Source organism: Saccoglossus kowalevskii, chromosome 8 (genome assembly GCF_978046115.1).
Source record: "Saccoglossus kowalevskii chromosome 8, keSacKowa6.1, whole genome shotgun sequence".
NCBI lineage: Eukaryota > Metazoa > Hemichordata > Enteropneusta > Harrimaniidae > Saccoglossus > Saccoglossus kowalevskii.
The window spans coordinates 36,864,310-37,441,025 of NC_140648.1; the positions used below are offsets into that span (position 1 = coordinate 36,864,310).

The 576,716-nt window shown below is 36.1% G+C and overlaps 9 protein-coding genes across 9 annotated transcripts; 4 read left to right on the forward strand and 5 right to left on the reverse strand.

The window, feature by feature from the left end:
* Positions 1-7,341: 7,341 nt before the first annotated feature.
* LOC146740162 (uncharacterized) lies at positions 7,342-14,982 on the reverse strand. Its single transcript, XM_085502578.1, has 4 exons — positions 14,922-14,982; positions 13,167-13,248; positions 10,962-12,081; positions 7,342-9,878 (listed from the first exon to the last, which is right to left on the reverse strand). Exons 3-4 carry the CDS (start codon positions 11,974-11,976, stop codon positions 8,353-8,355), a joined length of 2,541 nt encoding a protein of 846 aa, XP_085358704.1. The 5' UTR covers positions 11,977-12,081; positions 13,167-13,248; positions 14,922-14,982; the 3' UTR covers positions 7,342-8,352.
* LOC146740163 (uncharacterized) lies at positions 12,074-16,346 on the reverse strand. The gene is made up of 5 exons (XM_085502856.1): positions 16,070-16,346; positions 14,922-15,063; positions 13,167-13,248; positions 12,244-12,301; positions 12,074-12,081 (listed from the first exon to the last, which is right to left on the reverse strand). The coding sequence occupies exons 1-5, from the start codon at positions 16,224-16,226 to the stop codon at positions 12,074-12,076; spliced, it is 447 nt and encodes a 148-aa protein (XP_085358982.1). The 5' UTR covers positions 16,227-16,346.
* A 219-nt stretch (positions 16,347-16,565) lies between these two features.
* On the forward strand, positions 16,566-23,524 carry LOC146740164 (uncharacterized). Its single transcript, XM_085503013.1, has 6 exons — positions 16,566-16,948; positions 19,074-19,285; positions 20,317-20,375; positions 21,159-21,253; positions 22,057-22,169; positions 23,043-23,524. Exons 1-6 carry the CDS (start codon positions 16,681-16,683, stop codon positions 23,328-23,330), a joined length of 1,035 nt encoding a protein of 344 aa, XP_085359139.1. The 5' UTR covers positions 16,566-16,680; the 3' UTR covers positions 23,331-23,524.
* A 177,690-nt stretch (positions 23,525-201,214) lies between these two features.
* On the reverse strand, positions 201,215-265,773 carry LOC102805117 (ileal sodium/bile acid cotransporter-like). Its single transcript, XM_085503014.1, has 6 exons — positions 265,202-265,773; positions 257,089-257,248; positions 206,062-206,233; positions 203,981-204,471; positions 202,774-202,846; positions 201,215-202,558 (listed from the first exon to the last, which is right to left on the reverse strand). The coding sequence occupies exons 1-6, from the start codon at positions 265,666-265,668 to the stop codon at positions 202,440-202,442; spliced, it is 1,482 nt and encodes a 493-aa protein (XP_085359140.1). The 5' UTR covers positions 265,669-265,773; the 3' UTR covers positions 201,215-202,439.
* A 4,981-nt stretch (positions 265,774-270,754) lies between these two features.
* On the forward strand, positions 270,755-277,831 carry LOC102804178 (beta-galactoside alpha-2,6-sialyltransferase 2-like). Its single transcript, XM_078010910.2, has 5 exons — positions 270,755-270,857; positions 271,702-272,216; positions 273,693-273,895; positions 275,700-275,871; positions 277,028-277,831. The coding sequence occupies exons 2-5, from the start codon at positions 271,712-271,714 to the stop codon at positions 277,258-277,260; spliced, it is 1,113 nt and encodes a 370-aa protein (XP_077867036.1). The 5' UTR covers positions 270,755-270,857; positions 271,702-271,711; the 3' UTR covers positions 277,261-277,831.
* Positions 277,832-284,051: 6,220 nt separating this feature from the next.
* On the forward strand, positions 284,052-296,158 carry LOC100369087 (cilia- and flagella-associated protein 52-like). Its single transcript, XM_002736687.4, has 12 exons — positions 284,052-284,226; positions 285,543-285,742; positions 286,759-287,024; positions 289,738-289,837; positions 290,019-290,233; positions 290,712-290,769; positions 291,308-291,420; positions 291,681-291,829; positions 293,066-293,363; positions 293,623-293,725; positions 294,950-295,084; positions 295,228-296,158. The coding sequence occupies exons 1-12, from the start codon at positions 284,163-284,165 to the stop codon at positions 295,372-295,374; spliced, it is 1,848 nt and encodes a 615-aa protein (XP_002736733.1). The 5' UTR covers positions 284,052-284,162; the 3' UTR covers positions 295,375-296,158.
* Positions 296,159-299,891: 3,733 nt separating this feature from the next.
* LOC100369330 (ubiquitin-like protein ATG12) lies at positions 299,892-306,904 on the reverse strand. The gene is made up of 4 exons (XM_002736689.4): positions 306,720-306,904; positions 305,516-305,652; positions 301,324-301,386; positions 299,892-300,262 (listed from the first exon to the last, which is right to left on the reverse strand). Exons 1-4 carry the CDS (start codon positions 306,814-306,816, stop codon positions 300,203-300,205), a joined length of 357 nt encoding a protein of 118 aa, XP_002736735.1. The 5' UTR covers positions 306,817-306,904; the 3' UTR covers positions 299,892-300,202.
* Positions 306,905-309,858: 2,954 nt separating this feature from the next.
* On the forward strand, positions 309,859-440,758 carry LOC102804523 (cytoplasmic phosphatidylinositol transfer protein 1-like). Its single transcript, XM_085502857.1, has 10 exons — positions 309,859-310,072; positions 376,960-377,108; positions 378,227-378,315; positions 378,350-378,399; positions 414,769-414,840; positions 416,947-417,045; positions 418,860-418,919; positions 421,113-421,208; positions 422,315-422,378; positions 436,235-440,758. Exons 1-10 carry the CDS (start codon positions 310,025-310,027, stop codon positions 436,387-436,389), a joined length of 882 nt encoding a protein of 293 aa, XP_085358983.1. The 5' UTR covers positions 309,859-310,024; the 3' UTR covers positions 436,390-440,758.
* Positions 440,759-442,079: 1,321 nt separating this feature from the next.
* LOC100377861 (UNC5C-like protein) lies at positions 442,080-460,127 on the reverse strand. The gene is made up of 2 exons (XM_085502579.1): positions 459,826-460,127; positions 442,080-446,418 (listed from the first exon to the last, which is right to left on the reverse strand). Exon 2 carries the CDS (start codon positions 446,268-446,270, stop codon positions 444,387-444,389), a length of 1,884 nt encoding a protein of 627 aa, XP_085358705.1. The 5' UTR covers positions 446,271-446,418; positions 459,826-460,127; the 3' UTR covers positions 442,080-444,386.
* Between the last annotated feature and the right edge of the window lie 116,589 nt (positions 460,128-576,716).

Below are 576,716 nucleotides of genomic sequence, written 5' to 3' on the forward strand. Positions count from 1 at the left end.
CTAGAGAATTATGGTCGTTTGTTCTGCTTTGTTCATACACAGATTGCTCTACTACACCAAATGAGTGATGGTCGTTTGTTCTGCTGTGATCATACACAGATTGCTCTTCCATATTAGAGAATTATGGTCATTTGTTCTGCTTTGATCATACACAGATTGCTCTACTACACCAAAGGAGTGATGGTCGTTTGTTCTGCTTTGATCATACACAGATTGCTCTTCCATACTAGATAATTATGGTCGTTTGTTCTGCTTTGATCATACACAGAGATTGCTCTTCTATACTAGAGAATTATGGGCGTTTGTTCTGCTTTGATAATACACAGATTGCTCTTCCATATTAGACAATTATGGTCATTTGTTCTGCTTTGATCATACACAGATTGCTCTTCCATACTAGAGAATTATAGTCGTTTGATCTGCTTTGATCACACACAGATTGCTCTTCCATACTAGAGAATTATGGTCGTTTGTTCTGCTTTGATTATACACAGATTGCTCTTCCATATTAGAGAATTATGGTCGTTTGTTCTGCTTTGATCATACACAGATTGCTCTTCCAGATTAGAGAATTATGGACGTTTGTTCTGCTTTGATCATACACAGATTGCTCTTCCATACTAGAGAATTAAGGTCGTTTGTTCTGCTTTGATCATACACAGATTGCTCTTCCATACTAGAGAATTATGGTCGTTTGTTCTGCTTTGATCATACACAGATTGCTCTACTACACCAAAGGAGTGATGGTCGTTTGCTCTGCTTTGATCATACACAGATTGCTCTTCCATACTAGAGAATTATGGTAGTTTGCTCTGCTTTGATCATACACAGATTGCTCTTCCACATTAGAGAATTATGGTCGTTTGTTCTGCTTTGATCATACACAGATTTCTCTACTACACCAAAGGAGTGATGGTCGTTTGCTCTGCTTTGATCATACACAGATTGCTCTTCCACATTAGAGAATTATGGTCGTTTGTTCTGCTTTGATCATACACAGATTGCTCTACTACACCAAAGGAGTGATGGTCGTTTGCTCTGCTTTGATCATACACAGATTACTCTTCCATACTAGAGAATTATGGTCGTTTGCTCTGCTTTGATCATTCACAGATTGCTCTTCCATATTAGAGAATTATGGTCGTTTGTTCTGCTTTGATCATACACAGATTGCTCTTCCATATTAGTGAATTATGGTCGTTTGTTCTGCTTTGTTCATACACAGATTGCTCTACTACACCAAAGGAGTGATGGTCGTTTGTTCTGCTTTGATCATACACAGATTTCTCTTCCATACTAGAGAATTATGGTCGTTTGTTCTGCTTTGATCATACACAGATTGCTCTTCCATACTAGAGAATTATGGTCGTTTGTTCTGCTTTGTTCATACACAGATTGCTCTACTACACCAAATGAGTGATGGTCGTTTGTTCTGCTTTGATCATACACAGATTGCTCTTCCATACTAAAGAATTATGGTCGTTTGTTCTGCTTTGATCATACAAAGATTGCTCTTCCATACTAGAGAATTATGGTCGTTTGTTCTGCTTTGATCATACACTGATTGCTCTACTACACCAAAGGAGTGATGGTCGTTTGCTCTGCTTTGATCATACACAGATTGCTCTTCCATACTAGAGAATTATGGTCGTTTGTTCTGCTTTGATCATACACAGGTTGCTCTTCCATACTAGAGAATTATGGTCGTTTGTTCTGCTTTGTTCATACACAGATTGCTCTACTACACCAAATGAGTGATGGTCGTTTGTTCTGCTTTGATCATACACAGATTGCTCTTACATACTAGATAATTATGGTCGTTTGTTCTGCTTTGATCATACACAGAGATTGCTCTCCTATACTAAAGAATTATGGTCGTTTGTTCTGCTTTCTTCATACACAGATTGCTCTACTACACCAAAGGAGTGATGGACGTTTGTTCTGCTGTGATCATACACAGATTGCTCTTCCATATTATAGAATTATGGTCATTTGTTCTGCTTTGATCATACACAGATTGCTCTACTACACCAAAGGAGTGATGGTCGTTTGTTCTGCTTTGATCATACACAGATTGCTCTTCCATACTAGAGAATTATGGTCGTTTGTTATGCTTTGATCATACACAGATTGCTCTTCCATACTAGAGAATTATGGTCGTTTGTTCTGCTTTGTTCAAACACAGATTGCTCTACTACACCAAATGAGTGATGGTCGTTTGTTCTGCTGTGATCATACACAGATTGCTCTTCCATATTAGAGAATTATGGTCATTTGTTCTGCTTTGATCATACACAGATTGCTCTACTACACCAAAGGAGTGATGGTCGTTTGTTCTGCTTTGATCATACACAGATTGCTCTTCCATACTAGATAATTATGGTCGTTTGTTCTGCTTTGATCATACACAGAGATTGCTCTTCTATACTAGAGAATTATGGGCGTTTGTTCTGCTTTGATAATACACAGATTGCTCTTCCATATTAGACAATTATGGTCATTTGTTCTGCTTTGATCATACACAGATTGCTCTTCCATACTAGAGAATTATAGTCGTTTGATCTGCTTTGATCACACACAGATTGCTCTTCCATACTAGAGAATTATGGTCGTTTGTTCTGCTTTGATTATACACAGATTGCTCTTCCATATTAGAGAATTATGGTCGTTTGTTCTGCTTTGATCATACACAGATTGCTCTTCCAGATTAGAGAATTATGGACGTTTGTTCTGCTTTGATCATACACAGATTGCTCTTCCATACTAGAGAATTAAGGTCGTTTGTTCTGCTTTGATCATACACAGATTGCTCTTCCATACTAGAGAATTATGGTCGTTTGTTCTGCTTTGATCATACACAGATTGCTCTACTACACCAAAGGAGTGATGGTCGTTTGCTCTGCTTTGATCATACACAGATTGCTCTTCCATACTAGAGAATTATGGTAGTTTGCTCTGCTTTGATCATACACAGATTGCTCTTCCACATTAGAGAATTATGGTCGTTTGTTCTGCTTTGATCATACACAGATTTCTCTACTACACCAAAGGAGTGATGGTCGTTTGCTCTGCTTTGATCATACACAGATTGCTCTTCCATACTAGAGAATTATGGTCGTTTGTTCTGCTTTGTTCATACACAGATTGCTCTACTACACCAATGGAGTGATGGTCGTTTGTTCTGCTTTGATCATACACAGATTGCTCTTCCATACTAGAGAATTATGGTCGTTTGTTCTGCTTTGATCATACACAGATTGCTCTTCCATACTAGAGAATTATGGTCGTTTGTTCTGCTTTGTTCATACACAGATTGCTCTACTACACCAAAGGAGTGATGGTCGTTTGTTCTGCTGTGATCATACACAGATTGCTCTTCCATATTAGAGAATTATGGTCATTTGTTCTGCTTTGATCATACACAGATTGCTCTACTACAACAAAGGAGTGATGGTCGTTTGTTCTGCTGTGATCATACACAGATTGCTTTTCCATATTAGAGAATTATGGTCATTTGTTCTGCTTTGATCATACACAGATTGCTCTACTACACCAAAGGAGTGATGGTCGTTTGTTCTGCTTTGATCATACACAGATTGCTCTTCCATATTAGAGAATTATGGTAATTTGTTCTGCTTTGATCATACACAGATTGCTCTACTACACCAAAGGAGTGATGGTCGTTTGTTCTCCTGTGATCATACACAGATTGCTTTTCCATATTAGAGAATTATGGTCATTTGTTCTGCTTTGATCATACACAGATTGCTCTACTACACCAATGGAGTGATGGTCGTTTGATCTGCTTTGATCATACACAGATTGCTCTTCCATACTAAATAATTATGGTCGTTTGTTCTGCTTTGATCATACACAGAGATTGCTCTTCTATACTAGAGAATTATGGTCGTTTGTTCTGCTTTGATAATACACAGATTGCTCTTCCATATTAGACAATTATGGTCGTTTGTTCTGCTTTGATCATACACAGATTGCTCTTCCATACTAGAGAATTATGGTCGTTTGTTCTGCTTTGATCACACACAGATTGCTCTTCCATACTAGAGAATTATGGTCGTTTGTTCTGCTTTGATCATACACAGATTGCTATTCCATATTAGAGAATTATGGTCGTTTGTTCTGCTTTGATCATACACAGATTGCTCTTCCAGATTAGAGAATTATGGTCGTTTGTTCTGCTTTGATCATACACAGATTGCTCTTCCATACTAGAGAATTATGGTCGTTTGTTCTGCTTTGATCATACACAGATTGCTCTTCCATACTAGAGAATTATGGTCGTTTGTTCTGCTTTGATCATACACAGATTGCTCTAGTACACCAAAGGAGTGATGGTCGTTGGCTCTGCTTTGGTCATACACAGATTGCTCTTCCATACTAGAGAATTATGGTCGTTTGTTCTGCTTTGATCATACACAGATTGCTCTACTACACCAAAGGAGTGATGGTCGTTTGCTCTGCTTTGATCATACACAGATTGCTCTTCCACATTAGAGAATTATGGTCGTTTGTTCTGCTTTGATCATACACAGATTGCTCTACTACACCAAACGAGTGATGGTCGTTTGCTCTGCTTTGATCATAGACAGATTACTCTTCCATACTAGAGAATTATGGTCGTTTGCTCTGCTTTGATCATACACAGATTGCTCTTCCATATTAGAGAATTATGGTCGTTTGTTCTGCTTTGATCATACACAGATTGCTCTTCCATATTAGAGAATTATGGTCGTTTGTTCTGCTTTGATCATACACAGATTGCTCTTCCAGATTAGAGAATTATGGTCGTTTGTTCTGCTTTGATCATACACAGATTGCTCTTCCATACTAGAGAATTATGGTCGTTTGTTCTGCTTTGATCATACACAGATTGCTCTTCCATGCTAGAGAATTATGGTCGTTTGTTCTGCTTTGATCATACACAGATTGCTCTACTACACCAAAGGAGTGATGGTCGTTTGTTCTCCTGTGATCATACACAGATTGCTTTTCCATATTAGGGAATTATGGTCATTTGTTCTGCTTTGATCATACACAGATTGCTCTACTACACCAAAGGAGTGATGGTCGTTTGATCTGCTTTGATCATACACAGATTGCTCTTCCATACTAGATAATTATGGTCGTTTGTTCTGCTTTGATCATACACAGAGATTGCTCTTCCATACTAGAGAATTATGGTCGTTTGTTCTGTTTTGTTCATACACAGATTGCTCTACTACACCAAATGAGTGATGGTCGTTTGATCTGCTTTGATCATACACAGATTGCTCTTCCATACTAGATAATTATGGTCGTTTGTTCTGCTTTGATCATACACAGAGATTGCTCTTCTATACTAGAGAATTATGGTCGTTTGTTCTGCTTTGATAATACACAGATTGCTCTTCCATATTAGACAATTATGGTCGTTTGTTCTGCTTTGATCATACACACATTGCTCTTCCATACTAGAGAATTATGGTCGTTTGTTCTGCTTTGATCACACACAGATTGCTCTTCTATACTAGAGAATTATGGTCGTTTGTTCTGCTTTGATAATACACAGATTGCTCTTCCATATTAGACAATTATGGTCGTTTGTTCTGCTTTGATCATACACAGATTGCTCTTCCATACTAGAGAATTATGGTCGTTTGTTCTGCTTTGATCACACACAGATTGCACTACGTGAAATGGTGTTAATACATGCCAATGCAGGTATTTATTTTCCCCTGTATTCATGGCGAATACATACAAATGCAGGACAATACATATGAAAACAGGAAATAATAATAAATTTCTGTATTCATGCCTTTATTCACATGTAATTGCACTCTTGAAAATACATGGTGAATAAACTGTAAATATCAGTGAATAGTGTTTGTAAATACATGGCTTATTGACGATTTATTTAGCAATATTTCTACAAACTATATTAATTTGTATTAACCAAATGCAGATAAATATATGGCTTGCATATAAATTAAACACACTTTATACATCCTGTCACATTCTATTATACATAAACTGGCAAATAATGCTCAGTAGTTTAAATGGCTATCATCCTATGTTCCCATTCATATCTTCATTACATTGTCAAATTTTGGGCGTTAGATGTACTGTATGTAGATATATTTTCAGAGAAATAAACATTTGCAAATCATGGAAAAAACACACGGATCTTTAACTGAAATCCAATCTGCTGTATCACGGAAGCGTTGTATTTGTCGCCCAACAGGGTTGCCGCATTGCATTAATTTAGTTTAGAAGTGGGTAGTAATTTTCAAATGTTTTTTGGTTTGGAAGTGCGTGACATTTCATTTACAGTTTCTCATTTCATTAGTCAATTCCAGATACTGAAATGCTCAAAGATAAGATCATTGTGCTGCCAAAATGCGCTGATTTTAAATGTATAAAAATCCCAATCTAATTTTGAATTGTAAGCCAGGTTTATGTGTACGGATGTGTCATGTCTTTGTGAACGAAAACTCTCATTTCGATTAAGAAGTGGATATCTGGATGGTTTAGAAGTGAGCATGGTTTAACGGATGTGGGCATTACTTAAGATGAAAGTAACCCCCCCCCCCCCCCGAGACACTATATTGTTGTGTATCACTAGTGGCAGGATTTCCCGGCACATTCACTGCCACTTGCTACACATGTTGGTATGATTAAACACATTTTGACTGTTTTTTTAAATGTTATTCAATAAGGTAGGACTTTGTCTTAGATTTAATTTGATATGTCATCATTGGTTTGTTTAAAATGTCTCTAGAGGGCGTGAATAGGCCTGCCAGAATAAGTTGTATGTTTTACCACAAATTCTGCGAACAGGACATTGCATGGTCATTCAAAAGGCTAAAAACGTCAGCTTACTACAATGATTGAAGGCATAGAACACTGCTGCCGTGACATCTACGCAAGTTTTTTCTGTGGTTTCTGAATAAAAAATGATATAGCTGGCTGTGATATTTCATCACGTGACATGGCTGACTTCATTACTATGACAACAAAATAAAAGAATCTTGTAAACTGAATAAGTTTTCATATGCAATATTGAGCTTAGTGCAAATATGATCAAATCATATCACATAAGAATGGGGGAGATAATCATGTACCTATGATGTGTGTAGCATTTGTAGCTTCATGAGTTTTGGTGGAAAATGCAGAAGTTTGATGAAGTACCTATTTTGTGGGATAATCTGGGATATAAAGTCCTCCCAAAGATAAAATTCTCAACCTGCAGCCTCAACATTTTATGTTGGGTCTGATTTCAAATTCATATTCCAGTTGATTACACTGCATTCACAACTTGTAAATCAATCAAAGTGAAATACATTTTTAGTATTTTTTCTCACTCTTTTATTTAAAAAAACACAACACTAATTATATAATAACTACTTAAAACAAAGTATCAAACATGTATAACCACATGCATGAGAACTTGCACATACAAATACATGCATTTCAATGGATTTTTTTTACACAACAAAGTTAAGGATGACACTTTATATTGGAATTTTCAGATACAATGTAATGCAAGAAAATGTGTTCCTTATAAACTCTTGTGGTACATGTGGTCTTACTTATAAACTACATTATTTTATTCATAAATGTAATGCCCATCTGAGGTTGTTACAGGCCAAGCAATTCATATTAGAGTGGCAGTCATTGTGGATGTAATGATTTGATTTACAATTTCTATCAGATTTCATTAAAACCTTTATTGCTATGATTTTCACATGAACATAATTATGTTGCAAAATTATTATTTTTTTACTTGATTTCATCATTTCATCAAGTTGGACTAACAATTCACAAGATAAAAACACCGAGTATGTCTTTACCACATATTTGGTCACATATGGACTATTTTGCCGAAACAAAATAAAATTATGTACAATGTATATACAAATTTTGGTCACACTGGCCCAATAGTAAAGTATTACAAATCCATTAAATAGGTGAATTTCTCTAAGTTGAAAATCAAAAGTAAATCTTTCACAGCTAAACATCTAGGCCCTATTAAATCGAATAGTTATTGAAAAAATAAATATGTAAATCAACACAATATTGCACAGTGCACGCCTCGTAAGGAAAAAATAACATGCATATCTATACCAAGTTGTTCTATCCTTTTTATGTATTTTTTTGAGAAAAAAAAATATGAGACAGAATTGCAAGATATGACTTGAATACTTTGCCAGGACCATCACTATGGCTAACCCTAAATGGCAGTGTCTGACACAGAGAGATGGAACGCCACAAACATGTGCGATTTGACTCCTCCCCTTCTGCACTTAACAAAAATTCCCAGTGTCAGCCCTGTACATGATATATGAAATTTAATTATTTAAATACTGGAGTCGATGGTACAACCACAGTAACATTTTCACCATTTGACCTACAATATGGAAATTGTATTTGGTGTTCAGCAGAAATGCAGTGCCCCATTATTCGCTGTATTGGAACAAAGGCAACACATTCAAAGTCTGTCCCCCAAACTTCAACATGTGATCCATAGTAAGAGTGCATGGGATGTTTCTTGTACCATGAAACCTCAGCAAGGATGTGAGACACTTTCTTCCTGTTGCCATCCGAGTCAGTCAATATAACCTCACTCCTAATAAAGTTGGTGATAAGCCCTGGTCTTGGCTGAGCACTTGCATTTATCTCAGACACATTACCAATCCACTTGGCATAAATGCAAGAGGAAGTCTCTCCTCTAGAAAACCTTGTGCAATAGATATTGTCACAGTACTTAACCCTCTTGTACTGCTCAGATAGCTGCAATACTGTGCATGATTTGGATGGATACATCTTTGCGTACAACTCAGAGAGTTCAGATACATCATCCTCATCAATGCTATATGCACGCTCTGGTGGCAACACAACTATACTGCAGTCTTCAGTGAAATTACAAAGACTAATATCAGGATTTACACAATTCAAGTACACTGAATGGCCTTGTTCAGCTGTTTTCATCTGATGTAGGGTTCCTCGTGATCTATCATCAGTAAGGATATTCTGCATTTCACTGTATTGTACAGGAAATTGTATATCAAACACCTGCTGACCTTGCAGAAATCGTTGCATAAGTTGAACTGTTATAGAATGGTTGTTTTTGGGATAAGACCCCAGAATACCATTGAATCTTTCGTATGAAAAGCACCAAAAACTATATACTGGGCCAAAATCTAAAATACAGTCTTTTAGGTGCATATGCAAATGCATATTCATTGTGCATTTATTATTTCCATAGAGTCTTGCAAAAGTTTTACAAAAGTCATTTAATAACTTGTGTCCCTTGTATATTTCTTCCATGGAGATTCTTCTTGTGCAAAGCAACTTGCAAGCATCAACAAACAGTTGCCAACACTTGTAATGTTCCTTGGGAATCACATCTTTCAGAGAAAATAACGAATATACACACACCCAATTTTTCCACTGATCAGCAGTGAAGCCTGAGAAGCCAGAAGCAATTTTGTTTGGAATTCTTCCAATATTTGAAGGGACTTTAAGTTTGTCCATACGTACTTGAATCTCATCCATTTTTGCTGCATCTATAATTCCTGCTTCTTTCCACACTTTTGTTACATGTTTAGCGGTACCCAGAAGCAAATTATGCATTGGGTCCACAACATGAAAACGAACAGGCTTGAAGTAATGCAAAGAATTCAAACTTGTCCACCGTGCACCGAATTCTCGTTCAAGGTTTGACTGCTCTGTTGGATTCTTTGCATGTAATGTTTTCAAACCATAACACTTATGTTCACTTTCACTTCTTTCTGGGTATGTCTCAACATTGAAGTTGCTGTAATCAGCCTTTTCTCCAAAAGCTGCACGTGGGAATTCTTTTAGGCATTTACTGCAACCTGAAATTAAAAAAAAAATAAGTACATATGCCTGGAAGGTTCACGACATATCATTCTTGGGAAAAATCACTTTTGACCAAAAATGATAAAAATATTCACTAAAAATCAAAATTTGCATATTTTGACACAAATTTAACAACTTTAATTGGAAAAATCAGTCCAAGTACATTTGGTCAAGTGGTTCTGGAGAAGAAGATAAAAGTGGACATGGACAACGACGAATGATCAGTCATACCATGAGCTCCGCTCAGTCATCTTTAATGACAGCGAAGCTTAAAAAAATGTTATAATAAGTCCTTTAAAACTAGGTGGGGTAGGTAACCTATTTTTGTTTTGACTTGTTATGAGACCCTACCCCTCATAACTGAACCTAAACGCTGACATAACTTGTTCTAAGAAAAACCTAGATTTGTTTGTACTTTTCTTATATGACAGCAAACTTATTTCTGGTCTACTAGTATTTTGTATCAAACACATACAGCGCATGAACAAGGGGACATTTTGAAATTTCTTATTGTCAATAGAGTATAAATCGCATTTTATTTTTCATGCTTTTTTTTGAGCATTTGCTCTTTTCAAAAATATGTTTTACTATATACACATATAGTATAATGCCTGAAAATAGTCTGTTTTAAAAGACTTTGTTCTCGGCTACTTTGGGAGTACCCAAACAACATGGTAAATGCAGACAACTATGAAATGTTGTATTGCTGTCAACTATCCACTGTTATCACAATGAGTTTTACTAAGTTTCTCTGTGTTATCGCAACATTTTTTTTCATTAGTTTATGCTTTTAATGTGCTATCAGGCTACCCAGGCCAATGCTGGTAAGCTAACCTACTGTTGCATCATGGGATTTAATTTGTCACCACTTAAATAACTTGGCCATTTTTCAGGCAAAACCCATCGATGTTGTCCTGGATTTAGTTAAGGGGTCAAATTAACCTATTTACAAAAGGCTTTCATAAATATAAAACATAATACAACTTTAACTGTATTAGAAGCCAGCGATGCTTTTGACAGCGCTGGAAACGCATGTACATAGAAGGTTACATAAATGGACAAGTGTTACGATTACTAACCTCGGAGTGCACCATGCCCAACAAATCCTCCACATTTTCGAGTAGCTGGAATATCACTTGATATACACATCAGAACAGCTTTGTATATATTTCCCATACTGGAACCATCGTCTATTTTCACACCAATGAGCAGTTGTTGTAGTTCATTTGCTAGTGGGTCTAAATAAGAGTTCATCTCTTTTTTCGGCTCTTTCGGTCCAGGTAATAAACCAATTAACAGGACATTCTCTTCTTTGAATCTTTCTTCGCGTGGCAAATTGTTTATGACCATATACAGTGCACCAACGGAATATGGGGTGTGGTCATATGGCTGGAACCAGTCCACATTCAAGGTGAGACTCAAATTAAATTTACTCTTGAAAAATCCTTCATTTTGAAAGTCTTTCCAAACTTTCCCATCGAAAATGTCATTTAAAATGTTTTCTTCAGGTTGTCTTTCTCTCCACATATTGCAGGCAGTCACAAATCCAGGTCTTCTAACAAATGTTTTCAGTGATGTTATTAAACTTCTGTAACAATACACTTTCTTTGGATACAAATATTCTTGGCCATTTTGTCCCTTCACTTTTTTAAGTAACACTTCTCCACATGCCTTTTGACGGGATTGGTGCTGATGCTGAGGAAATGCAATATGCGAACATTTCAGTGACACTTTCTGACCATTAGATTTCATTTTAAAGCAGTTTTCAAATGGATAAATACTGTGGCACTTGGGGCAGACAACGTATTGTGTGAATGCATCTCTGTCAAGTCCTAGAAATTTCCTTATGGTGAATAATGTACCTGGTAAAACCTTGATGAATTTTGTAAGTCCATTAACGTTGAAAATCACAGCCACTGTCAGCAGAAGATGTTTGATGAATGTTACAAGGCATTGAATACCTCTATCAGACACTACATATATTTTCTGCCAAGAAAGCAGAAACATCAATATTGCAGTCATCAGATGAGAATGATTTGCTGGTGTACCCCCGGTAGTATCAGGCTGATTTGGTAAATGCTCATTGAACTGCATGGCCTCATAAATGTCAGCATCATCCACCCAGACTTCTTCTGTATGCTTTTCATTTAGCAAAGGCTTATTTCCTGATGAGTCACAACCATTATTATCTCTACAGCTCTATAAAAAAAAATTAACATTATTAATTTAGAAATATACAGTTAGTTGGCCAGGCCTCGTTTATTTTTTAATCTCACTGCGCAAATACCCACTTAACCAAATTCAGCATGAAAACAGCAATGTTTTGCATGTTTAGTTGGGCAGGTGAAACCTGAAAAATACCTGCCCATAGTTCCCTTTTTGGGCAGGTAAAAAGCCCCAATTTTGAGTTCTGTTGGCACTGAAAAAAAAAAAAACTTAAGAACACATTGTGCAGCACAGAGTGAACTCTTAAACTATTTTAAAAAAGCCAATAATATATAATGTACAGAATCATGTAGTCCATGTACTATACATAGCCCATATATAATGTATAGTCGACTCTATGCCAGGGAGGGTCATACCAAATTTCAAAGCAATATGACACATCTTTGTTGGCAAAAAATCATTGTGCAATCAAGTTCAAAAGCATTAAGCAGACACTGCCAATATATGGAATGCTTACACTGTAATCTTGGTCAAGTTGTTACTGTAAAACGTGTCTTTTTAGCTAGCATTGTTATTTTAGCTAATTTACTCAAAGATGCTCATTTTCCAACACTGTACCATGTCACAATATACTTATTAACGAATTATGTATGATTGATTTATCTAATTATTTTTTGGACAAAATAAAATGATCTAAAAAAAAAATTAATAGAAAACTTGCACAAGTAAAAAAACAAAGGCATGTTCATGTAATGCAATCACTTGTGATAAAACAATTTAACAGTAGGTTGCTGACTAAATCTAAAATAATTGCACCTTGGTAAAGTTTTGCCAACCATCTGGACATAATTTATGTGAATACAGTTTAAAAATAAAATAAATGCTATGTCATAATCTGACACCTAACTGAAGACGTAAATTATCTTAGAGGTGCCTTATTAAAGGTAGCACCTAACTGAAGACAAGTACTGTACCAAAAAAAAATGAAAATAATATCACCATTTTATCACTATTTTGAAAGTGGTACAGCCGTTTTTTACACTAACAACTAACAATTCACCATCCCAATAGTTTATCTGACATAATGTTTGCCAAGCTAATGAAAATAACAGACTTACTTCACTATTGATTTTGTCACCAACATCTTCATCACTGGAACAAGCATCCAATTTATTGAGCTTCTCATGATCAGTCGGCAAACTGAAAATCACAACAAGAAAATTAGTAGAGGTTACTAGTACGCAGCTCAAGGTGTAAAGTCCTGAGAATTTGTACAAATCCTAGCAATGGCACCCCTGCCCAGTGTTTTATTAATTGTTTAGAGCATGGAGGTAAAAGAGAAGGAGTCACAGCCAAAATAATCCCCCTAAACGCTAACGCGTCATTTACTCTCAAGCATTGCTGCGTACAGTACACACTCCAAGGTATTGTTTTATGGTGTCACAGTAAATCAGAGAATTTCTTGTTAAGTTTTATGTAATTTTTCAGCACATTTTCAGTTGTATTTTTGAATCGACAATATGGTGAATGTTTCGAAACCTTGCTATAAGAATTTGACTAGAATTGTTACGAAAATCACAGAGTACTGTCGAAGGCGTCCGTAGTATGCTAATGCATTGTAATCCTCACTGCGCTAAGAGGAAACTGTCCTCCTTGGTCCGTTCGGCAAATAAACTACCAGATCTATGTACAAACAGCATGACTCCTTCTCTTTTACCTCCATGCTTACAGCAACCATACACCCCCCCCTTATGCTTACTCTGTTGCCAAGTTTTTGTCTTTCTTAGAGAATTATGGCAGTTTCACATATACAGTACTGGACCGCGCCCATGTCCGGTCAAGTGCCCATCCCCCACTTTTGCGCATTTTTTATATTCAGGGTTACATTCGGCTAAGCGCCCCCCTTCAAAATGCAACTAATTTAAACCTTGATCTTCGATAATTGCGTAACAAATCTTGGTAATTGTTTTTATACGATATATGATACAGCATGGATATTGACCGCTGTGAATATCATGTTGTCAATGCATAGACCACAGTAACGATGCGTAAACTACGCTTTGACAATGACCTGTTAATACATGTAAAATGTGGTAAATACTTCATGCCATATTCAGTTTACCTCTCACAAATGGCTAGTTAAAGAGTTTTTTTGGGAAAAAAACATGTCCTTTATTCGCTAAAATCAATTCCAACAGATCATTCTTCAACATCGAAAATTCACTTCCGCATTACGTTACCAGAAAGTTTTTGGTTATTTCCGAAGAATTGAGTCGGTAAGCACAGCATTTCTGATTGACCCATTAGGTCAAAGGATTCTGCTGCAGGTCAAATTATGCAAATGCATGATGGTGGAAGGAGATTTTCATGATGGGAATTTTGACTTTGACTGTGTTCCAACAGGCTCTTACATTTTTAATTTCGTAAATTCTGGTGGTACGTAATTAATGTGTAATAAAATGTGCATATTTTTTGTGATCATTTCTGACGCAACTAACTTTATAATTTGATTTTCCCTCAAAGAAGTAATATCCCCCTCAATTTTCATCATTTTTGAGGGGGTGCTCAGGTAAGTGCCCACCCCTTAAAAAATCATGATTTTCTGAGTTGTAGCCCTTGGGTACTAACACGGTCGAGTATGGTAATTATAAAATATAGCTTCAAGTGGATCACTATTTTATATGTGCACCTACAAATGTAACTCTTCAAGTGATCCTTCAAGAAAATAGTTCACTACATACCAATATATATTGCTTAATTAATAGGCTACCCTGTCTATTAATAATATCAAGTCAGTGATGTAGAGTCCTGTAAATGAACTGATTTATGAAATCTTTACAGCTCACTGATAAAATTAAAAGAAAGCATCTCACCATTTGCTCTGACATTGTTGATCCGAATGATGTAATGACTGGTTAGGGTCATCAGCTAGCAAAAGTGGAATATCATGGGTAGCTTCACTTATTTCATTATCAACTTGAACAGAATGTTCTTTAAGTTTCTTTGAACATGCATCTACAAAAAAAAGACTTCATTGTAAATATGGCCCTGATAACCTTGTTTATAATTATTGTTAACACAATCGGTTAAACTGTATGAATCGTGCCTTTAGAGACCATTGTTGCAGAAGGTAATAGACAAATCTGCAGAGTATTTTGTTGTACAAAATTTGTCCAACACAATTACTTGAACAAGGACATCTTCAAGTTTTCATGTGTCAGGGAGGTGTAATTACAGCTACATGTTTTTGTATCTGCATGTATTAAGCATTTTGGGTTATATAAGACAAGATACTTCAAGTTCAGTATACTGATTTCTCTGCATGGGTCTAATGTATAGTACATGTACATCAACTTGAAAAGAAGTCGACAGAAAACAGACACAAAACACGAGTTACATGTCAAAAACGGTTTTAAAACATTAGTTACTATATAGTCTCTCTATATAAAAGCCAATACTTTAAAATTCTAAACTATTTGGGGCCACATTGGGGTATCATATCTATCAGAACTTTATCTTTTTGTTACATCCATCCCTGATTTGTTCTGAGACTGTTTATGTTTTGCCACTTTCCAGCAATTTCATTGTTTGTTTTATGCTAATGAGTTAGGTGCAGTCTCCATTGTTCCAATGTTTGGCGAGACAGGGACGCCATGCAATTTACGGTTCACTTCTTAATCGTTCCGACTGTAACAGGAAAGTGAACTGACAAGGATAATGTTATGCCTTTTTCACCACAACATTAAAAACACGCATTCAAATAAAAATTCTAATAATTTAGAAAACTAATACAGCATATTCTACAGTATTCAGTGGCGAAATCAACTGACAAAATAATGGTTGTGAATTGACACATTTAAATTTCGCGGTAAAATTGTGGTTGTAAAAATAGTAATAGCCAAATGGCTTGTTGCCAGTTCCATTTTAGGAGGTAAAAAATAGAATGTCAGACAACTCTCGAAAATGGTGGGTTATAATCCAAATATGGATTTAATTCAAACTGAAATATGTGCAGGCTCACCTCTTTCGTCTCCAATCTTCTTTCCGTCGTCGTCAACCCAGTAACCGTGCCTTTCAAAATACATTTGTTTGTGGTTATAAAATGACGACTTTCCCATCAATCTAAAACAGTGGCCACACTTCCACATGCGTTGCTTTTTCGGCGGTGGTTCTGACATACTTTAGAATTATTAATTGCATAAAACAGAATTGTATTTGGCGCTTCACGGACAAGATAAAAATAGCGATAGCTCATAAGCAACACATAAAGTCACCGGAAGTGATCCGCTCGAGACACTTCAGCGTAAAGAACCCCCTAGATCAGTGTATATTAATATTAGTGTACATTTTTTTCACCTAACAGTTAATATTTATAGTAAAACAAATAATTTTCACGGCAACTAGATTCATTACATTTGATGCAACTGAATTCAGTAGTGACAACATGAAGAACATTGATAAGATAAAAATGTACATATGTTTGTATAGTAATGAACAAGCTAGGTGGTCCAAGCACAGCGCCACCAGATGTAGGTCATTCAGCGTACACAACGCTTCACTCATTCAGCTTTTGCTTATGAACCGTTCGCACTCGATTGCATTTATTGCTACAATTTAAAGTTATAATCTACAATGAATTCTCGACGACGCCTTGGTGCAACTGAAGCATTCAGTTCTATAATGGAAGACAGTCCGCCACGTTTATTTACTAATAGCACCAATAGTAGTCTCAATAGTGGCTCATTCTACAATACGAGTAATCCATCAACATCATCCATGCAATATACCGATTTAGACGCACAGCCAGCCCAGTTACCAAGGTGGTCAACTCCAAGACAACCACTGCAACAGCATAATCATAACGCAGCTAGTGGATTTCCATCATCTGACCAGAATCCAGGTAATGAAGAACTATTTTCTGTTTCTATTCTTGTGTCATTCTATAAGTATACGTTTATCGTTTCATTCATTGTTAAAGGTGTGAACAGACAATCTCAACAGCAAGTGTTTCTTTGTCTGAGTTAATGTTTGTCTAAGTTTGTTTTTGGTTTATACATAATTCCCTTGAAGTAATGGAAATAGTTGCAAAAGAATCATTTGGAAAGAAAAAAATGAACCAAAATATACACCCATTCTTTTAAATGTAACATTTTTATAGAACTATAAGTAATTTTTCATGTAAATACCATTCGGTGGTTCACAGTGCAAGTTTATTGAAGTATGCCTGGCTTCCTGTTTTATCAGTTGATGAAAGGATCTGTAAAAATGGTCTGTACCATATGTAAAACTACTCCCCTGTAGTTCATATAGATGAATAGAGTAGATTGATGTAGTAATTAAACCCCAGTAAAGTTTTTTATTTTTATTTTTAAAGCTTCATTGATAAGTCAGTTTGACTGATCTATTCATTATTAATCTTTTTTATAATACTCTAGTGAGTAAATAAAAATAGTCATATCATTAAGCAAAGCTATACAGTATGCTTTTTTAGGAATCTAAAGTTTTTCACAACATTCCTTGTATATTTGTGAAATTGTCTTTCAATTGTTTTTTCTTTGTTGACTGTAGGATCAACATTTTTTTACTTAGCTTTCAGCTTGCAATTTATGCAAATGAGTTAAATACAGTTGTAACCCCTTTGTTTCGGTGTTTGTTGAGACAGTCAGTGTTCTCCCCAGTCTTCTGAAGCTTGGTCACTCGCCGTGATGCTTATGTTTTTGTTTACAAGTGTCAGTCTCGTCTTGCACGTATTTAAAACAATAACATGTATTGATCGAAAGGTAATCCTGCTTTTGTTAGCCATACAAAGACAGTGATAAAAACGGAAGTCTGCAATATGTTGCGAAGTCTTTCAAAGGTGCAGAGCCTCCAAATAAAAAAAAAATTAACTAGAGTAGCAATAATTTGCCCATTGCACGCAAAGGCAACAATGTGACAAAACAAGTCACGGCGTACGTCGGGAAGATCAACCCCGATTTTCTGCACTCTGATTTGTTATCACTCAATCGCCGGTGACATTAATTACCCCAAAATTAAAAAAAACAAACAAGTGAAATTAAGTTGCATTGGAAAGAAAAGTATGAATAATTCAACAGCAGACGAGACGGGTTGAGAAAAAACGAACTCTGACTTCTGGAAATACCCCATTCATAGGGTGCCTTTGTACAGAAGAACGCCGTCCTAAGGCGACATAATGCTCGTTGCAACATTGTGACCAATGTTCTGATCGAGGTATACAAAGATGGCGGCGCAGAATGCATGATTTTCCGCGATGTTTAAAAACATCTCGTTGGCGATTTTGATGTAATGCCTATGATAATCGTCAATGAATCGTTTTAATAAAGAATTTGTGTATTTCACACCAAAAAATGGATACCGATGATCGCAATAGCAGCGGTGAATACCCGCCCAACGCAATGCCGTCAGCTGACAATGTTACAGTGATCGTAGCGTTGTACTCGATACATTGCGCTCAAAGCAACTGCGCGATGAATCGAAAGGAGGTCAACAAGCAACTTCTCGGAGATTAAGATTAAAAGACCGTTGACCCAGTTGGCCGTAGATGGCGCAGCTCATTAACATTAACCAATCACGATCGATTCCCGAGCCGCTGCAGATCAACAGACATGGGCTCTAATACTTATACACAATGATGAACCAGTTACATCCATGGATAACAATATATTCACTGACTGGCTATAACACAAGTCTTTCATTTTTTTTTCATTTTATGCTGTTCCATTTCAAACTTTATTTGACTTGATACAAAAACATAAAATACAATGCAGTAAAATGATATAAAATTTATCAGATATAAAAATATCTTGTCTTTAATTAATTGTAGATTGACAATATTTGTTGGGAAAAACTGATTATTATGCAAATTAGATGCATTGTTATGCAAATTTGTCGTGATGCTTGACATGAAGTCTGGGGAGAACACTGGTCACAGGCAGTGTATTTTCAAACCATATTTCAGACATCCTCACTGCTGGCTATGCTAATTTTCATGCATTTAATTTCAGATTTACAAGGAATCTATGAAAATTTCAACGCTATTCAAGATTCTTGTGAGAATATAACATCAAGTCAGCAAGAACTGAAGGAGAGTATTTTGATGAAATTAGCCAATCTTGAAAACAAGGTTGATGAATCAGTAAGATTATACCAGCAGCATCAACAACTTCCATCCCAGTCAAATGCCAGCAGCAAGATGAGAACACCATTGGAGCTTTCTGTAAGTATTAACATATTCTCGGCTAAAAAACATTGCCATACATCATTGTTGTTTTTTTGTAGTTTTATGTGTGATTGTGTTAGGTTGTAACATGGAGCTTCATGACTTCTGCTGACTATTTAGTCAACAGATGAACGAAAAAATGTTTTTAAAACGACTCAAGTAGGAAACAAAAGGGCAAATTGGTGATGTGTATTACACAAGTATTTGTGAAGAAATCACTGTATCAGGGAACAAAATATCATTAACTTTCAACCTGCCACAATTTAACTATCCCCTAACAACACAAATGAAAGCGACGCAGCACATGTCAAATTCAATCGGCGATGGCCATTTTGGCCACGATATGCTGTTATTGGCACCTACCCTAACATGACGTAGAAGAGGTCAGCTTACTATTTAACTAAATTTCGACGTCCACAGGCAAAGATTTGACCAAAAAAAATAGAATTTACCGGAGCTCAAATCTAATGTGTTGTTTATACAAAACGTGTGTTTTCTAGGAGGGCCCACACAGGAAGTAGGACAGAGGAACGGAACTGAAAAACGTGATTGTAAATTTGGCCATGGGAGCACAAACTTCAATTCAAGCGTGTTTGAAAGTACATCAAAAACACTATATATCAGTGGTAATTTTTCCGTGCGCGGCCGAATATTTTATTTTAAAATCAATTTCTTGTGAGAAATGTCTCGTCAATTGTATCTTCCAAAATACTATTTCAATCCTCCAACTTTTTATAAATTTGTAGGATTATAAGCTTCACAAGAAACCAATGTGATTAAAAGATTGACTGCCTATGCTTATCACACTTCGAAAATTAGGAGCGATATTGCATCATTTTTCGTAATTTTAATTTTCTTAAGCTAAACTTGTAAATAAAGAAATTAATCAATTTATCACAGGCAACATACAAATAATTGATATCATGAATGATTTGTATGCCAGATTTCACAATTCTACATCCTGGAAATTATATTTTGACCTACTTATCAGGGCTAACACTATTGTCATGTATTTTCTGTTTTTGTAGATGAGAATCAAACAGCTATGTGCAGATGATCAGACTCTGGCATTTGATGCTCTCTCTGGGTAAGCATGAAACTCCTTAAATATGTGTTATATTTCGAAAGCCCTTTGTGAATAGGTTAATTTGACCCCTTAACTAAGTTCAACAAATGCGCCATTCTCGAAAAATCCATGACAACATGTATGGGTTTTACTTGAAAATTGCTAAGTTATTATGGGACAAATTAAATCCCATGATGCAACAGTGGGTTACCTTATCAGCATTGGCCTAGGGAGTCTGATTGCATATTAAAAGCATAAACAGATGAAGAAACTTAGCAAAACATAGCAAAAAACACATTGTGATATAAGTGAATAGTTGCCAGCAATACAACAGTCTGCATTTAACCATGTTGTTTGGGACTCCCCAAGTTGCTGAGAACTCAGTCTTTTAAAACAGACCGTTTTCAGGCATTATACTGTACGCAGTATAGTAAAACATATTTTCGAAAAGAGGAAATATTACAACTTTAAGGCCAACAGTGATGGTTCTATGTTCAGCATGTATTTGTTATACTAGTTTATAGAATAAAATCATCACGGCGGGTGTGGCTTGCCAGCAGCAGATGCTTCATGTGCACCTGGTCTGACTCCCTTGTGGGGGTTTGTGATGTCCCGCTTCCATCAATTTTGTCAGTTTATTTTTTTCTGGACTACTGATATTTGGAGAATAGCTTATTGGTACTACTATAATTATCATATTAAGATTTTTCCATTAATTTATCAGTCACCAACAACAGAATTTTATTTTTTTGTCAATCATTATTTTATTATTATAATTGCATATTGTCTTTTTGTTTGTTACAGCTGGAATGTTGCACATAACATAAATAAAAGAGAAAAAATAATAGATCAGCTACGATTGAAGTTTGAGAATAAGTATTCTGAGAAAGAGTACCAGTGTAAGTAAATGTTGATACTGGTTTCTGCATGTATACATTTTGGTTAATTATTTACTGGGTACCTGATAATTAAAATATATTTAGTTCATTGCATTTCAACTTACAGTGCTTTTTTTTAATGCAGTGCACTACTTTATGAATATTTTATCTGCATAAATGTCAGCTGTCTTGTTATTCAAACCAATGCTACATCAGATGGTCCTCTGTCAGATTAGTTTATTTCATGACAATAATTGCAAATCTCTCTTTTTAGCAAATGTTATCATTTTTGATCAAAGATTATTTTTTCATCAACCGCATGTAAGATTGCTTTTAAAATATGGCATGAATGTTTTTGACATAGACTAGACCCTGACTTGTTAGTTTCAACGTATTCAGGTTTTGGCATATTGTTGCACATTTTCGATAGATTGTGTTGAGATTCATAATGTAGATACAAAGGCTGGTTCTCTTCCAGGTTTGTTCAATTGAATGTTAGGCCTTCTATATTTCAACATATTGCACATGGGCCAATATACTTTCCAAAAATATTCCAAGTTCAGATCAAGATAATTTCAAAGTTTATATGTTTGCTGCTATTATCCCATTCCGGGGATGCGTTACAAATGGGATGGGAGGGGTGCATGTATATGGATGCAGTGTAACAAGATTTAAATGGCACCCTAATCACCACAGCTATGGTTTTGAATTCACAGATGATCACTTGAACAAGAGTATTCATAGAAAGAACACACAAGAAATATGTGAAAGATTAAACTCTATCTTTAATAGCAGCATATAATTTTGTTTCAATTCCTTTCCAGTTGCTGTGAGAAGAGCCTATGAAAATCAAAGGATTAGGGCGAGAGAAGCTGCAAACATGACATTAAAGGCAAAAAACACAAAGAATAAGCGATCACACACACTCCGTTGGCAGGTGAGTTTTTTGTTAACTAATTTTTATTGTTTTGTGGTGGTGAATGCTGAGACATCTGTCCATGAATCACTTCTCAAAAACTGCTATACATGTACAGCTTTGAGTTGTAGATGGGAATTTGCTCACTTGAAGAGGATACACTTGTAATGCTGCACATTAGGTCAAGAAATGTAGTTTTTCAAAACTGTTAGCGGGATTGCATTCACACTTAGTGTGTGTAGATACATAGTGGTAATTTCTCAAATTTGTTCTGTACGGTTGAATTTTTAATTCTTCCCCAAAAACCATAACTGGATTGCTTTCATGTTATAAACAGCATTAGCTAAAGTCGATTTAAAATCACCCATGCTGTTGAAAATATCAATCATGTGATAAAATTTAGTAATATCATTATAAGAGTTCATACATCGTACTGTACTAACGGTAAAAATTTCTAAACATTGATATGAGATGGAGATTTAAAAAGTGAGCAATTGCGTAAAGTCTGAATAGGAGCATGAAAGCACAAACTGGATAAGATAGCTGGAACACTGTAAACACCAGATGCACATTTAAATAAAAACATCATATGTGCTTCTATTGGAGGTGTGCTTCTAATAGAGAAAATACGGTATTATTCTAATTTGATTTTTTTTCTCTCAACAGTCAACATGTTGGAGTTTATGTATCCTAATGATAGAATAGAGCCAATTTACAATATTTTGGTATCTTTAGCAAACAGTGCCCTGTTAAAATTATATTATGATCTAAAACCCAAAAATCAGTCAATGGTACAGACAACATTGTCTTCAAACATTTATATTGATAATATACATTGTAATTAACAAATTGAAACATGTATGTATAGTTAACTTATGAAACAATTTTTTCCAGACAATGAAAAGACGTGGAAGAGTGGTGGATGGAGAGGAGGAGAGAGCCATATGGAAAGAAGTACAACCTGAATTGATGTCTGACGAGGAGGAGCAGGAGGATGGTTCTCTCCTCCTCAGATCTCCAAGGTGGAGGGCTGTCCCGCTAAATGAACTCGTTATAAAATTGGACCAGCGACTCAATGATAGAGGGATTACGGACAGGCTTGTTAAACAAAGGCACAGAGCAACAGTTTTTTCCCTCAGAAATAAACCAAATAAACATTTTTCTGCCAGCTGTGTAATTTAAACTTTGTGTTGTGTTGTGTTTAATTTGACCCTGTAACTATTTACAAATTGATCTCAAGGCACAGTGATAAGTACTTTGTGTGGGGATGGAGTGAGAGGCTGCTTTTCATGTATTTTAAAAACAATTATTACCTGTATTTATTTTCATCATTCTTTTTTTTTAAATAATAAACAATACAAGTTATTCTCATTTTATTTAATTGTTGTTTGTGTATTGTGATTGTCTTTAATAGAATACCCCCGATCCATAGGATAGAGAAACACCACTTTAATGGGATTAGTTAAGTGACATTGCAAAATGTCAAACAAAGGCCGATGTTAGCACATAAATTAGAATTTACCACTTACTTACATGCAGGACTGCACAATGATAATGATATTTGTAACAACAATTCTGTGATATTTTATTTAAACCTTCAAATTGAGTGTGCCAGTCCCTGTATTGAAGTATTTGTATTAATGCTGACCTTATGATAAGAAAAAAAGTTTCAATATTAAACCATTGCATAAATTAATGAAATTACACTCCCCTGCATTAGGCTTTTTCCCATTAATTCATAAAAATACAGTCCTCTGCATTAAGCTGTTTTCCATAAATTTATGAAAATACAGTTCCCTGCATTAAGCTGTTTTTCCATTAATTCATAAAAATACAGTCTCCTGCATTAAGCTGCTTTTCCATTGATTCTTAAAAATACAGTCCTCTGCATTAAGCTGTTTTTCCATTAATTCATAAAAATACAGTTCCCTGCATTAAGCTGTTTTTCCATTAATTCATAAAAATGCAGTTCCCTGCATTAAGCTGTTTTTCCATTAATTCATAAAAATACAGTCCCTTGCATTAGACTATATTTACAATATCATAAATACAGAAAAGTACACTGCTTGTATCAGCTTGTATTCATATGAAATATAGCAATAATACAGAAAAATGCAGGATTGCATTCAGCATGAATACAACTGAATGTAGGATGTGTATTGTACCTGTATTAAAAGAGTGCAATTACATGTGAATACAGCATGTATTCACATTATATTCACATGAATGCATTGTAACATTCTCGTATATTTTGGTGTATTTTCTGTTAATACAAGTTAATATGCAGCATGATACAGTCTGTATTTTCGTAATTTCACGTAGTGTTGCTCTTCCATACTAGAGAATTATGGTCGTTTGTTCTGCTTTGATCATACACAGATTGCTATTCCATATTAGAGAATTATGGTCGTTTGTTCTGCTTTGATCATACACAGATTGCTCTTCCAGATTAGAGAATTATGGTCGTTTGTTCTGCTTTGATCATACACAGATTGCTCTTCCATACTAGAGAATTATGGTCGTTTGTTCTGCTTTGATCATACACAGATTGCTCTTCCATACTAGAGAATTATGGTCGTTTGTTCTGCTTTGATCATACACAGATTGCTCTAGTACACCAAAGGAGTGATGGTCGTTGGCTCTGCTTTGGTCATACACAGATTGCTCTTCCATACTAGAGAATTATGGTCGTTTGTTCTGCTTTGATCATACACAGATTGCTCTACTACACCAAAGGAGTGATGGTCGTTTGCTCTGCTTTGATCATACACAGATTGCTCTTCCACATTAGAGAATTATGGTCGTTTGTTCTGCTTTGATCATACACAGATTGCTCTACTACACCAAACGAGTGATGGTCGTTTGCTCTGCTTTGATCATAGACAGATTCCTCTTCCATACTAGAGAATTATGGTCGTTTGCTCTGCTTTGATCATACACAGATTGCTCTTCCATATTAGAGAATTATGGTCGTTTGTTCTGCTTTGATCATACACAGATTGCTCTTCCATATTAGAGAATTATGGTCGTTTGTTCTGCTTTGATCATACACAGATTGCTCTTCCAGATTAGAGAATTATGGTCGTTTGTTCTGCTTTGATCATACACAGATTGCTCTTCCATACTAGAGAATTATGGTCGTTTGTTCTGCTTTGATCATACACAGATTGCTCTTCCATATTAGAGAATTATGGTCGTTTGTTCTGCTTTGATCATACACAGATTGCTCTTCCATATTAGAGAATTATGGTCGTTTGTTCTGCTTTGATCATACACAGATTGCTCTTCCATATTAGAGAATTATGGTCGTTTGTTCTGCTTTGATCATACACAGATTGCTCTTCCATATTAGAGAATTATGGTCGTTTGTTCTGCTTTGATCATACACAGATTGCTCTTCCATATTAGAGAATTATGGTCGTTTGTTCTGCTTTGATCATACACAGATTGCTCTTCCAGATTAGAGAATTATGGTCGTTTGTTCTGCTTTCATCATACACAGATTGCTCTTCCATACTAGAGAATTATGGTCGTTTGTTCTGCTTTGATCATACACAGATTGCTCTTCCATGCTAGAAAATTATGGTCGTTTGTTCTGCTTTGATCATACACAGATTGCTCTACTACACCAAAGGAGTGATGGTCGTTTGTTCTCCTGTGATCATACACAGATTGCTTTTCCATATTAGGGAATTATGGTCATTTGTTCTGCTTTGATCATACACAGATTGCTCTACTACACCAAAGGAGTGATGGTCGTTTGATCTGCTATGATCATACACAGATTGCTCTTCCATACTAGATAATTATGGTCGTTTGTTCTGCTTTGATCATACACAGAGATTGCTCTTCCATACTAGAGAATTATGGTCGTTTGTTCTGTTTTGTTCATACACAGATTGCTCTACTACACCAAATGAGTGATGGTCGTTTGATCTGCTTTGATCATACACAGATTGCTCTTCCATACTAGATAATTATGGTCGTTTGTTCTGCTTTGATCATACACAGAGATTGCTCTTCTATACTAGAGAATTATGGTCGTTTGTTCTGCTTTGATAATACACAGATTGCTCTTCCATATTAGACAATTATGGTCGTTTGTTCTGCTTTGATCATACACACATTGCTCTTCCATACTAGAGAATTATGGTCGTTTGTTCTGCTTTGATCACACACAGATTGCTCTTCCATGCTAGAAAATTATGGTCGTTTGTTCTGCTTTGATCATACACAGATTGCTCTTCCATATTAGAGAATTATGGTCGTTTGTTCTGCTTTGATCATACACAGATTGCTCTTCCATATTAGAGAATTATGGTCGTTTGTTCTGCTTTGATCATACACAGATTGCTCTTCCATATTAGAGAATTATGGTCGTTTGTTCTGCTTTGATCATACACAGATTGCTCTTCCATATTAGAGAATTATGGTCGTTTGTTCTGCTTTGATCATACACAGATTGCTCTTCCAGATTAGAGAATTATGGTCGTTTGTTCTGCTTTGATCATACACAGATTGCTCTTCCATACTAGAGAATTATGGTCGTTTGTTCTGCTTTGATCATACACAGATTGCTCTTCCATGCTAGAAAATTATGGTCGTTTGTTCTGCTTTGATCATACACAGATTGCTCTACTACACCAAAGGAGTGATGGTCGTTTGTTCTCCTGTGATCATACACAGATTGCTTTTCCATATTAGGGAATTATGGTCATTTGTTCTGCTTTGATCATACACAGATTGCTCTACTACACCAAAGGAGTGATGGTCGTTTGATCTGCTTTGATCATACACAGATTGCTCTTCCATACTAGATAATTATGGTCGTTTGTTCTGCTTTGATCATACACAGAGATTGCTCTTCCATACTAGAGAATTATGGTCGTTTGTTCTGTTTTGTTCATACACAGATTGCTCTACTACACCAAATGAGTGATGGTCGTTTGATCTGCTTTGATCATACACAGATTGCTCTTCCATACTAGATAATTATGGTCGTTTGTTCTGCTTTGATCATACACAGAGATTGCTCTTCTATACTAGAGAATTATGGTCGTTTGTTCTGCTTTGATAATACACAGATTGCTCTTCCATATTAGACAATTATGGTCGTTTGTTCTGCTTTGATCATACACACATTGCTCTTCCATACTAGAGAATTATGGTCGTTTGTTCTGCTTTGATCACACACAGATTGCTCTTGTTACTAGAGAATTATGGTCGTTTGTTCTGCTTTGATCATACACAGATTGCTCTTCCATATTAGAGAATTATGGTCGTTTGTTCTGCTTTGATCATACACAGATTGCTCTTCCAGATTAGAGAATTATGGTCGTTTGTTCTGCTTTGATCATACACAGATTGCTCTTCCATACTAGAGAATTATGGTCGTTTGTTCTGCTTTGATAATACACAGATTGCTCTTCCATATTAGACAATCATGGTCGTTTGTTCTGCTTTGATCATACACAGATTGCTCTTCCATTCTAGAGAATTATGGTCGTTTGTTCTGCTTTGATCACACACAGATTGCTCTTCCATACTAGAGAATTATGGTCGTTTGTTCTGCTTTGATCATACACAGATTGCTCTTCCATATTAGAGAATTATGGTCGTTTGTTCTGCTTTGATCATACACAGATTGCTCTTCCAGATTAGAGAATTATGGTCGTTTGTTCTGCTTTGATCATACACAGATTGCTCTTCCATACTAGAGAATTATGGTCGTTTGTTCTGCTTTGATCATACACAGATTGCTCTTCCATACTAGAGAATTATGGTCGTTTGTTCTGCTTTGATCATACACAGATTGCTCTACTACACCAAAGGAGTGATGGTCGTATGCTCTGCTTTGGTCATACACAGATTGCTCATCCATACTAGAGAATTATGGTAGTTTGCTCTTCTTTGATCATACACAGATTGCTCTTCCACATTAGACAATTATGGTCGTTTGTTCTGCTTTGATCATACACAGGTTGCTCTACTACACCAAAGGAGTGATGGTCGTTTGCTCTGCTTTGATCATACACAGATTGCTCTTCCACATTAGAGAATTATGGTCGTTTGTTCTGCTTTGATCATACACAGATTGCTCTACTACACCAAAGGAGTGATGGTCGTTTGCTCTGCTTTGATCATACACAGATTACTCTTCCATACTAGAGAATTATGGTCGTTTGCTCTGATTTGATCATACACAGATTGCTCTTCCATATTAGAGAATTATGGTCGTTTGTTCTGCTTTGATCATACACAGATTGCTCTTCCATATTAGAGAATTATGGTCGTTTGTTCTGCTTTGATCATACACAGATTGCTCTTCCAGATTAGAGAATTATGGTCGTTTGTTCTGCTTTGATCATACACAGTTTGCTCTACTACACCAAATGAGTGATGGTCGTTTGATCTGCTTTGATCATACACAGATTGCTCTACTACACCAAAGGAGTGATGGTCGATTGTTCTGCTTTGATCTCACACAGATTGTTCTTCCATACTAGAGAATTATGGTCGTTTGTTCTGCTTTGTTCATACACAGATTGCTCTACTACACCAAATGTGTGGTGGTCGTTTGATCTGCTTTGATCATACACAGATTGCTCTTCCATACTAGATAATTATGGTCGTTTGTTCTGCTTTGATCATACACAGAGTTTGCTCTTCTATACTAGAGAATTATGGTCGTTTGTTCTGCTTTGATAATACACAGATTGCTCTTCCATATTAGACAATTATGGTCGTTTGTTCTGGTTTGATCATACACAGATTGCTCTTCCATACTAGAGAATTATGGTCGTTTGTTCTGCTTTGATCACACACAGATTGCTCTTCCATACTAGAGAATTATGGTCGTTTGTTCTGCTTTGATCATACACAGATTGCTCTTCCATATTAGAGAATTATGGTCGTTTGTTCTGCTTTGATCATACACAGATTGCTCTTCCAGATTAGAGAATTATGGTCGTTTGTTCTGCTTTGATCATACACAGATTGCTCTTCCATACTAGAGAATTATGGTCGTTTGTTCTGCTTTGATCATACACAAATTGCTCTTCCATACTAGAGAATTATGGCCGTTTGTTCTGCTTTGATCATACACAGATTGCTCTACTACACCAAAGGAGTGATGGTCGTATGCTCTGCTTTGGTCATACACAGATTGCGCATCCATACTAGAGAATTATGGTAGTTTGCTCTTCTTTGATCATACACAGATTGCTCTTCCACATTAGAGAATTATGGTCGTTTGTTCTGCTTTGATCATACACAGATTGCTCTACTACACCAAAAGAGTGATGGTCGTTTGCTCTGCTTTGATCATACACAGATTGCTCTTCCACATTAGAGAATTATGGTCGTTTGTTCTGCTTTGATCATACACAGATTGCTCTACTACACCAAAGGAGTGATGGTCGTTTGTTCTGCTGTGATCATACATAGATTGCTCTTCCATATTAGAGAATTATGGTCATTTGTTCTGTTTTGATCATACACAGATTGCTCTACTACACCAAAGGAGTGATGGTAGTTTGTTCTGCTGTGATCATACACAGATTGCTCTTCCATATTACAGAATTATGGTCATTTGTTCTGCTTTGATCATACACAGATTGCTCTACTACACCAAAGGAGTGATGGTCGTTTGTTCTGCTTTGATCATACACAGATTGCTCTTCCAGATTAGAGAATTATGGTCGTTTGTTCTGCTTTGATCATACACAGATTGCTCTTCCATACTAGAGAATTATGGTCGTTTGTTCTGCTTTGATAATACACAGATTGCTCTTCCATATTAGACAATCATGGTCGTTTGTTCTGCTTTGATCATACACAGATTGCTCTTCCATTCTAGAGAATTATGGTCGTTTGTTCTGCTTTGATCACACACAGATTGCTCTTCCATACTAGAGAATTATGGTCGTTTGTTCTGCTTTGATCATACACAGATTGCTCTTCCATATTAGAGAATTATGGTCGTTTGTTCTGCTTTGATCATACACAGATTGCTCTTCCAGATTAGAGAATTATGGTCGTTTGTTCTGCTTTGATCATACACAGATTGCTCTTCCATACTAGAGAATTATGGTCGTTTGTTCTGCTTTGATCATACACAGATTGCTCTTCCATACTAGAGAATTATGGTCGTTTGTTCTGCTTTGATCATACACAGATTGCTCTACTACACCAAAGGAGTGATGGTCGTATGCTCTGCTTTGGTCATACACAGATTGCTCATCCATACTAGAGAATTATGGTAGTTTGCTCTTCTTTGATCATACACAGATTGCTCTTCCACATTAGACAATTATGGTCGTTTGTTCTGCTTTGATCATACACAGGTTGCTCTACTACACCAAAGGAGTGATGGTCGTTTGCTCTGCTTTGATCATACACAGATTGCTCTTCCACATTAGAGAATTATGGTCGTTTGTTCTGCTTTGATCATACACAGATTGCTCTACTACACCAAAGGAGTGATGGTCGTTTGCTCTGCTTTGATCATACACAGATTACTCTTCCATACTAGAGAATTATGGTCGTTTGCTCTGATTTGATCATACACAGATTGCTCTTCCATATTAGAGAATTATGGTCGTTTGTTCTGCTTTGATCATACACAGATTGCTCTTCCATATTAGAGAATTATGGTCGTTTGTTCTGCTTTGATCATACACAGATTGCTCTTCCAGATTAGAGAATTATGGTCGTTTGTTCTGCTTTGATCATACACAGTTTGCTCTACTACACCAAATGAGTGATGGTCGTTTGATCTGCTTTGATCATACACAGATTGCTCTACTACACCAAAGGAGTGATGGTCGATTGTTCTGCTTTGATCTCACACAGATTGTTCTTCCATACTAGAGAATTATGGTCGTTTGTTCTGCTTTGTTCATACACAGATTGCTCTACTACACCAAATGTGTGGTGGTCGTTTGATCTGCTTTGATCATACACAGATTGCTCTTCCATACTAGATAATTATGGTCGTTTGTTCTGCTTTGATCATACACAGAGTTTGCTCTTCTATACTAGAGAATTATGGTCGTTTGTTCTGCTTTGATAATACACAGATTGCTCTTCCATATTAGACAATTATGGTCGTTTGTTCTGGTTTGATCATACACAGATTGCTCTTCCATACTAGAGAATTATGGTCGTTTGTTCTGCTTTGATCACACACAGATTGCTCTTCCATACTAGAGAATTATGGTCGTTTGTTCTGCTTTGATCATACACAGATTGCTCTTCCATATTAGAGAATTATGGTCGTTTGTTCTGCTTTGATCATACACAGATTGCTCTTCCAGATTAGAGAATTATGGTCGTTTGTTCTGCTTTGATCATACACAGATTGCTCTTCCATACTAGAGAATTATGGTCGTTTGTTCTGCTTTGATCATACACAAATTGCTCTTCCATACTAGAGAATTATGGCCGTTTGTTCTGCTTTGATCATACACAGATTGCTCTACTACACCAAAGGAGTGATGGTCGTATGCTCTGCTTTGGTCATACACAGATTGCGCATCCATACTAGAGAATTATGGTAGTTTGCTCTTCTTTGATCATACACAGATTGCTCTTCCACATTAGAGAATTATGGTCGTTTGTTCTGCTTTGATCATACACAGATTGCTCTACTACACCAAAAGAGTGATGGTCGTTTGCTCTGCTTTGATCATACACAGATTGCTCTTCCACATTAGAGAATTATGGTCGTTTGTTCTGCTTTGATCATACACAGATTGCTCTACTACACCAAAGGAGTGATGGTCGTTTGCTCTGCTTTGATCATACACAGATTACTCTTCCATACTAGAGAATTATGGTCGTTTGCTCTGCTTTGATCATACACAGATTGCTCTTCCATATTAGCGAATTATGGTCGTTTGTTCTGCTTTGATCATACACAGATTGCTCTTCCATATTAGAGAATTATGGTCGTTTGTTCTGCTTTGATCATACACAGATTGCTCTTCCAGATTAGAGAATTATGGTCGTTTGTTCTGCTTTGATCATACACAGATTGCTCTACTACACCAAATGAGTGATGGTCGTTTGATCTGCTTTGATCATACACAGATTGCTCTACTACACCAAAGGAGTGATGGTCGATTGTTCTGCTTTGATCATACACAGATTGCTCTTCCATACTAGAGAACTATGATCGTTTGTTCTGCTTTGTCCATACACAGATTGCTCTACTACACCAAATGAGTGATGGTCGTTTGATCTGCTTTGATCATACACAGATTGCTCTTCCATACTAGAGAATTATGGTCGTTTGTTCTGCTTTGATCACACACAGATTGCTCGTCCATACTAGAGAATTATGGTCGTTTGTTCTGCTTTGATCATACACAGATTGCTCTTCCATATTAGAGAATTATGGTCGTTTGTTCTGCTTTGATCATACACAGATTGCTCTTCCAGATTAGAGAATTATGGTCGTTTGTTCTGCTTTGATCATACACAGATTGCTCTTCCATACTAGAGAATTATGGTCGTTTGTTCTGCTTTGATCATACACAGATTGCTCTTCCATACTAGAGAATTATGGCCGTTTGTTCTGCTTTGATCATACACAGATTGCTCTACTACACCAAAGGAGTGATGGTAGTTTGCTCTGCTTTGATCATACACAGATTACTCTTCCATACTAGAGAATTATGGTCGTTTGCTCTGCTTTGATCATACACAGATTGCTCTTCCATATTAGCGAATTATGGTCGTTTGTTCTGCTTTGATCATACACAGATTGCTCTTCCATATTAGAGAATTATGGTCGTTTGTTCTGCTTTGATCATACACAGATTGCTCTTCCAGATTAGAGAATTATGGTCGTTTGTTCTGCTTTGATCATACACAGATTGCTCTACTACACCAAATGAGTGATGGTCGTTTGATCTGCTTTGATCATACACAGATTGCTCTACTACACCAAAGGAGTGATGGTCGTTTGTTCTGCTTTGATCATACACAGATTGCTCTTCCATACTAGAGAATTATGGTCGTTTGTTCTGCTTTGTTCATACACAGATTGCTCTACTACACCAAATGAGTGATGGTCGTTTGATCTGCTTTGATCATACACAGATTGCTCTTCCATACTAGATAATTATGGTCGTTTGTTCTGCTTTGATCATACACAGAGTTTGCTCTTCTGTACTAGAGAATTATGGTTGTTTGTTCTGCTTTGATAATACACAGATTGCTCTTCCATATTAGACAATTATGGTCGTTTGTTCTGCTTTGATCATACACAGATTGCTCTTCCATACTAGAGAATTATGGTCGTTTGTTCTGCTTTGATCACACACAGATTGCTCTTCCATACTAGAGAATTATGGTCGTTTGTTCTGCTTTGATCATACACAGATTGCTCTTCCATATTAGAGAATTATGGTCGTTTGTTCTGCTTTGATCATACACAGATTGCTCTTCCATACTAGAGAATTATGGTCGTTTTTTCTGCTTTGATCATACACAGATTGCTCTTCCATACTAGAGAATTATGGCCGTTTGTTCTGCTTTGATCATACACAGATTGCTCTACTACACCAAAGGAGTGATGGTCGTATGCTCTGCTTTGGTCATACACAGATTGCTCATCCATACTAGAGAATTATGGTAGTTTGCTCTTCTTTGATCATACACAGATTGCTCTTCCACATTAGAGAATTATAGTCGTTTGTTCTGCTTTGATCATACACAGATTGCTCTTCCACATTAAAGCATTATGCTCGTTTGTTCTGCTTTGATCATACACAGATTGCTCTACTACACCAAAGGAGTGATGGTCGTTTGCTCTGCTTTGATCATACACAGATTACTCTTCCATACTAGAGAATTATGGGCGTTTGCTCTGCTTTGATCATACACAGATTGCTCTTCCATATTAGGGAATTATGGTAGTTTGTTGTGCTTTGTTCATACACAGATTGCTCTACTACACCAAAGGAGTGATGGTCGTTTGTTCTGCTTTGATCATACACAGATTGCTCTTCCATACTAGTGAATTATGGTGGTTTGTTCTGCTTTGTTCATACACAGATTGCTCTTCTACACCAAAGGAGTGATGGTCGTTTGTTCTGCTGTGATCATACACAGATTGCTCTTCCATATTAGAGAATTATGTTCATTTGTTCTGCTTTGATCATACACAGATTGCTCTACTACACCAAAGGAGTGATGGTCGTTTGTTCTCCTGTGATCATACACAGATTGCTTTTCCATATTAGGGAATTATGGTCATTTGTTCTGCTTTGATCATACACAGATTGCTCTACTACACCAAAGGAGTGATGGTCGTTTGATCTGCTTTGATCATACACAGATTGCTCTTCCATACTAGATAATTATGGTCGTTTGTTCTGCTTTGATCATACACAGAGATTGCTCTTCCATACTAGAGAATTATGGTCGTTTGTTCTGTTTTGTTCATACACAGATTGCTCTACTACACCAAATGAGTGATGGTCGTTTGATCTGCTTTGATCATACACAGATTGCTCTTCCATACTAGATAATTATGGTCGTTTGTTCTGCTTTAATCATACACAGAGATTGCTCTTCTATACTAGAGAATTATGGTCGTTTGTTCTGCTTTGATAATACACAGATTGCTCTACTACACCAAATGAGTGATGGTCGTTTGATCTGCTTTGATCATACACAGATTGCTCTTCCATACTAGAGAATTATGGTCGTTTGTTCTGCTTTGATCACACACAGATTGCTCGTCCATACTAGAGAATTATGGTCGTTTGTTCTGCTTTGATCATACACAGATTGCTCTTCCATATTAGAGAATTATGGTCGTTTGTTCTGCTTTGATCATACACAGATTGCTCTTCCAGATTAGAGAATTATGGTCGTTTGTTCTGCTTTGATCATACACAGATTGCTCTTCCATACTAGAGAATTATGGTCGTTTGTTCTGCTTTGATCATACACAGATTGCTCTTCCATACTAGAGAATTATGGCCGTTTGTTCTGCTTTGATCATACACAGATTGCTCTACTACACCAAAGGAGTGATGGTAGTTTGCTCTGCTTTGATCATACACAGATTACTCTTCCATACTAGAGAATTATGGTCGTTTGCTCTGCTTTGATCATACACAGATTGCTCTTCCATATTAGCGAATTATGGTCGTTTGTTCTGCTTTGATCATACACAGATTGCTCTTCCATATTAGAGAATTATGGTCGTTTGTTCTGCTTTGATCATACACAGATTGCTCTTCCAGATTAGAGAATTATGGTCGTTTGTTCTGCTTTGATCATACACAGATTGCTCTACTACACCAAATGAGTGATGGTCGTTTGATCTGCTTTGATCATACACAGATTGCTCTACTACACCAAAGGAGTGATGGTCGTTTGTTCTGCTTTGATCATACACAGATTGCTCTTCCATACTAGAGAATTATGGTTGTTTGTTCTGCTTTGTTCATACACAGATTGCTCTACTACACCAAATGAGTGATGGTCGTTTGATCTACTTTGATCATACACAGATTGCTCTTCCATACTAGATAATTATGGTCGTTTGTTCTGCTTTGATCATACACAGAGTTTGCTCTTCTGTACTAGAGAATTATGGTTGTTTGTTCTGCTTTGATAATACACAGATTGCTCTTCCATATTAGACAATTATGGTCGTTTGTTCTGCTTTGATCATACACAGATTGCTCTTCCATACTAGAGAATTATGGTCGTTTGTTCTGCTTTGATCACACACAGATTGCTCTTCCATACTAGAGAATTATGGTCGTTTGTTCTGCTTTGATCATACACAGATTGCTCTTCCATATTAGAGAATTATGGTCGTTTGTTCTGCTTTGATCATACACAGATTGCTCTTCCATACTAGAGAATTATGGTCGTTTTTTCTGCTTTGATCATACACAGATTGCTCTTCCATACTAGAGAATTATGGCCGTTTGTTCTGCTTTGATCATACACAGATTGCTCTACTACACCAAAGGAGTGATGGTCGTATGCTCTGCTTTGGTCATACACAGATTGCTCATCCATACTAGAGAATTATGGTAGTTTGCTCTTCTTTGATCATACACAGATTGCTCTTCCACATTAGAGAATTATAGTCGTTTGTTCTGCTTTGATCATACACAGATTGCTCTTCCACATTAAAGAATTATGCTCGTTTGTTCTGCTTTGATCATACACAGATTGCTCTACTACACCAAAGGAGTGATGGTCGTTTGCTCTGCTTTGATCATACACAGAATACTCTTCCATACTAGAGAATTATGGGCGTTTGCTCTGCTTTGATCATACACAGATTGCTCTTCCATATTAGGGAATTATGGTAGTTTGTTGTGCTTTGTTCATACACAGATTGCTCTACTACACCAAAGGAGTGATGGTCGTTTGTTCTGCTTTGATCATACACAGATTGCTCTTCCATACTAGAGAATTATGGTGGTTTGTTCTGCTTTGTTCATACACAGATTGCTCTTCTACACCAAAGGAGTGATGGTCGTTTGTTCTGCTGTGATCATACACAGATTGCTCTTCCATATTAGAGAATTATGTTCATTTGTTCTGCTTTGATCATACACAGATTGCTCTACTACACCAAAGGAGTGATGGTCGTTTGTTCTCCTGTGATCATACACAGATTGCTTTTCCATATTAGGGAATTATGGTCATTTGTTCTGCTTTGATCATACACAGATTGCTCTACTACACCAAAGGAGTGATGGTCGTTTGATCTGCTTTGATCATACACAGATTGCTCTTCCATACTAGATAATTATGGTCGTTTGTTCTGCTTTGATCATACACAGAGATTGCTCTTCCATACTAGAGAATTATGGTCGTTTCTTCTGTTTTGTTCATACACAGATTGCTCTACTACACCAAATGAGTGATGGTCGTTTGATCTGCTTTGATCATACACAGATTGCTCTTCCATACTAGATAATTATGGTCGTTTGTTCTGCTTTGATCATACACAGAGATTGCTCTTCTATACTAGAGAATTATGGTCGTTTGTTCTGCTTTGATAATACACAGATTGCTCTTCCATATTAGACAATTATGGTCGTTTGTTCTGCTTTGATCATACACACATTGCTCTTCCATACTAGAGAATTATGGTCGTTTGTTCTGCTTTGATCACACACAGATTGCTCTTCCATACTAGAGAATTATGGTCGTTTGTTCTGCTTTGATCACACACAGATTGCTCTTGTTACTAGAGAATTATGGTCGTTTGTTCTGCTTTGATCATACACAGATTGCTGTTCCATATTAGAGAATTATGGTCGTTTGTTCTGCTTTGATCATACACAGATTGCTCTTCCATATTAGAGAATTATGGTCGTTTGTTCTGCTTTGATCATACACAGATTGCTCTTCCAGATTAGAGAATTATGGTCGTTTGTTCTGCTTTGATCATACACAGTTTGCTCTACTACACCAAATGAGTGATGGTCGTTTGATCTGCTTTGATCATACACAGATTGCTCTACTACACCAAAGGAGTGATGGTCGATTGTTCTGCTTTGATCTCACACAGATTGTTCTTCCATACTAGAGAATTATGGTCGTTTGTTCTGCTTTGTTCATACACAGATTGCTCTACTACACCAAATGTGTGGTGGTCGTTTGATCTGCTTTGATCATACACAGATTGCTCTTCCATACTAGATAATTATGGTCGTTTGTTCTGCTTTGATCATACACAGAGTTTGCTCTTCTATACTAGAGAATTATGGTCGTTTGTTCTGCTTTGATAATACACAGATTGCTCTTCCATATTAGACAATTATGGTCGTTTGTTCTGGTTTGATCATACACAGATTGCTCTTCCATACTAGAGAATTATGGTCGTTTGTTCTGCTTTGATCACACACAGATTGCTCTTCCATACTAGAGAATTATGGTCGTTTGTTCTGCTTTGATCATACACAGATTGCTCTTCCATATTAGAGAATTATGGTCGTTTGTTCTGCTTTGATCATACACAGATTGCTCTTCCAGATTAGAGAATTATGGTCGTTTGTTCTGCTTTGATCATACACAGATTGCTCTTCCATACTAGAGAATTATGGTCGTTTGTTCTGCTTTGATCATACACAAATTGCTCTTCCATACTAGAGAATTATGGCCGTTTGTTCTGCTTTGATCATACACAGATTGCTCTACTACACCAAAGGAGTGATGGTCGTATGCTCTGCTTTGGTCATACACAGATTGCGCATCCATACTAGAGAATTATGGTAGTTTGCTCTTCTTTGATCATACACAGATTGCTCTTCCACATTAGAGAATTATGGTCGTTTGTTCTGCTTTGATCATACACAGATTGCTCTACTACACCAAAAGAGTGATGGTCGTTTGCTCTGCTTTGATCATACACAGATTGCTCTTCCACATTAGAGAATTATGGTCGTTTGTTCTGCTTTGATCATACACAGATTGCTCTACTACACCAAAGGAGTGATGGTCGTTTGCTCTGCTTTGATCATACACAGATTACTCTTCCATACTAGAGAATTATGGTCGTTTGCTCTGCTTTGATCATACACAGATTGCTCTTCCATATTAGCGAATTATGGTCGTTTGTTCTGCTTTGATCATACACAGATTGCTCTTCCATATTAGAGAATTATGGTCGTTTGTTCTGCTTTGATCATACACAGATTGCTCTTCCAGATTAGAGAATTATGGTCGTTTGTTCTGCTTTGATCATACACAGATTGCTCTACTACACCAAATGAGTGATGGTCGTTTGATCTGCTTTGATCATACACAGATTGCTCTACTACACCAAAGGAGTGATGGTCGATTGTTCTGCTTTGATCATACACAGATTGCTCTTCCATACTAGAGAACTATGATCGTTTGTTCTGCTTTGTCCATACACAGATTGCTCTACTACACCAAATGAGTGATGGTCGTTTGATCTGCTTTGATCATACACAGATTGCTCTTCCATACTAGAGAATTATGGTCGTTTGTTCTGCTTTGATCACACACAGATTGCTCGTCCATACTAGAGAATTATGGTCGTTTGTTCTGCTTTGATCATACACAGATTGCTCTTCCATATTAGAGAATTATGGTCGTTTGTTCTGCTTTGATCATACACAGATTGCTCTTCCAGATTAGAGAATTATGGTCGTTTGTTCTGCTTTGATCATACACAGATTGCTCTTCCATACTAGAGAATTATGGTCGTTTGTTCTGCTTTGATCATACACAGATTGCTCTTCCATACTAGAGAATTATGGCCGTTTGTTCTGCTTTGATCATACACAGATTGCTCTACTACACCAAAGGAGTGATGGTAGTTTGCTCTGCTTTGATCATACACAGATTACTCTTCCATACTAGAGAATTATGGTCGTTTGCTCTGCTTTGATCATACACAGATTGCTCTTCCATATTAGCGAATTATGGTCGTTTGTTCTGCTTTGATCATACACAGATTGCTCTTCCATATTAGAGAATTATGGTCGTTTGTTCTGCTTTGATCATACACAGATTGCTCTTCCAGATTAGAGAATTATGGTCGTTTGTTCTGCTTTGATCATACACAGATTGCTCTACTACACCAAATGAGTGATGGTCGTTTGATCTGCTTTGATCATACACAGATTGCTCTACTACACCAAAGGAGTGATGGTCGTTTGTTCTGCTTTGATCATACACAGATTGCTCTTCCATACTAGAGAATTATGGTCGTTTGTTCTGCTTTGTTCATACACAGATTGCTCTACTACACCAAATGAGTGATGGTCGTTTGATCTGCTTTGATCATACACAGATTGCTCTTCCATACTAGATAATTATGGTCGTTTGTTCTGCTTTGATCATACACAGAGTTTGCTCTTCTGTACTAGAGAATTATGGTTGTTTGTTCTGCTTTGATAATACACAGATTGCTCTTCCATATTAGACAATTATGGTCGTTTGTTCTGCTTTGATCATACACAGATTGCTCTTCCATACTAGAGAATTATGGTCGTTTGTTCTGCTTTGATCACACACAGATTGCTCTTCCATACTAGAGAATTATGGTCGTTTGTTCTGCTTTGATCATACACAGATTGCTCTTCCATATTAGAGAATTATGGTCGTTTGTTCTGCTTTGATCATACACAGATTGCTCTTCCATACTAGAGAATTATGGTCGTTTTTTCTGCTTTGATCATACACAGATTGCTCTTCCATACTAGAGAATTATGGCCGTTTGTTCTGCTTTGATCATACACAGATTGCTCTACTACACCAAAGGAGTGATGGTCGTATGCTCTGCTTTGGTCATACACAGATTGCTCATCCATACTAGAGAATTATGGTAGTTTGCTCTTCTTTGATCATACACAGATTGCTCTTCCACATTAGAGAATTATAGTCGTTTGTTCTGCTTTGATCATACACAGATTGCTCTTCCACATTAAAGCATTATGCTCGTTTGTTCTGCTTTGATCATACACAGATTGCTCTACTACACCAAAGGAGTGATGGTCGTTTGCTCTGCTTTGATCATACACAGATTACTCTTCCATACTAGAGAATTATGGGCGTTTGCTCTGCTTTGATCATACACAGATTGCTCTTCCATATTAGGGAATTATGGTAGTTTGTTGTGCTTTGTTCATACACAGATTGCTCTACTACACCAAAGGAGTGATGGTCGTTTGTTCTGCTTTGATCATACACAGATTGCTCTTCCATACTAGTGAATTATGGTGGTTTGTTCTGCTTTGTTCATACACAGATTGCTCTTCTACACCAAAGGAGTGATGGTCGTTTGTTCTGCTGTGATCATACACAGATTGCTCTTCCATATTAGAGAATTATGTTCATTTGTTCTGCTTTGATCATACACAGATTGCTCTACTACACCAAAGGAGTGATGGTCGTTTGTTCTCCTGTGATCATACACAGATTGCTTTTCCATATTAGGGAATTATGGTCATTTGTTCTGCTTTGATCATACACAGATTGCTCTACTACACCAAAGGAGTGATGGTCGTTTGATCTGCTTTGATCATACACAGATTGCTCTTCCATACTAGATAATTATGGTCGTTTGTTCTGCTTTGATCATACACAGAGATTGCTCTTCCATACTAGAGAATTATGGTCGTTTGTTCTGTTTTGTTCATACACAGATTGCTCTACTACACCAAATGAGTGATGGTCGTTTGATCTGCTTTGATCATACACAGATTGCTCTTCCATACTAGATAATTATGGTCGTTTGTTCTGCTTTAATCATACACAGAGATTGCTCTTCTATACTAGAGAATTATGGTCGTTTGTTCTGCTTTGATAATACACAGATTGCTCTACTACACCAAATGAGTGATGGTCGTTTGATCTGCTTTGATCATACACAGATTGCTCTTCCATACTAGAGAATTATGGTCGTTTGTTCTGCTTTGATCACACACAGATTGCTCGTCCATACTAGAGAATTATGGTCGTTTGTTCTGCTTTGATCATACACAGATTGCTCTTCCATATTAGAGAATTATGGTCGTTTGTTCTGCTTTGATCATACACAGATTGCTCTTCCAGATTAGAGAATTATGGTCGTTTGTTCTGCTTTGATCATACACAGATTGCTCTTCCATACTAGAGAATTATGGTCGTTTGTTCTGCTTTGATCATACACAGATTGCTCTTCCATACTAGAGAATTATGGCCGTTTGTTCTGCTTTGATCATACACAGATTGCTCTACTACACCAAAGGAGTGATGGTAGTTTGCTCTGCTTTGATCATACACAGATTACTCTTCCATACTAGAGAATTATGGTCGTTTGCTCTGCTTTGATCATACACAGATTGCTCTTCCATATTAGCGAATTATGGTCGTTTGTTCTGCTTTGATCATACACAGATTGCTCTTCCATATTAGAGAATTATGGTCGTTTGTTCTGCTTTGATCATACACAGATTGCTCTTCCAGATTAGAGAATTATGGTCGTTTGTTCTGCTTTGATCATACACAGATTGCTCTACTACACCAAATGAGTGATGGTCGTTTGATCTGCTTTGATCATACACAGATTGCTCTACTACACCAAAGGAGTGATGGTCGTTTGTTCTGCTTTGATCATACACAGATTGCTCTTCCATACTAGAGAATTATGGTTGTTTGTTCTGCTTTGTTCATACACAGATTGCTCTACTACACCAAATGAGTGATGGTCGTTTGATCTGCTTTGATCATACACAGATTGCTCTTCCATACTAGATAATTATGGTCGTTTGTTCTGCTTTGATCATACACAGAGTTTGCTCTTCTGTACTAGAGAATTATGGTTGTTTGTTCTGCTTTGATAATACACAGATTGCTCTTCCATATTAGACAATTATGGTCGTTTGTTCTGCTTTGATCATACACAGATTGCTCTTCCATACTAGAGAATTATGGTCGTTTGTTCTGCTTTGATCACACACAGATTGCTCTTCCATACTAGAGAATTATGGTCGTTTGTTCTGCTTTGATCATACACAGATTGCTCTTCCATATTAGAGAATTATGGTCGTTTGTTCTGCTTTGATCATACACAGATTGCTCTTCCATACTAGAGAATTATGGTCGTTTTTTCTGCTTTGATCATACACAGATTGCTCTTCCATACTAGAGAATTATGGCCGTTTGTTCTGCTTTGATCATACACAGATTGCTCTACTACACCAAAGGAGTGATGGTCGTATGCTCTGCTTTGGTCATACACAGATTGCTCATCCATACTAGAGAATTATGGTAGTTTGCTCTTCTTTGATCATACACAGATTGCTCTTCCACATTAGAGAATTATAGTCGTTTGTTCTGCTTTGATCATACACAGATTGCTCTTCCACATTAAAGAATTATGCTCGTTTGTTCTGCTTTGATCATACACAGATTGCTCTACTACACCAAAGGAGTGATGGTCGTTTGCTCTGCTTTGATCATACACAGAATACTCTTCCATACTAGAGAATTATGGGCGTTTGCTCTGCTTTGATCATACACAGATTGCTCTTCCATATTAGGGAATTATGGTAGTTTGTTGTGCTTTGTTCATACACAGATTGCTCTACTACACCAAAGGAGTGATGGTCGTTTGTTCTGCTTTGATCATACACAGATTGCTCTTCCATACTAGAGAATTATGGTGGTTTGTTCTGCTTTGTTCATACACAGATTGCTCTTCTACACCAAAGGAGTGATGGTCGTTTGTTCTGCTGTGATCATACACAGATTGCTCTTCCATATTAGAGAATTATGTTCATTTGTTCTGCTTTGATCATACACAGATTGCTCTACTACACCAAAGGAGTGATGGTCGTTTGTTCTCCTGTGATCATACACAGATTGCTTTTCCATATTAGGGAATTATGGTCATTTGTTCTGCTTTGATCATACACAGATTGCTCTACTACACCAAAGGAGTGATGGTCGTTTGATCTGCTTTGATCATACACAGATTGCTCTTCCATACTAGATAATTATGGTCGTTTGTTCTGCTTTGATCATACACAGAGATTGCTCTTCCATACTAGAGAATTATGGTCGTTTGTTCTGTTTTGTTCATACACAGATTGCTCTACTACACCAAATGAGTGATGGTCGTTTGATCTGCTTTGATCATACACAGATTGCTCTTCCATACTAGATAATTATGGTCGTTTGTTCTGCTTTGATCATACACAGAGATTGCTCTTCTATACTAGAGAATTATGGTCGTTTGTTCTGCTTTGATAATACACAGATTGCTCTTCCATATTAGACAATTATGGTCGTTTGTTCTGCTTTGATCATACACACATTGCTCTTCCATACTAGAGAATTATGGTCGTTTGTTCTGCTTTGATCACACACAGATTGCTCTTCCATACTAGAGAATTATGGTCGTTTGTTCTGCTTTGATCACACACAGATTGCTCTTGTTACTAGAGAATTATGGTCGTTTGTTCTGCTTTGATCATACACAGATTGCTGTTCCATATTAGAGAATTATGGTCGTTTGTTCTGCTTTGATCATACACAGATTGCTCTTCCAGATTAGAGAATTATGGTCGTTTGTTCTGCTTTGATCATACACAGATTGCTCTTCCATACTAGAGAATTATGGTCGTTTGTTCTGCTTTGATAATACACAGATTGCTCTTCCATATTAGACAATCATGGTCGTTTGTTCTGCTTTGATCATACACAGATTGCTCTTCCATACTAGAGAATTATGGTCGTTTGTTCTGCTTTGATCACACACAGATTGCTCTTCCATACTAGAGAATTATGGTCGTTTGTTCTGCTTTGATCATACACAGATTGCTCTTCCATATTAGAGAATTATGGTCGTTTGTTCTGCTTTGATCATACACAGATTGCTCTTCCAGATTAGAGAATTATGGTCGTTTGTTCTGCTTTGATCATACACAGATTGCTCTTCCATACTAGAGAATTATGGTCGTTTGTTCTGCTTTGATCATACACAGATTGCTCTTCCATACTAGAGAATTATGGTCGTTTGTTCTGCTTTGATCATACACAGATTGCTCTACTACACCAAAGGAGTGATGGTCGTATGCTCTGCTTTGGTCATACACAGATTGCTCATCCATACTAGAGAATTATGGTAGTTTGCTCTTCTTTGATCATACACAGATTGCTCTTCCACATTAGACAATTATGGTCGTTTGTTCTGCTTTGATCATACACAGGTTGCTCTACTACACCAAAGGAGTGATGGTCGTTTGCTCTGCTTTGATCATACACAGATTGCTCTTCCACATTAGAGAATTATGGTCGTTTGTTCTGCTTTGATCATACACAGATTGCTCTACTACACCAAAGGAGTGATGGTCGTTTGCTCTGCTTTGATCATACACAGATTACTCTTCCATACTAGAGAATTATGGTCGTTTGCTCTGATTTGATCATACACAGATTGCTCTTCCATATTAGAGAATTATGGTCGTTTGCTCTGCTTTGATCATACACAGATTGCTCTTCCATATTAGAGAATTATGGTCGTTTGTTCTGCTTTGATCATACACAGATTGCTCTTCCAGATTAGAGAATTATGGTCGTTTGTTCTGCTTTGATCATACACAGATTGCTCTACTACACCAAATGAGTGACGGTCGTTTGATCTGCTTTGATCATACACAGATTGCTCTACTACACCAAAGGAGTGATGGTCGTTTGTTCTGCTTTGATCTCACACAGATTGTTCTTCCATACTAGAGAATTATGGTCGTTTGTTCTGCTTTGTTCATACACAGATTGCTCTACTACACCAAATGTGTGATGGTCGTTTGATCTGCTTTGATCATACACAGATTGCTCTTCCATACTAGATAATTATGGTCGTTTGTTCTGCTTTGATCATACACAGAGTTTGCTCTTCTATACTAGAGAATTATGGTCGTTTGTTCTGCTTTGATAATACACAGATTGCTCTTCCATATTAGACAATTATGGTCGTTTGTTCTGGTTTGATCATACACAGATTGCTCTTCCATACTAGAGAATTATGGTCGTTTGTTCTGCTTTGATCACACACAGATTGCTCTTCCATACTAGAGAATTATGGTCGTTTGTTCTGCTTTGATCATACACAGATTGCTCTTCCATATTAGAGAATTATGGTCGTTTGTTCTGCTTTGATCATACACAGATTGCTCTTCCAGATTAGAGAATTATGGTCGTTTGTTCTGCTTTGATCATACACAGATTGCTCTTCCATACTAGAGAATTATGGTCGTTTGTTCTGCTTTGATCATACACAAATTGCTCTTCCATACTAGAGAATTATGGCCGTTTGTTCTGCTTTGATCATACACAGATTGCTCTACTACACCAAAGGAGTGATGGTCGTATGCTCTGCTTTGGTCATACACAGATTGCGCATCCATACTAGAGAATTATGGTAGTTTGCTCTTCTTTGATCATACATAGATTGCTCTTCCACATTAGAGAATTATGGTCGTTTGTTCTGCTTTGATCATACACAGATTGCTCTACTACACCAAAAGAGTGATGGTCGTTTGCTCTGCTTTGATCATACACAGATTGCTCTTCCACATTAGAGAATTATGGTCGTTTGTTCTGCTTTGATCATACACAGATTGCTCTACTACACCAAAGGAGTGATGGTCGTTTGCTCTGCTTTGATCATACACAGATTACTCTTCCATACTAGAGAATTATGGTCGTTTGCTCTGCTTTGATCATACACAGATTGCTCTTCCATATTAGCGAATTATGGTCGTTTGTTCTGCTTTGATCATACACAGATTGCTCTTCCATATTAGAGAATTATGGTCGTTTGTTCTGCTTTGATCATACACAGATTGCTCTTCCAGATTAGAGAATTATGGTCGTTTGTTCTGCTTTGATCATACACAGATTGCTCTACTACACCAAATGAGTGATGGTCGTTTGATCTGCTTTGATCATACACAGATTGCTCTACTACACCAAAGGAGTGATGGTCGATTGTTCTGCTTTGATCATACACAGATTGCTCTTCCATACTAGAGAACTATGATCGTTTGTTCTGCTTTGTTCATACACAGATTGCTCTACTACACCAAATGAGTGATGGTCGTTTGATCTGCTTTGATCATACACAGATTGCTCTTCCATACTAGAGAATTATGGTCGTTTGTTCTGCTTTGATCACACACAGATTGCTCTTCCATACTAGAGAATTATGGTCGTTTGTTCTGCTTTGATCATACACAGATTGCTCTTCCATATTAGAGAATTATGGTCGTTTGTTCTGCTTTGATCATACACAGATTGCTCTTCCAGATTAGAGAATTATGGTCGTTTGTTCTGCTTTGATCATACACAGATTGCTCTTCCATACTAGAGAATTATGGTCGTTTGTTCTGCTTTGATCATACACAGATTGCTCTTCCATACTAGAGAATTATGGCCGTTTGTTCTGCTTTGATCATACACAGATTGCTCTACTACACCAAAGGAGTGATGGTAGTTTGCTCTGCTTTGATCATACACAGATTACTCTTCCATACTAGAGAATTATGGTCGTTTGCTCTGCTTTGATCATACACAGATTGCTCTTCCATATTAGCGAATTATGGTCGTTTGTTCTGCTTTGATCATACACAGATTGCTCTTCCATATTAGAGAATTATGGTCGTTTGTTCTGCTTTGATCATACACAGATTGCTCTTCCAGATTAGAGAATTATGGTCGTTTGTTCTGCTTTGATCATACACAGATTGCTCTACTACACCAAATGAGTGATGGTCGTTTGATCTGCTTTGATCATACACAGATTGCTCTACTACACCAAAGGAGTGATGGTCGTTTGTTCTGCTTTGATCATACACAGATTGCTCTTCCATACTAGAGAATTATGGTCGTTTGTTCTGCTTTGTTCATACACAGATTGCTCTACTACACCAAATGAGTGATGGTCGTTTGATCTGCTTTGATCATACACAGATTGCTCTTCCATACTAGATAATTATGGTCGTTTGTTCTGCTTTGATCATACACAGAGTTTGCTCTTCTGTACTAGAGAATTATGGTTGTTTGTTCTGCTTTGATAATACACAGATTGCTCTTCCATATTAGACAATTATGGTCGTTTGTTCTGCTTTGATCATACACAGATTGCTCTTCCATACTAGAGAATTATGGTCGTTTGTTCTGCTTTGATCACACACAGATTGCTCTTCCATACTAGAGAATTATGGTCGTTTGTTCTGCTTTGATCATACACAGATTGCTCTTCCATATTAGAGAATTATGGTCGTTTGTTCTGCTTTGATCATACACAGATTGCTCTTCCATACTAGAGAATTATGGTCGTTTGTTCTGCTTTGATCATACACAGATTGCTCTTCCATACTAGAGAATTATGGCCGTTTGTTCTGCTTTGATCATACACAGATTGCTCTACTACACCAAAGGAGTGATGGTCGTATGCTCTGCTTTGGTCATACACAGATTGCTCATCCATACTAGAGAATTATGGTAGTTTGCTCTTCTTTGATCATACACAGATTGCTCTTCCACATTAGAGAATTATAGTCGTTTGTTCTGCTTTGATCATACACAGATTGCTCTTCCACATTAAAGAATTATGCTCGTTTGTTCTGCTTTGATCATACACAGATTGCTCTACTACACCAAAGGAGTGATGGTCGTTTGCTCTGCTTTGATCATACACAGATTACTCTTCCATACTAGAGAATAATGGGCGTTTGCTCTGCTTTGATCATACACAGATTGCTCTTCCATATTAGGGAATTATGGTAGTTTGTTGTGCTTTGTTCATACACAGATTGCTCTACTACACCAAAGGAGTGATGGTCGTTTGTTCTGCTTTGATCATACACAGATTGCTCTTCCATACTAGAGAATTATGGTGGTTTGTTCTGCTTTGTTCATACACAGATTGCTCTTCTACACCAAAGGAGTGATGGTCGTTTGTTCTGCTGTGATCATACACAGATTGCTCTTCCATATTAGAGAATTATGTTCATTTGTTCTGCTTTGATCATACACAGATTGCTCTACTACACCAAAGGAGTGATGGTCGTTTGTTCTGCTGTGATCATACACAGATTGCTCTTCCATATTAGAGAATTATGGTCATTTGTTCTGCTTTGATCATACACAGATTGCTCTACTACACCAAAGGATTGATGGTCGTTTGTTCTGCTTTGATCATACACAGATTGCTCTTCCATACTAGAGAATTATGGTCGTTTGGTCTGCTTTGATCATACACAGATTGCTCTTCCATACTAGAGAATTATGGTCGTTTGTTCTGCTTTGTTCATACACAGATTGCTCTACTACACCAAATGAGTGATGGTCGTTTGTTCTGCTGTGATCATACACAGATTGCTCTTCCATATTAGAGAATTATGGTCATTTGTTCTGCTTTGATCATACACAGATTGCTCTACTACACCAAAGAAGTGATGGTCGTTTGTTCTGCTTTGATCATACACAGATTGCTCTTCCATACTAGATAATTATGGTCGTTTGTTCTGCTTTGATCATACACAGAGATTGCTCTTCTATACTTGAGAATTATGGTCGTTTGTTCTGCTTTGATAATACACAGATTGCTCTTCCATATTAGACAATTATGGTCGTTTACTCTGCTTTGATCATACACAGATTGCTCTACTACACCAAAAGAGTGATGGTCGTTTGATCTGCTTTGATCATACACAGATTGCTCTTCCATACTAGAGAATTATGGTCGTTCGTTCTGCTTTGATCATACACAGATTGCTCTTCCATACTAGAGAATTATGGTCGTTTGTTCTGCTTTGATCATACACAGATTGCTCTTCCATATTAGAGAATTATGGTCGTTTGTTCTGCTTTGATCATACACAGATTGCTCTTCCACACTAGAGAATTATGGTCGTTTGTTCTGCTTTGATCACACACAGATTGCTCTTCCATACTAGAGAATTATGGTCGTTTGTTCTGCTTTGATCATACACAGATTGCTCTACTACACCAAAAGAGTGATGGTCGTTTGCTCTGCTTTGATCATACACAGATTGCTCTTCCACATTAGAGAATTATGGTCGTTTGTTCTGCTTTGATCATACACAGATTGCTCTACTACACCAAAGGAGTGATGGTCGTTTGCTCTGCTTTGATCATACACAGATTACTCTTCCATACTAGAGAATTATGGTCGTTTGCTCTGCTTTGATCATACACAGATTGCTCTTCCATATTAGCGAATTATGGTCGTTTGTTCTGCTTTGATCATACACAGATTGCTCTTCCATATTAGAGAATTATGGTCGTTTGTTCTGCTTTGATCATACACAGATTGCTCTTCCAGATTAGAGAATTATGGTCGTTTGTTCTGCTTTGATCATACACAGATTGCTCTACTACACCAAATGAGTGATGGTCGTTTGATCTGCTTTGATCATACACAGATTGCTCTACTACACCAAAGGAGTGATGGTCGATTGTTCTGCTTTGATCATACACAGATTGCTCTTCCATACTAGAGAACTATGATCGTTTGTTCTGCTTTGTTCATACACAGATTGCTCTACTACACCAAATGAGTGATGGTCGTTTGATCTGCTTTGATCATACACAGATTGCTCTTCCATACTAGAGAATTATGGTCGTTTGTTCTGCTTTGATCACACACAGATTGCTCTTCCATACTAGAGAATTATGGTCGTTTGTTCTGCTTTGATCATACACAGATTGCTCTTCCGTATTAGAGAATTATGGTCGTTTGTTCTGCTTTGATCATACACAGATTGCTCTTCCAGATTAGAGAATTATGGTCGCTTGTTCTGCTTTGATCATACACAGATTGCTCTTCCATACTAGAGAATTATGGTCGTTTGTTCTGCTTTGATCATACACAGATTGCTCTTCCATACTAGAGAATTATGGCCGTTTGTTCTGCTTTGATCATACACAGATTGCTCTACTACACCAAAGGAGTGATGGTAGTTTGCTCTGCTTTGATCATACACAGATTACTCTTCCATACTAGAGAATTATGGTCGTTTGCTCTGCTTTGATCATACACAGATTGCTCTTCCATATTAGCGGATTATGGTCGTTTGTTCTGCTTTGATCATACACAGATTGCTCTTCCATATTAGAGAATTATGGTCGTTTGTTCTGCTTTGATCATACACAGATTGCTCTTCCAGATTAGAGAATTATGGTCGTTTGTTCTGCTTTGATCATACACAGATTGCTCTACTACACCAAATGAGTGATGGTCGTTTGATCTGCTTTGATCATACACAGATTGCTCTACTACACCAAAGGAGTGATGGTCGTTTGTTCTGCTTTGATCATACACAGATTGCTCTTCCATACTAGAGAATTATGGTCGTTTGTTCTGCTTTGTTCATACACAGATTGCTCTACTACACCAAATGAGTGATGGTCGTTTGATCTGCTTTGATCATACACAGATTGCTCTTCCATACTAGATAATTATGGTCGTTTGTTCTGCTTTGATCATACACAGAGTTTGCTCTTCTGTACTAGAGAATTATGGTTGTTTGTTCTGCTTTGATAATACACAGATTGCTCTTCCATATTAGACAATTATGGTCGTTTGTTCTGCTTTGATCATACACAGATTGCTCTTCCATACTAGAGAATTATGGTCGTTTGTTCTGCTTTGATCACACACAGATTGCTCTTCCATACTAGAGAATTATGGTCGTTTGTTCTGCTTTGATCATACACAGATTGCTCTTCCATACTAGAGAATTATGGTCGTTTTTTCTGCTTTGATCATACACAGATTGCTCTTCCATACTAGAGAATTATGGCCGTTTGTTCTGCTTTGATCATACACAGATTGCTCTACTACACCAAAGGAGTGATGGTCGTATGCTCTGCTTTGGTCATACACAGATTGCTCATCCATACTAGAGAATTATGGTAGTTTGCTCTTCTTTGATGATACACAGATTGCTCTTCCACATTAGAGAATTATAGTCGTTAGTTCTGCTTTGATCATACACAGATTGCTCTTCCACATTAAAGAATTATGCTCGTTTGTTCTGCTTTGATCATACACAGATTGCTCTACTACACCAAAGGAGTGATGGTCGTTTGCTCTGCTTTGATCATACACAGATTACTCTTCCATACTAGAGAATTATGGGCGTTTGCTCTGCTTTGATCATACACAGATTGCTCTTCCATATTAGGGAATTATGGTAGTTTGTTGTGCTTTGTTCATACACAGATTGCTCTACTACACCAAAGGAGTGATGGTCGTTTGTTCTGCTTTGATCATACACAGATTGCTCTTCCATACTAGAGAATTATGGTGGTTTGTTCTGCTTTGTTCATACACAGATTGCTCTTCTACACCAAAGGAGTGATGGTCGTTTGTTCTGCTGTGATCATACACAGATTGCTCTTCCATATTAGAGAATTATGTTCATTTGTTCTGCTTTGATCATACACAGATTGCTCTACTACACCAAAGGAGTGATGGTCGTTTGTTCTGCTGTGATCATACACAGATTGCTCTTCCATATTAGAGAATTATGGTCATTTGTTCTGCTTTGATCATACACAGATTGCTCTACTACACCAAAGGATTGATGGTCGTTTGTTCTGCTTTGATCATACACAGATTGCTCTTCCATACTAGAGAATTATGGTCGTTTGGTCTGCTTTGATCATACACAGATTGCTCTTCCATACTAGAGAATTATGGTCGTTTGTTCTGCTTTGTTCATACACAGATTGCTCTACTACACCAAATGAGTGATGGTCGTTTGTTCTGCTGTGATCATACACAGATTGCTCTTCCATATTAGAGAATTATGGTCATTTGTTCTGCTTTGATCATACACAGATTGCTCTACTACACCAAAGAAGTGATGGTCGTTTGTTCTGCTTTGATCATACACAGATTGCTCTTCCATACTAGATAATTATGGTCGTTTGTTCTGCTTTGATCATACACAGAGATTGCTCTTCTATCCTTGAGAATTATGGTCGTTTGTTCTGCTTTGATAATACACAGATTGCTCTTCCATATTAGACAATTATGGTCGTTTACTCTGCTTTGATCATACACAGATTGCTCTACTACACCAAAAGAGTGATGGTCGTTTGATCTGCTTTGATCATACACAGATTGCTCTTCCATACTAGAGAATTATGGTCGTTCGTTCTGCTTTGATCATACACAGATTGCTCTTCCATACTAGAGAATTATGGTCGTTTGTTCTGCTTTGATCATACACAGATTGCTCTTCCATATTAGAGAATTATGGTCGTTTGTTCTGCTTTGATCATACACAGATTGCTCTTCCACACTAGAGAATTATGGTCGTTTGTTCTGCTTTGATCACACACAGATTGCTCTTCCATACTAGAGAATTATGGTCGTTTGTTCTGCTTTGATCATACACAGATTGCTCTTCCATATTAGAGAATTATGGTCGTTTGTTCTGTTTTGATCATACACAGATTGCTCTTCCATATTAGAGAATTATGGTCGATTGTTCTGCTTTGTTCATACACAGATTGCTCTACTACACCAAAGGAGTGATGGTCGTTTGTTCTGCTTTGATCATACACAGATTGCTCTTCCATACTAGAGAATTATGGTCGTTTGTTCTGCTTTGATCATACACAGATTGCTCTTCCACACTAGAGAATTATGGTCGTTTGTTCTGCTTTGTTCATACACAGATTGCTCTACTACACCAAAGGAGTGATGGTCGTTTGTTCTGCTGTGATCATACACAGATTGCTCTTCCATATTAGAGAATTATGGTCATTTGTTCTGCTTTGATCATACACAGATTGCTCTTCCATACTAGAGAATTATGGTCGTTTGTTCTGCTTTGTTCATACGCAGATTGCTCTACTACACCAAATGAGTGATGGTCGTTTGATCTGCTTTGATCATACACAGATTGCTCTTCCATACTAGATAATTATGGTCGTTTGTTCTGCTTTGATCATACACAGAGTTTGCTCTTCTGTACTAGAGAATTATGGTTGTTTGTTCTGCTTTGATGATACACAGATTGCTCTTCCATATTAGACAATTATGGTCGTTTGTTCTGCTTTGATCATACACAGATTGCTCTTCCATACTAGAGAATTATGGTCGTTTGTTCTGCTTTGATCACACACAGATTGCTCTTCCATACTAGAGAATTATGGTCGTTTGTTCTGCTTTGATCATACACAGATTGCTCTTCCATATTAGAGAATTATGGTCGTTTGTTCTGCTTTGATCATACACAGATTGCTCTTCCATACTAGAGAATTATGGTCGTTTGTTCTGCTTTGATCATACACAGATTGCTCTTCCATACTAGAGAATTATGGCCGTTTGTTCTGCTTTGATCATACACAGATTGCTCTACTACTCCAAAGGAGTGATGGTCGTATGCTCTGCTTTGGTCATACACAGATTGCTCATCCATACTAGAGAATTATGGTAGTTTGCTCTTCTTTGATCATACACAGATTGCTCTTCCACATTAGAGAATTATAGTCGTTTGTTCTGCTTTGATCATACACAGATTGCTCTTCCACATTAAAGAATTATGCTCGTTTGTTCTGCTTTGATCATACACAGATTGCTCTACTACACCAAAGGAGTGATGGTCGTTTGCTCTGCTTTGATCATACACAGATTACTCTTCCATACTAGAGAATTATGGGCGTTTGCTCTGCTTTGATCATACACAGATTGCTCTTCCATATTAGGGAATTATGGTAGTTTGTTGTGCTTTGTTCATACACAGATTGCTCTACTACACCAAAGGAGTGATGGTCGTTTGTTCTGCTTTGATCATACACAGATTGCTCTTCCATACTAGAGAATTATGGTGGTTTGTTCTGCTTTGTTCATACACAGATTGCTCTTCTACACCAAAGGAGTGATGGTCGTTTGTTCTGCTGTGATCATACACAGATTGCTCTTCCATATTAGAGAATTATGTTCATTTGTTCTGCTTTGATCATACACAGATTGCTCTACTACACCAAAGGAGTGATGGTCGTTTGTTCTGCTGTGATCATACACAGATTGCTCTTCCATATTAGAGAATTATGGTCATTTGTTCTGCTTTGATCATACACAGATTGCTCTACTACACCAAAGGATTGATGGTCGTTTGTTCTGCTTTGATCATACACAGATTGCTCTTCCATACTAGAGAATTATGGTCGTTTGGTCTGCTTTGATCATACACAGATTGCTCTTCCATACTAGAGAATTATGGTCGTTTGTTCTGCTTTGTTCATACACAGATTGCTCTACTACACCAAATGAGTGATGGTCGTTTGTTCTGCTGTGATCATACACAGATTGCTCTTCCATATTAGAGAATTATGGTCATTTGTTCTGCTTTGATCATACACAGATTGCTCTACTACACCAAAGATGTGATGGTCGTTTGTTCTGCTTTGATCATACGCAGATTGCTCTTCCATACTAGATAATTATGGTCGTTTGTTCTGCTTTGATCATACACAGAGATTGCTCTTCTATACTTGAGAATTATGGTCGTTTGTTCTGCTTTGATAATACACAGATTGCTCTTCCATATTAGACAATTATGGTCGTTTACTCTGCTTTGATCATACACAGATTGCTCTACTACACCAAAAGAGTGATGGTCGTTTGTTCTGCTTTGATCATACACAGATTGCTCTTCCATACTAGAGAATTATGGTCGTTCGTTCTGCTTTGATCATACACAGATTGCTCTTCCATACTAGAGAATTATGGTCGTTTGTTCTGCTTCGATCATACACAGATTGCTCTTCCATATTAGAGAATTATGGTCGTTTGTTCTGCTTTGATCATACACAGATTGCTCTTCCATACTAGAGAATTATGGTCGTTTGTTCTGCTTTGATCACACACAGATTGCTCTTCCATACTAGAGAATTATGGTCGTTTGTTCTGCTTTGATCATACACAGATTGCTCTTCCATATTAGAGAATTATGGTCGTTTGTTCTGTTTTGATCATACACAGATTGCTCTTCCATATTAGAGAATTATGGTCGATTGTTCTGCTTTGTTCATACACAGATTGCTCTACTACACCAAAGGAGTGATGGTCGTTTGTTCTGCTTTGATCATACACAGATTGCTCTTCCATACTAGAGAATTATGGTCGTTTGTTCTGCTTTGATCATACACAGATTGCTCTTCCACACTAGAGAATTATGGTCGTTTGTTCTGCTTTGTTCATACACAGATTGCTCTACTACACCAAAGGAGTGATGGTCGTTTGTTCTGCTGTGATCATACACAGATTGCTCTTCCATATTAGAGAATTATGGTCATTTGTTCTGCTTTGATCATACACAGATTGCTCTACTACACCAAAGGAGTGATGGTCGTTTGTTCTGCTTTGATCATACACAGATTGCTCTTCCATACTAGAGAATTATGGTCGTTTGTTCTGCTTTGATCATACACAGATTGCTCTTCCATACTAGAGAATTATGGTCGTTTGTTCTGCTTTGTTCATACACAGATTGCTCTACTACACCAAATGAGTGATGGTCGTTTGTTCTGCTGTGATCATACACAGATTGCTCTTCCATATTAGAGAATTATGGTCATTTGTTCTGCTTTGATCATACACAGATTACTCTACTACACCAAAGGAGTGATGGTCGTTTGTTCTGCTTTGATCATACACAGATTGCTCTTCCATACTAGATAATTATGGTCGTTTGTTCTGCTTTGATCATACACAGAGATTGCTCTTCTATACTAGAGAATTATGGGCGTTTGTTCTGCTTTGATAATACACAGATTGCTCTTCCATATTAGACAATTATGGTCATTTGTTCTGCTTTGATCATACACAGATTGCTCTTCCATACTAGAGAATTATAGTCGTTTGATCTGCTTTGATCACACACAGATTGCTCTTCCATACTAGAGAATTATGGTCGTTTGTTCTGCTTTGATTATACACAGATTGCTCTTCCAGATTAGAGAATTATGGACGTTTGTTCTGCTTTGATCATACACAGATTGCTCTTCCATACTAGAGAATTAAGGTCGTTTGTTCTGCTTTGATCATACACAGATTGCTCTTCCATACTAGAGAATTATGGTCGTTTGTTCTGCTTTGATCATACACAGATTGCTCTACTACACCAAAGGAGTGATGGTCGTTTGCTCTGCTTTGATCATACACAGATTGCTCTTCCATACTAGAGAATTATGGTAGTTTGCTCTGCTTTGATCATACACAGATTGCTCTTCCACATTAGAGAATTATGGTCGTTTGTTCTGCTTTGATCATACACAGATTTCTCTACTACACCAAAGGAGTGATGGTCGTTTGATCTGCTTTGATCACACACAGATTGCTCTTCCATACTAGAGAATTATGGTCGTTTGTTCTGCTTTGATTATACACAGATTGCTCTTCCAGATTAGAGAATTATGGACGTTTGTTCTGCTTTGATCATACACAGATTGCTCTTCCATACTAGAGAATTAAGGTCGTTTGTTCTGCTTTGATCATACACAGATTGCTCTTCCATACTAGAGAATTATGGTCGTTTGTTCTGCTTTGATCATACACTGATTGCTCTACTACACCAAAGGAGTGATGGTCGTTTGCTCTGCTTTGATCATACACAGATTGCTCTTCCATACTAGAGAATTATGGTAGTTTCCTCTGCTTTGATCATACACAGATTGCTCTTCCACATTAGAGAATTATGGTCGTTTGTTCTGCTTTGATCATACACAGATTTCTCTACTACACCAAAGGAGTGATGGTCGTTTGCTCTGCTTTGATCATACACAGATTGCTCTTCCACATTAGAGAATTATGGTCGTTTGTTCTGCTTTGATCATACACAGATTGCTCTACTACACCAAAGGAGTGATGGTCGTTTGCTCTGCTTTGATCATACACAGATTACTCTTCCATACTAGAGAATTATGGTCGTTTGCTCTGCTTTGATCATTCACAGATTGCTCTTCCATATTAGAGAATTATGGTCGTTTGTTCTGCTTTGATCATACACAGATTGCTCTTCCATATTAGTGAATTATGGTCGTTTGTTCTGCTTTGTTCATACACAGATTGCTCTACTACACCAAAGGAGTGATGGTCGTTTGTTCTGCTTTGATCATACACAGATTTCTCTTCCATACTAGAGAATTATGGTCGTTTGTTCTGCTTTGATCATACACAGATTGCTCTTCCATACTAGAGAATTATGGTCGTTTGTTCTGCTTTGTTCATACACAGATTGCTCTACTACACCAAAGGAGTGATGGTCGTTTGATCTGCTGTGATCATACACAGATTGCTCTTCCATATTAGAGAATTATGGTCATGTGTTCTGCTTTGATCATACACAGATTGCTCTACTACACCAAAGGAGTGATGGTCGTTTGTTCTGCTTTGATCATACACAGATTGCTCTTACATACTAGATAATTATGGTCGTTTGTTGTGCTTTGATCATACACAGAGATTGCTCTTCTATACTAAAGAATTATGGTCGTTTGTTCTGCTTTCTTCATACACAGATTGCTCTACTACACCAAAGGAGTGATGGACGTTTGTTCTGCTTTGATCATACACAGATTGCTCTTCCATACTAGAGAATTATGGTCGTTTGTTCTGCTTTGATCACACACAGATTGCTCTTCCATACTAGAGAATTATGGTCGTTTGTTCTGCTTTGATCATACACAGATTGCTCTTCCATATTAGAGAATTATGGTCGTTTGTTCTGTTTTGATCATACACAGATTGCTCTTCCATATTAGAGAATTATGGTCGATTGTTCTGCTTTGTTCATACACAGATTGCTCTACTACACCAAAGGAGTGATGGTCGTTTGTTCTGCTTTGATCATACACAGATTGCTCTTCCATACTAGAGAATTATGGTCGTTTGTTCTGCTTTGATCATACACAGATTGCTCTTCCACACTAGAGAATTATGGTCGTTTGTTCTGCTTTGTTCATACACAGATTGCTCTACTACACCAAAGGAGTGATGGTCGTTTGTTCTGCTGTGATCATACACAGATTGCTCTTCCATATTAGAGAATTATGGTCATTTGTTCTGCTTTGATCATACACAGATTGCTCTACTACACCAAAGGAGTGATGGTCGTTTGTTCTGCTTTGATCATACACAGATTGCTCTTCCATACTAGAGAATTATGGTCGTTTGTTCTGCTTTGATCATACACAGATTGCTCTTCCATACTAGAGAATTATGGTCGTTTGTTCTGCTTTGTTCATACACAGATTGCTCTACTACACCAAATGAGTGATGGTCGTTTGTTCTGCTGTGATCATACACAGATTGCTCTTCCATATTAGAGAATTATGGTCATTTGTTCTGCTTTGATCATACACAGATTACTCTACTACACCAAAGGAGTGATGGTCGTTTGTTCTGCTTTGATCATACACAGATTGCTCTTCCATACTAGATAATTATGGTCGTTTGTTCTGCTTTGATCATACACAGAGATTGCTCTTCTATACTAGAGAATTATGGGCGTTTGTTCTGCTTTGATAATACACAGATTGCTCTTCCATATTAGACAATTATGGTCATTTGTTCTGCTTTGATCATACACAGATTGCTCTTCCATACTAGAGAATTATAGTCGTTTGATCTGCTTTGATCACACACAGATTGCTCTTCCATACTAGAGAATTATGGTCGTTTGTTCTGCTTTGATTATACACAGATTGCTCTTCCAGATTAGAGAATTATGGACGTTTGTTCTGCTTTGATCATACACAGATTGCTCTTCCATACTAGAGAATTAAGGTCGTTTGTTCTGCTTTGATCATACACAGATTGCTCTTCCATACTAGAGAATTATGGTCGTTTGTTCTGCTTTGATCATACACAGATTGCTCTACTACACCAAAGGAGTGATGGTCGTTTGCTCTGCTTTGATCATACACAGATTGCTCTTCCATACTAGAGAATTATGGTAGTTTGCTCTGCTTTGATCATACACAGATTGCTCTTCCACATTAGAGGATTATGGTCGTTTGTTCTGCTTTGATCATACACAGATTTCTCTACTACACCAAAGGAGTGATGGTCGTTTGATCTGCTTTGATCACACACAGATTGCTCTTCCATACTAGAGAATTATGGTCGTTTGTTCTGCTTTGATTATACACAGATTGCTCTTCCAGATTAGAGAATTATGGACGTTTGTTCTGCTTTGATCATACACAGATTGCTCTTCCATACTAGAGAATTAAGGTCGTTTGTTCTGCTTTGATCATACACAGATTGCTCTTCCATACTAGAGAATTATGGTCGTTTGTTCTGCTTTGATCATACACTGATTGCTCTACTACACCAAAGGAGTGATGGTCGTTTGCTCTGCTTTGATCATACACAGATTGCTCTTCCATACTAGAGAATTATGGTAGTTTCCTCTGCTTTGATCATACACAGATTGCTCTTCCACATTAGAGAATTATGGTCGTTTGTTCTGCTTTGATCATACACAGATTTCTCTACTACACCAAAGGAGTGATGGTCGTTTGCTCTGCTTTGATCATACACAGATTGCTCTTCCACATTAGAGAATTATGGTCGTTTGTTCTGCTTTGATCATACACAGATTGCTCTACTACACCAAAGGAGTGATGGTCGTTTGCTCTGCTTTGATCATACACAGATTACTCTTCCATACTAGAGAATTATGGTCGTTTGCTCTGCTTTGATCATTCACAGATTGCTCTTCCATATTAGAGAATTATGGTCGTTTGTTCTGCTTTGATCATACACAGATTGCTCTTCCATATTAGTGAATTATGGTCGTTTGTTCTGCTTTGTTCATACACAGATTGCTCTACTACACCAAAGGAGTGATGGTCGTTTGTTCTGCTTTGATCATACACAGATTTCTCTTCCATACTAGAGAATTATGGTCGTTTGTTCTGCTTTGATCATACACAGATTGCTCTTCCATACTAGAGAATTATGGTCGTTTGTTCTGCTTTGTTCATACACAGATTGCTCTACTACACCAAAGGAGTGATGGTCGTTTGATCTGCTGTGATCATACACAGATTGCTCTTCCATATTAGAGAATTATGGTCATGTGTTCTGCTTTGATCATACACAGATTGCTCTACTACACCAAAGGAGTGATGGTCGTTTGTTCTGCTTTGATCATACACAGATTTCTCTTCCATACTAGAGAATTATGGTCGTTTGTTCTGCTTTGATCATACACAGATTGCTCTTCCATACTAGAGAATTATGGTCGTTTGTTCTGCTTTGTTCATACACAGATTGCTCTACTACACCAAAGGAGTGATGGTCGTTTGATCTGCTGTGATCATACACAGATTGCTCTTCCATATTAGAGAATTATGGTCATTTGTTCCGCTTTGATCATACACAGATTGCTCTGCTACACCAAAGGAGTGATGGTCGTTTGTTCTGCTGTGATCATACACAGATTGCTCTTCCATATTAGAGAATTATGGTCATTTTTTCTGCTTTGATCATACACAGATTGCTCTACTACACCAAAGGAGTGATGGTCGTTTGTTCTGCTTTGATCATACACAGATTGCTCTTACATACTAGATAATTATGGTCGTTTGTTCTGCTTTGATCATACACAGAGATTGCTCTTCTATACTAAAGAATTATGGTCGTTTGTTCTGCTTTGATAATACACAGATTGCTCTTTCATATTAGACAATTATGGTCGTTTACTCTGCTTTGATCATACACAGATTGCTCTGCTACACCAAAGGAGTGATGGTCGTTTGTTCTGCTTTGATCATACACAGATTGCTCTTCCATACTAGAGAATTATGGTCGTTTGTTCTGCTTTGATCATACACAGATTGCTCTTCCATACTAGAGAATTATGGTCGTTTGTTTTGCTTTGATCATACACAGATTGCTCTTTCATATTAGAGAATTATGGTCGTTTGTTCTGCTTTGATCATACACAGATTGCTGTTCCAGATTAGAGAATTATGGTCGGTTGTTCTGCTTTGATCATACACAGATTGCTCTACTACACCAAAGGAGTGATGGTCGTTTGTTCTGCTGTGATCATACACAGATTGCTCTTCCATATTAGAGAATTATGGTCATTTGTTCTGCTTTGATCATACACAGATTGCTTTACTACACCAAAGGAGTGATGGTCGTTTGTTCTGCTGTGATCATACACAGATTGCTTTTCCATATTAGAGAATTATGGTCATTTGTTCTGCTTTGATCATACACAGATTGCTCTACTACACCAAAGGAGTGATGGTCGTTTGTTCTGCTTTGATCATACACAGATTGCTCTTCCATACTAGAGAATTATGGTCGTTTGTTCTGCTTTGATCATACACAGATTGCTCTTCCATACTAGAGAATTATGGTCGTTTGTTCTGCTTTGATCATACACAGATTGCTCTTCCATACTAGAGAATTATGGTCGTTTGTTCTGCTTTGATCATACACTGATTGCTCTACTACACCAAAGGAGTGATGGTCGTTTGTTCTGCTTTGATCATACACAGATTGCTCTTCCATACTAGAGAATTATGGTCGTTTGTTCTGCTTTGTTCATACACAGATTGCTCTACTACACCAAAGGAGTGATGGTCGTTTGTTCTGCTGTGATCTCACACAGATTGCTCTTCCATATTAGAGAATTATGGTCATTTGTTCTGCTTTGATCATACACAGATTGCTCTACTTCACCAAAGGAGTGATGGTCGTTTGTTCTGCTGTGATCATACACAGATTGCTCTTCCATATTAGAGAATTATGGTCATTTGGTCTGCTTTGATCATACACAGATTGCTCTACTACACCAAAAGAGTGATGGTCGTTTGTTCTGCTTTGATCATACACAGATTGCTCTTCCATACTAGAGAATTATGGTCGTTTGTTCTGATTTGATCATACACAGATTGCTCTTCCATACTAGAGTATTATGGTCGTTTGTTCTGCTTTGTTCATACACAGATTGCTCTACTACACCAAAGGAGTGATGGTCGTTTGTTCTGCTGTGATCATACACAGATTGCTCTTCCATATTAGAGAATTATGGTCATTTGTGCTGCTTTGATCATACACAGATTGCTCTCCTACACCAAAGGAGTGATGGTCGTTTGTTCTGCTGTGATCATACACAGATTGCTCTTCCATATTAGAGAATTATGGTCATTTGTTCTGCTTTGATCATACACAGATTGCTCTACTACACCAAAGGAGTGATGGTCGTTTGTTCTGCTTTCATCATACACAGATTGCTCTTCCATGCTAGAGAATTATGGTCGTTTGTTCTGCTTTGGTCATACACAGATTGCTCTTCCATACTAGAGAATTATGGTCGTTTGTTCTGCTTTGTTCATACACAGATTGCTCTACTACACCAAATGAGAGATGGTCGTTTGTTCTGCTGTGATCATACACAGATTGCTCTTCCATATTAGAGAATTATGGTCATTTGTTCTGCTTTGATCATACACAGATTGCTCTACTACACCAAAGGAGTGATGGTCGTTTGTTCTGCTTTGATCATACACAGATTGCTCTTCCATACTAGATAATTATGGTCGTTTGTTCTGCTTTGATCATACACAGATTGGTCTACTATACCAAAGGAGTGATGGTCGTTTGTTCTGCTTTGATCATACACAGATTGCTCTTCCATACTAGAGAATTATGATCGTTTGTTCTGCTTTGATCATACACAGATTGCTCTTCCATACTAAAGAATTATGGTCGTTTGTTCTGCTTTGATCATACAAAGATTGCTCTTCCATACTAGAGAATTATGGTCGTTTGTTCTGCTTTGATCATACACTGATTGCTCTACTACACCAAAGGAGTGATGGTCGTTTGCTCTGCTTTGATCATACACAGATTGCTCTTCCATACTAGAGAATTATGGTCGTTTGTTCTGCTTTGATCATACACAGGTTGCTCTTCCATACTAGAGAATTATGGTCGTTTGTTCTGCTTTGTTCATACACAGATTGCTCTACTACACCAAATGAGTGATGGTCGTTTGTTCTGCTGTGATCATACACAGATTGCTCTTCCATATTAGAGAATTACGGTCATTTGTTCTGCTTTGATCATACACAGATTGCTCTACTACACCAAAGGAGTGATGGTAGTTTGTTCTGCTGTGATCATACACAGATTGCTCTTCCATATTACAGAATTATGGTCATTTGTTCTGCTTTGATCATACACAGATTGCTCTACTACACCAAATGAGTGATGGTCGTTTGTTCTGCTGTGATCATACACAGATTGCTCTTCCATATTAGAGAATTATGGTCATTTGTTCTGCTTTGATCATACACAGATTGCTCTACTACACCAAAGGAGTGATGGTAGTTTGTTCTGCTTTGATCATACACAGATTGCTCTTCCATACTAGAGAATTATGGTCGTTTGTTGTGCTTTGATCATACACAGATTGCTCTTCCATACTAGAGAATTATGGTCGTTTGTTCTGCTTTGTTCATACACAGATTGCTCTACTACACCAAATGAGTGATGGTCGTTTGTTCTGCTGTGATCATACACAGATTGCTCTTCCATATTAGAGAATTATGGTCATTTGTTCTGCTTTGATCATACACAGATTGCTCTACTACACCAAAGGAGTGATGGTCGTTTGTTCTGCTTTGATCATACACAGATTGCTCTTCCATACTAGATAATTATGGTCGTTTGTTCTGCTTTGATCATACACAGAGATTGCTCTTCTATACTAGAGAATTATGGTCGTTTGTTCTGCTTTGATAATACACAGATTGCTCTTCCATATTAGACAATTATGGTCGTTTGTTCTGCTTTGATCATACACAGATTGCTCTTCCATACTAGAGAATTATGGTCGTTTGTTCTGCTTTGATGACACACAGATTGCTCTTCCATACTAGAGAATTATGGTCGTTTGTTCTGCTTTGATCATACACAGATTGCTCTTCCATATTAGAGAATTATGGTCGTTTGTTCTGCTTTGTTCATACACAGATTTCTCTACTACACCAAAGGAGTGATGGTCGTTTGTTCTGCTGTGATCATACACAGATTGCTCTTCCATATTAGAGAATTATGGTCATTTGTGCTGCTTTGATCATACACAGATTGCTCTACTACACCAAAGGAGTGATGGTCGTTTGTTCTGCTGTGATCATACACAGATTGCTCTTCCATATTAGAGAATTATGGTCATTTGTTCTGCTTTGATCATACACAGATTGCTTTACTACACCAAAGGTGTGATGGTCGTTTGTTCTGCTGTGATCATACACAGATTGCTTTTCCATATTAGAGAATTATGGTCATTTGTTCTGCTTTGATCATACACAGATTGCTCTACTACACCAAAGGAGTGATGGTCGTTTGTTCTGCTTTGATCATACACAGATTTCTCTTCCATACTAGAGAATTATGGTCGTTTGTTCTGCTTAGATCATACAAAGATTGCTCTTCCATACTAGAGAATTATGGTCGTTTGTTCTGCTTTGATCATACACAGATTGCTCTTCCATACTAGAGAATTATGGTCGTTTGATCTGCTTTGATCATACACTGATTGCTCTACTACACCAAAGGAGTGATGGTCGTTTGCTCTGCTTTGATGATACACAGATTGCTCTTCCATACTAGAGAATTATGGTCGTTTGTTCTGCTTTGATCATACACAGATTGCTCTTCCATACTAGAGAATTATGGTCGTTTGTTCTGCTTTGTTCATACACAGATTGCTCTACTACACCAAAGGAGTGATGGTCGTTTGTTCTGCTGTGATCATACACAGATTGCTCTTCCATATTAGAGAATTATGGTCATTTGTTCTGCTTTGATCATACACAGATTGCTCTAGTACACCAAAGGAGTGATGGTCGTTTGTTCTGCTGTGATCATACACAGATTGCTCTTCCATATTAGAGAATTATGGTCATTTGTTCTGCTTTGATCATACACAGATTGCTCTACTACACCAAAGGTGTGATGGTCGTTTGTTCTGCTTTGATCATACACAGATTGCTCTTCCATACTAGAGAATTATGGTCGTTTGTTCTGATTTGATCATACACAGATTGCTCTTCCATACTAGAGAATTATGGTCGTTTGTTCTGCTTTGTTCATACACAGATTGCTCTACTACACCAAAGGAGTGATGGTCGTTTGTTCTGCTGTGATCATACACAGATTGCTCTTCCATATTAGAGAATTATGGTCATTTGTGCTGCTTTGATCATACACAGATTGCTCTACTACACCAAAGCAGTGATGGTCGTTTGTTCTGCTGTGATCATACACAGATTGCTCTTCCATATTAGAGAATTATGGTCATTTGTTCTGCTTTGATCATACATAGATTGCTCTACTACACCAAAGGAGTGATGGTCGTTTGTTCTGCTTTCATCATACACAGATTGCTCTTCCATACTAGAGAATTATGGTCGTTTGTTCTGCTTTGGTCATACACAGATTGCTCTTCCATACTAGAGAATTATGGTCGTTTGTTCTGCTTTGTTCATACACAGATTGCTCTACTACACCAAATGAGTGATGGTCGTTTGTTCTGCTGTGATCATACACAGATTGCTCTTCCATATTAGAGAATTATGGTCATTTGTTCTGCTTTGATCATACACAGATTGCTCTACTACACCAAAGGAGTGATGGTCGTTTGTTCTGCTTTGATCATACACAGATTGCTCTTCCATACTAGATAATTATGGTCCTTTGTTCTGCTTTGATCATACACAGATTGCTCTACTACACCAAAGGAGTGATGGTCGTTTGTTCTGCTTTGATCATACACAGATTGCTCTTCCATACTAGAGAATTATGGTCGTTTGTTCTGCTTTGATCATACACAGATTGCTCTTCCATACTAAAGAATTATGGTCGTTTGTTCTGCTTTGATTATACAAAGATTGCTCTTCCATACTAGAGAATTATGGTCGTTTGTTCTGCTTTGATCATACACTGATTGCTCTACTACACCAAAGGAGTGATGGTCGTTTGCTCTGCTTTGATCATACACAGATTGCTCTTCCATACTAGAGAATTATGGTCGTTTGTTCTGCTTTGATCATACACAGGTTGCTCTTCCATACGAGAGAATTATGGTCGCTTGTTCTGCTTTGTTCATACACAGATTGCTCTACTACACCAAATGAGTGATGGTCGTTTGTTCTGCTGTGATCATACACAGATTGCTCTTCCATATTAGAGAATTATGGTCATTTGTTCTGCTTTAATCATACACAGATTGCTCTACTACACCAAAGGAGTGATGGTAGTTTGTTCTGCTGTGATCATACACAGATTGCTCTTCCATATTACAGAATTATGGTCATTTGTTCTGCTTTGATCATACACAGATTGCTCTACTACACCAAAGGAGTGATGGTCGTTTGTTCTGCTTTGATCATACACAGATTGCTCTTCCATACTAGAGAATTATGGTCGTTTGTTGTGCTTTGATCATACACAGATTGCTCTTCCATACTAGAGAATTATGGTCGTTTGTTCTGCTTTGTTCATACACAGATTGCTCTACTACACCAAATGAGTGATGGTCGTTTGTTCTGCTTTGATCATACAAAGATTGCTCTTCCATACTAGAGAATTATGGTCGTTTGTTCTGCTTTGATCATACACTGATTGCTCTACTACACCAAAGGAGTGATGGTCGTTTGCTCTGCTTTGATCATACACAGATTGCTCTTCCATACTAGAGAATTATGGTCGTTTGTTCTGCTTTGATCATACACAGGTTGCTCTTCCATACTAGAGAATTATGGTCGTTTGTTCTGCTTTGTTCATACACAGATTGCTCTACTACACCAAATGAGTGATGGTCGTTTGTTCTGCTGTGATCATACACAGATTGCTCATCCATATTAGAGAATTATGGTCATTTGTTCTGCTTTGATCATACACAGATTGCTCTACTACACCAAAGGAGTGATGGTAGTTTGTTCTGCTGTGATCATACACAGATTGCTCTTCCATATTACAGAATTATGGTCATTTGTTCTGCTTTGATCATACACAGATTGCTCTACTACACCAAAGGAGTGATGGTCGTTTGTTCTGCTTTGATCATACACAGATTGCTCTTCCATACTAGAGAATTATGGTCGTTTGTTGTGCTTTGATCATACACAGATTGCTCTTCCATACTAGAGAATTATGGTCGTTTGTTCTGCTTTGTTCATACACAGATTGCTCTACTACACCAAATGAGTGATGGTCGTTTGTTCTGCTGTGATCATACACAGATTGCTCTTCCATATTAGAGAATTATGGTCATTTGTTCTGCTTTGATCATACACAGATTGCTCTACTACACCAAAGGAGTGATGGTCGTTTGTTCTGCTTTGATCATACACAGATTGCTCTTCCATACTAGATAATTATGGTCGTTTGTTCTGCTTTGATCATACACAGAGATTGCTCTTCTATACTAGAGAATTATGGTCGTTTGTTCTGCTTTGATAATACACAGATTGCTCTTCCATATTAGACAATTATGGTCGTTTGTTCTGCTTTGATCATACACAGATTGCTCTTCCATACTAGAGAATTATGGTCGTTTGTTCTGCTTTGATCACACACAGATTGCTCTTCCATACTAGAGAATTATGGTCGTTTGTTCTGCTTTGATCATACACAGATTGCTCTACTACACCAAAGGAGTGATGGTCGTTTGTTCTGCTGTGATCATACACAGATTGCTCTTCCATATTAGAGAATTATGGTCATTTGTTCTGCTTTGATCATTCACAGATTGCTTTACTACACCAAAGGAGTGATGGTCGTTTGTTCTGCTGTGATCATACACAGATTGCTTTTCCATATTAGAGAATTATGGTCATTTGTTCTGCTTTGATCATACACAGATTGCTCTACTACACCAAAGGAGTGATGGTCGTTTGTTCTGCTTTGATCATACACAGATTGCTCTTCCATACTAGAGAATTATGGTCGTTTGTTCTGCTTTGATCATACACAGATTGCTCTTCCATACTAGAGAATTATGGTCGTTTGTTCTGCTTTGATCATACACAGATTGCTCTTCCATACTAGAGAATTATGGTCGTTTGTTCTGCTTTGATCATACACTGATTGCTCTACTACACCAAAGGAGTGATGGTCGTTTGCTCTGCTTTGATCATACACAGATTGCTCTTCCATACTAGAGAATTATGGTCGTTTGTTCTGCTTTGATCATACACAGATTGCTCTTCCATACTAGAGAATTATGGTCGTTTGTTCTGCTTTGTTCGTACACAGATTGCTCTACTACACCAAAGGAGTGATGGTCGTTTGTTCTGCTGTGATCTCACACAGATTGCTCTTCCATATTAGAGAATTATGGTCATTTGTTCTGCTTTGATCATACACAGATTGCTCTACTACACCAAAGGAGTGATGGTCGTTTGTTCTGCTGTGATCATACACAGATTGCTCTTCCATATTAGAGAATTATGGTCATTTGTTCTGCTTTGATCATACACAGATTGCTCTACTACACCAAAAGAGTGATGGTCGTTTGTTCTGCTTTGATCATACACAGATTGCTCTTCCATACTAGAGAATTATGGTCGTTTGTTCTGATTTGATCATACACAGATTGCTCTTCCATACTAGAGTATTATGGTCGTTTGTTCTGCTTTGTTCATACACAGATTGCTCTACTACACCAAAGGAGTGATGGTCGTTTGTTCTGCTGTGATCATACCCAGATTGCTCTTCCATATTAGAGAATTATGGTCATTTGTGCTGCTTTGATCATACACAGATTGCTCTACTACACCAAAGGAGTGATGGTCGTTTGTTCTGCTGTGATCATACACAGATTGCTCTTCCATATTAGAGAATTATGGTCATTTGTTCTGCTTTGATCATACACAGATTGCTCTACTACACCAAAGGAGTGATGGTCGTTTGTTCTGCTTTCATCATACACAGATTGCTCTTCCATGCTAGAGAATTATGGTCGTTTGTTCTGCTTTGGTCATACACAGATTGCTCTTCCATACTAGAGAATTATGGTCGTTTGTTCTGCTTTGTTCATACACAGATTGCTCTACTACACCAAATGAGAGATGGTCGTTTGTTCTGCTGTGATCATACACAGATTGCTCTTCCATATTAGAGAATTATGGTCATTTGTTCTGCTTTGATCATACACAGATTGCTCTACTACACCAAAGGAGTGATGGTCGTTTGTTCTGCTTTGATCATACACAGATTGCTCTTCCATACTAGATAATTATGGTCGTTTGTTCTGCTTTGATCATACACAGATTGCTCCACTATACCAAAGGAGTGATGGTCGTTTGTTCTGCTTTGATCATACACTGATTGCTCTTCCATACTAGAGAATTATGGTCGTTTGTTCTGCTTTGATCATACACAGATTGCTCTTCCATACTAAAGAATTATGGTCGTTTGTTCTGCTTTGATCATACAAAGATTGCTCTTCCATACTAGAGAATTATGGTCGTTTGTTCTGCTTTGATCATACACTGATTGCTCTACTACACCAAAGGAGTGATGGTCGTTTGCTCTGCTTTGATCATACACAGATTGCTCTTCCATACTAGAGAATTATGGTCGTTTGTTCTGCTTTGATCATACACAGGTTGCTCTTCCATACTAGAGAATTATGGTCGTTTGTTCTGCTTTGTTCATACACAGATTGCTCTACTACACCAAATGAGTGATGGTCGTTTGTTCTGCTGTGATCATACACAGATTGCTTTTCCATATTAGAGAATTATGGTCATTTGTTCTGCTTTGATCATACACAGATTGCTCTACTACACCAAAGGAGTGATGGTCGTTTGTTCTGCTTTGATCATACACAGATTGCTCTTCCATACTAGAGAATTATGGTCGTTTGTTCTGCTTTGATCATACACAGATTGCTCTTCCATACTAGAGAATTATGGTCGTTTGTTCTGCTTTGATCATACACAGATTGCTCTTCCATACTAGAGAATTATGGTCGTTTGTTCTGCTTTGATCATACACTGATTGCTCTACTACACCAAAGGAGTGATGGTCGTTTGCTCTGCTTTGATCATACACAGATTGCTCTTCCATACTAGAGAATTATGGTCGTTTGTTCTGCTTTGATCATACACAGATTGCTCTTCCATACTAGAGAATTATGGTCGTTTGTTCTGCTTTGTTCATACACAGATTGCTCTACTACACCAAAGGAGTGATGGTCGTTTGTTCTGCTGTGATCTCACACAGATTGCTCTTCCATATTAGAGAATTATGGTCATTTGTTCTGCTTTGATCATACACAGATTGCTCTACTACACCAAAGGAGTGATGGTCGTTTGTTCTGCTGTGATCATACACAGATTGCTCTTCCATATTAGAGAATTATGGTCATTTGTTCTGCTTTGATCATACACAGATTGCTCTACTACACCAAAAGAGTGATGGTCGTTTGTTCTGCTTTGATCATACACAGATTGCTCTTCCATACTAGAGAATTATGGTCGTTTGTTCTGATTTGATCATACACAGATTGCTCTTCCATACTAGAGTATTATGGTCGTTTGTTCTGCTTTGTTCATACACAGATTGCTCTACTACACCAAAGGAGTGATGGTCGTTTGTTCTGCTGTGATCATACACAGATTGCTCTTCCATATTAGAGAATTATGGTCATTTGTGCTGCTTTGATCATACACAGATTGCTCTACTACACCAAAGGAGTGATGGTCGTTTGTTCTGCTGTGATCATACACAGATTGCTCTTCCATATTAGAGAATTATGGTCATTTGTTCTGCTTTGATCATACACAGATTGCTCTACTACACCAAAGGAGTGATGGTCGTTTGTTCTGCTTTCATCATACACAGATTGCTCTTCCATGCTAGAGAATTATGGTCGTTTGTTCTGCTTTGGTCATACACAGATTGCTCTTCCATACTAGAGAATTATGGTCGTTTGTTCTGCTTTGTTCATACACAGATTGCTCTACTACACCAAATGAGAGATGGTCGTTTGTTCTGCTGTGATCATACACAGATTGCTCTTCCATATTAGAGAATTATGGTCATTTGTTCTGCTTTGATCATACACAGATTGCTCTACTACACCAAAGGAGTGATGGTCGTTTGTTCTGCTGTGATCATACACAGATTGCTCTTCCATATTAGAGAATTATGGTCATTTGTTCTGCTTTGATCATACACAGATTGCTCTACTACACCAAAGGAGTGATGGTCGTTTGTTCTGCTTTGATCATACACAGATTGCTCTTCCATACTAGATAATTATGGTCGTTTGTTCTGCTTTGATCATACACAGATTGCTCTACTATACCAAAGGAGTGATGGTCGTTTGTTCTGCTTTGATCATACACAGATTGCTCTTCCATACTAGAGAATTATGGTCGTTTGTTCTGCTTTGATCATACACAGATTGCTCTTCCATACTAAAGAATTATGGTCGTTTGTTCTGCTTTGATAATACAAAGATTGCTCTTCCATACTAGAGAATTATGGTCGTTTGTTCTGCTTTGATCATACACTGATTGCTCTACTACACCAAAGGAGTGATGGTCGTTTGCTCTGCTTTGATCATACACAGATTGCTCTTCCATACTAGAGAATTATGGTCGTTTGTTCTGCTTTGATCATACACAGGTTGCTCTTCCATACTAGAGAATTATGGTCGTTTGTTCTGCTTTGTTCATACACAGATTGCTCTACTACACCAAATGAGTGATGGTCGTTTGTTCTGCTGTGATCATACACAGATTGCTCTTCCATATTAGAGAATTATGGTCATTTGTTCTGCTTTGATCATACACAGATTGCTCTACTACACCAAAGGAGTGATGGTAGTTTGTTCTGCTGTGATCATACACAGATTGCTCTTCCATATTACAGAATTATGGTCATTTGTTCTGCTTTGATCATACACAGATTGCTCTACTACACCAAAGGAGTGATGGTCGTTTGTTCTGCTTTGATCATACACAGATTGCTCTTCCATACTAGAGAATTATGGTCGTTTGTTGTGCTTTGATCATACACAGATTGCTCTTCCATACTAGAGAATTATGGTCGTTTGTTCTGCTTTGTTCATACACAGATTGCTCTACTACACCAAATGAGTGATGGTCGTTTGTTCTGCTGTGATCATACACAGATTGCTCTTCCATATTAGAGAATTATGGTCATTTGTTCTGCTTTGATCATACACAGATTGCTCTACTACACCAAAGGAGTGATGGTCGTTTGTTCTGCTTTGATCATACACAGATTGCTCTTCCATACTAGATAATTATGGTCGTTTGTTCTGCTTTGATCATACACAGAGATTGCTCTTCTATACTAGAGAATTATGGTCGTTTGTTCTGCTTTGATAATACACAGATTGCTCTTCCATATTAGACAATTATGGTCGTTTGTTCTGCTTTGATCATACACAGATTGCTCTTCCATACTAGAGAATTATGGTCGTTTGTTCTGCTTTGATGACACACAGATTGCTCTTCCATACTAGAGAATTATGGTCGTTTGTTCTGCTTTGATCATACACAGATTGCTCTTCCATATTAGAGAATTATGGTCGTTTGTTCTGCTTTGTTCATACACAGATTTCTCTACTACACCAAAGGAGTGATGGTCGTTTGTTCTGCTGTGATCATACACAGATTGCTCTTCCATATTAGAGAATTATGGTCATTTGTGCTGCTTTGATCATACACAGATTGCTCTACTACACCAAAGGAGTGATGGTCGTTTGTTCTGCTGTGATCATACACAGATTGCTCTTCCATATTAGAGAATTATGGTCATTTGTGCTGCTTTGATCATACACAGATTGCTCTACTACACCAAAGGAGTGATGGTCGTTTGTTCTGCTGTGATCATACACAGATTGCTCTTCCATATTAGAGAATTATGGTCATTTGTTCTGCTTTGATCATACACAGATTGCTCTACTACACCAAAGGAGTGATGGTCGTTTGTTCTGCTTTCATCATACACAGATTGCTCTTCCATGCTAGAGAATTATGGTCGTTTGTTCTGCTTTGGTCATACACAGATTGCTCTTCCATACTAGAGAATTATGGTCGTTTGTTCTGCTTTGTTCATACACAGATTGCTCTACTACACCAAATGAGAGATGGTCGTTTGTTCTGCTGTGATCATACACAGATTGCTCTTCCATATTAGAGAATTATGGTCATTTGTTCTGCTTTGATCATACACAGATTGCTCTACTACACCAAAGGAGTGATGGTCGTTTGTTCTGCTGTGATCATACACAGATTGCTCTTCCATATTAGAGAATTATGGTCATTTGTTCTGCTTTGATCATACACAGATTGCTCTACTACACCAAAGGAGTGATGGTCGTTTGTTCTGCTTTGATCATACACAGATTGCTCTTCCATACTAGATAATTATGGTCGTTTGTTCTGCTTTGATCATACACAGATTGCTCTACTATACCAAAGGAGTGATGGTCGTTTGTTCTGCTTTGATCATACACAGATTGCTCTTCCATACTAGAGAATTATGGTCGTTTGTTCTGCTTTGATCATACACAGATTGCTCTTCCATACTAAAGAATTATGGTCGTTTGTTCTGCTTTGATCATACAAAGATTGCTCTTCCATACTAGAGAATTATGGTCGTTTGTTCTGCTTTGATCATACACTGATTGCTCTACTACACCAAAGGAGTGATGGTCGTTTGCTCTGCTTTGATCATACACAGATTGCTCTTCCATACTAGAGAATTATGGTCGTTTGTTCTGCTTTGATCATACACAGGTTGCTCTTCCATACTAGAGAATTATGGTCGTTTGTTCTGCTTTGTTCATACACAGATTGCTCTACTACACCAAATGAGTGATGGTCGTTTGTTCTGCTGTGATCATACACAGATTGCTCTTCCATATTAGAGAATTATGGTCATTTGTTCTGCTTTGATCATACACAGATTGCTCTACTACACCAAAGGAGTGATGGTAGTTTGTTCTGCTGTGATCATACACAGATTGCTCTTCCATATTACAGAATTATGGTCATTTGTTCTGCTTTGATCATACACAGATTGCTCTACTACACCAAAGGAGTGATGGTCGTTTGTTCTGCTTTGATCATACACAGATTGCTCTTCCATACTAGAGAATTATGGTCGTTTGTTGTGCTTTGATCATACACAGATTGCTCTTCCATACTAGAGAATTATGGTCGTTTGTTCTGCTTTGTTCATACACAGATTGCTCTACTACACCAAATGAGTGATGGTCGTTTGTTCTGCTGTGATCATACACAGATTGCTCTTCCATATTAGAGAATTATGGTCATTTGTTCTGCTTTGATCATACACAGATTGCTCTACTACACCAAAGGAGTGATGGTCGTTTGTTCTGCTTTGATCATACACAGATTGCTCTTCCATACTAGATAATTATGGTCGTTTGTTCTGCTTTGATCATACACAGAGATTGCTCTTCTATACTAGAGAATTATGGTCGTTTGTTCTGCTTTGATAATACACAGATTGCTCTTCCATATTAGACAATTATGGTCGTTTGTTCTGCTTTGATCATACACAGATTGCTCTTCCATACTAGAGAATTATGGTCGTTTGTTCTGCTTTGATGACACACAGATTGCTCTTCCATACTAGAGAATTATGGTCGTTTGTTCTGCTTTGATCATACACAGATTGCTCTTCCATATTAGAGAATTATGGTCGTTTGTTCTGCTTTGTTCATACACAGATTTCTCTACTACACCAAAGGAGTGATGGTCGTTTGTTCTGCTGTGATCATACACAGATTGCTCTTCCATATTAGAGAATTATGGTCATTTGTGCTGCTTTGATCATACACAGATTGCGCTACTACACCAAAGGAGTGATGGTCGTTTGTTCTGCTGTGATCATACACAGATTGCTTTTCCATATTAGAGAATTATGGTCATTTGTTCTGCTTTGATCATACACAGATTGCTCTACTACACCAAAGGAGTGATGGTCGTTTGTTCTGCTTAGATCATACACAGATTGCTCTTCCATACTAGAGAATTATGGTCGTTTGTTCTGCTTTGATCATACACAGATTGCTCTTCCATACTAGAGAATTATAGTCGTTTGATCTGCTTTGATCATACACTGATTGCTCTACTACACCAAAGGAGTGATGGTCGTGTGCTCTGCTTTGATGATACACAGATTGCTCTTCCATACTAGAGAATTATGGTCGTTTGTTCTGCTTTGATCATACACAGATTGCTCTTCCATACTAGAGAATTATGGTCGTTTGTTCTGCTTTGTTCATACACAGATTGCTCTACTACACCAAAGGAGTGATGGTCGTTTGTTCTGCTGTAATCATACACAGATTGCTCTTCCATATTAGAGAATTATGGTCATTTGTTCTGCTTTGATCATACACAGATTGCTCTTCCATATTAGAGAATTATGGTCGTTTGTTCTGCTTTGTTCATACACAGATTTCTCTACTACACCAAAGGAGTGATGGTCGTTTGTTCTGCTGTGATCATACACAGATTGCTCTTCCATATTAGAGAATTATGGTCATTTGTTCTGCATTGATCATACACAGATTGCTCTACTACACCAAAGGAGTGATGGTCGTTTGTTCTGCTTTGATCATACACAGATTGCTCTTCCATACTAGATAATTATGGTCGTTTGTTTTGCTTTGATCATACACAGAGATTGCTCTTCTATACTAGAGAATTATGGTCGTTTGTTCTGCTTTGATAATACACAGATTGCTCTTCCATATTAGACAATTATGGTCGTTTGTTCTGCTTTGATCATACACAGATTGCTCTTCCATACTAGAGAATTATGGTCGTTTGTTCTGCTTTGATGACACACAGATTGCTCTTCCATACTAGAGAATTATGGTCGTTTGTTCTGCTTTGTTCATACACAGATTTCTCTACTACACCAAAGGAGTGATGGTCGTTTGTTCTGCTGTGATCATACACAGATTGCTCTTCCATATTAGAGAATTATGGTCATTTGTGCTGCTTTGATCATACACAGATTGCTCTACTACACCAAAGGAGTGATGGTCGTTTGTTCTGCTGTGATCATACACAGATTGCTCTTCCATATTAGAGAATTATGGTCATTTGTTCTGCTTTGATCATACACAGATTGCTTTACTACACCAAAGGAGTGATGGTCGTTTGTTCTGCTGTGATCATACACAGATTGCTTTTCCATATTAGAGAATTATGGTCATTTGTTCTGCTTTGATCATACACAGATTGCTCTACTACACCAAAGGAGTGATGGTCGTTTGTTCTGCTTAGATCATACACAGATTGCTCTTCCATACTAGAGAATTATGGTCGTTTGTTCTGCTTTGATCATACACAGATTGCTCTTCCATACTAGAGAATTATGGTCGTTTGATCTGCTTTGATCATACACTGATTGCTCTACTACACCAAAGGAGTGATGGTCGTTTGCTCTGCTTTGATGAAACACAGATTGCTCTTCCATACTAGAGAATTATGGTCGTTTGTTCTGCTTTGATCATACACAGATTGCTCTTCCATACTAGAGAATTATGGTCGTTTGTTCTGCTTTGTTCATACACAGATTGCTCTACTACACCAAAGGAGTGATGGTCGTTTGTTCTGCTGTAATCATACACAGATTGCTCTTCCATATTAGAGAATTATGGTCATTTGTTCTGCTTTGATCATACACAGATTGCTCTAGTACACCAAAGGAGTGATGGTCGTTTGTTCTGCTGTGATCATACACAGATTGCTCTTCCATATTAGAGAATTATGGTCATTTGTTCTGCTTTGATCATACACAGATTGCTCTACTACACCAAAGGTGTGATGGTCGTTTGTTCTGCTTTGATCATACACAGATTGCTCTTCCATACTAGAGAATTATGGTCGTTTGTTCTGATTTGATCATACACAGATTGCTCTTCCATACTAGAGAATTATGGTCGTTTGTTCTGCTTTGTTCATACACAGATTGCTCTAGTACACCAAAGGAGTGATGGTCGTTTGTTCTGCTGTGATCATACACAGATTGCTCTTCCATATTAGAGAATTATGGTCATTTGTGCTGCTTTGATCATACACAGATTGCTCTACTACACCAAAGCAGTGATGGTCGTTTGTTCTGCTGTGATCATACACAGATTGCTCTTCCATATTAGAGAATTATGGTCATTTGTTCTGCTTTGATCATACATAAATTGCTCTACTACACCAAAGGAGTGATGGTCGTTTGTTCTGCTTTCATCATACACAGATTGCTCTTCCATACTAGAGAATTATGGTCGTTTGTTCTGCTTTGGTCATACACAGATTGCTCTTCCATACTAGAGAATTATGGTCGTTTGTTCTGCTTTGTTCATACACAGATTGCTCTACTACACCAAATGAGTGATGGTCGTTTGTTCTGCTGTGATCATACACATATTGCTCTTCCATATTAGAGAATTATGGTCATTTGTTCTGCTTTGATCATACACAGATTGCTCTACTACACCAAAGAAGTGATGGTCGTTTGTTCTGCTTTGATCATACACAGATTGCTCTTCCATACTAGATAATTATGGTCGTTTGTTCTGCTTTGATCATACACAGATTGCTCTACTACACCAAAGGAGTGATGGTCGTTTGTTCTGCTTTGATCATACACAGATTGCTCTTCCATACTAGAGAATTATGGTCGTTTGTTCTGCTTTGATCATACACAGATTGCTCTTCCATACTAAAGAATTATGGTCGTTTGTTCTGCTTTGATTATACAAAGATTGCTCTTCCATACTAGAGAATTATGGTCGTTTGTTCTGCTTTGATCATACACTGATTGCTCTACTACACCAAAGGTGTGATGGTCGTTTGCTCTGCTTTGATCATACACAGATTGCTCTTCCATACTAGAGAATTATGGTCGTTTGTTCTGCTTTGATCATACACAGGTTGCTCTTCCATACGAGAGAATTATGGTCGTTTGTTCTGCTTTGTTCATACACAGATTGCTCTACTACACCAAATGAGTGATGGTCGTTTGTTCTGCTGTGATCATACATAGATTGCTCTTCCATATTAGAGAATTATGGTCATTTGTTCTGTTTTGATCATACACAGATTGCTCTACTACACCAAAGGAGTGATGGTAGTTTGTTCTGCTGTGATCATACACAGATTGCTCTTCCATATTACAGAATTATGGTCATTTGTTCTGCTTTGATCATACACAGATTGCTCTACTACACCAAAGGAGTGATGGTCGTTTGTTCTGCTTTGATCACACACAGATTGCACTTCCATACTAGAGAATTATGGTCGTTTGTTGTGCTTTGATCATACACAGATTGCTCTTCCATACTAGAGACTTATGGTCGTTTGTTCTGCTTTGTTCATACACAGATTGCTCTACTACACCAAATGAGTGATGGTCGTTTGTTCTGCTTTGATCATACAAAGATTGCTCTTCCATACTAGAGAATTATGGTCGTTTGTTCTGCTTTGATCATACACTGATTGCTCTACTACACCAAAGGAGTGATGGTCGTTTGCTCTGCTTTGATCATACACAGATTGCTCTTCCATACTAGAGAATTATGGTCGTTTGTTCTGCTTTGATCATACACAGGTTGCTCTTCCATACTAGAGAATTATGGTCGTTTGTTCTGCTTTGTTCATACACAGATTGCCCTACTACACCAAATGAGTGATGGTCGTTTGTTCTGCTGTGATCATACACAGATTGCTCTTCCATATTAGAGAATTATGGTCATTTGTTCTGCTTTGATCATACACAGATTGCTCTACTACACCAAATGAGTGATGGTAGTTTGTTCTGCTGTGATCATACACAGATTGCTCTTCCATATTAGAGAATTATGGTCATTTGTTCTGCTTTGATCATACACAGATTGCTCTACTACACCAAAGGAGTGATGGTCGTTTGTTCTGCTTTGATCATACACAGATTGCTCTTCCATACTAGATAATTATGGTCGTTTGTTCTGCTTTGATCATACACAGAGATTGCTCTTCTATACTAGAGAATTATGGTCGTTTGTTCTGCTTTGATAATACACAGATTGCTCTTCCATATTAGACAATTATGGTCGTTTGTTCTGCTTTGATCATACACAGATTGCTCTTCCATACTAGAGAATTATGGTCGTTTGTTCTGCTTTGATCACACACAGATTGCTCTACTACACCAAAAGAGTGATGGTCGTTTGTTCTGCTTTGATCATACACAGATTGCTCTTCCATACTAGAGAATTATGGTCGTTTGTTTTGATTTGATCATACACAGATTGCTCTTCCATACTAGAGTATTATGGTCGTTTGTTCTGCTTTGTTCATACACAGATTGCTCTACTACACCAAAAGAGTGATGGTCGTTTGTTCTGCTGTGATCATACACAGATTGCTCTTCCATATTAGAGAATTATGGTCATTTGTGCTGCTTTGATCATACACAGATTGCTCTACTACACCAAAGGAGTGATGGTCGTTTGTTCTGCTGTGATCATACACAGATTGCTCTTCCATATTAGAGAATTATGGTCATTTGTTCTGCTTTGATCATACACAGATTGCTCTACTACACCAAAGGAGTGATGGTCGTTTGTTCTGCTTTCATCATACACAGATTGCTCTTCCATGCTAGAGAATTATGGTCGTTTGTTCTGCTTTGGTCATACACAGATTGCTCTTCCATACTAGAGAATTATGGTCGTTTGTTCTGCTTTGTTCATACACAGATTGCTCTACTACACCAAATGAGAGATGGTCGTTTGTTCTGCTGTGATCATACACAGATTGCTCTTCCATATTAGAGAATTATGGTCATTTGTTCTGCTTTGATCATACACAGATTGCTCTACTACACCAAAGGAGTGATGGTCGTTTGTTCTGCTTTGATCATACACAGATTGCTCTTCCATACTAGAGAATTATGGTCGTTTGTTCTGCTTTGATCATACACAGATTGCTCTTCCATACTAAAGAATTATGGTCGTTTGTTCTGCTTTGATCATACAAAGATTGCTCTTCCATACTAGAGAATTATAGTCGTTTGTTCTGCTTTGATCATACACTGATTGCTCTACTACACCAAAGGAGTGATGGTCGTTTGCTCTGCTTTGATCATACACAGATTGCTCTTCCATACTAGAGAATTATGGTCGTTTGTTCTGCTTTGATCATACACAGGTTGCTCTTCCATACTAGAGAATTATGGTCGTTTGTTCTGCTTTGTTCATACACAGATTGCTCTACTACACCAAATGAGTGATGGTCGTTTGTTCTGCTGTGATCATACACAGATTGCTCTTCCATATTAGAGAATTATGGTCATTTGTTCTGCTTTGATCATACACAGATTGCTCTACTACACCAAAGGAGTGATGGTAGTTTGTTCTGCTGTGATCATACACAGATTGCTCTTCCATATTACAGAATTATGGTCATTTGTTCTGCTTTGATCATACACAGATTGCTCTACTACACCAAATGAGTGATGGTCGTTTGTTCTGCTGTGATCATACACAGATTGCTCTTCCATATTAGAGAATTATGGTCATTTGTTCTGCTTTGATCATACACAGATTGCTCTACTACACCAAAGGAGTGATGGTAGTTTGTTCTGCTTTGATCATACACAGATTGCTCTTCCATACTAGAGAATTATGGTCGTTTGTTGTGCTTTGATCATACACAGATTGCTCTTCCATACTAGAGAATTATGGTCGTTTGTTCTGCTTTGTTCATACACAGATTGCTCTACTACACCAAATGAGTGATGGTCGTTTGTTCTGCTGTGATCATACACAGATTGCTCTTCCATATTAGAGAATTATGGTCATTTGTTCTGCTTTGATCATACACAGATTGCTCTACTACACCAAAGGAGTGATGGTCGTTTGTTCTGCTTTGATCATACACAGATTGCTCTTCCATACTAGATAATTATGGTCGTTTGTTCTGCTTTGATCATACACAGAGATTGCTCTTCTATACTAGAGAATTATGGTCGTTTGTTCTGCTTTGATAATACACAGATTGCTCTTCCATATTAGACAATTATGGTCGTTTGTTCTGCTTTGTTCATACACAGATTGCTCTACTACACCAAATGAGTGATGGTCGTTTGTTCTGCTTTGATCATACACAGATTGCTCTTCCATACTAAAGAATTATGGTCGTTTGTTCTGCTTTGATCATACAAAGATTGCTCTTCCATACTAGAGAATTATGGTCGTTTGTTCTGCTTTGATCATACACTGATTGCTCTACTACACCAAAGGAGTGATGGTCGTTTGCTCTGCTTTGATCATACACAGATTGCTCTTCCATACTAGAGAATTATGGTCGTTTGTTCTGCTTTGATCATACACAGGTTGCTCTTCCATACTAGAGAATTATGGTCGTTTGTTCTGCTTTGTTCATACACAGATTGCTCTACTACACCAAATGCGTGATGGTCGTTTGTTCTGCTGTGATCATACACAGATTGCTCTTCCATATTAGAGAATTATGGTCATTTGTTCTGCTTTGATCATACACAGATTGCTCTACTACACCAAAGGAGTGATGGTAGTTTGTTCTGCTGTGATCATACACAGATTGCTCTTCCATATTACAGAATTATGGTCATTTGTTCTGCTTTGATCATACACAGATTGCTCTACTACACCAAAGGTGTGATGGTCGTTTGTTCTGCTTTGATCATACACAGATTGCTCTTCCATACTAGAGAATTATGGTCGTTTGTTGTGCTTTGATCATACACAGATTGCTCTTCCATACTATAGAATTATGGTCGTTTGTTCTGCTTTGTTCATACACAGATTGCTCTACTACACCAAATGAGTGATGGTCGTTTGTTCTGCTGTGATCATACACAGATTGCTCTTCCATATTAGAGAATTATGGCCATTTGTTCTGCTTTGATCATACACAGATTGCTCTACTACACCAAAGGAGTGATGGTCGTTTGTTCTGCTTTGATCATACACAGATTGCTCTTCCATACTAGATAATTATGGTCGTTTGTTCTGCTTTGATCATACACAGAGATTGCTCTTCTATACTAGAGAATTATGGTCGTTTGTTCTGCTTTGATAATACACAGATTGCTCTTCCATATTAGACAATTATGGTCGTTTGTTCTGCTGTGATCATACACAGATTGCTCTACTACACCAAAGGAGTGATGGTAGTTTGTTCTGCTGTGATCATACACAGGTTGCTCTTCCATATTACAGAATTATGGTCATTTGTTCTGCTTTGATCATACACAGATTGCTCTACTACACCAAAGGAGTGATGGTCGTTTGTTCTGCTTTGGTCATACACAGATTGCTCTTCCATACTAGAGAATTATGGTCGTTTGTTGTGCTTTGATCATACACAGATTGCTCTTCCATACTAGAGAATTATGGTCGTTTGTTCTGCTTTGTTCATACACAGATTGCTCTACTACACCAAATGAGTGATGGTCGTTTGTTCTGCTTTGATCATACACAGATTGCTCTTCCATACTAAAGAATTATGGTCGTTTGTTCTGCTTTGATCATACAAAGATTGCTCTTCCATACTAGAGAATTATGGTCATTTGTGCTGCTTTGATCATACACAGATTGCTCTACTACACCAAAGGAGTGATGGTCGTTTGTTCTGCTGTGATCATACACAAATTGCTCTTCCATATTAGAGAATTATGGTCATTTGTTCTGCTTTGATCATACACAGATTGCTCTACTACACCAAAGGAGTGATGGTCGTTTGTTCTGCTTTCATCATACACAGATTGCTCTTCCATGCTAGAGAATTATGGTCGTTTGTTCTGCTTTGGTCATACACAGATTGCTCTTCCATACTAGAGAATTATGGTCGTTTGTTCTGCTTTGTTCATACACAGATTGCTCTACTACACCAAATGAGAGATGGTCGTTTGTTCTGCTGTGATCATACACAGATTGCTCTTCCATATTAGAGAATTATGGTCATTTGTTCTGCTTTGATCATACACAGATTGCTCTACTACACCAAAGGAGTGATGGTCGTTTGTTCTGCTTTGATCATACACAGATTGCTCTTCCATACTAGATAATTATGGTCGTTTGTTCTGCTTTGATCATACACAGATTGCTCTACTATACCAAAGGAGTGATGGTCGTTTGTTCTGCTTTGATCATACACAGATTGCTCTTCCATACTAGAGAATTATGGTCGTTTGTTCTGCTTTGATCATACACAGATTGCTCTTCCATACTAAAGAATTATGGTCGTTTGTTCTGCTTTGATCATACAAAGATTGCTCTTCCATACTAGAGAATTATGGTCGTTTGTTCTGCTTTGATCATACACTGATTGCTCTACTACACCAAAGGAGTGATGGTCGTTTGCTCTGCTTTGATCATACACAGATTGCTCTTCCATACTAGAGAATTATGGTCGTTTGTTCTGCTTTGATCATACACAGGTTGCTCTTCCATACTAGAGAATTATGGTCGTTTGTTCTGCTTTGTTCATACACAGATTGCTCTACTACACCAAATGAGTGATGGTCGTTTGTTCTGCTGTGATCATACACAGATTGCTCTTCCATATTAGAGAATTATGGTCATTTGTTCTGCTTTGATCATACACAGATTGCTCTACTACACCAAAGGAGTGATGGTAGTTTGTTCTGCTGTGATCATACACAGATTGCTCTTCCATATTACAGAATTATGGTCATTTGTTCTGCTTTGATCATACACAGATTGCTCTACTACACCAAATGAGTGATGGTCGTTTGTTCTGCTGTGATCATACACAGATTGCTCTTCCATATTAGAGAATTATGGTCATTTGTTCTGCTTTGATCATACACAGATTGCTCTACTACACCAAAGGAGTGATGGTAGTTTGTTCTGCTTTGATCATACACAGATTGCTCTTCCATACTAGAGAATTATGGTCGTTTGTTGTGCTTTGATCATACACAGATTGCTCTTCCATACTAGAGAATTATGGTCGTTTGTTCTGCTTTGTTCATACACAGATTGCTCTACTACACCAAATGAGTGATGGTCGTTTGTTCTGCTGTGATCATACACAGATTGCTCTTCCATATTAGAGAATTATGGTCATTTGTTCTGCTTTGATCATACACAGATTGCTCTACTACACCAAAGGAGTGATGGTCGTTTGTTCTGCTTTGATCATACACAGATTGCTCTTCCATACTAGATAATTATGGTCGTTTGTTCTGCTTTGATCATACACAGAGATTGCTCTTCTATACTAGAGAATTATGGTCGTTTGTTCTGCTTTGATAATACACAGATTGCTCTTCCATATTAGACAATTATGGTCGTTTGTTCTGCTTTGATCATACACAGATTGCTCTTCCATACTAGAGAATTATGGTCGTTTGTTCTGCTTTGATCATACACAGATTGCATTTCCATACTAGAGAATTATGGTCGTTTGTTGTGCTTTGATCATACACAGATTGCTCTTCCATACTAGAGAATTATGGTCGTTTGTTCTGCTTTGTTCATACACAGATTGCTCTACTACACCAAATGAGTGATGGTCGTTTGTTCTGCTTTGATCATACACAGATTGCTCTTCCATACTAAAGAATTATGGTCGTTTGTTCTGCTTTGATCATACAAAGATTGCTCTTCCATACTAGAGAATTATGGTCGTTTGTTCTGCTTTGATCATACACTGATTGCTCTACTACACCAAAGGAGTGATGGTCGTTTGCTCTGCTTTGATCATACACAGATTGCTCTTCCATACTAGAGAATTATGGTCGTTTGTTCTGCTTTGATCATACACAGGTTGCTCTTCCATACTAGAGAATTATGGTCGTTTGTTCTGCTTTGTTCATACACAGATTGCTCTACTACACCAAATGCGTGATGGTCGTTTGTTCTGCTGTGATCATACACAGATTGCTCTTCCATATTAGAGAATTATGGTCATTTGTTCTGCTTTGATCATACACAGATTGCTCTACTACACCAAAGGAGTGATGGTAGTTTGTTCTGCTGTGATCATACACAGATTGCTCTTCCATATTACAGAATTATGGTCATTTGTTCTGCTTTGATCATACACAGATTGCTCTACTACACCAAAGGTGTGATGGTCGTTTGTTCTGCTTTGATCATACACAGATTGCTCTTCCATACTAGAGAATTATGGTCGTTTGTTGTGCTTTGATCATACACAGATTGCTCTTCCATACTAGAGAATTATGGTCGTTTGTTCTGCTTTGTTCATACACAGATTGCTCTACTACACCAAATGAGTGATGGTCGTTTGTTCTGCTGTGATCATACACAGATTGCTCTTCCATATTAGAGAATTATGGCCATTTGTTCTGCTTTGATCATACACAGATTGCTCTACTACACCAAAGGAGTGATGGTCGTTTGTTCTGCTTTGATCATACACAGATTGCTCTTCCATACTAGATAATTATGGTCGTTTGTTCTGCTTTGATCATACACAGAGATTGCTCTTCTATACTAGAGAATTATGGTCGTTTGTTCTGCTTTGATAATACACAGATTGCTCTTCCATATTAGACAATTATGGTCGTTTGTTCTGCTGTGATCATACACAGATTGCTCTACTACACCAAAGGAGTGATGGTAGTTTGTTCTGCTGTGATCATACACAGGTTGCTCTTCCATATTACAGAATTATGGTCATTTGTTCTGCTTTGATCATACACAGATTGCTCTACTACACCAAAGGAGTGATGGTCGTTTGTTCTGCTTTGGTCATACACAGATTGCTCTTCCATACTAGAGAATTATGGTCGTTTGTTGTGCTTTGATCATACACAGATTGCTCTTCCATACTAGAGAATTATGGTCGTTTGTTCTGCTTTGTTCATACACAGATTGCTCTACTACACCAAATGAGTGATGGTCGTTTGTTCTGCTTTGATCATACACAGATTGCTCTTCCATACTAAAGAATTATGGTCGTTTGTTCTGCTTTGATCATACAAAGATTGCTCTTCCATACTAGAGAATTATGGTCGTTTGTTCTGCTTTGATCATACACTGATTGCTCTACTACACCAAAGGAGTGATGGTCGTTTGCTCTGCTTTGATCATACACAGATTGCTCTTCCATACTAGAGAATTATGGTCGTTTGTTCTGCTTTGATCATACACAGGTTGCTCTTCCATACTAGAGAATTATGGTCGTTTGTTCTGCTTTGTTCATACACAGATTGCTCTACTACACCAAATGAGTGATGGTCGTTTGTTCTGCTGTGATCATACACAGATTGCTCTTCCATATTAGAGAATTATGGTCATTTGTTCTGCTTTGATCATACACAGATTGCTCTACTACACCAAAGGAGTGATGGTAGTTTGTTCTGCTGTGATCACACACAGATTGCTCTTCCATATTACAGAATTATGGTCATTTGTTCTGCTTTGATCATACACAGATTGCTCTACTACACCAAAGGAGTGATGGTCGTTTGTTCTGCTTTGATCATACACAGATTGCTCTTCCATACTAGAGAATTATGGTCGTTTGTTGTGCTTTGATCATACACAGATTGCATTTCCATACTAGAGAATTATGGTCGTTTGTTGTGCTTTGATCATACACAGATTGCTCTTCCATACTAGAGAATTATGGTCGTTTGTTCTGCTTTGTTCATACACAGATTGCTCTACTACACCAAATGAGTGATGGTCGTTTGTTCTGCTTTGATCATACACAGATTGCTCTTCCATACTAAAGAATTATGGTCGTTTGTTCTGCTTTGATCATACAAAGATTGCTCTTCCATACTAGAGAATTATGGTCGTTTGTTCTGCTTTGATCATACACTGATTGCTCTACTACACCAAAGGAGTGATGGTCGTTTGCTCTGCTTTGATCATACACAGATTGCTCTTCCATACTAGAGAATTATGGTCGTTTGTTCTGCTTTGATCATACACAGGTTGCTCTTCCATACTAGAGAATTATGGTCGTTTGTTCTGCTTTGTTCATACACAGATTGCTCTACTACACCAAATGCGTGATGGTCGTTTGTTCTGCTGTGATCATACACAGATTGCTCTTCCATATTAGAGAATTATGGTCATTTGTTCTGCTTTGATCATACACAGATTGCTCTACTACACCAAAGGAGTGATGGTAGTTTGTTCTGCTGTGATCATACACAGATTGCTCTTCCATATTACAGAATTATGGTCATTTGTTCTGCTTTGATCATACACAGATTGCTCTACTACACCAAAGGTGTGATGGTCGTTTGTTCTGCTTTGATCATACACAGATTGCTCTTCCATACTAGAGAATTATGGTCGTTTGTTGTGCTTTGATCATACACAGATTGCTCTTCCATACTAGAGAATTATGGTCGTTTGTTCTTCTTTGTTCATACACAGATTGCTCTACTACACCAAATGAGTGATGGTCGTTTGTTCTGCTGTGATCATACACAGATTGCTCTTCCATATTAGAGAATTATGGCCATTTGTTCTGCTTTGATCATACACAGATTGCTCTACTACACCAAAGGAGTGATGGTCGTTTGTTCTGCTTTGATCATACACAGATTGCTCTTCCATACTAGATAATTATGGTCGTTTGTTCTGCTTTGATCATACACAGAGATTGCTCTTCTATACTAGAGAATTATGGTCGTTTGTTCTGCTTTGATAATACACAGATTGCTCTTCCATATTAGACAATTATGGTCGTTTGTTCTGCTGTGATCATACACAGATTGCTCTACTACACCAAAGGAGTGATGGTAGTTTGTTCTGCTGTGATCATACACAGGTTGCTCTTCCATATTACAGAATTATGGTCATTTGTTCTGCTTTGATCATACACAGATTGCTCTACTACACCAAAGGAGTGATGGTCGTTTGTTCTGCTTTGGTCATACACAGATTGCTCTTCCATACTAGAGAATTATGTTCGTTTGTTGTGCTTTGATCATACACAGATTGCTCTTCCATACTAGAGAATTATGGTCGTTTGTTCTGCTTTGTTCATACACAGATTGCTCTACTACACCAAATGAGTGATGGTCGTTTGTTCTGCTTTGATCATACACAGATTGCTCTTCCATACTAAAGAATTATGGTCGTTTGTTCTGCTTTGATCATACAAAGATTGCTCTTCCATACTAGAGAATTATGGTCGTTTGTTCTGCTTTGATCATACACTGATTGCTCTACTACACCAAAGGAGTGATGGTCGTTTGCTCTGCTTTGATCATACACAGATTGCTCTTCCATACTAGAGAATTATGGTCGTTTGTTCTGCTTTGATCATACACAGGTTGCTCTTCCATACTAGAGAATTATGGTCGTTTGTTCTGCTTTGTTCATACACAGATTGCTCTACTACACCAAATGAGTGATGGTCGTTTGTTCTGCTGTGATCATACACAGATTGCTCTTCCATATTAGAGAATTATGGTCATTTGTTCTGCTTTGATCATACACAGATTGCTCTACTACACCAAAGGAGTGATGGTAGTTTGTTCTGCTGTGATCACACACAGATTGCTCTTCCATATTACAGAATTATGGTCATTTGTTCTGCTTTGATCATACACAGATTGCTCTACTACACCAAAGGAGTGATGGTCGTTTGTTCTGCTTTGATCATACACAGATTGCTCTTCCATACTAGAGAATTATGGTCGTTTGTTGTGCTTTGATCATACACAGATTGCTCTTCCATACTAGAGAATTATGGTCGTTTGTTCTGCTTTGATCATACACAGATTGCTCTACTACACCAAATGAGTGATGGTCGTTTGTTCTGCTGTGATCATACACAGATTGCTCTTCCATATTAGAGAATTATGGTCATTTGTTCTGCTTTGATCATACACAGATTGCTCTACTACACCAAAGGAGTGATGGTCGTTTGTTCTGCTTTGATCATACACAGATTGCTCTTCCATACTAGATAATTATGGTCGTTTGTTCTGCTTTGATCATACACAGAGATTGCTCTTCTATACTAGAGAATTATGGTCGTTTGTTCTGCTTTGATAATACACAGATTGCTCTTCCATATTAGACAATTATGGTCGTTTGTTCTGCTTTGATCATACACAGATTGCTCTTCCATACTAGAGAATTATGGTCGTTTGTTCTGCTTTGATCACACACAGATTGCTCTTCCATACTAGAGAATTATGGTCATTTGTTCTGCTTTGATCATACACAGATTGCTCTACTACACCAAAAGAGTGATGGTCGTTTGTTCTGCTTTGATCATACACAGATTGCTCTTCCATACTAGAGAATTATGGTCGTTTGTTTTGATTTGATCATACACAGATTGCTCTTCCATACTAGAGTATTATGGTCGTTTGTTCTGCTTTGTTCATACACAGATTGCTCTACTACACCAAAGGAGTGATGGTCGTTTGTTCTGCTGTGATCATACACAGATTGCTCTTCCATATTAGAGAATTATGGTCATTTGTGCTGCTTTGATCATACACAGATTGCTCTACTACACCAAAGGAGTGATGGTCGTTTGTTCTGCTGTGATCATACACAGATTGCTCTTCCATATTAGAGAATTATGGTCATTTGTTCTGCTTTGATCATACACAGATTGCTCTACTACACCAAAGGAGTGATGGTCGTTTGTTCTGCTTTCATCATACACAGATTGCTCTACCATGCTAGAGAATTATGGTCGTTTGTTCTGCTTTGGTCATACACAGATTGCTCTTCCATACTAGAGAATTATGGTCGTTTGTTCTGCTTTGTTCATACACAGATTGCTCTACTACACCAAATGAGAGATGGTCGTTTGTTCTGCTGTGATCATACACAGATTGCTCTTCCATATTAGAGAATTATGGTCATTTGTTCTGCTTTGATCATACACAGATTGCTCTACTACACCAAAGGAGTGATGGTCGTTTGTTCTGCTTTGATCATACACAGATTGCTCTTCCATACTAGATAATTATGGTCGTTTGTTCTGCTTTGATCATACACAGATTGCTCTACTATACCAAAGGAGTGATGGTCGTTTGTTCTGCTTTGATCATACACAGATTGCTCTTCCATACTAGAGAATTATGGTCGTTTGTTCTGATTTGATCATACACAGATTGCTCTTCCATACTAAAGAATTATGGTCGTTTGTTCTGCTTTGATCATACAAAGATTGCTCTTCCATACTAGAGAATTATGGTCGTTTGTTCTGCTTTGATCATACACTGATTGCTCTACTACACCAAAGGAGTGATGGTCGTTTGCTCTGCTTTGATCATACAGAGGTTGCTCTTCCATACTAGAGAATTATGGTCGTTTGTTCTGCTTTGTTCATACACAGATTGCTCTACTACACCAAATGAGTGATGGTCGTTTGTTCTGCTGTGATCATACACAGATTGCTCTTCGATATTAGAGAATTATGGTCGTTTGTTCTGCTTTGATCACACACAGATTGCTCTTCCATACTAGAGAATTATGGTCATTTGTTCTGCTTTGATCATACACAGATTGCTCTACTACACCAAAAGAGTGATGGTCGTTTGTTCTGCTTTGATCATACACAGATTGCTCTTCCATACTAGAGAATTATGGTCGTTTGTTCTGATTTGATCATACACAGATTGCTCTTCCATACTAGAGTATTATGGTCGTTTGTTCTGCTTTGTTCATACACAGATTGCTCTACTACACCAAAGGAGTGATGGTCGTTTGTTCTGCTGTGATCATACACAGATTGCTCTTCCATATTAGAGAATTATGGTCATTTGTGCTGCTTTGATCATACACAGATTGCTCTACTACACCAAAGGAGTGATGGTCGTTTGTTCTGCTGTGATCATACACAGATTGCTCTTCCATATTAGAGAATTATGGTCATTTGTTCTGCTTTGATCATACACAGATTGCTCTACTACACCAAAGGAGTGATGGTCGTTTGTTCTGCTTTCATCATACACAGATTGCTCTTCCATGCTAGAGAATTATGGTCGTTTGTTCTGCTTTGGTCATACACAGATTGCTCTTCCATACTAGAGAATTATGGTCGTTTGTTCTGCTTTGTTCATACACAGATTGCTCTACTACACCAAATGAGAGATGGTCGTTTGTTCTGCTGTGATCATACACAGATTGCTCTTCCATATTAGAGAATTATGGTCATTTGTTCTGCTTTGATCATACACAGATTGCTCTACTACACCAAAGGAGTGATGGTCGTTTGTTCTGCTTTGATCATACACAGATTGCTCTTCCATACTAGATAATTATGGTCGTTTGTTCTGCTTTGATCATACACAGATTGCTCTACTATACCAAAGGAGTGATGGTCGTTTGTTCTGCTTTGATCATACACAGATTGCTCTTCCATACTAGAGAATTATGGTCGTTTGTTCTGCTTTGATCATACACAGATTGCTCTTCCATACTAAAGAATTATGGTCGTTTGTTCTGCTTTGATCATACAAAGATTGCTCTTCCATACTAGAGAATTATGGTCGTTTGTTCTGCTTTGATCATACACTGATTGCTCTACTACACCAAAGGAGTGATGGTCGTTTGCTCTGCTTTGATCATACACAGATTGCTCTTCCATACTAGAGAATTATGGTCGTTTGTTCTGCTTTGATCATACACAGGTTGCTCTTCCATACTAGAGAATTATGGTCGTTTGTTCTGCTTTGTTCATACACAGATTGCTCTACTACACCAAATGAGTGATGGTCGTTTGTTCTGCTGTGATCATACACAGATTGCTCTTCCATATTAGAGAATTATGGTCATTTGTTCTGCTTTGATCATACACAGATTGCTCTACTACACCAAAGGAGTGATGGTAGTTTGTTCTGCTGTGATCATACACAGATTGCTCTTCCATATTACAGAATTATGGTCATTTGTTCTGCTTTGATCATACACAGATTGCTCTACTACACCAAATGAGTGATGGTCGTTTGTTCTTCTGTGATCATACACAGATTGCTCTTCCATATTAGAGAATTATGGTCATTTGTTCTGCTTTGATCATACACAGATTGCTCTACTACACCAAAGGAGTGATGGTAGTTTGTTCTGCTTTGATCATACACAGATTGCTCTTCCATACTAGAGAATTATGGTCGTTTGTTGTGCTTTGATCATACACAGATTGCTCTTCCATACTAGAGAATTATGGTCGTTTGTTCTGCTTTGTTCATACACAGATTGCTCTACTACACCAAATGAGTGATGGTCGTTTGTTCTGCTGTGATCATACACAGATTGCTCTTCCATATTAGAGAATTATGGTCATTTGTTCTGCTTTGATCATACACAGATTGCTCTACTACACCAAAGGAGTGATGGTCGTTTGTTCTGCTTTGATCATACACAGATTGCTCTTCCATACTAGATAATTATGGTCGTTTGTTCTGCTTTGATCATACACAGAGATTGCTCTTCTATACTAGAGAATTATGGTCGTTTGTTCTGCTTTGATAATACACAGATTGCTCTTCCATATTAGACAATTATGGTCGTTTGTTCTGCTTTGATCATACACAGATTGCTCTTCCATACTAGAGAATTATGGTCGTTTGTTCTGCTTTGATGACACACAGATTGCTCTTCCATACTAGAGAATTATGGTCGTTTGTTCTGCTTTGATCATACACAGATTGCTCTTCCATATTAGAGAATTATGGTCGTTTGTTCTGCTTTGTTCATACACAGATTTCTCTACTACACCAAAGGAGTGATGGTCGTTTGTTCTGCTGTGATCATACACAGATTGCTCTTCCATATTAGAGAATTATGGTCATTTGTGCTGCTTTGATCATACACAGATTGCTCTACTACACCAAAGGAGTGATGGTCGTTTGTTCTGCTGTGATCATACACAGATTGCTCTTCCATATTAGAGAATTATGGTCATTTGTTCTGCTTTGATCATACACAGATTGCTTTACTACACCAAAGGAGTGATGGTCGTTTGTTCTGCTGTGATCATACACAGATTGCTTTTCCATATTAGAGAATTATGGTCATTTGTTCTGCTTTGATCATACACAGATTGCTCTACTACACCAAAGGAGTGATGGTCGTTTGTTCTGCTTTGATCATACACAGATTTCTCTTCCATACTAGAGAATTATGGTCGTTTGTTCTGCTTAGATCATACACAGATTGCTCTTCCATACTAGAGAATTATGGTCGTTTGTTCTGCTTTGATCATACACAGATTGCTCTTCCATACTAGAGAATTATGGTCGTTTGATCTGCTTTGATCATACACTGATTGCTCTACTACACCAAAGGAGTGATGGTCGTTTGCTCTGCTTTGATGATACACAGATTGCTCTTCCATACTAGAGAATTATGGTCGTTTGTTCTGCTTTGATCATACACAGATTGCTCTTCCATACTAGAGAATTATGGTCGTTTGTTCTGCTTTGTTCATACACAGATTGCTCTACTACACCAAAGGAGTGATGGTCGTTTGTTCTGCTGTGATCATACACAGATTGCTCTTCCATATTAGAGAATTATGGTCATTTGTTCTGCTTTGATCATACACAGATTGCTCTAGTACACCAAAGGAGTGATGGTCGTTTGTTCTGCTGTGATCATACACAGATTGCTCTTCCATATTAGAGAATTATGGTCATTTGTTCTGCTTTGATCATACACAGATTGCTCTACTACACCAAAGGTGTGATGGTCGTTTGTTCTGCTTTGATCATACACAGATTGCTCTTCCATACTAGAGAATTATGGTCGTTTGTTCTGATTTGATCATACACAGATTGCTCTTCCATACTAGAGAATTATGGTCGTTTGTTCTGCTTTGTTCATACACAGATTGCTCTACTACACCAATGGAGTGATGGTCGTTTGTTCTGCTGTGATCATACACAGATTGCTCTTCCATATTAGAGAATTATGGTCATTTGTGCTGCTTTGATCATACACAGATTGCTCTACTACACCAAAGCAGTGATGGTCGTTTGTTCTGCTGTGATCATACACAGATTGCTCTTCCATATTAGAGAATTATGGTCATTTGTTCTGCTTTGATCATACATAGATTGCTCTACTACACCAAATGAGTGATGGTCGTTTGTTCTGCTTTCATCATACACAGATTGCTCTTCCATATTAGAGAATTATGGTCATTTGTTCTGCTTTGATCATACACAGATTGCTCTACTACACCAAAGGAGTGATGGTCGTTTGTTCTGCTTTGATCATACACAGATTTCTCTTCCATACTAGATAATTATGGTCGTTTGTTCTGCTTTGATCATACACAGATTGCTCTACTACACCAAAGGAGTGATGGTCGTTTGTTCTGCTTTGATCATACACAGATTGCTCTTCCATACTAGAGAATTATGGTCGTTTGTTCTGCTTTGATCATACACAGATTGCTCTTCCATACTAGAGAATTATGGTCGTTTGTTCTGCTTTGTTCATACACAGATTGCTCTACTACACCAAATGAGTGATGGTCGTTTGTTCTGCTGTGATCATACACAGATTGCTCTTCCATATTAGAGAATTATGGTCATTTGTTCTGCTTTGATCATACACAGATTGCTCTACTACACCAAAGGAGTGATGGTAGTTTGTTCTGCTGTGATCATACACAGATTGCTCTTCCATATTACAGAATTATGGTCATTTGTTCTGCTTTGATCATACACAGATTGCTCTACTACACCAAATGAGTGATGGTCGTTTGTTCTGCTGTGATCATACACAGATTGCTCTTCCATATTAGAGAATTATGGTCATTTGTTCTGCTTTGATCATACACAGATTGCTCTACTACACCAAAGGAGTGATGGTAGTTTGTTCTGCTTTGATCATACACAGATTGCTCTTCCATACTAGAGAATTATGGTCGTTTGTTGTGCTTTGATCATACACAGATTGCTCTTCCATACTAGAGAATTATGGTCGTTTGTTCTGCTTTGTTCATACACAGATTGCTCTACTACACCAAATGAGTGATGGTCGTTTGTTCTGCTGTGATCATACACAGATTGCTCTTCCATATTAGAGAATTATGGTCATTTGTTCTGCTTTGATCATACACAGATTGCTCTACTACACCAAAGGAGTGATGGTCGTTTGTTCTGCTTTGATCATACACAGATTGCTCTTCCATACTAGATAATTATGGTCGTTTGTTCTGCTTTGATCATACACAGAGATTGCTCTTCTATACTAGAGAATTATGGTCGTTTGTTCTGCTTTGATAATACACAGATTGCTCTTCCATATTAGACAATTATGGTCGTTTGTTCTGCTTTGATCATACACAGATTGCTCTTCCATACTAGAGATTTATGGTCGTTTGTTCTGCTTTGATGACACACAGATTGCTCTTCCATACTAGAGAATTATGGTCGTTTGTTCTGCTTTGATCATACACAGATTGCTCTTCCATATTAGAGAATTATGGTCGTTTGTTCTGCTTTGTTCATACACAGATTTCTCTACTACACCAAAGGATTGATGGTCGTTTGTTCTGCTGTGATCATACACAGATTGCTCTTCCATATTAGAGAATTATGGTCATTTGTGCTGCTTTGATCATACACAGATTGCTCTACTACACCAAAGGAGTGATGGTCGTTTGTTCTGCTGTGATCATACACAGATTGCTCTTCCATATTAGAGAATTATGGTCATTTGTTCTGCTTTGATCATACACAGATTGCTTTACTACACCAAAGGAGTGATGGTCGTTTGTTCTGCTGTGATCATACACAGATTGCTTTTCCATATTAGAGAATTATGGTCATTTGTTCTGCTTTGATCATACCCAGATTGCTCTACTACACCAAAGGAGTGATGGTCGTTTGTTCTGCTTTGATCATACACAGATTTCTCTTCCATACTAGAGAATTATGGTCGTTTGTTCTGCTTAGATCATACACAGATTGCTCTTCCATACTAGAGAATTATGGTCGTTTGTTCTGCTTTGATCATACACAGATTGCTCTTCCATACTAGAGAATTATGGTCGTTTGATCTGCTTTGATCATACACTGATTGCTCTACTACACCAAAGGAGTGATGGTCGTTTGCTCTGCTTTGATGATACACAGATTGCTCTTCCATACTAGAGAATTATGGTCGTTTGTTCTGCTTTGATCATACACAGATTGCTCTTCCATACTAGAGAATTATGGTCGTTTGTTCTGCTTTGTTCATACACAGATTGCTCTACTACACCAAAGGAGTGATGGTCGTTTGTTCTGCTGTGATCATACACAGATTGCTCTTCCATATTAGAGAATTATGGTCATTTGTTCTGCTTTGATCATACACAGATTGCTCTAGTACACCAAAGGAGTGATGGTCGTTTGTTCTGCTGTGATCATACACAGATTGCTCTTCCATATTAGAGAATTATGGTCATTTGTTCTGCTTTGATCATACACAGATTGCTCTACTACACCAAAGGTGTGATGGTCGTTTGTTCTGCTTTGATCATACACAGATTGCTCTTCCATACTAGAGAATTATGGTCGTTTGTTCTGATTTGATCATACACAGATTGCTCTTCCATACTAGAGAATTATGGTCGTTTGTTCTGCTTTGTTCATACACAGATTGCTCTACTACACCAAAGGAGTGATGGTCGTTTGTTCTGCTGTGATCATACACAGATTGCTCTTCCATATTAGAGAATTATGGTCATTTGTGCTGCTTTGATCATACACAGATTGCTCTACTACACCAAAGCAGTGATGGTCGTTTGTTCTGCTGTGATCATACACAGATTGCTCTTCCATATTAGAGAATTATGGTCATTTGTTCTGCTTTGATCATACATAGATTGCTCTACTACACCAAAGGAGTGATGGTCGTTTGTTCTGCTTTCATCATACACAGATTGCTCTTTCATACTAGAGAATTATGGTCGTTTGTTCTGCTTTGGTCATACACAGATTGCTCTTCCATACTAGAGAATTATGGTCGTTTGTTCTGCTTTGTTCATACACAGATTGCTCTACTACACCAAATGAGTGATGGTCGTTTGTTCTGCTGTGATCATACACAGATTGCTCTTCCATATTAGAGAATTATGGTAATTTGTTCTGCTTTGATCATACACAGATTGCCCTACTACACCAAAGGAGTGATGGTCGTTTGTTCTGCTTTGATCATACACAGATTGCTCTTCCATACTAGATAATTATGGTCGTTTGTTCTGCTTTGATCATACACAGATTGCTCTACTACACCAAAGGAGTGATGGTCGTTTGTTCTGCTTTGATCATACACAGATTGCTCTTCCATACTAGAGAATTATGGTCGTTTGTTCTGCTTTGATCATACACAGATTGCTCTTCCATACTAAAGAATTATGGTCGTTTGTTCTGCTTTGATTATACAAAGATTGCTCTTCCATACTAGAGAATTATGGTCGTTTGTTCTGCTTTGATCATACACTGATTGCTCTACTACACCAAAGGAGTGATGGTCGTTTGCTCTGCTTTGATCATACACAGATTGCTCTTCCATACTAGAGAATTATGGTCGTTTGTTCTGCTTTGATCATACACAGGTTGCGCTTCCATACGAGAGAATTATGGTCGTTTGTTCTGCTTTGTTCATACACAGATTGCTCTACTACACCAAATGAGTGATGGTCGTTTGTTCTGCTGTGATCATACACAGATTGCTCTTCCATACTAGATAATTATGGTCGTTTGTTCTGCTTTGATCATACACAGAGATTGCTCTTCTATACTAGAGAATTATGGTCGTTTGTTCTGCTTTGATAATACACAGATTGCTCTTCCATATTAGACAATTATGGTCGTTTGTTCTGCTTTGATCATACACAGATTGCTCTTCCATACTAGAGAATTATGGTCGTTTGTTCTGCTTTGATGACACACAGATTGCTCTTCCATACTAGAGAATTATGGTCGTTTGTTCTGCTTTGATCATACACAGATTGCTCTTCCATATTAGAGAATTATGGTCGTTTGTTCTGCTTTGTTCATACACAGATTTCTCTACTACACCAAAGGATTGATGGTCGTTTGTTCTGCTGTGATCATACACAGATTGCTCTTCCATATTAGAGAATTATGGTCATTTGTGCTGCTTTGATCATACACAGATTGCTCTACTACACCAAAGGAGTGATGGTCGTTTGTTCTGCTGTGATCATACACAGATTGCTCTTCCATATTAGAGAATTATGGTCATTTGTTCTGCTTTGATCATACACAGATTGCTTTACTACACCAAAGGAGTGATGGTCGTTTGTTCTGCTGTGATCATACACAGATTGCTTTTCCATATTAGAGAATTATGGTCATTTGTTCTGCTTTGATCATACACAGATTGCTCTACTACACCAAAGGAGTGATGGTCGTTTGTTCTGCTTTGATCATACACAGATTTCTCTTCCATACTAGAGAATTATGGTCGTTTGTTCTGCTTAGATCATACACAGATTGCTCGTCCATACTAGAGAATTATGGTCGTTTGTTCTGCTTTGATCATACACAGATTGCTCTTCCATACTAGAGAATTATGGTCGTTTGATCTGCTTTGATCATACACTGATTGCTCTACTACACCAAAGGAGTGATGGTCGTTTGCTCTGCTTTGATGATACACAGATTGCTCTTCCATACTAGAGAATTATGGTCGTTTGTTCTGCTTTGATCATACACAGATTGCTCTTCCATACTAGAGAATTATGGTCGTTTGTTCTGCTTTGTTCATACACAGATTGCTCTACTACACCAAAGGAGTGATGGTCGTTTGTTCTGCTGTGATCATACACAGATTGCTCTTCCATATTAGAGAATTATGGTCATTTGTTCTGCTTTGATCATACACAGATTGCTCTAGTACACCAAAGGAGTGATGGTCGTTTGTTCTGCTGTGATCATACACAGATTGCTCTTCCATATTAGAGAATTATGGTCATTTGTTCTGCTTTGATCATACACAGATTGCTCTACTACACCAAAGGTGTGATGGTCGTTTGTTCTGCTTTGATCATACACAGATTGCTCTTCCATACTAGAGAATTATGGTCGTTTGTTCTGATTTGATCATACACAGATTGCTCTTCCATACTAGAGAATTATGGTCGTTTGTTCTGCTTTGTTCATACACAGATTGCTCTACTACACCAAAGGAGTGATGGTCGTTTGTTCTGCTGTGATCATACACAGATTGCTCTTCCATATTAGAGAATTATGGTCATTTGTGCTGCTTTGATCATACACAGATTGCTCTACTACACCAAAGCAGTGATGGTCGTTTGTTCTGCTGTGATCATACACAGATTGCTCTTCCATATTAGAGAATTATGGTCATTTGTTCTGCTTTGATCATACATAGATTGCTCTACTACACCAAAGGAGTGATGGTCGTTTGTTCTGCTTTCATCATACACAGATTGCTCTTTCATACTAGAGAATTATGGTCGTTTGTTCTGCTTTGGTCATACACAGATTGCTCTTCCATACTAGAGAATTATGGTCGTTTGTTCTGCTTTGTTCATACACAGATTGCTCTACTACACCAAATGAGTGATGGTCGTTTGTTCTGCTGTGATCATACACAGATTGCTCTTCCATATTAGAGAATTATGGTCATTTGTTCTGCTTTGATCATACACAGATTGCCCTACTACACCAAAGGAGTGATGGTCGTTTGTTCTGCTTTGATCATACACAGATTGCTCTTCCATACTAGATAATTATGGTCGTTTGTTCTGCTTTGATCATACACAGATTGCTCTACTACACCAAAGGAGTGATGGTCGTTTGTTCTGCTTTGATCATACACAGATTGCTCTTCCATACTAGAGAATTATGGTCGTTTGTTCTGCTTTGATCATACACAGATTGCTCTTCCATACTAAAGAATTATGGTCGTTTGTTCTGCTTTGATTATACAAAGATTGCTCTTCCATACTAGAGAATTATGGTCGTTTGTTCTGCTTTGATCATACACTGATTGCTCTACTACACCAAAGGAGTGATGGTCGTTTGCTCTGCTTTGATCATACACAGATTGCTCTTCCATACTAGAGAATTATGGTCGTTTGTTCTGCTTTGATCATACACAGGTTGCGCTTCCATACGAGAGAATTATGGTCGTTTGTTCTGCTTTGTTCATACACAGATTGCTCTACTACACCAAATGAGTGATGGTCGTTTGTTCTGCTGTGATCATACACAGATTGCTCTTCCATATTAGAGAATTATGGTCATTTGTTCTGCTTTGATCATACACAGATTGCTCTACTACACCAAAGGAGTGATGGTAGTTTGTTCTGCTGTGATCATACACAGATTGCTCTTCCATATTACAGAATTATGGTCATTTGTTCTGCTTTGATCATACACAGATTGCTCTACTACACCAAAGGAGTGATGGTCGTTTATTCTGCTTTGATCATACACAGATTGCTCTTCCATACTAGAGAATTATGGTCGTTTGTTGTGCTTTGATCATACACAGATTGCTCTTCCATACTAGAGAATTATGGTCGTTTGTTCTGCTTTGTTCATACACAGATTGCTCTACTACACCAAATGAGTGATGGTCGTTTGTTCTGCTTTGATCATACACAGATTGCTCTTCCATACTAAAGAATTATGGTCGTTTGTTCTGCTTTGATCATACAAAGATTGCTCTTCCATACTAGAGAATTATGGTCGTTTGTTCTGCTTTGATCATACACTGATTGCTCTACTACACCAAAGGAGTGATGGTCGTTTGCTCTGCTTTGATCATACACAGATTGCTCTTCCATACTAGAGAATTATGGTCGTTTGTTCTGCTTTGATCATACACAGGTTGCTCTTCCATACTAGAGAATTATGGTCGTTTGTTCTGCTTTGTTCATACACAGATTGCTCTACTACACCAAATGAGTGATGGTCGTTTGTTCTGCTGTGATCATACACAGATTGCTCTTCCATATTAGAGAATTATGGTCATTTGTTCTGCTTTGATCATACACAGATTGCTCTACTACACCAAAGGAGTGATGGTAGTTTGTTCTGCTGTGATCATACACAGATTGCTCTTCCATATTACAGAATTATGGTCATTTGTTCTGCTTTGATCATACACAGATTGCTCTACTACACCAAAGGAGTGATGGTCGTTTGTTCTGCTTTGATCATACACAGATTGCTCTTCCATACTAGAGAATTATGGTCGTTTGTTGTGCTTTGATCATACACAGATTGCTCTACTACACCAAAGGAGTGATGGTCGTTTGTTCTGCTTTGATCATACACAGATTGCTCTTCCATACTAGATAATTATGGTCGTTTGTTCTGCTTTGATCATACACAGAGATTGCTCTTCTATACTAGAGAATTATGGTCGTTTGTTCTGCTTTGATAATACACAGATTGCTCTTCCATATTAGACAATTATGGTCGTTTGTTCTGCTTTGATCATACACAGATTGCTCTTCCATACTAGAGAATTATGGTCGTTTGTTCTGCTTTGATGACACACAGATTGCTCTTCCATACTAGAGAATTATGGTCGTTTGTTCTGCTTTGATCATACACAGATTGCTCTTCCATATTAGAGAATTATGGTCGTTTGTTCTGCTTTGTTCATACACAGATTTCTCTACTACACCAAAGGAGTGATGGTCGTTTGTTCTGCTGTGATCATACACAGATTGCTCTTCCATATTAGAGAATTATGGTCATTTGTGCTGCTTTGATCATACACAGATTGCTCTACTACACCAAAGGAGTGATGGTCGTTTGTTCTGCTGTGATCATACACAGATTGCTCTTCCATATTAGAAAATTATGGTCATTTGTTCTGCTTTGATCATACACAGATTGCTTTACTACACCAAAGGAGTGATGGTCGTTTGTTCTGCTGTGATCATACACAGATTGCTTTTCCATATTAGAGAATTATGGTCATTTGTTCTGCTTTGATCATACACAGATTGCTCTACTACACCAAAGGAGTGATGGTCGTTCGTTCTGCTTTGATCATACACAGATTTCTCTTCCATACTAGAGAATTATGGTCGTTTGTTCTGCTTAGATCATACACAGATTGCTCTTCCATACTAGAGAATTATGGTCGTTTGTTCTGCTTTGATCATACACAGATTGCTCTTCCATACTAGATAATTATGGTCGTTTGATCTGCTTTGATCATACACTGATTGCTCTACTACACCAAAGGAGTGATGGTCGTTTGCTCTGCTTTGATGATACACAGATTGCTCTTCCATACTAGAGAATTATGGTCGTTTGTTCTGCTTTGATCATACACAGATTGCTCTTCCATACTAGAGAATTATGGTCGTTTGTTCTGCTTTGTTCATACACAGATTGCTCTACTACACCAAAGGAGTGATGGTCGTTTGTTCTGCTGTGATCATACACAGATTGCTCTTCCATATTAGAGAATTATGGTCATTTGTTCTGCTTTGATCATACACAGATTGCTCTAGTACACCAAAGGAGTGATGGTCGTTTGTTCTGCTGTGATCATACACAGATTGCTCTTCCATATTAGAGAATTATGGTCATTTGTTCTGCTTTGATCATACACAGATTGCTCTACTACACCAAAGGTGTGATGGTCGTTTGTTCTGCTTTGATCATACACAGATTGCTCTTCCATACTAGAGAATTATGGTCGTTTGTTCTGATTTGATCATACACAGATTGCTCTTCCATACTAGAGAATTATGGTCGTTTGTTCTGCTTTGTTCATACACAGATTGCTCTACTACACCAAAGGAGTGATGGTCGTTTGTTCTGCTGTGATCATACACAGATTGCTCTTCCATATTAGAGAATTATGGTCATTTGTGCTGCTTTGATCATACACAGATTGCTCTACTACACCAAAGCAGTGATGGTCGTTTGTTCTGCTGTGATCATACACAGATTGCTCTTCCATATTAGAGAATTATGGTCATTTGTTCTGCTTTGATCATACATAGATTGCTCTACTACACCAAAGGAGTGATGGTCGTTTGTTCTGCTTTCATCATACACAGATTGCTCTTCCATACTAGAGAATTATGGTCGTTTGTTCTGCTTTGGTCATACACAGATTGCTCTTCCATACTAGAGAATTATGGTCGTTTGTTCTGCTTTGTTCATACACAGATTGCTCTACTACACCAAATGAGTGATGGTCGTTTGTTCTGCTGTGATCATACACAGATTGCTCTTCCATATTAGAGAATTATGGTCATTTGTTCTGCTTTGATCATACACAGATTGCTCTACTACACCAAAGGAGTGATGGTCGTTTGTTCTGCTGTGATCATACACAGATTGCTCTTCCATATTAGAAAATTATGGTCATTTGTTCTGCTTTGATCATACACAGATTGCTTTACTACACCAAAGGAGTGATGGTCGTTTGTTCTGCTGTGATCATACACAGATTGCTTTTCCATATTAGAGAATTATGGTCATTTGTTCTGCTTTGATCATACACAGATTGCTCTACTACACCAAAGGAGTGATGGTCGTTTGTTCTGCTTTGATCATACACAGATTTCTCTTCCATACTAGAGAATTATGGTCGTTTGTTCTGCTTAGATCATACACAGATTGCTCTTCCATACTAGAGAATTATGGTCGTTTGTTCTGCTTTGATCATACACAGATTGCTCTTCCATACTAGATAATTATGGTCGTTTGATCTGCTTTGATCATACACTGATTGCTCTACTACACCAAAGGAGTGATGGTCGTTTGCTCTGCTTTGATGATACACAGATTGCTCTTCCATACTAGAGAATTATGGTCGTTTGTTCTGCTTTGATCATACACAGATTGCTCTTCCATACTAGAGAATTATGGTCGTTTGTTCTGCTTTGTTCATACACAGATTGCTCTACTACACCAAAGGAGTGATGGTCGTTTGTTCTGCTGTGATCATACACAGATTGCTCTTCCATATTAGAGAATTATGGTCATTTGTTCTGCTTTGATCATACACAGATTGCTCTAGTACACCAAAGGAGTGATGGTCGTTTGTTCTGCTGTGATCATACACAGATTGCTCTTCCATATTAGAGAATTATGGTCATTTGTTCTGCTTTGATCATACACAGATTGCTCTACTACACCAAAGGTGTGATGGTCGTTTGTTCTGCTTTGATCATACACAGATTGCTCTTCCATACTAGAGAATTATGGTCGTTTGTTCTGATTTGATCATACACAGATTGCTCTTCCATACTAGAGAATTATGGTCGTTTGTTCTGCTTTGTTCATACACAGATTGCTCTACTACACCAAAGGAGTGATGGTCGTTTGTTCTGCTGTGATCATACACAGATTGCTCTTCCATATTAGAGAATTATGGTCATTTGTGCTGCTTTGATCATACACAGATTGCTCTACTACACCAAAGCAGTGATGGTCGTTTGTTCTGCTGTGATCATACACAGATTGCTCTTCCATATTAGAGAATTATGGTCATTTGTTCTGCTTTGATCATACATAGATTGCTCTACTACACCAAAGGAGTGATGGTCGTTTGTTCTGCTTTCATCATACACAGATTGCTCTTCCATACTAGAGAATTATGGTCGTTTGTTCTGCTTTGGTCATACACAGATTGCTCTTCCATACTAGAGAATTATGGTCGTTTGTTCTGCTTTGTTCATACACAGATTGCTCTACTACACCAAATGAGTGATGGTCGTTTGTTCTGCTGTGATCATACACAGATTGCTCTTCCATATTAGAGAATTATGGTCATTTGTTCTGCTTTGATCATACACAGATTGCTCTACTACACCAAAGGAGTGATGGTCGTTTGTTCTGCTTTGATCATACACAGATTGCTCTTCCATACTAGATAATTATGGTCGTTTGTTCTGCTTTGATCATACACAGATTGCTCTACTACACCAAAGGAGTGATGGTCGTTTGTTCTGCTTTGATCATACACAGATTGCTCTTCCATACTAGAGAATTATGGTCGTTTGTTCTGCTTTGATCATACACAGATTGCTCTTCCATACTAAAGAATTATGGTCGTTTGTTCTGCTTTGATTATACAAAGATTGCTCTTCCATACTAGAGAATTATGGTCGTTTGTTCTGCTTTGATCATACACTGATTGCTCTACTACACCAAAGGAGTGATGGTCGTTTGCTCTGCTTTGATCATACACAGATTGCTCTTCCATACTAGAGAATTATGGTCGTTTGTTCTGCTTTGATCATACACAGGTTGCGCTTCCATACGAGAGAATTATGGTCGTTTGTTCTGCTTTGTTTATACACAGATTGCTCTACTACACCAAATGAGTGATGGTCGTTTGTTCTGCTGTGATCATACACAGATTGCTCTTCCATATTAGAGAATTATGGTCATTTGTTCTGCTTTGATCATACACAGATTGCTCTACTACACCAAAGGAGTGATGGTAGTTTGTTCTGCTGTGATCATACACAGATTGCTCTTCCATATTACAGAATTATGGTCATTTGTTCTGCTTTGATCATACACAGATTGCTCTACTACACCAAAGGAGTGATGGTCGTTTGTTCTGCTTTCATCATACACAGATTGCTCTTCCATGCTAGAGAATTATGGTCGTTTGTTCTGCTTTGGTCATACACAGATTGCTCTTCCATACTAGAGAATTATGGTCGTTTGTTCTGCTTTGTTCATACACAGATTGCTCTACTACACCAAATGAGAGATGGTCGTTTGTTCTGCTGTGATCATACACAGATTGCTCTTCCATATTAGAGAATTATGGTCATTTGTTCTGCTTTGATCATACACAGATTGCTCTACTACACCAAAGGAGTGATGGTCGTTTGTTCTGCTTTGATCATACACAGATTGCTCTTCCATACTAGATAATTATGGTCGTTTGTTCTGCTTTGATCATACACAGATTGCTCTACTATACCAAAGGAGTGATGGTCGTTTGTTCTGCTTTGATCATACACAGATTGCTCTTCCATACTAGAGAATTATGGTCGTTTGTTCTGCTTTGATCATACACAGATTGCTCTTCCATACTAAAGAATTATGGTCGTTTGTTCTGCTTTGATCATACAAAGATTGCTCTTCCATACTAGAGAATTATGGTCGTTTGTTCTGCTTTGATCATACACTGATTGCTCTACTACACCAAAGGAGTGATGGTCGTTTGCTCTGCTTTGATCATACACAGATTGCTCTTCCATACTAGAGAATTATGGTCGTTTGTTCTGCTTTGATCATACACAGGTTGCTCTTCCATACTAGAGAATTATGGTCGTTTGTTCTGCTTTGTTCATACACAGATTGCTCTACTACACCAAATGAGTGATGGTCGTTTGTTCTGCTGTGATCATACACAGATTGCTCTTCCATATTAGAGAATTATGGTCATTTGTTCTGCTTTGATCATACACAGATTGCTCTACTACACCAAAGGAGTGATGGTCGTTTGTTCTGCTTTGATCATACACAGATTGCTCTTCCATACTAGAGAATTATGGTCGTTTGTTCTGCTTTGATCATACACAGATTGCTCTTCCATACTAAAGAATTATGGTCGTTTGTTCTGCTTTGATTATACAAAGATTGCTCTTCCATACTAGAGAAATATGGTCGTTTGTTCTGCTTTGATCATACACTGATTGCTCTACTACACCAAAGGAGTGATGGTCGTTTGCTCTGCTTTGATCATACACAGATTGCTCTTCCATACTAGAGAATTATGGTCGTTTGTTCTGCTTTGATCATACACAGGTTGCGCTTCCATACGAGAGAATTATGGTCGTTTGTTCTGCTTTGTTCATACACAGATTGCTCTACTACACCAAATGAGTGATGGTCGTTTGTTCTGCTGTGATCATACACAGATTGCTCTTCCATATTAGAGAATTATGGTCATTTGTTCTGCTTTGATCATACACAGATTGCTCTACTACACCAAAGGAGTGATGGTAGTTTGTTCTGCTGTGATCATACACAGATTGCTCTTCCATATTACAGAATTATGGTCATTTGTTCTGCTTTGATCATACACAGATTGCTCTACTACACCAAAGGAGTGATGGTCGTTTGTTCTGCTTTCATCATACACAGATTGCTCTTCCATGCTAGAGAATTATGGTCGTTTGTTCTGCTTTGGTCATACACAGATTGCTCTTCCATACTAGAGAATTATGGTCGTTTGTTCTGCTTTGTTCATACACAGATTGCTCTACTACACCAAATGAGAGATGGTCGTTTGTTCTGCTGTGATCATACACAGATTGCTCTTCCATATTAGAGAATTATGGTCATTTGTTCTGCTTTGATCATACACAGATTGCTCTACTACACCAAAGGAGTGATGGTCGTTTGTTCTGCTTTGATCATACACAGATTGCTCTTCCATACTAGATAATTATGGTCGTTTGTTCTGCTTTGATCATACACAGATTGCTCTACTATACCAAAGGAGTGATGGTCGTTTGTTCTGCTTTGATCATACACAGATTGCTCTTCCATACTAGAGAATTATGGTCGTTTGTTCTGCTTTGATCATACACAGATTGCTCTTCCATACTAAAGAATTATGGTCGTTTGTTCTGCTTTGATCATACAAAGATTGCTCTTCCATACTAGAGAATTATGGTCGTTTGTTCTGCTTTGATCATACACTGATTGCTCTACTACACCAAAGGAGTGATGGTCGTTTGCTCTGCTTTGATCATACACAGATTGCTCTTCCATACTAGAGAATTATGGTCGTTTGTTCTGCTTTGATCATACACAGGTTGCTCTTCCATACTAGAGAATTATGGTCGTTTGTTCTGCTTTGTTCATACACAGATTGCTCTACTACACCAAATGAGTGATGGTCGTTTGTTCTGCTGTGATCATACACAGATTGCTCTTCCATATTAGAGAATTATGGTCATTTGTTCTGCTTTGATCATACACAGATTGCTCTACTACACCAAAGGAGTGATGGTAGTTTGTTCTGCTGTGATCATACACAGATTGCTCTTCCATATTACAGAATTATGGTCATTTGTTCTGCTTTGATCATACACAGATTGCTCTACTACACCAAATGAGTGATGGTCGTTTGTTCTGCTGTGATCATACACAGATTGCTCTTCCATATTAGAGAATTATGGTCATTTGTTCTGCTTTGATCATACACAGATTGCTCTACTACACCAAAGGAGTGATGGTAGTTTGTTCTGCTTTGATCATACACAGATTGCTCTTCCATACTAGAGAATTATGGTCGTTTGTTGTGCTTTGATCATACACAGATTGCTCTTCCATACTAGAGAATTATGGTCGTTTGTTCTGCTTTGTTCATACACAGATTGCTCTACTACACCAAATGAGTGATGGTCGTTTGTTCTGCTGTGATCATACACAGATTGCTCTTCCATATTAGAGAATTATGGTCATTTGTTCTGCTTTGATCATACACAGATTGCTCTACTACACCAAAGGAGTGATGGTCGTTTGTTCTGCTTTGATCATACACAGATTGCTCTTCCATACTAGATAATTATGGTCGTTTGTTCTGCTTTGATCATACACAGAGATTGCTCTTCTATACTAGAGAATTATGGTCGTTTGTTCTGCTTTGATAACACACAGATTGCTCTTCCATATTAGACAATTATGGTCGTTTGTTCTGCTTTGATCATACACAGATTGCTCTTCCATACTAGAGAATTATGGTCGTTTGTTCTGCTTTGATCATACACAGATTGCATTTCCATACTAGAGAATTATGGTCGTTTGTTGTGCTTTGATCATACACAGATTGCTCTTCCATACTAGAGAATTATGGTCGTTTGTTCTGCTTTGTTCATACACAGATTGCTCTACTACACCAAATGAGTGATGGTCGTTTGTTCTGCTTTGATCATACACAGATTGCTCTTCCATACTAAAGAATTATGGTCGTTTGTTCTGCTTTGATCATACAAAGATTGCTCTTCCATACTAGAGAATTATGGTCGTTTGTTCTGCTTTGATCATACACTGATTGCTCTACTACACCAAAGGAGTGATGGTCGTTTGCTCTGCTTTGATCATACACAGATTGCTCTTCCATACTAGAGAATTATGGTCGTTTGTTCTGCTTTGATCATACACAGGTTGCTCTTCCATACTAGAGAATTATGGTCGTTTGTTCTGCTTTGTTCATACACAGATTGCTCTACTACACCAAATGCGTGATGGTCGTTTGTTCTGCTGTGATCATACACAGATTGCTCTTCCATATTAGAGAATTATGGTCATTTGTTCTGCTTTGATCATACACAGATTGCTCTACTACACCAAAGGAGTGATGGTAGTTTGTTCTGCTGTGATCATACACAGATTGCTCTTCCATATTACAGAATTATGGTCATTTGTTCTGCTTTGATCATACACAGATTGCTCTACTACACCAAAGGTGTGATGGTCGTTTGTTCTGCTTTGATCATACACAGATTGCTCTTCCATACTAGAGAATTATGGTCGTTTGTTGTGCTTTGATCATACACAGATTGCTCTTCCATACTAGAGAATTATGGTCGTTTGTTCTGCTTTGTTCATACACAGATTGCTCTACTACACCAAATGAGTGATGGTCGTTTGTTCTGCTGTGATCATACACAGATTGCTCTTCCATATTAGAGAATTATGGCCATTTGTTCTGCTTTGATCATACACAGATTGCTCTACTACACCAAAGGAGTGATGGTCGTTTGTTCTGCTTTGATCATACACAGATTGCTCTTCCATACTAGATAATTATGGTCGTTTGTTCTGCTTTGATCATACACAGAGATTGCTCTTCTATACTAGAGAATTATGGTCGTTTGTTCTGCTTTGATAATACACAGATTGCTCTTCCATATTAGACAATTATGGTCGTTTGTTCTGCTGTGATCATACACAGATTGCTCTACTACACCAAAGGAGTGATGGTAGTTTGTTCTGCTGTGATCATACACAGGTTGCTCTTCCATATTACAGAATTATGGTCATTTGTTCTGCTTTGATCATACACAGATTGCTCTACTACACCAAAGGAGTGATGGTCGTTTGTTCTGCTTTGGTCATACACAGATTGCTCTTCCATACTAGAGAATTATGGTCGTTTGTTGTGCTTTGATCATACACAGATTGCTCTTCCATACTAGAGAATTATGGTCGTTTGTTCTGCTTTGTTCATACACAGATTGCTCTACTACACCAAATGAGTGATGGTCGTTTGTTCTGCTTTGATCATACACAGATTGCTCTTCCATACTAAAGAATTATGGTCGTTTGTTCTGCTTTGATCATACAAAGATTGCTCTTCCATACTAGAGAATTATGGTCATTTGTGCTGCTTTGATCATACACAGATTGCTCTACTACACCAAAGGAGTGATGGTCGTTTGTTCTGCTGTGATCATACACAGATTGCTCTTCCATATTAGAGAATTATGGTCATTTGTTCTGCTTTGATCATACACAGATTGCTCTACTACACCAAAGGAGTGATGGTCGTTTGTTCTGCTTTCATCATACACAGATTGCTCTTCCATGCTAGAGAATTATGGTCGTTTGTTCTGCTTTGGTCATACACAGATTGCTCTACTACACCAAATGAGAGATGGTCGTTTGTTCTGCTGTGATCATACACAGATTGCTCTTCCATATTAGAGAATTATGGTCATTTGTTCTGCTTTGATCATACACAGATTGCTCTACTACACCAAAGGAGTGATGGTCGTTTGTTCTGCTTTGATCATACACAGATTGCTCTTCCATACTAGATAATTATGGTCGTTTGTTCTGCTTTGATCATACACAGATTGCTCTACTATACCAAAGGAGTGATGGTCGTTTGTTCTGCTTTGATCATACACAGATTGCTCTTCCATACTAGAGAATTATGGTCGTTTGTTCTGCTTTGATCATACACAGATTGCTCTTCCATACTAAAGAATTATGGTCGTTTGTTCTGCTTTGATCATACAAAGATTGCTCTTCCATACTAGAGAATTATGGTCGTTTGTTCTGCTTTGATCATACACTGATTGCTCTACTACACCAAAGGAGTGATGGTCGTTTGCTCTGCTTTGATCATACACAGATTGCTCTTCCATACTAGAGAATTATGGTCGTTTGTTCTGCTTTGATCATACACAGGTTGCTCTTCCATACTAGAGAATTATGGTCGTTTGTTCTGCTTTGTTCATACACAGATTGCTCTACTACACCAAATGAGTGATGGTCGTTTGTTCTGCTGTGATCATACACAGATTGCTCTTCCATATTAGAGAATTATGGTCATTTGTTCTGCTTTGATCATACACAGATTGCTCTACTACACCAAAGGAGTGATGGTAGTTTGTTCTGCTGTGATCATACACAGATTGCTCTTCCATATTACAGAATTATGGTCATTTGTTCTGCTTTGATCATACACAGATTGCTCTACTACACCAAATGAGTGATGGTCGTTTGTTCTGCTGTGATCATACACAGATTGCTCTTCCATATTAGAGAATTATGGTCATTTGTTCTGCTTTGATCATACACAGATTGCTCTACTACACCAAAGGAGTGATGGTAGTTTGTTCTGCTTTGATCATACACAGATTGCTCTTCCATACTAGAGAATTATGGTCGTTTGTTGTGCTTTGATCATACACAGATTGCTCTTCCATACTAGAGAATTATGGTCGTTTGTTCTGCTTTGTTCATACACAGATTGCTCTACTACACCAAATGAGTGATGGTCGTTTGTTCTGCTGTGATCATACACAGATTGCTCTTCCATATTAGAGAATTATGGTCATTTGTTCTGCTTTGATCATACACAGATTGCTCTACTACACCAAAGGAGTGATGGTCGTTTGTTCTGCTTTGATCATACACAGATTGCTCTTCCATACTAGATAATTATGGTCGTTTGTTCTGCTTTGATCATACACAGAGATTGCTCTTCTATACTAGAGAATTATGGTCGTTTGTTCTGCTTTGATAATACACAGATTGCTCTTCCATATTAGACAATTATGGTCGTTTGTTCTGCTTTGATCATACACAGATTGCTCTTCCATACTAGAGAATTATGGTCGTTTGTTCTGCTTTGATCATACACAGATTGCATTTCCATACTAGAGAATTATGGTCGTTTGTTGTGCTTTGATCATACACAGATTGCTCTTCCATACTAGAGAATTATGGTCGTTTGTTCTGCTTTGTTCATACACAGATTGCTCTACTACACCAAATGAGTGATGGTCGTTTGTTCTGCTTTGATCATACACAGATTGCTCTTCCATACTAAAGAATTATGGTCGTTTGTTCTGCTTTGATCATACAAAGATTGCTCTTCCATACTAGAGAATTATGGTCGTTTGTTCTGCTTTGATCATACACTGATTGCTCTACTACACCAAAGGAGTGATGGTCGTTTGCTCTGCTTTGATCATACACAGATTGCTCTTCCATACTAGAGAATTATGGTCGTTTGTTCTGCTTTGATCATACACAGGTTGCTCTTCCATACTAGAGAATTATGGTCGTTTGTTCTGCTTTGTTCATACACAGATTGCTCTACTACACCAAATGCGTGATGGTTGTTTGTTCTGCTGTGATCATACACAGATTGCTCTTCCATATTAGAGAATTATGGTCATTTGTTCTGCTTTGATCATACACAGATTGCTCTACTACACCAAAGGAGTGATGGTAGTTTGTTCTGCTGTGATCATACACAGATTGCTCTTCCATATTACAGAATTATGGTCATTTGTTCTGCTTTGATCATACACAGATTGCTCTACTACACCAAAGGTGTGATGGTCGTTTGTTCTGCTTTGATCATACACAGATTGCTCTTCCATACTAGAGAATTATGGTCGTTTGTTGTGCTTTGATCATACACAGATTGCTCTTCCATACTAGAGAATTATGGTCGTTTGTTCTGCTTTGTTCATACACAGATTGCTCTACTACACCAAATGAGTGATGGTCGTTTGTTCTGCTGTGATCATACACAGATTGCTCTTCCATATTAGAGAATTATGGCCATTTGTTCTGCTTTGATCATACACAGATTGCTCTACTACACCAAAGGAGTGATGGTCGTTTGTTCTGCTTTGATCATACACAGATTGCTCTTCCATACTAGATAATTATGGTCGTTTGTTCTGCTTTGATCATACACAGAGATTGCTCTTCTATACTAGAGAATTATGGACGTTTGTTCTGCTTTGATAATACACAGATTGCTCTTCCATATTAGACAATTATGGTCGTTTGTTCTGCTGTGATCATACACAGATTGCTCTACTACACCAAAGGAGTGATGGTAGTTTGTTCTGCTGTGATCATACACAGGTTGCTCTTCCATATTACAGAATTATGGTCATTTGTTCTGCTTTTATCATACACAGATTGCTCTACTACACCAAAGGAGTGATGGTCGTTTGTTCTGCTTTGGTCATACACAGATTGCTCTTCCATACTAGAGAATTATGGTCGTTTGTTGTGCTTTGATCATACACAGATTGCTCTTCCATACTAGAGAATTATGGTCGTTTGTTCTGCTTTGTTCATACACAGATTGCTCTACTACACCAAATGAGTGATGGTCGTTTGTTCTGCTTTGATCATACACAGATTGCTCTTCCATACTAAAGAATTATGGTCGTTTGTTCTGCTTTGATCATACAAAGATTGCTCTTCCATACTAGAGAATTATGGTCGTTTGTTCTGCTTTGATCATACACTGATTGCTCTACTACACCAAAGGAGTGATGGTCGTTTGCTCTGCTTTGATCATACACAGATTGCTCTTCCATACTAGAGAATTATGGTCGTTTGTTCTGCTTTGATCATACACAGGTTGCTCTTCCATACTAGAGAATTATGGTCGTTTGTTCTGCTTTGTTCATACACAGATTGCTCTACTACACCAAATGAGTGATGGTCGTTTGTTCTGCTGTGATCATACACAGATTGCTCTTCCATATTAGAGAATTATGGTCATTTGTTCTGCTTTGATCATACACAGATTGCTCTACTACACCAAAGGAGTGATGGTAGTTTGTTCTGCTGTGATCACACACAGATTGCTCTTCCATATTACAGAATTATGGTCATTTGTTCTGCTTTGATCATACACAGATTGCTCTACTACACCAAAGGAGTGATGGTCGTTTGTTCTGCTTTGATCATACACAGATTGCTCTTCCATACTAGAGAATTATGGTCGTTTGTTGTGCTTTGATCATACTCAGATTGCTCTTCCATACTAGAGAATTATGGTCGTTTGTTCTGCTTTGATCATACACAGATTGCTCTACTACACCAAATGAGTGATGGTCGTTTGTTCTGCTGTGATCATACACAGATTGCTCTTCCATATTAGAGAATTATGGTCATTTGTTCTGCTTTGATCATACACAGATTGCTCTACTACACCAAAGGAGTGATGGTCGTTTGTTCTGCTTTGATCATACACAGATTGCTCTTCCATACTAGATAATTATGGTCGTTTGTTCTGCTTTGATCATACACAGAGATTGCTCTTCTATACTAGAGAATTATGGTCGTTTGTTCTGCTTTGATAATACACAGATTGCTCTTCCATATTAGACAATTATGGTCGTTTGTTCTGCTTTGATCATACACAGATTGCTCTTCCATACTAGAGAATTATGGTCGTTTGTTCTGCTTTGATCACACACAGATTGCTCTTCCATACTAGAGAATTATGGTCATTTGTTCTGCTTTGATCATACACAGATTGCTCTACTACACCAAAAGAGTGATGGTCGTTTGTTCTGCTTTGATCATACACAGATTGCTCTTCCATACTAGAGAATTATGGTCGTTTGTTTTGATTTGATCATACACAGATTGCTCTTCCATACTAGAGTATTATGGTCGTTTGTTCTGCTTTGTTCATACACAGATTGCTCTACTACACCAAAGGAGTGATGGTCGTTTGTTCTGCTGTGATCATACACAGATTGCTCTTCCATATTAGAGAATTATGGTCATTTGTGCTGCTTTGATCATACACAGATTGCTCTACTACACCAAAGGAGTGATGGTCGTTTGTTCTGCTGTGATCATACACAGATTGCTCTTCCATATTAGAGAATTATGGTCATTTGTTCTGCTTTGATCATACACAGATTGCTCTACTACACCAAAGGAGTGATGGTCGTTTGTTCTGCTTTCATCATACACAGATTGCTCTTCCATGCTAGAGAATTATGGTCGTTTGTTCTGCTTTGGTCATACACAGATTGCTCTTCCATACTAGAGAATTATGGTCGTTTGTTCTGCTTTGTTCATACACAGATTGCTCTACTACACCAAATGAGAGATGGTCGTTTGTTCTGCTGTGATCATACACAGATTGCTCTTCCATATTAGAGAATTATGGTCATTTGTTCTGCTTTGATCATACACAGATTGCTCTACTACACCAAAGGAGTGATGGTCGTTTGTTCTGCTTTGATCATACACAGATTGCTCTTCCATACTAGATAATTATGGTCGTTTGTTCTGCTTTGATCATACACAGATTGCTCTACTATACCAAAGGAGTGATGGTCGTTTGTTCTGCTTTGATCATACACAGATTGCTCTTCCATACTAGAGAATTATGGTCGTTTGTTCTGATTTGATCATACACAGATTGCTCTTCCATACTAAAGAATTATGGTCGTTTGTTCTGCTTTGATCATACAAAGATTGCTCTTCCATACTAGAGAATTATGGTCGTTTGTTCTGTTTTGATCATACACTGATTGCTCTACTACACCAAAGGAGTGATGGTCGTTTGCTCTGCTTTGATCATACAGAGGTTGCTCTTCCATACTAGAGAATTATGGTCGTTTGTTCTGCTTTGTTCATACACAGATTGCTCTACTACACCAAATGAGTGATGGTCGTTTGTTCTGCTGTGATCATACACAGATTGCTCTTCGATATTAGAGAATTATGGTCGTTTGTTCTGCTTTGATCACACACAGATTGCTCTTCCATACTAGAGAATTATGGTCATTTGTTCTGCTTTGATCATACACAGATTGCTCTACTACACCAAAAGAGTGATGGTCGTTTGTTCTGCTTTGATCATACACAGATTGCTCTTCCATACTAGAGAATTATGGTCGTTTGTTCTGATTTGATCATACACAGATTGCTCTTCCATACTAGAGTATTATGGTCGTTTGTTCTGCTTTGTTCATACACAGATTGCTCTACTACACCAAAGGAGTGATGGTCGTTTGTTCTGCTGTGATCATACACAGATTGCTCTTCCATATTAGAGAATTATGGTCATTTGTGCTGCTTTGATCATACACAGATTGCTCTACTACACCAAAGGAGTGATGGTCGTTTGTTCTGCTGTGATCATACACAGATTGCTCTTCCATATTAGAGAATTATGGTCATTTGTTCTGCTTTGATCATACACAGATTGCTCTACTACACCAAAGGAGTGATGGTCGTTTGTTCTGCTTTCATCATACACAGATTGCTCTTCCATGCTAGAGAATTATGGTCGTTTGTTCTGCTTTGGTCATACACAGATTGCTCTTCCATACTAGAGAATTATGGTCGTTTGTTCTGCTTTGTTCATACACAGATTGCTCTACTACACCAAATGAGAGATGGTCGTTTGTTCTGCTGTGATCATACACAGATTGCTCTTCCATATTAGAGAATTATGGTCATTTGTTCTGCTTTGATCATACACAGATTGCTCTACTACACCAAAGGAGTGATGGTCGTTTGTTCTGCTTTGATCATACACAGATTGCTCTTCCATACTAGATAATTATGGTCGTTTGTTCTGCTTTGATCATACACAGATTGCTCTACTATACCAAAGGAGTGATGGTCGTTTGTTCTGCTTTGATCATACACAGATTGCTCTTCCATACTAGAGAATTATGGTCGTTTGTTCTGCTTTGATCATACACAGATTGCTCTTCCATACTAAAGAATTATGGTCGTTTGTTCTGCTTTGATCATACAAAGATTGCTCTTCCATACTAGAGAATTATGGTCGTTTGTTCTGCTTTGATCATACACTGATTGCTCTACTACACCAAAGGAGTGATGGTCGTTTGCTCTGCTTTGATCATACACAGATTGCTCTTCCATACTAGAGAATTATGGTCGTTTGTTCTGCTTTGATCATACACAGGTTGCTCTTCCATACTAGAGAATTATGGTCGTTTGTTCTGCTTTGTTCATACACAGATTGCTCTACTACACCAAATGAGTGATGGTCGTTTGTTCTGCTGTGATCATACACAGATTGCTCTTCCATATTAGAGAATTATGGTCATTTGTTCTGCTTTGATCATACACAGATTGCTCTACTACACCAAAGGAGTGATGGTAGTTTGTTCTGCTGTGATCATACACAGATTGCTCTTCCATATTACAGAATTATGGTCATTTGTTCTGCTTTGATCATACACAGATTGCTCTACTACACCAAATGAGTGATGGTCGTTTGTTCTGCTGTGATCATACACAGATTGCTCTTCCATATTAGAGAATTATGGTCATTTGTTCTGCTTTGATCATACACAGATTGCTCTACTACACCAAAGGAGTGATGGTAGTTTGTTCTGCTTTGATCATACACAGATTGCTCTTCCATACTAGAGAATTATGGTCGTTTGTTGTGCTTTGATCATACACAGATTGCTCTTCCATACTAGAGAATTATGGTCGTTTGTTCTGCTTTGTTCATACACAGATTGCTCTACTACACCAAATGAGTGATGGTCGTTTGTTCTGCTGTGATCATACACAGATTGCTCTTCCATATTAGAGAATTATGGTCATTTGTTCTGCTTTGATCATACACAGATTGCTCTACTACACCAAAGGAGTGATGGTCGTTTGTTCTGCTTTGATCATACACAGATTGCTCTTCCATACTAGATAATTATGGTCGTTTGTTCAGCTTTGATCATACACAGAGATTGCTCTTCTATACTAGAGAATTATGGTCGTTTGTTCTGCTTTGATAATACACAGATTGCTCTTCCATATTAGACAATTATGGTCGTTTGTTCTGCTTTGATCATACACAGATTGCTCTTCCATACTAGAGAATTATGGTCGTTTGTTCTGCTTTGATGACACACAGATTGCTCTTCCATACTAGAGAATTATGGTCGTTTGTTCTGCTTTGATCATACACAGATTGCTCTTCCATATTAGAGAATTATGGTCGTTTGTTCTGCTTTGTTCATACACAGATTTCTCTACTACACCAAAGGAGTGATGGTCGTTTGTTCTGCTGTGATCATACACAGATTGCTCTTCCATATTAGAGAATTATGGTCATTTGTGCTGCTTTGATCATACACAGATTGCTCTACTACACCAAAGGAGTGATGGTCGTTTGTTCTGCTGTGATCATACACAGATTGCTCTTCCATATTAGAGAATTATGGTCATTTGTTCTGCTTTGATCATACACAGATTGCTTTACTACACCAAAGGAGTGATGGTCGTTTGTTCTGCTGTGATCATACACAGATTGCTTTTCCATATTAGAGAATTATGGTCATTTGTTCTGCTTTGATCATACACAGATTGCTCTACTACACCAAAGGAGTGATGGTCGTTTGTTCTGCTTTGATCATACACAGATTTCTCTTCCATACTAGAGAATTATGGTCGTTTGTTCTGCTTAGATCATACACAGATTGCTCTTCCATACTAGAGAATTATGGTCGTTTGTTCTGCTTTGATCATACACAGATTGCTCTTCCATACTAGAGAATTATGGTCGTTTGATCTGCTTTGATCATACACTGATTGCTCTACTACACCAAAGGAGTGATGGTCGTTTGCTCTGCTTTGATGATACACAGATTGCTCTTCCATACTAGAGAATTATGGTCGTTTGTTCTGCTTTGATCATACACAGATTGCTCTTCCATACTAGAGAATTATGGTCGTTTGTTCTGCTTTGTTCATACACAGATTGCTCTACTACACCAAAGGAGTGATGGTCGTTTGTTCTGCTGTGATCATACACAGATTGCTCTTCCATATTAGAGAATTATGGTCATTTGTTCTGCTTTGATCATACACAGATTGCTCTAGTACACCAAAGGAGTGATGGTCGTTTGTTCTGCTGTGATCATACACAGATTGCTCTTCCATATTAGAGAATTATGGTCATTTGTTCTGCTTTGATCATACACAGATTGCTCTACTACACCAAAGGTGTGATGGTCGTTTGTTCTGCTTTGATCATACACAGATTGCTCTTCCATACTAGAGAATTATGGTCGTTTGTTCTGATTTGATCATACACAGATTGCTCTTCCATACTAGAGAATTATGGTCGTTTGTTCTGCTTTGTTCATACACAGATTGCTCTACTACACCAATGGAGTGATGGTCGTTTGTTCTGCTGTGATCATACACAGATTGCTCTTCCATATTAGAGAATTATGGTCATTTGTGCTGCTTTGATCATACACAGATTGCTCTACTACACCAAAGCAGTGATGGTCGTTTGTTCTGCTGTGATCATACACAGATTGCTCTTCCATATTAGAGAATTATGGTCATTTGTTCTGCTTTGATCATACATAGATTGCTCTACTACACCAAATGAGTGATGGTCGTTTGTTCTGCTTTCATCATACACAGATTGCTCTTCCATATTAGAGAATTATGGTCATTTGTTCTGCTTTGATCATACACAGATTGCTCTACTACACCAAAGGAGTGATGGTCGTTTGTTCTGCTTTGATCATACACAGATTTCTCTTCCATACTAGATAATTATGGTCGTTTGTTCTGCTTTGATCATACACAGATTGCTCTACTACACCAAAGGAGTGATGGTCGTTTGTTCTGCTTTGATCATACACAGATTGCTCTTCCATACTAGAGAATTATGGTCGTTTGTTCTGCTTTGATCATACACAGATTGCTCTTCCATACTAGAGAATTATGGTCGTTTGTTCTGCTTTGTTCATACACAGATTGCTCTACTACACCAAATGAGTGATGGTCGTTTGTTCTGCTGTGATCATACACAGATTGCTCTTCCATATTAGAGAATTATGGTCATTTGTTCTGCTTTGATCATACACAGATTGCTCTACTACACCAAAGGAGTGATGGTAGTTTGTTCTGCTGTGATCATACACAGATTGCTCTTCCATATTACAGAATTATGGTCATTTGTTCTGCTTTGATCATACACAGATTGCTCTACTACACCAAATGAGTGATGGTCGTTTGTTCTGCTGTGATCATACACAGATTGCTCTTCCATATTAGAGAATTATGGTCATTTGTTCTGCTTTGATCATACACAGATTGCTCTACTACACCAAAGGAGTGATGGTAGTTTGTTCTGCTTTGATCATACACAGATTGCTCTTCCATACTAGAGAATTATGGTCGTTTGTTGTGCTTTGATCATACACAGATTGCTCTTCCATACTAGAGAATTATGGTCGTTTGTTCTGCTTTGTTCATACACAGATTGCTCTACTACACCAAATGAGTGATGGTCGTTTGTTCTGCTGTGATCATACACAGATTGCTCTTCCATATTAGAGAATTATGGTCATTTGTTCTGCTTTGATCATACACAGATTGCTCTACTACACCAAAGGAGTGATGGTCGTTTGTTCTGCTTTGATCATACACAGATTGCTCTTCCATACTAGATAATTATGGTCGTTTGTTCTGCTTTGATCATACACAGAGATTGCTCTTCTATACTAGAGAATTATGGTCGTTTGTTCTGCTTTGATAATACACAGATTGCTCTTCCATATTAGACAATTATGGTCGTTTGTTCTGCTTTGATCATACACAGATTGCTCTTCCATACTAGAGAATTATGGTCGTTTGTTCTGCTTTGATGACACACAGATTGCTCTTCCATACTAGAGAATTATGGTCGTTTGTTCTGCTTTGATCATACACAGATTGCTCTTCCATATTAGAGAATTATGGTCGTTTGTTCTGCTTTGTTCATACACAGATTTCTCTACTGCACCAAAGGAGTGATGGTCGTTTGTTCTGCTGTGATCATACACAGATTGCTCTTCCATATTAGAGAATTATGGTCATTTGTGCTGCTTTGATCATACACAGATTGCTCTACTACACCAAAGGAGTGATGGTCGTTTGTTCTGCTGTGATCATACACAGATTGCTCTTCCATATTAGAGAATTATGGTCATTTGTTCTGCTTTGATCATACACAGATTGCTTTACTACACCAAAGGAGTGATGGTCGTTTGTTCTGCTGTGATCATACACAGATTGCTTTTCCATATTAGAGAATTATGGTCATTTGTTCTGCTTTGATCATACACAGATTGCTCTACTACACCAAAGGAGTGATGGTCGTTTGTTCTGCTTTGATCATACACAGATTTCTCTTCCATACTAGAGAATTATGGTCGTTTGTTCTGCTTAGATCATACACAGATTGCTCTTCCATACTAGAGAATTATGGTCGTTTGTTCTGCTTTGATCATACACAGATTGCTCTTCCATACTAGAGAATTATGGTCGTTTGATCTGCTTTGATCATACACTGATTGCTCTACTACACCAAAGGAGTGATGGTCGTTTGCTCTGCTTTGATGATACACAGATTGCTCTTCCATACTAGAGAATTATGGTCGTTTGTTCTGCTTTGATCATACACAGATTGCTCTTCCATACTAGAGAATTATGGTCGTTTGTTCTGCTTTGTTCATACACAGATTGCTCTACTACACCAAAGGAGTGATGGTCGTTTGTTCTGCTGTGATCATACACAGATTGCTCTTCCATATTAGAGAATTATGGTCATTTGTTCTGCTTTGATCATACACAGATTGCTCTAGTACACCAAAGGAGTGATGGTCGTTTGTTCTGCTGTGATCATACACAGATTGCTCTTCCATATTAGAGAATTATGGTCATTTGTTCTGCTTTGATCATACACAGATTGCTCAACTACACCAAAGGTGTGATGGTCGTTTGTTCTGCTTTGATCATACACAGATTGCTCTTCCATACTAGAGAATTATGGTCGTTTGTTCTGATTTGATCATACACAGATTGCTCTTCCATACTAGAGAATTATGGTCGTTTGTTCTGCTTTGTTCATACACAGATTGCTCTACTACACCAAAGGAGTGATGGTCGTTTGTTCTGCTGTGATCATACACAGATTGCTCTTCCATATTAGAGAATTATGGTCATTTGTGCTGCTTTGATCATACACAGATTGCTCTACTACACCAAAGCAGTGATGGTCGTTTGTTCTGCTGTGATCATACACAGATTGCTCTTCCATATTAGAGAATTATGGTCATTTGTTCTGCTTTGATCATACATAGATTGCTCTACTACACCAAAGGAGTGATGGTCGTTTGTTCTGCTTTCATCATACACAGATTGCTCTTTCATACTAGAGAATTATGGTCGTTTGTTCTGCTTTGGTCATACACAGATTGCTCTTCCATACTAGAGAATTATGGTCGTTTGTTCTGCTTTGTTCATACACAGATTGCTCTACTACACCAAATGAGTGATGGTCGTTTGTTCTGCTGTGATCATACACAGATTGCTCTTCCATATTAGAGAATTATGGTCATTTGTTCTGCTTTGATCATACACAGATTGCCCTACTACACCAAAGGAGTGATGGTCGTTTGTTCTGCTTTGATCATACACAGATTGCTCTTCCATACTAGATAATTATGGTCGTTTGTTCTGCTTTGATCATACACAGATTGCTCTACTACACCAAAGGAGTGATGGTCGTTTGTTCTGCTTTGATCATACACAGATTGCTCTTCCATACTAGAGAATTATGGTCGTTTGTTCTGCTTTGATCATACACAGATTGCTCTTCCATACTAAAGAATTATGGTCGTTTGTTCTGCTTTGATTATACAAAGATTGCTCTTCCATACTAGAGAATTATGGTCGTTTGTTCTGCTTTGATCATACACTGATTGCTCTACTACACCAAAGGAGTGATGGTCGTTTGCTCTGCTTTGATCATACACAGATTGCTCTTCCATACTAGAGAATTATGGTCGTTTGTTCTGCTTTGATCATACACAGGTTGCGCTTCCATACGAGAGAATTATGGTCGTTTGTTCTGCTTTGTTCATACACAGATTGCTCTACTACACCAAATGAGTGATGGTCGTTTGTTCTGCTGTGATCATACACAGATTGCTCTTCCATATTAGAGAATTATGGTCATTTGTTCTGCTTTGATCATACACAGATTGCTCTACTACACCAAAGGAGTGATGGTAGTTTGTTCTGCTGTGATCATACACAGATTGCTCTTCCATATTACAGAATTATGGTCATTTGTTCTGCTTTGATCATACACAGATTGCTCTACTACACCAAAGGAGTGATGGTCGTTTGTTCTGCTTTGATCATACACAGATTGCTCTTCCATACTAGAGAATTATGGTCGTTTGTTGTGCTTTGATCATACACAGATTGCTCTTCCATACTAGAGAATTATGGTCGTTTGTTCTGCTTTGTTCATACACAGATTGCTCTACTACACCAAATGAGTGATGGTCGTTTGTTCTGCTTTGATCATACACAGATTGCTCTTCCATACTAAAGAATTATGGTCGTTTGTTCTGCTTTGATCATACAAAGATTGCTCTTCCATACTAGAGAATTATGGTCGTTTGTTCTGCTTTGATCATACACTGATTGCTCTACTACACCAAAGGAGTGATGGTCGTTTGCTCTGCTTTGATCATACACAGATTGCTCTTCCATACTAGAGAATTATGGTCGTTTGTTCTGCTTTGATCATACACAGGTTGCTCTTCCATACTAGAGAATTATGGTCGTTTGTTCTGCTTTGTTCATACACAGATTGCTCTACTACACCAAATGAGTGATGGTCGTTTGTTCTGCTGTGATCATACACAGATTGCTCTTCCATATTAGAGAATTATGGTCATTTGTTCTGCTTTGATCATACACAGATTGCTCTACTACACCAAAGGAGTGATGGTAGTTTGTTCTGCTGTGATCATACACAGATTGCTCTTCCATATTACAGAATTATGGTCATTTGTTCTGCTTTGATCATACACAGATTGCTCTACTACACCAAAGGAGTGATGGTCGTTTGTTCTGCTTTGATCATACACAGATTGCTCTTCCATACTAGAGAATTATGGTCGTTTGTTGTGCTTTGATCATACACAGATTGCTCTACTACACCAAAGGAGTGATGGTCGTTTGTTCTGCTTTGATCATACACAGATTGCTCTTCCATACTAGATAATTATGGTCGTTTGTTCTGCTTTGATCATACACAGAGATTGCTCTTCTATACTAGAGAATTATGGTCGTTTGTTCTGCTTTGATAATACACAGATTGCTCTTCCATATTAGACAATTATGGTCGTTTGTTCTGCTTTGATCATACACAGATTGCTCTTCCATACTAGAGAATTATGGTCGTTTGTTCTGCTTTGATGACACACAGATTGCTCTTCCATACTAGAGAATTATGGTCGTTTGTTCTGCTTTGATCATACACAGATTGCTCTTCCATATTAGAGAATTATGGTCGTTTGTTCTGCTTTGTTCATACACAGATTTCTCTACTACACCAAAGGAGTGATGGTCGTTTGTTCTGCTGTGATCATACACAGATTGCTCTTCCATATTAGAGAATTATGGTCATTTGTGCTGCTTTGATCATACACAGATTGCTCTACTACACCAAAGGAGTGATGGTCGTTTGTTCTGCTGTGATCATACACAGATTGCTCTTCCATATTAGAAAATTATGGTCATTTGTTCTGCTTTGATCATACACAGATTGCTTTACTACACCAAAGGAGTGATGGTCGTTTGTTCTGCTGTGATCATACACAGATTGCTTTTCCATATTAGAGAATTATGGTCATTTGTTCTGCTTTGATCATACACAGATTGCTCTACTACACCAAAGGAGTGATGGTCGTTTGTTCTGCTTTGATCATACACAGATTTCTCTTCCATACTAGAGAATTATGGTCGTTTGTTCTGCTTAGATCATACACAGATTGCTCTTCCATACTAGAGAATTATGGTCGTTTGTTCTGCTTTGATCATACACAGATTGCTCTTCCATACTAGAGAATTATGGTCGTTTGATCTGCTTTGATCATACACTGATTGCTCTACTACACCAAAGGAGTGATGGTCGTTTGCTCTGCTTTGATGATACACAGATTGCTCTTCCATACTAGAGAATTATGGTCGTTTGTTCTGCTTTGATCATACACAGATTGCTCTTCCATACTAGAGAATTATGGTCGTTTGTTCTGCTTTGTTCATACACAGATTGCTCTACTACACCAAAGGAGTGATGGTCGTTTGTTCTGCTGTGATCATACACAGATTGCTCTTCCATATTAGAGAATTATGGTCATTTGTTCTGCTTTGATCATACACAGATTGCTCTAGTACACCAAAGGAGTGATGGTCGTTTGTTCTGCTGTGATCATACACAGATTGCTCTTCCATATTAGAGAATTATGGTCATTTGTTCTGCTTTGATCATACACAGATTGCTCTACTACACCAAAGGTGTGATGGTCGTTTGTTCTGCTTTGATCATACACAGATTGCTCTTCCATACTAGAGAATTATGGTCGTTTGTTCTGATTTGATCATACACAGATTGCTCTTCCATACTAGAGAATTATGGTCGTTTGTTCTGCTTTGTTCATACACAGATTGCTCTACTACACCAAAGGAGTGATGGTCGTTTGTTCTGCTGTGATCATACACAGATTGCTCTTCCATATTAGAGAATTATGGTCATTTGTGCTGCTTTGATCATACACAGATTGCTCTACTACACCAAAGCAGTGATGGTCGTTTGTTCTGCTGTGATCATACACAGATTGCTCTTCCATATTAGAGAATTATGGTCATTTGTTCTGCTTTGATCATACATAGATTGCTCTACTACACCAAAGGAGTGATGGTCGTTTGTTCTGCTTTCATCATACACAGATTGCTCTTCCATACTAGAGAATTATGGTCGTTTGTTCTGCTTTGGTCATACACAGATTGCTCTTCCATACTAGAGAATTATGGTCGTTTGTTCTGCTTTGTTCATACACAGATTGCTCTACTACACCAAATGAGTGATGGTCGTTTGTTCTGCTGTGATCATACACAGATTGCTCTTCCATATTAGAGAATTATGGTCATTTGTTCTGCTTTGATCATACACAGATTGCTCTACTACACCAAAGGAGTGATGGTCGTTTGTTCTGCTTTGATCATACACAGATTGCTCTTCCATACTAGAGAATTATGGTCGTTTGTTCTGCTTTGATCATACACAGATTGCTCTTCCATACTAAAGAATTATGGTCGTTTGTTCTGCTTTGATTATACAAAGATTGCTCTTCCATACTAGAGAATTATGGTCGTTTGTTCTGCTTTGATCATACACTGATTGCTCTACTACACCAAAGGAGTGATGGTCGTTTGCTCTGCTTTGATCATACACAGATTGCTCTTCCATACTAGAGAATTATGGTCGTTTGTTCTGCTTTGATCATACACAGGTTGCGCTTCCATACGAGAGAATTATGGTCGTTTGTTCTGCTTTGTTCATACACAGATTGCTCTACTACACCAAATGAGTGATGGTCGTTTGTTCTGCTGTGATCATACACAGATTGCTCTTCCATATTAGAGAATTATGGTCATTTGTTCTGCTTTGATCATACACAGATTGCTCTACTACACCAAAGGAGTGATGGTAGTTTGTTCTGCTGTGATCATACACAGATTGCTCTTCCATATTACAGAATTATGGTCATTTGTTCTGCTTTGATCATACACAGATTGCTCTACTACACCAAAGGAGTGATGGTCGTTTGTTCTGCTTTGATCATACACAGATTGCTCTTCCATACTAGAGAATTATGGTCGTTTGTTGTGCTTTGATCATACACAGATTGCTCTTCCATACTAGAGAATTATGGTCGTTTGTTCTGCTTTGTTCATACACAGATTGCTCTACTACACCAAATGAGTGATGGTGGTTTGTTCTGCTTTGATCATACACAGATTGCTCTTCCATACTAAAGAATTATGGTCGTTTGTTCTGCTTTGATCATACAAAGATTGCTCTTCCATACTAGAGAATTATGGTCGTTTGTTCTGCTTTGATCATACACTGATTGCTCTACTACACCAAAGGAGTGATGGTCGTTTGCTCTGCTTTGATCATACACAGATTGCTCTTCCATACTAGAGAATTATGGTCGTTTGTTCTGCTTTGATCATACACAGGTTGCTCTTCCATACTAGAGAATTATGGTCGTTTGTTCTGCTTTGTTCATACACAGATTGCTCTACTACACCAAATGAGTGATGGTCGTTTGTTCTGCTGTGATCATACACAGATTGCTCTTCCATATTAGAGAATTATGGTCATTTGTTCTGCTTTGATCATACACAGATTGCTCTACTACACCAAAGGAGTGATGGTAGTTTGTTCTGCTGTGATCATACACAGATTGCTCTTCCATATTACAGAATTATGGTCATTTGTTCTGCTTTGATCATACACAGATTGCTCTACTACACCAAAGGAGTGATGGTCGTTTGTTCTGCTTTGATCATACACAGATTGCTCTTCCATACTAGAGAATTATGGTCGTTTGTTGTGCTTTGATCATACACAGATTGCTCTTCCATACTAGAGAATTATGGTCGTTTGTTCTGCTTTGTTCATACACAGATTGCTCTACTACACCAAATGAGTGATGGTCGTTTGTTCTGCTGTGATCATACACAGATTGCTCTTCCATATTAGAGAATTATGGTCATTTGTTCTGCTTTGATCATACACAGATTGCTCTACTACACCAAAGGAGTGATGGTCGTTTGTTCTGCTTTGATCATACACAGATTGCTCTTCCATACTAGATAATTATGGTCGTTTGTTCTGCTTTGATCATACACAGAGATTGCTCTTCTATACTAGAGAATTATGGTCGTTTGTTCTGCTTTGATAATACACAGATTGCTCTTCCATATTAGACAATTATGGTCGTTTGTTCTGCTTTGATCATACACAGATTGCTCTTCCATACTAGAGAATTATGGTCGTTTGTTCTGCTTTGATCACACACAGATTGCTCTTCCATACTAGAGAATTATGGTCGTTTGTTCTGCTTTGATCATACACAGATTGCTCTACTACACCAAAGGAGGGATGGTCGTTTGCTCTGCTTTGATCATACACAGATTGCTCTTCCATACTAGAGAATTATGGTCGTTTGTTCTGCTTTGATCATACACAGGTTGCTCTTCCATACTAGAGAATTATGGTCGTTTGTTCTGCTTTGATCATACACAGATTGCTCTACTACACCAAAGGAGTGATGGTCGTTTGTTCTGCTGTGATCATACACAGATTGCTCTTCCTTATTAGAGAATTATGGTCATTTGTTCTGCTTTGATCATACACAGATTGCTCTACTACACCAAAGGAGTGATGGTCGTTTGTTCTGCTGTGATCATACACAGATTGCTCTTCCATATTAGAGAATTATGGTCATTTGTTCTGCTTTGATCATAAACAGATTGCTCTACTACACCAAAGGAGTGATGGTCGTTTGTTCTGCTTTGATCATACACAGATTGCTCTTCCATACTAGAGAATTATGGTCGTTTGTTCTGATTTGATCATACACAGATTGCTCTTCCATACTAGAGAATTATGGTCGTTTGTTCTGCTTTGTTCATACACAGATTGCTCTACTACACCAAAGGAGTGATGGTCGCTTGTTCTGCTGTGATCATACACAGATTGATCTTCCATATTAGAGAATTATGGTCATTTGTGCTGCTTTGATCATACACAGATTGCTCTACTACACCAAAGCAGTGATGGTCGTTTGTTCTGCTGTGATTATACACAGATTGCTCTTCCATACTAGATAATTATGGTCGTTTGTTCTGCTTTGATCATACACAGATTGCTCTACTACACCAAAGGAGTGATGGTCGTTTGTTCTGCTTTGATCATACACAGATTGCTCTTCCATACTAGAGAATTATGGTCGTTTGTTCTGCTTTGATCATACACAGATTGCTCTTCCATACTAAAGAATTATGGTAGTTTGTTCTGCTTTGATCATACACAGATTGCTCTTCCATACTAGAGAATTATTGTCGTTTGTTGTGCTTTGATCATACACAGATTGCTCTTCCATACTAGAGAATTATGGTCGTTTGTTCTGCTTTGTTCATACACAGATTGCTCTACTACACCAAATGAGTGATGGTCGTTTGTTCTGCTTTGATCATACACAGATTGCTCTTCCATACTAAAGAATTATGGTCGTTTGTTCTGCTTTGATCATACAAAGATTGCTCTTCCATACTAGAGAATTATGGTCGTTTGTTCTGCTTTGATCATACATTGATTGCTCTACTACACCAAAGGAGTGATGGTCGTTTGCTCTGATTTGATCATACACAGATTGCTCTTCCATACTAGAGAATTATGGTCGTTTGTTCTGCTTTGATCATACACAGGTTGCTCTTCCATACAAAAGAATTATGGTCGTTTGTTCTGCTTTGTTCATACACAGGTTGCTCTACTACACCAAATGAGTGATGGTCGTTTGTTCTGCTGTGATCATACACAGATTGCTCTTCCATATTAGAGAATTATGGTCATTTGTTCTGCTTTGATAATACACAGATTGCTCTACTACACCAAAGGAGTGATGGTAGTTTGTTCTGCTGTGATCATACACAGATTGCTCTTCCATATTACAGAATTATGGTCATTTGTTCTGCTTTGATCATACACAGATTGCTCTACTACACCAAAGGAGTGATGGTCGTTTGTTCTGCTTTGATCATACACAGATTGCTCTTCCATACTAGAGAATTATGGTCGTTTGTTGTGCTTTGATCATACACAGATTGCTCTTCCATACAAGAGAATTATGGTCGTTTGTTCTGCTTTGTTCATACACAGATTGCTCTACTACACCAAATGAGTGATGGTCGTTTGTTCTGCTGTGATCATACACAGATTGCTCTTCCATATTAGAGAATTATGGTCATTTGTTCTGCTTTGATCATACACAGATTGCTCTACTACACCAAAGGAGTGATGGTCGTTTGTTCTGCTTTGATCATACACAGATTGCTCTTCCATACTAGATAATTATGGTCGTTTGTTCTGCTTTGATCATCCACAGAGATTGCTCTTCTATACTAGAGAATTATGGTCGTTTGTTCTGCTTTGATAATACACAGATTGCTCTTCCATATTAGACAATTATGGTCGTTTGTTCTGCTTTGATCATACACAGATTGCTCTTCCATACTAGAGAATTATGGTCGTTTGTTCTGCTTTGATCACACACAGATTGCTCTTCCATACTAGAGAATTATGGTCGTTTGTTCTGCTTTGATCATACACAGATTGCTCTACTACACCAAAGGAGTGATGGTCGTTTGCTCTGCTTTGATCATACACAGATTGCTCTTCCATACTAGAGAATTATGGTCGTTTGTTCTGCTTTGATCATACACAGATTGCTCTACTACACCAAAGGAGTGATGGTCGTTTGTCCTGCTGTGATCATACACAGATTGCTCTTCCATATTAGAGAATTATGGTCATTTGTTCTGCTTTGATCATACACAGATTGCTCTACTACACCAAAGGAGTGATGGTCGTTTGTTCTGCTGTGATCATACACAGATTGCTCTTCCATATTAGAGAATTATGGTCATTTGTTCTGCTTTGATCATACACAGATTGCTCTACTACACCAAAGGAGTGATGGTCGTTTGTTCTGCTTTGATCATACACAGATTGCTCTTCCATACTAGAGAATTATGGTCGTTTGTTCTGATTTGATCATACACAGATTGCTCTTCCATACTAGAGAATTATGGTCGTTTGTTCTGCTTTGTTCATACACAGATTGCTCTACTACACCAAAGGAGTGATGGTCGTTTGTTCTGCTGTGATCATACACAGATTGCTCTTCCATATTAGAGAATTATGGTCATTTGTGCTGCTTTGATCATACACAGATTGCTCTACTACACCAAAGCAGTGATGGTCGTTTGTTCTGCTGTGATCATTCACAGATTGCTCTTCCATATTAGAGAATTATGGTCATTTGTTCTGCTTTGATCATACATAGATTGCTCTACTACACCAAAGGAGTGATGGTCGTTTGTTCTGCTTTCATCATACACAGATTGCTCTTCCATACCAGAGAATTATGGTCGTTTGTTCTGCTTTGGTCATACACAGATTGCTCTTCCATACTAGAGAATTATGGTCGTTTGTTCTGCTTTGTTCATACACAGATTGCTCTACTACACCAAAGGAGTGATGGTCGTTTGTTCTGCTTTGATCATACACAGATTGCTCTTCCATACTAGATAATTATGGTCGTTTGTTCTACTTTGATCATACACAGATTGCTCTACTACACCAAAGGAGTGATGGTCGTTTGTTCTGCTTTGATCATACACAGATTGCCCTTCCATACTAGAGAATTATGGTCGTTTGTTCTGCTTTGATCATACACAGATTGCTCTTCCATACTAAAAAATTATGGTCGTTTGTTCTGCTTTGATCATACAAAGATTGCTCTTCCATACTAGAGAATTATGGTCGTTTGTTCTGCTTTGATCATACACTGATTGCTCTACTACACCAAAGGAGTGATGGTCGTTTGATCTGCTTTGATCATACACAGATTGCTCTTCCATACTAGAGAATTATGGTCGTTTGTTCTGCTTTGATCATACACAGGTTGCTCTTCCATACTAGAGAATTATGGTCGTTTGTCCTGCTTTGTTCATACACAGATTGCTCTACTACACCAAATGAGTGATGGTCGTTTGTTCTGCTGTGATCATACACGGATTGCTCTTCCATATTAGAGAATTATGTTCATTTGTTCTGCTTTGATCATACACAGATTGCTCTACTACACCAAAGGAGTGATGGTCGTTTGTTCTGCTGTGATCATACACAGATTGCTCTTCCATATTACAGAATTATGGTCATTTGTTCTGCTTTGATCATACACAGATTGCTCTACTACACCAAAGGAGTGATGGTCGTATGTTCTGCTTTGATCATACACAGATTGCTCTTCCATACTAGATAATTATGGTCGTTTGTTCTGCTTTGATCATACACAGAGATTGCTCTTCTATACTAGAGAATTATGGTCGTTTGTTCTGCTTTGATAATACACAGATTGCTCTTCCATATTAGACAAATATGGTCGTTTGTTCTGCTTTGATCATACACAGATTGCTCTTCCATACTAGAGAATTATGGTCGTTTGTTCTGCTTTGATCACACACAGATTGCTCTTCCATTCTAGAGAATTATGGTCGTTTGTTCTGCTTTGTTCATACACAGATTGCTCTACTACACCAAAGGAGTGATGGTCGTTTGTTCTGCTGTGATCATACACAGATTGCTCTTCCATATTAGAGAATTATGGTCATTTGTGCTGCTTTGATCATACATAGATTGCTCTACTACACCAAAGGAGTGATGGTCGTTTGTTCTGCTTTGATCATACACAGATTGCTTTTCCATATTAGAGAATTATGGTCGTTTGTTCTGCTTTGATCATACACAGATTGCTCTTCCATATTAGAGAATTATGGTCGTTTGTTCTGCTTTGATCATACACAGATTGCTCTTCCAGATTAGAGAATTATGGTCGTTTGTTCTGCTGTGATCATACACAGATTGCTCTTCCATATTAGAGAATTATGTTCATTTGTTCTGCTTTGATCATACACAGATTGCTCTACTACACCAAAGGAGTGATGGTCGTTTGTTCTGCTGTGATCATACACAGATTGCTCTTCCATGTTAGAGAATTATGGTCATTTGTTCTGCTTTGATCATACACAGATTGCTCTACTACACTAAAGGATTGATGGTCGTTTGTTCTGCTTTGATCATACACAGATTGCTCTTCCATACTAGAGAATTATGGTCGTTTGTTCTGCTTTGATCATACACAGATTGCTCTTCCATACTAGAGAATTATGGTCGTTTGTTCTGCTTTGTTCATACACAGATTGCTCTACTACACCAAATGAGTGATGGTCGTTTGTTCTGCTGTGATCATACACAGATTGCTCTTCCATATTAGAGAATTATGGTCATTTGTTCTGCTTTGATCATACACAGATTGCTCCACTACACCAAAGAAGTGATGGTCGTTTGTTCTGCTTTGATCATACACAGATTGCTCTTCCATACTAGATAATTATGGTCGTTTGTTCTGCTTTGATCATACACAGAGATTGCTCTTCCATACTAGAGAATTATGGTCGTTTGTTCTGCTTTGATCATACACAGATTGCTCTTCCATATTAGAGAATTATGGTCGTTTGTTCTGTTTTGATCATACACAGATTGCTCTTCCATATTAGAGAATTATGGTCGTTTGTTCTGCTTTGTTCATACACAGATTGCTCTACTACACCAAAGGAGTGATGGTCGTTTGATCTGCTTTGATCATACACAGATTGCTCTTCCATACTAGATAATTATGGTCGTTTGTTCTGCTTTGATCATACACAGAGATTGCTCTTCTATACTAGAGAATTATGGTCGTTTGTTCTGCTTTGATAATACACAGATTGCTCTTCCATATTAGACAATTATGGTCGTTTGTTCTGTTTTGATCATACACAGATTGCTCTTCCATACTAGAGAATTATGGTCGTTTGTTCTGCTTTGATCACACACAGATTGCTCTTCCATACTAGGGAATTATGGTCGTTTGTTCTGCTTTGATCATACACAGATTGCTCTTCCATATTAGAGAATTATGGTCGTTTGTTCTGCTTTGATCATACACAGATTGCTCTTCCAGATTAGAGAATTATGGTCGTTTGTTCTGCTTTGATCATACACAGATTGCTCTTCCATACTAGAGAATTATGGTCGTTTGTTCTGCTTTGATCATACACAGATTGCTCTTCCATACTAGAGAATTATGGCCGTTTGTTCTGCTTTGATCATACACAGATTGCTCTACTACACCAAAGGAGTGATGGTCGTATGCTCTGCTATGGTCATACACAGATTGCTCATCCATACTAGAGAATTACGGTAGTTTGCTCTTCTTTGATCATACACAGATTGCTCTTCCACATTAGAGAATTATGGTCGTTTGTTCTGCTTTGATCATACACAGATTGCTCTACTACACCAAAGGAGTGATGGTCGTTCGCTCTGCTTTGATCATACACAGATTGCTCTTCCACATTAGAGAATTATGGTCGTTTGTTCTGCTTTGATCATACACAGATTGCTCTACTACACCAAAGGAGTGATGGTCGTTTGCTCTGCTTTGATCATACACAGATTACTCTTCCATACTAGAGAATTATGGTCGTTTGCTCTGCTTTGATCATACACAGATTGCTCTTCCATATTAGAGAATTATGGTCGTTTGTTCTGCTTTGATCATACACAGATTGCTCTTCCATATTAGAGAATTATGGTCGTTTGTTCTGCTTTGTTCATACACAGATTGCTCTACTACACCAAATGAGTGATGGTCGTTTGTTCTGCTGTGATCATACACAGATTGCTCTTCCATATTAGAGAATTATGGTCATTTGTTCTGCTTTGATCATACACAGATTGCACTACTACACCAAAGAAGTGATGGTCGTTTGTTCTGCTTTGATCATACACAGATTGCTCTTCCATACTAGATAATTATGGTCGTTTGTTCTGCTTTGATCATACACAGAGATTGCTCTTCTATACTAGAGAATTATGGTCGTTTGTTCTGCTTTGATAATACACAGATTGCTCTTCCATATTAGACAATTATGGTCGTTTACTCTGCTTTGATCATACACAGATTGCTCTACTACACCAAAAGAGTGATGGTCGTTTGTTCTGCATTGATCATACACAGATTGCTCTTCCATACTAGAGAATTATGGTCGTTCGTTCTGCTTTGATCATACACAGATTGCTCTTCCATACTAGAGAATTATGGTCGTTTGTTCTGCTTTGATCATACACAGATTGCTCTTCCATTTTAGAGAATTATGGTCGTTTGTTCTGCTTTGATCATACACAGATTGCTCTTCCATACTAGAGAATTATGGTCGTTTGTTCTGCTTTGATCATACACAGATTGCTCTTCCATACTAGAGAATTATGGTCGTTTGTTCTGCTTTGATCATACACAGATTGCTCTTCCATATTAGAGAATTATGGTCGTTTGTTCTGCTTTGTTCATACACAGATTGCTCTACTACACCAAAGGAGTGATGGTCGTTTGATCTGCTTTGATCATACACAGATTGCTCTTCCATACTAGATAATTATGGTCGTTTGTTCTGCTTTGATCATACACAGAGATTGCTCTTCTATACTAGAGAATTATGGTCGTTTGTTCTGCTTTGATAATACACAGATTGCTCTTCCATATTAGACAATTATGGTCGTTTGTTCTGCTTTGATCATACACAGATTGCTCTTCCATACTAGAGAATTATATTCGTTTGTTCTGCTTTGATCACACACAGATTGCTCTTCCATACTAGAGAATTATGGTCGTTTGTTCTGCTTTGATCATACACAGATTGCTCTTCCATATTAGAGAATTATGGTCGTTTGTTCTGCTTTGATCATACACAGATTGCACTTCCAGATTAGAGAATTATGGTCGTTTGTTCTGCTTTGATCATACACAGATTGTTCTTCCATACTAGAGAATTATGGTCGTTTGTTCTGCTTTGATCAGACACAGATTGCTCTTCCATACTAGAGAATTATGGCCGTTTGTTCTGCTTTGATCATACACAGATTGCTCTACTACACCAAAGGAGTGATGGTCGTATGCTCTGCTTTGGTCATACACAGATTGCTCATCCATACTAGAGAATTATGGTAGTTTGCTCTTCTTTGATCATACACAGATTGCTCTTCCACATTAGAGAATTATGGTCGTTTGTTCTGCTTTGATCATACACAGATTGCTCTACTACACCAAAGGAGTGATGGTCGTTTGCTCTGCTTTGATCATACACAGATTACTCTTCCATACTAGAGAATTATGGTCGTTTGCTCTGCTTTGACCATACACAGATTGCTCTTCCATATTAGAGAATTATGGTCGTTTGTTCTGCTTTGATCATACACAGATTGCTCTTCCATATTAGAGAATTATGGTCGTTTGTTCTGCTTTGATCATACACAGATTGCTCTTACATATTAGAGAATTATGGTCGTTTGTTCTGTTTTGATCATACACAGATTGCTCTTCCATATTAGAGAATTATGGTCGTTTGTTCTGCTTTGTTCATACACAGATTGCTCTACTACACCAAAGGAGTTATGGTCGTTTGATCTGCGTTGATCATACACAGATTGCTCTTCCATACTAGATAATTATGGTCGTTTGTTCTGCTTTGATCATACACAGAGATTGCTCTTCTATACTAGAGAATTATGGTCGTTTGTTCTGCTTTGATAATACACAGATTGCTCTTCCATATTAGACAATTATGGTCGTTTGTTCTGCTTTGATCATACACAGATTGCTCTTCCATACTAGAGAATTATGGTCGTTTGTTCTGCTTTGATCACACACAGATTGCTCTTCCATACTAGAGAATTATGGTCGTTTGTTCTGCTTTGATCATACACAGATTGCTCTTCCATATTAGAGAATTATGGTCGTTTGTTCTGCTTTGATCATACACAGATTGCTCTTCCAGATTAGAGAATTATGGTCATTTGTTCTGCTTTGATCATACACAGATTGCTCTTCCATACTAGAGAATTATGGTCGTTTGTTCTGCTTTGATGATACACAGATTGCTCTTCCATACTAGAGAATTATGGCCGTTTGTTCTGCTTTGATCATACACAGATTGCTCTACTACACCAAAGGAGTGATGGTCGTATGCTCTGCTTTGGTCATACACAGATTGCTCATCCATACTAGAGAATTACGGTAGTTTGCTCTTCTTTGATCATACACAGATTGCTCTTCCACATTAGAGAATTATGGTCGTTTGTTCTGCTTTGATCATACACAGATTGCTCTACTACACCAAAGGAGTGATGGTCGTTTGCTCTGCTTTGATCATACACAGATTGCTCTTCCACATTAGAGAATTATGGTCGTTTGTTCTGCTTTGATCATACACAGATTGCTCTACTACACCAAAGGAGTGATGGTCGTTTGCTCTGCTTTGATCATACACAGATTACTCTTCCATACTAGAGAATTATGGTCGTTTGCTCTGCTTTGATCATACACAGATTGCTCTTCCATATTAGAGAATTATGGTCGTTTGTTCTGCTTTGATCATACACAGATTGCTTTTCATTATTAGAGAATTATGGTCGTTTGTTCTGCTTTGTTCATACACAGATTGCTCTACTACACCAAATGAGTGATGGTCGTTTGTTCTGCTGTGATCATACACTGATTGCTCTTCCATATTAGAGAATTATGGTCATTTGTTCTGCTTTGATCATACACAGATTGCTCTACTACACCATAGAAGTGATGGTCGTTTGTTCTGCTTTGATCATACACAGATTGCTCTTCCATACTAGATAATTATGGTCGTTTGTTCTGCTTTGATCATACACAGAGATTGCTATTCCATATTAGACAATTATGGTCGTTTACTCTGCTTTGATCATACACAGATTGCTCTACTACACCAAAAGAGTGATGGTCGTTTGTTCTGCTTTGATCATACACAGATTGCTCTTCCATACTAGAGAATTATGGTCGTTCGTTCTGCTTTGATCATACACAGATTGCTCTTCCATACTAGAGAATTATGGTCGTTTGTTCTGCTTTGATCATACACAGATTGCTCTTCCATATTAGAGAATTATGGTCGTTTGTTCTGCTTTGATCATACACAGATTGCTCTTCCATACTAGAGAATTATGGTCGTTTGTTCTGCTTTGATCACACACAGATTGCTCTTCCATACTAGAGAATTATGGTCGTTTGTTCTGCTTTGATCATACACAGATTGCTCTTCCATATTAGAGAATTATGGTCGTTTGTTCTGTTTTGATCACACACAGATTGCTCTTCCATATTAGAGAATTATGGTCGTTTGTTCTGCTTTGTTCATACACAGATTGCTCTACTACACCAAAGGAGTGATGGTCGTTTGATCTGCTTTGATCATACACCGATTGCTCTTCCATACTAGATAATTATGGTCGTTTGTTCTGCTTTGATCATACACAGAGATTGCTCTTCTATACTAGAGAATTATGGTCGTTTGTTCTGCTTTGATAATACACAGATTGCTCTTCCATATTAGACAATTATGGTCGTTTACTCTGCTTTGATCATACACAGATTGCTCTACTACACCAAAAGAGTGATGGTCGTTTGTTCTGCTTTGATCATACACAGATTGCTCTTCCATACTAGAGAATTATGGTCGTTCGTTCTGCTTTGATCATACACAGATTGCTCTTCCATACTAGAGAATTATGGTCGTTTGTTCTGCTTTGATCATACACAGATTGCTCTTCCATATTAGAGAATTATGGTCGTTTGTTCTGCTTTGATCATACACAGATTTCTCTTCCATACTAGAGAATTATGGTCGTTTGTTCTGCTTTGATCACACACAGATTGCTCTTCCATACTAGAGAATTATGGTCGTTTGTTCTGCTTTGATCATACACAGATTGCTCTTCTATATTAGAGAATTATGGTCGTTTGTTCTGTTTTGATCATACACAGATTGCTCTTCCATATTAGAGAATTATGGTCGTTTGTTCTGCTTTGTTCATACACAGATTGCTCTACTACACCAAAGGAGTGATGGTCGTTTGATCTGCTTTGATCATACACAGATTGCTCTTCCATACTAGATAATTATGGTCGTTTGTTCTGCTTTGATCATACACAGAGATTGCTCTTCTATACTAGAGAATTATGGTCGTTTGTTCTGCTTTGATAATACACAGATTGCTCTTCCATATTAGATAATTATGGTCGTTTGTTCTGCTTTGATCATACACAGATTGCTCTTCCATACTAGAGAATTATGGTCGTTTGTTCTGCTTTGATCATACACAGATTGCTCTTCCATATTAGAGAATTATGGTCGTTTGTTCTGCTTTGATCATAAACAGATTGCTCTTCCATACTAGAGAATTATGGTCGTTTGTTCTGCTTTGATCACACACAGATTGCTCTTCCATACTAGAGAATTATGGTCGTTTGTTCTGCTTTGATCATACACAGATTGCTCTTCCATATTAGAGAATTATGGTCGTTTGTTCTGTTTTGATCATACACAGATTGCTCTTCCATATTAGAGAATTATGGTCGTTTGTTCTGCTTTGTTCATACACAGATTGCTCTACTACACCAAAGGAGTGATGGTCGTTTGATCTGCTTTGATCATACACAGATTGCTCTTCCATACTAGATAATTATGGTCGTTTGTTCTGCTTTGATCATACACAGAGATTGCTCTTCTATACTAGAGAATTATGGTCGTTTGTTCTGCTTTGATAATACACAGATTGCTCTTCCATATTAGACAATTATGGTCGTTTGTTCTGCTTTGATCATACACAGATTGCTCTTCCATACTAGAGAATTATGGTCGTTTGTTCTGCTTTGATCATACACAGATTGCTCTTCCATATTAGATAATTATGGTCGTTTGTTCTGCTTTGATCATACACAGATTGCTCTTCCATACTAGAGAATTATGGTCGTTTGTTCTGCTTTGATCATACACAGATTGCTCTTCCATATTAGAGAATTATGGTCGTTTGTTCTGCTTTGATCATAAACAGATTGCTCTTCCATACTAGAGAATTATGGTCGTTTGTTCTGCTTTGATCACACACAGATTGCTCTTCCATACTAGAGAATTATGGTCGTTTGTTCTGCTTTGATCATACACAGATTGCTCTTCCATATTCGAGAATTATGGTCGTTTGTTCTGTTTTGATCATACACAGATTGCTCTTCCATATTAGAGAATTATGGTCGTTTGTTCTGCTTTGTTCATACACAGATTGCTCTACTACACCAAAGGAGTGATGGTCGTTTGATCTGCTTTGATCATACACAGATTGCTCTTCCATACTAGATAATTATGGTCGTTTGTTCTGCTTTGATCATACACAGAGATTGCTCTTCTATACTAGAGAATTATGGTCGTTTGTTCTGCTTTGATAATACACAGATTGCTCTTCCATATTAGACAATTATGGTCGTTTGTTCTGCTTTGATCATACACAGATTGCTCTTCCATACTAGAGAATTATGGTCGTTTGTTCTGCTTTGATCACACACAGATTGCTCTTCCATACTAGGGAATTATGGTAGTTTGTTCTGCTTTGATCATACACAGATTGCTCTTCCATATTAGAGAATTATGGTCGTTTGTTCTGCTTTGATCATACACAGATTGCTCTTCCAGATTAGAGAATTATGGTCGTTTGTTCTGCTTTGATCATACACAGATTGCTCTTCCATACTAGAGAATTATGGTCGTTTGTTCTGCTTTGATCATACACAGATTGCTCTTCCATACTAGAGAATTATGGCCGTTTGTTCTGCTTTGATCATACACAGATTGCTCTACTACACCAAAGGAGTGATGGTCGTATGCTCTGCTATGGTCATACACAGATTGCTCATCCATACTAGAGAATTACGGTAGTTTGCTCTTCTTTGATCATACACAGATTGCTCTTCCACATTAGAGAATTATGGTCGTTTGTTCTGCTTTGATCATACACAGATTGCTCTACTACACCAAAGGAGTGATGGTCGTTCGCTCTGCTTTGATCATACACAGATTGCTCTTCCACATTAGAGAATTATGGTCGTTTGTTCTGCTTTGATCATACACAGATTGCTCTACTACACCAAAGGAGTGATGGTCGTTTGCTCTGCTTTGATCATACACAGATTACTCTTCCATACTAGAGAATTATGGTCGTTTGCTCTGCTTTGATCATACACAGATTGCTCTTCCATATTAGAGAATTATGGTCGTTTGTTCTGCTTTGATCATACACAGATTGCTCTTCCATATTAGAGAATTATGGTCGTTTGTTCTGCTTTGTTCATACACAGATTGCTCTACTACACCAAATGAGTGATGGTCGTTTGTTCTGCTGTGATCATACACAGATTGCTCTTCCATATTAGAGAATTATGGTCATTTGTTCTGCTTTGATCATACACAGATTGCACTACTACACCAAAGAAGTGATGGTCGTTTGTTCTGCTTTGATCATACACAGATTGCTCTTCCATACTAGATAATTATGGTCGTTTGTTCTGCTTTGATCATACACAGAGATTGCTCTTCTATACTAGAGAATTATGGTCGTTTGTTCTGCTTTGATAATACACAGATTGCTCTTCCATATTAGACAATTATGGTCGTTTACTCTGCTTTGATCATACACAGATTGCTCTACTACACCAAAAGAGTGATGGTCGTTTGTTCTGCATTGATCATACACAGATTGCTCTTCCATACTAGAGAATTATGGTCGTTCGTTCTGCTTTGATCATACACAGATTGCTCTTCCATACTAGATAATTATGGTCGTTTGTTCTGCTTTGATCATACACAGATTGCTCTTCCATTTTAGAGAATTATGGTCGTTTGTTCTGCTTTGATCATACACAGATTGCTCTTCCATACTAGAGAATTATGGTCGTTTGTTCTGCTTTGATCACACACAGATTGCTCTTCCATACTAGAGAATTATGGTCGTTTGTTCTGCTTTGATCATACACAGATTGCTCTTCCATATTAGAGAATTATGGTCGTTTGTTCTGCTTTGTTCATACACAGATTGCTCTACTACACCAAAGGAGTGATGGTCGTTTGATCTGCTTTGATCATACACAGATTGCTCTTCCATACTAGATAATTATGGTCGTTTGTTCTGCTTTGATCATACACAGAGATTGCTCTTCTATACTAGAGAATTATGGTCGTTTGTTCTGCTTTGATAATACACAGATTGCTCTTCCATATTAGACAATTATGGTCGTTTGTTCTGCTTTGATCATACACAGATTGCTCTTCCATACTAGAGAATTATATTCGTTTGTTCTGCTTTGATCACACACAGATTGCTCTTCCATACTAGAGAATTATGGTCGTTTGTTCTGCTTTGATCATACACAGATTGCTCTTCCATATTAGAGAATTATGGTCGTTTGTTCTGCTTTGATCATACACAGATTGCACTTCCAGATTAGAGAATTATGGTCGTTTGTTCTGCTTTGATCATACACAGATTGTTCTTCCATACTAGAGAATTATGGTCGTTTGTTCTGCTTTGATCAGACACAGATTGCTCTTCCATACTAGAGAATTATGGCCGTTTGTTCTGCTTTGATCATACACAGATTGCTCTACTACACCAAAGGAGTGATGGTCGTATGCTCTGCTTTGGTCATACACAGATTGCTCATCCATACTAGAGAATTATGGTAGTTTGCTCTTCTTTGATCATACACAGATTGCTCTTCCACATTAGAGAATTATGGTCGTTTGTTCTGCTTTGATCATACACAGATTGCTCTACTACACCAAAGGAGTGATGGTCGTTTGCTCTGCTTTGATCATACACAGATTACTCTTCCATACTAGAGAATTATGGTCGTTTGCTCTGCTTTGACCATACACAGATTGCTCTTCCATATTAGAGAATTATGGTCGTTTGTTCTGCTTTGATCATACACAGATTGCTCTTCCATATTAGAGAATTATGGTCGTTTGTTCTGCTTTGATCATACACAGATTGCTCTTACATATTAGAGAATTATGGTCGTTTGTTCTGTTTTGATCATACACAGATTGCTCTTCCATATTAGAGAATTATGGTCGTTTGTTCTGCTTTGTTCATACACAGATTGCTCTACTACACCAAAGGAGTTATGGTCGTTTGATCTGCTTTGATCATACACAGATTGCTCTTCCATACTAGATAATTATGGTCGTTTGTTCTGCTTTGATCATACACAGAGATTGCTCTTCTATACTAGAGAATTATGGTCGTTTGTTCTGCTTTGATAATACACAGATTGCTCTTCCATATTAGACAATTATGGTCGTTTGTTCTGCTTTGATCATACACAGATTGCTCTTCCATACTAGAGAATTATGGTCGTTTGTTCTGCTTTGATCACACACAGATTGCTCTTCCATACTAGAGAATTATGGTCGTTTGTTCTGCTTTGATCATACACAGATTGCTCTTCCATATTAGAGAATTATGGTCGTTTGTTCTGCTTTGATCATACACAGATTGCTCTTCCAGATTAGAGAATTATGGTCGTTTGTTCTGCTTTGATCATACACAGATTGCTCTTCCATACTAGAGAATTATGGTCGTTTGTTTTGCTTTGATGATACACAGATTGCTCTTCCATACTAGAGAATTATGGCCGTTTGTTCTGCTTTGATCATACACAGATTGCTCTACTACACCAAAGGAGTGATGGTCGTATGCTCTGCTTTGGTCATACACAGATTGCTCATCCATACTAGAGAATTACGGTAGTTTGCTCTTCTTTGATCATACACAGATTGCTCTTCCACATTAGAGAATTATGGTCGTTTGTTCTGCTTTGATCATACACAGATTGCTCTACTACACCAAAGGAGTGATGGTCGTTTGCTCTGCTTTGATCATACACAGATTGCTCTTCCATACTAGAGAATTATGGTCGTTTGTTCTGCTTTGATCATACACAGATTGCTCTTCCATACTAGAGAATTATGGTCGTTTGTTCTGCTTTGATCACACACAGATTGCTCTTCCATACTAGAGAATTATGGTCGTTTGTTCTGCTTTGATCATACACAGATTGCTCTTCCATATTAGAGAATTATGGTCGTTTGTTCTGCTTTGATCATACACAGATTGCTCTTCCAGATTAGAGAATTATGGTCGTTTGTTCTGCTTTGATCATACACAGATTGCTCTTCCATACTAGAGAATTATGGTCGTTTGTTCTGCTTTGATCATACACAGATTGCTCTTCCATACTAGAGAATTATGGCCGTTTGTTCTGCTTTGATCATACACAGATTGCTCTACTACACCAAAGGAGTGATGGTCGTATGCTCTGCTTTGGTCATACACAGATTGCTCATCCATACTAGAGAATTACGGTAGTTTGCTCTTCTTTGATCATACACAGATTGCTCCTCCACATTAGAGAATTATGGTCGTTTGTTCTGCTTTGATCATACACAGATTGCTCTACTACACCAAAGGAGTGATGGTCGTTTGCTCTGCTTTGATCATACACAGATTGCTCTACTACACCAAAGGAGTGATGGTCGTTTGCTCTGCTTTGATCATACACAGATTACTCTTCCATACTAGAGAATTATTGTCGTTTGCTCTGCTTTGATCATACACAGATTGCTCTTCCATATTAGAGAATTATGGTCGTTTGTTCTGCTTTGATCATACACAGATTGCTCTTCATTATTAGAGAATTATGGTCGTTTGTTCTGCTTTGTTCATACACAGATTGCTCTACTACACCAAATGAGTGATGGTCGTTTGTTCTGCTGTGATCATACACAGATTGCTCTTCCATATTAGAGAATTATGGTCATTTGTTCTGCTTTGATCATACACAGATTGCTCTACTACACCAAAGAAGTGATGGTCGTTTGCTCTGCTTTGATCATACACAGATTGCTCTTCCATACTAGATAATTATGGTCGTTTGTTCTGCTTTGATCATACACAGAGATTGCTCTTCCATATTAGACAATTATGGTCGTTTACTCTGCTTTGATCATACACAGATTGCTCTACTACACCAAAGGAGTGATGGTCGTTTGATCTGCTTTGATCATACACAGATTGCTCTTCCATATTAGAGAATTATGGTCGTTTGTTCTGCTTTGATCATACACAGATTGCTCTTCCAGATTAGAGAATTATGGTCGTTTGTTCTGCTTTGATCATACACAGATTGCTCTTCCATACTAGAGAATTATGGCCGTTTGTTCTGCTTTGATCATACACAGATTGCTCTACTACACCAAAGGAGTGATGGTCGTATGCTCTGCTTTGGTCATACACAGATTGCTCATCCATACTAGAGAATTACGGTAGTTTGCTCTTCTTTGATCATACACAGATTGCTCCTCCACATTAGAGAATTATGGTCGTTTGTTCTGCTTTGATCATACACAGATTGCTCTACTACACCAAAGGAGTGATGGTCGTTTGATCTGCTTTGATCATACACAGATTGCTCTTCCATACTAGATAATTATGGTCGTTTGTTCTGCTTTGATCATACACAGAGATTGCTCTTCTATACTAGAGAATTATGGTCGTTTGTTCTGCTTTGATAATACACAGATTGCTCTTCCATATTAGATAATTATGGTCGTTTGTTCTGCTTTGATCATACACAGATTGCTCTTCCATACTAGAGAATTATGGTCGTTTGTTCTGCTTTGATCACACACAGATTGCTCTTCCATACTAGAGAATTATGGTCGTTTGTTCTGCTTTGATCATACACAGATTGCTCTTCCATATTAGAGAATTATGGTCGTTTGTTCTGCTTTGATCATACACAGATTGCTCTTCCAGATTAGAGAATTATGGTCGTTTGTTCTGCTTTGATCATACACAGATTGCTCTTCCATACTAGAGAATTATGGCCGTTTGTTCTGCTTTGATCATACACAGATTGCTCTACTACACCAAAGGAGTGATGGTCGTATGCTCTGCTTTGGTCATACACAGATTGCTCATCCATACTAGAGAATTACGGTAGTTTGCTCTTCTTTGATCATACACAGATTGCTCCTCCACATTAGAGAATTATGGTCGTTTGTTCTGCTTTGATCATACACAGATTGCTCTACTACACCAAAGGAGTGATGGTCGTTTGCTCTGCTTTGATCATACACAGATTGCTCTACTACACCAAAGGAGTGATGGTCGTTTGCTCTGCTTTGATCATACACAGATTACTCTTCCATACTAGAGAATTATGGTCGTTTGCTCTGCTTTGATCATACACAGATTGCTCTTCCATATTAGAGAATTATGGTCGTTTGTTCTGCTTTGATCATACACAGATTGCTCTTCATTATTAGAGAATTATGGTCGTTTGTTCTGCTTTGTTCATACACAGATTGCTCTACTACACCAAATGAGTGATGGTCGTTTGTTCTGCTGTGATCATACACAGATTGCTCTTCCATATTAGAGAATTATGGTCATTTGTTCTGCTTTGATCATACACAGATTGCTCTACTACACCAAAGAAGTGATGGTCGTTTGCTCTGCTTTGATCATACACAGATTGCTCTTCCATACTAGATAATTATGGTCGTTTGTTCTGCTTTGATCATACACAGAGATTGCTCTTCCATATTAGACAATTATGGTCGTTTACTCTGCTTTGATCATACACAGATTGCTCTACTACACCAAAAGAGTGATGGTCGTTTGTTCTGCTTTGATCATACACAGATTGCTCTTCCATACTAGAGAATTATGGTCGTTCGTTCTGCTTTGATCATACACAGATTGCTCTTCCATACTAGAGAATTATGGTCGTTTGTTCTGCTTTGATCATACACAGATTGCTCTTCCATATTAGAGAATTATGGTCGTTTGTTCTGCTTTGATCATACACAGATTGCTCTTCCATACTAGAGAATTATGGTCGTTTGTTCTGCTTTGATCACACACAGATTGCTCTTCCATACTAGAGAATTATGGTCGTTTGTTCTGCTTTGATCATACACAGATTGCTCTTCCATATTAGAGAATTATGGTCGTTTGTTCTGTTTTGATCATACACAGATTGCTCTTCCATATTAGAGAATTATGGTCGTTTGTTCTGCTTTGTTCATACACAGATTGCTCTACTACACCAAAGGAGTGATGGTCGTTTGATCTGCTTTGATCATACACAGATTGCTCTTCCATACTAGATAATTATGGTCGTTTGTTCTGCTTTGATCATACACAGAGATTGCTCTTCTATACTAGAGAATTATGGTCGTTTGTTCTGCTTTGATAATACACAGATTGCTCTTCCATATTAGACAATTATGGTCGTTTGTTCTGCTTTGATCATACACAGATTGCTCTTCCATACTAGAGAATTATGGTCGTTTGTTCTGCTTTGATCACACACAGATTGCTCTTCCATACTAGAGAATTATGGTCGTTTGTTCTGCTTTGATCATACACAGATTGCTCTTCCATATTAGACAATTATGGTCGTTTGTTCTGCTTTGATCATACACAGATTGCTCTTCCATACTAGAGAATTATGGTCGTTTGTTCTGCTTTGATCACACACAGATTGCTCTTCCATACTAGAGAATTATGGTCGTTTGTTCTGCTTTGATCATACACAGATTGCTCTTCCATATTAGAGAATTATGGTCGTTTGTTCTGCTTTGATCATACACAGATTGCTCTTCCAGATTAGAGAATTATGGTCGTTTGTTCTGCTTTGGTCATACACAGATTGCTCATCCATACTAGAGAATTACTGTAGTTTGCTCTTCTTTGATCATACACAGATTGCTCCTCCACATTAGAGAATTATGGTCGTTTGTTCTGCTTTGATCATACACAGATTGCTCTACTACACCAAAGGAGTGATGGTCGTTTGCTCTGCTTTGATCATACACAGATTGCTCTTCCACATTAGAGAATTATGGTCGTTTGTTCTGCTTTGATCATACACAGATTGCTCTACTACACCAAAGGAGTGATGGTCGTTTGATCTGCTTTGATCATACACAGATTGCTCTTCCATACTAGATAATTATGGTCGTTTGTTCTGCTTTGATCATACACAGAGATTGCTCTTCTATACTAGAGAATTATGGTCGTTTGTTCTGCTTTGATAATACACAGATTGCTCTTCCATATTAGATAATTATGGTCGTTTGTTCTGCTTTGATCATACACAGATTGCTCTTCCATACTAGAGAATTATGGTCGTTTGTTCTGCTTTGATCACACACAGATTGCTCTTCCATACTAGAGAATTATGGTCGTTTGTTCTGCTTTGATCATACACAGATTGCTCTTCCATATTAGAGAATTATGGTCGTTTGTTCTGCTTTGATCATACACAGATTGCTCTTCCAGATTAGAGAATTATGGTCGTTTGTTCTGCTTTGATCATACACAGATTGCTCTTCCATACTAGAGAATTATGGCCGTTTGTTCTGCTTTGATCATACACAGATTGCTCTACTACACCAAAGGAGTGATGGTCGTATGCTCTGCTTTGGTCATACACAGATTGCTCATCCATACTAGAGAATTACGGTAGTTTGCTCTTCTTTGATCATACACAGATTGCTCCTCCACATTAGAGAATTATGGTCGTTTGTTCTGCTTTGATCATACACAGATTGCTCTACTACACCAAAGGAGTGATGGTCGTTTGCTCTGCTTTGATCATACACAGATTGCTCTACTACACCAAAGGAGTGATGGTCGTTTGCTCTGCTTTGATCATACACAGATTACTCTTCCATACTAGAGAATTATGGTCGTTTGCTCTGCTTTGATCATACACAGATTGCTCTTCCATATTAGAGAATTATGGTCGTTTGTTCTGCTTTGATCATACACAGATTGCTCTTCATTATTAGAGAATTATGGTCGTTTGTTCTGCTTTGTTCATACACAGATTGCTCTACTACACCAAATGAGTGATGGTCGTTTGTTCTGCTGTGATCATACACAGATTGCTCTTCCATATTAGAGAATTATGGTCATTTGTTCTGCTTTGATCATACACAGATTGCTCTACTACACCAAAGAAGTGATGGTCGTTTGCTCTGCTTTGATCATACACAGATTGCTCTTCCATACTAGATAATTATGGTCGTTTGTTCTGCTTTGATCATACACAGAGATTGCTCTTCCATATTAGACAATTATGGTCGTTTACTCTGCTTTGATCATACACAGATTGCTCTACTACACCAAAAGAGTGATGGTCGTTTGTTCTGCTTTGATCATACACAGATTGCTCTTCCATACTAGAGAATTATGGTCGTTCGTTCTGCTTTGATCATACACAGATTGCTCTACTACACCAAAGGAGTGATGGTCGTTTGATCTGCTTTGATCATACACAGATTGCTCTTCCATACTAGATAATTATGGTCGTTTGTTCTGCTTTGATCATACACAGAGATTGCTCTTCTATACTAGAGAATTATGGTCGTTTGTTCTGCTTTGATAATACACAGATTGCTCTTCCATATTAGATAATTATGGTCGTTTGTTCTGCTTTGATCATACACAGATTGCTCTTCCATACTAGAGAATTATGGTCGTTTGTTCTGCTTTGATCACACACAGATTGCTCTTCCATACTAGAGAATTATGGTCGTTTGTTCTGCTTTGATCATACACAGATTGCTCTTCCATATTAGAGAATTATGGTCGTTTGTTCTGCTTTGATCATACACAGATTGCTCTTCCAGATTAGAGAATTATGGTCGTTTGTTCTGCTTTGATCATACACAGATTGCTCTTCCATACTAGAGAATTATGGCCGTTTGTTCTGCTTTGATCATACACAGATTGCTCTACTACACCAAAGGAGTGATGGTCGTATGCTCTGCTTTGGTCATACACAGATTGCTCATCCATACTAGAGAATTACGGTAGTTTGCTCTTCTTTGATCATACACAGATTGCTCCTCCACATTAGAGAATTATGGTCGTTTGTTCTGCTTTGATCATACACAGATTGCTCTACTACACCAAAGGAGTGATGGTCGTTTGCTCTGCTTTGATCATACACAGATTGCTCTACTACACCAAAGGAGTGATGGTCGTTTGCTCTGCTTTGATCATACACAGATTACTCTTCCATACTAGAGAATTATGGTCGTTTGCTCTGCTTTGATCATACACAGATTGCTCTTCCATATTAGAGAATTATGGTCGTTTGTTCTGCTTTGATCATACACAGATTGCTCTTCATTATTAGAGAATTATGGTCGTTTGTTCTGCTTTGTTCATACACAGATTGCTCTACTACACCAAATGAGTGATGGTCGTTTGTTCTGCTGTGATCATACACAGATTGCTCTTCCATATTAGAGAATTATGGTCATTTGTTCTGCTTTGATCATACACAGATTGCTCTACTACACCAAAGAAGTGATGGTCGTTTGCTCTGCTTTGATCATACACAGATTGCTCTTCCATACTAGATAATTATGGTCGTTTGTTCTGCTTTGATCATACACAGAGATTGCTCTTCCATATTAGACAATTATGGTCGTTTACTCTGCTTTGATCATACACAGATTGCTCTACTACACCAAAAGAGTGATGGTCGTTTGTTCTGCTTTGATCATACACAGATTGCTCTTCCATACTAGAGAATTATGGTCGTTCGTTCTGCTTTGATCATACACAGATTGCTCTTCCATACTAGAGAATTATGGTCGTTTGTTCTGCTTTGATCATACACAGATTGCTCTTCCATATTAGAGAATTATGGTCGTTTGTTCTGCTTTGATCATACACAGATTGCTCTTCCATACTAGAGAATTATGGTCGTTTGTTCTGCTTTGATCACACACAGATTGCTCTTCCATACTAGAGAATTATGGTCGTTTGTTCTGCTTTGATCATACACAGATTGCTCTTCCATATTAGAGAATTATGGTCGTTTGTTCTGTTTTGATCATACACAGATTGCTCTTCCATATTAGAGAATTATGGTCGTTTGTTCTGCTTTGTTCATACACAGATTGCTCTACTACACCAAAGGAGTGATGGTCGTTTGATCTGCTTTGATCATACACAGATTGCTCTTCCATACTAGATAATTATGGTCGTTTGTTCTGCTTTGATCATACACAGAGATTGCTCTTCTATACTAGAGAATTATGGTCGTTTGTTCTGCTTTGATAATACACAGATTGCTCTTCCATATTAGACAATTATGGTCGTTTGTTCTGCTTTGATCATACACAGATTGCTCTTCCATACTAGAGAATTATGGTCGTTTGTTCTGCTTTGATCACACACAGATTGCTCTTCCATACTAGAGAATTATGGTCGTTTGTTCTGCTTTGATCATACACAGATTGCTCTTCCATATTAGACAATTATGGTCGTTTGTTCTGCTTTGATCATACACAGATTGCTCTTCCATACTAGAGAATTATGGTCGTTTGTTCTGCTTTGATCACACACAGATTGCTCTTCCATACTAGAGAATTATGGTCGTTTGTTCTGCTTTGATCATACACAGATTGCTCTTCCATATTAGAGAATTATGGTCGTTTGTTCTGCTTTGATCATACACAGATTGCTCTTCCAGATTAGAGAATTATGGTCGTTTGTTCTGCTTTGGTCATACACAGATTGCTCATCCATACTAGAGAATTACTGTAGTTTGCTCTTCTTTGATCATACACAGATTGCTCCTCCACATTAGAGAATTATGGTCGTTTGTTCTGCTTTGATCATACACAGATTGCTCTACTACACCAAAGGAGTGATGGTCGTTTGCTCTGCTTTGATCATACACAGATTGCTCTTCCACATTAGAGAATTATGGTCGTTTGTTCTGCTTTGATCATACACAGATTGCTCTACTACACCAAAGGAGTGATGGTCGTTTGCTCTGCTTTGATCATACACAGATTACTCTTCCATACTAGAGAATTATGGTCGTTTGCTCTGCTTTGATCATACACAGATTGCTCTTCCATATTAGAGAATTATGGTCGTTTGTTCTGCTTTGATCATACACAGATTGCTCTTCATTATTAGAGAATTATGGTCGTTTGTTCTGCTTTGTTCATACACAGATTGCTCTACTACACCAAATGAGTGATGGTCGTTTGTTCTGCTGTGATCATACACAGATTGCTCTTCCATATTAGAGAATTATGGTCATTTGTTCTGCTTTGATCATACACAGATTGCTCTACTACACCAAAGAAGTGATGGTCGTTTGCTCTGCTTTGATCATACACAGATTGCTCTTCCATACTAGATAATTATGGTCGTTTGTTCTGCTTTGATCATACACAGAGATTGCTCTTCCATATTAGACAATTATGGTCGTTTACTCTGCTTTGATCATACACATATTGCTCTACTACACCAAAAGAGTGATGGTCGTTTGTTCTGCTTTGATCATACACAGATTGCTCTTCCATACTAGAGAATTATGGTCGTTCGTTCTGCTTTGATCATACACAGATTGCTCTTCCATACTAGAGAATTATGGTCGTTTGTTCTGATTTGATCATACACAGATTGCTCTTCCATATTAGAGAATTATGGTCGTTTGTTCTGCTTTGATCATACACAGATTGCTCTTCCATACTAGAGAATTATGGTCGTTTGTTCTGCTTTGATCACACACAGATTGCTCTTCCATACTAGAGAATTATGGTCGTTTGTTCTGCTTTGATCATACACAGATTGCTCTTCCATATTAGAGAATTATGGTCGTTTGTTCTGTTTTGATCATACACAGATTGCTCTTCCATATTAGAGAATTATGGTCGTTTGTTCTGCTTTGTTCATACACAGATTGCTCTACTACACCAAAGGAGTGATGGTCGTTTGATCTGCTTTGATCATACACAGATTGCTCTTCCATACTAGATAATTATGGTCGTTTGTTCTGCTTTGATCATACACAGAGATTGCTCTTCTATACTAGAGAATTATGGTCGTTTGTTCTGCTTTGATAATACACAGATTGCTCTTCCATATTAGACAATTATGGTCGTTTGTTCTGCTTTGATCATACACAGATTGCTCTTCCATACTAGAGAATTATGGTCGTTTGTTCTGCTTTGATCACACACAGATTGCTCATCCATACTAGAGAATTATGGTCGTTTGTTCTGCTTTGATCATACACAGATTGCTCTTCCATATTAGACAATTATGGTCGTTTGTTCTGCTTTGATCATACACAGATTGCTCTTCCATACTAGAGAATTATGGTCGTTTGTTCTGCTTTGATCACACACAGATTGCTCTTCCATATTAGAGAATTATGGTCGTTTGTTCTGCTTTGATCATACACAGATTGCTCTTCCAGATTAGAGAATTATGGTCGTTTGTTCTGCTTTGATCATACACAGATTGCTCTTCCATACTAGAGAATTATGGTCGTTTGTTCTGCTTTGATCATACACAGATTGCTCTTCCATACTAGAGAATTATGGCCGTTTGTTCTGCTTTGATCATACACAGATTGCTCTACTACACCAAAGGAGTGATGGTCGTATGCTCTGCTTTGGTCATACACAGATTGCTCATCCATACTAGAGAATTATGGTAGTTTGTTCTTCTTTGATCATACACAGATTGCTCTTCCACATTAGAGAATTATGGTCGTTTGTTCTGCTTTGATCATACACAGATTGCTCTACTACACCAAAGGCGTGATGGTCGTTTGCTCTGCTTTGATCATACACAGATTGCTCTTCCACATTAGAGAATTATGGTCGTTTGTTCTGCTTTGATCATACACAGATTGCTCTACTACACCAAAGGAGTGATGGTCGTTTGCTCTGCTTTGATCATACACAGATTACTCTTCCATACTAGAGAATTATGGTCGTTTGCTCTGCTTTGACCATACACAGATTGCTCTTCCATATTAGAGAATTATGGTCGTTTGTTCTGCTTTGATCATACACAGATTGCCTTTCCATATTAGAGAATTATGGTCGTTTGTTCTGCTTTGATCATACACAGATTGCTTTTCCAGATTAGAGAATTATGGTCGTTTGTTCTGCTTTGATCATACACAGATTGCTCTTCCATACTAGAGAATTATGGTCGTTTGTTCTGCTTTGATCATACACAGATTGCTCTACTACACCAAAGGAGTGATGGTCGTTTGCTCTGCTTTGGTCATACACAGATTGCTCTTCCATACTAGAGAATTATGGTAGTTTGCTCTGCATTGATCATACACAGATTGCTCTTCAACATTAGAGAATTATGGTCGTTTGTTCTGCTTTGATCGTACACAGATTGCTCTACTACACCAAAGGAGTGATGGTCGTTTGCTCTGCTTTGATCATACACAGATTGCTCTTCCATATTTGAGAATTATGGTCGTTTGTTCTGCTTTGATCATACACAGATTGCTCTACTACACCAAAGGAGTGATGGTCGTTTGCTCTGCTTTGATCATACACAGATTACTCTTACATACTAGAGAATTATGGTCGTTTGCTCTGCTTTGATCATACACAGATTGCTCTTCCATATTAGAGAATTATGGTCGTTTGTTCTGCTTTGATCATACACAGATTGCTCTTCCATATTAGGGAATTATGGTAGTTTGTTGTGCTTTGTTCATACACAGATTGCTCTACTACACCAAAGGAGTGATGGTCGTTTGTTCTGCTTTGATCATACACAGATTGCTCTTCCATACTAGAGAATTATGGTCGTTTGTTCTGCTTTGTTCATACACAGATTGCTCTACTACACCAAAGGAGTGATGGTCGTTTGTTCTGCTGTGATCATACACAGATTGCTCTTCCATATTAGAGAATTATGGTCATTTGTTCTGCTTTGATCATACACAGATTGCTCTACTACACCAAAGGATTGATGGTCGTTTGTTCTGCTTTGATCATACACAGATTGCTCTTCCATACTAGAGAATTATGGTCGTTTGTTCTGCTTTGATCATACACAGATTGCTCTTCCATACTAGAGAATTATGGTCGTTTGTTCTGCTTTGTTCATACACAGATTGCTCTACTACACCAAATGAGTGATGGTCGTTTGTTCTGCTGTGATCATACACAGATTGCTCTTCCATATTAGAGAATTATGGTCATTTGTTCTGCTTTGATCATACACAGATTGCTCTACTACACCAAAGAAGTGATGGTAGTTTGTTCTGCTTTGATCATACACAGATTGCTCTTCCATACTAGATAATTATGGTCGTTTGTTCTGCTTTGATCATACACAGAGATTGCTCTTCTATACTAGAGAATTATGGTCGTTTGTTCTGCTTTGATAATACACAGATTGCTCTTCCATATTAGACAATTATGGTCGTTTACTCTGCTTTGATCATACACAGATTGCTCTACTACACCAAAAGAGTGATGGTCGTTTGTTCTGCTTTGATCATACACAGATTGCTCTTCCATACTAGAGAATTATGGCCGTTCGTTCTGCTTTGATCATGCACAGATTGCTCTTCCATACTAGAGAATTATGGTCGTTTGTTCTGCTTTGATCATACACAGATTGCTCTTCCATATTAGAGAATTATGGTCGTTTGTTCTGCTTTGATCATACACAGATTGCTCTTCCATACTAGAGAATTATGGTCGTTTGTTCTGCTTTGATCACACACAGATTGCTCTTCCATACTAGAGAATTATGGTCGTTTGTTCTGCTTTGATCATACACAGATTGCTCTTCCATATTAGAGAATTATGGTCGTTTGTTCTGTTTTGATCATACACAGATTGCTCTTCCATATTAGAGAATTATGGTCGTTTGTTCTGCTTTGTTCATACACAGATTGCTCTACTACACCAAAGGAGTGATGGTCGTTTGTTCTGCTTTGATCATACACAGATTGCTCTTCCATACTAGAGAATTATGGTCGTTTGTTCTGCTTTGATCATACACAGATTGCTCTTCCACACTAAAGAATTATGGTCGTTTGTTCTGCTTTGTTCATACACAGATTGCTCTACTACACCAAAGGAGTGATGGTCGTTTGTTCTGCTGTGATCATACACAGATTGCTCTTCCATATTAGAGAATTATGGTCATTTGTTCTGCTTTGATCATACACAGATTGCTCTACTACACCAAAGGAGTGATGGTCGTATGCTCTGCTTTGGTCATACACAGATTGCTCATCCATACTAGAGAATTATGGTAGTTTGCTCTTCTTTGATCATACACAGATTGCTCTTCCACATTAGAGAATTATGGTCGTTTGTTCTGCTTTGATCATACACAGATTGCTCTACTACACCAAAGGAGTGATGGTCGTTTGCTCTGCTTTGATCATACACAGATTGCTCTTCCACATTAGAGAATTATGGTCGTTTGTTCTGCTTTGATCATACACAGATTGCTCTACTACACCAAAGGAGTGATGGTCGTTTGCTCTGCTTTGATCATACACAGATTACTCTTCCATACTAGAGAATTATGGTCGTTGGCACTGCTTTGATCATACACAGATTGCTCTTCCATATTAGAGAATTATGGTCGTTTGTTCTGCTTTGATCATACACAGATTGCTCTTCCATATTAGAGAATTATGGTCGTTTGTTCTGCTTTGATCATACACAGATTGCTCTTCCAGATTAGAGAATTATGGTCGTTTGTTCTGCTTTGATCATACACAGATTGCTCTTCCATACTAGAGAATTATGGTCGTTTGTTCTGCTTTGATCATACACAGATTGCTCTACTACACCAAAGGAGTGATGGTCGTTTGCTCTGCTTTGGTCATACACAGATTGCTCTTCCATACTAGAGAATTATGGTAGTTTGCTCTGCTTTGATCATACACAGATTGCTCTTCAACATTAGAGAATTATGGTCGTTTGTTCTGCTTTGATCGTACACAGATTGCTCTACTACACCAAAGGAGTGATGGTCGTTTGCTCTGCTTTGATCATACACAGATTGCTCTTCCATATTTGAGAATTATGGTCGTTTGTTCTGCTTTGATCATACACAGATTGCTCTACTACACCAAAGGAGTGATGGTCGTTTGCTCTGCTTTGATCATACACAGATTACTCTTCCATACTAGAGAATTATGGTCGTTTGCTCTGCTTTGATCATACAGAGATTGCTCTTCCATATTAGGGAATTATGGTAGTTTGTTGTGCTTTGTTCATACACAGATTGCTCTACTACACCAAAGGAGTGATGGTCGTTTGTTCTGCTTTGATCATACACAGATTGCTCTTCCATACTAGAGAATTATGGTCGTTTGTTCTGCTTTGATCATACACAGATTGCTCTTCCATATTAGGGAATTATGGTAGTTTGTTGTGCTTTGTTCATACACAGATTGCTCTACTACACCAAAGGAGTGATGGTCGTTTGTTCTGCTTTGATCATACACAGATTGCTCTTCCATACTAGAGAATTATGGTCGTTTGTTCTGCTTTGTTCATACACAGATTGCTCTACTACACCAATGGAGTGATGGTCGTTTGTTCTGCTGTGATCATACACATATTGCTCTTCCATATTAGAGAATTATGTTCATTTGTTCTGCTTTGATCATACACAGATTGCTCTACTACACCAAAGGAGTGATGGTCGTTTGTTCTGCTGTGATCATACACAGATTGCTCTTCCATATTAGAGAATTATGGTCATTTGTTCTGCTTTGATCATACACAGATTGCTCTACTACACCAAAGGAGTGATGGTCGTTTGCTCTGCTTTGATCATACACAGATTACTCTTCCATACTAGAGAATTATGGTCGTTTGCTCTGCTTTGATCATACACAGATTGCTCTTCCATATTAGAGAATTATGGTCGTTTGTTCTGCTTTGATCATACACAGATTGCTCTTCCATATTAGAGAATTATGGTCGTTTGTTCTGCTTTGATCATACACAGATTGCTCTTCCAGATTAGAGAATTATGGTCGTTTGTTATGCTTTGATCATACACAGATTGCTCTTCCATACTAGAGAATTATGGTCGTTTGTTCTGCTTTGATCATACACAGATTGCTCTACTACACCAAAGGAGTGATGGTCGTTTGCTCTGCTTTGATCATACACAGATTACTCTTCCATACTAGAGAATTATGGTCGTTTGCTCTGCTTTGATCATACACAGATTGCTCTTCCATATTAGAGAATTATGGTCGTTTGTTCTGCTTTGATCATACACAGATTGCTCTTCCATATTAGGGAATTATGGTAGTTTGTTGTGCTTTGTTCATACACAGATTGCTCTACTACACCAAAGGAGTGATGGTCGTTTGTTCTGCTTTGATCATACACAGATTGCTCTTCCATACTAGAGAATTATGGTCGTTTGTTCTGCTTTGTTCATACACAGATTGCTCTACTACACCAAAGGAGTGATGGTCGTTTGTTCTGCTGTGATCATACACAGATTGCTCTTCCATATTAGAGAATTACGTTCATTTGTTCTGCTTGGATCATACACAGATTGCTCTACTACACCAAAGGAGTGATGGTCGTTTGTTCTGCTGTGATCATACACAGATTGCTCTTCCATATTAGAGAATTATGGTCATTTGTTCTGCTTTGATCATACACAGATTGCTCTACTACACCAAAGGATTGATGGTCGTTTGTTCTGCTTTGATCATACACAGATTGCTCTTCCATACTAGAGAATTATGGTCGTTCGTTCTGCTTTGATCATACACAGATTGCTCTTCCATACAAGAGAATTATGGTCGTTTGTTCTGCTTTGTTCATACACAGATTGCTCTACAACACCAAATGAGTGATGGTCGTTTGTTCTGCTGTGATCATACACAGATTGCTCTTCCATATTAGAGAATTATGGTCATTTGTTGTGCTTTGATCATACACAGATTGCTCTACTACACCAAAGAAGTGATGGTCGTTTGTTCTGCTTTGATTATACACAGATTGCTCTTCCATACTAGATAATTATGGTCGTTTGTTCTGCTTTGATCATACACAGAGATTGCTCTTCTATACTAGAGAATTATGGTCGTTTGTTCTGCTTTGATAATACACAGATTGCTCTTCCATATTAGACAATTATGGTCGTTTACTCTGCTTTGATCATACACAGATTGCTCTACTACACCAAAAGAGTGATGGTCGTTTGTTCTGCTTTGATCATACACAGATTGCTCTTCCATACTAGAGAATTATGGTCGTTCGTTCTGCTTTGATCATACACAGATTGCTCTTCCATACTAGAGAATTATGGTCGTTTGTTCTGCTTTGATCATACACAGATTGCTCTTCCATATTAGAGAATTATGGTCGTTTGTTCTGCTTTGATCATACACAGATTGCTCTTCCATATTAGAGAATTATGGTCGTTTGTTCTGCTTTGTTCATACACAGATTGCTCTACTACACCAAAGGAGTGATGGTCGTTTGTTCTGCTTTGATCATACACAGATTGCTCTTCCATATTAGACAATTATGGTCGTTTACTCTGCTTTGATCATACACAGATTGCTCTACTACACCAAAAGAGTGATGGTCGTTTGTTCTGCTTTGATCATACACAGATTGCTCTTCCATACTAGAGAATTATGGTCGTTCGTTCTGCTTTGATCATACACAGATTGCTCTTCCATACTAGAGAATTATGGTCGTTTGTTCTGCTTTGATCATACACAGATTGCTCTTCCATATTAGAGAATTATGGTCGTTTGTTCTGCTTTGATCATACACAGATTGCTCTTCCATATTAGAGAATTATGGTCGTTTGTTCTGCTTTGTTCATACACAGATTGCTCTACTACACCAAAGGAGTGATGGTCGTTTGTTCTGCTTTGATCATACACAGATTGCTCTTCCATACTAGAGAATTATGGTCGTTTGTTCTGCTTTGATCATACACAGATTGCTCTTCCACACTAAAGAATTATGGTCGTTTGTTCTGCTTTGTTCATACACAGATTGCTCTACTACACCAAAGGAGTGATGGTCGTTTGTTCTGCTGTGATCATACACAGATTGCTCTTCCATATTCGAGAATTATGGTCATTTGTTCTGCTTTGATCATACACAGATTGCTCTACTACACCAAAGGAGTGATGGTCGTTTGTTCTGCTTTGATCATACACAGATTGCTCTTCCATACTAGAGAATTATGGTCGTTTGTTCTGCTTTGATCATACACAGATTGCTCTTCCATATTAGAGAATTATGGTCGTTTGTTCTGCTTTGATCATACACAGATTGCTCTACTACACCAAATGAGTGATGGTCGTTTGTTCTGCTGTGATCATACACAGATTGCTCTTCCATATTAGAGAATTATGGTCATTTGTTCTGCTTTGATCATACACAGATTGCTCTACTACACCAAAGGAGTGATGGTAGTTTGTTCTGCTGTGATCATACACAGATTGCTCTTCCATATTACAGAATTATGGTCATTTGTTCTGCTTTGATCATACACAGATTGCTCTACTACACCAAAGGAGTGATGGTCGTTTGTTCTGCTTTGATCATACACAGATTGCTCTTCCATACTAGAAAATTATGGTCGTTTGTTGTGCTTTGATCATACACAGATTGCTCTTCCATACTAGAGAATTATGGTCGTTTGTTCTGCTTTGTTCATACACAGATTGCTCTACTACACCAAATGAGTGATGGTCGTTTGTTCTGCTCTGATCATACACAGATTGCTCTTCCATATTAGAGAATTATGGTCATTTGTTCTGCTTTGATCATACACAGATTGCTCTACTACACCAAAGGAGTGATGGTCGTTTGTTCTGCTTTGATCATACACAGATTGCTCCTCCATACTAGATAATTATGGTCGTTTGTTCTGCTTTGATCATACACAGAGATTGCTCTTCTATACTAGAGAATTATGGTCGTTTGTTCTGCTTTGATAATACACAGATTGCTCTTCCATATTAGACAATTATGGTCGTTTGTTCTGCTTTGATCATACACAGATTGCTCTTCCATACTAGAGAATTATGGTCGTTTGTTCTGCTTTGATCACACACAGATTGCTCTTCCATACTAGAGAATTATGGTCGTTTGTTCTACTTTGATCATACACAGATTGCTCTTCCATATTAGAGAATTATGGTCGTTTGTTCTGCTTTGTTCATACACAGATTGCTCTACTACACCAACGGAGTGATGGTCGTTTGTTCTGCTGTGATCATACACAGATTGCTCTTCCATATTAGAGAATTATGGTCGTTTGTTCTGCTTTGATCATACACAGATTGCTCTTCCATACTAGACAATTATGGTCGTTTGTTCTGCTTTGATCATACACAGATTGCTCTTCCATACTAGAGAATTATGGTCGTTTGTTCTGCTTTGATCACACACAGATTGCTCTTCCATACTAGAGAATTATGGTCGTTTGTTCTACTTTGATCATACACAGATTGCTCTTCCATATTAGAGAATTATGGTCGTTTGTTCTGCTTTGTTCATACACAGATTGCTCTACTACACCAAAGGAGTGATGGTCGTTTGTTCTGCTTTGATCATACACAGATTGCTCTTCCATATTAGAGAATTATGGTCGTTTGTTCTGCTTTGATCATACACAGATTGCTCTTCCAGATTAGAGAATTATGGTCGTTTGTTCTGCTTTGATCATACACAGATTGCTCTTCCATACTAGAGAATTATGGTCGTTTGTTCTGCTTTGATCATACACAGATTGCTCTACTACACCAAAGGAGTGATGGTCGTTTGCTCTGCTTTGGTCATACACAGATTGCTCTTCCATACTAGAGAATTATGGTAGTTTGCTCTGCTTTGATCATACACAGATTGCTCTTCAACATTAGAGAATTATGGTCGTTTGTTCTGCTTTGATCGTACACAGATTGCTCTACTACACCAAAGGAGTGATGGTCGTTTGCTCTGCTTTGATCATACACAGATTGCTCTTCCATATTTGAGAATTATGGTCGTTTGTTCTGCTTTGATCATACACAGATTGCTCTACTACACCAAAGGAGTGATGGTCGTTTGCTCTGCTTTGATCATACACAGATTACTCTTCCATACTAGAGAATTATGGTCGTTTGCTCTGCTTTGATCATACAGAGATTGCTCTTCCATATTAGAGAATTATGGTCGTTTGTTCTGCTTTGATCATACACAGATTGCTCTTCCATATTAGGGAATTATGGTAGTTTGTTGTGTTTTGTTCATACACAGATTGCTCTACTACACCAAAGGAGTGATGGTCGTTTGTTCTGCTTTGATCATACACAGATTGCTCTTCCATACTAGAGAATTATGGTCGTTTGTTCTGCTTTGTTCATACGCAGATTGCTCTACTACACCAATGGAGTGATGGTCGTTTGTTCTGCTGTGATCATACACAGATTGCTCTTCCATATTAGAGAATTATGTTCATTTGTTCTGCTTTGATCATACACAGATTGCTCTACTACACCAAAGGAGTGATGGTCGTTTGTTCTGCTGTGATCATACACAGATTGCTCTTCCATATTAGAGAATTATGGTCATTTGTTCTGCTTTGATCATACACAGATTGCTCTACTACACCAAAGGAGTGATGGTCGTTTGCTCTGCTTTGATCATACACAGATTACTCTTCCATACTAGAGAATTATGGTCGTTTGCTCTGCTTTGATCATACACAGATTGCTCTTCCATATTAGAGAATTATGGTCGTTTGTTCTGCTTTGATCATACACAGATTGCTCTTCCATATTAGAGAATTATGGTCGTTTGTTCTGCTTTGATCATACACAGATTGCTCTTCCAGATTAGAGAATTATGGTCGTTTGTTATGCTTTGATCATACACAGATTGCTCTTCCATACTAGAGAATTATGGTCGTTTGTTCTGCTTTGATCATACACAGATTGCTCTACTACACCAAAGGAGTGATGGTCGTTTGCTCTGCTTTGATCATACACAGATTACTCTTCCATACTAGAGAATTATGGTCGTTTGCTCTGCTTTGATCATACACAGATTGCTCTTCCATATTAGAGAATTATGGTCGTTTGTTCTGCTTTGATCATACACAGATTGCTCTTCCATATTAGGGAATTATGGTAGTTTGTTGTGCTTTGTTCATACACAGATTGCTCTACTACACCAAAGGAGTGATGGTCGTTTGTTCTGCTTTGATCATACACAGATTGCTCTTCCATACTAGAGAATTATGGTCGTTTGTTCTGCTTTGTTCATACACAGATTGCTCTACTACACCAAAGGAGTGATGGTCGTTTGTTCTGCTGTGATCATACACAGATTGCTCTTCCATATTAGAGAATTACGTTCATTTGTTCTGCTTGGATCATACACAGATTGCTCTACTACACCAAAGGAGTGATGGTCGTTTGTTCTGCTGTGATCATACACAGATTGCTCTTCCATACAAGAGAATTATGGTCGTTTGTTCTGCTTTGTTCATACACAGATTGCTCTACAACACCAAATGAGTGATGGTCGTTTGTTCTGCTGTGATCATACACAGATTGCTCTTCCATATTAGAGAATTATGGTCATTTGTTGTGCTTTGATCATACACAGATTGCTCTACTACACCAAAGAAGTGATGGTCGTTTGTTCTGCTTTGATCATACACAGATTGCTCTTCCATACTAGATAATTATGGTCGTTTGTTCTGCTTTGATCATACACAGAGATTGCTCTTCTATACTAGAGAATTATGGTCGTTTGTTCTGCTTTGATAATACACAGATTGCTCTTCCATATTAGACAATTATGGTCGTTTACTCTGCTTTGATCATACACAGATTGCTCTACTACACCAAAAGAGTGATGGTCGTTTGTTCTGCTTTGATCATACACAGATTGCTCTTCCATACTAGAGAATTATGGTCGTTCGTTCTGCTTTGATCATACACAGATTGCTCTTCCATACTAGAGAATTATGGTCGTTTGTTCTGCTTTGATCATACACAGATTGCTCTTCCATATTAGAGAATTATGGTCGTTTGTTCTGCTTTGATCATACACAGATTGCTCTTCCATATTAGAGAATTATTGTCGTTTGTTCTGCTTTGTTCATACACAGATTGCTCTACTACACCAAAGGAGTGATGGTCGTTTGTTCTGCTTTGATCATACACAGATTGCTCTTCCATATTAGACAATTATGGTCGTTTACTCTGCTTTGATCATACACAGATTGCTCTACTACAGCAAAAGAGTGATGGTCGTTTGTTCTGCTTTGATCATACACAGATTGCTCTTCCATACTAGAGAATTATGGTCGTTCGTTCTGCTTTGATCATACACAGATTGCTCTTCCATACTAGAGAATTATGGTCGTTTGTTCTGCTTTGATCATACACAGATTGCTCTTCCATATTAGAGAATTATGGTCGTTTGTTCTGCTTTGATCATACACAGATTGCTCTTCCATATTAGAGAATTATGGTCGTTTGTTCTGCTTTGTTCATACACAGATTGCTCTACTACACCAAAGGAGTGATGGTCGTTTGTTCTGCTTTGATCATACACAGATTGCTCTTCCATACTAGAGAATTATGGTCGTTTGTTCTGCTTTGATCATACACAGATTGCTCTTCCACACTAAAGAATTATGGTCATTTGTTCTGCTTTGTTCATACACAGATTGCTCTACTACACCAAAGGAGAGATGGTCGTTTGTTCTGCTGTGATCATACACAGATTGCTCTTCCATATTCGAGAATTATGGTCATTTGTTCTGCTTTGATCATACACAGATTGCTCTACTACACCAAAGGAGTGATGGTCGTTTGTTCTGCTTTGATCATACACAGATTGCTCTTCCATACTAGAGAATTATGGTCGTTTGTTCTGCTTTGATCATACACAGATTGCTCTTCCATACTAGAGAATTATGGTCGTTTGTTCTGCTTTGTTTATACACAGATTGCTCTACTACACCAAATGAGTGATGGTCGTTTGTTCTGCTGTGATCATACACAGATTGCTCTTCCATATTAGAGAATTATGGTCATTTGTTCTGCTTTGATCATACACAGATTGCTCTACTACACCAAATGAGTGATGGTCGTTTGTTCTGCTGTGATCATACACAGATTGCTCTTCCATATTAGAGAATTATGGTCATTTGTTCTGCTTTGATCATACACAGATTGCTCTACTACACCAAAGGAGTGATGGTAGTTTGTTCTGCTGTGATCATACACAGATTGCTCTTCCATATTACAGAATTATGGTCATTTGTTCTGCTTTGATCATACACAGATTGCTCTACTACACCAAAGGAGTGATGGTCGTTTGTTCTGCTTTGATCATACACAGATTGCTCTTCCATACTAGAAAATTATGGTCGTTTGTTGTGCTTTGATCATACACAGATTGCTCTTCCATACTAGAGAATTATGGTCGTTTGTTCTGCTTTGTTCATACACAGATTGCTCTACTACACCAAATGAGTGATGGTCGTTTGTTCTGCTCTGATCATACACAGATTGCTCTTCCATATTAGAGAATTATGGTCATTTGTTCTGCTTTGATCATACACAGATTGCTCTACTACACCAAAGGAGTGATGGTCGTTTGTTCTGCTTTGATCATACACAGATTGCTCTTCCATACTAGATAATTATGGTCGTTTGTTCTGCTTTGATCATACACAGAGATTGCTCTTCTATACTAGAGAATTATGGTCGTTTGTTCTGCTTTGATAATACACAGATTGCTCTTCCATATTAGACAATTATGGTCGTTTGTTCTGCTTTGATCATACACAGATTGCTCTTCCATACTAGAGAATTATGGTCGTTTGTTCTGCTTTGATCACACACAGATTGCTCTTCCATACTAGAGAATTATGGTCGTTTGTTCTACTTTGATCATACACAGATTGCTCTTCCATATTAGAGAATTATTGTCGTTTGTTCTGCTTTGTTCATACACAGATTGCTCTACTACACCAAAGGAGTGATGGTCGTTTGTTCTGCTGTGATCATACACAGATTGCTCTTCCATATTAGAGAATTATGGTCATTTGTGCTGCTTTGATCATACACAGATTGCTCTACTACACCAAAGGAGTGATGGTCGTTTGTTCTGCTGTGATCATACACAGATTGCTCTTCCATATTAGAGAATTATGGTCATTTGTTCTGCTTTGATCATACATAGATTGCTCTACTACACCAAAGGAGTGATGGTCGTTTGTTCTGCTTTGATCATACACAGATTGCTCTTCCATATTAGAGAATTATGGTCGTTTGTTCTGCTTTGATCATACACAGATTGCTCTTCCAGATTAGAGAATTATGGTCGTTTGTACTGCTTTGATCATACACAGATTGCTCTACTACACCAAATGAGTGATGGTGGTTTGATCTGCTTTGATCATACACAGATTGCTCTACTACACCAAAGAAGTGATGGTCGTTTGTTCTGCTTTGATCATACACAGATTGCTCTTCCATACTAGAGAATTATGGTCGTTTGTTCTGCTTTGTTCATACACAGATTGCTCTACTACACCAAATGAGTGATGGTCGTTTGATCTGCTTTGATCATACACAGATTGCTCTTCCATACTAGATAATTATGGTCGTTTGTTCTGCTTTGATCATACACAGATTGCTCTTCCATACTAGAGAATTATGGTCGTTTGTTCTGCTTTGATAATACACAGATTGCTCTACTACACCAAAGGAGTGATGGTCGTTTGTTCTGCTGTGATCATACACAGATTGCTCTTCCATATTAGAGAATTATGTTCATTTGTTCTGCTTTGATCATACACAGATTGCTCTACTACACCAAAGGAGTGATGGTCGTTTGCTCTGCTTTGGTCATACACAGATTGCTCTTCCATACTAGAGAATTATGGTAGTTTGCTCTGCTTTGATCATACACAGATTGCTCTTCAACATTAGAGAATTATGGTCGTTTGTTCTGCTTTGATAATACACAGATTGCTCTTCCATATTAGACAATTATGGTCGTTTGTTCTGCTTTGATCATACACAGATTGCTCTTCCATACTAGAGAATTATGGTCGTTTGTTCTGCTTTGATCACACACAGATTGCTCTTCCATGCTAGAGAATTATGGTCGTTTGTTCTGCTTTGATCATACACAGATTGCTCTTCCATATTAGAGAATTATGGTCGTTTGTTCTGCTTTGATCATACACAGATTGCTCTTCCAGATTAGAGAATTATGGTCGTTTGTTCTGCTTTGATCATACACAGATTGCTCTTCCATACTAGAGAATTATGGTCGTTTGTTCTGCTTTGATCATACAGAGATTGCTCTTCCATACTAGAGAATTATGGCCGTTTGTTCTGCTTTGATCATACACAGATTGCTCTACTACACCAAAGGAGTGATGGTCGTATGCTCTGCTTTGGTCATACACAGATTGCTCATCCATACTAGAGAATTATGGTAGTTTGCTCTTCTTTGATCATACACAGATTGCTCTTCCACATTAGAGAATTATGGTCGTTTGTTCTGCTTTGATCATACACAGATTGCTCTACAACACCAAAGGAGTGATGGTCGTTTGCTCTGCTTTGATCATACACAGATTGCTCTTCCACATTAGAGAATTATGGTCGTTTGTTCTGCTTTGATCATACACAGATTGCTCTTCAACATTAGAGAATTATGGTCGTTTGTTCTGCTTTGATCGTACACAGATTGCTCTACTACACCAAAGGAGTGATGGTCGTTTGCTCTGCTTTGATCATACACAGATTGCTCTTCCATATTTGAGAATTATGGTCGTTTGTTCTGCTTTGATCATACACAGATTGCTCTACTACACCAAAGGAGTGATGGTCGTTTGCTCTGCTTTGATCATACACAGATTACTCTTCCATACTAGAGAATTATGGTCGTTTGCTCTGCTTTGATCATACACAGATTGCTCTTCCATATTAGAGAATTATGGTCGTTTGTTCTGCTTTGATCATACACAGATTGCTCTTCCATATTAGGGAATTATGGTAGTTTGTTGTGCTTTGTTCCTACACAGATTGCTCTACTACACCAAAGGAGTGATGGTCGTTTGTTCTGCTTTGATCATACACAGATTGCTCTTCCATACTAGAGAATTATGGTCGTTTGTTCTGCTTTGTTCATACACAGATTGCTCTACTACACCAAAGGAGTGATGGTCGTTTGTTCTGCTGTGATCATACACAGATTGCTCTTCCATATTAGAGAATTATGTTCATTTGTTCTGCTTTGATCATACACAGATTGCTCTACTACACCAAAGGAGTGATGGTCGTTTGTTCTGCTGTGATCATACACAGATTGCTCTTCCATATTAGAGAATTATGGTCATTTGTTCTGCTTTGATCATACACAGATTGCTCTACTACACCAAAGGATTGATGGTCGTTTGTTCTGCTTTGATCATACACAGATTGCTCTTCCATACTAGAGAATTATGGTCGTTTGTTCTGCTTTGATCATACACAGATTGCTCTTCCATACTAGAGAATTATGGTCGTTTGTTCTGCTTTGTTCATACACAGATTGCTCTACTACACCAAATGAGTGATGGTCGTTTGTTCTGCTGTGATCATACACAGATTGCTCTTCCATATTAGAGAATTATGGTCATTTGTTCTGCTTTGATCATACACAGATTGCTCTACTATACCAAAGAAGTGATGGTCGTTTCTTCTGCTTTGATCATACACAGATTGCTCTTCCATACTAGATAATTATGGTCGTTTGTTCTGCTTTGATCATACACAGAGATTGCTCTTCTATACTAGAGAATTATGGTCGTTTGTTCTGCTTTGATAATACACAGATTGCTCTTCCATATTAGACAATTATGGTCGTTTACTCTGCTTTGATCATACACAGATTGCTCTACTACACCAAAAGAGTGATGGTCGTTTGTTCTGCTTTGATCATACACAGATTGCTCTTCCATACTAGAGAATTATGGTCGTTCGTTCTGCTTTGATCATACACAGATTGCTCTTCCATACTAGAGAATTATGGTCGTTTGTTCTGCTTTGATCATACACAGATTGCTCTTCCATATTAGAGAATTATGGTCGTTTGTTCTGCTTTGATCATACACAGATTGCTCTTCCATACTAGAGAATTATGGTCGTTTGTTCTGCTTTGATCACACACAGATTGCTCTTCCATACTAGAGAATTATGGTCGTTTGTTCTGCTTTGTTCATACACAGATTGCTCTACTACACCAAAGGAGTGATGGTCGTTTGTTCTGCTTTGATCATACACAGATTGCTCTTCCATACTAGAGAATTATGGTCGTTTGTTCTGCTTTGATCATACACAGATTGCTCTTCCACACTAGAGAATTATGGTCGTTTGTTCTGCTTTGTTCATACACAGATTGCTCTACTACACCAAAGGAGTGATGGTCGTTTGTTCTGCTGTGATCATACACAGATTGCTCTTCCATATTAGAGAATTATGGTCATTTGTTCTGCTTTGATCATACACAGATTGCTCTACTACACCAAAGGAGTGATGGTCGTTTGTTCTGCTTTGATCATACACAGATTGCTCTTGCATACTAGAGAATTATGTTCGTTTGTTCTGCTTTGATCATACACAGATTGCTCTTCCATACTAGAGAATTATGGTCGTTTGTTCTGCTTTGTTCATACACAGATTGCTCTACTACACCAAATGAGTGATGGTCGTTTGTTCTGCTGTGATCATACACAGATTGCTCTTCCATATTAGAGAATTATGGTCATTTGTTCTGCTTTGATCATACACAGATTGCTCTACTACACCAAAGGAGTGATGGTCGTTTGTTCTGCTTTGATCATACACAGATTGCTCTTCCATACTAGATAATTATGGTCGTTTGTTCTGCTTTGATCATACACAGAGATTGCTCTTCTATACTAGAGAAATATGGGCGTTTGTTCTGCTTTGATAATACACAGATTGCTCTTCCATATTAGACAATTATGGTCATTTGTTCTGCTTTGATCATACACAGATTGCTCTTCCATACTAGAGAATTATAGTCGTTTGATCTGATTTGATCACACACAGATTGCTCTTCCATACTAGAGAATTATGGTCGTTTGTTCTACTTTGATCATACACAGATTGCTCTTCCATATTAGAGAATTATGGTCGTTTGTTCTGCTTTGATCATACACAGATTGCTCTTCCAGATTAGAGAATAATGGACGTTTGTTCTGCTTTGATCATACACAGATTGCTCTTCCATACTAGAGAATTAAGGTCGTTTGTTCTGCTTTGATCATACACAGATTGCTCTTCCATACTAGAGAATTATGGTCGTTTGTTCTGCTTTGATCATACACAGATTGCTCTACTACACCAAAGGAGTGATGGTCGTTTGCTCTGCTTTGATCATACACAGATTGCTCTTCCATACTAGAGAATTATGGTAGTTTGCTCTGCTTTGATCATACACAGATTGCTCTTCCACATTAGAGAATTATGGTCGTTTGTTCTGCTTTGATCATACACAGATTTCTCTACTACACCAAAGGAGTGATGGTCGTTTGCTCTGCTTTGATCATACACAGATTGCTCTTCCACATTAGAGAATTATGGTCGTTTGTTCTGCTTTGATCATACACTGATTGCTCTACTACACCAAAGGAGTGATGGTCTTTTGCTCTGCTTTGATCATACACAGATTACTCTTCCATACTAGAGAATTATGGTCGTTTGCTCTGCTTTGATCATTCACAGATTGCTCTTCCATATTAGAGAATTATTCTCGTTTGTTCTGCTTTGATCATACACAGATTGCTCTTCCATATTAGAGAATTATGGTCGTTTGTTCTGCTTTGTTCATACACAGATTGCTCTACTACACCATAGGAGTGATGGTCGTTTGTTCTGCTTTGATCATACACAGATTTCTCTTTCATACTAGAGAATTATGGTCGTTTGTTCTGCTTTGATCATACACAGATTGCTCTTCCATACTAGAGAATTATGGTCGTTTGTTCTGCTTTGTTCATACACAGATTGCTCTACTACACCAAAGGAGTGATGGTCGTTTGATCTGCTGTGATCATACACAGATTGCTCTTCCATATTAGAGAATTATGGTCATTTGTTCTGCTTTGATCATACACAGATTGCTCTACTACACCAAAGGAGTGATGGTCGTTTGTTCTGCTGAGATCATACACAGATTGCTCTTCCATATTAGAGAATTATGGTCATTTGTTCTGCTTTGATCATACACAGATTGCTCTACTACACCAAAGGAGTGATGGTCGTTTGTTCTGCTTTGATCATACACAGATTGCTCTTCCATACTAGATAATTATTGTCGTTTGTTCTGCTTTGATCATACACAGAGATTGCTCTTCTATACTAAAGAATTATGGTCGTTTGTTCTGCTTTGATAATACACAGATTGCTCTTCCATATTAGACAATTATGGTCGTTTACTCTGCTTTGATCATACACAGATTGCTCTGCTACACCAAAGGAGTGATGGTCGTTTGTTCTGCTTTGATCATACACAGATTGCTCTTCCATACTAGAGAATTATGGTCGTTTGTTCTGCTTTGATCATACACAGATTGCTCTTCCATACTAGAGAATTATGGTCCTTTGTTCTGCTTTGATCATACACAGATTGCTCTTTCATATTAGAGAATTATGGTCGTTTGTTCTGCTTTGATCATACACAGATTGCTGTTCCAGATTAGAGAATTATGGTCGTTTGTTCTGCTTTGATCATACACAGATTGCTCTACTACACCAAAGGAGTGATGGTCGTTTGTTCTGCTGTGATCATACACAGATTGCTCTTCCATATTAGAGAATTATGGTCATTTGTTCTGCTTTGATCATACACATATTGCTTTACTACACCAAAGGAGTGATGGTCGTTTGTTCTGCTGTGATCATACACAGATTGCTTTTCCATATTAGAGAATTATGGTCATTTGTTCTGCTTTGATCATACACAGATTGCTCTACTACACCAAAGGAGTGATGGTCGTTTGTTCTGCTTTGATCATACACAGATTGCTCTTCCATACTAGAGAATTATGGTCGTTTGTTCTGCTTTGATCATACACAGATTGCTCTTCCATACTAGAGAATTATGGTCGTTTGTTCTGCTTTGATCATACACAGATTGCTCTTCCATACTAGAGAATTATGGTCGTTTGTTCTGCTTTGATCATACACTGATTGCTCTACTACACCAAAGGAGTGATGGTCGTTTGCTCTGCTTTGATCATACACAGATTGCTCTTCCATACTAGAGAATTATGGTCGTTTGTTCTGCTTTGATCATACACAGATTGCTCTTCCATACTAGAGAATTATGGTCGTTTGTTCTGCTTTGTTCATACACAGATTGCTCTACTACACCAAAGGAGTGATGGTCGTTTGTTCTGCTGTGATCATACACAGATTGCTCTTCCATATTAGAGAATTATGGTCATTTGTTCTGCTTTGATCATACACAGATTGCTCTACTACACCAAAGGAGTGATGGTCGTTTGTTCTGCTGTGATCATACACAGATTGCTCTTCCATATTAGAGAATTATGGTCATTTGTTCTGCTTTGATCATACACAGATTGCTCTACTACACCAAAGGAGTGATGGTCGTTTGTTCTGCTGTGATCATACACAGATTGCTCTTCCATACTAAAGAATTATGGTCGTTTGTTCTGCTTTGATCATACACAGATTGCTCTTCCATACTAAAGAATTATGGTCGTTTGTTCTGCTTTGATCATACAAAGATTGCTCTTCCATACTAGAGAATTGTGGTCGTTTGTTCTGCTTTGATCATACACTGATTGCTCTACTACACCAAAGGAGTGATGGTCGTTTGTTCTGCTTTGTTCATACACAGATTGCTCTACTACACCAAACGAGTGATGGTCGTTTGTTCTGCTGTGATCATACACAGATTGCTCTTCCATATTAGAGAATTATGGTCATTTGTTCTGCTTTGATCATACACAGATTGCTCTACTACACCAAAGGAGTGATGGTAGTTTGTTCTGCTGTGATCATACACAGATTGCTCTTCCATATTACAGAATTATGGTCATTTGTTTTGCTTTGATCATACACAGATTGCTCTACTACACCAAAGGAGTGATGGTCGTTTGTTCTGCTTTGATCATACACAGATTGCTCTTCCATACTAGAGAATTATGGTCGTTTGTTATGCTTTGATCATACAGAGATTGCTCTTCCATACTAGAGAATTATGGTCGTTTGTTCTGCTTTGTTCATACACAGATTGCTCTACTACACCAAATGAGTGATGGTCGTTTGTTCTGCTTTGATCATACACAGATTGCTCTTCCATACTAGATAATTATGGTCGTTTGTTCTGCTTTGATCATACACAGAGATTGCTCTTCTATACTAGAGAATTATGGTCGTTTGTTCTGCTTTGATAATACACAGATTGCTCTTCCATATTAGACAATTATGGTCGTTTGTTCTGCTTTGATCATACACAGATTGCTCTTCCATACTAGAGAATTATGGTCGTTTGTTCTGCTTTGATCATACACTGATTGCTCTACTACACCAAAGGAGTGATGGTCGTTTGCTCTGCTTTGATCATACACAGATTGCTCTTCCATACTAGAGAATTATGGTCGTTTGTTCTGCTTTGATCATACACAGATTGCTCTTCCATACTAGAGAATTATGGTCGTTTGTTCTGCTTTGTTCATACACAGATTGCTCTACTACACCAAAGGAGTGATGGTCGTTTGTTCTGCTGTGATCATACACAGATTGCTCTTCCATATTAGAGAATTATGGTCATTTGTTCTGCTTTGATCATACACAGATTGCTCTACTACACCAAAGGAGTGATGGTCGTTTGTTCTGCTGTGATCATACACAGATTGCTCTTCCATATTAGAGAATTATGGTCATTTGTTCTGCTTTGATCATACACAGATTGCTCTACTACACCAAAGGAGTGATGGTCGTTTGTTCTGCTGTGATCATACACAGATTGCTCTTCCATACTAAAGAATTATGGTCGTTTGTTCTGCTTTGATCATACACAGATTGCTCTTCCATACTAAAGAATTATGGTCGTTTGTTCTGCTTTGATCATACAAAGATTGCTCTTCCATACTAGAGAATTGTGGTCGTTTGTTCTGCTTTGATCATACACTGATTGCTCTACTACACCAAAGGAGTGATGGTCGTTTGTTCTGCTTTGTTCATACACAGATTGCTCTACTACACCAAACGAGTGATGGTCGTTTGTTCTGCTGTGATCATAAACAGATTGCTCTTCCATATTAGAGAATTATGGTCATTTGTTCTGCTTTGATCATACACAGATTGCTCTACTACACCAAAGGAGTGATGGTAGTTTGTTCTGCTGTGATCATACACAGATTGCTCTTCCATATTACAGAATTATGGTCATTTGTTTTGCTTTGATCATACACAGATTGCTCTACTACACCAAAGGAGTGATGGTCGTTTGTTCTGCTTTGATCATACACAGATTGCTCTTCCATACTAGAGAATTATGGTCGTTTGTTATGCTTTGATCATACAGAGATTGCTCTTCCATACTAGAGAATTATGGTCGTTTGTTCTGCTTTGTTCATACACAGATTGCTCTACTACACCAAATGAGTGATGGTCGTTTGTTCTGCTGTGATCATACACAGATTGCTCTTCCATATTATAGAATTATGGTCATTTGTTCTGCTTTGATCATACACAGATTGCTCTACTACACCAAAGGAGTGATGGTCGTTTGTTCTGCTTTGATCATACACAGATTGCTCTTCCATACTAGATAATTATGGTCGTTTGTTCTGCTTTGATCATACACAGAGATTGCTCTTCTATACTAGAGAATTATGGTCGTTTGTTCTGCTTTGATAATACACAGATTGCTCTTCCATATTAGACAATTATGGTCGTTTGTTCTGCTTTGATCATACACAGATTGCTCTTCCATACTAGAGAATTATGGTCGTTTGTTCTGCTTTGATCACACACAGATTGCTCTTCCATACTAGAGAATTATGGTCGTTTGTTCTGCTTTGATCATACACAGATTGCTCATCCATACTAGAGAATTATGGTCGTTTGTTCTGCTTTGATCACACACAGATTGCTCTTCCATACTAGAGAATTATGGTCGTTTGTTCTGCTTTGATCATACACAGATTGCTCTTCCATATTAGAGAATTATGGTCGTTTGTTCTGCTTTGATCATACACAGATTGCTCTTCCAGATTAGAGAATTATGGTCGTTTGTTCTGCTTTGATCATACACAGATTGCTCTTCCATACTAGAGAATTATGGTCGTTTGTTCTGCTTTGATCATACACAGATTGCTCTTCCATACTAGAGAATTATGGTCGTTTGTTCTGCTTTGATCACACACAGATTGCTCTTCCATACTAGAGAATTATGGTCGTTTGTTCTGCTTTGATCATACACAGATTGCTCTTCCATATTAGAGAATTATGGTCGTTTGTTCTGCTTTGATCATACACAGATTGCTCTTCCAGATTAGAGAATTATGGTCGTTTGTTCTGCTTTGATCATACACAGATTGCTCTTCCATACTAGAGAATTATGGTCGTTTGTTCTGCTTTGATCATACACAGATTGCTCTTCCATACTAGAGAATTATGGTCGTTTGCTCTGCTTTGATCATACACAGATTGCTCTTCCATACTAGAGAATTATGGTAGTTTGCTCTGCTTTGATCATACACAGATTGCTCTTCCACATTAGAGAATTATGGTCGTTTGTTCTTCTTTGATCATACACAGATTGCTCTACTACACCAAAGGAGTGATGGTCGTTTGCTCTGCTTTGATCATACACAGATTGCTCTTCCATATTAGAGAATTATGGTCGTTTGTTCTGCTTTGATCATACACAGATTGCTCTTCCATATTAGAGAATTATGGTCGTTTGTTCTGCTTTGTTCATACACAGATTGCTCTACTACACCAAAGGAGTGATGGTCGTTTGTTCTGCTGTGATCATACACAGATTGCTCTTCCATATTAGAGAATTATGGTCATTTGTGCTGCTTTGATCATACACAGATTGCTCTACTACACCAAAGGAGTGATGGTCGTTTGTTCTGCTGTGATCATACACAGATTGCTCTTCCATATTAGAGAATTATGGTCATTTGTTCTGCTTTGATCATACATAGATTGCTCTACTATACCAAAGGAGTGGTGGTCGTTTGTTCTGCTTTCATCATACACAGATTGCTCTTCCATACTAGAGAATTATGGTCGTTTGTTCTGCTTTGGACATACACAGATTGCTCTTCCATACTAGAGAATTATGGTCGTTTGTTCTGCTTTGTTCATACACAGATTGCTCTACTACACCAAATGAGTGATGGTCGTTTGTTCTGCTGTGATCATACACAGATTGCTCTTCCATATTAGAGAATTATGGTCATTTGTTCTGCTTTGATCATACACAGATTGCTCTACTACACCAAAGGAGTGATGGTCGTTTGTTCTGCTTTGATCATACACAGATTGCTCTTCCATACTAGATAATTATGGTCGTTTGTTCTGCTTTGATCATACACAGATTGCTCTACTACACCAAAGGAGTGATGGTCGTTTGTTCTACTTTGAACATACACAGATTGCTCTTCCATACTAGAGAATTATGGTCGCTTGTTCTGCTTTGATCATACACAGATTGCTCTTCCATACTAGATAATTATGGTCGTTTGTTCCGCTTTGATCATACACAGAGATTGCTCTTCTATACTAGAGAATTATGGTCGTTTGTTCTGCTTTGATCATACACAGATTGCTCTACTACACCAAAGGAGTGATGGTCGTTTGCTCTGCTTTGATCATACACAGATTGTTCTTCCATACTAGAGAATTATGGTAGTTTGCTCTGCTTTGATCATACACAGATTGCTCTTCCACATTAGAGAATTATGGTCGTTTGTTCTGCTTTGATCATACACAGATTTCTCTACTACACCAAAGGAGTGATGGTCGTTTGCTCTGCTTTGATCATACACAGATTGCTCTTCCACATTAGAGAATTATGGTCGTTTGTTCTGCTTTGATCATACACTGATTGCTCTACTACACCAAAGGAGTGATGGTCGTTTGCTCTGCTTTGATCATACACAGATTACTCTTCCATACTAGAGAATTATGGTCGTTTGCTCTGCTTTGATCATTCACAGATTGCTCTTCCATATTAGAGAATTATGGTCGTTTGTTCTGCTTTGATCATACACAGATTGCTCTTCCATATTAGAGAATTATGGTCGTTTGTTCTGCTTTGTTCATTCACAGATTGCTCTACTACACCAAAGGAGTGATGGTCGTTTGTTCTGCTTTGATCATACACAGATTTCTCTTCCATACTAGAGAATTATGGTCGTTTGTTCTGCTTTGATCATACACAGATTGCTCTTCCATACTAGAGAATTATGGTCGTTTGTTCTGCTTTGTTCATACACAGATTGCTCTACTACACCAAAGGAGTGATGGTCGTTTGATCTGCTGTGATCATACACAGATTGCTCTTCCATATTAGAGAATTATGGTCATTTGTTCTGCTTTGATCATACACAGATTGCTCTACTACACCAAAGGAGTGATGGTCGTTTGTTCTGCTGTGATCATACACAGATTGCTCTTCCATATTAGAGAATTATGGTCATTTGTTCTTCTTTGATCATACACAGATTGCTCTACTACACCAAAGGAGTGATGGTCGTTTGTTCTGCTTTGATCATACACAGATTGCTCTTCCATACTAGATAATTATGGTCGTTTGTTCTGCTTTGATCATACACAGAGATTGCTCTTCTATACTAAAGAATTATGGTCGTTTGTTCTGCTTTGATAATACACAGATTGCTCTTCCATATTAGACAATTATGGTCGTTTACTCTGCTTTGATCATACACAGATTGCTCTGCTACACCAAAGGAGTGATGGTCGTTTGTTCTGCTTTGATCATACACAGATTGCTCTTCCATACTAGAGAGTTATGGTCGTTTGTTCTGCTTTGATCATACACAGATTGCTCTTCCATGCTAGAGAATTATGGTCGTTTGTTCTGCTTTGATCATACACAGATTGCTCTTTCATATTAGAGAATTATGGTCGTTTGTTCTGCTTTGATCATACACAGATTATTGTTCCAGATTAGAGAATTATGGTCGTTTGTTCTGCTTTGATCATACACTGATTGCTCTACTACACCAAAGGAGTGATGGTCGTTTGCTCTGCTTTGATCATACACAGATTACTCTTCCATACTAGAGAATTATGGTCGTTTGCTCTGCTTTGATCATTCACAGATTGCTCTTCCATATTAGAGAATTATGGTCGTTTGTTCTGCTTTGATCATACACAGATTGCTCTTCCATATTAGAGAATTATGGTCGTTTGTTCTGCTTTGTTCATACACAGATTGCTCTACTACACCAAAGGAGTGATGGTCGTTTGTTCTGCTTTGATCATACACAGATTTCTCTTCCATACTAGAGAATTATGGTCGTTTGTTCTGCTTTGATCATACACAGATTGCTCTTCCATACTAGAGAATTATGGTCGTTTATTCTGCTTTGTTCATACACAGATTGCTCTACTACACCAAAGGAGTGATGGTCGTTTGATCTGCTGTGATCATACACAGATTGCTCTTCCATATTAGAGAATTATGGTCATTTGTTCTTCTTTGATCATACACAGATTGCTCTACTACACCAAAGGAGTGATGGTCGTTTGTTCTGCTTTGATCATACACAGATTGCTCTTCCATACTAGATAATTATGGTCGTTTGTTCTGCTTTGATCATACACAGAGATTGCTCTTCTATACTAAAGAATTATGGTCGTTTGTTCTGCTTTGATAATATACAGATTGCTCTTCCATATTAGACAATTATGGTCGTTTACTCTGCTTTGATCATACACAGATTGCTCTGCTACACCAAAAGAGTGATGGTCGTTTGTTCTGCTTTGATCATACACAGATTGCTCTTCCATACTAGAGAATTATGGTCGTTTGTTCTGCTTTGATCATACACAGATTGCTCTTCCATACTAGAGAATTATGGTCGTTTGTTCTGCTTTGATCATACACAGATTGCTCTTTCATATTAGAGAATTATGGTCGTTTGTTCTGCTTTGATCATACACAGATTGCTGTTCCAGATTAGAGAATTATGGTCGTTTGTTCTGCTTTGATCATACACAGATTGCTCTACTACACCAAAGGAGTGATGGTCGTTTGTTCTGCTGTGATCATACACAGATTGCTCTTCCATATTAGAGAATTATGTTCATTTGTTCTGCTTTGATCATACACAGATTGCTTTACTACACCAAAGGAGTGATGGTCGTTTGTTCTGCTGTGATCATACACAGATTGCTTTTCCACATTAGAGAATTATGGTCATTTGTTCTGCTTTGATCATACACAGATTGCTCTACTACACCAAAGGAGTGATGGTCGTTTGTTCTGCTTTGATCATACACAGTTTGCTCTTCCATACTAGAGAATTATGGTCGTTTGTTCTGCTTTGATCATACACAGATTGCTCTTCCATACTAGAGAATTATGGTCGTTTGTTCTGCTTTGATCATACACAGATTGCTCTTCCATACTAGAGAATTATGGTCGTTTGTTCTGCTTTGATCATACTCTGATTGCTCTACTACACCAAAGGAGTGATGGTCGTTTGCTTTGCTTTGATCATACACAGATTGCTCTTCCATACTAGAGAATTATGGTCGTTTGTTCTGCTTTGATCATACACAGATTGCTCTTCCATACTAGAGAATTATGGTCGTTTGTTCTGCTTTGTTCATACACAGATTGCTCTACTACACCAAAGGAGTGATGGTCGTTTGTTCTGCTGTGATCATACACAGATTGCTCTTCCATATTAGAGAATTATGGTCATTTGTTCTGCTTTGATCATACACAGATTGCTCTACTACACCAAAGGAGTGATGGTCGTTTGTTCTGCTGTGATCATACACAGATTGCTCTTCCATATTAGAGAATTATGGTCATTTGTTCTGCTTTGATCATACACAGATTGCTCTACTACACCAAAGGAGTGATGGTCGTTTGTTCTGCTTTGATCATACACAGATTGCTCTTCCATACTAGAGAATTATGGTCGTTTGTTCTGATTTGATCATACACAGATTGCTCTTCCATACTAGAGAATTATGGTCGTTTGTTCTGCTTTGTTCATACACAGATTGCTCTACTACACCAAAGGAGTGATGGTCGTTTGTTCTGCTGTGATCATACACAGATTGCTCTTCCATATTAGAGAATTATGGTCATTTGTTCTTCTTTGATCATACACAGATTGCTCTACTACACCAAAGGAGTGATGGTCGTTTGTTCTGCTTTGATCATACACAGATTGCTCTTCCATACTAGATAATTATGGTCGTTTGTTCTGCTTTGATCATACACAGAGATTGCTCTTCTATACTAAAGAATTATGGTCGTTTGTTCTGCTTTGATAATACACAGATTGCTCTTCCATATTAGACAATTATGGTCGTTTACTCTGCTTTGATCATACACAGATTGCTCTGCTACACCAAAAGAGTGATGGTCGTTTGTCCTGCTTTGATCATACACAGATTGCTCTTCCATACTAGAGAATTATGGTCGTTTGTTCTGCTTTGATCATACACAGATTGCTCTTCCATACTAGAGAATTATGGTCGTTTGTTCTGCTTTGATCATACACAGATTGCTCTTTCATATTAGAGAATTATGGTCGTTTGTTCTGCTTTGATCATACACAAATTGCTGTTCCAGATTAGAGAATTATGGTCGTTTGTTCTGCTTTGATCATACACAGATTGCTCTACTACACCAAAGGAGTGATGATCGTTTGTTCTGCTGTGATCATACACAGATTGCTCTTCCATATTAGAGAATTATGTTCATTTGTTCTGCTTTGATCATACACAGAATACTTTACTACACCAAAGGAGTGATGGTCGTTTGTTCTGCTGTGATCATACACAGATTGCTTTTCCACATTAGAGAATTATGGTCATTTGTTCTGCTTTGATCATACACAGATTGCTCTACTACACCAAAGGAGTGATGGTCGTTTGTTCTGCTTTGATCATACACAGATTGCTCTTCCATACTAGAGAATTATGGTCGTTTGTTCTGCTTTGATCATACACAGATTGCTCTTCCATACTAGAGAATTATGGTCGTTTGTTCTGCTTTGATCATACTCTGATTGCTCTACTACACCAAAGGAGTGATGGTCGTTTGCTCTGCTTTGATCATACACAGATTGCTCTTCCATACTAGAGAATTATGGTCGTTTGTTCTGCTTTGATCATACACAGATTGCTCTTCCATACTAGAGAATTATGGTCGTTTGTTCTGCTTTGTTCATACACAGATTGCTCTACTACACCAAAGGAGTGATGGTCGTTTGTTCTGCTGTGATCATACACAGATTGCTCTTCCATATTAGAGAATTATGGTCATTTGTTCTGCTTTGATCATACACAGATTGCTCTACTACACCAAAGGAGTGATGGTCGTTTGTTCTGCTTTGATCATACACAGATTGCTCTTCCATACTAGAGAATTATGGTCGTTTGTTCTGATTTGATCATACACAGATTGCTCTTCCATACTAGAGAATTATGGTCGTTTGTTCTGCTTTGTTCATACACAGATTGCTCTACTACACCAAAGGAGTGATGGTCGTTTGTTCTGCTGTGATCATACACAGATTGCTCTTCCATATTAGAGAATTATGGTCATTTGTGCTGCTTTGATCATACACAGATTGCTCTACTACACAAAAGGAGTGATGGTCGTTTGTTCTGCTGTGATCATACACAGATTGCTCTTCCATATTAGAGAATTATGGTCATTTGTTCTGCTTTGATCATACACAGATTGCTCTACTACACCAAAGGAGTGATGGTCGTTTGTTCTGCTTTGATCATACACAGATTGCTCTTTCATACTAGATAATTATGGTCGTTTGTTCTGCTTTGATCATACACAGATTGCTCTACTACACCAAAGGAGTGATGGTCGTTTGTTCTGCTTTGATCATACACAGATTGCTCTTCCATACTAGAGAATTATGGTCGTTTGTTCTGCTTTGATCATACACAGATTGCTCTTCCATACTAAAGAATTATGGTCGTTTGTTCTGCTTTGATCATACAAAGATTGCTCTTCCATACTAGAGAATTATGGTCGTTTGTTCTGCTTTGATCATACACTGATTGCTCTACTACACCAAAGGAGTGATGGTCGTTTGCTCTGCTTTGATCATACACAGATTGCTCTTCCATACTAGAGAATTATGGTCGTTTGTTGTGCTTTGATCATACACAGATTGCTCTTCCATGCTAGAGAATTATGGTCGTTTGTTCTGCTTTGTTCATACACAGATTGCTCTACTACACCAAATGAGTGATGGTCGTTTGTTCTGCTGTGATCATACACAGATTGCTCTTCCATATTAGAGAATTATGGTCATTTGTTCTGCTTTGATCATACACAGATTGCTCTACTACACCAAAGGAGTGATGGTAGTTTGTTCTGCTGTGATCATACACAGATTGCTCTTCCATATTACAGAATTATGGTCATTTGTTCTGCTTTGATCATACACAGATTGCTCTACTACACCAAAGGAGTGATGGTCGTTTGTTTTGCTTTGATCATACACAGATTGCTCTTCCATACTAGAGAATTATGGTCGTTTGTTGTGCTTTGATCATACAGAGATTGCTCTTCCATACTAGAGAATTGTGGTCGTTTGTTCTGCTTTGTTCATACACAGATTGCTCTACTACACCAAATGAGTGATGGTCGTTTGTTCTGCTTTGATCATACACAGAGATTGCTCTTCTATACTAGAGAATTATGGTCGTTTGTTCTGCTTTGATAATACACAGATTGCTCTTCCATATTAGACAATTATGGTCGTTTGTTCTGCTTTGATCATACACAGATTGCTCTTCCATACTAGAGAATTATGGTCGTTTGTTCTGCTTTGATCACACACAGATTGCTCTTCCATACTAGAGAATTATGGTCGTTTGTTCTGCTTTGATCATACACAGATTGCTCTTCCATACTAGAGAATTATGGTCGTTTGTTCTGCTTTGATCACACACAGATTGCTCTTCCATACTAGAGAATTATGGTCGTTTGTTCTGCTTTGATCATACACAGATTGCTCTTCTATATTAGAGAATTATGGTCGTTTGTTCTGCTTTGATCATACACAGATTGCTCTTCCAGATTAGAGAATTATGGTCGTTTGTTCTGCTTTGATCATACACAGATTGCTCTTCCATACTAGAGAATTATGGTCGTTTGTTCTGCTTTGATCATACACAGATTGCTCTTCCATACTAGAGAATTATGGTCGTTTGTTCTGCTTTGATCATACACAGATTGCTCTTCCATACTAGAGAATTATGGTCGTTTGTTCTGCTTTGATCACACACAGATTGCTCTTCCATACTAGAGAATTATGGTCGTTTGTTCTGCTTTGATCATACACAGATTGCTCTTCCATATTAGAGAATTATGGTCGTTTGTTCTGCTTTGATCATACACAGATTGCTCTTCCAGATTAGAGAATTATGGTCGTTTGTTCTGCTTTGATCATACACAGATTGCTCTTCCATACTAGAGAATTATGGTCGTTTGTTCTGCTTTGATCATACACAGATTGCTCTTCCATACTAGAGAATTATGGTCGTTTGTTCTGCTTTGATCATACACAGATTGCTCTACTACACCAAAGGAGTGATGGTCGTTTGCTCTGCTTTGATCATACACAGATTGCTCTTCCATACTAGAGAATTATGGTAGTTTGCTCTGCTTTGATCATACACAGATTGCTCTTCCACATTAGAGAATTATGGTCGTTTGTTCTTCTTTGATCATACACAGATTGCTCTACTACACCAAAGGAGTGATGGTCGTTTGCTCTGCTTTGATCATACACAGATTGCTCTTCCATATTAGAGAATTATGGTCGTTTGTTCTGCTTTGATCATACACAGATTGCTCTTCCATATTAGAGAATTATGGTCGTTTGTTCTGCTTTGTTCGTACACAGATTGCTCTACTACACCAAGGGAGTGATGGTCGTTTGTTCTGCTGTGATCATACACAGATTGCTCTTCCATATTAGAGAATTATGGTCATTTGTGCAGCTTTGATCATACACAGATTGCTCTACTACACCAAAGGAGTGATGGTCGTTTGTTCTGCTGTGATCATACACAGATTGCTATTCCATATTAGAGAATTATGGTCATTTGTTCTGCTTTGATCATACATAGATTGCTCTACTATACCAAAGGAGTGATGGTCGTTTGTTCTGCTTTCATCATACACAGATTGCTCTTCCATACTAGAGAATTATGGTCGTTTGTTCTGCTTTGGTCATATACAGATTGCTCTTCCATACTAGAGAATTATGGTCGTTTGTTCTGCTTTGTTCATACACAGATTGCTCTACTACACCAAATGAGTGATGGTCGTTTGTTCTGCTGTGATCATACACAGATTGCTCTTCCATATAAGAGAATTATGGTCATTTGTTCTGCTTTGATCATACACAGATTGCTCTACTACACCAAAGGAGTGATGGTCGTTTGTTCTGCTTTGATCATACACAGATTGCTCTTCCATACTAGATAATTATGGTCGTTTGTTCTGCTTTGATCATACACAGATTGCTCTACTACACCGAAGGAGTGATGGTCGTTTGTTCTACTTTGAACATACACAGATTGCTCTTCCATACTAGAGAATTATGGTCGTTTGTTCTGCTTTGATCATACACAGATTGTTCTTCCATACTAAAGAATTATGGTCGTTTGTTCTGCTTTGATCATACAAAGATTGCTCTTCCATACTAGAGAATTATGGTCGTTTGTTCTGCTTTGATCATACACTGATTGCTCTACTACACCAAAGGAGTGATGGTCGTTTGCTCTGCTTTGATCATACACAGATTGCTCTTCCATACTAGAGAATTATGGTCGTTTGTTCTGCTTTGATCATACACAGGTTGCTCTTCCATACTAGAGAATTATGGTCGTTTGTTCTGCTTTGTTCATACACAGATTGCTCTACTACACCAAATGAGTGATGGTCGTTTGTTCTGCTGTGATCATACACAGATTGCTCTTCCATATTAGAGAATTATGGTCATTTGTTCTGCTTTGATCATACACAGATTGCTCTACTACACCAAAGGAGTGATGGTAGTTTGTTCTGCTGTGATCATACACAGATTGCTCTTCCATATTACAGAATTATGGTCATTTGTTCTGCTTTGATCATACACAGATTGCTCTACTACACCAAAGGAGTGATGGTCGTTTGTTCTGCTTTGATCATACACAGATTGCTCTTCCATACTAGAGAATTATGGTCGTTTGTTGTGCTTTGATCATACACAGATTGCTCTTCCATACTAGAGAATTATGGTCGTTTGTTCTGCTTTGTTCATACACAGATTGCTCTACTACACCAAATGAGTGATGGTCGTTTGTTCTGCTGTGATCATACACAGATTGCTCTTCCATATTAGAGAATTATGGTCATTTGTTCTGCTTTGATCATACACAGATTGCTCTACTACACCAAAGGAGTGATGGTTGTTTGTTCTGCTTTGATCATACACAGATTGCTCTTCCATACTAGATAATTATGGTCGTTTGTTCTGCTTTGATCATACACAGAGATTGCTCTTCTATACTAGAGAATTATGGTCGTTTGTTCTGCTTTGATAATACACAGATTGCTCTTCCATATTAGACAATTATGGTCGTTTGTTCTGCTTTGATCATACACAGATTTCTCTTCCATACTAGAGAATTATGGTCGTTTGTTCTGCTTTGATCATACACAGATTGCTCTTCCATATTAGAGAATTATGGTCGTTTGTTCTGCTTTGATCATACACAGATTGCTCTTCCAGATTAGAGAATTATGGTCGTTTGTTCTGCTTTGATCATACACAGATTGCTCTTCCATACTAGAGAATTATGGTCGTTTGTTCTGCTTTGATCATACACAGATTGCTCTTCCATACTAGAGAATTATGGTCGTTTGTTCTGCTTTGATCACACACAGATTGCTCTTCCATACTAGAGAATTATGGTCGTTTGTTCTGCTTTGATCATACACAGATTGCTCTTCCATATTAGAGAATTATGGTCGTTTGTTCTGCTTTGATCATACACAGATTGCTCTTCCATACTAGAGAATTATGGTCGTTTGTTCTGCTTTGATCATACACAGATTGCTCTTCCATACTAGAGAATTATGGTCGTTTGTTCTGCTTTGATCATACACAGATTGCTCTACTACACCAAAGGAGTGATGGTCGTTTGCTCTGCTTTGATCATACACAGATTGCTCATCCATACTAGAGAATTATGGTAGTTTGCTCTGCTTTGATCATACACAGATTGCTCTTCCACATTAGAGAATTATGGTCGTTTGTTCTTCTTTGATCATACACAGATTGCTCTACTACACCAAAGGAGTGATGGTCGTTTGCTCTGCTTTGATCATACACAGATTGCTCTTCCATATTAGAGAATTATGGTCGTTTGTTCTGCTTTGATCATACACAGATTGCTCTTCCATATTAGAGAATTATGGTCGTTTGTTCTGCTTTGTTCATACACAGATTGCTCTACTACACCAAAGGAGTGATGGTCGTTTGTTCTGCTTTGATCATACACAGATTGCTCTTCCATACTAGAGAATTATGGTCGTTTGTTCTGCTTTGATCATACACAGATTGCTCTTCCATACTAGAGAATTATGGTCGTTTGTTCTGCTTTGTTCATACACAGATTGCTCTAATACACCAAAGGAGTGATGGTCGTTTGTTCTGCTGTGATCATACACAGATTGCTCTTCCATATTAGAGAATTATGGTCATTTGTTCTGCTTTGATCATACACAGATTGCTCTACTACACCAAAGGAGTGATGGTCGTTTGTTCTGCTGTGATCATACACAGATTGCTCTTCCATATTAGAGAATTATGGTCATTTGTTCTGCTTTGATCATACACAGATTGTTCTACTACACCAAAGGAGTGATGGTCGTTTGTTCTGCTGTGATCATACACAGATTGCTCTTCCATATTAGAGAATTATGGTCATTTGTTCTGCTTTGATCATACACAGATTGCTCTTCCATATTAGACAATTATGGTCGTTTGTTCTGCTTTGATCATACACAGATTGCTCTTCCATACTAGAGAATTATGGTCGTTTGTTCTGCTTTGTTCATACACAGATTGCCCTACTACACCAAAGGAGTGATGGTCGTTTGTTCTGCTGTGATCATACACAGAGATTGCTCTTCTATACTAGTGAATTATGGTCATTTGTTCTGCTTTGATCATACACAGATTGCTCTTCCATATTAGACAATTATGGTCGTTTGTTCTGCTTTGATCATACACAGATTGCTCTTCCATACTAGAGAATTATGGTCGTTTGTTCTGCTTTGATCACACACAGATTGCACTTCCATACTAGAGAATTATGGTCGTTTGTTCTGCTTTGATCACACACAGACTGCTCTTCCATACTAGAGAATTATGGTCGTTTGTTCTGCTTTGATCATACACAGATTGCTCTTCCATATTAGAGAATTATGGTCGTTTGTTCTGCTTTGATCATACACAGATTGCTCTTCCAGATTAGAGAATTATGGTCGTTTGTTCTGCTTTGATCAAACACAGATTGCTCTTCCATACTAGAGAATTATGGTCGTTTGTTCTGTTTTGATCATACACAGATTGCTCTACTACACCAAAGAACTGATGGTCGTTTGCTCTGCTTTGATCATACACAGATTGCTCTTCCATACTAGAGAATTATGGTAGTTTGCTCTGCTTTGATCATACACAGATTGCTCTTCCACATTAGAGAATTATGGTCGTTTGTTCTTCTTTGATCATACACAGATTGCTCTACTACACCAAAGGAGTGATGGTCGTTTGCTCTGCTTTGATCATACACAGATTGCTCTTCCATATTAGAGAATTATGGTCGTTTGTTCTGCTTTGATCATACACAGATTGCTCTTCCATATTAGAGATTATGGTCGTTTGTTCTGCTTTGTTCATACACAGATTGCTCTACTACATCAAAGGAGTGATGGTCGTTTGTTCTGCTTTGATCATACACAGATTGCTCTTCCATACTAGAGAATTATGGTCGTTTGTTCTGCTTTGATCATACACAGATTGCTCTTCCATACTAGAGAATTATGGTCGTTTGTTCTGCTTTGTTCATACACAGATTGCTCTACTACACCAAAGGAGTGATGGTCGTTTGTTCTGCTGTGATCATACACAGATTGCTCTTCCATATTAGAGAATTATGGTCATTTGTTCTGCTTTGATCATACACAGATTGCTCTACTACACCAAAGGAGTGATGGTCGTTTGTTCTGCTGTGATCATACACAGATTGCTCTTCCATATTAGAGAATTATGGTCATTTGTTCTGCTTTGATCATACACAGATTGTTCTACTACACCAAAGGAGTGATGGTCGTTTGTTCTGCTTTGATCATACACAGATTGCTCTTCCATACTAGAGAATTATGGTCGTTTGTTCTGCTTTGATCATACACAGATTGCTCTTCCATACTAGAGAATTATGGTCGTTTGTTCTGCTTTGTTCATACACAGATTGCTCTACTACACCAAATGAGTGATGGTCGTTTGTTCTGCTGTGATCATACACAGATTGCTCTTCCATATTAGAGAATTATGGTCATTTGTTCTGCTTTGATCATACACAGATTGCTCTACTACACCAAAGGAGTGATGGTCGTTTGTTCTGCTTTGATCATACACAGATTGCTCTTCCATACTAGATAATTAGGGTCATTTGTTCTGCTTTGATCATACACAGGGATTGCTCTTCTATATTAGAGAATTATGGTCGTTTGTTCTGCTTTGATCATACACAGATTGCTCTTCCATATTAGACAATTATGGTCGTTTGTTCTGCTTTGATCATACACAGATTGCTCTTCCATACTAGAGAATTATGGTCGTTTGTTCTGCTTTGTTCATACACAGATTGCTCTACTACACCAAAGGAGTGATGGTCGTTTGTTCTGCTTTGATCATACACAGATTGCTCTTCCATACTAGAGAATTATGGTCGTTTGTTCTGCTTTGATCATACACAGATTGCTCTTCCATACTAGAGAATTATGGTCGTTTGTTCTGCTTTGTTCATACACAGATTGCTCTAATACACCAAAGGAGTGATGGTCGTTTGTTCTGCTGTGATCATACACAGATTGCTCTTCCATATTAGAGAATTATGGTCATTTGTTCTGCTTTGATCATACACAGATTGCTCTACTACACCAAAGGAGTGATGGTCGTTTGTTCTGCTGTGATCATACACAGATTGCTCTTCCATATTAGAGAATTATGGTCATTTGTTCTGCTTTGATCATACACAGATTGTTCTACTACACCAAAGGAGTGATGGTCGTTTGTTCTGCTGTGATCATACACAGATTGCTCTTCCATATTAGAGAATTATGGTCATTTGTTCTGCTTTGATCATACACAGATTGCTCTTCCATATTAGACAATTATGGTCGTTTGTTCTGCTTTGATCATACACAGATTGCTCTTCCATACTAGAGAATTATGGTCGTTTGTTCTGCTTTGTTCATACACAGATTGCCCTACTACACCAAAGGAGTGATGGTCGTTTGTTCTGCTGTGATCATACACAGAGATTGCTCTTCTATACTAGTGAATTATGGTCATTTGTTCTGCTTTGATCATACACAGATTGCTCTTCCATATTAGACAATTATGGTCGTTTGTTCTGCTTTGATCATACACAGATTGCTCTTCCATACTAGAGAATTATGGTCGTTTGTTCTGCTTTGATCACACACAGATTGCACTTCCATACTAGAGAATTATGGTCGTTTGTTCTGCTTTGATCACACACAGACTGCTCTACCATACTAGAGAATTATGGTCGTTTGTTCTGCTTTGATCATACACAGATTGCTCTTCCATATTAGAGAATTATGGTCGTTTGTTCTGCTTTGATCATACACAGATTGCTCTTCCAGATTAGAGAATTATGGTCGTTTGTTCTGCTTTGATCAAACACAGATTGCTCTTAAATACTAGAGAATTATGGTCGTTTGTTCTGTTTTGATCATACACAGATTGCTCTACTACACCAAAGAACTGATGGTCGTTTGCTCTGCTTTGATCATACACAGATTGCTCTTCCATACTAGAGAATTATGGTAGTTTGCTCTGCTTTGATCATACACAGATTGCTCTTCCACATTAGAGAATTATGGTCGTTTGTTCTTCTTTGATCATACACAGATTGCTCTACTACACCAAAGGAGTGATGGTCGTTTGCTCTGCTTTGATCATACACAGATTGCTCTTCCATATTAGAGAATTATGGTCGTTTGTTCTGCTTTGATCATACACAGATTGCTCTTCCATATTAGAGATTATGGTCGTTTGTTCTGCTTTGTTCATACACAGATTGCTCTACTACATCAAAGGAGTGATGGTCGTTTGTTCTGCTTTGATCATACACAGATTGCTCTTCCATACTAGAGAATTATGGTCGTTTGTTCTGCTTTGATCATACACAGATTGCTCTTCCATACTAGAGAATTATGGTCGTTTGTTCTGCTTTGTTCATACACAGATTGCTCTACTACACCAAAGGAGTGATGGTCGTTTGTTCTGCTGTGATCATACACAGATTGCTCTTCCATATTAGAGAATTATGGTCATTTGTTCTGCTTTGATCATACACAGATTGCTCTACTACACCAAAGGAGTGATGGTCGTTTGTTCTGCTGTGATCATACACAGATTGCTCTTCCATATTAGAGAATTATGGTCATTTGTTCTGCTTTGATCATACACAGATTGTTCTACTACACCAAAGGAGTGATGGTCGTTTGTTCTGCTTTGATCATACACAGATTGCTCTTCCATACTAGAGAATTATGGTCGTTTGTTCTGCTTTGATCATACACAGATTGCTCTTCCATACTAGAGAATTATGGTCGTTTGTTCTGCTTTGTTCATACACAGATTGCTCTACTACACCAAATGAGTGATGGTCGTTTGTTCTGCTGTGATCATACACAGATTGCTCTTCCATATTAGAGAATTATGGTCATTTGTTCTGCTTTGATCATACACAGATTGCTCTACTACACCAAAGGAGTGATGGTCGTTTGTTCTGCTTTGATCATACACAGATTGCTCTTCCATACTAGATAATTAGGGTCATTTGTTCTGCTTTGATCATACACAGGGATTGCTCTTCTATATTAGAGAATTATGGTCGTTTGTTCTGCTTTGATCATACACAGATTGCTCTTCCATATTAGACAATTATGGTCGTTTGTTCTGCTTTGATCATACACAGATTGCTCTTCCATACTAGAGAATTATGGTCGTTTGTTCTGCTTTGTTCATACACAGATTGCCCTACTACACCAAAGGAGTGATGGTCGTTTGTTCTGCTGTGATCATACACAGAGATTGCTCTTCTATACTAGTGAATTATGGTCATTTGTTCTGCTTTGATCATACACAGATTGCTCTTCCATATTAGACAATTATGGTCGTTTGTTCTGCTTTGATCATACACAGATTGCTCTTCCATACTAGAGAATTATGGTCGTTTGTTCTGCTTTGATCACACACAGATTGCACTTCCATACTAGAGAATTATGGTCGTTTGTTCTGCTTTGATCACACACAGATTGCTCTTCCATACTAGAGAATTATGGTCGTTTGTTCTGCTTTGATCATACACAGATTGCTCTTCCATATTAGAGAATTATGGTCGTTTGTTCTGCTTTGATCATACACAGATTGCTCTTCCAGATTAGAGAATTATGGTCGTTTGTTCTGCTTTGATCAAACACAGATTGCTCTTCCATACTAGAGAATTATGGTCGTTTGTTCTGTTTTGATCATACACAGATTGCTCTACTACACCAAAGAAGTGATGGTCGTTTGCTCTGCTTTGATCATACACAGATTGCTCTTCCATACTAGAGAATTATGGTCGTTTGTTCTGCTTTGTTCATACACAGATTGCTCTACTACACCAAATGAGTGATGGTCGTTTGTTCTGCTGTGATCATACACAGATTGCTCTTCCATATTAGAGAATTATGGTCATTTGTTCTGCTTTGATCATACACAGATTGCTCTACTACACCAAAGGAGTGATGGTCGTTTGTTCTGCTTTGATCATACACAGATTGCTCTTCCATACTAGATAATTAGGGTCATTTGTTCTGCTTTGATCATACACAGGGATTGCTCTTCTATATTAGAGAATTATGGTCGTTTGTTCTGCTTTGATCATACACAGATTGCTCTTCCATATTAGACAATTATGGTCGTTTGTTCTGCTTTGATCATACACAGATTGCTCTTCCATACTAGAGAATTATGGTCGTTTGTTCTGCTTTGTTCATACACAGATTGCTCTACTACACCAAAGGAGTGATGGTCGTTTGTTCTGCTTTGATCATACACAGATTGCTCTTCCATACTAGAGAATTATGGTCGTTTGTTCTGCTTTGATCATACACAGATTGCTCTTCCATACTAGAGAATTATGGTCGTTTGTTCTGCTTTGTTCATACACAGATTGCTCTAATACACCAAAGGAGTGATGGTCGTTTGTTCTGCTGTGATCATACACAGATTGCTCTTCCATATTAGAGAATTATGGTCATTTGTTCTGCTTTGATCATACACAGATTGCTCTACTACACCAAAGGAGTGATGGTCGTTTGTTCTGCTGTGATCATACACAGATTGCTCTTCCATATTAGAGAATTATGGTCATTTGTTCTGCTTTGATCATACACAGATTGTTCTACTACACCAAAGGAGTGATGGTCGTTTGTTCTGCTGTGATCATACACAGATTGCTCTTCCATATTAGAGAATTATGGTCATTTGTTCTGCTTTGATCATACACAGATTGCTCTTCCATATTAGACAATTATGGTCGTTTGTTCTGCTTTGATCATACACAGATTGCTCTTCCATACTAGAGAATTATGGTCGTTTGTTCTGCTTTGTTCATACACAGATTGCCCTACTACACCAAAGGAGTGATGGTCGTTTGTTCTGCTGTGATCATACACAGAGATTGCTCTTCTATACTAGTGAATTATGGTCATTTGTTCTGCTTTGATCATACACAGATTGCTCTTCCATATTAGACAATTATGGTCGTTTGTTCTGCTTTGATCATACACAGATTGCTCTTCCATACTAGAGAATTATGGTCGTTTGTTCTGCTTTGATCACACACAGATTGCACTTCCATACTAGAGAATTATGGTCGTTTGTTCTGCTTTGATCACACACAGACTGCTCTACCATACTAGAGAATTATGGTCGTTTGTTCTGCTTTGATCATACACAGATTGCTCTTCCATATTAGAGAATTATGGTCGTTTGTTCTGCTTTGATCATACACAGATTGCTCTTCCAGATTAGAGAATTATGGTCGTTTGTTCTGCTTTGATCAAACACAGATTGCTCTTCCATACTAGAGAATTATGGTCGTTTGTTCTGTTTTGATCATACACAGATTGCTCTACTACACCAAAGAACTGATGGTCGTTTGCTCTGCTTTGATCATACACAGATTGCTCTTCCATACTAGAGAATTATGGTAGTTTGCTCTGCTTTGATCATACACAGATTGCTCTTCCACATTAGAGAATTATGGTCGTTTGTTCTTCTTTGATCATACACAGATTGCTCTACTACACCAAAGGAGTGATGGTCGTTTGCTCTGCTTTGATCATACACAGATTGCTCTTCCATATTAGAGAATTATGGTCGTTTGTTCTGCTTTGATCATACACAGATTGCTCTTCCATATTAGAGATTATGGTCGTTTGTTCTGCTTTGTTCATACACAGATTGCTCTACTACATCAAAGGAGTGATGGTCGTTTGTTCTGCTTTGATCATACACAGATTGCTCTTCCATACTAGAGAATTATGGTCGTTTGTTCTGCTTTGATCATACACAGATTGCTCTTCCATACTAGAGAATTATGGTCGTTTGTTCTGCTTTGTTCATACACAGATTGCTCTACTACACCAAAGGAGTGATGGTCGTTTGTTCTGCTGTGATCATACACAGATTGCTCTTCCATATTAGAGAATTATGGTCATTTGTTCTGCTTTGATCATACACAGATTGCTCTACTACACCAAAGGAGTGATGGTCGTTTGTTCTGCTGTGATCATACACAGATTGCTCTTCCATATTAGAGAATTATGGTCATTTGTTCTGCTTTGATCATACACAGATTGTTCTACTACACCAAAGGAGTGATGGTCGTTTGTTCTGCTTTGATCATACACAGATTGCTCTTCCATACTAGAGAATTATGGTCGTTTGTTCTGCTTTGATCATACACAGATTGCTCTTCCATACTAGAGAATTATGGTCGTTTGTTCTGCTTTGTTCATACACAGATTGCTCTACTACACCAAATGAGTGATGGTCGTTTGTTCTGCTGTGATCATACACAGATTGCTCTTCCATATTAGAGAATTATGGTCATTTGTTCTGCTTTGATCATACACAGATTGCTCTACTACACCAAAGGAGTGATGGTCGTTTGTTCTGCTTTGATCATACACAGATTGCTCTTCCATACTAGATAATTAGGGTCATTTGTTCTGCTTTGATCATACACAGGGATTGCTCTTCTATATTAGAGAATTATGGTCGTTTGTTCTGCTTTGATCATACACAGATTGCTCTTCCATATTAGACAATTATGGTCGTTTGTTCTGCTTTGATCATACACAGATTGCTCTTCCATACTAGAGAATTATGGTCGTTTGTTCTGCTTTGTTCATACACAGATTGCCCTACTACACCAAAGGAGTGATGGTCGTTTGTTCTGCTGTGATCATACACAGAGATTGCTCTTCTATACTAGTGAATTATGGTCATTTGTTCTGCTTTGATCATACACAGATTGCTCTTCCATATTAGACAATTATGGTCGTTTGTTCTGCTTTGATCATACACAGATTGCTCTTCCATACTAGAGAATTATGGTCGTTTGTTCTGCTTTGATCACACACAGATTGCACTTCCATACTAGAGAATTATGGTCGTTTGTTCTGCTTTGATCACACACAGATTGCTCTTCCATACTAGAGAATTATGGTCGTTTGTTCTGCTTTGATCATACACAGATTGCTCTTCCATATTAGAGAATTATGGTCGTTTGTTCTGCTTTGATCATACACAGATTGCTCTTCCAGATTAGAGAATTATGGTCGTTTGTTCTGCTTTGATCAAACACAGATTGCTCTTCCATACTAGAGAATTATGGTCGTTTGTTCTGTTTTGATCATACACAGATTGCTCTACTACACCAAAGAAGTGATGGTCGTTTGCTCTGCTTTGATCATACACAGATTGCTCTTCCATACTAGAGAATTATGGTAGTTTGCTCTGCTTTGATCATACACAGATTGCTCTTCCACATTAGAGAATTATGGTCGTTTGTTCTTCTTTGATCATACACAGATTGCTCTACTACACCAAAGGAGTGATGGTCGTTTGCTCTGCTTTCATCATACACAGATTGCTCTTCCATATTAGAGAATTATGGTCGTTTGTTCTGCTTTGATCATACACAGATTGCTCTTCCATATTAGAGATTATGGTCGTTTGTTCTGCTTTGTTCATACACAGATTGCTCTACTACACCAAAGGAGTGATGGTCGTTTGTTCTGCTTTGTTCATACACAGATTGCTCTACTACACCAAACGAGTGATGGTCGTTTGTTCTGCTGTGATCATACACAGATTGCTCTTCCATATTAGAGAATTATGGTCATTTGTTCTGCTTTGATCATACACAGATTGCTCTACTACACCAAAGGAGTGATGGTAGTTTGTTCTGCTGTGATCATACACAGATTGCTCTTCCATACTAGAGAATTATGGTCGTTTGTTCTGCTTTGATCATACACAGATTGCTCTTCCATACTAGAGAATTATGGTCGTTTGTTCTGCTTTGTTCATACACAGATTGCTCTACTACACCAAAGGAGTGATGGTCGTTTGTTCTGCTGTGATCATACACAGATTGCTCTTCCATATTAGAGAATTATGGTCATTTGTTCTGCTTTGATCATACACAGATTGCTCTACTACACCAAAGGAGTGATGGTCGTTTGTTCTGCTGTGATCATACACAGATTGCTCTTCCATATTAGAGAATTGTGGTCATTTGTTCTGCTTTGATCATACACAGATTGTTCTACTACACCAAAGGAGTGATGGTCGTTTGTTCTGCTTTGATCATACACAGATTGCTCTTCCATACTAGAGAATTATGGTCGTTTGTTCTGCTTTGATCATACACAGATTGCTCTTCCATACTAGAGAATTATGGTCGTTTGTTCTGCTTTGTTCATACACAGATTGCTCTACTACACCAAATGAGTGATGGTCGTTTGTTCTGCAGTGATCATACACAGATTGCTCTTCCATATTAGAGAATTATGGTCATTTGTTCTGCTTTGATCATACACAGATTGCTCTACTACACCAAAGGAGTGATGGTCGTTTGTTCTGCTTTGATCATACACAGATTGCTCTTCCATACAAGATAATTATGGTCATTTGTTCTGCTTTGATCATACACAGGGATTGCTCTTCTATATTAGAGAATTATGGTCGTTTGTTCTGCTTTGATAATACACAGATTGCTCTTCCATATTAGACAATTATGGTCGTTTACTCTGCTTTGATCATACACAGATTGCTCTTCCATACTAGAGAATTGTGGTCGTTTGTTCTGCTTTGATCACACACAGATTGCTCTACTACACCAAAGGAGTGATGGTCGTTTGTTCTGCTTTGATCATACACAGATTGCTCTTCCATACTAGAGAATTATGGTCGTTTGTTCTGCTTTGATCATACACAGATTGCTCTTCCATACTAGAGAATTATGGTCGTTTGTTCTGCTTTGATCATACACAGATTGCTCTTCCATATTAGAGAATTATGGTCGTTTGTTCTGCTTTGATCATACACAGATTGCTCTTCCATACTAGAGAATTATGGTCGTTTGTTCTGCTTTGATCACACACAGATTGCACTTCCATACTAGAGAATTATGGTCGTTTGTTCTGCTTTGATCACACACAGATTGCTCTTCCATACTAGAGAATTATGGTCGTTTGTTCTGCTTTGATCATACACAGATTGCTCTTCCATATTAGAGAATTATGGTCGTTTGTTCTGCTTTGATCATACACAGATTGCTCTTCCAGATTAGAGAATTATGGTCGTTTGTTCTGCTTTGATCAAACACAGATTGCTCTTCCATACTAGAGAATTATGGTCGTTTGTTCTGTTTTGATCATACACAGATTGCTCTACTACACCAAAGAAGTGATGGTCGTTTGCTCTGCTTTGATCATACACAGATTGCTCTTCCATACTAGAGAATTATGGTAGTTTGCTCTGCTTTGATCATACACAGATTGCTCTTCCACATTAGAGAATTATGGTCGTTTGTTCTTCTTTGATCATACACAGATTGCTCTACTACACCAAAGGAGTGATGGTCGTTTGCTCTGCTTTGATCATACACAGATTGCTCTTCCATATTAGAGAATTATGGTCGTTTGTTCTGCTTTGATCATACACAGATTGCTCTTCCATATTAGAGATTATGGTCGTTTGTTCTGCTTTGTTCATACACAGATTGCTCTACTACACCAAAGGAGTGATGGTCGTTTGTTCTGCTTTGATCATACACAGATTGCTCTTCCATACTAGAGAATTATGGTCGTTTGTTCTGCTTTGATCATACACAGATTGCTCTTCCATACTAGAGAATTATGGTCGTTTGTTCTGCTTTGTTCATACACAGATTGCTCTACTACACCAAAGGAGTGATGGTCGTTTGTTCTGCTGTGATCATACACAGATTGCTCTTCCATATTAGAGAATTATGGTCATTTGTTCTGCTTTGATCATAAACAGATTGCTCTACTACACCAAAGGAGTGATGGTCGTTTGTTCTGCTGTGATCATACACAGATTGCTCTTCCATATTAGAGAATTATGGTCATTTGTTCTGCTTTGATCATACACAGATTGTTCTACTACACCAAAGGAGTGATGGTCGTTTGTTCTGCTTTGATCATACACAGATTGCTCTTCCATACTAGAGAATTATGGTCGTTTGTTCTGCTTTGATCATACACAGATTGCTCTTCCATACTAGAGAATTATGGTCGTTTGTTCTGCTTTGTTCATACACAGATTGCTCTACTACACCAAATGAGTGATGGTCGTTTGTTCTGCTGTGATCATACACAGATTGCTCTTCCATATTAGAGAATTATGGTCATTTGTTCTGCTTTGATCATACACAGATTGCTCTACTACACCAAAGGAGTGATGGTCGTTTGTTCTGCTTTGATCATACACAGATTGCTCTTCCATACTAGATAATTATGGTCATTTGTTCTGCTTTGATCATACACAGGGATTGCTCTTCTATATTAGAGAATTATGGTCGTTTGTTCTGCTTTGATAATACACAGATTGCTCTTCCATATTAGACAATTATGGTCGTTTACTCTGCTTTGATCATACACAGATTGCTCTTCCATACTAGAGAATTGTGGTCGTTTGTTCTGCTTTGATCACACACAGATTGCTCTACTACACCAAAGGAGTGATGGTCGTTTGTTCTGCTTTGATCATACACAGATTGCTGTTCCAGATTAGAGAATTATGGTCGTTTGTTCTGCTTTGATCATACACAGATTGCTCTACTACACCAAAGGAGTGATGGTCGTTTGTTCTGCTGTGATCATACACAGATTGCTCTTCCATACTAGAGAATTATGGTCGTTTGTTCTGCTTTGATCATACACAGATTGCTCTTCCATACTAGAGAATTATGGTCGTTTGTTCTGCTTTGATCATACACAGATTGCTCTTCCATATTAGAGAATTATGGTCGTTTGTTCTGCTTTGATCATACACAGATTGCTCTTCCATACTAGAGAATTATGGTCGTTTGTTCTGCTTTGATCACACACAGATTGCTCTTCCATACTAGAGAATTATGGTTGTTTGTTCTGCTTTGATCATACACAGATTGCTCTTCCATATTAGAGAATTATGGTCGTTTGTTCTGCTTTGATCATACACAGATTGCTCTTCCAGATAATAGAATTATGGTCGTTTGTTCTGCTTTGATCATACACAGATTGCCCTTCCATACTAGAGAATTATGGTCGTTTGTTCTGCTTTGATCATACACAGATTGCTCTAGTACACCAAAGGAGTGATGGTCGTTTGCTCTGCTTTGATCATATACAGATTGCTCTTCCATACTAGAGAATTATGGTCGTTTGTTCTGCTTTGATCATACACAGATTGCTCTTCCATATTAGAGAATTATGGTCGTTTGTTCTGCTTTGATCATACACAGATTGCTCTACTACACAAAGGAGTGATGGTCGTTTGCTCTGCTTTGATCATACACAGATTGCTCTTCCATATTAGAGAATTATGGTCGTTTGTTCTACTTTGATCATACACAGATTGCTCTACTACACCAAAGGAGTGATGGTCGTTTGCTCTGCTTTGATCATACACAGATTACTCTTCCATACTAGAGAATTGTGGTCGTTTGCTCTGCTTTGATCATACACAGATTGCTCTTCCATATTAGAGAATTATGGTCGTTTGTTCTGCTTTGATCATACACAGATTGCTCTACTACACCAAAGGAGTGATGGTCGTTTGCTCTGCTTTGATCATACACAGATTACTCTTCCATACTAGAGAATTATGGTCGTTTGCTCTGCTTTGATCATACACAGATTGCTCTTCCATATTAGAGAATTATGGTCGTTTGTTCTGCTTTGATCATACACAGATTGCTCTACTACACCAGAGAAATCATGATTGTTTGCTGGAGTTTTAATAGTTTGCTCAGCTCTGACCATACACAAATTACTCTACCTACCTGCGAGTTATGATCATATATAAATTGAATATCCATACCAGAGAGTTATGTTAGTTTGTTCTGCTCTGACCATCCACGGATTTATGATTGTTTGCTCTGCTTTGATCTTCCATGGGTTGTTTACAATACTAATGTTTTAGAAAACGTTCCACATTTCAGTATGCTTGTGTTTTGTGCCATACATAGGCTTGTACTGTTAATTTATTATAACTGTCAGATAACATAAAATATAAATTATGCAAAGTCCTCGATGGACAGACTTCAGCATAATAACATGTGCCTAAAAGTTTCTAAAACGTTTGCATACACTATTCTAACTCTTGTGATTTTGTTGTTGTCTACAAACGATTGAAGGATTTCATAAAATATAAATCAACATTCTCAAATAACTAAAAACAATTTGACACAATACACACATTTAAAATTAACTTTTATAGCTCATCGAGCAATCAGACTGCTTCACTGCTCCATATACATGCACCAGGGATTGCTTTATGAATTATTTGCATAAATATCATTACATTATAACAAAGGAAATTTCAAATGTATTCTATAAAGTTAAGTTTTAATGTTTTAAGGGTCCTATGTGTGTCGCTTTATATTGAATCTGGTATATATTGTCACTACAATTTGTGACCAGTTCCCAATCATACTTGAAGCCATGTTTTCAAAATTACAAGTACCAGTCAAAACTGTTGAATATGATATTGAACCGAATAAAATATATAAAGTATGTAGTACTTTGAGTATATAGTAATTTGTAGATGGTAATCTGCCAAGAACGAAACACCCTCGTTTTAAGTTATTTCATGCACATCGATAAAAATAAATATCCCATTGACTTGTCCAAGAGTGTAAACACGTTAAAGTCAGATTAGTATGCAACAAATAACTTAAAAAATACATCAATAATATACTATAGACCTTAGAAAAAAGCGAACTCCTGTCTGAGGTAAAAACAACTTGCTATGTGTGTGCAACGTGGGTTATAATCTACAATACAGTTAATACTTAAATTAGCGTATGTAAACAATTAATTGTTACATTTTTATACTTGTATAACATTGACATAGTGATGACATCTAAAGTGTTAATTGGGTTGGGATTAAAACTCAGGTTACATAAAATACCTAATTTACATAATATCCCTAATTTACATAATATACCTAATTTTTAAGGTCTATGGCTAAACATCAACAAATGTTACACAATACTGTTAATATAGTCGTGGGGTGAATGTATCATGCCGCATTAATTATGCTTAAAAGACGGTAGTCGTTGCGCTGCGCATGTGCGACATTTGTGTTGATAAACATTGATTTACCAACAATCCTATGCGCTCTTCTAATGGGAATCACAAGTATGAGGTTTGACCTGGGCGCGTCTTGCACTAATTACCGCCGGTGACTCCTTTGATACCTTCCAATCGCCTGAAAAAAAACTTGGTAACGTCACATTTTGTACTCGTTGATCTGAACAGTCAAAATCGCCATATTTGTTTATATGAGACCCATATATCTCGCGCATGCGTGGAGCGGCGACTACCATCCTTTAATATAGTCGTGGGGTGAATGTATCATGCCGCATTATTTATGCTTAATACTGCGGTACTGAAATATATTTAGACATGTGGCTGTGTCATATCACATAGGTAATGTCCGGTGATAGCGGTGGTGAAATGTGCTTAGGAGATGTATCCTCGCCATCAGACATTTGGAACGAGTCGGTGTATTCATCTGTAATAACCGTTACTTGTTCTGCGGAAAGTAAGAACATAAATATTAGTAAATAAACAAAAATAAATACACTTTTAGTATAATAATATTCCTTAATCAAATTTACCCGATAAACAAAATATTTTGGGACTTGCTTTGGCCAAAATGAAAATAAATCTAACAATACACATGTATAAGCGATAGGGTTGATTGTGACTAAACAACGAGAGATGAACGAGACGGTGTTTCTGCCTTGCCTTTATCTTTCTGCTCAGCATTTCGTCTTTTTGTTACCTTACTAAGCAAATATACGACATATGCCATGATGCCCTGTGAAACGAAATTAGAATAATTTAGGGCAAGATATGATATGAGACTTGAGGGTTGGCAAGGGGTATTTGCATAAACTGTAATCAAATGTTTTTACTTTCGTAATAATGTAATTTAAATAAAAAAAAAGGGTAAATTCGTAGACATGGGCAAGGTGTAAAATGTAATCAGGTATTTATTCGTTCGTAATTGGTACAAAGATATTAATTTTGTTAGCGTATAAATCATTTTCCAAATTAAATGTCGTAATTCGTACGCAATTTCTAATTTTGATTATTATACACAAGTTATCAAAAATATTATCAAAATGTAAAATGTAATTAGGAATTTGATTTATTTGTAAAGTGTAGAAACCTAAATTTTATTGTAAATGGAACTTTCATTTTATTATTTTGTAAAAACGTAAAATGCCGTTTTTTATTTCCTGTGACCTGTACAAGCTATCCCCCGTGCCCTCCCCATATGAGTTTGTTACTAAAATCGCGAGCTTACTCATTCAGTTTCTTCTTGTACATCGTGAAATTATTGACATGAACTTCGGTACGAATTCATGGTTAACAAAATCCTCAAAAAATTTCACCCGGTCCCCGTAGTAACAAATAGGTAAACTCAATACAAATCTATTTGTGTTTTTGTTCGATTCGCCGTAGTGAACTTTTTGCCTGGTGTTCATTTTTCTAAAGTTGTGATTGTTTTTTATCTAGCTTATTTGCATTTTTCATTGTTATCACTTGACATTTCACAAATAGCCTGTCGGTGTTTTAAGGTAATCTCATGACCAACGCGGACAGTCTAGTGATAAAAACGTTTGGTTCATGATGATACCATACGCGACTACTTACCACAGTAGTCTGTTGAGTCACGTTAACAGACAAGTGGTAATATTATGACGATTTTCTAAGTTGATTCCATAACTGCTTAATACAACTTTTTCCTTAATATACAGGTCGCGCGATACAATATCGACGTTATTGAAGAACGTTTACACATAAAAACAATATCGACGTAACTTACATCCTTTTACGTAACGGAAGTCACAAAAGAGGCCGGTGTATTGAATGCTATACCCAATTCTGTGAAACTACGAATATGTGACAGTCATCCAAAGGTTTCTAGAATTTCATTATAGCATACCAAAAAGAACTGGCCCATGGCAGATGTTAGAGGCACCACGGCCAGCAAGTCACTGTCCGGTTGTTCGTACACCATTTTTATCAGTCCCGTCGCCAAAGCTGAGTTTTGTATTCCAGTTTCCAGTGAGATAGTCACTGTCTTCTGGAAATCCCGTCTGAATACCCTGGCCAGAGTGGCTCCTAGAATAAAGCCTAGGATAGGAAGTAGAACACTAGCAAGAACTATAGTTAGAGTCCATTGATCGGCCAGGTAAAGATTACTATATACACCAGTTGTTAAAGCAAGCAAGATAAGTAATAACCCGATTGGTCGAATGAGGGCGACACCTTTTTTTGCCCATTCCGGCTTCCGGCTTCGTGTGATCATACCAATGGCAACCGGTATACACAGGAGAGCTAGAGACACCATAATCTGAATGTACGGTACCGGAAAGCTGTGACCTCCTGCCACCCAATAATGCGAGTATATGAAAAGATTGAGCGACATCATTCCTGCAGGGAAATAAACAAAAGAATGAAAATAAGTGCGCCATCTCAGATACCCCTAGTTACTCGTCGACTGTGGATGGCATTGCTGCTAAGATATGGAAGTATGTGTTTGGAATACTTTCACAAGATTTATTTATTATATATGTTTGATATTGCCTGGTAACAAAACAGACATGTAAAGTAGTACCGTAACGGTCACGTAAATCATACACTTATATAATATCAGGTGTTAAATGTATCTATGTTTGGAATTTGCATATTAGTTAGGTAATTTGCGTAATAATTAACCGGTATTAGCATGTTCTCTGCACCTTTCTGCACATTAGGGATTGGTCAGTTTCTTCGGCCTAGGGGGGGGTCGGTGGATCAGTAGGGGGGTTACCCTGTTTTTGATTGTGCGAATAGGGGGGGTCACCCTGTTTTTGATATCATGTTTTCCAGAATTCACACGCACTCATGCATATATTTTTTTAAATTTTATTTCAGAACAAACGATAAAAAAGTTAATCGTACAAATGTGTTCTTAATAATAACTATTGCCTATATTGCCTATAAATTTGTTGATGCAAAAAATGTTATAGGCTAAATATTTTGAGGTTAAAGTTGCCAAATAACAGATTATGCAATGCGGCTAGAACCCCAATTATACAGTTAAGTTTTAAACACATCCCAAGTCCATGTGCTGCTGATATCAGATTATTTTATTTAAAGTCTGAAGTCACTCACCATTGTATAAGATATTTACTGGATTTATACAATTATAACAGGAGACGGAAAGACAACACAGCAATTAGTACAAAGAGCAGTGACAGTTTTTGTTCAGCAAGTCAAAAAAGTTAAATTTGTGAAAATGCTGATATATAAATTAAAATATAAGGGCATATATCGATTGAGTACTTCACAGCTTTGCTTTTATTTACTATCATTAGCAGCATAGATTTCCCTCCTTCCTGTAGCCTTTTCTGTAGTCATTTATTGGCTTTATGCTTCCCCTCCCCTCCTAAGGTCTATTAAATGCAAACGCTAAAAATTATGTCAAAATTATGGCAAACCATGATATTTTCAATGCACATATAATACATTTTGTAATCATGTCAGAGCCAAAACTGTTAATGTTTCTTTGTTTTTTCGGGGGGGGGGGGTCAGCATGTTTTTAGTTTTAAAATATAATGTTTGGGGGGTCACCCACTTGTTTTTACTTGATAGGGGGTGGGTCAACTGAGATTTACAGCTGGCAAAATGGAATCTGCCGACCCCCCTAGGCCGAAGTAACTGACCAATCCCTTAAATAATATTTATTCTAATTACCTGTTTCAGATATGCTTATTGTCTATTTTACTTGATAAAATCGATATGGTATATGTACGTGCATGCCGGACGTGTATTTCAATGTACGACAATAATTTAATAATTAGCTTATTCGCATGGTGGTTAATTGCGAAAACATTTTTCTTCTGGTTTGATGTGTGGTTATTTCTACAGACTTTGGCGTGTTCGAAGAAATGTTCGATCACGTGCGACCACGAAGTTTGCAAAATATAAAAGCGATGTAAACAAACGAATACAATGCAATACAATATTGACATCACATACCCAAAGCTAATACACTGCTGATAAAAGTCATCGTGATACTGAGAGACAAGTCACCATCCAGTAAAACGGAGAATATATTACTCAGTCCACCCCCTGGGCAAGAACCCATCAACATCAGACCAAGGGCTGACTCTAATGACAGGGAGAACGCCACAGATAGCACAAAAGCAAACTGCAAGCAATAACATTAACATACAATGATGAGATTATATTAGTTGATCGTGTAGATGTTTCTTACAAAAATTACATGATTTGTCCGTATGGGGAAACGTTTCATATGTTTGTAGCATGTTCTTCTCTGACTGCGATATACCAGTTTACATTTGACTAACATTACCTAGCTATTGGCAGCCATATTGGTGCGTTGTAAGCAGTTTTCAATACGTCTCATTGTGGAACATGAATGAATGAATGAATAAATGTATAGATAAATAATTAATTAAAAAAAATAATGAATTAATAAATAAATAATATATATAGAAATGTTTTCCACTAAGAGTTTTTTGTACACATTTTATTCAGTGCTATTTAACCTATCTAAACTCGGTCTGACTCAAGATATTTTAGGCTACATGATTGACACATCAATTATCTTTTCATTCTATATAGGTGTCAAACCAAAATTAGAGATGCGATGTAATCGTCTCTAATTTGTATAATTTGAAAACCACTTTTCACAAGGAATGATAAGACTAAAATTATTTTATTCAATATTCTACTAGAATAATTTGTGAATATAATATGGGCAAAAAACCAGCTGGTATTGAGATGATAGACACTTGATTAAAATAAATAACAAATGCCTAATAAAATAATAATAAAAACATTGGTACTTCACTAACTGACTTTATGTGTAAAATAGACCAATCTAAACATTATCGTTTGTGTAGAGTTCCATTGAATTATGGAACCTTTAGTCAAGTATCGATGTGTCAATATGCCATAAATTTATAATGAACCAATTATTTTACACATTTATTTATTAGAGACAAACGTTCTTACTGTTACTGGTACCGGTTTATTCAACATGGCCGCTATTCCCGTGAAAATATACTATTAGTAGGTGTTCGTTTTCAAGAATATACGTGCACGCAGTCAGTGACACCGTAGGTATACAAATAGTCTAGCCTCCTATCAAACTTAACAATTAGGGTATGTATGGTCAGCTCAACAGTCAATACTCTACTTCTATAACAACTGGATATTTGGTTTTCTTACGTGGAATGTTGTCAGACTGTATTAGGGTCGGTCGCAAACAATTTGACGCTATCATAATAAGAACATTAAACACGGCTACTGTTTTCTAATTAAATATGTAGTTTTATAACGATGCAGGATAAAGCCGTCATTTTAACAAAAGAACACAAACCTAACATGTGATGTTATATATTGTAAGTTGTTTGTTTGATGTATTGCATCTGTGCTCGGAATTGAACACAACGTTCCGCTCTCACGATATAAGGTAATTCAAAGATAAAAAAACACAGATTATTGCTGTTATGGCATGACCGTGTACTGCGAGCGGAAGACGAAACGCCACTGAACATTTGTTTGCAAATTTTTTTGTCAGCGGGTTTCTGCCAGTATTATAGCATGCGTCAAACCGACAGTTTAATTAACAGCTGAACGTTTATTATGTAGTACACAGCACACTCATGTCAAAGATCAGATTATATATAGGACCGTAACTTACACTAGTTTGACGCGACATGATTGACTTATACGCCTCGCATAGCAGCACGTAACTACTGGTAACTAACATACGTAACTAGTAATGATGGCTTAGACGGTAGAAGCATTGGCAAATTTATTATTCTAATATGTTTACATCACCTTGATGGTGCCGTAATTTTGCGGTATTGCACTGGGTATTTTCATCGTACCATATTAGGAAATGCGAGGTCCAAATATGGAACGATCACGCGCGTAAGCATCCTCTAATAATGAAAACAAACATGGCGGTTCCCTAGACGCAGACATCAAACAAATAACTTCGTTAAATCTGTTCTAAACTTTTTGGATTTCGGCTTTACCATGATGTATCATTGGAAGGAAAAGATGTATAATAATAAGGTTATTGCGACGTTACCGCAAAGTATCAACCCAGACCGTACGCCGTCGTATCGACCTCCGCTGCACGTCGTTCGATAAACCCGCTGTACTGTCTTTGTGCATACTTTTCGGTATCCACGTAATAACCTCATAATCACGTGACATAAAAACGATACATCACATTCGTGTATATTGCTTTCAGTACATATAACATTAATTTTGAGTAGCATCGGAACATCGTATATATTATCAACTTTTGGAAATAACGCCCCCCCCCCTCCTCTCCCCACGCACACAAACTCAAAAGTGTGTTCTTTCGACGGGACTGTAAGAGAGGCAAATAGTGGTACTATTGCTTCTATTCTATTCTATTATATTCTATTCTATTCTATTCTATTCTATTCTATTCTATTCTATTCTATTCTATTCTTTCCCGGCTACTGGAGGTGGATATCCCCGGTTCTCACATGGTTGACTATTTTAAGTGACCCCATGCTCTGCCATCTACTGCGTCTACTGTTGTAAGTGAACCCACACCGGTGGTATCATCATCGATTATGGGAAGAGCCCCGTCTGTATATATATTTCGTTTCCTCCTATTTAATCATTAAGGTTCAAGTCAGGTAACAGTATTATTTCAGATCCCATTAAGTCTGTTCCGTCTCTAGGCAACAATCACTCAGAGCTTATTTGTAAACAATTCATTCACCTGGCAACAAATCACTACAATATAAATGTTGTCGGGCTTTTCCACATAAATAATCCCAGGGGAATTGTCCCAGACAGACTACACAACTTCCTAGACTACAGTTTCTTTGCAAACTTAAAGGAAATGTCCAGCATTATAATACCATGAACAAACAAGCAAGTAAGTCATTCACTACTGGACCTCCGGTCAGTGCACCCACAACATTCTTATCAACTGACATTCCACCAAAAATTATATACACGTACAAGCGAGTTGATATGTTCATAGATAAGTAGCAAGCTAAACTACTACATTGAACAGTGAGTTACTTCAAAAACAGCTAAAATGTGAAATTATTTGTGTTTCTGCTTGTCATCAGTCATGGAGTTAAGCTCAAACATAAAAAAGTTCACAGAAAGCTAAAATTCAGTCTTCAAATACATCCAAACTATAACATTTTGGATTGAAATAATTAATCAGAATTGTGAATATACGTACTTTGAATTATGTGTGGTATTGTAAAGTGGCATAGCCACTCGTCATTTTGGAGTTTGTACACAGTAAACTAAACAATACTCATGATGCTCTGCTTCATTTTAATTTTGTTATTTTCTCCATTATGAACTCTATAATGCGAACATTTTTAATGTAGAATATATGTGAACATATTCCCCCACTACTGCATGTATACAAAACAGTGTTGGTTGGTTCAGCAAGGTATTTGGAGGGGTGTGTGCAAAAGACACATAGTGGTAAATTGGATACTTTAGGAGAAATTAACAACTAAAATTAGCAAAGGAGAAGACAACGTTACATAATAAATATTGATAAGGAATGTCCTGTACATAACAAATATTCACCTATATGAGGAATGTCCAGTACACAACAAATATTCACCTATATGAGGAATGTCCTGTACACAACAAATATTCACCTATATAAGGATTGTCCAGTACATAACAAATATTCACCTATATGAGGAACGTCCAGTACATAACAAATATTCACCTATATGAGAAATGTCCAGTACACAACAAATATTCACCTATATGAGAAATGTCCTGTACATAACAAATATTCACCTATATGAGGAACGTCCAGTACATAACAAATATTCACCTATATGAGAAATGTCCAGTACACAACAAATATTCACCTATATGAGAAATGTCCTGTACATAACAAATATTCACCTATATGAGGAATGTCCTGTACATAACAAATATTCACCTATATGAGGAATGTCCAGTACACAACAAATATTCACCTTTATGAGAAATGTCCTGTACATAACAAATATTCACATATATGAGGAATGTCCTGTACATAACAAATATTCACCTATATAAGGATTGTCCAGTACATAACAAATATTCACATATATGAGGAACGTCCAGTACATAACAAATATTCACATATATGAGGGATGCCCTGTACATAACAAATATTTACCTATATGAGGGATGCCCTGTACATAACAAATATTCACCTATATGAGGGATGCCCTGTACATAACAAATATTTACCTATATAAGGAATGTCCAGTACATAATAAATATTCACGTATATGAGGAATGTCCAGTACATAACAAATATTTACATATATGAGGAATGTCATGTACATAACAAATATTCACCTATATGAGGAATGTCCAGTACATAACAAATATTCACCTATATGAGGAATGTCCTGTACATAACAAATATTCACCTATATGAGGAATGTCCTGTACATAACAAACATTCACCTATATGAGGAATGTGCAGTACATAACAAATAGTCACCTATAATATGAATGTCCTGTACATAACAAATATTCACATATATGAGGAATGTCCACTACATAACAAATATTCACCTACATGAGGAATGTCCAGTACATAGCAAATAGTCACCTATATAAGGAATGTCCTGTACATAACAAATATTCACCTATATGAGGAACGTCCAGTACATAACAAATATTCACATATATGAGGAATGTCCAGTACATAACAAATATTCACCTATATGAGGAGTGTCCGGTACATAACAAATATTCACATACATGAGGAATGCCCTGTACATAACAAATATTCACCTATATGAGGAACGTCCAGTACATAACAAATATTCACCTATATGAGGAATGTCCAGTACATAACAAATATTCACCTATATGAGGAACGTCCAGTACATAACAAATATTCACATATATGAGGAATGTCCTGTACATAACAAATATTCACCTATATGAGGAATGTCCAGTACATAACAAATATTCACATATATGAGGAATGTCCAGTACATAACAAATATTCACCTATATGAGGAGTGTCCAGTACATAACAAATATTCACATACATGAAGAATGCCCTGTACATAACAAATATTTACCTATATAAGGAACGTCCAGTACATAACAAATATTCACATATATGAGGAATGTCCAGTACATAACAAATATTCACCTATATGAGGAATGTCCAGTACATAACAAATATTCACCTATATGAGAAATGTCCTATACATAACAAATATTCACCTATATGAGAAATGTCCTGTACATAACAAATATTCACCTATATGAGGAATGTCCTGTACATAACAAACATTCACCTATATGAGGAATGTGCAGTACATAACAAATAGTCACCTATAATATGAATGTCCTGTACATAACAAATATTCACATATATGAGGAATGTCCAGTACATAACAAATATTCACCTACATGAGGAATGTCCAGTACATAGCAAATAGTCACCTATATAAGGAATGTCCTGTACATAACAAATATTCACCTATATGAGGAACGTCCAGTACATAACAAATATTCACATATATGAGGAATGTCCAGTACATAACAAATATTCACCTATATGAGGAGTGTCCAGTACATAACAAATATTCACATACATGAGGAATGCCCTGTACATAACAAATATTCACCTATATGAGGAACGTCCAGTACATAACAAATATTCACCTATATGAGGAATGTCCAGTACATAACAAATATTCACCTATATGAGGAACGTCCAGTACATAACAAATATTCACATATATGAGGAATGTCCTGTACATAACAAATATTCACCTATATGAGGAATGTCCAGTACATAACAAATATTCACATATATGAGGAATGTCCAGTACATAACAAATATTCACCTATATGAGGAGTGTCCAGTACATAACAAATATTCACATACATGAAGAATGCCCTGTACATAACAAATATTTACCTATATAAGGAACGTCCAGTACATAACAAATATTCACATATATGAGGAATGTCCAGTACATAACAAATATTCACCTATATGAGGAATGTCCAGTACATAACAAATATTCACCTATATGAGAAATGTCCTATACATAACAAATATTCACCTATATGAGAAATGTCCTGTACATAACAAATATTCACCTATATGAGGAACGTCCAGTACATAACAAATATTCACCTATATGAGAAATGTCCAGTACACAACAAATATTCACCTATATGAGAAATGTCCTGTACATAACAAATATTCACCTATATGAGGAATGTCCTGTACATAACAAATATTCACCTATATGAGGAATGTCCAGTACACAACAAATATTCACCTTTATGAGAAATGTCCTGTACATAACAAATATTCACATATATGAGGAATGTCCTGTACATAACAAATATTCACCTATATAAGGATTGTCCAGTACATAACAAATATTTACATATATGAGGAACGTCCAGTACATAACAAATATTCACATATATGAGGGATGCCCTGTACATAACAAATATTTACCTATATGAGGGATGCCCTGTACATAACAAATATTCACCTATATGAGGGATGCCCTGTACATAACAAATATTTACCTATATAAGGAATGTCCAGTACATAATAAATATTCACCTATATGAAGAAATGTCCAGTACATAACAAATATTTACATATATGAGGAATGTCATGTACATAACAAATATTCACCTATATGAGGAATGTCCAGTACATAACAAATATTCACCTATATGAGGAATGTCCTGTACATAACAAATATTCACCTATATGAGGAATGTCCTGTACATAACAAACATTCACCTATATGAGGAATGTGCAGTACATAACAAATAGTCACCTATATAATGAATGTCCTGTACATAACAAATATTCACATATATGAGGAATGTCCAGTACATAACAAATATTCACCTACATGAGGAATGTCCAGTACATAGCAAATAGTCACCTATATAAGGAATGTCCTGTACATAACAAATATTCACCTATATGAGGAACGTCCAGTACATAACAAATATTCACATATATGAGGAATGTCCAGTACATAACAAATATTCACCTATATGAGGAGTGTCCAGTACATAACAAATATTCACATACATGAGGAATGCCCTGTACATAACAAATATTCACTTATATGAGGAACGTCCAGTACATAACAAATATTCACCTATATGAGGACTGTCCAGTACATAACAAATATTCACCTATATGAGGAACGTCCAGTACATAACAAATATTCACATATATGAGGAATGTCCTGTACATAACAAATATTCACCTATATGAGGAATGTCCAGTACATAACAAATATTCACATATATGAGGAATGTCCAGTACATAACAAATATTCACCTATATGAGGAGTGTCCAGTACATAACAAATATTCACATACATGAAGAATGCCCTGTACATAACAAATATTTACCTATATAAGGAACGTCCAGTACATAACAAATATTCACATATATGAGGAATGTCCAGTACATAACAAATATTCACCTATATGAGGAATGTCCAGTACATAACAAATATTCACCTATATGAGAAATGTCCTATACATAACAAATATTCACCTATATGAGGAATGTCCAGTACATAACAAATATTCACATATATGAGGAATGTCCAGTACATAACAAATATTTACCTATATAAGGAATGTCCAGTACGTAACAAATATTCACCTATATGAGGGATGCCCTGTACATAATATTTACCTATATGAGGGATGCACTGTACATAACAAATATTCACCTATATGAGGGATGCCCTGTACATAACAAATATTTACCTATATAAGGAATGTCCAGTACATAATAAATATTCACCTATATGAGGAACGTCCAGTACATAACAAATATTCACATATATGAGGAATGTCCTGTACATAACAAATATTCACCTATATGAGAAATGTGCAGTACATAACAAATATTCACAGATATGAGGAATGTCCAGTACATAACAAATATTCACCCATATGAGGAATGTCCTGTACATAACAAACATTCACCTATATGAGGAATGTGCAGTACATAACAAATAGTCACCTATATAATGAATGTCCTGTACATAACAAATATTCACATATATGAGGAATGTCCAGTACATAACAAATATTCACCTATATGAGGAATGTCCTGTACATAACAAATATTCACCTAAATGAGGAATGTCCTGTACATAACAACTATTCACAGATATGAGGAATGTTCTGTACATAACAAATATTCACATACATGAGGAATGCCCAGTACATAGCAAATAGTCACCTATATAAGGAATGTCCTGTACATAACAAATATTCACCTATATGAGGAACGTCCAGTACATAACAAATATTCACCTATATGAGGAATGTCCTGTACATAACAAATATTCACATATATGAGGAATGTCCAGTACATAACAAATATTCACCTATATGAGGAATGTCCTGTACATAACAAATATTCACCTATATAAGGAATGTTCTGTACATAACAAATATTTACCTATATGAGGAATGTCCAGTACATAACAAATATTCACATATATGAGGAATGTCCAGTACATAACAAATATTCACCTATATGAGGAATGTCCAGTACATAACAAATATTCACAGATATGAGGAATGTCCAGTACATAACAAATATTCACCTATATGAGGAATGTCCAGTACATAACAAATATTCACAGATATGAGGAATGTCCTGTACATAACAAATATTCACCTATATGAGGAATGTCCTGTACATAACAAATATTCACCTACATAAGGAAAGTCCTGTACATAACAAATATTCACCTATATGAGGAATGTCCAGTTCATAACAAATATTCACCTATATGAGGAATGTCCAGTACATAACAAATATTCACATATATGAGGAATGTCCTGTACATAACAAATATTCTCATATATGAGGAATGTCCAGTACATAACAAATATTCACCTAAATGAGGAATGTCCAGTACATAACAAATATTCACATATATGAGGAATGTCCTGTACATAACAAATATTCTCATATATGAGGAATGTCCAGTACATAACAAATATTCACCTATATGAGGAATGTCCAGTACATAACAAATATTCACCTATATGAGGAATGTCCAGTGCATAACAAATATTCACCTATATGAGGAATGTCCAGTACATAACAAATATTCACATATATATGAGGAATGTCCTGTACATAACAAATATTCACCTATATGAGGAATGTCCAGTACATAACAAATATTCACCTATATGAGGAATGTCCAGTACATAACAAATATTCACCTATATGGGAATGTCCTGTACAAAACAAATATTCACATATATGAGGAATGTCCTGTACATAACAAATATTCACAGATATGAAGAATGTCCTGTACATAACAAATATTCTCCTATATGAGGAATGTCCTGTACATAACAAATATTTACCTATATGAGGAATGTCCTGTACATAACAAATATTTACCTATATGAGGAATGTCCAGTACATAACAAATATTCACCTATATGAGGAATGTCCAGTACATAACAAATATTCACCTATATGAGGAATGTTCTGTACTTAACAAATATTCACCTATATGAGGAATGTCCTGTACATAACAAATATTTACCTATATGAGGAATGTCCTGTACATAACAAATATTTACCTATATGAGGAATGTCCAGTACATAACAAATATTCACATATATGAGAAATGTCCTGTACATAACAAATATTCACCTATACGAGGAATGTCCAGTACATAACAAATATTCACCTATATGAGGAATGTCCAGCACATAACAAATATTCACCTATATGAGGAATGTCCTGTACATAACAAATATTTACCTATATGAGGAATGTCCAGTACATAACAAATATTCACCTATATGAGGAATGTCCTGTACATAAAAAATATTCACATATATGAGGAATGTTCAGTACATAACAAATATTCACCTATATGAGGAATGTCCAGTGCATAACAAATATTCACCTATATGAGGAATGTCCAGTACATAACAAATATTCACCTATATGAGGAATGTCCAGTACATAACAAATATTCACCTATATGAGGAATGTCCAGTACATAACAAATATTCACATATATGAGGAATGTCCTGTACATAACAAATATTCACATATATGAGGAATGTCCAGTACATAACAAATATTCACCTATATGAGGAATGTCCTGTACATAACAAATATTCACCTGTATGAGGAATGTCCTGTACATAACAAATATTCACCTATATGAGGAATGTTCAGTACATAACAAATATTCACCTATATGAGGAATGTCCTGTACATAACAAATATTACCTATATGAGGAATGTCCAGTACATAACAAATATTCACCTATATGAGGAATGTCCAGTACATAACAAATATTCACCTATATGAGGAATGTCCAGTGCATAACAAATATTCACCTATATGAGGAATGTCCAGTACATAACAAATATTCACATATATATGAGGAATGTCCTGTACATAACAAATATTCACCTATATGAGGAATGTCCAGTACATAACAAATATTCACCTATATGAGGAATGTCCAGTACATAACAAATATTCACCTATATGGGAATGTCCTGTACAAAACAAATATTCACATATATGAGGAATGTCCAGTACATAACAAATATTCACCTATATGATGAATGTCCAGTTCATAACAAATATTCACCTATATGAGGAATGTCCAGTACATAACAAATATTCACATATATGAGGAATGTCCTGTACATAACAAATATTCTCATATATGAGGAATGTCCAGTACATAACAAATATTCACCTAAATGAGGAATGTCCAGTACATAACAAATATTCACATATATGAGGAATGTCCTGTACATAACAAATATTCTCATATATGAGGAATGTCCAGTACATAACAAATATTCACCTAAATGAGGAATGTCCAGTACATAACAAATATTCACCTATATGAGGAATGTCCTGTACATAACAAATATTCACATATATGAGGAATGTCCAGTACATAACAAATATTCACCTATATGAGGAATGTCCAGTACATAACAAATATTCACCTATATGAGGAATGTCCTGTACATAACAAATATTCACCTATATGAGGAATGTCCAGTACATAACAAATATTTACCTATATGAGGAATGTTCTGTACATAAGAAATATTCACATATATGAGGAATGTCCAGTACATAACAAATATTCACCTATATGAGGAATGTCCAGTACATAACAAATATTCACCTACATGAGGAATGTCCTGTACATAACAAATATTCACCTATATGAGGAATGTCCAGTACATAACAAATATTCACCTATATGAGGAATGTCCAGTACATAACAAATATTCACATATATGAGGAATGTCCAGTACATAACAAATATTTACCTATATAAGGAATGTCCAGTACGTAACAAATATTCACCTATATGAGGGATGCCCTGTACATAATATTTACCTATATGAGGGATGCCCTGTACATAACAAATATTCACCTATAAGAGGGATGCCCTGTACATAACAAATATTTACCTATATAAGGAATGTCCAGTACATAATAAATATTCACCAATATGAGGAATGTCCAGTACATAACAAATATTCACATATATGAGGAATGTCATGTACATAACAAATATTCACCTATATGAGGAATGTCCAGTACATAACAAATATTCACCTATATGAGGAATGTCCTGTACATAACAAATATTCACCTATATGAGGAATGTCCTGTACATAACAAACATTCACCTATATGAGGAATGTGCAGTACATAACAAATAGTCACCTATATAATGAATGTCCTGTACATAACAAATATTCACATATATGAGGAATGTCCAGTACATAACAAATATTCACCTACATGAGGAATGCCCAGTACATAGCAAATAGTCACCTATATAAGGAATGTCCTGTACATAACAAATATTCACCTATATGAGGAACGTCCAGTACATGACAAATATTCACCTATATGAGGAATGTCCTGTACATAACAAATATTCACATATATGAGGAATGTCCAGTACATAACAAATATTCACCTATATAAGGAATGTTCTGTACATAACAAATATTTACCTATATGAGGAATGTCCAGTACATAACAAATATTCACATATATGAGGAATGTCCAGTACATAACAAATATTCACCTATATGAGGAATGTCCAGTACATAACAAATATTCACCTATATGAGGAATGTCCTGTACATAACAAATATTCACCTAAATGAGGAATGTCCTGTACATAACAACTATTCACAGATATGAGGAATGTCCTGTACATAACAAATATTCACCTACATAAGGAAAGTCCTGTACATAACAAATATTCCCCTAAATGAGGAATGTCCTGTACATAACAAATATTCACAGATATGACGAATGTCCAGTACATAACAAATATTCACCTATATGAGGAATGTCCAGTACATAACAAATATTCACCTATATGAGGAATGTCCTGTACTTAACAAATATTCACCTATATGAGGAATGTCCTGTACATAACAAATATTTACCTATATGAGGAATGTCCTGTACATAACAAATATTTACCTATATGAGGAATGTCCAGTACATAACAAATATTCACATATATGAGAAATGTCCTGTACATAACAAATATTCACCTATACGAGGAATGTCCAGTACATAACAAATATTCACCTATATGAGGAATGTCCTGTACATAACAAATATTTACCTATATGAGGAATGTCCAGTACATAACAAATATTCACCTATATGAGGAATGTCCTGTACATAAAAAATATTCACATATATGAGGAATGTTCAGTACATAACAAATATTCACCTATATGAGGAATGTCCAGTGCATAACAAATATTCACCTATATGAGGAATGTCCAGTACATAACAAATATTCACCTATATGAGGAATGTCCAGTACATAACAAATATTCACCTATATGAGGAATGTCCTGTATATAACAAACATTCACCTATATGAGGAATGTGCAGTACATAACAAATAGTCACCTATATAATGAATGTCCTGTACATAACAAATATTCACATATATGAGGAATGTCCAGTACATAACAAATATTCACCTACATGAGGAATGTCCAGTATATAGCAAATAGTCACCTATATAAGGAATGTCCTGTACATAACAAATATTCACCTATATGAGGAACGTCCAGTACATAACAAATATTCACCTATATGAGGAATGTCCTGTACATAACAAATATTCACATATATGAGAAATGTCCAGTACATAACAAATATTCACCTATATGAGGAATGTCCTGTACATAACAAATATTCACCTATATAAGGAATGTTCTGTAATAACAACTATTCACAGATATGAGGAATGTCCTGTACATAACAAATATTCACCTACATAAGGAAAGTCCTGTACATAACAAATATTCCCCTAAATGAGGAATGTCCTGTACATAACAAATATTCACAGATATGACGAATGTCCTGTACATAACAAATATTCACCTATATGAGGAATGTCCTGTACATAACAAATATTTACCTATATGAGGAATGTCCAGTACATAACAAATATTCACCTATATGAGAAATGTCCAGTACATAACAAATATTCACCTATATGAGGAATGTCCTGTACATAACAAATATTCACATATATGAGGAATGTCCAGTACATGACAAATATTCACCTATATGAGGAATGTCCTGTACATAACAAATATTCACCTATATAAGGAATGTTCTGTACATAACAAATATTTACCTATATGAGGAATGTCCAGTACATAACAAATATTCACATATATGAGGAATGTCCAGTACATAACAAATATTCACCTATATGAGGAATGTCCAGTACATAACAAATATTCACCTATATGAGGAATGTCCTGTACATAACAAATATTCACCTAAATGAGGAATGTCCTGTACATAACAACTATTCACAGATATGAGGAATGTCCTGTACATAACAAATATTCACCTATATGAGGAATGTCCTGTACATAACAAATATTCACCTACATAAGGAAAGTCCTGTACATAACAAATATTCCCTTAAATGAGGAATGTCCTGTACATAACAAATATTCACAGATATGACGAATGTCCTGTACATAACAAATATTCTCCTATATGAGGAATGTCCTGTACATAACAAATATTTACCTATATGAGGAATGTCCTGTACATAACAAATATTTACCTATATGAGGAATGTCCAGTACATAACAAATATTCACCTATATGAGGAATGCCCAGTACATAACAAATATTCACCTATATGAGGAATGTTCTGTACTTAACAAATATTCACCTATATGAGGAATGTCCTGTACATAACAAATATTCACATATATGAGAAATGTCCTGTACATAACAAATATTCACCTATATGAGGAATGTCCTGTACATAACAAATATTTACCTATATGAGGAATGTCCAGTACATAACAAATATTCACCTATATGAGGAATGTCCTGTACATAAAAAATATTCACATATATGAGGAATGTTCAGTACATAACAAATATTCACCTATATGAGGAATGTCCGGTGCATAACAAATATTCACCTATATGAGGAATGTCCAGTACATAACAAATATTCACCTATATGAGGAATGTCCAGTACATAACAAATATTCACCTATATGAGGAATGTCCAGTACATAACAAATATTCACATATATGAGGAATGTCCTGTACATAACAAATATTCACATATATGAGGAATGTCCAGTACATAACAAATATTCACCTATATGAGGAATGTCCTGTACATAACAAATATTCACCTGTATGAGGAATGTCCTGTACATAACAAATATTCACCTATATGAGGAATGTTCAGTACATAACAAATATTCACCTATATGAGGAATGTCCTGTACATAACAAATATTACCTATATGAGGAATGTCCCGTACATAACAAATATTCACCTATATGAGGAATGTCCAGTACATAACAAATATTCACCTATATGAGGAATGTCCAGTGCATAACAAATATTCACCTATATGAGGAATGTCCAGTACATAACAAATATTCACATATATGAGGAATGTCCTGTACATAACAAATATTCACCTATATGAGGAATGTCCAGTACATAACAAATATTCACCTATATGAGGAATGTCCAGTACATAACAAATATTCACCTATATGAGGAATGTCCTGTACATAACAAATATTCACATATATGAGGAATGTCCAGTACATAACAAATATTCACCTATATGAGGAATGTCCAGTTCATAACAAATATTCACCTATATGAGGAATGTCCAGTACATAACAAATATTCACATATATGAGGAATGTCCTGTACATAACAAATATTCTCATATATGAGGAATGTCCAGTACATAACAAATATTCACCTAAATGAGGAATGTCCAGTACATAACAAATATTCACCTATATGAGGAATGTCCTGTACATAACAAATATTCACATATATGAGGAATGTCCAGTACATAACAAATATTCACCTATATGAGGAATGTCCAGTACATAACAAATATTCACCTATATGAGGAATGTCCTGTACATAACAAATATTCACCTATATGAGGAATGTCCAGTACATAACAAATATTTACCTATATGAGGAATGTCCTGTACATAACAAATATTCACATATATGAGGAATGTCCAGTACATAACAAATATTCACCTATATGAGGAATGTCCAGTACATAACAAATATTCACCTATATGAGGAATGTCCTGTACATAACAAATATTCACCTATATGAGGAATGTCCAGTACATAACAAATATTCACCTATATGAGGAATGTCCAGTACATAACAAATATTCACATATATGAGGAATGTCCAGTACATAACAAATATTTACCTATATAAGGAATGTCCAGTACGTAACAAATATTCACCTATATGAGGGATGCCCTGTACATAATATTTACCTATATGAGGGATGCCCTGTACATAACAAATATTCACCTATATGAGGGATGCCCTGTACATAACAAATATTTACCTATGTAAGGAATGTCCAGTACATAATAAATATTCACCTATATGAGGAATGTCCAGTACATAACAAATATTCACATATATGAGGAATGTCATGTACATAACAAATATTCACCTATATGAGGAATGTCCAGTACATAACAAATATTCACCTATATGAGGAATGTCCTGTACATAACAAATATTCACCTATATGAGCAATGTCCTGTACATAACAAACATTCACCTATATGAGGAATGTGCAGTACATAACAAATAGTCACCTATATAATGAATGTCCTGTACATAACAAATATTCACATATATGAGGAATGTCCAGTACATAACAAATATTCACCTACATGAGGAATGCCCAGTACATAGCAAATAGTCACCTATATAAGGAATGTCCTGTACATAACAAATATTCACCTATATGAGGAACGTCCAGTACATAACAAATATTCACCTATATGAGGAATGTCCTGTACATAACAAATATTCACATATATGAGGAATGTCCAGTACATAACAAATATTCACCTATATGAGGAATGTCCAGTACATAACAAATATTCACCTATATGAGGAATGTCCTGTACATAACAAATATTCACCTGTATGAGGAATGTCCAGTACATAACAAATATTCACATATATGAGGAATGTCCTGTACATAACAAATATTCACATATATGAGGAATGTCCAGTACATAACAAATATTCACCTATATGAGGAATGTCCAGTACATAACAAATATTCACATATATGAGGAATGTCCTGTACATAACAAATATTCACATATATGAGGAATGTCCAGTACATAACAAATATTCACCTATATGAGGAATGTCCTGTACATAACAAATATTCACCTGTATGAGGAATGTCCTGTACATAACAAATATTCACCTATATGAGGAATGTTCAGTACATAACAAATATTCACCTATATGAGGAATGTCCTGTACATAACAAATATTACCTATATGAGGAATGTCCAGTACATAACAAATATTCACCTATATGAGGAATGTCCAGTACATAACAAATATTCACCTATATGAGGAATGTCCAGTGCATAACAAATATTCACCTATATGAGGAATGTCCAGTACATAACAAATATTCACATATATGAGGAATGTCCTGTACATAACAAATATTCACCTATATGAGGAATGTCCAGTACATAACAAATATTCACCTATATGAGGAATGTCCAGTACATAACAAATATTCACCTATATGAGGAATGTCCTGTACATAACAAATATTCACATATATGAGGAATGTCCAGTACATAACAAATATTCACCTATATGAGGAATGTCCAGTTCATAACAAATATTCACCTATATGAGGAATGTCCAGTACATAACAAATATTCACATATATGAGGAATGTCCTGTACATAACAAATATTCTCATATATGAGGAATGTCCAGTACATAACAAATATTCACCTAAATGAGGAATGTCCAGTACATAACAAATATTCACCTATATGAGGAATGTCCTGTACATAACAAATATTCACATATATGAGGAATGTCCAGTACATAACAAATATTCACCTATATGAGGAATGTCCAGTACATAACAAATATTCACCTATATGAGGAATGTCCTGTACATAACAAATATTCACCTATATGAGGAATGTCCAGTACATAACAAATATTTACCTATATGAGGAATGTCCTGTACATAACAAATATTCACATATATGAGGAATGTCCAGTACATAACAAATATTCACCTATATGAGGAATGTCCAGTACATAACAAATATTCACCTATATGAGGAATGTCCTGTACATAACAAATATTCACCTATATGAGGAATGTCCAGTACATAACAAATATTCACCTTTATGAGGAATGTCCAGTACATAACAAATATTCACCTATATGAGGAATGTCCAGTACATAACAAATATTTACCTATATAAGGAATGTCCAGTACGTAACAAATATTCACCTATATGAGGGATGCCCTGTACATAATATTTACCTATATGAGGGATGCCCTGTACATAACAAATATTCACCTATATGAGGAATGCCCTGTACATAACAAATATTTACCTATATAAGGAATGTCCAGTATATAATAAATATTCACCTATATGAGGAATGTCCAGTACATAACAAATATTCACATATATGAGGAATGTCATGTACATAACAAATATTCACCTATATGAGGAATGTCCAGTACATAACAAATATTCACCTATATGAGGAATGTCCTGTACATAACAAATATTCACCTATATGAGCAATGTCCTGTACATAACAAACATTCACCTATATGAGGAATGTGCAGTACATAACAAATAGTCACCTATATAATGAATGTCCTGTACATAACAAATATTCACATATATGAGGAATGTCCAGTACATAACAAATATTCACCTACATGAGGAATGCCCAGTACATAGCAAATAGTCACCTATATAAGGAATGTCCTGTACATAACAAATATTCACCTATATGAGGAACGTCCAGTACATAACAAATATTCACCTATATGAGGAATGTCCTGTACATAACAAATATTCACATATATGAGGAATGTCCAGTACATAACAAATATTCACCTATATGAGGAATGTCCAGTACATAACAAATATTCACCTATATAAGGAATGTTCTGTACATAACAAATATTTACCTATATGAGGAATGTCCAGTACATAACAAATATTCACATATATGAGGAATGTCCAGTACATAACAAATATTCACCTATATGAGGAATGTCCAGTACATAACAAATATTCACCTATATGAGGAATGTCCTGTACATAACAAATATTCACCTAAATGAGGAATGTCCTTTACATAACAACTATTCACAGATATGAGGAATGTCCTGTACATAACAAATATTCACCTACATAAGGAATGTCCTGTACATAACAAATATTCCCCTAAATGAGGAATGTCCTGTACATAACAAATATTCACAGATATGACGAATGTCCTGTACATAACAAATATTCACCTATATGAGGAATGTCCTGTACATAACAAATATTTACCTATATGAGGAATGTCCTGTACATAACAAATATTTACCTATATGAGGAATGTCCAGTACATAACAAATATTCACCTATATGAGGAATGTGCAGTACATAACAAATATTCACCTATATGAGGAATGTCCTGTACATAACAAATATTCACCTATATGAGGAATGTCCAGTACATAACAAATATTTACCTATATGAGGAATGTCCTGTACATAACAAATATTCACATATATGAGGAATGTCCAGTACATAACAAATATTCACCTATATGATGAATGTCCAGTACATAACAAATATTCACCTATATGAGGAATGTCCTGTACATAACAAATAATCACCTATATGAGGAATGTCCAGTACATAACAAATATTCACCTATATGAGGAATGTCCAGTACATAACAAATATTCACATATATGAGGAATGTCCAGTACATAACACATATTTACCTATATAAGGAATGTCCAGTACGTAACAAATATTCACCTATATGAGGGATGCCCTGTACATAATATTTACCTATATGAGGGATGCCCTGTACATAACAAATATTCACCTATATGAGGGATGCCCTGTACATAACAAATATTTACCTATATAAGGAATGTCCAGTACATAACAAATATTCACATATATGAGGAATGTCCAGTACATAACAAATATTCACCTACATGAGGAATGCCCAGTACATAGCAAATAGTCACCTATATAAGGAATGTCCTGTACATAACAAATATTCACCTATATGAGGAACGTCCAGTACATAACAAATATTCACCTATATGAGGAATGTCCTGTACATAACAAATATTCACATATATGAGGAATGTCCAGTACATAACAAATATTCACCTATATGAGGAATGTCCAGTACATAACAAATATTCACCTATATAAGGAATGTTCTGTACATAACAAATATTTACCTATATGAGGAATGTCCAGTACATAACAAATATTCACATATATGAGGAATGTCCAGTACATAACTAATATTCACCTATATGAGGAATGTCCAGTACATAACAAATATTCACCTATATGAGGAATGTCCTGTACATAACAAATATTCACCTAAATGAGGAATGTCCTGTACATAACAACTATTCACAGATATGAGGAATGTCCTGTACATAACAAATATTCACCTACATAAGGAAAGTCCTGTACATAACAAATATTCCCCTAAATGAGGAATGTCCTGTACATAACAAATATTCACAGATATGACGAATGTCCTGTACATAACAAATATTCACCTATATGAGGAATGTCCTGTACATAACAAATATTTACCTATATGAGGAATGTCCTGTACATAACAAATATTTACCTATATGAGGAATGTCCAGTACATAACAAATATTCACCTATATGAGGAATGTCCAGTACATAACAAATATTCACCTATATGAGGAATGTCTTGTACTTAACAAATATTCACATATATGAGGAATGTTCTGTACATAACAAATATTTACCTATATGAGGAATGTCCTGTACATAACAAACATTCACCTATATGAGGAATGTGCAGTACATAACAAATAGTCACCTATATAATGAATGTCCTGTACATAACAAATATTCACATATATGAGGAATGTCCAGTACATAACAAATATTCACCTACAGGAGGAATGCCCAGTACATAGCAAATAGTCACCTATATAAGGAATGTCCTGTACATAACAAATATTCACCTATATGAGGAATGTCCTGTACATAACAAATATTCACATATATGAGGAATGTCCAGTACATAACAAATATTCACCTATATGAGGAATGTCCTGTACATAACAAATATTCACCTATATAAGGAATGTTCTGTACATAACATAACAAATATTCACATATATGAGGAACGTCCAGTACATAACAAATATTCACCTATATGAGGAATGTCCTGTACATAACAAATATTCACATATATGAGAAATGTTCAGTACATAATAAATATTCACCTATAGGAGGAATGTCCTGTACATAACAAATATTCACCTATATAAGGAATGTTCTGTACATAACATAACAAATATTCACATATATGAGGAATGTCCAGTACATAAAAAATATTCACCTATATGAGGAATGTCCAGTACATAACAAATATTCACCTATATGAGGAATGTCCTGTACATAACAAATATTCACCTAAATGAGGAATGTCCTGTACATAACAACTATTCACAGATATGAGGAATGTCCTGTACATAACAAATATTCACCTACATAAGGAAAGTCCTGTACATAACAAATATTCCCCTAAAGGAGGAATGTCCTGTACATAACAAATATTCACAGATATGACGAATGTCCTGTACATAACAATTATTCACCTATATGAGGAATGTCCTGTACATAACAAATATTTACCTATATGAGGAATGTCCTGTACATAAAAAATATTTACCTATATGAGGAATTGTCCAGTACATAACAAATATTCACCTATATGAGGAATGTCCAGTACATAACAAATATTCACCTATATGAGAAATGTCCTGTACTTAACAAATATTCACCTATATGAGGAATGTCTGTACATAACTAATATTCACATATATGAGGAATGTCCAGTACATAACAAATATTCACCTACATGAGGAATGCCCAGTACATAGCAAATAGTCACCTATATAAGGAATGTCCTGTACATAACAAATATTCACCTATATGAGGAACGTCCAGTGCATAATAAATATTCACCTATATGAGGAGTGTCCTGTACATAACAAATATTCACATATATGAGGAATGTCCAGTACATAACAAATATTCACCTATATGAGGAATGTCCTGTACATAACAAATATTCACCTATATAAGGAATGTTCTGTACATAACATAACAAATATTCACATATATGAGGAATGTCCAGTACATAACAAATATTCACCTATATGAGGAATGTCCAGTACATAACAAATATTCACCTATATGAGGGAATGTCCTGTACATAACAAATATTCACCTAAATGAGGAATGTCCTGTACATAACAAATATTCACAGATATGACGAATGTCCTGTACATAACAAATATTCACCTATATGAGGAATGTCCTGTACATAACAAATATTTACCTATATGAGGAATGTCCTGTTACATAACAAATATTTACCTATATGAGGAATGTCCAGTACATAACAAATATTCACCTATATGAGGAATGTCCAGTACATAACAAATATTCACCTATATGAGGAATGTCCTGTACTTAACAAATATTCACCTATATGAGGAATGTCCTGTACATAACAAATATTTACCTATATGAGGAATGTCCTGTACATAACAAATATTTACCTATATGAGGAATGTCCAGTACATAACAAATATTCACATATATGTTATGTACTGGACATTCCTCGTATAGGTGAATATTTGTTATGTACAGGACATAACAAATATTCACCTATATGAGGAATGTCCTGTACATAACAAATATTTACCTATATGAGGAATGTCCAGAACATAACAAATATTCACCTATATGAGGAATGTCCTGTACATAAAAAATATTCACATATATGAGGAATGTTCAGTACATAACAAATATTCACCTATATGAGGAATGTCCAGTGCATAACAAATATTCACCTATATGAGGAATGTCCAGTACATAACAAATATTCACCTATATGAGGAATGTCCTGTACATAACAAATATTCACCTATATGAGGAATGTCCAGTACATAACAAATATTCACATATATGAGGAATGTCCTGTACATAACAAATATTCACATATATGAGGAATGTCCAGTACATAACAAATATTCAACTATATGAGGAATGTCCTGTACATAACAAATATTCACCTGTATGAGGAATGTCCTGTACATAACAAATATTCACCTATATGAGGAATGTCCAGTACATAACAAATATTCACCTATATGAGGAATGTCCAGTACATAACAAATATTCACCTATATGAGGAATGTCCAGTACATAACAAATATTCACCTATATGAGGAATGTCCAGTACATAACAAATATTTACCTATATGAGGAATGTCCTGTACATAACAAATATTTACCTATATGAGGAATGTCCAGTACATAACAAATATTCACCTATATGAGGAATGTCCAGTACATAACAAATATTCACCTATATGAGGAATGTCCTGTACTTAACAAATATTCACCTATATGAGGAATGTCCTGTACATAACAAATATTTACCTATATGAGGAATGTCCTGTACATAACAAATATTCACATATATGAGGAATGTCCAGTACATAACAAATATTCAACTATATGAGGAATGTCCTGTACATAACAAATATTCACCTGTATGAGGAATGTCCTGTACATAACAAATATTCACCTATATGAGGAATGTCCAGTACATAACAAATATTCACCTATATGAGGAATGTCCAGTACATAACAAATATTCACCTATATGAGGAATGTCCAGTACATAACAAATATTCACCTATATGAGGAATGTCCAGTACATAACAAATATTCACCTATATGAGGAATGTCCAGTACATAACAAATATTCACCTATATGAGGAATGTCCTGTACATAACAAATATTCACCTAAATGAGGAATGTCCTGTACATAACAACTATTCACAGATATGAGGAATGTCCTGTACATAACAAATATTCACCTACATAAGGAAAGTCCTGTACATAACAAATATTCCCCTAAATGAGGAATGTCCTGTACATAACAAATATTCACAGATATGACGAATGTCCTGTACATAACAAATATTCACCTATATGAGGAATGTCCTGTACATAACAAATATTTACCTATATGAGGAATGTCCTGTACATAACAAATATTTACCTATATGAGGAATGTCCAGTACATAACAAATATTCACCTATATGAGGAATGTCCAGTACATAACAAATATTCACCTATATGAGGAATGTCCTGTACTTAACAAATATTCACCTATATGAGGAATGTCCTGTACATAACAAATATTTACCTATATGAGGAATGTCCTGTACATAACAAATATTTACCTATATGAGGAATGTCCAGTACATAACAAATATTCACATATATGAGAAATGTCCTGTACATAACAAATATTCACCTATACGAGGAATGTCCAGTACATAACAAATATTCACCTATATGAGGAATGTCCTGTACATAACAAATATTTACCTATATGAGGAATGTCCAGTACATAACAAATATTCACCTATATGAGGAATGTCCTGTACATAAAAAATATTCACATATATGAGGAATGTTCAGTACATAACAAATATTCACCTATATGAGGAATGTCCAGTACATAACAAATATTCACCTATATGAGGAATGTCCAGTACATAACAAATATTCACCTATATGAGGAATGTCCTGTACATAAAAAATATTCACCTAAATGAGGAATGTCCTGTACATAACAACTATTCACAGATATGAGGAATGTCCTGTACATAACAAATATTCACCTACATAAGGAAAGTCCTGTACATAACAAATATTCCCCTAAATGAGGAATGTCCTGTACATAGCAAATATTCACAGATATGACGAATGTCCTGTACATAACAAATATTCACCTATATGAGGAATGTCCTGTACATAACAAATATTTACCTATATGAGGAATGTCCTGTACATAACAAATATTTACCTATATGAGGAATGTCTAGTACATAACAAATATTCACCTATATGAGGAATGTCCAGTACATAACAAATATTCACCTATATGAGGAATGTCCTGTACTTAACAAATATTCACCTATATGAGGAATGTCCTGTACATAACAAATATTTACCTATATGAGGAATGTTCTGTACATAACAAATATTTACCTATATGAGGAATGTCCAGTACATAACAAATATTCACATATATGAGAAATGTCCAGTACATAACAAATATTCACCTATACGAGGAATGTCCAGTACATAACAAATATTCACCTATATGAGGAATGTCCTGTACATAACAAATATTTACCTATATGAGGAATGTCCAGTACATAACAAATATTCACCTATATGAGGAATGTCCTGTACATAAAAAATATTCACATATATGAGGAATGTTCAGTACATAACAAATATTCACCTATATGAGGAATGTCCAGTGCATAACAAATATTCACCTATATGAGGAATGTCCAGTACATAACAAATATTCACCTATATGAGGAATGTCCAGTACATAACAAATATTCACCTATATGAGGAATGTCCAGTACATAACAAATATTCACATATATGAGGAATGTCCTGTACATAACAAATATTCACATATATGAGGAATGTCCAGTACATAACAAATATTCACCTATATGAGGAATGTCCTGTACATAACAAATATTCACCTGTATGAGGAATGTCCTGTACATAACAAATATTCACCTATATGAGGAATGTCCAGTACATAACAAATATTCACCTATATGAGGAATGTCCAGTACATAACAAATATTCACCTATATGAGGAATGTCCAGTACATAACAAATATTCACCTATATGAGGAATGTCCAGTACATAACAAATATTCACCTATATGAGGAATGTCCTGTACATAACAAATATTCACATATATGAGGAATGTCCAGTACATAACAAATATTCACCTATATGAGGAATGTCCAGTACATAACAAATATTCACCTATATGAGGAATGTCCAGTACATAACAAATATTCACATATATGAGGAATGTCCTGTACATAACAAATATTCACCTATATGAGGAATGTCCAGTACATAACAAATATTCACCTATATGAGGAATGTCCAGTACATAACAAATATTCACCTATATGAGGAATGTCCTGTACATAACAAATATTCACATATATGTGGAATGTCCAGTACATAACAAATATTCACCTATATGAGGAATGTCCTGTACATAACAAATATTCACCTATATAAGGAATGTTCTGTACATAACAAATATGTATCTATATGAGGATTGTCCAGTACATAACAAATATTCACATATATGAGGAATGTTCAGTACATAACAAATATTCACCTATATGAGGAATGTCCAGTACATAACAAATATTCACCTATATGAGGAATGTCCTGTACATAACAAATATTCACCTAAATGAGGAATGTCCTGTACATAACAACTATTCACAGATATGAGGAATGTCCTGTACATAACAAATATTCACCTACATAAGGAAAGTCCTGTACATAACAAATATTCCCCTAAATGAGGAATGTCCTGTACATAACAAATATTCACAGATATGACGAATGTCCTGTACATAACAAATATTCACCTATATGAGGAATGTCCTGTACATAACAAATATTCACCTATATGAGGAATGTCCAGTACATAACAAATATTTACCTATATGAGGAATGTCCAGTACATAACAAATATTCACATATATGAGGAATGTCCAGTACATAACAAATATTCACCTATATGAGGAATGTCCAGTGCATAACAAATATTCACCTATATGAGGAATGTCCAGTACATAACAAATATTCACCTATATGAGGAATGTCCAGTACATAACAAATATTCACCTATATGAGGAATGTCCAGTACATAACAAATATTCACATATATGAGGAATGTCCTGTACATAACAAATATTCACCTATATGAGGAATGTTCAGTACATAACAAATATTCACCTATATGAGGAATGTCCAGTACATAACAAATATTCACCTATATGAGGAATGTCCTGTACATAACAAATATTCACATATATGTGGAATGTCCAGTACATAACAAATATTCACCAATATGAGGAATGTCCAGTTCATAACAAATATTCACATATATGAGGAATGTCCAGTACATAACAAATATTCACATATATGAGGAATGTCCTGTACATAACAAATACCCACATATATGAGGAATGTCCAGTACATAACAAATATTCACCTATATGAGGAATGTCCAGTACATAACAAATATTCACCTATATGAGGAATGTCCTGTACATAACAAATATTCACATATATGTGGAATGTCCAGTACATAACAAATATTCACCTATATGAGGAATGTCCTGTACATAACAAATATTCACCTATATAAGGAATGTTCTGTACATAACAAATATTTATCTATATGAGGATTGTCCAGTACATAACAAATATTCACATATATGAGGAATGTTCAGTACATAACAAATATTCACCTATATGAGGAATGTCCAGTACATAACAAATATTCACCTATATGAGGAATGTCCTGTACATAGCAAATATTCACCTAAATGAGGAATGTCCTGTACATAACAACTATTCACAGATATGAGGAATGTCCTGTACATAACAAATATTCACCTACATAAGGAAAGTCCTGTACATAACAAATATTCCCCTAAATGAGGAATGTCCTGTACATAACAAATATTCACAGATATGACGAATGTCCTGTACATAACAAATATTCACCTATATGAGGAATGTCCTGTACATAACAAATATTCACCTATATGAGGAATGTCCTGTACATAACAAATATTTACCTATATGAGGAAAGTCCAGTACATAACAAATATTCACATATATGAGGAATGTCCAGTACATAACAAATATTCACCTATATGAGGAATGTCCAGTGCATAACAAATATTCACCTATATGAGGAATGTCCAGTACATAACAAATATTCACCTATATGAGGAATGTCCAGTACATAACAAATATTCACCTATATGAGGAATGTCCAGTACATAACAAATATTCACATATATGAGGAATGTCCTGTACATAACAAATATTCACCTATATGAGGAATGTCCAGTACATAACAAATATTCACCTATATGAGGAATGTCCAGTACATAACAAATATTCTCCTATATGAGGAATGTCCTGTACATAACAAATATTCCCATATATGTGGAATGTCCAGTACATAACAAATATTCACCAATATGAGGAATGTCCAGTTCATAACAAATATTCACCTATATGAGGAATGTCCAGTACATAACAAATATTCACATATATGAGGAATGTCCTGTACATAACAAATACCCACATATATGAGGAATGTCCAGTACATAACAAATATTCACCTATATGAGGAATGTCCAGTACATAACAAATATTCACCTATATGAGGAATGTCCTGTACATAACAAATATTCACATATATGAGGAATGTCCAGTACATAACAAATATTCACCTATATGAGGAATGTCCAGTACATAACAAATATTTACCTATATGAGGAATGTCCTGTACATAACAAATATTCACCTATATGAGGAATGTCCAGTACATAACAAATATTCACCTATATGAGGAATGTCCAGTACATAACAAATATTCACATATATGAGGAATGTCCAGTACATAACAAATATTTACCTATATAAGGAATGTCCAGTACGTAACAAATATTCACCTATATGAGGGATGCCCTGTACATAATATTTACCTATATGAGGGATGCCCTGTACATAACAAATATTCACCTATATGAGGGATGCCCTGTACATAACAAATATTTACCTATATAAGGAATGTCCAGTACATAATAAATATTCACCTAAATGAGGAATGTCCAGTACATAACAAATATTCACATATATGAGGAATGTCATGTACATAACAAATATTCACCTATATGAGGAATGTCCATTACATAACAAATATTCACCTATATGAGGAATGTCCAGTACATAACAAATATTCACATATAAGAGGAATGTCCTGTATATAACAAATATTCACAAATATGAGGAATGTCCAGTACATAACAAATATTCACCTATATGAGGAATGTCCTGTACATAACAATTATTCACCTGTATGAGGAATGTCCTGTACATAACAAATATTCACCTATATGAGGAATGTCCAGTACATAACAAATATTCACCTATATGAGGAATGTCCAGTACATAACAAATATTCACCTATATGAGGAATGTCCAATACATAACAAATATTCACCTATATGAGGAATGTCCAGTACATAACAAATATTCACCTATATGAGGAATGTCCAGTGCATAACAAATATTCACCTATATGAGGAATGTCCAGTACATAACAAATATTCACCTATATGAGGAATGTCCAGGACATAACAAATATTCACCTATATGAGGAATGTCCAGTACATAACAAATATTCACATATATGAGAAATGTCCTGTACATAACAAATATTCACCTATATGAGGAATGTCCAGTACATAACAAATATTCACCTATATGAGGAATGTCCAGTACATAACAAATATTCACCTATATGAGGAATGTCCTGTACATAACAAATATTCACATATATGTGGAATGTCCAGTACATAACAAATATTCACATATATGAGGAATGTCCTGTACATAACAAATATTCACCTATATAAGGAATGTTCTGTACATAACAAATATTTATCTATATGAGGAATGTCCAGTACATAACAAATATTCACGTATATGAGGAATGTCCAGTACATAACAAATATTCACCTATATGAGGAATGTCCAGTACATAACAAATATTCACCTATATGAGGAATGTCCTGTACATAACAAATATTCACCTAAATGAGGAATGTCCTGTACATAACAACTATTCACAGATATGAGGAATGTCCTGTACATAACAAATATTCACCTACATAAGGAAAGTCCTGTACATAACAAATATTCCCCTAAATGAGGAATGTCCTGTACATAACAAATATTCACAGATATGACGAATGTCCTGTACATAACAAATATTCACCTATATGAGGAATGTCCTGTACATAACAAATATTCACCTATATGAGGAATGTCCTGTACATAACAAATATTTACCTATATGAGGAATGTCCAGTACATAACAAATATTCACCTATATGAGGAATGTCCAGTACATAACAAATATTCACATATATGAGGAATGTCCAGTACATAACAAATATTAACATATATGAGGAATGTCCTGTACATAACAAATATTCACATATATGAGGAATGTCCAGTACATAACAAATATTCACCTATATGAGGAATGTCCAGTACATAACAAATATTCACATATATGAGGAATGTCCTGTACATAACAAATATTCACCTATATGAGGAATGTCCAGTACATAACAAATATTCACCTATATGAGGAATGTCCAGTACATAACAAATATTCACCTATATGAGGAATGTCCTGTACATAACAAATATTCACATATATGAGGAATGTCCAGTACATAACAAATATTCACCTATATGAGGAATGTCCAGTGCATAACAAATATTCACCTATATGAGGAATGTCCAGTACATAACAAATATTCACCTATATGAGGAATGTCCAGTACATAACAAATATTCACCTATATGAGGAATGTCCAGTACATAACAAATATTCACATATATGAGGAATGTCCTGTACATAACAAATATTCACCTATATGAGGAATGTCCAGTACATAACAAATATTCACCTATATGAAGAATGTCCAGTACATAACAAATATTCACCTATATGAGGAATGTCCTGTACATAACAAATATTCACATATATGTGGAATGTCCAGTACATAACAAATATTCACCAATATGAGGAATGTCCAGTTCATAACAAATATTCACCTATATGAGGAATGTCCAGTACATAACAAATATTCACATATATGAGGAATGTCCTGTACATAACAAATACCCACATATATGAGGAATGTCCAGTACATAACAAATATTCACCTATATGAGGAATGTCCAGTACATAACAAATATTCACCTATATGAGGAATGTCCTGTACATAACAAATATTCACATATATGAGGAATGTCCAGTACATAACAAATATTCACCTATATGAGGAATGTCCAGTACATAACAAATATTCACCTATATGAGGAATGTCCTGTACATAACAAATATTCACCTATAAGAGGAATGTCCAGTACATAACAAATATTCACCTATATGAGGAATGTCCAGTACATAACACATATTCACATATATGAGGAATGTCCAGTACATAACAAATATTTACCTATATAAGGAATGTCCAGTACGTAACAAATATTCACCTATATGAGGGATGCCCTGTACATAATATTTACCTATATGAGGGATGCCCTGTACATAACAAATATTCACCTATATGAGGGATGCCCTGTACATAACAAATATTTACCTATATAAGGAATGTCCAGTACACAATAAATATTCACCTAAATGAGGAATGTCCAGTACATAACAAATATTCACATATATGAGGAATGTCATGTACATAACAAATATTCACCTATATGAGGAATGTCCAGTAGATAACAAATATTCACCTATATAAGGAATGTCCTGTACATAACAAATATTCACCTAAATGAGGAATGTCCTGTACATCACAACTATTCACAGATATGAGGAATGTCCTGTACATAACAAATATTCACCTATATGAGGAATGTCCTGTACATAACAAATATTCACCTACATAAGGAAAGTCCTGTACATAACAAATATTCCCCTAAATGAGGAATGTCCTGTACATAACAAATATTCACAGATATGACGAATATCCTGTACATAACAAATATTCACCTATATGACGAATGTCCTGTACATAACAAATATTTACCTATATGAGGAATGTCCTGTACATAACAAATATTTACCTATATGAGGAATGTCCAGTACATAACAAATATTCACCTATATGAGGAATGTCCAGTACATAACAAATATTCACCTATATGAGGAATGTCCTGTACTTAACAAATATTCACCTATATGAGGAATGTCCTGTACATAACAAATATTTACCTATATGAGGAATGTCCTGTACATAACAAATATTTACCTATATGAGGAATGTCCAGTACATAACAAATATTCACATATATAAGAAATGTCCTGTACATAACAAATATTCACCTACACGAGGAATGTCCAGTACATAACAAATATTCACTTATATGAGGAATGTCCAGTACATAACAAATATACACCTATATGAGGAATGTCCTGTACATAGCAAATATTTACCTATATGAGGAATGTCCAGTACATAACAAATATTCACCTATATGAGGAATGTCCTGTACATAAAAAATATTCACATATATGAGGAATGTTCAGTACATAACAAATATTCACCTATATGAGGAATGTCCAGTGCATAACAAATATTCACCTATATCAGGAATGTCCAGTACATAACAAATATTCACCTATATGAGGAATGTCCAGTACATAACAAATATTCACCTATATGAGGAATGTCCAGTACATAACAAATATTCACATATATGAGGAATGTCCTGTACATAACAAATATTCACATATATGAGGAATGTCCAGTACATAACAAATATTCACCTATATGAGGAATGTCCAGTACATAACAAATATTCACCTAAATGAGGAATGTCCTGTACATAACAACTATTCACAGATATGAGGAATGTCCTGTACATAACAAATATTTACCTATATGAGGAATGTCCTGTACATAACAAATATTTACCTACATGAGGAATGTCCAGTACATAACAAATATTCACCTATATGAGGAATGTCCAGTACATAACAAATATTCACCTATATGAGGAATGTCCTGTACATAACAAATATTCACCTATATGAGGAATGTCCAGTACATAACAAATATTCACCTATATGGGGAATGTCCAGTACATAACAAATATTCACCTATATGAGGAATGTCCAGTGCATAACAAATATTCACCTATATAAGGAATGTCCAGTACATAACAAATATTCACCTATATGAGGAATGTCCAGTACATAACAAATATTCACCTATATGAGGAATGTCCAGTACATAACAAATATTCACTTATATGAGGAATGTCCTGTACATAACAAATATTCACCTATATGAGGAATGTCCAGTACATAACAAATATTCACCTATATGAGGAATGTCGAGTACATAACAAATATTCACATATATGAGGAATGTCGAGTACATAACAAATATTCACATATATGAGGAATGTCCTGTACATAACAAATATTCACCTATATGAGGAATGTCCAGTACATAACAAATATTCACCTATATGAGGAATGTCCTGTACATAACAAATATTCACATATATGAGGAATGTCCAGTACATAACAAATATTCACCTATATGAGGAATGTCCAGTACATAACAAATATTCACCTATATGAGGAATGTCCTGTACATAACAAATATTCACCTATATGAGGAATGTCCAGTACATAACAAATATTTACCTATATGAGGAATGTCCTGTACATAACAAATATTCACATATATGAGGAATGTCCAGTACATAACAAATATTCACCTATATGAGGAATGTTAAGTACATAAAAAATATTCACCTATATGAGGAATGTCCTGTACATAACAAATATTCACCTATATGAGGAATGTCCAGTACATAACAAATATTCACCTATATGAGGAATGCCCAGTACATAACAAATATTCACCTATATGAGGAATGTCCAGTACATAACAAATATTCACCTATATGAAGAATGTCCAGTACATAACAAATATTCACCTATATGAGGAGTGTCCAGTGCAAAACAAATATTCACCTATATGAGGAATGTCCAGTACATAACAAATATTCACCTATATGAGGAATGTCCAGTACATAACAAATATTCACCTATATGAGGAATGTCCAGTACATAACAAATATTCTCATATATGAGGAATGTCCTGTACATAACAAATAATCACATATATGAGGAATGTCCAGTACATAACAAATATTCACCTATATGAGGAATGTCCAGTACATAACAAATATTCACCTATATGAGGAATGTCCTGTACATAACAAATATTCACATATATGAGGAATGTTCAGTACATAACAAATATTCACCTATATGAGGAATGTCCAGTACATAACAAATATTCACCTATATGAGGAATGTCCAGTACATAACAAATATTCACATATATGAGGAATGTCCTGTACATAACAAATATTCACATATATTAGGAATGTCCAGTACATAACAAATATTCACCTATATGAGGAATGTCCAGTACATAACAAATATTCACATATATGAGGAATGTCCAGTACATAACAAATATTCACCTATATGAGGAATGTCCAGTACATAACAAATATTCACATATATGAGGAATGTCCTGTACATAACAAATATTCACCTATATGAGGAATGTCCAGTACATAACAAATATTCACGTATATCAGGAATGTCCTGTACATAACAAATATTCACATATATGAGGAATGTCCAGTACGTAACAAATATTCACCTATATGAGGAATGTCCTCTACATAACAAATATTCACCTATATAAGGAATGTCCTGTACATAACAAATATTTACCTATATGAGGAATGTCCAGTACATAACAAATATTCACATATATGAGGAATGTCCTGTACATAACAAATATTCACTTAAATGAGGAATGTCCTGTACATAACAACTATTCACAGATATGAGGAATGTCCTGCACATAACAAATATTCACCTATATGAGGAATGTCCTGTACATAACAAATATTCACCTACATAAGGAATGTCCTGTACATAACAAATATTCACCTAAATGAGGAATGTCCTGTACATAACAAATATTCACAGATATGACGAATGTCCTGTACATAACAAATATTCACCTATATGAGGAATGTCCTGTACATAACAAATATTTACCTATATGAGGAATGTCCTGTACATAACAAATATTTACCTATATGAGGAATGTCCAGTACATAACAAATATTCACCTATATGAGGAATGTCCAGTACATAACAAATATTCACCTATATGAGGAATGTCCTGTACTTAACAAATATTCACCTATATGAGGAATGTCCTGTACATAACAAATATTTACCTATATGAGGAATGTCCTGTACATAACAAACATTTACCTGTATGAGGAATGTCCAGTACATAACAAATATTCACCTATATGAGGGATGCCCTGTACATAACAAATATTCACCTATATGAGGAATGTCCTGTACATAACAAATATTCACCTATATGAGGAATGTCCAGTACATAACAAATATTCACCTATATGAGGAATGTCCAGTACATAACAAATATTCACCTATATGAGGAATGTCCAGTACATAACAAATATTCTCATATATGAGGAATGTCCTGTACATAACAAATAATCACATATATGAGGAATGTCCAGTACATAACAAATATTCACCTATATGAGGAATGTCCAGTACATAACAAATATTCACCTATATGAGGAATGTCCTGTACATAACAAATATTCACATATATGAGGAATGTTCAGTACATAACAAATATTCACCTATATGAGGAATGTCCAGTACATAACAAATATTCACCTATATGAGGAATGTCCAGTACATAACAAATATTCACATATATGAGGAATGTCCTGTACATAACAAATATTCACATATATTAGGAATGTCCAGTACATAACAAATATTCACCTATATGAGGAATGTCCAGTACATAACAAATATTCACATATATGAGGAATGTCCAGTACATAACAAATATTCACCTATATGAGGAATGTCCAGTACATAACAAATATTCACATATATGAGGAATGTCCTGTACATAACAAATATTCACCTATATGAGGAATGTCCAGTACATAACAAATATTCACGTATATCAGGAATGTCCTGTACATAACAAATATTCACATATATGAGGAATGTCCAGTGCATAACAAATATTCACCTATATCAGGAATGTCCAGTACATAACAAATATTCACCTATATGAGGAATGTCCAGTACATAACAAATATTCACCTATATGAGGAATGTCCAGTACATAACAAATATTCACATATATGAGGAATGTCCTGTACATAACAAATATTCACATATATGAGGAATGTCCAGTACATAACAAATATTCACCTATATGAGGAATGTCCAGTACATAACAAATATTCACCTAAATGAGGAATGTCCTGTACATAACAACTATTCACAGATATGAGGAATGTCCTGTACATAACAAATATTTACCTATATGAGGAATGTCCTGTACATAACAAATATTTACCTACATGAGGAATGTCCAGTACATAACAAATATTCACCTATATGAGGAATGTCCAGTACATAACAAATATTCACCTATATGAGGAATGTCCTGTACATAACAAATATTCACCTATATGAGGAATGTCCAGTACATAACAAATATTCACCTATATGGGGAATGTCCAGTACATAACAAATATTCACCTATATGAGGAATGTCCAGTGCATAACAAATATTCACCTATATAAGGAATGTCCAGTACATAACAAATATTCACCTATATGAGGAATGTCCAGTACATAACAAATATTCACCTATATGAGGAATGTCCAGTACATAACAAATATTCACTTATATGAGGAATGTCCTGTACATAACAAATATTCACCTATATGAGGAATGTCCAGTACATAACAAATATTCACCTATATGAGGAATGTCGAGTACATAACAAATATTCACATATATGAGGAATGTCGAGTACATAACAAATATTCACATATATGAGGAATGTCCTGTACATAACAAATATTCACCTATATGAGGAATGTCCAGTACATAACAAATATTCACCTATATGAGGAATGTCCTGTACATAACAAATATTCACATATATGAGGAATGTCCAGTACATAACAAATATTCACCTATATGAGGAATGTCCAGTACATAACAAATATTCACCTATATGAGGAATGTCCTGTACATAACAAATATTCACCTATATGAGGAATGTCCAGTACATAACAAATATTTACCTATATGAGGAATGTCCTGTACATAACAAATATTCACATATATGAGGAATGTCCAGTACATAACAAATATTCACCTATATGAGGAATGTTAAGTACATAAAAAATATTCACCTATATGAGGAATGTCCTGTACATAACAAATATTCACCTATATGAGGAATGTCCAGTACATAACAAATATTCACCTATATGAGGAATGCCCAGTACATAACAAATATTCACCTATATGAGGAATGTCCAGTACATAACAAATATTCACCTATATGAAGAATGTCCAGTACATAACAAATATTCACCTATATGAGGAGTGTCCAGTGCAAAACAAATATTCACCTATATGAGGAATGTCCAGTACATAACAAATATTCACCTATATGAGGAATGTCCAGTACATAACAAATATTCACCTATATGAGGAATGTCCAGTACATAACAAATATTCTCATATATGAGGAATGTCCTGTACATAACAAATAATCACATATATGAGGAATGTCCAGTACATAACAAATATTCACCTATATGAGGAATGTCCAGTACATAACAAATATTCACCTATATGAGGAATGTCCTGTACATAACAAATATTCACATATATGAGGAATGTTCAGTACATAACAAATATTCACCTATATGAGGAATGTCCAGTACATAACAAATATTCACCTATATGAGGAATGTCCAGTACATAACAAATATTCACATATATGAGGAATGTCCTGTACATAACAAATATTCACATATATTAGGAATGTCCAGTACATAACAAATATTCACCTATATGAGGAATGTCCAGTACATAACAAATATTCACATATATGAGGAATGTCCAGTACATAACAAATATTCACCTATATGAGGAATGTCCAGTACATAACAAATATTCACATATATGAGGAATGTCCTGTACATAACAAATATTCACCTATATGAGGAATGTCCAGTACATAACAAATATTCACGTATATCAGGAATGTCCTGTACATAACAAATATTCACATATATGAGGAATGTCCAGTACGTAACAAATATTCACCTATATGAGGAATGTCCTCTACATAACAAATATTCACCTATATAAGGAATGTCCTGTACATAACAAATATTTACCTATATGAGGAATGTCCAGTACATAACAAATATTCACATATATGAGGAATGTCCTGTACATAACAAATATTCACTTAAATGAGGAATGTCCTGTACATAACAACTATTCACAGATATGAGGAATGTCCTGCACATAACAAATATTCACCTATATGAGGAATGTCCTGTACATAACAAATATTCACCTACATAAGGAATGTCCTGTACATAACAAATATTCACCTAAATGAGGAATGTCCTGTACATAACAAATATTCACAGATATGACGAATGTCCTGTACATAACAAATATTCACCTATATGAGGAATGTCCTGTACATAACAAATATTTACCTATATGAGGAATGTCCTGTACATAACAAATATTTACCTATATGAGGAATGTCCAGTACATAACAAATATTCACCTATATGAGGAATGTCCAGTACATAACAAATATTCACCTATATGAGGAATGTCCTGTACTTAACAAATATTCACCTATATGAGGAATGTCCTGTACATAACAAATATTTACCTATATGAGGAATGTCCTGTACATAACAAACATTTACCTGTATGAGGAATGTCCAGTACATAACAAATATTCACCTATATGAGGGATGCCCTGTACATAACAAATATTCACCTATATGAGGAATGTCCTGTACATAACAAATATTCACCTATATGAGGAATGTCCAGTACATAACAAATATTCACCTATATGAGGAATGTCCAGTACATAACAAATATTCACCTATATGAGGAATGTCCAGTACATAACAAATATTCTCATATATGAGGAATGTCCTGTACATAACAAATAATCACATATATGAGGAATGTCCAGTACATAACAAATATTCACCTATATGAGGAATGTCCAGTACATAACAAATATTCACCTATATGAGGAATGTCCTGTACATAACAAATATTCACATATATGAGGAATGTTCAGTACATAACAAATATTCACCTATATGAGGAATGTCCAGTACATAACAAATATTCACCTATATGAGGAATGTCCAGTACATAACAAATATTCACATATATGAGGAATGTCCTGTACATAACAAATATTCACATATATTAGGAATGTCCAGTACATAACAAATATTCACCTATATGAGGAATGTCCAGTACATAACAAATATTCACATATATGAGGAATGTCCAGTACATAACAAATATTCACCTATATGAGGAATGTCCAGTACATAACAAATATTCACATATATGAGGAATGTCCTGTACATAACAAATATTCACCTATATGAGGAATGTCCAGTACATAACAAATATTCACGTATATCAGGAATGTCCTGTACATAACAAATATTCACATATATGAGGAATGTCCAGTACATAACAAATATTCACCTATATGAGGAATGTCCTCTACATAACAAATATTCACCTATATAAGGAATGTCCTGTACATAACAAATATTTACCTATATGAGGAATGTCCAGTACATAACAAATATTCACATATATGAGGAATGTCCTGTACATAACAAATATTCACTTAAATGAGGAATGTCCTGTACATAACAACTATTCACAGATATGAGGAATGTCCTGCACATAACAAATATTCACCTATATGAGGAATGTCCTGTACATAACAAATATTCACCTACATAAGGAATGTCCTGTACATAACAAATATTCACCTAAATGAGGAATGTCCTGTACATAACAAATATTCACAGATATGACGAATGTCCTGTACATAACAAATATTCACCTATATGAGGAATGTCCTGTACATAACAAATATTTACCTATATGAGGAATGTCCTGTACATAACAAATATTTACCTATATGAGGAATGTCCAGTACATAACAAATATTCACCTATATGAGGAATGTCCAGTACATAACAAATATTTACCTATATGACGAATGTCCTGTACATAACAAACATTTACCTGTATGAGGAATGTCCAGTACATAACAAATATTCACCTATATGAGGGATGCCCTGTACATAACAAATATTCACCTATATGAGGAATGTCCTGTACATAACAAATATTCACCTATATGAGGAATGTCCAGTACATAACAAATATTCACCTATATGAGGAATGTCCAGTACATAACAAATATTTACCTATATGAGGAATGTCCTGTACATAACAAATATTCACATATATGAGGAATGTCCAGTACATAACAAATATTCACCTATATGAGGAATGTTCAGTACATAAAAAATATTCACCTATATGAGGAATGTCCTGTACATAACAAATATTCACCTATATGAGGAATGTCCAGTACATAACAAATATTCACCTATATGAGGAATGCCCAGTACATAACAAATATTCACCTATATGAGGAATGTCCAGTACATAACAAATATTCACATATATTAGGAATGTCCAGTACATAACAAATATTCACCTATATGAGGAATGTCCTGTACATAACAAATATTCACATATATTAGGAATGTCCAGTACATAACAAATATTCACCTATATGAGGAATGTCCAGTACATAACAAATATTCACATATATGAGGAATGTCCAGTACATAACAAATATTCACCTATATGAGGAATGTCCAGTACATAACAAATATTCACATATATGAGGAATGTCCTGTACATAACAAATATTCACCTATATGAGGAATGTCCAGTACATAACAAATATTCACGTATATCAGGAATGTCCTGTACATAACAAATATTCACATATATGAGGAATGTCCAGTACATAACAAATATTCACCTATATGAGGAATGTTCTCTACATAACAAATATTCACCTATATAAGGAATGTCCTGTACATAACAAATATTTACCTATATGAGGAATGTCCAGTACATAACAAATATTCACATATATGAGGAATGTCCTGTACATAACAAATATTCACTTAAATGAGGAATGTCCTGTACATAACAAATATTCACAGATATGACGAATGTCCTGTACATAACAAATATTCACCTATATGAGGAATGTCCTGTACATAACAAATATTTACCTATATGAGGAATGTCCTGTACATAACAAATATTTACCTATATGAGGAATGTCCAGTACATAACAAATATTCATCTATATGAGGAATGTCCAGTACATAACAAATATTCACCTATATGAGGAATGTCCTGTACTTAACAAATATTCACCTATATGACGAATGTCCTGTACATAACAAATATTTACCTATATGAGGAATGTCCTGTACATAACAAACATTTACCTGTATGAGGAATGTCCAGTACATAACAAATATTCACCTATATGAGGGATGCCCTGTACATAACAAATATTCACCTATATGAGGAATGTCCTGTACATAACAAATATTCACCTATATGAGGAATGTCCAGTACATAACAAATATTCACCTATATGAGGAATGTCCAGTACATAACAAATATTTACCTATATGAGGAATGTCCTGTACATAACAAATATTCACATATATGAGGAATGTCCAGTACATAACAAATATTCACCTATATGAGGAATGTTCAGTACATAAAAAATATTCACCTATATGAGGAATGTCCTGTACATAACAAATATTCACCTATATGAGGAATGTCCAGTACATAACAAATATTCACCTATATGAGGAATGCCCAGTACATAACAAATATTCACCTATATGAGGAATGTCCAGTACATAACAAATATTCACCTATATGAAGAATGTCCAGTACATAACAAATATTCACCTATATGAGGAATGTCCAGTGCAAAACAAATATTCACCTATATGAGGAATGTCCAGTACATAACAAATATTCACCTATATGAGGAATGTCCAGTACATAACAAATATTCACCTATATGAGGAATGTCCAGTACATAACAAATATTCACATATATGAGGAATGTCCTGTACATAACAAATATTCACATATATGAGGAATGTCCAGTACATAACAAATATTCACCTATATGAGGAATGTCCAGTACATAACAAATATTCACCTATATGAGGAATGTCCTGTACATAACAAATATTCACATATATGAGGAATGTCCAGTACATAACAAATATTCACCTATATGAGGAATGTCCAGTACATAACAAATATTCACCTATATGAGGAATGTCCAGTACATAACAAATATTCACATATATGAGGTATGTCCTGTACATAACAAATATTCACATATATGAGGAATGTCCAGTACATAACAAATATTCACCTATATGAGGAATGTCCAGTACATAACAAATATTCACATATATGAGGAATGTCCAGTACATAACAAATATTTACCTATATGAGGAATGTCCAGTACATAACAAATATTCACATATATGAGGAATGTCCTGTACATAACAAATATTCACCTATATGAGGAATGTCCAGTACATAACAAATATTCACGTATATCAGGAATGTCCTGTACATAACAAATATTCACATATATGAGGAATGTCCAGTACATAACAAATATTCACCTATATGAGGAATGTCCTCTACATAACAAATATTCACCTATATAAGGAATGTCCTGTACTTAACAAATATATACCTATATGAGGAATGTCCAGTACATAACTAATATTCACCTATATGAGGAATGTCCTGTACATAACAAATATTCACTTAAATGAGGAATGTCCTGTACATAACAACTATTCACAGATATGAGGAATGTCCTGCACATAACAAATATTCACCTATATGAGGAATGTCCTGTACATAACAAATATTCACCTACATAAGGAATGTCCTGTACATAACAAATATTCACCTAAATGAGGAATGTCCTGTACATAACAAATATTCACAGATATGACGAATGTCCTGTACATAACAAATATTCACCTATATGAGGAATGTCCTGTACATAACAAATATTTACCTATATGAGGAATGTCCTGTACATAACAAATATTTACCTATATGAGGAATGTCCAGTACATAACAAATATTCACCTATATGAGGAATGTCCAGTACATAACAAATATTCACCTATATGAGGAATGTCCTGTACTTAACAAATATTCCCCTATATGAGGAATGTCCTGTACATAACAAATATTTACCTATATGAGGAATGTCCTGTACATAACAAACATTTACCTGTATGAGGAATGTCCAGTACATAACAAATATTCACCTATATGAGGGATGCCCTGTACATAACAAATATTCACCTATATGAGGAATGTCCTGTACATAACAAATATTCACCTATATGAGGAATGTCCAGTACATAACAAATATTCACCTATATGAGGAATGCCCAGTACATAACAAATATTCACCTATATGAGGAATGTCCTGTACATAACAAATATTCACATATATAAGGAATGTCCTGTACATAACAAATATTCACCTATATGAGGAATGTCCAGTACATAACAAATATTCACCTATATGAGGAATGTCCAGTACATAACAAATATTCACCTATATGAGGAATGTCCTGTACATAACAAATATTCACATATATAAGGAATGTCCAATACATAACAAATATTCACATACATGAGGAATGTCCAGTACATAACAAATATTCACCTATATGAGGAATGTCCTGTACATAACAAATATTCACCTATATGAGGAATGTCCAGTACACAACAAATATTCACCTATCTGAGGAATGTCCTGTACATAACAAATATTCACATATATAAGGAATGTCCTGTACATAAAAAATATTCACCTATATGAGGAATGTCCTGTACATAACAAATATTCACCTATATGAGGAATGTCCAGTACATAACAAATATTCACCTATATGAGGAATGTCCAGTACATAACAAATATTCACCTATATGAGGAATGTCCAGTACATAACAAATATTCACCTATATGAGGAATGTCCAGTACATAACAAATATTCACATATATGAGGAATGTCCTGTACATAACAAATATTCACATATATGAGGAATGTCCAGTACATAACAAATATTCACCTATATGAGGAATGTCCAGTACATAACAAATATTCACCTATATGAGGAATGTCCTGTACATAACAAATATTCACATATATGAGGAATGTCCAGTACATAACAAATATTCATCTATATGAGGAATGTCCAGTACATAACAAATATTCACCTATATGAGGAATGTCCTGTACATAACAAATATTCACATATATGAGGAATGTCCAGTACATAACAAATATTCATCTATATGAGGAATGTCCAGTACATAACAAATATTCACGTATATCAGGAATGTCCTGTACATAACAAATATTCACATATATGAGGAATGTCCAGTACATAACAAATATTCACCTATATGAGGAATGTCCTGTACATAACAAATATTCACCTATATAAGGAATGTCCTGTACATAACAAATATTTACCTATATGAGGAATGTCCAGTACATAACAAATATTCACATATATGAGGAATGTCCAGTACATAACAAATATTCACCTATATGAGGAATGTCCAGTACATAACTAATATTCACCTATATGAGGAATGTCCTGTACATAACAAATATTCACTTAAATGAGGAATGTCCTGTACATAACAACTATTCACAGATATGAGGAATGTCCTGTACATAACAAATATTCACCTATATGAGGAATGTCCTGTACATAACAAATATTCACCTACATAAGGAATGTCCTGTACATAACAAATATTCACCTAAATGAGGAATGTCCTGTACATAACAAATATTCACAGATATGACGAATGTCCTGTACATAACAAATATTCACCTATATGAGGAATGTCCTGTACATAACAAATATTTACCTATATGAGGAATGTCCTGTACATAACAAATATTTACCTATATGAGGAATGTCCAGTACGTAACAAATATTCACCTATATGAGGAATGTCCAGTACATAACAAATATTCACCTATATGAGGAATGTCCTGTACTTAACAAATATTCACCTATATGAGGAATGTCCTGTACATAACAAATATTTACCTATATGAGGAATGTCCTGTACATAACAAACATTTACCTATATGAGGAATGTCCAGTACATAACAAATATTCACCTATATGAGGGATGCCCTGTACATAACAAATATTCACCTATATGAGGAATGTCCTGTACATAACAAATATTCACCTATATGAGGAATGTCCAGTACATAACAAATATTCACCTATATGAGGAATGTCCAGTACATAACAAATATTCACCTATGTGAGGAATGTCCTGTACATAACAAATATTCACATATATAAGGAATGTCCTGTACATAACAAATATTCACCTATATGAGGAATGTCCAGTACATAACAAATATTCACCTATATGAGGAATGTCCAGTACATAACAAATATTCACCTATATGAGGAATGTCCTGTACATAGCAAATATTCACATATATAAGGAATGTCCAGTACATAACAAATATTCACATACATGAGGAATGTCCAGTACATAACAAATATTCACCTATATGAGGAATGTCCTGTACATAACAAATATTCACCTATATCAGGAATGTCCAGTACACAACAAATATTCACCTATATGAGGAATGTCCTGTACATAACAAATATTCACATATATAAGGAATGTCCTGTACATAACAAATATTCACCTATATGAGGAATGTCCAGTACATAACAAATATTCACCTATATGAGGAACGTCCAGTACATAACAAATATTCACCTATATGAGGAACGTCCAGTACATAACAAATATTCACCTATGAATCAATGGCAATTCACTCATTTTAAGACCGTGAGAAACGCTGCCGTATTACGAGAACTGTACGATGCAGTATTGCATATGAACCCGAAAATGCCACTCTTCTCGTGCCCTGGGAGACGGCATGGTGTTACACAGATTGTCGGATTCCCTAGCCAGTAAGTTGTATGACAGTATGTAAGGGCACTGCCCTATGGACCAGCCGTCTTTTAGGCGCGCATACCGTTCGGAGAGATGAAGTTCTGTTTTGAAATGCTTCACTTGAGAGCTTCAGTTTACGATTTGCGGGCTCATTTTCTTTGCGAGGATTACTGCTAAGTTTTTTAAAGCTGTTGTTGTGAAATAAGCTATTTCCCAACTTACCAGAGTTACTCTCAGATAATTTGTTAGAAATATATTTCTGACAATACCATAATTAATATAATTTAACATTTCGACCCTATTACATCCCATACATGAATTCCTGCTAGTGACGTCACGAGCAACTTAACAGGTACGTTTTCTTCCTTTTACGTCTTCATTGTAAAATTATCTAGTTTAGTTGATTCGTGGGTTATGCAAAGTAAAGTAAAGAACCAGTAATATGTCTCTATTGACGCGGAAACCTAAACATCGATGTTTACTCCAACTCTGTTTATGTAATCATTGTTACGGTTTTCGTGCTGTTTTCCGGGTGAACAAACATATTATTTACGTTGGGTGTGGTGAATGGGTGAGCATAGCATGGTAAGTAAACAGAAATGTTACGCGACATACACACAGTAATCTCTTTCTAAAAATGGAAACACAATTTATAATAAGCGAGAAATAATCTCCTCTAAAATTTGAACCTACCAGCCCCATCGTTAATAATGGTTCAATCTTTTTCAATAATTTTCTCACGAGAATTTATAATTAATGAAACTATTAATATTAATCGTTCGCTAACATTGTGAATAATGTGTTCAATATCAGTTACCAATACAATAACGGTAATTTAAAAAGCTGCCTATAGCTCTCCCTTATACTCAATAAACTACGAGACAAACACTACTACCCTACTCTGACCCCAAAACCCTAGTACGCTAAAGCCGCATTATTGGCGGTAAAATGTCAAAATACCACAACAACTCTCAGTTCGACTAAAATTAGAACAACACGATACGAATGTGTTCTATTTTTTTTAAAGTGATATTTCGTAGTATAGGGTATAGGCAAACGTGAAACAAGATTGTGAGGCATTTAAGTTCAAGTCCGTGTTCCCTCGTGCTGGGCGTACGTTTACTTGTTTCGATTCACGCATACAGTGTATTATTATTAACCAATGTGATTGTATTATACAGCGAGTTTATACTGTTCATAATTGCATTCCAACATTTCCTATTCAAATATAGTGTCACCGGAGAAAGATTGAAATAATAAGTTAAGACAACAATGTTTGCTTTATAAAATATGTAAATTATTAAATTTAATTATATTACAGAAAATAATTAATGTATAGCGCTCGACTTGAAATATTGTGTGTGATACTTACATATTTGTTAGTTATAATTGATACTTTAGAATAAAATATATGAACCCTGGCATAGCATACCCTCCTTATCTATATAATATATATGAACCCTGACATAACATACCCTCCTTATCTATATAATATATATGAACCCTGGCATAGCATACCCTCCTTATCTATATAATATATATGAACCCTGGCATAGCATACCATCCTTATCTATATAATATATATGAACCCTGGCATAGCATACCCTCCTTATCTATATAATATATATGAACCCTGGCATAGCATACCCTCCTTATCTATATAATATATATGAACCCTGACATAGCATACCCTCCTTATCTATATAATATATATGAACCCTGGCATAGCATACCCTCCTTATCTATATAATATATATGAACCCTGGCATAGCATACCCTCCTTATCTATATAATATATATGAACCCTGACATAGCATACCCTCCTTATCTATATAATATATATGAACCCTGGCATAGCATACCCTCCTTATCTATATAATATATATGAACCCTGACATAACATACCCTCCTTATCTATATAATATATATGAACCCTGGCATAGCATACCCTCCTTATCTATATAATATATATGAACCCTGGCATAGCATACCCTCCTTATCTATATAATATATATGAACCCTGGCATAGCATACCCTCCTTATCTATATAATATATATGAACCCTGGCATAGCATACCCTCCTTATCTATATAATATATATGAACCCTGACATAGCATACCCTCCTTATCTATATAATATATATGAACCCTGGCATAGCATACCCTCCTTATCTATATAATATATATGAACCCTGGCATAGCATACCCTCCTTATCTATATAATATATATGAACCCTGACATAGCATACCCTCCTTATCTATATAATATATATGAACCCTGACATAGCATACCCTCCTTATCTATATAATATATATGAACCCTGACATAGCATACCCTCCTTATCTATATAATATATATGAACCCTGGCATAGCATACCCTCCTTATCTATATAATATATATGAACCCTGGCGTAGCATACCCTCCTTATCTATATAATATATATGAACCCTGACATAGCATACCCTCCTTATCTATATAATATATATGAACCCTGACATAGCATACCCTCCTTATCTATATAATATATATGAACCCTGACATAGCATACCCTCCTTATCTATATAATATATATGAACCCTGGCATAGCATACCCTCCTTATCTATATAATATATATGAACCCTGACATAGCATGCCCTCCTTATCTATATAATATATATGAACCCTGACATAGCATACCCTCCTTATCTATATAATATATATGAACCCTGACATAGCATACCCTCCTTATCTATATAATATATATGAACCCTGACATAGCATACCCTCCTTATCTATATAATATATATGAACCCTGACATAGCATACCCTCCTTATCTATATAATATATATGAACCCTGGCATAGCATACCCTCCTTATCTATATAATATATATGAACCCTGACATAGCATACCCTCCTTATCTATATAATATATATGAACCCTGACATAGCATACCCTCCTTATCTATATAATATATATGAACCCTGACATAGCATACCCTCCTTATCTATATAATATATATGAACCCTGACATAGCACACCCTCCTTATCTATATAATATATATGACCCCTGACATAGCATACCCTCCTTATCTATATAATATATATGAACCCTGACATAGCATACCCTCCTTATCTATATAATATATATGAACCCTGACATAGCATACCCTCCTTATCTATATAATATATATGAACCCTGACATAGCATACCCTCCTTATCTATATAATATATATGAATCCTGGCATAGCATACCCTCCTTATCTATATAATATATATGAACCCTGGCATAGCATACCCTCCTTATCTATATAATATATATGAACCCTGACATAGCATACCCTCCTTATCTATATAATATATATGAACCCTGGCATAGCATACCCTCCTTATCTATATAATATATATGAACCCTGACATAGCATACCCTCCTTATCTATATAATATATATGAACCCTGACATAGCATACCCTCCTTATCTATATAATATATATGAACCCTGGCATAGCATACCCTCCTTATCTATATAATATATATGAACCCAGGCATAGCATACCCTCCTTATCTATATAATATATATGAACCCTGACATAGCATACCCTCCTTATCTATAAAATATATATGAACCCTGGCATAGCATACCCTCCTTATCTATATAATATATATGAACCCTGACATAACATACCCTCCTTATCTATATAATATATATGAACCCTGGCATAGCATACCCTCCTTATCTATATAATATATATGAACCCTGGCATAGCATACCCTCCTTATCTATATAATATATGAACCCTGACATAGCATACCTTCCTTATCTATATAATATATATGAACCCTGGCATAGCATACCCTGGAATGGAATGTTCAAACTGCATGCAAATACAAATAATGAAGTATTGTTTTATTAAATGATTAATCATAATCCCATACTTTTTTTCGAAATTAAATCGCTCTCTCTAATTACGTTATTAATTACCTCGCCACTGTGATGTCACCCTAATTACGTCACAACGGTGATGTCACCCTAATTACGTCACCAATGTGACTAAATACCTTATATCCCATGACATAAACCGTGTACATAATTAGTTCGTAAACTATTGAATTACATTACATATGTAACACCCGAGTGTGGAAACCCATTACATATGTAACACCCGAGTGTGGAAACCCATTACATATGTAACACCCGAGTGTGGAAACCCATTACATATGTAACACCCGAGTGTGGAAACCCATTACATATGTAACACCCAGTGTGGAAACCCATTACATATGTAACACTCGAGTGTGGAAACCCATTATATATGTAACACCCGAGTGTGGAAACCCATTACATATGTAACACCCGAGTGTGGATACCCATTACATATGTAACACCCGAGTGTGGAAACCCATTACATATGTAACACCCGAGTGTGGAAACCCAATATATATGTAACACCCGAGTGTGGAAACCCATTACATATGTAACACCCGAGTGTGGAAACCCATTACATATGTAACACCCAGTGTGGAAACCCATTACATATGTAACACCCGAGTGTGGAAACCCATTACATATGTAACACCCGTGTGTGGAAACCCATTACATATGTAACACCCGAGTGTGGAAACCCATTACATATGTAACACCCGAGTGTGGAAACCCATTACATATGTAACACCCGAGTGTGGAAACCCATTACATATGTAACACCCAGTGTGGAAACCCATTACATATGTAACACCCGAGTGTGGAAACCCATTATATATGTAACACCCGAGTGTGGAAACCCATTACGTATGTAACACCCGAGTGTGGAAACCCATTACATATGTAACACCCGAGTGTGGAAACCCATTACATATGTAACACCCGAGTGTGGAAACCCATTACATATGTAACACCCGAGTGTGGAAACCCATTATATATGTAACACCTGAGTGTGGAAATCCGTTACATATGTAACACCCGAGTGTGGAAACCCATTATATATGTAACACCCGAGTGTGGAAACCCATTACATATGTAACACCCGAGTGTGGAAACGCATTACATATGTAACACCCGAGTGTGGAAACCCATTATATATGTTACACCCGAGTGTGGAAACCCATTACATATGTAACACCCGAGTGTGGAAACCCATTACATAAGTAACACCCGAGTGTTGAAACCCGTTACACATGGGACGTACTTACTACGAGTATACTGTGCAAACCAGCTAAAAGGGTCATGTTGAATAACAGACGAATAAGGTAACTATAAATTACGAAATAGCTATTGGGTTTCATAGCTGAGTTCGTTAATAATTTGCATTTCTTCTTACGTTTTGCATATGTGCATAATTATGTCTATATATACTTACCAATGGCATGCCCACAAATTGGCAGAAAGCACCAATGCTGACACTCAAAGGGCGAACTAAAAGTGATTTTATAACCTGCCATTCTAACTTGCATCCCATGGTACACGTGTTCACAACCAATAGCACGACAATGACGTACGGGAAAATTACGTCTACGAGTCTGAAATTAAAAAAATAACAACAGAGAAAATAATAAATTGGCATCAAACATTATCTATCCAGTCCTAGTCTTTATGCGACATGCTTTCTAGTTGAGTGATATGTTGTGTGGTTATTCGATATGCTATGTAGTTGAGTGATATGTTGTGTGGTTATGCGATATGCTATGTAGTTGAGTGACATGTTGTGTGGTTATTCGATATGCTATGTAGTTGAGTGACATGTTGTGTGGTTATGCGATATGTTTTGTAGTTGAGTGATATGTTGTGTGGTTATTCGATATGCTATGTAGTTGAGTGATATGTTGTGTGGTTATGCGATATGCTATGTAGTTGAGTGATATGTTGTGTGGTTATTCGATATGCTATGTAGTTGAGTGACATGTTGTGTGGTTATGCGATATGTTTTGTAGTTGAGTGATATGTTGTGTGGTTATGCGATATGCTATGAAGTTGAGTGATATGTTGTGTGGTTATTCGATATGCTATGTAGTTGAGTGATATGTTGTGTGGTTATGCGATATGCTTTGTAGTTGAGTGATATGTTGTGTGGTTATTCGATATGTTATGTAGTTGAGTGATATGTTGTGTGGTTATTCGATATGCTATGTAGTTGAGTGATATGTTGTGTGGTTATTCGATATGCTATGTAGTTGAGTGATATGGTGTGTGGTTATGCGATATGTTATGTAGTTGAGTGATATGTTGTGTGGTTATGCGATATGCTATGTAGTTGAGTGATATGTTGTGTGTTTATTCGATATGCTATGTAGTTGAATGATATGTTGTGTGGTTATTCGATATGCTATGTAGTTGAGTGATATGTTGTGTGGTTATTCGATATGCTATGTAGTTGAGTGATATGTTGTGTGGTTATGCGATATGCTATGTGGTTGAGTGATATGTTGTGTGGTTATTCGATATGCTATGTAGTTGAGTGATATGTTGTGCGGTTATGCGATATGCTTTGTAGTTGAGTGATATGTTGTGTGGTTATTCGATATGTTATGTAGTTGAGTGATATGTTGTGTGGTTATTCGATATGCTATGTAGTTGAGTGATATGTTGTGTGGTTATTCGATATGTTATGTAGTTGAATGATATGTTGTGTGGTTATTCGATATGTTATGTAGTTGAGTGATATGTTGTGTGGTTATTCGACATGTTATGTAGTTGAGTGATATGTTGTGTGGTTATTCGATATGTTATGTAGTTGAGTAATATGTTGTGTGGTTATTCGATATGTTATGTAGTTGAGTGATATGTTGTGTGGTTATTCGATATGTTATGTAGTTGAGTGATATGTTGTGTGGTTATGCGATATGCTTTGTAGTTGAGTGATATGTTGTGTGGTTATTCGATATGTTATGTAGTTGAGTGATATGTTGTGTGGTTATTCGATATGCTATGTAGTTGAGTGATATGTTGTGTGGTTATTCGATATGCTATGTAGTTGAGTGATATGTTCTGTGGTTATGCGATATGCTATGTAGTTGAGTGACATGTTATGTGGTTATTCGATATGCTATGTAGTTGAGTGACATGTTGTGTGGTTATGCGATATGTTTTGTAGTTGAGTGATATGTTGTGTGGTTATTCGATATGCTATGTAGTTGAGTGATATGTTGTGTGGTTATGCGATATGCTATGTAGTTGAGTGATATGTTGTGTGGTTATTCGATATGCTATGTAGTTGAGTGACATGTTGTGTGGTTATGCGATATGTTTTGTAGTTGAGTGATATGTTGTGTGGTTATTCGATATGCTATGTAGTTGAGTGATATGTTGTGTGGTTATGCGATATGCTATGTATTTGAGTGATATGTTGTGTGGTTATTCGATATGCTATGTAGTTGAGTGATATGTTGTGTGGTTATGCGATATGCTATGTAGTTGAGTGATATGTTGTGTGGTTATGCGATATGCTATGTAGTTGAGTGATATATTGTGCGGTTATGCGATATGCTATGTAGTTGAGTGATATGTTGTGTGGTTATGCGATATGCTATGTAGTTGAGCGATATGTTGTGTGGCTATTCGATATGCTATGTAGTTGAGCGATATGTTGTGTGGTTATTCGATATGCTATGTAGTTGAGTGATATGTTGTGCGGTTATGCGATATGCTATGTAGTTGAGTGATATGTTGTGTGGTTATGCGATATGCTATGTAGTTGAGCGATATGTTGTGTGGTTATGCGATATGCTATGTAGTTAAGTGATATGTTGTGTGGTTATTCGATATACTATGTAGTTGAGTGATATGTTGTGTGGTTATTCGATATGCTATGTAGTTGAGTGATATGTTGTGTGGTTATGCGATATGCTTTGTAGTTGAGTGATATGTTGTGTGGTTATTCGATATGTTATGTAGTTGAGTGATATGTTGTGTGGTTATTCGATATGCTATGTAGTTGAGTGATATGTTGTGTGGTTATTCGATATGCTATGTAGTTGAGTGATATGTTGTGTGGTTATGCGATATGCTATGTAGTTGAGTGACATGTTATGTGGTTATTCGATATGCTATGTAGTTGAGTGACATGTTGTGTGGTTATGCGATATGTTTTGTAGTTGAGTGATATGTTGTGTGGTTATTCGATATGCTATGTAGTTGAGTGATATGTTGTGTGGTTATGCGATATGCTATGTAGTTGAGTGATATGTTGTGTGGTTATTCGATATGCTATGTAGTTGAGTGACATGTTGTGTGGTTATGCGATATGTTTTGTAGTTGAGTGATATGTTGTGTGGTTATTCGATATGCTATGTAGTTGAGTGATATGTTGTGTGGTTATGCTATATGCTATGTAGTTGAGTGATATGTTGTGTGGTTATTCGATATGCTATGTAGTTGAGTGATATGTTGTGTGGTTATGCGATATGCTATGTAGTTGAGTGATATGTTGTGTGGTTATGCGATGTGCTATGTAGTTGAGTGATATATTGTGTGGTTATGCGATATGCTATGTAGTTGAGTGATATGTTGTGTGGTTATGCGATATGCTATGTAGTTGAGCGATATGTTGTGTGGCTATTCGATATGCTATGTAGTTGAGCGATATGTTGTGTGGTTATTCGATATGCTATGTAGTTGAGTGATGTGTTGTGTGGTTATGCGATATGCTATGTAGTTGAGTGATATGTTGTGTGGTTATGCGATATGCTATGTAGTTGAGCGATATGTTGTGTGGTTATGCGATATGCTATGTAGTTAAGTGATATGTTGTGTGGTTATTCGATATACTATGTAGTTGAGTGATATGTTGTGTGGTTATTCGATATGCTATGTAGTTGAGTGATATGTTGTGTGGTTATTCGATATGCTATGTAGTTGAGAGATATGTTGTGTGGTTATTCGATATGCTATGTAGTTGAGTGATATGTTGTGTGGTTATTCGATATGTTATGAGTTGAGTGATATGTTGTGTGGTTATGCGATATGCTATGTAGTTGAGTGATATGTTGTGTGGTTATGCGATATGCTATGTAGTTGAGTGATATGTTGTGTGGTTATGCGATATGCTATGTAGTTGAGCGATATGTTGTGTGGTTATTCGATATGCTATGTAGTTGAGTGACATGTTGTGTGGTTATGCGATATGTGTTGTAGTTGAGTGATATGTTATGTGGTTATGCGATATGCTATGTAGTTGAGTGACATGTTGTGTGGTTATGCGATATGATATGTAGTTGAGTGATATGTTGTGTGGTTATGCGATATGCTATGTAGTTGAGTGATATGTTGTGTGGTCATGCGATATGCTATGTAGTTGAGTGATATGTTGTGTGGTTATGCGATATGCTATGTAGTTGAGTGATATGTTGTGTGGTTATGCGATATGCTATGTAGTTGAGTGATATGTTGTGTGGTTATGCGATATGCTATGTAGTTGAGTGATATGTTGTGTGGTTATTCGATATGCTATGTAGTTGAGTGATATGTTGTGTGGTTATGCGATATGCTATGTAGTTGAGTGATATGTTGTGTGGTTATGCGATATGCTATGTAGTTGAGTGATATGCTGTGTGTTTATTCGATATGCTATGTAGTTGAATGATATGTTGTGTGGTTATTCGATATGCTATGTAGTTGAGTGATATGTTGTGTGGTTATTCGATATGCTATGTAGTTGAGTGATATGTTGTGTGGTTATGCGATATGCTATGTGGTTGAGTGATATGTTGTGTGGTTATTCGATATGCTATGTAGTTGAGTGATATGTTGTGTGGTTATGCGATATGCTTTGTAGTTGATTTATATGTTGTGTGGTTATTCGATATGTTATGTAGTTGAGTGATATGTTGTGTGGTTATTCGATATGCTATGTAGTTGAGTGATATGTTGTGTGGTTATTCGATATGTTATGTAGTTGAATGATATGTTGTGTGGTTATTCGATATGTTATGTAGTTGAGTGATATGTTGTGTGGTTATTCGACATGTTATGTAGTTGAGTGATATGTTGTGTGGTTATTCGATATGTTATGTAGTTGAGTAATATGCTGTGTGGTTATTCGATATGTTATGTAGTTGAGTGATATGTTGTGTGGTTATTCGATATGTTATGTAGTTGAGTGATATGTTGTGTGGTTATGCGATATGCTATGTAGTTGAGCGATATGTTGTGTGATTATTCGATATGCTATGTAGTTGAGTGATATGTTGTGTGGTTATGCGATATGCTATGTAGTTGAGTGATATGTTGTGTGGTTATGCGATATGCTATGTAGTTGAGTGATATGTTGTGTGGTTATGCGATATGCTATGTAGTTGAGTGATATGTTGTGTGTTTATTCGATATGCTATGTAGTTGAATGATATATTGTGTGGTTATTCGATATGCTATGTAGTTGAGTGATATGTTGTGTGGTTATTCGATATGCTATGTAGTTGAGTGATATGTTGTGTGGTTATGCGATATGCTATGTGGTTGAGTGATATGTTGTGTGGTTATTCGATATGCTATGTAGTTGAGTGATATGTTGTGTGGTTATGCGATATGCTTTGTAGTTGAGTGATATGTTGTGTGGTTATTCGATATGTTATGTAGTTGAGTGATATGTTGTGTGGTTATTCGATATGCTATGTAGTTGAGTGATATGTTGTGTGGTTATTCGATATGTTATGTAGTTGAATGATATGTTGTGTGGTTATTCGATATGTTATGTAGTTGAGTGATATGTTGTGTGGTTATTCGATATGTTATGTAGTTGAGTGATATGTTGTGTGGTTATTCAATATGCTATGTAGTTGACTGATATGTTGTGTGGTTATTCGATATGTTATGTAGTTGAGTGATATGTTGTGTGGTTATTCGATATGTTATGTAGTTGAGTGATATGTTGTGTGGTTATGCGATATGTTATGTAGTTGAGCGATATGTTGTGTGGTTATTCGATATGCTATGTAGTTGAGTGACATGTGTGGTTATGCGATATGTTTTGTAGTTGAGTGATATGTTATGTGGTTATGCGATATACTATGTAGTTGAGTGATATGTTGTGTGGTTATGCGATATACTATGTGGTTGAGCGATATGTTGTGTGGTTATGCGATATGCTATGTAGTTAAGTGATATGTTGTGTGGTTATTCGATATACTATGTAGTTGAGTGATATGTTGCGTGGTTATTCGATATGCTATGTAGTTGAGTGATATGTTGTGTGGTTATTCGATATGCTATGTAGTTGAGTGATATGTTGTGTGGTTATGCGATATGCCATGTAGTTGAGTGATATGTATTTCGGCGATATGTTATGTAGTTAGACGATATGATGAGTAGATGCAATGAGCTGTGAAGTTAGGCGCTTGTTGAGTAATGAGTAAGTCAATGCTGTGAGATATGCCGATATGTAGACTTGCATACAGTCTTTTATTTTTGTTTTTTTCAATAACATAAAATATTATGCGAGTGTATAAATGACAAAAATAACAAAAAAAACGTGTTTCGCGGTAACCCAACTTTCGCCATTTATATACTTGTTAATTGGTTGGCTGTAGATAGATTATATGTTCACTATTTATGGTACGAAGTGATACTTATATTCCGATTCATAGCACGGACACCTCCTATATTTGGCGACATTTGCTATTGTGTGCATGCCAGCTTGGTTAAACATACGGATGATACACTAGGGAACTTGTTTGACATGTAGAGCACGACTTAAATATATTAACATAGTGTAATTAACAATCAGTCTTAATCAGCCAACTGTGTAAAAAAGCACTCAGAATTTGAGGGAAACACCTGCTTCCACAAATGCGAAAAGCCGTCGTTCTTACTGATGCCTCGATTTATATCTTGTCCATGTACCGCAGAAACAGAACGCATTTGAGAAATGAGTTCTCACTATATGTAGCAATGTGAATCAGTATTTATATATAGTTGTGACGTAGACATACTATATGACGCAATAAGAACCACACTGTCAATTATTTGACAAAATTAATTAACTTTCAGGAAATAACGTTTGTGGAAATTACAGACGCGTTAACATCGTGGGTTCTGTTAAAAAGGTTTAACATTTGAATTGGTGTTGCGTGTTTTCGAGGAAATATATCTTTTATTATTTCATTACATACGGTCATTTCACAAATAAAAAAATACTGTACAGGTAGTTATAAAAGCAGTGCAACCAAATGTTTTGACCATTAGAAATGGTGAGAGAATTTGCCAACAATACCCGTATACTAGTTGAACCAAAAATAAGTCTGAGAAAAATATTGCAGAAAAAAAATATATATACAGCTTCATATGGAAATCTGTAAGTTGCTAAATATTTTGCATAGTTAATTTCCCCATCCGAATGTTTAATGGCCAGCCAATATTTGCTACCGAGACTCGCACTTGACTGAGAAGGAAACGAAAAACATCGCCAAGTTAAGTAAGCACGTAAACACAAACAAACAGGACGACGACTACTAGTAATTGAACATTTACGTGTGCGGGTTATTTCTTTCCTCCACTATGCTTCTCAGAGCTCTTCAGGAAAAGCCAATTCCTGTCCATATAAATTTGTCCACAACTATTTATATATTTATATTTAATAATATTTATAAATTATAATGTTAAAATAGTTGTAATTTTATTTGTTTTGTTTATTGATATTATTCTAACCCTGATTGTTCGTAGACTTTAAACACACATCTTTATCTACATCCCGTCTTCTGGCACCGGAAACCATGGTATGACATCTCATGATGTCGCCATGACAACGATTAACTTTCACATTTAACAGTGCAACACTACATGGCAAATTCATATCATCTAATTGTTATTATTTACATTTTTTAGTTATCATATTTTAAAAAATAAATATACTAGTATGGTAAACGTAAATATAAATGGTAATTTACGCGTTGTGACGAAACTCAGTTTATCAGACGATAAACAAAGTATATTATCTATAACATTAAAAACATTATTGACACAATTCAGAGACACTATTCATTGACATTATTCATTTTGAATGGAACATAGTCAGATAATCTTATTATATACAACAATTATATAACACTGGTGATAGTCCCATAAAGTAGAAATACTCTGTTGTTATGATTATAAATAACATATCTAGCTGATTTATATATCCGAACAGACAGAACATGACAAAACTGTCACACTATGTGAAGGGACTCGCCAGGGAAAAAGGAAATTAATTAAATTCAAGTTATTGTGAAAGAAATAACGAGACGTTGTATGGTGGTGGTGAGCTATTAATAGTTGTTTCATGTCCGTCTGTACACACATGTTCCAAACGAGCGGATGACATCCACTGTTGGCGTTCTTTATAAGGGGCAGACCAACAAAGTTCAAGGGTGTGACACGCGCATCCCCAGATCCTTGCCTGTATGGCGCATGGAAGGTGGTGGGTACGTACACACACAACTGTCAGACATCAGTTAGTCAGACATGAAGTAAATTTTGATCTGAACTGCGGTTCAAATAATTACCTTGTACTGCGTATTACCCAAAGAGGGTAGTCCGATGTTGCTGGTGTATCGTTCCAGGAAAGTTTAACACCATCCATTCTGCGAAAGTTAAACCGCAGACTAGTCTTGCCTAATTTCAATCCGCGGACCCGGAAAGAAGGATTGGTCGAATTCGTGAAATTACCCAGGGTTATGTCCGGAGTTGCATATTTGTCAAGATCGACCATAGTGTCAATGACTTCCACGATAGTTCTGTCACTAGCTTCTACGAACATTGTCATATTCTCTGATAGACTTGTGTGCTCCACAAATATCGACTGTACGCTGCCTTCCGTTAATTCCAAAATTTCGACCGGTTGGAAATACACCGCGGGTGATGCGGTAGCCGAATGACTTTCATTGGTACTTGTGCACAGCAACACTGACCCAAACATGACCAGCACGTGGAAAAGTTGTCCCACAATGGAAACACCCGTGCTAGTCCACATTCTGATAGTTAGACGTAATTAAAGTGAAACCATATTCAGAATACGGAGCAATGTATTAATGCATAAGGACACATCTATCCAACAGTGAGTGTGCGGTGCAAGTGAATACCGTGTAACAGTTTTAGAACGGCCGGCATAGTGCATTGTATTTTCGGAGGAGTAGGTCATTACCTGAGGGGCTATATTTACACATTGCCTGTTCAACAGCACCTACAAATCATGTCTTTGTATAACACATTTTAGTATTTGTTGCTATTTTTTCTTATTATGTAATTATAACTGCGAGGTTTATCATCCAAAAAAACAAACAAAAAAAAAACAGATGGAACACGTATTGAGAAAGCTACGGGTTGTGGCAGTCAGGATTATACTGCAGCACATTTTGGCACGATGCCAACAACTGAGAAAGAAATACTACACTATTACATTCGCCGCTGCAGGGGTGGGGGTTTCAAGGAAACTGTATGTTTCAGATCAGACTCTTGACTTTTGATCATTTCAATTCCGTAGTAGTCAAAACATTTATGTGAAACACTCACTTTTATTGTGGTATTCTTTGCAATTATCGCCGCGGAGGGCAGTAATCACCATGTTTTGCCCATACCTGTATGTACTCCGTGAAATAACAGTTCTATCCAATAATATCATTAATGTGTGTTATCACTGATTATTTTGATAATCTTTAAGAAGAATATGAAGTATAGTATTTTACAAAGTCCTGTTAAGAAAACTGTTAAATTATAAAGGCATACATGAACAGATGAAATAATTTCAGCAATTTCTTTACAGAATAATCCTCAACAAAACTTAGAAACATTTTATAGACAAATACAGGCTCCAGAATGATGTATATTGCAAAACAATTCAACTGACAACCAGTTTGACGCCACAATATCTTGCTGGAGCCCGAGTTCCACGCGTGATTTTGTTGCGTTCAAAACTGTTTCATTTCAAACTGCGCATGCACACACACTGTGGTTCCTTGAAATGCATACTAGCTGGAGTCTGATCGAAAACATGTCTCAAAAAATACCTTTACATCACCTTTACTGAAAAGAAGAGTTGTTCATCCATGAATATTAATTTATGCAAATGAGCTGATTATTTCAACCAATCGTGTCATGCAACTCCCCTCCCCTGGTATATTACAAGCGTTGTAAACGTCGCCATGAGTCCCATATCGAACAGGACGCGGCACGACGACTGCCGCGCTTTAAATTGCTGGTTTCTGGTTTTGGGTGTTTTCATCAACAGAACAGCTGTTTATTTTGGTGACCCAGTCAAAATATTTATGAAACAAAAATAGATCTAAATTTAAATATTTACATATAAACAAATTTACATTTATCTTTTAATAAGTGTTTAATATAAATCAATATGTGACATTATTTGTGTGAGCAATAACATTTCTCAAACGTTATACTGGTAAAGCAGAAACAGTTATTTTGTGCATGTACCGACTCAAGTGTTCTATTACATGAAAGGAGCAATGAGAGAGGCTTTTTAGTATGGAGCTTTTGTGAGCTTTGTGTTCAGGGAACTTTGACTCGCTTGGCTGTTAACACTCCCACACAGACATACCAGGTTCGACCCAAAGGAATACTACACATTCACAGTTCATTACAGATAGTCCAACTTTATTCATCCAAACAGTCAGCTGACTTGGAGGTAACCCCTCGCTGTCGTTGACACAATCACGTGATTACCAGAAATGTGCTTCGCATAATTACTGAATACAATTAGTAAACAATATATTTATAAAATTCCTGTAATTTATGTTTATAATATCTACTTTAAACATGAAAGTTACCGATCCTATACAAGGTTGCAACGTCATGATGTAACCCAAATATGCGTACGTCACGATGATGTCATTATGATAACCCAGAAAATAACTAATGCCAAACAATATACCCAGTTCTTGTGAACACAATAATATACTGCTCACATCTTGGAGATGTCCAACGCCAAGGGTAAGTCCAATTTTATTGCACTGATAATGGGTGCATATGTAGACACGAAAGGGCTTCCAATTTTGCATCACAATGGGAAAGGCATGAAAACTCGATCTACTACAATATTCGGTAAACTGGATGTCAATGCACACTTTTTTGAATTTGAATTTTGATAAAGACGGCGTGCACTGTGGCGACAATCACATAAAATGTATTCGTGAACTAAACCAGAAAATGTTTTCGAGGTCAGATCATTCTTGGAAATGTTGGGCCTCCCATCCATAATCATGGTATCTCAGTTGTCAGAACCAATCACTCGCGAGAACGGGGCTCATTCATTAGGGATGAAAAACAAGATGATTCGTGATATAAACTGTAAACTGTTGAGGCAGGTCCAATCGGCCTCGCTACGATTTTGTGGTAATGTGTTACATTTGTTACTAATGTCATCACATACGTACATTTGGCTCACACGCCGTTGCACTATTGTTTAAAATCAACAACATGTTTAGGGTGGAGATTATATACACATATATTACAGGAATTTGATAAATAGATTGTTTACTAATTGTATTTAGTTGTGGAAACTTTGCACATCCATGGTAATCACGTGATCGTTTCAACGACTGCAGCGATTGGCTGATCGCGTGTTTACTCTGCCACGCCTAAAAGATTTATGATATAGTTTGTAAGACTTTGTAAGAGAGAAACAGAAGTGAAGAGGGTAGCGAGGCGTGAGCTCAGCTGACCGTTTCGATGAATAAAGCTGGACTATCTGTAATGTGTTGGGTCGAATCTGGTATCTCTACGTGTAAATGTTATCAGCTAGATAAGTTATAGTTTCTCGAACACAACGCTAGTGTTCACAACACATTAATTAGCTGTGTGAGTAGAGCACTGAAAACTGAACCCAGTTAAAGCGAGATTGAAAAACAGGTTTAACAAATGTTTGTCGTATGGAACATCGCTGAATATATCGCGCCTTTATTTATTTATTTATTTAACACTTTATTTAAAGAGGGTAGGCCAATATACAATAAAGTAATTTTCATTGGGCCCTCTGTAGGGACAAAAAATACAATATACATATTATAGGCTTGAGCCATTTACAACAAATTTTTCACTCAGATAAATTTTGTAGGTTTTCTTAAAAATGCCTAAAGAGGCTGAATTTCTGATATGGAATGGCAAGTTATTCCATAGGGTTACCCCTCTATACTGAAACGTCCTCTGACCCATGGATGTTTTCCTTCGTGAAACCCGGTGTAGCGTTTTTCGTATAGTCCCTCCCCGGGAATTCCATATAATCCATTACCTCAGAACTAGGTACAGGCACGGAAAGCGTACTGGTCAGAAGTTCGCGAAGCCTTCTATGGGTATTTGTGTTAGTTTGCCGACCCCTAGGTGGCGCTTCTGGCACACCGCGATCAGTTAACTCTTCCACGCGTTGCTATGCCCCAGCTATCAACACCTTGGTTGTTGCAGTGTATTTCATTGTTGAATTCAGAGAGGGACAACATTGTTCTGCTGTGTACCATTTTTTATTGGCGTAGAGTTCGGTGTTAAAACCCACCCCTCCAGATGCAATTTCACATACGGCGGTTAGTTCTGTCATTGTTTAGTTTAATACTAGTAGTTGGACTCGTTGGTGACAGCAGGATATGACTCTGGCTACTCGTGTACGTGGTGTTTATTGAGACAGTCTGATGGAGACTAAACATGTGAGCATATTTGATATATGCTCGCAAATATGATGATAACATTCGCTCGTTCCTCGCCATCTTTATGGAATCAATTATCAAATGACATCTGTTCTGCACCAACTGTTAACATCTTCAAAACCAAACTCAAATCTTACCTGTTTCAGTAAGCCTATCTGTGAAACTAAGCGTCATTGGGCATCACTGCGATGGATACTAGGCGATATATAAACTTGTATTTATTATTATTATTATTATTATTATTATTATTATTATTATTATTATTATTATTATTATTATTATTATTATTATTATTATTATTATTATTATTATTATTATAAATAAATCAGTAAATGTCACACCAAAAGTACCGTTCGATTAACAAATTAGACAATTTTTTAAATATGTGTGGGAATTCCCGCCGAAAGGTCGTCAATATGCAGCCGATATGAAGGTGACTAGTGTCAAAGACAAAGCAATGAGGTATTTGTACAAATCAAACCTAATCACACGATGCTATCTTTGTTTCAATTGCGTTTTAATGTCTAGAATGTAGCTATAATTACCATAACAAATAATGTTATAATGTTTCTAACATGCCAAGCACCGAATACAATAAATAAACAAACTATAAATAAACTATAAAATATCAATACAACATTGGGAACGTGGGAACGACTTGTACACATGATGTATATAAAAAACATTTGATATAATTTAATAAGTGTTGATATGTTTTACTGTGTATTTTACAAACAAGCGCCTACCCATGATTCTTTGCGTTTTAGCATGCGCTCTCATCGTCGTCTTTCCGCTTTGAATCATTATTCAGATTATTTCATCTAATTGATACTTATTATAATATGACTCAAATATATCTCATGTGCGAACTTGATCATAGTTTTGAGCATGCTCGCCATTTTGACGTGTGAAAATAATATTACCCAGAGTAACTCGTTCTTGCCATAAGTGAGTAAATAAGACCGAATACATGACAGAGTTTTGACAAGTATTTCTTGGTATCGGTAGAAAATCGGAACCACAAAAACATAATGATAATTTATTTATATTCATGAAATCTCAGACAATTAATAAATGTATTAGTTGCCTGAGATGAAATCAAGCAGTCTAGTTGATTATCGTTACAATTTATTGTTATGGGAAAATACAGCGTACATACCTATGCGTAGCTATTGATATGATGACGTCATTGCATGCATACTTTGAATGAAACTTATTTCACATTTTGGTAGAAATAATTGTATGAACAGTGAGCAAAACTTGGTGAGTTGCAGTAAATTGCACAAGTCATTTCCTGAATATAGTAATCACAATTTGTACTGAATTGAGTATCGTTCAAATTGGTATTTGCAGTGTTAGGGAATCCCCGATCCGCATTACGTAACATCATGACGTCATTTATATGCGACCCCTAACTAGTTCAGTGTCAATAAGATGGCGACTGGCGTGAACGTGGGGGAAACTCGAGATTACATGCTTTGGTTCTAATAACTGAGTCTCAATTCAGGCTTTGGTAAGTACGTAATAATTACAGAACCCATCGACTGTAGTTGGGAGTCATAATTCAAAGGTAAATGTTGTATTTTAATCATTTATTTGCAATGGTTTCTTTGATAATGTGTGACTGTCATTCTTGTTCTGGTGTGAACAGCAAATGCCACTACACATGTCGATATAATATCAGATCACACCATTGCCACAAGACCACAGTAACGATGCAGTTTTAGTGAGTAACGATATAGAACGACCGGTCCATTTATCTGTAACAATGTAACAATGCTTACAGCCATACGCACTAGCATGTGTGATTACCGGGACCTGTGCATCCAAAACGTTTGTGCCGCCACAAAACGAGCATACACAGTTACTATGACTGATCGGTATATAAATAATAAAATATGATAAAATATTTTAATAACAAAATTATCTTATATTTGAAATGCTTGAATTGCACTGGGTTGTTTACTGGTCCCCACATTACCTAATTTTACGTGAACGTACCATAAATTTAAAATCATTCCCACCTAGATTCATGTGCATGCTGATTTTCTGTCCAATCTACACAAAACGAAAGTAGATGTTCTCGAGCATTCTTGAAAAATAAACGTCCATATAGCTATCCCAATAAATGTTTTATGAAGTTATTATGAATTGTGCTTTGTTTTGGCATTATAATAGATGTTGGTGGCGTTTATAAGTTCATACCCCTGTAGCCTTGTGCCTGTGCTGCAAAACAATTTGAATTGTTTTGATATGATTGCCATGGAAACGTGATCATGTGGCTTAAGCATGTACAGTGAAATGTACATTTTTCTAATCCTACAATTTTTATATTTCAAGTGTTTTTTTTATTTCAGACTTGAGACAATGGTAATTGTAGGTATAAGCAGTTTTGCATATAATAGCAGCAGAAAATCTAAATCGTGGATTCGTCTTGCTCTCCTAGTGACTGTTGTCCATTTAGTGTTATTAGTGTTCATTGCACAAACTAGTTCCAACAAGACACTATTAGTATTGGGTAATTATTATGAATGGTTTAATATTGGCGACAACAGCTCACAGTCATTTGGATCGTTTGGGACTGAAAACATGCAAACACCTAGCCGTACCAGTTACAACAGTTCAACAAGAAGTGTGTCATCAAGAACCGAATGTTACAACAGAGTATTATACAACTCATCGGAAATGGTGTGTACACTTCGAACAGCGGCTTTAAAAATATTAGATAGACAGACTAGTCCCTTTAATAAATTAGGCCTGTCAAGATACTTGCCTAATGGAAGTGCGTTTTTAGAAATGAAAACATACAAGTGGTGTGCAGTAATCGGCAGTTCCTACTTCTTGCTGGGATCTAAGTTAGGAAAGGAAATAGGTCAGTATCTTATTTTTTGTCCTATTCAATTCAAATTGTTAATTGATGACCGTACACCTTACAGTTGAGTCAACGCATATATACAAGACAGACCTTGAAAATAACACGTAAACAAACAAACTGTTTTCTAATAGGTCTGACTGTTAGGTGTTTGGTAGCCAATCAGACCCAATCGTCGAGACAGTTTAGTTATTTCTCGATCAATGAGTCACAGTCTGTATTCCAAGCATCATCCTTTCAATGGCTTCTAGGTCTAGTTATTCTTAGATACGACCAAATGTAACGAAAAAAATATACCAAAACAAACATTTATTTCACAGTATAATTTATGAGAACGCGCATTCACTGTTGTTGTTGTTGTTGTTGTTGTTGTTGTTGTTGTTGTTGTTGTTGTTGTTGTACGTCTTTATCTGTGTATGCAAATACAATTTTAATATAGAGTGATAATACCGTGTTTTTCTAAAATTTCGGTCAAACATTCCGTGCATGTAAGCAGTAACATTTACCATCTAGAGGAGGCATACACAAATCATAGATGGCATAACAATGTTTGTACTGACCTCACTGACCTTTCCAGTCCTCATACTGAGGACATTTCGTTTTACTCACACTGGCCACCCATTATGTATCGAATACAATATCAACCTACGTTATCAACTTCATCAATTTTAAGCCTCCGGAAAATTGTTTTAATTTACCAAACCCATTTTGAGTTTAGTACCATCCTGATAAAATTTATTTTCTTTTGTTTTTTATTTACTTACAGTGATTCATGTCATGTATCAGAATGACAGTTTTAAAGTCAATTAGAATAAAATACGTTGACAGATAATAACTAAATGTCGGACAGTATTCATCGTGTCACATAAACACTGAGTGACAGCTCCTAACAATATAAAACTGTCTCATATAACAGCTGAGAGTCCTGAGAAATGGAAAATTTCGATCGAAGTAATGTATGTAAATCATAGTAATGAGTTCCTATTAATATGTGAAATCAAATCAAATTGACAGATCATGAGATGTGTGAACTATAGGTTATGTGTTATGTTTTTGATCGTCACTAGTTGTCTGCACATTAGGGTAAAAATAAAATATCCAAATACATATCACTGTTCTGAAATGTGTCGAATTCAAAATGTCAAAATAGTTTGACATAATTCAGACTTTCTTTGCTAGTATTATGCAACCAAAACGGTGGACCACATTTGACAAACGTCTTGGTAACTATCGCAAGCTAACTAGCAAGCCAATGAGTGTAACCTAGTACGTCACATCATCATCGCTATAAACAAGTCTGGGTGAGAAATATGAACATACTTTATAAAAGCTAAACAAAAACATAGAAATCAAACTATCAAAAGGCCAATAGATGAAAATGGTGACTTACTATGTTTTTAGAATGACCTTAGTGTTTGGTTCAAGTTGCAAACAGTTTTTAAAGTACAAGAACTGATCACACGTTTCCTTTTCCAGATTCACATGATGCAGTTCTGCGTTTCAATGATGCTTTAGTCACGGGATTTGAAAGAGATGTAGGCAGCAAAACAACAATACGTTTAATCAATAGCCAAATGCTTGTGAAGAAAAAAAAGAATGCATCGTTATTAAAAGCATTGAATGTGAACAGCACATTATTTGTATGGAAAGCCGGTGGTCGTGACGAAAATCTAATGAAGGTACGTAGGTATACCCATTTCTATAGCATGAGTGAAATGTAGTATTGCCAACCATAAACCCGCTACCGACATATCTTAAGAAATGGAACAAGACATTGATTATTAGGGTCGACCCCTCTACATGAGACGTCTAGAAGATGTAATATAAAGCATTGTATCTTTTATTTCATTTTCTGTCACAACACTCATTTGATACACAATCATTTAAATTGATCCAATCAGACTTACCATTGTGCATTACTGATATCAGACTATTAGAATTAATTGTTCTAGGCTAGCCGCGTCATCTAATGTGCAATGTTTATAGTGATGTGTTGTCATAATGAGTTGTGTATTGGCATTATATGATGAAATTCAAGATCATCAGTATGTATTGTTCAGTTATTCTGGGATAGTGCTTCTTCTAATACTTTGTCCTTTCCACGGATGATGTGATGGTGACTCTGTCATGAATTAGTTTTTGCGTATTTGTTGACCGACTTGTTTAGCTGATTACTAGTGAATGGCTGTGTTATATCTGTCATCATTTAGACTCATGCGAGGTCCTGGACGGTACTTGACTCAGTGATTTGGAACTAATTATGATATAACCGTTGCCATCCGGACCGCTATTTCTGACAGTTGGGTACTCGCAGTTAGTAATATAGTGAACGATTAATCAAAAGATATGACGTGTCCAGTACTTAGTTTGATTGGCTATGTGCAAGTTGAATGTGTGAAAGGTACGCCCTATGTCTTTTAACTGCTTTGTAATTGATTAAGTTTTGATAGGTAATAAACAGTCTAAGTCCTTGGTCAGAGAGAGAGAGAGAGAGCTCCACGGGGCGAGGGAGTCTTGGTCAGTCCGGGTAGAAACCCCGACGAGGCAGTTCGCCTTGAGGCGTTCTCCATGTGGCTAAAGACAAGCTATTGAAACGTATTTCGTTGTGTGCGTCTATTTGACTGTAAAGCTTAAGTGACTTTCCCGGTCCGGTACCTCAAGCAGACGTGATATAGAGACAGACGTGTATTTCTCTGACACGTGTTGGAGAAACCCAGACCAGAAGAATTTTCCCCGTGATAACTCTGTCATGAATTTGTTTTCGTGTATCTGTTGGTCGACTTAATTAACTGATTATTAGCGAATTGCTGTGTTATGTCTGTCATCGTTCAGGCCTATTTGAAGTTTTGGACGGAACTTGGCTCAGTGATTTGGAACTAATTACAAATAACCACCACTATTTAGACTACTCATTCTGACAGTTTATATCCATAGTTATTAATGTAGTGAACTATTAATCAAAAGATATGACGTATTCAGTACTTAGTATGATTGGCTTTATGATTGAAGGTTACGCCCTAGAGTCTTTTTACTGCTTTGTAATTGGTTAGAGTTTTGAAAATGAATAAAGAGAGTTTGAGTTGGTCTTGGCGAATACTCCACGATAGACGCAGTAGAGAGAGAGTGCAGTCCTGGGCAGTCGAGAGTTCAGTCCAGGGGCGAGCCTTGAGGCAGTCCAGTCTTGGGCGAATCTTGGTTCAGCCTTGTGAGAGTCTTGGGGACTTTTCCCCAGGGCGCTGTGTCTTATAGAGTGCTCCAAAAGATCGACTAAGACGAGAGCTGAAACGTATTTCGTTGTGTGTGTCTTATTTGACTGTAAAGTTAAAGTGACTTTCCCGATCCCGTACCTCAAGGGGACGAGATAGAGAGACGAGACGAGTTTCCTCCCTGACAGTGTGGAGAACCCCGAGAGAGAAGATTTACCCCCTGATAACTCACCAAGGACACTCAACTTCAATTTCACACTTTATTTTGTTTCTTCAGTGGTATACTGTTTCAAAAGATATGTTCAATAATTATATTAAGTGGTGTATCCATCGACCAGAGCAGTGTCCTTACGTAATCAACCCATCAGTGCTATGGAAATGCTGGGACATTATTCAACGTTACACCAAGGAACGTATGAAGAATATTGTGCCTACAACAGGATTTACAGGTGAGATCCAGAAAAAAATGTGTTCACGTTTCTTTGAGAAAGCGCAATTTTATAACAAGTGTGATGCGCACAACAGTTTATGAAAACGAAATGACTATAGACGTCTTTGTTAGACCATGGACGTATAAACAAAAGGAGTCACAAATGGTTTAAGTTCAAACATGGAGCTAAAATAATTATTTTAGCTCCATGGTTCAAAGGTTCCATGGTCATTTCCCCCGTTTACTCGGTGATTATAATGTTTGCTTGTTAATTTAGCAGTAAACAGCAAGTTATCGTGGGACGGGGGATTTTCATGCACGCAATGACATTTTCGCGTGAAAGAAAATTGCGTCTAATCGATGTGAAGATTTTTTTGAAAAAAACTACACAACAACAACATCGCGCCTGAATTTACCATGGCGCTAGAAAGATCCCTTTTTGACCACACCACTGCAAAGATCGTAAGGTAGGCCAATTTGGTGCAACCCTGCCAAAACAGCCGTTGAAATGACCGATACAAATTCCACGAAAAAACGGAAAAACAACATAACTTAATTTGATTCGATAATCATATAGATGTATTGTTCATTGTGGTATATAATGGTATAATGGCGTCGACGTGTTATTGTTACGTCACTGAGTCGTTTCGATGCTAGATGACGCGAATTTTGAAATGGTGTATCTGCATCGATTGCATTATGCTATGTGTATATAAAAATAAACATGATTGGATTTTTTGCAATTACTCTAATGAATTATCAAAACATGCATGATTATTACTATTTCCTTGTCTTGCATCACTATTGGTCATGTGACCTGTTACACTGGCTTTGTGTTTATTTATGTAAATTCACGCTTAGTCGTTTGTCTCTTCGTTAGATAGTAATCGCCACAGGATGCTGACCACAAATGTGGTTTGTTTTAAATAGCACAACTACTATAAAATACTTCATTTTCGCTTGGAATTAATTTTCGCTAAAGGGATGATTCAGTGAAAATAAAATCCAGTGAATATTCCTTTTTCCTATATTTTACATTCAACTCGTCAAAAATCGTCGAAAATAAATTCCATGTACAAAACACCCAACAAGTCTTTTCAGCGAAAATTAATTCCAGCTAAAATAAAGTATTTTACAGTACTCGTGCGATTAACTACAAAAGTTGTATTTTACAGGAATCCATCTGATGCATCACATATGCGAGTCAATTGATGTGTATGGCTACGTCACACCTACAAACACGAACTGCCACTATTATGACGTACATAAATGTCCTCGGTTGGCATGGCACCCCGTAGAAGCAGAAAAGAATTTCCTAAAGACACTTCATGTGGGAAATGAAAACGATTTATCTGTCAAGGGTAAACTATCCTTGTACGGATTTCATCATGACTGTGTAACATGTTAAAAAGACGAACATGACCTATGATGTAATAAAATAATTTTGACCTATGACGTAATGAAATAATGTTTGTTCTATGACGTAATGAAATAATGTTTGACCTATAACATAATGAAATAATGTTTGACCTATGACGTAATGAAATAATGTCTGACCTATGACGTAATGAAATAATGTTTGACCTATGATGTAATGAAATAATGTTTGACCTATGACGTAATGAAATAATGTTTGACTTATGACGTAATGAAATTATGTTTTATCTATAACGTTTGTCTTATGACACAATCGAATATCACTTGACCTATGACACAATGGAACAATCCGGTGCACTTTGACTCACAAAAATCGAAGATTCGAAATTATTTTGAATAATAGGACGATGTAGGACGTGTGCTGACTGCCATTCGCAAATAACTAAACATTTTTTCAATATTGAATCGTAGTTTTTCGTGTAGTGTTGCCACTAACTAGTACATACATATACGTATATGTAATATTGGTGAATACTGATGTTAAAATACTGTTATATGTTATCAAATAAATGTACCAGAATGCAAATCACTACAATATTAAACCTGGAATGCGTGCGGTGTTTAAAAATCTCCAGTGAATCAGTAGTGCCCATATCTTGACGTTGAGATGAATTAACAGCTTTGCTGTGGCAATAATGTAAATAAACAGGTTATATGCTAATATAGCAACAAAGGAACGTGACTTGGAAGGTGGTACCATAACATGGACGAATGACTATCCTGGAAAAATAAGGCGATTAGCAATGGTTCGGATGTGGGTCAGCATTGGAACATTCATAAAATATGTAACACTAGGAATCGTCATTGTCGCAAACAGGACATTTATCATGCTATGTGAATCTTGCACTGAAGATATACATGCCAGTAGTATACCGGTAGGTATTGAAGACCTCCTTCTAATTAGCATAATGGTGCGAAGTAACATCTTTTGAAATTTGGCTTAAACTCCGTTGAGTGGAAACCCCGGAAAACACTAAACCAGTTGAAAAACACTAAACCTATTGAAAAAGACTAAACCTGTTGAAAAAGACTAAACCTGTTGAAAAAACACTAAACCCTTCGTAAAGGGCGAATTATGGATATACCATGATCGTTCAGTTGAGTATTTATGAAAAGAAAGCTAAAGAAAAATCCCTTTATGATCGAGGCCAGGGCCGCAGCTGATTTGGCAGCAGGACGCCCTCTATATCATATATATAATAAAAAAAGCCGCCTCGAAAATGACCCTGACCATGCTGGAAATTTTTTAAAAATTCCTCGGAAAACAGCACATAACTAAATGTATTTAACCCATATTTAATACATATAATAAACTTAATAGTTTAGATTACATTGAGGGCGCCCTTGTGAAATCAGCTGCCGTCGTGGGTTCTGTTTCATGTTTTCGCTTTCTTTTAATCAAATATTCACTGGACGATTATGGTACACCCATAATACACCCTTTACCTCGGGTTTAGTGTTTTTATTGTCAGGTTTAGTGTTTTTCGACAGGTTTAGTGTTTTTCGACAGGTTTAGTGTTTTTTGACAGGTTTAGTGTTTTCCGGGGTTTCCACTCAACGCTTAAACTCACTTAAACACGGCAAAGCTTTCATCAGAATGGAGTAAAGAAATCTTATATTTGTAAACATTCACATTTTCCACCTTAAAACAGAGACATTACATAGATCAATGTTATGGTCTGCAGATTCATTTTTCAAAATATGTTTGAATGCATTCTTTCCACGACACATGAATGAACTCGTAAGCACTGAGATTAAAAAATCTCCCCGACTGCATTTTCCTAAGAAGGAAACCACTATTTTCCTGGTACGTCAAATCACCTTATTTTGGTGACGTCAGCATTAACAAAATGTTTGAGAAAAAACAGTTCATTTCTAAGTGGATGTAAAAACAGAGTATTATTGAAAATTAGGCGTTAACCTTATGGCATTTATCAATGAGTTTGAACAATGGCAAAAGCTTAAGTTTACGAGGGACACCGTTCGATACTGAGCCTCGGGGAAATCTACAACACTGACTTGATGACATAGACAGAGAGTTCGCAATTCACCCACTAGTCAACCTAGTTCGCTGCGGACTCGCAATATGATCTGAACTGTCATTACTTTATGAACAAACAAACAGTATTATACAAGTCGTGGATCGGATCTACTGTATATTAAGAATAATAGTGGACTATTTGTATCTCTTCAATGTGTATTCCATTACCAGGCATGAGTGTAATCCATCATTGCTGAGTTTTCTAAACTCTGTATAAATCTCGACCGCAATGTAAACCTTGCTGCAAGGAATGAGCTATGTCAACCGTGTCACGTAGGCTTGAGAAAATTCCCAAATATTGTTTACGTATTCTCAAAATGAGTAACGATCGATACGTTCTAGTGTGCTACAAATTTCAACTTCACCATGCATACAATAATAAACCATTTTGGGCTCGTAATTTGAAATTAATGTTATTTGTTATGGTTTTGGTGACGCCCGGATAAATCAAAGAGTTGGCCGCGAATCGACATTCCTCAAATTATTTAAACAAAACTCGTGCGACATAGATTTCCAGTGGTGACAAGAACAAATCACCAAGTGCTAGAAACTTTACCATTATAAAAAATGAACTATTTTTTTAGCCAGAAAAATATCTAAGTCGTGTAGATAATTTGTTATATAGAATTGCTCTGACCAGACTTTGAGTCTCCTCTCATAATTTTAAAACCGAAACGGGAAACAATTTTAAGTTGTAGCACTGAAAGACGTTGCCCGGTTTACCATAGACCCTAGAAAACAGGGACATGCAACTTCTGTCTAAGACAAAAGAAAATCCAGTTTCCTGTGTGCAATGTGGGTTATAATCCCATGTATAGATAATCCCATTAATACATATACCTATACATCTGAAACAGTTTTAGTTCTTACCTTTCTACGCTTTTTTATATGTTTGATAAGTTATGCTGTGCCAATATTCACATTTGTCAGTATATAACGAGTGCACTATGCTATACCTGTTCTAAATATGATGAAAAATCCACTTGTTATAATGACACAAATTTTGACAGGTCATTGTTTACGTTTAAGCAGTTTTGTTTTCTTGTAGAGAAAACTGACCATTTTTATTCCCCTTTTCTGTTTTCATAGTGGAATAAAAACTGTTAACTTTGCAATATTTAGTTTCACTCGAGTCAATAGAATGGGCTTGGCTATTCAGTTTTAATCAAATGTAATTTTTCCGATTATATTCTAACCACAAAGTTGGCTCATTTTGTGTAGCTACTCCCTGGCAGCCATATTTGGCTTATGTAACAGGAGAGGATGTAACAGTGGTGTTGACATAGCTTTATTGTCAGTTTCACTAAGGTGTTAATTGGGTAGAGGATTATAACTAAGGTTACATGAAAGGGATACCTACAGTAGCATGTCCCTGTTTTCTAAGGTATATGGGTTTACTAAATAACTTCATTGAGGACGAATACATTTTGGTCTCATTGGTCCCACCGGTATATCCCGTTATATTATAGTACTCATTGTTATCCTGGTAAATTTGTCGAGCTCATGAGTTGTTCCAAAGATACCATTATATTCAATCTAGCTATATACAGGACAAACTAATTAACAAACGCCTAGAAGCGTGTTCTCTTTGACATGGTTGCGTGAGATGCGCCCTCCGTTCGGCCGGCGAGGGCGCCACTCACGCCTACATGTCAGGCTAATATATAGCGTGCTCTCGTGTGTGTTAATGAAACTACTATTAATTGTACATTTTGGCCAGTATGGAATAAACATATTATCGAATTGGAGATGCATATTACCCGATCATACTGACATTACCGGTCAACAGGCATGGGCCCGATTACAGACACGGAAATGAGGGACACCACAACATAAGCATATTCTTGTATTGAGGGGAATTTCGAAACAGCTATTCTAATGGCAGAAACAACTGTGTCTTTTACAATTCATATTCTTGTGTAGCAGATTTTCCAATTTTTGGAATTTTCAATAATAATTTCAGAAAATGCACAAAATCATCAAATTCTAATATTCTCCACGTAATTAGTGGCTTGAACAATGACAATTCAAAGATACGACTTTAAAAAAAAATTAAATTGTTATACTATATTTTAACGTAAAGTACATAATAAGATAACGTAATTAGATGCGAAATACAGTGAAAATTTGCTCCACACGAGAATGTCTTGAGAAGAGAACTGAGATTTGGTTTTCCATAACTGCCATGGTAAAATATGTATTCGTCAAGCATACAAGTGCATGCACTTTATCGCAAATGAATGAACAGATATTAGCATAAACTGGTACCTGTAATTTCATTCACAAGATTGCAGAAGTTAAATGGCAATTGCATAATCTCTGACTTGAAGAAACATTGGCTTTATGGCAAATTATATGAAATGCCTTGATTCTGTTTGCAACTTTTCCCTACATAGGTTTTGGTAGATTGTTGATATGTTGTAGGACGGTAAGCCAGTGTTATCATGAACGGACTGTATGTTGCAATGAGTGACAGGTATAAATGCAATAATATATGTAGTGTTCTATACTTACAATGAGTGACAGGTATAAATGCAATAATATATGTAGTGTTCTATACTTACAATGAGTGACAGGTATAAATGCAATAATATATGTAGTGTTCTATACTTACAATGAGTGACAGGTATAAATGCAATAATATATGTAGTGTTCTATACTTGCAATGAGTGACAGGTATAAATGCAATAATATATGTAGTGTTCTATACTTACAATGAGTGACAGGTATAAATGCAATAATATATGTAGTGTTCTATACTTACAATGAGTGACAGGTATAAATGCAATAATATATGTAGTGTTCTATACTTACAATGAGTGACAAGTATAAATGCAATAATATATGTAGTGTTCTATACTTACAATGAGTGACAAGTATAAATGCAATAATATATGTAGTGTTCTATACTTACAATGAGTGACAGGTATAAATGCAATAATATATGTAGTGTTCTATACTTACAATGAGTGACAGGTATAAATGCAATAATATATGTAGTGTTCTATACTTACAATGAGTGACAAGTATAAATGCAATAATATATGTAGTGTTCTATACTTACACATGCAGTCAATAGTTTCGCCCGTTTGGGTAAGTTGAAAGAAAACCTGCTTCGATGCAGCGACCCAATCCTCTTCCAACAGTCTGCAATTGAACAATACGCTCACGCGGTGGCGCTGTTTTGGGTTCAATGCAGGCCTTTCCCACAGTCTATCGCCCTAAGTTTGTCAATTAGCTTTCAGAGAGTATGAATTATTATTTATACATTTTTGCTACAATAGAAAGCAATTCATTGTTTAGTGCCTGAATTCAAATTGGCAGTGTTTGTAGGTGCAGTTAGAATTGGTTAATTTACTGTTCTTATTTCTAAGGTATTTAATAATGGAATTAGTTCAGTTTCTGTTCCTATTCCTATGTCGTGTTCTTTCTGGTTGAGTATCTTTCCTTATCATTTGTTTCTGTCTCATTCATGTAATTTTTCAAAAAATAATTTGTGAAATATGTGTTGTTATTACGTTTTCACCAAGCGATGTGGTTTTTAATAAAGTTTAAATATGAATGCGAGATTCGTAGTTCAGATATTGACACGTCTCAATATTTTTCATTTTTTTAGTATTTTTGAATCATTGAATCGTACACAATTCTACAGGTCAAAGGTCGTGGTAGGTGACTTGTGTTTGACTATTCGTTGCTCTTCTTTCTATGTCTTGTTACTTTCGTCCACGTTAGATTGAACAGCGCCCCCATCTTCTAGGGCAATTACGATTTCAGAGTTCAAATACGTTGATATGCTAATCAGAACATACGCCATGGAAAATAAACATTGATTTACCCACAATCCAATGTACTCTTCTAGTGCAAATCGCAAGTATGAGGTTTGACACTGGGCGCAACTTGCACTAATTACCGCCGGTGAATCCTTCGATGCATTCCAATCACCTAAAAATACCTAACTAAAACTTGATAACGTCTTTGTACTCATTGATCTGCGCAACAGTCAAAGTCGCCATATTTGTTTATATGGGACCCATATATCTCGCGCATGCGTTGCATGACGACTACAGCCCTTTAAAGTATTGTCCTGCGAATGAAGCTAGTCTCTCCCGCGAATGTAAAGTTTTGTCTCTCGATTTAATGTTTTGTATTGTATAATGAAGTTACGCCATGATATAATGGAAACTCGCCATTGTATAATGAAGTTATAATATAATGAATAATTCACGGAGTATAAAAAGCCTCTACCCATTGCACTCAACCACCACCGCTGCCGTAATTGCAGTCTCTATTAGTGACGTTGTACTGCGTGTCTTCTTTAAAACGGTGTTCGCCTCGTAATTATATTTTGTATATTTGTTTGGATATTGTGATTTTCATAAAAGCATAAATATTTTTAAATAAATTTCAAATGATTGTTGAAAACAATTTGAACCTGAAAAGACCCATGGGTAATGGGCATGACCAATGGCTTCAACAGCCAATTAAAGCGTGTTTTTTTTTATTTGAATGATAAAGAGTAAATATTTGTATGAATTCACATAAAAACAACACCTATGCCTCCATGAAATTCACTGTAGTACTCAGAGTTTACGAAAAAGGGAAATACGCCTGTACATGTACGTGTATTTTGAAATATTTTCGACTTACTGGCGCCCCCATGAGTCAAGCCCTGGCAACGTTCTTACAACGACAACCTGCGCTTGCGCAAACAGCGTGTTTCCCTTAGCAACTGAGCTGGACCACGGTGGCAATTTGTTGTCTGCTCCTGCGTTCATCCTAAATCCGTGAAATTTTACCAGTTTCATTGACAATATCTAGCCAAATCGAGCAACATGGCTGAAAACGGCACTGAGGATATAAATAAGCTGGATTTGATTCGCACTATTGGTTTCAACGGTAAGTATTCTGTTAGGCTTCGGTTGCGTTGTGACGGGTGCCATTTTCAAAACACTGCAAACGTTATGATTTACACATTGAGAAGAATCGAGAACTCGTGTTTTGAGAATAGCAGTTAACATTTGTTTAATACCCAATGTAGTGAAGGGTTCATTGCCGTGATAGCCTCGAAAATATGCTTGTTTAGTTTGAAAATTGCTAGAAAATAGTTGCATATTTTACCTAAGTGTTGGGATATATCATGTTGTTTGGACTTGTCTTGCATCTTGGTGACACATTTACAGGTCACTACTATATTCCAACGGCGTTACTTATTCACATCACCGAGAACTGTAGTTCGGACTGGTTCTTCACACACTTAAAATAATAACTATAGTACATATGTAAATCTACGATGGTTCAGTTCTGTAACTGTTTTCTGGTCAACTGTAAATAAATACAGCTTGCGTTTTATTCGCTTACATTGAGCCGTGAGTACCAGTACACACAAATGAACTAATTACATTAGTATCTCGTCATAAGTGTGTTTACCGCCCGTTTCGCTGTTCTTATCTCCATTGAATAACAATTCCAATTTAAAACTATATTGATATTACTGATGTTGCTTATCACACTGGACGTGAATAGCACTGAATAACATGGTGTGACTATAACATCAGGCAAAACCATGCAGTCACGCCCTAAGATTGATCCATATACTATGTATATGTTTATCTTTGAAATTGCGTTGAAGTATATATATGAAAATCCAGAAGAGCATGGTCATCTTTTTCAATGTATGACCCAAATTTTTATGAATTCAAAATAATTACAGTAGAGAAATCTCTAACATCCCATTTCATGCAAAGGTATATTTTGAAGAGTGACTTATGAATTACTTTAGTAGAATACTTTATTTTAGCTGGAATTAATTTTTGCTGAAAACACTTTTAAGCGTTTTGTATGGAATTTATTTTCACTGATTTTTGACAAGTTGAATGTAAAACATAGGAAAAAATGTATATTCGCTGGATTTTATTTTTACTGAATCATTCCTTCAGCGAAAATAGCAAAAATTAATTCCAAGCGAAAATAAAGTATTCTATAGTATACATGTTACTTGTGAAGTTCATACGTACATAGTGTATGTGTGTTACTTACATGAGTAATATTTGTTAATACTTTCATTTTGGGGTGTTATTTAGTTTAATATTATCTTAAGCGGAATCTGATGTTTGTTAATGCTATAGATTTTTTAGAGAAGAATGAAAGTCTAAATTTCACCAGTATCAAACCAACCTTGTATGAGACAAATTTTTAATATCATTTTCTCATAGGCAATATACCTGGAGGTTTGAAAGTACATCCAAACCGTCAGCATGTGGTTTACGCACTTGGTAATACAGTCATTGTAGAAGACATAACCAGTCATCAACAGTGTTTTCTTTCTGGTCACACAAATGATGTTTCATGCTTGACTGTCTCAAAAAGTGGTAATTATCTTGCATCTGGTCAAGTCACACACATGGGCTTCAAGGTAAGAGCTACCCTTCAATGAACTACAGCTATCTTTTTTTTCAAATGTGAAATCCGAAATTGTAAAGGTATAAATAGCACAGTGCATCCCAAACAATATAAGCCATCATAATGTAACATCATTTGTTTACATCTTTGCTAACCAACATGTGATTGTTCAGGACCTGTTCGATAAAAAATGTCATTTACTGTTCAGTACTAGCTCACGATTTGCTATGACAATATTTTCCATAAGTTGATTTATTAACAGGTATACATAAATGTACGTCATGCATCAACATTTTTTACGGCCCAAATCATTGATTTCAACGAAATGGGGACTACTCGACCCTCAATTTTCACACTGCATTTCATGTGACATTAGCCTTGTGTATGGTCACTTTGCCCATGCAGTTGTGTCTAAAACAATGTTTTGGTAGGATGTTGTTACATGTATATTTAAACAAAAACATTTTCATAATCACAGCTATTGTCGCTCCAATAATAATAGTAGTGAACAGTGCATTATTTTATCTTTGGATGCAAACAACTGGTTCTTGCTCACATATACTCAAAACATAAAACAATTATGAGCATCTGGAAAGTTTGTAAACCAAGCACAATTATGGTTAGATGGTTTGTGATAATATAGTAGCAATTTTAGGCTTTATACATTTACTCATTTAGTGTAACCAATAAATAAATAAAATAGATTTGCTTTTTTTTTTATCAAATTCACAAATTTTCAGCTTAATTTCATTCAATTAGCAATCTTCTGGTGACTGGAACAGGCACATAGTGGAATTTTACTTGTTAAAGATGCAATATGGATGAAAACGTGTACCAGTAATTTTTAATACTGCTGCTATTCTTTTTTAGCACACAGTATTTATTCAACAGTACAATGAAATTCAATTAAAAAATACGTATATTTGTCCATATTGCATATTTAATGCCACTTCAGTTATACATCACTTGTTTACACTAATCTCAGGTCAATAATTCAAGTTTTCATCTAAATTTGATTTTTTGAAACAGGCTGACGTAATTATCTGGGACTTTGAGAAACGAGAATTGTATGCCAGACTGACACTACACAAAGTTAAAGTGGAATCCCTTGCATTTTCTCCCAAAGACAAATACTTGGTAACAGTAGGAGGACAAGATGATGGCAGTGTTGTTGTGTGGAATATTGCTAAGAAGGAAGCTATTTGTGGTAGTCCAGCTGCAGTACCAAGTGATGGAACTACTATGTGTGTCACTTATGCCAACATGTGCGATGAAACATTTATAACTGGTGGAAAGTAAGTAATGATATATCATAACATGTACTTCTTATATACATAGTAAACTGTAATTCTGTAACCACATCTTGTTTATACCTTGCTAAATGAAAAATGTGGCTCAGACGAGTGTTCCAGCCAATGTGGGAAATAAATTTTAACTACCGGTATATTTGTCTCAAGAGCCTTTTTAATATCACTATATTCAATACGTTCAATTACCCACCATAGACTCTGGTCAGTCAAAATGACTATTTTGAACTGTAGGCATTAATCAGAAGCCCCATGACCCCAAGATTCTCTTCCCTTACATCACGAACCACGTGACCGAGCACATTCGGCGGCGCCATTAGGGCTGGATACTCACTCTGCTTCTTCTCCGCATCAATGGGGATGAAGTTCAAGTGGCTCTGCCTGGCTCGTTTGCTTTTTCCTGGCCGGGTTTCAAGTTTGGGTCCTGTTGTTACCGCGGCACCAACATTCTAGCTGGTAGGATAAGTTTTCACCGGGTGAAGGAGGCGGTCGTGTTCCCTGGGCGTTCTCACCAGCTCAGTCTGAGACGATCCAACATGCGGCTGATCTGCACTGGCTCGGAAGATGAATTCTGATTGGCTAAAAAAACAAAAAAACTTGTGGCGTTGAATGCACGTTCATTGTCAGTATTGTTATGCAAATTCAAACTAGCTAATCATTTACAACCTTCCGAGCCAGTGCAGATTAGCCCCCAACATGCCCTGAGGGCAGAGTTGCGACCCATCAATTTCCTAGAATTTTTGGGCTCCTCACTGGATAGCTATGTTCGATATCCTCCAGTGTCATATGGCTTTCTTGGCCAGGGCTACTACGGTGCAGCGAGAGGCGGTTTTGGACACGTGTGTTTTCTCCATTGAATTGAGTCAGGGGGTACGCCACCGCCTCAGTTACTCAGACTGGACATCATCCACCCTCCTAGATTGGGAGATGGCGTGTGCAGTATCGGAGCTTCGGGGTGTAACGAGCCAGATGGTTTAAGTCGAATCTGCTAGCCAGTTGGCCGCAGCCAAGGGCAAACGGAGGGCACCCCAAGCACAGAAATCGCAACTCCCTAAGACTAAGCCCGCTAGCCAGAGTCAGCCAGGAGGCAAGCGCTCATACCCTTCCACGGGAGGGAAGAGTAACGGCACGCCCCAAAGACAGAAGGGACCGAGACCCCGGGAAAGCTCACCTCATGGGAGAAGAGAATCCCCCCCTCGCAACCACCGAACCCATGGCCACACATCCCTGTTGCACACAGATTGCGCCGGTGTTTGTCGGCTTGGAGGCAGTGGGTAGCCGATCCCTGGATGTTCCAGGTGGTGACTCGCGGCTACAGAATACCACTGACATCTCCACCTCCCCTGCCAGGGGATCCCCACAAGGTGAAAGCAATCAGACAGGGAGTAGACGGTTTGCTCAAAAAGGGCGCCATACACAGGGTAGTTCAGCCGACGCTAAGTCTGGGTTCTACTCAAATGTTTTCGTAGTACCAAAATCTACAGGCGGCTGGCTGACAATCAGTATTGTGTTATCAGCTCTATGCAGACCCCCTTTTGAGCCCCTTCGATCAGCACCACTCAAGTTTTTGACGTGGAAAACAGTCTTCCTACTGGCCCTCGCCTCGGGTAGGCGCCGGTCAGAACTAGGCGCACTGTCCTTCGCAGACGGGTGCGGCGCCTTTATGGACGATCAGGTTGTGCTAAAGACACGAATCTGATTCCTCGCCAAGGACCAAATCCCAGGACACTGCTGTCAAATATTGTCGGTTGGGAGGATCAGGAGGAATTGCTTCTCTGCCTGGTTCGAGCGTTGAGTTGTTACAAGAATTGTACCAGGTTTTTGAGACTGGGAACCAAACTAATGTTTTTGTGTTACGGCCCTGGCAGACAGGATAAGCCGGCCTCCCCGACTTCCATTGGCAGGTGGATCACTGCGACTGTATTGGAGATCTATAATACGTTATCCTCCTCAACACAGAGTCTGCAGAGCCACCAAGTACTAGCGCATGAGGTTTGTGCGATTGCTAACTCACTAGCGCTAGCGTCAGGCGTCCCCCTCAAACACATTCTGAGGACAGGTTTCTGGAGAACATCTTTATCAACTACTACCTAAGAGACACCCAATCTATTGAGCAGGGTCTCTTCAGGTTGGGCCCCATAGTAGCGGGTCAGACTTTGGTTGCTGACCCAGCCTGAACGACCACGAAGGTCCCTGCGCATAGTCAGTCCCCCCACTCTTCCCATAGCGTTGGTCTAAGTCCTCGATGCGGAGAGAGAAAGAACCAGAGTGAGTATCCAGCCCTAATGGCGCTGCCATATTGGCTCAGTCACGTGGTTTGTGACGTAAGGGAAGAGAATCTTGGGGTCTTGGGGCTTCCCCTGACCTAGATTCTATCTATCTGTCATTGGCAGAATGGCTGATTAATGCCTACAGTTCAAAATAGTCATTTTGACTGACCAGAGTCTATGATGGGTATGAACTATGTGAATAGTTCATACCCATCATAGACTCTGCCTAATTGGATGAAATGATAGATGGATGTAAATCTGAATGAAATATATGTAATCTTGTGTTTCTGTTTAGATTTTCATCTTATAGAGGAAATGTTGTAGTTGTCAAGAAAAGCAGAGGAACATTGTTAAACAGAAATAAACCTCTTGATTGTGATGTGACACCTTACTGACTGTTTGCTTTTGTTTTTTTGTTTCCTTCTTCTCAGTGGTACATTAAGAAAGTGGAAATTGGACCTATCAAACAGAAAAATTCGCCCAACTGATGTCCGAATGGGGCAACTTAAGCGTATAGTTAAATGTATTGAGGTAAGATATAGTGGACAACTAGGGCAAGTGACAGAACCTTTCACACAAATATGCTGCTTATATAATTAATGTCTATTTCATTAATTAGATAAGCAAAATATGCTGTATAATGAAGTCAGGAGCTACCCAGATTAGGTTGTGGTTTGTCATCAACTAATTGGTGTACTCATTGTATTTTCAGATAGATGAGGCAGATGAATTTATCTACTGTGGAACCACCAGTGGTGACATACTGAAAGTCGGAGTAAACACGTGTATAATGGCAGAATATGGACCTGTCAAGGAGAAATTTAGTCTTGGTATTATGGCAATAGGTCTTCTCAAGTCTGAAGAAATTATTGTAGGTGCTGGTGATGGAACTGTTGCTCTTGTACGTAAGACACTCAAAAGAAAAAAGTGAGTGGTTTGAATTGTACCTAATACTAGAAAGAAACAAATCTTATTTTTTCATTATTTCTGCAAAAAAATGTGTGACTTTTTTGTACTATTTAGTATGTGAAAAATATGATTACTGAAATGTTTTTGTATATTAAAATGCAGATGTGTGTGTATAACCCCCCCCCCACACCCCCAATTTAAAGCAAGCTTAGTGTTGTAAAGAGGGTTTGTACTGAATCAAGTGTACTGCTAATAATGTATTTCAAGTGTAATATTTGTTGTATGCATGTACTCAATGTGTATTTCCCAGATATACAATTGGAACATTAATATTGAGTATAATCACAGCTTGCTGTGTGCAAACAAGAAATACATACCACAGGTTTCACTTTTGTTTTGTTGCACATAGTACCTCATGTAAATAAATGACATTGATTTGTCTGTGGATAAACTAAGTCATTTTTAATAATCAAGTATACAACAACTTGTGTCCTAGGATTAGTAAAGTGACTGGAGGAGTAACATCAATTGCTTTGAGAGGCTTAGGACATCAGGTAAGACATTTGTGTTCACTGAATTCATAACATTTAATTATCATCTTACAGTTGCATTTTATCTATATCAGCTATACTGAAAATGTGAGTCTATGCAAAAGTGCAGAAATCATTTGTTTAACACTAGATGATCAAATATTCTTTTGTACAAGAACACAACCTGTTGCTGTATACAATACATGCGCCTCACAACTTTTATAAAAGAAGTTTATACAAAATCCATCTTAGGCTTTACTGGTAGCTACTAATTCTATTCAAGGTTTGGCGACCAATGTCATTTTCTTCATGGCATAGCAACATGCCATACATGCTTTTTCGAACTGTGAGACATCCACATTTTAAATCATCCTATTTTCTCATGAAATATTACCTTTTCACATGTAATACACATGACACAAATTAACTCACACTCCACTTGAAATGGAAAGTGCCTTGTTATATCCATGAAAATACCATTTTATACAAACAATTGTTAAATAATCTAAAGATTGGATCATTATTAGCTATTTTGTATTAAAAATAAATATTTGTTTTTCAGTTTTTTGTTGGTACTAGCCTTGCAGAATTATACCAATGTAACCTGGGAGAATTCACATTTGACTTGGTCAAAACATGTCATTACTCTGATGTACTTGATGTTACATTCCCAGCGTAAGTATTACACTTCTATAGCACAAGTACAAATGTATATTTTGTACATTGGTGCATAACTGTATATTTTTAGGATGATAAAACATTTAACACTGAACCCAATATTTATTTTCTGTAGATGTCTCCAAGTGTACATTATCGCGTTTTCGGTGCTCTCAGAATATAAACCAATGAAACTACATCATCATGCTTTTTCTGCTATACATTTTTGTGATTAGACTTATGTAGTGATGGTTGTTTTCCCTTATCTTACATTACAGGGGAGCATCTCAGTTGTTTGCCACCTGTTCTAAAAATGATATTCGTATTTGGTCAACGACAACAGGAGCTGAAAGACTACGAATCACTGTCCCAAACTTGACATGTAATGGTATTGACATCATGGAAAATGGTAGTAGTATTGTTAGTGGTAAGTAACTCATGACATACATTACAGAATGGCATGGGCAGGCAATGTGTTGAAGGACCATTGTCAGTCATTACACCATGTGTGTGTGTTCTTATGGGTCCTCTGCAATGTTCAGTTTGAATGTGCAGTGCACTGCATGATAAACTGTAACACTTCATGTGTGAGGGCAGTCTTCACTAAAATTCAGTCAGGGGCATACAGTAAACTATGTTTTCTGTATTAAAAGCTTTAGTGGCTATACCAGTGTTTTAAATTTCTGCTTGCCCACACTCCCAAGATGGTTAAATTTTCAGTCAGGCTGCTAAAAATCAAAACATACATGCTTGTTGGTCTGGTAATAACATTTTTATGATTTACTTCAATGAAATATTTGAAATGCAAGTTGAGTAAAATTATTGAATGAAGATGAACATCATAATGGAAATTTAGTGGCTTACCAAAACACAAGACACATACACAGTACTGTTGGGCATAATGGGCAGCTCAGTCCCTTTAATCAGAAACATATGGGCTGAGAAAAGACACCCATATGAAAAATGGTAAAACTACAAAGCAATAAATGGAAAGAGGTGCCCGACAGATACTTATACAACTAAAGTGTATTGTCATTAGTAAGTGATCCAGGGTGGGATGGTGGGTATCAAAAGTACAGCCTGAAAAACGCATGCACAGACGACATGCATACGTTAATAAACGAAAGATATGTCAACCTGTCACCTAGGGCTGTGAGGGCGCTATAACATGTAAGACAGCTTAGGACAATTAGGGTGCTGTCACAGAAAGGCCACTAAAGTCCTTTAACGCACAGTATTAAACATACATTAAATTATTGGTTGTATGTGTCAGTGGAAGGTTGAGTTTTTGTGGTGCTTATTTGGAATGGGAATTGAGGTATTTCAAAATAATTTTTAATGCATGGCTGTTAACTTTCTGGTAGAGCTGGTGAAATTTGAAAGTTGTCTCCCCAGATGATATATAATTTTGATAAATTCCACTTACTGTCAGTGGACTATACTTAAATATACTAATAAGCAAAACTAGATTACAGTATACAGTAAACTGGTAAACTTTCACTGGTTTAAAAGAGTGTTTGTGAGAAGTAAATCTCTTGAACATTTTTTTTTTATTTTCCTGACTCGCAAACATTTTTACATTTAACAGTGCTTTATTTGATAATGCATTTGCTTTCATTTATAAACAAATTTCAAATTATTTCCAATGTGTTTTCTTTTTTAGCCTGGGATGATGGTAAAATCAGAGCTTTCTATCCTGAATCTGGAAAACTAATGTATGTGATCCATGATGCTCATAACAAAGGTGTCACGGCTTTGGCTACTACTTCTGATTGCCGGCGTATAGTCAGTGGTGGCAGTGAAGGTCAACTACGTATCTGGGACATTCATGAAAAAGAACAGAAATTGGTGACAGCAATGAAAGAACACAAGGGAAAAGTTGCATGTATAAGACTGCGCAAAACAGTTGCAGAATGTGTGAGTGCAAGTGAAGATGGCACATGTATTATCTGGGATTTGCAGTAAGTACAATCAATGTTCCTATTTACCAGAGGGTGGTCAGTTTTCAGTAGTCACATGAATAAAGAGGGAAGTATACAAAGGAATTCATAGCTGTATATATTTGCCAGTGAATAAAATAAAATAGATGTTGTCGTAATAGTACCATAAAGAAAGAGTTACATTTTTTAGCTTGTAAATGTCAATGTTGTTAATATAATAATTAGGTTTTTATTGAAATCATCAGATTATTATTTAATCATTTTTCCTCTGTTTTTACAGGAACTTTTTGCGTAAACAAGTCATCTTTGCAAACACATTGTTCAAGTGTGTGTGTTATCATCCTGAAGAATTCCAAATTGTCACCAGTGGGTCAGATCGAAAGGTTTGTTACTTGATAATCTAAACTCTTTAATTACACCATCTTTTCACAAAACTTAAGACTTATATTAGATTTTGGGCTAATTAAGGTAGCGGGACTATTATTTGCATACTTGTTGTCATCTTCTAATTGTGACTGAATGACTACAAATAGACCCGGGAAAGTATATATTTTTAGAATCGCCAGACTTCAAGCTTTTCACAAGTGTATTTTGCATGCCCGTATCTGCATTCTACGACGCGTTACTCAATCAAAGGTGAAAAATTACTTTTTCTGTAAAAAAAATAATTACGCATTTATGCTGGCGGTAAGAAGTATTTTTTTCACTTTTCCTAGTTGTTCAATAGTCTGGTAAATTGAATGTGTCTGGTCAGTTTTATTCAAGCAACGCGTTTTAAAAAAATAGTGTGCTGAATTTCAATTACTGTTTTAGTCGCATTGCCCCCAACTCAAACCACAACTCGTTGGTAAATAATCGATGAAATAGTTTGTCTGGACACATTCAAGTTCCTCTCATTGTCACCTTAAAGCTGTGAAAATTTGGTGTTAATCCGATGACAATAAGTATACGTTATTTTTTGTTAAAGACCTTGTATTTTGAAAAACATAAACTCCTAGAAAACGTCCATGAAGTCACAGCAAAGATTTTCAAGCTTGTTTATCGGCACAATCAATTTGTTTTCCCATCAAGGTCTGTTTTAACATGTGTGGGGACATCCAAATGTGTAAGGCTATTGGAAACCAAAAAAATAAAGGAATGGGATAGCTATATTTGGATAAATTCGGCATATGAAAACACCAAAATCAATGATTTTTTTCAGTGGCTGTGTGACCTTGTGTCTGACACATTCATATGCAAACGACTAATCTGTGAAACAAACAGGGGCGGAGACAAACCACTCAAATGTTTGGAAACACTCATTGTGTGTCAGATAACTACTGATAACACATCCTAACATTGCTTTGTCTTGAGTTTATCTTTGAAACTTGTAGGCACACAGATTAAACCTGTGTTGTTGATACTGAGGCTGCCTTGCTTTCCTTCAGAAAATCTACATTTTAACCAACTTACATGACATTCTATGTTATGTTGACTTTATCATATGAAAGTTTATAGTGCATTTCATCAATTAATAAATAAATGTGAAAATCGTAATTTTCAACACAAATAATAGTCTCGCTACCTTAAGGCTATACTTAGTTTGTTTCATTGCTCTCCTCCTTTAGATTGGTTACTGGGAAACATTTGATGGCTCTCAGATTCGTGAATTAGATGGTGCACAGTCAGGTGCAATTAATGGTATGGATATTTCAAGTAATGGCAAGAACTTTGTGACTGGAGGAGACGATAAAATCATTAAGGTAATGGATTATATTATTGAAATAAGGAGTAGTATGCTCACTATCATTCATGCTTGACAAAATAACCAAATACTGATGCCCAACATCTTGGCAGTTATGTAAATCTGTATTGTTAACCAATGTTATAATTGTTATTTTCACAGCTTTGGGGGTACAATGAAGGCGCAGTTACACATGTTGGTATGGGCCACAGTGGAAGCATCACCCGTGTTAAGATTTGTCCCTGTTTAAATTACATCGTGAGTGTTAGTGCTGATGGTGCAATTCTCATCTGGAGATACCCTGACTAATATGCGCAACATTAAGTATCATCATTCATGTGATTTTTTTTTGACAAGAGACATGAGAAAATTATGCTGTATAAAAGAAATAACTTTGCTAGCACATGACCACCATCCATCAATTCAATCTAATTTCCCTATTATTTAGTTGCATTCAGAATCCCTGTGAAATGTGTCCTAAAATGTTAATTGTAGACAAGAATCTTACAAGTAACAATTATGCTTCTCTTTCATTGTAACAGCAAACAACAAGCATGTGAGACTGTGACCACCTTAGGTTGTTGGTCATGTGCTAAATCTTTTCCCGACCATGCCTGAAACCCCAAACTGACTGCAAGCCATAACTTACTTTTCAAAGAATCTGGCAAATAATGTGGGCTATATGTTTATTGGCAAGAAGGGGAAAAAGGGGTTGACATTATATATATTGTTTTTTTGTTATTCAGAGAGCAGATTCAGACAAATGTATCTTACTAAACATTTAAACGAAACCCATCTTTTGTATATAAGTATTGGTATTAATATCAACTTCACTGCAGTTTTGGAATTTTGTAAATTAGTAAATTGCTGCTTTTTATTACTTTTGCTATGATTTTAAAATTCCTAAGTGCATGCACATTTAAAATGACAAAAATTGTGTATGGCAAACAAAATCATATTTAATGTTGCCTGCTGTAAAATCAAAGTGATTCTCATACAGTTGGTTCTTTCATATATACTTAAAATATCTGTGTAATTATTTTTTTGTATCTAGTGTTTAGTGTGTTCAATAAAGTAAAGAGTTTAAATATTATACTTTTATATAGTTTCATTGTTTTCATATACCTCAATACACAAAATAGAAACTGTTGCTGTACTATACTGTCATAATGTCAATATAGAGTGCAATTTATAGGAACGATGTATTAAGAATTAAGTTTGTTGTATATTTTCTTGTGGGGAAAGAGCATTGCCTACCATAGAATGAGTGGACAGATGTGCAACAAAATGGTTAAATTTTAGCTCCGCTGTCGAAGAAGGCGAACGGAGCTTATAGTATTACTGATTGTTCGTTGTCGCCGTCGTCAAATTTACATTTTCAACTTCTTTTTAAAAACCACAAACTGTATAGCTGTGGAACTTTCTAGGAAGGTACCTTGGGTGGTTCTCTCTCAGATTTGTTCATTTCGTGTGGATATGATCCATTGTCTTATTTATAGCGAATATTTTTGTCATGTTTGGTTAAAATGCTATTTTCGACTTCTTCTTGAAAACCGCTAGCCCAAATGCTTTGATACTTGGTATGTAGGTACCTTGGTTGGTCCTCTCTCAGATTTGTTCATTTTGTGATGATATCTTCAATTCTCTAATTTTGATGAATATTTTTGTCATTTTTGGTAAAAAGTGATATTTTCGACTTCTTGTTAAAAACCGCAAGTGCGATTGTTTAGATATTACATGTACATATGTAAGTACTAGTACTACATGTGGACCTCTCTCAGATTTGTTTATTTCATGATATCTTTAATTCTCTAATTTTCATAAATATGTTTGTCATTTTTGGTAAAAAGTGATATTTTCGACTTCTTGTTAAAAACAGCAAGTCTAATTGCTTTGATATTATATATATTACATAGGTACTACAGGTAGACCTCTCTAAGATTTGTTCATTTCGAGATGATTTTGTTCTTCAATTATCTAATTTTAATGAATATTGTTGATAAAAAGTTATATTTTCAAATCTTTGTTGAAAACAGCAAGTCTGATTGCTTTAATACTATACATGTTGTTCATTTTGTGATGATATCTTCAGTTCTTTAATTGAAATGTGCATTGATAACAGTGGAGCTATCTCAGCCGACAGGCTGCTAGTTTCTCATAGGTCTATTTTCTATAAAAAAAAAAAAGCCCTTGAAAATTATAAATATGCAACTTGTAGCCGAGATGTTTCAGTGCAACACCCACATATCTGGTCATGATTATCTGCCTTCACGTGAGTTAGAAGATACTGACGCTAGACATCCAATTCTTGATGCATGCATGCTATATTGCTATATATATGCCATGCTTCATACATTGTTGGATACATGCATAACTATACAGGCACTTAATGCAGGAACTAGAATATTGTATCAAAACTTATGTTCATGTAGTTTTTCATCACATATCCCTCTATATACATGTATATCCAGCATGCCTGTCAGTTACGACAAAACAACTCAGCGAGAATTAACAAGCATTCAATGCATTTTGATTGGTCACAAGAGGAGCTCAACCTTTCACCAGAATCCATTAACCAAGTCCCCCCCCCCCCCAAGTCGCATTCATCAGTCAATGTATCTCAGCCAGTGGAATTGGCCATTGAGTCTGTGGCACACTCATCCAGTGTAGGGGTCGACCCTTTTGATGTGCAGCCTAAGGTAGGATTTGAACTTGGGTCTACCGGCCATGAATCTGATGCAACAGCCAATTTGTTTATATTTGACATTATTTCATAAATGACAGCAGAGAAGGCATACGCAACTCAAGCAATATTTGTTAGATGAAACATTCTGATGACTATTATTCATTTCATGGTTACAGATGAATAATATATCAAAGTTTCAAAAAACAGAATTATGCCATACACATTTGATGATCAATTATGATGAAGAAAGTGTATTTCAATGCTTTACTCCCTTCAAACAAAATAACATTTGACAGTGAACTATAAAGAAAGAAATTCAAGTTCAAAATCAAATCTTTTGATTTTTGCAGCAGCTAGATGTTCCCTCCACATCTTTCACGCAACACGCCAGAGTGAATGAACAAACACTTATTACAATCACCTGCTACCATTTTCTATATAGGTTCTATAGCTTTGTCACCATTTTATTTACCTAAGGCAAAGCACAAATCATTCCCCAAATTGGTAATCAATCATAGGACCTTCTATTCAGTTAGTGTGTGTTCTTACATACATGGTAAACCAAACCAAATTAACCATAGAAACAATGAGGTAGAAACCTTGACAATGATGATTGTCATTAAATGACACACACAGACAATAAACTACTCTTCAATTTGCATACTGTGGTTGAAAGTTACTACAATATAACAAAGACAGTATATCACTGAGAGGTCAAGTACACTATGTTCTAATAACGTGTTGTTATTATATATTTATATATCATAAAATAGATGTTTCGGTTGACCATATTTATCAGTCTTTTCAAACAAGCACTAGTAGTTAACAATTCTATATTAGAGAAGGACCCCCTATTTTAATGGGTTCCATTTATAATGAAGACACACAGGATTTACTACATGGAAATGCTAACACAATCCCCAGTAAAATTTCATAATAATATACTAGTACATAAATATTAACCTGTTGGAACCATGGAAGGTACAAACGGAAGGAGCCACGATGCCTCTGAGGTGGCCACTTAAGCTTCTTAATAGGCTTATTTTCTTTTGATTCAACCCAAGTTAATCCTGATGAGGACATTGTCTCGCTCATCTTTGATGTCCATGATAGTTTGCGATTGTTTACACAAGTAAAGAGTGAGCAGAATATGACATAACCGTGCCGATTTTTAAATGTGACCATAAAATGTATGCGAATTATGAAACTACGGTCATCATACATGCGCACTCGGTTTGCTTAGGTGTGAAAGGTACGTATTTCACAACCGGAAATTCAACAGATGAACGTTTGACTTCACAGATTTCACATGTTTTAATTATTAGTAACTGTAACAAAAACAGGGTTTCGAGTGTCTACAACAAAAATTCCTAAGGACTCCTAAAAAATATTATCACAGAGAAAGTGTCTCGGCATGCCCTTCTTTCGATACTATCTTTTCTGGTGGTGTTCGCCGATGCCCGGTTGGTCGAAAATGTCAATAGTTTTGGGCGTCAAACCCACGCAATGACAATGGTACCATTGAATAATGCAATTGTTATTGTCACAGGCAATCATTGATTACGTCTAATCAACATTACAAATACAAAAAGATTCACGATAGTTCATCAGTTCTTCAATCGATGTTATATCTGCCAATTTTTCATTAAAGTTCGCCAAAATCTCCGGAAACAACAGCATTCAAACTAGACAGCATTTTCAGTATTGTACATGCGAGGTTCGTCTATCGCTTCCGAACATACTTCGAATATTACCGAATGCTTGAGATTAGCGTAACCCATTGTACCATAGACCCTCAACCTGTTGTGTTAAAAGCTAACGAGAACCAATGTTTGTGAACAAACATTGACAAACGATCATAGGGTAAAGCTAAAACAATAGTGTCGTGGCTCCATCCGTTAGTACCTTCCATGTTGGAACTAAGGAGGTTCATGTTAGAGCCAAGCAGCATATTCTGAGTTTAATGTATACAGGTCAATATAACAGCCTAAACTGCTTGAGAATTAGACACACATTGGGTTCACAAATATGGTTAACAACAACGACATTGAAATGCATAACTACTATAAATCCTGTTCTACTTCATTACAGGCAAAGAAAAAATAGACATGTTATAGTACACCCCACCAAGCTTCTTGGATTGCAAGTACAATTCAATCAAACTTGTTTATTTAGTAACATAACTTTTTGTTGATCCAGTATAAGTTTTTATATTTTCAAGTAATCCCCTTTATACAAATACTAGTATACTGTACACTGATAAGATAAGTAAACATATCACAAACAATCAAATGCAATATTGTCCCAATAATTTAAGTCAATCATTCAAGCTTCAGTACTATTCGGCACCTCAAAACAATGACCAGCTATGAAGTATCCACTACATTGCAATCTTGGTAAAATAGTAATTCCATATAATATAAATAACATTGTATATACACAAAATCCTGGTCATCCCCATGCTTGGCTTTTGCAGTAATGAAGTATAAGTTTTCCATCGCTGCCAAAACACTGAAAACAAAACAAAGTTAAATAATTGTTTATCAGACTTGTTATACCAGGTATTGTAAAATGACTAATTTTCACTGGGTTTATATTTCGCTGATTTACCTTTTCAGGTATATTCAGTGGATTTTAAATACACGGTTTTATCATTTAGACAATGTGTTCTATGCTCAATTTTACATATTCACTGGGTTTTAATTTAGTGCATTTTCCAGTCAGCGAAATAAATAAAATTAAAACCCAGTGAATAATTAACCCCCTTACAGTATTTTACTATGAATAAAACAAAGTGTAACAGCGATTATGCCTTCAATAATACTATAGGCAAAATGAACATATTGAACAAATACTTAACAAGGTGTCAATAGGGAGTCAATGTTTGTTAGGAATCTAACAGACATTTGTCACCTTTTTTCTATAGAATTTCCATAGAAATTGTTTGTAAGGATTGACCCTCTAAGAAGACATCATTGAATGAGATACAGCCGAGTGTTGATCGTGGTATATTAGCTGAGAGGTCAATAGTTTATTCTACATGTCAACAAATCAAAGACTGAGGTAACAATTTATAACATAAAATGAATTCAGAAATTAGAGCATCCTATTCATGACAGTGGAACTATATATTCATTTGCATAAATACAAACAGTTTTAGTCTTTTTGTTAAGAGAGAATTTCCATTTCACTGTAATATTCTTAAAGGGAAACCTGCCAAACCCAGGGATTGCACCAAGGAATCATGGAACACTATTATTTATGTTGTTTACAATGTTAATCTATCTTTTGTTATCCATTGTGATTTTAATCCAAATAGCAAATTTGTTGTGAGATTGGGCGTAACTGGAGATGCCCCTTTAACATTGACACAGGATTATTGTGCATATACATACAACTGTTGCAGTTTTTAATTTGCATTTGCATATGCATGAGCTAAAACTAAATTCATCGCCGGTAATATGCGCAGAATATCACAAGACCACATTGGAGTTACTGTTGTGTAGTCTAAAATAACAGATCACATGACACAAAATCATCTACACAGGCGTTAGAATTTTAAAGTTACTTACTTCAAACACATTTCCAATTTCTTGGTCAGGTGCAGGTGAAAATGATTGATTCACATAAAGAAACTGTAAAATACAATTAATATGATAGTGATTCATGGATCATCAAGAATAATCTGAAGTGAATAAATTTGATGAGAAAGAGAGACATAAGGGCCATTACTAGCCAATGAAAACTTATAATTTATGAAAAGCATAGTACATAGTTATAATTAAATATTAAATATAGTTTAACACTAGTGACCTTGCCCTTTCTTATATAATATCATCATTTTTATGTTTCTCTCTACTAAAAGAAATCAACAGGTCTGGACTACAATGTGAATGATATTTTGGTATACTTTTTGAAGAAAAAAAATGTATTAGGTATAGCAAACATATTTGCAGAGGAGGTATGGTTTTCAGTCTTGAGTCACAGATGTATGTCAACCTGCATTCAACTGGGGTGCAACACATCAAAATCAAAGAAAGCTTAGAAAGAACTCCCATGTGCTGAGAGTATTGGAGACACATTAAATATAATTCGAAATTACTTAGCTGAAAACTAATTATGAAAATCAGAAAATTAATATGACCAGATTTGAGTGTAAAACTAATGAGGTCTGCGCAATGTAACAGAAAATCTATGTCTCCAAGTTTAATTGAAATGTGATTAGAACCAAAAAATTATGAATTATTATGCTTATTAGGGAATTAATATGAACAGATTTTTACACCCCAAACTAATTAGGTTTGTACATTGTCCTAGAGCATCTTTGTACTAAGTTTCATTGAAATGGAATAATTAGTACCGTGAAAATTCCAAAATTTCGACCCCTCTAAAAATTCGACCGCCTATTTATTTGCCGGGTTTCGGTGTTTTATTTACCTCCAAATTTTCGACTCCACTAAAAATTGCCGACTCATTCTTATTCGAAAATTGCGACCAGTTTTAGTTTTCCCCCAAACGAAAAAAAAAAACGATGTGAGCGTTCAAACGGGACCTTCCTCGAAGGCATGAATCCGGGTTTCTGATTGACTGAGAGATTTTTATTTTATTGGTAACGAAAATATATTCTAAATAAACGAAGTTTCAAATAAAAACGAACACAAAAATCTTGGCATGCTGCGTTTCTGAATTGTTGATTATTACTGTACTCAGTAGTGATTATAATAATGTACACAAAATAAATTTGTTGAATGGTTATGAAATACAAATAAAAGTCAACTTAGTTTCATCGTAAGCGAATGATTCCGGTCTTGTATAAACGTTTGATGCTGTAGGATATCCGCCATGTTCTCTTAGGTCAAATAGGTCAAATCGCTAATTAACCAATCAAAAAGCTGGATGATGCCAACGTGTTCAAATTACCATAGCTTATTTAAATATGTTAATGTTATTGAACGCAATGCGGAAGAGATTGATGTTGTAGTACGATATTTTGGCTTGGATTTTGATGCGAAAACGGCATGATTTTTTTTAAATAAAAAAAATTTGTTGTTTTTAAAAAATAAACTGGTCATCTGAAGAATAATTTAACATTGTTCACAGTGATAACAGCTCATTCTCGAAAGGAAGCTTACCCGCTCACGCTAGTCACGATAAAAATCATACACGTGTACTCTTGAATAGACAAACGTCAATGACTACGGTAAAACTTAGACTCTATTTTAGCCGGCAGGATTGATTGAAATATCCGAAAAATGACGCCAAAATACACCTTAAAAGTCCCATTTTATTTTCTTAAATCCCATTTTATTTTTTAATCCAAGGGCGAATTTACGGCAGAATTTGGTCCCTCAAATAAGGGACACGTGAGCTTTGATTCTAACCGGATACATTGCACTGGGTCGGGGAGATAGTTTGCTAAACTTCCATGCATCTTTTGTCCAATGGGTACCTGTACTTCGAACATTCGCAAGTTTTTCTAGGTAGTGCGAGACAGCTTTGTCTTTTGACCTATTAGTTTTGTTAGTCTTGATGTTTTGTTTTGCTTGTCATAATACTCACTGATTGATGACTTTGTTTAGATTTTGAGTTACAACTCGGCCACGACCTTTGCTTTTACCGTGAAACATGAGGAAGTTTACGTCAATTGACGGACATTGCATTTTTTAAAAACTAATGAAGCACACTGTCTATCATCCCCATTTTTTCATTTGCTGATTTCTATTCTGAAAAATTCGACCGTCCGAAAATGCAACTTAATTTTGACTCTAAAAACACGTCACATATCTAACACCAATTATTTAAAGCCGGTCGAAATTTTGGAGTTTTTACGGTACTTTAGATATCAGTGTGAAAGCTTAAAATTGGTTAATTATGCAAATTAGGTAATTAATATGTACAGATTTTAACCCACAATTATTCAGGTCTGTCTATTGTCCTACAGCATCCATGTACATTCATTGATATGTGATGTATAGTACCTGAGATATCAGTGTGAAAGTTGGTTAATTATGCAAATTAGGTGATTAATATGCACAAATATTTACCGGAAACTAATTGGGTCTGCATAATTCTAGATTCATTGAAATGTGATGATTAGTACTTTAGATATCAGTAGAAAAGCTGAAAATTAATTATGCAAATTAGGTAATTGATATGCACAATTATTTACCCTAAAACTAATCAGGTCTCTGCATAGTCCTAAAGGATCTATGTACCAAGTTTCATTGAAATGCGATGATTAGTACTGAAAATTAACTAATTATGCAAATTAGGTGATTAATATGCACAAATATTTATCGAAAACAATCAATCTCTGCATAGTCCGTGAGTATGTAAGTACCAAGTTTCATTGAAATGTAATGCTAACTACTTATATCAAATGCTGAAAATTAATTAATTATGCAAATTAGGTAATTAATATGTACTTATATTACCATAAAAACTATCAGATCTGTGCAGTGTCGTATGACATCTATGTACCAAGTTTCATTGAAATGTGATGATTAGTACTTGAGATATCAGTGGAAAAACTGAAAATTGACTAATCATTATGCAAATTAGGTAATTAGTATCCACGGATTATTACCAAAAACTAATCAAAACCTAGCATTAGTTCAGAGCATCTATGTACCAAGTTTCATCAAAATCCAATGAGTGGTTGTTTAGATATCAGTGGAACAGTCATTGAACCACTAAAAAATAGCTAATTATCATGCAAATTAGGTAATTAATATGCACGGATTTTTACCAAAAATTAATCAAATCTGCGCATATGTTCAGAGCATCTATGTACCAAGTTTCATCAAAATCCAATGAGTGGTTCTTTAGATATCAGTGGAAAAGTCATAGAACAGCTAAAAATTAGCTAATTATCATGCAAATTAGGTAATTAATGAGCATGGATTTTTACCAAAACCTAATCAAATCTGCGCATTGGCCCAGAGCATCTATGCACCAAGTTTCATCAAAAACCGATGTATGGTTCTTGAGATAGCAGTGGAACAGTCGGACACACATACACACACACACACATACATACACACATACACACATACACACACACATACAGACACACTAACTGCAAAGACTCCCATTTTGTGCTTCGCACATGGGAGTCAAAAATGATCACACGCTCAAAAAATGTGAGCATAGAATGTAAATTTGAACAGATAGGGAATGCATTATTTTTGTTTGGTAACTTTGGACTAAAGAAACATAATTTTCTATCACCTTCAGTTCTTGATCAAAAATTTCATAGGAGTGTTTATATCAATTATATGACATCTTGTTTTCTGTTATAATAGTTCAATTATTTTATTGGTAGGTTTGCAAATGTGTATTAGACTGTGCAATAATTTTCTCCATGAGTTGATTGAAACCTAGTCTAAAATTCCCATGAGATTTGAGAGATACATTACCAATGATATTGATTACAAGATAAATGATTTACTTCATTGAACACATACAGCAATACAGGGATCAGTGACCTTTGAATGTGTATTACCAGTAATCAATCAAGTAGAATTCTCAATTTTGCATGCACATTTTCAAACAGGATATATGTCCGAACTAAGAGTAGATTTTATACTGATGAATTAGGTGACCAAGTTTGATACAATTTGGAATAGAATTAGTAAAGTTATTGTGCACACATTAACAATTATTAATAATGAGTACTACAACAACAACGACGATATTTTGCCTGTTAATATACCTTTCCCTTTCATCTTTGATGATACGGCCAAGATAAAAACTTACACTTACCAAAGATTGATTAGGTTCACATTTAATATATTTTCTAATAAACTCCATCACCCATCCAATTTTCTTTGATGGATCAACTGCCCATTTTTTCTTTTTCATGATTGGTGCATCACCAGCAGCTTTCAGAAGCAGGTCAACTTAAAACAAAATGTATGTATGTTGGAACAGGTGCAGACATAAACAAATGTGATAAGAACCCAACAGCTTGAGCCAGCAAAAATAACAGTGTAAACATGTTCACCTTGAGCCAATTTCCAATAAACTTTTGGGGGTTGAACTCTGATGAAACTGAGCTCCAACATGTCACAACTGACTAAATGAAGGTAGTCAGAATGATGTTCCAGCTCGGCTCTGAACAATGAAGCTGCATGGGTCACAACCGTATATACACACAAGAACAATAGAAGAAAAATAGTTTACTGGAGACAAACTTGGTTTGAGATGAACATGTTTACACTATTGTACTACATGATGTATAATGACAGGGGCATGAAAACATGGTTGGGAGGAAGCATGAGTGGAAGGCAGGGTTTGTTTCTTTATTTATTACTACCTTAATTCTTTAAAGGGCGGTGGTTGTCGTGCAGCACGTGTTCGAATTTCATGTAAACAAACAATGTATTTTACATGCGCTATGTACGTCACTATGAGTCCCATATCTAACAGGACGCGTCGCGATGACCACCACCCTTTAATATACTATTATAATACCACCCTACTGATGTTTCAAATCATGTATCACACGTAAGACATACATGTAGTGTTAAACAGTATTACAGTATTTAGGGACTAAACATTTGAAATCATGTTGTCTTATCTGTACATTTTAATTGTTCATTAGAACATGTTTTCTCAGCATGATGCCTTTTCTTTCTCTTGGTCACAGTCTCTCTATCATATTGATAGAGGGACTGTGTCTTGGTCTACCTTGCATCTTCCATCCACCCCACATGATTTCAAATGATCGACTAATAACCTAAAGTTTTGTTTTCTGCACACGTTCATTTTGATTGTGAGATATTCTGTTAGAATTTTACACTAGCTATCACTACCCTGGTGCGAGTAGACCCAATCTACAATGTCCTCGGATCACTCAGTAAAAACTACGACTTCCGGGTTTCGAAGCTGTTCTGTAATCTTACGACTACATCTGCATATATTGAATGATTCGCACAAACGGCTAAAGAGAGTTAAATCAACCTACTTTTTTTCTTCTCTGATGGTACTGGCGACGATGGTCCTGGAGACTGCGGTTCGTCTTTTTCCACAGGTGTAGACTGGTCGTCAACACCATCAGCCATTTTGAATAAAATCGCCCACACCAAGGAACAGCGCCAGCATGCGACGATGTGTTTCAAGGAATATCACATAACATCCCCACGGACAAAAAAAAAAAAAAAAAACACTAAACGATTAAACACAGGCCGTGAATGATATACTAAAGGTTGGTATACAAAATTTAGTCATATAAATATTTAAGTATCTACGTGCGTTTCCACAAGTTGGGTGTTAGGTCGAGTGTAAATAATAAAGTAATTTTGGAAAAATATCACTGACCACGCGCGGATTTAGTAGCAATGTTAAGAAAATTATACAACACAGATAGCATAAATCTGCCCTACAGATAATTACGTTTTTATTTATCATTTCAGGGGGGTACAGGATTTTTTTACGGGGGGGGCAAACTTTAAAATCGCCAGACTAATTTAATGATTTTTTTTTTATATTATACAAAAACAAATTGAATAAATGTCCCTGTTAGAACAGTGAAGGGAGTTTAGTATTAACCATGGAACTATAAACTATGTTTATAATTTCATGTGTTAACAGACGAATTCCATTTTTATTGTGTTGTCCAACATAACTCAAAAAAGATGTAATTGACTAAGTTTCAGAGTGCGTCAAACGTACGAAAGCTGCATAACTGAAGACAACAAAGAATCCAGTTCAGTCAAATCTAATCACTTTACGTCAATCTTGAAGCGAAGTGCTAAAATTAATGAAAACAAAATATGTATCGTTAGCGTATGCTTATTGCCGTAATGTATTTTGAGGGGTTCTTTTTGTATTTTACTTCACTGCCGAAGTCTAATAAGTCTAGATTAGTAAATAGACCCACCTGCATTTCAGTTCTTTAATTGAATGACGAAAGGCAGTCGTACTAGTATAAGAAGGTCATTGTGAATAAGCACCGTAAACAAAACAATCAGATATATATATATATAGATAGAATTTTTTATCTAGACAAAGGGGGAATTCTGAGATCGTTTGGATATGTTTGATAAAAATGTTCGATGCAATTGTAAAACCAATCATGCTTTACTGCAATTTGGATGAGCGAGAACATCAACAAATCGCATCTTATGGCAAATACCTACTAAAAGTAGATAGCAAAGCAAGTAATTTGGCAAGCCTACTAGGGTTTGGAAGGTATCCTCTCCTAGCAACAAGCTTAAAATATATGATCAAATATTGGATCAAAATAAATAATTCTAACCCAAATTCGCTAGTACATGAAGCTTACAATCTTGGAATACATCTTGATAAAAAAGGAAAAGACAACTGGGTAACAGACATAAAACAAATTTCAGAAAATTTAAATATGGGAAATATTTGGGAAAACCATAAATCTTTTGATGACAAACAAATCACTGAAACAGTAACGCGCAAACTAGAACAATCCTTTGAAATACATAGCACAGAAACATTACACGATGACAATAAAGGTAAAAACAAGTTACGAACCTATAGGAAAATTAAAACATACCCTTCAAATCGAAACGGGCAGATATAATAGCATTTTAGCGGAGGATCGAATTTGCCCAGTTTGTGACAAACAGGAAATTGAAAACGAAAAACATTTTCTTCTCAATTGTAATCTATACAAGAAGGAATGAGAAATCATGATCAAGAATATTAAATACAATAAAAGCAACTTGGGGACGGATGACGAACAACTTACAGATATACTAAAAAGTAAAAATGACAAAACAATGAGCTAGGAAAATTCATCCACACTTGTTTCAAATTACGACAAGAAAAAATTCTAAAATGCCAGATGCCACAATCAACCAACCAACCACTAAATAATTTAATTTTTTCTCTCTTCTTTTCTTCATTCAATTGTCTGTAAATATCTTGTATTTTTTTGCTATCTTTTTGTATTACTTTATTGTATTTTCAACTAAGATCCCACTAAAGATAAATAAAGATTATTATTATTATTATAAACATATAATAACATATTAGCGGTTGGAAATCATCTGACCAATCACAGTAATTGTGATTAGTTCCGACTTTATAATGTATACGAGATGTAATTGGTAACCAGTGCAGTGATTTTAGAAGTGGACTGACATGATTCGATTGCTTTGATTTACAAATTAACCGGCCAGCTGAGTTTTGAACACGTTGTAGTTTGTTTGTGATAGTGAGAGGACAGCCGGCCAGTAGATTATTACAATAATCTAGACAAGAGAGTACAAATGCACATATTAGAGTGTTGGTAGCATCAGGGGTCAAATAAAGGCGAATCGAACTTATCTGTATCAGCTGAATGTATGCCGCCTTACACACATTTCCGACACGTTGTGACATATTGAGACTGCTGTCTAGTGTAACACTAAGATTTTTGACCGAAGTTACAAAAAGTATATGTGAACTGCCAACAGTAATTGAGGATGGAAATGATGATTTTAATGCCAGACTTGGTGACATAATTATCATGGCCTCAGTTTTACTGTCATTTAATTGAAGCTTGTTCAGTGTCATCCATTTCTTGATACCAATGATACAGTTTTTCACTATATCCAGTGTTGCCTGAACGTGCTCTACGCTGGTTGCTTTGTATAGTTGGTTGTCATCATCTGCATAAGCATAGTGCTGTACAGACACAAATAAGACACTGATGAAATAAAAAAAATATACGCCGTACACCAGACTCGAGTGAACATAACTTTGAAGACAAATCATGTAATCGTGTATGGGGTTACTTGGAATATTTTAGATAAATGCGTGATTTGTACACAGTAAAATCCGTAATCAATGACCATTTTTCTGTATCTTTGGGTTTCCCGGGGAATTGTAATGTACTAGTATATATTTTTATCTCACAATCGAAATTAATCGATCCTTTTCCCCCTTTTTTTATAACTTTTTATTTTACATATTATATGACAACATAATATATATACGTTAAGATGAATGTCTTTAGTATCACCCTTCTCAGCAGCTGGATATACTACAAAATGAAAGTTCAATCCGATATGTCCGTTTTTTTTATGCAATACTGCCACCAACGACACATTTGATGAAAAGACGAAGTAACGAGAAACGATGTTAAACGAGACTTGTGGTTGGCGAGAGCGAAACAGTTAGTTACCTTGGTAGTACGTCGTTGTGCGAACATTTCTGGTTAGTGTTAGACCTTATAAATAACGGAGAATCTCGCTGGAATATAACGGAATTATATTTACGTGCTTCAAGTTGTTGACTAGAAGATTTTTCACCATGTTGATGAAAGAGTTCCGAGTGTGCATGCCGCTGACTGTTGAAGAGGTAAGTGTGAAACTGTTACTTCCGTGGTTCGGTAATTTCATTCATTCACTGCAAACAGCCCGGCCAACAACTTGAAAAGACAACTCGATGGTACACCTATTTGAGTTTATTTATCGCCAGTATTCTCACAGTACTGGCACGTCGAGACTGAAATGACGATGCATTAGCATCGTTGAATCGTTCGACGAGATTATAAACTTAATTGATCGTATTTGCACGGAAGACGAGTGTATGTACGATGTGGATATGGTGCTAGACTTTGACTCGTGGACTGACTACCTTATTATATAGGGCACTGTCTATTTGTTGAGTTCCGCGCGCCCTTGTTTATGACTCAGTTTGCCGTAGTGTTTACACGATGACATTGGACACTGCTTATACGACCTTGGTAACGTTTAACACTAGATTGTTCGTGATGGTAAGACTATGTCAGCAAAAAAATCCTTGATTTTCGCGTACTTTGCATACTGGTATGTAATGTCTCATAGTTACAATATTAATTTTTATTTTTCTCGAGCAAAAGAAACGAATAATAAAATAAAATAAAAGCAATTTCAATTCTAAAATCATGGTTTCATATTTATTTTTATGTTAAAGTTCCTTTAATAGTGTGTATGGGATCAATAAAATAAAAATATAATACACATTTTTTGTAAGTTGTAATCAATTTTAGAAGTATTTTTTTATTATTTTATTATATCTTTATTACACTAAAATGAAAAAACAATGTTAATTTCATCTTGGAAGAACAAAAGTAAATAATTAGTATTCTTGATGGTAACAAATTTGCTATCAGTAAAATCAGGAGTTTATTGCTGAATTCAAAATATAATTTCTGTATTACAAGTATATGTCTTTATTTAGTCATTGAAGTGCTGCAGTTGTCATGCAGCACATGTTTGAATTTTGTGTAAACAAACAACACTGCATTGTATATGTGGTTATTGTTCCCATTATAGAACAAGACACTGTACAACGTCTGTAGCATTTTGAATGTTACATGGTAAGAGTTACTGGTGTATAAGAGTATATTAATTTACATTGATTACCATATACTTGCATACAAGCAAGTCTCAGTACTATGTTTGCTGAGATGAGGTTTAAGAATGGCTTAGTTGCACTACTGCTATAAGACCTATGTTTATCTATAAAGTTTATACCAGAATGCAGCAGCAAATTCCATTTCAGTTGGTGTTGTTGATATTGTAATTTTTGTTTTTTATGTGGGCGTGTTGCCATTGACAACTAACAATAATAAAGTAAAGTACCTGCTTTTAGTGGCAGTCTTCACAAATAATTACGTGTTCAAAAGAAGACATAATAATAAGCTAAGCTGCTGAATATTAACCAAAATGTTTGAAATTAGAAATAACAATGACTGACATTTTACTTTAGTATAATATCATTTATGTATTGTATTTTATTGATGTAAAGCCATAGAAACTATTTCTAAGGATGCAATAAATTTATTATTATATTTTTATTATTTTTCAGTATGATTTGATTAATTAGGAATCGCCTATTTAGAAAATTTATGAATCAAATTACTGAAATTGTTGGCAGATACTGTTCTGTTTGTGGGTTCACGACAGCATACAAACATTGAGCCATTGACAAACCTGAGAATTGTTTGCCTTTACCGTTGTGTGTATTTAGTACATTGAAGATAGCTTTCAAAACACTGAGCTCAGCACAGCAAGTGCATCAAACTACCTGGATTCCTTGTGGTGTTTTGCTTGATGTAAAATTTTTGTTTGTTAATTTTTTAATTCATAAAATCTCATTTAGATTAACTATTTTTTAATTATTTAATGTAAATAAAGAGAAGCAAACCCCCATCAATAATCATTTGGAATTCTAACGAAAAATAAATTTGTTTGTCATATAATTGAACTTGACTTTGTAGAGTGACATCACAACATTTTCTCCCTTGTGCAGAAAAGATAAACTATATTAAGAGGTACATTGTATATGTGAATATCCCCAGTCAATGCATTATTTTCCAATTCTGTGCTTGTTTTATATAACATTAATCAATGTAACTGGAGGGGTTTCTCATTGAATCCAACATAGTAATCTGTGCTGCTTGATGGATTTTCAATATATACAGTGTATGTTACATTTTAAGTAGAGTTACAATGGACTCCATGGTAAAGTCATATATTCAACAGAAAAAAATGTTTTTGTGCATATTTTATAATAATCCTTTTCCACCAAGGAGTTGTTTATGAGAAAAATGGTGACATTTTTTTGCACCACATGAGATGAAGTTTGTACTAGTGAAATTAATGCTAAACACTTAAAAGCCTGCACAGCCTTTAATGAATTATGTATCTGTTCTTGCTATCTCACTGACTCAAAGACTGGATTTAAAGGCTTGGACAGCCTTTCATGAATTACGTTTCTGTTCTCGCTATCTCACTCATAGCCTTTAATAAATTACGTTTCTGTTCTTGCTAACTCACTGACTCATAGACTGGATTTAAAGGCCTACACAGCCTTTAATGAATTATGTATCTGTTCTCGCTATCTCACTCATAGACTGGATTTAAAGGCTTGGACAGCCTTTAATAAATTACGTTTCTGTTCTCGCTATCTCACTCATAGACTGGATTTAAAGGCTTGGACAGCCTTTAATAAATTACGTTTCTGTTCTAGCTATCTCACTCATAGACTGGATTTAAAGGCTTGGACAGCCTTTAATAAATTACGTTTCTGTTCTCGCTATCTCACTCATAGACTGGATTTAAAGGCTTGGACAGCCTTTAATAAATTACGTTTCTGTTCTAGCTATCTCACTCATAGACTGGATTTAAAGGCTTGGACAGCCTTTAATAAATTACGTTTCTGTTCTCGCTATCTCACTCATAGACTGGATTTAAAGGCTTGGACAGCCTTTAATAAATTACGTTTCTGTTCTTGCTATCTCACTCATAGACTGGATTTAAAGGCCTGCACAGCCTTTAATGAATTATGTATCTGTTCTTACTATCTCACTGACTCATAGACTGGATTTAAAGGCCTACATAGCCTTTAATGAATTATGTATTTGTTCTCGCTATCTCACTCATAGACTGGATTTAAAGGCCTGGACAGCCTTTCATGAATTTCGTATCTGTTCTTGCTATCTCACTCATTAGATGGATTTAAAGGTCTACACAGCCTTTAATGAATTACGTTTCTGTTCTTGTTATCTCACTCATAGACTGCATTTAAAGGCCTGCACAGCCTTTAATGAATTACGTATCTGATCTTACTATCTCACTCATAGACTGGATTTAAAGGCCTACATAGCCTTTAATGAATTATGTATCTGTTCTTGCTATCTCACTCATAGACTGGATTTAAAGACCTGGACAGCCTTTAATGAATTACGTATCTGTTCTTGCTATCTCACTGACTCATAGACTGGATTTCAAGGTCTGGACAGCCTTTAATGAATTACGTATCTGTTCTTGCTATCTCACTCATTAGATGGATTTAAAGGCCTACACAGCCTTTAATGAATTACGTATCTGTTCTTGCTATCTCACTCATAGACTGGATTTAAAGGCCTACACAGCCTTTAATGAATTATGTTTCTGTTCTTGCTATCTCACTCATAGACTGGATTTAAAGGCCTACACAGCCTTTAATGAATTATGTTTCTGTTCTTGCTATCTCACTCATAGACTGGATTTAAAGGCCTACATAGCCTTTAATTAATTATGTATCTGTTCTTACTATCTCACTCATAGATGGATTTAAAGGCCTACACAGCCTTTAATGAATTACGTATCTGTTCTTGCTATCTCACTCATTAGATGGATTTAAAGGCCTACATGGCCTTTAATGAATTACATGTATGTTTCTGTTCTTGCTATCTCACTCATAGACTGGATTTAAAGGCCTACATAGCCTTTAATGAATTACGTATCTGTTCTTGCTATCTCACTCATAGACTGGATTTAAAGGCCTACATAGCCTTTAATGAATTATGTTTCTGTTCTTGCTATCTCACTCATAGACTGGATTTAAAGGCCTACATAGCCTTTAATGAATTATGTATATGTTCTTACTATCTCACTCATAGACTTGATTTAAAGGCCTACACAGCCTTTAATGAATTATGTTTCAGTTCTTGCTATCTCACTCATAGACTGGATTTAAAGGCCTACACAGCCTTTAATGAATTATGTTTCTGTTCTTGCTATCTCACTCATAGACTGGATTTAAAGGCCTACACAGCCTTTAATGAATTATGTTTCTGTTCTTGCTATCTCACTCATAGACTGGATTTAAAGGCTTGGACAGCCTTTAATGAATTATGTTTCTGTTCTTGCTATCTCACTCATGGACTGGATTTAAAGGCCTACATAGCCTTTAATGAATTATGTATCTGTTCTTGCTTTCTCACTCATAGACTGGATTTAAAGACCTGGACAGCCTTTAATGAATTACGTATCTGTTCTTGTTATCTCACTCATAGACTGCATTTAAAGGCCTGCACAGCCTTTAATGAATTACGTATCTGATCTTACTATCTCACTCATAGACTGGATTTAAAGGCCTACATAGCCTTTAATGAATTATGTATCTGTTCTTGCTATCTCACTCATAGACTGGATTTAAAGACCTGGACAGCCTTTAATGAATTACGTATCTGTTCTTGCTATCTCACTGACTCATAGACTGGATTTCAAGGTCTGGACAGCCTTTAATGAATTACGTATCTGTTCTTGCTATCTCACTCATTAGATGGATTTAAAGGCCTACACAGCCTTTAATGAATTACGTATCTGTTCTTGCTATCTCACTCATAGACTGGATTTAAAGGCCTACACAGCCTTTAATGAATTATGTTTCTGTTCTTGCTATCTCACTCATAGACTGGATTTAAAGGCCTACACAGCCTTTAATGAATTATGTTTCTGTTCTTGCTATCTCACTCATAGACTGGATTTAAAGGCCTACATAGCCTTTAATTAATTATGTATCTGTTCTTACTATCTCACTCATAGATGGATTTAAAGGCCTACACAGCCTTTAATGAATTACGTATCTGTTCTTGCTATCTCACTCATTAGATGGATTTAAAGGCCTACATGGCCTTTAATGAATTACATGTATGTTTCTGTTCTTGCTATCTCACTCATAGACTGGATTTAAAGGCCTACATAGCCTTTAATGAATTACGTATCTGTTCTTGCTATCTCACTCATAGACTGGATTTAAAGGCCTACATAGCCTTTAATGAATTATGTTTCTGTTCTTGCTATCTCACTCATAGACTGGATTTAAAGGCCTACATAGCCTTTAATGAATTATGTATATGTTCTTACTATCTCACTCATAGACTGGATTTAAAGGCCTACACAGCCTTTAATGAATTATGTTTCTGTTCTTGCTATCTCACTCATAGACTGGATTTAAAGGCCTACACAGCCTTTAATGAATTATGTTTCTGTTCTTGCTATCTCACTCATAGACTGGATTTAAAGGCTTGGACAGCCTTTAATGAATTATGTTTCTGTTCTTGCTATCTCACTCATGGACTGGATTTAAAGGCCTACATAGCCTTTAATGAATTATGTATCTGTTCTTGCTTTCTCACTCATAGACTGGATTTAAAGACCTGGACAGCCTTTAATGAATTACGTATCTGTTCTTGCTATCTCACTCATAGACTGGATTTAAAGGCCTACATAGCCTTTAATGAATTATGTATCTGTTCTTGCTATCTCACTCATAGACTGGATTGCAATATGGGCCAGCAATGTGATTTTGTACCAAAATAATTGACAGTGACACATCAATTAATTTAATGTAAATTAGATTACCCACAGTTATACATTGTATTATTTAAATTAAAAAAAAGTTCTATACTAGAAAATTTGTAAATAATATTTGTTGATATGCTTTGTAGGCTTGTGTATCTTATTGCTGTTCAAAAGTTTATTCACATTTTAATAAGTAAATTTCACAGCAGGGTTATATGACTGGTGTTAGACAGGAAGTCAAAAATTTTGGTGGATTTAAATCTCTGGTGAGTAGAAGATATATTTTGTAGGGGACCATTGGACTATTAGATTTATTACTGGGCTCTTGGTTTCAAAGATATGCTAGTCCATCCATTAATCTGATGGAAATCTCATGTTGATACAACGCCACATTTTTCGAGATATAAAAGTAAAACCAAAAAATGGTCATAAATAAAAGATAACAATTAAATATACCATAAAAAAAAAAAAAACTCAGTCACTATACCTACATTGAATTTCACTCGAATTGATCTGTCATTGGAGATTATATTTTTACAGTACCTTGCCATAAAAATGTATTTTTTCAAAACCACACACAAATTATTTAGTCCTAAATGTGAAGGCACAAAAATGTGTGTGTATGTCTGTTCTGTTGCAACATGGTACATATGTGCCATATGATAATCCACTGACCACCTAATTAGTTTTTGGGCGAAATCTGTGCATATTACCTCATTTGCATAATTACCTAGGTAGCACATTTTTAGATTTGTCCTGGTATATTTTATGAATTAACTATGAAATATGATACATGGCTTCTTTGAACATGGGCATGACTAGTCTTTTGTTCAAGTCTACCTAATTATTAAACTAATTGGCCCATTGTTTGGATTTCCATGTGTATTTAAATAGGCAGTTGATATATTTTATGAACATTTGGTACTTGGGTGCTTTGAGATGACTTTCTGACTTGATTAGCTTTTATACAATCCAAATCTAGGTTATTACTTAATTCTTTATTCAAACTTAGCAGGGTTTTTCTAGAAAAAAAAATGCAAGAGGGAGCACTGCAATTCAGCGGCACCACCAAGTGGGGGGGGGGGGAGATATGGTTCTCCCTACCAGGGTATGGAGTTTTAATTCTAAGTTAAAATGGAGCATTCTATGGCTTCCTTGGGGCACTTACTATCAGACAGGTCACAGTTGAAGACTGTGGCCACATGTGATCCCTGGTCAATCAGAATGTTATGGTTGGCAGAGGATCTGCTCCCCAGGGTAAGGGGGCGCATGGCCATGGCATGAGGGTGCTGCACCCCTGTTCCCTTGTTTAAAAAAATCCCTGAACTTAAGTATGAATATTACACATGTTAGGTTACTAAAGCACACTATATTTTTGTGTGATTTGATTCAAAATGGCCAACTAGTGGCCATGTTGGTTTTATTTCCATGTGTCCTTAACAATTTCCAGGGCATGATTTTGATCATTTTTGTTCAAAGTAGGAAAAAAATCAAAAACATAACAGTAATCATATGCACATTTGTCATTAACCATTTCTGTGGTGTGCCATGTCCAGTATTATTCAAACATGGTGTTGTATTCGAGGTTACTGATGCACATCAAGTATTTATACAATTTGATTCAAAATTAGTGCATCCTATCGATTTCAATAAAGCAAAAAAAGATTCTGGTGAATATTTCTTCAGATTTGATGTCTTTGTAGGTTTCTCCTAATATTAGAATGCATTGCATTCACAATCACTCAGTCTTACATACATGTATGGATTGTGTATAATCCCTCTTTTCCAATGATACAATACAAACGTATCCATTTAATTTAGTTTTTCTAAGGCCATTTCAAAGACTGGGAATGAGAATCCTTGATTTAGTATAAAATATAGTTTTATGTAAAAAGCATGATTTCTTATCTACGTAGTGTCTGATAAAGTGGGTATTCTGATAAAGTGGGTATTTCAATAGGATTTGTGTGTCTGCTTAGTGAAAATAAAGATAGATAAGAGCTACAAAATCCATAATAGTGGCTTAATCTCCACCGTTTTACTTATTTTGCATAGCTTTGAGATAGCTTTCTTAGACAGTAACGGTCATTGTAGTCATTCGATTGAAATATTTCTTTTATTGATGGTTTATAGATTACAGCTTACAGTGTATCAGTTTATAGACGAGTTCAAGTTCCCAGGCGTTTTCCATAGTTGCCACAATTCTCAACATCCTTGTGCTGGAAAGAGAGGGGAGATGATTTTTTGTCAATAAATTCGTTAATCTCAGTTTTTTGTATATTGAATGTACATGCTTGTACATTAATGTTGTCCCTCAGAAATATTTTACAAATGTATGTACCACTACGGATATGAAAAGGATATGAATTATATTGTGTCTGTATTTTTTTTTGAGTGTATGAATTTTGACTCGTTTTATATGTTGAATTTAAAAGTTTGTGAAATTTCAAAGGTAACGTTAAAAGCCTATAATATACACACAAGCCTGAAATTTGTACAGTAAATTAACCGCGTTAAACTGTGTATTTCTGCTGAACAACATTGATCCAAATGGTAGCTAAGCAACCAGGGAATTTGGGGAACCCCAAAACCCATCTACCTTTTAAGATTCAGATTTTTTTATGTGAATAGAACTTATACATGTAGTGATGATATTATTTTATTGCATAAATTTGGCAGTTGAACTGTATATTGTAGTTGAACATTAAAATATTAATCTTGTACAGGTACAATGTACATGTACATGTTTGTAATAATTGCATAGATTTTGACAAGACACAAGCCTATTAGTGCTTCTATATGGAAAGTATTTTACATTAAAGTCCTGAATTGTTTGATATCATAGAGGTATTTCACTTCTTATTGCTTTATTCTGTGCAGATACCATTTTAAAGTCTATACAAATGTTTTTTATTGAAATTAAATTTAAAACCTGACAGTCACATACACATTTAAGTCCTTGAAAGTTAACAGCTTAAAAAGAATGCTTCATGTAAGTTTTTGACATGTAGGCATATTTTAGTGCAAAGACAAGTGGCAATATTTCTTTTCAATTTTTTTCTCTATAATTAATCATTTAAGTTTTAGCCAAGTATGGTGAATTTTCTGTTCACTATTATTTTTTTGCTAAATATTGTCTAATAATATACAAAAAATACAAATACGATAGACACATTTTATCATTCAAAACCCACCTAAAACAATGTCAATTTTGTAATTCTTAACAGGAACAAGTACATTGTAAGATACTATATACCATTTTGTCACCCGCTGTCACTTACCAACAATGGTAAAATGCTCTATGTGTAAAACAGACAGTACTTGCTATTTTCACTTTTTTTTACATCATTATTTTTACATCATTTTTTACATCAATATATACATTTCATTTTCCTAATCCTTGTTAAATATAACTGATCAAATATAATAAAACATGAAATATAAATGCAAAAAATAAGGAATATTTGTGTGGTGTTCTACCTTAACACATCAGTGATTTCTATTTCCTGTTCACTTTATGGAAGAGGTGTGTGACCTTTGACCTCAATGCATGGTATCACTAGATTGTTGATAGTTCAGCAGTCTCCAACATCATTTATAGACAGAGAGCGTATATGCCACCTCTTGTGTTCCCAACTTGTTTCCATGCTATGTCCTCTAGCTCATCTCTAATAGAAGCATACATAAATCCCAAAATGTATTAATTGTATGCTGACTTATTTTAACCATACATGTAGACACAACTCTGTTATTTATATAAGTACATGTGCTGAAAAATAGAGCAAATATGGTGCAACTTATTGTTATCATAGGGGCTCTGTCATTCACTTAATCACTTGAGCTACTACTAATAGAGCGAATGCTGTACAACTTATTGTTATCATAGGGGCTCTGTCATTCACATAATTATATGAGCTACTAATAGAGCAAATATGGTGCAACTTATTGTTATCATAGGGGCTCTGTCATTCACTTAATTACTTGAGCTACTACTAATAGAGCGAATGCTGTACAACTTATTGTTATCATAGGGGCTCTGTCATTCACTTAATCACTTGAGCTACTAATAGAGCAAATACAGTACAACTTATTGTTATCATAGGGGCTCTGTCATTCACTTAATCACTTGAGCTACTAATAGAGCGAATACAGTACAACTTATTGTTATCATAGGGGCTCTGTCATTCACATAATTACTTGAGCTACTAATAGAGCGAATACTGTACAACTTGTTATCATAGGGGCTCTGTCATTTACATAATCACTTGAGCTACTAATAGAGCAAATACAGTACAACTTATTGTTATCATAGGGGCTCTGTCATTCACTTAATCACTTGAGCTACTAATAGAGCGAATACAGTACAACTTATTGTTATCATAGGGGCTCTGTCATTCACATAATTACTTGAGCTACTAATAGAGCGAATACTGTACAACTTATTGTTATCATAGGGGCTCTGTCATTCACTTAATCACTTGAGCTACTAATAGAGCAAATATGGTGTAACTTATTGTTATCATAGGGGCTGTCATTCACTTAATTACTTGAGCTACTAATAGAGCGAATACAGTACAACTTATTGTTATCATAGGGGCTCTGTCATTCACTTAATCACTTGAGCTACTAATAGAGCAAATATGGTGTAACTTATTGTTATCATAGGGGCTCTGTCATTCACATAATTACTTGAGCTACTAATAGAGCGAATACAGTACAACTTATTGTTATCATAGGGGCTCTGTCATTCACTTAATCACTTGTGCTACTAATAGAGCAAATATGGTGCAACTTATTTTGACCATAGACATACCTCTTTCATTTACATACATTTACAATACAGTACAACTTAATCTGACCTTATTTACATAAGCACATACATACACATTTACATACATTTACAATACAGTACAACTTAATCTGACCTTATTTACATAAGCACATACTTATTACATTCCCTGGATCTATATGCCTGGATTATACAGGAAAGGATTCATTAGCAGCTAGGGAAAACACCTTGAAAGTAGATTATATTACAGCTATATGTACATTGGATTAAAGTCTCTTCAACCATTAAAGCCTTATTCACACTGGAATTCAGTATTATCGACCTCAGGTCAGACATATGGTATATTGCATTGAAAATAGAAAACCATTTCAGTTCATGTTATATACCAGTAGGTGAAAAAGACTTAAATAACAGTTGGTGAGTTCCAACATTGATCTTAAAAAATCTAGGGTTCCATAGACCATGAAAAAAATCTATGGTACCATATTTGTTTTTTATTTATAATATTTAACTGCCAAGTGGAATCTATTTGCCAAATCCAGTATAAATACAATAAAATAAATAAATAAATGCATGCAAATTTACATCTCATATAAATAAATAAATATGGTAATTAGCATTTTAATTACAAATACAGTTGTGAGTTGTACTGACATAAGGTTCATGTACAATTTACTTAATTTTTTTAACCAAATTATTACTTCATTTTAACTTTGGAATTTATTTTTGCTGAAGGGATGAATCACTGAAAATAAAAACTAGTGAATTTTTCCATTTTCCTATATTTTACATTAAACTGAAAATAAAAACCAGTGAATTTTTCTATTTTCCTATATTTTACATTAAACTGAAAAAAAAACTCCATACATAAAGGTTGGTCAATATGTCTTCTCAGTGAAAATTAATTCCAGCTAAAATGAAGTATTTTTCAGTCATAGCATAGTGGTAATATATATATATACATACCAGTATATATCATAATGATACAGAAAATAACATTGTATTAGAAATACAAACCTAATATTACAGTATAGCACTATTATTATTGTTAAACGTCACAATTTAGTGAGCATTTGTAGGGATTCTAATGTCATGAAAGTTGCATTACTGAAAGAACTGTAAATGAAGTTTATATTGGTACAAACTTACACTTTACATCTGTCAATGTCCAATACATGAACTCAGTGTCATTGTCATAATAACGTACACTGTACTTGATTTTTAAAGCGCTCGTTTTCATCTGCACACATGGTTGACATATTGTTTTAAAATGTGCACAATAACAATTGTGTATGTTCTACTATTTTTAGCTAAATATGTGAGAAAAAAAATTCTTGTTTTTGGTATATGTACAGTCAAACCTGTTTAGTGATCATCGATATATGAAGACTACCTCTATATAGTAATAACCACTTTCGCAAGGCATATCAAATGAGCAGTCCCAAGGCATATCATATGAGCAACCTGCGTATAAAGACCACCTGCCTATAGTGACCACTTTTAAGCAGTCCCAAAGCATAACACATAAGCAACTGGGTATAAAGACCACTCGTCTTATGTGACCACTCCTTCAACTATATTTTTGCAGATTTGTCTTGCAAAATAATAATTAGCACTCAGTTAATAAAAAACAATTCAGTCCAATTTATTTGATTTTAATTTTTGTCAACTCAAATATATGTGACAATTATTTTCTGAAAGAAATTACAATAGAAAATATTATTGTCAGTAACACTTCTCAAGGGCGTATTTCACGGTCAGTGTTATTTACGAAAATATTTGTTTATAATTTTATAAATTAGCTTGGCAATTCCCACCCCAATTAGATATAATGTGTACATATTAAAAAAAATAAAATTAAAGATACACTAACAAAAATGAAATATTAATTATTATATAACCTGCACAAAAGTAATCAATATTTTTCCTTGCTAGAATGATGTGTAACTTCATATAGGAATCCTGATAAAGTTCACAGCTGGCAATTTAGCAATACTCGTATCATGGATAGTCAACTTCTTGTGAATTTGATAACCTAATGTTTTTAGGTTCATGTGCTGCAAGTTACAGAGCACATACCTAAGCGGCCGTTCCTCAGCAAATAATGAAGCGAAGACATTTTCAATGTCAAAATCGCAGAATTCTCCAATCTGGGAAGTTCGAATTACTAAATGTAGTACAGGACGACAAAGCTGAAATATTCAAGAACCAACACATTCCAAAAATTATATCTCAAAAGTGAATATTTATGGTGTATTTTAAGTCTAACCGGACCGGAAGTGGAAATTTGTTAGTATCGGTACTCTAAATATTCAAACATATTTTAGTATAAGGTAGTAATGAGTTGTGACCCATAATCAAATAATCTAACCTCCATATAAAGACCACCTATCTACAAAAAAATCAAAACACAAAATGACATTCAGATAATACCATAGTATAGTGCATTTACGCATTTTAAACAGTCCGAAAAGGGGAATTGGATTGACCTCTTATGGATTGACCTCTGTGCTGACTGGCGGCCATTATGTTTTAATGAATGTGGTTCTAGTGCCATATCTTTGACATGCTTTGACTAATTTTATATTTTTACCTTGCCCGTACCATCAAAGATGGAAGGGAAAGGTATATTAATGGAAAGATTTTGTCCGGCATTGTCGTCGTCGTCGTCGTCGTTGTCGTCGTTAATAATTGTTATTGTGTGCATGATAACTTTACTAATTTTATTCCAAACTTCATCAAACTTGGTCACCTTGTTCATCAGTATAAAGTCTTCCCTGAGTTTGAACAACAGATGTCCTGTATGAAAATATCATGCAAAAATTGAGAAAAACTGATAAAATATTTCGACTGTTTCTACTTGACTGATCACTGGTGATACACATCAAAGGTCACTGATCTCAGTGGAAATATGCATTGTTGTATGTGTTCAATGAAGCAAATGATTTATCTTGTAATAATATCCTTGGTAATGTATCTCAGAATCCCTTACTGGGTTTCAAAACCAACTCATGGAGAGATTGCACAGTCTGATACACATTTGCAAACCTACCAATAAATCTTTACAGAAAACAAGATGTCAGAAAATCAATATAGGCACTCCTATGAACTGGGTGCCAAACTTTGATCAAGATCTGAAGCTAATAGAAAATCTGTTTAGTTCAAAGTTATCAAATCAAAAACAATACATAAAAAATACATAAAAAGCAAAACATTTCATCCACATTTTAAAAAGAAAATTGTTCTAAAATATATGTATTCTGTATTTGACAAACAGTTCATTCGACAAATGAAAACTCACAGGAATATGTTTCAGCTATTAGAACAGAATGATAGTTTTTATAATACTAGTTTAAAAACTCACTTCAAACAAAGATTGCAGTGTTTGAAGATGTAGGTTCTCAGGAGGCAACAGTACTGTTGACTTCTCCCTCCACTGGACACCAACTAACTATTTAAAGCAGAGCTTGCAACATGATAGCTATTCATAAAGGGTGTTTTTTTTTTTACTTTTCATATAATACAGTAGTCACACAATGAGGCAGTTCATATTTGTCTCAGTGAATCATTAATTTTTGACAGACACCTGTACAAAATACTTGGACAAAAGCCAGCTAAGATTTTCTGTTATCTTGCATGTTTTATGAATCTATTCACGTCTAAATGCAGCACTTTTTTTTTGCAATGAGGCATGTTTTTATACTAAAATATCTGAATTACTTTGAATAAAGCTGGAAATTATGTCCCTTAAAATAATTAAACAAATAAGGCACCAATGTTTTTGTAAGATATTTACATCTTTAAAGGACATTCGGTAGACTGATTCCCCACTGTTAGTTCAATCCCAAAACTTTTTTGTATTCAAAATTAATTATGACAATGTATATTTATATTGAAACAAACTATGTTAAAGGGAATTATATTATATAGCAAAGGGCAAGGTCACCAGAGTTCAACTATGTTATTTATTCATTATATATCATGATATACAATTGTATTGGTATGACAATCCGATTCAATATGGCTGACCGATGGCCATTTTGTTTTAATTATGGTGTTCCAAAGCAATATTTCATGTATTTCTATTACATTACTATAAACAAAACTATATAACTTAGATTTGATAACTAACGAGGGCTGTGCCATGTATGGCTTGTTAATTTCTTCATGTCTGAAAAAATCCATAGAAAAATATTAATTGAGGACTGGTTGATTAAATATTAACAAAATTGTGTCATTGCAGACATAAATGTAATGTTGATTCAAAATACATGTATGTATGTTAGCTCATACATGTAGATACACAGCTACATTGTATTCAGTTCAACAAGCTAGTTGAAAGCTCATAGATACACAGGTATTCAGTTCTGCATGCAATTGCATATAAACTTTATTAGCTTTTATATTCAAGAACCCTCTCTGACAAATGAAGTGACATACAATAATAATGTAGTTTTAAGTGCACCCTTTTAATAAAAAAGTATAAATTTTCCTAATTGTCACATGGCACAGCTTACTCAAACATGGTGAATCAGCATTTAGGCTGCTATTTTTTGTACTGGTTTTTCTTCTAATGAAGATTGCTTTAATGCATACCATGTACATTTATTGTGTTCAAGGTCACACGGCTTATTTTCTAAACTTACCTTTACAGTCAAACCTCATTATTATGAACTCAGTTACAATGAAAAAAAACCACTTTATATAACAATACACAAAAGTTGGTTCCGACTTCCATTGTAATGTACATGTACATAATGATATTTTGTTTGTTAAAGCGCGGCTCCGCAATCCCAGGAATTGCACCAGTGCATCATGGGAAATGTAATTTGCATGGTCCGCCCAGTTGTTTACTTGGTACACAGCTGTTATAATTTCAACTGAAGGCGTTAATTCCGTAAGCTAACGTCATGCATTACGCTATTATCTGATTTGAAAGGACTTGCTGAATCCCGTTGTTCGACGTTCACTGGGCCTAAGCACCCTTTTGAAAGCCGTTTTCTGTGTTTGTTTCGCTCGTGGTCGACTGTAAAGCACAATTTCTGTAAATGGCGTGACGGCATTGTAAGGTTCTCTCTGAATTGAGCTCATGCCTTTGCTTTCTTGCTATTGTACTAATATGTTACAAGTGCGACCTTTTTATACAATGTATTTATTCATTCACTCGTACGTTACGAGTGCGACGTATTCATACTACGTACTGTGCTATGTTGCCGTGGGTTTATTTATAAATATAATTAGTACGTAGTTGCAACAAGCCAATTATTATTAAAAATCTAAATAGGCAAAGTTATGAGTAAATCAATATAGATACATCGAACATGCAACGTGCGGTTCATGAATAAATAGTTATAAGTAAACTTTTGGCAAAAATCTGTTGCCGAAAAGTCGGGGTATTAAATGGTGACCGAAACTTTCATTCACCACTTCTAACTTGAACAGATCAAAACAACATGGTAATTGTTGCCATTGCTTCCGCAAAATGGCTGGCACAATAAAACAATGGACTACTCTGTTATATTAACTGTACATGTATTTTTTATTTAAAATTATCTTTACATCGTTTATGTTTTACTTGTTTTGTCTAAAACATTTGCTGCATCAATCTGTTCCAAATATTCGCACGCCAAATATACGTCTTCGAAGTCAGGTTTCGTTTACCCGACCTCCTCCTCGGACTGTATCCCAATCTTCCAGGCGTGCCTTATATGGGTCATCTCTGGTACTGCAAAAATATGTGTCTTTCATTGATACAAACGAACCAAACAGCCCTTTTCAGGGCCAACAAATATTCCAAAAAGAGAACTACCATATTGTCAATTACTTGCATCATGAAAAAAACTGTAGTTTATTTGAATGACCTACACAATGTAGTTGTCGTACAACGTTTGCCATAATGTGTCTTGTCGGCTCGGCAATAATGACGTTATGCAACGTCAAAAAAACAAAAACAAAAAAAAACTTTATTATACGTATACGGCTGTGCAGCACGGGTCCGACGCCAAATATACATAAATATATGCGCGGCTCATACTAGTACGTGACAAAAAGGGCTAAATATTTCACTGCGGGGACATGTTTCAGGGAACATTATAATTTTTTGTGAGACCTTTCAATTTATTTATTTCGAGAACGAAGAGAAATTTGAGAAGCATACTCGACATATTGTAGGGGACGTATTTGGGACTCCCTCGACTCTTTTCATCGATATCAGAGTGAAACCCATTTTTTTACAGCCCTGTAACCGCGAATGTCTTTCTTTGCGCACACACACTACAGAAATTATTGGTATGTTTACGCAAAGTACCTCCCCTCTCGCGCACACCCCAGCTCGTGCGATTCGCACTCGCTCGGGTCGGACCGCTTCGTGGAGCGCCGACGATGTCCCCTGAGATGAACGGACGGACAAACAGCTCACAGCATATCATTTCTTATTAGCTCCACGATATCACTTACATGATCAACTCGGTAATTACATAAACATACCTAGAGATTGAACAAATAACTCGGGATTAACACCTTACATTTGCATAAACCCATGACTGACAGCCAGTTTGAGCAGTCAAAACGACTGTTTGAATCATGCTTTTCCGTCGCTTTTACGCGGAAATCGCACTGACATCGCACCGAACTCGTAAATTAACATCGCAGTTGTATCGCGGACATATTCATGTTTGTGTACGACATGAAAATAAAGCACCACAGGCGTTAAGATTGCCGAAAAGAGTGATTTTGCGGAGCACCCCGAAGAGATGTTTCACGCTTGAGTGTCATTTGCATACTGAAAAGTGGCGGCCATCTTTCCTTTTACACACCCAGACCCGCGGTTTAATAATGAACAAATTTTTCAGAAGTAAAATTGTATTTTTAGCCCAATGACCACCAACCAACATAGCTGACTTACATGTATAAATGAACTGAACTGATAGTTGCAACTGCAGCTTCTATTCTGGGAGCTGTCAGAATGATGTCAGTGTAAATAAGAACAAAGCAAATGTTCACACCACTGAGTAGCTAAAGGCTTACTGACCTCAGAGTGTCTAACCAAACTTGAGTGTGTCGTAATTATCTCAAATTCTTAGGTTTTAATTATCAGGATTTACAATTGAAAAGATTGCAATGGGCATGCTGTAAATTTCAAAACGTCTGAATGATCAGAGCTTTCAAATCTGGTATGTCATGTTTATGCTTCTAGAAAATTGGATGTGAAACCTGGTACAAATTTGAAAAAACTAATTTAATGTTTTGATGATGATTGAGCTCAAAGTATGCTGCAAATGAATGCGGTTCTCAGTTGTGAGGGATGTCAAACAGCTTCTGCAAAAATCGTCTACCAGTGCTTGTGTTACTGGTGTTGGGAAATTTCAAAAACCCAGGCTGTTTCAAGAACTTGAAACCACTGCCGTTGATTATCAAAGATTGTGGACATTTATTATTTGATAGTATGATAGAGCCATCTAGAGGTGAAAGGTTAGAACAAAAATGGTTGGAACAACCAGATTGGCTTGGGGCTATTTTATTCGTTTTGACTGTATTTATGTAATTTTGTTATTTGTAGAATTCCTTGAATTTATGAATTATTATATGTGAGCATACCAGTTAAGGCTATTATTATATATCTGAAACCAAAAAAAACAGAATCTACTTTACGAACGTGTTATCACTGACACGTTTCCTTTATTGGGAAATTGTGCGTCACGTTTATGTCTTAATCGAACACTTTCCTTTGTTTACTTCTACATGCTGCCAACACATATTGGAAATAGAACTCTATTACTGTATATAAACGTTCACAAAACATGAAACGTCTTCAATGACATTTCAGGCTGTTATCTCACATTAATTTATTACTACAACTAAGAAAAGATGTAAATAATAAGGTTATCATGAGAATACTGCAAAGTATGCACTTAGGCAGTACATGGTAACACATCAACCTCCACTACACTTCGGTTGATATGATCACTGTACTGCCTTCATGATATATTACAGTATTTTGCAATATCCTCATATTATATATATTAGGTACTGTTCATGTGATAGAATACTCACAAGTTTTTCAGAAGCCATATATTGCATGCACTAGATCACAGAGATGTATATCCATCAATTACTCATGGCAATTGACTCTTTCTAGTGATTAATTTGACCACAACAGTAATTGGATGGGATTGGTCAGGTAATTTGGAAGATGATTTAATTAACATAGTCTGTAAATCATGTCATGTTTAATTACGCTGATATCCCCCTACCATATTTAATTGTATCACTTCTATCATGTGTCCTGAGCATGTTGCCATTTAATATCACAGAAAGTGGTTCTCCTATATCTAAAGAGGTCTTGATGCAGGGGAGACATAAGTGTTTCTCCCTCCCTCAACATTATACTATGAAACAGAAAAGTACAATGTATATCGGAAATATAGGGAAATGTAAAGAATTTAGTTTTGTTCGGTTAGATCATGTTTGTACTTGTCATTTGCCTGCACTAATACATGTATATACACATTGTTTTATGAATGTTCATCTCTATGTTCAAATAATAATTGTAAGATATTTTAGATTAAGATCAGACAAACAGTATTGAAATTCTGCCAAACAAACAACTTTTAGCATATGCTTGAAATTCCCGTCAACACAACAGTAGTGTTGTTTTTGTTGAGGGTGTTGGTAATTTGATATTTCATTCTAATATATTTAAGGTCTGTAGTAGCAAAATTATGTACATAAAATAAAATGTACAGTTGTATAAGTGTGCTAACCATTAAAATTAAACTACTGGATAAACTACTGTTCTGACATAGCAATCAAACTTTATTGAAAAATTACACATCAAGATACCATGCTTAACCAGTCTTGACCCTCATGGTACATTGTGTACCTCCAAGTCCTTTGTCTCCATGACTATACCCGTTGAGTCAAATATAAATGAAATGTAAATTTATCATGTATGATATGCTAAAAAAATCCTTGTATCATGACTGAATAATATATTGGGGCAATTGTAGTCATTGGATGTATGTGAATAATACAACATATCTACTCATCATTAGTATACAGTCATTTCATTGTCATGTGATAATTCATGAGCAAATGACAAAGTGTACATATATTATATACACATGTACCTTTTGTACAAGTTAATAATCTTCATTTAGCTCTATGCGCAGGACAACTGCTTACTGAATCTTACAATTTTATAATTTTTTTGTGGTTTCATCATAGGGTCTATAATAGAAATTTGATGTTCTCATTCATTCTAATTTCATCACTTTGACCAAAACTATAGGTTCATATTTGTAGACTGCAGATTTTGTTTGAAAAAAAAAACTTGCCATGTTTCTGATTATCCATTGCTGAAGCCAAAATAGTATCTTTGCTGTTCCACAATTGTCTGTTGATTACTTGACATGGTAGAGAGATGTATAATAACTTTAATAATATTAAGTGTTCTCCCAGGTTACAAACATCGTGGGTGTAGTCAAATTGAACAGAAAGTACTCAAAATGGTAAGAACTTTGCCTGACTACCAAAAAATGAGAATTTTCCAGATTTTAAAGGCATGACAAATATTGAAACTCAGATCTGCCTCTGCATTGCTGTTTTTAGCTCTGCTGTTGACTTTGTCAAGCGGAGGGTTCATATGAGTGATTGTTCTCCATCGTCCGTGTCAATGTTTTACTTTTTCGACTTCTTCTTGAAAACTACAAGTCTGAATGCTTTGATACTTGATGTATATGTACCTTGGATAGACTTCTTTCAGATTTGTTCATTTCATGATGATATCTTCAATTCTCTAATTTTGGTGAATATTTTTGATAAAAAGTGATATTTTCGACTTCTTGTTAAAAACCGCAAGTCCAATTGCTTTGATATTACATATATAGGTACTACATGTGGTCCTCTCTCTCAGATTGTTCATTTCATGATGATATCTTTAATTTGATCTGATTTTAGTGAATATTTTTTAAATTTTTGGTAAAAAGTGATATTTTTGAATTCTTGTTAAAAACAGCAAGTCCTGTTGCTTTGATACTATACATATTGTTCATTTTCTAATGATATCTTCTGTTCTTTAATTGAAATGTGCATTGCTAACAGCGGAGCTATCTCAGCCGACAGGCTGCTTGTTTTTATTTAAAAAAACAAATTGATAAGTTGCTGAATACACATGTGTAGTTATAACACTCTTTTAATATGCAAATAGAGTTTTGTTAGTGAATAATTGTGTATTTTATATAACTGAGTGTTTTAATGAGTATGAAAAATAATTAAGCAAATAATGTGCAATGTTATGTAAATTAGTATGTTCATTTTCACTACTACACACATGGAGCGCCATGCTAATAGCTTGCTGAACCAACCAACACTGTTCTGTATACATGCAGTCGTGGAGGGAATATGTTACATACAGTAGAATACAGATATTCTACATAAAAAAATGTTTATAGAGTTCATAATAGAGAAAATAGCGAAATATAAAATGAAGCAAAGCATCATGGGTATTATCTTGTTAACTGTGTACAAACTCTAAGCAACTTTCATCAACCATTAAATAAAACTTCTGACACATATAATGGAAAGTACATAACATTCATCAACAATTCTGATTACATGCAAGTATTAAATGTACAATGCAAAATGTTATAGTTTTGGTGGGTGTATTTCAAGACTGAATTTTAGCTTTCTGTGACTATTATAATGATAATTTTGTTTTATGTGAATTTTTCAGCTGTTAACTATCCCTGAACATATCATCTTGCCCATACGCGTATAAAGTTTTGTCTTCTATTGTAGAAAGTCAGTTGATGAGCAATGGGGGGGGGGGGGGGGGGGGGGGGGGTTGTGCACTAATCAAAGGTTCAGTGGTGAATGACTTGTTTGTTTGTTCTTGGTATTATAATGCTGGACATTGCCCTTAAATTTCTGGGGAGAACATTTATTATTTAGTAATTGAACGATATCACTGACACTTAATGCTAGCTGACAGTCTCACAAATTAAATGTATGTAATTAGCCCAAGTCATGCTGACTTCATTATTTCACCTTAATTGAATGTTACAGGGCTGTATTAGGTGAACCATAAGACTTCTTATTCTAAGCTTGGAATCATAGAATTACTGTACCATAAAACAACCACTCGTCTCATTGATGAAATTATAGTTTTTTTGTCATCTCTACATATGTAGGAACTGTGGGGTTAATAATTGTTGACAGTTTGCATTTGTAAAATCTGAAGTAAATAAATAAACTTGACATTTGTTACTGTATTTTCTTGTATGCTCATATACTGGTTACTTTTGATGCTAAGTTGGGTTGATTTATTTTCCTGGTACTTTACTAAATCATTCTTTATAATTGGCTGTTCTGAATTATGATGAAAACACTTTGGTATCTGAACTTGCTTTTTAAATTACTGTATGTTTTTTGCTTATTTTTCACTCCAAAATTGATGGTAAAGTTGAGTTTAGCGCTAAGTTTGGGTAACCTCCAATAGTATTTAACCTATGTCACTCAGGTAAACAGCTACTATTTGTGGTGCTTTCAAAATGTACCCATGTACTAGTTATAGCTGTGCCCATTCTTAATCTAATAACATTACTAAAATTGTAGAAGGCTTGAGGTGTTGTCGAGGATGACTTATTTGTATTTACATGAAGTTCATGTATTTGCGAGACCATTGCATTTCAGCATTTGCAAAAGTACTTGTGCACATAAAAATCTCAGATCTCAGGAACTGATTTGACATAACAAAAATAGTACTGTTTTCTCTAATTTCTGTGATTATTACTTAAGATTATAAAAGATTATATTGGTCCTGAGGTATTGTACTATGTAATTGTACATACATGTAGTATGTGCCCATAAGTGGGTATTATCGTACAATATTTCAGTATTGCACACCAATAACCTATATTATTATACATCTGTCACCATAACGCCATAGGTTACAGCGTGTCGTAATTTTGCGGTATTTTACGGGGTATTTTCATCCTACCATATTAGGACATGCGAATTCCAAATATGGAGTTATTACGCGCGTAAGCGTCCTTCAATAATAAAAACAAACATGGCTGCCACCAGAATTTAACCGGACTTCATACAAAGAAGTTCGCTGATTCTGTTCTAAACTTTTTAGATTTCGGCATTCCCATGATGTATCTTTGGTAGGAAAAGATGTATAATAATAAGGTTATTACGAAGATACCTCAAAGTATGCACTCAGACAGTACGCTGTCGCATCGACCTCCGCTGCGCGGCGGTCGATACTGCCGCTGTACTGTCTTCGTGCATACTTTGAGGTATCTTCGTAATAACCTCATATTATACTCTGGTATAATTTTAGATTGAGTATTTCAAAGGTCATCACAGAATGGTATTTACCGCAAAGCAATTTCATCATGGTGTAACTCCTACTCAGTATTTACAGTGAATACCAAATAAGTGTAACTACAGTATATGTGCATCAGGAAACACAATACAATTGGAAAACTCACCAGATTCTGTGAAAATAGCATGTATGAAAAATTCATGTTTGATGGTGCATTTTCTTTATGGTTTGGTTTTTTTCCTTGTAAGTTTATTTTATACATGTAGGTAAAATTTGTTATTTTAGGTAGTACAATTACATTGGTTTTATCTTTATGCATTTATGATGTATAGGGCATCTTATGGAGACAATTCTCTCCATATGTGTCAATATCACACCACTAGTACATCAGTATAAAAACATGTTCTTAATAGCTCATTTAATTAAATGGGTTTTTTAATCTGAAAACACTATGATATTCTCGGTTATAAAAATTTTCCAATTTTTGAGGCCAATTTCCGGAACATTGATGTGATGTGTGTAAATTAAATGAGAGTGGTTGTGTGAATATACTGTGAGTAAACCATGCATCAAATTGGTATTTCCCACATGGGAATCCAGTTATATCTACACCAGTGATTTTACCGGATGTCTATGTTTGTACTTTGTTCTTGCCGATGAGTACCTAAGTATGGTACAATACGAACACATGCATAACCGCTATGCTACTATATGTACGTAACACAGCTGTGATTCTATACTTGTATCCCTGAGGGTGTAGCAGCACTTTATGTCCAATCTTATTATAATCAAGTCTGCATTAACCTAGTCTGCTGCAGGAAATACAACTTGACAGAAAAAGATTTCATGTAAAAATTCTTCGACCTTTGCTTGTAATTCGATTTTTCATGTTTTATCAGTAATATCTGTTAATATGTACCATACATTATTGTGTTTCCTCTATAAGGTATGATTTCAGGTGTGTTATAGATGATAATAAAAATGTAATATAGAACCACATGATACAATGTGTCACTCTTAGATCACATCAATTTATATCTACAGGTATCATTGCTCAATCACACTGTATTTTTCTTGTACAACAATCCAATCCAAATTGCCAATGATTTTAAAGATTTTAAATTTGTGATGTATATCTGAGCAGTACATGTGCATGTCCATGAAACTTGATACCTGAGTTTCTGAAATAATATGCGTTAAAAGGTCAAATTGGTCAACTTTAATGTATCTTTGATGGTTAAAGTTGTTCTTTTCTAGATTGTTGTAATTTGCCAAATCGCAAGATGTACGTCATTCAAAATCGTTCACTTACAAAAGTACTGTATCCATGACAACTTACTCCCTATTGTCAAAATAAAGTAGATGACATCATGGCTGTTATTGACACAAAATCAATATTGGTTTCTGTACAATTTACTCATGTATTTAATAGACAAATTTAAGCCCGCAAATTATCCTAACTGTACTATAATTTTTAAATCTTTGGGGTTGTCATCTTTCTTACAAGCTGTATGACATGTGGTACACTGAAAACAACAAAGGCTTGATTATACTTGTACTCAATTTGTAAATCCAACTGTTTCAATTTGAAAACAGTTTCATTGAAATCCAATTGAAACAACTGTATTGGCTATTCCCTACAATTGCGTGAAGTGTTTGTACATCAATCAGACAGAAATTAGAACAGCCTACGTCACTCATTGTACAAGTTCATATGTGTAACTGCCATTTGAGTTTATTAAATATTTAGGTTTATAAATACTTTATAACATACATGCCTTTAATACATGTAGCTGAATTCAGTGTACATTGTACATATTCTTACAAGATGTACAATTGTGCATGGTATGTGCTGCTTTATATTTTGACTATATTCTTGACTGTAAAATGCATTCTTTTGAGTAGAATGTATGATACTGACACTTTTGTATTTGACCTTTCACCTACATTGTCACCATTATATGTGTATTGTTGGGTTGAGGAAAGGGACTAGGTTTGGTCCTGAAATTAAAAACATTCATACCAGCTGTGGAATGTCAATTTTTGTATCAAAACTGGTTGGAAGTTTACATTTAAACAATTTGCATTGATTTGTTGGTTAATTATTTTTACAAATCTAGGGAAATTGAACACTTGCTCATGGAGTTTGTTGTATTGTCGATTAGAGCAATGATCCTTTTGGGAGTATCGGCATTCATTTAGGTGTAGGTACCAAGATGTGGAGTCACTCATGTAATAAAGTTTGGGTACATAGTAATTTTAAAACATTTTTTTTTTCTTTTAACAATATCAACGAAAAACCTACAAAAATTGATAAAGGTGATTACCATGGTAACTGACAATTAACTCGTTTGTGTCTAGGCTTTATAAATTGGGGTGCATTCTTCTGGGAATTCTTTTTTAAATCTTGTTTAAAATTGGTTTAAACATAGAATTTGTGATTGAGAAAAGAAAACAAGAAATAGCAAACATATTCAATATGCATACTATTGTAATTTATACCACAATGTGAAGATTTGTAGTAAATTTTGAAAATAAATTTCAAAAACTACTGACAGAGAGGACAGAAAACAATATTTTATATAGCTGTACTTTGAGTTCATATACATGCACAGTTACACTGAGTCTATTTTAACATGTATATACACAATTGAAGACATGTATGTATATACCAGTACATATACATACAGCTACACGTAGACTCCAAGTAGTACAGACATATATATACAGACATCACACACAGTTCAGTTCACACTAGGTCTATTATTTATTTACATATGCAGTGGCAGAGAGTTGCCCTCATACACCACAATGCAGTGGCAGAGAGTTGCCCTCATACACCACAATGCAGTGGCAGAGAGTTGCCCTCATACACCACAATGCAGTGGCAGAGAGTTGCCCTCATACACCACAATGCAGTGGCAGAGAGTTGCCCTCATACACCACAATGCAGTGGCAGAGAGTTGCCCTCATACACCACAATGCAGTGGCAGAGAGTTGCCCTCATACACCACAATGCAGTGGCAGAGAGTTGCCCTCATACACCACAATGCAGTGGCAGAGAGTTGCCCTCATACACCACAATGCAGTGGAAGAGAGTTGCCCTCATACAGCACAATGCAGTGGCAGAGAGTTGCCCTCATACACCACAATGCAGTGGCAGAGAGTTGCCCTCATACACCACAATGCAGTGGAAGAGAGTTGCCCTCATACAGCACAATGCAGTGGCAGAGAGTTGCCCTCATACACCACAATGCAGTGGCAGAGAGTTGCCCTCATACACCACAATGCAGTGGCAGAGAGTTGCCCTCATACACCACAATGCAGTGGCAGAGAGTTGCCCTCATACACCACAATGCAGTGGCAGAGAGTTGCCCTCATACACCACAATGCAGTGGCAGAGAGTTGCCCTCATACACCACAATGCAGTGGCAGAGAGTTGCCCTCATACACCACAATGCAGTGGCAGAGAGTTGCCCTCATACACCACAATGCAGTGGCAGAGAGTTGCCCTCATACACCACAATGCAGTGGCAGAGAGTTGCCCTCATACACCACAATGCAGTGGCAGAGAGTTGCCCTCATACACCACAATGCAGTGGCAGAGAGTTGCCCTCATACACCACAATGCAGTGGCAGAGAGTTGCCCTCATACACCACAATGCAGTGGCAGAGAGTTGCCCTCATACACCACAATGCAGTGGCAGAGAGTTGCCCTCATACACCACAATGCAGTGGCAGAGAGTTGCCCTCATACACCACAATGCAGTGGCAGAGAGTTGCCCTCATACACCACAATGCAGTGGCAGAGAGTTGCCCTCATACACCACAATGCAGTGGCAGAGAGTTGCCCTCATACAGCACAATGCAGTGGCAGAGAGTTGCCCTCATACAGCACAATGCAGTGGCAGAGAGTTGCCCTCATACACCACAATGCAGTGGCAGAGAGTTGCCCTCATACACCACAATGCAGTGGCAGAGAGTTGCCCTCATACACCACAATGCAGTGGCAGAGAGTTGCCCTCATACAGCACAATGCAGTGGCAGAGAGTTGCCCTCATACACCACAATGCAGTGGCAGAGAGTTGCCCTCATACACCACAATGCAGTGGAAGAGAGTTGCCCTCATACAGCACAATGCAGTGGCAGAGAGTTGCCCTCATACACCACAATGCAGTGGCAGAGAGTTGCCCTCATACACCACAATGCAGTGGCAGAGAGTTGCCCTCATACACCACAATGCAGTGGCAGAGAGTTGCCCTCATACACCACAATGCAGTGGCAGAGAGTTGCCCTCATACACCACAATGCAGTGGCAGAGAGTTGCCCTCATACAGCACAATGCAGTGGCAGAGAGTTGCCCTCATACAGCACAATGCAGTGGCAGAGAGTTGCCCTCATACAGCACAATGCAGTGGCAGAGAGTTGCCCTCATACACCACAATGCAGTGGCAGAGAGTTGCCCTCATACACCACAATGCAGTGGCAGAGAGTTGCCCTCATACAGCACAATGCAGTGGCAGAGAGTTGCCCTCATACACCACAATGCAGTGGCAGAGAGTTGCCCTCATACACCACAATGCAGTGGCAGAGAGTTGCCCTCATACAGCACAATGCAGTGGCAGAGAGTTGCCCTCATACACCACAATGCAGTGGCAGAGAGTTGCCCTCATACACCACAATGCAGTGGCAGAGAGTTGCCCTCATACACCACAATGCAGTGGCAGAGAGTTGCCCTCATACACCACAATGCAGTGGCAGAGAGTTGCCCTCGTACACCACAAGTGTATAGCTACCACTATTACACTGAAATTAAAGTCTCAAAATATGTGCATCTACCCGGTAGTTACCAATCTTGTTATACATGTACTAAGGATATCAACTCAGGAGGATAATTTCACTTAAATCTGGGAATTTTGAATTTGAAAAATGATATTGTAACTTACCTGCCTACATGTAGGTATCAAACGGAACATGTTCTATAAATATTTCACAAAATGCATGGGCCATTCATTGTTTAACCCGTTACATTCAAAATAGTTTTTCTAGACAATTAAATATTTTGTTGAGCTACCTCACAGTGGTCATAAGTACACCCTGTTTGTTTTTAACTGCCCCCTGTATAAATGTGTACAGCCACACATTAAAAAAATAATCCTATTGCCCATAAAAATGATACTATATTAGAATTATCTTTGGAACTTGAAGTCAATATACGGGTATAAGAGTTTAGTTACTGTAAAATACTTTATTTTCGCTGAAAACTCTTTTAAGGCGTTTTGTATGCAATTTATTTTCACTGAATTTTGATGAGTTGAATATAAAATATAGGAAAAAGGTATATTCGCTGGATTTTATTTTAACTGAATTCCTTCCTTCAGCAAAAATAGCGAAATTAAATTCCAAGCGAAAAAATAAAATATTCTACAGTAATATAAAAGATCATTTGAAGCCATTTTAGTTTCCATCTTGGGTTTGTAACATAAATAACATCTCAACAAGTTGATCTACCATTAGAACCTAGCGGTAGTCATACATGTAAACACCAAAATGAGGAGGCCCTATGTAGATTATATGTACATCAGCCATCTTGGCCACCATTTTGAATATTTAAATTTTCTCACAGGTGCTACGTTGGCATCATACAGATTTCTCAATCAGTGGAGATGTGAGATACAAAATCCATAAAAAAAAATACTTAAGAGGTAGCCCATTGGAAAATCTAGTATATAGGAAGGGATTTTTTGTTTCCCTGATGAATTAGTTGTAATTTTCTCTCACTGTTTGAAATATGTTTTCTCTAAAATTTGAGTGTTCATACTGCTTTTCTTCTGTTATTGAACCCTGGCATGGTTTTGTTTTCAAGATTTGTTTCTCCAATTCTGTCATAAATTTTTAATGGTCCAACCCTAACCCATGATTTTGAGTTCATGGTAAAACCAAGATTTGCCAATTAGACTATATCTACATGTACCACACTGAGTTTGCTTGTACATGTACAGCCACACAGTTTATGTACATCATTCACGTTGTGACTACAGATACAAACACAGAGACACTGTGTACTTGTAGTATTTATTATTTTAAACTCCTCCTGGTATATTAACAGTATACTTGTACAAGTATTATCAAAACATTCAACTCCTGGTATTTCAAATCTCCTACTCAGGAACTAAATAAAAACAAACTGATCCATGAGATATATAAATAGTTTCATACTAGCTAATGTGTGCATGTCATTTAAAGTTAACAATACCAGTTGACTAATGCATGTATTACGCTGATCACATCACACTATTTTTACCAGTGTAGCTCAGTATGTTTTATGCTCTATACTCGCATACAGGGATTGCATTGCCCATATTCTACTTTCCGTACCTCTACTATTGGAGAGAGGCTCCACCTAAGTACAAAAAGGGGTCTCATTTGTACACAGAAGATATTCAATTTAATTTTCTCATCAGAACTCGCTACATGAATATATGCTAACACAATCTCTTTTCTCATCAATACTACTAGTACTAAGTTTGTGTCTCATGAAAATACATTCCATGTTTATTTGTCTTTACCCTTTCCCTAAAAATAATGGTCTGTTGCAAAGTAGTACTTGGTTACAAACAAGTACATATTCTATAATTGTTTTAATATCACATGATGTAAATACTGATTGGCTTGAAGTCGTACACATTGTGTTCTACAGCAAAATTCATTGACTGTTGCTTTAGTGCAAAATCTATTTTGAAAATGGTGACGTACATTGACCTACTCAGATATCATCTTCATATTCAGTATATAGTTTCAGTGTTAATTGGCGTGTTCTGAATCAATTCCAGAAAAGAGCCATATTGTGAATCTCTCATATACAAGTAGTTTAAAATATCATGGAGTAGGTTTTTGAAAAAAATCCATTCCCTTCTGCGATTGCTTTTAATTCAAAAGAAATACAATCTGCACCATGTTTGTAGAGATCTTAAGTTATCACTTTGCTAACACTTAGTTTCGCCATTATGTTCACTTTATTACACGTATGTGTGGGTGTTTTTGAAAGATGATGTATTCCCCCCCCCCCCATAGTTTTTCTATATTACATGTAGTGACCATCTTTGCCTTTTTATAATAACATATAATTATTATTTTTGGATCAAGTCTTGCATATAAATTACCTGATTTGCATACTATTTAGCTCTGTGTATGTTTACAGATATCTCAGTAATAACTCAATGAAACTTGTTACACAAGAATTCAATGTTCAGATAAATTATTATTTAAATTTTTTAGGATCTATCTTGCAACTCATTGCAAAAAAAAATTATCAAAATTTGATTTCAGTGAAATATTGGATTTCTGCCAACTTTACACCTCATGTCTGTAAAAATTCAGTTTCTATATATTTTAGATTTTGTAATTGTCTTCTATGACTTTAATTTACTCAATAGATAGTGAAAACAATTCTCTTTCCAATCTTTGCATTGTTTTGGAAACTGCTTAGCTGTGTCTGCAGTCAAATATTTACCAGTTTAAAAATAAAACCCACTGATCTGTGAACAAAATGGTGGTGATTATGATGATGCATGTCTGAGAAAATTAGATTACTTATGCTTAAATTGATATTCGAAAAATAGGTGCACTTAAGGTCAAGGTCTTGTGAAATGAAATCTTTAGCTTGTTTTTCTCTCAAGAACCAGTGACTGATTCAGTTTTCTTGTGCTACTAGGGCAACGTTATATTGACGGACTGTGGCAATAACATACTAAGTCTATTTTTTTTGAAGGAATGTGAGTTATCCAAAACAGCTTGTAAAGGCTAATTATACAGTACAGTGCAAAATGTTCTCACCCAACATGTTAACGCTGTGTTAACATCATGTTATAACTATGCCAATTGTGGGTTTAACTCATTAACTTTGACAGTGTTGTTTTCATGCAAATGAGGAGAAAAATGAAGCTGAAGATACTTGATGGAACAAGCTGAAAACCAATTTGCCAGACTTTGTGTAGGTTTGGCATCAAATATGGGTAAAAGTGAAGTTTCAAATTGTTTCCACCAGACTTTCTTGCCAAAATTTTTTTTCACGTTTTTCTCATATTTTTCAATGAACCCTAATTTTAGAGCCAACAGAAAAGATTTGACTCAATTTTCAGTTTTTACTCAAAACATTTGGCTATTTTTGTCCCAAACTTCTGAAGGAAAGTGCAGACTTTAACAGGACTATTTTGTAACTTTGTGATGAAAAAAGAAGGAACTGGTGGTGAAAAGGTTAACACAACTGTGTATATGAATATGGTGGTCTTTATGTGTTATACTTCACTATATTCAGTTTTTAATGTAAATGTTGCTCATGGCTGGGGCTCAAAAATTATCATCACAAAAATCTCAGACCAAACTAGACACATAATTTATTAGCTTGTCAATAAATGCACATCTATAGCTATATATCTCTAAAAGCCACTATCAATATTGAAATATTTGTTATACGAGTCATTCCCTATGTATGCACAGTTTCAACGACATTGTTATAATGCTAAAAAAAATTCTGAATTTTTCAATAAAATTTGTCAAAAAAACATCGGTAAACCCTTCAAACATGTTGTATATTTTGAGAAATTTTTAAATAATTTCTTGGTTAATTTTTGACCAAATGAACATAATTCCTATTGGCTCCAAAAATTTTGGCAATTAGGTTTCTTAATGTACTGTAATCGCATTAATAAGTAAAATTTGGTAAATTTAATTCATGTGAACATGTTAAATAACAATAGAACTCATTGTTTCCTTGACAAATTTGTGAACTTAAAACCAAGTGAAATTGCTCAAAACATCATCATAATGAAATTAAATGCCAGTGAAAATGGTTTAAACAGTATTTAGGTATACTTGTATGTGATAAAAGTTTACTTGGCTTTCTAAGGGTTAAAAATAGATATAAATGCGGACTGGTAGACAATCAAAATATTTAACCTTGTTTACTCTGATTGCAGTAACCTGATATGTTACTTTGATTTTGTTGTTTACATTGTAAATCATGTTGGCCACAATTTGGTGCAATTTGGCAGTATTTTTCCTGCCAGATTTTGCTCATACATGTACATGTTTAATATACCGGTACATGTATATAAATTGTACTACTTGGGTACTTTTTACACATTATAGTCTATGGACCTTATTAGGATTATTATATTACATGCAATATTGATAGGAAGATTAGAAGATTAGGTAATTCTATTAATAATTACTGGTGTAATACATTAATGCATATACATGTATATCAGTATTTCTAAACACACTAGGATATTGCCTTGAGGAAAGCTTTACTTTGCTGCTTAGTGTTATGTAATCACCTCTAAAGTGATTTTTGCTTGGAATTAATTTTTGCTGAAGGAATGTTTCAGTGAAAATAAAATCCAGCGAATATACCTTTTTTTCCTATATTTTACATTCAACTCATCAAAAATCAGTGAAAATAAACTCCAAACTCTGTGTCTGGATGGATAGATGCATTTGTGTGTTGAATCTTATTACACCAATATCTCAAGAATGGATTGGAATTCATTTTGATACACAGCTACTATATGATGAACTCCTAACCTAATTTGGTTTTGTACAAATTTATGCATATTAATTATATAATTTGCATAATAATAATGCAAATTTATCGTGTTTCTTTGTGTTTTAGCAACTGTTTGTAAAAACTTGGTACATGCATAACGTGTATATTAAAACTGTAACACTAGTTTGGAAGTAATCAGTTATGGTAATCAGTTATTTTGCATTCTAATTAACTACATTCAGCTTGTTTATTCTCTCATAATAGTAGTTTGTTTACTTGCATACTGTGTGTGTATTTGAAATATGTACTTCAGTGCACTAGTTTAAAATTCATCTGTGAATATTAAGCTACTAATTTGTATATTAATTGCATGTCATTACTTTCAGCTTGTTTTGTTTTGTATTCTTTCAACAGTTTAAACAAATAGATTAAAACAGGCATCATTAGTTTTGAATCAGTGTATAAGGCATGAGCTGGATTAAATGGTTGTATATAATTCAGTGAACATTATAAAATATTGAATTAATTTCATAGTTCTTCCTAACATCTATAGTTAAGAACAGTTAAATGCATTTGCACCATCACAGGCAAACAATTGTTGAAATAAAATCATAGTTTGCTTTTTGTGACAATAAAGTACAAATTACAACCATGAGTAGTGTCTATTGATTTTGAATGAACTGTGTATTACTATAGCACATAGTGTTCACATGTTAGTAATGAACTGTATGTTACTATAGCACATAGTGTTCACATGTTAGTAATGAACTGTATGTTACTATAGCACATAGTGTTTGCCTGTTAGCATGTCAAGTTTATGCAGTCTGAGTGTACATGTATGAATGAAAATATCTGGCTGTTATAAATTACTGTCCAATTTAACATTACCGGTAATGCTCAAATATTAATACCATCCCACATATTGATAGTAAAACTGCATAAAATTGAATAGCAATTTAAATACAACAAAATGTTCTTTGAGTGTCTATTTTTGAGGAGTGTTTGAGGAGTATATATCTCACTACAAACAATGGTACATGCATATACCTATCCAATTGTATATGTCTATACAATGGTGTATGACCATGGAATGGTATACAACCACATACAATGGTATACAACCACATACAATGGTATACAACCACATACAATGGTATACAACCACATACAATGGTATACAACCACAAACTATGGTATACAACCACAAACTATGGTATACAGCCACATACAATGGTGTATTACCACATAGATATTTACCATATACATGTATGATAGTCATGTGACAGTTGAACAAGGTGAAGGTCAACTTGTTATTATACTCTCTTTAAAAATAATGGTAATATTATTCTGATAATTAGAATGAAATTATGGGATAGAAATATACTCACTCAGCATGGAAAGCTGTGTTAAAACATACATGTACCCAAGAATTAAACATGGCATACTTTTCCTCAAAATCTATTTTCAAGTTTTTGTCACTCATATAGGTAACCTCACTGATGGTACATGTAGATGACATTGCTTCTGAGTACAAAATTTATTACGATATATTGTAGCATTTTGGTGGAAAATGAAAACAATATACTGATTGTCAAAATAATCTACTCAATGAACAAAGGGGTTGTCGCTGTAATTACAAAATATCATGACAGTGTGCGTGTTGCCATAACAATGACCAGTTAAAATTAGACATTCACTTTAAATTGGATTTATATATTATTAGATTTGTGTGGTGACCATTTGCTTTATTAGAATTGCTTCTCATATAGAAGTGTACATGCACTAAACTTTATATCGTACATGTATGTATACGGAATCATTAAAATTTTACTTATCTTGACCACCGATATGCCTGGCCCTCTTTCAATTACTTGAGTACAATAGAGTATATACGGTATTATAAATGGTACATGTTTCAACAATGACAGATTATTTGATTGGTCAATTGTACCATCTTGTGCCTGAAGTTAGGTATGGCTACATGTATAAACATTTATTCAGTTCCAAAACTACAGGTGTTATAAAAAACATCTAAAAAATATTTATTTACCACCATGTACTTTAAACGGCTTTTCTTTCATGGGATACAATTTTTGTGAATTTCACAAGTAAGGGAAAACTATAAAACTTAATAACACTGACAATTTCTCTGGGGTCTTACTACATGGAGTCTTGAAATGGTGAAAATTTCTAGCAGTAAAAATCAGACAGTTTATAGCATTTCTACAGGAAATATTAGTCCCCGTTCGGACGCAGTCCAAAAACGAGGACTTATGTTTTGACCTCCGTGTGTCCGTGCGTGCGTCTGTGCATGCGTCCGGACCTGTATCTTAAAAATGCCTGGACCAATCACAATCAAACTTCACACATACATGATATCATACATATGCTTCAAGATGGCCGAATGGTGGCCATTTTTGTATTTGGTATTTACATTAGACATTATAAGACCTTGATGCACATCATTTTGTTTTACGATCTGATTCAAGATGGCCGAATGGTGGCCATTTTTGTTCTAACAAATCCTAAAAATCAAGATTTTGTTCAAACTTGGTATATACATTAGACATTATGGGACCTTGATGCAAATAATTTTTTTTTTCAGATAAGATTCAAAATGGATGACTGGTGGCCATTTTGTTTTAATGAATGTGGTTCTTGTGCCATATCTCTGACTTACTTTCACTGATTATGTTCAAATTTTAAATATTCATTATACATCATGTCATAGATAAACAGATATATTGGTTTGACGATCCTATTCAAAATGGCCAAATGGTGGGCATTTTTTGCTAAAAAATCATCAAATATCAAGCTTTTCTGGCATTTATGGATGGATTTCGTTCAAACTTGGTATATATGTTAGACATTAAAGGTTCTTGATGCAAATCATTTATTTTTCAGATCGGATTCAAAATGGCTGTCTGGCGGCAATTTTGTTTTAATGAATGGGCTTCTAGACCCTTATCTCTGACTTGTTTTGACTGATTATATTCAAATTTTAAATATTCATTATACATCATGTCATAGATAAACAGATATATTGGTTTGACGATCCTATTCAAAATGGACGAATGGTGGTCATTTTTGTGATAAAAAATCATCAAATATCAAGCATTTCTGGCATTTATGGATGGATTTTGTTCAAACTTGGTACATACATTAGACATTACAGGTTCCTGATGCACGTCATTTTATTTTTCAGATTGGATTCAAAATGCTTGACTGGCGGCCAATTTGTTTTAATGATTGGGCTTCTAGAGCCATGTCTCTTAAATGCTTTGACTGATTATATTCAAATTTTATATATTCGTTATACATCATGTTATATATATACATGTATTCAAAATGGCTGATTTTGAATGCTGTTGCAGAGCAATATCTCTCAATATGGACAAGTACTTTTTTGATGATCAGATACAAATGTCAATCTTTTTAATGTTAAAAAATCATATTCCTGACATGGTTATTTTCCAGCTATATTACTATAAACAAAACTATATATCTTAAATTTGATAACTAACGGGGACTGTGCCATGCATGGCTTGTTATTGTGGTGTTTGTTTCTTACTATAACACATCATGGATAGCCAAAATAATAGGGAAAAAGGGTGCCAGGTGATGATGTGTTAATTATGAAGCGTGATGCAATAGATATGAGCTGTACTATAAAACATGTTTAACCTTTTCACCACCAGACTTTCTCGCCCAAATTTGTCTTCACTTTTTCTATATTCTTCAATATATATGGTAATGAATCCCAATCTTGGAGCCAACAGACAAAATTTGAGTCAATTTTCAGTTTTGACTCAAACAATTTGGCTATTTTTGTCCCAATCTTCTAAAAAAAAAGTACAGACTATAAACAGGACTATTTTTGTGAATTTGTGATGAAAACATTTAGTGACTTGACTCGGTGCATAAATTAGTAGAATCTTAGTTTAGGTAAATTGCCACCAATCTAATTGTGAGAATATACTTTATTTTAAACTAGCGACATCTTGAATTAGCAAAATTACGATAAACTAAATTTGCTAAAATAACAAGCTAGCTAAAAAGACAGTACAGTGTAAATACACAAGTTAAAAATCTGATGTGTGGATTCATTGTTACAAAGTAGGTGTCTTCCTATTATTTCAAATGTTCCCCACAAATGTATATTAGTACATATTAGTATGTATATACACATGTACAATTCTATTTAATTCCTACAGTGTATATTCATGTCAACATTCTGACATCTTCAAAGTTGACATTTACGGTAAGATAGCATGCTACTATTTGTACTGGCACATGACAATTTAATTGCCAGTATATAATTTTTATGGGGAGCTTGATGTCAAATTTCATTAATTTGTCTACTTTTATATCAGTATGGAGTGTCTTTAATAAGAGTATTCGGTTTTTGCAGGGTAACCAGACACTTCCATGTGTTCATGTATCTGCTTTGTACTGTGAAATACTTTATTTTCTCATAAAATAATTTTATTTTCACGTATGAGAAATAAAAGGCCAGATAACTTGATTTTACATGTATTTTCATGCAAAACAGTATCACAATTTTTGTTCTCTTTGTGCATAGATTTTATTGCTTTTCACATTGAGGATGATATTAGAAATGTTCCCACAATGTTTTTTCCACAGCAGCATTTAAAAACAATGATCTAAACTGAGTGCATTGCAATGCAATGGGCAATCACCGCTGCCACAGCAACCATTGGTACTTCACTTTTCAGTGATAAAATACAGGAAAATCCTTGATTAGATGTTTGATGGGATTTAATTCAGGGAAAAATCACCTCCCTTTTGCAGTATATGCTCATACAGGAATTCAGGAATTCTAGATATCTGGTTTCTATTTGGTTTCCTATGTACAGGTGTTCATTATGCATAAAAATAAATGTATATATTTTCCTATATCATATTAGAATTACACTTTAATAGTAATAAAACATTAAACACCTGTCTAAGATGAACTCTATCTTGAAATAGAAACCTGTCTTAAACTGTGTAAGACACAGACCTGAATTGAACACTGTGTTATTCAAAAACCTGTCCAAACTAAACTCTAAAACTAGAAACCTGTCTTAAACTGTAATCTCTGCACAAAAACACAAACCTAAGCTGAACCCTTTGTAAATCAGCAACCTAAGCTGAATCCTGTGTGAACCAGAAACCTAAGCTGAACCCTTTGTGATCAGAAACCTAAGCTGAACCCTTTGTGATCAGAAACCTAAGCTGAACCCTTTGTAAACCAGAAACCTAAGCTGAACCCTTTGTAAACCAGAAACCTAAGCTGAATCCTTTGTGAACCAGAAACCTAAGCTAAACCCTTTGTAAACCAGAAACCTAAGCTGAACCCTTTGTGATCAGAAACCTACACTGAACCCTTTGTAAACCAGAAACCTAAGCTGAACCCTTTGTAAACCAGAAACTTAAGCTGAACCCTTTGTGAACCAGAAACCTAAGCTGACCCCTTTGTGAATTAGAAACCTAAACTGAACTCTTTGTCAAACAGAAACCTAAGCTGACCCCTTTTGTAAACCAGAAACCTAAGCTGAACCCTTTGTAAACCAGGAACCTAGGCTGAATCCTGTGTATTAAGCCAGAAACCTAAACTGAACCCTTTGTGAACCAGAAACCTAAACTGAATCCTGTGTGAACCAGAAACCTAAGCTGAACCCTTTGTGAACCAGAAACCTAAGCTGAACCCTGTGTATTAGCCAGAAACCTAAGCTGAACCCTTTGTAAACCAGAAACCTAAGCTGAATCCTGTGTGAACCAGAAACCTAAGCTGAACCCTTTGTGAACCAGAAACCTAAGCTGAACCCTGTGTATTAGCCAGAAACCTAAGCTGAACCCTTTGTGAATCAGAAACCTAAGCTGAACCTTGTGTATTAGCCAGAAACCTAAGCTGAACCCTTTGTGAATCAGAAACCTAAGCTGAACTTTTTGTGAATCATAAACCTAAGCTGAATCCTGTGTATTAGCCAGAAACCTAAGCTGAACCCTTTGTGAACCAGAAACCTAAGCTGAACCTTTTTGTAAACCAGAAACCTAAGCTGAACCCTGTGTATTAGCCAGAAACCTAAGCTGAACCCTTTGTGAATCAGAAACCTAAGCTGAATCCTGTGTATTAGTCAGAAACCTAAGCTGAACCCTTTGTGAACCAGAAACCTAAGCTGAACCTTTTGTGAACCAGAAACCTAAGCTGAACCCTTTGTGAACCAGAAACCTAAGCTGAACCCTTTGTGAACCAGTAACCTAAGCTGAACCCTTTGTGAACCAGAAACCTAAACTGAACCCTTTGTAAACCAGAAACCTAAGCTGAACCCTTTTGTAAACCAGAAACCTAAGCTGAACCCTTTGTGAACCAGAAATCTAAGCTGAACTTTTTGTAAATCATAAACCTAAGCTGAATCCTGTGTATTAGCCAGAAACCTAAGCTGAACCCTTTGTGAACCAGAAACCTAAGCTGAACCCTTTTGTAAACCAGAAACCTAAGCTGAACCCTTTGTGAACCAGAAATCTAAGCTGAACTTTTTGTAAATCATAAACCTAAGCTGAATCCTGTGTATTAGCCAGAAACCTAAGCTGAACCCTTTGTGAACCAGAAACCTAAGCTGAACCTTTTGTGAACCAGAAACCTAAGCTGAACCCTTTGTGAACCAGAAACCTAAGCTGAACCCTTTGTGAACCAGAAACCTAAACTGAACCCTTTGTAAACCAGAAACCTAAGCTGAACCCTTTTGTAAACCAGAAACCTAAGCTGAACCCTTTGTGAACCAGAAACCTAAGCTGAACCCTTTGTAAACCAGAAACCTAAGCTGAATCCTGTGTGAACCAGAAACCTAAGCTGAACCCTTTGTGAACCAGAAACCTAAGCTGAACCCTGTGTATTAGCCAGAAACCTAAGCTGAACTCTTTGTGAATCAGAAACCTAAGCTGAACCCTGTGTATTAGCCAGAAACCTAAGCTGAACTCTTTGTGAATCAGAAACCTAAGCTGAACCCTGTGTATTAGCCAGAAACCTAAGCTGAACTCTTTGTGAATCAGAAACCTATGCTGAACCCTGTGTATTAGCCAGAAACCTAAACTGAACCCTTTGTAAACCAGAAACCTAAGCTGAATCCTGTGTGAACCAGAAACCTAAGCTGAACCCTTTGTGAACCAGAAACCTAAGCTGAACCCTGTGTATTAGCCAGAAACCTAAGCTGAACCCTTTGTGAATCAGAAACCTAAGCTGAACCTTGTGTATTAGCCAGAAACCTATTAAAGCTGAACCCTTTTGTAAACCAGAAACCTAAGCTGAACCCTTTTGTAAACCAGAAACCTACGCTGAACCCTTTTGTAAACCAGGAACCTAAGCTGAACCCTTTGTAAACCAGGAACCTAGGCTGAATCCTGTGTATTAAGCCAGAAACCTAAACTGAACCCTTTGTAAACCAGAAACCTAAGCTGAATCCTGTGTGAACCAGAAACCTAAGCTGAACCCTTTGTGAATCAAAAACCTAAGCTGAACCCTGTGTATTAGCCAGAAACCTAAGCTGAACCCTTTGTGAATCAAAAACCTAAGCTGAACCCTGTGTATTAGCCAGAAACCTAAGCTGAACCCTTTGTGAACCAGAAACCTAAGCTGAACCTTTTGTGAACCAGAAACCTAAGCTGAACCCTTTGTGAACCAGAAACCTAAACTGAACCCTTTGTAAACCAGAAACCTAAGCTGAACTCTTTTGTAAACCAGAAACCTAAGCTGAACCCTTTGTGAACCAGAAACCTAAGCTGAACCCTTTGTAAACCAGAAACCTAAGCTGAATCCTGTGTGAACCAGAAACCTAAGCTGAACCCTTTGTGAACCAGAAACCTAAGCTGAACCCTTTGTAAACCAGAAACCTGAGCTGAATCCTGTGTGAACCAGAAACATAAGCTGAACCATTTGTGAACCAGAAACCTAAGCTGAACCCTTTGTGAACCAGAAACCTAAACTGAACCCTTTGTAAACCAGAAACCTAAGCTGAACCCTTTTGTAAACCAGAAACCTAAGCTGAACCCTTTGTGAACCAGAAACCTAAGCTGAACCCTTTGTAAACCAGAAATGGAATGAATGAATGAATGTAGTTCTAAGCTGTTTTTCACTTCATCAGTGATTGTAACCTCTAATACAGTATTATTTTGAATTAGGATGAGACAGTTATTATATAATTGCTGTGTTCCAAACATGTAATGAAAATAAAAATATTATTTAATAAATTTGTTATTGCTTATTTTTAAAATTTGTATTAGAATTAATAACATGTTTGTATATACAAACAATTTAAGTAAGTCATAAAAATTTCTGAATGAAGTTCATCACCAACTGATAAACAAATAAAGGTTCGTTTATGGTTATTGATTTAATTTTCATACATAAAACTTCATACATTTACTAATAAAATACTGATCAAAACACTATTAGTTGCATGCATCTTGTTATGTGTATTATCTGTATACCCTAAGAGGTCTGTACCCCTGCTGTGCATGTAATGAAATACATGTTTTGAATTTGTCCCACACTGCTGTATATCTTTTTTTTTCAGTTCGGATCTTGTGTTCAAGATAGGATTTTAATACTCAGTAACCTGCTGAGTTATGTATCATATTATTCCTGGCACATTTGTACTTGAACTTCAGTGAATTACTGCCAGGTATCATGTTGATTGATCTGCAAGTGTAAATTAAGGCAGCTTATGCACAGTTTATCAACCCCAAGTCATGGAATCCATGACACAGATGGGACTCATTTACAAGTTTAATATTCAAGCCACAATCATGGTTAAATTGTGTGGACATCATCTTTTCCTAAGGGAGCAGTTTGCTCTTTCTTAACCTTTCTCCATTTTATGCATATTACGGGTTAAAGCCATCTGGTTTGCAATAGATTCTGTCAAAAAATAGTTTTGCATTGTTATTAGGGTTTTACATGTATGTGGGACGTTGCAATGTTAACATTAATTTTTTTTTAATATGCTCTAAATACCAAACATTACAGTATGAGCTCCAGAAAAACTTCAGTGAATGTGTTAACAAACTTTTTTTTCCCAGTTGTTTGAATAGAAAAAGAAACACAATAGTATTAATGGCCATCAGGTAATCTTTATGAAAAAACATTGAAATGACATCTGTGTTAACTTAGTCATTTATATCTAAGTTTTTGGTTGATTTGTAGGTTTTTATAGTAGCATGTTTAGAAATTGTTTTTCCCCTGTTGCTAATCATCTAAAATAATGTAAAGATCACCTCATTGGTGACTGGTGATCTTGTATTATTAAATCTCATTGCTGCACAGGTGTGACTCAAATTAGCCCTATGTTAGCATTTTCAAATTAAATAAATGCACCAGTGTGTTCTTAATAGCTCAGTATGAACTGTATGATGTGCACCAAGGGCTGCAATAGTAGACGGATCAGCAGTGATGAAATTACTCTATTGTAAAGCCTTGATACATTCATTTGCATTTGTCCTTCAGGCAACTGAACTCTGCTTTTCAGATTTGATAATCAAATATCTTTTTTTTTCTGAGGAGCTATCACCGCCAAGAAATATAAATTGTTTGACCAACATCAATTCCACAATCTCACTTTGATTCAGATTGTAATGAAGAATGCTGAAATATTAAGCTTTTGCAAACATCTAATATAGTAACTTAGTCTCTTACGTAAGAGGGCAGGATTTAAGCCATAGACATGCAGATACAGATGTTTGTCTGCTGTTTTTTTTACTCTATTGTGTGTTGCCATGGTGATGATTTCAATCTCAAAAAGAAGTTAAAAGGAAATGGTTCTTCAGCAGGCATTTTGCACAGATTGTTTCTAGAGTGAATAAATAGCTACTGGCAGGAAGTGAGAAACTGTGTGTTTAGTTTTCAACTTGTCCTGTCATTGTTAATAATGCAGCTTGGTTTCCTGTTAGTGTGTGTTTCTCATTGTCGGTGTATGCTATGAGCATATATGACTGTTGAAATAGCTCATGTAGAACTGTTTCCATGACGATTCATGAGTTCTCCAGACTTGTAACACAATAAATGTGCAGTCTTCATCATTAAGTTTATTATGTTGTAAAATTCAAATTTAGTTTTTTGCATCAATATTTTCTTTTTGCATATCTGGTAAATTCTTGCATATCACATCTATCATCTGTCATGTCTTGGCTTGTGACATATGGGTCATAGATTATATCATAGTTCATGGTGTCCAAATGTTAACCCTTTAGTTTAGTGCTTGTGGTTGCTGTAAACCCCTTAGTTTAGTTTGGATTCTGTAAACCACTTAGTTTAGTGCTTGTGGATGTTGTAAACCCCTTAGTTTAGTAATTGTGGATACTGTAAACCCTTTAGTTTAGTGCTTGTGGATACTGTAAACCCTTTAGTTTAGTGCTTGTGGATACTGTAAACCCTTTAGTTTTGTGCTTGTGGATGCTGTAAACCCTTTAGTTTATTGCTTGTGGATGCTGTAAACCCCTTAGTTTAGTACTTGTGGATGTTTTAAACCCCTTAGTTAAATGCTTGTGGATACTATAAACCCTTTAGTTTTGTGCTTGTAGATACTGTAAACCCTTTAGTTTATTGCTTGTGGATGCTGTAAACCCCTTAGTTTAGTGCTTGTGGATGTTGTAAACCCCTTAGTTTAGTGCTTGTGGATACTATAAAACCTTTAGTTTTGTGCTTGTGGATACTGTAAACCCCTCAGTTTAATGCTTGTGGATGCTGTAAACCCCTTAGTTTAGTGCTGGATGATGTAAACCCCTTAGTTTAATACTTGTGGATGCACAACCCCTCAGTTTAGTTTTTGTGGATGGCCAACAATTATGTCTGGTGATTAAAATATACCAATTATACTGAATCAGGTTGAAGTTGTCTACCTACATACACTGTACAAATGTACATGGACCAGGAGCATATTAATAGAAATTAAAACAAACTAAAAAAATAAATTAAAATAATTTAAAAAAATGTTGGTTCTCCTAGCAGTTTTTATGTAGTAGTTATAAAAGTTTCTTCTTTCAACATTGCTTCTAAACTTATTTTTTAATTATGGTTCAAAAAGAAGAAAAAATCTTCGCCCACTTTTAAACTGTGTAATATGAAATGAACCTCATCTTCTTCAATCTTGTCTTCTTTACATGTTTGACATATTATTTCACTTGCATTGGTTTTCTACTTCTTTCACATTGCGCTAAGCACTCAATTGACATGTACATGTATCTGTGTTGTACATTCTAAAGTGGGTACTAGTGCACTGTAATTACACATACCGTACATCCAAGTTTAATGTACATGATGATTGCCATGCTAATTGCTTCACAATGTCTTTTTTTCTCTGTCCTTGATATTCATTAATGGTCTAATTAATGATTAGTTCTTGTAGGAACCATATGGTTGTGTTCTATGTACTATCAAGGGTATTCAACTTAGATATCTATACAGATAAAGATTCCATTCCTCAAGAGTTCAGTGTACTCAACTCTTTTTACTAACCAGTATAGCATCACATGAAGCACAATTTGCTGCTCTGAAATAATTGTAAACAAGAATGAGTGAAGTAAAAACAAGTACATGTATGCTTTGCAAATATACAAGTACTGTACAAGACACTTTAATGAACACTAAATATTTGTATTAGTACTTCTAGAATGTGCATGTATGCTATGTTTTCACATCTTCATTGCAAACACCAGTTACATGCCCTTCTCTTATGAATCCTTGTATTTTTGTCTATGGATTCAATGTTACTGGGAGATTAATACATACCACTTGTAAACATACAATTAGACACATCATTCCACATTTTAAATTCAAACCTATATTTAGGATCAGAAATAGATCAAGCGAATGACAAATGTTTGCTGCTTGTTGCCATGGAAACTACTATCATGTACATGTACATGTTTTAGGTATGGAGTTAGTTGATTTGTTCAGATTTTTCCAAATAATGAAAGTTGTCAGATTAAGAGCATGCAATTAGATTTATTTTGTTAAAATTTGTGTTTGGGATTTCTATAGTGTGTATATATGTCACTTTGCTATGTTAGTCTTTAAAACATAATATTCTCACTAAAGTGTGGAAACTACTGTATCAAATATATTATTGATATTGACAAGTATATCAAAGTCAATATTCATCAGTTCTGGTGATGTAACATTTGGTTTCAGTGAAGGAATTGTTCAGTGAAAATAAAATTCAGCGAATATACTTGTTTTCCTATATTTTACATTCAACTCTCCAAAAATCAGTAAAAATAAATTCCATACAAAACACACAAAAAGCATTTTCGGCGAAAATTTATTCCAGCTAAGCTAAAATATAGTATTTTACAGTATATGCATTGTATTCATTATTATTATAGATCTACATTGTAATCAAAAACAATAGAATTTACTATATCATACAAATTTATATTCTTTCTAAAACATACATGCATCTTCACTTATTGGAGTTTTTCTCCTTTATTTGGGGTAAACTATGTTGCTGCATTGATGCGTCAGTATTATTGGTGTCACATTTGAACACTTATTGTTTGTGTTGGAGGTAAAATTGCTTTAGTGCATGTCACAAATAGAATACTTTCAATGAATGTCATTCCCACCTGCAATAATTGAATGCCATTCTCACCATCAAACAATCAGCTAACGTAAAATCTCACTTGCAAACAGTTAAATGCGGTTCTCACCCACAAACAGTTAAATGCAGTTCTCACCCCTTGGTGGGTATCAATTTTACTGATTGATTTCCAACTATTAAAAAAGATTTCTCCCCAGGCACTACAAGTCAGGAATCAAACTTTCATCACACATGACATCATGGCACTTTCTCTCCCTTGTCTTGCAATGTTGCACTTTCTCTCCCTTGTCTTGCAATGTTCGTGTCTAATGGATGTTATAATGGAGAGTATTGCGTGTTAATCAGACAATTATGGATCAGTCTCAGTTATGCCATTAACAGAACAGTCATTCTCCAATATAATACTGATAATATAACATGCTATTCACTTAGGGTTATCCACCTTTGATTCTGACTGGATTTGTATAATACTCAATGTTCATACAGACTGGATTGGTGTACATGTTCTCTCACATACATGTTGGGAACTAATTTAATCTTTTCCTTATGTCATCTATGCTTCATTGCTTGATAAAAGTGTGCGTGTAGATGTAAAACCATGATAGCAACAATTCTCCATGGAATAAGTTTACTTTATTGTTAATGCTCATGCTTTAAAAGGGTATGATTTCCTATATTGAATATACCGCTTAAGGTAAAAGGTTACCTGGTAGAAAAAATAAAATCTTTTTCTTGATTTTCACATATTTGGCATTTCATGCTACACGGTTGAAGAAAAGTAAATAAACACGTTGAGTCATCGGAATCGGTTCAGAGAAAATGTATGTACTAAAGGCAATGAAAAGGTCAAAGTGTTAAGGATTTATCTCAATATCTCAAAATTTACAAAATATCATGTCTTGCATGTTTGATTCAAAATGTATACTAAAAGTAACATTATTTTTGTGTGGTCTATAGAAACTGAATGCTGCTAAATTGTCATTATGTTCAAATTATTTGACAGCTTCCTGTCTTCTCTATGTTTGACATATTCTTTCACTTGCTTTGATTTTGGCCCTTCTTTCACATTGCGCTATTAAAGCACTCAACTGACATGTATCTTTAGTGAGTACATTATTGACAATGAAGCAGATTGACAGAGAATAAAAAATGTCCACATGCTGTTGATAAATACTAAAATTGATTAATTTTGATATGAAATATTGTATATTGAAATATATACACTAAAATATATGCACCTATAAAAACTCTGGAGTAGCATTCTCTCTGAATTGATTAGGGGTTTTCACATGGGAAACGTGCATGTAAATCTCCAGGTAAAAGTGGATTTCAACCACCATGTGAATGTCTAATACTTCCTCTGTAATAACTTTGCATGTAACAGGGACAATTTTATATTTAATAACAATGGCAGTGAACAACACAGTTATATTATTTTGGGTGAAAACAACTGGTGGTTGCTACTCATGATTATTGCAAAATGTAAAAAAGTGTGACAACCTGTTGATGCTTCACAATATTGTACACATGCATCCAGGTGTGTGCAACAAGTCTCTCATATCAAACTTTTCCAGTAGTTTATGTAACCTGTTTTTACAAACATTTACTTAGATCTGATAAAAAAAAAATTGTTTCCACCAATGGTCATTAGCAAGCCGTATTGTTACCTGTTTTTGAAAATATGATGCATCAAATTTCTTTAAAACTAGTTTAGATAGTACTGTTCATAAAGTTTCATACATATTTTTTGAAAAAAATAAGTAAAATTTTCTGTATTATTATTTTCTGTCTTCATTATGTATGTATGAGATGAAAATTGTTTTGAAATATTCAAATGTAACCTTGCAAGTCAATATTCAAATGTAACCTTGCAAGTCAATATTCAAATGTAACCTTGCAAGTCAATATTCAAATGTAACCTTGCAAGTCAATATTCAAATGTAACCTTGCAAGTCAATATTCAAATGTAACCTTGCAAGTCAATATTCAAATGTAACCTTGCAAGTCAATATTCAAATGTAACCTTGCAAGTCAATATTCAAATGTAACCTTGCAAGTCAATATTCAAATGTAACCTTGCAAGTCAATATTCAAATGTAACCTTGCAAGTCAATATTCAAATGTAACCTTGCAAGTCAATATTCAAATGTAACCTTGCAAGTCAATATTCAAATGTAACCTTGCAAGTCAATATTCAAATGTAACCTTGCAAGTCAATATTCAAATGTAACCTTGCAAGTCAATATTCAAATGTAACCTTGCAAGTCAATATTCAAATGTAACCTTGCAAGTCAATATTCAAATGTAACCTTGCAAGTCAATATTCAAATGTAACCTTGCAAGTCAATATTCAAATGTAACCTTGCAAGTCAATATTCAAATGTAACCTTGCAAGTCAATATTCAAATGTAACCTTGCAAGTCAATATTCAAATGTAACCTTGCAAGTCAATATTCAAAATCACATTGGAATCCCAAGAGACGTTACATCAAAGAAAATACCGCAGTGGTCTGTCTCTGTTTTCTCTGGTGTCTCTCTTAGAAGTATATTTTCTTGAGATATGTTTAAAAATATGGCTCTCAAATTCCATGAGTGGCTTTAGCAGACACAAACTAAAATTGTATGGTAAGACATAAATACATGTAAGTACATAATATGCATTAAGCATTTTGATGTGTACATAAAAGTATAGTAATGTATATTAATAATGTATTGTATTTGCATCGCTTGTTTCACTGATCATTATTGCCTAAAATCAGCGATGATTTCAAGTGCAGGATTGAAATAATAAATATCACATCCCATTAATGCTAGAGGCATGATGAAGTCAAGGACAGTAATTTTGAACTTGCTATTTGCTGCAAATGTCAAAATTACTAAATAGCTTCTTTCATTCCCTGTATGTGATTCCAACCCATCAAAAGGCATTTATTTTGAAATGAAAACCAGAGATTATAATTAAAGATGAACAGATTTTGTTTGATTGAACTTGGATTTATGATAGTGTGTGTGCTCTGCTTCAGGAAATGTAGAAAATTGAGTTAATTCATCTGAGCAGTGTGTGTATCATATGAAGACATCCTTCTCTGAATCCAATGCACAGCTACTGGAAGGCATGTTTTTTCACTTTATGTCTTTCAAGCAAGAGTTTATATTGTTTGAAAATATACAGTACTTACATGTATCAGTTTTTAGCTTTGCCCGACCTCATCATACATTGTATAACTAATTGTCTGTTCATTATCCGCATCCACATCAACTTTTTACTTTCTCAACCCCTTCTTGAAAACTGAAAGTCTGATTTTTTGATACTTGGTCGATTTGTTCATTTCATGGTGATTTTTGTTAAAAAGTGATATTTTGGACTTCTTTTTGGAAACGGCAATTCTGATTGCTTTGATATTGTATTATTGTACATGTACCTACATGTAGACCTCTCTCAGATTTGCTCATTTCATGATGATATGTTCATTTCTCTAATTTAGAGATATAATTTTTGTGTTATAATATGTTGTCCTCAAATGTAATGTTGCATTGTGTTGTACGTGACATTCACTTTATTTGACAACCTGTGGTTATTTTAGGGCAAATACAAAAAGGCTTGTAAATGCTGAATTAATCATGTTTTGAAAGACTGTGCGTGCTTTCCCAAATAATAGGTTGATCTGTATCGATAATGAAGGATGTGCTTCTAGTCCTTTTTGGGTGCATCTCATTTCTGGGTCATCCAGCCAAGGTTTCCATGGGATATTAAGCCTTTGAGTACTGTCCTCAAAACATTCATTTATAGTCTGCTCTTTTTCACATGATAATTTCAAATTTTTTTGTTCAAAAACTAGAAGCAATTTCACATTATGTCTATTTGATCCAAAATTACAGAAATGTGAAACAAATTTCCCATAGATAGATAGATACAAAAGACACCGTAATAATGATAGATGATTGCAAGAAAACTGTTGATGAGGGGGAGGGAGATACATTGTAACAAATAAATAGTGTTTTATAATGTAGCTGTTTCATGTTTATAGTGATGTCTACTTCTTTTGTCCAGCTCCTGATGCGGTTGCTGGCAAAGATAATTTGGGTCAGTTCCTGCGCTGCATTGAAATTTTATGTAAATGAAGATTATATTTTACATCAAACACAACATCATACAACAGCTGTACCACTGTTGTATAGCAGGTGATTAAATGTTAACCAGTTTGTATGTCTACTTGCAATGTACTGGTACTATTGTATAGTCCACATAATTTATTCTATGTACACCATTTAAACCATGTACATGAAAAGAACACTTCATAGTAAACATTAAAATGAGAACAATTAATAAAGATAAGCTCTTGAAATATGATAATCGTCTGATACATGTATAGATGGAAATATAGTCAAACTTGTGTATAGCTTGTGTATACATTTTTTGTACCACTCCTTCATAAATGGTCTTCATTGACAGGAAGTCTTTATATGGAGGTTTCATGGATCACAAACTCATATATATACCCATACCTATATCGCTGACATGCCTGGACCGATTACATTCAAACTTCATACTGCATCATACATACTATTATACATCATGCACATCAATTTGTTTCACAATCTGATTCAAGATGGCCGAATGGCGGCTATTTTTGTGGTGAAAAATGATCAAAATCAAGTATTTCTGGCATTCTGGAACTAGTTCTTGGCTGTTTACAGATGGATTTTGTTCATACAATGGACATTATGTGACCTTGATGCACATCCTTTTGTTTTTTAGATCGGATTCAAAATGGCCAATTGGTGGCCATTTGTTTTAATGAATGTGGTTCTAGAGCCATATCTCTGACATGCTTTGACTGATTATGTTCAAATTTTATATATTCATTTTACATCATGCCATAGATATACAGATGTATTGGCTTGACGATCCAATCCAAAATAGCCAACCGGTGGCCATTTTGTTTTAATTGATGCTGTTCCAGAGCAATATCTCTCAGTATAGACAAGTACTTGTTTAATGATTAGATACAAGATGACTGAATGTCAACCATTTTAATGTTAAAATTCATCATAATCAAGCATCATCTTCTGGATCCATATCTCTGACATGTTTTTATTCCAACTATGTTACAATAAACAAAACTATATACTGTGATTTAAATTTGATTATTAATTGAAGAAATTTTTGTTTAATACCAGTTTGATAATTTTTTAGTGTGTTACATTGAAGATAGAACCTTTAAATTTTCAGAATTTTAGTAGTGTCTCCAAAAGGAAAAAACATGACTTTTAAGCAAACGGTTCCTAAAGAGGTGCATTTCATCCATAATTGTGTCTACAATACAGCCCTCATCTGTCTGAGGTATGATTAGATTCAGTATTCCAATCAGTAGTTTATTCACTTCAGTGATTTAATATGACAATTATGATATAGATATAATAGTATCAATTAAAGTACATGTATGAATGAACTGTGTATGAGTTCTTGTTTTGTAGGTTAGATACGTCTTATAATTAGGCATTTCAGCAAAATGTTATGGTGTAAACAGAGAATATTAAATTTGGTGTTGAGTATTCATTTGGTGTTGCTACAGTCCTGTCCAGCTCACAATATTTGATGTGGTGCCATTCAAGTTGCTGGTGTTGAGTATTCATTTGATGTTGCTACAATCCTGTTCAGTTCACAATATTTGATGTGGTGCCATTCAAGTTGTTGGTGTTGAGTATTCATTTGATGTTGCTACAGTCCTGTCCAGTTCACAATATTTGATGTGGTACAATTCAGGTTGCTGGTGTTGAGTATTCATTTGATGTTGCTACAGTCCTGTCCAGCTCACAATATTTGATGTGGTGCAATTCAGGTTGCTGGTGTTGAGTATTCATTTGATGTTGCTACAATCCTGTCCAGTTTCACAATATTTGATGTGGTGCCATTCGGGTTGCTGGTGTTGAGTATTCATTTGATGTTGCTACAATCCTGTCCAGTTTCACAATATTTGATGTGGTACAATTCAGGTTGCTGGTGTTGAGTATTCATTTGGTGTTGCTACAGTCCTGTCCAGTTCACAATACATGTATTTGATGTGGTGCCATTCAGGTTGCTGGTGTTGAGTATTCATTTGGTGTTGCTACAGTCCTGTCCAGCTCACAATATTTGATGTGGTGCCATTCAGGTTGCTGGTGTTGAGTATTCATTTGATGTTGCTACAGTTCTGTCCAGTTCACAATATTCAATGTGGTACAATTCAGGTTGCTGGTGTTGAGTATTCATTTGATGTTGCTACAGTCCTGGCCAGCTCACAAATAATAGTTCAGCTGATATTGCTTTGGCCTCGGATATTAAATTCTTCTGTGATTATACTCTTTATATACATTTGCATTTTGTCACTAATTGAAATAATTATCCTAATCTTGACTATCATCTCTATAATCTCTTGGTCTGTTACATATTCATTGCTAGTTGATTTATGTCTGCGATTAAAACATGCATCACTACTTTACAATATAATTCTTGGAGATGTGACTGTGATAGTCTCTTTACATGTATCATACTGTGTTTTAGATCACTTTCATGAAAGGTTTCTCATGTTATAATGCCTTGTTAAAAACTAAATAACACTCTGGCTGGTATAAATGTACATGTACATTTATGTCTATTTGACACTGGTTAGCCACATAAAGCTGTAATTTGTGGTATTTTAACTCAATCATCAGGTTTCCATACGTTTTATTTGAACTTTGTGACCCAATAATAATTATAAAAATATATTTTGAAATTTGGGTTGTCAGTCCAGGTATTTTATTAATTAGCCAATGAACGGAATCTTGTTCATCAATATTCATTTTAGTTACTGCCAGTTTATCAAGTTTATCAGACTGTTTGTAAATTTTACTGTTAAAAGTATTTTATTTGTCCCATTTCTTGATGGTAGTTTTCTCTTTTCATCATGACTGTTTATACAAGCTGTAAGCAAAATGTATTTAGTGATTTCATATTTATTTCATTTGTTTCAAAATTGCACTTGCTCTGTATGCGTATTGACATAATATACATGTATCATGCCATGTACCATAATTACTCATTTGTAGCACATGTTTTCTATGGTCAAAATAAGTAATATTTCAATTACTAATTATACAACAAATGCAATTACATGTAGTTAATAATATGTTACATGAGTAGCCCTAGAATATCACATTTATTAAATAACTTTTATAATAATTTTCATTTGTTCAGAGCCTTTGGCTACACAATTTTTATAAATTTGATATCCTATGTGTTTATCACATACATGTGTTTTGTTAAAGCACAAACGAATGTGGAAACGTATTTGTGACATGTATCCAAGTCTGTGTCTACCGATATATATATATTATATTATTTTTAAAGCTATGTAATTTTAGGGATTAATCGGTGAATGACACGCATACCAGGTCAAATGTGTTTGAATAACAAATTTATTCTTATCTTGCAAATAAATAGTTACCGTTTCCAGCTTAAATTTGTATGCATCCGTTACCATATTTTTAATTATGCAGGTATAAATATCGTAAACAGCTTAATTTTTATGATTTAAAAATTTTATGGCATTTATGAAGATAACATTTTGCGAAAACCCTGACACATGTATGACCCCCGAAAAAATTTCCACTGTGACAAAACTTGTTAATTAGCGACGTCAATATGTCTCTTACGAAATTAAGGCAATTAATTTACAGTACCACAAAATACTTATTTATTTAGTGTTACTTCATCAAATGTATAATACTGTGAATTCACTAATTATTCACTGGGTCGCTAACAGAAATCCATGTTACCATGTAAAATAAGAAAAGCCAGTAATATGAATATGATCAAAATAGTAAAATTAAATAGTTTTACAGTAGTCAGCATGTCTGAATGAAAACACCATTGGGAAATCTCTACTTGTGTAGTTATAATTATATCTAGCCTTGGCACCTTATTGCTTTGGGATCAACTTTCTCGCACGACTTGGTAAATTATATTATCGAAAGATTGAGTGTGAGAGTCGCTGCTTAATAGTCTAATAGTAGTAAAGTCAATTTGACACAATGATTGAGTATATATAGTTTGTGAGGTGAGTGACATTTACTTGTCACTTAGGATACAAAATGTGGGTGAGTTATAGCAAGTCACAGGTGTATATGTGGTTAGTAAAAAAGTAATATACTACTGCAAGTATATTTATCATCTGGATTGTACATGTAGAATGATGAAATGAGAAACTGTATTTGCTTTTTTAGAGAAAAAGCACATTTACTTTTAAAAGCTTGTGGTATTGATACTCTGTTTGAACGGATCAAAAAACACATTTTGTTTTCTTGGTTAAAGAACTCTGCTTTCATATCTGTGAAGTTTATTACAGGTGGTTTCATTCAGACAAGCAGGCCAACAGTCTGAATACATGCAGCTGTCCGAATCATGTAGGTCTGTGTAGGAAAAGGTTGTGATCTTTAAACATATAAATCAACCATCTATTTATGAAAAAGCTACAGTCATGGCATCACTCAGTGTATCATATGGGTCTCATGGGACTGATGTTTAACACAACACTGCATGGTGACCATCATCCTTAATGCTTAAAGAGCACTGATATTATTCCTTTCTTTCCATCAGTATTTTGTCAAATGTTCAATAACCTGATGATTATTCAATCATATTGAAGTCGTTATAGAATGTTGTTGGTGATATAGCATGGTGCCACAATTATGAAATGCTGCTGTTCATTGAAAAATGTTGTATTTATTATAAAATGTTGTATTCATTATAAAATGTTGTATTTATTATAAAATGTCACTCTTACAAAACGTTTTCACTGTTATAAAATGTTGTCACAGTTACCAAATATTGTCAATGTTGTAAAATGTTGTCACAGTTACCAAATATTGTCAATGTTATAAAATGTTGTCACAGTTACCAAATATTGTCAATGTTATAAAATGTTGTCACAGTTACCAAATATTGTCAATGTTATAAAATGTTGTCACAGTTACCAAATATTGTCAATGTTATAAAATGTTATCATAGTTACCAAATATTGTCAATGTTATAAAATGTTATCATAGTTACCAAATATTGTCAATGTTATAAAATGTTATCATAGTTACCAAATATTGTCAATGTTGGAAAATGTTGTCACTGTTACCAAATAGTTTCAATGCTAAAAATGTTGTCACTGTTGAAAAATATTGTTACTAATATAAAATGTTGTCACAGTTACCAAATATTGTCAATGTTATAAAATGTTATCATAGTTACCAAATATTGTCAATGTTAGAAAATGTTGTCACTGTTGAAAAATATTGTTACTAATATAAAATGTTGTCAGCAATTTGGTTAAAGGAATACTCAACAGTCGTAAGAACTGCACATACATGTTTTCTACTGATCTATTGCAGGCTGGGCCTCAACACACAGCCTGCATACTAAGCGTTAAACACAGTTAATTTAAATGCAGTATATCGGCTGTAAAGCGATAAATTTATGATATTGTTTTGTCAATCCCTTCTTTTATTTTCATGAAACCTAACATTATTTTTGCATTTCCTGCATGCCTATTTATCACATTAGCATTGCACATTTATCAGTTTCACAACGTTGCGGTAAATGGATGACTAGAATGTGAGAAATGGACATTGTGAATGCGATAAATGGACGTCATCAATGCGATAAATGGATGTCTAGAATGTGTAAACGAAAGATGTGAATATAATAAATAGACAAATTTGTGTGACAGGTTATGTAATGAATACTGCGTACACCACTATGAATTACCTTAAATACATCTCTTCACACACTTTTTGTTACAATCGTTGATTTTTGTGTGAGCTTGAAATTTGTCTTTTATATAAACCCATAGAATTAAACAACAGCCTAATAAATGGCAGTTCCTGAGTGGACTAGTGTACTGGCCAGTGCATAATTGGACAATTTATTTGGTGCTTTGAGGGAAGCATTGAATGCTGCCATTATCAGTGTTCTTATCAAATCTAGCTGCAAGGTGAATTAAATTTCTAGAGAGGTTAAACTTGAAATTGTAGCTGATGAGTGCCGTATATGTCAGTAGTTTGAACAACTATATAGCACTGAGCATATGTGCAATGCATTATGGGAAAAAATTCTAATATTCTGTTACTGAGCATATCTGCTAAGCAATATAAGGGAAAACAAATTATGAGCAATGAATTGTGGGTGAAAAATTAAAATTTTATATTACTGAACATGTTACTAAGCACATGTGCAATGCATTATGGGTGAGAAATTCAAATATTTTGTTACTGAGCATGCATGTTTTATGAACGATGCATTATGGATGAGAAATTCCTATTGAATATAAACTCATTAAATTAAATGTCAATCTCTTTAGACATTTGTGTGCCAGTATTACTGGTAGTTTTCAATAACATACTTTCCACTCATTATTATAAACGAATAGAAAAACAAAGATGGAATAATCATTTAATAATTCATGTATTATCTATTACATAAATTATATATTTCATATGAAATGAATATGACCTTTAGTCCCTATTCAAATCAAGTTCAAACTGAACACATACATGTAGATTTGTTTTACTATTCAATGCAAACATGGCTGAATGATGGATAGCTATCTTAGTGCCAAAAATGCATCTAAGTCTATTTTATTTTACATTTTAAATTTAAAATCAGGCTTACTGGCAGCCATTTTGTTTTAACAAACTTTACATGTCCATTACATATCATATGTTTATTTCAAATTCTGATCTAAAATGGATAATTCATAGCCAAAATTGTACTATAAAAATCAAAAGTTGGTGGAACTGGATTCCAGTCAATTTGTGGATGGTAGATTTTTCTTAAATCCTCTGCATAGCAAAACGATTTGCCAGAGCCTTTCTTCTCTGACACATTTTGAGTGATTGCGTTCACATCCTGTAAATACATATAATGGGATATACAAATATAAAGAGTGTGTGTACACTTGCACTCCAATCTAGTCTTACATTAAAAACTATGGAAATGGTAGTTATCCATGCAAATATTAATCAGTCTTAACAAATTATGTGTCTCAAGCATTTTAATAATGTAAATTTTCTATGAATTCCCCAGAAAATATTCAGATATAATAGTGGGGTCATACAGTGTATAATGCACAAGTTTAATAGTGTAATTGCATCACTTTATTGTTATTACCATGTCATTGTAATAAACACAGTACCAGAGCATACTGTTAAAACATGTACAAAATGATAATGTTTAAAATAAATATCAAGATGTTTACTGTACCGTAATAACTGCTGATATCTCATGCTAAACATAACAACTGTAAAAGATATGCACCATGATCAGGTGAGCAGAATGTGGGATAAATCAGTAAAGCTTATCATTACATGTACATGTACTGCAGATTACTCATTTGCTGTACAATAACATTGTATTGTCTATAACTAATGTTTAAATGATATAAGAAATTGTTATATATTATGTTTGCATATTAATTAGGTAATTCACATATCAACACTTTCACTGCCATTATCAACTTGTTGCCATCTTCCACAAAATGTTTAATGTGTGAAATCAGTGAACAGCAGCTGTTTGATTCAATTTCAAATTTACAGAGAGATGTAAAACATTTGCAAAAAATAATCATATATTGTACTGAGAAAGTTCTATTAAGTTTTACATTGATACATGTATATAATAGAATCTAAATGTGTTTTCTGATCACTTTGATTTCCCCAAATGCACACATTTACTGAGTAAGTTTTCAGAAAGCTTTAATGTAACCCATGATGTGACATTTCAATCCCAGCTGGCTGAGGCTTTAAAAGCTTTAATGTCATAATTGGTTTTCAGATATGTACTGTATTTGCTCGATTTAGAAGCACTTATCTAATAGAAGCCCCATGAACCAAAAATTACATTTATTTTATAATGAATAGAATAGAATTCTTTATTAATACCGTAAAGATAATGTGATATTTCTTTTTTGGTTAACAAGTTAATAAAGTTTTTACATAGTTGAGCAGACATAAAACTATCAGTGAATAGTAAGACAATTTACAATATCTAAGAATATGGCATATGTTGTTTATTTATGCCGGTAATGTATTTCTTATGTTGTAACACTGTTCGATGTAGTTTATGGTTTCTTTGATTAGTGAAGTGTTCTTATTACTCATTATTTGTATGAATTTAGTATTGTTTGTCATATCTTGGAATCCATATATACAGGATTTGGCTGTTGAATATAGAATGTCTCTGTTGTTTGCATATAAGGTGCATTCTGTTGTGAAATGTTGTTCATCTTCAATTTTGAAACAGTTTTGACAAATTCTGCTTTGTAGTGGTATTTTAGGTTTTTGATGGCGACCAGTTTCAAATTCCAATTTGTGGCCACTCATTCTAAATCATGCAAGTGTCCCTATTTCTTTTCTGTCATTGAGTTTTTAGCTCCGCTGTCGACTTTGTCGAGCGGAGCTTATCATATGAGTGATTGTCCGTCGTCGTCGTCCGTGTCAATGTTTTACTTTTTCGACTTCTTCTTGAAAACTACAAGCCTAAATGCTTTGATACTTGGTGTATATGTACCTTGGGTAGACCTCTCTTAGGTTTGTTCATTTCATGTTGATATCTTTAATTCTCTAATTTTGGTGAATATTTTTGTCATTTTTGGTAAAAACTGATATTTTCGACTTCTTGTTAAAAACCGCAAGTGCAATTGCTTTTATATTACATCTATAGGTACTACATGTGGACCTCTCTCAGATTTGTTAATTTTGTAATGATATCTTTAATTCTTTAATTTTGGTGAATATTTTTGTCATTTTTGGTAAAAACTGATATTTTCGACTTCTTGTTAAAAACCACAAGTCCAATTGCTTTGATACTACATATATAGGTACTACATGTGGACCTCTCTCAGATTTGTTCATTTCGTGATGATATCTTCAATTCTCTAATTTTGGTGAATATTTTTGTCATTTTTGGTAAAAACTGATATTTTCGACTTCTTGTTAAAAACCGCAAGTGCAATTGCTTTGATATTACATATATAGGTACTATATGTGGACCTCTCTCAGATTTGTTCATTTTGTAATGATATCTTTAATTCTCTAATTTTGGTGAATATTTTTGTCATTTTTGGTAAAAACTGATATTTTCGACTTCTTGTTAAAAACCGCAAGTGCAATTGCTTTGATATTACATATATAGGTACTACATGTGGACCTCTCTCAGATTTGTTCATTTTGTAATGATATCTTTAATTCTCTAATTTTGATGAATATTTTTATCATTTTTGGTAAAAAGTGATATTTTCGACTTCTTGTTAAAAACCGCAAGTGCAAATGCTTTGATATTACATATATAGGTACTACATGTGGACCTCTCTCAGATTTGTTCATTTTGTAATGATATCTTTAATTCTCTAATTTTGGTGAATATTTTTGTCATTTTTTGGTGAAAAGTGATATTTTCGACTTCTTGTTAAAAACCGCAAGTCCAATTGCTTTGATACTACATATATAGGTACTACATGTGGACCTCTCTCAGATTTGTTTATTTCGTGATGATATCTTCAATTCTCTAATTTTGGTGAATATTTTTGTCATTTTTGGTAAAAACTGATATTTTCGACTTCTTGTTAAAAACCACAAGTCCGATTGCTTTGATATTACATATATAGGTACTACATGTGGACCTCTCTCAGATTTGTTCATTTTGTGATGATATCTTCAATTCTCTAATTTTGGTGAATATTTTTGTCATTTTTGGTAAAAAGTGATATTTTCGACTTCTTGTTGAAAACTGTAAGTCCGATTGCTTTGATATTACATATATAGGTACTACATGTGGACCTCTCTCAGATTTGTTCGTTTTGTGATGATATCTTCAATTCTCTAATTAATTTATTTTGGTGAATATTTTTGTAATTTTTGGTAAAAAGTGATATTTTCGACTTCTTGTTAAAAACTGTAAGTCCGATTGCTTTGATACTATTCATATTGTTCATTTTCTAATGATGTCTTCAGTTCTTTAATTGAAATGTGCATTGCTAACAGCGGAGCTATCTCAGCCGATAGGCTGCTTGTTGTAAATAGGTTTCCTGTTGGATGTTATTTTTGAATAATTTAAAAGTCCTTAGTTTTGAATCAGTACTGTTCATGTTAGACATCCATGTATTTGTATAATGGATCATTAAAATACAGTTTTTAATTTGACATTTTGTAAGGTTTTCTCCCTCATGGACATTCATGAAATAAGAATTTTTGAAATATTTTTTCTGTTACATGCTCTCTTGTTAAACCATATTAAAAATCCCACCATGCAAACCTGCTACTAATGTAATCTAGTTCCATTGTATATTATGACAGTTTTTTGTGACATATCTTGAACTCTTGTTTGATTATTTCCACTAAATATTCTTCATTAGAAACTAGAAAGCTCAGCCCTGCATGCTCAGTTCAACTATTACACTGTATATGAATGTACTTTTCTGCACATGTCTGAACTGAAATACCAGAAATGAAATACAAATTGGTTCAAGCATAAGTTAACTTCCAATCTGGATGTCAGCTGGCTTTTCACTGGACATATATGTACAATTTTTAAAGTTAATATCATTTAAAAATTCAACTTACATGTTTGTATTCTGTGTAGTATTTACAATGTACCTGAGTTATTAAAATGAAACATATTTAGACAAATACATGTATGGTTTTGAAAGCAAAGTGCCTAGTATTAAGCTAAGTAAAAGCTAGCTAAATGTTAAGTTATGCTCAGACTCTACTGTACACAATGTACCTGTAAAAAACTACCGGCTAGCACCATTTGACCATGTGAACAACATCAGTACAGCTTGAGCATAACTTTACTTTGAAGCTGATGGCTCTATGCTAATACATTTATAATCATTCTCATACAAATTTTCTGCACTTTTTTTATATTCTTTAATATTTTTATAAATAAATTTTTGGAGCAACAGACAAAATTTTAGTTTTCAGTTTTTACTAACGATAAACTGTTTTGACAGACCACTGACTTCAATGATGTTCTCACTTTACAAGAAATAGACTTGTTTCATCTATACATTTATCTACTGCTATGCTATACAAACATGTGCTGATAGCATTTATGTAGTTTTCTGTATGATAACACTGATGTATACAATAATTACTACAGGAAAAACTCAACCCTCATATTTCACAAAATACAAGTGGTGCCCATTATGTCAGTTTTAAGTGTACTTTGAAATTCAACAGTTAGGTACGTCACCATAAAACTCTTTCATCTCATGCTATTATAATTTGTTCACTATAGATGTATTTGTTCTATGTTTCTGTTTAACAATTGTCATTTATAAATATATAGCCTTGTATTTCCGCATCGCTTATTACGGAAATGTTACTCAAATGGTTTGTAATATGTTGCTCGGCAACCAGATGTGATCAAACAGTTCTAATGTTAAATGATGGTAAATGCAGACAAGGTAAAAAACTCTACTTTCAATAAATTATTAATTTTAAAATTTATTGTATACTTTATAAATAAAAAAAAAATACAAGACTGATAAAAGTCATGTTTGTTCAGTAAAGCCAAGAGAAAAATTTCTTGTGCTTTCTACTTTAATATGATTTTGTTTGTGTTCTCAGAGTGCAATAAATAGTGCTTGTTTCTTTCTCCTGGGGAAATAAAAGATACTGGTAATCACAATATGAATGGAGATTTGTTGTTGACATCATACTGTAAGCATGTGGGCTGCTAGTAACTGATGTAGGTAAATTTTTAAAGTTTAATGCTACCCATCCTGTCTCAAGGACCCCTGCAGTGAAATTTTTGTGAAATTCTGAATTTCAAATCAGATTTAACATGTACATGTAAGTTATTAGTTATATATTTGCATAACTAAAATTAATTTGTAGTGAGAAGAATTATTAATATTTTACATTTCTGTTAAATATTTTGTTATTATTCACTTAAACCAAGTATGAAATTGGGGGGAATTCTACTAAATTTACAGCAGGTTTCTATGTGTTCTGCTATGATACACATAACATCAACAACAAGCTCTCTTGGAACATTGCCAAGCTGCCATTTACCCCATTTCCCACTGTGGGAGAGACCTTTTATGTATGGGTTAGTTAAACTTTTGCCCTAAATATTATTTACTGATCAATTTTGATGATTTTTACCATATTCACGACCATAAAGCAACTTTTACCTTCCAAAATTTGAAATAATTAACAAAATGTGACTTTTTGTTTGCTGATGCCATAATTGATGTGTTGCTCTGGGAAAAAGAAAAGTAATTTGATTTATTAATGCCAAAAAATTGTTTTTGTTTGACAAGTTTGGTTTGTATTCGCTACCAATATGCTTAACAGTGCTTAGCTTACCAGAAAGTTGTGTTTTTCAACTTTGCTGGCAGGTTTTCTTCAGTTATTTTTTCTTTTTAAATGTACCATATTGCTTACTTCAATATTTTGCAGTTGCACAAATATTGGGGCAATGTGGCTATAACACAAACTGTTAACAGACTGAACACATACCACAACATGCTGGGATGACATCAGCAATGTATTGATCAATCTTAAATAGAAGAATTAAGTTCATTCAAATATTTTTGTGGATTAACTGACAGATTTCCAGACATTAAGTTTTGGAAAAATAAAATTATCCTTTTATACTTGTGGCAGCTGCTGTGTGAGATGGCATGCACCGGTTGAGAATTTGAGAAAAAAAAACACAACTCTATGTTTTGAAGCATTTTTCCTGAGGTGTTCAGTTTAGGCAGGTTTTACTGTATTAGTTCCTTAGGTGTTCAGTTTAGAAAGGTTTCACTGTATCAGTTCTCTCAGTGTTCAGTTTAGAAAGGTTTTACTGTATCAGTTGCTTTGATATTCAGTTTAGAAAGGTTTCACTGTATCAGTTGCTTTGGTGTTCAGTTTAGAAAGGTTTCACTGTATCAGTCACTTTGGTATTCAGTTTAGACAGGTTTCACTGTATCAGTTGCTTTGGTGTTCAGTTTAGAAAGGTTTCACTTTATCAGTTGCTTTGGTGTTCAGTTTAGAAAGGTTTCACTTTATCAGTTGCTTTGGTGTTCAGTTTAGAAAGGTTTCACTGTATCAGTTGCTTTGGTGTTCAGTTTAGAAAGGTTTCACTGTATCAGTTGCTTTGGTGTTCAGTTTAGTCAGGTTTTACTGTATCAGTTGCTTTGGTGTTCAGTTTAGAAAGGTTTCATTGTATCAGTATTTTTAATCTGAGAGCAATTCATTTCACACTTTACTTTTTTACCAAATTAATTTTACAAATGGTGTACTTATGTATACAATTCATTTTAATGTGACTGTCATAGATTTGCATTGTATGTACAAACCACTACTTTATTGTTGATATGTCATGTATTTGCTCTCTCATACATTGTACATGTACAATACAACTTCTTTTTATCTGCCTACTAATGACATTATCTCCTTTGTGAATCAAAAGTGAGATATGCTTCACTTTACTCATAGATACTTACATGTAAAAGTTCAATTTCAAGCTGATTTATTCACATGGTATACATAAGGTTAGGTTATGACCATATATTTATTGTACTTTTGTCCTTTTGTCTGAACATTTAAGCAATTATCTAAGCTTAAACTTGACCCCTAATAGTTGCGTTCACGCACAGCTCCTTAGCACGGGCTAAGAGGTCAAATTCCTTAGCCCGTGCTAAGAAAACGTGCGTGAACGCTTAGCACGGGCTAAGGAATGCTAAGTACGGGTTAAATCTGATCCGAATTTAAGACGCGGCCTAGACCTTAGCACGGGCTAACGAAGTATGCGCGAACGCTTAGCCCAGGGCTAAGCGCCCTCTGCGGCGACCTTTGGGTGTGAAAATTGTCCCATGTTCGTATAACGACACTATTCCACCAGTCATTACTCCGCTCTCACTTCCACACTAATCGGGTCACTGTAGTAGAGCGTACAGCAGCTCCAATCGTAGACAAAATAAATTTGGTTCGCTGTCTACGACATGCATTAATAAAACACTGTATTCTGTTACGCCCGTTGTATACTGTTTATGTGCATCCAAATAAGTGGTCCATCTTCTCTCGCGTTCCTGTGCACGTCGCTTCAAAATTAGAACGAAACATGCCAGCAGCAGAAATAGAACCTCGCGCATGTCATCCATTTTTCGTTCGTAAATAGCGGCTTACCAAAGGTCACCAACTAATGGCAGCCCTTAGCCCGTGCTAACGACTGCCCCCCCCCCTGTGCGTGGACGCAATTGGGTCTAGCCGAAATGCAAATATGCTAGATAAGCCTAAATCAGCTTAAATCTTAGCCCGTACTTCGTGTAACGTGAACACAACTATTATTGCTTCAAAACCAAAACTAAATATTTGAATAGATTTGCATTGGTTACCTTTCCTACAGCAAATATTCAATTTTATTTGAGGCTGATTTTTTAAATCTTTTAATTAGAATTATCTTAGTACATGTATCTGTTTTTATGTATTCCTGTTGCCTAGATATTTTAGTATATATTTGTCAAATAATCTTATTTAGATTAGAAAGATACCTGTATTCTCCAGATGCACATTTTGATTATATTAATGGGAATGTACATTGTTTCTGTTCCATTACTGATGTCATCCTACACTTAAATCAAATTAATTAAGTTCTTTTTTCACAAACAAAATTGGAAAATACGACATTTAATGTATTTAGCCAGTAGTTTGTCAGATTAATGGATACATACTTCATGCTAAATCCCTTGAATAGAACTTGTTTGTCAGTGAGTTACATTGTACTTATTGATTCAGTGGGCAGACATTCACGATTGCTGTCGGATTTGTCTAATTTGCAGTAGTTGATATCATACTTGTATATCATATTTGCTACAATATGTACTACGTTCACGTTACAGCATTTTGGTATGTGCCGAAATTTTAAATCCTTTGTGTTTGCAGAGAGATTACAGCAGTTACATTCGCGTTGGCCAGAACCCACTTGGGATCCACTCTGCTTGTGCCGAAATCATGCCCTCATTTGTCGATCTGTTATTTGACCCAAACATGGAAAACAATATGCATATGATGATAATTGTAATTGCTATATTGAAACTATATCCATTTGCTGTTTATCGTGCACATGAACGGCAAAACGGATTCAATGTAGCATTGCGAGAAAAAAACGGTTGCAGCAGCACATAAATATGCTTCGCAGTTAATAATTAACAGTTAATATTTGTTTTGTTATCACAAATTTAAGATTTTACTTTCAAAATCGTGTGTTTGCTGATTTGAATTGAACTGTGATCTTATCGGCAAGAACTGCAATATGGTCTCCAACAACCTGGCACAAAAGTCCTGTGACAACAGTACTATTTTCAACATGTTTATTGACAAGAATATTTAAGATGTCATATAATCATCTGCTGACCCCATCGTTGACCCGGTTATATGTTTACTTATTCAATTAGTGTGCTTAATGTGTGTTGTTTAATACCATCAATTCTTGTGGACGAGATCTTGTCAGCTTCTCATACCACACATCTGTATTGAAAATATTGTTTTGATTGTCACAGTAATCACGTTTGCTGTACCTGTCCATATTTAAATTTTCAACATTTTGTATTTTGATATCCAAATTCGCTCTAAATTTTGCAGACGCCATTAAAGTGGAATGTCGACATGGTTTGCATATACTGAGGCTACAGTATATTGTTATTTATTCAATTCCACATGGCAACAGAGGACAATACAGTTATGCAAGTTATACCCTTTTTTTATTGACATGAATTTATCCCCTTAGAACAGTTATTTTTATCTTTGATTAGTACTGGTGGAAATGTCTTGTCATCTGAGACTTGCTATGACCATGTTATGCTTCATTTAACTGACTCATCCATGCATCAAAACTTGTTCATATTTATGTAGCACTCTTGGGATACCATACTTGCTTTTAAACTGTTGAAATATGCATGAACAAAAAATTAAAAATTCACATTTGTAAGCTTTCACTCTCACCAACCCTTAATGCTTTTGCTAATATATTTTATATTTTATATCTTAGAAGATGTTTACTGAACACTTAGCTAAATATAGTTAATCACACAGCCATATAGTGTAATTACACCCACACGTATGTGTTACATCTAATGACACTGGTGTCTTCAGCTTAAGCTTATGACTTTACAAGGATCTGTCAATACAATGTAACTGTGGGTGTTTCACTGAAACTCCATGGCAATGGCCCATGGCAACGGGTAAGAAAAAATGTGAAATTACTGCAGGAACTAAATGCTAATCAATTAATCAATGTTTCCAAAAAAATAGAAATATGTATCACATGACACCTTTGTAGGATCCATGGTTTGAAGTAATGCAATGTATGCCCATTAAAGTTTTCACAACTAGTTCCCTCTCTTCATCACAAATTCAAAAAAGTAGTCCTGTTTATAGGCTGCACTTTTCTTCAGAAGATTGGCACAAATTTTTGTTAGTTCCAAAATTAGGGTTCATTTCCAGAAATATTGAAAACTATATACGAGAAAAGTGCAGACAAATTTGGGCGAGAAACAGTTGGTAAAAAGATTAAATGATGTTTGATGAGATCATGATGGAATTACAAATTTAAACACATAAAATAACACACTTTATGTGCAGTGACTTACCCAGTTTTAGTAAGACTCAGTTCCAGAATTTAGAGCACCCAAATACTATTCTCTATCTGATGCTGCTAGAGGGCGCCATACACATGATATACCTAAAGGTTTGTAACTATTAAATTAATCCCATGGTTCAGATTGATAAACTCTGGTGGTTATCATGAGTATCTGCTGACGTCAATCTAAGATAAAATATGGAATTATATATTTATCACTTCCATATATTTCCCCAGTCTAAAAATTACAAAGTGGTGTAGTTGGAACTAATGGTGAAATAATGCAGAAACAAACTTGTCAATATGCTAGTTTTGTTGCATGACTACATTCTATTTTAAGCAAGCATCTTGCAATACATTGTGCGACGATTCTGCTCCATGAACGATATTTTAATACTTGAATTTTTTTAGTGACTAAAAAATAATTCCGAACATAAACACACACACACACACACTTGCCAACACAATTGATTTTAACCTTATCAGTTTTTGTTGGACAATATGAAAACCAGAAGGTCTAGGCAATCTTTTGGTAGCACGCACAATAAAAAAAAGTTTTGCAGTTCGTGACGTCAACATACTTGTATGTGATATGCATTTTTGATCTGTTCAGTATTACATCACACTGTGTAGATACGCTTGTTATGTTTGTAATTAGAATACTGAATATACACGTAATGGAAGGGGTATCAAATCATGTTTTAAACTATCAGTACATGTGTATGTGGAATGATATGACGTCAACGCCAACAGGAATTTTCTGTGATGCAACTAATTGTGCTAATTCCCTTGCGCATCTTTGATGCACCAGTCAGTCAAACGTGCATGCTCCAGTCAATCATAATTGATATTTGTATCTTGAAAACTTTGTACTATAGTTACAAAATGTAAAAAAATTAAACTCTCTATTTTATTTACAAATTCCAATGTAAATGAAAAAATAATGGATTTCAGGGGTCACAGTATTTCAGATGCCTTTTTTTTTTTTTTTGAAGACTTCCCAGCAAGCTGACCCAACTTGATTTGGGGGCTATCATTTCAATGCAGGATCCCAAGTCTTGTTAGAGTTGGAAACTGGAGATCTTCTCCAGGGATCTATTCAACACACCATAATGGCACATACCAAACGTTTCTCAGTGTGTTGCTGTATGTCCAACTCTTTGGTCTTGAGAACATTTAGCCATCTTCATTAATACCTATTCATAACTTTTGTTATTGCAGTATAATATTGGACAACTGTACATGATTGCAAAGCACAGTCATGAACAAAGTGAAAAGGGTGAAGGTGTTGAAGTTATTAAAAATGAACCTCATGAAGACCCCAAACACGGTACTGGAAGGTATACAGAAAAACGAATACACCTCTCAAAGTAAGTCAATAAAACATTGTATGCGGTAGTTTTCCTTTGCTCACATGTCCTTCATGCTGATTAATATAATTATTTTCACAATTATGGGAATAACCGATATTAGTATCCATGGAAATGATTTCAACATAGGTGTCACATTTGTTGTGGCAGCCAAGTAACACAAATATGTGAATATTCATTGGTTTTCTAGCCCAGATTGGTGAGCAATGTATATTTATTGTCCATTGACTTTCAACTTTGCATTTATTGAAAATCAAATGTGCATACAGGCATGGAATATGCTCCTCGTAGCAACGGGGTATGGCTTGTAGTCCCGTTTTGAAAAGGTCAGGGGAAAGATTGCTATGTATTTTATTCATCTTTTGGTCCATGAATATTGCATGAATCAATTTAGATGTGAATACACATATGCACATGGGAATACAAATGTACTGGATGAAGATATAGCATGTGGAAACCTGAAGGGAAAAGCATGTAATATGCAGCTTGTCAATCATGAAGCTAATGTATTAGGTTTCGTATATTAAAATTGTGTGTACTTGTCTCTGTAATCTGTTTTCCCATCACTGGGATTGAGTGGTCTGCTCCCTTGATGTATGCTCTACTTTATGCAGATACATACTTACTGTACTTGAATATCATAACATACTTTAATAAAAATACTAGCAATTTTGAGAGGATATATATGTATATTTTATTTGCTGATCTGAATTAACCTGTCTGAATAGCCTGATTAAAGGCTCCTTTCACCTATCTGATTAAAGGCTTCCTTCACCTGTGCTTGTTTAAAGGCTCTCTTCACCTCTTTCCAATTAAAGGCTCCCTTCACCTCTATCCAATTAAATGCTCTCTCCACCTCTATCAAATTAAAGGCTCTCTCCACCTCTATCCAATTAAAGGCTCCCTTCACCTCTATCCAATTAAAGGCTCCCTTCACCTCTATCCAATTAAAGGCTACCTTCACCTCTATCCAATTAAAGGCTCCCTTCACCTCATTAAACTGTATTTATTTACCTATACTGCCTTTACATCAAATGGCAAGACATTCACTGTTAAATTTGTTGATGCAATGACACTAATATCATTACAGTCTTTAATCTGATATATTCTCTCAACAGTCGGCTTCCTAGTTGGGTACGCGCAGTAATTCCAAGAATATTTTACATCACAGAAAAAGCTTGGAATTATTATCCATATACAGTGACAGGTCAGTTTATATTTTTTCTCATTTATGTCTTTAGTTTGTATTTGTTTGGACTCATTACCACCAGGCAAACTGCTAATTGCAGCTGTTAGATGAAAGTCAAGAATGCAGAAGAGATCTTACATGTATCTGTATATATCATAACAGTCTTTATGAGAACAAATGTGTATAATTTGTTTCAAGTTTATGATTTATAAAAATATGAATTTTATAAATCAAAATGGATGTTAGAATTCAAATTGACCAATCTAGAAATGGTATTGTGACATCAATATTAGTTCTAATTATTATTAATGAGTTAGTTTTAACAATAATCATTCAACAGTCACCTCAAGGCATTTTTAAGCTAAGGTACAGTTTTATGCCCTGCACTGTATATGCTTTAAGTTAAGGTACAGTTTTATGCCCTGCACTGTATATGCTTTAAGCTGAGGTACAGTTTTATGCCCTGCACTGTATATGCTTTAAATAGATTTTACTCTTAAATACACAAAGAGAACTGTGCAGTGGAAAATACTTGTTGCTTTGTAGATTTTACTTGAGTAAATAAAATGGGAAATATTAGGAAGATTATATGGAAGGTATATGGTGATTTTGAAAGCCAGCTAAATGTTGGTCTGTAGTATATATTGCATTTATAATGATTGTCAGACATTATAGACTCGTAGATATCCCAGTCTTGTATATTGTATTATTGTTCGGATGGTTCATTACCTGATATACTGAAGTTCCATGCAGGTGATACTGCACATGAATATCAACAAGACTTGTCTGGACAGTTTTTCATTAATTTACATTCGTGACAGGGGAAAATGCATAACGTTGTGTGTTTTGAATGGCAAACAACCTAAATGCTTGAATCTGCATGCAGTCTACCACCATGCAATTGAGTCCATGTTAGCGCTATGTGATTCGGAGATAGAGGGATTCAATCAAATACTAATTGAGACTAATCAAAGCTACTTGACATCAAGAATTTAAACTTGATCACGCTTCCTTCTATTACATCTAAACTATTATCGACTGTAATGCCTCAAGACGCCTAATTAGTCATTTGGTATTCTCACGCTGAAATCAATTTTCTAAATGCCTTGTGGAATTTAAAGTAGGAAACCCTTTATTCATATATTTCTGAATACTGATAGTTAAGTCTAGGTGGTACTACATGTATTTTTACTGATGTGTTTAAGCAAGTGTGTCATGTCTACATTTGTTTGTCTTGTGTGTCTCCGTCATTCCTGGACCACTTTCATAGAATCATGTGATGCATTCACTTCTAATTCAAGATTACTTACTGATTGGTAATTCTGGTAACAATTCCCCATTCCTGAACCTGAATATATGGACACATACGTAGAACCTCATTAGACTTTGATGCATGCCATTTTTAGCTTCACTGTTGACTTAGTCCGCAAAACTAGACTGTTCATCTTACTAATTATCCGCTGTCTGCTGGTGTCAACTTTACATTTTTTAATTTTTTAGTTCTGCTGTCGACTTTGTCAAGCAGAGCTTATCATATGAGTGATTGTCAAGGGTTGTCCATGTCAACTTTTTACTTTTTTGACTTCTTCTTGAAAACTATAATTCTTATTGCTTTGATACCTGGTGTATATGTACCTTGGGCAGACCTCTCTTAGATTTATTCATTTCATGATGAGATCTTCAATTTTCTAATTTTGATGAATATTTTTGAAATTTTTGGTAAAAAGTGATATTTTTGACTTCTTGTTAAAAACCACAAATCAAATTGCTTTGACATTATATATATATATAGATACTACATGTGGACCTCTCTCAGATTTGTTCATTTCGTGATGATATCTTCAATTTTCTAATTTTGATGAATGTTTTTGTCATTTGGGGTAAAAAGTGATATTTTCGACAACTTGTTAAAAACAGCAAGTCCGATTGCTTTGATACTACATAGGTGCCTCATGTAGACCTCTCTCAGATTTGTTCTTTTTCTAATGATATCTGCAGTTCTTTAATTGAAATGTGCATTGCTAACAGCAGAGTTATCTCAGCCGAGAGGATGCTTGTTTCCTGAAAATAGCAAGTCTGCTTGCTTTGATACTTGATGTATATGTACCTTGGGTAGATCTCTTTCAGATTTGTTTATTTCGTGGTAATATCCCTAATTTTAGTGAATATTTTTTTCATTTTCAGTAAAAAATTCTATTTAGACTACTTCTTGAAAATGGCAAACCCCATTGATTTGACATTTTATACATGTATGTGGACACCTTGAGTGAACCTTTTACAGATTTGTTCATTTTCTGATAAGTTCAATTCCCTAATTTTAGTAAATACTTATGCTATGTTTGGTAAAAAATGCTATTTTGAAATACACAGATGGCTGTACTTTATACCAAATTGTTTCAAAGTGGTTGTTTTCTTTTCACATACATGCATGCTATTTTTAAACCATTTTATCTTTTAACAATATGCCATGAGACTGTGTGTTGCCATACATTCATATAATTTCATTTTTGCCTCAAGATGAAACTAACTGACGTTTTAGTAAAATTTCAAGCATTTCTATCTTTTCAGAACTAGATTTAAGACATGTGTGAATGGTACATGTACATGCTTTCTGAATCAATGTTAGAATAAGGTGATCTATGTCATGTGTCACAAAGACAAAGACATTTGGATTAACATCACATATTAACACAAGGACTGTCAATGTTTTTTGTCTATCATTTGGGAAAGAACAGAATATACATAAAATTGACCCTTATATAATAACCACTATCCACCCCTGCTTAAAAAAAAAAAAATTCTATCAGTATTCTAGGAAATAAAGCAATTAAGAATCACAAACCTCAAGGAATGAGGAAGTTAATTTGCAGTAATGTTGAAATTGATGAACTCTCATTCTTGTCTCTCATGATTGGATTAATTTGCAAAGTGCTTTTTAGAGATCATGCTATATATTGCCTTCAATGATAAATACATATGTACAAAAATTAAAATTTTCATTTCAATCTACTAGTTTTATTTATTTAAATACTAGTTAGTGAAAATTTGAATTGGTTGCTTATTTGCAAAATTTTTAATTCATGCATTTTGCATTTTAGAATTTGATGAATGCCATACTTGTACTATTAAATTTCTGTTTATGCAGCATCCACTGTTTTTTGTGTTAATATCATTGGTTATGGAGTTTCTTACTCTTATAAATAACAACTTTATTACATTTTAATACGTAATTTTTCGTAAATAAATAACATCCATCTTTTCATTGAAAAATCACTTTTCATGTTCATTTACCATACATGTATGTATCTGATTAAATTGTTCTATTTATCAGTGGTAAATAGACAATATGAAACAAAAAAAACGATTTAAAAACAATAGATATACTATATATATTATAAATAATAAAAAAACGTATACAGACAAAATTGAATTACAATAAATTCCGTTTTCATGACACTTCGCCCTGAAGCTACATTGAAATGCACATCATGATTGACCTTTATTTTCTAAAAGTGACAATTTTAACAGTTTCTTGTTATATCCCAGGGCAATAAAACAAAATTCTATGTCTACGGAATATTTTTTGTTAAAAGCCATTACCATGTGCTGTGCCTGCCCTTATCAACATATTTGTTTCACTTGGTACAGTTTTCATCATGTACAGTTTCCAAATATCAATTACATGTATGTTAAGTGGTACATAGATTAAAGGTACATAAGCTTTGTAAATTATGCTAACTTCCACTGATCTTGTTAACAGATCACAGTGGCATGCACTTCTAATAGAGCAAATACAGTATATGTATGATTATTTAAGTTTACACAGGTTTCACTGTATCAGTTGCTTTGGTGTTCAGTTTAGAAAGGTTTCACTGTATCAGTTGCTTTGGTGTTCAGTTTAGAAAGGTTTCACTGTATCAGTTGCTTCGGTGTTCAGTTTAGAAAGGTTTCACTGTATCAGTTGCTTTGGTGTTCAGTTTAGAAAGGTTTCACTTTATCAGTTGCTTTGGTGTTCAGTTTAGAAAGGTTTCACTGTATCAGTTGCTTTGGTGTTCAGTTTAGACAGGTTTCACTGTATCAGTTGCTTTGGTGTTCAGTTTAGAAAGGTTTCACTGTATCAGTTGCTTTGGTGTTCAGTTTAGACAGGTTTCACTGTATCAGTTGCTTTGGTGTTCAGTTTAGACAGGTTTCACTGTATCAGTTGCTTTGGTGTTCAGTTTAGAAAGGTTTCACTGTATCAGTTACTTTGGTGTTCAGTTTAGAAAGGTTTCACTGTATCAGTTGCTTTGGTGTTCAGTTTAGAAAGGTTTCACTGTATCAGTTGCTTTGGTGTTCAGTTTAGAAAGGTTTCACTGTATTAGTTCTTTAGATGTTCAGTTTAGAAAGGTTTCACTGTATCAGTTACTTTGGTGTTCAGTTTAGAAAGGTTTCTCTGTATCAGTTGCTTTGGTGTTCAGTTTAGAAAGGTTTCACTGTATCAGTTGCTTTGGTGTTCAGTTTAGAAAGGTTTCACTGTATCAGTTGCTTCGGTGTTCAGTTTAGAAAGGTTTCACTGTATCAGTTGCTTTGGTGTTCAGTTTAGAAAGGTTTCACTTTATCAGTTGCTTTGGTGTTCAGTTTAGAAAGGTTTCACTGTATCAGTTGCTTTGGTGTTCAGTTTAGACAGGTTTCACTGTATCAGTTGCTTTGGTGTTCAGTTTAGAAAGGTTTCACTGTATCAGTTGCTTTGGTGTTCAGTTTAGACAGGTTTCACTGTATCAGTTGCTTTGGTGTTCAGTTTAGACAGGTTTCACTGTATCAGTTGCTTTGGTGTTCAGTTTAGAAAGGTTTCACTGTATCAGTTGCTTTGGTGTTCAGTTTAGAAAGGTTTCACTGTATCAGTTGCTTTGGTGTTCAGTTTAGAAAGGTTTCACTGTATTAGTTCTTTAGATGTTCAGTTTAGAAAGGTTTCACTTTATCAGTTGCTTTGGTGTTTAGTTTAGAAAGGTTTCACTGTATCAGTTACTTTGGTGTTCAGTTTAGAAAGGTTTCTCTGTATCAGTTGCTTTGGTGTTCAGTTTAGAAAGGTTTCACTGTATCAGTTGCTTTGGTGTTCAGTTTAGAAAGGTTTCACTTTATCAGTTACTTTGGTGTTCAGTTTAGAAAGGTTTCACTGTATCAGTTGCTTTGGTGTTCAATTTAGAAAGGTTTCACTGTATCAGTTACTTAGGTGTTCAGTTTAGAAAGGTTTCACTGTATCAGTTACTTAGGTGTTCAGTTTAGAAAGGTTTCACTGTATCAGTTGCTTTGGTGTTCAATTTAGAAAGGTTTCACTGTATCAGTTACTTTGATATTCAGTTTAGAAAGGTTTCACTGTATCAGTTGCTTTGGTGTTCAGTTTAGAAAGGTTTCACTGTATAAGTTGCTTTGATATTCAGTTTAGAAAGGTTCACTATCAGTTGCTTTGGTGTTCAGTTTAGAAAGGTTTCACTGTATCAGTTGCTTTGGTGTTCAGTTTAGAAAGGTTTCACTGTATCAGTTGCTTTGATATTCAGTTTAGAAAGGTTTCACTGTATCAGTTGCTTTGGTGTTCAGTTTAGAAAGGTTTCACTGTATCAGTTGCTTTGGTGTTCAGTTTAGAAAGGTTTCACTGTATCAGTTGCTTTGATATTCAGTTTAGAAAGGTTTCACTGTATCAGTTGCTTTGATATTCAGTTTAGAAAGGTTTCACTGTATCAGTTGCTTTGGTGTTCAGTTTAGAAAGGTTTCACTGTATCAGTTGCTTTGATATTCAGTTTAGAAAGGTTTCACTGTATCAGTTGCTTTGGTGTTCAGTTTAGAAAGGTTTCACTGTATCAGTTGCTTTGATATTCAGTTTAGAAAGGTTTTACTGTATCAGTTGCTTTGGTATTCAGTTTAGAAAGGTTTCACTGTATCAGTTGCTTTGATATTCAGTTTAGAAAGGTTCACTGTATCAGTTGCTTTGGTGTTCAGTTTAGAAAGGTTTCACTGTATCAGTTGCTTTGGTGTTCAGTTTAGAAAGGTTTCACTGTATCAGTTGCTTTGATATTCAGTTTAGAAAGGTTTTACTGTATCAGTTGCTTTGGTATTCAGTTTAGAAAGGTTTCACTGTATCAGTTGCTTTGATATTCAGTTTAGAAAGGTTCACTGTATCAGTTGCTTTGGTGTTCAGTTTAGAAAGGTTTCACTGTATCAGTTGCTTTGGTGTTCAGTTTAGAAAGGTTTCACTTTATCAGTTGCTTCGGTGTTCAGTTTAGAAAGGTTTCACTGTATCAGTTGCTTTGGTGTTCAGTTTAGAAAGGTTTCACTGTATCAGTTGCTTTGATATTCAGTTTAGAAAGGTTTCACTGTATCAGTTGCTTTGGTGTTCAGTTTAGAAAGGTTTCACTGTATGACTTACTTTGGTGTTCAGTTTAAAAAGGTTTCACTGTATCAGTTGCTTTGGTGTTCAGTTGAAAAAGGTTTCCCTATCAGTTCCTTCAGTGTTCAGTTTAGAAAGGTTTCACTGTATCAGTTACTTTGGTGTTCAGTTTAGAAAGGTTTCACTGTATCAGTTGCTTTGATATTCAGTTCAGGAAGGTTTCACTGTGTCAGTTGCTTTGGTATTCAGTTTAGAAAGGTTTCACTGTGTCAGTTGCTTTGGTGTTCAGTTTAGAAAGGGGTCACTGTATCAGTTACTTTGGTGTTCAGTTTAGAAAGGTTTCACTGTATCAGTTACTTTGGTGTTCAGTTTAGAAAGGTTTCACTGTATCAGTTGCTTTGGTGTTCAGTTTAGACAGGTTTCACTGTATCAGTTGCTTTGGTGTTCAGTTTAGAAAGGTTTCTCTGTATCAGTTGCTTTGGTGTTCAGTTTAGAAAGGTTTCACTGTATCAGTTGCTTTGGTGTTCAGTTTAGAAAGGTTTCACTTTATCAGTTACTTTGGTGTTCAGTTTAGAAAGGTTTCACTGTATCAGTTGCTTTGGTGTTCAATTTAGAAAGGTTTCACTGTATCAGTTACTTAGGTGTTCAGTTTAGAAAGGTTTCACTGTATCAGTTACTTAGGTGTTCAGTTTAGAAAGGTTTCACTGTATCAGTTGCTTTGGTGTTCAATTTAGAAAGGTTTCACTGTATCAGTTACTTTGATATTCAGTTTAGAAAGGTTTCACTGTATCAGTTGCTTTGGTGTTCAGTTTAGAAAGGTTTCACTGTATAAGTTGCTTTGATATTCAGTTTAGAAAGGTTCACTATCAGTTGCTTTGGTGTTCAGTTTAGAAAGGTTTCACTGTATCAGTTGCTTTGGTGTTCAGTTTAGAAAGGTTTCACTGTATCAGTTGCTTTGATATTCAGTTTAGAAAGGTTTCACTGTATCAGTTGCTTTGGTGTTCAGTTTAGAAAGGTTTCACTGTATCAGTTGCTTTGGTGTTCAGTTTAGAAAGGTTTCACTGTATCAGTTGCTTTGATATTCAGTTTAGAAAGGTTTCACTGTATCAGTTGCTTTGATATTCAGTTTAGAAAGGTTTCACTGTATCAGTTGCTTTGGTGTTCAGTTTAGAAAGGTTTCACTGTATCAGTTGCTTTGATATTCAGTTTAGAAAGGTTTCACTGTATCAGTTGCTTTGGTGTTCAGTTTAGAAAGGTTTCACTGTATCAGTTGCTTTGATATTCAGTTTAGAAAGGTTTTACTGTATCAGTTGCTTTGGTGTTCAGTTTAGAAAGGTTTCACTGTATCAGTTGCTTTGATATTCAGTTTAGAAAGGTTCACTGTATCAGTTGCTTTGGTGTTCAGTTTAGAAAGGTTTCACTGTATCAGTTGCTTTGGTGTTCAGTTTAGAAAGGTTTCACTGTATCAGTTGCTTTGATATTCAGTTTAGAAAGGTTTTACTGTATCAGTTGCTTTGGTATTCAGTTTAGAAAGGTTTCACTGTATCAGTTGCTTTGATATTCAGTTTAGAAAGGTTCACTGTATCAGTTGCTTTGGTGTTCAGTTTAGAAAGGTTTCACTGTATCAGTTGCTTTGGTGTTCAGTTTAGAAAGGTTTCACTTTATCAGTTGCTTCGGTGTTCAGTTTAGAAAGGTTTCACTGTATCAGTTGCTTTGGTGTTCAGTTTAGAAAGGTTTCACTGTATCAGTTGCTTTGATATTCAGTTTAGAAAGGTTTCACTGTATCAGTTGCTTTGGTGTTCAGTTTAGAAAGGTTTCACTGTATGACTTACTTTGGTGTTCAGTTTAAAAAGGTTTCACTGTATCAGTTGCTTTGGTGTTCAGTTGAAAAAGGTTTCCCTATCAGTTCCTTCAGTGTTCAGTTTAGAAAGGTTTCACTGTATCAGTTACTTTGGTGTTCAGTTTAGAAAGGTTTCACTGTATCAGTTGCTTTGATATTCAGTTCAGGAAGGTTTCACTGTGTCAGTTGCTTTGGTATTCAGTTTAGAAAGGTTTCACTGTGTCAGTTGCTTTGGTGTTCAGTTTAGAAAGGGGTCACTGTATCAGTTACTTTGGTGTTCAGTTTAGAAAGGTTTCACTGTATCAGTTACTTTGGTGTTCAGTTTAGAAAGGTTTCACTGTATCAGTTACTTTGGTGTTCAGTTTAGAAAGGTTTCACTGTATCAGTTACTTTGGTGTTCAGTTTAGAAAGGTTTCACTGTATCAGTTACTTTGGTGTTCAGTTTAGAAAGGTTTCACTGTATCAGTTGCTTTGGTGTTCAGTTTAGAAAGGTTTCACTGTATCAGTTGCTTTGATATTCAGTTTAGAAAGGTTTCACTGTATCAGTTGCTTTGATATTCAGTTTAGAAAGGTTTCACTGTATCAGTTGCTTTGGTGTTCAGTTTAGAAAGGTTTCACTGTGTCAGTTGCTTTGATATTCAGTTCAGGAATGTTTCACTGTGTCAGTTGCTTTGGTATTCAGTTTAGAAAGGTTTCACTGTGTCAGTTGCTTTGGTGTTCAGTTTAGAAAGGGGTCACTGTATCAGTTACTTTGGTGTTCAGTTTAGAAAGGTTTCACTGTATCAGTTGCTTTGATATTCAGTTCAGGAAGGTTTCACTGTGTCAGTTGCTTTGGTGTTCAGTTTAGAAAGGGGTCACTGTATCAGTTACTTTGGTGTTCAGTTTAGAAAGGTTTCACTGTATCAGTTACTTTGGTGTTCAGTTTAGAAAGGTTTCACTGTATCAGTTACTTTGGTGTTCAGTTTAGAAAGGTTTCACTGTATCAGTTACTTTGGTGTTCAGTTTAGAAAGGTTTCACTGTATCAGTTACTTTGGTTTTTAAATTTAGAAAGGTATCAGTTTAGAAAGGTATCAGTTGCTTTGGTATTAGTACTTGTATATTCAGATGAGTTTGCAAAATTACAATTACATCATCAATTAAAGGAGCATACAAATTTATATAAAGATTGTGTTGAGTATTATATATAATTGTACAACTGGTTTTAAGAGAGTAGAGCCTTGTCACTGCCAACATAGAACAACAACACTAGTAGCAAGATTGCTTGTAAAGCCAATTATCCTCCACCAGGGTTTCATCTGTATCAACAGCTACTGTTTCCAATTAGGTACAGTATTACTGAGTCTAGATACAGAGCTGGATTAAACGCCACTGTCACTGACCTCATTCTCTTTCATTATAATAGTGTCATATGATCAGCCACCTATTAAACTGGAATTTCTGGGTATCTTGTCGGCTTACTACGTCATAACAGGGGTTTCTAGCTATTTTGTCGGCTTACTATGTCATAACAGGGGTGTCTAGCTATTTTGTCGTCATAGTAGCGTCATATCTGGAGTTTATTGTTATCTTATCGCCTTCTTCATTGTAACAAGGGTTTCTGGCTATCTTGTCACCTTCTACATCTTAACGAGGGTTTCTAGCAATCTTGTCACCTTCTACATTTTAAGAGGGTTTCTAGCAATCTTGTCATCTTCTACATCTTAACGAGGGTTTCTAGCAATCTTGTCACCTTCTACATCTTAACGAGGGTTGCAAGCAATCTTGTCACCTTCTACATCTTAACTAGGGTTTCTAGCAATCTTGTCACCTTCTACATCTTAACTAGGGTTTCTAGCAATCTTGTCACCTTCTACATCTTAACTAGGGTTTCTAGCAATCTTGTCATCTTCTACATCTTAACTAGGGTTTCTAGCAATCTTGTCATCTTCTACAACTTAACTAGGGTTTCTGGCAATCTTGTCATCTTCTACATCTTAACTAGGGTTTCTAGCAATCTTGTCATCTTCTACATCTTAACTAGGGTTTCTAGCAATCTTGTCATCTTCTACATCTTAATGAGGGTTTCTAGCAATCTTGTCACCTTCTACATCTTAACTAGGGTTTCTAGCAATCTTGTCATCTTCTACATCTTAACTAGGGTTTCTAGCAATCTTGTCATCTTCTACATCTTAACTAGGGTTTCTAGCAATCTTGTCATCTTCTACATCTTAATGAGGGTTTCTAGCAATCTTGTCACCTTCTACATCTTAACTAGGGTTTCTAGCAATCTTGTCACCTTCTACATCTTAACTAGGGTTTCTAGCAATCTTGTCACCTTCTACATCTTAACGAGGGTTTCTAGCAATCTTGTCATCTTCTACATCTTAACTAGGGTTTCTAGCAATCTTGTCACCTTCTACATCTTAACTAGGGTTTCTAGCAATCTTGTCACCTTCTACATCTTAACTAGGGTTTCTAGCAATCTTGTCATCTTCTACATCTTAACTAGGGTTTCTAGCTACCTTGTCATCTTCTACATCCTAATTAGGGTTTCTAGCAATCTTGTCACCTTCTACATCTTAACTAGGGTTTCTAGCAATCTTGTCATCTTCTACATCTTAACTAGGGTTTCTAGAAATCTTGTCATCTTCTACATCTTAACTAGGGTTTCTGGCAATCTTGTCATCTTCTACATCTTAACTAGGGTTTCTAGCAATCTTGTCATCTTCTACATCTTAACTAGGGTTTCTAGCAATCTTGTCATCTTCTACATCTTAACTAGGGTTTCTAGCAATCTTGTCATCTTCTACATCTTAACGAGGGTTTCTAGCAATCTTGTCACCTTCTACATCTTAACGAGGGTTTCTAGCAATCTTGTCACCTTCTACATCTTAACAAGGGTTTCAAGCAATCTTGTCATCTTCTACATCTTAACGAGGGTTTCTAGCAATCTTGTCACCTTCTACATCTTAACAAGGGTTTCAAGCAATCTTGTCATCTTCTACATCTTAACGAGGGTTTCTAGCAATCTTGTCACCTTCTACATCTTAACAAGGGTTTCAAGCAATCTTGTCATCTTCTACATCTTAACGAGGGTTTCTAGCAATCTTGTCACCTTCTACATCTTAACGAGGGTTTCTAGCAATCTTGTCACCTTCTACATCTTAACGAGGGTTTCAAGCAATCTTGTCATCTTCTACATCTTAACGAGGGTTTCTAGCAATCTTGTCACCTTCTTCATCTTAACAAGGGTTTCAAGCAATCTTGTCATCTTCTACATCTTAACGAGGGTTTCTAGCAATCTTGTCACCTTCTACATCTTAACTAGGGTTTCTAGCAATCTTGTCACCTTCTACATCTTAACTAGGGTTTCTAGCAATCTTGTCACCTTCTACATCTTAACTAAGGTTTCTAGCAATATTGTCATCTTCTACATCTTAACTAGGGTTTCTAGCAATCTTGTCACCTTCTACATCTTAACTAGGGTTTCTAGCAATCTTGTCATCTTCTACATCTTAACGAGGGTTTCTAGCAATCTTGTCATCTTCTACATCTTAACTAGGGTTTCTAGCAATCTTGTCATCTTCTACATCTTAACTAGGGTTTCTAGCAATCTTGTCATCTTCTACACCCTAATTAGGGTTTCAAGCAATCTTGTCATCTTCTACATCTTAACTAGGGTTTCTAGCAATCTTGTCATCTTCTACATCTTAATGAGGGTTTCTAGCAATCTTGTCATCTTCTACATCTTAACTAGGGTTTCTAGCAATCTTGTCATCTTCTACATCTTAACTAGGGTTTCTAGCAATCTTGTCACCTTCTACATCTTAACTAGGGTTTCTAGCAATCTTGTCACCTTCTACATCTTAACGAGGGTTTCTAGCAATCTTGTCACCTTCTACATCCTAATTAGGGTTTCTAGCTACCTTGTCATCTTCTACATCTTAACTAGGGTTTCTAGCAATCTTGTCATCTTCTACATCTTAACTAGGGTTTCTAGCAATCTTGTCACCTTCTACATCTTAACGAGGGTTTCTAGCAATCTTGTCACCTTCTACATCCTAATTAGGGTTTCTAGCTACCTTGTCATCTTCTACATCTTAACAAGGGTTTCAAGCAATCTTGTCACCTTCTACATATTAACAAGGGTTTCTAGCAATCTTGTCATCTTCTACATCTTAACGAGGGTTTCTAGCAATCTTGTCACCTTCTACATCTTAACTAGGGTTTCTAGCAATCTTGTCACCTTCTACATCTTAACTAGGGTTTCTAGCAATCTTGTCACCTTCTACATCTTAATTAGGGTTTCTAGCAATCTTGTCACCTTCTACATCTTAACTAGGGTTTCTAGCAATCTTGTCACCTTCTACATCTTAACTAGGGTTTCTAGCAAACTTGTCACCTTCTACATCTTAACTAGGGTTTCTAGCAATCTTGTCATCTTCTACATCCTAATTAGGGTTTCTAGCAATCTTGTCACCTTCTACATCTTAACAAGGGTTTCAAGCTATCTTGTCATCTTCTACATCTTAACGAGGGTTTCTAGCAATCTTGTCACCTTCTACATCTTAACAAGGGTTTCAAGCAATCTTGTCATCTTCTACATCTTAACGAGGGTTTCTAGCAATCTTGTCACCTTCTACATCTTAACAAGGGTTTCTAGCAATCTTGTCATCTTCTACATCTTAACGAGGGTTTCTAGCAATCTTGTCACCTTCTACATCTTAACAAGGGTTTCAAGCAATCTTGTCATCTTCTACATCTTAACGAGGGTTTCTAGCAATCTTGTCACCTTCTACATCTTAACGAGGGTTTCTAGCAATCTTGTCATCTTCTACATCTTAACGAGGGTTTCTAGCAATCTTGTCACCTTCTACATCTTAACTAGGGTTTCTAGTTACCTTGTTGCCTTCTACATCTTAACTTGGGTTCTGGTTATCTTGTCAACTTAAGTTTTAACCATTTTTTTCTCTTCTTTCTTTCATGTTGTTATTGGTGTCATGCAGAATACACAGTAAGTATGAAATATCTTTTGTTGATTAAATGTGTGTTGCAATGTTCACCTCTATGCATGTGTGCCTATGTCCACCTGCACCTATATCTCTGACCTACCTTGGTCGATCAAGTTAAAACTTACATTTTGGGAAATATTCGTACATACATGTACATTTGTTTTACAATCCATTTTGGAACTAGATCTCTATCTTGCATGAACAGATTACATTGAACATAATTAGATCTTGATGCATGTATTTGTTTTGCATACTGGAATTAAAATGGCCAACTGGTGCCAATTTGTTTTAACAAATGCAATTCTATAGCCATATCTCTGACAAGCACCTTTACATACACATATCAAACATTTGAACATTCATTCATTTCATGATCTAATTTAAGATGGTTGACTGGCAACCATTTTATTGAATATTTTTCAAAACAAAGAATTCTGGATCTTGATTGTACATTGATAGATTTTGTTCACAATTATTGCATATATTAGACATCATTGGACCTTGATGCATTTTGTTTTTAAGATCTGATGCAAAATGGCTGACTCATGGCTATTTTTGTTTTTATAATGAATGCAGTTCCAGAAGCATATCTGCCACATGCCTAGACTGATCATGTTCACACTTCTCATATCATAATGTCATACATATCCAGGTTGACATCATGACTCATTTCAAGATGGTTGACTGACTGTCGTTTTAGTGTTATAAGTGCATGGAAATCAAGCATTGCATTTTTGTCACTCGAGGGGAAGAATATACCTGACTGTTGACCATTTTATTATAGCAAAAGATGTTCCCCATATCTCTGCCATGCTTGTTCTAATAGCATTTATGGTTGGATTTTGTTCAATGTGGTGCATAAGATTCACCAGAGCCTTCAGTATGCAACACATTTGAGTCTCCTCATAACATACAAGACTAATTTTTTAGGGATATAACCTCTGAGTCTCCAAAAATCAATAAAGTATGCATGATTGCCCTCAGGGTCTCATATTTTGTCCTGCCAAAATGTTAGTGCATCATTCTAGATATTTAATGTTTTGTTAATTTGGACTAAATAGCCTTATTTTCCTATTGGCTATAGGTCTTAATAAAAACATAAAAAGAAAAAAATGCTGCAGGTTATATTTTGTGAAAGTTGACAGAAGTTGACTTTGGGGTTCAAAGTTTTAGTTCAGTATTAACAAATAAATCATTTAAATGAGAAATGTAATGAAGGTCTGAATTGATGTCAAATAAAAACTAATTTTAATAAGCTGGGTTCATACTACTTATATAGATTGTATTCCTCCACATTTGAAATCCTTCTTCTGTCTGCATTAATTTACTTTTCTTAACCTGGGGCATTGTAGAGATTGTATTTTCTATCGTCAGTTATTCTGCCTTCAGGTTAGGATTAAATATAGTATTTTAAATTTAGGACCTAAAAAAATAATCATAATTTTAGGTCCCTAACTTAAGCATATCAGTTTAAAACATGCTTTTAATATCAAAACGTTTTTTTTAGATTTGTTGTTACAATCACAATTTTAATGAAAAATTCAAAATAAAAATCTGTTGATTTAAAAAAAAAAAAAAAAATTTGACTAGAAACATTTTTCTTGGCATTATCATGATTGTTGTTTGGATGCAGTTTGCATTTAGTTCATAATATTGTCTGTAGGCTTTCCAATCAATATCAGCTGACGGGAATATGGTCAACTGTATGTTGCTTAATCCTCCAATCTGTTTCCAAGACAACAACATCTTTGCTTGCTCGTCATTTCTCTGAAAAATCTATACGCTTGATTACATCTAAGTGAGGATTAAAGCAAATATCTGAGCTGTGATCTGGATTTGTGTGTTGGATTATTATCAGCAATTTAGTGATAACGCGGAAAATTAATTATTGCGCAAAAAGTCATGTACTGTGCTATGCTTTTTATTTGTGATATTGGTAGAGCACATATGTATGACTGATGCTACAACAATTTCACATCGGTAAGACAACCAAAATTATGCTATATTGACTACTTCTAGATTGGTTTTAAATCATTATATACATGTCTATGGACTACGCATTCAATCTACATTTTGAAAGTCAGGTGCACCAGTTTACATTACCTCTATATAACCAGAGAAAATTCTATTTAGCAGTTCTCTCACATAAGCTCAGGGGGGGGGGGAAATGGCAGAAGAAGAAAATCAGAGTGATAACGAAAGGGTCCTAAGCTTTGTTGGCTTGGAACAAACATCACACAAGTTATAAAAGTTACTGTGTGTGCATCTGAATGTCTGCATATATCTACCGGTACATAGTGCATTAGATTCACATGGGAAGCCATTTCATTGAATCTGTCTGTGCAAGTGAATCCCTACAGTAAAAGTGAATTCATTTCATTGAATCTGTCTATGCAAGTGAATTCCTACTGTAAAAGTGAATCCATTTCATTGAATCTGTCTATGCAAGTGAATCCCGACAGTAAAAGTGAAGCCATTTCATTGAATCTGTCTATGCAAGTGAATCTCTACTGTAAAAGTGAAGCTATTTCATTGAATCTGTCTATGCAAGTGAATCCCGACAGTAAAAGTGAAGCCATTTCATTCAATCTGTCTATGCAAGTGAAGCCCCACTATAAAAGTGAAGCCATTTCATTAAATCTGTCTGTGCAAGTGAATCCCTACAGTAAAAGTGAATCCATTTCATTGAATCTGTCTATGCAAAGTGAATCCATTTTATTGAATCTGTCTATGCAAGTGAATCCCGGCAGTAAAAGTGAAGCCATTTCATTGAATCTGTCTATGCAAGTGAATCTCTACTTAAAAGTGAAGCTATTTCATTGAATCTGTCTATGCAAGTGAATCCTGACAGTAAAAGTGAAGCCATTTCATTGAATCTGTCTGTGCAAGTGAATCCCTACAGTAAAAGTGAATCCATTTCATTGAATCTGTCTATGCAAGTGAATCCCGACAGTAAAAGTGAAGCCATTTCATTAAATCTGTCTGTGCAAGTGAATCCCTACAGTAAAAGTGAATCCATTTCATTGAATCTGTCTATGCAAAGTGAATCCATTTTATTGAATCTGTCTATGCAAGTGAATCCCGGCAGTAAAAGTGAAGCCATTTCATTGAATCTGTCTATGCAAGTGAATCTCTACTTAAAAGTGAATCCCGGCAGTAAAAGTGAAGCCATTTCATTGAATCTGTCTATGCAAGTGAATCTCTACTTAAAAGTGAAGCTATTTCATTGAATCTGTCTATGCAAGTGAATCCCGACAGTAAAAGTGAAGCCATTTCATTGAATCTGTCTGTGCAAGTGAATCCCTACAGTAAAAGTGAATCCATTTCATTGAATCTGTCTATGCAAGTGAATCCCGACAGTAAAAGTGAAGCCATTTCATTAAATCTGTCTGTGCAAGTGAATCCCTACAGTAAAAGTGAATCCATTTCATTGAATCTGTCTATGCAAGTGAATCCTGACAGTAAAAGTGAAGCCATTTCATTGAATCTGTCTATGCAAGTGAATCCCGACAGTAAAAGTGAAGCCATTTCATTGAATCTGTCTATGCAAGTGAATCTCTACTGTAAAAGTGAAGCCATTTCATTAAATCTGTCTGTGCAAGTGAATCCCTACAGTAAAAGTGAATCCATTTCATTGAATCTGTCTATGCAAGTGAATTCCTACTGTAAAAGTGAAGCCATTTCATTGAATCTGTCTATGCAAGTGAATCTCTACTGTAAAAGTGAAGCTATTTCATTGAATCTGTCTATGCAAGTGAAGCCCCACTATAAAAGTGAAGCCATTTCATTAAATCTGTCTGTGCAAGTGAATCCCTACAGTAAAAGTGAATCCACTTTATTGAATTTGTCTATGCAAGTGAATCCCGGCAGTAAAAGTGAAGCCATTTCATTGAATCTGTCTATGCAAGTGAATCTCTACTTAAAAGTGAAGCTATTTCATTGAATCTGTCTATGCAAGTGAATCCCGACAGTAAAAGTGAAGCCATTTCATTGAATCTGTCTGTGCAAGTGAATCCCTACAGTAAAAGTGAATCCATTTCATTGAATCTGTCTATGCAAGTGAATCCCGACAGTAAAAGTGAAGCCATTTCATTAAATCTGTCTGTGCAAGTGAATCCCTACAGTAAAAGTGAATCCATTTCATTGAATCTGTCTATGCAAGTGAATCCTGACAGTAAAAGTGAAGCCATTTCATTGAATCTGTCTATGCAAGTGAATCCCGACAGTAAAAGTGAAGCCATTTCATTGAATCTGTCTATGCAAGTGAATCTCTACTGTAAAAGTGAAGCCATTTCATTAAATCTGTCTGTGCAAGTGAATCCCTACAGTAAAAGTGAATCCATTTCATTGAATCTGTCTATGCAAGTGAATTCCTACTGTAAAAGTGAAGCCATTTCATTGAATCTGTCTATGCAAGTGAATCTCTACTGTAAAAGTGAAGCTATTTCATTGAATCTGTCTATGCAAGTGAAGCCCCACTATAAAAGTGAAGCCATTTCATTAACTCTGTCTGTGCAAGTGAATCCCTACAGTAAAAGTGAATCCATTTCATTGAATCTGTCTATGCAAAGTGAATCCATTTTATTGAATCTGTCTATGCAAGTGAATCCCGGCAGTAAAAGTGAAGCCATTTCATTGAATCTGTCTATGCAAGTGAATCTCTACTTAAAAGTGAAGCTATTTCATTGAATCTGTCTATGCAAGTGAATCCCGACAGTAAAAGTGAAGCCATTTCATTGAATCTGTCTGTGCAAGTGAATCCCTACAGTAAAAGTGAATCCATTTCATTGAATCTGTCTATGCAAGTGAATCCCTACAGTAAAAGTGAATCCATTTCATTGAATCTGTCTATGCAAGTGAATCCTGACAGTAAAAGTGAAGCCATTTCATTGAATCTGTCTATGCAAGTGAATCCCGACAGTAAAAGTGAAGCCATTTCATTGAATCTGTCTATGCAAGTGAATCTCTACTGTAAAAGTGAAGCCATTTCATTAAATCTGTCTATGCAAGTGAATCCCGGCAGTAAAAGTGAAGCCATTTCATTGAATCTGTCTATGCAAGTGAATCTCTACTTAAAAGTGAAGCTATTTCATTGAATCTGTCTATGCAAGTGAATCCCGACAGTAAAAGTGAAGCCATTTCATTGAATCTGTCTGTGCAAGTGAATCCCTACAGTAAAAGTGAATCCATTTCATTGAATCTGTCTATGCAAGTGAATCCCGACAGTAAAAGTGAAGCCATTTCATTAAATCTGTCTGTGCAAGTGAATCCCTACAGTAAAAGTGAATCCATTTCATTGAATCTGTCTATGCAAGTGAATCCTGACAGTAAAAGTGAAGCCATTTCATTGAATCTGTCTATGCAAGTGAATCCCGACAGTAAAAGTGAAGCCATTTCATTGAATCTGTCTATGCAAGTGAATCTCTACTGTAAAAGTGAAGCCATTTCATTAAATCTGTCTGTGCAAGTGAATCCCTACAGTAAAAGTGAATCCATTTCATTGAATCTGTCTATGCAAGTGAATCCCGACAGTAAAAGTGAAGCCATTTCATTGAATCTGTCTGTGCAAGTGAATCCCTACAGTAAAAGTGAATCCATTTCATTGAATCTGTCTATGCAAGTGAATCCCTACAGTAAAAGTGAATCCATTTCATTGAATCTGTCTATGCAAGTGAATCCTGACAGTAAAAGTGAAGCCATTTCATTGAATCTGTCTATGCAAGTGAATCCCGACAGTAAAAGTGAAGCCATTTCATTGAATCTGTCTATGCAAGTGAATCTCTACTGTAAAAGTGAAGCCATTTCATTAAATCTGTCTATGCAAGTGAATCCCGGCAGTAAAAGTGAATCCATTTCATTGAATCTGTCTATGCAAGTGAATCCCGACAGTAAAAGTGAAGCCATTTCATTAAATCTGTCTGTGCAAGTGAATCCCTACAGTAAAAGTGAATCCATTTCATTGAATCTGTCTATGCAAGTGAATCCTGACAGTAAAAGTGAAGCCATTTCATTGAATCTGTCTATGCAAGTGAATCCCGACAGTAAAAGTGAAGCCATTTCATTGAATCTGTCTATGCAAGTGAATCTCTACTGTAAAAGTGAAGCCATTTCATTAAATCTGTCTGTGCAAGTGAATCCCTACAGTAAAAGTGAATCCATTTCATTGAATCTGTCTATGCAAGTGAATCCCGACAGTAAAAGTGAAGCCATTTCATTGAATCTGTCTGTGCAAGTGAATCCCTACAGTAAAAGTGAATCCATTTCATTGAATCTGTCTATGCAAGTGAATCCCTACAGTAAAAGTGAATCCATTTCATTGAATCTGTCTATGCAAGTGAATCCTGACAGTAAAAGTGAAGCCATTTCATTGAATCTGTCTATGCAAGTGAATCCCGACAGTAAAAGTGAAGCCATTTCATTGAATCTGTCTATGCAAGTGAATCTCTACTGTAAAAGTGAAGCCATTTCATTAAATCTGTCTATGCAAGTGAATCCCGGCAGTAAAAGTGAAGCCATTTCATTGAATCTGTCTATGCAAGTGAATCTCTACTTAAAAGTGAAGCTATTTCATTGAATCTGTCTATGCAAGTGAATCCCGACAGTAAAAGTGAAGCCATTTCATTGAATCTGTCTGTGCAAGTGAATCCCTACAGTAAAAGTGAATCCATTTCATTGAATCTGTCTATGCAAGTGAATCCCGACAGTAAAAGTGAAGCCATTTCATTAAATCTGTCTGTGCAAGTGAATCCCTACAGTAAAAGTGAATCCATTTCATTGAATCTGTCTATGCAAGTGAATCCTGACAGTAAAAGTGAAGCCATTTCATTGAATCTGTCTATGCAAGTGAATCCCGACAGTAAAAGTGAAGCCATTTCATTGAATCTGTCTATGCAAGTGAATCTCTACTGTAAAAGTGAAGCCATTTCATTAAATCTGTCTGTGCAAGTGAATCCCTACAGTAAAAGTGAATCCATTTCATTGAATCTGTCTATGCAAGTGAATCCCTACAGTAAAAGTGAATCCATTTCATTGAATCTGTCTATGCAAGTGAATTCCTACTGTAAAAGTGAAGCCATTTCATTGAATCTGTCTATGCAAGTGAATCTCTACTGTAAAAGTGAAGCCATTTCATTGAATCTGTCTATGCAAGTGAATCTCTACTGTAAAAGTGAAGCTATTTCATTGAATCTGTCTATGCAAGTGAAGCCCCACTATAAAAGTGAAGCCATTTCATTGAATCTGTCTATGCAAGTGAATCCCGACATTAAAAGTGAAGCCATTTCATTGAATCTGTCTATGCAAGTGAATCTCTACTGTAAAAGTGAAGCCATTTCATTGAATCTGTCTATGCAAGTGAATTCCTACTGTAAAAGTGAATCAATTTCATTGAATCTGTCTATGCAAGTGAATGCCGACAGTAAAAGTGAAGCCATTTCATTGAATCTGTCTATGCAAGTGAATCTCTACTGTAAAAGTGAAGCTATTTCATTGAATCTGTCTATGCAAGTGAAGCCCTACTATAAAAGTGAAGCCATTTCATTAAATCTGTCCATGCAAGTGAAGCCCCACTATAAAAGTGAAGCCATTTCATTAAATCTGTCTGTGCAAGTGAATCCCTACAGTAAAAGTGAATCCATTTCATTGAATCTGTCTATGCAAGTGAATCCCGACAGTAAAAGTGAATCCATTTCATTGAATCTGTCTATGCAAGTGAATTCCTACTGTAAAAGTGAATCCATTTCATTGAATCTGTCTATGCAAGTGAATCCCGACAGTAAAAGTGAAGCCATTTCATTGAATCTGTCTATGCAAGTGAATCTCTACTGTAAAAGTGAAGCTATTTCATTGAATCTGTCTATGCAAGTGAATCTCTACTGTAAAAGTGAAGCTATTTCATTGAATCTGTCTATGCAAGTGAAGCCCTACTATAAAAGTGAAGCCATTTCATTAAATCTGTCTATGCAAGTGAAGCCCCACTATAAAAGTGAAGCCATTTCATTAAATCTGTCTGTGCAAGTGAATCCCTACAGTAAAAGTGAATCCATTTCATTGAATCTGTCTATGCAAGTGAATCCCGACAGTAAAAGTGAATCCATTTCATTGAATCTGTCTATGCAAGTGAATTCCTACTGTAAAAGTGAATCCATTTCATTGAATCTGTCTATGCAAGTGAATCCCGACAGTAAAAGTGAAGCCATTTCATTGAATCTGTCTATGCAAGTGAATCTCTACTGTAAAAGTGAAGCTATTTCATTGAATCTGTCTATGCAAGTGAAGCCCCACTATAAAAGTGAAGCCATTTCATTAAATCTGTATGTGCAAGTGAATCCCTACAGTAAAAGTGAATCCATTTCATTGAATCTGTCTATGCAAGTGAATCCTGACAGTAAAAGTGAAGCCATTTCATTGAATCTGTCTATGCAAGTGAATCTCTACTGTAAAAGTGAAGCCATTTCATTGAATCTGTCTATGCAAGTGAATTCCCACTGTAAAAGTGAAGCCATTTCATTGAATCTGTCTATGCAAGTGAATCCCTACAGTAAAAGTGAATCCATTTCATTGAATCTGTCTATGCAAGTGAATTCCTACTGTAAAAGTGAAGCCATTTCATTGAATCTGTCTATGCAAGTGAATCTCTACTGTAAAAGTGAAGCTATTTCATTGAATCTGTCTATGCAAGTGAAGCCCCACTATAAAAGTGAAGCCATTTCATTGAATCTGTCTATGCAAGTGAATCCCGACATTAAAAGTGAAGCCATTTCATTGAATCTGTCTATGCAAGTGAATCCCGACATTAAAAGTGAAGCCATTTCATTGAATCTGTCTATGCAAGTGAATCTCTACTGTAAAAGTGAAGCCATTTCATTGAATCTGTCTATGCAAGTGAATTCCTACTGTAAAAGTGAATCCATTTCATTGAATCTGTCTATGCAAGTGAATGCCGACAGTAAAAGTGAAGCCATTTCATTGAATCTGTCTATGCAAGTGAATCTCTACTGTAAAAGTGAAGCTATTTCATTGAATCTGTCTATGCAAGTGAAGCCCTACTATAAAAGTGAAGCCATTTCATTAAATCTGTCTATGCAAGTGAAGCCCCACTATAAAAGTGAAGCCATTTCATTAAATCTGTCTGTGCAAGTGAATCCCTACAGTAAAAGTGAATCCATTTCATTGAATCTGTCTATGCAAGTGAATCCCGACAGTAAAAGTGAATCCATTTCATTGAATCTGTCTATGCAAGTGAATTCCTACTGTAAAAGTGAATCCATTTCATTGAATCTGTCTATGCAAGTGAATCCCGACAGTAAAAGTGAAGCCATTTCATTGAATCTGTCTATGCAAGTGAATCTCTACTGTAAAAGTGAAGCTATTTCATTGAATCTGTCTATGCAAGTGAAGCCCCACTATAAAAGTGAAGCCATTTCATTAAATCTGTATGTGCAAGTGAATCCCTACAGTAAAAGTGAATCCATTTCATTGAATCTGTCTATGCAAGTGAATCCTGACAGTAAAAGTGAAGCCATTTCATTGAATCTGTCTATGCAAGTGAATCTCTACTGTAAAAGTGAAGCCATTTCATTGAATCTGTCTATGCAAGTGAATTCCCACTGTAAAAGTGAAGCCATTTCATTGAATCTGTCTATGCAAGTGAATATCTACTGTAAAAGTGAAGCCATTTCATTAAATCTGTCTGTGCAAGTGAATCCCTACAGTAAAAGTGAATCCATTTCATTGAATCTGTCTATGCAAGTGAATCCCTACAGTAAAAGTGAATCCATTTCATTGAATCTGTCTATGCAAGTGAATCCCGACAGTAAAAGTGAAGCCATTTCATTGAATCTGTTTATGCAAGTGAATCTCTACTGTAAAAGTGAAGCCATTTCATTAAATCTATCTGTGCAAGTGAATCCCTACAGTAAAAGTGAATCCATTTCATTGAATCTGTCTATGCAAGTGAATCCCGACAGTAAAAGTGAAGCCATTTCATTGAATCTGTCTATGCAAGTGAATGCCGACAGTAAAAGTGAAGCCATTTCATTGAATCTGTCTATGCAAGTGAATCTCTACTGTAAAAGTGAAGCTATTTCATTGAATCTGTCTATGCAAGTGAAGCCCCACTATAAAAGTGAAGCCATTTCATTAAATCTATCTGTGCAAGTGAATCCCTACAGTAAAAGTGAATCCATTTCATTGAATCTGTCTATGCAAGTGAATCCCGACAGTAAAAGTGAAGCCATTTCATTGAATCTGTCTAAGCAAGTGAATCTCTACTGTAAAAGTGAAGCCGTTTCATTGAATCTGTCTATGCAAGTGAATCTCTACTGTGAAAGTGAAGCTATCTCATTGAATCTGTCTATGCAAGTGAATCTCTACTGTAAAAGTGAAGCCATTTCATTGAATCTGTCTATGCAAGTGAATTCCCACTGTAAAAGTGAAGCCATTTCATTGAATCTGTCTATGCAAGTGAATCCCTACAGTAAAAGTGAATCCATTTCATTGAATCTGTCTATGCAAGTGAATCCTGACAGTAAAAGTGAAGCCATTTCATTGAATCTGTCTATGCAAGTGAATCTCTACTGTAAAAGTGAAGCCATTTCATTGAATCTGTCTATGCAAGTGAATTCCCACTGTAAAAGTGAAGCCATTTCATTGAATCTGTCTATGCAAGTGAATCCCTACAGTAAAAGTGAATCCATTTCATTGAATCTGTCTATGCAAGTGAATTCCTACTGTAAAAGTGAAGCCATTTCATTGAATCTGTCTATGCAAGTGAATCTCTACTGTAAAAGTGAAGCTATTTCATTGAATCTGTCTATGCAAGTGAAGCCCCACTATAAAAGTGAAGCCATTTCATTGAATCTGTCTATGCAAGTGAATCCCGACATTAAAAGTGAAGCCATTTCATTGAATCTGTCTATGCAAGTGAATCCCGACATTAAAAGTGAAGCCATTTCATTGAATCTGTCTATGCAAGTGAATCTCTACTGTAAAAGTGAAGCCATTTCATTGAATCTGTCTATGCAAGTGAATTCCTACTGTAAAAGTGAATCCATTTCATTGAATCTGTCTATGCAAGTGAATGCCGACAGTAAAAGTGAAGCCATTTCATTGAATCTGTCTATGCAAGTGAATCTCTACTGTAAAAGTGAAGCTATTTCATTGAATCTGTCTATGCAAGTGAAGCCCTACTATAAAAGTGAAGCCATTTCATTAAATCTGTCTATGCAAGTGAAGCCCCACTATAAAAGTGAAGCCATTTCATTAAATCTGTCTGTGCAAGTGAATCCCTACAGTAAAAGTGAATCCATTTCATTGAATCTGTCTATGCAAGTGAATCCCGACAGTAAAAGTGAATCCATTTCATTGAATCTGTCTATGCAAGTGAATTCCTACTGTAAAAGTGAATCCATTTCATTGAATCTGTCTATGCAAGTGAATCCCGACAGTAAAAGTGAAGCCATTTCATTGAATCTGTCTGTGCAAGTGAATCTCTACTGTAAAAGTGAAGCCATTTCATTGAATCTGTCTATGCAAGTGAATTCCCACTGTAAAAGTGAAGCCATTTCATTGAATCTGTCTATGCAAGTGAATCCCTACAGTAAAAGTGAATCCATTTCATTGAATCTGTCTATGCAAGTGAATTCCTACTGTAAAAGTGAAGCCATTTCATTGAATCTGTCTATGCAAGTGAATCTCTACTGTAAAAGTGAAGCTATTTCATTGAATCTGTCTATGCAAGTGAAGCCCCACTATAAAAGTGAAGCCATTTCATTGAATCTGTCTATGCAAGTGAATCCCGACATTAAAAGTGAAGCCATTTCATTGAATCTGTCTATGCAAGTGAATCCCGACATTAAAAGTGAAGCCATTTCATTGAATCTGTCTATGCAAGTGAATCTCTACTGTAAAAGTGAAGCCATTTCATTGAATCTGTCTATGCAAGTGAATTCCTACTGTAAAAGTGAATCCATTTCATTGAATCTGTCTATGCAAGTGAATGCCGACAGTAAAAGTGAAGCCATTTCATTGAATCTGTCTATGCAAGTGAATCTCTACTGTAAAAGTGAAGCTATTTCATTGAATCTGTCTATGCAAGTGAAGCCCTACTATAAAAGTGAAGCCATTTCATTAAATCTGTCTATGCAAGTGAAGCCCCACTATAAAAGTGAAGCCATTTCATTAAATCTGTCTGTGCAAGTGAATCCCTACAGTAAAAGTGAATCCATTTCATTGAATCTGTCTATGCAAGTGAATCCCGACAGTAAAAGTGAATCCATTTCATTGAATCTGTCTATGCAAGTGAATTCCTACTGTAAAAGTGAATCCATTTCATTGAATCTGTCTATGCAAGTGAATCCCGACAGTAAAAGTGAAGCCATTTCATTGAATCTGTCTATGCAAGTGAATCTCTACTGTAAAAGTGAAGCTATTTCATTGAATCTGTCTATGCAAGTGAAGCCCCACTATAAAAGTGAAGCCATTTCATTAAATCTGTATGTGCAAGTGAATCCCTACAGTAAAAGTGAATCCATTTCATTGAATCTGTCTATGCAAGTGAATCCTGACAGTAAAAGTGAAGCCATTTCATTGAATCTGTCTATGCAAGTGAATCTCTACTGTAAAAGTGAAGCCATTTCATTGAATCTGTCTATGCAAGTGAATTCCCACTGTAAAAGTGAAGCCATTTCATTGAATCTGTCTATGCAAGTGAATATCTACTGTAAAAGTGAAGCCATTTCATTAAATCTGTCTGTGCAAGTGAATCCCTACAGTAAAAGTGAATCCATTTCATTGAATCTGTCTATGCAAGTGAATCCCTACAGTAAAAGTGAATCCATTTCATTGAATCTGTCTATGCAAGTGAATCCCGACAGTAAAAGTGAAGCCATTTCATTGAATCTGTTTATGCAAGTGAATCTCTACTGTAAAAGTGAAGCCATTTCATTAAATCTATCTGTGCAAGTGAATCCCTACAGTAAAAGTGAATCCATTTCATTGAATCTGTCTATGCAAGTGAATCCCGACAGTAAAAGTGAAGCCATTTCATTGAATCTGTCTATGCAAGTGAATGCCGACAGTAAAAGTGAAGCCATTTCATTGAATCTGTCTATGCAAGTGAATCTCTACTGTAAAAGTGAAGCTATTTCATTGAATCTGTCTATGCAAGTGAAGCCCCACTATAAAAGTGAAGCCATTTCATTAAATCTATCTGTGCAAGTGAATCCCTACAGTAAAAGTGAATCCATTTCATTGAATCTGTCTATGCAAGTGAATCCCGACAGTAAAAGTGAAGCCATTTCATTGAATCTGTCTAAGCAAGTGAATCTCTACTGTAAAAGTGAAGCCGTTTCATTGAATCTGTCTATGCAAGTGAATCTCTACTGTGAAAGTGAAGCTATCTCATTGAATCTGTCTATGCAAGTGAATCTCTACTGTAAAAGTGAAGCCATTTCATTGAATCTGTCTATGCAAGTGAATTCCCACTGTAAAAGTGAAGCCATTTCATTGAATCTGTCTATGCAAGTGAATCCCTACAGTAAAAGTGAATCCATTTCATTGAATCTGTCTATGCAAGTGAATCCTGACAGTAAAAGTGAAGCCATTTCATTGAATCTGTCTATGCAAGTGAATCTCTACTGTAAAAGTGAAGCCATTTCATTGAATCTGTCTATGCAAGTGAATTCCCACTGTAAAAGTGAAGCCATTTCATTGAATCTGTCTATGCAAGTGAATCCCTACAGTAAAAGTGAATCCATTTCATTGAATCTGTCTATGCAAGTGAATTCCTACTGTAAAAGTGAAGCCATTTCATTGAATCTGTCTATGCAAGTGAATCTCTACTGTAAAAGTGAAGCTATTTCATTGAATCTGTCTATGCAAGTGAAGCCCCACTATAAAAGTGAAGCCATTTCATTGAATCTGTCTATGCAAGTGAATCCCGACATTAAAAGTGAAGCCATTTCATTGAATCTGTCTATGCAAGTGAATCCCGACATTAAAAGTGAAGCCATTTCATTGAATCTGTCTATGCAAGTGAATCTCTACTGTAAAAGTGAAGCCATTTCATTGAATCTGTCTATGCAAGTGAATTCCTACTGTAAAAGTGAATCCATTTCATTGAATCTGTCTATGCAAGTGAATGCCGACAGTAAAAGTGAAGCCATTTCATTGAATCTGTCTATGCAAGTGAATCTCTACTGTAAAAGTGAAGCTATTTCATTGAATCTGTCTATGCAAGTGAAGCCCTACTATAAAAGTGAAGCCATTTCATTAAATCTGTCTATGCAAGTGAAGCCCCACTATAAAAGTGAAGCCATTTCATTAAATCTGTCTGTGCAAGTGAATCCCTACAGTAAAAGTGAATCCATTTCATTGAATCTGTCTATGCAAGTGAATCCCGACAGTAAAAGTGAATCCATTTCATTGAATCTGTCTATGCAAGTGAATTCCTACTGTAAAAGTGAATCCATTTCATTGAATCTGTCTATGCAAGTGAATCCCGACAGTAAAAGTGAAGCCATTTCATTGAATCTGTCTATGCAAGTGAATCTCTACTGTAAAAGTGAAGCTATTTCATTGAATCTGTCTATGCAAGTGAAGCCCCACTATAAAAGTGAAGCCATTTCATTAAATCTGTATGTGCAAGTGAATCCCTACAGTAAAAGTGAATCCATTTCATTGAATCTGTCTATGCAAGTGAATCCTGACAGTAAAAGTGAAGCCATTTCATTGAATCTGTCTATGCAAGTGAATCTCTACTGTAAAAGTGAAGCCATTTCATTGAATCTGTCTATGCAAGTGAATTCCCACTGTAAAAGTGAAGCCATTTCATTGAATCTGTCTATGCAAGTGAATATCTACTGTAAAAGTGAAGCCATTTCATTAAATCTGTCTGTGCAAGTGAATCCCTACAGTAAAAGTGAATCCATTTCATTGAATCTGTCTATGCAAGTGAATTCCTACTGTAAAAGTGAATCCATTTCATTGAATCTGTCTATGCAAGTGAATCCCGACAGTAAAAGTGAAGCCATTTCATTGAATCTGTTTATGCAAGTGAATCTCTACTGTAAAAGTGAAGCCATTTCATTAAATCTATCTGTGCAAGTGAATCCCTACAGTAAAAGTGAATCCATTTCATTGAATCTGTCTATGCAAGTGAATCCCGACAGTAAAAGTGAAGCCATTTCATTGAATCTGTCTATGCAAGTGAATGCCGACAGTAAAAGTGAAGCCATTTCATTGAATCTGTCTATGCAAGTGAATCTCTACTGTAAAAGTGAAGCTATTTCATTGAATCTGTCTATGCAAGTGAAGCCCCACTATAAAAGTGAAGCCATTTCATTAAATCTATCTGTGCAAGTGAATCCCTACAGTAAAAGTGAATCCATTTCATTGAATCTGTCTATGCAAGTGAATCCCGACAGTAAAAGTGAAGCCATTTCATTGAATCTGTCTAAGCAAGTGAATCTCTACTGTAAAAGTGAAGCCGTTTCATTGAATCTGTCTATGCAAGTGAATCTCTACTGTGAAAGTGAAGCTATCTCATTGAATCTGTCTATGCAAGTGAAGCCCCACTATAAAAGTGAAGCCATTTCATTAAATCTGTCTGTGCAAATGAATCCCTACAGTAAAAGTGAATCCATTTCATTGAATCTGTCTATGCAAGTGAATCTCTACTGTGAAAGTGAAGCTATTTCATTGAATTTGTCTATGCAAGTGAAGCCCCACTATAAAAGTGAAGCCATTTCATTAAATCTGTCTGTGCAAATGAATCCCTACAGTAAAAATGAATCCATTTCATTGAATCTGTCTATGCAAGTGAATTCGTACTGTAAAAGTGAATCCATTTCATTGAATCTGTCTATGCAAGTGAATCCCGACAGTAAAAGTGAATCCATTTCATTGAATCTGTCTATGCAAGTGAATCTCTACTGTAAAAGTGAAGCCGTTTCATTGAATCTGTCTATGCAAGTGAATCTCTACTGTAAAAGTGCAGCCATTTCATTGAATCTGTCTATGCAAGTGAATCCCGACAGTAAAAGTGAAGCCATTTCATTGCATCTGTCTATGCAAGTGAATCTCTACTGTAAAAGTGAAGCCATTTCATTGAATCTGTCTATGCAAGTGAATTCCTACTGTAAAAGTGAATCCATTTCATTGAATCTGTCTATGCAAGTGAATGCCGACAGTAAAAGTGAAGCCATTTCATTGAATCTGTCTATGCAAGTGAATCTCTACTGTAAAAGTGAAGCTATTTCATTGAATCTGTCTATGCAAGTGAAGCCCTACTATAAAAGTGAAGCCATTTCATTAAATCTGTCTATGCAAGTGAAGCCCCACTATAAAAGTGAAGCCATTTCATTAAATCTGTCTGTGCAAGTGAATCCCTACAGTAAAAGTGAATCCATTTCATTGAATCTGTCTATGCAAGTGAATCCCGACAGTAAAAGTGAATCCATTTCATTGAATCTGTCTATGCAAGTGAATCTCTACTGTAAAAGTGAAGCTATTTCATTGAATCTGTCTATGCAAGTGAAGCCCTACTATAAAAGTGAAGCCATTTCATTAAATCTGTCTATGCAAGTGAAGCCCCACTATAAAAGTGAAGCCATTTCATTAAATCTGTCTGTGCAAGTGAATCCCTACAGTAAAAGTGAATCCATTTCATTGAATCTGTCTATGCAAGTGAATCCCGACAGTAAAAGTGAATCCATTTCATTGAATCTGTCTATGCAAGTGAATTCCTACTGTAAAAGTGAATCCATTTCATTGAATCTGTCTATGCAAGTGAATCCCGACAGTAAAAGTGAAGCCATTTCATTGAATCTGTCTATGCAAGTGAATCTCTACTGTAAAAGTGAAGCTATTTCATTGAATCTGTCTATGCAAGTGAAGCCCCACTATAAAAGTGAAGCCATTTCATTAAATCTGTATGTGCAAGTGAATCCCTACAGTAAAAGTGAATCCATTTCATTGAATCTGTCTATGCAAGTGAATCCTGACAGTAAAAGTGAAGCCATTTCATTGAATCTGTCTATGCAAGTGAATCTCTACTGTAAAAGTGAAGCCATTTCATTGAATCTGTCTATGCAAGTGAATTCCCACTGTAAAAGTGAAGCCATTTCATTGAATCTGTCTATGCAAGTGAATATCTACTGTAAAAGTGAAGCCATTTCATTAAATCTGTCTGTGCAAGTGAATCCCTACAGTAAAAGTGAATCCATTTCATTGAATCTGTCTATGCAAGTGAATTCCTACTGTAAAAGTGAATCCATTTCATTGAATCTGTCTATGCAAGTGAATCCCGACAGTAAAAGTGAAGCCATTTCATTGAATCTGTTTATGCAAGTGAATCTCTACTGTAAAAGTGAAGCCATTTCATTAAATCTATCTGTGCAAGTGAATCCCTACAGTAAAAGTGAATCCATTTCATTGAATCTGTCTATGCAAGTGAATCCCGACAGTAAAAGTGAAGCCATTTCATTGAATCTGTCTATGCAAGTGAATTCCTACTGTAAAAGTGAATCCATTTCATTGAATCTGTCTATGCAAGTGAATCTCGACAGTAAAAGTGAAGCCATTTCATTGAATCTGTCTATGCAAGTGAAGCCCCACTATAAAAGTGAAGCCATTTCATTAAATCTATCTGTGCAAGTGAATCCCTACAGTAAAAGTGAATCCATTTCATTGAATCTGTCTATGCAAGTGAATCCCGACTGTAAAAGTGAAGCCATTTCATTGAATCTGTCTAAGCAAGTGAATCTCTACTGTAAAAGTGAAGCCATTTCATTGAATCTGTCTATGCAAGTGAATCTCTACTGTGAAAGTGAAGCTATCTCATTGAATCTGTCTATGCAAGTGAAGCCCCACTATAAAAGTGAAGCCATTTCATTAAATCTGTCTGTGCAAATGAATCTCTACAGTAAAAGTGAATCCATTTCATTGAATCTGTCTATGCAAGTGAATCTCTACTGTGAAAGTGAAGCTATTTCATTGAATTTGTCTATGCAAGTGAAGCCCCACTATAAAAGTGAAGCCATTTCATTAAATCTGTCTGTGCAAATGAATCCCTACAGTAAAAGTGAATCCATTTCATTGAATCTGTCTATGCAAGTGAATTCGTACTGTAAAAGTGAATCCATTTCATTGAATCTGTCTATGCAAGTGAATCCCGACAGTAAAAGTGAATCCATTTCATTGAATCTGTCTATGCAAGTGAATCTCTACTGTAAAAGTGAAGCCATTTCATTGAATCTGTCTATGCAAGTGAATCTCTACTGTAAAAGTGCAGCCATTTCATTGAATCTGTCTATGCAAGTGAATCCCGACAGTAAAAGTGAAGCCATTTCATTGCATCTGTCTGTGCAAGTGAATCTCGACAGTAAAAGTGAAGCCATTTCATTGAATCTGTCTATGCAAGTGAATCTCTACTGTAAAAGTGAAGCTAGTTCATTAAATCTGTCTGTGCAAGTGAATCCCTACAATAAAAGTGAATCCATTTTATTGAATTTGTCTATGCAAGTGAATCCCGACAGTAAGGGTGAATCCATTTCATTGAATCTGTCTATGCAAGTGAATCCCGACAGTAAAAGTGAAGCCATTTCATTGAATCTGTCTATGCAAGTGAATCCCGACAGTAAAAGTGAAGCCATTTCATTGAATCTGTCTATGCAAGTGAATCTCTACTATGAAAGTGAAGCTATTTCATTGAATCTGTCTATGCAAGTGAAGCCCCACTATAAAAGTGAAGCCATTTCATTTAATCTGTCTGTGCAAGTGAATCCCAACAGTAAAAGTGAAGCCATTTCATTGAATCTGTCTATGCAAGTGAAGCCCCACTATAAAAGTGAAGCCATTTCATTAAATCTGTCTGTGCAAGTGAATCCCTACAGTAAAAGTGAATCCATTTCATTGAATCTGTCTATGCAAGTGAATCCCGACAGTAAAAGTGAATCCATTTTATTGAATTTGTCTATGCAAGTGAATCCCGACAGTAAAAGTGAAGCCATTTCATTGAATCTGTCTACGCAAGTGAATCTCTACTGTAAAAGTTAAGCTATTTCATTGAATTTGTCTATGCAAGTGAATCCCGACAGTAAAAGTGAAGCCATTTCATTGAATCTGTCTATGCAAGTGAAGCCCCACTATAAAAGTGAAGCCATTTCATTAAATCTGTCTATGCAAGTGAAGCCCCACTATAAAAGTGAAGCCATTTCATTAAATCTGTCTGTGCAAGTGAATCCCTACAGTAAAAGTGAAGCCATTTCATTGAATCTGTCTATGCAAGTGAATCCCGACAGTAAAAGTGAAGCCATTTCATTGAATCTGTCTATGCAAGTGAATCCCGACAGTAAAAAGTGAATCCATTTCATTGAATCTGTCTATGCAAGTGAATCTCTACTGTAAAAGTGAAGCCATTTCATTGAATCTGTCTATGCAAGTGAATCCCGACAGTAAAAGTGAAGCCATTTCATTGAATCTGTCTGTGCAAGTGAATCTCGACAGTAAAAGTGAAGCCATTTCATTGAATCTGTCTATGCAAGTGAATCTCTACTGTAAAAGTGAAGCTAGTTCATTAAATCTGTCTGTGCAAGTGAATCCCTACAGTAAAAGTGAATCCACTTTATTGAATTTGTCTATGCAAATGAATCCCGACAGTAAAAGTGAAGCCATTTCATTAAATCTGTCTGTGCAAGTGAATCCCTACAGTAAAAGTGAATCCATTTCATTGAATCTGTCTATGCAAGTGAATCCTGACAGTAAAAGTGAAGCCATTTCATTGAATCTGTCTATGCAAGTGAATCCCGACAGTAAAAGTGAAGCCATTTCATTGAATCTGTCTATGCAAGTGAATTTCTACTGTGAAAGTGAAGCTATTTCATTGAATCTGTCTATGCAAGTTAAGCCCCACTATAAAAGTGAAGCCATTTCATTGAATCTGTCTGTGCAAGTGAATCCCAACAGTAAAAGTGAAGCCATTTCATTGAATCTGTCTATGCAAGTGAAGCCCCACTATAAAAGTGAAGTCATTTCATTAAATCTGTCTGTGCAAGTGAATCCCTTCAGTAAAATTGAATCCATTTCATTGAATCTGTCTATGCAAGTGAATCCCGACAGTAAAAGTGAATCCATTTTATTGAATTTGTTTATGCAAGTGAATCCCGACAGTAAAAGTGAAGCCATTTCATTGAATCTGTCTATGCAAGTGAATCCCGACAGTAAAAGTGAAGCCATTTCATTGAATCTGTCTATGCAAGTGAAACCCCACTATAAAAGTGAAGCCATTTCATTAAATCTGTCTGTGCAAGTGAATCCCTACAGTAAAAGTGAAGCCATTTCATTGAATCTGTCTATGCAAGTGAATCCCGACAGTAAAAGTGAAGCCATTTCATTGAATATGTCTATGCAAGTGAATCTCTACTGTAAAAGTTAAGCTATTTCATTGAATTTGTCTATGCAAGTGAATCCCGACAGTAAAAGTGAAGCCATTTCATGTTAACTGTGTTTGAATAAATTGAATGAATTGAGTTTAATTCAACTACTGGTAAATTTAAATTAATGGTTTTACTTGTCATTGAAGACTGTATATAGGGGTGTAAGTATATGGTAAGCAATTCATTATAGAATTGTCAATGGTGTCAATATTGCTCTCAGTGCGATTTCATTTGCAATTTGAATCTCAGGTTGATCAGTTCCATGGACTTCCATCATGGAATGATTTACTTTAAATTAGAGATGTATAACCATATGAGATGTGTACATACACTGTATACACAGCAGGCTATACAAAGGTCAGATGTGTAAGTTCAATGTATACCACCCATGAAATGCCAAGCATGATATCTACATACTTTACTTCATTGGAATCTGAGCTCATAATCTACCTGTGTAATCCACAGTGACTAGCTACAAATGTACATGAAATGTGTTATGCAGATATTATATTCATTCTTTTAATTTTTGTTATTGGCTGGGATAGGATACATAATTAAATATGCATTCTCACTTTGCAAGTTTGTGAGGTGTATGTATCACCTCTTTGCCAGTATATACACCATCAAATGCTGAGTTGAATTTAAGCAGTCATCTTAAATAAAGCTAGATCTGTAAACAGTAGACACTCTTAGTCAGGAGGCTTTGTTTGCCTTTGAATTCCAGTTATATTGTTTGTCTAAAGAGATTAGATTTGGCAGCATATGTACTTTTAATAGTATCCAAAGCCTTTGGTTATTATTTACATTAAATTGACTGCATATCACATAAATGTTGTTATTAACATTTTAAATAAATGAATTGTGAGATTAACTGTATGGATGGTTGTTTGTTTTATTATTAAAACACTGCTGGTGTGGAAACCTGACAATATGCAAATAGCAGTGATTTATCTGGTTACTGTACACATCAGAATGCATTTTGAAGTCTACCTGTTCCATACATTGACATCAAGTGGTTGAACTATGACTGCATTTGTCTTGGCTGTATTCTTGCTATGCACACAAAAGTAAACAATCCTAACCTGACCTATATATCCTATATGTTTATCACTGTATTATCCAATATTTTTAACACTTACAATTATGGATTAAAACAGTGATTTTTCATTCCTACTACTGTAAAATCTATATTAGAAGCAGTAACTTCTATTAAAATGGTACATGTACAATGCAACAAAGATGCATTTCTATTAGAGCATCTACACATGTATTCATGATGGTAAAAAATGAGTTTGTGCTATCAGTAGTATTACAATCCAAAATGTAGTGAGAAATAGAGAACATTTAGTTCAATTGTTGAAAAAAGGATGTGTGCAGCTTCTATTATGGATGTGGCTTCTAATACAGATTTTACAGTACTATAAGGCCACATTTACTGTTTTATTTGTCATGATTAGTAACAGCCTTGAAAACATGCATTTAAATCATAGACCCCTTGGGCTATGATTGAGCCTATTTAAAGATTGAGTCATTGAAAAGCAAGTGATGCATGGCACAGTCCTCGTTAATTATCAAGTTTAATAAACATGTATATAGTTTTGTTTATAGTAATATAGTTGGAACATAAACATGTCTGAGATATTTTAACAATAAAATGATTGACATTTAGTCATTTGGTACCTGATAATCAAATGAGTACTTGTTCGTATTGAGAGTTACACACATGTATTCCTCTGGAACAACATTAATTAATACAAAATGGCCACCAGTCGCCCATTTTGAATCAGATAGTCAAACCAATACATCTGTATATCTATGACATAAGGGACGACGTCAAAAGATCGATGTCGGATAAAAAACTTAATTCCTTTAGTTTTTTTCCAAAACCCCCCTACCCTCCACTGAAACTTAATTGATAAATATTGATCATGGCGTCAGACTACATACACCATTAAATACAAATTGATAAACGGACTGTAGTTGGTTGTCGGGTGGGTGTAAAAAGATTTTACAAATGCACCTCATTTGACACACAGATTTACACTCGAACCAAACCATTTTTCTGTTGTTTTTTTCCCCCTTTTCGGTTATATTTGTCTATGATTGGATAGAAAAAAAAACGAACTACAAATACTCCAAGATTTGTTTAACTTCATTAAAAAAATAAAATCGTTTTTGGAGGATGGAAACTTTTTGAGGTCAAAACCCCCCACCCCCAAACTAAAGGAAATAAGTTTTTTATCCGACATTGATCTTTTGACGTCGTCCCTAATGTATAATGAATATTAAAAAATTGAACATAGTCAGTTAAAGAATGTCAGAGATATGGCACTAGATTGCTTTCAGTAAAACAAAATGGCCGCCAGTTGGACATTTTGAATCCGATCTGAAAAACAAAATGATGTGCATCAAGGTCCTATGTATGGTGAACCAAGTTGGATTCATCTGTAAACAGCCGAGATCCGGTTGATATTGGATGATTTTTCAGCACAAAAATGGCCGCCATTCAGCCATCTTGAATCAGATTGTGAAACAAATTGATGTGCACATGTATAATATTATGTATGTTATACAATGTATGTATGAAGTGTGAATGCAATCGGTCCAGGCATGTCTACGATATACATGTTGGTTCAGACGTACGCACGCACAGAAATCCAGTCCCTGTTTTCGGCCTGCATCTGAACAGGGACTAAAAAGATGTCTGCCAATTGTTATTTGCTTTGCTTTGCCAGCCACACACTATTATATGTACCGGGTATATTTTGTCACAGCAAAATAAAAAGAAATAAATTTGTTATGCTTTACAGTTAGTTAATTAACAATTGTTATTTTTTTCCTAGTGTTCCTTTTTACCTAGGTTCTTAATTCAAATAGAAACTAGATACGAAAATAATAACGGATGCAGCGAAAATGTAAGTATGGTCAAAAAATACATTGTTCATTATCTTGTTTTTAATACAAAAACTATTGTTTTTACTGAAAAGACAAGACACTTTAAAAATGTAAAAACAATAGTAATGTGAGTTTGACCACAAGGGGCGCACTAACAAAATAAAGGGTTTGGATTCAGAAATCTGTTTTGATGGATATATCTTGCTTAAAGTGTAACTGAATTGGGACAATTGACTTTTTTTGTGTGCAAAATTTATTTATAAACAACATTATGAAAAAAAATCAAGTGAAAAGGGTATATAAATTGGGTAAACAGTCAATGATATTCCGAAATCGCGCCACGCCCCCCTCTCCCATCACCTTCGAGTTTTTTCGGCATTACGAGTGTAACCGAAATGGCGCCACCAACGGGAGCATAAAGCATGAGCTAGCTAGCAGACAGGATTGTTTATCATTTTCCATACGCACGCGTTTCGTAAACATATACAACGAGTTACCAAGATCGAGAATTCTTACGAGTTACCATCATATACAACGAGTTACCACGATCGTTTTCATGGGGAAACGCTGTGTTGTTGGCGGGTGTAGTAACACACACGGCGATCGCGTAAGTCTTTATGGGTTCCCAAAAGATTCAAATTTATGACATCAGTGGACCAAAGCCGTCAAGAACACCAGGAAACATTGGGATGGACCTTCTCCATATACCGTTATTTGCAGTGTCCATTTTACGCTCGAATCATTTGTTGATCCACCATCTGGATTCGTTATGAATTATTTGGGTTTCGGGAATAACTGTGTAAATAACCAGAAGAATAATATTTTCCATGTAGAATATGAATATTAATTTGCTTGAAAAGTTTAGAATGTATTCATGTTATTATGCCAGAGTCGAAATAACTAGATCGATCGTGGAACAACAACAACAAAACACAAAATGGCGATTGGAAAATGTAAGCACTGGACGCATTCACCGTTCACGTACTTTGTGTCTTTACATGATTTCTTCAGAAGATCAAGAAACTGAAAATTGCACACTGATATGTGTTTAGAATTTGGATGAACAAAAGACAGAAACTGGAAACCAAGCCGGTCACGATGTTCAAACTCTGTGTCACGGTCATTTTGGGAAGGTACACGATCACCCACATCGCGTACTTTTCTTGCAGGTTCAAACCTGTATGGGCCAATTTGTCCCTGGCACTCTAAAACAAAATCGTGACATCTCTCATTGTCATCATACTCTTCGATTTCATAACTCTCATCAGACGATAACATAGATTCCGTGTCGCTTTCCGAGCACTGCATACGTATAGCGGCCATTGTGAGACGATGACAAGTTCCCCTCGTGACGTCACAAAGTACCCTTGTATGCTAATTAGGTACTCTAGTTGGAGCCTCGCTCTGAGTCGACCAAGAAACTGAACGTGGGCGTGTCCTTATCCAGAACATTATTATTGATCGTTTACTTAATATATGTTCATTTTTCACTTGATTTTTTTTCATAATGTTTTTATAAATAAATTTTGCACACAAAAAAAGTCAATTGTCCCAATTCAGTTACACTTTAATAGCCCCACATCCAGGACAGTTTCATCCTGGTGATGAATGCCTACAATATTATGAGGTTATCACTTGATTTGGATAATAAATAAAGCCCAAGAAGCAGTGAATATCAGCTAGCTCGAATTCTAATAAGTGTAATCTTGTTATCACATGACATGAGCAACTCAAACTATCAAAACATGATTCTACAAAACTACTAGTATGCTAATATGAATCATATGCTAATGTGTGACATCTAAGTGCAGTGATGAACATGCATTTTTAGTTATGATCATGATGTTTTTCAAAATAAGCAAAAAATAGTATTCATCTTAGCAATATTTTTTCAAAATAAACTATTAGTCATTTTTATGAGTTATTGTCTTATTGACCATCTGAGTAATTGTAGTTAGCCAGTCTGAAATCATATTTGGTTCAAGCAAATATATACTGATATACATTTATTATGCACAAATGTCACTACCACAAATGATATGGTTCTAATTAAAAACTCAGTAACAACACTAGTTGAGAGACCATGGATGTTGATGGTTGAAAAGTTAAACCTATTTTTGTTTTAGTGTCATGATCTCACAGAAGAAGAGTTGGCTGAGAGGGAGGTTTTGCATCTAGACATTGCATACGATGAACTACCTGAAAAGCATTATAAAGAAAAAGAGGTAATGAAAACATGCAGCTATTTAAACCACATGTTGTCTATCATTCATGCTATAATGTTAAAACAATTCTCTGAGAAAAATAATCACAGATATTTTGTTTTAATAATAATAATAATTATAATATATAATAATAATATCAATCATTATAATACTAATTTAAACAGATACATCACTGTTCGTTCAACATTGACAGAATGTTGTCACGGATTTACCCAAGCTTCTTGTCATGTGTACACTGTGTTGTTACATACTTGTATGCTGTACCATTGGTACACAAGCTTCTTGTCATGTGTACACTGTGTTGTTACATACTTGTATGCTGTACCATTGGTACACAAGCTTCTTGTCATGTATACACTGTGTTGTTACATACGTGTATGCTGTACCATTGGTACACAAGCTTCTTGTCATGTGTACACTGTGTTGTTACGTACGTGTATGCTGTACCATTGGTACACAAGCTTCTTGTCATGTATACACTGTGTTGTTACATACGTGTATGCTGTACCATTGGTACACAAGCTTCTTGTCATGTATACACTGTGTTGTTACGTACGTGTATGCTGTACAATTGGTACACAAGCTTCTTGTCATGTGTACACTGTGTTGTTACATACGTGTATGCTGTACCATTGGTACACAAGCTTCTTGTCATGTGTACACTGTGTTGTTACATACGTATATGCTGTACCATTGGTACACAAGCTTCTTGTCATGTGTACACTGTGTTGTTACATACGTGTATGCTGTACCATTGGTACACAAGCTTCTTGTCATGTGTACACTGTGTTGTTACATACGTGTATGCTGTACCATTGGTACACAAGCTTCTTGTCATGTATACACTGTGTTGTTACATACATGTATGCTGTACCATTGGTACACAAGCTTCTTGTCATGTATACACTGTGTTGTTACATACGTGTATGCTGTACCATTGGTACACAAGCTTCTTGTCATGTGTACTCTGTGTTGTTACATACGTGTATGCTGTACCATTGGTACACAAGCTTCTTGTCATGTGTACACTGTGTTGTTACATACGTGTATGCTGTACCATTGGTACACAAGCTTCTTGTCATGTATACACTGTGTTGTTACATACGTGTATGCTGTACCATTGGTACACAAGCTTCTTGTCATGTATACCCTGTGTTGTTATGTACGTGTATGCTGTACCATTGGTACACAAGCTTCTTGTCATGTGTACACTGTGTTGTTACATACGTGTATGCTGTACCATTGGTACACAAGCTTCTTGTCATGTATACACTGTGTTGTTACATATGTGTATGCTGTACCATTGGTACACAAGCTTCTTGTCATGTGTACACTGTGTTGTTATGTACGTGTATGCTGTACCATTGGTACACAAGCTTCTTGTCATGTGTACACTGTGTTGTTACATACGTGTATGCTGTACTATTGGTACACAAGCTTCTTGTCATGTATACACTGTGTTGTTACATACGTGTATGCTGTACTATTGGTACACTAGCTTCTTGTCATGTGTACACTGTGTTGTTATGTACGTGTATGCTGTACCATTGGTACACAAGACTTATGTACATACACTGAAAGTTTGTATCGTGTTTCCGGGTTTAGTGATTTTAATTATTTTAATATAATTTTTTTTTGAACATCAGTTTTTGCTGAAACCTATTGTACCTCAAACATTTGCGCTATCAAAGTTATTTGTATATTTGTTTAGATAGCACTATTTGTAAAAAAAAACAATTTTGATGCAAAGAATATATTTAAATTATTCCTGATACAAAATAATATAATTACCATCTTATTTTATTCTTAATTAGGACTTGTCTAAATTCAAATCACAGAAGACTGGTAGAGGACCTCTAAAGAAAGGTTGGAGGGTAGGTTATTATCACAATACACTTTTATTATTACCTTGCCCGTACCATCAAAGATGGAAGGGAAAGGTATATTAAGGGAAAAATTTTGTCCGGCGTTGTTGTCATCGTCGTCGTTGTTGTTGTAGTCCTTAATAATTGTTATTGTGTGCATGATAACTTTACTAATTCTATTCCAAACTTCATCAAACTTGGTCACCTTGTTCATCAGTATAAAGTCTTCCCTGAGTTTGAACAACAGTAGTCCTGTATGAAAATATCATGCAAAAATTGAGAAAAACTGATAAAATATTTTGACTGTTTCTACTTGACTGATCACTGGTGATACACATCAAAGGTCACTGATCTCAGTGGAAATATGCATTGTTTTATGTGTTCAATGAAGCAAATGATTTATCTTGTAATAATATCCTTGGTAAAGTATCTCAGAATCCCTTACTGGGTTTCAAAACCAACTCATGGAGAGATTGCACAGTCTGATACACATTTGCAAACCTACCAATAAAATCTTTACAGAAAACAAGATGTCAGAAAATCAATATAAGCACTCCTATGAACTGGGTGCCAAACTTTGATCAAGATCTGAAGCTAATAGAAAATCTGTTTAGTTCAAAGTTATCAAATCAAAAACAATACATAAAAAATACATAAAAAGCAAAACATTTCATCCACATTTAAAAAAGAAAATTGTTCTAAAATATATGTATTCTGTATTTGACAAACAGTTCATTCGACAAATGAAAACTTGCAGGAATATGTTTCAGCTATTAGAACAGAATGATAGAGTTTTTATAATACTGGTTTAAAACGCACTTCAAAGATTGCAGTGTTTGAAGATGTAGATTCTCAGGAGGCAACAGTACTGTTGACTTCTCCCTCCACTGGACACCAACTAACTATTTAAGTTGATTTGCATACAAAGCAGAGCTTGCAACATGATAGCTATTCATAAAGGGTGTTTTTTTTTTTTTTACTTTTCATATAATACAGTAGTCACACAATGAGGCAGTTCATATTTGTTTCAGTGAATCATTAATTTTTGACAGACACCTGTACAAAATACTTGGACAAAAGCCAGCTAAGATTTTCTGTTATCTTGCATGTTTTATGAATCTATTCACATCTAAATGCAGCACTTTTTTTTTTTGCAATGAGGCATTTGTTTTTATACTAAAATATCTGAATTACTTTGAATAAAGCTGGAAATTATGTCCCTTAAAATAATTAAACAAATAAGGCACAAATGTTTTTGTAAGATATTTACATCTTTAAAGGACATTCCGTAGACTGTTAGTTCAACCCCAAAACTTGTTTGTATTCAAAATTAATTATGACAATGCATATTTATATTGAAACAAACTATGTTAAAGGGAATTATATTATATAACAAAGGGCAAGGTCACCAGAGTTCAACTATGTTTTGACATGTTTCTATATTGCTTGGGAACTTGTGCTTTTAAAGTCAGTGTTCTCATTTATAACTTATGAGGGAGACATCAATTATTTTATGTCTTGAGGTAGATTTTCTTAGATTAGGGTATGTGTATAAAAGTCACAAGGTAATGACATCCTCCAACATTGTTAATACTTTCCTCCAAGCATTCTTTGAAATGTTTCCAACTAGGCAAGCACTTTTTTTACCCTGCTGTATTAATTTGCTTTTGCATTGTACAGTAATGTTTATGTTTGACAGGGATAATTACGCAGAAATCTGATGTCTTGACATTTATAATATTGTTTGTGAAAGGATTACATTTCTGGATTAAAAATCACACAAATTAAAACATCTTGTAAAAAAGATCTTAATAGCAACCTTTTGATACCTGCATAAGTTAAAATCAGCAAATTGATTTCTCCAAAACCATAAACAGTATCACTTTAACCATTGAGCATCAAAGTCAACTTTGCACCAAGGCACCAATAAGACATCATTCACAATTTAGTTCTATTTATTGTCTGCATTTTTCGATGGACAATTTTTACAAAAATTTCAATTTTTTTTTATTGAAAACTGGAAGCAATGTGAGATTTGGTCTGTTTGGTACAAAATTAATTGAGATTGAATTCAATGACAATTACAGAAAATGTATCCAAATTTACACTAATTTTCTCTTCAAATCCAATTCTCACCATATTGTGATAACTTTGTATGTACCTGCAGCATTTACCCTGCCATTCAGTTTGTTTTTGTTTCAGGACAACTGTGAACCAATAATGTGCTCATACAAGTTAGTTAAAGTCAAGTTTGAAGTTTGGGGATTTCAGACAAAAGTGGAAAGCTTTACACATGGGGTGAGTATTGCAAATCAGTATGATGTAAGTCTTGTATATTATATTTGTATTATAACAGCTTTAAGCTTTGAGCACCATTGTCAACTTTTCAGCACCATTGTCAACTTTTCAGCACCATTGTCAACTTTTGAGCACCATTGTCAACTTTTCAGCACCATTGTCAACTTTTCAGCACCATTGTCAACTTTTCAGCACCATGGTCAACTTTTGAGCACCATTGTCAACTTTTGAGCACCATTGTTAACTTTTGAGCACCATTGTTAACTTTTGAGCACCATTGTTAACTTTTGAGCACCATTGTTAACTTTTGAGCACCATTGTTAACTTTTGAGCACCATTGTCAACTTTTGAGCACCATTGTCAACTTTTGAGCACCATTGTCAACTTTTGAGCACCATTGTCAACTTTGAAGCACCATTGTCAACTTTGGAGCACCATTGTCAACTTTGGAGCACCATGGTCAACTTTGGAGCACCATGGTCAACTTTGAAGCACCATCAAAAAAATACTTTATGCAGTCTGCTTCTCCCCACATGTGGATAACAATTTTCAACCCTTTAGATCAAAAACTGAAAGAATTATCTGAAACTGTCTGCATATTCAAAATTGATCATACAATTCAGTGACAAAATGTGTAAATATTTGCACTGAATCTTGTGCATGTAATAATAACTAGAACTCAAAGGAATAATTTCACAAGAGACAATTGGTTTCCATATATAAAGATCTACTATTACATTTCTTGATATGCTTTATAACAAAAGCCTGTATTTTACCTAGACATTACTAATACTAATTTACAAACTACTTTGTCAATGAGAGAGGATTATCTTTTCTCACCAAAATTTGTCTGCACTTTTTTCCCTACATTCTTCAATATTCCTGGAAATGAATTCTAATTTTGGAGCCAACAGACACAATTTGAGTCAAATTTCAGTTTTCACTCAAAAGATTTGGCTATATTTGTTCTAAAAGTGCAGACTATAAACAGGAACTATTTTGTGAATTTGTGATGAAAAGAGAGGACTGGTGGTGAAAAGGTTAAAATGATACCTGAATTCCTAATTGCCATATTTTTATAACTACTTACTATGATTATATTGTAGGCTGTGCGTGATATATTACTACTTGGACATAAACAAGCATTTGCTTGGATAGATGAGTGGATTGGTGAGTCAGTCATTGTGGATTTGTCTCGGTGAAATCAAGTGACATGTTTATGGGGATAAAAGCCCAATTATCTCATCATTTTTGCAATTGGATATTTCCAATGTTTTATACAGACAAGTAAATATATGGTCATTGTATCAGTGGAATTGTAAGCCTAATGGTATATTGTGGGGGTGGGGCAGCAACTTGTAAATTAGTGATGCATTGAATTTTAGAAATATATTTTTGCATCACCAACATTGTTTACTTTATCGCCACTATTGTTAACCACCATCACCAATATTGTTAACCAATATCATTAACCCTATTGCCACTATTGTTAACTTGTCACCACTATTGCTAACCACTATCAGCACTATTGTTAACCCTGTCACCACTATTGTTAACCACCATCACCAATATTGTTAACCAATATCATTAACCCTATTGCCACTATTGTTAACCTGTCACCACTATTGCTAACCACTATCAGCACTATTGTTAACCCTGTCACCACTATTGTTAACCAATATCATTAACCCGATTGCCACTATTGTTAACCCTGTCACCACTATTGTTAACCACCATCACCAATATTGTTAACCAATATCATTAACCCTATTGCCACTATTGTTAACCTGTCACCACTATTGCTAACCACTATCAGCACTATTGTTAACCCTGTCACCACTATTGTTAACCAATATCATTAACCCGATTGCCACTATTGTTAACCCTGTCACTACTATTGTTAACCACCATCACCAATATTGTTAACCAATATCATTAACCCGATTGCCACTATTGTTAACCCTGTCACCACTATTGTTAACCACCATCACCACTATTGTTAACCAATATCATTAACCCTATTGCCACTATTGTTAACCTGTCACCACTATTGCTAACCACTATCAGCACTATTGTTAACCCTGTCACCACTATTGTTAACCAATATCATTAACCCGATTGCCACTATTGTTAACCCTGTCACCACTATTGTTAACCACCATCACCAATATTGTTAACCAATATCATTAACCCGATTGCCACTATTGTTAACCCTGTCACCACTATTGTTAACCACCATCACCAATATTGTTAACCAATATCATTATCCCTATTGCCACTATTGTTAACCTGTCACCACTATTGCTAACCACTATCAGCACTATTGTTAACCCTGTCACCACTATTGTTAACCACTATCACCAATATTGTTAACCAATATCATTAACCTGATTGCCACTATTGTTAACCTGTCACCACTATTGCTAACCACTATCAGCACTATTGTTAACCCTGTCACCACTATTGTTAACCACTATCAGCACTATTGTTAACCCTGTCACCACTATTGTTAACCCTGTCACCACTATTGTTAACCCTGTCACCACTATTGTTAACCCTGTCACCACTATTGTTAACCACTATCAGCACTATTGTTAACCCTGTCACCACTATTGTTAACCACCATCACCAATATTGTTAACCAATATCATTAACCTGATTGCCACTATTGTTAACCTGTCACCACTATTGCTAACCACTATCAGCACTATTGTTAACCCTGTCACCACTATTGTTAACCACTATCAGCACTATTGTTAACCCTGTCACCACTATTGTTAACCCTGTCACCACTATTGTTAACCCTGTCACCACTATTGTTAACCACTATCAGCACTATTGTTAACCCTGTCACCACTATTGTTAACCACCATCACCAATATTGTTAACCAATATCATTAACCCGATTGCCACTATTGTTAACCTTGTCACCACTATTGCTAACCACTATCAGCACTATTGTTAACCCTGTCACCACTATTGTTAACCACCGTCACCAATATTGTTAACCAATATCATTAACCCTATTGCCACTATTGTTAACCTTGTCACCACTATTGCTAACCACTATCAGCACTATTGTTAACCCTGTCACCACTATTGCTAACCACTATCACCACTATTGTTAACCTGTCACCACTATTGCTAACCACTATCAGCACTATTGTTAACCCTGTCACCACTATTGTTAACCATTATCAGCACTATTGTTAACCCTGTTACCACTATTGTTAACCCTGTCACCACTATTGTTAACCCTGTCACCACTATTGTTAACCACTATCAGCACTATTGTTAACCCTGTCACCACTATTGTTAACCACCATCACCAATATTGTTAACCAATATCATTAACCCTATTGCCACTATTGTTAACCTTGTCACCACTATTGTTAACCACTATCACCACTATTGTTAACCCTGTCACCACTATTGTTAACCACCATCACCAATATTGTTAACCAATATCATTAACTCTATTGCCACTATTGTTAACCTTGTCACCACTATTGTTAACCACTATCACCACTATTGTTAACCCTGTCACCACTATTGTTAACCACTATCACCAATATTGTTAACCAATATCATTAACCCTATTGCCACTATTGTTAACCTGTCACCACTATTGCTAACCACTATCAGCACTATTGTTAACCCTGTCACCACTATTGTTAACCACTATCACCAATATTGTTAACCAATATCATTAACCTGATTGCCACTATTGTTAACCTGTCACCTCTATTGCTAACCACTATCAGCACTATTGTTAACCCTGTCACCACTATTGTTAACCACTATCACCACTATTGTTAACCCTGTCACCACTATTGTTAACCACTATCACCAATATTGTTAACCAATATCATTAACCCTATTGCCACTATTGTTAACCTGTCACCACTATTGCTAACCACTATCAGCACTATTGTTAACCCTGTCACCACTATTGTTAACCACTATCAGCACTATTGTTAACCCTGTCACCACTATTGTTAACCACCATCACCAATATTGTTAACCCTGTCACCACTATTGTTAACCACCATCACCAATATTGTTAACCAATATCATTAATCCTATTGCCACTATTGTTAACCTGTCACCACTATTGCTAACCACTATCTGCACTATTGTTAACCCTGTCACCACTATTGTTAACCACTATCACCAATATTGTTAACCAATATCATTAACCTGATTGCCACTATTGTTAACCCTGTCACCACTATTGTTAACCACCATCAGCACTATTGTTAACCTGTCACCACTATTGCTAACCACTATCAGCACTATTGTTAACCCTGTCACCACTATTGTTAACCACTATCACCAATATTGTTAACCAATATCATTAACCCTATTGCCACTATTGTTAACCCTGTCACCACCATTGTTAACCACTATCACCACTATTGTTAACCCTGTCACCACTATTGTTAACCACTATCACCAATATTGTTAACCAATATCATTAACCCTATTGCCACTATTGTTAACCTGTCACCACTATTGCTAACCACTATCAGCACTATTGTTAACCCTGTCACCACTATTGTTAACCAATATCATTAACCCGATTGCCACTATTGTTAACCCTGTCACCACTATTGTTAACCACCATCACCAATATTGTTAACCAATATCATTAACCCTATTGCCACTATTGTTAACCTGTCACCACTATTGCTAACCACTATCAGCACTATTGTTAACCCTGTCACCACTATTGTTAACCAATATCATTAATCCTATTGCCACTATTGTTAACCCTGTCACCACTATTGTTAACCACCATCACCAATATTGTTAACCAATATCATTATCCCTATTGCCACTATTGTTAACCTGTCACCACTATTGCTAACCACTATCAGCACTATTGTTAACCCTGTCACCACTATTGTTAACCACTATCACCAATATTGTTAACCAATATCATTAACCTGATTGCCACTATTGTTAACCTGTCACCACTATTGCTAACCACTATCAGCACTATTGTTAACCCTGTCACCACTATTGTTAACCACTATCAGCACTATTGTTAACCCTGTCACCACTATTGTTAACCCTGTCACCACTATTGTTAACCCTGTCACCACTATTGTTAACCCTGTCACCACTATTGTTAACCACTATCAGCACTATTGTTAACCCTGTCACCACTATTGTTAACCACCATCACCAATATTGTTAACCAATATCATTAACCTGATTGCCACTATTGTTAACCTGTCACCACTATTGCTAACCACTATCAGCACTATTGTTAACCCTGTCACCACTATTGTTAACCACTATCAGCACTATTGTTAACCCTGTCACCACTATTGTTAACCCTGTCACCACTATTGTTAACCCTGTCACCACTATTGTTAACCACTATCAGCACTATTGTTAACCCTGTCACCACTATTGTTAACCACCATCACCAATATTGTTAACCAATATCATTAACCCGATTGCCACTATTGTTAACCTTGTCACCACTATTGCTAACCACTATCAGCACTATTGTTAACCCTGTCACCACTATTGTTAACCACCGTCACCAATATTGTTAACCAATATCATTAACCCTATTGCCACTATTGTTAACCTTGTCACCACTATTGCTAACCACTATCAGCACTATTGTTAACCCTGTCACCACTATTGCTAACCACTATCACCACTATTGTTAACCTGTCACCACTATTGCTAACCACTATCAGCACTATTGTTAACCCTGTCACCACTATTGTTAACCATTATCAGCACTATTGTTAACCCTGTTACCACTATTGTTAACCCTGTCACCACTATTGTTAACCCTGTCACCAATATTGTTAACCACTATCAGCACTATTGTTAACCCTGTCACCACTATTGTTAACCACCATCACCAATATTGTTAACCAATATCATTAACCCTATTGCCACTATTGTTAACCTTGTCACCACTATTGTTAACCACTATCACCACTATTGTTAACCCTGTCACCACTATTGTTAACCACCATCACCAATATTGTTAACCAATATCATTAACTCTATTGCCACTATTGTTAACCTTGTCACCACTATTGTTAACCACTATCACCACTATTGTTAACCCTGTCACCACTATTGTTAACCACTATCACCAATATTGTTAACCAATATCATTAACCCTATTGCCACTATTGTTAACCTGTCACCACTATTGCTAACCACTATCAGCACTATTGTTAACCCTGTCACCACTATTGTTAACCACTATCACCAATATTGTTAACCAATATCATTAACCTGATTGCCACTATTGTTAACCTGTCACCTCTATTGCTAACCACTATCAGCACTATTGTTAACCCTGTCACCACTATTGTTAACCACTATCACCACTATTGTTAACCCTGTCACCACTATTGTTAACCACTATCACCAATATTGTTAACCAATATCATTAACCCTATTGCCACTATTGTTAACCTGTCACCACTATTGCTAACCACTATCAGCACTATTGTTAACCCTGTCACCACTATTGTTAACCACTATCAGCACTATTGTTAACCCTGTCACCACTATTGTTAACCACCATCACCAATATTGTTAACCCTGTCACCACTATTGTTAACCACCATCACCAATATTGTTAACCAATATCATTAATCCTATTGCCACTATTGTTAACCTGTCACCACTATTGCTAACCACTATCTGCACTATTGTTAACCCTGTCACCACTATTGTTAACCACTATCACCAATATTGTTAACCAATATCATTAACCTGATTGCCACTATTGTTAACCCTGTCACCACTATTGTTAACCACCATCAGCACTATTGTTAACCTGTCACCACTATTGCTAACCACTATCAGCACTATTGTTAACCCTATCACCACTATTGTTAACCACTATCACCAATATTGTTAACCAATATCATTAACCCTATTGCCACTATTGTTAACCCTGTCACCACTATTGTTAACCACTATCACCACTATTGTTAACCCTGTCACCACTATTGTTAACCACTATCACCAATATTGTTAACCAATATCATTAACCCTATTGCCACTATTGTTAACCTGTCACCACTATTGCTAACCACTATCAGCACTATTGTTAACCCTGTCACCACTATTGTTAACCACTATCACCAATATTGTTAACCAATATCATTAACCTGATTGCCACTATTGTTAACCTGTCACCTCTATTGCTAACCACTATCAGCATTATTGTTAACCCTGTCACCACTATTGTTAACCACCGTCACCAATATTGTTAACCAATATCATTAACCCTTTTGCCACTATTGTTAACCCTGTCACCACTATTGCTAACCACTATCAGCACTATTGTTAACCCTGTCACCACTATTGTTAACCACTATCACCACTATTGTTAACCCTGTCACCACTATTGTTAACCACCATCACCAATATTGTTAACCAATATCATTAACCCGATTGCCACTATTGTTAACCCTGTCACCACTATTGGTAACCACTATCAGCACTATTGTTAACCCTGTCAGCACTATTGTTAACCCTGTCACCACTATTGTTAACCACTATCACCACTATTGTTAACCCTGTCACCACTATTGTTAACCACTATCAGCACTATTGTTAACCCTGTCACCACTATTGTTAACCACCATCACCAATATTGTTAACCCTGTCACCACTATTGTTAACCACCATCACCAATATTGTTAACCAATATCATTAATCCTATTGCCACTATTGTTAACCTGTCACCACTATTGCTAACCACTATCAGCACTATTGTTAACCCTGTCACCACTATTGTTAACCACTATCACCAATATTGTTAACCAATATCATTAACCTGATTGCCACTATTGTTAACCCTGTCACCACTATTGTTAACCACCATCAGCACTATTGTTAACCTGTCACCACTATTGCTAACCACTATCAGCACTATTGTTAACCCTGTCACCACTATTGTTAACCACTATCACCAATATTGTTAACCAATATCATTAACCCTTTTGCCACTATTGTTAACCCTGTCACCACTATTGCTAACCACTATCAGCACTATTGTTAACCCTGTCACCACTATTGTTAACCACTATCACCAATATTGTTAACCAATATCATTAACCCTATTGCCACTATTGTTAACCCTGTCACCACTATTGTTAACCACTATCACCACTATTGTTAACCCTGTCACCACTATTGTTAACCACTATCACCAATATTGTTAACCAATATCATTAACCCTATTGCCACTATTGTTAACCTGTCACCACTATTGCTAACCACTATCAGCACTATTGTTAACCCTGTCACCACTATTGTTAACCACTATCACCAATATTGTTAACCAATATCATTAACCTGATTGCCACTATTGTTAACCTGTCACCTCTATTGCTAACCACTATCAGCATTATTGTTAACCCTGTCACCACTATTGTTAACCACCGTCACCAATAATGTTAACCAATATCATTAACCCTTTTGCCACTATTGTTAACCCTGTCACCACTATTGCTAACCACTATCAGCACTATTGTTAACCCTGTCACCACTATTGTTAACCACTATCACCACTATTGTTAACCCTGTCACCACTATTGTTAACCACCATCACCAATATTGTTAACCAATATCATTAACCTGATTGCCACTATTGTTAACCCTGTCACCACTATTGGTAACCACTATCAGCACTATTGTTAACCCTGTCAGCACTATTGTTAACCCTGTCACCACTATTGTTAACCACTATCACCACTATTGTTAACCCTGTCACCACTATTGTTAACCACTATCAGCACTATTGTTAACCCTGTCACCACTATTGTTAACCACTATCACCAATATTGTTAACCAATATCATTAACCCTATTGCCACTATTGTTAACCCTGTCACCACTATTGTTAACCACTATCAGCACTATTGTTAACCCTGTCACCACTATTGTTAACCACCATCACCAATACTGTTAACCAATATCATTAACCGTATTGCCACTATTGTTAACCCTGTCACCACTATTGTTAACCACTATCACCAATATTGTTAACCCTGTCACCACTATTGTTAACCACCATCACCAATATTGTTAACCAATATCATTAACCTTATTGCCACTATTGTTAACCCTGTCACCACTTTTGTTAACCACCATCACCAATATTGTTAACCAATATCATTAACCCGATTGCCACTATTGTTAACCCTGTCACCACTATTGCTAACCACTATCACCAATATTGTTAACCAATATCATTAACCCTATTGCCACTATTATTAACATGTCACCACTATTGCTAACCACTATCAGCACTATTGTTAACCCTGTCACCACTATTGTTAACCACTATCAGCACTATTGTTAACCCTGTCACCACTATTGTTAACCACCATCACCAATATTGTTAACCAATATCATTAACCCTATTGCCACTATTCTTAACCTGTCACCACTATTGCTAACCACTATCAGCACTATTGTTAACCCTGTCACCACTATTGTTAACCACCATCACCAATATTGTTAACCAATATCATTAACCCTATTGCCACTATTTTTAACATGTCACCACTATTGCTAACCACTATCAGCACTATTGTTAACCCTGTCACCACTATTGTTAACCACTATCAGCACTATTGTTAACCCTGTCACCACTATTGTTAACCACCATCACCAATATTGTTAACCAATATCATTAACCCTATTGCCACTATTGTTAACCTGTCACCACTATTGCTAACCACTATCAGCACTATTTTTAACCCTGTCACCACTATTGCTAACCACTATCAGCACTATTGTTAACCCTGTCACCACTATTGCTAACCACTATCAGCACTATTGTTAACCCTGTCACCACTATTGCTAACCACTATCAGCACTATTGTTAACCCTGTCACCACTATTGCTAACCACTATCAGCACTATTGTTAACCCTGTCACCACTATTGTTAACCACCATCACCAATATTGTTAACCAATATCATTAACCCTATTGCCACTATTGTTAACATGTCACCACTATTGCTAACCACTATCAGCACTATTGTTAACCCTGTCACCACTATTGTTAACCACTATCAGCACTATTGTTAACCCTGTCACCACTATTGTTAACCACCATCACCAATATTGTTAACCACCATCACCAATATTGTTAACCAATATCATTAACCCTATTGCCACTATTGTTAACCTGTCACCACTATTGCTAACCACTATCAGCACTATTGTTAACCCTGTCACCACTATTGTTAACCAATATCATTAATCCTATTGCCACTATTGTTAACCCTGTCACCACTATTGCTAACCACTATCAGCACTATTGTTAACCCTGTCACCACTATTGCTAACCACTATCAGCACTATTGTTAACCCTGTCACCACTATTGCTAACCACTATCAGCACTATTGTTAACCCTGTCACCACTATTGCTAACCACTATCAGCACTATTGTTAACCCTGTCACCACTATTGTTAACCACTATCAGTACTATTGTTAACCCTGTCACCACTATTGTTAACCACCATCACCAATATTGTTAACCAATATCATTAACCCTATTGCCACTATTGTTAACCTGTCACCACTATTGCTAACCACTATCAGTACTATTGTTCACCCTGTCACCACTATTGCTAACCACTATCAGCACTATTGTTAACCCTGTCACCACTATTGTTAACCACCATCACCAATATTGTTAACCAATATCATTAACCCTATCACCACTATTGTTAACCCTATCATCAATATTGTTAACCACTCACCACTATTGTTAACACTATCATTAATATTGTTAACCTTATCACCATTATTGTTAATCCTATCAATACTATTGTCAACCCTATCACAACTATTTTTAACCCTATTGCTAATGTTTCTTGCCTGTATAATGTTTTTATACTGTTGTACTATGCATTAAAGCCTTGTTTGGTGTACGTACGTGTATGCTGTACCATTGGTACACAAGCTTCTTGTCATGTGTACACTGTGTTGTTACATACGTGTATGCTGTACCATTGGTACACAAGCTTCTTGTCATGTGTACACTGTGTTGTTACATGCGTGTATGCTATACTATTGGTACACAAGCTTCTTGTCATGTGTACACTGTGTTGTTACATACGTGTATGCTGTACTATTGGTACACAAGCTTCTTGTCATGTGTACACTGTGTTGTTACATACGTGTATGCTGTACCATTGGTACACAAGCTTCTTGTCATGTGTACACTGTGTTGTTATGTATGTGTATGCTGTACTATTGGTACACAAGCTTCTTGTCATGTGTACACTGTGTTGTTATGTACGTGTATGCTGTACCATTGGTACACAAGCTTCTTGTCATGTGTACACTGTGTTGTTACATACGTGTATGCTGTACCATTGGTACACAAGCTTCTTGTCATGTATACACTGTGTTGTTACATACGTGTATGCTGTACCATTGGTACACAAGCTTCTTGTCATGTATACACTGTGTTGTTACGTACATGTATGCTGTACCATTGGTACACAAGCTTCTTGTCATGTATACACTGTGTTGTTACATACGTGTATGCTGTACCATTGGTACACAAGCTTCTTGTCATGTATACACTGTGTTGTTACATACGTGTATGCTGTACCATTGGTACACAAGCTTCTTGTCATGTGTACACTGTGTTGTTACATACATGTATGCTGTACCATTGGTACACAAGCTTCTTGTCATGTATACACTGTGTTGTTACGTACATGTATGCTGTACCATTGGTACACAAGCTTCTTGTCATGTATACACTGTGTTGTTACATACGTGTATGCTGTACCATTGGTACACAAGCTTCTTGTCATGTATACACTGTGTTGTTACATATGTGTATGCTGTACCATTGGTACACAAGCTTCTTGTCATGTATACACTGTGTTGTTACATACGTGTATGCTGTACTATTGGTACACAAGCTTCTTGTCATGTATACACTGTGTTGTTACATACGTGTATGCTGTACTATTGGTACACAAGCTTCTTGTCATGTATACACTGTGTTGTTACATACGTGTATGCTGTACTATTGGTACACAAGCTTCTTGTCATGTATACACTGTGTTGTTACATACGTGTATGCTGTACCATTGGTACACAAGCTTCTTGTCATGTATACACTGTGTTGTTACATACGTGTATGCTGTACTATTGGTACACAAGCTTCTTGTCATGTGTACACTGTTGTTACATACGTGTATGCTGTACTATTGGTACACAAGCTTCTTGTCATGTATACACTGTGTTGTTACATACGTGTATGCTGTACCATTGGTACACAAGCTTCTTGTCATGTATACACTGTGTTGTTACATACGTGTATGCTGTACTATTGGTACACAAGCTTCTTGTCATGTATACACTGTGTTGTTACATACGTGTATGCTGTACCATTGGTACACAAGCTTCTTGTCATGTATACACTGTGTTGTTACATACGTGTATGCTGTACCATTGGTACACAAGCTTTTTGTCATGTGTACACTGTGTTGTTACGTACGTGTATGCTGTACCATTGGTACACAAGCTTCTTGTCATGTATACACTGTGTTGTTACGTACGTGTATGCTGTACCATTGGTACACAAGCTTCTTGTCATGTGTACACTGTGTTGTTACATACGTGTATGCTGTACCATTGGTACACAAGCTTCTTGTCATGTGTACACTGTGTTGTTACATACGTGTATGCTGTACTATTGGTACACAAGCTTCTTGTCATGTATACACTGTGTTGTTACATACGTGTATGCTGTACCATTGGTACACAAGCTTCTTGTCATGTGTACACTGTGTTGTTACATACGTGTATGCTGTACCATTGGTACACAAGCTTCTTGTCATGTGTACACTGTGTTGTTATGTACGTGTATGCTGTACCATTGGTACACAAGCTTCTTGTCATGTGTACACTGTGTTGTTATGTACGTGTATGCTGTACCATTGGTACACAAGCTTCTTGTCATGTGTACACTGTGTTGTTACATACGTGTATGCTGTACCATTGGTACACAAGCTTCTTGTCATGTATACACTGTGTTGTTACATACGTGTATGCTGTACCATTGGTACACAAGCTTCTTGTCATGTGTACACTGTGTTGTTACGTACATGTATGCTGTACCATTGGTACACAAGCTTCTTGTCATGTGTACACTGTGTTGTTATGTACGTGTATGCTGTACCATTGGTACACAAGCTTCTTGTCATGTATACACTGTGTTGTTACATACGTGTATGCTGTACCATTGGTACACAAGCTTCTTGTCATGTATACACTGTGTTGTTACATACGTGTATGCTGTACCATTGGTACACAAGCTTCTTGTCATGTATACACTGTGTTGTTACATATGTGTATGCTGTACCATTGGTACACAAGCTTCTTGTCATGTATACACTGTGTTGTTACATACGTGTATGCTGTACTATTGGTACACAAGCTTCTTGTCATGTATACACTGTGTTGTTACATACGTGTATGCTGTACTATTGGTACACAAGCTTCTTGTCATGTATACACTGTGTTGTTACATACGTGTATGCTGTACTATTGGTACACAAGCTTCTTGTCATGTATACACTGTGTTGTTACATACATGTATGCTGTACCATTGGTACACAAGCTTCTTGTCATGTATACACTGTGTTGTTACGTACATGTATGCTGTACCATTGGTACACAAGCTTCTTGTCATGTATACACTGTGTTGTTACATACGTGTATGCTGTACCATTGGTACACAAGCTTCTTGTCATGTATACACTGTGTTGTTACATATGTGTATGCTGTACCATTGGTACACAAGCCTCTTGTCATGTATACACTGTGTTGTTACATACGTGTATGCTGTACTATTGGTACACAAGCTTCTTGTCATGTATACACTGTGTTGTTACATACGTGTATGCTGTACTATTGGTACACAAGCTTCTTGTCATGTATACACTGTGTTGTTACATACGTGTATGCTGTACTATTGGTACACAAGCTTCTTGTCATGTATACACTGTGTTGTTACATACGTGTATGCTGTACCATTGGTACACAAGCTTCTTGTCATGTATACACTGTGTTGTTACATACGTGTATGCTGTACTATTGGTACACAAGCTTCTTGTCATGTGTACACTGTGTTGTTACATACGTGTATGCTGTACTATTGGTACACAAGCTTCTTGTCATGTATACACTGTGTTGTTACATACGTGTATGCTGTACTATTGGTACACAAGCTTCTTGTCATGTATACACTGTGTTCTTACATACGTGTATGCTGTACCATTGGTACACAAGCTTCTTGTCATGTGTACACTGTGTTGTTACATACGTGTATGCTGTACCATTGGTACACAAGCTTCTTGTCATGTGTACACTGTGTTGTTATGTACGTGTATGCTGTACCATTGGTACACAAGCTTCTTGTCATGTGTACACTGTGTTGTTATGTACGTGTATGCTGTACCATTGGTACACAAGCTTCTTGTCATGTATACACTGTGTTGTAGACTAGCTGCTTCAACCCTGAATATGATTTTTTCCTGTTATGCCTGTGCACTCACCTTCAGTTTCTTATCTCAACCAATAAAATTATTTCTGTTAAAACTGTTCTAATCACATTCTTTGAGTTTCTGAACTTGATCTACTTCTGTTTTTAATTCTTTTTAGCACTTGTAAAATGCATGATAAATTATTTTATTATTTTGACAACCCAAACCTGCATGATTTGTGCTAATATAATTTAAATTAACATCAAATTCTAGCCATCGTGTCCGCTGTTTTTCTCACCAGACATGACTCATGAGGATGTGAGAAATTATGAATCTCATCTACAATTGGAAACTAATATCAAACTGGGAACAGGTGTCAATCGTGAAAGTGAAAGGTCACGCAAGGAAGACAGGAAAAAATCAAGCTAAAAATAGTCATCAAAATTGTACAAAGTGTATAAAGCCAAACCCAAACTTGGTCTGTCAATTTTTTTCATCAGAAATGTCGAAAGAAGATGTTAGAGAGTATGAGAAAAAGTTATTTGACGAAACAAATCAGAAAGTAAATGAGGGACTTGAAATGACAGACGCCAACAAGACACAATCCCAAGATGCATTAGAAGCAACAGGGTCTACGTCCAAGTCATCAACATGATACCTTAGCAACTGTTTTTGTATCTTGCGGTCAGATTTCACTCTGGGATTCTTATTCAATGAGTAATGAGGTCATGCTAAGGCCGGCAGGGTCATAGTTTTGTTAGTTTTTCAATTTTTTGAGAATAAATTTTAAAGAGATTAGTGATTCTTTGGGTTATATACTGATAATTCTTGTATATATAGAAATATTTTATTCAATTATGTCTTTCAATTTTTCAGTGGACACAAATACTCCTCGGTGATAGAAAAGTATCAAAGATGAAAAAAATTGACATAAGTCTGTCATCACTCAAATGTCAAACTAGAATGTTATGAATTTAAATTTTTAAGAAAAATTCAAACATAAAGTTTTTATCTTCTGAATTAATCTCATTTATTTTGAGATCATTAATTCACTCAAATTTACTTAACCTGTAGAGGGCAGTATAACAATGTTGAACTAGAAACACATGGTTGTAGAATCGATTGTGGAATGTTTACAATGTAAATACACTGCAAATCATACACTGTGAATAAATTAGCTTCAGAATTATGTATTTCAAAGTTTGACTAAATTTATGATTACTACAGTTATTTCTCATTGTACAACATTGTTTTCTGACAATTTGGAGTTTTGTGGATATTACCATTGACCTGACCGGCAGTGAGTGGAATAATGAACAATTAAATTATATTTTTAAAAGAGCCAATTATGTGGCTTGTTAGAGAATATGAATTGAGTTGCAATCTTTATCAGTGTATTCTTCTCAAGTCTTACTTGTGCACAGTTTGCACATTGATCTCACCATGATGTGTAGAAAAATGGTATCAGTTGTGAAGATTTAAGCTTACTGTATTTGCTTTATTAGTAGCACATACACTTACATAAATGAAAGAGACATGTCTATAGTCATAATAACTAATATTAGAATGATCTAGTATTCAGTTAATACAATTGTTCATTTTAATACATGTTTTTTTTATTGGAGATGCACTTCTACAGTAAATACAGTAATGTCATGCCATACATTAACAAAATTACTATTAAACTTGACTCGCTGGGGAGAATAACAGTTAATGAGTTTAGAGAACATTGATTAATGACGTTGGAATCATATGTGTATTATTGATTGAAACATATATCAATTAAATGTGTCCATGAACCAGTGATCACTCACCTCAAAAATCACCACACTGGTTGAAATAAGGAGGAAGAAAATACCCCCTTCTTCTCCCTTAGGATATCAAATTGTTCACCGATAACGTCAAATGCAGTCAACTGGTCCACCTGAACATTATGTTTTTAACCTGATTATGTTCCAGAAAACACTATGCATTTCAGAAATTACAATTTGTTATTAAGTTATTTAATCTTAACTAATTTGCACATTTTTTTTCCTGAATATTTCGAAAATTTATCATATAACAGTTAATATGTCTTATTTGAGATCTACTTGCCAGAAAAATGTATGGTTGTGTGATGTTTTTCACTCTCACCATTGCATTGGATTTCAGTGTTTTTGCTGGTGATTTGTGTTATAATGGTTAGGTTGCCAGGGGATTAGTAAGTCACATTCTGGTTATTAGTGGTCATATTGAATTTGGATTTATTAGCTGTGGTGGTTAGCAGTAAGATTAGGTTCCCATTGGTTTGATCAGAGGTCACCAGTGGGTTGGTCAGATGTAGACTGGTCACCAGTGGGTTAGTCAGATGTAGTCTGGTCACCAGTGGGTTAGTCAGATGTAGTCTGGTCAGCAGTGGGTTGGTCAGATGTAGTCTGGTCACTAGTGGGTTGGTCAGATAAAGTCTTGTCACCAGTGGGTTGGTCAGATGTAGTCTGGTCACCAGTGGGTTGGTCAGATGTAGTCTGGTCATCAGTGGGTTGGTCAGATGTAGTCTGGTCATCAGTGGGTTGGTCAGATGTAGTCTGGTCACCAGTGGGTTGGTTAGATATAGTCTGGTCACCAGTGGGTTGGTCAGATGTTGTCTGGTCACCAGTGGGTTGGTCAGATGTAGTCTGGTCACCAGTGGGTTATTCAGATGTAGTCTGGTCACCAGTGGGTTAGTCAGATGTAATCTGGTCACCAGTGGGTTAGTCAGATGTAGTCTGGTCACCAGTGGGTTAGTCAGACGTGGTCTGGTCACTACTGGGTTGGTCAGATGTAGTATGGTCACCAGTGGGTTAGTCAGATGTAGTCTGGTCACCAGTGGGTTAGTCAGACGTGGTCTGGTCACCACTGGGTTGGTCAGATGTAGTATGGTCACCAGTGGGTTGGTCAGATGTAGTCTAGTTACCAGTGGGTTGGTCAGATGTAGTCTGGTCACCAGTGGGTTGGTCAGATGTAGTCTGGTCACCAGTAGGTTGGTCAGATAAAGTCTTGTCACCAGTGGGTTGGTTAGATGTAGTCTGGTTATCAGTGAGTTGGTCAGATATAGTCTGGTCACCAGTGGGTTAGTAAGATGTAGTCTGGTCACCAGTGGGTTACTCAGATGTAGTCTGGTCACCAGTGGGTTGGTCAGATGTAGTCTGGTCACCAGTAGGTTGGTAAGATGTTGTCTAGTCACTAGTGGGTTGGTCAGATGTAGTCTGGTCACCAGTGGGTTAGTCAGACGTGGTCTGGTCACCAGTGGGTTGGTCAGATGTAGTATGGTCACCAGTGGGTTGGTCAGATGTAGTATGGTCACCAGTGGGTTGGTCAGATGTAGTCTAGTTACCAGTGGGTTGGTCAGATATAGTCTGGTCACCAGTGGGTTGGTCAGATAAAGTCTTGTCACCAGTGGGTTGGTTAGATGTAGTCTGGTTATCACTGAGTTGGTCAGATATAGTCTGGTCACCAGTGGGTTAGTAAGATGTAGTCTGGTCACCAGTGGGTTAGTCAGATGTAGTCTGGTCACCAGTGGGTTGGTCAGATGTAGTCTGGTCACCAGTGGGTTGGGTCAGATTTTGTCTGGTCACCAGTGGGTTGGTCACATGTAGTCTGGTCACCAGTGGGTCGGTCAGATGTAGTCTGGTCACCAGTGGGTTGGTCAGATGTAGTCTGGTCACCAGTGGGTTGGTCAGATTTAGTCTGGTCACCAGTGGGTTGGTCAGATGTAGTCTGGTCACCAGTGGGTTAGTCACATGTAGTGTGATCATCAGTGGGTTAATCAGATGTATTCTGGTCACCAGTGGGTTGGTCAGATGTAGTCTGGTCACCAGTGGGTTGGTCAGATAAAGTCTTGTCACCAGTGGGTTGGTCAGAATAGTCTGGTCACAAGTGGGTTAGTCAGATGTAGTCTGGTCACCAGTGGGTTAGTCAGATGTAGTCTGGTCACCAGTGGGTTGGTCAGATGTAGTCTGGTCACCAGTGGGTTAGTCAGATGTAGTGTGGTCACCAGTGGGTTAGTCAGATGTAGTCTGGTCACCAGTGGGTTGGTCAGATGTAGTCTGGTCACCAGTGGGCTGTTCAGATGTAGTCTGGTTATCAGTGAGTTGGTCAGATGTAGTCTGGTCATCAGTGAGTTGGTGAGATAAAGTCTGGCCACAAATGAGTTGGTCAGATGTAGTCTGGTCATTTTGGCAATGTCAATGGAATTACCATGCTACAATCTCTTGTTTGTGTCTCACCATGGGTATGTACAGTGCTGGGGGTGTATGTTATTGAAGTGACAATATCTGTGATTTTTATTATTCAAATATAACCACTAACATAGAGATGACCAGATCTCACTGAAATCTTGTTTAGACACAATTGCAAAATAAAAAATCAGAGAAAGGAGATTGATAGTTACAGCTATTGTCGCTTCAAAGTATTTGGGTCAAGATTCTGCATGGTATGCAGATATTAATATTGTTTCAATTTGGAAACACTTCAAGGGAAGACTCAAAATATCATGTTGTAGTTATTTACACTGACTCAAAACAAATGTATGTTTACTGTACATGAGTTAGATGTTGTTAGATACATGTCAAACTTTCCAAGTTTTTAGATTGTCATCACCCTGACACCCTGCAGTGGACATGCAGTGCCAGCGGAATATCATGCATACCTCTCATTTGTCACCACTCTGAACATGGACATTGGTGTTGTTTGAATAATTTGTAGTGTAAGTAATTCTAATCTGATTCTTTACAAAACTGTTATGTAAATTAATGAATACTCTTTTATTGATGGCCCTCCATTTGAGAAGCTGTTTCAGAGAAATTTAAACTTATTTTGTATCCAAAGTATAGATTAACTGCATAATTCATGCAGAGTTCTTTATCAGTGCATACTATTTAATAACATAACTGTGCTGTCCCCTAAACTTGTCAGTGTGAACATAGCAATACCTCATCACTAGATAATTAATTTATTGGGTTTCTTTTTAAATGTAATTTTAAATAAATTTTGAAATATTTGCAGCATCCTGCTTTTGTGTTTTATTTCTCTGAAGACTAGAAAAGAGGTGCACAATGTATGATTGTAAAACACATCAAGCTTGTTGACATAGGTCACAGCAAGTACCCAAACTAACATGATTTCATTGTACTTGTCCGTATTCATTTTGGAAAAGTACAAATCTGTATGTCTGCAACTTAACATAAAACTGTCAGCCCTCTGTTTTTGCTGTCCTCTGTGCAGATAAAAATTGCTTGTCTGGTGAGTGGCAGATTAGCACAGGATGACTGCAACTTAACATAAAACTGTCAGCCCTCTGATTTTGCTGTCCTCGGTGCAGATAAAAATTGCTTGTCTGGTGAGTGGCAGATTAGCACAGGATGACTGCAACTTAACATAGAACTGTCAGCCCTCTGTTTTTGCTGTCCTCGGTGCAGATAAAAATTGCTTGTCTGGTGAGTGGCAGATTAGCACAGGATAACTGCAACTTAACATAGAACTGTCAGCCCTCTGTTTTTGCTGTCCTCTGTGCAGATAAAAATTGCTTGTCTGGTGAGTGGCAGATTAGCACAGGATGACTGCAACTTAACATAGAACTGTCAGCCCTCTGTTTTTGCTGTCCTCTGTGCAGATAAAAATTGCTTGTCTGGTGAGTGGCAGATTAGCACAGGATGACTGGAACTTAACATAGAACTGTCAGCCCTCTGTTTTTGCTGTCCTCTGTGCAGATAAAAATTGCTTGTCTGGTGAGTGGCAGATTAGCACAGGATGACTGCAACTTAACATAGAACTGTCAGCCCTCTGTTTTTGCTGTCCTCTGTGCAGATAAAAATTGCTTGTCTGGTGAGTGGCAGATTAGCACAGGATGACTGGAACTTAGGCAACTCTATTTACATACTCTCATGATGTTTTATTTTATTGAAAAAACACCCAAAAATGAACAAGTCATTGTCAATGACACGTCCCGTTCCGTTCATATTTGAGTGACATGTACATTCAAAGCAGATCATGACCAAAATGCACCTGCATATGTACAACACATTGTACTAAATCTGAACAAAATCTATCCATGCATGACTGAGATCCGGTTCCGGAATTGTGAAAATACATGATTTTGATGCATTTTCGACCTTAAAATTGCCATCATTCAGCTATTGTTAAGCAGATCATGAAACAAATGCACATACATATTTGTGACATGATGTACCATGTGTGTGTGAAGTTTGAACTTGATCAATCCAGACATGTCTTGGATACGGATCCAGAACTGATTTCTTTAAAACGAAATGGCCGACTTTGCTTCACGGAATACCAGATATTACATACCAAGGAGCATACTAAAAAGTCTGCATATTTAATAATAACTTTATTCTTCAACGATACCATGATATCACACAAACAAATACATTACAAACTACATGGCATCATTTGCATTTCACTCAAATTCAAACAAGAAGCTACATAAAAGTTTGAATAAGCCTGTTCTATGGACATGTGTCGACTGACTCGCACTGCACTGAAAACTAATTAAAAATAAAACACGGCTTATCAAATATTCATTCACACAAAAATAGAAATGACTGTTCTTGGTTATTTTAAATATTATAAAATATGACATGATTTTCAATTTAATGCTCTAAAATACAAGAAATGTACAAGATATAAATATACTTTGAAATTTGTTTGAGTTATAGCACCATCCATCAGTTTTTGTGCATGAATGGGGGGTTTATTTACTGGGTTCCTGGATTTCAGATGAGCTATCGTACACAGCGAAATCAACCCCCATACGCAGACAAAATTGGAAAGTTTTTACACCACTGTGCTCAAGTTTCTAAGGTAACAAAAGAACTTGTCTATTGGACCTATAATGGAACTATATATATGATCATATTTTCAAAAGTATAACCTGCAAACTTTTCAAAACTGAGGTATTGTGTAAAGAGAGCCTGTACTGGCTCAATTGAAGAATAGAAATTGTATATACATTTATCATTATATAAAACGATCCTCATAAAATGTACAATTATTAATTGATAACAAGTTTAGAATTAATGTTTTGCTTTATTATTATATATTATTAAGTATATTTTATATATTAAGTATCGGTATTTATTCACTCTATTGCACCATTGACTTTCTTTCAAGCGCCAACCAACAAAATAGAACGCACTGATTTAGCGGCACCTCTGTTTATGACAATTGACTTTGATCAAGTGTTGAACTGACCGGAGTGATACGCACCAGTCAGCTGCATTATCCGCACGGAGAGACCTGTGAATATAGCTACACTCAATACAAACATAAAATTCCCAACCAAATGTTATATTGAATTTGAATATCAATACTGAGTATAGACAAGAATTTATTAAATTCTTGATACAGTGTACTGGTATATCTGAACATGGTATGGGTAAAACTAGACATGAAACGAAGTATTTGAAGTTGATCTGTTGATGCAGTGGTACCAATCAACTGTGTTGTGGAGAGAACTGTTATATCTGCTCAATGAGTATCTGATGTGAAATGGCATTCACTATGTCTTGACCATCCCATACCTTAAGTTGTTTTCTGCGTAAAGAAATATTTTCGACATTAAGTGAGCGAAGATCACCAAGTGGCTGTTCACATTGGTATTCGCGTCTTGTTAGTCTGCATAATTTAATTACTAATTGAAGTTTGGATCCTCAATAGTGGTATACAAGTAACTACAATGTAACAAGTGAACCAACTTTGCAATGTCTTCTGTATTTCATCTTTTTTTCACCTATTTAATCATAGCTTACAACCATATTTTGATTAAAATTGAAATCAAACATTATTTTACATAATGTGTTTTTTTTCAGAGTAGCCGCCTTGAATTTATAGTTTAGCGAGTTGTATTTTTTGTGTGTAACACTACAAAGGAAAGTCAATGGCTAGCTTTCATCAGTGGTAAGTTTGCTGCACACGCTTGACAGACAGTTTACTACATTAAAACATGTATATCTGTAATTTAATTGTTCTATGCCTAATAAATTTGTTTTTTTTAAAACAAAGATGAATTTCCAGTCTGAGTCAACTTCTGGTCCAATTGTATGAAAGTTTACTATTGGTACGGAAGAGGAGATCACTGCATTGAAACAAAAAACACACAAATGTTTAAGTTATGTGATCTGAATGAAAAAATCGCCACATTGTTATTTTCATCTGACAGTAGCAGTAATAACGATTACTACCTTAACACTTGATTACTTGACATACCGGTAGTTATCAATGATGATTACAGTAAATGTGATAATAATATACATTATGATTATTTCCCAGATACAATGTAAGACTGTGTGATGTTTACAAAAGTACAAATGTTTTTGCATTTTCACTTTAAAACTATCACCATATATTAGGCACAAGTCAGGGCATGTTTGGTCTAAGGTTCAGTATACATATGCATTTTTGGTTCAAAACAGTATATGCCCCTCAACGGATCTGCGAGACACCAATGGGTCTATGAGTTGCTTCATAATGGGTGTGAATAATAAAGGGTGGTGCTTTCTTGTAAATTTATTTCATGGTTGGATTCTTTCCAATCTGATTCACCTGCATTTCTATGATTCGGTTTTAGTTTGCACTGAATTTGCATGGAACTGCTTTTATTGTATTACAGTGAAAAAACTACAGTCGGGTGACTGGAATGGACAGAGCTGATAATGTCTCAGATTTACAGCTTGTATCTAATTGGACGGTTATTAAGTAATCCTCAATTAGACGCTTTACATCACAACGACCAATCTTATTCATAATCATTGCCAGGTTAGACAAGTCTTCACCACGTGTTTCAAATTCCAGGAGTACGTAGTATGTGGGGCTTTCCTTCCTTTCAAAGCTGTGAATGAACCTGTCAAGGCCAAGGTATGATGCTAATGCCTTCCAGTTCTTTCCCAATGGGCAATCTCCGTCTAACATAGCTTGAAGTTCAATCCGCAGCCAGTGTGGTATATGATAGCTTTCACTACGTTTGTATGATGGTTCTGTGCTGGCTCTATTGGATTCCACGACAGCTGGTTTCTCATCTTTGGCTTCTGCTACTATCTTTAGTGTAGTTTGCTCTGCTTTTTTATAACTCTGATAAGCAGCAAATGTGATATTGATTTCTTTTACTTGGTTGTTGGATGGCTTGAATACAAACTGTACATGTGGACACTCACCGTGCCAGACAGACAAGAACGGTCTAACTTCCAAGTTGTTGTCTTCATTTACCCAATCTTTACTGACTCTCATCAACTCTAAACACATAGCTCCACCGTTGCCCAAGAACAAGAATGGCTGTGCTGGTGTCAGTAAGTAAGCATCAAATTTTGTTGCCTCATTCTGTTCTGCAAACTGTAAAGCGCAAGGAGTGTTATTAAGAAAGTAAATTCGAACCTCATAATATTTCCCCACCTGAATTGGACGGGCAAATGCCGCTAACTGCAGCCACTTTTTGGCAACTGAATTTGTGTTGACTTGTTGTGTAAGGCATGTGAACAAAGTAAAGTGTGTTGTATATATCTGACATTCTTCCGACAGAAGTCTGATATTTTCACTAGAATTGTTCTGTTCATGGTGTATTTCCCAACTCTTTTCGGGGAAAAAATATGTCTGACTTGCCCAGATTGTCACCTCGCTTGTATCAGATGCACAGTGTTTGTAACACAAACGACAACGCTTGTTAAACTTTAGCCCATGTGGTCCACAGTAAACAACAGGACTAATAATGGACTGCTCAGAGCTCATTTGTGGGAAGTCTCCCAAGTCCCAGTCCAAGATTAGAAATATGGTTTCTTTGTGTCCTTCTGCAATTGCATATGGTGGGATGTATAACGATATTCCCATTTTGTCTAACACTAAACAATCACCAGTGTGGTCCACAGTGCGTGATATACACACCATTAATTTTCCGCAAATTGTATGGGTTTTGCTATGCTCCATGTGTGTTTCAAGTTCTTCTAAAAGCACTGCATCTGGTAGTGATGCCAGAGATGTAGCTGCTGATCCATTCGCTGGTGATCCAGAAGGCTGAGTCAGTGATGATTCAGGTAGCTGAGTTGTTGGTGATCCAGATGGATGAGTCGGTGATGATCCAAATGGCTGGGTTGTTGATGATCCAGATGGCCAATTCGGTGTTGATCCAGATGGCTGGGTTGGTGTTGATCCAGATGGCTGGGCCGGTGATGATTCAGATGGCTGAGCCGTAGGTGATTCAGGTGGCTTGGTCAGTGGCGATCCAAATGGCTCCTTATGTACCATCACAGTATGCGTTTCTCCCATCTGTGCATAGGATACTGGAAATCCTGTGCCATTCATCATTACAGGTACATCATTACAAGTTTGTACAGACTGACTACACACAGATGTTTCATCACACAGATCGTCTTGACTGCCATACATATATTGTATCACATCCCTCTCTTCACCATGGCAAAATTTTTTCCTACAGCAAATGTAGAGAATGATTCCAACTACCAAGACGACTGTTATGGATACAACTACAATGATCACATGATTAGGGGACGACATGGTTGGTTCATGGAAGGTGTCATTCAACTGATTCAACACATATCACTGTACGTTTCTGGGATTGTCATAATGTCCATGTTGAATTCTTGGTGTTTAGTGATGAATAAATCCTCAGCATTTCATTATTCAGTTCCCATTACATGTCAGTCTGTATGGAGGATCAAGAAGAAAATATTTTATCACTTTTCATACATATTTATTAACATTATATATTATTAAAATCTACTGTATTGTAAACATGTATCATAATTCTATTGTTATACTATATATAACTATTTTTGAACTGTTTACACCAAACATTTGTATGTTGTATTATTTCAGAAAAACTATGAACTAACAATGAATAAATAATAAATTAAAGTAAATTATTATAAATCTCACATTACCATTTCTGTGAATACTTATCTGCATTTCTTCCAAAACGTACCTGCACTCAATCAAATTTTCCCTTATTTGGGGTTTACCTACATTACTTGACATTTTCAATCAACTGATGTCACATTGAAACACTAATTGCTTTGTTCAAATTTGACACAGAACCATTATGGTAATAGAATTTTATCACTGAAGGCAACTTGCACACAGCACAAAATTATTAATTATTACTACAAGCAGAAAAAAATTAAGGTTATCCTGAGAAGACAATAAAGTACAAATCAACCTGTGCTGTGTATTGGCTGTCATCATGTTTACTTTGATAACATGATAACCACATAAAATATGTAAAAATAAATAATTAAATCAGGAATAATAAGTCTGAACTATTTATCCATCCGTTCATGCAGTATCATCTGGAACTATTTCATGGGCAACCTTTGACTAATTATGTTTAAACTTAATGCACATCCATGTATGATGACTTACATATCCTCATCAATTTTTGTTATCATTTGATCAATTATTGCCGACTGGCGGACATTTTGGTTCTAAATTTGCTAAATTCTGATGCTTAAATGTGTCCAGAACCGTTTCCTAGAGATGAACAAGGTGATATCATTCAAACGTTTTATAAGCATCATGCATATCGGGTTACAGTTGCACATATTTTTCAAGATTCAAGAAGAATGGCTGATAAGCAGCCATTTTGACTTTGTTCATTTCTATGCTGCTTCCTAACTATTATGTCACCTGATTCATTTGAAAGTTTGTACACAAGTACTCATAGGTGATATCAAACAATATGTTATTTTGTGAATTTGTCAAATTGACAAAATTTTGTCTAAAATTCTAAAATCACAGTCTGTCAACATGTCCGGAAGAGTTTCTTGAACATGAACTGGGAACTGGGTAATTTCCTTCAAACTTAAGAGCTTAAGATTCTATTGAGAGTTTTCACACAAGTAAAATAAAAAATATTGCACGTTTCTCAGAGATGAACAGGACTATTCAATTCCAACAGGTACTTTTGTATTATATTTTTTTCAAGATTCAAACAAAAATGGCCAACTGGAAGCCATTTTCTTTTCATCATGAAAGTTTGCATGTAAGTACTATACTATATATACAACCATACAAACTGTAGGTTGTGTTATTTTTTGTGACCTAATCAAATCTATTAAATTTGTCTAAAATCAGAGTTTGTAAATATGTCTGGAAATATTTCTTGCAGATAAACAGGAATTTTTATCAGGATCATACATACTGGGTTAGAGGTGCAAATCATTTTAACAACTAGTTTTCTAAGATGGCTTATATGATATTCAAATTCAGTACAATGATTCGACATTCTGGATTTTGTTTGCACATTACCAAATTTGATCTCATCACAGCGCTACACTCCCGGATTGCTGCGAGGGATGAACTTCGGCATTAAATACAGTGCATTGCCAATTCTTATTCTTCATGAAAACCACCTGATCGATCTGATATCCGATATCAAGTAGGTAGATATATATATATATCTTGTTTGTTTTTCTGGTAGAAATGCAAGACCATTTCTATAAACTACTAGACCGATTGTATTAACATTGGATGCAATATAAATGCATGTATATATCTGGTTATTAAAAGGGAGGTGTCACCACCATGCGAGTCATATAATTACATAGATTGAGAAGATATGTAGGCATGCCATAAATGTACAACCCAAGACATTGATCCAAATATTCATGAGATTAGTTAAAATTATATCACAAATTAAGATCTCTAATTATTAGAAAAAAACAAAAAACAAACAAGCATAGTGTTTGTATTTGATATTGACAAATGTTCAAGCTAGTAGAAACTTTCGCAGACTTTGAGGTAAAAAACATGAAATGCATAACAGTTACTTTCTAAATAAGTGTGCTACCATGGTGACGCATGGTATACAAAGGTCAACAAATGAAAATATGCATATCAAGGTTATAGGTGTCAAAGGCCATCTATGTAGGCCTAAAATTTAAATAACCATGTTAGCAATATGCATGTATGTAAATGTGTCAAAATGGGCCCCTCCCTGGGCAAGCGCCCACCCCCTGTTTTCACAAAAGTTACATGTTGGGGACATCCTCGGTTAAACGCCCAGGGTGATTTTTAGCCAAGAACCACAGGGAGCCCAGGAACTATAATCAACTGTAATAGGCAGTACTCTGTGAGCGGGGGCAGGGGGGGTATCGGCTGGTATCTAGTGTAAGAAATAGTCTATTTCTTACACTAGATACTAGCCGATACCCCCCCCCCCCCGCTCATAGGGAGTGCGTACAGTTGATCATAGTTCCTGGGCTCCCTGTGCAAGAACTGGGTCAACAATAAAGTTTTATTTGTCAAAAACGAACGCGTTCGATTTATTTAAATAGTGTGTTTGTTCACAGTAGTTTGTTACGGTAGTTCTCTTTTTGGAGTGTGTGGTGGCCCTGAAAAGGGCCGCTTTGTTTGTCTTTTTACGTAATAACTCATTGGAACTTAACGACTTAAGATGAACCACGCAGCATGTGGCGCACACGTTCTGCTTTCTCTTCATTCACGATGAATCCAATATTAATTGCAACGATCCATACCTTGGTGAGTGGTTTGAATCACTTAGCTTTGGTTTCAAAACGTAGCATTTCGCTGACTCTGATTCCATAACGGGAGCTAGCACTTTTGAGACATCACGTCGTAAACTTGCTACTTTCTTTCCATCCTTCATCACAGCATGTGGATTATTTTTCTGTCGTTGAAGAAAAAACATTTTGCCGACCTCAAGTCCATTACGATAACCATAATGAGGCAAGCCGACGTTGGGAACTTGTTGCATCATCGTTATTTTTGTAATTTTTGTAATTTTGTCACGTGTGTGGGTGCGTGAATAAATCATGTTAATGAGATCGACCAGAGTTTATTTTCAGTCTGTTTTTTTATGTATCGCCATTTGGATATGTTTATGTATTCACAATAGTTTGTAAACATTTCACATCAGTAATAAAAGGTTTATTTGTTTCATAGCCCTGTCTGCTATTCTTCAGTAATTACGATGCGATGTATCAATACACGCGTGAACAAAATTATGCTAATGAGGTCATCGCCATCTTGGATTACAAGCGGTAGTTTTTCCTGGCCGTTCCGACTTGCACTGGTCACGGTTACCGGTACTAAAAAAGTAACCGTGCACTGATTACAATACTTACCATACTTTGTAGCCAATTTCAGTGAGTAATACAACTTCATTCGCTGACATAAAACAAGTTTTATTCTTGAAATTCGACCCCGTGTCTTAGTGTTCCCACAGTTCTTGACCGATCGAGTGCTCACGTTTATTGAAACCTCGCACAAATCAAGAAATAAGTACTGTACAAAGTGTACGAAAGCATTCCTTTATTTGACTTTATCATACGATCACAAAAACAACTTTTTAAAATCTTTTATGGGGTGGTCCTCGGGTAAGCGCCCACCCCCAACTTTTCCCAATTTTGTATGTTCAGGCCACAGGCGCTCAGGCCCCTTGGCGTGTGCCCGGGGTAATACGGTATACAATACCGGATTCTGCCGTAAATTCGCCCATCCGAAAAATCGCCCTGGGGATTTCACGGGTGATGGGCGGTAATTTGGGGTTCAAAATTTCAAAAAATAATTATCAAATATTGGGGGGGGGTTCATTGTATCCAACTACACAGACTTTCTACGCCGTCAGTTGGGCCACCCAAGACGAAAGAAATTATTGCAGAATTAACAATAATTAATAATTCTTGCTGAATTAAAAAGTAGACCACCTGGAATGTCATTACAGTGTCGCCCAGTGTTATTTTTTAAATACATTTGTTTTTATTTTATTGGTAACAAAAGTATATTTTAAACGACGTTTCTAATAAAAACGAACACAACTGCATTGCGTAGCTGCAAGCGATCACAGATGCTCAATCCGGACATGCTACGTTTCACAAACGTTGATTATTACTCAGTAGTGATTATAATAACGCACAAAAAATAAATTCGTTGATTCAAATAAAATTCAACTTAGTTTCATCGTAAGCAAATGATTCCGATCGCATATAAACGCTCGATGCGTTAGGGTATCCGCCAAGTTTCTCTTGCTTGAGTTGAGCTAATAGGTCAAACGCTAATTAACCAATCAAAATGCTGGATGATGCCAAGGCGTTCAAATCACCATAGCTCATTTAAATATGTTAATGTTATTGAACGCAACGCGGAAGAGATTTGCCGATGTTGTAGTACGCTCTTTTGGCTTGGATTTTGATGGGAAAATGGCATGATTTTTTTTAAATAAAAAAATAGTTGTTTTCAAAGATGAACTTAGCATAAGAAGAATAATTTAACATTGTTTACAGTGATAACAGCTCTTTGTCCAAACGGAGCTTACGCTAGTCACAATAAACACGGGGTTTATAGTTCCATGCAGGGACCCAGGACTTAGAGTAGGAGTATACAATTTTTTTATTTAGTCCACATATGGCATCATAATTTCATTTTCGAAGATCTATTTTCATTAAGTGTGGCGCCGACCAGAAATAAAACGGCACATCAGCGATTTAAAAAAAATCAACGCTGAATTCCACCATTTACATAAAGTTTCCATTCGCCAAAGTTGAAAACACAAACTTCCTCACAATACCATTTCATACAGTATATCTATTCACAATTTGTAAAAATTTCGAAGTTCGACCTGCAGTTTCACCTAGTTTCCCGGCCGATTGCGTTGTTCCAAAGGTCTATTACGACAAACGTGGACAATGACATTCTCAATTTCCCCACTGTAGCACATTCCCAATGAATAAAAGATACAACAATTTTACGCAAATATTAATTTATTTTCAGAGAATTACAAGATGTCTTGACGTCGTTGACAACGCGATATCAATGCCACTCGCACTATGTACATTTTAGCACTAGATCTAGTAGTTTTTCGGATTAGTGCTACTAGCACTAACCACTCGCACTATGTCCATTTCGACACATTTACATACCTCGTACTGGCCTGATAAATAACAGCTTGAATTCTGTTTCCACGTATTGTGGATTATTCCGTTACAAATGACGCCAGTACAAGGTACCAACATGTACAAGTGTTCAAATACATTAGTAGAGTATGCGGAAATAGAAAATATAAAAACAGTAGTTGGAGGCTACTGTATGTAAAGGGTCATCAATTTGAAATCAAGATGGGTGTTATTAAAAAACAATTTGCAAGCTAAGTGTTTCAGGGAAAACATATTGGCACATTCAATAAAAATAAAAATGTGGAGATAAGACATTGAAAAAAACTTTTCACATCTGCACATTCTTCCACCCCACCCTATGATTTCTGATGTCTGACCCACCCCACCCTATGATTTCTGATGTCTGACCCACCCCACCCTATGATTTCTGATGTCTGACCCACCCCACCCTATGATTTCTGATGTCTGACCACCCATAAGACAGTTAAGATATATGAAGTGTGTATCAGGTTAAACCATGACTAATACGGCGAGCATCATAGAAAGATAAAAATGTAGGTTGTTAAGTAAAAGATCTATCTGGAAGAAACAAAGATCATCAGCAAAGAAACTCACCTCAGTCATCAAGTTTATACCCCAACAGCTGACATATTTGTCAAACAATATTGTTGACACAGCAGCTATGCCCATACTATTCACTAATAAGTGACCAGATTATTTTGATAGCGTGGGTGGGTTGGTGGTGGTGGGGTAAAGAGATACAAATTACATCATAAAACATACTCAAAATTAAAGCAAGAAAATAAATAATCAATTTTAATATTTGACAATGCTTGTCCATATTTACCTACCCCCTGCATAACTATGGTTTGACCCTAAAGTACAAGGCAATTCAAATTTTCATTTAGTAAGATAACAGCGATGATCCAGAATTCAGTTCCAACTTACACAGTGATTCACCAGGCCATTTTTGGGTGTACAATGTACTTCGAATGGCTGGATTCCTGATAATGTATTCACAGACTGACCCAAATAAAATACATATATTGGAAATGACCAGAACATACCTAGAATTTATTTAGTAACACCAACAGCTGATGGAATTAACATTGTTACAAACACAAATGAAAAACAACAACCAAGAGAATGAAGATATCATCATGAAATGAACAAATCCAAGAGAGGTTTACCCAAGGTACATATACACCAAGTATCAAAGCATTCAGACTTGAAGATGTCAAAAAAAGTTGACACGGACAATCACTCATGAAAAGCTCAGCGAAGCAAAAAAATGATAATTGAAAGAATGTGTTAAATTTTTAATTTTTGCTGTACAATGTTCATTACAATTGTGGCTATAAAGTAATATATAGCACAAATCCTTTATGCATGAAAACAGGGTTTTAGGAGATGAAAATATATACTATTATAATAGTGCTATATTGGATATGAAAACAATCCTATGGGACACATCACAAGTCATATAGGATACAAGGATTTTTTAAAAAAAGGAACAGGGTCGCAGCTCCCTCATGCCATGGGCATGTGTCCCCCTTACCCTGGGGAGCAGATTCTCTGGCAACCATCAAATTATGATTTACCAGGGATCACATGTGGCCACAGTCTTCAACTGTGACCTATCTGATAGTAATTTTGGCAACAAGGAAGCCATAGAATGCACCATTTTAACTTAGAATTATCAAAAACTCCACACCCTGGTATCTCCCCCATTTGGTGGCGCCGCTGAATTACAGTTCTCCCTCTTGCATTTTTTTTTCTAGAAAAACCTCTGGGATATATAACCTGTTCAATAGGAGATGCGATACTATTTGTCATACATGTACTACACAAGTTATTGCAAAATATGGAAGATGTTTGATAAACATTACCTGGTATAACGCATTTTGTATGCAAAATCATAGATAGTTTGTTTCTATATCACCACCTAGCAACAGAATTCTGTTTCCATGACACAGACTAATTGCATTGTTGTACAAGTGTATTCTTGTTTACAATGCTTCTAAGTTCAGGCTCAAAATATCTTGCACAAAAACATCACAAAGATGTAATAAACCAAACTCTTTCACTTTATTCATCTTGATGTACAATTTCTATTCAAGGCTAGCTGTGTTAGTACATTTCCGAGCATGCACCATTACAACTGCATCACTTCATCCGTTTTATTTACCCAAGGCTAGCTGTGGTTATAGTACATTTCCCAGCATGCACCATTACAACTTCATCACTTCATCAGTTTTATTTACCCAAGGCTAGCTGTGTTTATAGTACATTTCCCAGCATGCACCATTACAGCTTCATCACTTCATCCGTTTTATTTACCCAAGGCTAGCTGTGTTTATAGTACATTTCCCAGCATGCACCATTACAACACATTTCTACCTGGACGCACAGTATCACAGATGGATGGTGGTCCAGGTATGAGGTGAAAAATGACATACCTATACAAGAATCATTCATTTATTTGGTTTAAAATCCAATTTTTAAATATGCCTATACTTAAGGTAGCGGGACTATTATTTGCATACTTGTTTTCATCTTCTAATTGTGACTAAATGACTACAAATAGACCCGGGAAAGTATATATTTTTAGAATCGCCAGACTTCAAGCTTTTCACAAGTGTATTTTGCATGCCCGTATCTGCAATCTACGACGCGTTACTCAATCAAAGGTGAAAAATTACTTTTTCTGTAAAAAAAATAATTACGCATTTATGCTGGCGATAAGAAGTATTTTTTTCACTTTTCCTAGTTGTTCAATAGTCTGGTAAATTGAATGTGTCTGGTTAGTTTTATTCAAGCAACGCGTTTTAAAAAATAGTGTCCTGAATTTCAATTACTGTTTTAGTTGCATTGCCTCCAACTCAAACCACAACTCGTTGGTAAATAATCGATGAAATAGTTTGTCTGGACACATTCAAGTTCCTCTCATTATCACCTTAAAGCTGTGAAAATTTGGTGTTAATCCGACGACAATAAGTATACGTTATTTTTTGTTACAGACCTTGTATTTTGAAAAACATAAACTCCTAGAAAACGTCCATAAAGTAACAGCAAAGATTTTCAAGCTTGTTTATCGGCACAATCAATTTGTTTTCCAATCAAGGTCTGTTTTACCATGTGTAGGGACATCCAAATGTGTAAGGCTATTGGAAACCAAAAAATAAAGGAATGGGATAGCTATAATTGGATAAATTTGGCATATGAAAACACCAAAATCAATGAGTTTTTTTCAGTGGCTGTGTGACCTTGTGTCTGACACATTCATATGCAAATGACTAATCTGTGAAACAAACAGGGGCGGAGACAAACCACTCAAATGTTTGGAAACACTCATTGTGTGTCAGATAGCTACTGATAACACATCCTAACATTGCTTTGTCTTGAGTTTATCTTTGAAACTTATAGGCACACAGATTAAACCTGTGTTGTTGATTTTGGAAAACACTACTGAGGCTGCCTTGCTTCCCTTCAGAAAATCTATATTTTAACCAACTTACATGACATTCTATGTTATATTGACTTTATCATATGAAAGTTTATGGTGCATTTCATCAATTAATAAATAAATGTGAAAATCGTAATTTTCAACACAAATAATAGTCTTGCTACCTTAAATGGAACAGAAAAAATAATAATAATTTTGTTGTATAATAACATACTTTAATATAACTTTTTTTATTATAAATATATGTACAATGACTTGAATCTTTTAGGATTAGGAACTCATGTGTGCTTGGAATACTAAAACAATTGATTGGCTAGTTCTAATCAGAACGTGAAACAAATTAACATGCATCAGTAACTCACCATGAGTGATGTCAATGCCAAGTTTGAATGAAATCAGCCTGAAAAATCACATGTTCAAATGTTGATTTTGGACTAAAATGCCCACCAGTCTGTCAAAGGTCAACAGAACAAAAACCTAATCGACATGCACATTCTTCCCAGGCATGTCCTAGTAATGATGTCAAACGAATGGACGGGGCAAAACCAAAAACATAAATTCTTGTTTCAGACTTGTCCAAAAGGAACAAAAAATATAGTGAAGAAAAAAAAATTTCACTACTAATTAATAATGTTTGATACAGTTACTCAAAATTCAATTAAATTTTCTTAAAAATTAAATCCATTCACATTTAACCGTTTCAACAACTTTCAACATTTTTCACAGCAAAATCTTAGTGTCTAATTGGTACGTATTACTTTTTCTGTGATTTCCCAGATTTGGCTATTTAACTTCCCATTTGGGTGAATATAAAAATAAATTAAAAGTGGACTACAGCATTCAAATTAGCAAGTTTGTGATGAAGCAGCAAACACATACAATAACATATAATGTTGCATATTGCCATAAATCAGACAGAAACTAAACAAATTAAGTGATGTGTGTGTAATAATAATTGTGTGTTGTGTTTTTACATACAAACAAAAGTTGTCATTTATTTATTATTCATGCTAAAAAAGCAACAGCATTTATAGGTAAGTTTTTAGTTTTTAATAGTTGCATAATTAAAGAAATGAGGAAGAGAATATCATAAAGAGCTTTCTATACACTTTTCAGTAGCCAGAACATTTTAGAATTACAAATGAAAGATGTATGTCTGCATATTATTTTTATTATATTTATTAAACCCCAACTACAAGTAACCTCACAAGGCCGAAATTATGTACAACAAACACAACTGTGTGTGTGGTGTTAAACAAATATTAAAGTACATTGGTAGTAAAAGAAAAAACAATTATGTATGTGAACCAATAAAACAGGTACTTGTAGTCTAGCAAATGATGAAGGAAGCTCCTACCTTACTGTAAAATGGTGAAGCGAATAGAATCCTTGAGATCAAATAGCTGTGTTGGCAGGTAGATATTTCAAAACAACGCCCACCTGTCTTTAAAGCTTATGTGCACAAAATCCATGTAACCATTAATAATATGATAATTATATGCAAGTTGAAAGGTTAGCTTCAACTTGTGTAAGGGATCACCCTACAATATGTTATGAAAGTTAGCATGGGATCTGTGTATTAACTTGATTGTCAAGGGTATCTCAATCCATAGTTCAAAATATCCAACTAACACGTAGCTTGAAAAAAAGAGCAGTTTACAGCTTAAAACCTGTCAATTTAACATGTCAATAACATTTGTTTCTGTAGCACTAGAGTTGGACAACATGTAAGAGTTTGAATTGGACAACATGTAAGAGTTGTACTTTTGTATACAAGAAGTACCGGTATCCCATATTTGGAACACTTTTGTATACAAAAATTGTATCTCAATTCGTAAAAATGGCATCAAATTAAGAAAATGAAATTTAATTTTATTTTCCCCAGTGTATGGTGATATTACACAATGGCGTGTATTTGTATTTATCTATAGATTTCAATTTATCAATTGTTTATGCTTACCTGACTGACTATGGTACATTCATTTACATCCTGTTTTGTATCTGTTTGACATATATGTCAGCCAAGGATGTACAACAAACTGATTGTGGTGAGAGTGATACTGATTTATTTCATTGTATTTTGATCAACAGAAAATGCCAAAACAAGATATATAATGGGAAAGTAAATTTTAATTTAGTTAAATTGATCAAAAAAAAGTTCATAAAAATTGGCAATAAGTCATGTTAGGATTCAAAACAGGACAATATTTGTCAAGATGCCAAGTCAATAATTTGTACAATTATTGTATACATAAACTATACTTTATTCTGACATCATTCTAACATAAATTCTTTGGTTACTTTCTGATTCTTAGTCATGATATTGTACATTTTATGTATATGTAAATTATACAATATTTAGACATTGAATCCTATAAAGTGTGTATACAAATAATATACTGCTGTTTTCTTGTATGTATGAATTTTGTATACAAATAATGTACACAATTTCATAAAAAGTATACTTTTTGTACAGAATATGTATACAATTATTATACTATTAGGGCGTACTATACTATTTGGTAAGGGCTCGCTTGTGTACTTCACACACAGGAGATAAAATTTAGCACAAAACATGTAAAGGAACAAAATAATTTGAGTACCTTGGCTACCATCTATTTATTCATTAATTCCTTTTTATCACTTTGCATTTATGACATCTCGTTAACTTACTATTCAAAGGATGGTAGTTTAAAATTTATTGATTTTTTTTTACCAATAAAGCATGCATATCAGTTTTAAGTCCAAATCACAGAAGATTTCAGTAGATAATCTCAATTCAAGTAAATGTACTATATAAATTACATAATTTGAATATAACAATAGGAGTATTGTAATAGGAGTAGGAATAGGAGTATTGACATTTCTGTCGCCCTGAAATCTTGCATGACTCAAAAAAATGAGTGTGTCATTGGTCATATTTTATTTCCTTGAGTAAATGCATATATCACATAGTGATCGTCTATTTAACATTCAAACCAAAAGTTTTAATTGACTGCAAAGTTATGCTTACAGAGGAATATTGCATGTTTCTTTTTTTTTGTTTAAGATTTTTAGGTGGATATAGTATACTAGTAATAAGCTTGTGCATAAATTTGTAAAGATTGATACACAGATGATCAAAGTTGTCATCAATATAGCATCTGCTAATTTGCATAATAATATGACATGTTAATCCCCTTAATTGATTAATTTCTACAAGTATGTTAAATTGGCTCCATCTCAAATTTGGAACCTCTACTATATAATTCCCTAAGGAGAATCCTATGCATAAATGTAACTTGTCTGGTTTAGAACTCTGGTCTGGTATAGATCAAGTGTATGCTAATTTTATAATGTGATGGTGTGAAACAAAATGTTTGCAATACCGGTAATGAATATATGTTGTTGTTTTCTTTTTCATGTTTACTTCAACTTTAAAAAGTGTTCTATAAATAACAGAAAAACCAGGCATCTGATTCAAGTGAGTGGGTGTATTACGTGACCATCAGATAAAAATGATGATTCTAATTTCTATACATCTGCCATGTGACTGACAGCATGAGTAGCCAGTAATGAGGGAAAAGCCATGGCTTACTGGCCTTAATTTTTCTGCTGTAAATTTAGAGTTTTTCAAGGCAGGCTGCTAACTGGTCAGTATCAACAGATTGGAATTAAAGAATTGTATGTTGATGGGGGAATTATGTTAATCATATGCTATTGAATCAACTAGTGTATATATAAGTAGCTAACAATACTGAAGAGCAGAGGTGAATTATGCTCTCACAAAGTCCCTCTATGGTGTTACCTGTACTACAAGTATGTTTTAGGAACTGTTGAGTCTAGGAGTTTTCATTCATAAAAACTTATGTTAATTGTTTTATTTATTATATTTTCGTCTATGACAGTGTTTGTTCATTTGTTTGTTTTTTGGGCACAAAGTTTATAATTTCTTACATTATTTCAAGACAAATAAAATATACTATGTATATACTTATACCATGGCTGTAGTGCAAATTGGCTGGAGTTTGTCCAATTTTTTAGAAAATGACTTTAAAAATGTTTTTCCCCTTTCTTGTTAAATACATATAAATGTAGTCATCAATTAGGTCATGACCTCTATACACAGCTAATACTCAATGAATTCTAGAGTGCTTATTGGCTTAAAGACAGATGCACAATATCTGCATCAAATGTTATTTTTTACGAGTGATTGTTACTGAAATTCATGGTGAACGTTTTGTGCAATTCACAGTAATTAATCACTGTTTGCATATTTGAGACCATAAGGTCCATATCCTACAATAGGTGTTGCTCCCTGAAAAACTGTAATGGCCACTTGAGATTAGAAAAAAATGTATACAGACTAGTCTAGCCCTCTAAATTTCCTTGAACGAAAAATTAGTGTCAGTTCTAAGTTCTGAGCTACTTTTCTTAATATTAATAATATAGCTTTGAAAATTAAAATAAATGAGTACAATTTTAAAATCATAAACCGTTTTATTGTGTTTCTTGTATTTTACCAAGATCCCATTTAGTGCAGATTAGGTACTAATAAAGTTTCCTAAAGAATCACAATTAAGAGAAACACTTTTATTTATTTATTTTTTGCAAGAATAAACCTTCGTACAGATATTGCATAAACCCTAGAAAATGTCTGTGGTCGGGCTTAAAATGGGAAAACAAAAGCTGGTCCTCATATTTCACACATTACTACAAAAATCCAAGGCATATATCACTTTATCCCTGACCTTACCTGTCTCTGTGATCTTTGTTTGTATGCAAGTTGAATGGAGTCACGTTTGGGGTAGAAGACTGTTGAAGAACCGTTGGACTGGACAGTGGTTTATGGTGATCAATCACACAGCGCCTCAAATCATTCAGTATTAATTCGCGTCTTTGATAAGTGCGATGTATTCGGTGCTGTCACGACCACTGTATAAGTTGTGATTTCTTCGGGACGACAGGTGATGTCACGATGGCTACAATATGGGATTAACTGTACGGAAATAAACTCGAGGCGTGTGGTAGCGCAATATTTCCGGGTGTAGTTCAGGCGACAAGCTAAGGCTATTCGAGGTCATGCACTTTTTCATGTGCGTGTAGAATAGTGGAAATTGTACATACGAAATACTTTCTTGATGAATGAACTTCACAATGACCTTTAATAATAAAAAAAAATGACACCAATATTTCCTAAACATGAAAAAAATGCCTATATTAAAGTTCATTTTGTTGCGCTTGTGTAAACAAACTATGACGTCATTGTAAGTTACTTTTTGACAACATGTCTTGTGTTTAGGGTAAAGGTGTGAAGCCTGACATGGACAAATATATGGAATAAACTGTCAACATTCAGTGTTTCATACCTTCCTCTAACCTAGGCCCAGTTTATCAATTTGTAATATGCGTCACGCATTGAACAAACAACAAAACGAAGTAATTACACAATTTTGTCGTGAGAGGACCGAACAAGTATTATTCTCGATCATTATGCGACGGACGGTATGGTAACATGAAGCCAACCGCTAACAAAATTCCACCACATTCGGGGTTTTTCCGTGGAAAAATACTGAGTACGTCAACATCTCATTGAATAGGATGCCACGTGACTTTACTGGCCAATCACCACCACGATTTCACGCTTGTTTAAACCATGGACGTCCATGTTCAAACCATTGCTTTGAATATTTCAATAGTTCGTCTTACCATGGAGGTAGAAAAGAGAAGGAGTAAGGACGCTATTTAAGCCCATGTTAATCTTATAAACATCCTTTGTTTTCGGTCTGGTTAAGCCACTTATTGTTTTTGTTTAGAAGTCGTTTTATCTACATGATGATAGCCGCTTATTTACACAAGAAAACGAGAGTAGAACTGAAAAAAATAAATTACGTTTAAACATCGTCTATATAATTGAATGCGCAAACCATAAATACCAGAATTGTGCATGCGCAATGACCTTTATCGGACCACAAAGGTCATTTCACTCTTGTAGATACCGGAAATTCTGCATACGGACGCTACCAAGATGTGTGCTTACTTCTTTTTGATATTTTTTATCGCAATAGTCGTCCAACTTTGGACATTGATTAAAAAATTCCCGCAAATTTCCGCAGTGAAATTTAAAGATACATGATAAGATTATAACAAGATGTTTTGACTCGTCATTTTTCATTGGTGTGCAGAACTGTGCAGATGTCGAAAATCACGCCTTTTGTTGTAATAGATCTCGGGCGTTAAGTACACTCAGCGTACGTTTTTCGCTGCATTTTGTATTATTGTTATTTGTTTGGGCATGCGCAGTGCATTGAGAATCTTCGTGAAGCTTCCGAATACAGCCGAAACACGTAAGCCGATTAACTGTGACATTGTACAGCGTGTTTGCAAACTAATTACAATGTGTACTGAGTAAACAAATCCAAAGCATCATGAAATCAGCGGAAACAATAGCGTCCCCACTCCTTCTCTTTTCTACCTCCATGGTCTTACTAAATATACTTTTCCTGATGTTAAAATATGTTTTAGGTTAAACCATGGAGGTAGAAAAGAGATCTCTTTTCTACCTCCATGGTTAAACATTGCACAATATAGTCAATACCAGATACAACATTGTATTTATCGAGTCTCGATAGCTGCTCTAAGGTTCATCTGTATTATTATTAAAGGGCGGCGGTCGACGCTGCGCATGTGCGACATTTGTGTTGATAAACATTGATTTTCCCAAAATCCAATGCGCTCTTCTAATGAAAGTCACAAGTATGAGGATTGACCTGGGCGCGACTTGTACTGATTACCGCCGGTGACGTCCTCGACACCTTCCAATCACCTAAAACAATACGTAAAGCTTGGTAATCTTTCAGTTTGTACTCGCTGACCTGTGCAACAGTCAAAGTCGCCATCTTTGTTTATATGAGACCATATATTTCGCGCATGCGTGGCACGACGACTGCGTCCTTTATTGTTTTACATAATTATAATAACGAGACAAATAAAGAAGTAGGGGACTTTGAAACATCGTTAGCAGGCAAATGTCTGAAACAAATTCATCCAAAGTTTTAAAAAAATCGAAAACTAGAAGAGAAAATAAAACGTAGTTTGACCAAGATTGTCGCTCTCTACGTGAAGAGTTAAAAACATGTCAAACTTACTGAAACATTAGCTCCATGAACCAATCATCCTAGGTAAATTGAAAAAAAAAAACATTTCAATCAAATGATCAAACATGATGCCAAGTTCCAACTACTAAAAATCTAGAAAACACGATTGATGAGTCTTCTACAATTTCTAATAATTCAATACTTCAATCTACAAAGTATAGGTGACTCGGCTAATGTTACTACTACTAATACTAATTATTTTATTTATGAAAAACAACATGAAGGCAAATGTAAGCTGGTCAATTAAAAAAAAGCTATACAATCATTAAAAAACACAGAAATGATTCAATATCTATTCTTCGTGAAATGTAATGTCACTACTGATTAACGAATTTACTTGACTTTACAGTAGCATTGCATACTTGTCTCAGATTGGAATTATATTTATCGGTATTTATTCACTGTTAATAATGCGGCACCATCAACCACCATGTAAAGCCAGATCGGAGAGCCCTTGCCACAATTTCTGATTATACTACGTGACGTGGATGCATACCACGAATGTCTACGAGGGCGTGGTTTAATATTGGCGGGTTAACATTAATGGGTGGTCTACGAGGGCGTGGTTAATATTAATGGGTTGTATACGAGGGCGTGGTTTAATGTTAGCGTCGTTAACATTAGGTGTGGTCTATTGTTTTTTATGTTGAAGTCGTTGACATTGGGTGTGGTCTACGAGGGCGTGGTTTACAGTTAATAATCAAGTGTTTTGTAAGTGGTCGTTCTTTAATGCTGGTGTCGTTGGCATTAAAGGGGCACCTTCCAGTTAAGATTAATTTCACAACAAATTTACTTTCTGGATTAAAATAACAATGGATAACAAAAGATAGATTAACATTGTAAACAACATAAACAATAGTGTCCCATGATTCTTTGGTGCAATCCATGGGATTGAGCGGTTCCCCTTTAAGTGTGGAGTAAGTGGCGTGTACGCATGTTTATATTAAATTTGGTCTAAATGGATGTAACATTGGGCGGCGTTGGGACAAAATTCCACATGTTGACGCAATTTAATAGTCATTAAAGAACGTCCACTTTCTCCTAATTCATGGTCATCATTCGAATACAATAACACAATAACGATATGCAAACAAGAAACTCGTGTTCAGGCTGTACGTTTTTTTCGACAATTTGTTTTGAACTAAACTATAATCATTAAAATACACACTTTATAAATTGTAAGAAATAAAGAGAACCAGTATAGAACGGTGAAATGCATTCTTAAATTTATTGATTTACACTGTTACAGAAAATTATTAAAACAATTCCTTCGTAATTGTCTTGTTCATAAATATTCTAAGACTCATTACAACAATCTCATTTTCTTCCACTCATGTGCAATACGCTCTTCTGTTTCATCATCATATCTTTTTCTTTTACGGCGAGACTTTTTTGAGACAGGAGTCTGGGATCCGACGTCGATATCATTTCCATTCGATGGTTGCATGTTTAGCAATGCAGTCGCTTTAAGAAGTCTGGATTGCACCTCCCGGTAAAGAATTTCAAGTTGTTCCGGTGGAAATAGTCCCAGTTGCACTTTTCTACCGTCTTCCAGGGCAAAAAGAGATAAGGCTGGCAATCGAACTCCACGATCAAGCCATTCCCGTATGCGTGAATACATAATATCAAATTGGTGAAAAGGAATACCTTCCATTACTAGACTATCGTAGGCAGGACCAATACCGCCAGCATTTGGGGGAAACACGTCTCCATATCTTACCACCCTCACGAGCGTGTTGATAAGTTGTTCATTTGTTTCATTGACAACATCATTATAATCACTCTGACGAAGTGTCGCAAAATGTCCATCACCATGTGCATTGAAGTCTACATTGATCAATTCATCATCATTAGATCCAATTGATAACGAATCGTCGATGAAATCATCATCTTCATCATTACTGACGTCACTATCATGTCTGTCAATGTATCCATTTAACGGTTCATCGTCGCTTGATTGGCTTGACAATGAATCATCGATGACGTCATCTTCGTCGCTACTAACATCATTATCTTGTTGGTCAATGTTCAAAGATTCATCATCGCTTGATTGAATCCATAATGCGTCATCGCAAATGTCATCTTCGTCACTACTGACATCACTATAATAGCCATCAATATTTGACGATTCTTCTTCACTTGATTGAATCGGTAATGTGTTATTGATGACGTCATTATTGTCATCGTCATCACGTGGGTCAGTATTCAAGGATTCAACATCATTTGATTGGAACCACAATGCGTCATCGCAAATGTCATCTTCGTCACCACTGACATAATTACCACGTCGGTAAATGTATTCATTTAACGATTCTTCGTCGCTTGATTGAATTGGCAATGTGTTATTGATGACGTCATCTTCGTCAGTACTGTTATCACCGTCACGTTGGTCGATGTTCAAAGATTCATCATCGCTTGATTGAATCCGCAATGTGTCGTCGCAGACGTCATCTTCATCGATAGTGACGTCATCATCACGTTGAACAATGTTTACCGATTCATCGTCGCCTTCTTTTCGTGTGCTATCGTCACCGTCACTTTTATCACTGTAATATAATTGCGATCTTCTTTTGTTTTTCTTTCTGCGAATTTTCACATCATTGGTGATAATCATTTCCCATTTATCGAATGGAAAAGCATCATCGCTAACTGATATATGGTGAGGAAACTGCCATTCTACTGAATGTCCAGTTGATGCTAAAGATGACATCTTCCAAAGTAAGTTCATTTGTCTAGTCCACCATCTAGGTCTTCCACCCGTACTCATCCTTGTAGTTGCACGTTGTGTTGGTTGAAGAAATGCCTTCATCACAGATGGGTGTATCTTCACTATTTCTCTTTGTTTCACCATATTCAAATCTGTAAAATACAAAGACGAGAGAATATGTAAACAATCTTATTTGTTTTTTGTTATTTATTTCCAGGTTGTTAATAAGTCCCATATAATTTTCATTCTGTATACGCCATATGCATTCATATAGTTGGTAACATTGGATGACATCGATTCCTGTCAAAATACGGGTTTACTCTGGTTGACTTGATTACGCAATAACGTGTCGATACAAGTTCGTTTTGGTGAAATACAGTACGTTTAGCAATAATAATATTGTATCTACATATAAATGTATGTACATTATAATACACTGAACACACTTCTTCTATCTAAGCACATTTAAACGTCGTATATTTCTCCGTTATGCTATTAGCTACAAGACACGATCCCTTGGATTATATAGCTGGGTAAGAGGTGTCAGTGGACCATATAAAGTTTTACCATATTGGCATTTTTATTTATTTTAGGCCATATACTGATTTCTGCATCATGTATCAAATATAGTGTACCTGGAAAAAGATAGAAGCATACCTAAACAAAAAAATACATTTTTTTAATTGTTAGACGTAAATTAAACAACAAATCGGACCTTTATTTATTTTTAGAAAAAAAAGCTCATTTCTCCCATAGCTCTTCAGCCCAATTACTTTCTATTGAAGATGGTTTATGATCGAAGTTAACTATTTTTTTTTGTTATTATAAAACTTAACAAGATAATTGTAAATTCATTACATTACTTCGGCTATCTTTAGTTTCCTATTAATTTGACATAACCAAAATAAGAAATATGAATACATTGAACTTGTAATTCCAAAGCACTCGGCGGTCTTCCCTGGCATACATATGTAATAAGTTTACATAACGAGTGACTTAAAACAAAATCAATCACTGATTGGCATTTATTATCAACTTTCACTCACCTGTGTTGTACAAATGGCTCTGAAAATTACGTGTGGTTCGGTTCAGATACGACGATAATTCACTTGAATCAAGAGGAGTTGTCTACGACGTGCGGTCACGATGAGATCGATCAGCAAAAATCAGAGAAGTGTTCGACGCTATATGCAAATGTCGCGGTGATTGGAACATTCGAACTACCATTGTGATCTCACAGTCGTATAGGCATCGTCATGAAAGTGTATATATTATTGAATTCATAAAACTTAAAAAAACAAAGATCATGTCAGCAACAACCGAATGGGTGAAAACAAAATGTTAGACTGTATAAGAACATTGTGAAGGCCACATGAACACGTTTATAAATAGTTGCGTATCGGAAAAATGCGCGCGTCGTCGTTAATGGCGTATCGCGCCGCCGAACGTTGCTGGTTCATAAATAAATAAACGCTGCTCGGACTGATAAGTATGATATATTGAAGATAATATTTGGTAATCGTAGTCCTAAATAACTATTAAAATTAGCTAGACGTTTCGAGCAATGGCTCTTTATCGATAGCATAGAAGCAAGTGAGAAAAATACTTGCTTCTATGCTATCGAAACGTCTAGCTATTTTTAATAGTTATTTAGGACTACGATTACCAAATATTATCTTCAATATATTATGTTGCTGGTTCCCGGCGTCCCTTGCGAATGAGGCCGTGAACCAGCCATGAACAAAGTGCCAGTAATTTAACACATTTGTCAAAGTGTAAATTTTCGGTACCAGAGATTACATTTTTTGAATTCGTGTTTGACAAACATGGTATGCGATGCGATGCGATGAAAAACGCATTAAAGCCATTCGCGAATTGAATTATCCGGGGAATATTTATGAAGTTAGGTCATTTTTGGGCATTTTTGGACTTCCGTCAAAGATGGTACAACAATTCAGTACATTGAGTGAACCGATATGACATCTTACGAAAAAGGACGTTCCATTCATTTGGGGGGGGGGGGAGTCTCAAATAAATTCCTTCAACTCGATCAAAAATGCATTGTGTTCTGACATATCACTTGGTTATTTTGATGTGAGCAAACCTACAACACTTACCGTCGACGCAAGCCCTGTTTGGATGCAATATTAAGGCAAGGCGACACCTTAATTAGCTGTGCCAGCAAATCCCTTTCGGAAATTTAAACTGAAAAACGTTACAGTCAACTCGAAAGAGAAGCGTTAGCCATTTACTGAGGAATGAATCACCATCGTTTGTATTTTGATGGTTCTCCAGAATTCGTTGTTGAAAGTGATCATAAAGCGCTTATAAATATCTATAACTGCAAAGAATTACATAAAATGTCGAGTCGTGTTGAACGATGGGTGACGAAAGCGCAAAGGTTTAAATTCACTGTTGTGTACAGACCCGGAGTTAACAATCCTAGCGATTATATGTCCCGGCACCCTCTACGTCAAACTTGTTCTACTGACAAAGAGTCTGACGAATATGTTTCATACGTACATGAAATTGTAGTGTAGTGATCTAGTTTACATATTAATGGCATTCCCACCTGAATGAATTGTATGCATAAACTAAGAGCCTATATAAGTAATTGAATAAACTTGAACTGGTGTTCATTTGATATTCAGCCAACTGTACGTGTGTTTCCTTTATGCTTTGCCACCATGTGCCCGCTCCACGAGAATAGTACACATAGCAAGCGTTTTCGAGAGTAAAATACAATCATTGTTTTATGAATAAATCAAAACTGGATTGATAAATAAATAAACCAATTTCTATGAACTTCAAGATTGCGTTGCATACATTTCCTGGGAAAATCAACAAAACGTAGCACGTAGATTGTAGCGCAATTTCTGTTTTTTGATTGACATGCCAAATGTATACGTGAGACACAATCTATTATGAAGCCGAAGACAATATTGCATCATCATGTATTGATTTGTTAGTTACCATGTATGTTGATTGCAACAAAAAGTAAAAAAAAAAAAAAAATCCATGCATATTAAAAGGGAAGCCTACTCATAATTTTTGAGAAAGTTGGTCATAAATCGCATGACAATGTTCATTGGTTTATTATGTAAAATCATGTAGCTTCTGTCTCGTGGCACCCTGAAAAAGCATTTTTTGTGTTACAGTGTTGTATTTCGAGAAAAATGTCCTAATAGTATTCAAAAATATCTATTTTTTTAGAAAAAAATCTATATCTTGACAGTTCATAAAACCAAGATTTTAGAAATATTTTAGAAAAACAAAAAGTATCTGACTTTTTCAGGTTAGGTCACCAGTACAATTTGAGACACAGCGTAATAACTATATCTGTCCAAATGGCCACTATCCACAAAAATACAACCATCATTTACTCGAAAAAAAAACTGTTTTTAAGTCAATATCCTTATCTAACCCGGCTACAGTTCATAACAAGTTGAATAAATTTTGGTATTTGCATATATGGTAATTTACTCTGTGTTGAACATTGCCAAATGAATGAATGAATGAAGCAGTGTCCCTCCTAACAGAACTGATTTTATTAAGTTGGTGAATCAAAATGGTCGTCCCAAATATCCAGTTGTGGTCCATCACAGGTGATGTGTACACGAGTGTGGTTTAATGTTGACGTCATTATCATTAATTGTGTTCTACAAGGGCATTGTTTAATGTTGATGTCATTATCATTAGGTGCGGTCAAGGAAGGTGTGGTTTATTGAGTGTAGGGGTCGTTAGCATTATGTGATATTTATTTACACTGGTCTAATAATAGCGTCATTATCATTAATGGCGTTCTACAAGGGCGTGGTTTAATGTTAGCGTCATTAACTTCCAAGTGTTTTGTTAGTGAACGTTCTTTAATGCTGGTTTCGTTGGCATTGAGTGGCATGGTGGCATGTTTACATTAAATTTGGTCAAAATGGATGTAGAACTGGGTGGAATTGGGACAAAATTCCACATGTTGACGCAATATAATGGTCATTAATGAACGTCCACTTTCTCCTAATTCGTGGTCATCATTCAAATACAATAACACAATAACGATATGCAAACAAGAAACTCGTGTTCAGGCTGTACGTTTGTTTTTTGACAATTTGTTTTGAACTAAACCATAATCATTAAAATACACACTTTATAAATTGTAAGAAATAAAGAGAACCAGTATAGAACGGTGAAAAGCATTCTTAAATGTTACACTGTTACAGAAAATTATTAAAACAATCCTTTCGTAATTGTCTTGTTCATAAATCTTCTAAGACTCATCGCAAAAATCTCATTTTCTTTCACTCATGTGCAATACGCTCTTCTGTTTCTTCATCACATCTTTTCAACCAACTTTGCAATCACGTTGCATAACTTCGCAATGCACGTTATGTAAACAGCTGAGAAGCCACTATGTGCCGACATCATAAACAACTTGTACTTTAAAAATAAGAGGGAAACTGAAATAAAAAAATTTCAATGGATTTAAAAAATTACAAAAATGTCCATGTCTTTCTATCAAAAAATAATTGACAACGCAGTAAAAAAAATAATTCACGAACGATGCCTAATATCTTTGACATGTGTGTGACGAATCCAAAGGGAAAATTCGACCAGCTAGTTTATTCGGGGAGTCTCCCACGCCCAATCGAGCTTAACTTTAGTCTTGAAACTGTTTTAAAATTTATAGCGTTTGCACAAGTAACTTCTTGAATTGATCTATGACCTCTACATGCTACGAGTAACGATACACTAATTTAACGGCAATTTACGAAATATTTATTCACATTTTCGAACTTTAATCTATGTGACCCGTCAATCATAGCTAACATTCCCAAACGAATCTACCAACTTTGCAATCGCTTTTCACAACTTTGTAAGCAGTCTGTCTTCCGTTTTTCGGTTCTATATTTAGGCAAAATTTAGGCAAAACTCGTGAATAGATTGGCATAGTTGCATATACAACGTAATAAGAGGGCAAAACTCATGAATAGATAGGCATGGTTGCATATACAACGTAATAAGAGGGCAAAACTCGTGAATAGATTGGCATAGTTGCATATACAACGTAATAAGAGGACACAACTCCTGAATAGATTGGCATAGTTGCATATACAACGTAATAAGAGGGCACAACTCGTGAATAGATTGGCATAGTTGCATATACAACGTAATAAGAGGACACAACTCCTGAATAGATAGGCATGGTTGCATATACAACGTAATAAGAGGGCAAAACATGTGAATAGATTGGCATAGTTGCATATACAACGTAATAAGAGGGCAAAACTCGTGAATAGATTGGCATAGTTGCATATACAACGTAATAAGAGGACACAACTCCTGAATAGATAGGCATGGTTGCATATACAACGTAATAAGAGGGCAAAACATGTGAATAGATTGGCATAGTTGCATATAAAACGTAATAAGAGGGCAAAACTCGTGAATAGATTGGCATAGTTGCATATACAACGTAATAGGAGGGCAAAACTCGTGAATAGATTGGCATAGTTGCATATACAACGTAATAAGAGGGCAAAACTCGTGAATAGATTGGCATAGTTGCACATACAACGTAATTAGAGGGCAAAACTCGTGAATAGATTGGCATAGTTGCGTATACAACGTAAAAAGAGGGCAAAACTCGTGAATAGATTGGCATAGTTGCATATACAACGTAATAAGAAGGCAAAACTCGTGAATAGATTGGCATAGTTGCGTATACAACGTAATAAGAGGGCAAAACTCGTGAATTGATTGGCATAGTTGCGTATACAACGTAATAAGCGGGCAAAACTCATGAATAGATAGGCATAGTTGCATATACAACGTAATAAGAGGACACAACTCATGAATAGATAGGCATAGTTGCATATACAACGTAATAAGAGGGCAAAACTCGTGAATAGATTGGCATAGTTGCATATACAACGTAATAAGAGGGCAATACATGTGAATAGATTGGCATAGTTGCATATACAACGTAATAAGAGGGCAAAACTCGTGAATAGATTGGCATAGTTGCATATACAAGGTAATATGAGGGCAAAACTCGTGAATAGATTGGCATAGTTGCATATACAACGTAATAAGAGGGCAAAACATGTGAATAGATTGGCATAGTTGCATATACAACGTAATAAGAGGGCAAAACTCGTGAATAGATAGGCATAGTTGCGTATACAATGTAATAAGAGGACACAACTCATGAATAGATTGGCATAGTTGCGTATACAACGTAATAGGAGGGCAAAACTCGTGAATAGATTGGCATAGTTGCGTATACAACGTAATAAGAGGGCAAAACTCGTGTATTGATTGGCATAGTTGCATATACAACGTAATTAGAGGGCAAAACTCGTGAATAGATTGGCATAGTTGCATATACAACGTAATAGGAGGGCAAAACTCGTGAATAGATTGGCATAGTTGCATATACAACGTAATAAGAGGGCAAAACCCGTGAATAGATTGGCATAGTTGCGTATACAACGTAAAAAGAGGGCAAAACTCGTGAATAGATTGGCATAGTTGCATATACAACGTAATAAGAAGGCAAAACTCGTGAATAGATTGGCATAGTTGCATATACAACGTAATAAGAGGGCAAAACTCGTGAATTGATTGGCATAGTTGCGTATACAACGTAATAAGAGGGCAAAACTCGTGAATTGATTGGCATAGTTGCATATACAACGTAATTAGAGGGCAAAACTCGTGAATAGATTGGCATAGTTGCATATACAACGTAATAAGAGGGCAAAACTCGTGAATAGATTGGCATAGTTGCGTATACAACGTAATAAGAGGGCAAAACTCGTGAATAGATTGGCATAGTTCCGTATACAACGTAATAGGAAGGCAAAACTCGTGAATAGATTGGCATAGTTGCGTATACAACGTAATAAGAGGGCAAAACTAGTGAATAGATTGGCATAGTTGCGTATACAATGTAAGAGGACAAAACTCATGAAAAGATTGGCATAGTTGCATATACAACGTAATAGGAAGGCAAAACTCGTGAATAGATTGGCATAGTTGCGTATACAACGTAATAAGAGGGCAAAACTCGTGAATAGATTGGCATAGTTGCATATACAACGTAATAAGAAGGCAAAACTCATGAATAGATTGGCATAGTTGCACATACAACGTAATAGGAGGGCAAAACACACGAATTGATTGGAATAGTTGCATATACAACGTAATAGGAGGGCAAAACTCGTGAATAGATTGGCATAGTTGCGTATACAACGTAAAAAGAGGGCAAAACTCGTGAATAGATTGGCATAGTTGCATATACAACGTAATAAGAAGGCAAAACTCGTGAATAGATTGGCATAGTTGCATATACAACGTAATAAGAGGGCAAAACTCGTGAATTGATTGGCATGGTTGCATATACAACGTAATAAGAGGGCAAAACACGTGAATAGATTGGCATAGTTGCATATACAACGTAATAAGAGGACACAACTCCTGAATAGATTGGCATAGTTGCATATACAACGTAATAAGAGGGCACAACTCGTGAATAGATTGGCATAGTTGCATATACAACGTAATAAGAGGACACAACTCCTGAATAGATAAGCATGGTTGCATATACAACGTAATAAGAGGGCAAAACATGTGAATAGATTGGCATAGTTGCATATACAACGTAATAAGAGGGCAAAACTCGTGAATAGATTGGCATAGTTGCATATACAACGTAATAAGAGGACACAACTCCTGAATAGATAGGCATGGTTGCATATACATGTACAACGTAATAAGAGGGCAAAACATGTGAATAGATTGGCATAGTTGCATATAAAACGTAATAAGAGGGCAAAACTCGTGAATAGATTGGCATAGTTGCATATACAACGTAATAGGAGGGCAAAACTCGTGAATAGATTGGCATAGTTGCATATACAACGTAATAAGAGGGCAAAACTCGTGAATAGATTGGCATAGTTGCACATACAACGTAATTAGAGGGCAAAACTCGTGAATAGATTGGCATAGTTGCGTATACAACGTAAAAAGAGGGCAAAACTCGTGAATAGATTGGCATAGTTGCATATACAACGTAATAAGAAGGCAAAACTCGTGAATAGATTGGCATAGTTGCGTATACAACGTAATAAGAGGGCAAAACTCGTGAATTGATTGGCATAGTTGCGTATACAACGTAATAAGCGGGCAAAACTCATGAATAGATAGGCATAGTTGCATATACAACGTAATAAGAGGACACAACTCATGAATAGATAGGCATAGTTGCATATACAACGTAATAAGAGGGCAAAACTCGTGAATAGATTGGCATAGTTGCATATACAACGTAATAAGAGGGCAAAACATGTGAATAGATTGGCATAGTTGCATATACAACGTAATAAGAGGGCAAAACTCGTGAATAGATTGGCATAGTTGCATATACAAGGTAATATGAGGGCAAAACTCGTGAATAGATTGACATAGTTGCATATACAACGTAATAAGAGGGCAAAACATGTGAATAGATTGGCATAGTTGCATATACAACGTAATAAGAGGGCACAACTCGTGAATAGATTGGCATAGTTGCATATACAACGTAATAAGAGGACACAACTCCTGAATAGATAGGCATGGTTGCATATACAACGTAATAAGAGGGCAAAACATGTGAATAGATTGGCATAGTTGCATATACAACGTAATAAGAGGGCAAAACTCGTGAATAGATTGGCATAGTTGCATATACAACGTAATAAGAGGACACAACTCCTGAATAGATAGGCATGGTTGCATATACATGTACAACGTAATAAGAGGGCAAAACATGTGAATAGATTGGCATAGTTGCATATAAAACGTAATAAGAGGGCAAAACTCGTGAATAGATTGGCATAGTTGCATATACAACGTAATAGGAGGGCAAAACTCGTGAATAGATTGGCATAGTTGCATATACAACGTAATAAGAGGGCAAAACTCGTGAATAGATTGGCATAGTTGCACATACAACGTAATTAGAGGGCAAAACTCGTGAATAGATTGGCATAGTTGCGTATACAACGTAAAAAGAGGGCAAAACTCGTGAATAGATTGGCATAGTTGCATATACAACGTAATAAGAAGGCAAAACTCGTGAATAGATTGGCATAGTTGCGTATACAACGTAATAAGAGGGCAAAACTCGTGAATTGATTGGCATAGTTGCGTATACAACGTAATAAGCGGGCAAAACTCATGAATAGATAGGCATAGTTGCATATACAACGTAATAAGAGGACACAACTCATGAATAGATAGGCATAGTTGCATATACAACGTAATAAGAGGGCAAAACTCGTGAATAGATTGGCATAGTTGCATATACAACGTAATAAGAGGGCAAAACATGTGAATAGATTGGCATAGTTGCATATACAACGTAATAAGAGGGCAAAACTCGTGAATAGATTGGCATAGTTGCATATACAAGGTAATATGAGGGCAAAACTCGTGAATAGATTGACATAGTTGCATATACAACGTAATAAGAGGGCAAAACATGTGAATAGATTGGCATAGTTGCATATACAACGTAATAAGAGGGCAAAACTCGTGAATAGATAGGCATAGTTGCGTATACAATGTAATAAGAGGACACAACTCATGAATAGATTGGCATAGTTGCGTATACAACGTAATAGGAGGGCAAAACTCGTGAATAGATTGGCATAGTTGCGTATACAACGTAATAAGAGGGCACAACTCGTGAATTGATTGGCATAGTTGCATATACAACGTAATTAGATGGCAAAACTCGTGAATAGATTGGCATAGTTGCATATACAACGTAATAGAAGGGCAAAACTCGTGAATAGATTGGCATAGTTGCATATACAACGTAATAAGAGGGCAAAACCCGTGAATAGATTGGCATAGTTGCGTATACAACGTAAAAAGAGGGCAAAACTCGTGAATAGATTGGCATAGTTGCATATACAACGTAATAAGAAGGCAAAACTCGTGAATAGATTGGCATAGTTGCATATACAACGTAATAAGAGGGCAAAACTCGTGAATTGATTGGCATAGTTGCGTATACAAGGTAATAAGAGGGCAAAACTCGTGAATTGATTGGCATAGTTGCATATACAACGTAATTAGAGGGCAAAACTCGTGAATAGATTGGCATAGTTGCATATACAACGTAATAAGAGGGCAAAACTCGTGAATAGATTGGCATAGTTGCATATACAACGTAATAAGAGGGCAAAACTCATGAATAGATTGGCATAGTTGCGTATACAACGTAAGAGGACAAAACTCATGAATAGATTGGCATAGTTGCATATACAACGTAACAGGAAGGCAAAACTCGTGAATAGATTGGCATAGTTGCGTATACAACGTAATAAGAGGGCAAAACTCGTGAATAGATTGGCATAGTTGCATATACAACGTAATAAGAAGGCAAAACTCATGAATAGATAGGCATAGTTGAACATACAACGTAATAGGAGGGCAAAACACACGAATTGATTGGAATAGTTGCATATACAACGTAATAGGAGGGCAAAACTCGTGAATAGATTGGCATAGTTGCATATACAACGTAATAAGAGGGCACAACTCGTGAATAGATTGGCATAGTTGCATATACAACGTAATAAGAGGGCACAACTCGTGAATAGATAGGCATAGTTGCATATACAACGTAATAAGAGTGCAAAACTCATGAATATATTGGCATAGTTGCATATACAACGTAATAAGAAGGCAAAACTCGTGAATTGATTGGCATAGTTGCATATACAACGTAATAGGAGGGCAAAACTCGTGAATAGATTGGCATAGTTGCATATACAACGTAATAAGAGTGCAAAACTCGTGAATAGATTGGCATAGTTGCATATACAACGTAATAAGAAGGCAAAACTCGTGAATAGATAGGCATAGTTGCGTATACAACGTAATAAGAGGGCAAAACTCGTGAATTGATTGGCATAGTTGCGTATACAACGTAATAAGAGGGCAAAACTCGTGAATTGATTGGCATAGTTGCATATACAACGTAATAAGAGTGCAAAACTCGTGAATAGATTGGCATAGTTGCATATACAACGTAATAAGAAGGCACAACTCGTGAATAGATAGGCATAGTTGCGTATACAACGTAATAAGAGGGCAAAACTCGTGAATTGATTGGCATAGTTGCGTATACAACGTAATTAGAGGGCAAAACTCGTGAATTGATTGGCATAGTTGCATATACAACGTAATTAGAGGGCAAAACTCGTGAATAGATTGGCATAGTTCCGTATACAACGTAATAGGAGGACAAAACTCGTGAATAGATTGGCATAGTTGCGTATACAACGTAATAAGAGGGCAAAACTCGTGAATAGATTGGCATAGTTGCGTATACAACGTAAGAGGACAAAACTCATGAATAGATTGGCATAGTTGCATATACAACGTAATAGGAGGGCAAAACTCGTGAATAGATTGACATAGTTGCGTATACAACGTAATAAGAAGGCAAAACTTGTGAATAGATTGGCATAGTTGCATATACAACGTAATAAGAGGACAAAACTCATGAATAGATAGACATAGTTGCATATACAACGTAATAAGAGGGCAAAACATGTGAATAGATTGGCATAGCTGCGTATACAACGTAATAAGAGGGCAAAACTCGTGAATAGATAGGCATAGTTGCATATGCAACGTAATAAGAGGACACAACTCATGAATAGATAGGCATAGTTGCATATACAACGTAATAAGAGGGCAAAACTCGTGAATAGATTGGCATAGTTGCATATACAACGTAATAAGAGGGCAAAACTCGTGAATAGATTGGCATAGTTGCATATACAACGTAATAAGAGAGCAAAACTCGTGAATAGATTGGCATAGTTGCATATGCAACGTAATAAGAGGACACAACTCATGAATAGATAGGCATAGTTGCATATACAACGTAGTAAGAGGGCAAAACATGTGAATAGATTGGCGTAGTTGCCTATACAACGTAATAAGAGGGCAAAACTCGTGAATAGATTGGCATAGTTGCATATACAACGTAATAAGAGGGCAAAACTCGTGAATAGATTAGCAAAGTTGCATATACAACGTAATAAGAGGGCAAAACTCGTGAATAGATTGGCATAGTTGCATATACAACCTAATAAGAGGACACAACTCATGAATAGATAGGCATAGTTGCATATACAACGTAATAAGAGGGCAAAACATGTGAATAGATTGGCATAGTTGCATATAAAACGTAATAAGAGGGCAAAACTCGTGAATAGATTGGCATAGTTGCATATACAACGTAATAGGAGGGCAAAACTCGTGAATAGATTGGCATAGATGCGTATACAACCTAATAAGAGGGCAAAACTCGTGAATAGATTGGTATAGTTGCATATACAACGTAATAGGAGGGCAAAACTCGTGAATAGATTGGCATAGTTGCATATACAACGTAATAAAAGGGCAAAACTCGTGAATAGATTGGCATAGTAGCGTATACAACGTAATAAGAGGGCAAAACTCGTGAATTGATTGGCATAGTTGTGTATACAACGTAATAAGAGGGCAAAACTCGTGAATAGATTGGCATAGTTGCATATACAAGGTAATATGAGGGCAAAACTCGTGAATAGATTGGCATAGTTGCATATACAACGTAATAAGAGGGCAAAACATGTGAATAGACTGGCATAGTTGCATATACAACGTAATAAGAGGGCAAAACTCGTGAATAGATTGGCATAGTTGCGTATACAACGTAATAAGAGGGCAAAACTCGTGAATAGATTGGCATAGTTCCGTATACAACGTAATAGGAAGGCAAAACTCGTGAATAGATTGGCATAGTTGCGTATACAACGTAATAAGAGGGCAAAACTAGTGAATAGATTGGCATAGTTGCGTATACAACGTAATAAGAGGGCAAAACTCGTGAATAGATTGGCATAGTTGCGTATACAACGTAAGAGGACAAAACTCATGAATAGATTGGCATAGTTGCATATACAACGTAATAGGAAGGCAAAACTCGTGAATAGATTGGCATAGTTGCGTATACAACGTAATAAGAGGGCCAAACTCGTGAATAGATTGGCATAGTTGCATATACAACGTAATAAGAAGGCAAAACTCATGAATAGATTGGCATAGTTGCACATACAACGTAATAGGAGGGCAAAACACACGAATTGATTGGAATAGTTGCATATACAACGTAATAAGAGGGCAAAACTCGTGAATAGATAGGCATGGTTGCATATGCAACGTAATAAGAGGACACAACTCATGAATAGATAGGCATAGTTGCATATACAACGTAATAAGAGGGCAAAACTCGTGAATAGATTGGCATAGTTGCATATACAACGTAATAAGAGGGCAAAACTCGTGAATAGATTGGCATAGTTGCATATACAACGTAATAAGAGAGCAAAACTCGTGAATAGATTGGCATAGTTGCATATGCAACGTAATAAGAGGACACAACTCATGAATAGATAGGCATAGTTGCATATACAACGTAGTAAGAGGGCAAAACATGCGAATAGATTGGCGTAGTTGCCTATACAACGTAATAAGAGGGCAAAACTCGTGAATAGATTGGCATAGTTGCATATACAACGTAATAAGAGGGCAAAACTCGTGAATAGATTGGCAAAGTTGCATATACAACGTAATAAGAGGGCAAAACTCGTGAATAGATTGGCATAGTTGCATATACAACCTAATAAGAGGACACAACTCATGAATAGATAGGCATAGTTGCATATACAACGTAATAAGAGGGCAAAACATGTGAATAGATTGGCATAGTTGCATATAAAACGTAATAAGAGGGCAAAAGTCGTGAATAGATTGGCATAGTTGCATATACAACGTAATAGGAGGGCAAAACTCGTGAATAGATTGGCATAGATGCGTATACAACCTAATAAGAGGGCAAAACTCGTGAATAGATTGGTATAGTTGCATATACAACGTAATAGGAGGGCAAAACTCGTGAATAGATTGGCATAGTTGCATATACAACGTAATAAAAGGGCAAAACTCGTGAATAGATTGGCATAGTAGCGTATACAACGTAATAAGAGGGCAAAACTCGTGAATTGATTGGCATAGTTGCGTATACAACGTAATAAGCGGGCAAAACTCATGAATAGATAGGCATAGTTGCATATACAACGTAATAAGAGGACACAACTCATGAATAGATAGGCATAGTTGCATATACAACGTAATAAGAGGGCAAAACTCGTGAATAGATAGGCATAGTTGCATATACAACGTAATAAGAGGGCAAAACCCGTGAATAGATTGGCATAGTTGCGTATACAACGTAAAAAGAGGGCAAAACTCGTGAATAGATTAGCATAGTTGCATATACAACGTAATAAGAAGGCAAAACTCGTGAATAGATTGGCATAGTTGCATATACAACGTAATAAGAGGGCAAAACTCGTGAATTGATTGGCATAGTTGCGTATACAACGTAAGAGGACAAAACTCATGAATAGATTGGCATAGTTGCATATACAACGTAATAGGAAGGCAAAACTCGTGAATAGATTGGCATAGTTGCGTATACAACGTAATAAGAGGGCAAAACTCGTGAATAGATTGGCATAGTTGCATATACAACGTAATAAGAAGGCAAAACTCATGAATAGATTGGCATAGTTGCACATACAACGTAATAGGAGGGCAAAACACACGAATTGATTGGAATAGTTGCATATACAACGTAATAAGAGGGCAAAACTCGTGAATAGATAGGCATAGTTGCATATGCAACGTAATAAGAGGACACAACTCATGAATAGATAGGCATAGTTGCATATACAACGTAATAAGAGGGCAAAACTCGTTAATAGATTGGCATAGTTGCATATACAACGTAATAAGAGAGCAAAACTCGTGAATAGATTGGCATAGTTGCATATACAACGTAATAAGAGAGCAAAACTCGTGAATAGATTGGCATAGTTGCATATGCAACGTAATAAGAGGACACAACTCATGAATAGATAGGCATAGTTGCATATACAACGTAGTAAGAGGGCAAAACATGTGAATAGATTGGCGTAGTTGCCTATACAACGTAATAAGAGGGCAAAACTCGTGAATAGATTGGCATAGTTGCATATACAACGTAATAAGAGGGCAAAACTCGTGAATAGATTGGCAAAGTTGCATATACAACGTAATAAGAGGGCAAAACTCGTGAATAGATTGGCATAGTTGCATATACAACCTAATAAGAGGACACAACTCATGAATAGATAGGCATAGTTGCATATACAACGTAATAAGAGGGCAAAACATGTGAATAGATTGGCATAGTTGCATATAAAACGTAATAAGAGGGCAAAACTCGTGAATAGATTGGCATAGTTGCATATACAACGTAATAGGAGGGCAAAACTCGTGAATAGATTGGCATAGATGCGTATACAACCTAATAAGAGGGCAAAACTCGTGAATAGATTGGTATAGTTGCATATACAACGTAATAGGAGGGCAAAACTCGTGAATAGATTGGCATAGTTGCATATACAACGTAATAAAAGGGCAAAACTCGTGAATAGATTGGCATAGTAGCGTATACAACGTAATAAGAGGGCAAAACTCGTGGATTGATTGGCATAGTTGCGTATACAACGTAATAAGCGGGCAAAACTCATGAATAGATAGGCATAGTTGCATATACAACGTAATAAGAGGACACAACTCATGAATAGATAGGCATAGTTGCATATACAACGTAATAAGAGGGCAAAACTCGTGAATAGATTGGCATAGTTGCATATACAACGTAATAAGAGGGCAAAACCCGTGAATAGATTGGCATAGTTGCGTATACAACGTAAAAAGAGGGCAAAACTCGTGAATAGATTAGCATAGTTGCATATACAACGTAATAAGAAGGCAAAACTCGTGAATAGATTGGCATAGTTGCATATACAACGTAATAAGAGGGCAAAACTCGTGAATTGATTGGCATAGTTGCGTATACAACGTAATAAGAGGGCAAAACTCGTGAATTGATTGGCATAGTTGCATATACAACGTAATTAGAGGGCAAAACTCGTGAATAGATTGGCATAGTTGCATACTAGTATACAACGTAATAAGAGGGCAAAACTCGTGAATAGATTGGCATAGTTGCGTATACAACGTAATAAGAGGGCAAAACTCGTGAATAGATTGGCATAGTTCCGTATACAACGTAATAGGAAGGCAAAACTCGTGAATAGATTGGCATAGTTGCGTATACAACGTAATAAGAGGGCAAAACTAGTGAATAGATTGGCATAGTTGCGTATACAACGTAAGAGGACAAAACTCATGAATAGATTGGCATAGTTGCATATACAACGTAATAGGAAGGCAAAACTCGTGAATAGATTGGCATAGTTGCGTATACAACGTAATAAGAGGGCAAAACTCGTGAATAGATTGGCATAGTTGCATATACAACGTAATAAGAAGGCAAAACTCATGAATAGATTGGCATAGTTGCACATACAACGTAATAGGAGGGCAAAACACACGAATTGATTGGAATAGTTGCATATACAACGTAATAGGAGGGCAAAACTCGTGAATAGATTGGCATAGTTGCATACTAGTATACAACGTAATAAGAGGGCACAACTCGTGAATAGATTGGCATAGTTGCATATACAACGTAATAAGAGGGCACAACTCGTGAATAGATAGGCATAGTTGCATATACAACGTAAAAAGAGTGCAAAACTCATGAATATATTGGCATAGTTGCATATACAACGTAATAAGAAGGCAAAACTCATGAATTGATTGGCATAGTTGCATATACAACGTAATAGGAGGGCAAAACTCGTGAATAGATTGGCATAGTTGCATATACAACGTAATAAGAGTGCAAAACTCGTGAATAGATTGGCATAGTTGCATATACAACGTAATAAGCAGGCAAAACACGTGAATAGATAGGCATAGTTGCGTATACAACGTAATAAGAGGGCAAAACTCGTGAATTGATTGGCATAGTTGCGTATACAAAGTAATAAGAGGGCAAAACTCGTGAATTGATTGGCATAGTTGCATATACAACGTAATAAGAGGGCAAAACTCGTGAATAGATTGGCATAGTTGCATATACAACGTAATAAGAAGGCACAACTCGTGAATAGATAGGCATAGTTGCGTATACAACGTAATAAGAGGGCAAAACTCGTGAATTGATTGGCATAGTTGCGTATACAACGTAATTAGAGGGCAAAACTCGTGAATTGATTGGCATAGTTGCCTATACAACGTAATTAGAGGGCAAAACTCGTGAATAGATTGGCATAGTTCCGTATACAACGTAATAGGAGGACAAAACTCGTGAATAGATTGGCATAGTTGCGTATACAACGTAATAAGAGGGCAAAACTCGTGAATAGATTGGCATAGTTGCGTATACAACGTAAGAGGACAAAACTCATGAATAGATTGGCATAGTTGCATATACAACGTAATAGGAGGGCAAAACTCGTGAATAGATTGACATAGTTGCGTATACAACGTAATAAGAAGGCAAAACTTGTGAATAGATTGGCATAGTTGCACATACAACGTAATAGGAGGGCAAAACACACGAATTGATTGGAATAGTTGCATATACAACGTAATAGGAGGGCAAAACTCGTGAATAGATTGGCATAGTTGCATACTAGTATACAACGTAATAAGAGGGCACAACTCGTGAATAGATTGGCATAGTTGCATATACAACGTAATAAGAGGGCACAACTCGTGAATAGATAGGCATAGTTGCATATACAACGTAAAAAGAGTGCAAAACTCATGAATATATTGGCATAGTTGCATATACAACGTAATAAGAAGGCAAAACTCATGAATTGATTGGCATAGTTGCATATACAACGTAATAGGAGGGCAAAACTCGTGAATAGATTGGCATAGTTGCATATACAACGTAATAAGAGTGCAAAACTCGTGAATAGATTGGCATAGTTGCATATACAACGTAATAAGCAGGCAAAACACGTGAATAGATAGGCATAGTTGCGTATACAACGTAATAAGAGGGCAAAACTCGTGAATTGATTGGCATAGTTGCGTATACAAAGTAATAAGAGGGCAAAACTCGTGAATTGATTGGCATAGTTGCATATACAACGTAATAAGAGGGCAAAACTCGTGAATAGATTGGCATAGTTGCATATACAACGTAATAAGAAGGCACAACTCGTGAATAGATAGGCATAGTTGCGTATACAACGTAATAAGAGGGCAAAACTCGTGAATTGATTGGCATAGTTGCGTATACAACGTAATTAGAGGGCAAAACTCGTGAATTGATTGGCATAGTTGCATATACAACGTAATTAGAGGGCAAAACTCGTGAATAGATTGGCATAGTTCCGTATACAACGTAATAGGAGGACAAAACTCGTGAATAGATTGGCATAGTTGCGTATACAACGTAATAAGAGGGCAAAACTCGTGAATAGATTGGCATAGTTGCGTATACAACGTAAGAGGACAAAACTCATGAATATATTGGCATAGTTGCATATACAACGTAATAGGAGGGCAAAACTCGTGAATAGATTGACATAGTTGCGTATACAACGTAATAAGAAGGCAAAACTTGTGAATAGATTGGCATAGTTGCATATACAACGTAATAAGAGGGCAAAACATGTGAATAGATTGGCATAGCTGCGTATACAACGTAATAAGAGGGCAAAACTCGTGAATAGATAGGCATAGTTGCATATGCAACGTAATAAGAGGACACAACTCATGAATAGATAGGCATAGTTGCATATACAACGTAATAAGAGGGCAAAACTCGTGAATAGATTGGCATAGTTGCATATACAACGTAATAAGAGGGCAAAACTCGTGAATAGATTGGCATAGTTGCATATACAACGTAATAAGAGAGCAAAACTCGTGAATAGATTGGCATAGTTGCATATGCAACGTAATAAGAGGACACAACTCATGAATAGATAGGCATAGTTGCATATACAACGTAGTAAGAGGGCAAAACATGTGAATAGATTGGCGTAGTTGCCTATACAACGTAATAAGAGGGCAAAACTCGTGAATAGATTGGCATAGTTGCATATACAACGTAATAAGAGGGCAAAACTCGTGAATAGATTGGCAAAGTTGCATATACAACGTAATAAGAGGGCAAAACTCGTGAATAGATTGGCATAGTTGCATATACAACCTAATAAGAGGACACAACTCATGAATAGATAGGCATAGTTGCATATACAACGTAATAAGAGGGCAAAACATGTGAATAGATTGGCATAGTTGCATATAAAACGTAATAAGAGGGCAAAACTCGTGAATAGATTGGCATAGTTGCATATACAACGTAATAGGAGGGCAAAACTCGTGAATAGATTGGCATAGATGCGTATACAACCCAATAAGAGGGCAAAACTCGTGAATAGATTGGTATAGTTGCATATACAACGTAATAGGAGGGCAAAACTCGTGAATAGATTGGCATAGTTGCATATACAACGTAATAAAAGGGCAAAACTCGTGAATAGATTGGCATAGTAGCGTATACAACGTAATAAGAGGGCAAAACTCGTGAATTGATTGGCATAGTTGCGTATACAACGTAATAAGCGGGCAAAACTCATGAATAGATAGGCATAGTTGCATATACAACGTAATAAGAGGACACAACTCATGAATAGATAGGCATAGTTGCATATACAACGTAATAGGAGGGCAAAACTCGTGAATAGATTGGCATAGTTGCATATACAACGTAATAAGAGGGCAAAACATGTGAATAGATTGGCATAGTTGCATATACAACGTAATAAGAGGGCAAAACTCGTGAATAGATTGGCATAGTTGCATATACAAGGTAATATGAGGGCAAAACTCGTGAATAGATTGGCATAGTTGCATATACAACGTAATAAGAGGGCAAAACATGTGAATAGATTGGCATAGTTGCATATACAACGTAATAAGAGGGCAAAACTCGTGAATAGATTGGCATAGTTGCGTATACAACGTAATAAGAGGGCAAAACTCGTGAATTGATTGGCATAGTTCCGTATACAACGTAATAGGAAGGCAAAACTCGTGAATAGATTGGCATAGTTGCGTATACAACGTAATAAGAGGGCAAAACTAGTGAATAGATTGGCATAGTTGCGTATACAACGTAATAAGAGGGCAAAACTCGTGAATAGATTGGCATAGTTGCGTATACAACGTAAGAGGACAAAACTCATGAATAGATTGGCATAGTTGCATATACAACGTAATAGGAAGGCAAAACTCGTGAATAGATTGGCATAGTTGCGTATACAACGTAATAAGAGGGCAAAACTCGTGAATAGATTGGCATAGTTGCATATACAACGTAATAAGAAGGCAAAACTCATGAATAGATTGGCATAGTTGCACATACAACGTAATAGGAGGGCAAAACACACGAATTGATTGGAATAGTTGCATATACAACGTAATAAGAGGGCAAAACTCGTGAATAGATAGGCATAGTTGCATATGCAACGTAATAAGAGGACACAACTCATGAATAGATAGGCATAGTTGCATATACAACGTAATAAGAGGGCAAAACTCGTGAATAGATTGGCATAGTTGCATATACAACGTAATAAGAGGGCAAAACTCGTGAATAGATTGGCATAGTTGCATATACAACGTAATAAGAGAGCAAAACTCGTGAATAGATTGGCATAGTTGCATATGCAACGTAATAAGAGGACACAACTCATGAATAGATAGGCATAGTTGCATATACAACGTAGTAAGTGGGCAAAACATGTGAATAGATTGGCGTAGTTGCCTATACAACGTAATAAGAGGGCAAAACTCGTGAATAGATTGGCATAGTTGCATATACAACGTAATAAGAGGGCAAAACTCGTGAATAGATTGGCAAAGTTGCATATACAACGTAATAAGAGGGCAAAACTCGTGAATAGATTGGCATAGTTGCATATACAACCTAATAAGAGAACACAACTCATGAATAGATAGGCATAGTTGCATATACAACGTAATAAGAGGGCGAAACATGTGAATAGATTGGCATAGTTGCATATAAAACGTAATAAGAGGGCAAAACTCGTGAATAGATTGGCATAGTTGCATATACAACGTAATAGGAGGGCAAAACTCGTGAATAGATTGGCATAGATGCGTATACAACCTAATAAGAGGGCAAAACTCGTGAATAGATTGGTATAGTTGCATATACAACGTAATAGGAGGGCAAAACTCGTGAATAGATTGGCATAGTTGCATATACAACGTAATAAAAGGGCAAAACTCGTGAATAGATTGGCATAGTAGCGTATACAACGTAATAAGAGGGCAAAACTCGTGAATTGATTGGCATAGTTGCGTATACAACGTAATAAGCGGGCAAAACTCATGAATAGATAGGCATAGTTGCATATACAACGTAATAAGAGGACACAACTCATGAATAGATAGGCATAGTTGCATATACAACGTAATAAGAGGGCAAAACTCGTGAATAGATTGGCATAGTTGCATATACAACGTAATAAGAGGGCAAAACATGTGAATAGATTGGCATAGTTGCATATACAACGTAATAAGAGGGCAAAACTCGTGAATAGATTGGCATAGTTGCATATACAAGGTAATATGAGGGCAAAACTCGTGAATAGATTGGCATAGTTGCATATACAACGTAATAAGAGGGCAAAACATGTGAATAGATTGGCATAGTTGCATATACAACGTAATAAGTGGGCAAAACTCGTGAATAGATAGGCATAGTTGCGTATACAATGTAATAAGAGGACACAACTCATGAATAGATTGGCATAGTGGCGTATACAACGTAATAGGAGGGCAAAACTCGTGAATAGATTGGCATAGTTGCGTATACAACGTAATAAGAGGGCAAAACTCGTGAATTGATTGGCATAGTTGCATATACAACGTAATAGGAGGGCAAAACTCGTGAATAGATTGGCATAGTTGCATATACAACGTAATAAGAGGGCAAAACCCGTGAATAGATTGGCATAGTTGCGTATACAACGTAAAAAGAGGGCAAAACTCGTGAATAGATTGGCATAGTTGCATATACAACGTAATAAGAAGGCAAAACTCGTGAATAGATTGGCATAGTTGCATATACAACGTAATAAGAGGGCAAAACTCGTGAATTGATTGGCATAGTTGCGTATACAACGTAATAAGAGGGCAAAACTCGTGAATTGATTGGCATAGTTGCATATACAACGTAATTAGAGGGCAAAACTCGTGAATAGATTGGCATAGTTGCATATACAACGTAATAAGAGGGCAAAACTCGTGAATAGATTGGCATAGTTGCGTATACAACGTAATAAGAGGGCAAAACTCGTGAATAGATTGGCATAGTTCCGTATACAACGTAATAGGAAGGCAAAACTCGTGAATAGATTGGCATAGTTGCGTATACAACGTAATAAGAGGGCAAAACTAGTGAATAGATTGGCATAGTTGCGTATACAACGTAATAAGAAGGCAAAACTCATGAATAGATTGGCATAGTTGCACATACAACGTAATAGGAGGGCAAAACTCGTGAATAGATTGGCATAGTTGCATATACAACGTAATAGGAGGGCAAAACTCGTGATTAGATTGGCATAGTTGCATATACAACGTAATAAGAGAGCAAAACTCGTGAATAGATTGGCATAGTTGCATATGCAACGTAATAAGAGGACACAACTCATGAATAGATTGGCATAGTTGCATATACAACGTAGTAAGTGGGCAAAACATGTGAATAGATTGGCGTAGTTGCCTATACAACGTAATAAGAGGGCAAAACTCGTGAATAGATTGGCATAGTTGCATATACAACGTAATAAGAGGGCAAAACTCGTGAATAGATTGGCAAAGTTGCATATACAACGTAATAAGAGGGCAAAACTCGTGAATAGATTGGCATAGTTGCATATACAACCTAATAAGAGAACACAACTCATGAATAGATAGGCATAGTTGCATATACAACGTAATAAGAGGGCGAAACATGTGAATAGATTGGCATAGTTGCATATAAAACGTAATAAGAGGGCAAAACTCGTGAATAGATTGGCATAGTTGCATATACAACGTAATAGGAGGGCAAAACTCGTGAATAGATTGGCATAGATGCGTATACAACCTAATAAGAGGGCAAAACTCGTGAATAGATTGGTATAGTTGCATATACAACGTAATAGGAGGGCAAAACTCGTGAATAGATTGGCATAGTTGCATATACAACGTAATAAAAGGGCAAAACTCGTGAATAGATTGGCATAGTAGCGTATACAACGTAATAAGAGGGCAAAACTCGTGAATTGATTGGCATAGTTGCGTATACAACGTAATAAGCGGGCAAAACTCATGAATAGATAGGCATAGTTGCATATACAACGTAATAAGAGGACACAACTCATGAATAGATAGGCATAGTTGCATATACAACGTAATAAGAGGGCAAAACTCGTGAATAGATTGGCATAGTTGCATATACAACGTAATAAGAGGGCAAAACATGTGAATAGATTGGCATAGTTGCATATACAACGTAATAAGAGGGCAAAACTCGTGAATAGATTGGCATAGTTGCATATACAAGGTAATATGAGGGCAAAACTCGTGAATAGATTGGCATAGTTGCATATACAACGTAATAAGAGGGCAAAACATGTGAATAGATTGGCATAGTTGCATATACAACGTAATAAGTGGGCAAAACTCGTGAATAGATAGGCATAGTTGCGTATACAATGTAATAAGAGGACACAACTCATGAATAGATTGGCATAGTTGCGTATACAACGTAATAGGAGGGCAAAACTCGTGAATAGATTGGCATAGTTGCGTATACAACGTAATAAGAGGGCAAAACTCGTGAATTGATTGGCATAGTTGCATATACAACGTAATTAGAGGGCAAAACTCGTGAATAGATTGGCATAGTTGCATATACAACGTAATAGGAGGGCAAAACTCGTGAATAGATTGGCATAGTTGCATATACAACGTAATAAGAGGGCAAAACCCGTGAATAGATTGGCATAGTTGCGTATACAACGTAAAAAGAGGGCAAAACTCGTGAATAGATTGGCATAGTTGCATATACAACGTAATAAGAAGGCAAAACTCGTGAATAGATTGGCATAGTTGCATATACAACGTAATAAGAGGGCAAAACTCGTGAATTGATTGGCATAGTTGCGTATACAACGTAATAAGAGGGCAAAACTCGTGAATTGATTGGCATAGTTGCATATACAACGTAATTAGAGGGCAAAACTCGTGAATAGATTGGCATAGTTGCATATACAACGTAATAAGAGGGCAAAACTCGTGAATAGATTGGCATAGTTGCGTATACAACGTAATAAGAGGGCAAAACTCGTGAATAGATTGGCATAGTTCCGTATACAACGTAATAGGAAGGCAAAACTCGTGAATAGATTGGCATAGTTGCGTATACAACGTAATAAGAGGGCAAAACTAGTGAATAGATTGGCATAGTTGCGTATACAACGTAATAAGAAGGCAAAACTCATGAATAGATTGGCATAGTTGCACATACAACGTAATAGGAGGGCAAAACTCGTGAATAGATTGGCATAGTTGCATATACAACGTAATAGGAGGGCAAAACTCGTGATTAGATTGGCATAGTTGCATATACAACGTAATAAGAGGGCAAAACTCGTGAATAGATTGGCATAGTTGCATATACAACGTAATAAGAGGGCAAAACTCGTGAATAGATTGGCATAGTTGCATATGCAACGTAATAGGAGGGCAAAACTCATGAATAGATTGGCGTAGTTGCATATACAACGTAATAGGAGGGCAAAACTCGTGAATAGATTGGCATAGTTGCATATACAACGTAATAAGAGGGCAAAACTCATGAATAGATTGGCGTAGTTGCATATACAACGTAATAAGAAGGCAAAACTCGTGAATTGATAGGCATAGTTGCGTATACAACGTAATAAGAGGGCAAAACTCGTGAATTGATTGGCATAGTTGCGTATACAACGTAATAAGAGGGCAAAACTCGTGAATTGATTGGCATAGTTGCATATACAACGTAATAAGAGTGCAAAACTCGTGAATAGATTGGCATAGTTGCATATACAACGTAATAAGAAGGCAAAACTCGTGAATAGATAGGCATAGTTGCGTATACAACGTAATAAGAGGGCAAAACTCGTGAATTGATTGGCATAGTTGCGTATACAACGTAATTAGAGGGCAAAACTCGTGAATAGATTGGCATAGTTCCGTACACAACGTAATAGGAGGACAAAACTCGTGAATAGATTGGCATAGTTGCGTATACAACGTAATAAGAGGGCAAAACTCGTGAATAGATTGGCATAGTTGCGTATACAACGTAAGAGGACAAAACTCATGAATAGATTGGCATAGTTGCATATACAACGTAATAGGAGGGCAAAACTCGTGAATAGATTGACATAGTTGCGTATACAACGTAATAAGAAGGCAAAACTTGTGAATAGATTGGCATAGTTGCATATACAACGTAATAAGAGGACAAAACTCATGAATAGATAGACATAGTTGCATATACAACGTAATAAGAGGGCAAAACATGTGAATAGATTGGCATAGCTGCGTATACAACGTAATAAGAGGGCAAAACTCGTGAATAGATAGGCATAGTTGCATATGCAACGTAATAAGAGGACACAACTCATGAATAGATAGGCATAGTTGCATATACAACGTAATAAGAGGGCAAAACTCGTGAATAGATTGGCATAGTTGCATATACAACGTAATAAGAGGGCAAAACTCGTGAATAGATTGGCATAGTTGCATATACAACGTAATAAGAGAGCAAAACTCGTGAATAGATTGGCATAGTTGCATATGCAACGTAATAAGAGGACACAACTCATGAATAGATAGGCATAGTTGCATATACAACGTAGTACGAGGGCAAAACATGTGAATAGATTGGCGTAGTTGCCTATACAACGTAATAAGAGGGCAAAACTCGTGAATAGATTGGCATAGTTGCATATACAACTTAATAAGAGGGCAAAACTCGTGAATAGATTGGCAAAGTTGCATATACAACGTAATAAGAGGGCAAAACTCGTGAATAGATTGGCATAGTTGCATATACAACCTAATAAGAGGACACAACTCATGAATAGATAGGCATAGTTGCATATACAACGTAATAAGAGGGCAAAACTCGTGAATAGATTGGCATAGTTGCATATACAACGTAATAGGAGGGCAAAACTCGTGAATAGATTGGCATAGATGCGTATACAACCTAATAAGAGGGCAAAACTCGTGAATAGATTGGTATAGTTGCATATACAACGTAATAGGAGGGCAAAACTCGTGAATAGATTGGCATAGTTGCGTATACAACGTAATAAGAGGGCAAAACTCGTGAATTGATTGGCATAGTTGCATATACAACGTAATTAGAGGGCAAAACTCGTGAATAGATTGGCATAGTTGCATATACAACGTAATAGGAGGGCAAAACATGTGAATAGATTGGCATAGTTGCATATAAAACGTAATAAGAGGGCAAAACTCGTGAATAGATTGGCATAGTTGCATATGCAACGTAATAGGAGGGCAAAACTCGTGAATAGATTGGCATAGATGCGTATACAACCTAATAAGAGGGCAAAACTCGTGAATAGATTGGTATAGTTGCATATACAACGTAATAGGAGGGCAAAACTCGTGAATAGATTGGCATAGTTGCATATACAACGTAATAAAAGGGCAAAACTCGTGAATAGATTGGCATAGTTGCGTATACAACGTAAAAAGAGGGCAAAACTCGTGAATAGATTGGCATAGTTGCATACACAACGTAATAAGAGGACAACTCATGAATAGATTGGCATAGTTGCAGATACAACGTAATAAGAGGGCAAAAGTCGTGAATAGATTGGCATAGTTGCGTATACAACGTAATAAGAGGGCAAAACTCGTGAATAGATTGGCATAGTTGCGTATGCAACGTAATAAGAGGGCAAAACTCGTGAATAGATTGGCATAGTTGCATATACAACGTAATAAGAGAGCAAAAGTCGTGTATTGATTGGCATAGTTGCGTATACAACGTAATAAGAGGGCAAAACTCGTGAATAGATTGGCATAGTTCCGTATACAACGTAATAGGAAGGCAAAACTCGTGAATAGATTGGCATAGTTGCGTATACAACGTAATAAGAGGGCAAAACTAGTGAATAGATTGGCATAGTTGCGTATACAACGTAATAAGAAGGCAAAACTCATGAATAGATTGGCATAGTTGCACATACAACGTAATAGGAGGGCAAAACTCGTGAATAGATTGGCATAGTTGCATATACAACGTAATAGGAGGGCAAAACTCGTGATTAGATTGGCATAGTTGCATATACAACGTAATAAGAGGGCAAAACTCGTGAATAGATTGGCATAGTTGCATATACAACGTAATAAGAGGGCAAAACTCGTGAATAGATTGGCATAGTTGCATATGCAACGTAATAGAACTCATGAATAGATTGGCGTAGTTGCATATACAACGTAATAGGAGGGCAAAACTCGTGAATAGATTGGCATAGTTGCATATACAACGTAATAAGAGGGCAAAACTCATGAATAGATTGGCGTAGTTGCATATACAACGTAATAAGAAGGCAAAACTCGTGAATTGATAGGCATAGTTGCGTATACAACGTAATAAGAGGGCAAAACTCGTGAATTGATTGGCATAGTTGCGTATACAACGTAATAAGAGGGCAAAACTCGTGAATTGATTGGCATAGTTGCATATACAACGTAATAAGAGTGCAAAACTCGTGAATAGATTGGCATAGTTGCATATACAACGTAATAAGAAGGCAAAACTCGTGAATAGATAGGCATAGTTGCGTATACAACGTAATAAGAGGGCAAAACTCGTGAATTGATTGGCATAGTTGCGTATACAACGTAATTAGAGGGCAAAACTCGTGAATAGATTGGCATAGTTCCGTACACAACGTAATAGGAGGACAAAACTCGTGAATAGATTGGCATAGTTGCGTATACAACGTAAGAGGACAAAACTCATGAATAGATTGGCATAGTTGCATATACAACGTAATAGGAGGGCAAAACTCGTGAATAGATTGACATAGTTGCGTATACAACGTAATAAGAAGGCAAAACTTGTGAATAGATTGGCATAGTTGCATATACAACGTAATAAGAGGACAAAACTCATGAATAGATAGACATAGTTGCATATACAACGTAATAAGAGGGCAAAACATGTGAATAGATTGGCATAGCTGCGTATACAACGTAATAAGAGGGCAAAACTCGTGAATAGATAGGCATAGTTGCATATGCAACGTAATAAGAGGACACAACTCATGAATAGATAGGCATAGTTGCATATACAACGTAATAAGAGGGCAAAACTCGTGAATAGATTGGCATAGTTGCATATACAACGTAATAAGAGGGCAAAACTCGTGAATAGATTGGCATAGTTGCATATACAACGTAATAAGAGAGCAAAACTCGTGAATAGATTGGCATAGTTGCATATGCAACGTAATAAGAGGACACAACTCATGAATAGATAGGCATAGTTGCATATACAACGTAGTAAGAGGGCAAAACATGTGAATAGATTGGCGTAGTTGCCTATACAACGTAATAAGAGGGCAAAACTCGTGAATAGATTGGCATAGTTGCATATACAACTTAATAAGAGGGCAAAACTCGTGAATAGATTGGCAAAGTTGCATATACAACGTAATAAGAGGGCAAAACTCGTGAATAGATTGGCATAGTTGCATATACAACCTAATAAGAGGACACAACTCATGAATAGATAGGCATAGTTGCATATACAACGTAATAAGAGGGCAAAACTCGTGAATAGATTGGCATAGTTGCATATACAACGTAATAGGAGGGCAAAACTCGTGAATAGATTGGCATAGATGCGTATACAACCTAATAAGAGGGCAAAACTCGTGAATAGATTGGTATAGTTGCATATACAACGTAATAGGAGGGCAAAACTCGTGAATAGATTGGCATAGTTGCGTATACAACGTAATAAGAGGGCAAAACTCGTGAATTGATTGGCATAGTTGCATATACAACGTAATTAGAGGGCAAAACTCGTGAATAGATTGGCATAGTTGCATATACAACGTAATAGGAGGGCAAAACATGTGAATAGATTGGCATAGTTGCATATAAAACGTAATAAGAGGGCAAAACTCGTGAATAGATTGGCATAGTTGCATATGCAACGTAATAGGAGGGCAAAACTCGTGAATAGATTGGCATAGATGCGTATACAACCTAATAAGAGGGCAAAACTCGTGAATAGATTGGTATAGTTGCATATACAACGTAATAGGAGGGCAAAACTCGTGAATAGATTGGCATAGTTGCATATACAACGTAATAAAAGGGCAAAACTCGTGAATAGATTGGCATAGTTGCGTATACAACGTAAAAAGAGGGCAAAACTCGTGAATAGATTGGCATAGTTGCATACACAACGTAATAAGAGGACAACTCATGAATAGATTGGCATAGTTGCAGATACAACGTAATAAGAGGGCAAAAGTCGTGAATAGATTGGCATAGTTGCGTATACAACGTAATAAGAGGGCAAAACTCGTGAATAGATTGGTATAGTTGCATATACAACGTAATAGGAGGGCAAAACTCGTGAATAGATTGGCATAGTTGCATATACAACGTAATAAAAGGGCAAAACTCGTGAATAGATTGGCATAGTTGCGTATACAACGTAAAAAGAGGGCAAAACTCGTGAATAGATTGGCATAGTTGCATACACAACGTAATAAGAGGACAACTCATGAATAGATTGGCATAGTTGCAGATACAACGTAATAAGAGGGCAAAAGTCGTGAATAGATTGGCATAGTTGCGTATACAACGTAATAAGAGGGCAAAACTCGTGAATAGATTGGCATAGTTGCGTATGCAACGTAATAAGAGGGCAAAACTCGTGAATAGATTGGCATAGTTGCATATACAACGTAATAAGAGAGCAAAAGTCGTGTATTGATTGGCATAGTTGCGTATACAACGTAATAAGAGGGCAAAACTCGTGAATAGATTGGCATAGTTCCGTATACAACGTAATAGGAAGGCAAAACTCGTGAATAGATTGGCATAGTTGCGTATACAACGTAATAAGAGGGCAAAACTAGTGAATAGATTGGCATAGTTGCGTATACAACGTAATAAGAAGGCAAAACTCATGAATAGATTGGCATAGTTGCACATACAACGTAATAGGAGGGCAAAACTCGTGAATAGATTGGCATAGTTGCATATACAACGTAATAGGAGGGCAAAACTCGTGATTAGATTGGCATAGTTGCATATACAACGTAATAAGAGGGCAAAACTCGTGAATAGATTGGCATAGTTGCATATACAACGTAATAAGAGGGCAAAACTCGTGAATAGATTGGCATAGTTGCATATGCAACGTAATAGAACTCATGAATAGATTGGCGTAGTTGCATATACAACGTAATAGGAGGGCAAAACTCGTGAATAGATTGGCATAGTTGCATATACAACGTAATAAGAGGGCAAAACTCATGAATAGATTGGCGTAGTTGCATATACAACGTAATAAGAAGGTAAAACTCGTGAATTGATAGGCATAGTTGCGTATACAACGTAATAAGAGGGCAAAACTCGTGAATTGATTGGCATAGTTGCGTATACAACGTAATAAGAGGGCAAAACTCGTGAATTGATTGGCATAGTTGCATATACAACGTAATAAGAGTGCAAAACTCGTGAATAGATTGGCATAGTTGCATATACAACGTAATAAGAAGGCAAAACTCGTGAATAGATAGGCATAGTTGCGTATACAACGTAATAAGAGGGCAAAACTCGTGAATTGATTGGCATAGTTGCGTATACAACGTAATTAGAGGGCAAAACTCGTGAATAGATTGGCATAGTTCCGTACACAACGTAATAGGAGGACAAAACTCGTGAATAGATTGGCATAGTTGCGTATACAACGTAAGAGGACAAAACTCATGAATAGATTGGCATAGTTGCATATACAACGTAATAGGAGGGCAAAACTCGTGAATAGATTGACATAGTTGCGTATACAACGTAATAAGAAGGCAAAACTTGTGAATAGATTGGCATAGTTGCATATACAACGTAATAAGAGGACAAAACTCATGAATAGATAGACATAGTTGCATATACAACGTAATAAGAGGGCAAAACATGTGAATAGATTGGCATAGCTGCGTATACAACGTAATAAGAGGGCAAAACTCGTGAATAGATAGGCATAGTTGCATATGCAACGTAATAAGAGGACACAACTCATGAATAGATAGGCATAGTTGCATATACAACGTAATAAGAGGGCAAAACTCGTGAATAGATTGGCATAGTTGCATATACAACGTAATAAGAGGGCAAAACTCGTGAATAGATTGGCATAGTTGCATATACAACGTAATAAGAGAGCAAAACTCGTGAATAGATTGGCATAGTTGCATATGCAACGTAATAAGAGGACACAACTCATGAATAGATAGGCATAGTTGCATATACAACGTAGTAAGAGGGCAAAACATGTGAATAGATTGGCGTAGTTGCCTATACAACGTAATAAGAGGGCAAAACTCGTGAATAGATTGGCATAGTTGCATATACAACTTAATAAGAGGGCAAAACTCGTGAATAGATTGGCAAAGTTGCATATACAACGTAATAAGAGGGCAAAACTCGTGAATAGATTGGCATAGTTGCATATACAACCTAATAAGAGGACACAACTCATGAATAGATAGGCATAGTTGCATATACAACGTAATAAGAGGGCAAAACTCGTGAATAGATTGGCATAGTTGCATATACAACGTAATAGGAGGGCAAAACTCGTGAATAGATTGGCATAGATGCGTATACAACCTAATAAGAGGGCAAAACTCGTGAATAGATTGGTATAGTTGCATATACAACGTAATAGGAGGGCAAAACTCGTGAATAGATTGGCATAGTTGCGTATACAACGTAATAAGAGGGCAAAACTCGTGAATTGATTGGCATAGTTGCATATACAACGTAATTAGAGGGCAAAACTCGTGAATAGATTGGCATAGTTGCATATACAACGTAATAGGAGGGCAAAACATGTGAATAGATTGGCATAGTTGCATATAAAACGTAATAAGAGGGCAAAACTCGTGAATAGATTGGCATAGTTGCATATGCAACGTAATAGGAGGGCAAAACTCGTGAATAGATTGGCATAGATGCGTATACAACCTAATAAGAGGGCAAAACTCGTGAATAGATTGGTATAGTTGCATATACAACGTAATAGGAGGGCAAAACTCGTGAATAGATTGGCATAGTTGCATATACAACGTAATAAAAGGGCAAAACTCGTGAATAGATTGGCATAGTTGCGTATACAACGTAAAAAGAGGGCAAAACTCGTGAATAGATTGGCATAGTTGCATACACAACGTAATAAGAGGACAACTCATGAATAGATTGGCATAGTTGCAGATACAACGTAATAAGAGGGCAAAAGTCGTGAATAGATTGGCATAGTTGCGTATACAACGTAATAAGAGGGCAAAACTCGTGAATAGATTGGCATAGTGGCAAAACTCGTGAATAGATTGGCATAGTTGCGTATACAACGTAATAGAAGGGCAAAACTCGTGAATAGATTGGCATAGTTGCATACACAACGTAATAAGAGGACACAACTCATGAATAGATTGGCATAGTTGCAGATACAACGTAATAAGAGAGCAAAAGTCGTGAATAGATTGGCATAGTTGCATATACAACGTAATAAGAGGGCAAAAGTCGTGAATAGATTGGCATAGTTGCATATACAACGTAATAAGAGGGCAAAAGTCGTGAATAGATTGGCATAGTTGCAGATACAACGTAATAAGAGGGCAAAAGTCGTGAATAGATTGGCATAGTTGCATATACAACGTAAAAAGAGGGCAAAACTCGTGAATTGATTGCCATAGTTGCATATACAACGTAATAAGAGGGCAAAACTCGTGAATAGATTGGCATAGTTGCATATACAACGTAATAGGAGGGCAAAACTCGTGAATTGATTGGCATAGTTTAGTTTACAACGTAATAAGATGGCAAAACTCGTGAATTGATTGGCATAGTTGCATATACAACGTAATAAGAGGGCAAAACTCGTGAATAGATTGGCATAGTTGCATATACAACGTAATAGGAGGACAAAACATGTGAATAGATTGGCATAGTTGCGTATACAACGTAATAAGAGGAAACAACTCATGAATTGATTGGCATAGTTGCATATACAACGTAATAAGAGGGCAAAACTCGTGAATAGATTGGCATAGTGGCATATACAACGTAATAAGAGGGAAAAACTCGTGAATAGATTGGCATAGTTGCGTATACAACGTAATAAGAGGGCAAAACTCGTGAATAGATTGGCATAGTTGCGTATGCAACGTAATAAGAGGGCAAAACTCGTGAATAGATTGGCATAGTTGCATATACAACGTAATAAGAGAGCAAAAGTCGTGAATAGATTGGCATAGTTGCATATACAACGTAATAGGAGGGCAAAACTCGTGATTAGATTGGCATAGTTGCATATACAACGTAATAAGAGGGCAAAACTCGTGAATAGATTGGCATAGTTGCATATACAACGTAATAAGAGGGCAAAACTCGTGAATAGATTGGCATAGTTGCATATGCAACGTAATAGGAGGGCAAAACTCATGAATAGATTGGCGTAGTTGCATATACAACGTAATAGGAGGGCAAAACTCGTGAATAGATTGGCATAGTTGCATATACAACGTAATAAGAGGGCAAAACTCGTGAATAGATTGGCATAGTTGCATATACAACGTAATATGAGGGCAAAACTCGTGAACAGATTGGCATAGTTGCGTATACAACGTAATAAGAGGGCAAAACTCGTGAATAGATTGGCATAGTTGCATATACAACGTAATAAGAGAGCAAAAGTCGTGAATAGATTGGCGAAGTTGCATATACAACGTAATAGGAGGGCAAAACTCGTGATTAGATTGGCATAGTTGCATATACAACGTAATAAGAGGGCAAAACTCGTGAATAGATTGGCATAGTTGCATATACAACGTAATAAGAGGGCAAAACTCGTGAATAGATTGGCATAGTTGCATATGCAACGTAATAGGAGGGCAAAACTCATGAATAGATTGGCGTAGTTGCATATACAACGTAATAGGAGGGCAAAACTCGTGAATAGATTGGCATAGTTGCATATACAACGTAATAAGAGGGCAAAACTCGTGAATAGATTGGCATAGTTGCATATACAACGTAATATGAGGGCAAAACTCGTGAACAGATTGGCATAGTTGCGTATACAACGTAATAAGAGGGTAAAACTCGTGAATAGATTGGCATAGTTGCATATACAACGTAATAGGAGGGCAAAACTCATGAATAGATTGGCGAAGTTGCATATACAACGTAATAGGAGGGCAAAACTCGTGAATAGATTGGCATAGTTGCATATACAACGTAATAAGAGGGCAAAACTCATGAATAGATTGGCGTAGTTGCATATACAACGTAATAAGAGGGCAAAACTCGTGAATAGATTGGCATAGTTGCATATACAACGTAATAAGAGGGCAAATATATTCTTCAATCGCTTGAATTGTATTTGGTTTACTTGCCTGGGTTAAACATAAATGTGTGGGTGGGTGACTATTATATTGAATGTAGAAAACGTTAGCTATCATTTGCTAAATAGCATGCCGGTTATATAGTGTTTACAGATGTAACCCCACAGTTTAGGTTTTGGTCGAGTTAAAAATATGCAAAGATATGCATTATATATGTAAACCTACAGTTTTTAATGTTCATGATTTGTGCTTAAGAAACGTATCACTAATGCATAACTCCAAACGCAATTTATCTAAATACGAATGATGTATTGTACGATTTGATCTGCTCATGAATAATTCAATGCATAAATTGTAATAAATGTTTTCATGCAGAGAAACTTTCATGGATAGTAATCGCTCCGTCAGAGGATCTACGTGCTGTGGTTAATGTTTTTCAATGATTGAGGGAGAAGTCTGTTTCGGTAAGCTGCCTAGACGTTGCCAAAGTGTAAGGTCCGATTTACAACAACAATTATGTAGATAAGACAATGCTGATTTACAATAGATGTTACAGTTAAATATAACAATTACATTAATACAATTCAATTGTAGAAATTGCACTATATAAATACAAATGTTGTTGGTTTAAATTAGCATAAAGACAATATTGTGAAAATTCACGGAAGTAAACCAACGTTGTAAATATTGAAAATAAAATCAATGAAATTCGACATTATATTTTGTGTCATTATCGGAAATAATTGGTTATTTAGAAGATAATAAACTGGAACCTGGTGCAACTATCTAATAATACATTATGTTTATCTTGTTTAACAACTGAACATATAAATATCTAACATGACTTATTGGCTCGCATAAAAAACTATTTGAAGGAAGATTGTGCCATTTTCAATATTAGCAAACCGTTGGATGCTTTCTTTATAAAAGCATAAAGCACGTGCTAGTGAATAACCTTAGTCGAATCATTGGTGATTAGTGATCATTTGAGCTGTCGGTAACGCCTGTATTAGCATCTTCGAATGTATCAGTTATTTATAGACTGATTGGTTTTACAAAATATTTTGATTAAATATTCCCATGCATCCCTTACATTCATTCATCTCGCTATCGGCGCCATGTTGAATTTGTTCACAACTAATCGAAATTACAGAGGAGAAATACAATAGTTATAGGTTGGCAACTTTCTTGAATTGAAACTTTAAATTCTTCCCTTTTATGAAAATATGATTTAGTATTTCAATATTATTCAGGGAATAACCAAATTAGTTTTGAAGTGATTGAGTCTTATTTTTGTACCCATCAAATGATTTGACTGGTGATGGAAGGGAATCCACCTGGACATCTACAAGCACGTGACAGATATTCACCAGTTAAATGGTAGCACGGTTTGAATGGCTGTATAGCGTGTTTTACTATGGTATCCCTGCGATGCAGTTAGCAACAATAAATGCAATACTGGATTAAACAAGTTTCCCCGCTTCAAAAAGTGGGTTAATTTGACTTTCTCTCCAAATGTGTAGAAAAATGAATGCGCCAGAAATTACTCGACAAAAAAAAAATGCACGATTTTACCTCAGGGCATGCATGAATGTTGGAAATCTAGTTGACTATTTCGATAATCATGTTATTCAGTGGGCCACTCACTTGCACTATTACTGGACATTACGCAACTGGTTTAAACACTACATTAGTAACCAACAAGGTGGTTATGTCTCAAGGATCCACAATGAAGTCGTTAACCATACAAGTATTCAGAAATGTCCATGTCTGGAATGGCAACTGTAACGCCTTGAAAAGTATATGGTGCAATATGTATTTCAAATAAGACAATCACGTGTATATAAACAATGCACAGTAAGCTCAGTTAAGTCGAGTATTACAAAATTGTTGTCACTCCATTGGCTTACAAAACAAGTGAAGAGTTTACTTAGTGGTTTGAAATAAATTGGCATCAGAATGGATGGCCGTTTTGAATGGAGACTGTTCAACCCACTTTCTTGTAACGTAAGCAAATTTCAATGTTAAATCGCACACTTTGTTAGAACACCAAAAAAAGAGATGGTTGTTAAGTCGAAAAGGTTTTGTAAAATTATTGGCTGAATAGTTCAAAATGGTATTTGGATGTACAAAACAGTTCGTTGAAAAGTAGTTACAAAATGGTTGAAAGTCATATTTGGATCGATTCGAAACACTTTGGTGTTACACCAATATTCACACGTCCTACTCCTGAAAATGAGTTCACAAGTTGTAAAAAAAATGTAGATACACAGTTGATATTTCGGGAATAGATTTTAATGTTGCAACCAAAGTGCCAGCACAACCCTTTTAAAATCTAATCGGAACTAAATATTATGGTCAAGAGGCAAATATTCGCAAGCATTTTTTATTTCCTTTATGTATAATAGTATATTCCTGAAGACAAATAATTGTCTTGAACTGGGTAATAAGTGGTTGGCCGAGTTTGCCTTGTCACAAGAAACATTTTCATATTATGCTCTCTTGCTAGTTTAACCTTCAGACCGATGTTAAACGCACATTTCAGAGTTATGTGCAGTGTGGACACCCGACGTTAAACGTCTGGTTTGGCAACTGTAGTATGTGAATCTGATTGCACATTCCAGGGTTATATGCAGTGTGGACACCCGATGTTAAACGCCTGGTTTGGCAACTGTAGTATGTTGATCTGATTGCACATTTCAGGGTTATATGCAGTGTGGACACCCTTATGTTGGACACGAGCTCTACAAATTTACAATTTACTTGTTTCAACAAATATACGTGTGGTATAAGAACGACACAATTTGAATCCTCCATTATATTTGAATCAATTATTGTTCATAATAATAAAAATACGACATAAACATAACAGTATAATAATTGGTTCCTTTACAAGAACTATTACGTCTACATATGGATAGTCAACTTAGTTAAAATACAAACACTAAGTACATTTAAAAATTCAGAAAATATTTACATATACACGGGTTGGTTCGAAAAAGGAAAAAATAACTTCAGGTTGTTTTGACATTCACTAAAATTGTTTTTCACATAAAAAGAAAGTTTCATTTTTGGTTTAGATAAGAAAGATAAGATAAGATTAAACAAGGGAATAATATAAAATGAATCTTAACGGTCAATTCATTGTGCCATTAATTATGACTAATGCAATTCTACAATTCTACTAATATGACAATATACAAATCTCAATAGACCAGCGACCACCTATATAGGGTACATGAGAAACTGATTGCAATGTAAAATGTTAAAGAAATGCAACCATTTCCATTCACTGTGAGATAGTGTTGTGTAAAATGGAATGTACAAACAAACAAAGATTGTCAATTTTGGTGCTAAATTCATTATATTATGGTACGTTTTATTGAAATAAGGGCAATTCAATGCCATATACCGTCTAAAAGATTGTTATTACGGCGCTATACAAAGGTCGAAATCAAGTAATTTATTTTTTTTGCAGCAGACGTTTGATCCGTATCTTTTACGCAATACAAGAGATCTCGCAGTGAAAGGAAAGTCGCCTATTACACTTGTGTCAAAACACTCAATGTGCGTCACATTTTCCTCAAATGAATGAATAAAATTCGTACTTTATGAATACCATTGTTTCACTATTCAGTACTGGATCATAATACAGTAATATTGCAGCGCTGCTAGCTTGCAGACGCATTCTAATCTTTGAATCGAAAGGCAACCAAATGTATATACATAAACACCATCAATAATTTGAAAGAAGGGTAAATAAGTGGCTTGGATAATAAAAAAGTCTTAAGTCACAGAAATGAAAAAAGTAAATGCAGATGGTTATTACTGGTGTAACTTCTAAATAGTAAGTAAAGTATATGAAGGGTGATTTCTTGAGTGTCAGATTTTGTGGAGGAAATAGAGAGAACTGGAGGCAAGAAGAGAGTTAGGGGTGATTATAGGGCTGGTTGGTTGAGTAACAATTAGAGAGTAAAGCTAAGGCGATTGCAAGGCAATGAGAAGGAATTAGCGGTAAGTGCGGGGAGATCACAGGGTTGGGACATTAGAAAATTAGATGCAACAAGAGTGTAAGGCGGCGATCAATGGCGGCAGTCGATGGACAGTGCGCGGCAATCAATGGACAGTGCGCGGCAATCAATGGACAGTGCGCGGCAATCAATGGACAGTGCGCGGCAATCAATGGACAGTGCGCGGCAATCAATGGACAGTGCGCGGCAATCAATGAACAGTGCGCGGCAATCAATGGACAGTGCGCGGCAATCAATGGACAGTGCGCGGCAATCAATGAACAGTGCGCGACAGTGCGCGTCAATCAATGAACAGTGCGCGACAGTGCGCGTCAAACAATGAACAGTGCGCGTCAATCAATGAACAGTGCGCGTCAATCAATGAACAGTGCGCGTCAATCAATGAACAGTGCGCGTCAATCAATGAACAGTGCGCGTCAATCAATGAACAGTGTGCGACAGTGCGCGTCAATCAATGAACAGTGCGCGACAATCAATGAACAGTGCGCGACAGTGCGCGTCAATCAATGAACAGTGCGCGACAGTGCGCGTCAATCAATGAACAGTGCGCGACAGTGCGCGTCAATCAATGAACAGTGCGCGACAGTGCGCGTCAATCAATGAACAGTGCGCGACAGTGCGCGTCAAACAATGAACAGTGCGCGACAGTGCGCGTCAAACAATGAACAGTGCGCGACAGTGCGCGGAAAACAATGAACAGTGCGCGACAGTGCGCGTCAATCAATGAACAGTGCGCGACAGTGCGCGTCAATCAATGAACAGTGCGCGACAGTGCGCGTCAATCAATGAACAGTGCGCGACAGTGCGCGGCAATTGATGAACAGTGCGCGGCAATTGATGAACAGTGCGCGGCAATTGATGAACAGTGCGCGGCAATTGATGAACAGTGCGCGGCAATTGATGAACAGTGCGCGGCAATTGATGAACAGTGCGCTGCAATTGATGAACAGTGCGCGGCAATTGATGAACAGTGTGCGCAATCAATGAACAGTATGCGACAGTGCGCGGCAATCAATGAACAGTGTGCGCCACAGTGCGCGGCAATCAATGAACAGTGCGCGATGGTGCGCGGCAATCAATGAACAGTGCGCAATCAATGAACAGTGCGCAATTAATGAACAGTGCGCAATTAATGAACAGTACGCAATTAATGAACAGTGCGCAATTAATGAACAGTGCGCAATTAATGAACAGCGCGCAATTAATGAACAGCGCGCAATTAATGAACAGCGCGCAATCAATGAACAGCGCGCAATCAATGAACAGCGCGCAATCAATGAACAGCGCGCAATCAATGAACAGCGCGCAATCAATGAACAGCGCGCGACAGTACGCTGCAATCAATGAACAGTGCGCGGCAATCAATGGACAGTGCGCGACAGTGCGCGGCAATCAATGGACAGTGCGCGGCAATCAATGGACAGTGCAGGGCAATCAATGAACAGTGCGCGACAGTGCGCGTCAATCAATGAACAGTGCGCGACAGAGCGCGTCAATCAATGAACAGTGCGCGACAGAGCGCGTCAATCAATGAACAGTGCGCGACAGAGCGCGTCAATCAATGAACAGTGCGCGACAGTGCGCGTCAATCAATGAACAGTGCGCGACAGTGCGCGTCAATCAATGGACAACGCGCGACAGTGCGCGGCAATCAATGGACAACGCGCGACAGTGCGCGGCAATCAATGGACAACGCGCGACAGTGCGCGGCAATCAATGGACAACGCGCGACAGTGCGCGGCAATCAATAAACAGCGCGCGAGAACCAATAAACAGCGCGCGACAACCAATGAACAGCGCGCGACAGCGCGCGACAATCAATGAACAACGCGCGACAATCAATGAACAGCGCGCGACAGCGCGCGACAATCAATGAACAACGCGCGACAATCAATGAACAGCGCGCGACAGCGCGCGACAGCGCGCGGCAAACAATGAACAGCGCGCGGCAGTCAATGAACAGCGCGCGGCAGTCAATGAACAGCGCGCGGCAGTGCGCGGCAGTCAATGAACAGCGCGCGGCAGTGCACGGCAATCAATGAACAGTACGCCACAGTGCGCGGCAATCAATGAACAGCGCGCGGCAGTGCGCGGCAGTCAATGAACAGCGCGCGGCAGTGCACGGCAATCAATGAACAGTGCGCCACAGTGCGCGGCAATTAATGAACTACGCGCGGTAACCAATGAACAGTGTGCGCAACAGTACGCGACAATCAATGAACAGTGCGCGACAGTACGCGGCAATCAATGAACAGTGCGCGGCAATCAATGAACAGTGCGCGGCAATCAATGAACAGTGCGCGGCAATCAATGAACAGTGCACGGCAATCAATGAACAGTGCGCGTCAATCAATGAACAGTGCGCGTCAAACAATGAACATTGCGCGTCAAACAATGAACATTGCGCGTCAAACAATGAACAGTGCGCGACAGTGCGCGTCAAACAATGAACAGTGCGCGACAGTGCGCGTCAATCAATGAACAGTGCGCGACAGTGCGCGTCAATCAATGAACAGTGCGCGACAGTGCGCGTCAATCAATGAACAGTGCGCGACAGTGCGCGTCAATCAATGAACAGTGCGCGTCAATCAATGGACAGTGCGCGGCAATCAATGGACAGTGCGCGGCAATCAATGGACAGTGCGCGGCAATCAATGGACAGTGCGCGGCAATCAATGGACAGTGCTCGACAGTGCGCGGCAATCAATGGACAGTGCTCGACAGTGCAGGGCAATCAATGAACAGTGCTCGACAATCAATGGACAACGCGCGACAGTGCGCGGCAATCAATGGACAACGCGCGACAGTGCGCGAGAACCAATAAACAGCGCGCGGCAATCAATGAACAGTGTGCCACAGTGCGCGGCAATCAATGAACAGTGTGCCACAGTGCGCGGCAATCAATGAACAGTGTGCGCAACAGTGCGCGGCGGCCAACGAACAGTGCGCGGCGGCCAACGAACAGTGCGCGGCGGCCAACGAACAGTGCGCGGCGGCCAACGAACAGCGCGCGGCGGCCAACGAACAGCGCGCGGCGGCCAACGAACAGCGCGCGGCGGCCAACGAACAGCGCGCGGCGGCCAACGAACAGCGCGCGGCGGCCAACGAACAGCGCGCGGCGGCCAACGAACAGCGCGCGGCGGCCAACGAACAGCGCGCGGCGGCCAACGAACAGCGCGCGGCGGCCAACGAACAGCGCGCGGCGGCCAACGAACAGCGCGCGGCGGCCAACGAACAGCGCGCGGCGGCCAACGAACAGCGCGCGGCGGCCAACGAACAGCGCGCGGCGGCCAACGAACAGCGCGCGGCGGCCAACGAACAGCGCGCGGCGGCCAACGAACATCGCGCGGCGGCCAACGAACATCGCGCGGCGGCCAACGAACATCGCGCGGCGGCCAACGAACATCGCGCGGCGGCCAACGAACATCGCGCGGCGGCCAACGAACATCGCGCGGCCAGAACACGACAATCAATGAACGACACGTTGCAAGCAATGAACAGTGCGCGACAACCAATAAACAATGCGCGACAGTGCGCGTCAACCAATGAACAGCGCGCGTCAATCAATGAACAGTGCGCGATAATGCGCGGTAATCAATGAACAGTGCGCGATAATGCGCGGTAATCAATGAACAACGCCGGACAGTGCGCGGCAATCAATGAACAACGCCGGACAGTGCGCGGCAATCAATGAACAACGCCGGACAGTGCGCGGTATTCAATGAACAACGCCAGACAGTGCGCGGCATTCAATGAACAACGCCGGACAGTGCGCGGCATTCAATGAACAACGCCGGACAGTGCGCGACAAACAATGAACAACGCCAGACAGTGCGCGGCAATCAATGAACAACGCCAGACAGTGCGCGGCAATCAATGAACAACGCACGGCAGTTAAAAGGCGGGAGTTAAAGGGCGGGAGTCGTTGTGCCGCGTCCTGTTCGATATGGGGACTCATAGCGACGTATACAACATGTGTAAAATACATTATTTATTGACATGAAATTCAAACATGCGCTGCGCAACGACCACCACGCTTTAAACACCAGTGCGCGGTAGTGGCGGCGGTTAAACATCAGTGTGCGGCAGTTAAATATCAGTGCAGGAGCTTGTAGCGCTATCAGTGCAGTGCAGTGTAGTGCAATATGAGATATGGCGGCAGTAAGGGACAAGTCTAGGGCAGTGCGAGGTGGAAATTGCAGGGCAGTAAGGAGCGATTTCAGGGTAGATGGGAGTGATTGCATTCAGGCAATGCACGAAAGAATTTGGATGGAAAAAATGAAAGGCAATTGAGGGCTAGTATAGTAAAGGTGAAAGAAAGGGATGTAAAGCAATTGGAGGGAAGTTGGGGGGGATTGCATTGGAATAATAATGTTTATTGGCCATAGATTTTAAGTGTTACAGGAAAATCAATAAATAGGAAGCTAAAGTAAATAAATACAATTAAATTATGAAAATATGTAAGATAATAAAATTTTCAAGAATCTATGGCAGGGAAACAGCACAATATGGCTAGTCGAGTCTTGTTTCCCAAAAGGAAGGAAGCCATGAAAGGAAATTTAGATGGAAAGTATGAAAGGGAAATTAAATGGAAGTTAAGAACAATCCGAGTATAGTAAAGGTAAAAGAAAGGGCAACACGTCTCAGTATTTATGACAACTTCTGTACTCTACAGATAACTCTCAATGTTCCAGTTTCTATTTTACATTGATTTTTTTGGCAATTCTTACAAACTTTCTTACAACGCAAGACTAGACCAATTTGTCAATATTCAAGGCATTTCTTCTGGCGTTCTAGTCAATGTTCGCATAATTATCGTTAATCTGAGATACCATTCCAGATAAGTTTGCCGTCTGCCACATTATTCCAGATAATTCAAGACAACTGTTATATTAATTTTTCCATGCTAGTGCTTCCGAGATTCAAGCCATTTCTTTTGTCGTTCCAATCATTGTTTGCATAATTACAAATAATCAAGGCTACCATTCCAGCCTTTCTAGCATGCTATTTTCTAATACTTCAAGATCAATTATCAACATTCAAAATAACGGTGCAATTAACTTGTCCATGGCACAGTTTCTAAAATTATTAGGCGTACCAGTCAGTGAGTCAATGTTTGCATATAATAACAGGTAAATGAGGCTACCCATTCAAGCATACTCTGGTATGGTCGTGATCTTCCACATTACTCTAAAACATGTTCTTAATGTTCAAGGCATTTCATCTGGCAATGTTCCAATCAATGTTTGCATAACAGATAATCTAGGTTACCACTGCAACTTTTCAGACGAGGTTTCACAACATTCCAGCCCAGTAATTCTTTGAATAAATTGTATGGCACCGTTTCCAAATTTAAGACATTCCAGACTCGTCATGTAAAGTTCCCGAGTTCCAGGCAACTATCTAAGACTAGTCCATGTAATTTTGTCTATACTGTCATCGTTCCAAGGAATTCAGATACTTTTACAAACAACATTTCTCACATGTCAAGTAACTTGAATTTGTAAATAGTGTAGTAGATTACTCTGGTGGATCCATAAATGACGTCAGGTTAGATAGTGTTCCGTTCCCATGCTATTACACTATTGTTTAGAATCAACAACGTGCATATTTAGAGTGGAAATTATAAACATAATACAGGAATTTGATAAATAGATTGTTCACTAATTGGATTTAGTAGTGGAAACTTTGCAAGGCTTGAACCGAGACATCCCTGGTAGTCACATGATTGTGCAGTTTACTCTGCCATGCCTTCAAGAATTGAGAGTGTGTAACCTTTGTAAAAGGGAGAAGTACAAAAGAACTGTACAGCGTGGGATAACCTCAGCTGACTGTTTGGGTGAATAAAGCTGGACTTTCTGTAATGTGTATTTATTTGGGTCGAATCTGGTATCTCTATGTGTAAGTGTTAACAGCCAAGCGAGACAAAGTTTCTAGATCTCCGAACAGGTGGTGGTGACCCAAGTTACTTCTACTACAATGTCAATGTCATTTAGGAGGGAGACGCGCTCAAAAACAAAAGACAAGAGCAAGGCCGGCAAACAAATAGCCGAGATACCTCAAATGAAGTACCAAGGTAATCCATGGTCGCATGTTCATGGTCAACTATGGTTGACCATGGTCGTTAAATAGCACAAACTACCATGGTCATAAACCATCATGGAAACAAGCAGCGTGTCGGCTGAGATAGCTCCGCTGTTACCAATGCACATTTTAATTATATATAAAGAACAGAAGATATCATTAGAAAATGAACAATATGTAGACTTGCTGTTTTTAATAAGAATTCAAAAATATCACTTTTCACCAAAAATGACAAAAATATTCATCAAAATTAGAGAATTGAAGACATCATGAAATGAACAAATCTAAGAGAGGTCTACCCAAGGTACATATACACCAAGTATCAAAGCATTCAGGCTTATAGTTTTCAAGAAGAAGTCAAAAAAGTAAAAATTGACACGGACGACAGACTATCACTCATATGAGAAGCTCCGCTCGACAAAGTCGACAGCAGAGCTAAAAAGAGAGATGGAAAGACGGTGGAAAGAAATTGCCAACAAATAAGACGATTGTCTACAACATTACGAGAACCAGCTACAACAGTTGTCCGGCTGGCGACACGACATGGAAACACGTTTAGACACCTACGCAAACCAAGTCAACAAACAAGTGAATTCTGTAAATTGTAGGAAATTCTGTAAGAAAACATAAAGACACCAAGAGAAGAAGATGCGAGGGATGCACAAATGTACCGAACAAGAACCGTGATCACTACAGGCATATCCCCACCACAACCCTTCAATGTTCAAAAAAGAAGTCGTTTCAACAATTTAGTGGGAGTCAACGATCTCGATGAACCACGATGAATAGCCGCCTTTGCACTTCAAATGAAATGTAGCGCTGGGTCTTGGTTTCAAGAGACAATTGTGATAGCAACGATACGTTCGCACATCCGGTTCACACACCGATGTAATATTGTTTAGAATCAACAACATGTTTAGGGTGGAGATTATAAACATATTAGAGGAATTTGATAAATAGATTGTTCACTTATTGTATTTAGTAGTTGCAACTTCCCAAAGCTTTAACCGCGAGACACATCCCTAGTAATTACGTGATCGTGTCAACGACTGCAGTGATTGGCTGGTCGCATGATTACTCTGCCACGCCTTAGTGATTTCACTTTTAATATAGAGTTTGTAAACTTTTGTAAAAGGAAGAGAATGAGAGAACGGTACAGCTAGGGGTTACCTCGGTTGACTGTGTGAATAAAGCTGGACTATCTGTAATGAACTTATGTGTATTCATTTGGGTCGAATCCGGTACCTCTACGTGTAAGTGACATCAGCCAAGCGAGACGAAATTCTAGATCCCTGAACACAATACCTGTGTTCACAACACATGGCGGAGAACCAAATTGCCTCTACGCCAATACCAATGTCATTTAGGAGGAAGACGCGCTCTAATACAAAAGACAAGAGCAAGATCGACAAACCAACAGCTGATACATCACATATTGAAGAGTAATGTAAAAAGAGACGTTGAAGGTCAGTTAAAAAAAATCGCCGACAAGCGAGAAGATTATCAACAACATTACCAGAACCGGCTACAACAGTTGTTCGACTGGCGACACGACATGGAAACCTGTTTAGAAACCTATGCAAACCAAGTCGATGAATAACAAAAGCAAAACAAAAGTGAATTCAGTAAATTCTAAGATACAATAACAAATATGAAGACACCAAGAGAAGAATACGCGAGAAGCGCACAAGAGTACCGAACAATAACCATGATCACTACAGGTATATCACCGCCACAACCCTTCAAAGGCCTAAGGTCCCAAAACGCCCAAATATGGTTAAGCCATGTCAAGAACTACGTGGAAGTCAACGATCTGAATGGTCCACGATGACTAGCGGCCTTTGCACTTCAAATGGAAGGTAATGCTGAGGCTTCGTTTCAAGAGACAATTGATCTCAAAAAGCACACTTATAGGGACATAACAGTTGGTTTTGCGCGATTTGCAGAATGCAGACACAAGCTGGGGTAAGGAACAAACTACTACTACTACTACAACCCAAGCAAGGCCATAATGAACCTGTTGGTGAATACATCGCCGACATCAGATACAAGTGCGCAGAGTTCAGTAAAAGCCCACAAGAACAACTAAACTACTTCATGATGCGACTAAAACCGGCTATTCGGGCGTACGAGATATGAAATCGACCAGAGAACATCGAGGAGGCACTCGGCCGAGTCAGACTTGAGAATACCGTTGAACAAATACAACAGGGAGACACGGTAACAAGCCATACAATTGAAGAATTAGAAGAGATACAAATAGTAATGCAGAAAACACTAAACGTTTAAACGAATAAGGCCCGCTACGAAATATGGAGTGGTGGGGGGAAATTTACAAAAAACACACTTATCAGTGATTTCTGAAAAAATAATGAATGAAATGATTAAACATTTACCTCCTAGACAACATGTCTGGAACGATTCATGGTGCATAAGTTCATTTAAAAGATCTTGTTTCCATTCCAATAGAAATTGCCCAAAGCTGGGTAATAATCCTTTTTATATAATAGATGATATGAAGATAAATATAATTATTTGCTCAGACTTTAAGAAAACATGACGCTATAAATGATTGCGCGCGAAACAAATCAGAAATACGCACAGCAAACAAAACTGATACCAGTGACACCAGAAACTGTAATATTGGCCAAATCACGAGCGGCTTACCCTGATGGTATGCTAGGTGAACGGTAAGAGATAAATTATTAAGATTGGGGATTATTCCAGCCACAGGAATTGTAAAAATAATAAAGTACCAATTAAAATATCAAACCCGTACGATAGGGAAGTACATGTCAAACGAGGTGCAAAACTCTGACTATTGGAATGAATTGACGAACACATACAATGGACAGAAAGAAAAACCACAAGAATACTCAGAATATTACAAGAAACTCAACATAGAACATAACTTTTCAGACAGATTTAAATAGACAAGAAGAATTCGAGTTGAGCCAATTGTTGTATAATAATTAGTGATATATAAGCCAGTGTACACACAGTAAAACAAAATGGCCGACATCGTACCCAGCGTCTCGCCAAAACCAGATTCCAAGATAATGATGAAAAATTAATCGCTCGTGGCAGCAAGAAGTGTGGAAATTGTGGTGGTCCTTTCCATGCAAATAGAGCCAATTGTCCAGCATATGGGAAAGGGTCACACATTAGGGCATTTTAGATCAGTTTGCAAATCTCACTCTAGATTTAACGCAAATCGTTCTCTCACAAAGTGAATGACATTAACACATCAAATCAAAGTGACAGTGATGACGACATAGCAGGTGATCAGTTATTTATTGGTGAGATCACAAGAGTAAGCGTCAATATTGACAAAATTGACCAATGCAAGCCATGGACTCAGATATTCAAAGTTCACTGGCAGTGATGCTGACATTTTGCCACTACAGTATTACGAGCGGATTCAAACTCCACTCAGACCAAGGCAATGCAAGCTTGTTTTGTACTCAGGCCATCATATTTTCCCGATAGGTGAAACTACAGTTGACATCAATGGCGAGAATGTAACGTTCCAAGTTGTTGACAGCCGAGAACTGATTTTAGGTGGCGATACATGCCAGAGGCTTAATCTAATTCACCGTGTAAATGCTGTCACAAGTAATATGACAACAGAGCATATTCAGTTAGAGTATAAAGATGTATTCACTGGTCTTGGATGCACCTTCATGCAGACGAATCAAGTCAAAGCTGAGCTACAATGTAGATCGCATGCAAGAGATAGGTGCACAGTATGACCATAGTCAGGAAATTCTCATCTGCATGGACCCTACAAAGCTGAACAGAGCAATTCGCCGAGCACATCATCCAACCAAAACCACTGAAGAAATAGCCGCAAGAATGCCAAATGCAAAGTTGTTCTCCAAACTTGATGCTCGATCAGGGTATTCGCAAATCGCTATTTATGTTCACGGCAGTGATAAGTGCAATCATGACCAGAATTTGGAGAATGTTTTGAAGCACATATGTGAAGTTGGCCTCAAGCTAAACTCGCAGAAAACAGTTGTTACCTACAGAAATTCATGCCAAATCTATCAATGGTAACGCAGTCATTACGAGATTTACTTGAAGACAAAGTTGAATGGCACTGGCAAGACCGACAAATCAATGCGTTGGACAAACTTAAATCGCTCATTACACAAGCACCAATCTTCAAGTTCTATGACGTAAACAAACCTGTTACTATTCAGACAGACGCTAGCAAATATGGTCTCTGTGCAGCCTTACTACAAGATGGACACCCCATAGCGTTTGAATCTAAAGCTCTCTATGATACTCAACGTTTGTATGCCGTCACAAGCTATCCGTTTGTGACGCCTTGCAAATGAGCCTGGGTTACATATCAAAAGTACAAGATGGACATGAACGTAACCTAGATTACGGGGTACGAGGTTAATTAATCCCAGCGAAAAATAAATACTGAATAACACAACTAGAATAGCAGTGATAGTATGTGTAAAGTATTTCGATGCTTGTCTTAGGCACGCTGAATTCGAGATAATTACGGATCACAATGCACTGACATACTTATTTTGCTTGAAAAACCCGCGGGTAGATTAAGGAGATGGGTCCTTGCATTACAACAATACAACTTTACTATTGTACACAGACCAGGCTCGTGACATGCCCGACCATAAAGAAGTTGAACAAAACTTTACAATAACATCGAAAACAGTTTACAGTGAAAACAATGCCAAAATTGTGCAATTGTCTAAAAGTTATTATCAATAGCTCATTTACTGCTCTGAACACATACTTGTATGAGTACAAGAGCAAACTGCGTGTCAAATTAATACATTATTTTATTATACATTATATCAAATTAGACCATTATAACAGACGTGTGTGCTCTGCTTAGGGGAGGCAAAACATAAAAATAATTAAAATAAACCCTTGTATGTCCCTGTCCCATCACCCGACAATACCTCAGTTGCCAAATACAAATACCACACCCAATGCAACCCTTTGTGTCCCCTAAACCGACCATCCCTAAATCTAGCCCAATAACACCCAAATACCCAATACTGTATCCCAAAACCATTCAATGTCTCAATATCACCCAATACCCATATATCCCATTAAAATCCCAAAATTATAATCCAACCCCAAACCCATTTCCCTGTTTTTTTTATATTTTTTTTTTGTATTTTTATATTTTTTCCTTTTTTTTTAATTTTTTAATTTTTTTCCACAGACCCCCCAAAAGACCCCTATAATTCCCAAATGAAACAAAATTAAATTAAAACCAACCCCCATAATGTGTAAAATAAAAATAAAAAATAAAAAAAAACTATTAAATGAAGTTAAACAATACAAACAAACAAATACAAAACGAATTGCTAATCCCCAAACAGAGCACACCCTAAATGTGCTGAAAGTACTCCCGTGTGAATGTTTACCAGTATAGGAAACCCAATGTTGAAGCTATACACGAGGAAGATTGCTTCTGTGTGAAGACTTTAAATAGAATTTTAAATCATCAACAAATTGCTCAACCACACTTTGTTATCTACAGTGCCCGAAGTCCATTTTCTGGTACTTTTTATATTCTTTACTTGAGTGAATAACTTGTATTTTAAGTCAGTACACAATGCCATGCAGGTAACTCATGATTGTAATTAAAATTGTTAGTTACTTTCTCTGCAATATAAATTAGTATTCAGTATTTATATATTATAGTACTTTCTGGTTGTGACATTGTTAGAATAGTCATTTTATAAAGAAAACTTAACGATTTTCTAATAAAAAACAAACAGATGAAGATTAGACTGTCTTTTTTCAATTGAGGTAAAACTCCAATACTGTCTTGCACGATGTCAACTACAGATGAACTACAAATTCTGACCAACACAAAAGTGTATTTTTATTTGAGCGAATATGAAATCAACAGCATGATTTCAGTTTATTCTTCACAGGGTGTAAAAACTCATTTGAGTATTGAATTAAACAGTGACCTTTTAACAGACCCTTAATGGATGACATTGTCAAAAATCAGAATAAAAAAGAACCCGACCTTTACCAAGTGATCCAGAAAAATCCAGATTCTCACTAATTGTCAAGATGTGACCCAGTCCCAATGACTGAATGTTCCGACCAATTTAGTAAGAAAAGAACAATTATTCCCAAGTTAATCCAATTTATTGTTGTTACAATGTTACTGATTTAACACTTCAAGGACCCTTGCATAACCCACAATAAGAGCAAATTTAAAAAGTTGGCACCAGAACTTCTATAAGCAGAACATGCCTCATGATAACAATGCATATCAATGACACGAAACAATTTAATTTTAAATATGAATGCCAAATGTGCATTATTATGTTTTCATAGTTTTATCGAAATTTGTCCATGCAATGACAATTTCTCGTCAGCGTACACTGAATAAGCTAATCCGGTGTTAGTTCTATAATGGATTTCATAAAGAAACAACCTACAGTGTGACAAGAATTGCGAATTGTCAGATGAGGTAGGTTAAAAATAAACAGCTTATTGAAGTCTTAAACATTTCAAGATTTATAAACTTGTGTCATAAAGATGATATATTACCAATGATTTAAATGCAATTATATATAGTTTGTCATTGATAAAATTAGTCCTGTATTTATTTATTTATTTATTTTATTTATTTATTTATTTAAATTTATTTATATCAGTAAATACAAAATGAAATCCATAAAGGACATAATATTGCGACTCAGTAGTGAGGGCTTCTTTAAAAACATACGACCATAAATCTTATGGAAATGATTTAATGGGTACGAGTTACAGAAAGTTCTAGCAGTACTGGCATGAGGTTTGGTCCTGCACACTACATGCAAGTTCTCATCACAGAAGGAAGTGTTTTACTTATCTGACACACTAAACATGCAGCTTTATTGGCGTACAACTACAGTTATGTCAACGTTGTTGGGTTACAATATGAGCGTGTTTCACTAAACTCCTCTCCCTTTTGTGTGGTCAAAAAATCTTCAAAATGATTATTACTAGGCAGTGATTGAATGTAATCAAACATATTGTTTCATCATTTCCTTGTAAGATGTTGAAGAGCATGTTCATAACGATAATGTTTTGTAAATGATTTCTAAACGCAAATGTAACTCGGTATTATGTGCACCCAAGACCTGATGCAATCTTGTGAAGGAAAAATATTCAGTCTTTGTTAATGCTGAGTGCGTAATGTTGGTTTAGTATTTACATTATTTACATTTGTTAAAACACACATTTACTTGACCTGGCCCGGAAAAATCATTGTTATTATTACTGTAAATTCTGTGTAAAAGTCAATATAGAATAGTAGTAGTTCTATACAACTTGTACTGTAAATAGAAGTCCAAGCAATCAACAGCACTAGTAAATATATCAAGAAAAGCATGTGTCATTTCTGATATTTTAAACATATACTGAATTGCTGAGGGCAATCCGCATAAAGTCGTACTGACAATGTACCATATTCATCAATGTGGCTAATAGAAAAAATCTAGTTTAGTACAATATTGATTCAATTGAAAAGACATTACTAAACAATTATAACTTGGACAAGGTTGAAACTCCCATTGCAGTACATTTCTGAAAAAAAAAACTTGATTGCATCAGGTCTTGAAATGCATTGGGATATGAAAGACCAAGTTATTTGCGTAACCACCATTCATGTTAAAATTAAGGAGAGTTATGTACAAGCACTTCAACAATTTCAACGGAAATAAAGTGAAGTAAATTATTATTAAGTACCTGTCATTGAAAGCCTAGAGATGTGATACTAACTTGAGAGATTCATTTGTCCACATAGAAGAAACCTGATTCCTAAAAATACGATTCTATTTTATGTGGTCATCGCAAGTGTCATGTCATTTTCGATAACCATGTGCTTATTCTAGTCATTACGAATGTTCAACTGTTTTGTTTATTTAAATTAAATTTCTATCTATTATTTCTATTGCAATTGATGAGTATATGTTTCTTGGCAACATAGAAGTCAGGGAAACCTGATCACAAATTCCACAACAAATATGCGATGGTTCAGATTGTATTCGTACAGCGAGGTTCTACAGGCGTGGATGTTTTACAGATTATTTATCAAGGGATGCACGGATGATGTCATTGTGGGGACATGATTATTGCAGAAAAGTGGATAACGATTGGGCCTAAATGCCTTCTTGCTAGTTTGAGTGGTATCGGTCTATTGGTGAATTGTTCTAAATGACCAACTCCAAGGAAAACAAATGCAAGCGTTATATCATGACTTGACGTTCATCCCAGTAAAGCACCAGTGCAAGATGGTAGAGATGTTAGAGATGTTAGACTTCAATGGAAAAAAATTACCTATGACTAAAACAAATTTAAGTTGTTTTTATTCTGTTTATATGACAAGCATACCTTCTTTGTAAAATGACTATTGACCTAGTTATCGCTTTTAAAAAATATTAATCATAAATAATTGTTCCAAGAAAGTAAGCCAGATATACATGAATGATTTCAAACCTAGTTTTGTGACGAATTTGTTTTTGCGTATCTGTTAATCGACTTATTAGCTGAATGGCTGTGTTATGTCTGGCACCGTTTAGACCATGCCTAGTTTTGGATGGAACTCGACTCAGTGATTTGGAACTAATTACGAGATAACCGTCGCTATTCGGACTACTATTTCTGACAGTTAGTATTCGTAGTTATTAATGTAGTGAATGATTAATCAAAAGATATGACGTATTCAGTGTTTAGTGTGATTGGCTTTATGATTGAAGGTTACGCCCTAGAGTCTTAATACTGCTTTGTAATTGGTTAATGTTTTGAAAATCAATAAAGAGTTGTTTTAGTTGGTCTTGGCGAGTACTCCACGACAGAGGAGTCCAGTCTTGGAAAGTCTTGGGGCGAGTCTTGACACAGTCTTGGACAGAGTCTTGGGTCAGCCTTGCGATAGTCTTGGTGATTTTTCCCCAGGGTGCTGTGTCTTATAGAGTGCTCGAATGACCGACTAAAATGAGAGTTGAAACGTATTTCGTTGTATGTGTCTATTTGACTGTAAGGCTTAAGTGACTTTCCCGATCCCATACCTCAAGGGGACGCGATAAAGAGACGAGACGAGACGAGACGAGATTCCCCCCTGGCACGTGAGGAGACCCAGAAGAGAAGAATTCCCCCGTGATAGTTCACTCGTATATCTCATTTTGTTTCGGCTGGTCAAACAAATACTTAAATAGTCAAGCTTGCAAATGATATTGTATACAACCACTAGGATTAAACATTGGTAAAACTGCATTTAAGATTGGGGACATTAAATGTCTCCTCAATCATATTATGTTCAAAGATAAAGTAGCATATAGTGGATGTATCCTTGTCAACATTTCTCTTGTGGTCAATTATAGCTTTACATATATAGTAAAGTGACATGTTTTGTGGCTGTATATTTTAGTTGATTAACACTGTGGAGAATAATGTACAGGACTACATAGTTGTAAGCAAACCAGTACACACAATCCGTTCATAGACTTCAGGAGTTACGCAAAGGTTTACAGTACACAAGTTGGCTAAACTAACAATACACAGAAACATAATATTCAAATGTTTGCTAAAAAAACAATTTTGTTTCTTAAATTTAAGGTGCTGAATCCTAATGTGTAATAATTCATACATGATCAAAATATGATTACATATGAGGGACGAAAGAAGTAATACATGTATACTTTAAATGCCAAAGATGAAATAGACAAAGCTAAAAAAAACATCCGACCATTCGAATTACTTCTAAATGTAAAAACATTTACAAGTCGGAATTGTATTTCAATCAAAATAATGAGATATTTAGAAAAGTAAAATAAACTTTTTTTGGGATATTTTCTTTCAAGATTGTAAGAAGATGTGGGCCTAGTTTAAAAGAAAACGCTAATTTTAGGAGACTTTTTTTTAAAATGCCAATACAGGTTGACATGCAAGTTTCGATCAACTACTACCGATATTACAGAGATATGGCTGTGGCCTCATTTAGACACCAGTAGTTCATCATTTACTGATTAAATTACTTGAGGCAGCAACATTTTTTATCGTTTTCAATACAGTACTTGAATTGAAAAATACAAAAAACGATAAATCTTACTCCTGTATTATAGAATGTAATTTTTGTTTTAATTTTTATTCAAATAGTAATATTTATTATATTATTTGGAAGCAGGAGAAATATAAACAAATTCAACCTTATAAAAACTGAACTTGAATATAATACTCGTGCTCAAACCATAATTTGTGTTAGTTATAAACAAGGAATAAAATAAACCCGGTATTCGTAAAAGCATTTTTTAAATTTTATTTTAGATGCTATTAGAGAGTAATGTTTTTATTCAGAAAATAATGGGTGGTGCATTATGAGAAACTAAGTAAACATAGTATATTAATCTGAACTTAACAATTTTAGCTTAAACGTGGTTATACGAGATACGTTTGAAAACGCAGATCAGCATATCAAAGCAATCAGATATGTAGATATGAATAAAAGTAAATATTAGGGGTACTATTAAAATATTTCCATATTGCTAAATCATGTGTAAAAACAGGGTGATGAGATTTGTCACCAACAAAAAAAATGCCTGCCTGCAGAAGAAATCCACATTTGTAGAGAAATTATTTTGTTATGTCGTTAACAATATCTACAAGTGGATAGATTTTAAGGTTGTATTAAAGTGTAACCTATTGTGCAGTATAATACGTACAACCAACATTTAACAAATGTCAATTTTGAAGTTACATTTTCACCGATATATGAATAAATGTGAATGTGTCAGGCTTTTTAACACTGACCACAACAAACCATATACAATGATTGAGAGTATACAAATATTTTGGAATAACAAATAAAATTTTGACAAAAAAGATGCCACACAAACCAACTAACCCTTTATTTCCCTCCTTCAATGAGATGGCTATAGCATGTGAAGTAGGCGCCATAAGGTAGTGAAAGGAAATAAGTCAATTAAAATATTTCGATAAAGTATGAAATAAAATTACGGATTAGTAGTGTACGACATTATTTTCACGACATAACAGACTGAAAAACAATCCACAATTCACCGGATTCTGTCATAAATTCGCCCTGGGCCGTTAAACGGCAGTTTGGGTTTTTTTAAAAAATAAAATGGGACCAAGAAATTTTTCGGCAGTTTTTAAGGTGTTTTTTAAAAATATTTTGGAGTCATTTTTTTGGAAATTTCAATGGAGTCTAATTTAAGTTTTACCATTGTCATTGACGCCTATTCAAGATTATGGTGTTTAGTGACTATATGGTGTTTAGTGATTATATGGTGTTTAGTGATTATATGGTGTTTAGCGACTATATGGTGTTTAGCGACTATATGGTGTTTAGCGACTATATGGTGTTTAGCGACTATATGGTGTTTAGCGACTATATGGAGTTTCAACAATGAGCTGTTATCACTATTAACAATTTAACATTTTTCTTCAAATGCTCAGTTTATCTTTTGAAAACAACTAATTTTAGGTGGTCTACTTTTTAATTCAGGAAATACAAAATGTATCAAATTTTAGATTAGCTTCTGTAATAGTTTCTTTCGTCTTGGTTGGTCAAACTGCCGGAGTTAAAAGTCGACATAGGTGAATTTTGCAATGAAAATAGAAGTCCCCCCCCTAAATTGATTGTCATGTTTTGAAATTTTGAACCCCAAATAAGGGCACACCAACCGTGAAATGCCCTGGTACTAATTAGTGAAGAAAATGAATGAATACCGAAAAGGAAGGCATAATTATATTTCTGTATATCGAAATAATGTGCAATATCTAAATCATGTGCACCAATACAAGTCTAATAACTCTTAGACATGTATCAATGTTTAGTATTAATTATAACTGAAACCACAGCAAAGCACAGCGTAGACAAAAGATGGAATCAAAATAGATTGTGAAGAATAAGTACGGATTTAGTGTATAATCTCCCAGTATAGGTGGAGTTGATGTATTTGGTAGTTATATATAAATCTGTGGAGCTGGCAACAATTATTGGCTGTTGCAGTGTGTCACATTGTAGATCACAGTAGAATTCCCAGTATAGGTAGAGTTGATGTATTTGGTAGTTATATATAAATATGTAGAGCTGGCAACACTTATTTGCTGTTGCAGCGAGTCACATTGTAGATCATAGTAGAATTCCCAGTATAGGTAGAGTTGATGTATTTGGTATAGTTATATATAAATCTGTAGAGCTGGCAACACTTATTTGCTGTTGCAGTGAGTCACATTGTAGATCATAGTAGAATTCCCAGTATTGGTAGAGTTGATGTATTTGGTATATTTATATATAAATCTGTGGAGCTGGCAACAATTATTGGCTGTTGCAGTGTGTCACATTGTAGATCACAGTAGAATTCCCAGTATAGGTAGAGTTGATGTATTTGGTAGTTATATATAAATATGTAGAGCTGGCAACACTTATTTGCTGTTGCAGTGTGTCACATTGTAGACCATAGTAGAATTCCCAGTATGGGTAGAGTTGATGTATTTGGTATAGTTATATATAAATCTGTAGAGCTGGCAACACTTATTTGCTGTTGCAGCGAGTCACATTGTAGATCATAGTAGAATTCCCAGTATAGGTAGAGTTGATGTATTTGGTATAGTTATATATAAATCTGTAGAGCTGGCAACACTTATTTGCTGTTGCAGTGAGTCACATTGTAGATCATAGTAGAATTCCCAGTATGGGTAGAGTTGATGTATTTGGTATAGTTATATATAAATCCGTGGAGCTGGCAACACTTATTGGCTGTCGCAGTGAGTCACATTGTAGATCATAGTAGAATTCCCAGTATGGGTAGAGTTGATGTATTTGGTATAGTTATATATAAATCCGTGGAGCTGGCCACACTACTTGGCTGCCGCAGTGAGTCACATTGTAGAAAAATTCCGAGTAGAGTTTATGTAATTGGCTTCGAAAAGTACATCCGACAAAACGACATTGCGGTCGAAATCTCTGTGCGAACATACATTACATTTACATAGAACTGGAAGGACAATTGTTGACTATTATAATAAAACATGCACGAGAAGTACTTATTTCCAGTATATGTTGAATTGATGTAATTTTCACATCTGCATGGTGAACTTATGGGAATGTTCATAGAGTCAACTCCGTAATTGTGATTCCAATAAGATTATCCATAACTTGCTGCTTCCAACCATAGATAATTAAATTAATGTTCTCCAACACACCATGATGTCAATGATTCAGCTCTTGTCAGAAGTGATGACATATCATATACAATACTTTGCCATGAATTGAATCTATATATACATTCGCACGCAATGTAATGGTGAAAGTAATATAATTTAAATTTTTACACAATTCTCGTATAGTTTTTTTCTTTATCAAATACTTTGTTATTTCATCGATGAAATATCAATTTATTCTTTCTACACATATATATATATATATATATATATATATATATATAATCTATTCAGCTGATTAGTTTAAATCTAATTTTACGAAAATGACAATAATAATAGTTGGTAGAAGCTATATAACACAAATTGTAGTTTTATTTTAACATAGTTCTTCTCTAAACTGTTTTTTATTCATTACTATTTCTTGATTGAAAGATAATCAATTTATTCTTTCATACAATTCAATCATAAATAAATTCACTATGATGCAATTAGAATAATTAAATGCTAAAAAATTAAAGTGAAAAAAGTGAAGTGTTTTTTTATATATTTTATTTTTTTTGACATGTAACACAAGTTCACTTACTAACTCAAACTGTTAATATTTAGAATTTAGTTTACAGATGAATATGTACAAAATATTTTATGTTGTGATTTACAAAATGCATTTTACAATTAGAACATTGCATGCAATTGCATTATTTCGTAATTATTATCAAATCTTTCTTATTAAACATACACTATAAATATTAAAATGTTATCAATCTTGTTATCCACATCTAGAATATTATTTACTTTAAAATTGTAGAAATACATACAGACTTGACAAACTACTTTCGCCAAAAACCGCATTCTAAAAATGAATGTGGGTTTCCTAAAATAAATTAAAAGAGCATTATGGGAAAACATAAATTTGTCATCCCTTTGAATGCTACTATTTTTACCGCTAAAATTTTACAAACTCGTAATCAAATTTTTTGAAAAAAAAAAAACATTAAAAAATGTATGCAATTTTGTGGAAGATGACAAACGTTTATGTCCAATTATGTGGATTTAATAGTAAATAGCTTAATATTTCACAAAAGCAGGAACATTAACAAAAGTTTGTTGTTACCCAAATAGGTAGAAGGCCATGATCGAGTTAATACTAACCAAAAACATACACGTTTCATAATATTGCATGTCTAATTCTGAAATGAAGTTTGTTTGTAATACTGATTTCTTGTACTTAATGTTAAAGTATACGTATTACGTGCTAGTGGCATCAGAGTACCAATAAATTAAAATACATTTGTATTGATATTAGCAAAAAAATGTTCGTTTGTTTGTATTGCGTAATCTTGAATTACCCAATAAACAGCTGTAGAATCACGAACCAGTAGTGATTCATGCTTGTGTCACTACTATCGCAAATTTAATATAACTTCTACTTACACAATTGCACATTATCAAGTAGGTTAGTCTCAACAAACAATTGACAGTTATGATTGTATTCATTCAGTATCCAGGGAATAAAATAGCTAGGTGATTACATTATTAGATCTCATGAAAATCGATTACAAAAACAAGGTTATTGAAAACCATTTGTATATGAAATGATATGTCCATGAAACAAACAAATTATATCAATGGAAATAATCCACAAGAAGAATACACAATTTAGATCACCAACAGATTAAATATGCTAGTAGCAGAACATGAATTTGAGAGCCTACAGATGAGGTAATTGTTGAATGTAAATCGGATAAATATAACAATTTAAGACCACAAACATTTTGAGGTGAAGGCATTATCATTGGCTTAGCCTATGATGGCAGATAGCTATGGTCATTACAAGGAGGTATTTCAATAATGAGATGAAAAGCTATATAGTGACATTACTTATACAATTAGTGTTACAATGATTTGAACAAACTCATTTCAATATACAACAGAAACAAAGTAAGTTTACCTAAATGAGCAAAATATAATCATTTAATATCAATATTTGTTCTAATAAATGACAATAAATATTCAGATTATTTGCAATCACAACAGCGATACATACCATTTCTCAATGTATACCAATGGACACAAATCGGATTCAGCACCTTAAATTTTATTGAACAAACATAAAATGTTTTAGCTTCATAATTGAATCATTATGCCAGATTGGCAAATAAAGGAACAGAAGTTTTATCGTTTGTTTAAACAAGCAAATGTTGTACCGGTATTTAAAATGTGACGACAAAACTGAAGTTATAAATTATAGACCTATATCTCTATTCGTTTTTGAAAAAGTAATATTTGATCATATTTTCAACCACATTTCAGAATATCAACAACAAACATCGATATACAGCAACTAACTTTGTGTTGTACATAGACTTCATAACAGAATGTTTTGATAAGAAAATTCAGGTTGACAGTGTTTATACTGCTGTCGAAAAGCTTTTGACTCAGTAAATCACAGACTCGCTATATACAAACTTAAACACTATGGTACCTCGAATAGAGTTTTGCATCCACTTTCTTCTTCTATGAGCATACGCAAACATAAGGTAGTTATTGACCATGTTCTGACTGGTCAATAATTGTCTCGGGGGTATCCCAGGGCTCCCTAACATATACATAAATGATTTGCCAAATGTATGTAATACATCGTCATGCCTGCTATATGCAGACCATGCTAAAATTTACAAGCCAGTGAAAAATATATCTGAATGCAGGCAATTGCAGACAGATATAAATAATATATCTGAATGCAGGTAATTGCAGATAGATGTAAATAATACTTTTCTATGGTGTCAACGCTGAAAATTGAAGTTAAATTTCAACAAATGTTGTGTAATATGTTTTTCTAACAAATAAATTATCAATTTTGATTTAATTATTATGTCACTGTCTAGGGTCGATTCAGTCAATGACCTCGACGTCTTATTAAAATCAAACACGTTTTTTAAAGATCATATTGATTATATTGTTAAAAAGTCGCTGAGAATGCTTTGCTTTATTAAGCGTAATAGTAAACATTTCAATCATATTAGTACTGTAAAATCATTGTTCTTTTCATTAGTTTGAAGCAGTTTTGTGGAACCTGTCACAAACATCCCACATTGACTCCATTGAAAGAGTGCAAAGAAAGTTTGTCAAATATTTTTGCTATCATCACACCTTCAATATGACGCTGATAAATACTAGTTTATTCTTAGATGTGTAATTTTCATACAAATGTGTTAAAAGCTTATGCGACTCGTCCAGTATTTTATCAGTTTTAAATTGTTAAGTCCCAAATCTTAGTTCACGTTTTACCCCTCTGTTTTATCCACCACACTGTCGTATTGATATATTCTCCACTTGTGAGATGCATGAACAATTTCAATAATTTTCGCGGAATGGTTCAGAACTTTTGAGTAGTTTGAGCCATTTTAAATCAGTTAATTCTTAAAAGTTAAATTCGGATATTTCAAATGTATGTGTTTTTTATTGTATATTTTTGTATGTTACTGATTGTATTTCGATGCACGTATGTGTGAGTGAGGAGCCTGTAAATGGGACTCATTTGACTGTCATAGAATTTTGTACAATAATACTAATTTTCTAGTTGGTCAATACAAAGAGGATTTATTTCATTAGGTTGTAAAGGCGTGTTGTAAGAATATACAGCTTTAAACTAGGAGAAACAGTGACCATCAAAAGAAGGGGCCTATAATCAACAATGGAAAAGTTGTAATAGCTGAGATGAGACAAACGCAGCAAAATGTGGTCAAATACATGCATTAACAAGGACACCTAACACACCAGGACATTTACATCAATATGCATATGGAAGAAACGCTTTCAGAAACTACAAGTAGCGGCAGAATAGAATTAACAGCAAGAACAGCAGCAATGTCATTTGAAGGTAATTATAGAATTGTTGACATCAAGAGGAGAAAGAAAATCTGCAGCAGCAATGACAATATTATTTGGTATGTTTGCATGCAATCACTGATTCCAAGTTTATACTATTGTAATCTTCTGTAATCAACAATTATTATTTCAATACCAGAATAGAGAACAGGAACCAGCAGAAGAAGGTGAAATTCGGGAGCAACGAGAAGGTGAACTCCCAGAACGTGGAGATCAGCAGCAACAGCAGAACCGCCTATATACGCAGTGGCAACATCTAACACGGAGAGCAAGACATTTGCAGCGATTACAACAACAGCAGCAACAACACCTCCAAGAACGCCTACAGCAACAACAGCGACTATGGCGACAACAGCAGCAGGAGCAACAACAGCAGGCACGTCAACTATAGCAAGAGCAACAACAGCAGCTTCAGCAACATTGGCAGGAGCTACGGCAACATCAACAACAACTTCAGATAGAGCAACAATAACAAAAACAGCAGCAGCTAGTGCAACAACAGCAGCAGCGCCAACAAATAATTAACCTGCAGCAGGAGCAACAGAAACAACAATTGCAGAAGTAGCAACAGTGGGAGCAGCAGCTTCGGGTACTACAGCAGGAGCAACAAATTATGCAGCAACAGCAGCACCATCTCAGCCTAGATAGGCAGTGGCAACAGAAATGCCTTCAGCAGCAGTAATTGCTGCGGCAGTGATGGCATTTAATGGGTGGTTATAGAACATCAACAGGAGCACAACAGAATCTGCAGCAGCAATGACAACATTATTGGTTTGCATGTCATCACTGTTTACTAGTTTATACTTTTATAATCTGCTCTATTAAACCAACAATTACTATTATTTCAATACCAGTAAAGAGGAGATCATCAGAAGAACCAGTAAAAGGGTAGGCAACGGCATCCAACAGATTTAAAAGTAATTATAAAAATGGCAATGACATTAAAAGCAGCAAAACTGGCATTGGCTTATGTTTGTAATAGCTGAGATGAGACAAATGCAGCAAAATGTGGTCAACTACATGCATTAACAAGGACATCTTAACACACCAGGACATTTACATCAATATGCATATGGAAGAAACGCTTTCAGAAACTACAAGTAGCGGCAGAATAGAATTAACAGCAAGAACAGCAGCAATGTCATTTGAAGGTAATTATAGAATTGTTGACATCAAGAGGAGAAAGAAAATCTGCAGCAGCAATGACAATATTATTTGGTATGTTTGCATGCAATCACTGATTCCAAGTTTATACTATTGTAATCTTCTGTAATCAACAATTATTATTTCAATACCAGAATAGAGAACAGGAACCAGCAGAAGAAGGTGAAATTCGGGAGCAACGAGAAGGTGAACTCCCAGAACGTGGAGATCAGCAGCAACAGCAGAACCGCCTATATACGCAGTGGCAACATCTAACACGGAGAGCAGGACATTTGCAGCGATTACAACAACAGCAGCAACAACACCTCCAAGAACGCCTACAGCAACAACAGCGACTATGGCGACAACAGCAGCAGGAGCAACAACAGCAGGCACGTCAACTATAGCAAGAGCAACAACAGCAGCTTCAGCAACATTGGCAGGAGCTACGGCAACATCAACAACAACTTCAGATAGAGCAACAATAACAAAAACAGCAGCAGCTAGTGCAACAACAGCAGCAGCGCCAACAAATAATTAACCTGCAGCAGGAGCAACAGAAACAACAATTGCAGGAGATGCAACAGCGGGAGCAGCAGCTTCGAGTACTACAGCAGGAGTAACAAATTATGCAGCAACAGCAGCACCATCTCAGCCTAGATAGGCAGTGGCAACAGAAATGCCTTCAGCAGGAGTAATTGCTGCGGCAGTGATGGCATTTAATGGGTGGTTATAGAACATCAACAGGAGCACAACAGAATCTGCAGCAGCAATGACAACATTATTGGTTTGCATGTCATCACTGTTTACTAGTTTATACTTTTATAATCTGCTCTATTAAACCAACAATTATTATTATTTCAATACCAGTAAAGAGGAGATCATCAGAAGAACCAGAAAAAGGGTAGGCAACGGCATCCAACAGATTTAAAAGTAATTATAAAAATGGAAATGACATTAAAAGCAGCAAAACAGGCATTGGCTTATGTTTGTAGTAGCTGAGATGAGACAAATGCAGCAAAATGTGGTCAACTACATGCATTAACAAGGACATCTTAACACACCAGGACATTTACATCAATATGCATATGGAAGAAACGCCTTCAGAAACTACAAGTAGCAGCAGAATAGAATTAACAGCAAGAACAGCAGCAATGCCATTTGAAGGTAATTATAGAAATGTTGACATCAAGAGGAGAAAGAAAATCTGCAGCAGCAATGACAATATTATTTGGTATGTTTGCATGCAATCACTGATTCCAAGTTTACACTATTGTAATCTTCTGTAATCAACAATTATTATTTCAATACCAGAATAGAGAAGAGGAACCAGCAGAAGAAGGTGAAATTCGGGAGCAACGAGAAGGTGAACTCCCAGAACGTGGAGATCAGCAGCAACAGCAGAACCGCCTATATATGCAGTGGCAACATCTAACACGGAGAGCAGGACATTTGCAGCGATTACAACAACAGCAGCAACACACCCAAGAACGCCTACAGCAACAACAGCGACTATGGCGACAACAGCAGCAGGAGCAACAACAGCAGGCACGTCAACTATAGCAAGAGCAACAACAGCAGCTTCAGCAACATTGGCAGGAGCTACGGCAACATCAACAACAACAACTTCAGATAGAGCAACAACAACAAAAACAACAGCAGCTAGAGCAACAACAGCAGCAGCGCCAACAAATAATTAACCTGCAGCAGGAGCAACAGAAACAATAATTGCAGGAGTTGCAACAGCGGGAGCAGCAGCTTCCGGTACTACAGCAGGAGCAACAAATTGTGCAGCAACAGCAGCACCATCTCAGCCTAGATAGGCAGTGGCAACAGAAATGCCTTCAGCAGCAGTAATTGCTGCGGCAGTGATGGCATTTAATGGGCGATTATAGAACATCAACAGGAGCACAACAGAATCTGCAGCAGCAATGACAACATTATTGGTTTGCATGCCATCACTGACATTAAAAGCAGCAAAACTGACATTGGCTTATGTTGGAATGCCATCATTGTATCACAGTTGTAATTAAAATAGCTGATGTATGGAAAATAGTGAGTTGGGAAGATGAAACAAGAAGCATGTATTTTTATGTCTAACTACTATTAAATGTTATTATAACCATACTAATATCTATCTAAATTTATTAAATTTACAGCCTTGAGTCTGATAAATAGTGCATTCTTTTTTGAATTACTTATTACCTGGACCCCTAATATAGTTTGTATATGTTGCTAGTCATATTCACCTACAGACTCTTCGGCCAGTGTAAGTGGTGAATCAGTAGCTAGTTATGGTGGACCTTCAGTTGATGCCAGTGGATTTTCAGTTGATTATGGTGGACCTCCAGCCGATTCCGGTAGATCGCTAGCAGACCTGCCAGATTTACCAATCAATCAAGTAGAATCACCAGTCGATCCACTGAACATAGAGGTGATGGAACAGCAGGTACATGGTTACCATTAAAATGTTCAGTATTGAACTATCACATGTATTGAAAAAATGCTCCTTATTCAATTCTAGAACTGTTCCTTCACAGCTATTTTTGTTTATCTTTCTATTTGAAACAATTTTTAGAAGTATATTGATTGGATTTATTTTAGGGCAAATTAAATACAGACAAAAGATGGTTGAATACTAGTCATTTTAGATTTTTCATTTGCTTAGAAATGTTATATTTACACATTTGTTATCACATTGGATTGTATGTTTTCAATCTGTTTATTACAATTGCATAGTGAAGCTGCAAGCAGCATGGGACCAAACCAAGGGCCATGTTGTTTGTGCAGGTGTAGTTGAATTGGTTAAAATGGAAACTGTCATACAGATTTCACAAGGTCGATTCTCATACGTATATAGTGCACACTAAAAAGACAGTGAAGAAGACAGTCAATAATGCATATTCTGTATGAAGATATAAATTACACAATTTACTACAATATGAACATCTTTAGTCAGCATTGTATTAAAATAGTTATAATCATAGTGACCACAAGAGATGCGTTTAAAATGTTGACAAGGATTAAAATGTTTGTTTTGTTATTTAATTCATGTTTTTAATAGGGCACCAGTGGGATTTCAGATAGTTTTAATATACTTGATATTGAAGGCACACGTACGTAGTACTGTGGATAACAGGCTTTTTTCTTTCTTGTTCTTTGATTATACAACTTAATATTATTTTCACTAGTAGAAACTAATTATTTTGACACCATATGATCAACAAGTATCCAAGAGCCTCCGTGGCAGCAGAAAATAAAAGGTTTATATTTTTAATATTTAAGGCACAGCATAGTTTGCACGAAGATTGCAAGACGAGATGATTCAGCACATAAACAATAAGTTTATTGTACAATAAATCACCAACAAAATCATGACATAATACTTTTAAACCAATATGGCCCACTCAAGCCATCGAAATTTGAAAATCAGATGCACCTAATCTGCATAAAATAAATCCCATTCAGAAATTAAAGCTAAAACAAACATTCCAAGCCCTATGAGGTAATGCAATAGAGCTGAATATACTGTTCTCCATTTATTTTCCAATCACTGGCATGATATAACCATTAACTTTGAACATTGCACTACTATGATTTACTTTTGTTACTTTCATACACACATTTACTAAGATATTTTAGAGGGTACCTGCATGGCAATGACAAGTGTTCTGACTGAAAGATTCAAAAACAAAATTATCTGGCTTACAGTTTTGATCTGAAATCTTGTGATCTGTGCCGGACACTAAGAACCTGTAATAAAAATATCGCAAAGGTCAGTCGGTGTTTACCACAGAATGTAAATTGATACACAAGGGCAGTGCTCTTAAAATTCAATTGTGACAAAGATATTAATACCAGTATACGTTTAATGGTTGTATAAAGCAGAGTAATTTATAATAATCATCTTACCATTTTTTGGATGTGGGTCAAAACAGATTAAATCTCACAGGAGGCCGCCTATTCCTCAGGGGGTATCGTCTCCCACCAAGCTGTGAACAAGAAACTGGTCTATTAAAATTGTAGTTATACAATGTACTACGATATTAGTGAGTGTACAGGAACCAATATTGTTGATTCAAGTGGCTTTCACCTCAGTGAAGCAAACTGATTATTGAAATAATTGTATTGACAGTCACAAAATTAAATAGCAATACAGAGGAGTTAGTGTTGTAAATAACTAAACCGTTCTGGCAACAAATTAAACAACTTTACAGAATGACCCATCCACACTCACTTGCACATTGTATCATCTTAAAGATAACATATTGCCTACATCATTGAATTGTTAAAATGGAAATGCAATTGATATCATAGCTAGACTCGTAAATATCATAAAGATATGCCTAAAAATAGTAACAATTACACCATGACATTTCTGTCAACAAACATCCAACTACATTGTTCAATGTAGAAAACAGAATAATGTCTTACATAATACATCACATGTGCATGAACTATAAAATAAATACATGAATCTTACATTCTGAGCGGCCTCCTGTGGGTCATCACGACCAGCGGGTGCTCTCGGCCTTGTTCTTCTGGGCAACTGGACACGCGGACACCCACTGGCCGTGTGATGATGATTGAATCTTCCTGTCCTGTGACCTAAAATTTGAAATATCAGTCAAGTCAGATTGCATCTGATCAGATTAAAATTTAAAACATTTTTAGAAGTATTTTTTGATTCAAACTAGGTTATTTTAGGAATGTGTGATAATAATTTGTGTTAAATGCGGTTATTGCTTGAGTGAGATTTGTTAGTTTTACACCTTTCTCTCACATATCGAGCATACATGAAAGAATTGACGCGTAGCTAGGTATAATTATCTGCCACATGTATTGATTAGTTGTTAAATTAACTATTTCAGACAGTGTCAAAAGCAATTAACATTGACCTTTAGTATTGAATATATAATTGTGTTAAATGTAATGCGCTGATAATTAACATTCTTACCTGTGCCGTCACAACCAGGTGTTGGACAATTAGCTTTTTGAAAGAAAGATTAAATAGATTTGTGAGTGAGGCACACATTACTTGCATTATATGCGTCATATCTTAGCCAAGTAATTGTATATTGTTTAATTCTTAATTTACTTTTTGTAAGAAGGCACAATACATAGTAAAATTGGACATGCTTCCTGTCCCATTTTCCAGTTTTACAATGTGAAAATTGCTCATCTCCATCATGCAATAGTAAACAAACTGAAACCAGTCGGTCATTTTGAATCAATTTGATATGATGCATAATCATGGTTCTGGAAAGCCAGAGATTATGGCATATTAAAATCAAGAAGCAAATGCATAATGCATTAGCATAGTTTGAACATAACTGGAGATGCAGGCGCAAGCACAGAATGATTGACCCTATACACACATGTTTTTAGAATTCTTACAAGTCTAAGACAAGTCATTTTCAGAAGTGACAAATTATTTATAGAAATTTGTGTATGGAAACATTACCTGTTCGTTGGTCGGCTGGTGCATTCTGCAAGACATGTATGAAAAAAATTCATTAACCCACATGAATTTAAGGTGATGATATGAACAATTAAAAAACAATTAATAGAGATTAGGGCATTTTCTAACAGTTACTAGCATGTAACTATAGCAATATATACGATTTCAGAAAAGTGAGAAACAGTTTTAAAGAAATATGATTACGTACTTTGTGTTGATTCAATTGTTGATTTTTGAACTGGAAGATTATGTACATCAACAAAATAATCACAAGGACTACCAGGACACATAGGAGTCTGAATGTGTTTATCTCGCAAAGTTTGATTAAATCGGCCTAAGTAAAGCCTGACAAAATGGCTAATAAATTGTTTTGATGAAAACACCAGTTGGTTAGATTATAAAAAATTATGAAATAACAGAAAAAGCGCAAAACATTTTTGCTTATATCTTTGTTACTTTTTCGATCATTCATGCAGAAAAAAAAAGTTTTTGAATCAAAATGGCCACCATTCAATCAAAAGAAAACCTTTTTTTAAGTTTAACAAATGCCTCTGAATGCCATATATCAGAATTGAATCACATGGCAATTCATGCACTTGCGACACAAGGTGTAATCACATTTGTGAAACTGACATTTATCAAAAATTTACCGAAATTGTACCCTCCTAGGGATATTACTTTGAAATAAACTAATAAACCAGTTGAAATTTTAACTTGCGAAGAATTGTTATCCCTAAAATAAAATATATAGAACTTGCATTTTCTTCTGCTTGGACAGGCCGCCGCCGATGACCACCCGCAGCAGGTGGCCTTCTTCTTGGTGGCAGGGGAGCCCGCGGGCAACCGCTGATCGTGTGGTGTGATCTGAATTTTCCAGTTCTGTGACCTATTAAAAATACATCAAGTGTAAAACAGTTTCCCCACCAACTGGAGTTTTGTGTTGCAAGTTCAAATGGTTACACAGTTAATATATTCATCTCCAGTATACCCTTTGTATAAGCAAACACGTACTTGTACAATTATTCCTGTTTAAAGTTGGTATGTCCTTATGTATTAATGTTTCTAGATTTGCGAGTGTGTATATTTAGGCATGCCTGTGGTTACCTTCCATTAAACGTAAACTTTGGAGTTGCGTTGAAATCTTGACTAGTTTGTATTCGAAATCTGATAATCAGTGATTACAACATTAACATACAAGGACAATTATTTTTGTGTGGGAAATCAACATAGTGCAAAATACGTTTCATGACTAAAAGAAATGTACTATGAGTAAGTACAATTAATTTCAGTCATGGAGGATATTAAAACTGTTAATACTTGTTTTGTTTAAAAAAAAACAATTATGCAGCGAAATCAGCAACAGATCATATTGCATTTTTCACAATTGCCATTATTCAAAAATTGTCGGATGCTGTTAGTATTACCACACTGTTAATTTGTTTACTGACGTTCTTGACTTCGGCTTCGTATGGTATCGATTGGGTTTTCTAAACAAACTTACACATATTCTTTGTATTGAACGAAACAATAACTGAACAAGTCATTGATAGTCCGGTTAGTATTTTTCACCAAGTGGTGTTACTATTCCTATAGAAGACATCAATGTCATTACTATATATTATGGACAGACATGATGAAAACAAGTGTATTTAGTCAGTTTACATAATTTGGATAAAATTAATTTATGTAAAGCTTAATCTGATTTCAAAATGACAGAAATTCGATTTTTATCATTAAAATAGTTGCGATTCTACCATCCTGGATTTGTATGTGTTTTAATGTGATCGGCCAATTAATATTGATATGGCCCTGGGAAAACATTCGTTAAAACAAAGTCTCAAGACGTCCAACATAAATGAACAGATGTACCTAAAATGGTGCTCATTTTTTAAGCATATAGATTTGTGAATTACATATTCTTACCTGTGCCATCACAGCCAGGAGTTGGACATCTGGGAGCATCTAAATTGAAAAACAAAATTACCAGTAGTAATGTATTTTGATACTCGATTGCGCAAAAATATGAAGATTTGTTGCAAACCAATAATAAAAGTTTGAAACCTAACACGAAACAAACTTGTGGTGTAAAACTATGCAAGAGACTTCCTGTTATACACCTCACCTCTCAAAAACACAAATATAAAATAAGACGATACAAAAGTTGCTTCAAGTGCACCTGCAATATGATCCTTAGTTTGACCCATGTAATGCTGCTTGTTGCTTCATTATACAATTGCAACTCAATACAATAGCAAATGTGTAAATATAACAATTTTAGGCAAATGACAGGTTGTAACCATATTTGCCTTTGTATAGAACAAATTTACAATGAAATTAATTTTTAAAAAAATTAATATACTTCTCAAATGGAAAGATGAGCAAATAGTGGCAATGTATGAACAGAATTTTCAAAATAATGGTTTATTTAACACTAGATATTATGATGTAAACCGTTTATTACCTGCTGCTCTATGATCTCTATCCATTTCCGGTGGTTCGCCGGGTGATTCCGGTGGATCGCCTGGTGATTCCGGTGGATCGCCTGGTGAATCACCTGGTGATTCCGGCGGATCGATTGGTAAAACCGGCGGATCATGTTGTGATCCACCGGATTCGGCTGGAGATCCACCGGAAGCAACTGGAGACCCAATGGAATCATCTGACAATCCACCGAAACTGGGCTCTGATCCACCACTTGGACTGGCAGGCGAATCCGTTGGTGAGTATGCCTGCAAAATATATAAGCATAGCATAACTACTACAGCATTTGCTTTTGTGAATCAAGGTATAATAAATAATGAGTAACAATTTAGAAAGAAAACAAACTACACTTCATTTTTTTCCCAAAGATGTAAATTAAATAAATGCTAGATATCTGTATTAGTATGTGTATAAAAACATGTTGATAGTAGATAAGCATATTTTCTATTGCATAAACTATAAGCGCATTTCTTTGTGACCAAGTGTGGTGTGTCATTTACTCTACACTGGGAATGTGCACAATTAATACACCAGGAACAATATTGTGACAATACTAACCAGTTTTATTTCATTTGTTTTAAAAATATGCTGTGGGAATTAACTGGTTATATTATTTCACAATTTGTCTTTTGTCTTTGTCTTCATGTTTTTTGGATGTAGTTTTAACATCTGTATATAGTGCTATAAGTTGGCCTGTGTCTCTGTTTTATTACCAATTGTGCTGAACAGAATACATATTTATATTGACCAACTGCATTAATCTAAAACTGGCTAAAAGTTGCCTTAATAATAAAATTAATTAGTGAACAAAAACATTTAAATACGCACTTAGCTTTTAACCCTCATCTAGTCAAGTCAGTGTAAACGTACATGGGCTGTCACCAAGTAAAGATTGAAAAAAGTAAATCGAGAGCTCTAAAACATGGTTCTAACAATTTCAACCAGTTCAATAGGAAATATAGTTTAAACTTTTACTAATCTTTAGAAATCTTCACAGTGTGAACGTTTAATTATTTCTATTATTTTATCTGCATATCCATATCCATATCAGGTAGCTTCTGCGCATGCGCCAACAAAGCGCCGGTTTATGAAATAAATTATCGTCAGCAGTCCCTGACTGCCCAACTTTATTCTCTGTCTATCGCTTCTTTGACTTAGCCTAGTTTTGACAGTTAATTTAAGTAAATCAATGGAAACATTGATATTTCTAACGATGCAAGAAGTTGTTATTACAAGTTATTTATTATCGAAGCACAAATTAGTAGTGTAGTGACATTGCGGCGCAATGAGAGTTGTCTAGTGTTTTCTGGAAAAAATTAAATTGAAATTAAATTGCACGTTGTATTAACAACTCGGCTAGTATCATTAATATAATACTATTCTGGATTTGTCTTGTACAGTATCTAATTTTGTCAATAACTGAACCTTGAAGCGCTTGTAGAAACTTCAGAGCATTGATGTAGGTTTATTCAATGACGGATGTGACGCACCTTGATTGACGTTAGGGGAGGGGTAGTCACGGTGACATGTACTAACTACACAAGACTTTATAAAAAGCGGTGTTTTGTAAAGCAAAAGTTCAGTGGTGTACGCATGTAAAATCCGTCCGGGCAGAAGAGGCAACTGAAATGACATTAGTTGCATTGATAGTTTTACGTCGTGCGTTCAGAAAGTGTGCTTGTTGGTATTTATTTTTTATAATTTTTTTTTATTATTTTTTTATAAGATAAAAATATGCTTTTGAAATGTCGTCACTGGCAAATTTACATCCGGAATTGTATTTCTATGGGAGTCTGATAAGCACTGAACTGAATTCAACTTACCTATCAATTTGAACAAGTTTGGTAAAAAATATATCGTTTGAGGCCTTAACGTTCTTTGTGCATCGCAGTTTTATTTTAAACAATTTGAATATCATTTAAAACGTTTGAGCCCCTGATTATTTACAATGACTTGACGAAAACAAGACGTAAAACTCAATGTGAAGCTAAGTGACGATCTAGCGTTTGTCAATAAGCACTGATATCTACAAGTTATAACTTGTTCAACAGGGTGCAAATGCAACGTTTCATGTTCCCACGTTAAATTGTATCTAATGTTATGTGCTGTTCATCTCTGGTTATCAATTTGTGATATGTGTTGGGGGCACGCGTGGGGGAAAATGGGGATATTTAAAATGAAATAACATTTAACAAATGATATGTTATAATACAACCAGGAAGGGATACATCTTGTATCAGAAAAAAATGGGTTGATTAAAGCAAATTAAGTAATTAAACATGAATCTTTCATTGAAATTTGAAATTAATTAAAAGTAATTAATGTGCACAAATAAAATGATCAGGAAAACGTTATACCTATATTATTGAAACATTCTTGACGATTTTTTTTTAATTTTGGTGAACGGCATTTTGTGTACACACAATCTAATAGCATTTATTAATCAAGTTCCAATAAAATTATAGGAGTCATGCTCACGTTTATACAGGCGGGATTAGCCATTGTGCACACACACACACACACACACACACACACACACACACACACACACACACACACACACACACACACACACACACACACACACACACACACACACACACACACACACACACACACACACACTCACACACACTCACACACACACACACACACACACACTGGTGTAACCTAAGATGTGAAGCCACACATTGAATTAATTAGTTGAATTAACTTTTATTATAGTTGCGATATGAACTCGATTAAAACGCGTTCCTATATAGGGTTGCGTTTTAATTGGAGTTTAATTAAACAAAACGTGAATATCCCGTGACTGAACATAGAAATGTTTGCAAAGCTTAGGTTGAGTATCGGGGGAAGGTATGGTACAATTATATTAATAATATAAATTGAACCATACCCTCCCCTTTTACTAAACCTAAGCTTCGCAAACTTGACTTAAATTTGATTAAATATAAATTATGGAACATTGTGAGGCCCCCATGTTTGTGGCTCCACTTTGTTGGTCTCTGTCTGGACCACTGGCTCCACTGCCATAGAAACGCACACACACACACATGCACACACGCACGCACGCACGCGAAAATAAAATTATGAATCAAAGCCATGTTCACAGTTTCGATTAAAGTCGAGCGGGTTCTGTATGCATCGCATATGCATTATATGCTGGAACATTAAATAATTCTTAATTTGACCATAGACAGTTATTTAAGTGCATCTACTAAATTCAAAGAAAATCATGATTTAATTAATGTATGTTAACAGTATACACATATAACACTACATCACTAACGTCAAGCTCACCCTGACAGAACAGGATTAAATTTGCCAATGATAATTTAATGCAGAGGCAAATTTGGCCTAAATTTTATGAGACAAGTTATATTATAGCTGAACTGTATTACATGACAATAAATAGAAGTGAAAAAGAATTTGCATAATTACCTGTTGCTGTGGTGAATGTTGTTGCTGTTCTTGCTGCTGCTGCTGTTGCTGCACAATTTGTTGCTGTAGTACCTGAAGCTGCTGCTCCCGCTGTTGCAACATTTGTTGGCGCTGCTGCTGTTGTTCTTGCTGCTGCTGTAGCTGCTGCTGTTGTTGCACTAGCTGCTGCTGAAATTGTTGCTGTTGTTGTTGCTGTTCTTTCAACTGATGTTGATGTTGCAGTAGCTCCTGCCAATGTTGCTGAAGCTGCTGTTGTTGCTCGTGCCATAGTTGACGTGCCTGCTGTTGTTGCTCCTGCTGCTGATCCAGCTGCTGTTGTCGCCATAGTCGCTGTTGTTGCTGTAGATGTTCTTGGATGTGTTGTTGGTGGTGTTGCTGCTGTTGTAGATGTTGTTGTACTCGCTGCAAATGTCCTGCTCTCCGTGTTAGATGTTGCCACTGCGTATATAGGCGGTTCTGCTGTTGTTGCTGCTGCTGCTGCTGCTGCTGGTGCTGCTGGTCTCCACGTTCTGGGAGTTCACCTTCTTCTCGTTGCTCCCGAATTTCACCTTCTTCTGCTTGTTCCTGTTCTTCATCCTTGTATTGAATTAATTATTGCGTATTAAAGTAGATTTTAAAAAGTAATCTTGAGCATCAAATGTTACTTATCATTTCATCTTTCATTCAAACTCTGCAGCTTATATTTAACAGGTATCTAGTAATTAGAGTTATTCGTAATAACTGGAAAACAGTGATGAAATTCAAACATAAACGAATAATTATCGTTCCCAAAATAATTTTTATAATATTTTTATGCTTAAGTACACTTAAACGAATACATTACTAGTTCTACATACCGTCGATTCCTCTAATCTTGGCTAAAAACAAAAATGATATTATTACGTCAATATAAATAACAAGCATATATATACTTCAGATGTTCATTGATGCTATACCATAACATAATTTAATAAACAATCTGCGCAATGTAACAGACCATTTATGTACCAAGTTTCATTGAAATGTGATCAGAACCAATAAATTATGAATTAAAATGCTAATTATATGCTAACAGATTTTAACCCAAAGCTAATCAGATTTCTACATTGTCCTAGAGCATCGTTTGTACTAAATCACATTAAAATGGAATAATTAGTACTTTAGATTTCAGTGTGAAAGTTGGTTAATTATTCAAACTAGGTGAGTAATATGAACAGATATCAACCCAAAATTAATCAAGTCTGTATATTGTCCTAGAGCATCCATGTAGAAAGTTTCATTGAAATGTTATGATGAGTACTTGAGATATCAGTGTGAAAGTTGAAAATTGATTAATTATAGAAATTAGGTGATTAAATGCATACATATATACCGAAAACTAATTGGCTCTCTGCATAGTTTAGATTCAATTAATGTGATGATTAGAACTCGAGGCATCAGTGGAAAAACTGAAATCTAATTATGCAAATTATGTGATTATTATGCACAAGTATTTATCCCAAAACAATCGATCTCTGCATAGTCCTTGAGTATCTATGTACCAAGAGTCATTGGAATGTAATGCTTACTACTTGAAATATCAAAAGCTGAAAATTAATTATGCAAATTAGGTGATTAATATGTACTAATATTACCCTAAAAACTATCAGGTTTGTGCATTGTCCTATTACATCTAGGTACCAAATCTCATTGAAATGTGATGATTAGTACTTGAGATATCAGTGGAAAAGCCGAAAATGTACTAATTATTATGCAAATCAGGTAATTAATATGTACACATTTTCACCTAAAATTATTCAAAATCTATGCATAAGTTCAGAGCATCTTTGTACCAAGTTTCTTCAAAAATCTAACGAGTGGTTCTTTAGTCATGGAACAGCTAACATGAGCTAATTATCAAATTAGGTAATTAATATGCATGGTTACTACAAAAACCTAATCAAGTCTGCATTGAGCCAGAATATCTATGCCCCAAATTTCATCAAAAACAGATGTATGGTTCTTGAGATATCAGTGGAACAGACTGACGGACACGAACACGGACACGGACACATACACACATACATACATACAGACAGACACACCAACTTGCAAAGACTGACTCCCATTGTGTGCTTCGCACACGGGAGTCATAAATGGTATGTGTGTAAGTATGAAAGGTCTAGCCAGCTCACATTTTTTAAACTCTAAAAAACAGTCAAACAGAATGAAAACTAAAAACTAAAAAATAATACCAGCTTGAAGAATATTTGTTGCTTTCAAATTTCGCCAAAGCCATGCTTAAGTTTTACCGATAAATGCAGAATAAATCAAGAAAACTACACAAATTGACTCCATTTATGAATAATTAACGGTTGCCCGTAAGCACGGCACAGTTGGAGGCGTGGCCTATTCAGAATGTGTCAACCAATCACAAGACTGGTTACGAACCAGTTGAGCGAGGCTTATAACCCAGTCTTAAACTCTGTGTTGTTCGTAACCAGTCTGGTGATTGGCTGATATAATTTATCTCAAGCTGTAATGTGCAAATGTGTTCTGATATAATTTAATTGTGCATGTCATTTTCCAATACAATGCCGATATGCAGAATATAACATGTTTGGTTTCACCATGATAGAGATATAGATATATACGAAGTTCTATACAATATATTTTTTCCCGAATTAAGATACGAGATAAATGTCGTAGAGATGAACACCATGCAATATTGGTATGGTGACCGGGCTATTAAGGTCAGTTCTAGGTAGATCACAGAACGGCTAAAGTATCTTTCAAGGAGATAAGACACGCACGTTTCCCGAAACATGTTAAATTTACACATCATAAGGCAAGTCTGAGCAAGAGAACACACTATCACGCCTACAAGTTTGTAATAACCCAAACGGAATTAATAGTAACATGAATATAGGGTGGCACTTACCCGTTTAGGTGTACTTGCATTTTCCCCTAATAAAATAACAGAAATGATTTTCAACTGACTTACATCACACAAAATGATTTTCAAGTACTGTACTCAAGAAAAAAATGTGTCCACTTGATCGTAAATTAAACTTGTACTAAAATACGAACACAAATTTCGAAATTTAAATGCATTACGATACAGTGTAATAACACTTTGTAATCATAATCATGAGCCTTGTCATTCCAATGATGATCATCATACCTTTCGATCAATTGTTAGATATTCACCATTTCAAGTACATAACATGCTTTATAGCACTAGTAAAAATAACTAAAGCCATTTGGAGTGTATATTGTCCCTTGTTTTGACTAATATCAACTAAATACCAACAAAGTAAAGTAATATGTTAATGATCCAAAGAATTGTTTCATTCCATAAAACTTACGCTATATTCTGGACAGTAAATATGCTCCAAATTATCCACTGTACGATTTTAAAACCTGATTGTAAACTTTTTGTTATAACTTTCTGCTGTCAACTATGGTGCTCCTTTCGGAAGTCGAACCTTAATGCTTTGCGTGTATTTTATAATAACTTGTTTCGCCGTTTTTTGTTTCATTACTCGCGTGATTAGTGTAAATCATATGTTTGTATACAATCATGTCAAGTCTTTTTACGAATTTTTTTTAGAAATCTTGTATTTAAATTTAGAGAGCGTATATACACCTCTGATAACAGTCTTTTGGTGAGCTTATGTAACTCTGATGTCCGTTGGCAGTCTGCCTTGGAATAATATTTTGTACTATTAATGTTGCCATACACACACTGACCTATATACATATACATTTTGTTCATTTACTTGTTTATTTGTCATACTAGTTTTATATGGACTTTCAAATCCTTGACAGTCTGAAATAAAGAAAAATAATATTACTCACCTTCGTCGTTGTGTTGACGCTTTCGACCTGAAACAAAACAAAGTAATTATCAAAGGTATGTTGGAGAAACTAAAGTTTTACACGATGCATTTAGCTGTTAAACAGATCCGAGATTTGTACCAATAAATCACGAATAGCAGCATTATATTTACTAATTGTCTGATACAGTTGAAATAGTTTTCAGCCAAGGTCGCTAGTACTAAGTTTTAATCAAATGTTTGTAGTTACTTTACAAACAAAGAAAATATTATTACAAACTATATTACACTATATTACAAGTCTATACTTCAATCTATACATATACTAATTTATATATGCTACACAGTCATTTTGCTTAACTTCAAACTTATACATCAGCCGTATATTGCTGCTCAATTTCGGGCCACACGATGACTGCTGCTTGCTCAAAGAAAACATTGTGCAGTCAACCAGTTTCCACCGTCAATGTCAGACCCCAATTGTATACACAAGTAACTGTCGATGTAACTTCCAAATTGTATACACATCACACTACTGATAACATTATCCCCACTTGCATACTCTTATCATAACCGCTGGTCACCACTTATATACTTTATTTATATTTCGTATCATTTAAACTATACAATTATATAAACTTTACATTGTTCGAAATATTTCTCCAAGTTAAATATTACGGAGTTTTCACTACATAATGTGAGTACAGGTGTTCTGCGTCATATCCCAAATGTGATGCATCCCATCAAAATAAACCCCAAGTATACCACATCTTGGGGTTTATCATCATCACTTTAAATGCCCACAAACGTACCTATTTCGCCTTCTTCTAAATCTGATACTATTTCACCCTCTTCTGATTCAGAAAATTCAGTTTCCTGGTATAGAAATAATCAGAACAGATTGTTATCAAGGCCGAATAATAGGTGTACGTGTACACCTTTCACTGCATGTTTCTTCATCTTCCATGTCATCTGATCATGTGGCACTTCCCCTGCACCTTCGAATTCCCTCACTGCAAATTCCATTTCACAGATATCTGATAATTAGCTGCATAACAGCGATACTGATAATTAACAAAATAACATTCGATCATAAGCCAATGAGATACAACTTCCTTAAATAAATGTTATTTAACTTAGACATGGATGTGTAGGCATTGTCTTCACACACATGACAGTAATGTAACGTATTACATACCTTGGCTTCTTCCAGCCTTGGCTGAAAAAAAAACGCGTATATTGAATTAATATGGTAGTAAATAAATATAAACACACATTTGAATATATGCCATGCCAATACCTTTAAAGGAAAGGTCAAGGCTAACAATACTCCCAGATAAAAGCTCTGTAAATGCAAGATCATGCAATTTACAGTTTTCTATATCACTTTTCATTCTCTAGATATTAAACTTTTCATCAATTTGTGTAGTTCGTTATCTTGATTCTTCAGCAAAGGATTATGGGTAAAGTATGACAGAATCTGTTGTCAGAAATTGAGAAAATGATTCATCTACAACTTCAAAAGCATACATGTACTGGCGCCAAACATGCTTATAAAATAGTTGTCATGGAAACAGAACTGAAAATATTTACTTTTGTGTTTTTTTTACAAAATGCTCAAATTTCCTTATATTGTATATAGGTTATATATTGTAGTAGGTTATATAGGAGATATATTACCTATTGGCCACAGAAAGGGGACAAAATCTTGTCATTCTATATTACACGACTAAAATAACGATTTTTATTTATGTGTGTTTGTAACATTCTAATTTCTATTACTATAATTATATGCACGAGTAATATGCACAACGAAAATTTGAACTAATTCGCATCAGTATTTCTCATGTTGTATATGAAATCCTTCTCAATGAACAGATTCTATGATGTCATACTTTACCCAAAATCCTTTGTTTGAATTCTCCTGCATTTTTAGAGCTTTTTCTTGAGGGGTCATGTTGTTTGGCACGGCTTTTCCTTTAAGAACATAATAAACGACACTGATGCTAAGCAAAGTCCACATCAAGCGTCAAATTAAATATGTCACCTAGGATTTAATGTTTTATTGTGAAGAAATACTATGTTTGATTTGTTCCATTTACCTAATGTACATTATAAAAAATATTAATAACAAGAAGAACCGTTTGTTAAAGGTGTTGAACGCATTCGACAGTGATGATTAAAAGCAACTACATTGACAAATCAGTCGGTACGTAGCCTTAGGCATATGCACGATTTCATTCCTTGACACAATCGTATAGACTAACACAAGAGTATCAATTTTCACCAAAATCAGATTTTAAAACAAAAATTTTTGTCTTACTGCCATCTTTTATCGGATCGTATAATGTATGCATGGTCCAGGCATGTCTAAATTCATAATATTATAATGTGATATTTCCCATAGTTGGCGTTTCATTACTACCAACTAGTATACTACACTAAAGTGCTTTACATCATAACTTAATACATCATAATCAATCATATTTAACTCATTATGCAAATAGCATTGTCAGTCCATACATTCTGCTTATAATGGTGTACATAAACTTAGTGCTAAACACGGGCAATGACTTGTAACACATTATCAGATTCAAAATTAAAACGTAGGATGAATATAAGCACTGAACACGTACTTGATATGCAAGAGCTGTAGGTGAAGCTGAAAGTAAAGAAAAATAGGTTAACTTATGTATCACAATATTACACAGCCTGAATTAACCCCTTTAACACCAGATCGACATTCATCATTTCCCTAAAAAACTAGCTCCTTTTGCGCCACAATTCTGCATTGTATTCAATTGAAGGTAATGTTTTCTTATAAAGCAAATATAGAGAGTCAGTAAGAAGAACATGTTTAAAACTAGTTTCTTTTTTTCATGGAAATGCCAAACGTTTAATTAAAAATTAGAGTATGTATTTAGACATCGGATTGAAGATCCGTATTACCCACTCATACAATTATTTCGGCTCAAAAGGTTACAGAATCGAAAATGAAGAGACAACTCAATAAGTCAAATGTTAAAAGGAAACCACTACGGTTTGCAACAGGAAAGATTAGATGGATGTGCGCTGAGAATGGGATAGTATATAGGACCAGGAGCAATACGTCCCCTGGCAAGTGGGCAGAATATATTCAAATTTGCACGTCTGAACGTTTAGTCAACCATGGTAGACAAATCCACATTCATTCTGATGATGGGTGGATACGCTAACCATTTCCCACTCATCAAGTATATAAATGCGGGAATGAAATATTCGATCAAAATGCAAAACAAATTGATGTGACTAGGTATAATTTTAAGTATTGTATCTGTACTACTGTGTATCAACAAAATAGGCCAAGGCCAAAGGAAAACTCAAGACACCCACTAAAAATAACTGATACGTGATATACATCAGTTAACCAATAATGAGTAATGTTAATGCCAAGTTCGATTGAAACCAATCCAGGTATTCCTGAAAAACTTTCGATATTTTCAATTGTTGATTTTCACATTTTTGTGGACTAAAATGAACCTTGATCGACCATTTTCAATTCAATCACAAACAAGCTATGTATGACACAGTTCCTGTTAGTTATCATTATGATTGACACTTGTATCTGATCGTCAAACAAGTACTTGTCCATATTGAGAGATATTGCTCTGGAACAGATTTCAAAATCAGACATTTTGAATACATGTATATATATAACATGATGTATAACGAATATATAAAATTTGAATATAATCAGTCAAAACATTTAAGAGATATGGCTCTAGAAGCCCAATCATTAAAATGAAATGGCCACCAGTCAGCCATTTTGAATCTGATCTGAAAAATAAAATGATGTGCATCAGGAACCCGTAATTTCTAATGTATGTACTAAGTTTGAACGAAATCCATCCATAAATGCCAGAAACGCTTGATATTTGATGATTTATTAGCATACAAAATGGCCACCATTTGGCCATTTTTAATGGGATCGTCAAACCAATATACTGTACATCTATGACATTATGTATAATGGATATTAAAAATTTGAACATAATCAGTAAAAGCAAGTCAGACATATGGCACGAGAACCACATTCCTTAAAACAAAATGGCCACCAGTCGGCCATTTTGAATCTAATCTGAAAAACAAAATTATTTGCAGCACGGTCCCATAATTTCTAATGTATATACCAAGTTTGAGCAAAATCCATCTGTAAACAGCCGAGAAATGCTTGATTTTTATGATTTTTTAGCACAAAAATGGCCGCCAATTCGGCCATCTTGAATCAGATTGTGAAACAAATTGACGTGCATATGTATAATATCATGTATGTTTAATGTTTGATTGTGATTGGTCCAGGCATTTCTAAGATACAGGTACGTCCGTCCGTCCGTCCGTCCGGACGGACGGACGGACGCACGCACGGAGGTCAAAACACAAGTCCCCGTTTTCGGACTACGTCCGAATGGGGACTAAAAAGTGCCATAGAGACTAATTTAGCCATCATACGATACGTTCACGTCTGAAAAAAATCGGTACAGCCATCCCTGATAAACCCGTGATTGTGTACGTGTGTGCGCGTGTGTGCGTGCGTGCGTACGTGTTTTGTTAGACAATACTTGTGCATATGCCTCTTATGACATTTGTACCAACTTCGAACAAACTCGGTCAAAGCACACTATGCTCTGAATGTTCTTGTTTGGTTCTAGTTCGTAGAGTAGAAATAAAACCTCAGTCTGGCCAGTAATATGCTCCAAATAACCCCATGTAGTAGGTTTGGCTCTATACTCACTACATACATGGTGGTAACACTTTCTATTTCCATTCCTGAATACGGAATATCACATTGTAGCAGTGTTTTGTGTGTTTGTATGTTGTCTTGTATTTAATGTCAGTGTTCAATGGAACCCTTGTAATTGCCCCAGGAACATGAACATGCGTTTCAATAACATGGTATAATCACAATATATTGCTCACCTCCAAATGGAACCCCTGTAAATATCTTGGGCATCCTATACTGGTAAAAGGCTTGCTTTTCTGCACCTCGATCTGTGAATAAACTGAGATTATCAAAATCTTGCCTATATATGAAATTCAGATTTACAACTATGCATCTAATGTAAAACTGATTTGTAGCTTGTAACGTATCACGAAATCATGGATAGCAAACTAGCACATTAAGCTATTGTATGAATGCACGATTTCAGGTAAGAATTGAGTATTGGTCCGCTGATACTGTAAAATTGTTATTGGTCAATTACAACAAAATGAGTCACTTTGTAAACAAGGACGTAACTAGTTAACAGATGGTACATGACTGAAACCTAAAATAAGATTCATGGCGTTGAGGTACTGTTGAATATAATCTATCTATATAGATAGATAGATAGATAGATAGATAGATAGATAGATGGATGGATGGATGGATGGATGGATAGATAGATAGATACTAACACACGGGCACATGCTCATTTCACTTATCCTGTTTTTATTGAGCTTATCTTTCCCCAATCGCCCATTTTCTGACAGGACGCTCTTCGAATGCGCCAAAAACAAACATCAAATGCATCTCAAATGCACTAAATATGTATTTTACCCTAAATATATACAAAATACATTTCATATTAATGGGCGGTAGTCGTCGCGCAGCGCGTGTTCGAATTTCATGTAAATAGACAATGTATTTTACACGCGTTGTGTACGTCGCTATGAGTTCCATAATCAAACATACAGTACGCGGCGCGACAACCACCGTCCTTTAATCTGAAACGGATCCGATTCACATCCCCAATTGTACTAACAATACCTCCTAACACACCAAAAAACACACACCCTAAATGCGGTCAGAAAATGTACAAACCTGCACTAAAAATAAAACACTACAATTATAGTTCCTGGTACCTGGGGTATCAGTTTGGGTGCGCGAGTGATGACAACATTACATGAATTGACTAAGGTACCACTGCAAAATATTTGATGACATGTTATTTTACGAGACAAAAACATCAGCCGTTAATAGTAAACTAAAATGATGCTTACCTGGTAGCGGTCTTGGTTGACTGGTTTCCCTTCCCTGGGCCCCAGCTCCCGACCCTGTGGACGGTCCCGCGCCCCCCTCCCGGTCTGGTCCCAACGAACCCCCATCCCTATCCCTCCCCCGCCCCGAATTTGGCTCAAACCTACTACCACCCGCACCACTATCAACCTCCCCCCTTCCCTCATCCGACCCCCTCCCCTCATGATCACTCCTAACCCCGATATCACTATCACTACTAGAACTTGTATCACTATCCTGAAAAAAAGAAGAAAATACACGAGTATTAGTTATTTATAACTTCAATGTACAAATATGAATTTCGTGTCACATGTGCAGCACAGTGTGGTCGTATTTTAATAACTCAGGCTACCTATCGTCTGGCTTTGCCATTTCGAATACATTTTATGAAGAAATCCATTTTATGAAGTGAATTTTATTGCTCACAACTACTCTGCATAATTTGACTGTATGTGGGTTTTCAAAGGAGCCAAAGTTTTTCAAATATCAAATCCAGCTCGGACTACTGAAAAAAAATGTTTTTATGTTTTTTTTTAATGGCTGATATTGAGTCATCTTTCATTGACCGTAAAAACATGCTCGTAAAATTATTAGTAACAATTGTTTGAAGTTGAATGTTTAACTAATTTGAACAAATTATGACATAGGATGTCATAAACGAATAACCGCTAAATTGGTAATTTTGAATCAAGGTCATCAAGGCGTAAATAATGTATACTATATTGTTTTAACTATTTACCAAGTAAACAAAATCTGTCAGGTACATCAAAAAAGTGGGTAACAAACAAATACAAATACAACACGAGCTTCATTTTGAATCAGATCATGAAACAGTGACATGTAAAGTTTGCAATCTATTTACCACTATTGAGCAGTTTCAAATCAAATAGCCAATATGATGTCATTAATGTAGACATGCCCACAAATCTGATGATATGCTCAAATGTCAATTTGTACTGTTTTTTGTAACTATCGGTCAAAATTCAAAAACAGAAATCTGCCCAGTCATGCCAATAGCATATGGCCAAGTGATTTTGTTTAAAATCACTGTTGCATCATTATTGGTACATAACACAGGGTATCATTTTTACTACAAGAATTAACCTTGCATGTTCAGGTATACTTATTTTATTGAGCCTTCGCCAATGCGTTTGAGGGACTCCGTTGGCGAGGGCGCAATAACTATCGCCAACCATGGCAGGGTAGAAGTGGCATTGAACTATCAAAATTCATGAAGTGTCAATAACAAATTTAAATGTTGGTTTTACATATTTTTATTTTATTTATTTATATATATATATATATATCTGTTTAATTTATTTAAAAGATTCCTCTCATTAGTAAATAGCGCCCTCACTCAACATTATTTAAAATGAGTGGTTGGTCAAAAGTTTGATGAGTCAGGTGCATCTATTGGCTAAGCTTGTTGTACATAGATGCAAATGAGTATAGGAACCATTAATGCTGTAGGGTGTACTGGGAGGGGTGGAGGATTTCATGTTTGTAATGACTGGTTGTAATGCGGTATCTCGTTGTTTTCAAGATGCAGCCTGATATTTGTTGCTTTCTTGATTGTTCAATTGTGGCTAAAACCCTGCAGCTTGAAATGGTATGGTCCAAATCCAAATTCGATATGGTGGTGTTGAACATCTGTGCGATATGGCAGTGTCGTCTAAAAACCACGCATCAAAATGATTTCTGTTTATTTATTTACTGTTGTAGATCCTGATGACTAGCCATTGAATATGATGTCTGGAATAAATGGTTTTCTGAACAAGCTTTATTAATTATTGCTGGCAATATTCCAGTATGAATTGGGAGCAAACTGACACCAAATCTAGTCGTATTGCTATGCTTCTAAAATATTTTTTTTTTAAATAAAATAAATTAAATAGAAATATTATGTGTATTTTTGTATGTGGAAACATGGCTTGCCCACTAAAAAATATAATGAAGTATGGTCTGCAATTTTTTTTTTTAAATTGTTTGATTTGTGAAAAAAACTCGAGTGTAAACAATAAAACACTCACAGTGCAAGGCTAGTTCACCAACATGTCTATTCTCTGACTTGAGTGTGAAAGTACATGGTTTAGTGACTACCTCTTATATTTTTAAATTTTAGAATTTTTTTTATTTGGGAAGGTTCTTCTATAAAAATAGAACAGATTATATATATATATATATATATATAAACTTCAGAGCGTCACAAACGTGAATAACACGAGTGTCACACGAGTCAGTAAATGGCGGGGAACTTAGCACGTGGTTATGAACCATTAAGCCGTACCCATTCCAAGGCAAGTAAGCGGTACCAGTCTTTATATACAGTACTTGTATTTTCACGGACTTAGAATGGAATTAACTTTGTATTCCATGGCATGGAAGTCATATAGTGATGATAGAAGACATGACATTGATATATTTTATTCAGACCCCGTTTTTGAAAATGATTGTTTTGTAAACTCTAAACACATAACGCAAGAAGTTACTTGATTTTTGCAGAAACGAAACGCACTTTCCATTCTGTTACATATATGCTTATAAGGTTTGGGCAGATTATTCCGCGAAAATAAACAACGGTACATAATAGCGTTACAAGTAATGCTACAACGACGCTGAAACGAAGCAACATGAAGCGAACGCAACTGAAAACTGACATGACACGGATGCCTTTGTAGTGAGCGAACCTGCTGCTGTGGCAAAAGTAGGCAAAGCTGTATTATTTTTGACTTGGGAGGTTTCAAATTGCCACTTAACGTATATGATTATAACATGCAATTCATTATGTGAAAAAAAGAGTATGATTAAACTCGTTTTAAAGTTATCTCTTTGAAACGAGTTTGACAGAGAGCAGAAAAAAGACGTCCGTGCTTACCATTTTTTAAAATTCGTCTGTGAAAAATATATGTAAATTGTGATCACCTGCCCAGTTGAATTCACACCTGGCTTAACAGAGCTGAGTTATCTGATCGGTCATTGGCTTAACAGAGCTGAGTTATCTGATCGGACATTGGCTTAACAGAGCTGAGTTATCTGATCGGTCATTGGATGACACCTCAAGTGGCATCTCTATGTGGACAATGACATCGCGAGTTCTCAGTAAGTTGGCAATCGTCAGTATTTAAAACTTAAATATGTTGTTTCGATGGGTGTGGTAATGTGGAATGCCGGACGTTTCGACCCCGGACGTTTCGGCCAAGAGTTTCGACCGGGCGGACGTTTCGGCCCATGGCTCTCTTCTGTAAAATAACCGATTTTCAGTATTTGAAATTAGCGTTACAAGTAATGTTGCCGACATTAATGAGGGCATACAGAAATATCTCCAAATCAGATCAAGTGAACAGTGGTGGTAAACGCAGTATAGGTTTGTTTAAAAATATTCGGATTATTCTGGAGTGGAAAATAGTGATTTTTTTGGCCAGTAGAGGAAACACATTGAGTGACATGCCTTTTTACATGGGCATTTAGATATCCATTGTTTTTTAATTGTATTTGAGAGTCCATATAAAACTAATAAATAAATAAATGAATAAATAGAAGAAATATATGTAAAGAGATCGTCAAAGGTGATTGACATAAAACATTTAACACATAGTCTATTACGTGATGTCGGCCTTGATATTAATATTGTTGTTTATTTGGATGAGAATGAAGGCTTTTTCATGTTATTTTCTCTAATTTTGAAACATTCGTATATGTATTTAGCTAGTTTTATAATTGTTTTATTTTCAATGTTGTTCATCATAGCTATAATTTTTTCTTCATCTGTCGTGTTTGGGAGTGACATTTTTGACTTAGTGTGAAGTTGGTTTCTTTCATTTTCATTATTTTTGCAATTAAGCAGAAAATGTTTTTCATCCTCAATTTCGTCTAGGTCACACACAGGGTATTTCCTTTTGCATGCATCTTTTTTATTGTAGCGACCCATTTCTATTTGTAGAACATGAGCACTAATTCTTAATTTTGTTAGTGCTGATCTATGTTTAGAGTCTTTTATTACTGAAAGATACTCCTCATATGAGCAGTCATTTTATAACATTCTGTATGTGCGCAATTTGTTTTTTGGATTTTTCCCTTGTTGTCATCCCGCATTTTTTCTTGACTGTTAATTTTGAATATTTTTCGGAGATTGTCCATAACGTTTTTTGTTATCGAGGCAGCATTATGCAGATGTTAGTTCTCCCACACATTGTTTTTTATTTACATATTTTAGTATGCTTTCACACCAGTTACCCAGTTAGGTGTATTGTTTTTGTCAAGCTCCATTCCAAGTTGATATGCTTCATGAACTAGAGTATTTTCATTTTAATTTTTTGCCAATAATTTATTAAGTGCTTTATGCTCGTTAGAAGTAGTAAGTGTATTACGTGATGTCGGCATACAGTTGTTTACAGAACTTTTTAGTGTGTTACGTGATGTCGGCATACAGTTGTTTACAGAACTTTTTAGTGTATTACGTGATGTCGGCATACAGTTGTTTACAGAACTTTTTAGTGTATTACGTGATGTAGGCATGCAGTTGTTTACAGAACTTTTTAGTGTATTACGTGATGTCGGCATACAGTTGTTTATGGAACTTTTTAGTGTATTACGTGATGTAGGCATGCAGTTGTTTACAGAACTTTTTAGTGTATTACGTGATGTCGGCATACAGTTGTTTATGGAACTTTTTAGTGTATTACGTGATGTCGGCATATAGTTGTTTATAGAACTTTTTAGTGTATTACGTGATGTCGGCATTTTGAATATTTTTCGGAGATTGTCCATAACCTTTTTTGTTATCGAGGCAGCATTATGCAGATGTTAGTTCTCCCACACATTGTTTTTTATTTACATATTTTAGTATGCTTTCACACCAGTTACCCAGTTAGGTGTATTGTTTTTGTCAAGCTCCATTCCAAGTTGATATGCTTCATGAACTAGAGTATTTTCATTTTAATTTTTTGCCAATAATTTATTAAGTGCTTTATGCTCGTTAGAAGTAGTAAGTGTATTACGTGATGTCGGCATACAGTTGTTTACATAACTTTTTAGTGTGTTACGTGATGTCGGCATACAGTTGTTTACAGAACTTTTTAGTGTATTACGTGATGTCGGCATACAGTTGTTTACAGAACTTTTTAGTGTATTACGTGATGTAGGCATGCAGTTGTTTACAGAACTTTTTAGTGTATTACGTGATGTCGGCATACAGTTGTTTATGGAACTTTTTAGTGTATTACGTGATGTAGGCATGCAGTTGTTTACAGAACTTTTTAGTGTATTACGTGATGTCGGCATACAGTTGTTTATGGAACTTTTTAGTGTATTACGTGATGTCGGCATATAGTTGTTTATAGAACTTTTTAGTGTATTACGTGATGTCGGCATACAGTTGTTTATAGAACTTTTTAGTGTATTACGTGATGTCGGCATACAGTTGTTTACAGAACTTTTAGTGTATTACGTGATGTCGGCATACAGTTGTTTACAGAACTTTTTAGTGTATTACGTGATGTCGGCATACAGTTGTTTACAGAACTTGTAGTGTATTACGTGATGTCGGCATACAGTTGTTTACAGCACTTTTTAGTGTATTACGTGATGTCGGCATACAGTTGTTTATAGAACTTTTTAGTGTATTACGTGATGTCGGCATACAGTTGTTTATAGAACTTTTTAGTGTATTACGTGATGTCGGCATACAGTTGTTTATAGAACTTTTTAGTGTATTACGTGATGTCGGCATACAGTTGTTTACAGAAATATTTTAGTGTATTACATGATGTCGGCATACAGTTGTTTATAGAACTTTTTAGTGTATTACGTGATGTCGGCATACAGTTGTTTACAGAAATATTTTAGTGTATTACGTGATGTTGGCATACAGTTGTTTACAGAACTTTTAGTGTATTACGTGATGTCGGCATACAGTTGTTTATAGAACTTTTTAGTGTATTACGTGATGTCGGCATACAGTTGTTTACAGAACTTTTTAGTGTATTACGTGATGTCGGCATACAGTTGTTTATATAACTTTTTAGTGTATTACGTGATGTCGGCATACGGTTGTTTACAGAACTTTTTAGTGTATTACGTGATGTCGGCATACAGTTGTTTATTGCACTTTTTAGTGTATTACGTGATGTCGACATACAGTTGTTTACATAACTTTTAGTGTATTACGTGATGTCGACATACAGTTATTTATAGAACTTTTTAGTGTATTACGTGATGTCGGCATACAGTTGTTTATAGAACTTTTTAGTGTATTACGTGATGTCGGCATACAGTTGTTTATAGAACTTTTTAGTGTATTACGTGATGTCGGCATACAGTTGTTTACAGAACTCTTTTAGTGTATTACGTGATGTAGGCATACAGTTGTTTATAGAACTTGTTAGTGTATTACGTGATGTCGGCATACAGTTGTTTATAGAACTTTTTAGTGTATTACGTGATGTCGGCATACAGTTGTTTACAGAAATATTTTAGTGTATTACGTGATGTCGGCATACAGTTGTTTATAGAACTTTTTAGTGTATTACGTGATGTAGGCATACAGTTGTTTATAGCACTTTTTAGTGTATTACGTGATGTCGGCATACAGTTGTTTATAGAACTTTTTAGTGTATTACGTGATGTCGGCATACAGTTGTTTATAGAACTTTTTAGTGTATTACGTGATGTCGGCATACAGTTGTTTATTGAACGTTTTAGTGTATTACGTGATGTCGGCATACAGTTGTTTACATAACTTTTAGTGTATTACGTGATGTAGGCATACAGTTGTTTATAGCGCTTTTAAGTGTATTACGTGATGTCGGCAGACAGTTGTTTATAGAACGTTTTAGTGTATTACGTGATGTCGGCATACGGTTGTTTACAGAACTCTTTTAGTGTATTACGTGATGTAGGCATACAGTTGTTTATAGAACTTGTTAGTGTATTACGTGATGTCGGCATACAGTTGTTTACAGAAATATTTTAGTGTATTACGTGATGTTGGCATACAGTTGTTTACAGAACTTTTTAGTGTATTACGTGATGTCGGCATACAGTTGTTTACAGAACTTTTAGTGTATTACGTGATGTCGGCATACAGTTGTTTATAGAACTTTTTAGTGTATTACGTGATGTCGGCATACAGTTGTTTATAGAACTTGTTAGTGTATTACGTGATGTCGGCATACAGTTGTTTATAGAACTTTTTAGTGTATTACGTGATGTCGGCATACAGTTGTTTACAGAAATATTTTAGTGTATTACGTGATGTTGGCATACAGTTGTTTACAGAACTTTTAGTGTATTACGTGATGTCGGCATACAGTTGTTTATAGAACTTTTTAGTTTATTACGTGATGTCGGCATACAGTTGTTTATAGAACTTTTTAGTGTATTACGTGATGTAGGCATACAGTTGTTTATAGCACTTTTTAGTGTATTACGTGATGTCGGCAGACAGTTGTTTATAGAACTTTTTAGTGTATTACGTGATGTCGGCAGACAGTTGTTTATAGAACTTTTTAGTGTATTACATGATGTCGGCATACAGTTGTTTACAGAACTCTTTTAGTGTATTACGTGATGTCGGCATACAGTTGTTTATAGAACGTTTTAGTGTATTACGTGATGTCGGCATACATTAGTTTATAGAACTTTTTAGTGTATTACGTGATGTCGGCATACAGTTGTTTATAGAACTTTTTAGTGTATTACGTGATGTCGGCATACAGTTGTTTATAGAACTTTTTAGTGAATTACGTGATGTCGGCATACAGTTGTTTATAGATCTTTTTAGTGTATTACGTGATGTCGGCATACAGTTGTTTATAGAACTTTTTAGTGTATTACGTGATGTCGGCATACAGTTGTTTATAGAACTTTTTAGTGTATTACGTGATGTCGGCATACAGTTGTTTACATAACTTTTAGTGTATTACGTGATGTAGTCATACAGTTGTTTATAGCAATTTTTAGTGTATTACGTGATGTCGGCAGACAGTTGTTTATAAAACTTTTTAGTGTATTACGTGATGTCGGCATACAGTTGTTTACAGAACTCTTTTAGTGTATTACGTGATGTAGGCATACAGTTGTTTATAGAACTTTTTAGAGTATTACGTGATGTCGGCATACATTAGTTTATAGAACTTTTTAGTGTATTACGTGATGTCGGCATACATTGGTTTATAGAACTTTTTAGTGTATTACGTGATGTCGGCATACAGTTGTTTATAGAACTTTTTAGTGAATTACGTGATGTCGGCATACAGTTGTTTATAGATCTTTTTAGTGTATTACGTGATGTCGGCATACAGTTGTTTATAGAACTTTTTAGTGTATTACGTGATGTCGGCATACAGTTGTTTATAGAACTTTTTAGTGTATTACGTGATGTCGGCATACAGTTGTTTACATAACTTTTAGTGTATTACGTGATGTAGTCATACAGTTGTTTATAGCACTTTTTAGTGTATTACGTGATGTCGGCAGACAGTTGTTTATAAAACTTTTTAGTGTATTACGTGATGTCGGCATACAGTTGTTTACAGAACTCTTTTAGTGTATTACGTGATGTAGGCATACAGTTGTTTATAGAACTTTTTAGTGTATTACGTGATGTCGGCAGACAGTTGTTTATAGAACTTTTTAGTGTATTACGTGATGTCGGCATACAGTTGTTTATAGAACTTTTTAGTGTATTACGTGATGTAGGCATACAGTTGTTTATAGAACTTTTTAGTGTATTACGTGATGTCGGCAGACAGTTGTTTATAGAGCTTTTTAGTGTATTACGTGATGTCGGCATACAGTCGTTTATAGAACTTTTTAGTGTATTACGTGATGTCGGCATACAGTTGTTTATAGAACTTTTTAGTGTATTACGTGATGTCGGCATACAGTTGTTTACATAACTTTTAATGTATTACGTGATGTAGGAATACAGTTGTTTATAGCGCTTTTTAGTGTATTACGTGATGTCGGCAGACAGTTGTTTATAGAACCTTTTAGTGTATTACGTGCTGTCGGCATACAGTTGTTTACAGAACTCTTTTAGTGTATTACGTGATGTAGGCATACAGTTGTTTATAGAACTTGTTAGTGTATTACGTGATGTCGGCATACAGTTGTTTATAGAACTTTTTAGTGTACTACGTGATGTCGGCATACAGTTGTTTACAGAAATATTTTAGTGTATTACGTGATGTTGGCATACAGTTGTTTACAGAACTTTTAGTGTATTACGTGATGTCGGCATACAGTTGTTTATAGAACTTGTTAGTGTATTACGTGATGTCGGCATACAGTTGTTTATAGAACTTGTTAGTGCATTACGTGATGTCGGCATACAGTTGTTTATAGAACTTTTTATTGTATTACTTGATGTCGGCATACAGTTGTTTACAGAAATATTTTAGTGTATTACGTGATGTTGGCATACAGTTGTTTACAGAACTTTTTAGTGTATTACGTGATGTCGGCATACAGTTGTTTATAGAACTTTTTAGTGTATTACGTGATGTCGGCATACAGTTGTTTACAGAACTTTTTAGTGTATTAAGTGATGTTGGCATACAGTTGTTTATAGAACTTGTTAGTGTATTACGTGATGTCGGCATACAGTTGTTTATAGAACTTTTTAGTGTATTACGTGATGTAGGCATACAGTTGTTTATAGCACTTTTTAGTGTATTACGTGATGTCGGCAGACAGTTGTTTATAGAACTTTTTAGTGTATTACGTGATGTCGGCAGACAGTTGTTTATAGAACTTTTTAGTGTATTACATGATGTCGGCATACAGTTGTTTACAGAACTCTTTTAGTGTATTACGTGATGTCGGCATACAGTTGTTTATAGAACTTTTTAGTGTATTACGTGATGTCGGCATACAGTTGTTTATAGAACTTTTTAGTGTATTTCGTGATGTCGGCATACAGTTGTTTATAGAACTTTTTAGTGAATTACGTGATGTCGGCATACAGTTGTTTATAGATCTTTTTAGTGTATTACGTGATGTCGGCATACAGTTGTTTACAGAACTGTTTATTGTATTACGTGATGTCGGCATACAGCTGTTTACAGAAATATTTTAGTGTATTACGTGATGTTGGCATACAGTTGTTTATAGCACTTTTTAGTGCATTACGTGATGTCGGCATACAGTTGTTTATAGAAATTTTTAGTGTATTACGTGATGTCGGCAAACAGTTGTTTATAGAACTTTTTAGTGTATTACGTGATGTAGGCATACAGTTGTTTATAGCACTTTTTAGTGTATTTCGTGATGTCGGCATACAGTTGTTTACATAACTCTTTTAGTGTATTACATGATGTAGGCATACAGTTGTTTATAGAACTTGTTAGTGTATTACGTGATGTCGGCATACAGTTGTTTATAGAACTTTTTAGTGTACTACGTGATGTCGGCATACAGTTGTTTACAGAAATATTTTAGTGTATTACGTGATGTTGGCATACAGTTGTTTACAGAACTTTTAGTGTATTACGTGATGTCGGCATACAGTTGTTTATAGAACTTGTTAGTGTATTACGTGATGTCGGCATACAGTTGTTTATAGAACTTGTTAGTGTATTACGTGATGTCGGCATACAGTTGTTTATAGAACTTTTTAGTGTATTACGTGATGTCGGCATACAGTTGTTTACAGAAATATTTTAGTGTATTACGTGATGTTGGCATACAGTTGTTTACAGAACTTTTTAGTGTATTACGTGATGTCGGCATACAGTTGTTTATAGAACTTTTTAGTGTATTACGTGATGTCGGCATACAGTTGTTTACAGAAATATTTTAGTGTATTACGTGATGTTGGCATACAGTTGTTTACAGAACTTTTTAGTGTATTACGTGATGTCGGCATACAGTTGTTTACAGAACTTTTTAGTGTATTAAGTGATGTTGGCATACAGTTGTTTATAGAACTTGTTAGTGTATTACGTGATGTCGGCATACAGTTGTTTATAGAACTTTTTAGTGTATTACGTGATGTAGGCATACAGTTGTTTATAGCACTTTTTAGTGTATTACGTGATGTCGGCAGACAGTTGTTTATAGAACTTTTTAGTGTATTACGTGATGTCGGCAGACAGTTGTTTATAGAACTTTTTAGTGTATTACATGATGTCGGCATACAGTTGTTTACAGAACTCTTTTAGTGTATTACGTGATGTCGGCATACAGTTGTTTATAGAACGTTTTAGTGTATTACGTGATGTCGGCATACATTTGTTTATAGAACTTTTTAGTGTATTACGTGATGTCGGCATACAGTTGTTTATAGAACTTTTTAGTGTATTACGTGATGTCGGCATACAGTTGTTTATAGAACTTTTTAGTGAATTACGTGATGTCGGCATACAGTTGTTTATAGATCTTTTTAGTGTATTACGTGATGTCGGCATACAGTTGTTTATAGAACTTTTTAGTGTATTACGTGATGTCGGCATACAGTTGTTTATAGAACTTTTAGTGTATTACGTGATGTCGGCATACAGTTGTTTACATAACTTTTAGTGTATTACGTGATGTAGTCATACAGTGGTTTATAGCACTTTTTAGTGTATTACGTGATGTCGGCAGACAGTTGTTTATAAAACTTTTTAGTGTATTACGTGATGTCGGCATACAGTTGTTTACAGAACTCTTTTAGTGTATTACGTGATGTAGGCATACAGTTGTTTATAGAACTTTTTACTGTATTACGTGATGTCGGCAGACAGTTGTTTATAGAACTTTTTAGTGTATTACGTGATGTCGGCATACAGTTGTTTATAGAACTTTTTAGTGTATTACGTGATGTAGGCATACAGTTGTTTATAGAACTTTTTAGTGTATTACGTGATGTCGGCAGACAGTTGTTTATAGAACTTTTTAGTGTATTACGTGATGTCGGCATACAGTTGTTTATAGAACTTTTTAGTGTATTACGTGATGTCGGCATACAGTTGTTTTTAGAACTTTTTAGTGTATTACGTGATGTCGGCATACAGTTGTTTACATAACTTTTAGTGTATTACGTGATGTAGGAATACAGTTATTTATAGCGCTTTTTAGTGTATTACGTGATGTCGGCAGACAGTTGTTTATAGAACCTTTTAGTGTATTACGTGATGTCGGCATACAGTTGTTTACATAACTCTTTTAGAGTATTACGTGATGTAGGCATACAGTTGTTTATAGAACTTGTTAGTGTATTACGTGATGTCGGCATACAGTTGTTTATAGAACTTTTTAGTGTACTACGTGATGTCGGCATACAGTTGTTTACAGAAATATTTTAGTGTATTACGTGATGTTGGCATACAGTTGTTTACAGAACTTTTAGTGTATTACGTGATGTCGGCATACAGTTGTTTATAGAACTTGTTAGTGTATTACGTGATGTCGGCATACAGTTGTTTATAGAACTTGTTAGTGTATTACGTGATGTCGGCATACAGTTGTTTATAGAACTTTTTAGTGTATTACGTGATGTCGGCATACAGTTGTTTACAGAAATATTTTAGTGTATTACGTGATGTTGGCATACAGTTGTTTACAGAACTTTTTAGTGTATTACGTGATGTCGGCATACAGTTGTTTATAGAACTTTTTAGTGTATTACGTGATGTCGGCATACAGTTGTTTACAGAACTCTTTTAGTGTATTACGTGATGTCGGCATACAGTTGTTTACAGAACGTTTTAGTGTATTACGTGATGTCGGCACACAGTTGTTTATAGAACTTTTTAGTGTATTACGTGATGTCGGCATACAGTTGTTTATAGAACTTTTTAGTGTATTACGTGATGTCGGCATACAGTTGTTTATAGAACTTTTTAGTGTATTACGTGATGTCGGCATACAGTTGTTTATAGAACTTTTTAGTGTATTACGTGATGTCGGCATACAGTTGTTTATAGAACTTTTTAGTGCATTACGTGATGTCGGCATACAGTTGTTTATAGAACTTTTTAGTGTATTACGTGATGTCGGCATACAGTTGTTTACATAACTTTTAGTGTATTACGTGATGTAGGCATACAGTTGTTTATAGCACTTTTTAGTGTATTACGTGATGTCGGCAGACAGTTGTTTATAGAACTTTTTAGTGTATTACGTGATGTCGGCATACAGTTGTTTACAGAACTCTTTTAGTGTATTACGTGATGTAGGCATACAGTTGCTTATAGAACTTGTTAGTGTATTACGTGATGTCGGCATACAGTTGTTTATAGAACTTTTTAGTGTATTACGTGATGTCGGCATACAGTTGTTTATAGAACTTGTTAGTGTATTACGTGATGTCGGCATACAGTTGTTTATAGAACTTTTTAGTGTATTACGTGATGTCGGCATACAGTTGTTTATAGAACTTTTTAGTGTATTACGTGATGTCGGCATACAGTTGTTTATAGAACTTTTTAGTGTATTACGTGATGTCGGCATACAGTTGTTTACAGAAATATTTTAGTGTATTACGTGATGTTGGCATACAGTTGTTTACAGAACTTTTAGTGTATTACGTGATGTCGGCATACAGTTGTTTATAGAACTTTTTAGTGTATTACGTGATGTCGGCATACAGTTGTTTATAGAACTTTTTAGTGTATTACGTGATGTAGGCATACAGTTGTTTATAGCACTTTTTAGTGTATTACGTGATGTCGGCAGACAGTTGTTTATAGAACTTTTTAGTGTATTACGTGATGTCGGCAGACAGTTGTTTATAGAACTTTTTAGTGTATTACATGATGTCGGCATACAGTTGTTTACAGAATTCTTTTAGTGTATTACGTGATGTCGGCATACAGTTGTTTATAGAACTTTTTAGTGTATTACGTGATGTCGGCATACAGTTGTTTATAGAACTTTTTAGTGTATTACGTGATGTCGGCATACAGTTGTTTATAGAACTTTTTAGTGTATTACGTGATGTAGGCATACAGTTGTTTATAGAACTTGTTAGTGTATTAAGTGATGTCGGCATACAGTTGTTTATAGAACTTTTTAGTGTATTACGTGATGTCGGCATACAGTTGTTTACAGAAATATTTTAGTGTATTACGTGATGTTGGCATACAGTTGTTTACAGAACTTTTAGTGTATTACGTGATGTCGGCATACAGTTGTTTATAGAACTTTTTAGTGTATTACGTGATGTCGGCATACAGTTGTTTACATAACTTTTAGTGTATTACGTGATGTAGGCATACAGTTGTTTATAGCACTTTTTAGTGTATTACGTGATGTCGGCAGACAGTTGTTTATAGAACTTTTTAGTGTATTACGTGATGTCGGCATACAGTTGTTTACAGAACTCTTTTAGTGTATTACGTGATGTAGGCATACAGTTGCTTATAGAACTTGTTAGTGTATTACGTGATGTCGGCATACAGTTGTTTATAGAACTTTTTAGTGTATTACGTGATGTCGGCATACAGTTGTTTATAGAACTTTTTAGTGTATTACGTGATGTCGGCATACAGTTGTTTATAGAACTTGTTAGTGTATTACGTGATGTCGGCATACAGTTGTTTATAGAACTTTTTAGTGTATTACGTGATGTCGGCATACAGTTGTTTATAGAACTTTTTAGTGTATTACGTGATGTAGGCATACAGTTGTTTATAGAACTTTTTAGTGTATTACGTGATGTCGGCATACAGTTGTTTATAGAACTTTTTAGTGTATTACATGATGTCGGCATACAGTTGTTTACAGAACTCTTTTAGTGTATTACGTGATGTCGGCATACAGTTGTTTATAGAACGTTTTAGTGTATTACGTGATGTCGGCATACATTTGTTTATAGAACTTTTTAGTGTATTACGTGATGTCGGCATACAGTTGTTTATAGAACTTTTTAGTGTATTACGTGATGTCGGCATACAGTTGTTTATAGAACTTTTTAGTGTATTACGTGATGTCGGCATACAGTTGTTTATAGAACTTTTTAGTGTATTACGTGATGTCGGCATACAGTTGTTTATAGAACTTGTTAGTGTATTACGTGATGTCGGCATACAGTTGTTTATAGAACTTTTTAGTGTATTACGTGATGTCGGCATACAGTTGTTTATAGAACTTTTTAGTGTATTACGTGATTTAGGCATACAGTTGTTTATAGAACTTTTTAGTGTATTACGTGATGTCGGCATACAGTTGTTTATAGAACTTTTTAGTGTATTACATGATGTCGGCATACAGTTGTTTACAGAACTCTTTTAGTGTATTACGTGATGTCGGCATACAGTTGTTTATAGAACGTTTTAGTGTATTACGTGATGTCGGCATACATTTGTTTATAGAACTTTTTAGTGTATTACGTGATGTCGGCATACAGTTGTTTATAGAACTTTTTAGTGTATTACGTGATGTCGGCATACAGTTGTTTATAGAACTTTTTAGTGAATTACGTGATGTCGGCATACAGTTGTTTATAGATCTTTTTAGTGTATTACGTGATGTCGGCATACAGTTGTTTATAGAACTTTTTAGTGTATTACGTGATGTCGGCATACAGTTGTTTATAGAACTTTTTAGTGTATTACGTGATGTCGGCATACAGTTGTTTACATAACTTTTAGTGTATTACGTGATGTAGTCATACAGTGGTTTATAGCACTTTTTAGTGTATTACGTGATGTCGGCAGACAGTTGTTTATAAAACTTTTTAGTGTATTACGTGATGTCGGCATACAGTTGTTTACAGAACTCTTTTAGTGTATTACGTGATGTAGGCATACAGTTGTTTATAGAACTTTTTACTGTATTACGTGATGTCGGCAGACAGTTGTTTATAGAACTTTTTAGTGTATTACGTGATGTCGGCATACAGTTGTTTATAGAACTTTTTAGTGTATTACGTGATGTAGGCATACAGTTGTTTATAGAACTTTTTAGTGTATTACGTGATGTCGGCAGACAGTTGTTTATAGAACTTGTTAGTGTATTACGTGATGTCGGCATACAGTTGTTTATAGAACTTTTTAGTGTATTACGTGATGTCGGCATACAGTTGTTTTTAGAACTTTTTAGTGTATTACGTGATGTCGGCATACAGTTGTTTACATAACTTTTAGTGTATTACGTGATGTAGGAATACAGTTGTTTATAGCGCTTTTTAGTGTATTACGTGATGTCGGCAGACAGTTGTTTATAGAACCTTTTAGTGTATTACGTGATGTCGGCATACAGTTGTTTACATAACTCTTTTAGAGTATTACGTGATGTAGGCATACAGTTGTTTATAGAACTTGTTAGTGTATTACGTGATGTCGGCATACAGTTGTTTATAGAACTTTTTAGTGTACTACGTGATGTCGGTCGGCATACAGTTGTTTACAGAAATATTTTAGTGTATTACGTGATGTTGGCATACAGTTGTTTACAGAACTTTTAGTGTATTACGTGATGTCGGCATACAGTTGTTTATAGAACTTGTTAGTGTATTACGTGATGTCGGCATACAGTTGTTTATAGAACTTGTTAGTGTATTACGTGATGTCGGCATACAGTTGTTTATAGAACTTTTTAGTGTATTACGTGATGTCGGCATACAGTTGTTTACAGAAATATTTTAGTGTATTACGTGATGTTGGCATACAGTTGTTTACAGAACTTTTTAGTGTATTACGTGATGTCGGCATACAGTTGTTTATAGAACTTTTTAGTGTATTACGTGATGTCGGCATACAGTTGTTTACAGAACTCTTTTAGTGTATTACGTGATGTCGGCATACAGTTGTTTACAGAACGTTTTAGTGTATTACGTGATGTCGGCACACAGTTGTTTATAGAACTTTTTAGTGTATTACGTGATGTCGGCATACAGTTGTTTATAGAACTTTTTAGTGTATTACGTGATGTCGGCATACAGTTGTTTATAGAACTTTTTAGTGTATTACGTGATGTCGGCATACAGTTGTTTATAGAACTTTTTAGTGTATTACGTGATGTCGGCATACAGTTGTTTATAGAACTTTTTAGTGCATTACGTGATGTCGGCATACAGTTGTTTATAGAACTTTTTAGTGTATTACGTGATGTCGGCATACAGTTGTTTACATAACTTTTAGTGTATTACGTGATGTAGGCATACAGTTGTTTATAGCACTTTTTAGTGTATTACGTGATGTCGGCAGACAGTTGTTTATAGAACTTTTTAGTGTATTACGTGATGTCGGCATACAGTTGTTTACAGAACTCTTTTAGTGTATTACGTGATGTAGGCATACAGTTGCTTATAGAACTTGTTAGTGTATTACGTGATGTCGGCATACAGTTGTTTATAGAACTTTTTAGTGTATTACGTGATGTCGGCATACAGTTGTTTATAGAACTTGTTAGTGTATTACGTGATGTCGGCATACAGTTGTTTATAGAACTTTTTAGTGTATTACGTGATGTCGGCATACAGTTGTTTATAGAACTTTTTAGTGTATTACGTGATGTAGGCATACAGTTGTTTATAGAAGTTTTTAGTGTATTACGTGATGTCGGCATACAGTTGTTTATAGAACTTTTTAGTGTATTACGTGATGTCGGCATACAGTTGTTTACAGAAATATTTTAGTGTATTACGTGATGTTGGCATACAGTTGTTTACAGAACTTTTAGTGTATTACGTGATGTCGGCATACAGTTGTTTATAGAACTTTTTAGTGTATTACGTGATGTCGGCATACAGTTGTTTATAGAACTTTTTAGTGTATTACGTGATGTAGGCATACAGTTGTTTATAGCACTTTTTAGTGTATTACGTGATGTCGGCAGACAGTTGTTTATAGAACTTTTTAGTGTATTACGTGATGTCGGCAGACAGTTGTTTATAGAACTTTTTAGTGTATTACATGATGTCGGCATACAGTTGTTTACAGAATTCTTTTAGTGTATTACGTGATGTCGGCATACAGTTGTTTATAGAACTTTTTAGTGTATTACGTGATGTCGGCATACAGTTGTTTATAGAACTTTTTAGTGTATTACGTGATGTCGGCATACAGTTGTTTATAGAACTTTTTAGTGTATTACGTGATGTAGGCATACAGTTGTTTATAGAACTTGTTAGTGTATTAAGTGATGTCGGCATACAGTTGTTTATAGAACTTTTTAGTGTATTACGTGATGTCGGCATACAGTGTTTACAGAAATATTTTAGTGTATTACGTGATGTTGGCATACAGTTGTTTACAGAACTTTTAGTGTATTACGTGATGTCGGCATACAGTTGTTATAGAACTTTTTAGTGTATTACGTGATGTCGGCATACAGTTGTTTACATAACTTTTAGTGTATTACGTGATGTAGGCATACAGTTGTTTATAGCACTTTTTAGTGTATTACGTGATGTCGGCAGACAGTTGTTTATAGAACTTTTTAGTGTATTACGTGATGTCGGCATACAGTTGTTTACAGAACTCTTTTAGTGTATTACGTGATGTAGGCATACAGTTGCTTATAGAACTTGTTAGGTGATTACGTGATGTCGGCATACAGTTGTTTATAGAACTTTTTAGTGTATTACGTGATGTCGGCATACAGTTGTTTATAGAACTTTTTAGTGTATTACGTGATGTCGGCATACAGTTGTTTATAGAACTTGTTAGTGTATTACGTGATGTCGGCATACAGTTGTTTATAGAACTTTTTAGTGTATTACGTGATGTCGGCATACAGTTGTTTATAGAACTTTTTAGTGTATTACGTGATGTAGGCATACAGTTGTTTATAGAACTTTTTAGTGTATTACGTGATGTCGGCATACAGTTGTTTATAGAACTTTTTAGTGTATTACGTGATGTCGGCATACAGTTGTTTACAGAAATATTTTAGTGTATTACGTGATGTTGGCATACAGTTGTTTACAGAACTTTTAGTGTATTACGTGATGTCGGCATACAGTTGTTTATAGAACTTTTTAGTGTATTACGTGATGTCGGCATACAGTTGTTTATAGAACTTTTTAGTGTATTACGTGATGTAGGCATACAGTTGTTTATAGAACTTTTTAGTGTATTACGTGATGTCGGCATACAGTTGTTTATAGAACTTTTTAGTGTATTACGTGATGTAGGCATACAGTTGTTTATAGAACTTTTTAGTGTATTACGTGATGTCGGCATACAGTTGTTTATAGAACTTTTTAGTGTATTACGTGATGTCGGCATACAGTTGTTTACAGAAATATTTTAGTGTATTACGTGATGTTGGCATACAGTTGTTTACAGAACTTTTAGTGTATTACGTGATGTCGGCATACAGTTGTTTATAGAACTTTTTAGTGTATTACGTGATGTCGGCAGACAGTTGTTTATAGAACTTTTTAGTGTATTACATGATGTCGGCATACAGTTGTTTACAGAATTCTTTTAGTGTATTACGTGATGTCGGCATACAGTTGTTTATAGAACTTTTTAGTGTATTACGTGATGTCGGCATACAGTTGTTTATAGAACTTTTTAGTGTATTACGTGATGTCGGCATACAGTTGTTTATAGAACTTTTTAGTGTATTACGTGATGTAGGCATACAGTTGTTTATAGAACTTGTTAGTGTATTAAGTGATGTCGGCATACAGTTGTTTATAGAACTTTTTAGTGTATTACGTGATGTCGGCATACAGTTGTTTACAGAAATATTTTAGTGTATTACGTGATGTTGGCATACAGTTGTTTACAGAACTTTTAGTGTATTACGTGATGTCGGCATACAGTTGTTTATAGAACTTTTTAGTGTATTACGTGATGTCGGCATACAGTTGTTTACATAACTTTTAGTGTATTACGTGATGTAGGCATACAAGTTGTTTATAGCACTTTTTAGTGTATTACGTGATGTCGGCAGACAGTTGTTTATAGAACTTTTTAGTGTATTACGTGATGTCGGCATACAGTTGTTTACAGAACTCTTTTAGTGTATTACGTGATGTAGGCATACAGTTGCTTATAGAACTTGTTAGTGTATTACGTGATGTCGGCATACAGTTGTTTATAGAACTTTTTAGTGTATTACGTGATGTCGGCATACAGTTGTTTATAGAACTTTTTAGTGTATTACGTGATGTCGGCATACAGTTGTTTATAGAACTTGTTAGTGTATTACGTGATGTCGGCATACAGTTGTTTATAGAACTTTTTAGTGTATTACGTGATGTCGGCATACAGTTGTTTATAGAACTTTTTAGTGTATTACGTGATGTAGGCATACAGTTGTTTATAGAACTTTTTAGTGTATTACGTGATGTCGGCATACAGTTGTTTATAGAACTTTTTAGTGTATTACGTGATGTCGGCATACAGTTGTTTACAGAAATATTTTAGTGTATTACGTGATGTTGGCATACAGTTGTTTACAGAACTTTTAGTGTATTACGTGATGTCGGCATACAGTTGTTTATAGAACTTTTTAGTGTATTACGTGATGTCGGCATACAGTTGTTTATAGAACTTTTTAGTGTATTACGTGATGTAGGCATACAGTTGTTTATAGCACTTTTTAGTGTATTACGTGATGTCGGCAGACAGTTGTTTATAGAACTTTTTAGTGTATTACGTGATGTCGGCATACAGTTGTTTACAGAAATATTTTAGTGTATTACGTGATGTTGGCATACAGTTGTTTACAGAACTTTTAGTGTATTACGTGATGTCGGCATACAGTTGTTTATAGAACTTTTTAGTGTATTACGTGATGTCGGCATACAGTTGTTTATAGAACTTTTTAGTGTATTACGTGATGTAGGCATACAGTTGTTTATAGAACTTTTTAGTGTATTACGTGATGTCGGCATACAGTTGTTTATAGAACTTTTTAGTGTATTACGTGATGTAGGCATACAGTTGTTTATAGAACTTTTTAGTGTATTACGTGATGTCGGCATACAGTTGTTTATAGAACTTTTTAGTGTATTACGTGATGTCGGCATACAGTTGTTTACAGAAATATTTTAGTGTATTACGTGATGTTGGCATACAGTTGTTTACAGAACTTTTAGTGTATTACGTGATGTCGGCATACAGTTGTTTATAGAACTTTTTAGTGTATTACGTGATGTCGGCAGACAGTTGTTTATAGAACTTTTTAGTGTATTACATGATGTCGGCATACAGTTGTTTACAGAATTCTTTTAGTGTATTACGTGATGTCGGCATACAGTTGTTTATAGAACTTTTTAGTGTATTACGTGATGTCGGCATACAGTTGTTTATAGAACTTTTTAGTGTATTACGTGATGTCGGCATACAGTTGTTTATAGAACTTTTTAGTGTATTACGTGATGTAGGCATACAGTTGTTTATAGAACTTGTTAGTGTATTAAGTGATGTCGGCATACAGTTGTTTATAGAACTTTTTAGTGTATTACGTGATGTCGGCATACAGTTGTTTACAGAAATATTTTAGTGTATTACGTGATGTTGGCATACAGTTGTTTACAGAACTTTTTAGTGTATTACGTGATGTCGGCATACAGTTGTTTATAGAACTTTTTAGTGTATTACGTGATGTCGGCATACAGTTGTTTACATAACTTTTAGTGTATTACGTGATGTAGGCATACAGTTGTTTATAGCACTTTTTAGTGTATTACGTGATGTCGGCAGACAGTTGTTTATAGAACTTTTTAGTGTATTACGTGATGTCGGCATACAGTTGTTTACAGAACTCTTTTAGTGTATTACGTGATGTAGGCATACAGTTGCTTATAGAACTTGTTAGTGTATTACGTGATGTCGGCATACAGTTGTTTATAGAACTTTTTAGTGTATTACGTGATGTCGGCATACAGTTGTTTATAGAACTTTTTAGTGTATTACGTGATGTCGGCATACAGTTGTTTATAGAACTTGTTAGTGTATTACGTGATGTCGGCATACAGTTGTTTATAGAACTTTTTAGTGTATTACGTGATGTCGGCATACAGTTGTTTATAGAACTTTTTAGTGTATTACGTGATGTAGGCATACAGTTGTTTATAGAACTTTTTAGTGTAATTACGTGATGTCGGCATACAGTTGTTTATAGAACTTTTTAGTGTATTACGTGATGTCGGCATACAGTTGTTTACAGAAATATTTTAGTGTATTACGTGATGTTGGCATACAGTTGTTTACAGAACTTTTAGTGTATTACGTGATGTCGGCATACAGTTGTTTATAGAACTTTTTAGTGTATTACGTGATGTCGGCATACAGTTGTTTATAGAACTTTTTAGTGTATTACGTGATGTAGGCATACAGTTGTTATAGCACTTTTTAGTGTATTACGTGATGTCGGCAGACAGTTGTTTATAGAACTTTTTAGTGTATTACGTGATGTCGGCAGACAGTTGTTTATAGAACTTTTTAGTGTATTACATGATGTCGGCATACAGTTGTTTACAGAACTCTTTTAGTGTATTACGTGATGTCGGCATACAGTTGTTTATAGAACTTTTTAGTGTATTACGTGATGTCGGCATACAGTTGTTTATAGAACTTTTTAGTGTATTACGTGATGTCGGCATACAGTTGTTTATAGAACTTTTTAGTGTATTACGTGATGTAGGCATACAGTTGTTTATAGAACTTGTTAGTGTATTACGTGATGTCGGCATACAGTTGTTTATAGAACTTTTTAGTGTATTACGTGATGTCGGCATACAGTTGTTTACAGAAATATTTTAGTGTATTACGTGATGTTGGCATACAGTTGTTTACAGAACTTTAGTGTATTACGTGATGTCGGCATACACTTGTTTATAGAACTTTTTAGTGTATTACGTGATGTCGGCATACAGTTGTTTATATAACTTTTTAGTGTATTACGTGATGTAGGCATACAGTTGTTTATAGCACTTTTTAGTGTATTACGTGATGTCGGCAGACAGTTGTTTATAGAACTTTTTAGTGTATTACGTGATGTCGGCAGACAGTTGTTTATAGAACTTTTTAGTGTATTACGTGATGTCGGCATACAGTGTTTATAGAACTTTTTAGTGTATTACGTGATGTCGGCATACAGTTGTTTATAGAACTTTTTAGTGTATTACGTGATGTCGGCATACAGTTGTTTATAGAACTTTTTAGTGTATTACGTGATGTAGGCATACAGTTGTTTATGGAACTTTTTAGTGTATTACGTGATGTCGGCATACAGTTGTTTACAGAACTGTTTATTGTATTACGTGATGTCGGCATACAGCTGTTTACAGAAATATTTAGTGTATTACGTGATGTTGGCATACAGTTGTTTATAGCACTTTTTAGTGCATTACGTGATGTCGGCATACAGTTGTTTATAGAAATTTTTAGTGTTATTACGTGATGTCGGCAAACAGTTGTTTATAGAACTTTTTAGTGTATTACGTGATGTAGGCATACAGATGTTTATAGCACTTTTTAGTGTATTACGTGATGTCGGCAGACAGTTGTTTATAGAACTTTTTAGTGTATTAAGTGATGTCGGCATTCAGTTGTTTATAGAACGTTTTAGTGTATTACGTGATTTTGATACAGTTGTTTATAGAACTTTTTAGTGTATTACGTGATGTCGGCATACAGTTGTTTATGGAACTTTTTAGTGTATTACGTGATGTAGGCATGCAGTTGTTTACAGAACTTTTTAGTGTATTACGTGATGTCGGCATACAGTTGTTTATGGAACTTTTTAGTGTATTACGTGATGTCGGCATACAGTTGTTTACAGAAATATTTTAGTGTATTACGTGATGTTGGCATACAGTTGTTTACAGAACTTTTAGTGTATTACGTGATGTCGGCATACAGTTGTTTATAGAACTTTTAGTGTATTACGTGATGTCGGCATACAGTTGTTTATAGAACTTTTTAGTGTATTACGTGATGTAGGCATACAGTTGTTTATAGCACTTTTTAGTGTATTACGTGATGTCGGCAGACAGTTGTTTATAGAACTTTTTAGTGTATTACGTGATGTCGGCAGACAGTTGTTTATAGAACTTTTTAGTGTATACATGATGTCGGCATACAGTTGTTTACAGAATTCTTTTAGTGTATTACGTGATGTCGGCATACAGTTGTTTATAGAACTTTTTAGTGTATTACGTGATGTCGGCATACAGTTGTTTATAGAACTTTTTTAGTGTATTACAGTGATGTCGGCATACAGTTGTTTATAGAACTTTTTAGTGTATTACGTGATGTAGCATACAGTTGTTTATAGAACTTGTTAGTGTATTACGTGATGTCGGCATACAGTTGTTTATAGAACTTTTTAGTGTATTACGTGATGTCGGCATACAGTTGTTTACAGAAATATTTTAGTGTATTACGTGATGTGGCATACAGTTGTTTACAGAACTTTTAGTGTATTACGTGATGTCGGCATACAGTTGTTTATAGAACTTTTTAGTGTATTACGTGATGTCGGCATACAGTTGTTTACATAACTTTTAGTGTATTACGTGATGTAGGCATACAGTTGTTTATAGCACTTTTTAGTGTATTACGTGATGTCGGCAGACAGTTGTTTATAGAACTTTTTAGTGTATTACGTGATGTCGGCATACAGTTGTTTACAGAACTCTTTTAGTGTATTACGTGATGTAGGCATACAGTTGCTTATAGAACTTGTTAGTGTATTACGTGATGTCGGCATACACTTGTTTATAGAACTTTTTAGTGTATTACGTGATGTCGGCATACAGTTGTTTATAGAACTTTTTAGTGTATTACGTGATGTCGGCATACAGTTGTTTATAGAACTTGTTAGTGTATTACGTGATGTCGGCATACAGTTGTTTATAGAACTTGTTAGTGTATTACGTGATGTCGGCATACAGTTGTTATAGAACTTTTTAGTGTATTACGTGATGTAGGCATACAGTTGTTTATAGAACTTTTTAGTGTATTACGTGATGTCGGCATACAGTTGTTTATAGAACTTTTTAGTGTATTACGTGATGTCGGCATACAGTTGTTTACAGAAATATTTTAGTGTATTACGTGATGTTGGCATACAGTTGTTTACAGAACTTTTAGTGTATTACGTGATGTCGGCATACAGTTGTTTATAGAACTTTTTAGTGTATTACGTGATGTCGGCATACAGTTGTTTATAGAACTTTTTAGTGTATTACGTGATGTAGGCATACAGTTGTTTATAGCACTTTTTAGTGTATTACGTGATGTCGGCAGACAGTTGTTTATAGAACTTTTTAGTGTATTACGTGATGTCGGCAGACAGTTGTTTATAGAACTTTTTAGTGTATTACATGATGTCGGCATACAGTTGTTTACAGAACTCTTTTAGTGTATTACGTGATGTCGGCATACAGTTGTTTATAGAACTTTTTAGTGTATTACGTGATGTCGGCATACAGTTGTTTATAGAACTTTTTAGTGTATTACGTGATGTCGGCATACAGTTGTTTATAGAACTTTTTAGTGTATTACGTGATGTAGGCATACAGTTGTTTATAGAACTTGTTAGTGTATTACGTGATGTCGGCATACAGTTGTTTATAGAACTTTTTAGTGTATTACGTGATGTCGGCATACAGTTGTTTACAGAAATATTTTAGTGTATTACGTGATGTTGGCATACAGTTGTTTACAGAACTTTTAGTGTATTACGTGATGTCGGCATACAGTTGTTTATAGAACTTTTTAGTGTATTACGTGATGTCGGCATACAGTTGTTTATATAACTTTTTAGTGTATTACGTGATGTAGGCATACAGTTGTTTATAGCACTTTTTAGTGTATTACGTGATGTCGGCAGACAGTTGTTTATAGAACTTTTTAGTGTATTACGTGATGTAGGCATACAGTTGTTTATAGAACTTTTTAGTGTATTACGTGATGTCGGCATACAGTTGTTTATAGAACTTTTTAGTGTATTACGTGATGTCGGCATACAGTTGTTTACAGAAATATTTTAGTGTATTACGTGATGTTGGCATACAGTTGTTTACAGAACTTTTAGTGTATTACGTGATGTCGGCATACAGTTGTTTATAGAACTTTTTAGTGTATTACCGTGATGTCGGCATACAGTTGTTTATAGAACTTTTTAGTGTATTACGTGATGTAGGCATACAGTTGTTTATAGCACTTTTTAGTGTATTACGTGATGTCGGCAGACAGTTGTTTATAGAACTTTTTAGTGTATTACGTGATGTCGGCAGACAGTTGTTTATAGAACTTTTTAGTGTATTACATGATGTCGGCATACAGTTGTTTACAGAACTCTTTTAGTGTATTACGTGATGTCGGCATACAGTTGTTTATAGAACTTTTTAGTGTATTACGTGATGTCGGCATACAGTTGTTTATAGAACTTTTTAGTGTATTACGTGATGTCGGCATACAGTTGTTTATAGAACTTTTTAGTGTATTACGTGATGTAGGCATACAGTTGTTTATAGAACTTGTTAGTGTATTACGTGATGTCGGCATACAGTTGTTTATAGAACTTTTTAGTGTATTACGTGATGTCGGCATACAGTTGTTTACAGAAATATTTTAGTGTATTACGTGATGTTGGCATACAGTTGTTTACAGAACTTTTAGTGTATTACGTGATGTCGGCATACAGTTGTTTATAGAACTTTTTAGTGTATTACGTGATGTCGGCATACAGTTGTTTATATAACTTTTTAGTGTATTACGTGATGTAGGCATACAGTTGTTTATAGCACTTTTTAGTGTATTACGTGATGTCGGCAGACAGTTGTTTATAGAACTTTTTAGTGTATTACGTGATGTCGGCAGACAGTTGTTTATAGAACTTTTTAGTGTATTACGTGATGTCGGCATACAGTTGTTTATAGAACTTTTTAGTGTATTACGTGATGTCGGCATACAGTTGTTTATAGAACTTTTTAGTGTATTACGTGATGTCGGCATACAGTTGTTTATAGAACTTTTTAGTGTATTACGTGATGTAGGCATACAGTTGTTTATGGAACTTTTTAGTGTATTACGTGATGTCGGCATACAGTTGTTTACAGAACTGTTTATTGTATTACGTGATGTCGGCATACAGCTGTTTACAGAAATATTTTAGTGTATTACGTGATGTTGGCATACAGTTGTTTATAGCACTTTTTAGTGCATTACGTGATGTCGGCATACAGTTGTTTATAGAAATTTTTAGTGTATTACGTGATGTCGGCAAACAGTTGTTTATAGAACTTTTTAGTGTATTACGTGATGTAGGCATACAGTTGTTTATAGCACTTTTTAGTGTATTACGTGATGTCGGCAGACAGTTGTTTATAGAACTTTTTAGTGTATTACGTGATGTCGGCATTCAGTTGTTTATAGAACGTTTTAGTGTATTACGTGATTTTGGCATACAGTTGTTCATAGAACTTTTTAGTGTATTACGTGATGTCGGCATACAGTTGTTTATAGAACTTTTTAGTGTATTACGTGATGTCGGCATACAGTTGTTTATAGAACTTTTTAGTGTATTACGTGATGTCGGCATACAG

What these genes read in the sequence shown, in the direction of transcription:
- LOC146740162 (XM_085502578.1), bottom strand. Translation starts at nt 11,976, where the DNA reads ATGCAGTTCAATGAGCATTTACCAAATCAGCCTGATACTACCGGGGGT. An exon ending in TGGGCATGGTGCACTCCGAG is followed by an intron (nt 9,879 to 10,961) that starts GTTAGTAATCGT and finishes TTTTAATTTCAG; the next exon opens with GTTGCAGTAAATGCCTAAAA.
- LOC146740163 (XM_085502856.1), bottom strand. Translation starts at nt 16,226, where the DNA reads ATGTCAGAACCACCGCCGAAAAAGCAACGCATGTGGAAGTGTGGCCAC. An exon ending in CAACAATGTCAGAGCAAATG is followed by an intron (nt 13,249 to 14,921) that starts GTGAGATGCTTT and finishes TGTGATTTTCAG; the next exon opens with TTTGCCGACTGATCATGAGA. An exon ending in GTGACAAAATCAATAGTGAA is followed by an intron (nt 12,302 to 13,166) that starts GTAAGTCTGTTA and finishes TTTTTTTTTCAG; the next exon opens with TGCCAACAGAACTCAAAATT.
- LOC100377861 (XM_085502579.1), bottom strand. Translation starts at nt 446,270, where the DNA reads ATGTCGTCCCCTAATCATGTGATCATTGTAGTTGTATCCATAACAGTC.
- LOC100369330 (XM_002736689.4), bottom strand. Translation starts at nt 306,816, where the DNA reads ATGGCTGATGGTGTTGACGACCAGTCTACACCTGTGGAAAAAGACGAA. An exon ending in ACCATCAGAGAAGAAAAAAA is followed by an intron (nt 305,653 to 306,719) that starts GTAGGTTGATTT and finishes TTTTGTTTTAAG; the next exon opens with TTGACCTGCTTCTGAAAGCT. An exon ending in AAATTGGAAATGTGTTTGAA is followed by an intron (nt 300,263 to 301,323) that starts GTAAGTAACTTT and finishes TTTTGTTTTCAG; the next exon opens with TGTTTTGGCAGCGATGGAAA.
- LOC102805117 (XM_085503014.1), bottom strand. Translation starts at nt 265,668, where the DNA reads ATGTGGACTAGCACGGGTGTTTCCATTGTGGGACAACTTTTCCACGTG. An exon ending in TGGGTAATACGCAGTACAAG is followed by an intron (nt 257,249 to 265,201) that starts GTAATTATTTGA and finishes TTTTAATTTCAG; the next exon opens with ACTCGTAGACGTAATTTTCC. An exon ending in CCATGGGCCAGTTCTTTTTG is followed by an intron (nt 202,847 to 203,980) that starts GTATGCTATAAT and finishes TTCGTTTCACAG; the next exon opens with GGCATCATGGCATATGTCGT.
- LOC100369087 (XM_002736687.4), top strand. Translation starts at nt 284,163, where the DNA reads ATGGCTGAAAACGGCACTGAGGATATAAATAAGCTGGATTTGATTCGC. An exon ending in TCGCACTATTGGTTTCAACG is followed by an intron (nt 284,227 to 285,542) that starts GTAAGTATTCTG and finishes ATTTTCTCATAG; the next exon opens with GCAATATACCTGGAGGTTTG. An exon ending in TCACACACATGGGCTTCAAG is followed by an intron (nt 285,743 to 286,758) that starts GTAAGAGCTACC and finishes TTTTTGAAACAG; the next exon opens with GCTGACGTAATTATCTGGGA.
- LOC102804178 (XM_078010910.2), top strand. Translation starts at nt 271,712, where the DNA reads ATGGTAATTGTAGGTATAAGCAGTTTTGCATATAATAGCAGCAGAAAA. An exon ending in GTGACGAAAATCTAATGAAG is followed by an intron (nt 273,896 to 275,699) that starts GTACGTAGGTAT and finishes TTGTTTCTTCAG; the next exon opens with TGGTATACTGTTTCAAAAGA. An exon ending in GCCTACAACAGGATTTACAG is followed by an intron (nt 275,872 to 277,027) that starts GTGAGATCCAGA and finishes TGTATTTTACAG; the next exon opens with GAATCCATCTGATGCATCAC.
- LOC146740164 (XM_085503013.1), top strand. Translation starts at nt 16,681, where the DNA reads ATGAATTCTCGACGACGCCTTGGTGCAACTGAAGCATTCAGTTCTATA. An exon ending in GCATTTGATGCTCTCTCTGG is followed by an intron (nt 20,376 to 21,158) that starts GTAAGCATGAAA and finishes TGTTTGTTACAG; the next exon opens with CTGGAATGTTGCACATAACA. An exon ending in CACACACACTCCGTTGGCAG is followed by an intron (nt 22,170 to 23,042) that starts GTGAGTTTTTTG and finishes AATTTTTTCCAG; the next exon opens with ACAATGAAAAGACGTGGAAG.
- LOC102804523 (XM_085502857.1), top strand. Translation starts at nt 310,025, where the DNA reads ATGTTGATGAAAGAGTTCCGAGTGTGCATGCCGCTGACTGTTGAAGAG. An exon ending in TGCCGCTGACTGTTGAAGAG is followed by an intron (nt 310,073 to 376,959) that starts GTAAGTGTGAAA and finishes TTGTTATTGCAG; the next exon opens with TATAATATTGGACAACTGTA. An exon ending in TGGAAAGCTTTACACATGGG is followed by an intron (nt 421,209 to 422,314) that starts GTGAGTATTGCA and finishes ATTATATTGTAG; the next exon opens with GCTGTGCGTGATATATTACT.